At 43.3% G+C, this 576,716-nt stretch overlaps 2 protein-coding genes across 21 annotated transcripts in view; one reads left to right on the top strand and one right to left on the bottom strand.

Annotated features, from left to right (window-relative positions):
• Positions 1–121,735: 121,735 nt before the first annotated feature.
• Positions 121,736–463,415, top strand: ARHGAP21 (Rho GTPase activating protein 21). Of its 4 annotated transcripts, none has more exons than XM_033931381.1 (24): positions 121,736–121,836; positions 241,768–241,947; positions 257,424–257,448; positions 295,851–295,943; positions 304,570–304,648; positions 318,824–318,878; positions 359,884–361,816; positions 408,041–408,199; positions 426,922–427,024; positions 427,273–427,309; positions 428,871–428,996; positions 433,707–434,003; positions 439,573–439,637; positions 440,137–440,279; positions 442,973–443,115; positions 443,209–443,364; positions 443,466–443,544; positions 445,607–445,680; positions 452,470–452,559; positions 454,851–454,976; positions 455,144–455,185; positions 455,492–455,597; positions 458,131–458,162; positions 461,036–463,415. In XM_033931381.1, the coding sequence occupies exons 4-24, from the start codon at positions 295,877–295,879 to the stop codon at positions 462,758–462,760; spliced, it is 5,637 nt and encodes a 1,878-aa protein (XP_033787272.1). In that variant the 5' UTR covers positions 121,736–121,836; positions 241,768–241,947; positions 257,424–257,448; positions 295,851–295,876; the 3' UTR covers positions 462,761–463,415. The 4 variants fall into 4 exon arrangements, with proteins under 4 accessions (XP_033787272.1, XP_033787274.1, XP_033787270.1 ...); XM_033931383.1 differs by lacking the exon at positions 121,736–121,836 and adding an exon at positions 122,180–122,413; XM_033931379.1 differs by lacking the exon at positions 121,736–121,836 and adding an exon at positions 124,529–124,644.
• Positions 463,416–497,416: 34,001 nt separating this feature from the next.
• KIAA1217 (KIAA1217 ortholog) overlaps positions 497,417–576,716 on the bottom strand; it is a 1,295,419-nt gene continuing 1,216,119 nt past the window's right edge. For 11 of the 17 annotated variants that reach the window (XM_033931366.1, XM_033931363.1, XM_033931364.1 and 8 more), the window contains 11 exons: positions 568,323–568,498; positions 549,779–549,909; positions 548,378–548,525; positions 546,439–546,904; positions 544,437–544,605; positions 529,317–529,462; positions 528,082–528,228; positions 516,922–517,041; positions 500,534–502,159; positions 499,977–500,102; positions 497,417–499,317 (listed from right to left, as the gene is read on the bottom strand). In XM_033931366.1, coding sequence (XP_033787257.1) covers positions 498,820–499,317; positions 499,977–500,102; positions 500,534–502,159; positions 516,922–517,041; positions 528,082–528,228; positions 529,317–529,462; positions 544,437–544,605; positions 546,439–546,904; positions 548,378–548,525; positions 549,779–549,909; positions 568,323–568,498 — 3,753 coding nt within the window. In that variant the 3' untranslated portion in view covers positions 497,417–498,819. Of the gene's footprint in view, positions 499,318–499,904; positions 500,103–500,533; positions 502,160–516,921; positions 517,042–528,081; positions 528,229–529,316; positions 529,463–544,436; positions 544,606–546,438; positions 546,905–548,377; positions 548,526–549,778; positions 549,910–568,322; positions 568,499–576,716 lie in introns of those variants that run through there. The other 6 variants (XM_033931377.1, XM_033931378.1, XM_033931370.1 and 3 more) reach the window with 5 other exon arrangements.

Here is a 576,716-nt window from a genome sequence, read left to right as displayed (position 1 = left end):
CTAAAATGGTGCGTGGTCTTCAACATAAGGTGTATAGGGACAGACTTAAAGATCTCAATATATATACTTTGGAGGAAATGCGGGAGAGGGGAGATATGATATAGTTCAGGGGTAGGCAATTCTGGCCCTCAAGAGCTGGAGCCAGGTCAGGTTTTCAGAATATCCACAATAAATATACATGAGATAGATTTGCATCTCAAGGAGGCAGTGCAAATCCATCTCATACATATTCATTGTGGATGTCCTGAAAACCTGATCTGGCTCCGGCTCTCGAGGACCGGAATTGCATACCCCTGATATAGTTGTTTAAATATCTACATGGCATAAATGCGTATGAGTCGAGTCTTTCATTTGAAAGGAAGCTTTGGAATGAGAGGGCAAAGGATGAAGTTAAGAGGTGATAGACTCAGGAGTAATCTAAGAAAATACTTTTTTACAGAAAGGGTGGTAGATGAGTGGAACAGTCTCCCGGTAGAGGTGGTGGAGACAGAGACTAAGCCTGAATTCAAGAAAGCGTGGGATCTATTAGGGAGAAGAAAAAAAAATAATGGTTACTGTGGGTGGGCAGACTGGATGGGCCATTTGGCCTGTATCTGCCATCATGTTTCTATGTTTCTTAGGGGAAAAGGGGACCTCTTCACTACTAGGTGCTCAGACTGTTCCAGAAACATTCAATTTCTTATCAGGAAGCTAGAGGGAGCAAAGAACAGCAGAGAGGTAAAGTAGTGAGTGTCAGTGGGGAAAATGAAAGGTAATATGCAGTTATAGAAAACCAAAATTTAGTTTTGCCAACATCAGTTAGGAACCTTCAGCTAATGCTGTTCAGACCTCAAGTCAGGACTGAGCATTCCTTGTGCAATAAAGTTATAGCATTTTACTTGGGGTGCCAGTGATGCTACTTGGCCAGATGTTTTGAAGGATATTTTTAACTTGGAGTACTAACATTCTTAAAAGTATAGGAAGTGGTTCTCCAATTTAACATACTAGTTTTGTAAGGCATCCCTTTACTTTATAAATTATTTTATCTAATACAGCACATGTAAAGGACTTCCTCTTCTAAGAAACAATAGCAATGCTAAATGTGGGAAATGAGTAAGCAGGATACAATCCAAAGGTTCTAATATGTGATGAGTCAGGGGAGCTGCTTTTTTAGCTCCACAGATGAGTCTCTGGTTCTGGAGTCAAAAGATTGCTGATTCCAGTCTTCTAAAACTAGTCTGTACACTGTTTTAGGAAAGAACAGAACTGCCATTGCATCTCAATTTAATCGTGTACTGTGCATGGTTCATAAAAAAAACAATAAGCCACAGTATGAAATGGGTATCTTTTCTAAAAGTCCTATCCAATCCTAGTGTAATCCTTTGCTGGTGATGGGCTCTACTGTGGAATCTGTGATGCTTGACAGTTAATTACCTACCCTGTTGTATGTGGTTTTCTTCAGTACATGTTGGTTTCACCCAAGAAGAAATGGATTGACCCTTAATCCCAGCAGTGACAGCAAAAACCACTTTTGATTAGGGGGGGGGGTTAATAGATCTAGCAAACCAACAAAGCTTTGCTTCTCAGTTCCCACCACTGATTTCTTACTTTATAGTTTACATCAAATGTCATTCTTTCTTACATATATTCTTAATACAAATCATATAATTATTCATTCATATGAGGCATTTTCAAATCAAATATAAAGCTTGATGTTACAAAGGAGAAGGGAGGCTTGGATTAACTCAGGCCTTTTCAGTGATAATTCAAGGCAGCTACGTTCAGATGCTGTATTTTCCTGACGCCAGAAGAATCTAAGTTTATACCTGAGCTACTGGACAATTAAGTGACTTGCCCATTATCAGAAGGAATAGTAGTGGGATTTCAACACTGGCTTCTGTTTTTCAGCCTACTATTCTAAACAGGCCATTCCTCTACTTCAAGGCCATCACTATCAAAAAGTAATCAGAGACCAATTAAATGTGAAAGAAAATTACAGATGCACTGTAAACATTTGAACAATACTGGCCTGTTTAAAAAGAACTTTCAAACTGATCTTGAGATGTAATACACCACTATCTATGTAATACACCACTGAACACAGTGGTAAAGAGAGTGGAGGAGCACACTGGTGTTTAGAGTAGTGTACTAAGAACCAGGGGAATAAAGGCTGAAATCCCACTTGTCCCTCAAATGTTACCTTTGACCTTGAGCAAGTCAATTAACCTTCCATCCCCTCAGGAATTACCTAAGGGCTATTTGTAATGGAATGGACATCCCGGATGGAGTGGAAAACATGAAAAAGGATTTGCAAAAGTTAAGAGAATAGTCTAATGTCTGGCAATTAAAATTCAGTGCAAAGAAGTGCAGAGTGATGCATTTGGGGAGTAGAAATCTGAGGGAGATGTATGTGCTGGGAGGTGAGAGGTTGATATGCAAGGACAGAGAGAGGGACCTTGGAATGATAAGTGTCTGAGTATCTGAAGGCAACATAACAATGTGATAAGGCGGTGGCTGTAGCCAGAAGGATGCTAGGCTGTATAGAAAGAGGTGTAGCCAGCAGAAGGAGATATTGATGCCCTTGTAGAGGTCATTGGTGAAGCCTCACTTGGAGTATTGTGTTCAGTTTTGGAAGCCCAATATGAAGCAGTCCAGAGGAAGGTGACAAAAATGATAAGGGGTCTGTGTCAAAAGACACACGAGATATACTGGAAGACCTGAATATGTATACTGTATATACTCGAATATAAGTCGATCCGACTAAGTCGAGACCCCCTTTTCTCCCCAAAAAAAGGAGGAAAAATGGTTGATTCAAATGTAAGTCGGGCGGTTTAATATTCAAGTGCCCTGTCTTGTCAGGCTCTACACCCAGCTCCCTTTCTGCCAGGCACTGCACCCAGCACCCTTCCCTCCCTCCTCTGTCAGGCATTGCACCCAGCCCCCTTCCTTCCTTCCCTCCCTCTTTCCCTCCCTTCCCTGCCAAGCACTTCACCCAGCACCCTTCCCTCCCTCCCCTGTCAGGCATTGCACCCAGCCCCCTTCCTTCCCTCATAGAGTGGTCGCGTCGTGGGAAACATATTCTAATTGAGGTAAATACCCTAGCTATCCAGAGGTGAATGGTTTTTAAGTGTTTGTAAGAGTATTAGAGTTTAATATAGTTTCTAAATGTCTTTTAATATTCTAGGGATCACAGCCCTGATGAAACCCATGTTGGGTGAAACATGTTGGTGACAGTATCCCTTAGAATGGACCAGTATAGCTAAGCTAAGTATTAGCTCTTATCTACAATAAGTTTTACTTTGGCACTATTGCACCTTATGAAAAATTAAGACATTCACAAATTTAAAAACAAAACAAAAATGGCCCGGTGAGAATATAATATATAAATCCAACCACTATGAAACATATTTGAGTGGCTGGTGGCATTTCTGAGGGTCAATTGCATTCAATATTACGCTGGGAAAATTACCAGGGGGTCTTAGCAGTGACCAGCCCTTGTATTATGTGTTGATTCTATAAACCTACACATATAAGTGCTGCCAATTAAGTAGTGAGCGCACAGTTTTAATGTGGTTTCATTTCAGAGGTAGAACAAAAATGTCATGGCATTAAGAATCTTTCTTGGGTCCATGGACATTTTGGGGGGAATGAAGGGACATTGCTCCTCCAAATGAGCTGTCACCTACTGGGCTGAAGGGTGTCAGGTCAAAGCGCACTGGGACAAAGGCGCGAGCAGACAATTGAGCGCAGCGCGGAGGCGCACGCCGAAGAAAATTACTGTTTTTAGGGTTCTGACGGGGGGCGTGGGGGGGAACCCCCCCACTTTACTTAATACAAATCGCGCCGTGTTGTGGGAGGTTTTGGGGGTTGTAACCCCCCAAATTTTACTGAAAACTTCACTTTTTCCCTGTTTTTAGGGAAAAAGTTAAGTTTACAGTAAAATGTGGGGGGTTACAACTCCTCAAACCCCCCACAACGCCGGTGCGATTTGTAGTAAGTAAACTGGGGGTGCTCCCCAACAAAACTCCCCGTCGGAGCCCCTAAAAACAGTAATTTTCTTCAGCGCGCGCCTCCGTCTTGCGCTCAGTTGTCGGCGCACGCCTTTGTCTTCCGCGTTGTTGGCTATGAACCGGGCTGAAGTGAGAAAGAGAAAGAAGCAGCACTGCTGGTTAGAGAATGACATGGTGACAGAATTTGTCACTGTCACCATCCCTGCGGACAGGGCCGCCATCAGAAATTTCTGGGCCCCTTACTGAGCAATCCTATTGGGCCCCCCACGCACCCCTTCCCCCCCCTTCCACCCCCCCCCTTCTTCCATGGGCCGAATACACACATACTTTTCTCTGTCGCCGCACTCTTTGACCAAAAGATTTGTAAGCCTGCAACCACGTCAAGGTAGACTCTTTCAGCAGGGCCCTAACCTAACCTAAACTAATCTATACCTATCTATTCTAAACTAACATATGTCTAATACTGAACTAATAACAAACTAACAAACATCTGCATAATAAATAACTAATAAATAATAGTGCTAGTAGCTATAATTCACTTTTGAATGTAAAATCTCAGTTAAGGATTTCTTTTGACCTTTGTAGGCCAGAAGTAGATCACAATTGCACAATATTTTTTGTAACAAGTATTAAATGTGTTTTTATAAATACTGTAAGCTTAATAAATATATCAGAAAAAACTACACATCTGAGCGCATATCTGAACATACACATCTGTATGATCCCATCCTCCTATGCTTGCCTATAGCTGCATCATGCATGTTAAAAATGTATGATATGTTGATATGTGCACCTTCCTTCCTTCCCATCCATCCTCCTCAGCCTGTCCTTACACATCCACAGCTGCATGTTAATGATGATGTATATGTTATGATGATAAATAAGTGCATATGAGCCCATCATTAACATGCAGCTATGGATGAATATAAAAAAGAAACAATATTCTGTACAATTGTCAATTTATAAATCAGCGTCTTCTCCCCATTCTCTCTTCCCCATTTCCCTTCAGCGTCCTCAGCCCACTCTCTCTCCACTTTCCTTCAGCACACGCACATAAAAACAAGCAGGTAATTTATATCATTTTCATTCTATTCATTCATAGAAATTAAAGTCTAAATAATGCCAGTCACATAACAAAACATGATTTTACAAAAATAATTCCCTGCACAGTCAAGCCTTCAAGGATTACTAGATGTCTTTCAGCAGTTCCCCTCCCTCCCTCCCCCTTACCTTTGTGGCCAAGTCAAAATGATCTACCAACAATAAAATTTTAAAAACACAAAGCACGCTGTACGCAGAGAAAATGTTAATTATCATTTAGATTCTGCGAGTTTTCAAAGAGGTCAAGGCAGATGACTTTATGCAATGTCACCTCAGTAACAACTATACAAAAAATAGACAAATATTCCCCTCCCTTTTTACTAAAACGCGATAGCGGGTTTTAGCGCAGGGAGCTGCGCTGAATGCCCCACGCTGCTCTCAACGCTCATAGGCTCCCTGCGCTAAAAAACGCTATTGCGGTTTAGTAAAAGGGAGCCATAGTGCAAAATATAGACAGCATATATAAATTCTCAAAGCAGACACATTTTGATCACTAAATTGAAAATAAAACCATTTTTCCTACCTTTTGGTAATTTCATCAGTCTCTGGTTGCACTTTATTCTTCTGACTGTGCATCCAATATATCTTCCCTTCTTTCAGCCTCCTGTATGCTTCCTCTCCTCCAGACCTCATTCCCTCCCCAAACATTTTATTTGTTTCACCCTGCCCCTTCTTTCTTTTTCTCTCTCTTCATACCCCCTTTCTTTCTGTATGTCTGTTTTTCTCTCTCTCACCCTGCCCCCTTCTTTCTCTCTCCACACCCTCTTTCGTTCTGTATGTCTGTCTTTCTCTCTCTCTCTTTCCGTGCCCCATTTTTCTTTGTTTCACCCTGCCCCCTTTCTTTCTTTCTGGCTTCCTGTCCCCCCTTTCTTTCTTTCTCCCTGCCCTCCCCTATGCCACCACCATTGGAAAAATGCTGCCACCGCCACTGGGGAATAGGCTGCTACTGCCGCCATCGGGAACAGGCCAGCGCCGAGTTCACCCTGCTTCTCTTCCCCGCGATTGGCTGGCCCAGAACGTCCTCTCCAACATCAGAATTGACGCGAGTGGCGAGAGTTGGCCGGCCCCACAGGGAAAAGCAGGGAGAACTTGGCGCCGGCCTGTTCCCGATGGCGGCGGTGGCACTCAAGTGGCTAAAGAGCCGCAGTTTGCCGGCCTAGGGAGAACACTGGAGGGTGGCCAACCAGGAGCAGGGCGGACCGCCCCCCCCCCACCCTAGTATGCCACTATCTGTACCTCACTCCCTCCCTATGACCAAAAATTCTCCTTTCTTCTATTCCCCTATGTACAGAACCATCTCTTTCCCTCCCTTCCTCTCTCCCAAGTTCATGCCTTCTGTGTCCAAAAATGCATTCCCTCCCCCACCTCAGCATCTCTTTCCCTCCCTTCTTCTCTCCCAAGTCCATGCCTTCTGTGTCCAAAAACCCATTCCCTCCCCCAGCTCAGCATCTCTTTCCCTCCCTTCCTCTCTCCCAAGTCCATGCCTTCTGTGTCCAAAAACCCATTCCCTCCCCCACCTCAGCAACTCTTTCCCTCCCTTCCTCTCTCCCAAGTTCATGCCTTGTGTCCAAAACGCACTCCCTCCCCCCTTTTGTATTCCGCGTTTGCCTCCCAGTCCATCTTTGCAATTTTCTCAGCAAAACGGAGCTCGAGCCACGAGGCTTGTCTTCTGTTTCCTGCCTGCCCTATCGCGCACAAATAGCCGACCGGAAGTATTCTCCGACGTCAGCGCTGACGTCGGAGGGCAGGCTTTGCTTAAGCCCTCCCTCCGACGTCAGCGCTGACATCGGGGAACACTTGCGATCGGCTATATGTGAGCGGCAGGGCAGGCAGGAACAGAAGACAAGCCTCGTGGCTCGAGATGTATTGAATTCCGCGGGTCCCCCGCCCAGCTTTCTCCTGTCCACGTGGGGCGGACCGCCCCTCCCCCTAGACTGTGGCCTAGGATCCTGGGGGAGCCCGGGCCCCCTGTCAGCTCCAGGCCCCTGAATGCAGGACTGGTGGTACTGTCCTGATGGTGGCCCTGCCTGCGGATAACTGCGGGAAACCATCCCATGTCATTCTTTAGTGTCTATCTCATCCTCAGTCCTTCTTCACCAGCATTCTTCAGCGCAAGACTTGAGGGTCTGTGGTTGTGGCCATTCAAACTGTGATTCTTATGTGAGCCAAGTATAGGATAATAAAGCCATTGTGACATCACTGATCAGGTTGACTTTTATGCATTGGTGAAATGAGGTATTATGACATCACAATCTCAGCTCTGGAATGTTGCTACTATCTGGGATTCTGCCAGGTACTTGGGACCTGGGTTGGCCTCTTGGAAACAGAATACTGGGCTTGATGAACCTTCGGTCTGTCCCAGTATGGCAACGTGTATGGTCTTATGTTCTAACCATCCCGTGTCATCCTTTAGTGCATCTCAACCTACCTCAGTCCTGCTACACCAGCATTCTTCAATGCAAGGCTCGAGGGTCAATGGCCGTGCCTATTCATACTCTGATTCTTCCATCTCTCCTTAAAGAATGACATGGGGATGGGGATGGTGTTAACAGGAATCACTAATCTGCAAACAGCTGCATCTGCTGTGTTGGAAGAGGGAGAACATCATAGATTTAGTTTAGTGTGGCACTTATATTTTACCCAATCAACAGTTCAAGGTGGATAACAAAATACAATATTTCAAAACAATTCTCCACACAAGACCAACTTCTTATAGGTGCTGGAAAATCGGTGCCAAAATAAATGAATGCCAAGAGCTGTTCTATAAATGGAGCACCAAGTTGGACGCTGTTTATAGAAAAGCATCTAGCACCAGGATCTGCACCTAAAAGTTAGTCATCAGGATTTACACCAACTGAAATCTGCTGTCCCAAGGAGGGGGGTGTCCTAGGGATTCAGGTATATCAGAATCTTAGGTCACTCCCAGTGCATCCCAGAGTGCATTGGGAGATGGGCCTAAGATTTGGGTTGGCCCTCCTGCCAATAGTCTTCACAGGGGGTGGGGACATGTTGCAACTAAACATCGTGGCAGGGAGATCCCTTGCCGTGATAAGCTCAGCAGCCACCCGATTCTCTAACTGGTGCCTGTGACATGGACGTCAGTTAGAGAATCGGGTTCTTAGGTGGGTTTAGGCACGATTCTGTATAGGATGCCCGTGTGTGATTCTCAAAAGCCACTTAGGCGGCTTCTGAGACAGCACAGCCTATACAGAGTCCCAGCCAAAATCTCCGTCTTGACTTAAGTGATGCCCTGGGCAGGGTTCTCCACCACCCCCCTTCTGCTTGTACTAGTTAGCAAGCCTTTGGCTGCTTTAATTGCATCCTGCAAAGTCATTAGGAGCATTCCAGATAGAAAAGGCATGCATAAACAGCCTCTATGCAGACAATATCCAACTGTATCTCTCCCCTTTCAGAGAATCTAATGCATTGCTTGCTAAATTTATTCACAGGAAAAAGGTTCTCGGTTTATAAAATTAATCTTGCCAGACCAGAAGTCTTACCACTGCTCATAAGACCAGAACCCCACAGTACATTGCACAAATTTGGATGATTAAAGCAGAGAAAAGATTACAAGGACAGTTTTCCAATGTAAATAGCTATTATCACAGGTTAAAGGGTATTTTGAAAATTTTTCTCCCTGAAGGAGGTTCAAACACATATTCTTCACAACTCACACACCTTTACCTATGATCAGCAGAGACATTCCCAGGGTTAGCATTGGGACAGAAATTGCTGCAATATACTGTATATACTTGAATATAAACCAAGATTTTTCGACCATACAATGGCCCAAAAATGGGGGGCCTCGGTTTATATTTGGGCTAACTCCATCCCACACCAACCGCGGGCCTCCAGTACTGCCCTGGTGGGCCAGTGGTGTTGGGAGCTGGAGCTGCCGTCAATCCCTCCCTTCTGGTAACTTTGTGCAACTAGCCAGCCCCTCCCCTTCCCTCCCCTCCCGGTCTCCCTGAAGGTCTACCTTAGGTCCACAGTGGTCCAGCAGTGAGGCAGGGCAGGAGCGATCCCTTTACGCGCCTGCCCGGCATTCTCCGTAGTGAAAAAATGACTGCCATGAGATCCTGCTGCAAACTTTGAGAGACTTAGGCAATTGTCTGTCTGTACCACTAGACCACCAGGGCAGTACTGCAGGCCCATGGTGGGTCTGGGGAGGGGGACAGTTTAGCTGTCTGTCTGGCTGCAGAGGTGGCAGACAGGACGCCAGGGAAGAGAGAAGGGGTCGCTACTGATACTTGAATATAAACCAATGGTTTATATTTGAGTCGACCTTTTTCCCTGAAATGGATGTCCAAATCCTGATTTTGCAAAGGCAGAAGGCAGACATTCAACACTGCAGTATGTCCAAATAGCAAAGGGGTGTTGGATGTCCTCCTTTGCAAAATCAGGATTTGAACATCCATTTGGGCATAGTTAGATGTTCATTTGCTTCAAAAATAAGCACCTTAATGGTCTTTTAATCTGAACACTTATCTATCTATCTATCTAGGCAATATGTCTTTTATTATGTCTACAATTATGTGCTTTATATACCATAACATGGTCCAATGAAATAAACATACAGTATAAATATTTTTCAAGATTTTGGTTGCACCCTATGACTCATGTGTTAGTTCTTTTTCTTCTTCTTTTTTATTTTTTTTATTTCAGTCCAGCAACATCTGGTAGATTATATAACAAGTAGAGGATGTTCTTTGCAATCAGTCATAGTTGGCTATTTATCTGTTTCTGGGGTCCTCCACAGTACAGTCTTCCTACATCAAGCATTTGACACCGGAACAACAATTTTATTTAACATGTCAGACTCTTCTATTGTTGTTTTCAGTTCCATAAACTCATACACTGCTTCGGCCCCTAAAACATCTGCAAGACATTATGAATGAATGATATGGACACAAAATCAAAACTGCTGGGGTTTTGTTGTGAAATGGTCCAAGCCAGGCATAAATCCTAGGCTGGAATTTGCTGAGGATTTATGCATGTTTATGCTCAGCATCAGCCAGACAGGTTAGCTAAATTAGACATTGAATAGGCTCAAAGTGGTAGAATTGCTCATAAGTATTTTTGTCACAGGCACAGGCTCTAAGTACATCTTAATCCTTCAGCAAAACATAGTAACAGTGCAAATGATAGCAGATAAAGACTTTTACGCAGTAGCATAGTTGTAGGTGGTCCCAAATAAATCTGGGTCCGCCCACTTTAGGCTCAGGCCCTTCCAAAATTGTTGATGCTGGCAGGATCCCCAAACCCCATCCACTGGAAAGGTCCTGCTCCGGCAAGCAGAGTGCACTCATACTTACTGCAGCTGGCAGCACTCTCTATCAGCCGCTGCTGCACCAGCTCACTCCCCTTACCGCACAAGCAGTGGCATAGTGAGGGTGAGAGGCGCCCCTCCCTCGTCTCCGCTCCCTGCTTCTTCCTCGATGCCGCGTACACTCCCCTCCCTTTTCCCTTTCCTTGTACATCTAGATGAAGTTGTTGCTCGTGGCACCCAGAAGTGACGTCAGTGGGCGAGCCAACAGAGACGCAAAGAGCAGATTGTTGACTGCCGCGAACAAGAACTTCAACTAGAGTTATGTGGGAAGGGAAGGAGGGCGTGCATGGGGGGAGCACTGGCGCCCCACCAACATGGCACCCAGAGTGGACTGCCCCCTCACACACACCCTTACTATGCCACTGCATACTTGCTCAGATTTTGCACATGTGTAGGAATGAGGTGGCACAACAGCAGCCCGTAGAGATGATGCCTACCATATTTCAGCAATGCTTGTTCTGAAGTTCAAGTTGAGATAACAATCAGAACAAAAACAGTTCAGCTGCTCATCTGTGCTGTGGCCTGGGGGGGGGGGAATGACTGATGTTAGAACTAGTGGTGTAGTTCCACTTTCATTTGCACAGGAGTTACACTCAGCCTTCAAGTAAAAGACCACGACTAGAGGTGAAGACTTCTTTGATTTTCTGTCTACTGCAAAGAACAAACTTCCAGCAGCCGAATCTGGAACAAAGGAAGAGGTTGAGCATTACCTGGAATGTTCAGACACTTCCACAAATAACAAGTCTTCCTGATCTAAATAATGAGTGCAGTATAGGCTCTGAGTTTATTCAGAGGTTTCCAACCACTGGTGTGTAACAATATCTGTATCAACTGCTCCACAGTTGGAGAAGTTACAGCATGCTCAAGCCACAATAACAACAAAGGGCTCTAGCATGTAAATAAATATATTATATATATATCACGAAAAATAAATTTTGCGGTATCTGCCCCGACTCTGTGGAATTCTCTTCCACAACCACTCCGAGAAGAACAAAATCTCGATAAATTTAAGAACAGCTTAAAAACATTCCTATTTCTTGACGCATTTTCTTCCGTTTAAACTTCTCTTTATTATCATACTTCTACATACTACTCTACATCACATACATTTTTCCCTACCCTATTTGTTATAACCCCAACCCTTCTATCTCCATTCTTCTCTCTACAATGTAACTTTACCCACCCTTTCCCCTTTTGCCCTCACTATCCAGTTTGTTATGTTAAAGTCATTAATGTTCACCACATATTTTAATTTTTAATATTTTATAATTACTTGTACCTCTTTTTTTAGAAAAAATTTTTTAAATTTTATGTAAACCGGCTAGATATTTGCTTGATAGTCGGTATATTAAAACTCTAATAAACTTGAAACTTGAAACTTAAATATAAGTGTTCTATAAGGATGAAATTCACATAAGTGTCAATAATGATTCAACACTCAAATAGTCTATAATGCAGCATAGTTCCAATCTCAGGCTCAAAAATAGAGACAAAGGGTAATGCGCTGTCCTCAAAGCAACAGTTTAACATAAGAACATAAGAATTGCCGCTGCTGGGTCAGACCAGTGGTTCATCATGCCCAGCAGTCCGCTCACGCGGTGGCCCTCTGGTCAAAGACCAGCGCCCTAACTGGTAAAAGCTGAGCAAACAAACAAGTAAATCACTTACCTTTTTCAAGCCAAACCAGTCTTTAGCTCTGTGAGAAAGGGTCCAACAGAACTCCATTTCATAAACAAAGCCTTCTTCAGGAACCCTTCATTCTTCCAAAAAAGAGAAAAACATCATCCTAAAGAAAATGGCGGATCAGCAAGAAATGTTTTTTTGGGATCAATATTTATCATGGTGGCACAGTAAACGGATATCCAGCAGACTTAATGAATTAAGTCCCACCACTGAATGCAGCCAGTGTGCCTGGTTTTCTGCAATTCTGTGCCCCCAGTAAGGGCTACAGAATCCTGCTGAATTATATTCCATGTGGAATCAAGTGGGAGAGTAGAGGATTGGACCACGCCAGAAAAGTGAACAGTCATGCTGGGTCAGACCAGTGGTCCATCGTGCCCAGCAGTCCGCTCCTGTGGCGGCTCCTAGGTCAAAGACCAGTGCCCTAACTAAGACCAGCCCTACCTGTGTACGTTCCGGTTCAGCAGGAACTTGTCTAACTTTATCTTGAATCCTTGGAGGGTGTTTCCCCCTATAACAGCCTCCGGAAGAGCGTTCCAGTTTTCCACCACTCTCTGGGTGAAGAAGAACTTCCTTGCGTTTGTACGGAATCTATCCCCTTTTAACTTTAGAGAGTGCCCTCTTCCTTGGAGAGGGTGAACAACCTGTCTTTATCTATTCCCTTCATTATCTTGAATGTTTCAAGTCTGCAGTTCTATGGCAGTTGTATGCTCCAAATTGCCTATCCCAGTTCCCAGGTCAGGACTTTTGCTTTCTGGCTGGAAATACTGTGATGGCAACATTCACAGTCCTGCCCTTTGGTCCTTATGTACTACCCCCTCCCCTTCTTTACTACCTATTATTATAGTTCTTCCAACCAACCCCACCGTCATGTCTTGATACTCATGCACCCCTTCCCAAAATTTAGAATGTAAGCCACTTAGACACTTTGGGACAGATTCTGCAAATGGTGCCATAATCAGCGGCCACCTGCAAAAATGGGGCCAGTCACATGTCAGCTACCTGCCTTCTCTATTAGATAACACCAGTGAAATGGAACAGCAAAAACTGAATTTGAAGAATTTATATTCTGTAACTCCCTAACATCTGCATACAACCTGATCCTAGGAGATCTAAACCTGCATCTTGAGGATGCAACCTCCAAACAAGTAGAAAATCTTTTCTCTTTCCTAGAAGCCCTCTCCTACAAAATCCTAAATCCCAAAACCACACATGAAAAGGGACATCAACTTGACATAGCAGCTTTCAAGTCACAACAACCCATTCAAAGATTCACACTAGAGAATGACACGGTGGCGGTTTACCCGCGGCCACCGCATTTTAGCCGCGGGTCACCCGCCGAAAACGGGGAAGAAAACTAGCAGTCGCTGCGGCGACAGGAACAAGGCCATTCACCGCCCGCGGGGCGGTGAATGGTCTTGTCCCCGCAGTGAGGCATGAAGGATCGTGCGGTCCCCGCAGCTCACACCCGCCTGCCCAATCGATTCTAGTGTTTAGCCAGCTCTCTCCCTTCTCCTCACCTTAGTTTGTAGATTTTCCTTTTCGGCGACCCGCACGCTATCAGAGAGCCGCGCACCCGCTGCTGCTCAGTTTCAATCTTCTGCTCTGACGCAACCGGAAACAGGAAGTTGCAGCAGAGCAGAAGATTGAACACTGAGCAGCCGCGCGTGCGCGGCTCTTTGGGAAAGCGTGCAGGTCGCCGAAAAAGAAAACCTATAAACTAAGGTGAGGAGAAGGGAGAGAGCTGGCTAAACACTAGGATCGATTGGGCAGGCAGGTAGTGGCTGCGGGGACCGTGCGATCGCTAGTGTTCCCGGCTCAAATTGGAAGGAGGGAGTGAAAGGGAAAAGGATTCTGGGCCAAGGGGATGAAGTCGGAAAGAAAAACCCACAGCAGGAAAGAAAGGGAAGGACTGGCAGGTGAGCCAGATGCTAGAAGCAGGGGGGAGGGGGGAAGAAAGAGAGAAAAAAGCTAGATGGGGTTGAAAAGAAGAGACACACTGGTATGGAAGAGGAAGATAGGGGAAATCTGGACACAGGAAGGTAACAGAAAGAGGGGAAATTATGTGCATGGGGCATAGGGACAGAGACATAAAGGGGACATGCCATGGGGATGGTATATGGACACAGGGGGGGCAATGACAGATACATAGGGGAGATATTAGAAATGGAGAAAATAGGAGCACAGAAGCGAGATGGTTTGTGGGGATGGGACAGGGACCGAGCTTGCAGGCTCCAGTGGCTTGCACAAATTACATTGTAACGTGCCATGAAAATAAGAGGAAGGAAGGTAGATAGGCCACGCGAGAGGAGCTGAAGGGTAGTAGAAAGGAACAGATGGTAAAGGAGGGAGGGAAGGGTGGTGGTGGAAAGGAATAGAACAGACATTGAAGGAGGGTGGAGAGGAACAGACCCCCAAGGGAAATGTGGAAGACAGAGTGGGAAGAAGACAGATGCCAGACTATGCGGGAGCGGAGGGAAGAAGATGGGTGCTAGACCAATTGGGGGGGGGAGTTAAGGGAGAGGCACAGTAACAGCAAATGGAAGACGCAGAGAGAAGACACACAGTGGATGGAAGGAATTCAATGAGAAGATGTGGAAAGCAGAAACCAGACAACAAAGGTAGAAAAAAAAATTATATTTATTTATTTATTTTTTGCTTTAGGATAAAATAGTATATTAGTTGTGTTGATAAAAATTTATAAACAAAGCCCTGCCAGCTGAACATCTCTTTCTCTAGTTCAGCAGCAGGAACTTTGATTTATAAGAAAGGAATAAGCTAAATATTACAGTACTAAGGCTTATATGGATGCAGCGGGGACGGTGACGGGGCGGTGAATGGGATGGCAGTGGCGGTGATGGGGCGGTGAAAGGGATGGCGGTGACGGTGACGGGGCGGTGAAGGGAACGGCGGTGACGGGGCTGTGACGGGGACAGATTTTTTCCCCGTGTCATTCTCTAATTCACACCTCAAACAGAATCTGGACATGCTCCCTCTGGTCAGACCACTACATATGCACTTTCAATATCAACTGGGCACAGGGAAAATCCAGACCAAAAAACCACAGCGTAACCTATGAAACACTTCAAAAGACAGACCCCATGAAATTCTGGAACAAAGTAGACACCACGATCCCAGAAGGTATCCCCAAAGAGTTCATAACCCATTGGAACACACTAAGCAATACCATCCTAGATGATATGACGCAGCTCCAAAGAACTACTTCAACTCAAAAGACAATGCAGGCGACTCGAAAGAGAATGGAAAAAAAACAACCAAGAACACACAAAAAGCCTGGAGAAAATTAAACAAACAAGACTAAACAAAAAGAAAAAAAACATTCTACACAAACCAAATAGGCTTAGAAATCCATGATACCAAAAAATTATTCAAATTACTAAAAGAACTCACAGACACCAATCCTTATCTGGCTACTAACAACACCACCCCTCCATCTGCCTCTTAACTAGCAGAATTCTGTAGAAACAAAATCGCAGTAGCTCTGGAGACCTTCACTGGAACTTCAACCCAAACCCCAACCCAACTGGATGAGGTTACTCTCCCCCCCACAGAGAAAGAATCATGCACAGCGAATAGAATCTGGTCTGACTTCCCAAAAATACAATAGTCTGACATAAATAAACTATACAATAAATACAGCCATGCAGCATGTGACCTCAGCTACTGCCCTCCATACCTGTTAAGAACCTAAAGCCTGAAATTCCGCACCCACCTCATGCAGTGGATATAGTCCAAGCTCACTGAAGGCCTTTTCCCAGAGGATCTCAATGAAATCATCATCACCCCTAAAAATCCCCTTGATAGGATACTTTCTCCAACACAAGAAACACACTGAAAACCCAAAGTCTATAGAAGAAAAACCAAAGGAAAAATAGTTTTATTGGAACAAGTTGACAGAATGAAATGTGTTCCATGCCAGCCATTACACTAACCAGGTCACTGATTCCACAAGACTAGGGTTACCATATGTCTTCAGAAAAAGGAGGACGGATTGAGACAGTAAGTAGGACACATAGAGATATGGAAGTAAAACCTGGATGTCTCAATCCGTCCTCCTTTTTCTGGAGCCATATGGTAATCCTACACGACTGTTCTTCCTCCTAAAAATAAAAATAAAAAATACCAGCTCTCTACTTTGTCTTTTGTGGGCCTCTGGCTGTGTACCCAGAAAAGTGTTCAGAAGAAATCCTCCAACACCGCAGGTTCAGCTCCTTTAGATAAATCTAATCTAATCTTTACTGTAGTCTTATATACTGTATCTTCACTAGAAATTAAGGCTCAACATGATAAATAGAAGTGATAAATAGTAGTAGTAGTTGTAAATACTTTGCTGTGCTTTCAAATAAAAATCCCAAAGCTATGTCTATGTCTTGAGGAATGGCACAGTAAAATTACTCCCAATAGCCAACAATATCACAGAATTTCTCAATATTTCCTTTGCTCATATTACACTAGATTTCATCCCCTTACAGATCAGCATGGACTTCCAATGTTGTTCAGTAGGTCACTCCTTTGTAGTCCAACAAATCTTTTCGAGAATACTAAAATAATATTGCAGCTTGCTATCTTCAAACAGATTCGGACTGAATTCATCCAGACCATTTGCTACAAATCAACTAGACATCCAAAAATGTCCTCCAGATCCATATAATCAGTTTCTTCTCTCTGCACCCCTTGCATAAACTAGGCAGAGTCAACCTAGAAACTTCTCTTTGCTCAAGGCCTAAGTGACCATGAAAACAGGCAGCTCCTTGCTCCATGTCAGCAGCCTTGAGCTCTCTGGCAGTGATATTTTAGTTCAGCATAAAATGTTAGCTCTAGTTCTTATTCAGTTACAAACCACTCCTATAATTTTTATTCTTATTTTATTCTAATTCTGACAACAATCTTAATTCTAGTTTTAATTCAGTTTTCTCCCAAAAAATTTGGTTCTTATTCAGTACATGTGTACAATTTTTATTCCTCTAGGCCATTTTTGTTCAGAAAAATTATTATTTATAGTTCTTATTCTATTTTGGTCAGTACATTTTCTATTCCTATTCAATTTTTACTTCTAGTTCTTGTGAACTAATGGTCAAACGCTTTCATTCCAATTCTCATTCTTGTTAACAAAAATATCCCTGCTCTCTGGGACTGAGCCGTTTATTCTGCCAGTTGTCATCCCCTCTAGACCTAGTGGGAGTTTCCATTCAGACTTATTTTTGGAAAAACTATTACAAACTCTGTTAATATAGAAATATGTTTTTATGCTTCTATTTTTCTATATTAACAGAGTTTGTAATAGTTTTTTTTCCCCAAAAAAACAGAACAAAGTGAATAAAGACAATATAAGTTACTGGGTAGATGAGAACCTCACAGTGGTAAAACTGGAGGAGGGGGGGGTTCTGTTTATGGAGGCCAGGCTTGGCCCATAGTTCAAAAATTAATTTCAGCAGGGTTCCAAGATAAACTTCACCTACCTGCAGCTTATACACTTCTCCCTCCGTATTCGCTGTGATAGGGGATTAACAGAACCGCAAATACAGAAAAAACGTGAATAACTTTTTCATATGGTATTTGCCGTTTTCTATTAAAAACCATCGTGAATATAGTGAAACCGCGAATAACATGGTGGGAGACCTGGTCTGTTCCTGAAGGAGAGACAAAACACAGTGAAGAAAGTGCCGGGAATCAGTAATTTCTCTATGCAAGCTGATGTAATTTGGGGGGAGGAGCCAGCAAGCTAAAAACCATGAATAATCGAAACCGTGAATGCTGAAACCATGAATACGGAGGGAGAAGTGTACTTCCATGGCGAAGGCATAGAGTGGAGAGTTTCTCTTGTCTCCTCTAGACCTCCCTGATTTAATCTATGCTGAGGCTTTTTATTCTGCCTTAACTATACCCTTCCTGCTCTGAACCAGCTGAGTCATCGCTTCCCTGCTCTATGGCCTGCCTTTTAAGGCGACTCTGTAACTGTGAGGGAATGCTGTTAAGGGGAAGTGATAATTTCCTATAAGACTCCCTCGCAGGGGGATTTTCTGGGCCACTTAATATCCTTTCTGACCACCTTGGCACTGACCAGGCAGAGCCGAGCCGATCCGAGAGCAGTCAAGAGTCAGTCCCAAAAATTATAAAGGCAGTATTCCAATGTCAATGGCCACATAGCAAGAAGGCAAGTAGGACTGCTTAAACTGCAGTGCTATCTCTGCCCAGTAGCAATGTGGATATGGTACAAAATATCCACTGTTTTCTGAGTACCACCACCGATCCAGATATTCAATGCTGGTGCCTAGATATAGCCTGACACTGAATATCTGGCTCTATATTAGCCAGCAGCTGTCAGTATTTATAAAAACACTGACTGATGCCAACTCAGTATTCAGCAGGGGTAGGTGATCACAGTTCTCGAGGGCCACGAGCCAATCAGGTTCTGAAGATTTTCACAATGAATATGCATGAGATTGATTTACAAACAATGGAAACAGTCCATGCAAATTAATCTCAAGCATATTATTGTGAAAATCTTGTAAACCTGACTAGGTTGTGGCCCTCAAGGACTGCAATTGCCCACCCCTGATATTGAGCCACTTATGTACTGCAGAGATGATGCACACAATCCTGCGAAGGGAGGGAAGATAGTATCCATCACTGATTCGATCACATCCATCACTGATTCGATCACATCCTTCACTGATTCGATCACCTCTGAGGATGCCTCAGAGGTTGGGTGACCAGGTTATCCATTCCAGAAGGGAAACTATTTGGCCAGTCCTGGTTATAAAATTACATCCCACAGTAGTATATTTGTAGTTCATGATTCTATCTATTGAAATCAGTGCTGCAGTTCCCATAATGCACCAGGATGAGGCTGGCAGAAATCCAGGACTGGCCAAAAAGTCTCCCTGCCAGTGATGGCATACGTGTGTCACTTAAGTATGCTGTCTGAGATCAGAGGAATTGTAAACAGAGAACAATAGGAAGAAAAAGAAAGAAATTAAAAATATTGTACTTATGTATATTGGTATTAGATTCCTAGTATGTGTCAAGTTAGGTTAAAAACTTGTTTTGAAAAAAACTTGTACTGTAACTATGACAAATTGTAACTTGTTTTCTGTTTATTATGTATGTTAACCTGGAACCCATTCTGAGCTCTTTGGGGAAAATGGGATAAAAAACGAATTAATTAAATAAATTGTAAAACAAAAATGTAATAAATGTTGAACAATATTTACTTGAACTACAATTGTGCTATTCTTTCCATTTACAAAGAAACTTGCACAGAGCAATTTTCTGGCTTACTTTAAGGCTGTTGTTTTTTTCCTTAACTAAAAATAGGAGACTGGGGTTTAAGCATGTTTTCAGAAATTATATTCCAGTAAAACATCTTCAGAGAAGGATGACCACAATCATAAAGGTAATGCAATGACTTTCCTCTGAAGAAAGGACAAAAGGGTTGGGACTCTTCAGTCTGGAGAAGATGGCTGAGGGGAGATATAATAGAGATTTATAAAATCATGAGTGAAGTGAAATGGATAAAAGCAAATTACTTGTTTACTTTTTCAAAAGGTATGTGATAAGGTAGTTTATGTACTGGAGGGGAGAAGTTAGGACACAACACAGTCTCATATGAACAAAACACTTTATTCTTTTTTGTTTGCCTCACATTTTACAGAAAGTTAGCTTGGCTTACCTCAGCCAAGCAGTACAAGATCAATCCTTTTCCCACAGCTCAGCCCTCAGCTGATGTCCAGGGAAAAATCAGGAGTTTGCCCCTCTCGTTTAGGGACCTCACTGAAGTGATCCCAGGCTCAAGCAAATATATTTTCCTGTCTGCCTGAGGACCACTCCTGTGACTCAGCAGGAATGCTGAGCCCAGTGCATCCTGGGAGCTATAGTTTCCACACTACTGGCCAGCGCCCTCTGCTGCCCAGTGATAGAATAACATCATTACTGAGGGAGCATCCCTGACTCTTTTAAAAGGTACATCTAGAGCAGTGTTTTTCAACCGCTGTTCCGCGGCACACTAGTGTGCCGCGAGATGTTGCCTGGTGTGCCGTACGGTCAGGGCCACCATCAGGGCAGTATCACCAGTCTAGGGAGAGGGGCGGTCCGCCCCACGTGGACAGGAGAGAGCTGGATGGGGGACCCGCAGAGTTCAATACATCTCGAGCCGCGAGGCTCATCTTCTGTTCCTGCCTGCCCTGCAGCTAACATATAGCCCATCGCAAGCGTTCCCCGATGTCAGCGCTGACGTCGGAGGGAGGGCTTAAGCAAAGCCTGCCCTCCGACGTCAGCGCTGACGTCGGAGAATACTTCCGTTCGGCTATTTGTGCGCGGCAGGGCAGGCAGGAAGCAGAAGACAAGCCTCGCGGCTTGAACTTCGTTTTGCTGAGAAAGTTGCAAAGATGGGCTGGGAGGCAAACACGGAACACAAAAGGGGGGAGGGAGTGCGTTTTGGACACAAGGCATGAACTTGGGAGAGAGGAAGGGAGGGAAAGAGATGCTGAGGTGGGGGAGGGAATGGGTTTTTGGACACAGAAGGCATGGACTTGGGAGAGAGGAAGGGAGGGAAAGAGATGCTGAGGTGGGGGAGGGAATGCGTTTTTGGACACAGAAGAAATGGACTTGGGAGAGAGGAAGGGAGGGAAAGAGATGCTGAGGTGGGGGAGGGAATGCGTTTTTGGACACAGTAGAAATGGACTTGGGAGAGAGGAAGGGAGGGAAAGAGATGCTGAGGTGGGGGAGGGAATGAGTGTTTGGACACAGAAGGCATGGACTTTGGAGAGAGGAAGGGAGGGAAAGAGATGGTTGTGTACACGGGGAATAGAAGAAAGGAGAATTTTTGGTCATAGGGAGGGAGTGAGGTACAGATAGTGGCATACCAGGGTGGGGGGGGGGCGGTCTGCCCCACCCCGGGTTTACGTCCCAAGGGGGTGCACAGCTGGCCACCCTCCAGTGTTGTCCCTAGGCCGGCAAACTGCGGCTCTTTAGCCACTTGAGTGCCACCGCCGCCAACGGTGTTGTTGGCGGTGGCAGCATTATAAAATACTTTCTTTGTGTTTATTTGATTCCTATTCAAGAGAATTACTTTATATATAGTCAATATAGGCACAGAGTTAAATTTTTTAACATTTTCTAATGGTGGTGTGCCTCGTGATTTTTTTCATGAAACAAGTGTGCCTTTGCCCAAAAAAGGTTGAAAAACACTGAACTAGAGGACACACTGTGAAGTCATATATAGCAGTGTTTTTCAACCTTTTTTGGGCAAAGGCACACTTGTTTCATGAAAAAAATCACGAGGCATAGGAATAGTCTATAAACTGTTATTAAGAAGTTAGATTCAGGGAAAGCCGTTACTTCTCTCTGGAAGCAGCAGTATGGATTTTTGCTACTTTTTGGGACCCTGCCTTAGTACTTGTGAACTGGATTGGCCAATGTTGGAGGCAAGATACTGGGCTACATGGACCTTTGGTCTGACCCAGTAAAGCCTGGGCAGTTACACAGTGAAACAGGAATCCCTGTCGGGAATGTTGTAGATTCTTGAGAAGAGATCTCCAGTTTCAGAAAAGTTGTATTTCTTTTACGAATCTATGAATGTTTGGGTAATTGTTCGTTCTTGGAATCTCTGGTTATGATTCCAGGGGATGTATATTGTACAAAAAAATTAATGATTTTGGTATTATACGTAGTTGTAGCACAACTGGAATTTCTTAGTCACTGATTTAAAATGAGCCTGAACATATTGTTCAACTGAACTTTCAGACTGAGACCTTTTCTCCGTTACTGTTACCAAAATTGTATAAACACTTTCAGCTAAAATGGAAACTGCAAACGAAACTCATCAAAGTCAAAACTGACAGGAAATTGCTATATGAGAACTGGGAAAGCCATTTTAAGAAGGACTTCCAAACAAGTCTAGCACATTTATTCCCCCTTTTACAAAACCACACTAGCAGCTGCTGCGCAGCAAAAACCCCAAAGCCCTTGTTCGCGCTTTAAAAAAATACTAGGACTAGGGGACATGGATGAATCTACTAAGTAGTAGATTTAAAACAAACAGAAGAAAATATTTCTTCACACAATGTGTAATTAAACTCTGGAATTTGTTTCCAGAGAATGTGGTGAAATCAGTTAGCGGGGTTCAAAAAAAGGTTTGGATAATTTCCTAAAAGAGAAGACCATAAGCCATTATTGAGATTGCTTGCGGAAATTCAGTTTATTCCTAGAATAAGCAGCATAAAATCTGTTTTACTATTTGGGATCTAGCTAGGTACTTGAGACCTGGGTTGGCCACTGTTGGCCATACTTAGGATCAGCATAGGGGGGAGTGTCAGGGGAAGCGTCTGTGGCAGGAGGGAGTGGGCATCCCTCTGGCCATTTTTTTTTTTGATTCGGGGAGAGGGGTGCTGTCAGGAGGATTTTTTTTTTTTTTAAAAATTGGGCAGATATTTTGCGTGTGTAATACAAGCAAAATATCTGTGCCATTGCACAAAGAAATGGAACAAAAAAACAGGCAGACCTGTCTGTAACAGGTCTACAGCTGTCGGGTTTTAGTATCGTAAAACCCTATGCAAAATAGCCAAGCAAATATAAGTGAATCAATCGCTTGGCTATTTTGCATGGGGTTTTACTAATTTGTATAACTGGATTGGAAAATGGGCGATTAAGGGGAAAACATGTGGTGGGCCATTTTGTGAATCGGGTCCGTTAGTAGCTATTGTTTAGTGACGATCAGTGACTTTAGTGGGCCTTAGTTACAAAACTGATCAAGGACAAACAATGTTTTAGATTATACTTTGGCAGACTGGTTTGGCTGTCTCTGAGACTAATTGCATGGATTTGATTATTTCAAATGGAAGTAGATTGGAATGTTTGGCCTTGTAATGAATGCTTTTTTTTTCCCTTCTTTCTTATTAATATTTGGCATTCTTTTATTTATTCAGTATTTTATATGTTGTATTTTACTGTAAACCACTTTGACCTTTTTATAATGGCAGGATATCAAATATTTTAATAAACATTAGGGCAAAGGAATCTGGACACTGCTCTACACTGCGGACATTATATCGGCCCTAATGCACAATCCAGAATAAAAAGAGCAGATTACACTCTGAAAAGATTGCAATTAAGAATACAGTTTCTAATATCATATCATTTCCCTACTAAACCCTATAAGCTGAGATGTACTGTGCTTGAAAATCACTGCAGATTCTTCTATTATATAGTATCTGGCTTTTGCATGCCATAAGTTTGACAAAAGTGCTACATCTTCATCATACCCAACAAAGGTTGGAAATTCTTTATAATCATCCAAGTAGTATCCATGCCAGAATTAATATAATAATTTAAATAATGAAAGACCATACTTTACATCCCAGCAAAAGAGCTTCCGCACAGATGGAGTGCAGTTAATAAAAACTGAGACTTAATAGTTGACTTCTTGCCACACTTTGAGTGACAGCAATCATAACTATACAGAGGAAAATTCCTAAGAAGCTTATCATCCCAGACTTAAATTCTTGCTAAATTTTTGTATCAAAAGCATTTATAAGACTTTGGTGAGACCTCATTTAGAATATTGTGTACAATTCTGGAGGCTGCACCTTCAAAAAGATATAAAAAGAATGGAGTCGGTCCAGAAGAAGGCTACTACAATGGTGCGTGGTCTTCGTCATAAGGCATACAGAGACAGACTTAAAGATCTCAATCTGTATACTTGGAGGAAAGGTGGAAGAGGGGAGATATGATAGAGATGTTTAAATACCTAAGTGATGTAAATGCGGATGAGGCGAGTCTCTTTCATTTGAAAGGAAGCTCTCTGGAATGAGAGGGCATAGGATGAAATTAAGAGGCGATAGGCTCAGGAGTAATCTAAGGAAATACTTTTTTACAGCAGTCTCCCGAAAGAGGTGGTGGAGGCAGAGACTGTGTATGAATTCAAAAAAGCCTGGTATCATGGGATCTCTTAGAGAGAGGAAGAGATAATGGTTATTGTGGATGGGCAGAATGGATTGGTCATTTGGCCTTTATCTGCCATCGTGTTTCTATGTTTCTGTGTCTATGTTTCTATGTTACTATGCAATATCAACACCTAAGCAAAGGCAAAAAAAATGCTGCTCATTCAACTAGACCTCACCGCAGCATTTGACCTGGTAGATCACGACATCTTACTACAAACACTGGAGGTGTTGTCTCCCTCCCTCCATGCTATGCCTTACCTTCTGGCCTGCTCCTGCCTGACCATTTTATGCTGCCCCCAGTGTTATCTTCAGGCTGGCTTCCTCTTCCTCACTGATGCAAAGCTGTGGGCAGCGGCTCCTTGCGTGTCCCTTGCCTCATCTGAAAGCCTTCCCTCTGATGTTGCAATGTCAGAGAGAAGGCTTCCGGTTCAGGCACAGGACGCGCATAGGAGCCACTGCCTGCAGCTTTGTGCACAGCATCAGGCAGGAAGAGGGAGCCGGCTCGAAGATAACGGCACATCGAACACACTGTGGACCGGCGGTTGAAGAACACTGTTTTGGGCATGATGCACGTGCTGGCCCTGTGGACCGGCAGGAAATTTCTGTGGACCGGCACCGGTCCACGTACTGATGGTTGAAGAACAGTGATCTATACAGTATAGTCCTAGCAAAATTTGGCTTTCCTGAGTAATAGACCTGGGTTCCCCTCTTTTCACATTTGCACATCAAGCAAAGAAATTGGCATTGAGAAGTCCAAGTAGGGACGTGCTCAGTTCTGGTGAAATTGTAGAAAAGGATCTGTCCACGTGCTGGGGTTTTCTCCATTAAATCCTATGGAGTCATTCCCTGTCTTTTTCTACAGGTAACAAGTATCTCCCAAGTGAGTTGTATGCCTATAAAGCAGTGGTCTCAAACTTGCAGCCTAGGGCCTGTATGCAGCCCGCCAGGTACTATTTTGAGGACCTTAGTATTATAAAGAATGATTCTTTATAGAAAACTAGTGCCTTAAGCGTTCGACGGTTTTGTCCGGCGGTCTCGTTCTGGAACGTTGCCCGCCCCACTGCTGTAACCTCACGAAATCACTTTCCTGTGTCTGTACACGATTGTGAGGTGGAGTGGAGAGGACAATCACATACAGATGCAGGAAAGCGCTTCCGTGAGGTTACAGCAGTGAGGCGGGCAACATTCTAGAACGTAAGGTAACCATTGGAAGCAGTGCAGCTTATGCGTGTGGCCGGTGCTCGAGGAGGTGACAGCTGAAGGCGGTTGCAGATGCGACTGCCGGACACTTAAGGCACAATTTTCCATAAAGAATCATTTTTTATAATACCGAGGGCCTCATAATAGTTGGTCCAAATTCTTGTCTCTTGCAGTTGATACTTTGATAGTTTTTCACTTTCTGCATGTTGCACTGCTTTCAGCTGTGTATAGCTGAAATTATCAGAAGCAATTAAGGAAAGATATATAAACTATAGTTTATAAATCTTTCCTTAATTGCTTCTGATAATTTCAGATTTCAGATAATCCACATTTTGGATTTGTAGGTGCTTACCTCATGTAAAGTTGTCATTTCATTAATAAGATATGAACTATTTTTTTTCTGCGGCCCTCCAAGTACCTACAAATCCAAAATGTGGCCCTGAAAAGGGTTTGAGTTTGAGACCGCTGCTATAAAGGGATAATCAGGTTCCTGCCTAGTGTAATGCATCCCACAGGGCTGAGTTGGACAGGCCCTAAATGCTTCATTAGATGTTCAGTGTCACCATTCTTCAGTCTCTCTCATAATCTCTACTCCTGCTTTGAATAGCATTTTTTAAAATGTACTGGTCTTACTGTATATAATAAAAGCAAACTGCTTTGATTGTACCACAAAAAGGCAGTATACCAAATCCATGACCCTTTACCCTTCGCCCTTCACCAGGGTCTCCTTATACAGGGTGAGGCAAAAAAAAATGTAACCCCCTCAGGTTTTTGCTGTTTTCTCAGTAACCACTTGGAATTTCAATATGAAATTTTAACAGCTTTAATTGTTATCGCTATCTACATTTATGTGCCAAGTGGAATGAGATCACTTTTAAACACAGAAAGGTTGCAAAGTGATCACCCAATTTTCACACATTCAAAAATGTTTGCACTGCAAAAACTACAATATTAGGGGGGAAAAAAACAAAACACCACACACACACATACCCAGGATACCAGCTTAAAATTAATGATATCACAGTGATGAAAACTTTTGTAAATAATAACTTGAATCTGAATAATTTTTATTTGATAATTTATAGGTACTTTTAAAGAAATTATTTCTGATAGGAACAGCAGTCGTGTTTAAGGTGTTGGTGGCAGACAAAATGAGAATCCAGACGTTGAATGAGCGAGGTTTCGGAGAAAAAAAGCCTATAATGGCAGCATATCATCTCAAAGACAGGAAGCTCAACATTGTGAAGAAAATTTGTCAGCGTAACTTCAAAATTCAGACACATTGTTAATTGTATAGTTTGAATGACATTATTTTACTGTGTGGCTATAAGAATAGCCATACTGGATCCATCTAGCCCAGTATGCTGTGTTCAAAATTGACCAATCTGGGTCACAGTACCTGGCAGAAACCCAAATAGTAGCAACCTTCCATGCTACTGATCCCAGGGCAAGCAGTAGCTTCCCCCATATCTATCTTGAACATTTTTAACATGTCAAAATTGCTAGGTAGTAACGCTAAAATGTCAATAATATCAGTGTAGTTTAAGATAATTAAGAAGGTAATTCATCAAAGGGCACTAGCTGATTTAGCATGCACTAAATATAACAGTAAATGACAGCAGATAAAGACCTGAACGGTCCATCTAATTTGCCCATTAGTTATACATGATTAAATTAACTTCTCTTCTTTGGTATTTCTGGGTCATAGACTGTAAAGTCCACCTGTTATTGTGCTAGGTTTCAAATTCTGAAATCGGTTATCACCCTTTGATGAATTCCCCCATAAATGTTGTTTAACATTATAAGTATGCCGACTGAACAAGTTCGTAAAATTTCATATTGAAATTCAAAGCAATTGCTGGGAAAACTGCAAAAAATGTAGGGATTTTTTTTGCCTCCTTCTTTAGACTTCAAATTGGGTGAATTGATCCCTAGATCCCCAAAGCTGATTCAGGGCCCCTTTTATCAAGCTGGTCTACAGATTTTTAGTGTGAGCCAACGTAGTAAATGCTCCAACGCTCATAGAATTCCCATCAACGTCAGGGTACTTTCCTCGCTGTCCCGCACTTGCGGTTCAAGGCGGATTACAAAAGAGTTAATGAGGGTGTTTTACAAAAAGATTTCTGGTCCTTTTTGGGGGGAAAAAGAGTAGAGCAGGTTGATTTGGGGGTTCGTGGGGTTAGAGGGATGAAAGAAGGAAGTTTGAGAGGTTAGGACTTTTTCAGGGATTTTTTGAAAAGTATAGTCTTTATTTCTTTTCTGAAAGTTTTGTAATCTGGGGTCGTTATCAGAAGATTGGCTATTTGGTTGTCTATTTTTGCTGCTTGAGTGGCTAGGAGGCCATCATATAGTTTTTTCCGTTTAACTTCTTTGATTGGCGGGTGTGTGAATGGGGTGTGAGTTTTCCTATGTCTGGTTGAGGTGGTTTGGATGAGGCGTTTGTTCAAGTAGGTTGGTCTATCTCCGTTTAAAGTTTTAGATAGTAGACAGTAGAATTTGAATAGTATTCCTGCTGGAATTGGAAGCCAGTGAGAGTTGAGGTATGCCTCTGTGATGTGGTCGTGTTTCCTCAATGAGTAAATGAGTCTTAGAGCTGTGTTTTGAATTGTTTGTAGTTGTTTTGTTATTGTAGCAGGGCAAGGGAGATAGAGGATGTTGCAATAGTCTAGTAGTCCTAGTATTAGTGATTGTACTATGAGCTGAAATTGTGTTTTCTCAAAGAATTTTCTGACTTGTCTTAAGTTTCTCATAACTGTGAATGATTTCTGTATTGTTTTATTGATTTGCGGTTGCATGGTGCAGCATCTGTCTATTGTTATTCCTAGTAGTTTTAGGGTGGATTGTATGGGGTAGTTAATTGCGTTGATTTCCATGTTGGTTATGGTTGGGGTTTTGTTATTTTCAAGGAGGAAACATTTTATTTTGTCTGGGTTCAGTTTCAGTTTGTGATCTTTCATCCAAGTCGCTACTGTTTCAAGTGTTTGGTGTAGTGTGTCTGTCATGGAGGGCTTTAGTTGGTCAAAAGGTATGAGAATGGTGATGCCATTGCATAACTGTAGGAAGATAGGCCTAGTTTGTCCAGGTGGGCACCGAGGGAAGCAGTGTAGAGGTTGAAAAGAATAGGGGATAGTGGTGATCCTTAGGGTACGCTGCAGTAGATATATTAACGTTTCTGTCAAAGCACAAAATAATAATAATAACAACAGTTTTTTTATATACCGCAGGACCGTGAAGTTCTATGCGGTTTACAATGATTAAAGAAGTTACAGATAGAATGGAATCAACAAAGTATAGACTTGGTGATTGACAGTTCTAGAGATCATTTGTTGAGGGCTAGGATTGTATAGGTTGGTTTCCTAAGTATTTCAGGAACAGATGTGTTTTTAGACGTTTTCTGAATTCCCTATAGGTAGTAGGCGCGAGTAATTGTTCTAGGTCTTTACCCCACAGAGCTGCTTGATGTGAGAAAAGATGTTGGTGATGACTTTTAAATTTACAGCCTCTGACCGGTGGGGAAACAAAGTTCGGGTGTGAGCTTCGCCTATGTTTGTTGGTTGAGAAAGAGAAAAGGTCTGTTATATATTTAGGGGGCTAAGCCATAAAAGTACCTTGAAGCAAAAACAACCAAACTTGAATTTCACACGTGCCTTCATCGGTAGCCAATGTAGAAGTCGATAGGAAGGTGTTATGTGATCAAACTTCTTCAGTCCACAAAGTAGTCTGACCGCTGCATTTTGTACCAGTTGCAATCGCCACATATTCTTCTGGGAGAGTGCCAAGTAGGCTACTCAATTCAATAAAATCCAGAACCCCAATAAACTTCACTGATGTTGGCATCCATCCTCTTATTCCATAACTCTGTATTACAAACAGTTTTACTTAGAACTTAAAAATTAAAAAAAAGCAATTCTATAAGCTAACGCCTAAATTTAAGTGCCAATAGCTTGTGTAAGTTACATAACGGTAGCACTTATGTTTGTGTTGGTGCCAATAGTTGAAAGTTAAACTGGTAAGTGCTAGGCACTATTCTGTAACCAGCGTACAAATGGAACACAAAACTCAGCACTAAAAAAAATCTGTGCTGAACGGTACTCTATAAAGGGTAGGGTTACCAGATTTTATGACTGTAAAATCCAGACATGGCTCCCGCCCCCAGTCCCACCCTGTTCCGCCCTAGTCATGCCCCATTCTGCCCCAGCCCTGCCCCCAAACCTTCTCCTCAAGCTCAGAGCCACGTTTGGAGGGCATGTGACACGATGATGCCACACGTATGTGTGCATGCATGTGGCATCACCTCATTGCATCTACGCATGCACAGATGCCCTCCAGATGTGGCCCCGAGTTTGAAGCTTTTCAAAACCAGGACAAAATGCCAGATTTTGAAAGCCGGCCAGATGCCTGGACAGTCCTCTAAAAAGAGGACATGTTCGGATAAATCCGGACATCTAGTAACCCTAAGAAAGGGTGTTTCAGGAATGGGCACCCTTTATAGAATAGCATGTAGTGCTGAGATCCATGCTCATTTTTGGGTGAGAGGCTTTATACGAAACCAGGTGCAAATCTCAGTGTGCAAGTTGGGCGTGGATCCACACTATTCTATAACACTACCGTGATTTAGGAGTGATCATTAGTGATGATACGAAGGCTGCCAATCAAGTGGAGAAGGCTTCCTCCAAGGCAAGACAAAGGATGGGCTGTATCTGTAGGGGTTTTGTTAGCAGAAGACCTGAAGTCATAATGCCGCTGTACAGATCCATGGTAAGACCCCCATCTGGAGTATTATGTTCAATTCTGGACACCTCACTACCGGAAGGATGTGCTGCGAATTGAGTCGGTTCAGCGAATGGCCACCAGGATGATCTTGGGGCTCAAGGATCTCACATATGAAGAAAGGCTAAATAAATTACAGCTGTACTCACTGGAGGAACGAAGAGAGAGGGGGGACATGATTGAGACGTTTAAATATATAACGGGCCGAATAGAGGAGGAAGATGATATCTTCTGTCTTATAGGGCCCTCAACCACCAGAGGTCACTCGCTGAAAGTCAGGGGAGGAAAATTTCATGGTGATTCCAGGAAGTACTTCTTCACCGAAAGGGTGGTCGATCATTGGAATGAACTACCTCAGCAGGTGATTGAGGCTAACAGCGTGTCAGATTTTAAGAGAAAATGGGATATTCACGTGGGATCTCTAAGAGAGTAAAGTCAGGGGGGTGGGTCATTGGTATGGGCAGACTTAATGGGCTGTGGCCCTTTTCTGCCGTCATTTTCTATGTTTCTATGTTTCTACCGGGTACACTTTAAGGTAGGGTTACCATATTTTTGCTAGACAAAAAGATGTGCAGCCTCGCCCCATTCCAAACCCATCCCCGCCTTGTTCCACCCACAACCCTGTCCTATACCACCCACAGACCTGCCTCATCCTGTCCCCCAACCCCCAGTTCCACATAAACTTTTGTGCTGAATTTTGAAAAGCTGGCCACACGCCTGGACAGTCCTCCAAAAAGAGGATATGATTGGGTAAATCAGATTGCATAGAAACATTTGGGCGCTATGGGCATGTATTTTTGTAGGGATCTGTTATTTCTGCTGCATTTTGGAGCCTGGTATTCATTAGAGCTCTTTCCTGCACCATAAACTAGGCACAGAGATAGCATCTAACATGTAGAATTCCCCCGTTAGCATGCAACTGCAAGAGTGGGTTCACATGGGTGGAGCACGGGTTTGCTGCTAAGTAATGCGCACAATTTACAGAATACTATCAGTTGCTCATGTTGCATGACATACTTAGATTCACCATCTTGCACCAACTGTTCTCATGACATAAGTTGGTGCACTCAAATTTTGGCACGGCAAAGTGACTTTGTACTAGTATTCTCCTATAATGGCTTAGACATGCCCAGAAGCCATTGTAGAATTGGAGCTAAGCACATCCCATTGTGGCACCTATATCTTGGCACCAACTTACAGAATTGTCCCTATAGAGTCTACTGTCTGAGATGTGCACGTGTGATCATACACCTCTCTTAGAATCCTCATGTTCCCTCTGACATGTCCTGAAAGTTTGGTGTGCCTAGGACATCAGATACAGAAGTTATTGAGAGGCACACACCCCACTAACACACTAATCCTCAGAGAGTTTATTTATGGAAAGAAACTGCAGACAACATGGAATGCATTTCCTCAACAACATGGAAGGAAGAAGTTAGGGAATGCTATGGGCAGTTTCACTAATAGTCTTGCTGGGAAATCCTCATTTCCTTGGAGCTACACAATACTCGGATCTGTTAAGACACTTTTTAAAGGGATAAGGGACAACTCATTTTTTCACAATGGGTAATTTACACTTGTAAAAGAATGTTATCAGTAAGAAGGTTTGCATCAGATGCAGGCTCAGAAAATATATATATATATATTTTTTTTTTACTAAATGTTTAATTGGAAAAACTGACTTTCCACCTCCTCCCTGAACTGCAGATGTCTTTCTTTCAATGGTTATTCTGAGAGCCAAGAAAAAGCTTCCCTGTTCTGAGTTGGAATTTCCTGAGCATCTCATGAAAATTCCTTTTGTTTTCTGGTAAACAAAGACTCTAACCTTCAGTATTCAAAGTGATTCAGGAGGTCATTTTATAAGTGACTTGAGAATGTAGAAGAGGTAATAGGCACATAACACCTGCTTTAACATGTTACATGTATAAGCATGTGCATTATATAAAAAAAAAAAAACATGTTCATGCACCAGTTCTTACCAGCACATACACATACAAACTCACTCCTGCCTCTCAGCATATGTGTAAGTCTTCAGCAGAAAGTTTCAGGGAGGCCATTTTATAAAGGTACATACACTAGCCAGCAAAATTTGGTGGGCCACTGGAACTTGGAGACTAGGGATGCAGATTGGTTTGTTTTGCTCCCCTCTCCCCAAACCAAAAAAGTTGTTCCAGGCATACAGTATATGTTGTCTTTGTAAAACAGTTACATACAATATGTGCACTTGTGGGCCTTTCTTACTTTCTTACTTAACTCCACCTTTACATATGCCGATGATATCCAACTTTTACACCCTTTAAATCCAGAAAATAAAGAGGAAATACTTGAGATTAATAAAAAGCTTGAGAAGGTTAAACAATGACTGAATTCCAACATGTTAGCCTTAAACATACAGAAAACGAGCTCTACTTTTTCCATGGAAGAAGGGAATAAACTTGAGTACCTCATTTACTCTGGATAATATCCACTTGGATCTTGGATCTTCATTAAAAATACTTGGAGTCATCATTGACAATAAACTCTCCTATAACGAACACATAAGTAGTATTATTAAATCCTGCTTTTATAGGCTGCAAATGATTCCTTCAATTTCCAAGTTTCTGAAGTCTAAATCGTTAAATATATTAATCCACTCTTTAATTATTGTAAAACTCGACTACTGTAACTCTTTATTAATAAGTATTATACAAAAAGAAAAAAAGCGCCTTCAGAGAATTCAAAATACTGCTGTTAAACTCATCCACAACGGTAAAAAATATGATCATGTAACACCATTTTTTATTAAATCCCACTGGCTCCCAATTAACCACGGTATTACCTTTAAAATTTTACCTTTAGTATTCAAAACCCTTTCCACTAATGAACCTCAATTTATTGATAAATTACTTATTCCTTATAGCACTTCTCGTTCTCTCCGGTCTACTAGTCAAAAGCTTATAGTAGCCCCCTTTTTGAAAGTTATTGGAACACAACGACATGCTATGTTTTCAGTGATGGCACCACAGCTTTGGAATGCCATGTCTCAGCACTTAAGAGAGGAAAACGACTTGAGTTGTTTTAAAAGTAATTTAAAAAGTTTTCTTTTTAAAATGCTTTTAATCTTTAAATTGTGCTTAAATTTTATATTAGTTTTCTTCTTTGATTGCACTTTCCCTCCCTGTTGTTCTTTCCATATATGATTCTCCACTTTACTTTAAGACACTGTACTTTAAGAATTGTAGTTCTGATCCCTCTTACCTCGTGTTTTAGTCGGTCTGTAAGTTTATTTGTCTAACCCATTATTTTAAATTTTAAATTGTATGTTTAAAATATATGTTTATACTTTTACCAATTTTGTACTTTGCTTAGTAAAACTAAATAAGCGATTCATCAAATTAAAATAAAACTTGAAACTTGTGAAATGTAAAAAAATGTGTCAATTTTATATTTTAAAGGCAACATAAGCAACAACTGTATGTGCCTTTATAAAATAGGCACCCAGAACCATCCAAATAGCCCAAATACTCATACACAAATCTATACCTACTCCAAAGAAAGTATAAATGTGAACAGGTACTCATATATCTATATATATAAAATTGGAGGTATGTATGTGTGTATGTATGTGTGTGTGTATGTGCCGCGATCACGCAAAAACGGCTTGACCGATTTGAACGAAACTTGGTATGCAGATCCCTCACTACCTGGGGTGATATGTTCTGGGGGTCTCGCGGCCCACCTGCACACGTGGGCGGAGCTACAAACAGAAAATCAGATTTCACCCATTCATGTCAATGGAAAAAATGTAAAAAGCTGCCATTCTCACATAATTCCAACTATGAGGCCCTTCATGTCACTCTGAGAGATCTGAGAGGAAATGACAACCTGATGGGAGGAGCTCTGGTACTTCTATGTGGAGATTTTCATCAAACTCTGCCTGTCATCCCAAAGTCAACACCAGCTGATGAGATACATGCATGTTTAAAACATTCATTTCTGTGGAGACATGTGCAACAAATAACTTTAAAACAAAACATGAGAGTAGATTTGGGGGATGAAAGTGTTCTAATTTTCTCAAACCAACTACTCGAAGTTGGAGAAGGAAGATTACCAGTTGAGTCTTCTGGCAAAATAAAATTGGCTTATAATTTTTGTAATCTGGTGTCATCAGTTGCAGAGCTAATAGATGCAATCTATCCAGCAGTTAAAGAAAACTATATCAATTTTAACTGGTTGCGAGAGAGGGCCATTTTTGCTGCTAAAAATGAAGATGTCCATGGAATAAACAATCAAATACTTGCCATGTTACCAGGCGCAGTCATTGAATACAAGTCTATTGATACAGTAGTAGATGCTGATGAGGTCATCAATTTCCCAACAGAATTCCTAAACTCACTTGATCCAGCTGGATTACCATCACATCGTCTTTTACTTAAAGTGGGATCTCCAGTTATTTTACTTCGCAACCTTGACCCACCAAAACTTTGCAATGGCACAAGGCTTTGTGTAAAGAGGTTACTGGCCAATGTAATTGAAGCAACTATCTTAACCGGAAAGGGCCAAGGTGAAACCGTATTTATCCCGCGATACCACTTATTCCAACAGATCTTCCTTTTCAGTTTAAGAGATTGCAAATTCCAGTGAGACTTGCATTCTCTATCACAATCAACAAATCACAGGGACAGACTATTACATACTGTGGAGTGGATTTAAGATCCCCCTGTTTTTCCCATGGACAACTCTATGTTGCTTGCTCAAGGGTGGGTTCACCCAAGAATTTATATGTTCTTGCTCCTGGAGGTGAAACTAAAAATGTTGTTTATAATCCAGTTTTGTGTTAGTTGTATTGTATTCATTTTGTCAAATATTTCACATTATAATTTGAATATTGTACTTTTTATAAGAACATAAGAACATAAGAAGTTGCCACCACTGGGTCAGACCATTGGTCCATCGCGCCCAGCGGTCCGCTCTCGCGGCGACCCGTCAGGTCCATGACCTGTAATGTGGTTCCTGTCCGTTTCTGTAACCTACCTCTTCTTTTTTATCTGTAACCCTCAATCCCCTTTTCTTTTAGGAACTTGTCTAAACCTTCCTTGAAACCCTGCAATGTGCTCTGGGCTATCACAACCTCCGGAAGCGCGTTCCATGTGTCCACCACCCTCTGGGTAAAAAAGAACCTCCTAGCATTTGTTTTAAACCTGTCCCCTCTCAATTTTTCCGAGTGACCCCTTGTGTTAGTGGTTCCCCACAGTCTGAAAAATCTGTCCCTGTCCACTTTCTCTATGCCCCTCAGGATTTTGAAGGTTTCTATCATGTCTCCTCTAAGTCTCCGCTTTTCCAGGGAGAAGAGCCCCAGCATCTTCAACCTGTCAGCATACGAATAGTTTTCCATACCTTTTATCAATTTAGTTGCTCTCCTCTGGACCCCCTCGAGTACTTCCATGTCCTTCTTGAGGTACGGCGACCAGTATTGGACACAGTACTCCAGATGTGGGCGCACCATTGCACGATACAGCGGCATGATGACTTCCTTCGTCCTGGTCAAGATACCCTTTTTAATGATACCCAACATTCTGTTCGCTTTCTTTGAGGCCGTTGCGCACTGAGTTGATGCTTTCAATGTTGTGTCCACCATCACCCCCAGGTCTCTTTCAAGGTTGCTTACCCCTAGCAGTGATCCCCCCATTTTGTAGCTGAACATCGGGTTCTTCTTCCCTACATGCATGACCTTACATTTCTCTATATTAAAACTCATTTGCCATTTTTTTGCCCACTCTTCCAGTCTTGTTAGGTCTCTTTGCAGGACCTCACAGTCTTCCGTGTTTCTAACCCTGCTGCAAAGCTTGGTGTCATCAGCAAATTTGATAACCTCACATGTCGTCCCCGTCTCCAGGTCGTTGATGAATATATTGAACAGGATTGGTCCCAGCACCGACCACTGTGGAACTCCACTCGTGACCCATTGCCAGTCTGAGTAATGGCCCTTTACTCCAACCCTCTGCTTCCTGCCTGCCAGCCAGTGTTTGATCCATCGGTGGATATCCCCCTGCACCCCGTGGCTCCACAGCTTCTTAAGTAGTCTTTCGTGAGGTACCTTATCGAAGGCTTTTTGGAAGTCAAGGTAAATGATGTCTATGGATTCCCCTTTATCCACCTGGTTGTTTATTCCCTCAAAGAAATACAGTAAGTTCGTGAGCCACGATCTTCCCTTGCAGAAGCCGTGCTGGCTCGCCTTCAGTTGTCCATTGCCTTCTATGTATTCGCAGATTGCGTCCTTGATTAGTGCTTCCATCATCTTTCCCGGAACCGAGGTCAAGCTCACTGGCCTGTAGTTTTCCGGGTCACCCCTTGATCCCTTCTTAAAGATGGGCGTGACATTGGCTATTTTCCAGTCTTCTGGGATCTCCCCAGTTTTTAAGGATAAGTTACATATTTGGCTTAGTGTATCTGCTATTTCGTTTCTCAGTTCTTTTAATACCCTTGGGTGGATGCCGTCCGGACCTGGTGATTTGTCGCTTTTTAGTCTGTCTATCTTTCTGAGAACATCCTCTTTGTTTACCTCTAGTTGGACTAGCTTCTCATCAGGATTTCCGTTTATGTGCTCCGCAGGTTCTGGGATGTTGGATGTGTCCTCTCTCGTGAAGACTGACGAGAAGAACTTGTTTAACCTGTCAGCTATCTCTTTTTCTTCTTTTACTACTCCCTTCCTGTCTCCATCGTCTAACGGTCGATTCACCACTATAAAGTATTTTTATTTGAATCCATTTACAGTGTTATTGCTATAATTAAATACCCGTGCAACGCCGGAGCATCAGCTAGTTTTATAATAAAAGACAAATACATCACAGAATTCCACTGCCAGGAACTCTCATGCATGGGGTGTATAGGCGTGTACTTCGATGCATGTATTTGGTCAAGCTCTTGCACACACGCAAAACATTCTTAACATGACTCCCTCATTTCATAGCTACTTGAATTTAGGTTTTGAGGAATCCTTGCTGCTCTTTGGAAGATCTATGTCCCACTGACAAGCAGTAGCCCAGTCAGTAATATTGATATATCCCTCATACCACACCATTGGTCAGGATATTCTAATATCACCGTTGCACTGCTGCAGCATAAAATAGATACTCTCAGTAGCAGCTGAAAGACCTTTTCAAAATAAACTACCTTCTAATACATATGCTGAAATTTCACCTCATTGGCAGGGAAGGATTAATCCTATGATGGGCTCTAGGCACACAAGTACACTGGGCTCTTTGGCCCTGCCCTACACTACACCTCAAGGGGGAGGGGGAATGCATGTGGGAAAAGAGCCTAAAATACAGAGGGGGCAAGGGAAGATCACCCATATAGGGAGGGTGGGGATGGGGAAAGGGAAGGAACTTACCCATACTACTAAGATTGGGTGGGAGGAGGAGGAACTCAAGCTCTGGGATAGGAAGCCATATTAAGAGGAGCTGGAGGCCAAGCTCATCATATGCAATGTCTCATGAGAAGATGAGGGAAGAGCTCACATAGCCCGAATAGTTATTCATAACATAACATCGTGGTTATAGACCACGTAACCAGAAGTTCAACGCGGTTAACAAAAAATTAATAATAAAATAACATTAAAAATGCCTAGAACTCATTGGCCAAATACTTTGAGAAAAGATCAGTTTTCAACAGGGTTCTAAAGTGTTTGTAAGAACAGGCTCTACATAACAGCGGTCAAAATTCTTTGTCGTTGGAAGCTGCCTGAAATGCTAATGTATGATCCAAGTATTTCTTACTTTTACAACCTTGAAGCGATGGAAAAATAAACAGGGCATGAGATCTTCTACTGTATTTGTAAGATACTATAAGAAATCTATCAGTCATATAGATAGGAGCAGTGCCATTAACAACCTTATAGCAAAGACAACCCAACTTAAACAGTACACGAGCCGCCATCGGGAGCCAGTGTAACTCACGATAGAATGGTGTCACATGATCATACTTCTTCAAACTATAGATCAATCTTACTGCCGTATTCTGAATTAATCTAAGTCTAGCTAGCTCTTTCTTAGTACATATTAAATAAATAACTGGGTATAGTTAGGATTGATTATTATGTGGTCGTACTTGTCTAGTCAGTTCAGGCACCAGCACTGAATTTCAGCAGAGTCTGGATAACTTTCAGGCACTTTCCCTCTAAGCCAAGCAGGAATCCTCCAACTGCATTGTCCAGATCTTCATCATCATGACTTCTATGTACACCCAGAGCAGGTTTAATTCTTCAAGGGCCCCTAGGCACCCAAGTACATCATCAGTGACGCAGCAGAGGGAATCACCAGCAGAAGGCTGCAAACCATGAAGCAGCCTATTTAGAGTGTTGCGGCTGCCGATGAGTGTTGGAGGGAGATTTGTCGGTCGTGTCGCAGTGGAAGGGTCGGCGGGGAGGGCCTGGGACGATGACGCTGAGGGTGGGGGGCGAGGACGATGACTCTGCTGCGAATCCAGCGAGGGTGAGGGAGATGCCCAAACGGCCCTAAAGCACTGAACCGGCGAGTCCCCCTGACCGTTTCGGGCCCTAGGCCTGTGACTACTGGGCCTATCCTTTAATCCGGTCCTGTGTACACCAGTGCCAAGCATTAAGATTAATTCAAACACTGGTGGCAGCATTTGACCTATGCCAGTTACAACATTGGCTGAAATTTACCCTTGAAACAGCAGAAGGCAAGAAACGTCTTTCAAATTTGCAGTAAATTAGGAAATTCAGTGCAGGAAAATACTCTTATTTATTTAAAAAATTTCTATACTGTCTAAGGCCTAAATGATTTACAAAATGTTACATACATAAGTTTTTTGAGATTGTTTTTAACTTGAAATTTTATTGAAAATTTTACCAAAATACAAAAGGGAAAAAGGGAAAATCAAAACAAAAAAAAAACTTTCCAGCAATAAGGATAGAGTGAGCTTAATACAATCGTATTGGAATCAAAGACAGACAAAATAAATTCTTCATACCATATAATACAACCATTATTTTAGAGCAAAGATAACAGGAAAATAGGGAAGGGGGAGAAAAAGGAAAATGGGGGGAGGATTACAGAAAAGAGGGAAAAACTAGGGAGAAAGGGAAAGAGGTCCCCCAGAGGCCAGAGAGAAAAGAGAGAGATATGATAGTCAAGCATATTTGTAGAACCATGCTGGAATGAAAAGTTAAAGAGAGTCCAGATAAGTTTCGAAAACGGCCCATTTCACGTCTATGCTGCAATAATACTGATTGCAACCAAAACTAAATAAAAAACAGATGAGCGTTAATAATCAGCAACCAGGAAACAGGAAAATCAATGCCTAAAAAAGGCATTTACAAACAATTGTGTTTTAAGTAGTTTCCTGAATGTACCTCTATTACCACATTTCTGTATTTGCCCTACGAGATCCACAATTTTACCCCTGCACAACAAAAAGTCATTGTGCAGGTTTCTACATATTTTGGGTTGATAGTCGCCTTTAACAGAGCTGAATTTTCAGAGCACAATGATCTTTTCGGTTAGTAATTAGCTATCTTACTCTTGAAGAGTTCAGGGATCGTACCATACAGAAACTGATGACAAATCATCACTCTAAAAATCAATCAGCAGCCAAGGCTTCTCTAAGATTCCCCAAGGAGTAAATGTAGGATCTTTTCTCCCCATATACCTGTAATCTCAGCAGGAATGAGTCCCTTCTTTGTTAACTACGATGGAGACTCTCCAAAGAAGTTGTTCTTGTAGCCCACCTACCTCCACTCCTCCCCACCGCTGCAATTGAATCTTCGGGCAGCCGACCGAGGCAACGAGGTGAGCCTTCTGCCATCAGCCTGCCCTGCAAGCCACCTATCTGTAGCGACTTCCTGTTCCCACGTAGGCTTCTGTAGCAGCTGCCCGAAGATTCAATTGCAGTGGCAAAGATGAGCGAAGGTAGGTGGGGGAGTCAGGAGTGTAAGCCAGACAGTCAGTGGGCCCTCCTGATGTCTTCAAGCCCGAAGCATGTGCCTGATAGGCCTATCCCTTAATCCAGTCTTGCTCATTGAACAAATAGCTGCCAAGAATTAGGAATAGAAGGTGAGGCCAAGCTGCTGGTCAGGATCAAGGTATAATAGCTAAGATGTTAAAGGTCAGGAACTGAATGGCTGATAGTGTTGCAGATCAGAATTAAAGTACACTGGATGAAGCTGAATGAGGACCTACATTAAGTAGTCACATATTCCTATAGACAGTTTAAAAATTATGGGCCTGATAAAGGAAGGTCTGCAAGGTATAGGCGGAATAGAAATCTGTAATGTAATGTAATGTAAAGTTTCTGCCAGTTAAATCCTACTGAGCTGGCTGGCTGCAAATATTCAGTAGCATTTAAAGGGGTAGTGTAACTGAATATTGCCTTGAATGTTATCTGTGACCACTGTAGCACTACTATTCAGTTAGTATTAGGGTGGTACAAGGTGGAGTTTGGGCAAAGCTGATAGTTAGCTAGGCAGCAGTGATATTCAGCTGGGTAAAATTAGGAAAGCAAAAAGTCAGTAGCAACATGCGACTGCCACTAGAGGTTGCAGCAGCCATTCTGAACCCAGAGCCAGAAGGGGCAGGAGCAAGTGGGAAAAGCTCCTGTCCTCCCTACACTAGACCAACAGGGATCCTTGATCTAGGCTTAACATGGTCTACACTCTACAACAAGGTGGAAGAGAGGGGTCAGGAGGGGAGAAACTCAGGGGGTAAAGGTCTTATAGGAGGGGGATTTGGGAGGAAGATAGCAGATAAATATCACTGATACCTGATTAACGTAGAGAAGGCGGCCAAAGCTCAGATACTAAGGGATTCTTTTACGAAGCTGCGTTAGGGCATTAACGCGCGGAATAGCGCGCACTACATTGCCACGCGTGCTAGATGCTAACGCTAGCATTGAGCTGACGTTAGTTCTAGCCGCGTAGCCCGCGGTAATATCCTGCGCGCGCTAAGAACGCTAGCGCACCTTAGTAAAAGGAGCCCTAAATGCCATTACCTGGATAATTGCCAGCACTGAATATTGAAGTATACATCAGTCCACAGTTGTCAGTGTTTGAAAAAATGTTGACTGCCACTGATTGAATATCAAAGGGTATAAATATAGCTGTAGGAAAGCTGCTCTGAAATAAGTGGAGTATTTGGGGTCCAGCGTTCAGTGGTGGCATATCTGATTACAGTTAGGGTATAGGTTTTACTAAAATGGTCCCTGGTCTTTGTCATAAGGTATTAGGGACAGCCTTAAACAACTCAATATGTAACTTCGGAAGAAAGGTGGGAGAAGGAATATATGATAGAGACATTTAAATGCCTACATGACATAAATGCACAGGAGGCAAGTCTCAATTGAAAGGAAATTCTGGAATGAGGGGGCTTAGGATGAAGGCTGAAATAACCTGAGGAAATGCTTCTTCGTGGAAAGGGTGATAAATTCATGGAATGACCTACTGGAGGAGGTGGTGGAGGCAAAAACTGTATCTGAATTCAAGAAAGCTTGGGATAAGTGCGACCCATAGGATGTCTAAGGGAGTGATAGGGAGAGTTGATGGCAAGGATGGGGAGACTGTATAGGCCATATGGTCTATATCTGCCTTCATTTTTCTATGAGATTGTAATTTATTCAGTTAATTATGGAATAGGATAGGTATTTGTGTAACTAATTAAATTTAATTGGATAGCACAGTCTGGCTAGCAAGTCTTTGATGGGAAATTTTAAAATTTCAAATTTGCTCTGTTTTATCTCAAAACTGCTGATTTTAGTACAGCAAGGGGATTTTTAGGGAGGTCTTATTCTCCAGCAATGCTGGCCTGATGTTTCTGATTTTCAAATTCATCTGAAATATTCCTGTTTTCATGGAGTGAGCTATACTTGGTACCTTTCCATCCTTTCTTTAAAGAGTTATTTTAACCCCAGACGAGAGTACTGGACAAATAGATAGACAGACATCCCTTTCAATTCTTTGAAATTTTTTTTTTCCAGCAGGAAGTTACATATAAAAGAAGTACTGAAGTGCTGATGACTTTCAATGTTGAAAAACACGTTCCAAAAAAAATGTAGCAGAGCTCAGAAAATTTCCAAAAATGCTGAAGCCTTTCACAGTCCAAGAATATGTTTTAAAATGTGCAGATTTGTATTTATAAAGATTCTTCAATAAGCCAAGGCGGAGAGTGTTGCACAGTGGTCAAAGCTACAGCCTCAGCACCCTGGGATTGTGGGTTCAAACCCACACTGCTCCTTGTGACCCTGTGCATGCCACTTAATCACCCCATTACGCCTAGGTACATTAGAACATTAGATAGATTGGGCCGACGGCCCTTTTCTGCCGTCATGTTCTATGTTTCTATGTTTCTATGGGATCACCTCGGGGAATTTCTTAGGGGAGTGTTCTTTTAAAGGGAGGGTTCTTCTGAGTGGGCAGACGTGTTGGGCCGACGGCCCTTTTCTGCCGTCATATTCTATGTTCTATGATTGTGAGCCCACCAGGACAGGGACAAAATAAATTCAAGTAAACCATTCTGAGCTGCCCCTGGGAGTGGAGTAAGGGCGGCCAGGGACAGTCCGCCCCTGGCCCTGTCTTGGTAAGGATGAAGGCAATCATCCTCCTCTCCATTCCCCCCTCCCCTCATTCCTTCCCTGCCCCTCCCCTCTCTCACTGCCACATGTGTGCCGCTTCCCTTCCCCTGCACCTCTAAAACATTCCGGGTGCGAGCAGCAACCTCCAACCTGCTGTCATGCCAGTGTCGGCTCTTCCTCTGACATCACTTCCTGTACCTGCACCTAAGACGTGACATCAGAGGAAGAGCCGACACTGGCGCCACACAGGTTGGGCATTGCTGCTCGCACCAGGAATGTTAGAGGCACAGGGGAAGGGAAGCGGCACACATGCGGCAGAAGTGGGCAGGGAAGGAGGAAGGGGCGGAAAAGAGAGGAGGGTCACCCTTGCTACACCACTGCCTTGGAGAACAGTATAGAAAATTGAATAAATAAATAAACATAAGGATGTCACAACCCAATGAGTCTGCCCATTCCCAAATCTTTTTGAGCTCTAAAAAAAAGGGCTGTTTTAAAAACTATTTCTCCACATAGAGCTGTGCTTTGTGTGCTGTAATAAAGTGAAGCTTTTGGCATGCTTGTAAAGTGATATGCGTACAAGTTTACGCAGACTGACCAAAGATATTCTTGGGGGGAGGGGAGGAAGAGGTTGCAGAAGGCTTGGCATTTATGGGCATACATTTGAAAATACGCACATGTGCATGTTAATTAATCCAGAACATTTGTGCATGCCAAAGAGCAGGCGTAAACCGAACACACAAATTCCCCAAGGTGCTTTTCAAAATAGAAGTTTGTGCTTAGTCTTGTTTTGAAAATTCACAAATACCCATGCAGGGAAAAAAAATGTGTGTACCATTCATGCATATACTCATTTATAAAATTGCTCCTTTAGGGGGTTGTTCTGTACAGATCACTCAAAGTTAGGTGCCAGGATGATGTGTGCTAAGCACAAATTCTATAATGGTAATTTCACACAGAACTGCCAGTGTAGAATAATAGTGAGTTTTTGCATCTAGCTTTAGGACTGACCACTTAGCCCCGCTCAATGTAGGCAGTTAGGCAAATAGAGGGAAATTCTATAAATGGTACCTAAACTTAGGCACAGGTAGGCGCCCTACCAGCGCCTAAGTTAATTCAAAAATGCTATTAGAAACAGCAATTAATGTTAAACTTAAAGTGCCTGCTGGCATCAAAATTGCGCCTCCAGAGGTGCCTAATGCCACTATAGGTATAGCTAACGCTGGGAAGTGGCAGTAGGCACTGTATAGCACCTACGTAGGCGTGATTAAAGAAAGGCGCCGGAAATGTTGGCCTTGAAAACCATGGCCTACATTTCCGGCGCCTGTCTTTCCCGGAAGTGTGATTCTCTAAATGGCGATATTGCATGATTGGCATGCGATCGGCGGCCACTTTTGTAGGCGGTTGCAAATATCGGCGCTGTTTAGAGAATCCAGACCGTAGAGCCTGATTCTATAAATGGCGCCTAGCGACGCAGTTGTCAATCAACCATTAGGCACCATTTATAGAATCCCACCTAGCGTCACCTCAGACACCTAACAAAGCCTCAGTCAATCACACCTATTCTCCGTCCCTAACCACACCTACTTTTCAGGTAGGCATCGGAAGGCACCATGTGGAATTCCGCCTCAAACTTTTAGTTTTAATTTTTTAATCAGTTATTCAGTTAACTTCAATGGCATGGCCATGCCATTTAAGCTAATTGATTGAATTTAGGTTAGGCATGGATTTTAGTTAAGCATTGCTAGGCGACCTCAATTGCGGCACCTAGCAGTTCCTAACTAAGGCATCGTTTATAGAATCAGGCCTATGTTTAGGCGCCGAGATTGGTGTGCCTAGCCGATCTAGACATCTACCTTTCCCTCCCTTTTACAAAACTACACAAGAGGTTTTTAGCGCCGGTGCGCTGAATGCTCTGCGCTGCTTCAACGGTCAAAGAGTTCCTATGAGCGTCAGAGCAGTGCAGAGCCTTCAGTGCACCAGCCGGTGCTAAAAACCTCTTTTGCGGTTTTCTAAAAGGAAAGGGGTTAATTTTTTTTTTAATTGGTTCAATCGGTGTTATTAATTGTACAGTGCCATTTAAAAACCAATGAAAAATTAATTTCCATATAGGCGCCAAACTCGGTAGGCACCATGTAGGCATCTACACTGAGGCACCTACCAGCGCCTACCTGCGTCTCTCTGAAAAGTGGATGTAGTTAGGGGCAGAGTTTGGGTGTGAAATGAGTTAGGCGCTGGTAATTTAGGCCAAGAAAATCCAGGCCTAATATACCAGTGCCTAAGTTGCAGATTTAGGCACTTCTAGGCACGATTTTATAAGCCATGCATAGCACTGAATGACATGGGGTAGGTGCCATTTTCCTAGGTGCCTCCCGATTTAAGTGCCATTTATAGAATCAGGTCCTTAAATGCTAGTATTTTATAACCGCAGACTTGATTTTCAGAGAATACAATAAAGCATTCTTTAAAGCTTTCACCGGTGTTTAAAGGTTTCAATGGTGACACATAGTGCTCAAATACATTCATTGCACTAAGATTTAAACACCCACCTCCTCATTAGTCTTTTTAAATTACAAATTTTTTATTATTGTTCATAAATAATGTTTAAATTCTAATTTTATATAAAGCTTAACTTAATTGAACTTATCTTAAAGTTTTTTGGCTGTCGGCAAGGGGGTACATGTCCAACATGTTTCGCCAAAATAACGGCTTTATCAAAGACTTCCCCTGCGAACAAAAGTAACAATCTTCAATGTTTAACATTCATTCTATTCACCCCCTCCAAACTTTGTATCATTCACTGTCCTACTCCTGCCGTGAACCACCATCTGCCCCAGCTTTCTCCCGACACAAGATGGCTCTGACCCACCTCCTCAAATTTATATACTACCTTCTGACATCATTTTCCAGCTGACCAAACAGGGATTTCCCTAGTTATATCAGTGACGTCCACTCGATCTCTAAATTAAGACCGAATGGAGCCACCGTGTTTAACATATAAATCCAATATTGCTCTCTAAAGTTCAAAATCTTTAAACACTGGTGAAAGCTTTAAAGAATGCTTTATTGTACCCGGTGAAAATCAAGTCTGCAGTTTGCTAGATATCGTGGGGTGAAAATTTATTGGTGCCTGTGGGAGGAGTATTTTATAACTCGCATGTGTAACTGCTAGGCACACCCCTGACCCGCCCATGTCCCTCCCAGGTCCATGCCCTCTTGCAGTTGCACACTGGATTTTGCATGCACAATTTACAGAATACTGACTAATGGCAGTTACACATGCTTCTAATTAGTCCAATCAATGATGATTATAGCCAATAATTGCTCATTAATGCCAATTAGAAGATAATTAAGCTATTAAATTCCATGCACAACTCACATTATTCTATAACTTGCACATGTAATTTTGTGTACTAAAGACCTGATTCTGTATAGTGCAACCAATGCTACACAACCAAATCTGTGCACACTGCCAATCTGCGCGTGCAACTTAATTGTTTAACAAGCTAATCTCCGCCAATAATTGCTAATTGACAATTGATAATTGGCACTAATTGCGCACAGCTTCCTAAGCAAATTGTATAAAGTGGTATGTATAAATTCTAGTGTGTAGATCTTAATGGGAGGCCTGACAAAGGGAGGGGTATGGACAGGTCGCAGATGTTCCTAAAAGTTATGTGCACTTTTATAGAATATGCCCAATCCATGCACAACTTAGGCATAGGCATTTAGGCCTGGATTTCATTGACATAAATGGCTGCACCTAAATATTAGTCATGCAAGCAGGCACTACACATGATTTTAAAACTGTACCTAACTTCAAAGGTGGTTTATAGAATCATACTAAGCACCATCTATTTTGACACCAAGTTTTTTGGCTACATATATACAGCAGAATTTAGCCCTAAGTGTAAAATTGTGCATACAGGTTTATATAATCTGGGCTTAATATCCTAGAACGCAAACCCATCTGGTTCACTGCCCTATCTACATTCAGTTTATTAGTTCCATGCCCTTCTGCTCCGCTCTAAATTGAGCAGTATTGACCACGCTGTCATATGTATTCAATCAATCTATGTCCGGTCTTTTTCCATCCCCTTCTTCAGTTAATGCTGAACAAAAACATCTTCCGTTGTCTGCTTTAAATAAAGTGAATGAGGACAATTAAATCAGATAATTGTTTGTTTGTTTGTTTGCGTTTCTTTGCCATATCCAAAATGACAGAAATCAAAATCTCTGTTCTATCCCATGATGAATGATGATGGGTGGATGTTGGCTAAGATCGAGTCGCAAATCTTTTGTTGGTAAAAAGTAGTCTAATTGCAGGAGAGAGTTCAAATGCTGTTTATAGCCACATACATTCTGTAAAGTACAAAGTATGTTTTTTAATTTAAAACATGAAACTATTTTCAGTATATAGGCAACATTTTTAGAATGTGCCTAAAATACCAAAGTAAATCATTTATCATCCCTTTGGTTGCAATCCAACAGACTTTGTAGCAGTATTTTAGAAGGCTAAGAGAGAAAACAAATGTGCACTAACATTTGTAGTGAATAATAATCTGAGTGTTTTTATTTCTTTCTCATTATAAAGCATGAAATGTTTACTTGAAGCAATCACCAAATATCTAATCATCACAATGAAAAATGTTGCCCCTAACATTTCAATTACCTTCAACTACTCATCCAAACTCAACTTTCATTCATCAGTTGAAAACAAGCCAGAATTTTTTTTATATATATATATACTAGATAATATTTTTTAAAAGGAAGAAACTCTTTTATGTGGTAAGGGGCAATTGAGGCCACACTCTGATTCAACATCTGAAGCATTTATTTCTGCATTTTAAAAATTATCTTGCTTCAACACAAATCTAATGGTGTTACAGAAGGAGGTGATTCATGCATAACAAACTAAATTACCTCATTTCTTTTCAATACTTCACTTTCATGTAATTCTTTTTCTTTAATTCTTTTATCTGTTATCTTTGCTTCTTGTTATCTTATCGCTTCATTAAAACTACACTCAACTTCCAAGGAATTAATCTTACGTTATTTCTGTGCTCTGTTTTCACATCTCCATTTTTGCTTTTGATAACACAAAGTAGTTGTTAGGTGGCTCAAATGTTTTTGACTACTTCATAATGAATAGATCCCCAAACATCTTGGGGCCGTTTTATTATGACTCAGTGTATGCTAAATGCTGTGTCCTATGTCCCGTGTCCCACCATGCTATGGGCCACCTGGTACTTAGCACACGCTAACATCCATTAGTGCACACTAAGCTTTAGTAAAAGAGCCCCTTTATGTTTTATGTTGAGTTGAGAAGGGCTATAACCAGTTACCAATTTATGATCAAAAATTTGTTTTTGCCATAATCCATGATTTTCTGATTTATTTAGAATGATTTCCTGTATTTCATGTAAACAATCATAATGCTGAACAATCTGCTAATCTAAAGTTTCAGGATTAAATTGTCTTTTGGGGCATTTCTGGGATATATCAGATAGTCCACCCAGCACCACCCTTAGTTGCAATTACTGGAGTTGCTGTCCAAGCCCACTCCATCCTACCCAAACCATCTTTTTCATTTGTGGTATACAGACTAAAAGTCTGCCTGACACTATCCTCGTCTTCCAAATTACTGGAGTTTCTGTTGAAACCCTCTCTAGCCCATCCTAAACCAAACTGCCATATACGGGACACAGACCATGCAAATCTGCTCAGTACTTGCCTTAGTTCTAACTAAACTAAACTTTAAGTTTATATACCGCATCATCTCCACGGAAGTAGAGCTCGGCACAGTTTACAAGAACTTAAAAATGAGAAAGGGTAGGAAAAGGTTTACATAAGTTTATAAATCAAGTGGAAAAGTAAGGGAAAAGAAATTACATGTTAGAGAAGAGCCAGGTTTTTAGTTGCTTGCGGAATAAATGGAGGGAGCTCAGGTTCCGCAGCGGGATAGTAAGATCATTCCAGAGACCTGTGATTTTGAAAAGAAGTGATTTTCCCAGTTTACCTGCATGGAGAATACCATGTAGGGAGGGGATATCATAGTCGATATCTAAGCTCTACTCCACACATTTAAGTTTTGTTTTTTATACCATTCATTTTCTAGAGATCCTCTGTGCTCATCCCATGCCTTTCTGAAATCCATCACCTTTTTCTTGTCAACCATCTCCCTCGGAAGTGCATTCCCGGCATCTTGGTAAAAATGAATTTCCTGACTTTACTCCTCAATTTACTACCCCACAACCTCAATTCATGTCCTCTAGTTTTAACATTTTCCCTTCTCAGGAAAGATTAATTTCTATATTAATACCTTTCAAGTATGTAAATGTCTGTATCATATCTTCCTTGTTAGATTGTAAGCTCTTAGATTCTCTTAGAATGTAAGCTCTTCTGAGCAGGGACTGTCTATTGTATGTTAAAATGTACATCTTTTCAGCTCTATAGAAATAATAAATAGTAGTAGTAGTCACAGCACACCCGGAATCTCGCCATGGCACACAGTTTGCGATACACTGCTCTGGAGTATACATATTCAGATCTTCCAGTCTCTTCTCATGCGTCTCATGCCTTCCTCTGGACCGTTTCAAGTCTTTTTATATCCTTAGATACGGCATCCAAAACTGAACACAATACTCCAATTGGGATTCATCAATGACTTGTACTCTCTTCTGGTGATTACTCCTCTCTCTATACAGCATAGCATCCTTCTGGCTACAGCCAACTGCTTGTCACACTGTTTCTTTGCCTTCAGATCCTCAGACACAAACACCCCAAAGTCCCTCTCTCCCTGTTTCTGCATATCATTCTCTCGTATCCTAGCTGGATTTCCTCTTCAGACTCTGCTATTTCTGGCTCTATGTAATTTGTCAATCTTGACAACACATCTGCATTTTTATTCTGTTACCAGATTTCTAAATTACATTGAAGTCAAATTCTGCAAGTTGCATCATCCATCTTTGTTCTATTGCTTGTATTCTGGCAGTTTCCAAATGGCTCAGGAGGTTATGATCTTTTTGTATTTGAACCTTTCTACAAATGAGATACTCTTGAACCTTTTCTGTAATTGCCCACCTAACATAAAAACACTTAGGGCTGAATTTAGGATATGGCACCAAAAAAAGTGGCGCAAAATGGTATTCTTTAAAAAGCATGCTGGAATAGGCACTCTTCATAAAATAGTGCACCAGAATCTGTGCCCAGCCTTGGCACAGGATGTTCCCTTGGAGCATAACATGTTTGGGACTAAGTTATTTGTCTGGTTTGATTGAGTAGTATCAAGGCTGGCTTAACTTATTGACCAGGTGAGACTTTGGCCCAGGGCACTGGCACTAAAGAGAGCCAAATGCCCAGGGCTGTGACATCACTGGCCCATAAATTAAGCTACCATGCGGCTACACTTTCCTCCTCCTCCTCCTCTTCCTCTTCCTCCTCTCTCTTCTGATTGTGCTGCCCGGTCCCAACAGGGTGCAGCACAATGTGGGGGAAGGGCCAGTATCAACATCAGAAGAGGGAAGTGCAGCACCTCCCTCCACTGACACTACCGCTTGACACCGACGCTGGCCCTCCATCCTTGCAACAGCTGACCTATGAAGCCGCATCCTGCTGGGACCAGGCAGTAGCATCACAGGAGAGAGGAGGAAACTGGCCAGGTGCCATAATCTCTTGAGCCGGCCTTGAGTAGTACATAAGCTATTAGGTTTGTCCTATTTTTTTATGAAGTTCCTTCCCTTATTACCTTTTTTTTAGTAATTGTAACCGCTTAGATTTGTTGAAAACTTAAGCGGAATATTACATTTTAATAAACATAAACATTTATATCAATCGAAACCAAGTGTAAATCCAGGCGCACAAGTTAGGCATAGATGGCCCTCCCACAGATCCGCATGGAAGCACGCACTATTTTGTAACAATACATGGTGCACAAGTGTAGCTCCGCACAAATCTGCTGTTTTTGGACTGTTTCATAAGAACATAAGAACAGCCTTACTCGGTCAGACCAATGGCCCATCTTCACGGAGGCCAATCCAAGTCACAAGTACCTGGCAAAAACCCAAATAGTAGCCGCATTCCATTCTACCGGCCCATGTCTGTCTCAACAGCAGACTATAGACTTTTCTTCCAGGAACTTGTCCAAACCTTTTTTAAAACCAGCTACATTAACCGCTCTTACCACATTCTCTGGCCGCGCATTCCAGAGCTTAACTATTTCCTGAGTGAAAAAATATTTCCTCCTATTGGGTTAAAAGTATTACTCTGTAACTTCATCGAGGGTCTCCTAATCTTTGTAAATCTTGATGCAGTGAAAAATCGATCCATTTGTACCCGTTGTACACCACTCAGGATTCTGTAGACTTTGATCATATCAGCACCATGTTTCCGTTATAACACTTTTCCACACTGAAAAATCAGTACGGAAATCACAAATAATGCGGGGCGCCATATATACAAGTCCCTTGTACAGTATAGCTTTTGCTCTCACATTCTGATTTTCTGAGTCCTCTACTAGCATAAGCTTTTACTTTTTCTTCCTGACCTTGTATTTTGGCTTAGTATTGCTCCCAAACTACAAAATTGGGGAGGCCTCAGCCGGGTCACTCTGCTCTTGCCCCTTCCCCCTCCCCTTCCCTTCCCCCCCCAACAAACTCCAGTCTCAGTTCATAGTAAATTTTCCACTAAGAGTTTATTGTAGGCCGCAGCAAGGTTACATAACAATAAGCAGTAAAGTAGTTATCACTAGCACACAACTTAATCCATCTATCTGCATAACAATTCTTAGCACTAGCAATAACTATTTATCTATCACTAATTTCTACCCCTGCTACTATCTGCCCTAATCTCGACCCAGGAGGCCACACTATCACACGAAGTGGGGGGAAACTGTGGCTGCTGCCATTTACATTAGTCATTTCCAAACATGTAGCTGACTGTATATGAGTAGGCCCCGCTGTTCAAGCCATGTTCTACTCTCACTTGGCCCGAGACGCTATCCAAGCTTCTCATACCCTGCTGACTGCTCCTGCCTCCTTGCGCTGTTCAAGCAAGTAGATACTGCTGGTCACTTCTCGGACATGCCCCCTCCATCCAAGAGGGGTTTCTCATTAGCCATCACGAGGTAGGAGCCCTCACTTTAGCCCTCACTTTAGAGTGTCACAAATTCTAGTCCTCTTCCTCCTATGTGGACTCCCTCTGCTCATTTCATGGCACCCCGGGTCACCAAACCTGCCTGCTGCGATGAGCTTGGCCACTGCTTTGGCGGTCACTCCAGCAGTGCGCTGACATGAAGCTAATTGGATGCGCCGCTGAAAAGATGGTTGCGCCGGGAGAGACCTAGTTAAATTGCCCCCCCCCCCCCGTTTGATTTGTCCCACCCATTTCTTTCTCCTATTGGTCCCTCTGCTTCCCTCCTGTCTGCCCTGACCCGTGAAGTCCCTTCCCTTTTGTGGCAGGCCTCATGAGTTGCTCCGGCCTGCTTCTTTATTACTGGAATCCATGTTGAGAATAAATGATACAGTGCTGGCCAAGTTTTCACGGATAAGTTGTTTTTATTGAAAATGACTCAGATATTTCATTGCAAAATATAGAAAAGTATAAAATTTAACAACAAAACATGTTGGAAGTGCTTGATTGATTATCATTATTTGTATATAAATTGTATCGCACTTTTTGTTGGCATTAAAAACTAAATAAAGTTTAAAAAAAAAGAATATTTCTCAAATTGTATGTAAAATTTAGATAACAGTCAATGTAATATCAATATTTTGTCCATCCACCGAGTGCCTTTATCACTGCCTTTATACAATCTGGCATGTCTTCAGTCATATTCTTTATATGTAGGGTTACCAGATTTTCTATTCAGAAAATCTGGACCCCTTAGACCCACCCTCAGGACCATCCAGTTCTACCCATCCCCGCCCCATCATGCCCCAATCCCGCACCCAATCCCGCCCTAGCCCCACCCAGCCATGCCCCCTGCTGCTTGCTCTGGTCAGACATGAGGGCATGTGCACATGCAATTCAATGACATCACGGTGATGTCATCGCATTGTCCTCCTGCCCGACAGCGATTTTGAGGAAGGCTTTTCATAACCCGGACAAAGTGCCGGGTTTTGAAAAGCAATCCCGACCTCCAGACATGTCCTTAAAAGGAGGACGTGTCTGGGGATATCCAGACGTCTGGTAACCCTACGTATATGTGTTTTGATGCTCTTGTTGTAGAACATTCTTGTATCAGTCTCTCCATCAGTTGCCACTTGTTTGTGAAATGCAGTCATGCATCTTGTCCTTCAAGATCTTCCAGACGTTCTCAATAGGATTCATGTCTGCACTGTTTCCTGGCAAGTCCAGAAGTTTCACTTGGTTTTGGACCAATTTTCTTAGCAGTATGGTGGCGGCATATTGCTAAGAAAATTGGCAAGAAAACCATCTGTGCAGGCTTTCTTGCCAACCTTTTTCGACAGACACTCACAAACTACAGTGAGACGTTCAGCTTCTGAGCAATTTCCTTCTGCGTTAAGGTTGTTTCCTTCAAAAGATCATAAATCTGACCCTTCTTCTTTGAACAGATATCACAATTCTTACCCATTACTAGATTCCCATGTGCAAGAATTTATATTATACAATTCAAACACCCACTAATAACTAGAAATGTTTAGTTTAGTTTAAGTTTAATTAAAAATTTGATTTGATCGCAAAATCATACTCCAATGCGATTTACAAATAATAATAAAATTGGGGTAAAAAGAAAAACACATTAATCAAACCAGACGATTAATACAACTTTAGACCAACCAAACACAAAAGGTAAAAAGAAAAAAAATAAAGGGTTAAATACAAATTGTAAACAAATAAAAAGGGCAAGTGGAGTACAACAAAACATACACAATAAAATCAACATACATACACAAAATTACACAACCCATAAAATACATGTAGCATTCGGCAGATCACAATACAATCTTAAATCTTCACCACCCTAACAACTTCCATAGAGCAATGTCACGTCTTCCTCCTTAAGATTACACAATTATTCTGGATACTTCAGTATTTAGTCTACTTCTAGTATACTATTATTCTGGATTTGTTAAATACAGTCAAACCTTGGGTAGCGAGTAACATGGTTTACGAGCGTTTTGCACAAGGAGCAAAACATTTTCTTAAAATTTATGTAACTTCATAAACGAGCGTTGTCTTGCAGTACGAGCACATATATGTTCATCACATCAAATACACACAATATATGCACGTCGCATCACTGCATGTGTCAAATTACCACCAGTAACAAAGGTACAGGGTAGGGGGCACCTGGGGCAGAGCCACACAGTGAAGGGGACCTTCCCTACTATTGCCTTTTTACTGCTGATAAAGGTGTTGTTCCCTGCCCCATCCCACCCCACTCTAGCCCTACGCCAGCTCCACCTCACTTTAGACTCCTCAAACAGCTGAGTTATTGTCCACCTATAGAAAGGCTAGATGAATTCAGTAGCAGCCACTAGCAGTCACTGATTGCATCAGAACATAAGAATAGTCATACTGGGGCAAACCGATGGTCCTTCTACTACTACTACTAATAATAATAATTTTATTCTTATATACCGCCTTACCGGAAAGTTCTAGGCGGTTCATAACAAGGTGAGCTAATACATGGGATACAGATAAAATACAAATTAGAATAATGGACTTAAAAACAGAAAAAGACAGAAAGCATTTACAATATAATGCAGAAAATACCGGCATGGCAGGGAAAGAATTAATACATCGAACAGATAAAATACATCAAGTTGAATATAAGGAACTTGATTGAAAAAATGAAGCAGAATGCATTAAGATACCAGTCTATCAAAGAGTTGAGTCTTTAACAATTTTCTAAAATCAAGATAGGAAGAGACCTCTAACATAATTTTTCCAAGCCATACATTCAATTTAGCGGCTTGAAATGAGAGGGTTCTCTCAAGGAACTTCTTATAACGACAGGATTTTATGGAGGGATATGAAAACAAGTGCACTCTACATGTGGTCTTTTTGGTGTGACTCAAAGAAAAATGAGACACAAAATAACCCGGTAACAAACCCGAAATTGATTTATAACAAATACAAGAAAATTTGAACAGAATTCTTGACTCTATCGACAACCAATGAAGTTTCAAATAAAAAGGAGTGATATGCTCCCATTTTTTTTAAACCAAAAATGAGGTGAACGGCAGTATTCTGAATCACTCTCAATTTTTTGAAATTACTACTACTACTACTAATGATTTCTATAGTGTTACCAGATGTACTCAGCGCTGTAAAGACACAAAAAAGAAGAAACAGTCCCTGCTCAAAAGAGCTTACAATCTAAACAGCCAAGACAGCCAAACAGGCTGTCATGGATACAGTTAAGGGGAACGGTTAATCAGCTGGCTAATCTAGTTTCCAACCATGGCTAATCCTACTACTACTAATTATTTCTGTGGCGCTACTAGACATACACAGCGCTGTACATCAAAACACAGAAGAGACAGTCCCTGCTCAAATGAGCTCACAATCTGGACATGAAGGTGCATCAATACACTGTGCTCAGTTGGAGGAATTACAGAGGTTAATAGAATTACAGAGGTGCTTAGAAAGTAGGCTGGAGTTTGGAATTCAAAGCATCTTCTAAAAAGTGGGCTTTGAGTCTTGATTTGAATACTGCCAGGTCACAAGTACCTGGCAGAAACCCAAATAGTAGCAACATCTCATGCTACAAAACCCAAGGTACGATGGATAGATTGTGAGCCCACCGGGACAGAGAGGGAAAACTGCTTGGGTACCTGAATAAATTCATGTAAACCGTTCTGAGCTCCCCTGGTAGAACGGTATAGAAAATTGAATAAATAAATAAAAAAATAAAATAAATAAAAAAAATGCAATGGCTTCTCAATAGCAGACTATGGAATCTTCTTCCAGGAACTTCTCCAAACTGTTTTTTAAAACCCAGATACACTACAGGGCTCATAATGAAAATGGAAATATGTCTAAAAACTCACCCAAGTCGGCACTTGGATGATCTAAAAGACAGGTCGTCCAAGTGCCGATAATTGAAACGGCTTTTTAGATATATCCAGGGACATTTTAGGCTTCTGAATGCCATTGTGCACCCAGAACGGAGAGGGGCATTTTTGGAGGAGTGGTGAGGGTGAGATTTGGGCGGGACGTGGGCCAACCTAGACTTAGTCGTACTGCAGGAATAATAGAAATTTTTACGAGGCTGCCTGGACGGAACTTTTACATTGTGACTAGGCGATCTAAAACCAGGTCTAAGTGCCCAGAAGTTATCCAAAGTAACCAGATAACCACTGCAGAAACAAAGTACAGAAACCCACACAGTCCCCAGTGATCACTGGCCCCCTCACACTGCCATAAAAATCAGACTAAAACGTACATACCTGTCTCCGGAACATCAGCACCTGCTATGGAAAGCCTAGTAGAGCTGCACAGTGGTCTCTTTAGTAGCCTGGGGGATGGGCTAGTGAACCATAGAGAGGAGGACCCAGGCCCATAAGCCACTCTAACAATTACATTCATGGTGGAAAATGTGAGCCCACCCCAAACCCTACTGTACTGCCATATAGGTGCCACCTGCAGCTATAATGGCTATTGGAGTTGTAAACAGGTGGGTATAGTGGATTTTAGGGGTGTTTTGGGGGGCTCAACATAACTTATATGGGTGTTCTACTGAGATGTTTATGTGTTTTTGTGAAGTTCACAGCAGTGCCCTGTAAGGTACCCCAATGCTCTGTTGCCATGTCTAGGTGGCCAGTCCATTACATTGCTGGGCCCTCCCTTGTCCAAAAGGTCTTGTTCTGGGCATTTGGGACTTGGACGAATATTTGGATGCGAATGTGGTATAAAGATAGATGTAGTGGCAGTCTGAATGATCAAACGCCTGGACGTACCAATGGATGATTTTTAGACGTATTTTTCGAGAATGGACATTTGTACCCTGCCGACTTTGGGCGATTAACGCCCTACTTCTAAATCGGACTTAGACGTATGTTTTGATTATGCCCCTCCACCTGTTCTGAACCCAAGTAGGCCCAGATACACTCCCAATCCAATTGTATCTGCCCAAGCAGTGGCATATTAAGGGGGGTGGTCCAGCCCACGTGCCGTCTTGCTAAGGGCATGGCAGCCCTCCTCCTCTCCAACTCCCATTCCTCTCCTTGCCGCGCGTGCACCTCCCTTGCCTTCCCCATATCTTTTTTACTTCCCTGGCATGAAGTTGCTGCCCACGGTGGCATCGGCGCTCTCTCTGATGTCACTTCTGGGACCCACGCCTAGGAAGTGACGTCAAAGGGCAAGTCAACACTGATGTGGCCATGCTGCTCATGCCAGAGAAATTAAAAAGGTACGGGGAAAGGGAAGGGGGGTGCACAGCATGGAGGCAGGGAAGAAGACGGTGGAGGGGCGCCGCTTACTCTTGCTACGCCACTGTGCCCAAGGGTCACTTCAAACTGGCTCCCTACTTCAGTACCCACATCAAGGCTCTAACAGCCACAGTATCTTTAAGAATAAATGGGATACCCATGTGGGATCCCTACAAGGGTCAAGATAAGGAAATTGGGTCATTAGGGCATAGACAGGGGGTGGGTAAGCAGAGTGGGCAGACTTGATGTTTCTATGTTTCTATCTCCTCTCTCTCCTTCTCTGTACATATACTTTTTATGGGCACAAGCAGGTATGCAATTTTACGAAAGCCCTATTCTTTACATAAACTGCAGAAAAAGCTTTATAAAATGACCCCCATAATGAAAAAACGTTCTAAAAGTCATTTACATGTAAAAGTAAGCGCTGGTGGGTTTTTAAAAAAAAATGTTTATATGGCTATTGTCTTGCTTTGACTGCAGCTGTTCTTTGCTGCCATCCTAGGCAACCACCTAGTCTGCCTAATGTTTAAACCAGCCCCAGACATAAGTCAATAGGTAGAGGATGCTACCCTGAAACTACACACACCCAGAAAGTGGAGGCACAAGAGTGAAGTTCTTTAATATCTCAGAATGTGTCACTTCATTAATAAACACACACCCCTAAATGTTTGCTATTGATCATGTGTTGTTGTTTTTAATTACTCTATAGGCATTCATTTTAGCATGGTGAGACTGCAAAGTAGCCATATGTGTAAAGGCAATTCTCTAAGTCATTTAATAAAATCAATATATAGGATATCCAGTACCAAACATTTCTAAACCAATGATGCAGCAGCCAGTGAGGCAATACTATGCCTGGAAATGTTATACTTCAGAGAACTCACTGATTCTTCCTGAGCCATCTTAACCTTCCTACAATTGCAAATGAGTCTCATTAGTTTCCATTCTCATCTCTTTTAGGTTGTTTGCATAAATCACCCTTTAATTCAACTGCAGAGACCCTCCAAAGGTTCATTAAGCTTCTCTGATGCATCAGAACAGCCAAATCAGAGATATTTAGAAACATAACTATAGAAAAATAAACTAGTTTCACATCTTTATTTATTGGAATTTTTAGCCCTGTTCGTCTCAAGGAGCTCAGAACAGGTTATAAATCAGGTACTCAAGCATATTCCCAATCTGTCACAGCAGGCTCGCAGTCTAATGTACCTGGGGCAGTGGAGGAATAAGTGACTTGCCCAGGGTCACAAGGAGAAGTGCAGGGTTTGAACTCACAATTGCAGGGTGCTGAGGCTGTAGTGCTAACCACTATGCCACACTCTCCTGTCCTCTGTCTCCTTGGTTATGGTGGAGTCTCCTTTGCTGTATAAGAACATATGTATAGCCTTACTGAATCAGACCAATGTCCATCTAGCCTAGTAGAACGTTCTCACATTAGCCAATCCAAGTCACTAGTACCTGGCAAAAAAACCAACAAGTAGCAACATTCCACAATATGTTAGAGAAAGACTTTCCTTTTCTTTCAAATCTAATAAAGGATGAAGCCAGTGGAACGGGTTACATAGGGCTCCTTTTACTAAGGTGCGCTAGAGGTTTTAGCGCACGCTAGACGCTAACGCCTCCATAGAGCTTGCATTAGTATTTTTCGTTTAGCGCGGGGTTTACGTGCACTAATCTTCACCGCGCGCTAAAAACGCTAGCGCACCTTAGTAAAAGGAGCCCATAATGTACAGTTTCAGAGCTCTGGGTTTCTGGCCCAGAAATATCTAAGAAAAAGGCCCATTTAAATTTATAGAGCATTTATGGTTGGGCAGACTGGATGGACAATCATGGCCGTCATTTACTATGTTACTATGTTAAATTTCTACGTTTTTAAGTCTTGCATGAGATTGTAGTTTATAGTTATGTTTTTTGTGCTCTGTCTTGGAATAAGATAAATATAAGTAATAAACCATAAAGTGATTCCACAAGTCCATTCTAGTTTATGCTTAGTTTTCTTAAGACTGCTTTTGATGCAGTTAGATCTTTTTTCACATCGTCTCTCATTTCTTTGTTTCTATACAAACCTTGCAATGAAGAAGATGGATCATGCTGATTACTAAAACAGCACTAAGAAACGAAGCCCTGACTTACAATGGATAAGATAAATCCACAAGTATGGCCTAGTTTAAACACAGGATGTCAACATTCCATTCTATAATTATCAAATGTTGGTTCCACCTTTTTTTAGTTATGGAAATTGCTGCAAAACAATAATCAGAGGCCTGACTCATAAACCTGATTCTACTACTTGTTTTTATATTTATTTATATAGTGATGTATGCTTCCCTTTGTTTAAATCACAACTTAAGGGAAAGAAAACCTGACGTACATGCACTCAACCACTAAGCCCTCTTTCCATCAGGGCAAAGGAACTACCTTCAAAAAAAAGCTCTGACTCCAAAAAGAAATACTACGATTATAAAACATTGAGCGATACGAGTGCTTGTCAGTGCAGAGAGAACTTCAATCTACTGGTAGAAGATGTTTAAACGGCAAATTCTATAAGAAGGGCCCAAAAGTTAGGCGCCTATATAGGCACTGTTCAGCGCGATTCAAGTACAATTGGGCACTGTTTAGTGAATCACGCTGAGCGGCACCTATTTCGCCACCTATTTTGGAGGTGCCCATTAAATAGGCCAACTCTAGGCACACTTAAAAGTTAGGCGCCTAGCTGAGCGCTTAAGAGCAGTGATTCTGTATGAAGGCACCTAACACATAGCCACACCCACGCTTAATTTGCATAGCGCCTATTTTTTTGAAGGCCGCCTAAATTTTTAGAGGCGCCTTGTTACAGAATCGCGTTTTTCATGATAGGCGCCTATGTTTCAATCAGTGCTGATTAAAAAGCTCAATTGGGCTTGTCGCCTATCTAGATGGGCGCCTCTGAAATAGGTGCCTAACTTTAGGCGCTGGTTACAGAATTTGAGTCTAAGTATTTAATGATGCCTAATTTTCTTCTTTGGTACAGAAATTTACAAACAAGGTAGAGACAAAGTTTGTGAACACCCTACATCAGGGGTGTCCAACCTTTTGGCTTCCCTGGGCTGCATTGGCCAAAAAAAATGTTTCTGGGGCCACAGAAACGTGCAAACGCTGCAGCAAGACAGAGGAGGGAGCCGGCAAGACGGTAAACACCCAGGGGCAGCAGAGGAAAACACTGCATCGCCCTCGACCGGGGCCGCACACAAAATACTTCACCGGGCCGCATGTGGCCCTCGGGCCGCAGTTTGGACACCCCTGCCCTACATGGTCTCTATTTTAGCACAGTTTATACTTAGCTCCTAAGCTGAAACCCAATTAAGGAAAAAAGATAACCCCACTGAATAAATCAGCCAAAAAGGACATATTTAATTTAAAAAAGCATTCAACAATCAGGGGGGTCTTACTAAAGTGTGGCATAGTTTTGCAGTTAATTTTATTTATTTATTTTTAAAAATTCTATAAGGTTTTATATCAAAACGGTGTACAAAATGGTTACATACATAAAAAGTTAAAACAAATCAGGACAAGTAGAAACAGACAAAATTAATTCTTACAATTGCCGTGCTGTGACTGTAAAACTTTTGTATTAACTGGTGGGGATGTTCCCTGCATCTGCCCATCAACGTTTAGGCACTGAGGGGGAGATGCACAGAACTCCAGCGCTGTTCCTTACAGTGCTGGAAACACCAGGTGGAACACGAGGTTTTTTTGTGGGGGTTTTTTTTGTAACCAATGCTCAACACTAACAGCACACAAATTACGAGAGACTGCTGAAAAGTTCTCAGCCCAACCAAGACGGGAATGAAGTGGATATGGTTCAATCAATGATCTGAAACGATGTCAGAACATAGAATTTTGGTTCTGCAAATTGGCACTTAACGAAATAACACTCTTTTTAGCTACAGTGGCAAAATAATGCTCAAAATTTAGAAAGTTGGTTGGTTGGAATGAGAACTTTTCAGCCACCCCCTCATATATGCAAGCTATCGGTGCATATTTTATATTTTAAGTTTGCAGACGACACAAAGCAATGCCGGACAATCAGATCGCAGAAGGATAGCGAGGAACTCCAGAGCGACTTGTGTCAGTTAGAGAAATGGGCGGAGAAATGGCAGATGAAGTTTAATGTGGAAAAGTGCAAAGTAATGCATTTAGGCAGAAAGAACAAGGAACATGAGTATAAAATGTCAGGTGCAACTCTGGGTAAGAGCGAACAAGAAAAGGACCTGGGTGTACTGATAGATAGGACCCTGAAACCGTCAGCACAATGCATGGCGGTGGCAAAGAAAGCAAATAGAATGTTAGGCATGATAAAGAAAGGAATCACGAGTAGATCGGAGAAAGTTATAATGCCGCTTTATAGAGCAGTGGTCAGCCCACACTTGGAATACTGTGTCCAACACTGGTCTCCCAACCTAAAGAAGGATGCAGAGACGAGCAACGAAGAGGGTGCAGAGACGAGCAACGAAGCTAGTAAAAGGTATGGAGAAACTGGAATACGAGGAACGACTTAAGAGACTGGGATTGTTCTCCCTTGAGAAAAGGAGACTGCGAGGGGATATGATCGAGACTTTCAAAATACTGAAAGGAATCGACAAAATAGAGCAGGAAAAAAAATTACAATGTCCAATTTGACACGAACAAGAGGACACGGAATGAAGCTAAAGGGGGACAAGTCCAGGACAAATCTCAAGAAGTTCTGCTTCACGCAAAGAGTGGTTGACACCTGGAATGCTCTCCCAGAGGAGGTTATAGCGGAAGCAACCGTCCTAGGATTTAAAAGCAAACTAGATGCACATCTTCTTACGAGAGGCATAGAGGGATATGGGTATACACCTGGCAGGGCCTCTACGTGTGCGAATCGCCGGACTTGATAGACCAAAGGTCTGATCCAGAGATGGCGCTTCTTATGTTCTTATGTTCTTAACTAGTATTCTATACAGGAAATAAGGCACCTACTTTCCTTTTTAGAATTAGCACCCTCTAGGTACCTAAATATAGAATAGTCTCCTATTTATCAATATGGACTTGGTAAAATTCAGTGCTTATTTCTAGGACAAGCAACATAAAATCTGTTTTATTCCGGCATCTTGCCAGATACTTGTGATCAGGGTTAGCCACTGTTGGCAACAGGATATGGTGTGTGTGGCGCAGTGGTTGGATCTACAGCTTCAGCACCCTGGGGTTGTGGGTTCAAACCCCGTGTTGCTCCTTGTGACCCTGGGCAAGTCACTTAATCTTCCATAGCCCCAGGTACATTACATAGATTGTGAGCCCACCGGGACAGAGAGGGAAAATGCTTGAGTACCTGATTGTAAAAACCGCTTAGATAACCTTGATAGGCGGTATATAAAATCCTAATAAACTTGATATTGTGCTTGATGGGCCTTTAGTCTGTCCCAATATGGCAACTCTTTTATGTATTCAAGCTTTCATTTTAGCTTTCACTTGGGCTCCACCGCCTTGTTCTTCAGCTATGCGCATTACTCACTGCTGCTCAATTTTGGGCCAACAGCAAGGCTTACAGCCTCTTTTACAAAGCTGCGCTAGCGGCTGCCGCGCGGCAACAGCCCCGAAGCCCTTTAAATCTCTATGGGCTTCGGAGCCATTAGCGCAGCTTTGTAAAAGAGGCCGTTAGTGTCCCCTGATGAAGGCATCTGTTGATGCCGAAACCTAAATCCTTGGTGGGACTTTCTTATAATAACATCTCTCTTGTCTTTTACTCTGTTCGCTCTGATGCTCTGAAGGCAAGTTCCCTCGCGTTTTCCTGATTGTCTTTTATGTATTCAATACAGACAATGTAGGATATACTTGTTTATATAACCAGTAACAAACTAAGGAGCCCTAAGTGTAAAGCACTGTCGCTATTTGGTCCTTGCCCAGTCTCCATACCATTTCAGCCTTGCCATATACTGCCCCACAGTATGTGGCAAGAGGGATCAGGAGCAAGTATGCATATACCACATTCGTATCTTCTGAGTACAGGTCTTACCTATCTTGGGAGGAGGGGAAGACTTCTTATAAGGGAATCTATCAAGTAAAATTAAGAATTACTAGATTGTTGGTTCAACATTGCCTTGATAAAGAATGTGACTGTTGGGCAGACTGCATGGACCACGCAGGTCTTTATCTGCCGTCATGTACTATGTTATGTAGTTTACACAGGAATTAGCACATGATAAGGCATGCATTTTCTTTTCTTTTTTAAATTTATTTATTTCTGATTTTACAACTCTTTACAAGAGTACATAGTAACATAATACATGACGGCAGATAAAGAGACCTGTGTGGTCCATCTAGTCTGTCCAACAGTCACATTCATTTTGAAGGCAACAAACCAGTAATTACTCACTTTACTTGATAGGTAATATCTGTACTCAGATAATGTGAACATGGTATAAAATACTTATAATTGCTCTTGATCCTTTTTGCCACATATGGGATGGAGATTGTAGAAGTCTGGCATTGGCTATACTGCCCCTTGGAGCTTCCGTAACAGCTAACTACGCCCCCCCTCCCCCCATTCCTCTTGCCATATACGGGACACAGACCATAGAAGTCCGTCTGGCATCATCTTCCTTCCCCGCTGCTGGGCTTCTATTTAAGCACCGCTCCTGTACATCATAAACGAAGATATGGTTTTTGATCTGTCAAGTTATATGTCAAAACTATCCTCTTTTGATTTTGGGATCCTTTGAATCTATCCCATGCATTTTTTAACTCAGTCACTGTTTTTGCTTCCATCACCTCTACAGGGAGGGCATTCCAGACATCCACCACCCTCTCCGTGTAAAAGTATTTCCAGTCATTACTCCTAAGTCTACCACCCCGCAGCCTCTTGTTATGTCCTCTACTTTTACTGCTTCTCCCTCTCTAAAATAAATTTGTTTGTAGATTAATACCCTTCAAGTATTTAAACATCTGTTATCATATACTCCTCTATCCCTTCTTTCCTACAGGGTATACATATTTAGGTATTCAAGCCTCTTCTCATACGTCTATTGGCGCAATCCCAATATCATTTTTGTTGCCTTCCTCTGGACTGCTTCAAGCTTTCTTATATCCTTAGCAAGGTACAGCCTCCAGACCTGAACGCAATATTCCAAGTGGGGCCTCACCAATGACTTGTACAGAGGCATCAACACTTCTCTTTTTCTGCTAGCAATTCCTCTCTCTATGCAGCCCAGCATCCTTCTGGCTATGGCCTCTGATTTGTCACATTGTTTCACGGCCTTGAGATCCTCAGACACTATTATGCCAAGGTCCTTCTCCCTGTCTGTGCATATCTGCTTCTCACTGCAAGCATATACAGCCCCTTTGGATTTTTACTCCCCAGTTGCATCACTCTGCACTTCTTCATATTAAATTTTAACTGCCAGACATTAAACCATTCTTCCAATATTTGCAGCTCTCTTATGCTTTCTATTCCCTCCGGCATGTTTACTCTGTTGTAACTCTTTGTGTCATCTGCAAAAGTACATACTTTTCCTTCCAATCCTTCAGAAATCTCACAGATATATTGAACAGAACAGGCCCCAATACCGATTCCTGAGGCATACCACTACTAACCTTTCTTTCCTCTGAGCAAATTCCATTCACCACCTCTCTCTGTCATCTGTCCATCAACCAATTTCTTATCCAGGTCACCACTTCGGGTTCTAACTTCAGCCTGCTAAGCTTATTGATAAGCCTCCTATGAGTAACCATGTCAAAGGCTTTACTGAAATCCAGGCAGACTACATCTAGCATACATCCTCTACCCAGTGTTGCTTTAGAAGTCAAATCACCTGCCCATTATCTGATCCACAGCATATGCCAGGCAGTGATCAAAAAGGCTTTTTCCCAGGACTCTGATAATGTCATAAAGCACGTCCATTCTATGCCTGTCAGGACAAGCTGAGGCAGGGGCTCAGAGTCCATCAGGATCTGAACGCTTAGAGTGTGAGGCACCTGCCATGAAGGAGGCCATAGCTGCAGCCATAACCCCTAAGGTCAAAGCCTCAAACTGCCTTCAGAGGACCATATCCATTCTGTGGTTCTGCGGATCTTTTAAAACCACTCCTCCCTCAATAGGTAGGGAAGTGTGTTTGGTCACTTGGGCTACCAGGAAGTCCACTTTTGGCATAGCAAATATTTGCTGGAATTCCTGATCCACTGGATACAGTTTAGCTATAGTTTAAGCCACCTTCAGGGGTCTCCCAGGGCTCTGTGATTAAGACCCTCATGTCTGTATGCCACGGGAAGGACATGGGCTGAGCCCGGACCATGCTCAGATGTGAATACTGGGAAGACAGGGTTTGCGGAGTATCTATTTTCAGGTCTCAAAGGGACTTGGTAATGATCTCCATTAGAACCGAGGACTTAAACAGTCAGCGGACAGAGGGATTCTCTCCTTGATCTATAGTCAATAAATCTTGGTCCTCTATATAGGAGGCTGTGTCACCAATCAGGGAATCCTCACTCTTAGACAGTAAAGGAATCATATCCAACCCATCATCCTCCGAGTTCCTGTTGGAAGGACCATCATAGTCCATAATAGCCTCCTCTTTTAAGGAGGAAGAGTTCTGAGACTCTGACGAGAACTGTGCGCTATTCCACTCGCTCAAAGACTTGACTGGTGGATTTATGCCTTTGAGAACTTTGAACTTAGAACTTAGAAAACTTAGAACTTAGAAAAAAAATTGGGAAATCCAAGATGACCACTGCGGCAGTGTTATGATGCCAACAATCAGCCTTAAAATGCTTCAGGATCGACCTAAAACACTAAAAATAGGATTTTAGAGGGGAGGAAAAAGGCTCTAGCTGTACAAACAGACAAAACACAGTTTTTCAGCTCCTCCACCCCTGATTTTCCCCATAGGCTGTCTCAACCCGTACTCACAGACCATGAGCAGGGGAAAAGGTGCTGCAGTCTGCAGAGTAGCTGTATATGGAGGGAATTGCTTTTTCAATTCACCATTCAGCTATCATGCTGAGATCTTTGGGCTGCCAATCAGATCTCAGTCAGTTGAACCTACATACCCTCCCCTAGCCCACAACAATCACTGAATCAAAAAGGGGGGTAACCACAGCTAGAACTGTGAGCACCCCAAAGGATGCCATTGATGGCTGACAACCTGTGCTCAAGCTCCTGACCAAGTAAGGAAGCAAGCAAATGCTGAAGTCCCAGAACTCTGAACTCCAGCAGGCTGGCTGAACAGGTCCCTGAAGGATGCACCTGCCAGCTGCAGACAGTCTGCTCTTCTCCAAGCATGCACAGCTAGTCCTAGAGCCATGTAAAAACCATGAACAAAACATCATAGAAAGCACCATAAAAACAAAGAAATAATGGTAGCAGATCAAAATAAAGAAATAAACGAACCAGATCAGAACGAAACCTTCATGCTTGCCTGCAGAAGGAAGAACTGAAGGGGGCAGCAGAGACCGGGGAGGAGGAAGAGCTGAAAAGCTGTGATTGACATCTTCTGCAGAGTGCTCATGGCTAGGTGCGAAGATAACCCTACGGTTCAGCATACCATGCCTATTGTACGGGAATAAGGATTTGATTTGCTTATATCCCATTCATACACCTGGTGTGGTCCTGCATTATAGATAAAAAATTAAATCAAACGAATGCCATTCCCATTCTTTTCTTTTTTTTTTCCTGATAGTTGATGCATGAATACTCACTTCAATGGAAAGGCTTGCAGATCTTAAGATGTTAGTTTGGGGTTCTTTGTGACTTTGTGATGATTTTATGTGTTCTTCTTGGGATATAGCAAGGTGACCACTCCCTCACTGTGAGTCAGCAACTTTTTCTGTTTGTAGATTATCTGTCTTACACTGGATAGATAGAGACCAAATGTTTAGAAAGGCCCTGTAACCTTATCCAGACAAAAAATAAAATAAAATTAACTAGTCTTTGACTAGATCCTCAGAAATGCCCTTAAAAATTGGCATAATAGGTTACTACTAACATTTATGGGCCATTTATATAGAGTAAAGTGCCCAAACTCAGTCATGCAGAATTACAAATGCAGATAACATTTTATCTGAGCAAGTACAAAGTGATGCATTTGGGAAAGAGGAATCTGAACTATGGCTACGTGATGCAAGGTTCCACATTAGGAAAATGAACTAGGTGTCATTATTGATGATACGTTGAAACCCTACTGCAGCAGCTAAGAAAGCAAATAGAATTGTAGGAATTATTAGGAAAGGAATGAAAACCAACGATGAGAATGTTATAATGCCTTTGTATTTCTCCAAGGTGTAACTGCACCTTAAATACAGTGTGCAATTCTGGTAATTATATCAAAAAAATATAGCAGAATTAGAAAAGGTACAGAGATGGGCAAAGAAAATGATAAAGGAGAACGGACGATCATCATGTGAGGAAAGGCTAAAGTGGCTAGGGCTCTTCAGCTTAGAGAAGAGAAGGCTCAGGGCAGATATGATAGTGGACTGGAATAGGTAGACGTGAATCTCTTGTTTACTCTTTCCAAAAATACTAGAACTGAGTGGCATGCAATGAAGCTACTAAACAGTAGATTTAAAGCAAACTGGAGAAAATATTTCTTCATTCAACTTGTAATTAAACTTTGGAATCAATTGCCAGAGAATGTGGTGAAAGCAGTTACAAATGGGTTTACAAATGGTTGGATGATTTCATAAATGAAAAGTGCTAAGCCATTATTAAGATGTTGAGAAAATCCACTGCTTATTTCTAGGACAAGCAGCATAAAATCTGTTTTACTTTTAGGATCTTGCCCGATACTTGTGACCTGGATTGGCCACTATTGGAAATAAGATACTGGGCTTTGTGGACCTTTGATCTGTCCCAGAATGGCAACTCTTATTCTTATGTTCTTACTCTGCAGGATGATGTATTTGTTATTGTTATTTCCCTGGCAGCCTTACCCTGGTGTGACAGGGCTCCAAAATATGCCTTAAGTAATTTATTGTTCTAGCTACTTTTTGCCAGGATATGTGAGTTAGGCACTGTGGGCAATGTAGTCTTAGAAACATAGAAACATGATGGCAGATAAAGGCCAAATGGCCCATCTAGTCTGCCCATCTGCAGTAACCATTATCTCTTTCTCTCTCTGAGAGATGCCACATGCCTATCCCAGGCCCTCTTGAATTCAGACACAGTCTCTGTCTCCACCACCTCTTCTGGGAGACTGTTCCATGCATCTACCACCCTTTCTGTAAAAAAGTATTTCCTTAGATTTCTCCGGAGCCTATCACCTCTTAACTTCATTCTATGCCCTCTCATTGCAGTTTCCTTACAAATGAAAGAGACGCAACGTCTTACACATGCTCCAGCCACTCCTGCTTACCTGTAAAAGTTTTTCTGTCAGTAGTCTCTCTCCTAAGAGCACCTCTACCCTTCTCTCACCTAAGCTTGAATTCTTTGTCTCACTTCTGGCTCTCCATTACTTCCTTCCCTTTTGTCTGAAAGGCACTGCCCTTCCTGTATCCATCTGCAGCACACATGGCTCTTCTTATCTCCTAATATAGAACTATATTTTCACCTCTTTGGAGCTATCTGAACACATGCAGAGTGCTTCAGCAACCCAGTATGAAAACTGCTATGCTAGACCAGGGGTAGGCAATTCCGGTCCTCGAGAGCCGGAGCCAGGTCAGGTTTTCAGGATATCCACAATAAATATGCTTGAGACAGATTTACATCTCAAGGAGGCAGTGCATGCAAATCCATCTCATACATATTCATTGTGGATATCCTGAAAACCTGACCTGGCTCCGGCTCTCAAGGATTGGAATTGCCTACCCCTGTGCTACACTATTCTCCTGTTTTCCAATTTCTCATCCTCATCTACGAAAGCAGAATTCTGGAACTAAGAAGTCTGAGCCCAGGGAAACAAACCTCTGAGAAGAACTGCTAAATGTGAGTAACTTTATTATATTTGCTCAATAAAATATAGTTCAGAAAAGATATAAGGATCTCCTGTGTATATGTTGGTGTGCCAGAGGTTTAGCTTTCTGGTAGATTTAGCACACATCTGGGACAGCTTGCTAACTAAACAAAACAGAAAAGTTATCATAAATCAAAATTGTTTCTTCTACAAATGTTCATATGCTGAACCTACCAATAAAGGATGCTTACATACAGAAATTACAAAGTGAAGAAAAAAAATCTCAGAATACTTATTAATTGTCCAAAACTTCATATGATTAAAACAGTCCTTCATTGGTCAAAAAAAAAACCTGATCTGAACTATTAGTTTGTTTCCATTTTATAAATCATTTTCAAGAACAAAGCACACTGCTGATGAGGAATCAAGCATATGAAACAATAACAATTCACAATTTCAGCGCTGAGACAAATAACCATGTTACACTTATTACTATAGGGAACTTTATTGATTGCCTTTTGAGGCCCGTGTTAAATTTAAGTTTGGCTGCCTTAGCTATAAAGTCTTATTTGGTTTATCTCCTAGCTCAGTGTATCTCAAACTGTGTGCCTCCTGAGATTTCAGGTGTGCCGCAACACACTGGGGAGGAGAAGAGGTGCCAGTGAGAAGCATGTCCTATAGACCAGTGTTTTTCAACCTTTTTATACCCGTGGACCGGCAGAAATAAAATAATTATTTTGTGGACAGGCAAACTACTAGGACTAAAATTTAAAAACCCCGTTTCCGCCCCATCTCCGCGAGCTCGGTCACCTCAGTAACTATAAAAAAATAGACAAATATAGTGCAAAATATATACAGCAGATATAAATTCTCAAAACTGACATGTTTTGATCATTAAATTGAAAATAAAATCAATTTTCCTACCTTTGCTGTCTGGTGATTTCATGAGTCTCTGGTTGCGTTTCCTTCTGTCTGTGTATCCTTTCTTTTATTTCTTTCTTTCTGCACTCAGTCCGAAGAATTGTCCCTTTCTATTCCCTCCCTCTTTCCTTCCTATGTCCTTAGAAACATAGAAACATAGAAAGATGACGGCAGAAAAAGGCTACAGCCCATCAAGTCTGCCCACTCTACTGACCCACCCTCTTATGTCTATACCCTAGTGACCCTATTCCTTATCTTCATCCTCGTAGGGATCCCACATAGGTATCCCATTTATTCTTAAAGTCTGGGACGCTGCTGGCCTCGATCACCTGCACTGGAAGCTTGTTCCAATGATCTATCACTCTTTCCGTGAAGAAGTACTTCCTGGCGTCACCATGAAATTTCCCTCCCCTGAGTTTGAGCGGATGCCCTCTTGTGGCTGAGGGTCCTTTGAGAAAGAAAATATCATCTTCCACCTCGACACGTCCCGTGATGTACTTAAATGTCTCATTCATGTCTCCCCTCTCCCTACATTCTTCGAGAGTGTAGAGCTGCAATTTGTTCAGTGTTTCTTCGTATGAGAGACTCCTGAGCCCCGAGACCATCCTGGTGGCCATCCGCTGAACCGATTCAATTCTGAGCACATCTTTACGGTAATGTGGCCTCCAGAATTGCACACAGTATTCCAGATGAGATCTCACCATGGCTCTGTACAGCGGCATTATGACTTCAGGCTTCCGGCTGATGAAACTTCTCTTGATACAACCCATTATCTGCCTTGCCTTAGATGAAGCCTTCTCCACTTGAGTGGCAGTTTTCATATCTGCACTGATGATTACCCGGTGCCTCCTTCCCATGTCTTTAGTACCCCTATTGCTTCCTTCCCATGTCTTTAGTGCCCCCAGTGCCTCCTTCCCATGTCCTTAGTGCCCCTTCCTGTCTTTAGTGCCCCCAGTGCCTCCTTCCTATGTCCCTCTCACTGCCTTCCAGACTTTGTCCCACCCCCACCCCTGAAGCCAGCCTGACTGCCTGTCTACCTCCCTGGCCAAAGCCAGCCTGCTTGCCTGCCTACCTCCTTCCCTCCCTGCCGCGCAAAAAAAAAAAAAGCGTCCCTGCTTCCTTACCCCGGTCCATTGCTATCTTACCGCCCTGCTGATGCTACTGCTACAGCTGACACAAAGTCTTCTTTTCTACGTCAATTCTGACGTTGGAGAGGACGTTCTGGGCCAGCCAGGCAGCGATTGGCTGGCCTAGAACGTCCTCTCCAACGTCAGAATTGACGTCGGAAATAAGACTTCCTGTTGACTTTAGCAGCAGCAGCAGCAGCAGCAGCAGGGCGGTAAGATAGCAGCAGACCAGGTGAAAGGAAGAAGGGAAGCTTTTTTTTTTTTGCGTGACAGGTAGGGACAGGAAATGATCGCCTGTCCCGTTGTCCCTGAGCACAGCTTCGGGACGCTGTCCCTGAAAACGGGACATTTTGGCATCCCGAAGCTGTGTGTGGGGACAATGGGACAGGAGGTCTGAAAACGGGACCTATGGTCACCGTAATCTTGCCGGCCCTGCGCGGACCGGCAGAAATTTCCTGCGGACCGACACCAGTCCGCGGACCAGCGGTTGAAGAACAGTGCTATAGACAATCAGCCGGTGCCGGCACATCTCCATGTCTCTTCCCTGCTGGCACCCCCTCCCCCCCCACTGGTGACTCAGAGCCCATCTGGAGGGCCTTCGTACATGTGTGGATATCGACATGCATGTGATGTCATCACAGTGTCATCTGCGCACTTACGGATGCCTCGAGCCGCAGTCACTATGTTTAGTGTGCCGCGGCTCGACAAAGTGTGCTGGACACTGTCCTTGCTACTTAGTGGATTCATTCGCCATTGCTCACTCAACTTGTATGCAAAAATCTCATGGTCTTTTTAACTTTCCTCCGATAAAAGATTGTCATTATAAAAAATTTCATCATCGTCTTCTCTCTTTTCAGGCAGCACTTTGGGACAAGGACTTAAAGTCTCTATTACTGAGTTCAGAGTCCTACCACTATTGTCGAAAACAATTGAAGCTGCATGGAACTTACAAGGTTATGCGGTATAGAAGTTATTTGTTATATTACACTTAACTCACCCCCTCCTTTACTAACGCATAGCACGGATTTAGTAACTGCTCCGACCCTCATAGGAATTCTATGAGCGTCGGGGCAGTTGCCGCTGCTGCCGCCGCTAAAACCCACGCTACGCATTAGTAAAGGAGAGGGTCAGTCATGGTTTGTCCATCAGTAGTGCAACTCTCTTATAGTTTCCACTCAGAAACTTCTTTCACATAGGGTCCTTTAGTTCAGTAAAAAAAACAAAAAAAGGCTAGCATCTTTTTTCTTTTAGTCTTCTTTCTATTATATTTGCTATCTTTAAAGTGGGTTAACATTGCGCTGCACTACTGCTGAGAAAAGTGAGGTAATCGAGAAAAAGATAAATAAACAAAGCAAAGTTGAATTGTGCACAGTGGCTGAATTCCAGCCATCTATGTGTTTTGGTTGAGAGACTATTAATTGCTTTATTAATTTATTTCATTTCATTTTATTGTATTTTATTTTTTTTGCCCGGCCTCCAATGGAACTCAGAACAAGTTTCAAATCAGGTACTCAAGCATTTTCCCTATCTATTATGGTGGGCTCACAGTCTAATGTACCTGGGAAAAGAACTGGAGAATTCTAAGAAAAGCTGGGACTGCCTATGAACAAAAAGAAACAAGTTAGTGGGTGAGAAAGTCATGCATTTACTTGGGAGTGCATGCTCTGAGCTGGATCAAAGATGAGAGATCTGAAAAGGGAACTACAGGTACAACAGTGAAATTGGTTGCGATTGGTGCTTAAAGAGAGAATCCATTTTAAAAACTTTACCTGGAAGCTCCTTGAGGGGAGAAATGAAGAGTGGATGACAGTCTGCCAAGGGAGACCAATTAACTTCATCAAGACCAGCCTGTGGAATACATAAGAACATAAGCATTGCCGCTGCTGGGTCAGACCACTGGTCCATCATGCCCAGCAGTCCACTCCCGCGGCGGCCCTTAGGTCAAAGACCAGTGCCTTAATTGAGTCTAGCCTTACCTGCGTACGTTCTGGTTCAGCAGGAACTTGTCTAACTTTGTCTTGAATCCCTGCTCAAAAGTACCAACATAAAGAACTTGTGATTTCACATGTTGCACACACATTTGACAAACACACAGGGCTATAAAACAATTCTGATCACAAGATTAACATAAAACAAAGATCTATTAAAGTGTCAGTTACAAGGTTCTAAATAAGTTTTGGAAATACATTGAAATTATACTTGTCACTCTTGTCCAACCAGCCAGTTTACGCCCATCTAAAATGTATTACAGATAAACCCAGAACATGTAATCTGACCTATGTACTACTAAACACCTGTACTCTCTCCATATCCTTTATAAACAATCATCCTTACCCCCTTTCTCACTGCCCATTTTTACAGTTCTCCCACTTTCCTCCCTCCAACATCCCTGCCCCTCCACATTCCAAAACCCATCCTGTTTCTCTCCCACTCTTCTCCCCTTTTTTTCACCTGCACCCTCCCATCCTCCAAACATTTATTCATTGTGCCCTTCTACACCTATCCATCCACACTTAGAGGTTCATTATTCACATTTTGAAGGAATCCCATTCTTGACCCATAGATATATCCCAAATTTTCAAATCCCAGTTAACTAATAGGAATGCTTGGGCATACTAGGACGAATCAAAATATGCTCTGTCTATATGATGCTCTAATCAGACTTTTAGTAGACTCTAAAAAAAGACCTATCCCCTGAAAACACGAATGAGGTCACAGATATTGGTTCTAATAGAAAGCATGTTCATGAGATAATTGGTTGTTCTAGAGCAGTGTCTCTCAAACTGTTTGCCATGGAACAGTGGTGTGCCCTGAAGAGATTCTGGGTGTGCCACGAAAGATTCCAGAATTTTATTTTATTTTTAAAAATTCCCTTCATAAATATACACTAGAACAGATGACATGGGAACACATCACCCCATACTACAACCAACTTCACTGGCTGCAATTCGAAGCCAGAGTTCTTTTCAAATTCGCATGCATATGCTACAAATCGATAAATGGTCTTTCGCCAAGATACATCACTCCCCACTTAAATCTTCACTGCACCAACAAGAAATCCCGCAGAATTCAGCTGTTCGCATTCCCTTCGCCAAAGCTTTGTCAACTCAAAAGATTCCTAGATAAAACCCTCGCCTTCCAAGCAGCCAAGATGAACCCATGGCTATCCCAAATGATACTCGAGGCCCCCACCTACCTCGACTTCAGAAAATCACTCAAAACCTACCTTTTCAGCAAACAAGACCCTTAACCGACCCTTCAGATAATCTCAGGGCCCCCTACCCAACTCTTCTCCTTCACGATAGTTCCTATCTCCCCCTGCTTCTCCTACCCACTTCCTTCCTCATCCACCAAGTCTGACCAAATCCGTTGTAAATCCGATAAATTTGTTGTAATTAATTCTACCCTCTTCATCTACGAAGTTGGCTAACTTGTTGTAAATTTCCCTTTTCATCTGCCAATTTTTGGCTACAGTTGTTATTAATCCGATAAATTTGTTGTAAATCTACAAGTCCATGTGGATCCTAATCTAATTTAATGTAAACCGCCTAGAACTCGCTGGGTATGGCGGTATATAAGAATAAAATTATTATTATTATTATTATTATGTACATTGCGTACGCAAGAGTTGGTCAATGTTATAAGCGCCTGTGTGTATAAGGATACAACCGCCCAGATGGGCATCATTCTTTGATGTGATTGGTCCTTGAAAACTAATGGCAAGTAATTCTATTTTTATTTTTTATGCAGTAGTTATCCTAACCTGAGCAACAAAGCAATCAAGGCTTTATTACCATTTGGATTATCTTATTTTTGCAAACTTGGATTTTCAGCTCTGACAGAAATTAAATTTAAAAAAAAGAAAATGACTGTAGATGGTAGATGATGAAATGTGTGTTTGCTTGTCGACTATCGAGCCACGTTTTGAATTCATGTGCACTCAAAAACAAACACATCAATTGCGTTGATTAGCAATTCTAGTCTATCTACTTTAGTTTCACTGTTTTTACAATTACCCTTACATAGCTTAAAGAACTTTATATAAATAACTCTCAAATTTAATTTTTTATTGGTTTTACAATTTTATAATTTCAATTATAATGTGCCACGAAAAACACTTGCTCTGTTTAGTGCGTTGGAGCTAAAAGGTTTTGAGAGACACTGTTTAAGATCTAAAGCAGGAGTGTCAAAGTCCCTCCTTGAGGGCTGCAATCCAGTCGGGTTTTCAGGATTTCCCCAATGAATATGCATGAGATCTATTAGCATACAATGAAAGCAGTGCATGCAAATAGATCTCATGCATATTCATTGGGGAAATCCTGAAAACCTGACTGGATTGCGGCCCTTGAGGAGGGACTTTGACACCCCTGATCTAAAGGATTACCTTGTGAATCTTTGTTAGCATCTAGAATACCAGTAGCACTGATGACTTGCCATCAAAAAAAATAATCTTTGTAGGATACCCTTCATCTTTTGCTTACAGTATCACAGAGTCCATTTCACATTTAACTGAAGCCATGGAATCTTGATCTAACTTGTAAAATTGTGTGATTGCTAACCTGTATTGTATTAAACCTGTTTAAGATTTGTGAAGAGCTTGTTCCAGTTGGCCTGTTCAGACTTTCTGTGTATCAGCTGATACGGTCATCCATTCTCTCTCACTTTTGTAATGTGGATCATGTTATAACATTTGTATTATCTCCCTTTAGGTATATATATCTTAAAGCCAGTAATTAAGAGATAATTTGAAAGTCTGGATTTAGCAATGATATCATATAACAACTTAAACAATTTTTTTTCCTTGCTCTTTTTTAGCAAAGCCATAATCATATCTTTTTCCAGAGTAAGTGGCAAAAAAGTCCCTTGTTCCAAAGTTCTTAAGCCATATTAATTAGCACTGGCTTCAGTATTTCATGGTACTTCAGAAAAGTCATATAGAGAGACGTTTTCAAAGATTGTTTATCTAGATAAATACTACCCAGGTAATAAAAAGGCAGGCTAATAGGACTGGCCTAAGATTAATAGAGTAGACAGAATCAGGGAAACACAATTGAAATCCTACCTCCACCCCTTGTGTCTCAAGTACAAACAGATTACCAGCCCTCCAGGGAAATACCTAGTGAAATTGAATGTAATTCACCTTGATCTGCTACTGACAAAGGTGTAAGCTAAATCTTCTCCCCTTCCTCAACCCAGCTAAAAGTATTCATGGGGTTCCACAGACCCCATACTTTAGCCATTTGGAGGAGGCATTTCTGGAGCTATTTATAGATGGGGAGAGGAAAAGAATCACATAACTGTTATTTTCAAATCTCTGAGTGCTATTTTCTATTGCAAAGTACCCACAGAAAAAAAGGTAGGTACAAATGAAAATGTGAAAGTTCCGTATGTGCTTTGATTCTAAAAATGGATGCAAAGACCACATGTGAATATTACCCATGAACTTTGCAACAATGTGAACAAATTAAAAATTGTTCCAAAATTGGTCATGGCTAGTTTTGTCATCTGATAGATCATGAGATACTTTTGCTATATTTTAGGTGCTATCCTTTTTCCAAATAAAGACCCACATGATCCATCTATTTTGCCCTACAAGGTGGACAGAAATGTGTTCATAAATCTGTGCTTAAACACTGGTTGTCAGGATTCCACCATGCCAACCATATAGCCAAACATGATGGAAGTCTTGGTTATAACCATATATTATCTCCAAATATTACTGAAAATATTCAACTTATCAGTCTTCCTTGAGCTGCACAGCATGTGACAATAAAGTGATCTACAGAAGTGGAGTTGCCAAAGCTTCATCTGTCTTTTACCATTTGTGATACGCAGACTGTAGAAGTCTGTTCGGCATCGGCCTTAGTTCCCCCCTACTGGATATAGTGAACCTTCTTCAGTCTGTTACCATTTATGGGACATGGGCTATAGAAGTCTGTCTGGCTTTGGCTTTAGTTCCCACTACACTTGCCCAAACAACAACTCAGCAGCAATGTTGTGTTTCCATCTTATTTCTATTTGGGCATCCCTTGTGTCTAACCCATGCTTTTTTTAATTTGCTTACAATTTTGGACTCTACAACTTCTCTTGGACGGGCATTCCAGGCATCCACTTTGTGAAAAAAGTATTTCCTGATGTTACTCCTAAGTCTACCTCCCTGCAGCCTCCATCCATGTCCTCTAGTTCTACTGTCCCTACCTCTCTGGAAGAGGTTTGTTTATATATTAATACCTTTCAAATACTTAAATGTTTGTATCACACTCACTCCTCTCTCCCCTTTTCTCTAACGTACACATATTTGAGTCCTCTAGTCTCTTCTCATACATCTTATGGCACAAACTATGTACCTTTTTTGTTGCCTTCATCTGAACCACCTCAAGTCTTTTTATGTCCTTGAAGAGATATGGTCTCCAAAACTGGACACAATACTCCAAGTGGGGACTCAGCAACAACTTCTACAGGGGCATCAATACCTCCTTTTTTCTGCAGGTTATGCCTCTGTCTATGCAATCTATCATTCTTTGAGCAACAGCCACTGCCTTGTGCATGGTTTCAACATCTTGAAATTCTCAGATACAATCACCCCAAGGTTTCTTTCCTGATCCATGTGTGTCAGTCTCTCACCCCCTAGCACACACTGTTCTTTTGGATTTCTACACCTCAGGTGCATCATGCTGGCCCTTGGCTATCCCTACACACTAGTTTTCAGATTATCCTTAATAAATATGCATGAGATAGAGTTGTATGCACAGCCTACCTTACACACAAATCCATCTTGTGTATATTCATTGTGGACCTACAATGCCAAACAAACTTACTGCACTTCTTTGAGGGGGTAAACAGCCAATTGGACAAAGGGGAACCTGTAGACATCATTTACCTTGACTTCCAAAAGGCCTTTGACAAGGTACCCAATGAGCGGCTACTTAGGAAGCTGTGGAACCACGGGGTGGAAGGGGACGTACACAGATGGATCAAACACTGGTTGGCAGGCAGGAGACAGAGGGTTGGAGTGAAGGGTCACTACTCGGGCTGGAGGAAAGTCACGAGGGGAGTTCCGCAGGGGTCTGTACTTGGACCGCTGCTGTTCAATATATTTATTAATGACCTGGAAACGGGGACGAAATGTGAAGTTATAAAATTTGCGGACGACACTAAACTCTGTAGAAGGGTTAGAACTACGGAAGAGTGTGAGGACCTACAAAGGGACCTAAACAAACTGGAGGAGTGGGCGAATAAACGGCAGATGAAATTCAATGTAGGGAAATGCAAGGTCATGCATATAGGGAGAAAGAACCCGATGTTCAGCTACCAAATGGGGGGATTAGTATTAGAGGGAAGTAACCTTGAAAGAGATTTGGGTGTACTGGTGAATACAACAATGAAGTCAACGGCGCAATGTGCAGCCGCCACGAAGAAGGCAAACAGAATGTTGGGTATTATTAAAAATGGTATTACGACCAGAACAAAAGAAGTCATCCTGCCGTTGTATCGGGCAATGGTGCGCCCGCACCTGGAGTACTGTGTTCAGTATTGGTCACCGTACCTTAAGAAGGATATGGCAATACTTGAGAGGGTCCAGAGGAGAGCGACATGAATGATTAAGGGCATGGAAAACCTTTCATACACTGAAAGATTGGAGAGGCTGGAGCTCTTCTCCCTGGAAAAGCGGAGACTCAGAGGAGACATGATAGAAACCTACAAGATCATGAAGGGCATAGAGAAAGTAGAGAGAGATAGATTCTTCAAATTTTCAAAACATAAAAGAACAAGAGGGCATTCGGAAAAACAAATGCTAGGAAGTTTTTCTTTACTCAGCGGGTGGTGGATACCTGGAATGCGCTTCCAGAGGACGTAATAGGGCAGAGTACGGTACTGGGGTTTAAGAAAGGATTGGACAATTTCCTGTTGGAAAAGGGGATAGAGGGGTATAGATAGAGGATTACTGCACAGGTCCTGGACCTGTTGGGCCGCCGCGTGAGCGGACTGCTGGGCACGATGGACCTCAGGTCTGACCCGGCAGAGGCATTGCTTATGTTCTTATGACCTACGAAATCCAAACGGTCAAGGGGGTACTCCAGGACCAGCTTGAAATATAAAAACATGATGGCAGATAAAAGTCAAACAACCCAGCCAGTCTGCCCATTCACACTATCCGCTGTCTCCTCCTTTTGCTAAGAGATCCCATAAGCTTGTCCTATGCTTTCTTGAATTCAGATACAATCGGTCTCCACCACCTCTACTGAGAGGCCATTCCACATTTCCACCACCCTTTCTGTAAAAAACACCCCTGAGCCTAAAACCTTGAGAAACATTGTGTTATTGAATAAGCATATCAAAAGCTCTGAAATATCAGCAAATGGAAATTCCTTTGTCAGTATGAAGGGGAAAACACAACAGCAGCAACAGGTCTAAAAAGCTGGAGACAGAACTGGAGCTCTGCAAATGTAGCAGCAAGATAAGTAGTGTTTTAATGTTTGGCAGCTTCACCAAAATTGGTGATTTCTCTACAGTGCCTTGCTCTCAGGGACACTTGTAATTTGCATAGCAGTCTCTGAGTTAGAGATCCCAGAGAGGAGCATCACAGCTGAAAATAAATCGTGCATTTCAAATGAGTATGATATACCATTCTTTAGGCTACAGGAAAGTACAGTAGCTTAGAGCCCCTTTGGCCCAAGGTAGTCACCCAAAAGAACAGCACAGCACCTGAAATAGCAAAATACTGCACCCTGTTACCCCTCTCTCTCATCCCTGCAATAGTGGTCTCCATATTGCAAAGTAACAAATGTTTCAGTTTTATTGAACAACTTCTCACAGTGTTCTCATTTTCAAATGTTCAACATGTTAGAGAAATACATGTATGTGAAATTGGTAATGGAAAATAAAGGGAAATATGAGAATGTTAAAGTAGTAACCACCTGATATTCAGCACTATTCAACCAGCCAGGAACAGGTTCCTGGCCAGTTAAATAGCACTTAGCCAGCTAAGCACTAATATTCAGCCTGAGATGGCCACCGAATATTAACGCTTAGTGCATAGTGGATAGCTATGTCATACAACTTAGCCAGCTTTCCATGAAATTTAAAGTACTAAGTTTATGGTGGCCAAAAATAAATTGGACATTCAGTGCCGAACATGGGAGCCAGCCCAACTAACTTTCAAAGACTAAATATCAGCCCCTAAGTCTTTAAAAAAAAAAAAGCCCCAAATATCTCCAGAACTCACAGACAGCGTATGTACTGGTAATCTAGTGGGCTATTGAGATGCATAGAACCAGGCATTGAGGCACAGTTTATGCAGAGACTTATAAAAAAATAACTTTGTTCAGATGTACAATTATGTCAAGGAATTGTTGTCTGGATGGGAACGTCTGAAAGGAGTAAAAATGCAGTGGGCAAAATTAAAAGGGAGACAAACCATTTTATGAGGCAAGTAAGTAAAAGTGAGAGGAAAAGAAGGCCGCTTTGGTTCTCAAAAGTAGTAGCTGAGAAAGTAATGAATAAGAGGTTAGCTTTCATAAACTACAAAATATTGCAGAAAGAGGAAGACAGGCAAAAATATCTGGAAGAGTTATGAGAGGCTGGTCGAGTAGTCAGGAAAGCAAAGATACAAATGGAAGAAAAAATAGCTGACATGGTTAAATGGGGAGACAAGACATTTTTTAGATATATCAGTGATAGGAAGAAGTACAAAAGTGGCATTCTGAGACTCAAAAGTGAAAGGGAGAAATATGTAGATGCTGATAAAGAAAAGGCTGAATTGCTTAACAAATATTTCTGTTCTGTGTTCACGGCTGAAGCACCGGGAGCCAGACCGCAGAAGACAAACATGAATAGGGATGGAGGAGTAGTTGGCCATGATCAATTTTCAGAAGGTTGTGTTCATGAGGAGCTAGCTAAAGGTAGACAAAGCGATGGGGCCAGATGGTGTACATCCAAGGATGCTAAAGGAACTTAGGGAAGTTCTGGAGGCTCCGCTAACTGACCTTTTCAATGCTTCTCTAGAGTCGGGAGTGGAACTGGGGGACTGGAGAAGGGCAGATGTGGTCCCTCTACATAAAAGTGAAAGTAAGGAATTACATGCCATTAAGTCTGATTTCTGTGTTAAGCAAATTAATAGAAACACTTTTAAAACAGAGAATGGTGAAGTTTCTGGAATCCTGTGGATTACAGGACTGGAGGCAACATGGATTCACTAGAGGTAGGACTTGTCAGACAAATCTGATCAATTTATTTGACTGGTTGACCAGAGAATTGGATAGAGGGAGTGAGCTAGATGTGGTGTATTTAGATTTTAGCAAAGCCTTTGATGTCTAATAAATAAACTAAGTGCCCTCAGGATGGACCACAAAGTGATCAGCTGAGTCAGGAACTGTTTAAGTGGAAGACAATAGAGGGTAGTGGTCGATGGAGATCACTCTGAGGAAAGGGATGTTACCAGTGGTGTGCCTCAAGGCTCTGTTCTTGGGCTTGTTCTTTTTAACATTTTTATAAGTTATATTGCAAAAGGGCTGTCAGATAAGATTTGCCTCTTTACGGATGATACCAAAATCTGCAATAGAGTAGACACCCTGGATGGTGTGAATAACATGAAGAAAGACAGCAGAACTTGAAGAATGGTCTGAAATTTAGCAGCTAAAATTTAATGCTGCAAAAACCTGAAGGAACGGTACAGTTTAGGGGGTGAAGAACTTATGTACATGACAGAAGAGTGGGGGTTGGGTGTGATTGTATGTGATGATCTTAAGGTGGCCAAATAGTTTGAAAAGGTGATAGCGAAAACTAGAAGGATGCTAGGGTGCATAGGAAGAGGTATGGCCAGTAGGAAAATGAGGTATTGATGCCCCTGTCTACGACTCTGGTGAGACCTCATTTACAATATTGTGTACAATTCTGGAGACCACATCTTCAAAAAGATATAAAAAAGGATGGAGTCGGTCCAGAGGAAGGCTACTAAAATGGTGCGTGGTCTTCATCATAAGGCATATAGGGACAGACTTAAAGATCTCAATATGTATACTTTGGAGGAAATGCGGGAGAGGGGAGATATGATATAGATGTTTAAATATCTACATAGCATAAATGCGCATGAGTCGAGTCTCTTTCATTTGAAAGGAAGCTTTGGAATGAGAGGACATAGGATGAAGTCAAGGGGTGATAGGCTCAGGAGTAATCTGAGGAAATACTTTTACAGAAAGGGTGGTAGATGCATGGAGCAGTCTCCTGGAAGAGGTGGTGGAGATAGAGACTGTGTCTGAATTCAAGAGGGCCTGGAATAGGCATGTGGGATCTCTCAGAGAGAGAAAGAGATAATGGTTACTGTGGATGGGCAGACTAGATGGGCCATTTGGTCTTTATCTGCCATCATGTTTCTATGTGTAGCAGGAGAACATTGTTCTTTAGGGGCAATGGAAATTTTGTTCTTCCAGTAATCTGCCTTTTACACTGTGAGGTACAGTCACAGTATCAGTTACTCACTCAACTGTTTTAGACGCAACACTGGAGGGGCTGGGAGATCCAGTGTGCACTATTAGCTTGCGCTCAACCTGGCAGCAGTTCTGCATTGTTCACAGGGTATGAGGTTAACAATTACAGGTCTCAGTTTTTCCTCAGCAAACCAGACATAGCATACTGATTAGATTGTTTTAATTTCTTTTCTCTCTCCTGCCTCATATTTGTCTCTTCAGCAGAGCAGGATTAAGGCATAAGCCCAAATGTCTAGGAAGGACCCACTTAGATGTGTATAAGAGTGGTTCTCAAAGCTATTTGCCATGTTAATTGCTGGCAAAAAGGAGAATGATGGTGATTTGGGGTGGGGTAGAGGGAACCAGTTACTACTCCAGGCAGACATCTGTCTATTCTCCCCATTCCCTGTGCATTGTGCTCCAGTCTGCAGAAAAAGAAATAGAAGCAATGGGGTCAATGCAGGCAGTCCCCGAGTTACAGACACCCGCTTAACTACAACTCATACGTAAGAATGTGGTTGCAGCTTCATTTGATTTCATTGAGCAGTATTTCCAGTTGCATAGACTCTTAACACTTCTGTAGCAGATTCAGGAATGATGCATGGCCACATGAAGAACAGATTGTGGTTGCGCATGCTGTACCTTAAAGGAAACACTGGTAGGGACAGTTGGCCCTTTTGTCAGCTGAGAGCAGAGGTAATCAGCACGAATCCTAAAATCTACAAGTTCTGAGTTACATACAAATCCGACTTAAGAACAGCTTTAAAAACCTAACTTGTTTTTAACCTGGGGACTACCTGTATTCAAGGTGATTTAACCAGCTAGAAATGGATCTTGACTGCTACAGATTGCTAAATTCAAAGCTGGCTTTTTTGTGGGCAGTCCAGCAGCAGAGTCAGTATTTATGCAATTAAGTGCCGATATCCAGCAATTACACCAGAACTCAGAAACAAATTTTGCTCACACAAATCAACTGACACAAAACCCATGCAAAATTGATACACATTTTAGATTTAAAAAATGCATCAGAAAAGATAAGCGAGGAAAAGGACCTCAAACGCCCAGACTTTGGATCAAACCTAATGTCTTTAATGGGGTAATGAATATTATCATTGGTCCAGAAAAACCTTACTATATTTTTACCATTAATGAAAACTACAAAGTGGATTTTAAAAAATGCACTATACTGAACATTAACTCAGAATAAATAAAGGGTTAGAAATATCTCTCTCTCAACAGAGAATCTACCATGTCTCTTTAACAGCTAAATCAGGGGTTAGTTATTCATCAGCCTCGTTGCAGTACATTCAAAAGATTAATATTTTGCAATTTCTCCTTAAATATGTCCTTCTCATTCAGGGGAGTGTGTGGTGCAGTGGTTAGCGCTACAGCCTTTGCACCCTGAGGTTGTGGGTTCAAATCCCACACTACTCCTTGGGACCCTGGACAAGTCACTTAATCCCAATTACCCTAGGTACAATAGATAGAGTGGGAGCCCACCAGGCCAGTTAGGGAATAATGCTTGAGTACCTGAATAATTTGTAATCCACATAGGATATGCAGAATATAATTTATTTTTTTTTTTTTTTATTAAAGAATAACTCTTCAGCTGCACATCCCCTGGACCTAGGGTTACCAGATTTTCCTTTGGGAAAATCTGAACCCATGGCCACGCCCCCGGGACTGCCCAGTTCTGCCTCTGTCACGCCCTGTTCCGCCTCTAGCCCCGCCCCCAGATAGCATCTGCACATGCACGGATGCCCCTTCCCGACACGATTTTGTTGGGAAGCTTTTCAAAATCCGGACAAAGTGCCAGGTTTTGAAAAGCCGTCTGGACCCCTGGACATGTCCTCAAAAGGAAGACACATCCGGAGAAATCTATACTCGTGTTCCTTATTCTTACTACCTAAATGCATTACTTTGCATTTCTCCACGTTGAACTTCATCTGCCATTGCTCTGCCCATTTCTCTAACTGATACAAGTCGCTCTGGAGTTCCTCGCTATCCTCCTGCGATCTGATTGCCCGGCATAGCTTTGTGTCGTCTGCAAACTTAATGATCTCACTGGATACTCCTTCTTCCAGGTCATTGATGTAAATATTAAATAGGATCGGCCCAAGAACCGAGCCCTGGGGCACACCACTAGTCACTTTCTCCCAGTCTGAGAACTTCCCATTTATGCCCACTCTCTGCTTTCTGTTTTCCAGCCATTTGCCTATCCACCTGTGTATATCTCCCTCTATTCCATGGCTTTGTAGTTTCCTGAGAAGTCTTTCATGTGGAACTTTGTCGAACGCCTTCTGGAAGTCCAAATATATTATGTCCACCGGCATTCCACTATCAATTTGCTTGTTCACGGTCTCAAAAAATTGAAGTAAATTCGTTAAACATGATTTCCCTTTCCTGAACCCATGTTGACTGGGTTTCATCAAGTCGTGTGTATCTAGGTGCCGGACTATGCTATCCTTGATCAGTGCTTCAACCATCTTTCCAGGGACAGACGTAAGGCTCACAGGTCTGTAGTTGCCCGGTTCCCCTCTCGATCCTTTTTTGAAAATTGGCGTGACATTCGCTATCTTCCAGTCTTCTGGTATCTGTCCAGTTCTGATTGTCAGATTGGCAAGTTTTTGCAATAGCTCTCCGATTTCAACCTTCAATTCCTTTAAAACTCTCGGGTGAATTCCATCCGGTCCAGGGGATTTGTCACTTTTAAGTTTGTCGATCTGGTAGTATATCTGGTCCAACTCCACTTCAACTGTGGTGAGGCTGCCTTCTATTACTCCACTAAACACTTTCACTGCTTCTGGTATTTTTGCGGTATCCTCCTCCATAAAGACGGACGCAAAGAAGGAATTTAGTTTGTCTGCAATTTGTTTATCTTCTTTGATGTACCCTTTTCTTCCCTGGTCGTCCAGGGGTCCCACTGCCTCTTTTGTGGGTTTTTTCCCTTTCACGTATCTAAAGAAGGGTTTGAAGTTTTTGGCCTCTTGCACTATTTTTTCCTCATAGTCCTTTTTGGCATTCCTCACCGCCTTGTGACATTTCTTCTGATCATCTTTATGTTTTTTCCATGCTTCGGTTGTTTTCATGTGTTTCCATTTTTTGAAAGAGTCTGTAAGCCATGCTGGTTCTCCCTTACCTTTTGTTCTCCCCTCTTTGGAGATCCTCGGAATGTGGAGATTTTGTGCTTCTGTGATAGTATTTTTCAGTAGGGACCATGCCTGGTCTTCCGTTTTAAGTTTATCCGCCTTTTTCTTGAGTCGTTTTTTCACCATGGCTCTCATGTGATCGTATTTGCCCTTTTTAAAGTTTAAGGTTTTGGTTAAGGTTTTGGCATGTTTTCTATTCCCGATGTCAAGCTTAAAGCTGATCACATTGTGATCGCTCGTCCCCAGCGGTACCGTAACTTCTACTTCTTTTGTCGGACCCGTGAGGCCATTTAGTACCAAGTCCAGGGTGGCGTTGCCTCTTGTCGGCTCTTTTACCATTTGTTCCAGGAAGCAATCCCCTAGCGCCTCCAGGAACTTGGCCTCCTTGCCGCAGTTGGAGGTTCCTAGTTTCCAGTCTATCCTCGGGAAATTGAAGTCTCCCAATATTATTACATTGCCCGTCTTGCATTCTTGTTTGATTTCCTCTATCATTTCTGAGTCAGTTTCCTCCGCCTGTCCTGGGGAACGATAGTAAAGGCCAATTTTTGTGTCTGCGCTGTTTTGGCCAAGAATCTTGATCCAGAGGGACTCTAACTTCTCTTTCATTTCTGTCGTAGCCACTTCAACAGATTCTACTCCTTCCTGAACATACCTCCACCTTTCTGCCCTACTCGATCTCTTCTATATAGTTTGTATCCCTGTAGCACTGTGTCCCATTTGTTTTCTTCATTCCACCATGTTTCTGTTATGCAAATGATTTCCAACTTATCATGTCTTGCTATTGTCTCTAGTTCCCCCATTTTGTTTCCTAGACTTCTAGCATTCGTATACATACATTTGAGTTCTCTTCGTGTTACCTTTTTGGACTTCCTACTCTTTACTGGCTCTACTGTTTCTTTCACGGTTTCCTTAACCGCTCCAGTGTTGTCTCCCTTGTTTGCTGTACGGTCATCCCCTCCTGTGTCTGAGTTGTCCCTTCCTGCCTTGTCTTCCTTATTTGCTGTGAGGTCGTCCCCTCCTGTGTATGAGTAGTAGCCCATGGTTTCTTCATCGGGGCATCCTATCGTCCGTGCCATCGACTGGTGGTCGACTGTCGGCTTTCCCCTATTTGTTATATAACACAAAAATATCAGCTGTAGCCCTCCAGCAGAGATAGCAAGATCTGTAATTCATCAAGTCACTGGGACTCAAACACGAGTCAATGACACCCAACAACAACCAAAAATCATTGATACAAATTAAAGAGGTGAGTTCCAAAACATGGTAAGTACATTTTTATCCCTCAAAATGGTTCATACTAAAAAGAGACTGCTTTAATAGATACTGGTATCTAAATGGTGTACATTAGATTACCATCCCTAAGGACCCAATCTCAAACAATAGTTCCTGATCCTCAGAGACAACACACTAGGTTCAAATCAATCATCTCCCTAGTGATTGACATGTTGCTTCATCACAGGATCCTGTATTATTTTTTAAATAGTTTAATTTAATTGCTTCTCATGGGTACAATACTCTTAAATATTAAATTATTTCATAGATATTTGATGCAATAATTTATATAGTAGTACTTTTACTTAGCTTTTGTGGTCAGTTTTGGGATTAGCACTATGTCAACATGTTTCACTCTAGCGTTTTTTTCAAGACAGCAAAATCCCTGAAATACAAGTGCAAAAATTACTTCCCTGCTTTATTCTTTAACCTAACGCTAAGTTAAACACAAATCTATTTAATTCTGTATTTAACAGAAACAGACTGCTTACCCTTTATTAAACTGCCATAATTATTGACCACTCTTTTTGAGAGACAATGGCGGCGGAGTGGCTTAGAGGCTAATTAAGTACCCACGGTACAAACAGCTGAGAGCATGCATGACAAGGGTAGCTACCAATTAAATGCATATTTTACAACACAACAACCCGCCCCCCTTTACACTAACGATAACCATTCAAGTTCTTGATTAAGCCCTCCTGGAGAAACTGTATTTAGTCTATAGATCCAGCGTTGCTCTTTATAATTAAATGTTTCTTCATCATTGCCACCCTCCCTCCCTTCATCCAATATATCTATAATTCTCCATCAAAGCTGATCTTTAGTGTGTTGTTTATCTAACCAATGTTGTTCAATCGGAGCTTGAACTGCACCGGTATTGATCCATGACTTATGTTCATTTAATCTAAGATGGATTGGACGTTTCATCCATCCTACGTAGACTAGATTGCATGGGCATATAAGAACACAAATTACTTTTAAAGATTTACAATCCCTATTCATCCTTGATCTTATAATTTGGCCCGTTTCTGGATCTACCCATTGAGAACCCTCTACTGTTGTCTGACACCATTGGCAGTGTTTACACTGCTGATGGTTTGCCTCTATTATTGCCGTTCTCCCCGGACTATATTGTCACAGTAGCTGTTGTATGGTTCTTCCCCGTTTAAAGGCAAACAGCGGAATTTGACTTAACCCACCATGAAGTTGTAATATGTACCAATTTGTTTTAATCAGATGTATCATGATTTTCGCTGCCTCTGAATATGGGAGAACACATACTACTCTTTCCTCCTGCCTAACTAATTTATTCTCATTCAAGAGGAGTTCTCTGTTGGCAAAATGAGCCCGCAAATATGCTTGTCTTATAGCTTTCTTAGGGTACCCCCTACTGATGAACCGATGTTGTAAATCCAACACACACCACTTTCTCACATTCATCCAAGTCCGTTCAAATTCTCCTAGTTCTCAAATATTGGCTAATGGGGAGACTATATTGAAGGCGGTAAGGGTGAAAACTCACAAAATGCAGTAGTGTGTTCCATGCCACCAGCTTTCTAAACAGGACAGTTTTAATTTGATCCCCCACCTTCCTAATTTCAATGTCCAAAAATTCCAAACTCTACAGACTAAGGAGATGATTGATTTGAACCTAGTGTGTTGTCTCTGAGGATCGGGAACTATTGTTTGAGATTGGGTTCTTAGGGATGGTGATCTAATGTACACCATTTAGATACCAATGCATATTCTGGACTCTTATTAACAAGTTGGTGCATACCTGATTAATTTGATGCTTTAATAACTAGCCAAAAGATATGTGAAATTTGCACTAAAAGGCATTTATTTGTAAGGAATATGATATTCAATTAAAAAAATGTGCTTATGTTAGATAGACATTGTGAAAGAAAATATTGCACTTACCAGAAAACATCTTTTCATACTTAAAAGGTTTTGGAACTCACCTCTTCAGTTGTAGACTTTCCTTTCAGGCAATCTGAGATTTTATTATCCTGAACATTCCAGGTCATTTTTTTTTTTATTGCTCCTCTTACCACTGACCACTATGGTAGAAAAGAAAAAAGTTTCCTTTACTTGAATTTTTATTTTCCAGGGACTTCCCCAATTAGGGGAAATGTTGCCTGGACACCTAAAGATCTGTCTCAGTCTGTTGTTGTTCAATCCATCATTCAGATGTCATATTTAGGCCACCTGTGTTTGGATTCAGTTTTATTCTGCTGTTTTCCTGAGGAAGATTCATTCCTGCTGTCTGAACACAGCTTCCTGCAGCTGGACCTCTCCTCTCTCAGCATTCTGCTGGCTCCCCAGGTTCATATGCAGAAACACTGACTCTGCTGTTCCAAAGATTTTATTCAGTGCCATCTGGACTGAAATAAAAACAGGGAATAACAACTCCTTGCTGATTCTTCCTGGTTCTCCGTACTCGAACACCTACAGCCTGAGTAACCCTGGCTTTATTTGCGAGTTTGAAAACCAGCATCTTTAGGCTTAATTTTGTTCTGCTGTTGTACTTTGCCTGAAAAATGTTCTCTAACAGAAGAATTTGATTTACATAGGCATTAGCTAATGCGGAAATCAAGGAATTAGTGTGCCAGCTAGCCTAGGCAGACTGGGCTGTAAGCAATAAGGAGCTGCTGTGTGTTGACATGGAGATGGAAGAGGCAGAGAAAAGAGATGCTAAAGCTCCTTAGCAAACCAGAGAGGACAGATAGTATGACCAGCCAACCTATGGAAAGGAGAGAGAGTTGGGAGCTTGACTGATTTATGCAGGTCCACGTAAAAGGACTGGGGTGAAGGATAAACACCTTCTCCCTCCATCTAAAAGTTTCCACCCTTTTTTTTTCTGTCAGAATTCATAAAATGTGACCACAGAATTCCCCCCCCCCCCAATAATTTAAAACTGTGTCCAATGGACGTTCCCAACAAAATTCAAATTTTCCTGCCAAAATTAATATCTGTGACCAATGGACCTCCCTGTTCACAATCAGGTCGCTATAAATAAAGACAAACTGCAGACCTCACAATCTAGGTCAGGGATCTCAATGTCCCTCATTGGGGGCCGCAATTCAGTCAGGTTTTCAGGATTTCCTCAATGAATATGCATTGAAAGCAGTGCATGCAAATAGATCTCATGCATATTCATTGGGGAAATCCTGAAAACCCAACAGGATTGTGGCCCTCAAGGAGGGACTTTGCCACCCCTGTTCTATGGTGAGCAGGGGTTTCTCCTTGCTCTACTCTCATGAGCACTATTCCCGTGCAGATTTGTTCCTGAGGATTTATACATGAATCCTCACTTCAGAAGCCAAAAGGAGGTCTGCAGATCTATAGATGTTAGCTGGGGATGCTCTGTGATTTTGTGAATGATTTCTGTTCGCTCTTGATATGGGCGAAGCAGGGAATATAAGATGGGAATGAAGGATCCTGGATATGCATTCTAGGTGTGGTTCTGAAAGAGTAGGAAATACAGGGATAGAGAACACGGCTGACATCTCCACCCACCATCCCATAGGAAACTGCTTACATTAGAACAGTGTCTTGCAAACTTTTCCAAGTCACGGCACACTAAACATAGTGGCCACGGCTTGAGGCATCTGGAAGTGTATGGACATTGATGCAATGACGTCCGCACTTGTGCGAAGGCCCTCCAGATGGGCCCTGTGGGGGGTGCCAGCGGGTTAGAGAGGAGAGGCGCTGGCACTGACTGATTGCCGCGAGAGGCATGTCCTCTAAGCAGTCAGCTGGCTCTTCTCCTCCCCAGCGTCTAGTGGCACACCTGAAATCTCAGGAGGCACACTAGTGTGCCATAGCACACAGTTTGTGATACACTATATTAAAAAGTGAAAAATATAGTTCATACTGTGATCAGTAAACATATAAATGTTTAAATCTGTAGAGGGCCTGAAAAAGGGAAAAGCATTGTAGCTAATAAAATTTCTGCCAAATTTCACACAGCCTCCCACACAAAAAAACCTCATCAGTGGACAGTTTGTGAGTACTTGCCATGCACCAGGGCTTCATTCAGAACCCTGGAAACTTGGGTCCTGAATCTTACCATCAGGGGTGACCCTTATCAGGGGCCCTAACTTCCTCTCCATAGAGCTCTTAACACTGCCTCCCCAGCCAACCCATATGACTCCAGAAAAGGAAGTCATTATTCAATTCTGCCATGATATCTAAAATAGTATGATTTACACATCAGATTCACAAAAGTCATTATAGGATGTGCCATAATTGCACAACACTGCATATCCAAAATATACATCTAAGAATGTGATTTTTGTGATTAAATGTTCTTGTGACAGGGTGTATGTGGGCAGAAGTAGTAGACCGATTAAAATCAGACTAACTAATCACAAATCTAAAATCTACATGAAGAGTGAAAATGCTCCTTTGGTCCAACACTGGTGTGATAAGCAACATACCACTGCTCACATTAAATGGGGTATAATAGATGTTATGGAAAGTGGGTGGATGGGTGGTAATATTCAGAAACAAAGCAATTTCAAAAAGCAGCTTTGGATTTTAAAACTGAATGCTTTGGAGTCTTGCAGTCTAAATAAAGAAAGAGTGGATGGTATTGGCCTAAAGTCCTTTCTTGTGATTGGTTCAAGATGCCATATGTCCATGACATCGGCATTAATGAAAAGACACCACAGCCATGAGAGAATATACTGAAGACTTTAACGCTGAAGGTGGGAACGTCAGAAGGGAATTATCTGTTTAAAATTTTTTTTGTGAATTTTCCTCATGAATATGTCAATAATATCTGCTTACCTTGCAGAGGGAACTGACATTGAAAAAGCAATTAGGTAAAACATGAATTTGTGTCAGCAATAAATATCCCCCCGATATGACTTAAGATAAATGAATGTCATGTTATGAGTCACTCAAATTGAGAAAATGTAATAAAACTACTGTATAAAATGGACTAATGAAGAGTTTATGGTGAATAAGTATTCTCATTGACACTGCCTTGAGAATTTCACCTCTGAAAGTCCTAAAAAAAATTTTTTTTAACATTGAGGGCCTGAACTATTTTGGGATATGCATGGTTTTTGATAACAGAGTTATCTAGAAAAAGAAATACAGATTGAGATATCCAGGTTTTTCTTCTATTGGTTTCAATAGAAGTAAAACCCAGATGTCTCAACCCATCCTTCGTTTTCTGGAGCAATATAGTAACCCTAAACCCAGAGAATGGGGAACCGCTCAGGGATGTTCTGAGGGAATTGGGTTTTTCTAGATAACATCACAAGAAAATCCTTCAAGAAGAGCCTGAATGACAGCAAACAAATTTGCAAGGTTAACATCCCGTCCCTCTTTTACCAGGACTACAAGGGTATGTGCTATTCTCCTCACATAGGGGCATAGTGACTAAAGCGCACTGAGCACAAGATTTGTGCATGCTAACCGTAGCTGTGGGCCTATGCTAATGACTATGGCACACTAAGGGCTCCTTTTACAAAGGTGCGCTAGCGTTTTTTAGCGCATGCACCGGATTAGCGCATACTACCTGAAAAACTACCGTCTGCTCAATAGGAGACAGTAGCAGCTAGTGCACGCGGTATTTTAGCAGGCGCTATTCTGTGCGTTAAGGCCCTAACGCACCTTTGTAAAAAGAGCCCTAAATCAGCCAGTTCAGTAATATTATGTGTCAACTGCCCATTACAGGATAGAGCAGGGACTGGGCTGGTTATGAGTAGAACAGGGGTGTCAAAGTCCCTCTTCGAGGGATGCAATCCAGTCAGGTTTTCAGGATTTCCCCAATGAATATGCATGAGATCTATTAGCATACAATGAAAGCAGTGCATGCAAATAGATCTCTTGCATATTCATTGGGGAAATCCTGAAAACCTGACGGGATTGCGGCCCTCGAGGAGGGACTTTGACACCCCTGGAGTAGAAACTGAGCATGGAGTACACATTGCAGTCAGCGGACAATAAGGAGCATGTGCGTGCTAACTGTCAAATATGGAGTTAACACAGGTGCACCTAACACCACCTGAAGATGTAGCATGAGTAGGGATACCAGATTTAAAGAAGGAAAAACCCGGACACATGGCTCTGCACAGTTTTACCCCAGCCCTACCTTATTCTGCCTCCAGTCCCGCCTCGTTCTGCATCCACTTCCCTTTTTCCTGACCTCCAGGTCGAGTCTGGAGGGACTCCAGCATGCACGGATACATGTAACGTGATCTGCACATGCTTGCTGGAGCTCAAGGCTTTCCAAAATCCAGACAAACTGCTGGGTTTTGGAAAGTCCATCCGGGAACCCAGATAATCCTCTAAAAAGAGGACATGTCCTGGTAACTGTAAACATGAGGGACATGAGTACAAATCGTCCGGGCTCCTGGATGTCCAGAGTTTGAAAAGCCCCTACCAGTTATGGCAGCATCTAGAAGATCTCTGATCATGCGCGGATGGTGACACACATTCACTCTTACCCTGAGATTATATTCATGCACCTTTCTGACATCACATGAAATTTCTTTAAATCGGCCTCCTTATTTTCCTATCCTCTTACTCTATATGTTCCATCTTTGCTTATATCCTATGCTGTCTTATGAAATGTTTTACTGCATATTGTGTTGTCACTGTAATACAGCTTACTATGCCATTATTTTTACTGCTGTAATTGTCTGTTGCATATGTTTGACTTTATCTTGCTGTTCGCCACCTCGAGTGAATTCCTTCAAAAAAGGCAGTAAATAATCACACTTGAAAGTTATGCATAGCAGAGAACTTGTCTGTGCAGAAGCTGCAGGAGGAATGCTGGACATGCCCCAACAGTTGCCTCATGACCTTTGCACTTATATATTCATTTTGTTTGATAAACCTGCAGTAAGTCCACTTTAGTAAACCGGCCCCACTGTCCTTTCTCTCTCTTCCACTGCTATCTTTGCTGGAGGCCAGGAAGGATCTGCCAGTACTGCAGCAATGATCCATGGAAATGATCCCAGAGTTTTTAACAAAGATTTATAGGCTGTGAAAATAGTACACATTTTATTTTAGCAAGCATTCAGCTATAAATGTATCATTTTTAGGACAATTATATAAACACACACATTCCTTCACTTACTACTGTATTACTCATAAGTGAGTCAACTAAATATTCTAGATCAGTGTTCTTCAACCTTTTGACACCTATGGACTGGCGGAAATAAAATAATTATTTTGTGGACCGGCACTGGTCCGCAGACCGGCAGTTGAAGAACACTGGGCTAAGTCGTGCCCATCTCCACCCAATCTCCATCCCAGACCCCAGACCCATAATAGTACTAATTTTAACACCATTTTTTTCCATTCATTTTTCATATACACACACACACTATAATTGTATTAACAACACATAATGGTTTACTACACAATTAAAATACACAAAGCACACGTATGCTTTTCAACATTCATTCCTACCAGAAAACAGATAACCCCTTGCAAATGCAGGACCAAAAACTAAAAGTACAGTACTAATATTCACAAACAAACCCTTAGATGCAAAAGGAAAAGAAATAAATGCATTTCTTCCTGAACAGACAGCAGATGTAAATCAATCACTAAATAAAAAAATAAAAGCATTCCCCCTACTGTTGTTGTCTCTTTCCCTCCATGCTGTGCCTTGCCTTCTGGCCTGCCCCCTGGTGTTATCTTCGGGCCGGTCCACGGTGCGATCAACATGGCGTCTTCGGGCCAGCTCCCTGAGTGCTGCAGTGCACAAAGCTGTGGGCAGCAGCTCCTTGCACGCATCCCACGCCTCATCTGGAAGCCTTCCCTCTGACATTGCGACGTCAGAGAGAAGGCTTCCGGTTCAGGCGCAGGCCGCGCATAGGAGCCTTTTCCCATGGCTTTGTGCACTGCAGCACTCAGGGAGCTGGCTCAAGACGCCGCGTTGATTGCACCGTGGACCGGCAGCAATAACACTGTCTTCTGCCCGATAGACATGCCAGCCCTGTGGACCAGCAGAAAATTTATACGGACCGGTGGTTGAAGAACACTGTTCTAGATACTGTATTTTTTGCTCTATAAGACGCACCTACCTATAGAGGAGGAAAAACCAAGAAAAAAAAATTCTGAACCCTGCCCTGTTCCCTGTTCCCCCTACGGTGGTCTAGTGGTAGGCCGGGACAGGGCACAGGGCAGGCAGGCCTAGTGGCAGGCAGGCAGACATTTTACATCGATAAACATTTTACAACACATACAGGGCATAATTTGGACAGTTTGAGCTAAACCTGTTTTTAAAATGAATAAGGGCCAAAAGGTACCCAAACTAATCAGATGACCCCCTTCCTGACCAGATCCCTCCTTTTCCCCTAATATTAAAAAAAAAAATAAAAAAATACCATGGTAGTTTTGTGTCCCCTCCCTTATATGGTAGATAAGCCCTACCCAGTGCATCTCAAGATGCAATGCATAGGGCAGAGTGCCGACAATGGCGGCACCCAGAGGTAGGAGCAAGTGGACAATACTCCTGCCTCATTTGAGGTATGGGGTTGGGGGGGGGGGGGCTTTGCTTAGGACTTCAGAGAGGGAGGGAAATGCTAGAGAGAGATTTGCTGGGAGTTCACTAGACTACCAGGGCATTGTTTTAACATTAGGGGAAGAAGGTCAGGTTGGGAGGGAGCCAGGGGTTCACAAATGTGTGGGGAAAAGGGGGGGTGTCAGGTTTGTGGGGCCAGGCTGTGTGCCACCAAACACTAGGGATATGTTTAGGGGGGAGGGCAGGAAGAGGTGTTGGTTTGGGTTTGGGGTAAGGGGCTGATGTATATCACAACATGCTTGTGCTGTTTGTTTGTTGGTTGTTGGGGGTATTTTGGTGGGGGGGGGGTTGTCAGGCACTGACAGGAAAGTTGACATTCAACACTGAGCTGCAGATTACTGTTGCAATTTTAACACAGCAGAGTGAAGACTCTGCTTCAAACCTTTAAGCATTGGCCCCCAGATTTATTAAAAAGTGAAGATCAGAGACTTTTTCCTTCATACATAGAATATTTACTTGATTTTTTCACAGGCGATAGGGTAGTAAGTGAAGGCTGTTGTGTGTTTCTATAATCGAGTGATAAGTCCCTTACTCTGCATTCTCAGATGTTTTTTGTTCTTTTCAGGACAATACATGGCGTGTGGGCTTTTCCAAGAACAGCTTCTTTAAATGAAATGAAATATGATTGCTTGACACATTGCTTCATCATCGTCGCTTCTTGTTTTTAATTTCTCACATTTCTTCTTCTTAACTTTTTTTTCCTGATTTTCCGCTTGATTACTAGTACTATTATTTTGTGTAGGAAACAGTCATACTGAAAACATCTTTCTTCAGTGATAATTAACAGCACACGCTGGCTCAGTGTCAGACTGATTTCATTGTATTTGGCATAAAAACAGTGTTTTATATAAACCTCACCCTACAGCTGGATCTCATTATTATCCTACCTGCATTCACTCATCAAGTTACAGAGCACATATTTTATTTCTCACTAAAGCAAGTCCCAGGAACACAAACAGCTAAAAGAATGATCCGGTTAACAAAATGCATTTCCTAAGTGAACATATAATTTTGGAAATATTGCATAATGGCAGTGCTTAGTTTAGGGTGAATAAAACAGAGTTCCATCTAAGTTTTATTCGATGCATTGTATTTTTCACACAGATTCTTTTAGGTCCCTAGAAAACTACCTTTTGAGATAAGTAGCACTGCATACACACACAGGAGTAAATTTTGAGTACTCCACCTACTGTAATTGCAGGTTATACACAAACCAATCCAGTTTCCAAACATAAAATACACCCACTAGTTGATTTTGAATATCAGATTGCTGTGTATATATACACATTATCTTTCCCCTTACAAAATGGGGAAAGACATTTTTGAAAATTCAGGCTATAAAAAAAAAATCTCACCTAAATAGAATTTTAAAATGTGCTAGAGAGAAACTGGCTAGCTGGTATATGTGTGTATTAATGACACATGAGGATGCAGGAGAGACATTCTGGAGGCTTTGATTTCCAGGACAGTAATCTCAGGAACGTTCTCATTCCACATATAGGACCCCAGAGGCAAGCCGAGTTCAGAGGTTTCAATGAGTAGATGAAATAATAGTATGTGTGTAGAATTAAAATTTGTTAAGAATTGGGGAGCTTTTGGAGGAATAGAGAACAGAAATGGATTCTGACTTAATAAGAATGGAACCTGGGGCTGGTATTAACAATTAAAAAGGAGAGAGAACATTTTTAAACAGATAAGAGAAGTTAATAATCATTCAGGAGTGCATAAGGGGGTACTATAAATCAAAGTAACACATTAAACCAGACCTTACAAAAACAATCAGGCACAGTAACGGACAGATGCAGCAAGCCTCACCATAGAGTGAAACAGGGTGGAAAGTGCCTCCTCCAAAAAATGGCTTGCCAACCGGAATACTTTGGAAAAAGACACAAATGAGGAAACATCGAGGAGGTAGGGAAAAGGATAAAAATTAAGGTCAAGGGTCAATGGTATTTAGGGTGTACACTCAAGCCCTGATTCTGTATAGGATGCTTGACTCAAAAGCCGACGGGCATCCTATACAGAATCAGGCCTCAAATAAACCCGATTCTGTAACTGACGTCCATGTTACAGAAGCCAGTTACAGAACTGCTACTCATATCGAGGCAAGGGATCTCTCTGCCACGATAGGTATAGTGGCCGTGTCTCCTCCACCCACTGAATGAGGCAGGAGGGATGCCCAATCCCTCCTGCCCAGAAGACCCCCCCTCCTGCTCCCAACGATTGCCGATGGGAGAATGCCCAACCCCTCCTGCCGGAAGACCTCCCCCACCCACCCCCGATGATCGCTGGCAGGAAGGTGCCCAACCCCTCCTGCCAGAAGATACTCCCACCCACCCCGACAATCGCTGGCATGAGGGTGCCCAACCCCTCTTGCTGGAAAACAACCCCCTGAAGTTTGCCGGCAAGAGGGTGCCCAACCACTCCTGCCAGAAGACCCCCATGTGAAGAACCCCCCGCTAACACCCCCCCCCACAAAAAACAGCCCCCTTCCCGCTAACACCCCCCACTAACCTTAAAAGTTGGCCAGCCAGACGGGTTTTCCTACCGTCCAGCCAGCAGGCCCGCCTCCATCAAAATGAGGCAGGCCTGCTCCTTCCTGGTGCATTGTGGGATACACCAGGGAGGGGCCTAGGCCTGACTGGCCCAAGCGCCTAAGGCCCCTCCTATGGAGTAGGAGGAGAGAAGGAAAGGAGATATCAGACCACAAGAAGGGAAAAAAGAAAGGAGAGAAATGTCAGACTAATGGAGGGGGAGGAAAGGAGAGGGATGCCAGACCAGGGAAGGGAAGGAGGAGAGAGAGATTGGTGAAAAGGGGAAGAGAAGGACAGGGAGAAGTTAGATCACAAAGGGGGAGGAAGGAAGGGAAGATGGAGAGAGAAATGCCAGACTGTGGGAAGGAGAGGAGAAAGACAGAGGGGGAGAGAGAGGGGAGAGATGCTGTACAGGGATGGAGAGGAAGGGGAGAGAGAGGGAGGAGATGGTGCATAGGGATGGGAAGGGAGATGCATGAAATGCTGTTTAAGAAAACATGGAAATAAGAAGAAAGAGGGAGGAGATGGTGCACATAGATGGAGGGGAGGAGAGGGGAAGGGCAGAGAGAGGGAGGAGATGGTGCTCATGGATAGATGGGAAGGGAAGACATGGTACTGTAGATAGATTTGAGAAGGAAGTTTAATATTAAAAAGATAATGCTAAAGATGGATGTAGGGAAGCAAGTGGACAGAAAAACAACAAATGGATAGAAGGCTCTGGAAACACAATTAAGAGCACAGACAGAGAGAAGTTCAACCAGAGTCTGGGAAAAGATGATTAGAAAAATAAAATCACCAGACAACAAATGTAGGGAAAATGATTTTATTTTCAATTTAGTGATTGAAATATGACAGTTTTGAGAATTTACATCTACTGTGTATATTTTCCACTGTTCAGGAACAAATTTATTTATTTGGTTAGTTTTATATCCCATCCTCCCCAACAAGCTTAGAATGGGTAACAAGATTGACATAATGCATAGACAAATAAATTATGAATTACCTATGTACAGTAACGTTAGATATAGAGTCAAGTTTAGCATACAATTTGGTCATTTTAAGATAACATACGGTTATTACCATCTTTCCACCATTTGTTTCTATTTCTCTGGTTTTGTACTGCATGCAGAGTCTGGCATTTTAGGGTTTCGCTTATGTATATTAAGACTTTTTGTTTGTGGTCCTGTATTTGCTTGTCTGAGATCCGGGCAGGCAGAAGTCGGGCCGAGGAGAGAGGCGGAAGGCAGGAAAGAGGAGACTTGAGGAGGCAGAAGGGAAGGAGCAGGAGAGGAGGCAGAGGGTGAGGGGTTGCGGCGAGAGGTAGCTCCACCCACCCCCTGACATCACCTTCAGCTCCCCCTTAAAAGGGGAGGGGCTAACAGCACTCAGCTGTTCAGCACGCGTCAAAGGCGAGCGTCAAAGGTGCTCACCTTAGCAAGAGTGCCTTTGCGAAGGGCCTTGAGAAGGGAAGAGCCACCACTAAAGAAGAGCAGAGGGAGACCACAGCAGACGCAGAGGACATTCAACCAGGCGGACCCAGCAGGTACAGAGGCACACAACCAGGCAGACACAGGGGGCAAAGAAGATACAGCAGGCACAGAGGACACACAACCATGTGGACACTGAGAACATAACCAGACGAACACAGGCAGACACAGGGGGCACAGAGGATACAGCAGGCACAGAGGACAAAGCAGACACAAAGGACATACAACCAGGTGGACACTGAGGACCTAACCAGGCGAACACAGAAGACACAGCAGGCACAGTAGACATCCACAACAGACACAGAAAACATCCAAGCGGGCAGTAATGGAGGCAGCAGACAGAAGCAGGATGTTGAGCTACCCAGTTGTCTGCACCATCTACCATATGTATGACTACCTCCCTTCTGGGAGGCGGTCTTACGTATGCACTCGATGTGGAGAACTGGAAAGCTTGAGGAAGCAAGTCAGACTCCTGGAGAGCAGAATACTGGAACTGGAGGCACTTCATGCAGTGAAGGAGGAAGACAGAGATGATCAAGACGGAGCACACCATCGAGGAAGAAGTCCGGTACTTGGAGAACTTCATAGAAGAGGCATACAGGGAGGCCGTGGAAAAGCACCAACTACAGTGGGACCGCCAGGATACGCCTAAAGAGATTGTGGACCAGCAGACGGACAGCCAGCAGGAGGAAATGGAGGACACAGCAGCAGGATCTGGAAGCAGCAGAGGGAACCCATAAGAAGACGATCGCCAGGATGAGAGGAAATGGATAGCAACAAAGGACACGGACCTACGACTAGAGAGACAGGGACACGGACCTGTGACTGGAGAATCAAGAGAAGATAGAGAGGACAGCAATCGTCGTGGGGGACTCTATCATCAGGCACGTTGACAGCCACATAGCGGGAGGAAGACTGGATCGACTGGTGACCTGTCTACCTGGAGCTAAGGTAGAAGACATAGTGAGCCGCATCGATAGGATTGTCGATAGTGTGGAAGAAGAGGACACAGCAGTGGTGATCCATGTGGGGACGAACAACGTGAGCAACAGGAACTACAACAGAGAAGTACTGAAGGACCAGTTCCGGATGCTAGGAGAGAAGCTGAAGACCAGAACACAGAGGATAGCATTCTCGGAGATCCTGCCGGTACCCAGGGCAGATGAAAAGAGACAGATGGAGCTGCAAGCAATCAACGCATGGATGCGGCGCTGATGTGAGGAAGAAGGATTCCACTTTGTGTGCAACTGGACAACGTTCTGGGGGAAGAGCAAGCTATTTAGGAAGGACGGACTCCATCTCAGCAGAGACGGAACGAGGCTACTTGCAAGCAACATAAAGAGAGAAGTTGAGAAGTTTTTAAACTAGGAAGAAGGGGAAAGCCGACTGAGAGAGAGAGTCGATGATTCGGGAACCGAATACCATGCAGGAAGATGGAGGGGAGGACTCACCAGATCATGGACAGGACAGACCAAAAGAGACACAAGAGGGAAGGACACGCAGAAGGGAACAGGCTGCAAACTCAAGTGTATGTACACGAATGCAAGCAGCCTTAGAAATGAAATGGGTGAACTAGAAGCTGTGGCACAAAAGAATGACATCGACATCATCGGCATAACGGAAACATGGTGGACTGATGAAAGTGTCTGGGACACGGTGCTACCGGGATACAAACTATACCGCAGAGACAGAGTGGCTCAAAAGGGAGGAGGCATTGCCATATACGTCAAAGAGGGAATTTAATCTACTGGAGAGAACATGCCACAACGGACAGATAAGTTAGAGTCTCTATGGATAAAAATTCCAGGAACAAATGGACCAGAAACGAGGTTAGACATCTACTACCGACCCCCAGGGCAGTCAGAAGAAATTGATGAAGAAATGACGGATGAGATTGAACGCAACTGCAAGGGAGGCAGTGCAGTTGTCATGGGCGACTTCAACTATCCGGGGATAGAATGGAACCTAGGCACCTCCGGCTGTGCTAGAGAGACCAAGTTCCTAGAAACTGTAGGTAATTGCTTCCTGAAACAACTTGTCAAGGAAAACAAAGAGGAAACCCAATTCTGGACTTAGTTCTAAATGGGCTGCGAGGACCGGCACAGGATATAGAAGTAGAAAGGACGCTGGGAAACAGCGATCACAATATGATCCGCTTCAACCTGGAAATAGGGGCGAAATGTCGGCCCAGAACGACGACCATGGCCCTAAACTTCCGAAAAGGAAACTACGAAGTGATGAGATGTATGGTGGGGAAGAAAATTAAGAAGAGGATAAACAATATAAGAACGCTGGAGCAAGCTTGGTCTCTTTTTAAGGATACCAAGGCGCAAAATCTATATATACCATGTATCAACAAGGGATCAGAGGAAAAAGAACAAAGAACCGGCGTGGTTCACTGTAGAGGTTACGGAAGCAATCAAAGACAAAAAAACCTTGTTTAAGGAATGGAAAAGATCGAAAATGGATGAAAACTGGATTAAGCACAAACAATACATACTTTAGTTAGTGAAAGTTTAATGCAAGGCATCATGCCAAATGACTGGAAACACTCGATTATTCACCCCATTTTAAAAAATCAAAAAATTAGTGCTGGAGATTGTTCAAATTATAGACCTATAGCCAATATTCCATTCCTAGCAAAATTAACTGAGAAGGTGGTGTTTAATCAGATTTCCGACTTCATTGAAAAAACTAACGTTCTTCACCCTAATCAGACTGGCTTTAGACAATATCATTCCACTGAGCATTCCTTAATCGGCATGACCACATCTATCCATTACTTCTTGGATCATCATCAGTCAGTTCTTCTAGTTTCCCTAGACCTCTCGGCGGCCTTTGACACAATCGATCATGATTTATTAATAGATAGACTTCAATCAATAGGCATCACAGACCAAGTCTTATCTTGGTTCCAATCTTATTTCTCGAATCGTTCCTCAGTTGTCTCCTTCAATAATACAATTTCTGACATCTTCTCTACTACGCATGGTGTACCTCAAGGTTCTATATTATCTCCACTTTTATTTAATATATTTCTAGCACCTCTGTTGACTTTATGTCAATCAATCGGCTTCACCACATTCGCCTATGCCGACGACATACAACTTCTGCATCCTATAGACTCTAATAACTCCTCCGACATAACTCTAATCAATACAAAACTCGAAAAAGTACACCACTGGTTAAACAATAATCGACTTGCATTAAACATCAATAAATCTAATGTATTGCTCTTCCCCTGGAAAGATAATCCTAAACTTGTCTCACCAATCTCTATTTATGGACTCCCTTTACAAGTTGTACAAAAAACCAAAATACTCGGAGTAATTCTTGATTACAAACTTTCCTTCCATGACCACATTAGTAGCGTCATTAAGTCTTCATTTTTTAGACTTAGACAAATACGCTCTATCTCACAATTATTCAATACTGACTCTTTGAAAATACTCATTCATTCTCTCGTTATATCGAAATTAGATTATTGCAATGCATTGTTTAAGGGTATTGCACAAAAGGAAATCAAACGTTTACAGATCATACAAAATACAGCTATCAGACTTATCACAAAAGCTAAAAAATTTGATCATATAACTCCTCTTCTTAAGGAAGCCCATTGGCTCCCAGTGGCCCACAGAATAATTTACAAACTTTGCTTACTCACATTTAAATCCCTTCTATTTAAAACTCCGGCTTTTATTCATAAATTATTAATCCCTTATTCCTCTAATAGAACTTTAAGATCAGATGAACAGCACTTATTAACAATTCCCTCGCTAAAAATAATCAATACGCGTCGACAGTATATCTTTTCAGTCACAGCGCCCCAAACCTGGAATTCTCTCCCCAATTATCTACGTGAAGAACTTAACTTGGAAAAATTTAAAAGTAAACTAAAAACTTTTTTATTTAATGACGCCTTTATTATTTAATACTATTTGGTCTCATTTAAAATATTTTTACAAGTCTTGGAACCAATTCTTTTCTCTTTTCTATAACATTTTTTCAATTATCCCCCCTCTTATCTCACCCATATGTGTTTTCCTTTATTTGTTTCCCACTCTGCTCAAATATATTGTAATTTCTCCCCCTACTTATCCTAATGTTTCCAGTTTATCTCGTAACTGTCCATGTCTTGTTTGTTTTTAATTATTTTTAAAACCTCTTTTATATTGTAATTTTAATCATGTGTTAATCGCTTTGAAACTGATAAAGCGATCAATCAAATATATATTAAACTTGAAACAACACCAACGCAGGTGCCATAAGGCGGTAAAAGTGGCAAAAAGTGACTACGAGGAAAAAATAGCCAAGGAGGCGAAAAACTTCAAGTTGTTCTTTCGATACATTAAAGGAAACCAACTCGCGAAGGAAGCGGTGGGACCGTTAGATGACCAAGGAATAAAGAGAGCGCTAAAGGAGGACAAAGAAATCGCCGATAGACTGAACACATTTTTTGCATCTGTATTTACCAAAGAGGATATACACAGCATACCGGAACCCATCAGGTTATATGCTGGAAGTGAAAACAGGAAACTGACAGGGTTGAAGGTCAGCCTAGAAGATGTATACAGGCAGATTGATAGGCTTAAGAGCGATAAATTCCCGGGACCGGATGGCATCCATCCGAGGGTCATCAAGGAACTGAAAGGGACCATAGCTGAACTACTTCAACTAATAGCCAATCTGTCAATCAAAACAGGAAAAATTCCGGAGGACTGGAAGGTGGCGAATGTTACGCCGATCTTCAAAAAAGGTTCGAGGGGAGATCCGAGAAACTACAGACCGGTGAGTCTGACCTCGGTACCGAGAAAGATGGTAGAGGTGCTGATAAAGGACCTTGATGGACACGGTCTGATGAGGACCAGCCAGCACGGTTTCAGCAAAGGCAGATCTTGTTTGACGAACTTGCTATACTTCTTCGAGGGAGTAAACAGGCAGATAGATAAGGGTGACCCGGTTGACATTGTATATCTGGACTTTTAGAAGGCGTTCGACAAGGTTCCGCATGAATAACTACTTCAGAAAATTGCGAGCCATGGAATTGAGGGAGAAATACTCACGTGGATTATAAACTGGCTGGAGCATAGGAAACAGAGAGGGGGTGAATGGGCAATACTCAGACTGGAAGAGCATCACCAATGGGGTGCCGCAGGGCTCGGTGCTTGGACCCATACTCTTCAACATCTTTATAAACAATCTGGACATAGGTACAACGAGCGAGGTGATTACATTTGCGGATGACACGAAGTTATTCAGAGTAGTGAAGACGCAGGGGGATTGTGAAGATCTACAACTTGACATAACCAGACTCGAGGAATGGGCATCGACATGGCAGATGAGATTCAACGTGGATAAATGTAAAGTAATGCATGTCGGTAAGAAAAATCTCAGGCAAGAGTACAGGATGTCCGGGGCGGTACTTGGAGAGACCTCCCAGGAAAGGGACTTGGGAGTTCTGATCGACAAGTCGATGAAGCCGTCCATACAATGTGCGGCGGCGGCAAAAAGAGCAAACAGAATGCTAGGAATGATTAAGAAGGGGAACATGAACAGCTGTACCGTGCCATAGTGCGCCCTCACCTGGAATACTGCATCCAGCACTGGTCGCCGTACATGAAGAAGGACACAGTAATACTTGAAAGGGTGCAGAGAAGAGCAACTAAGATGGTTAAGGGGTTGGAGGAGCTGACGTACAGTGACAGATTAAAGAAACTGGGCCTCTTCTCCCTCGAACAGAGGAGATTGACAGGGGACATGATTGAAACATTCAAGATACTGAAGGGGATAGACTTAGTAGATAAGGACAGGTTGTTCACCCTCTCCTAGGTAGGGAGAACGAGAAGGCACTCTCTAAAGTTGAAAGGGGAAAGATTCCATACAAACATAAGGAAGTTCTTCACCCAGAGAGTGGTGGAAAACTGGAACGCTCTCCCGGAGGCTATCATAGGGGAAAACATCCTCCAGGGATTCAAGACAAAGTTAGACAAGTTCCTACTGAACAAGGACATACGCTGGTAAGGCTAGTCTCAGTTAGGGCACTGGTCTTTGACCAAAAGGGCTGCTGGGCGCGATGGACCACTACTGGTCTGACCCAGTAGTGGTATCTCTTATGTTCTTATGTTCATCTATCTGTGTTCTGCATGTGTGATCAAGGTCAGGTGTTCTAGTAGGAATGAATATTGAGAAGCGCCATACAGTGTGCTTTGTGTAGTTTAATTTTGTAGTTAACCATTATGTATTGTTAATACGATTATATCGTGTGCCATCGGATTTTCGTTTTTGACAAAATGACAGAAAAAGTTGAACAACGCTACTGCATTAAATTTTGTGTACAGTTTGGCGATTCCCAAGTGGAAACGATCTGCAAGATTCTACAGGCCTTCAGGGACAAAGCAATGGGCACCACACAGATAAAGGAGTGGTACAACCGCTTCAGAGATGGCTGCACATCAGTGGAGAGTGAAACACGTTCTGGTAGGCCCTCACATCCAGAAATGAGATCGGCATTGACCAAGTGAGGATCCTGGTGATGCAGGATTGTTGAATCACAATCAGAGAACTTGCAAATGAGGCGAGTATCAGCATTGGATCCGTTAATTCCATTTTGACTGAGGATTTGGGCTTCAGGAGAATTTCAGCGAAGTTCATGCCAAAGTTGCTAATGATTGAGCAGAAGCAACTCTATTTGGAGATCGCACAGGACATGCTAGAGACTGTGAACAATGATCCCAACTTCCTCAGCACAGTGATCCTGGGTTTATGTATGACCCAGAAACCAAGTTGATGTCATCACAATGGAAGCATTCAACATTCCTGAGGCCAAAAAAAGCAAGGCAGGTCCGCAGCAATGTCAAAGTCATGCTGACTGTCTTGACTCCTATGGCGTGGTTCATCACGAGTATGCACCACATGGCACAACCATCTCCAAGGGGTACTACTACCAAGAGGTTGTGCATCGCCTTCATAATGCTGTAAGATGCAAATGGCCGGACCTGTGGGCAGTGGGCAATTGGCAGCTCCATCATGATAACGCATCTACCCATTCTTCACATTTGATATGGAGTTTCCTGGCCAAACACAACACACCTGTGATTCCTCAGGCTCCCTACTCTCCCAACATGGCTCCGTGTGACTTCTGGCTTTTCCCCAAGCTGAAAATGCCCCTGAAAGGGACCAGATTTCAGTCAAGAGAAGACATCATACAGAATGTGATGGACCAGTTGTAAACAATTTCAAAAGAGGCGTTCCAGCGCTGCTTCCAACAGTGGCAGAACCGTTGGAAAAAGTGTGTGGCAACCCAAGGAGACTACTTTGAAGAAGATTAGTATAAGATTGTTGTATCTGAATGCGAATATTTTTATGAATAAAGTTCTGATACTTTTTGAACTGCCCTCGTTTATATATATATATGAAAAATGAATGGAAAACATGGCGTTACAATTAGTACTATTTTTATGGGGGGCGGGGTCTGGGGAAAAATTTGGGCAGGGTCTGGGGTGGAGGTTGAGCACCCCCAATTACAGCGATCAACAAACATTTTGCTACTGGAGTTCTGTCACCTGCCACATGCTGACTCTAAATCTGAAAACAGATTTTGTCTATCACATCCTGTTTTTAAGTTATGTATCAGTTTGTGTTTATATCATTTCGTCAATAACGCTACCGTGAAGCATCAGTATTTTACTGTTTCTGTAACACAATATTGCAATTGAGAACAGCTAATCGATCACATATACCAGTAATTTGAAAATTTATACTAAAAAGTGGTTGTGCTGCTTTTTCTACCTGTAAATTTTTATATTTTGTTTGTTTTTGACTAAGATATTATAATTATTATGAACAGACAAGGTTGTGATAACCATCCTGATAATTTCTGTTATATCTGCGGACAATTTACTGCACAAGTGCATACAAGCAATATTTTGGTAGATACAATGTGAAGCACCTGCCGTTAGTCTGTTATTGTGAAAGACACAGGGGAAGCCACTGCTTGCCCTGTATCGGTAGCATGGAATATGCTACACTTTAGGTTTTGGCCAGGTACTAGGTGACATGGATTGGCCACCGTGAGAACGGGCTACTGAGCTTGATGGACCATTGGTCTGACCCAGTAAGGCTATTCTTATGTTCTTATGTGAGAAAATCTATCTTCCAGCACTTCACATAAAACTGGGTCTGCTGAAAATTTTTGTCAAGGTGATGAACAGAAATGGTGATGCATTTCAGCACCTAAGAAGTGAAGCCAAAATCAAAGAAGGTGTTTTTGTTGGACCCAAAATCTGTGAACTAATCCTTGTTGATGTGTTCAAACAGAAGCTGAACCCAGCTGAAAAAGCAGCATGGGAAGCATTTGTGCTGGTTGTTCAGAATTTTCTTGGTAATCACAGATCAGAGAATTATGCTCAGCTTGTGGAGAACATGCTGAAAGCATGTCAGCTAATGGGTGCCAGAATGTCACTTAAAATGCACTTCTTACATTTTCATCTCAACTTCTTCTCACCCAATCTTGGTAATGTCAGCAATGAGCATAGGGAAAAATTTCATCACGATATCAAGGTGATAGAAAGCAGATATCGGGGAAAGTTCAATCCCAGTATAATGGGAGACTATTGTTGGTGCAGATATCAGGGAAAGTTCAATCCCAGTACAATGGGAGACTATTGTTGGTTTTTGCAAAAAGAGACAAGCTTAAAAGCAAGTGTCTCAAACATTTCTGAACATGCTTTTGTGTGAGTTAAGAGAGGCATAAGCTGTAACATGTCTCCTTATTGTCTTCGTGTTTGTTTTCAGAGCAAACTCCTTAACACAAGTTTGGTGGGAAACAGTTCATAATCGCAATATTGTGCCGATATGGCAAACTGTCTAAAAAATCAGTAACGTGTATCTCAGAAACCTGACGTGCTAGCTGAATTTCAATGACAGATCTGAAATCAGCGTCATTAAATTAAGAACACTTCTTAAGTTCTCAGTGGCAAAGAAAAACTTTTTTTTTTGGGTTGACCAGTGTTATTTTGAAAAGTTGGCTCCTATGTGCGCACACATACATCTAAATTTCCACTTATGTGCGCAACTCATATTTGAAAAGATAGATTTTATACACATCACAGTATGATGCTTGCACAGGGTCTAAGAAACAATCAGCAGAAGTATGAACTGAATGACTTGGATTTATAATGAACTGAATAAAAATCAGAATCACACACAAGTATCGCACTGATTTGCTTATTTCATCTTTAAGGGTCATTTTCCTAAGTGTTTCTGAAAGTAAAGCACTGCTTTGCACATAGATAAAAGCTTAAAATTATCCTCCAGATATATAGATAAATTTACTCACATACAGCACACGTTAAGTTTATGCAGACTAAATGGAACTATGGAAGTGATCCCAGAGGTGGGGCTAATGTTTTTCAGTGGGCAGTAGAAAATACATATGTATGGGTGTAAATTTGTGCACAGTCAAGAGCAGGTGTAAATGTCAGCGCATACATTTCCTGGGGTAATTCTCTCAACGTGGAAGTACAGACACGCTTTAATTTTTGAAAGTTCCTCGGTACCTGTATGGGGGAAAAGTCTGCACATTATCTTAAAAAAATACAATTAGGCCCCGCACCTTCAAGCAAACCCGAAGAATTATTGGCCAGGCTCTGAAATGCAGATGAAACGTCTCGGGAGTCAGCAATAGATTTGATACCCACTGAAGAGAGCAATGAAAATAGAACAATCTCTGCTTGAGTTCCATTGGGATATTTTTTTAAAAAAAAAATTTGTTTATGCCGTGAGGAGAGACACACTAAGGCCTTACATTTAAATTCTGCCCTCCCCATTTTTGTTTCTGAGAATCATCATCCTTTTTTTTTTCGGTGCTATTTTTTTTGATCCTCATCATTATTTTTACGAGCTACTTGTTGGGGCAAATCAAGCGGAAACCCCGGTGTGCAGGTTGTCGGGAGAAGCTGCGAGATTCATGCCTTGTGATATTTCCCTGGTGGCCCAGAGAAGACGGACCTCATCTCTTGGGGGGAGAGGGGCAGCTGCAGCAGCCTCCCGCTAGTACTTCCCGGCTAATCAACAAAAGAGGCAGCACAGCCAGCTCTCTCTGACGGCACAAAGCTTGAGAAGCTCTCTTTAATGGCAGTCGTCGAAGAGGAAGCGGTGATCTGTAGACCGAGAAAGAAAAGGCGCCGTGGATTGCTGGGCCTAAGAAATAATACAGGAATCGCCCCGCAAGCGTTTGGAGGAAGACTAAAGGGCCTGCACTATCCTACTGAACCCACAGTCTACTTAAGATGCAGATGTATGCATTGCCATTACCAGAAGACAAATCGGTATTTCACGGGGGTGGAGGGGAGGTGATCGCACCACCCTAACCCCGAGAAAAGGCATAGACACTTTCCCCGAAGGGAACTGATGCAGTTTCTTATTCTAGAGCAGCAGATGTATCATCTTTGAGACAGAAGTGGCTTTCAGAGGAAAAAAACAAAATGATAGCAGTACATCTGCAAGCCAAACTAAAATGAATTTGCCCTTTGGGTAGATTACTGTAGAATGAACTGCAGCTGCATCCAAACCAGATTAGGTATGGGTTGGCTCATGGAATAGCCATCAAGTCAACTTTTGCATTGCCCCTCCCCCTTTGCAATCTGGTATCCACCCCACCCCATATTCTGCCCCTGCTTCTAAGTGAGGCACTGGCTCACAGCACTGATAACAAGTACCAAAATCCCAATTGGGCCTACCTTCAAATTTCTAGACAGATGTTGGACTGGGATTTTGGCACCCTTTATCACCAGCACCCTATAAGTTGATACAGCTCTGGTTATAGATTTCATCCGTCTCATCTTACCTAGACATTTGCACACTGTAGTAAGAAGGCTTGCAAAGGAGAGCCACAGTGGAGTAGGCTGATGGTTAGTACAGTGGGCTAAGGGCATCAGGAACTGGGGGTTTGCTTCCCACTGCTGCTCTTTGTGACCCTTCCATTACCCAAGATACAACTTACGGTAGATTGTGATCTCAGTAGCAAAAGAGAATGTATCTGCATAGAATATGTAAAAAGTCACTTTAAATGTACTACAGAAAGGTGGACTATCAAGTCCATGACTCTTTACCCTGGTATCTACTGTTCCCTTTGGGGACATAGGGATTCTTTTACTAACCTATAGTAAGTGGGCACACGTGCACACAGAGCGTGCAGAAATAAATTCTTATTTTTCTGCAAGGGTATGTGTCTGGGGGGGAAGAGAGTGGGAGAGACAGTGCTAATTAGTCAGCACATGGGGCATTGCCATGCACAAATTTTGTATGCCCTTATCACCTACAAAATAGGAGGCAGGAGAGGCTCAAGCGTTAATTTTTTTTTTAATGGCCACGCTCTAATGGCAAAATTAGCACATGGGCATTAATTCAGAAAATGGGATAGTTGGCCATTTTTGGGCAAAAGATGGCTTTGATGCATTGGAAAGACCCACATAAGAGGTATACTAAGGCCACTTTTTGACACAGTTTAGTAAAAGCACTGCATTTCCTACTTAGATTAGCCCTATAAATATAGGGCCTGATAGTCAAAATAGCATTTTTAGCCTCATGTTATTTGTGGTCTTATATCCTGCCAAATCCTCTGAGATGGAGTTTGAAGTGGATTACAATATCACTTAATTCATCATACAACTTTACAACATTGATTAAACAGCCTAAACACTAGACGTAGGTCCTGTCAGTCAAATCTGTTCAATTTCTTTGACTGGGTGACCAGAGAATTGGAGAGGGAGTGCACTAGATGTGGTGTATTTAGATTTTAGCAAAGCCTTTGACAGTGTTCCACTCAGGCGTCTAATAAATAAACTGGGTGCTCTCGGGAAGGGCCCCAAAGTGACAGGCTAGGTCAAGAACTGGTTGAGTGGAAGGCGACAGAGGGTGGTGGTCAATGGAGATCGCTCCGAGGAAAGGGATGTTACCAATGGTGTGGGTGGGCAGAGGCAGACAGTAGTGCACAGGTTCCTGTGAAAAACTATCTTTAATCCTGAACCTCAGTCTACAACCTCTCTTAGAACCAAACTTACTGAGGGTTAGGCACTAGGCCAGCATTCGTTCCCTCAAGGGTCACCTGTGGAGTCTTATCTCTTAAGAAAATCCTCAGAGTTCAGTCATATTAAAACCAATCTATGTAAACTGTTTTTGGTTATACCACAGAAAAAATGTATGTCAAATCCATGACCAGTGTTCTCCCAAGAGCCTTTTAGCCGGGCACTCCGCTCGGCTAATTTAGATGCCTGCCCGGCTATCATCTGATGTGAATTCTGCTGCTGCTGCTGCCGCTGCTGCGCAACATTAAAAAAAAAACAAAAAACGGCTTGGAGAACTTATGCTCCAGGGCTCTAATGTGTGCATGCTGGCTTCCCTTCTCTTCCCTCCGAAACTGGAAGTTTGGAAGTTATGTCCGGGGGGGGGGGGGGAGGAAGAGAAGGGAAGCTGGCACGCACATCTTAAGAGCCCCGGAGCATGCGTTCGCTACGGGCTAAGGCACGAGACAGGTCAGTGAAGCTTACAATTTACTGTTCTTGCTGCCGGGTCCTGCCTACTTCCTGTTTTCGCGAAGGCAGGACCTGGCAGCATTTCTCCCAATAGGTCAATCGCGATCTTGGGCCGATCAGCCTTCCTCTCCTTGACGTCAATTCTGCCGTCGGAGAGGAAATTCTGGCTGCCTGGCTGGGCCAGACTTCCTCTCCGACGGCAGAATTGACATCGAGGAGAAGAATGCTGGTTAGCCCGAAGCAGGGAGAGCTTGGGGCGGCGGCAATGTGGCCTGTTATCCGATGGCTGCAACGGCAGCGGTTTGGGGGCCTGTTCCCTGCTGGCAGTGGCTTGGGCGAGGGTAGGGAGAAAAAAAGAGGGCATGCAGGGAGACAGAAGGAAAGAAGAGAAACAGAAAAAGAGAAAGAGAGAAAGAAAGAAAGGACAGGGAGAGAGGAAGAAAAAGTTTGGGAGAGAATGAGGTCTGGAGGAGAGGAAGCATACAGGCTGAAAGAAGGGAAGAAAGATTGGATGCACAGTCAGAAGAAAGTGCAACCAGAGACTCATGAAATCACCAGACAACAAAGGTAGGAAAAATTATTTTGTTTTCAATTTAGTGATCAAAATGTGTCTGAATTTATATCTGCTGTCTATATTTTGCACTATGGCCCCCTTTTACTAAACCGCAATAGCGGTTTTTAGCACAGGGAGCCTATGAGCGTCGAGAGCAGCACTGGGCATTCAGCATAGCTCCCTGCATGACCCTTTACCCTTTGTTGAGGATTTTGAACACATATTACTGTTTTGAAATTTATACCAAATTCAAAGGCCTGGCTACTTGAAATATTGATCAAGCATTTGATAGTTCATGTAAGTGGACAGTAGATTCAGTGTAAGGTGTGTGTATAGTGATACATCTGAGCCAAAGAGCAAACATTATAAGTGGAACCCATTTTACATAAAACATTCAGATTATAGTTCTTCGATGGTCAATCACAGCCACTTATGATCTTATAATTAGATGTTTGATAAGGTGTTGAACTAGATGAATGTGAGCAGTTCTGTTTTATTACTGTCAGTGCTGAAAAAAAACTTACTATACCAGAAAAGGGCTGAGAATTTGAGGGAGTTTGTTACTTCTGCAGACATATTCAAAGTCTTGGAGATATTGATTCAAAGAAGTTTACATATATACAGGTACTTATTTTGAACCTGGGGCAATGGAGGATAAAAGTTAGGCACCGAAAACGGCACTGTTCAGCGTGATTCAAGTAAAATTGGCTGCTGTTTAATAAATCACGCTGAGCGGCACCTATTTTGGAGGCGCCCAATAAATAAGCCAGCTCTAGGCATAACTAAATGTTAGGTGCCTATATGAGCTCTTAAGCACGCTTAAGAGCAGTGATTCTGCAATAAGGTGCCTAACACGTAGCCACGCCCATGCCTAACGTGCATAGCGCCTATTTTTTTTGCAGGCCGCCTAAATTTTTAGAGGTGCCTTATTGCAGAATCGCTCTTTCTTGATAGGTCCTTAGATTTCAATTATTGCTGATTAAAGAGGTTGAGCTTGTTAATCAATTTAGAAAGGCGCCTACCTAATTGGGCGCCTCCAAAATAGGTGCCTAACATTAGGCGCCGGTTACAAAATCTGGGCCTAAATGACTTGCCCAGGGTCACAAGGAACAGCACTGGGATTGGATCCCACAACCTCAGGATGTAGATGCAGCGGCTCTACCAACATGAATTAAAAACTTATTTGACTTTCAGGGTTTGGGGGATGTAATTTATAAGATCTTAAATAAATTTGAGCATTTGAGGTAGGAGCCATAAACTATTTGTGTGGAAGGCCACCTTGATAGGGAAAAAAGGTGTTCTTCAACGGTGGACACAGTCTGATAGCTCTTCTTATTGGCAATGGAGGAATCAATTGCACATATTCATGAGAAGCTAAAGAAGCAAACCTTACTACCGTAGTACACAAAGGAAGCATTTTTAAAATCCCATCTGGAATAATTATATTTATTCAATTAACCCCAAAATCAGAAGCGTTAGTTTGAGAAGATTGTATTTGTGATGTTTTAATGTCGTACTAATGCCATGGACACATCTTTGAGCTTGGGTACACATCTCTCTAATCTTGAGATGATTTAGGGTTAGGGTGTGGGCAAACTGGAAGTGGTGGTGGTGGGGGGAGTGAAAGGAGATGAAATGCTTCAGTTGGTTTTGAGGACAGTGGTTTTAAGGGTGGAAGCTATATGAAAGGTATGTCAAATCCATGACCAGTGTTCTCCCTAGGGCCTTTTAGCCGGGCGCTCTGCTCGGCTAATTTAGATGACCGCCCGGCTATCATCCAATGTGAATTCTGCTGCCGCCGCCGCTGCGCAACATTAAAAACAAAACAGAACAAAAAAACGGCTTGGAGAACTTATGCTCCGGGGCTCTAATGTGTACGTGCTGGCTTCCCTTTTCTTCCCTCCGAAACCGGAAGTTATGTCCGGGGGGGGGGAGAGAAGGGAAGCCGGCACACACATCTTAAGAGCCCCGGAGCATGCGTTCGCTATGGGCTAAGGCGCGAGACAGGTTAGTGAAGCTTACAATTTACTGTGCTTGCTGCCGGGTCCTGCCTATTTCCTGTTTCCGCGAAGGCAGGACCCGGCAGCATTTCTCCCAATAGATCAATCGCGATCTTGGGCCGATCAGCCTTCCTCTCCCCGACGTCAATTCTGCCGTCGGAGAGGAAGCTCTGGCCAGCCAATCGCTGCCTGGCTGGGCCGGACTTCCTCTTCTTTCATGGGCAATGATAGCAGTTGGTTAAATAATAATTAAAAAAAGTGTGGTAGGTTTTGCTACTAGGATGGAACACAATAGTTTCAAGGTGTAATTCTATCCTGTTATTGTAAACGTTATTCCATGCTCATTGTTCTGTTTCTTTAAAAAACTAGAGGTGTGACCTAATGGTAGAGCAGCTGCCTCAGTACTCTGTGGTTGTCAAAGTCCAGTACTCCTCCTTGTGACCCTGGGCAAGTCACTTAATCCTCCAAGTACAAAATAAGTACCTGTATATATGTAAACTGCTTTGAATGTGTAACCACAGAAAGGTGGTATACAAGTCCCAGCCCCCTACCCACCCACTACTACTAATCATTTCTATAGCACTGCCAGACATATGTAGCACTGTACATTAACATATAAGAGAAAATCCCTGCTCAATTGAGCTTACAATCTCATTAAAACAGACAAACAGGACAATTAAAACCGTGGTGTTCCTAAAATACATTTCCAGGTTCTCACCTCAGACAAGTATACAATTCAGCTCTGTCAGAGTCATGTGTGTTAAATCACATAAAATAACTGTTTCATTAGTTAAAATAAATGCAGAGTATAATGCCACACCTTTTAAAACAGTCATCAATTAAAGATGATTCATCCTACTTGAAAACTAACACACAGCTAACAAATGCCCACACACCTAACTATGAATCAACATACTTGAAAATCTTTGCGTTGTTTTACTGTAAACACTAAAAGGAAAGGACATCTTTTTGTTATTATTTGAACAGAGATTTTTCCATTATTTTAATAATGAATAACAGGGCTCTACATTAACATTTTGGCTTTGGAGAAATATATTTCATACCCTTATGCTATTGGAGGCTCGAAATACTCACTTCAAATTTTTTTTATATTTTTCTTAGATAATCCGGGAGACTTGTATACAACTCCCATCTAGGGTTCAGAGCTTAATAATCAGTTCAATCTTTAGATTAGTAAAGGGACTACTACCTGATCGTTTATGATATTGGCACAGCACCTGATTACTCTTATGTCACAAAAAGGAGGAGGGGGTTATCACAAGGGAGAGGCATCAGGAAAAGAGGGGATTTGAGGTTTCTGGTTGAGGAGGTCATAAGAACACAGGTCTCCTTGAGCCTTTGGGTTTTAGTTGCAATTCAGCATGGGATTAGGGTACCAAAGAAATAAAAAATTATATGTTACCTAGCATAATGTTATATAGTATTGTACAGTGGTGCCTCGCACAGCGAACGCCTCGCACAGCGAACGCTGCGCACAACGAACTTTATGTCTTGATTCGTACAACGGACTTCGTTTCACACAACGAAGTCCGGGGTTCCTGCGGGGTTGGATCGCAGCGGGGTTGGTCGAGCCGCGAGGGTAGTCTCCTTCTCCTTACCTGCCCTGTCGCAGCACACAGCCGAACGGAAATCTTCCCGATGTCAGCGCTGACGTCGGAGGGAGGGCTTAAGCAAAGCCCTCCCTTCCTCCGACGTCAGCGCTGACATCAGGAAGACTTCCGTTCGGCTGTGTGCGGCTGCGGCAGGGCAGGTAGGAAGAAGGCAATGGCGAACGAAAGAGGGGGGAGGGGGCGGTCCGCCCCGAAGAATGTGCACAGCTGGTCATGTCCCCCGATCGACCGACAACAGGCCCGGCCGACAAACCTCCCTGCCCTGTAGCCGCGAATCTAAATTACCTCTTACAGCAGCTTCAATAATCCAGCTGCTGTAAGAAGGTAATTTAGATTCGCGGCTACAGGACAGGGAGATTTGTCCGACCGGGCCTGTTCTGTTGTCGGTCGGGTGCAAAAGCGCCACAAAGGTGGAGGCAGGGAGGGAGGAAAGGTGGAGTGGAGAAGAAAAGACGCTTAAGGGGGGAGAAGGCCGCTGAAAGCACATGTTGGAGCAGGGGATGAGAGGGAGGGAGAGAAGGGGAAATATTGGACAAGGGCAGAAGGGATGCTAAATCATAGGGTGACAGGCAGAGAGAACAACAGGAAAAAGAGTGGAAGCAATCTTGAACCCTGAGGGTGAGGGCAGAGAGAGGTGGTGAGATGATTGATCATGGGGAGAGGGACAAAAGGGAATAGAGATGGGATAGGAAGATAGTGGAAGTAAAAGGACAGGGAGATGTATGTTTTTAGATGTATCTAAATAAAAATAATAACAAAAAATTTATCTTTTTTATGTCATCTTAGCATATTTTATGCTGCAGAACGAATTATTTTTTTTTACATGTATTCCTATGGGAAAACGCGTTTCACATAACGAACGTTTCACATAACAAACTTGCTCCTGGAACCAATTAAGTTCGTTGTGTGAGGCACCACTGTATATGGTTTTGTAGGCTGTGAATGTTTTAAGATCGTAGTGTGAAGGCCAACAGTTGCTCAAAAGTGAATGGGTCAGAACAAGGTATCTTTAAAACAGGGAAGACAGGGCATTCTGATAGCAAAGTTGCAGTAGAGACCATAGTAGACCAAATATCTTTAAATACAGAACAGACAAATTTCAAACTGGACAACCAATCAAGCATACTCCACGCGCACTCCCCATTCATTCCCCCCATCCTTCCCTCCCCCCAAGTCGAGAGACCAGAAGTAACTGCAGAACACCCTCCACAAGGCCAAGTAGGCCAACACCTCATGGTTGGTGGAGCATTTATGATAGCAAAGTTCAAAACGGGCCAGCTCAAACATCTGGCAAAGCCAACAGTCCAAGGGAATAGACCCTTCCCGAGTCCAATGGCAGATAATGTTTAATGTGAGCAAGTGCAAAGTGACGCATGTGGGAAAGAGGAACCTGAACTATAGCTATATGATGCACTGGAGGAACTTTAAAAACATTTGCTGCACATGCCAGCTTGCAGCGGGCTCTGAAAAATCAGATCTTGACTCCAAATGGTTTGTTTAATTTTTGTGAAGCACAAACAAGAAATTGACCCTTGGAGCTCCACAGAAAATGCAAATCCAGCAAAAACAAAAAATTATATGGAGATGGTGATGTTCAAGATGCAGGCTTTATTAAAAGTACAAATTAATAATCCAGACAATGAGAAATTGAGCACATGCTCCACCCCTTTAGCCTGAGAGCTAACAAATATATCCAGTTACAATTTCTGCAAGCAACCTGTGCAGAAGTCTTTTGCAGTTGCTCTGCTTCTTTTCTTGTTTTTTCGCTTAATGTTCGCTTTCTCGGTGGCATCACCAGGTTGTCCCCTGTCAGAGGGAAGGATGCATTCCCATAGTGCCGGACTGCTGCTTCACAGAGAAACTCTGGTGGATCTGTGGAGCCAGCCTGCTGTGTGCCACCTTTACTAGACTCTGGGCCCCTTCCTCTGCATGCCTAAGCACAGAAGGGACGTTACAGAAATGGCCATACAGTAGCTGGAACTCGGGGAAAATCACCAGTTTAAGCCAATTGATGAAGTAAAAATTTGTGTCAGCAGACTATCAGGAGATGAAACATTTTTTTTATTGCCGATGTCACTAAAGCTGATAATCCTTCTTCATTTATTCAACTTGTCAACCTGCAGCCTGGCCAATATGTTTCTTGCATATATGACAATTTGGTGGATTGAAAATATCCAATTCCTATCTTGCCCACTGTCATCCCTCCTATCTGTCATATCCTCTCACCTTGGGTTTTTCATCCTTAACAATATATGTCATGTCTGTCTGTTCAAGTTAGATTGTAAGCTCTTCTGAGCAGGGATCATCTATTTATTGTCAAAATGTACAGCGCTGCTTATGTCCAGAGTACTTATACCAATAAGTATTAGTACCTGAGTGTCAAGACTTCATTCTACTTTTGGATCAAATGTTATGAAGTAACTTCATCAAATTGTTATTGAGAAAGCAAGGATATATTTTGACCTGTGTCCAGTACAAGGTTTGAATTCTTTCTAATCTATAAACATCGTCCTTAGTCAGTATATAATGCAGTGCTCTCCCAATCTGAGAACAAGTGTGATGTATGTGACCAGGAATCAAGAATATTTTGGTCTACAGCTGATCAGAATCTAACCATACAGGTCTAACAAATTTCAGTCTTGCCCAACAACAAATCCCCTAAGAACATAAGAATAGCCTTACTGGGTCAGACCAATGGTCCATCAAGCCCAGTAGCTCATTCTTACGGTAGCTAATCCAGGTCACTAGTACCTGACAAAAAACCCAAAGAGTGGCAACTTTCCATGCTACTGATCCAGGTCAAGCAGTGTCTTCCCCCATGTCTTTCTCAATAGCAACTATTGACTTTTCCTCCAGGAAATTGTCTAAACTTTTCTTAAAACCCTCTCATTAAAAATTGTACAGAATGAAATGTCAGGTTAATTTTGCAGAAGTGAAATAGGGGTGACCATTGCAAATATCATATTTAAAACCAGATAGTACACAGACTAAAAGGAGTTGGCAAATCTCACTAACTAGGCTATGATACCCCTTTAGCCACTCCTAGACCTATTGGGCACCATTCCATCGATGTCCTTATGTAGCCCATATAGCAGGAAGTTAGATGCTGGCTCCTGTATCACTCTGTAAAACCTGGAAAGAAACTTGATGGACAAGTGAGCAAAACAGAATACTTATGATCTGAATACATACAAGTTGTAATATAACAAAATATTTACCTGCACAAATGATACCCACCCCATGTATCACGCTTTCCAGGATAACTTGCACTTTCCCTGGTACAAAGGTCATGGATACCAGATCACATGATAACATAATATTGCTCAGAGTGAAGAATGTTTTCAACATTCTCTCATATGCCAATGGGGGTTACTGACAATATATGAGAAAGAAAAGTTGCTTTATCCATCTACAAAAATATCAGGGTTCCAGATAAAGAACACTCCATCCAAAATTACAAAGACTAGGGGACACTCAGTGAAACTGCAGGAAAATACTTTTAAAACCAATAGGAGGAAATATTTTGTCACTCGGAGAATAGTTAAGCTCTGAAACGCGTTGCCAGAGGTTGTGGTAAAAGCGGATAGCGTAGCTGGTTTTCAGAAAAGTTTGGACAAATTACTGGAGGAAAAGTCCATAGTCTGTTATTAAGACATCATGGGGGAAGCCTCTGCTTGCACTGGATTGGTAGCATGAAATGTTGCTACTCTTTGGGTTTTGGTCAGGCATAGTGACCTGGATTGGCCACCGTGAGAAAAGGCTACTGGGCTTGATGGACCATTGGCCTGACCCAGTAAGGCTATTCTTATCTTCTTAACACGTTAACAGGATAGTTGGTGTTCAGATACTGTACTGTCACAAGAAAAAGGCAAACAATTGCAAATAATCATAAAACCGCTTGGGGCTGGACAGAGTTTGAGCAATATGGCACATTACTTCAAATTATGGGTTTGGAAATGAGACTAATGATAAGATATACAATGATCTCAAGTAAGATTTAAAATAACTCATGCCCTGGATCTTGAGCTGCTATTTACTATTTTTACTTTAACACTCTTTCTGAACATATGACATGTGAAAAGGGCTTGTGACTTCTATTAAAGGTACCATCACAGCAACTATGATCCATTTAACTAGGCTAACCAAATTCTAGTTGTTTAGATGAATATTTTAGTCTATTTTGTTGTTTTCCCTAAAGCCTTCATGGATCTCTATCTGCCAGGCAACCAAAGAATGAATGTAGGATAACATCTCTACAGCCTTCTCAGTTTATTTCTGGACATTAATGCAGGAGGATTATAGTAGAAGCACTTAACTAGACTATTCACATCTTGCCAAAATCACTACTCCTTGTGCTTTTATTCCTAGCATTCATTTTCTGTTGTTCCTGCCCTATTTTACATCCTTGGAATAAAAAGCATACACATGGGTGCATTAACACTATATTAAGCCCTAGACAAATATTATTTGTGAGCTCCCCTCTGTTCGTTTTCCCTGCCCCTCACTCCAAGATCTTTCATACTCTTCTCACCCATCACATTATCACTCCAGAATTATCACACAAAAGCACAGAGCCTAATTGTGGGTGTGGTGTCAGACATACTCTGTGAGAGCCTAGGTAGATACTAGGCAAACACTAGTTTTGAATGAGGTGGCTTAATGGTTGGAGCAATACAGCTGAGTGCCAAATAGCTCGATTCTAAGAGGTAGAATTTAGCAGAACTAGCCCAACTATTAGGTAAGATTGGGCAGTCACCAAGAGGGGGTTAGCAAAGAGCAGCTGCAATCAAAGCAAAATAATTGGTTCCTACAGCCACAACCATTAGCACATATTAAAACCTGCATTTTTATAGGATTTTTTTTTTGCACGATTATGATTGTTAAGCTTAATTTTTAAAAGAAAAAGAGATGGATTGGAGGTTGCGGGCTATTGACCTGAAAATGAATTAAGAGGGGTATAAGGCTGAAAGTTTGCCCAGGAGTCCCACTACCCTTGCACTGGCTTTGGATTTCTAACAATTCCTACCTCAGTATATTATGGAACCGCAGTGATTTCAATAAATAGTCAGGGACTGCAAATAGCACATTGAAATGGGAATGAGATATCAGTTCGAAGCTGGACTGGCCAGAAGTCTTCATGAACTTGGTAACAAGGGAGTCCTGGAGCAGAGATAACACAGAACCTCTGATCCGAACGATTAAACGCTCGCATCTCTCTGCAAAGAAAAAGCTTACACAGTTCAATCCTCTGTTGAACACTAAATACAAGCAGCAGCAAAATGCTGCTGTTAAACAATGCTGCTTCACCAAGGGGCCCCAGGAGTTTCTTCCGGACCGAGGGTCGCATCATTATACACTAATGAACAACTAACCGCGATCGAACTCCATGGGGACTTTGAGAAGAGGCGACTCTTTGTTTTTTTTTTTTTTTAAATCTACGGGAGGAGCCTGAACCTGACCCCGACCCCAGAGCCAACAGCTTCCCGCCGTACCGCGCTTTGACAAAACAGGGAAGAGGAAAGAACGGCTCTCCCAGGTCTCTGAAAAGGGAGACGTGACGTCACAGGACGGACGCCAACAGCAGACTCCGCCCCTTCTCCCCGGTGTCTGCTGCACCCGCGGGCCGGAGATAAAACAACAAAAAAAAGAAAAAGTGAGTGAATGGAATTGGCAGAATGCCTCGACCGCTGATTGGAGGGAATCTCGCCACGGTCTTGGAGTTCCAGCTCCCCATTGGTAGGTTTGGCCGGCTGGTGTATTCCCTACCCGGGAAGAGTTCCACCCCCCTCCCCGTTTCCCGATCTGTTCCGGTGCTTGCTCGGTTCTCCTCGGGGTAAATGTTAGGCTTGTTCTGTGTTTTTCTCAGTGGCTGGGGGTAACGTTGGTGGCAATTTTGAACGTCAACTGGGATATTAGTAGAAAAGGAGTTTGTTTTTTTCACTCTCCTCCTCCCCCCCCCTCTTTTTCGAGTACTCGGCGACAGGCGGCGATTATCTTCCTTTCTTTCGCTCGAAGGGAGTTGGACGCTTTAGTGGGTTGCTGGACATGCTGCTTTCGGAGATCATGGAGCGAGCTGTAGCCTCCCGGAGGCCGGTGTGATCACACCGCTCGAAGGAAGTGTGTGGCAGGAGAGGAGTCACGCGGAGGGGGGAGCAACAGGAGTGCGCTGTGCCTCTGTGTGTCTCCCTTCGTTATAGGCAAAACGAACGAGAAGGAGGGAAGCCCAGCAGCCGGCGGAGATCACGAGGCGGTGGAGCTGGATTTGAGATCGGATCTGCGCCCTACTTCTTCCAGTGGTGGAGACTTGAGAATTGTAAGTAGAGATATATAAGGTGTCTCCCAGTGCTCAGCTTTGGAATTTGAGGGGGGAGGGAGGGGGGAAATATCTGGCTTTCTGCGCCTGTCAAGACTCTGGGATGTGGGGGTGGGCTTTTTGTGCTTGACTTTACAATTGAAGGGAGATTGCATTCTGCAGTGTGGTCAGGGATTTGGGGTTGGGGAGTGGCATCTTGTGTCTGACTTTGGGATTGAGGGGAATGGCACCTTGTAACCAGCTCTGAGATTTGCGGGCGAGTGGTGGCTTTCTGTGTTTCACTCCAGGTTTGAGGGTTGGTGCACTGTAGACGGCTCTAGGATTTGCTCTCAGGCTTGGAGTGGTAGAAGTTCTTCTGTACATGAGATTTGATTTTCGAGTACAGACGGTGCAAGGGAGGTGGAATGAAGTGGTTCATTAGACGGATAAAGAATAGTTATTTGGCCTAGAACCGAAAGAACAAGTGGTAGGATCCTGGAGGGTATCTGAAGATGGAGGTGGAGGGTGAGGAGGTGATGCTGATGATGCAAGGGTTGGTGGAAACGGAACATACAATAAGAGGTAGTCATAGAGACGATACAAGGGTGTGTGTAGGATTTAACTACTTGGGATGAATGGGTAACAAAATTTGGGAGGACAAAAACGCTAGCATTCGTGGGTAGGATATTTAGGAGAAAGGGTCTTATGTATCTCATTCACTGAGGGTTGGATTTGGATATCAAGGGTGGTATTAAGATTTAGGTGTCTAGTGCAGCAGAATTCCTGGGCTTGACGATGACGAGTACAAGATTTAAGTTTTGGTGAGAGAGGGTCTTATTGCAGGCTTGACTTGGGCTGCTGCTGGTTGGTATGAAACATAAGGGTCTGGGCTGGTTGGATGCTGGAGCTAGCGCTGGGGTGGGACGCACTGGACTAGGAGATACTTAGGAGGGGCTGAAGCTGCATCTCTTGCGTTTGTGTCAGTGACCGACTAATACAAAGGCTCTAGTCTAGAGAAAGAGAAGAGACTAGGGGAGGGAGGAGGGAGATCAGCTCCATTCACAGCCAAGGGCTTTCTTTCCTACACTTGAGAAGAGGGGTAGAGAGCCTGCGGCCTAGTACTTCACCAGTTTGCCCCCACGTATAAGGAAGGGGGGACACAACCCATTCGTTGCTATCCACGGTACCACGCCTGGGTTTAGCTCCTGAAAGCAAATGTTAAATTATGCCAGCAGAAAAATATCACCTTATTGTTCATTTTTATTTATTTGTTAATCTTTATTTCTATGTATGTGCGGATCTAAATAGAACCAGGCGGACACATTGATTCTTGTACTGTATTTATATGCCTCCCATGGGAGTGGGGGATAGTGAAAGTTGTTTGCTCTCATTAATTTAGGGAGCGGCTGCGGTAGCAAACTCCTCCCTCTCCTCCGCCTGTTCTCCCGGGATCTTCAGTCTCTGAAGCGCAAGAGGCGGTCGTTCCGTTGATTTTCTTTAATTTGCTCCAAATAAAATGCATCAGAAAACAAGGGGAGGGGCGCACAACATTGTTTTTGGTGTGAAAGAGGGGCATATTTATATCATAATGCATATGGAGACTCAAACTTTGAAGTGGGGCTTTAATTAACAAATGGCATAGTCTAAAAGCCAGACGAAAACATCCTTAAGTATCTTTAGCTTCTTAGAGAAATCGGCTTCAAATTATAGCCTTGTTGAAATGAAAAATCCCCCCTCCCCCCTCAATTACTCTTTCTGTGTAAATAATCGTAATCCACAAAAAAAAAAAAAAAAGGATGAAAATGTCAATCTAGAAAAGCCAAGTGTGTACTGGAGGAGCTTTTATTTAAAAAGAGGGTTTGTGGTGTGTATTTTGCCGGCAGTAAAGGGAGGGGGGTGGCACACGTTACATGCATGCTTTGCTTTCGGATCCGTCTCTTATTTCCAGCCTCTGATCCTCGGCCAAGATGAAGGTGGAAAACTGTTAACAGCCCCGCTTAGATCGATCAGGGGGAGGAGGGGGGGGGGCGCTTTTTGTGTGTGTGTGTCCTCGATCCCGGAGTCTGCACCTCTTGGGGGGGGGGGGGGAGAGGGGCGATGCAGCTTCTCTCCCACCTTTATTTTTGTTTCCAACGTGGGCTCCCAGAGGAGTTGCTCCTCCTTTTTTTTTTTTTGTCGTTTGAAATGAAATAATGGCGACCCGTTGGCCAGGTCCACCTGAGGGAGATGGTGGGTGGAAGCGGGCGAGCGAGGTAAGTAAAGGAGTGCTTTAGTTTTCTTTGATAACGGTGACTTGTGTTTACATTTTCTTGCTGGGGGGAGGTATTTTAAGCGAGAACACGGGGGGGGGGGGGGGGGGGAGGCAGGAAGTTGTTCCTCGGATAGGATGCAATGGCCCAGATTAAGTGGCTGGAAACCGACCAGGGGCGGGAAGTTGCACTTTTTTTTTTTTTGGCGGATGATCTGAGTAGTCGATGTATTTGGTGAATACGATTTGTCAGACTGATAGTCGAGAAAAAAAAGTTCTCTCTATCTCTTCCCGATGTAAATACATGGCTTCGTAAAGCTACAGGCGTTGGGAATGTGCGGGGTTTGTTCTGGTTTGCGCTGCGGGATTTCTAGCCTTAGTTCGTGGGTCGTGGCAGCGGGACCTGTTCATTCTCGCTCGAGGCAGACCCGTGCAACCACGGTCATTACATGGCTAAAAATAACAAGAAACCAACTAACAAAACACATTGTTTTGGAATATTTTGAATAGTTTCGGTCGCGCTTGCTCCGAGGGGTGGGTAGGCCCGTGCTCTCACTTGGCTCTCTTTCTGCACGCCTTTAAGTGTTAACCGCCCGGAGTTAATTTGCTGACAGATTTGGTCCTGTGATGTGCATGCTTTCATAAACACACGCCACGTAGAAACGAATCCAGGATTCGTCTTTTTTTGTAACGTGCTCCTTCTGTAAAGAATGCAGAATGCCCTGTTAAATGTTCTCTGCTATTACTTTGTGCCACCAACAGGGTTAGAGTAACTTTTTTTTCCCCCAAAAAACAAACATCCAAAGAAACTTACCTTGAAATTTAGGAGATGAGCACAATAATGTACTTAACATATTTGGGTTTGGTCCCACATCTAGTGACCAGACACTAAAGCATTCCTAAGGTTTTATTTTCCCCACTCTGTTTCTAACATGTTCTTTATAAAGATGCTATACCTTCATTTAAAAAATGCACTTTTTTAAAGGTGCTATACCAGGGTTCTCAACCCAACTAGCCAGTCTAGTTTTTGGGATTTTCACAGTGAATGTACATGTACTCTCTTATGTATATTCATTTGTTGATATCCTGAAAATCTGACTGGCTGTGTCCTAAGGGCTGAATTGAGAACCCCTGTGCTATGCTGAAATAATAGCATTAATGACCCTACAGCCCTCAGCATGCTCATTCTCATTATGCAAAATGTCATCTGAGAGCAGGAGTAGACATTTCAGGTAAATTCTGTTCCTTATGCTGATGTTATCACATTCAGGGTCTCGAAATGCACTTGGGTATTTGTATTGCCTGGATGGGAGGGAGCCTGGATCTAGTTCTGCCCTGCAGTTTTGACCACTCTGATTTGCTCCCTAATATTATAAAAGTGACTTATATAGTAGCATCAGGGAGGTGTTTATTTTGCTATTTTATTTTGGTGTCTAGATCAGTGTTTCCCAATCCTCTCTTGGAGGACCACTAGCCAGTCAGGTTTTTGGGATAACCCTAATGAATATGCATGAGAGAGATTTGCATATAATAGAGGTGAAAGGCATGCAAATCTCCTCCATGAATATTCATTACCTAGGGCTATCCTGAAAACCTGACTGGCTGGTGGTCCTACAGGACAGGGTTGGGAACCACTGGTCTAGATAGCTTTGTAGGCCACAGTGGACAAACTTTTATATAAAGAAGTACTGCAACTAGCATGTTATTGTATTGATCATGTTAGGCCCTGCTATAGATGGAGAAAATTTATTTTAGATTTAGCTTAGAGTGAGTTACATTTAGGTACAGTATTTCCATATCCCCAGAAGGCATCCAATCCTGAGTGATTTGTCCAAGATTGGAGAAGGTTTAGTTAGACTTGAACAGGCTTCCCTTGTTCTCTCTTCAGGAGCAAATCTCAGTAAGTCCTCAAAGCAAATTGACATTTTTATATGCTTCCTGCCTGTCAGAAGTAAATCTTATGTTTCTGCATAGTTATTAAATTCTTCTATAACTTCTTATACCAAAGAATCTTTGGTTATTTGGTACTGAGCTGAAGCATTATAATAGTCTCTTTTTTATTTTTTTTTAGTCCAAATACCTATAGCCTAGGCCCAGATGCTCTAAACTCACTGTGCTAAACCAGATCTTACTTGTTTAGCATCAAAGTATTTTATCTACCCATGTGCATAATGGCTCACCGAAGTCTTTTCCATTCTTCCTAGCAGCCTCTGGCTCTGCTATATAAATGTAGTACAACAAGGTCATTAATATTAAAACTAGTGCTCTAATCAAAGTTCTGACATTGTCTGTTGATACACAAAATGAAGTACCAACTTTAATGCTCCAAATTTACTGGCTGGTCCAGGGTACTGGTAGTGTTAATAATACGGCTTAGGCATGTGTGTTAAAGATGCATTTGAGCCACGGCATCAAATCTTAGGTTGCCCATTTCATGCGAGGTAGAAGTTTATCATATTTGGAAGGGCCTGCCGATTGCATGGGAGCAGCACTTCTCCTGCCGAAGTGGTGTGTAAAAATTTTTTTTTCACGTTTTGCCCCTCTTTCCTTCCACTTGTGATGTGTACCCATGATGTACTTCTATAAGGAATGCTTATGATTGATGCTTATGTGCACATTCATGCCTTTTATCTGTGGATTATTCTGCAGTCACTTTCTACAACGGCTGATTGGATGGGATTTCTGCACGCCTCTGCGAACCTCATTTGCATGCGAAGTTGTTTGAACATCGATCGTCGTTTTTCAAATTTGAGAATTTACTGGCACCACAGCAATCCGTAGGATTTTTAACAGCGATTTTAGAGCATCTGGGCCCTGGAGATATAGGAGATTAAAAGATGTGAAGTATCATTGCTGCTGGTATATTTGGAGCATTGTCAAAGTTAGAGGAACAGTTTCATTTTCGTGGTTTGCAGTTTGATGGTGCTTTCTATTGTTAGTTCAGGAGGCTAATTTTTTCTATTGTTGGGAACCTTAACAGAGTCTCTTTATTTTTTTTTGTTGGAAACAATGAGAGTAATATAGTGATCATTTTGAGCATCCAATGAATAATTTTCACATCTTTTCAATATTAGTGAGAGATGGGGAGAAACATTTAAATGTTCTACTTGCATCTCAGTTTTAAAAATCTTTCCCTACCTGTATTCATTTGAAATATTTATACTAGTTGATACTATTTTTTTTAAAAAGCCAAAAAAAACCTACAACATAAAAGCCTAAAAGTGTGTCTAGAAGCATATCTATGGGCTGATGCTCAAAACGTTTTGCTGGCCCTAGAGCTGATTAGGACTGGTCTGGTGCTGGCGTTGGCGTTAACCTGTGCAGAACATTGAGAGCTCTAGTGCAGGAAACACCCTGCATGCCAAAAATTAGTGCAGATAATATTTAAATGTAGTCAAATGTATGTTAATGAGATCATTTTCTTTTCCTTCCCCATTTTTCAGAGAAAAGCACACAAAACAAAGCTGCCCTTACCACTAGAAACCTAACGCCAGCTCGGAGCTGGCATTGGGTGTTTGAAGAGAGGATTTCCCATGATTTGCTCCTTAAAATCTGCCAGTTCTGATAGAATTTGGAAGCAGAAAGAAGCCTCTGCAAGCCTACAAGTCCTGGGAGTGAGAAACATGTGTGCGAGTCTGAGCAAAGCTGAAAATGAAAGCACACCTTAGTGCCTGATCTCGGCACTTAAATATAAGCCTTCCAGTGAAAAAATGTTTTGAAAGGCTTATATTTAGAAGCACAGAGGAATGGTGCCAATATATTCTTCACTTTGGGTTTGCCTGGGCATACGTACAAGAGTTGCACTTATTGCAAAACGCTTGTGTGCATGCGCCAGATATGTCCCTCCCCTTAACTTTTGGTCTCGCAGTGCGCGTAGTTGCTTCAGTTACACCCCCTTTTATAAAACCGTTAAAGTGGTTTTTAGCGCAGGTGGGCACGCTGAATACTCTGCTCCTGACGCTCATAGGAACTCTATGAGCATCGGGAGCAGCGCAGAGAATTCAGTGCGCCAGCCAGCACGAGAAACTGCTTTCATGTTTTTGTAAAAAGGGGGGGGGTTTAGTGTTGAGCATTAGAGAGCTATTTTTCTGCACTGTTTTGTATATTTCCTGGGCGCTGTAGTGCTAGAGTTCTGAGCATCAGCCTACAAAAGAGCCACCAGACAAGTCGGGCTTATATATTAACTTTCTAAAATTTTAAGAAAAAAAATGTGTTTATATTTTTTAAAAAAATAGCAATTTGTCAGTGTTTTAGTTAACCTCAACGAGGAGCTGCACAATGGGGTTGATTCCTCTGCACAAATTTTGATAACTATTGGAAAAATGGCTTTTGAAGCTTCTAGAACTTTTCATACCCATGAACTTATATAGACTATATTGAGATGTGGCTTCTTTTTTTTAGTAGGTTTCTTTTTGGCTTAATTTTGGTATAATTTTCAGGAATAGACATGGTAGACAAACAAGTGGAAACAACAAATGAAAAAGATTAGAAATGTGTTCTGGTGGCACATCTAAAAGGCAGTTGCTACTCCTCCCACCTCCTCTCCTATATGACTATACCAGTGGTCTCTAAAGCGCATCCCTCCAAAGTCCTCCAGTATGGCTCTCTTGGCTGAAATGCGTTAATTTCAATCTTGCCCACGTGATATAGTAATTGCAAACAGTCTCTTAAGTGTGTTACTCAGGTGTTTAATTTATGGAATTTGCATCTGGATATAATCCAAAATAAAGTGGGTTTTAAAAAATATATCCTTAAAAGTGTTGTAGACTCAATATTAGTATTAATTTTTTAATTTTTAATACCCAGTCAACAATCAGGTCAAGTTGGTTTACAAAATTAATAATAGATGTAAGCTTCATATCTTTTGATGGCCCTCAAAGCTTTCTCATATTCATATTGCAGCCCTTACATGAAACAAGTTGGAGACCATTAGACTATTTTGTAGGCACATTGCATTTCATTCTAGGTAAGAGATTCATTTTTAAGGGCTCCTTTTATGAAGCCACGGTAGAGGTTTCTACTGTGGAGGTGGCGAGGTAAATGCTCTTGATGCTCATGTTGGTGGTCTGGTATTGTGAAAAATTACAGAAAGGGCTGTTAGGAATTTAACTGCGACTTATTGATGATAGATCTGATGTCTCTCTGGGTAAAAGTATTTATGAGTAGATGCTTATAAGGGAACTGTTTTCATCTTTTGGGAGATAAGTATCTGGATGAATATTGAGGTTGAGAAGATGCTCTTTTGTTCAAATATTTAATTTCATTTTAATTTAATTTTCCTGGTTATATTTTGCTGTAACTCAGCAAGGTATGGAATCACTTTGAGAGCGGTTTGTGCCCTGGTCTGGCAATCGATGTTAAAACCAGGCTGGATACCAACAAAGTTTCTTAGTGACAAAGTACACTTCTCCCTCTGTATTTGCGGTTTCAGCAATCGCAGTTTCGATTATTCACAGTTTTTAGCTTGCTGGCTCCTCCCCTCCCCAATTACATCAGCTTGCATAGAGAAATCGCCGATTCCCAGCACTTTCTTCACTTTTGCCTCTCCTTCAGGAATAGGCCAGGTCTCCTGCCATGTTCATTTGCTGTTTCACCATATTCATGATGGTTTTTAATAGAAAACTGCGAATACCATATGAAAAAGTTATTTGTGGCTTTTCTGTATTTGCAGGTCTGTTAATCCCCTATCACAGTGAATACGGAGGGAGAAGTGTAGTCAAGCGCTCAGATGAACGAGTGAAGGTGAAAGAATAGTTTGGCATAACTGAATGAATGAAGGAGGGTGGACAAAGGTGTGCCCAAACTTGGCAGGGAGAGGAGCCAGGAGATATCCAGAGCACCAGTTTGTGGGAGGGAGGGAAGTATCGGGTGTGGTCAGTTATTTACAATGTCCAATGTGACACGGACAAGAGGACATAGACTGAAGCTGAGGGGGTCCAGGTCCAGGACGAATATCAGGAAGTTCTGTTTCACGCAGCGAGTGGTGGACACCTGGAATGCTCTCCCAGAGAAAGTAATTGCAGAATCCACCATTCTAGGATTTAAGGGTAACTAGATGCACATCTCCTTAAGAGTGGCATAAAGTGATACGGGTAAGGGTAAATTAGATGCACATCTCCCTTGAGAACATATAGTGATATGGGGACTAAAACTATGCCAGGGTAGACCTGGCGGTGCCTCCGCATGTGCGGATCACCGGACTTGATGGCCCCAGAGTCTGATCCGGAGATGGCAATTCTTATGTTCCATCTCTGGTAGCATTTAAATCTAGGCTAAAAACCCACTTTTTTGAGATTTGCTTGCTTTTAACTCCTAACTCCCACTTAAACTTGTAAAGCACCCATGCCTGTTTTAATTCCCTCTCTGAGAAATTCCCTAGCCCTAGTTTTTGTGTTTGTCCTTTAATTAGATTGTAAGCTCTACTGAGCAGGGACTGTTTAATGTACAGCACTGCTTATGTCTAGTAGTGCTGTAGAAATGATTAGTAGTAGTAGCTTTACAAAATATTTGAGAAACGTACTAGGAGTAGTTTCTTTGCCACTTAGGTGACAGAAGGAAATGGGGATCCAAATAAGGCAGTATGCTTCACTGTTTTATCTAGTAACACATACTCCTCGCTCTACCTAATCCATCTTTTGACTATCCCACTACCCAATTCTTCTTGTTCTCTCACATTGCGCTTCTTCATACTACCTTTCTCTGCCAATTTATCACCTGCAGCTCCATCTCATAGTTTCTAACCAACTTTTCTTCTTCCTGCTAACTCCTGTCCTGTGTTTTCCTTTTGTGCCTTCCCTTCACAGTTTTTTTGTCTACCTCCCTTGAAGCTGATTGAAATTTTTAAAGTATATTTTTTATATTGTTTCATCTTATCACTTAAAATTTTTTTTATTTTTATTTTCCATAAATCAACAAATCAAACTATATGGCTCAACTCCAAGATTCAAATTGGCGGAGTTAAAGTCATCTGGAAGCATTGGATGATGGCCGGTATACGGATTCTAGATGATGTTACATCTAATGGTAAACTGCTTGATTTTCCACAGTTGCAACCAGGGCTGTGGATTCGGTAGATAAATGTTCCGACTCCGACTCTGACTCCTCAGTTTTTTGTACTTCAGACTCCGACTCCAGGTACCTGAAATTTCCTCCGACTCCTCAACTCCAACTCCACAGCACTGGTTAATTTTCAGATCGTTAAAATGGAATGTCAAGTTGAGAGAAATGAGCATTTTCGACATCACCTTCTTTTTGCTTTTAATCAAGGTTCTATGGCCGCAGAAGCTGCTCGCAACATTTGTGCTGTGTATATAGTGGGTGCTATAGCTGAAAGAATCGCTCGTGATTGGTATGCCAAGTTCAAAAATGGAGTCGGTAGATAAATGTTCCGACTCCGACTCCTCAGTTTTTTGTACTTCTGACTCCGACTCCAGGTACCCGAAATTTCCTCCAACTCCGACTCCACAGCCCTGGTTGCAACATAAATTCGGTCTTGACAAATTACAAAGTTATAGATCAGGGGTGTCCAACCTTTTGGCTTCCCTGGGCCGCATTGGCTGAAAAAAATTTTCTGGAGCTGCACAAACATGCAAAGGCTGCAGCAAGACAGAAGAGGGAGCCGGCAAGACTGTAAACACCCAGGGGCAGAAGAGGAAAACACTGTATCACCCTCGACTGGGGCCGCACAAAATACTTCACGGGGCCGCAGGTTGGACACCCCTGTTATAGATGGTTGCAACTGAAGCAGGCTATTCAGGCGGGGTTCCCTGAATGGAAAAATCTTAATAATCAATATAGTTTGGAATTCTTATGCTTTCAGGTAGACTTCCTGGGACACCAGGCTGCACAATGGTATAAATTGATATCTGGATTTATGAATAAAAAAACAAAAACTGGTCTGAGAGACATTTGGAGCATTGAGATAAAGCATCAAATTACTGCATCTGAATGGCCACAAATTTGGTCTTGGAGGATGAGATGTACAATGTCAGCATCTATGAGACAAACTTGTTTTTTTCTGTTACAAAGAGCATTCTGGACCCCTGTTTGTTTACAAAAATTAGATAGCTCTAAGTCTAATAGATGTTGGCATTGTCATCTCGAGGTGGGGACTCTAGATCATTTATTATTCTATTGTCCATTCATTTTGGCTTTTTGGAAATCGATATGGGGCCAAATAAACTGTTTACTAGAAAATCCTGTGGCTTTATCATATATTATTTGGAACGTCAATGAGGAAAAAAAGTCAAATTTCTTCAAATAATAAGTTATTACTTATTATGACAGGAGTAGCCATTCAACAAATTACATTTAATTGGAAAAATTGGAGCAGACTTAATTACAGTTTCTGGTGGAACTCTCTGTGTCATATATTTAAAATGGAAAGAACTTTAACCACACAAAAAGGAAATTTTAACAAATTTCAGGAGGTTTGGGGTCCATTAATAGAATTTTGTGATGAATGAATATCATTTTTCCCATATTGGTACAATTGTAAAGTGAGGGGGGGGGAGTGATTTCGGATCTGTTATTAAATGTTTAGGCAAACAGAAAAGTAATATGTTATGAGATATATGTAATCACATTTGAAATTGTGGGGATGAAGGGGGTTTAAATATTATAACTTAAGTTGTATATGAGAGTTAATCAAGTGATATTGTATAAGTTTAAATGATATTGTCTGATACACTTGTTGTAAGATGTAAAATGTCTATGACACCATATGTACATGCCAAATATCAATTCCTTATGTCCTGTTCTGCATGCAGCATACTTTTCTTGAATTGGTCCCCCTTTCCCCAGTCCTTTTTTGAATGATGCTTAGCACATACTGTACCTGTCCAGTTTTTGCTTTGAATCTGTTTCAATACTGTATTATATTTATTATATTTGATATACCACTTGTAATTAAGAACATAAGAATAGCCTTACTGGATCAGACCAATGGTCCATCAAGCCCAGTAGCCAATCCAGGTCACTAGTAACCTGGCCAAAACCCAAGGTGTAGCAATATTCCATGCTACCGATACAGGGCAAGGAGTGGCTTCCTCCATGTCTTTCTCAATAACAGACTATGGACTTTTCCTCCAGGAACTTGTCCACAACTTTCTTAAAACCAGCTACGCTATCCGTTCTTACCACATCCTCTGGCAATGCATTCCAGAGCTTAACTATTTTCTGAGTGAAAAAACATTTTCCCCCTGTTGGTTTTAAAAGTATTTCCCTGTAACTTCATTGAGTGTCCCCTAGTCTTTGTAATTTTTGACGGAGTGAAAATTCAAACCAATTGTACCCATTGTACTCCACTCAGGATTTTGTAGACTGGTAATTAGGGTCACAGACATATCAATAAAATTGGTATGAAACAAACAGGTTCCTTTTAAAATCATTATTTGCTTATAGATGATTGAGTTGGGGAGAGGTTAATGTTCTATTTTAAAGTCTTTGCCTGGGAGAAGGGGGTGTGGTATGTGTCTGGTGTAAGTAAAGGGTGTGCTTGGCTTAGAGGTGATTAATATAGGAAGTCAGCACTTTTTGTTTTTAGTTACTGTCATGCCTAAGCGTCAGGCAGAAATATGAATAAGTTTATTTTGGAGACTCCATTTTTATTTGTGGGAGGGTCATCCCTGTAGCAAAAAGACTTCTGTTCCTTAATGCAAGGCCCAGACAAATGGCAGCCCCCAGAGACCTCTGGGGCTGTCTCCCTTTGTCTTCATTTTTATGGGTTTTTTTTTTTTTTTTCTTTTTTCCTGCTGCTTCTCTACCAAGGCTCAGGACAGAAAGGGGAAAATAGATGGGAATTGAGTCACATGCTTGAAGGACAAAGCATTTTTCAATAGACAGAATGTATTTGGAAATGCTCACAATCCTGAGGTATATTCCCAATGAAGTCTGAAGGTGGGTTGGTGAGGATGGATGTCATTGCTAACCGGTGTTGTGGCCTCACATGGATGATATTTGGTAGATCTTCTTCAGCTTGTTAGAATCCAAAGTGACCTCAGTTTATAAGAGTTTTTATGTAATGATTGAAATGTTGAATTATCTTCTAACATGTGTGCTACCATCTAGAGCAGTGGTCTCAAACTCAAACCCTTTGCAGGGCCACATTTTGGATTTTTAGGTACTTGGAAGGCCTCAGAAAAAATTAGTTAATGTCTTATTAAAGGAATGACAATTTTGCATGAGGTAAAACTCTTTATAGTTTATAAATCTTTCCTTTTGACTAAGTCATAATAATAATATTGTAATTTATAGCTAAAGAGACATATAATCAAGAAACTGTTTTATTTTACTTCTGTGATTATGATAAAACATACCGAGGGCCTCAAAATAGTACCTGGCGCATGTGCCCCCCAGGCCGCGAATTTGAGACCACTGATCTAGAAGGATGGGTACCCACATATAACCACAGCACAGACAGAGCCCATGAACTGTGGACTGGGCCAGAGCCTGCAGGGGTGATGTAAAAACACAGGCAACTGAATCTTTGGGAAAGTTACACTACTGTAAAACCAGATTGAAATGGAAGACTCTATTTGTGATTTGCAAACAGTTGTACAGAATATTGCCCCTTTTTTATACTTTAATAATAAGATTTAAATATAAAATCATAAGTATTTGAGAATTGTGTAGATGAGGACAGAGTCCACGGGGATGGGTGGGGAAGGAGATGACCCCTATGGGGATGGGGGCAGGGATTGGGACAAACTTTGTCCCCGGGTCATCCTCTACAATCATAACCCTCAAGTATAAAGACTTGTACAGTATGTTTTGCAGGGTCAGGGAATACTTGCTCTGGGAAGGAGGATCTCTTGGCCAAGGTCAGGATGTATTGTTTTCTTGGTTTGTTTTTCTCCTGCTGGCATGGATGATTATTATCCCCAGAAACTAGGATTATTTTGGAGCAACTTAGAGAAACCGGTTGTACAGGTACCAAATTGTCCTCACGTTAAACAGGTGTCAAACCACTTCATTTCTGCAGAAGATTGACATTAAAAAAGGCAAGGCAGGGGGATAAAACTTTAGTCTCTCCGTGCCCATGGGATTTCAAAATATTTTTCAGTAATTGTTGTGGAGAGAATCTTTTTTTTGGTTTTAGTGAAGTTCAGGTTTAGTATTGTGCTGTCAGTCACTGCTTTCTGATTTGCTGTTCTGTATTTGTCTTAATGGGGGGAAATGTTAAGTCTGTACTTGACAAAAGGATGCTTCCATTTTGTATTTGTTTAAGGGCTGTCACAATTGTTTGTTAATATGTATTGTATGCAGATACTGAGGATGGGTCTTGCTATGGACTCAACCCACCTCATCGATCTTCTTTAGTGATGTAGGAAAGTTGTTAGATATATAACACTAGTGCTTCGGAAAGATATACCAGATATGAATTGGTCACTTTCTTTATATATTTTCCAAGGTCTGGTGGTAAATAGTTTTAAAGCTGTATAAAAATGCTCAGAAAATTCTGTTATGTATGAGGATCGAACAGGTAATCTATAAGTGACAAATTTTATATTTGATACTCATATTTTTTTAAAGGTTATTTCAAAGTAACTAGGAAATTTAGGGCCTCTTTTACGAAGCAGTTTAGTGTGGACTGCTTTGGTAACTGCATTGAAGCCTATAGGGATTTAAAGGGCTTTTGGGTTGTTGCCGCTCGGCAGCTATTAGTGTGGCTTTGTAAAAAGAAGGGTTATTTTTCAAAGTCTTCTCTCAATTTCTGCCTTAGGCAATACTGTATATGAGCCATGACCTAAGGATCTGAGATCCCTAACTTGTCATGTGCTGAAATTTTGAAATTCTGGGGCATGTTCAATTCTGCACCTCACGACAACAATTTAAAAAAGTTTTGAAAACCTATTTATTTGCAGATGCGTTTTTATGTATGTGAAAGTAGATACTTTTATCCACTTACTTAGATTGTGTTTGCCTTACTTTAGTGCAGTTGTGAAGTTGGATGAGATGTGGGGGAAATTGTCTTGATTGGGAAACTGTAAACAGTTATTTTCATGGATTCATTTATTTTGCTCAAAATGTTTAGTACAAGTACAGTAATGTCACTTACTCATTAGTTGATTCCTGCTGAAATTCAATAGAGGAGTAGCATGAGTTCCTTTTACCCTCCCCAGGCTGAACCCAATGCACTCATCCTCCACATTCCACCTGCATTCAGCCAGGTTGCTGTTCTATGTGCAGTCCAGAGTCACAGGGCCCAGATAGCTGCTCTTCCAACACATCAAATCTCTCACAGCAGGGTGCACATGCATTCTGGTGCCTTGATGTGCACCCCACTCACTAGTCCGTGATCGACATGCTGCATGGACCTAGTTGAATTTTTGTATGTATTTTATCCATTTATTTAGCAAATTTATTTTCTGTTAATTCAGCAAAGATTGTTCCTTATCCTGCTAGACCAGTCCAAACTAATGCTATGAACTTGAGCTTTCCAGTGATTATCACCAATTTCAGGAGTCGGGAGTAGTGCTGTTTGAATGACCGATTCACATCTGTGAATCGATTCAAATTGATTTGTTGTCTGAGAAAATCAGACTCGCAGATTCAGCAACTCCCTACTCTGGTGAGTCCTGACATACCTCTGAGGCCTCCTAAAACAGCAACGGCGGCAGTGCTCTAAACGGGCTGTTTAGCAGCCTTCCCCCTGCCATGTCACTGATAATGTCATCTATGATGCGGCAGAGGGAAGCCCTAGCAGGGCAGGTCACGAAGCAGCCTGTTCAAAGCACTGCTGCGGTGAGAGGATCGGTAGTGTGCCACTGCTCAGGGTGGGAAAGGAGGAAAGATGCTGCACATGGGGAGAGAAAGGAGAGAATAATTGTTGAAGTGGAGGAGAGGAAGGGAGATATGAAACAAAGAGATAGAAAGGGGTGAGAGGGAGAAATCCTTCATATGGTGGAGGGGAGGGAGATATACATGGAGAAGAGAGAGAGAGAGAAATGTTGGACAAAGGGAGAGAGAAAGAAATGTTGCACAGGGAGAGAGAAATTGTTGAAGTGGAGGAGAGGAAGGGAGATATGAAACAAAGAGATAGAAAGGGGTGAGAGGGAGAAATCCTTCATATGGTGGAGGGGAGGGAGATATACATGGAGAAGAGAGAGAAGAGAAATGTTGGACAGGGAGAGAGAAAGAAATGTTGCATGATAATGGAGGGAAAGGAGAGATGCTGCATGGAGGGGAATAGAAAGGTTTGACCCAGGGCACAAGGCAGGAGAGAGAGAGAGGTTGACAGTGGGAAAGAAACAAAAGTTGGATATGACAGTGAAGGTAGAAAAAAATAATTTTATTTTCTATTTTGTGATTATAATATGTCAGATTTGAAATGTGTATTCTGCTAGAGCTGGTGTTAGACAGACAGCGAGCGTGAGCTAGGACCTAATAGAGAGAAAAAGTATTTTTTATTTTCTTTACACCACAGCACTGGTATAGGGGTAGAGAGGGCAAAGGGGTGGGTGGGTGGGTGGAAAAAGTACAAAATAAACCCGCTAGGATGTTTAAAAAAAAAAACTACTCCAAAAAACGCCCAAGTGGGCAGAAAAAGTGAATCGAATCTAAAAATTGATTCAATAGGCTGAATCAAATCAAAAAATTTTTTCCTCTGAATTGGGCAGTACTAGTCGCAACCTGCGAGGTGAATCTGGGGAGGTCTGAAAAATGGGGTCTTGAAGGTTTCTGCATGTTCTCCTGTGTTTCCCCCCCCTGAAAAATCCTAAAATTGCTATTTTTTGACTTTGGTAAGTGTGAAAAATATTGCGATTTGTGTGTGAATTTCTTAGCGGTGGCCATCTTGGATCTTTTTTCAAAAGCTCCCTGCACTTCCATAACTACAATTTTTGCCTTAAAACTTGTTGGGATGGAGTCCTTAGGCTCTCCTATTGTGAATTCTCGTCTGGATTGCGCAAATATAGCGCCTCTGGAATGTCCTTTCACCACGTGCTTTGTGGTGCAGCTGTGAGGGGCCACAGTGCAAAGCTTAGCCTCTCCCCTGACATAGCAGGGTACAAGATGGGTCTCTGTTCAGGGCTTGGCAAGGCTGAAGGTTTCATACGACAGGACACAGACCTTCCGTAGCCTAAGAAACAAGATGCAGTCATCAAAGGGTGACTGACTCTATGCCCTAAGGCAGGGGTGTCAAAGTCCCTCCTCGAGGGCCGGAATCCAGTCGGGTTTTCTGGATTTCCCCAATGAATATGCATTGAAAGCAGTGCATGCAAATAGATCTCATGCAGATTCATTGGGGAAATCCTGAAAACCCGACTGGATTCTGGCCCTCGAGGACCGACTTTGACACCTGTGCCCTAAGGTCTGGAGAATTTCCCTGATTTCATGAAATCTCTGTGGAATGTTTCAGAGCAGCTGTTCTTGTCTTGCGCATTCCCGCTCCAGCACAGACTTTTCTTTGCCTGGTGTTCCTTCTTTGGGCACAGCCTGTTCACAGTCAGCTGCTGGCTGGCTGACTGGCCTGGGGGATACTGATGATGATATTGACCATGCAGACCCCTTGTTTTCTAGTGCTGTGTTTCCCATGACTGGGGATCCGGGGCTGTATGCAAGACCTTTAGATCCCTTGGAGGCTTCAGAACCTGGGGACAATCCCACGGTTTATTTAAATCTGTGGCTTTGCAGGAGTTGAACTTAAGTCACTCAGCTAGCTCCATCCACTTTCTCTTCGTGGCTATGTGATGTGTGGTCACAGTCTACTGCTTTTCCTCAGCATTCTGATCTCGGAGAAATGGGTCTCTCCAGAAGGTGTTCTCGGGTTACCAGAGCCATATCTTGTTGGTATCTTATGCGTAGGAGTGCCAGCAGCTTCTTGGTCAGCCTGAAGTAGACTCTTTGGTGGTGCAGGTGACTAACCACACTTCTGTTCCTAGTGAGGGTGGGGTGGTGCTTAAGGACATGCCGAACTGCCGGAGGGATGTGGTCCTCAGGTGCCTATTTGAGGCAGCGGCTTTGGCCAGTGTCCTTTGACACACTCGCTTGTCTGTCCCGGTTATGCATTCTGGTGAGTGAGGCTATAGAGCCCCCTTCTAAGCTTCTTTTGGCTTGAGTAGATTATTTTGCTGATGCCCTGAATTACCTTATGCAGGTCATGGTTAGGTTGTGGGCGTATTCAATAATCTGCTTGGAGAATGCTTTGGCTTAGACAGTGGGCTGGTGGTTCTACCTCTAAGGCTATTTGGGAAGGGCTTGGAAAATCTCATCTATTCTCTAGTGGTCCGTCGCCCTCTGACTCTGCCTAACAGCAGATGCAGAATCTTTGGAGCTTCAGGGCGCTCTAATTTTCGTGGTTCCACACATTCTCATCCATATTCAAGCTCCATATCTCAGAGATTTTCCCTGGGCTACAGACAGAGATTCTCAGGCTCCTGGCATAGCCAGGCTTCCGCCTCCCATTCGGCTCCCTCTGCTCAAACCCCCCCCCCCAAAAAAAAAAAAAAAAAGCCAGAAAAACTAAAAGTGCTCTGCTGCCAGGCCGAGGGAGGTCTTGCTATATATTGGAGGCAGACTCTCATCTCAGAGGCAGACTCTCATCTTCTCCAATCAGTGGATTCTGGACATTATTTGGTCTGGCTACAACCTAGAATATCCCCAGCCTTTGAGAGACTGGTTTGTGGATTCTCCTGTGGGGTGTCCAGACAAGGCAGTCAAAGTGTGAACCATTGTAGAGAGATGGTTGGCTATTAAGGTCATGGAAACAGTGCTGTTACTCCATGTTCTTTATTGTGCCACAGGTGGACTCAGATCGGAGTCCAATCCTGGATCTTACGCACAAATGCATTGTTCAAAGTTCCACGATTTTGCATGATGACAGTGTGGTCTATCATAGTGGCAGTGGCCCTGGGAGAGTTCCTTGCCTCTCTGGCTCTCTGAGGCTTACCTCCATTTTTTCATTTATCAGGAGCACCAGCATTTCCTCTTGTTTCATGTTCTGGGAAATTTTTAGTTCTGCCTTTTGACCTGCCTACAGCGCCTTGTACCTTCAAGGTGATAGTGGTCGTGCCAGATCACTGGAGGAAGATGGGACTGCAGGTGCACCCATTCATGGACTTTTGGCTGTTCAGAGCCCCCTCGTTGGCTGAGGGTCAATGCACGGTGGATCAGGTAGCCAAGGTCCTGGAAGGCCTGGGTTGCACTTTGACCCCAATGCAGTCCCTGGAATATCTAGGGATCTTGATCGACATGGCAGCTGGCCGAGTTTATCTTCCAGAGATACGCAGACAGAAAATGTGCTCTTAGATTCTTACCTTCTGGACAAAGCAGCTACATCTCCTTGAGACTCTTTTCAGGTCCTAGGGTCCATAGCAGCTTCTATGGATGTGGTCCCTTGGGCAAGGGTGCTTATGCGTCCTTTGAGCATGTGCTGCTCTCATGCTGGGCTCCGCAGATGGCAGCGTTGCAAGCAGCTCTTTCTTGGACTCTGGAGGCCTGGGCCAGCATGAATTGGTGGCTTCTTCTGCAATCCCTCTCTAGGGGGCATGCTGCTTTGAATTGCATCTTCGGTGGTTGTGGTGACAGATGCCATGGCAACCATCATCCCATTCAGAGACATAGGGCGCCCTCACTAAGGTAATGGTCAATCATCCGCTTGGAGCGGCAGGCCATTCGCTTTACATTACATTACATTAGTGATTTTTATTCCGCTTGTGCCTTGCGGTTCTAAGCGGATTACAAGTTAGAAGACTGGACATTTCCAGTAGCATTGCAGTACATATAATCAAGAATGCGTTAAGTTACAATTGTTGTTCTGGACTTTTCCAGGATAAATTGGTAGTAGATAGTAGATAGTGATAGGTTGTTTAGACGAATAGAGATAATATTGTCCGGATTCTGTTGTTTAGACGAGTAGAGATAATACTGTCCGGATTCGGGTGTTGCTGGTGGTGGTGTTTGGGTAGTTATGAGAGCATTTTCTAATACTTTTGTGAGGTTATGATGATGGGAAGTGTTTTTTGAAGAGATGAGTTTTGATTTCTTTTCGGAATGCTTTAATGTCTATTGATTTGGTCAGTAGATTGGTGCTGGTAGTATCGATCTTTGCTGCCTGTGTCGCTAAAAGGCTGTCATATAGTTTCTTTCGTCGTGTTCCTTTGAGAGGGGGGTGAGTGAATAGGCTCTGGGTTCTCCTTAATCTGTGAGAGAGGTTACGGTGTAGTCTGTTGTTTAGGTAGCTGGGTGCTGTTCCATGTATTACTTTGTATAGTAGACAGTAGAATTTGAACTGGGATCTTGCTTTTATTGGTAGCCAGTGTGAGTCTAAGTATGCTTTGGTGATGTGGTCATATTTACCTAGTGAGTAGATGATTCTGAGGGCTGTGTTCTGAACTGTCTGTAATTGTTTTATCATGTAATTTGGGCATGATAGGTATAGGCTGTTACAGTAATCTACAATACTCAGTACTAGGGATTGTACTAATATCTTGTATTGATCTTTGTTGAAGAATTTTCTTATTTTTCTTAGGTTACGTATTGTAAAGAATGCTCTTTGGATGATTTTGTGGATTTGAGACTGCATTGTGCAATTTCTGTCTAGTAGGATTCCCAGGATTTTGAGTGTGCTTTGCATTGGGTACTTGATTGTATTTACTTCTAGTTCTGTGAGAGATGGGTTTTTTTCCCTTTCCAGTAGTAGGAATTTAGTTTTTTCCGAGTTCAGTTTTAGTTTATGACTTGACATCCATTTTTCTACCGTTTCCATTATCATTTTCAGGTGGTTTGTGGATAAGGGGTCTTGAATATTAAAGGGGAGGAGGATAGTTATATCATCTGCGTAGCTGAATGATACTGTGTTTAGGGCGTCCAGGGTTATGCCTAGGGATGCTATGAAGAGGTTAAATAATATGGGTGATAATGGTGATCCTTGTGGTACTCCACATGGGTTTGACCATGGGTCGGATATGTGCTCTTTTGATTTGACTTTGTATGTTCGTGTTTTGAGGAAGCTTTGGAACCATTTGTGAACATTACCTGAGATTCCTATTGCGTCTAATATCTGGAGTAGTGTGTGATGGTCAACTAGGTCGAATGCCGCAGAAAGATCGAGTTGAATGAGAAGCAGCTTGTTTCCTTTGCTGAGGTGTTGTCGGGCAATGTCCAATAGTGATACCAGTAGAGTTTCTGTGCTATGGTTGGATCTGAATCCAGATTGTGATGGATGTAGTATGTGATGGTCTTCAAGGTAGTTGGAGAGGTGAAAGTACGAACATCTCTGGAAGGTCCAGCAGTCTGAGTCTTCTTTGAAAATGTGACAGCGGTGGCATTTGTCACTCGCCAGAGAGAACACAGGAGTGCTTCTCTGGCTGAAGAAGGCCACCAGCTCTTTCTCTGGGCGGTGTGTCTTCTCTAGGGCCTTTCGACAATGCATGTGGTGTTCAAGCAGACTTCCTCAGCAGACAGTCCTTGGATCTGGGTGAGTGGGTGCTGTTTCCAGCCATTGTGCAGTGCTGAGGTCAGTCTCACTCTGACCTAATAGCAGTGACAAAGCACTTGAAAGCTGTCCGATTCTTCGGTTGAAGACCTGAGCCTGGAAATGAGGACCTAGACGTGCTGATACAGCTGAAGCCACAGGGTGTTCTAATGTGTGTGTTTCCTCCCTGGCCCATGATAGGTTGGGTCCTTCATCCTTCAGGGAAGGATCATTCTTGTGGTTCCAGATGGGTCTTGCAGACTGTGGTGCGCAGCTCTGGTGTGTAGGTTGAAGCCTTTGGTTGTGGGTTTTTTCTGACCTCTTCTCTCAGGGTCCGGTCGGTATGCTCTTATAGTATAGCTATTGAGTGCAAAGTTTTAGAGCACAAGGGATACTCTCCTGGAGTCCTTTTTACTCTTCTGGTCACACCAACGGTGGAGAGTCTTCCACGCCTTAGCATAGACAGGACTCTCTACCATTGGTGCGATCAGGACAGTGTGGAGTTGTATTTTGCTCCTATTTTCAGTAGTGCTGGCATTTCTCTCAATGGGCCTTGATAAGGGCTTCTCCGTGGCTTCTCTTTGGGTCCAATTAGCTGGGCTCTTGTTTCAGAAACTAAGACCGTAGTCCTTCGCTTGTTTCACCCTAATGTGGCCAGATTTCTGCAAGGTGCTCTTCACATTGGTCCACCAATTAAACTGCCGTTCCCTTCGTGGGACCTTAACTTGGTTTTCTCTGGCTTCCCCAAGGCTCCATTTGAGTCTCTGATGGGCGCTTCTCTCTTGGACCTCACGCTACAGGCAGTTTTTCTGGTCGCTTTTACTTCAGTGAAATGTGTTTCAGAACTCCAGGCTCTGTCTGTTTTTTTTTTTTGGAGAGCCTTTCCTGTGGATCTCGGAGATTGGAATCTCGCTCCGCATAGTTCCTTCGTTCCTTCCGAAGGTGGTGTCAACATTCCATGATGTTCAGGATGCACGTTTTCCTGTTTTCAGCCTCCTGGTTCTGAGAAACAGGACAGCCTTTTGCGGCAGTTGGATGTTCGCAGAGTTGTTCTGCATTATTTAGACGTCACAAATGAGTTTTGCCTTTCTGACCATCTTTTTGTGTTGATTCATTCTTCTAAGCGGAGCACCCCTGCTTTTAAGGCCACCTTTCCAGATGGATTCTTGAGGCCATTTTGTCAGCCTACATTCTTTGCTGTAAATAGTCTCCTGTGTCTGTTAAGATACATTCTACCAGAAGTATGGCCTCCTTATGGGCTAAGGCTAGGGTGATCTCCTCTGAGGAGATTTGTAGGGCAGCTACTTGGTCCACCCTGCACATGTTTGCCAAATTTTAGTGCGAATGTGGCAGAAAGCCAGAGCTCTGCGTTTGGGTCCTCAGTCTTGAAGGTCGGCACAGCCCGCCCTAGATTTTTGGGATTGCTTTTGTATGTCCTACATTTCTAGAATGTCTCACCTATTGCACTGGAAAAGGATTATGTCCTTACCATGATAATATTTTCCAGAGGATGGAAAGATGTTGAGCACAAGGTGGTGGGATGAGGGGAAGGAAGGATGGAAAGATGCTGGTAGATGGTGAGGAGAGGGGTGAGAGGAAGGGAGGATGGAAAGATGCTGGCAGATGGGGAGGTGAAGGGAGGATGCTGGCAGATGAGCAGGCAGGGGTGAGATGGTAGACAGTGGGAAAGAAATAGAAATGTTGGATATGGCAGTGGAAGGGAGAAAGATAATGCTGCATGGGGAGGGAGAGAGGTATTAGCATGGGGTGTGGGTCAGAGGGAGGAAGAGACAGAAGAGGTGGTGGGGAGAATGAGGGACATGTTGGATCTAGGAGCAGAATGGAGTGATGGAAAGATGCCTAGCAAAGGGAGTGAGGCAAGAGTAGAAGAAATGCTGGACTGTTGAAGAGAAGAAGTCAGGCTACAAGAGCGCAGGAGAGAAGAGAAAGGAAGATGTCAGGCTATGAGAGCACAGGAAAGAAGAGAGAGGAAGCAGGTGCTTGACTATAAGAATGGAGGAAGGAAAATGCTGAGAATAGTTGAACCCTGAGGGAGAGGAGAGGATGACAAGGAAACTCATGGTAGATATTACATAGGGTAGAAATATGGTAAGTTGAAGATGAGAGAGCTGAGGAAGGAATGAGATGGGGAATGGGAGAGAAGATGGAAATTTGATAGGTAGCTGAAAAGTGAAAAAGAGATGGGTATAGGAAGAGACAGACTTAGACAACCTCCATTGATAGGCGGTATATAAATAATAAACTTGGAAGAGCTATAAAGGAATGATCAATAAGTCAGACAGGTGTAGTGAGGGAATAGACAGGAGAGAGGAGAAAAATGGATAGCAGCTGCTTGAAGGAGAATTACCAGACGACAGAAAAGCAGAAAAGAGAAACTGGAACCAATTTGATGGAAAAAATGTCTAGACAACAAAGGTAGGAAACCCCCCCCATTTTATTTTAATGTTTTAAATGGAATATGGATAATTAGCAATAATATTGTTTAATATTTGACACACAAACTTGCAGAATTTTGCAGGTTTGCTAAATTTTTGTGCAGAATGTTTTGATTTTTTTTTTTTTTTACACAGAATTCTGCCAGGAGTACTGCCTGCTGGTGGGTAATATAACTGATTGGTCTGGCAGGACTTGAGGAATGAGAGTTATCAGGGAAGGCATAACTACTTATTCTTAGTCTTGCCTTTTTAGTCTCTCTTGACAATTTCTTTTTTGCCTTTACAAGAGTGCAAGGTAACAAATTTGGGAAAGTTAGAGTGGTAGAAAGGCCAGTTTAATTTGTATAGAGTAAAGAACTAGAGATAGAAAGAAAGGTAGTCTGTGTGGAATGAGGTCACTAGGCCAAAACCATAGCTGGCAAGGGTCATGAAAGGAAAAGCAAGACTGAGAATAACCCACACATTCCAAGACAGTTTTGCAGACATGACTGATCTTGTTGTTTGCAAGACATGTATTACATTTATAGAAACTAAATTAAAAGGGTGCTTTCTTTTTTAAAACTTTTATCCAGTTTCTCTGTTGTATCATCCATAGCAGTTTGATGTGGTGATTGCTTGAACTTTGTTGCTATCCTGTCGTTGGTGACAGAACGTTTGAGTGGTTGGTCATGCATAACTATAAAGGAGTGAGGTGGTTAACTATCAGGGCTGTTTGGTGACTTGGTAGGAAATAGTGCTGCCAGATTCATGATTCACTTCAGGTGAATTGATTCGAATCGATTTGTTTGAAGAAAAAACCGACTTCACCGATTCGGAGATCCAGTCGGGCTTTCCCTCTGCTGCCAGAGTCCTTCTTCTAATGTAACTTCTGTTTTTGCGAAATCGGAAATTATATCAGAAGAAAGGACTCTGGCGGCAGAGTGAAAGCCAAACGGACCTCTGTGTGCAAGTGTGCGGATTGGCAGCGGCAGCAAGCATGTTGATTTTCATATTTGTTGGTTTGGCTGGCTCGTTCCCAGAAGCATATCTCCTCTCTCTGCATCTGTCAGTAAGTAAAGGATCTCTCCTACAGTGCTGCTCCCTTCTTTTGCTGAGGCCATATAGGAATAGGGGGAGGGGGAGTGTGGGGCATTTTTCTTTGGGGATGATCTGGGCCTGGGGAAGCTGAGAATCGAAAAGGGGGGCTGGGGAGAAAAGGAGAGATGGTGAATCTGGGGATGAAATTCCAGACCTCCGGAGGAGGGAAGGGAAACAGAAGGGGAGGACAGAGATGGAAGATGGGTGGTTAGCACGAAGAAAGAAGGAGACCCTGGCAAGCGAGTTATCAGAAGACAATTAGAGCCTGGGACCAATATGATCTGAATAATGACCAGACAACAAAAGGTAGAAAAAATTATTTTATTTTCTGTTTTGTGATTACAATATGTCAGATTTGAAATGTGTATCCTGCCAGAGCTGGTGTTTAGACTGTAAACGTGAGCTAGGATTTAACAAAGAGAGGAAAAGTCTTTTTTGTTTGTTTATTTTGTTTACACCACAGCGCCAGTGTGGGCAGGAGAGGGCAAAAGGGGTGAAGAGGCTATAAAATAAACCCAAAAACTATCTCCACAAGTTTACTTTAATAACTTAATTAATTAAATAAATAAATAATTACAAAATACTAAAAGTGCACAACGTGCTTTCCAAGTGCTGTGAAAATATCATAAAGTGCTCAGTCACCAACCAAAAAGTGCATAAGTACCATCAAATTGTACCAGCTTAGGTTGAAATGAGGGACCATCATTGCACTTCAAAGTTCCTCTTACTACCTTCCAAAAAAACAATAAATATACTATACTACAATGTTATAAAATACTTTTGCTACTTAACAGCATTCAAGATTGGAGGTAGATCAATGGCTGTGGTACAGCAAAGAAATCTGTTCATTCAATTCATTATAATGTGGACGCTGTAAACAACGTTGTGCACTTTATTTAGTATTTTTATAATTATTTATTTAGGGCTCCTTTTATCAAGCTGCGTTAGCGCGCGTGGCTTTTAATCACGCACTAACCCCCGCGCGGGCCAAAAAACTACCGCCTGCTTAAGGCAGGTGTTAGCGGCTAGTGCGGCCGGCGGTTTAACGCACGCTATTACGCGTGTTAAACCACTAGCGCGGCTTAATAAAAGGAGCCCTTAATTAAGTTATTGAAGTAAACTTGTGGAGATAGCTTTTGTGATTATCTATTTTTTAACACAAGTACCGTATTTTCACGCATATAACGCGTGCGTTATACACGATTTTACAAACCGTGCATAACCATGCGCGTTATAGGCGTGAGCGCGTTTTACAACTTTTTTTAACATAGTTCCCCCCCCCCCGACGTCCGATTCACCCCGCAGGACCGCTAGCACCCCCACCCCGAAGGACTGCTCGCACCCCCACAGCCCCCCCCCCATCATGGAGAAGCTCCTACCGTTGTCCTGCTGCTTCCACTGCCGGCGGTCCCGGCCCTTCTGTGAGCCCTGCGTCTGCTGCTTCCTCTTCCGGCGGTCCCGGCCCTTCAAGGGCGGGACCACCGGAAGAGGAAGCAGCGCAGGCGCAGGGCTCACAGAAGGGCCGGGACCGCCGGAAGAGGAAGCAGCAGACGCAGGGCTCACAGAAGGGCCGGGACCGCTGGCAGAGGAAGCAGCAGGACAACGGTAGGAGCTTCTCCATGATGGGGGTGGGGGGTGGGGAGGCTGTGGGGGTGCGAGCGGTCCTTCGGGGTGCGAGTGCGAGCGGTCCTTCGGGGTGGGGGTGCGAGCGGTCCTGCGGGGGGGGGTGTGAATCGGACGTCGGGGGGGGGGGGCATCAGGCTTTCAGGGTGGGGACAGGACTTCAAGGGGGAGAGGAGAGTTGGGGTGGCCAGAGGAGAGTCGGGGCGGCATGCGCGGTATACGGGTGTGCGCGGTATATAAAAATTTCTTTACATAAATTTGTGTTCCCCGCGCGCTATACCCGTGTGCGCGTTTACATGGGTGCGCGGTATATGAGTGAAAATACGGTAATTATAATAGTTGCGCCTTAAGTTTATTTAGTAGTATAAAATAAACCCACCAGGATGTTTGAAAAAAACCCCCAAAACCCCACCCAATTAAGCAGGAAAATTGAATCGAAAAATCGATTCAATAGGCTGAATTAAATCAATATTTTTTTTCCCTGAATCGGGCAGCACTAGTAGGAAATAATAAGCATTGTAATGTGGAAGGTTCCTGGTATGAGTTCTGGACTGGGTTTTCTCCATCTTAAGTTGCTGATTCTGAGGAGGCAACATTAACAGCCCCTAGGAAGGAGGCATTTATCATTATCAAAAGCAGTACTTGGTAGCTAGATCTAAAGTCGGTTAAACAGCGTTCCGGATGTTGTCCCGGTGCATGCAGTGACTAGTCCTGGAAGGGTGGGCCTAGTGATGATGTAGGGGGAGCAATCATTTGGTGGCTTTGAAGGAACACTCGAGTTGGGACGACAGGACAGGAAAAAAAAAGACAAAACAAAAAGAAATTATAGCAAAAATAACAGAAAAGGAACAGCTAGAGCAAACTAAATTCTGGAGGGATATTCTGGTGGAGACTTTCTCTTGTTCTAATGTTGTTTTTTTAAAAAAATTGTATTACTACTACTAATCATTTCTATAGCGCTACTAGACATACACAGCACTGAATATGAAAACATAGAAGAGACAGTCCCTGCTCAAAAGAGCTTACAATTTAGTCAAGATAGACAAACTGGATAAGAAGGTGCATCAATACATAATGCTTGGGTGGGGGAATCGCAGAGGGAATAAGTCAGATATTGGTGCTTAAAAAGTGGGTTGAAGTTTGCAATTGAAAGCATCTTCAAAGAAGTGAGCTTATGAGTCTGGATTTGAATACTGCCAGAGACGGAGCTTGATGTAAGCACTTTGAAGCACTTCAAATTTTGTTTAACTTTTTCACTATGGAAGAAATGTATTTGCTGTGCCTTTGCCTCCCCTCTTTTGTCCTTCCCAAAAAGAAAGTATTTTCTTCTTTTTTTGTTGTTTTTTGTATATCTTTATTGAATTTTGAAACTACAATTGTGCAACAAGTAATTCATATACATATCATCGCTATACTTATTTCTTGAGTTCAATCTTGAATTCTGCTGCTGTTTTCCGTTAATGTCTTATGTGCCAGGAGACATGGCTTATTGGTTAAAGTAATGGACTGAGAATCAGGAAAAGCAGAGCTTCTCTTACTGACTTGCCCAAGGTTGCAAGGAGTGTCAATTTTACCATCTGTTGCCTTGGATTCACACTTGGGGTTCCATTTATTAATCAGTTAACATGCATTAATTTGAGTTAAATGCATACTTATTAAAATAAGCCCTGTTGAAAATAATGACCCTTGCATCATTTAATTTGCATTAACGTGTTAGTGTACTAATGTGTTTTAACTGGTTAACACATGGATTAAAATAGACCTTTTAGATGGTAAGCTCTTTAGGGAAATAATTTATCATGTGTTGATACAATCCTCATGGTACAGTGCTGTCTATAGAATAAGTATTGCATTCTCTAATGTAACATATAAGCATAATTTTTCCATATTTCTAGATCGCCTTCCTTATATTGTTCAGTTCAGAACATAAGATTTTTGTTTTATTGTGTAGCTGGCATTTGGGAAAATTCCACTAGTGTCACCTACTGGGATTATACAGTTCAAGCGAAGACTGTTCAGTTTACCATCAGATGATAAATTGAGCTGGTGTGTTGCAAACGTTTTGAAGCTGTGGTACACTAAACTTGGCAATGTGGCTGGAGCGCATCTGGACATCTACGGATGTTGACGCGATGACGTTGCGCGCTTGCGTGGAGGCCCTCCAGCCGTGTGGCCCTGAGCTTGCTAACCTTGGGAGGAGAGTTGCCGGTGCCGGCTGACCGCCTACAGGATGTGCCTTTCGCCGGCTCGCCGCAGCACACAGTTTGCAATACACTGAATTTAAGCCATTGCTGAAACAGTGACCTAATGATATTTCTAATGAGGTTCATCTCACTAAGGGGTCCTTTTATTAAGGCGCGCTAACCAATTTAGTGCGCGCTAAATGCTAAGGCACCCATAGTATATAATGGGCGCCTTAGCATTTAGCGTGTGCTAAATTGATTAGCGCGCCTTAGTTAAAGGACCCCTAAATTTTTATTTATGGTATTCTATTAACAGCTGAGAAAATTGTATAATAGACAACAGATTACTGAGCCATGAAACTTGTTTTTCTCTGCTTTCTCATGGGGGGGAGGAACTCCCCCCCCCCTCCAAAGTTTTAGTTCATGAACATGTTCTTTGTGAGTGGTGTGAACTCTTTCAGCTGGTTCCCTTGATAGGTAATGCTAAAAAATGGAAAGCATCTATCTTGGGGCTCCAATGGCAGCGGAGACGGGCCTCGGTGAGGAGGGGCATTTTGATGTGGTGGGGGGTTTGCGATGGCAGGAAGGAGTTGCCATCCCTCCTGCCTTTTTGTCTTCGGCGGGGCCGTGTTTGTGAGTGTGGGGGCATTTTTGAGGGGTTCAATGAGGGAGGAAGCACCTTGTGGGGGGGGTTATTTTTTTTTTTTAATTTAAATTGAGCAGTTATTTTGCGTGTGTAATACGCGCAAAATATCTGCCTGATTTAAAAAAAAAAGAAAAAAAAGCTGGCAGAAACCCTGACAGCAGTGACAGGAGGCTGCTTCTCCTGTCATTACTGTCAGGGCTCTGCCTTGACTCAATCGCTTTTGAGTTGGAGTTTGTAAATCATTTTCATGCAAATTTGATAGTGAATAAATCACTGTTTTAAAATCAGCCATGAATCGGCCATGAGCGATTGACTCATTATCCTTTAGTGAATCTAGCCCAAAGTGTGCTTTTCCATTTGGATTTTGACTTATAAGGTCTCCCCTTTGAAGACTTAAGGATGAGTTCTTAAAGAAAACCCAACCAAAAAACGAACAGTCTCGTTATTGTTTACTGCTGCAGCAGCAGATTCCAAATATACTAGTCAAAACCACCAAAGTGTAACTAGTGGTCTGAAAGTGGTCATTTTCTTGGCCACCCATCAAACAGTATGATGGTAAAGAATGTTCACTATTTTCCATACATCTTGGTGTTCTCTTTGCCTTTTAAAATGAACTTTGACTGAATATGAAGAGAGCAGTAAGCCGTGCCACCTGCTTCTGCAGTGTACAGAAAAATCTTTTGATAGATTTCAAAGCAAAATATAACTGATGCACAATGCAATGTGCCAAAACAAAATGGTTTACATTTGCTCTTCCTATTTTCTTGTCCATTAACTTTTTTTCTGTCATGCAATCGGCTCCATTTTCTATTACATTCCCAACTGTTGACCATCTCTCAAGTGAAAGTCTGAGGTTTACTAGCTCTTCTATTTCAACAGTATCCTGTGTTGCATTTTTCAAAGGAACTGTGCCCGAGAATGGTTCATTAACATGCTTTATATACAGTATCATGTGTTTTTATGGACTGTAAGTAGACCCATCAAGAAGGGCACTGATTTATTGTGCTTTCTCCAAATACTGTTAATAGTGATGAAGGAGGCACACTTTGTTTTTGCTGTGAAAAGTGGTAAAACCTAGAACCCTTGAATTACACATAAACTTTGTTGGTAAATGGCGCGTGTAAAGTTTAAATTTGCCTGCTTCTGCTTTAAAGCACTACACGAACTTACCCCTAAATACATAACTGACCTTTTCTTCTTCTCAGCCAACAGACACAAGAGAAGCTCACATTCCAATTTCGTTTCCACCCCAGTTCGAGTTTGTAAACTGAAAAAACACCATAAACACCTTCTCTCACACCAAGCAGTATCATGGGGTAAAGACCTAGAACAATTGCTTTGGCCCACTACTTATGGGGAATTTAGGAAACGTCTAAAAACACACTTGTTCCTAAAGCATCTAGACGACTGATCCTCTCTTCTCTCTCCCCTCTATAGCGATTAACTTGTCCTTTTGATCACTCTCTCCTCAACAATGATTTTCCTGTCCTATTAATTCTCTTTCTTCCTCCCCTCTTAAAGTCAATTCAATTTTACCTTTGCTTAATCTTCTGTAAACCGCATAGAACTTCACGGTATTGCGGTATATAAGCTGTTATTATTATTATTAATACTTACTCTTGGCTATATGTGAAGCTGTGTTTAAAAATTAATCATGTGCTGGAATATTTTTTGCTTCCATTTATTTTAAACACAACACCCATTAATGTTTTCTCTGGGTTTGTCCATGTGCTCAAACTTTCCGCGCACTTGATAGGAATTGCTGACTTTATATGAAATATAAACGTTTCTGTTTTGGGAGCCTTAAAAGCATGTGCAGTTTTTGGATTACAGACATGCACACATGGAATCTTTTCAAAATTTTACATTTATCTACTTTGGAATCCTTATCCTACTCTAGCCATGAAGATTCCTTCAGCCAGTGTAGCAGAAATGTTCTGCCTTTCTACAGGTGAGCTTTGAAGTGGTTGAAGTCATCATTGAACTAGCAAGAGGATTCATTAAGGAATTTTTGATTTCAGCTTTTTTTCATCTTGAATGTGTGCCATCTTTTTGTCATTATATTTTCATCCTAATGAGTTCTGTATGCATTTTGTTAAACCTTTATTGACCTCTGATGCTTCAGCGCCCACAGCTGATGTGTGTGTATGTGGGTACCCAAGCATAAGAACATAAGAATTGCCGCTGCTGGGTTCAGACCATTGGTCGATCGTGCCCAGCAGTCCACTCCTGTGACTGCCCTTAGGTCAAAGACCAGTGCCCTAATTGGGTCTAGCCTTACCTGTGTATGTTCTGGTTCAGCAGGAACTTGTCTAACTTTGTCTTGAATCCCTGGAGGGTGTTTTCCCCTATAACAGCCTCCAGAAGAGCGTTCCAGATTTCCACCACTCTCTGGGTGAAGAACTTCCTTACGTTTGTACGGAATCTATCCCCTTTTAACTTTAGAGAGTGCCCTCTCGTTCTCTCTATCTTGGAGGGGGTGAACAACCTGTCTTTATCTACTAAGTCTATTCCCTTCATTATCTTGAATGTTTTGATCATGTCTCCTATTTTTTCAAGGGAGAAGTTTCTCTAAGTGTTTCTAAGTTTCAAGGGAGAAGTTTCTCTAATCTCTCACTGTATGGCAACTCCTCCAGCCCCTTAACCATTTTAGTCGCTCTTCTCTGGACTCTTTTGAGTAGTACAATATCCTCCTTCATGTACAGCGACCAGTGCTGGATGCAGTATTCCAGGTAGGGGTATACCATGGCCTGGTACAGTGGCATGATAACCTTCTCCAATCTGTTTGTGATCCTTTTCTTAATCATTCTTAGCATTCCGTTTGCCCTTTTTGCCGCTGCCGCGCATTGCGCAGACGGCGTCATTGACTTGTCTACCAGTACTCCCAAGTCTCTTTCCATGGAGGGTCTCTCTGAGTACTGCACCGGACATCCTGTATTCGTGTAGGGGTGTTTCCTGTGGTTTGACCCTACCTCACTACTTCCTTCTCACAGCCAGGCAGAGGTTTTTCATTTTTGCTCAGTCTGTTCATCAGCAGTCAAAATTAATTTGCTGGTGAGTGGATGAGCATCTTTTTTTTTTAAACCTGCCACTGAAGGCATATTTCAGCTAAATGCCGCTATCACACCAATAGAAAGATTTTGAACAAAAACATCGTATGCTGTTGTGGTTTCTTTGGTGGTGGTCATCCCAAGATGTTCTGAGACTATATGCTGTTTCATTATATGAAACTATATGAGTTTCATTTTGGGAAGAATGGCCTGGAACAAAGTTCTGTCATTTCTTTTCAGAGTCTGGAGCAGCAGGGGTGCTTTGCTGCGACTTCCCCTGCCTTTTAGGGGGCTTGCACAGAACAGTCATTCTTCTCCCTAATCCAAACTGCTCCTGTTGCTCTGTCCCTAGACTACCTATCCACTCCCCCAGCTCCACAGTTCTACTTCCTTTCTGTTGAGAAATTAAGCACTGTATAAATATATATTTTGTAGTAATAAAATATTGCCTAATTAAGGGCTGGATTCACTTAGCTCACGGATCCTATCCGATCCGTGAGTGATCCGTGGCAGGCCGACCGATTCACTACCTGTCCTTATGCAAATGAACGCGATTGGAGGCACGCCCCACACCGACCCCCATGGATCGCTGCAGAGCGATCCTGATGCATGTGCAGGTTAAAACAAGGGGGAGGGGGGCAAACAGAACATGCTTTAGCCAGAGCCCTGCTGCAGCCAGGAACAGAACATGCTTTTAACCCGTGGGTTAAAACCAGGAGCTCGAAGGACAGCAGAGAGCAGGGTTTTTGCACAAGGGAGATGTTATTTCAGTCGGAAAGGACATGAGCGACTGGTCCTCAGCAGTCGCTTCTTTATTGATCGGCCAGCCCAGTTGGTGTTTCTGAAATTGTTTAGTGAATCTCTGCCTTCCTACATTTGCATGCTATTTCCCCTCATTTGCATGCGCAGATCGGATCGGGAGGAAGGTTAGTGAATTGGGTCTGGGTAGCAAAGTGGTTGCAAACTGGTTGGGACACGATCGGTAAGGTTAGGGAATCTCGGCCTAGGTAAGGAAAGGAAATGCAAGCTAAGTAAATTCTTAAGAGACAGACTTAAGCAAACCATGTTGTTTGTCCAGGCATAATTTTATATTGGTTTTGATTAACTAGAAGAGTGTACATATTGGGACACTGACATTTTGCTGATATGATTTATTTGTGCTAATATGAAGTAGTTGGCACTACTTCTCCCACCTACATATAAACGCGTAAACCCACTTTGGTGTTTTATTTACTCGTGTAATTTAATAGCCAAGAGGTTTGGGTTGTTTTTTGGGTTTTTATTTTTTTTCCCATTTAAAACATGATTGCATCTGAGCATAACTGGCCCTAAAAATGTCCTAAATAAGGATTGAATCTGTGTATTACCATCTGTTCCTCTGTTTCTGTTCTTTTTATCAGCCCACTGACTGCTGGTCTGATTGTGAAGCATCCGTTGTTCTAACTATTTAAAACTGGCTGCCAGGTTTTTAAGATCTGGTGTCATTTTTTTGAGCTGCCGCGAAGATGACAATTTGGAAGTAATCCATTAAGCTTTTGGGACAAACTAACAACATGACCGCGTTCACTTCCCTCAGTCCCGTGCCTCTTATTATCTGGCCTGTTTGTTACTTCAGAGCTGGCAAAAGCAATTGATGTCTTTGAAAGCTTCTGTGTTGGGTAAATCCTGGATAGATTATATTCTTGCGTTTTGCTTTGCATAACTGATACATTTTTGGCACACTTCTGCCTGCGATATTACTGGCATCCAAATCTGACTTGTGCCATCTCTCCAAGAGGTTGATTGCTTAGTGTATGCTGCCAATCACTGTAAAATATCTCCCATTTAATAGTTATTCCTTTTCCTGGGGCTAGTATGTTTTGAACAAGAACTAGGTAAATGTTTTCTTCCTCTTTAAAGGAGTCGATGAGATCTAGAAAGTGAGTTTTATTTACATAAGTCAGAACCTTGATCATTCTGTATTGGATTTTTCCAGATGGCAATGTAAGGATGGGAAGATTGGGAATTTGTCTGTCATATGCTTGTCAGCTTTATCCAACTTTCTTGTTAGCTTCCTCAGACATAAAAGGAAGTGAAATCTGTAAGAGTGATTGCCAGCAAGCAGGCTCGAGGAAAGTGTCTAGAGTAGGGATGCAAGGGATTATGTTGTGCTATCGGAGATCCAAAATATCAGAAGTGACTTTGAGATAGATGCTAAGGAAGTGGTTGGAGATTTCATTCTAAGAGATCCTTAAAAGTTTCCGATTACTCTGGATTTGTAAAAATATGAAAGTTCTTAATATTTCTCCTATTTTTAAAAGAGTAGGTCTCGGGGAATTTGGAGATTTATTTTTAAGCTAGAAAAAGTTTTTTTTTCCGTCTTGACAATGCAAACTAGATTCTTCAAAATGGAATCCCTAGTATAGAGCTTAAACGAACTCAGAATCTTCAGTTTCTGCCAAAATCGATCTATGACCGAGATAGGTTGCTCGGTTTTGGTAGAAACTGAACCCATAAACAAAACTTTCACCTTCCTTCCCCAACCTGACCAAAAAGTTCCCCTGAGTAGAACAGAATCTCCTGTCTGTGCTGGTTCCATTCGCAAAATGGCTGATGGGGATTTCCTGTGGCTGTCTCGGCAGCCATTTCAAACTGAAGTGTGAAGCAGGAACAAATGCGGTTTGTTTGTTTCTTTAATTTTCTATATTATTATCCCAGGGGAGCTCAGAATGGTTTACATGAATTTATTCAGGTACTCAAGCATTTTCCCCTGTCCCGGTGGGCTCACAATCTGTCCCCAAAGAAGTCACTAAATCACCCTAAGTTAGACCTGGGGTGGGATGGGGTGGAGGAGTGAGTTTCAGGTTTTAGCTAAAAATGTGCAAGCAAATTGGCTTATGTTCAATATTATATCCTACCAAATCTTCATAAATCAGAGTTCTAGATGGGTTACAAGCAGCATAATAGAATTAAGTTTGGTTCCCTGTTTAGATTGCCCAGGTAAAAGCACCTAAGAGTACTTGTAAACTTTCACAAGGTTCACTTTTTTTAGTTGGATTCCCAGGAGGTGTTGAGGGAATATAAACTGGTGGTGGGGGTGGGGAGCACAGAATTCAAAAGGTGTTTCAACATTTAGTAGTGAACAGTAAGGGCCTGATTCTATATAGGACACCCGATCTCAGCAGCCGCCTAAGCAGTTTTTGAGAATCTCACATGGACATCCTATATAGAATCGCTCCTGTCCTAACGGACAGATGCCTAACCCCACCTAACCACTCCGATTCTCTAACCAGCATTCATGTTACAGACACTGTTTAGAGATTTGCGTTGCCGCTGAGTTGATCGTGGTAGGAGAATCTCCCTGCCTTGATCAGCTGAGCAGCAGCGGCAGGGAACTCCTGAACCCTGCCGCAAGTTGGCAGGAGCGATGCCCATTCTTTCCTGATGGCGACCCCCCCACCACAACATACCCAGAAGGAGTGTTGCCCAATCCCGCCTACCGAAAACCCTTAAAAAAATCCCGGCAGGTAGAATGCTCACTCATTCCTGCCATCGCCCCCCTCTCAACTTCACCGGCAGGAGGGAAGCCCACCCGGACCCCCCCCTCCCGTACCTTTAATAGGAAGGCCGGCTGGAGGGCCAGCAGGACCACCTCTTTAAAATAGGAGGGGCTTTAGGTGCCTGGGCCAATCGAAATCTTAGTCATTTTGGGATGCATTGATAGTGGCCTGAGACTTCGTTTGGCCAGATACCGAAAGCCCCTCCCTGGGATGCACTGGGAAGGAGGCCTAAAACTCCGATTGGCCCTGGTGCCTAAAGCCCCTCCTATGGGAGACACCTGAGCCTTAAGCCCCTCCCCTGTGCATCCCAGTATGCACCGGGAAGGGGAAGGGCTGCCATTCTGAAGAGGCGAGCCTGCTGGCCAGAGGGAGAAGGCATCCCTCCAGCCGGCCTTCCTGTTAAAGGTCTGGGAGGGTCCGGGTGGGCTTTGGGAGGGGTGCTGGCAGGAGGGAGTGGGCACCCATCATGGCCCTAGGGAGATGCCTAGGACCACCTAAGCCCGTCTAAGGCCACTTCTGGGCAAAATCATACTTAGCCTTGAGAGAGCTTAAGCGTCCTTATATGTCTCCCTCAACCACGACAGATGCCTACAGTGTAGGCAGCCTGCCTCAGGTGGTTGTTTTTAAAAAACGTGCATCTTGATTGACTGGTTAGACAGCAGTAGGATGCTTACCGCCACCTACTGCGGGACTTTGGTGTGATTGTATGTGATGTATTAAGGTGTTCAAACAGGTTGAAAGGGTGATGTTGAAAGGGTGATGGTGAAAGCTAGAAGGATGCTAGTTTGCTTAGGGAGAGATATGGCCAGTAAGTAAAAGGAGGTATTGATGCCTCTGCATAAGATGTTAGTGAGACTTCATTTAGAATATTGTGAACAGTTGTGGAGACCGCATCTTCAAAAAGATATAAAAAAGATGAAGTCGGTTCAGAGGAAGGCTACTAAAATGGTGTATGGTCTTTGTAATAAGGCGTATGGGGACAGACTTAAAGATCTCAATCTGTATACTTTGGAAGAAAGGTGGGACAGGGGAGATATGATAGAGACGTTTAAATACCTACGTAATATAAATGTGCAAGAATCAAGTCTCTTTCATTTGAAAGGAAACTCTGCAATGAGAGGGCATAGGATGAAGTTAAGAGTAGAGAGTTGCGCGGGGACAGAAATCCCACCCGTCCCCGCCAAAGTCCCACCCGTCCCCACCCGTCCCCGTGAGGACTCCCACCCGTCCCCGCGAGGAATCCCTCTGTCCCCGCGAGGAATCCCCTCCATCCCCGCCCGTCCCCGCGAGGAATCCCCTACGTCCCCGCCCCCTAAAACTACAGAAATAGTTATTTCATTTAATTATGCTACTGAATTAAAGGCTCTGGTAGAAACCCATTTAAAAATAAGCAAAAATACTTTATTAATTTGGAAATATTAATTGGGAAGAATACATACTTTGTAAACGGGTTTCTACCAGAGCCTCTAATGTTTATAGATTTTTATCAACACAACTAAATACTACTTTATCCTTAAGCAAAAAAAAAAAAAAAAGAATTTTTTTTCCTACCTTTGTTGCCTGGTTTCTGCTTTCTTCATGTTCTCATTCAATTCCTTCCATCCACTGCCTCTCTTCTCTCTGTGTCTTCCATTTGCTCTGTTACTGTGCCTCTCCCTTTCTCCCCCCTCCCAAATTGGTCTGGCACCCATCTTTTTCCCTCCGCTCCCCCCATAGTCTGGCACCTCTGTCTTCTTCCTTGCCAGCGTCTTCTCCCCATTCCCTCTTCCCCATTTCCTTTCAGTGTCCTTCTCCCCCACCATCTTCCCCATGTCCTTTCAGTGTCCTTCTCCCCCTCTGTCTTCCCCATGTCCTTTCAGCATCCTTCTACCCCCTCTGCCTTCCCCATGTCCTTTCAGCGTCCTTCTCCCCCCTCTGCCTTCCCCATGTCCTTTCAGCGGCCTTCTCCCCCTCTGACTTCCCCATGTCCTTTCAGCGGCCTTCTCCCCCCGTTTTCCCCATGTCCTTTCAGTGGCATTCTCCACCCCTTTGTCTTCCCCAGTGCTTTCAGGGTCCTTCACCCCCCTCTGTCTTCCACATGTGCTTTCAGCATCCTTCCCCCCCTCCTCCCGTTTACCCATGTCCTTTCAGCGTCCTTCTCCACCCCTTTGTCTTCCCCAGTGCTTTCAGTGGCCTTCTCCCCCCTTAAGCGTCTTTTCTTCTCCACTCCACCTTTCCTCCCTCCCTGCCCCTTACCTTTCTGGCGCTTCCGCACCCGATCGACAACAGAACAGGCCCGGTCGGACAAATCTCCCTGTCCTGTAGCCGCGAATCTAAATTACCTTCTTACAGCAGCTGGAGTAGTGAAGCTGCTGTAAGAGGTAATTTAGATTTGCGGCTACAGGGCAGGGAGATTTGTCGGCCGGGCATGTTGTCAGTCGATCGGGGGACCTGACCGGCTGTGCACATTCTCCGGGGCGGACCGCCCCCTCCCCCCTCTTTCGTACGCCATTGCCTTCTTCCTATCTGCCCTGCCGCACACAGCGACCGGAAGTCTTCCTGATGTCAGCGCTGACGTCGGAGGAAGGGAGGGCTTTGCTTAAGCCCTCCCTCCGACGTCAGCGCTGACATCGGGAAGACTTCCGTTCGGCTGTGTGCTGCGAAAGGGCAGGTAAGGAGAAGGAGACTACCCTCGCGGCTCGAGTGCACTGCGATCCAACCCCGCAGGAACCCCGCGACCCTAGGGGGCGTCCCCACGGGATCCCTGCGACCCTAGGGGGCGACCCTAGGGGGCGTCCCCACGGGATCCCCGTGACCCAAAGGGGGAACCCGCGGGATCCCCGCGGGATTCCCGTCATCCCCGTTCCCGTGCAGCTCTCTAGTTAAGAGGTGATAGGCTTCGGAGTAATCTGAGGAAATACTTTTTTACGATGGAAACGGAGACTGTCTGAATTCAAGATGGTCTGGGATAGGCATGTGGGATCTCTCAGAGAGAGAAAGAGATAATGGTTACTGTGGATGGGCAGACTAAATGGGCCATTTGGCCTTTATCTGCCTTCATGTTTCTACAATCGGGATGCCGTTTATAGAATATGATCCTACAGTTTTGTTGTTTAATTTTAAAGATTTGTAATGTTATAAACTGAAACGAACAGGATCCATTTCTTGGTCCCGAAATCGTCCTGCAAACATTCTATCATCTATTACAGACGTCTGGAGGCAATTTCCCTTAGAAAGAAAGATACCAGACAGAGTTCTAAAGGGATAGCCTGTTTTATTATTAGTCTGCATTCATTATATATCTTCAGTGGTATTAGCAGATGACGTAAGTACAGACCATATCTAGTGACAGGATACATAGGCTTCAAAGAAGTAATCAAAAAGGAGCAGGATATGTACTTCATTGTTTAAAGCTAAAAGGTGTAAAAAGCTTCCTTTATCTATCTCAACCGGTACATAGCAGTGGGGGGGGGGGGGGGGGGTCGAGCCTTCATTGTCTGAGAGCTAACTTCGTTAACATAAATTAAATGACCTCTTCCCAAACCATTAAGAGAGTAAACAAAAACATTCTACATTTGATTACTTCCAGCATGGACAGAGACAGAAAACTTATCCATTAAAATGTGTCCTTTCATAGACAGAGACAGAAAACCTATCCTTTCCTTTCAATCCCCTCTTACGACATGAAAATGACGTCATAAATGCACAGCATGAGCGTGGAGGGAGAGATGTCTCTTGAGGAGGGGTTTTAGGGGCTGTAATATCAGTCAAACAGCGCAGGAACAGTCTAAAATTACATAAGCAACAAGAGTGCAGATAATAATAAAGATTATAACAATAAGAAGGTCTTTCACCCACCCCTGCATCCAAATAAAATACAGATCCCAAGGATTAGATAAACCAGAATTACGTTTAAGTTCAGCAGAGAGGTCTTCTAATTTTTTTTAATGGCCATAGTAACCTTACCCGTGGGACCTGCATTGTCAGGAATAAAGGTGCAACAGGATAAAGTATTTTTGACACCCAACAAAGCATTGCTGATTATAATAAATGTAATTAATCCAATCAACATTCTTATTGATAATAATAAGGGACTCAAACCTAGCCTTAACCCGGTCTCGGGCCTTGAATTCATCTGGGACCCCTCTTGGGACCCTTATCTCATCTATGATTAGCTAAAGCGCACTGGCCTATCTACTGGCTGAGTAGTTTAACACGGAGCCGGAGGTCTCCACAGAGCCAGTAAATATCGCCTAAAGCAAAATCTAATGCGGCAACAGTGAAGCATACCTATAATTTCCAAAAAAGAATACTAGGCTGCAGTTAAATTTCCAGTATGCCTCGGACAATAGTTTCTGATTAATACATTAACATATTTTAGCTAATCATGATTTAATCAGGACTACTTGAAACCGTCTTCCTGCCCTCAGGGTCTATCTGCATCCCCATGCCAGAGTCAGATTGATACAATTTCCCATAAGCCTTGGCTGACACCAGCTATGCCAACCAAAATGCTGAACGCCTGCAACAGCTATGCTGACATCTTCCATATTTTTTGAAATGAAAGCAAACATGTGGTACCCTTAGCCAGCTTGCCTCGCTTATGCCTTGCCAATCTCTAATAATATATCAGCACGTCCCCTGTACTGCAGAATCTCCAAGCTATGAAAATAAACAGTTCCCATTATGAGTTCAAACCTCTGTCTTAGGTTGCATAGGTCGTATCTATATCTTACCCGTCGTTGAGCGAATGAACGGTGCATAAGGGATGCAGGAAACTTTCTCAGGAGGCCCAGGCAAAAAGGTACAAAGATGTCATAAGAGAGTATGTAAGTATGGGATATGGGATAATATTATCTCTGACCCTGGTAATGGTAATGCAATAGGCCATGCCAAATTAAAACCAAATTAGAACCAAATTAGCAAGTGTCAGAGAAGATACTGGAAATTCATGTATAACTGCCTTAAAAGCTAGAAGGAACCTTGTGAGAAAAGAAATGTACACGTGTTTCACTCTACAGCAAAGGAGAATCATAACAATACATAGCAAAATTTGTAGAATAGTTAAGATAGGATGAATTAAAACATTAAATACATGGTTTGCAGTGGGCGAATACTCAAAGAAAAGTTCCAAAGCTTGAGACATGAGCATCTCGGAGCAAATTTTGTGCAATCTGTCCATTTTCAAAAGTGATAGTATGATTCACTTCTTTGGAGGTTTTCTTAAGTTGTTCAATAAAGTTCAGCAGCTTATGAAATGTCTCATTGCCCATACCAAGAGGTAGTAGATGTACAGCATATGAAATAAAGCCTGGAATGTCCGTAGAATAGGTTAAATAGGTGGAATTGTATAGCAAGCGTTCTTAGGAAGGTGGCTATATCCGATGAACAGGAAACAATGTGTAAAAGTCTTTGCAGTCAGGGTACAGGAAGATGAATTACAGTCTCTTTAAGCTGGTGAGATGCCTGCTTGGGATGAAATGTGCACAGGATCTGTCAAGTCACTGGAAACTAGTGGGGTTCACCCTTGAGATGAAATGATGTCTGTGCATACAGGAAGGGATTTGAAAAGAGTCCCGATATCATTCAGCAGCTGTACTTCAGTGTGATCCAAATAAGAGATAGAAAACGGGAGAGAAACCATGTTGCCTTTACTGGATGGAGAGAGAGAGAGAGACCAGGTTGCCTGCACTGAATGTGGTAAACTGTGACAACACCAATACATTTACTTGTTATAGTTATGGCAAAAGAGAGATAATATTCAAGTACTTAAGGTTCTCAATCAGACATTCCAAAAAGATATGTTTTTGTGTGCTGCATATAACCATTATGGCAATTCAGAGAGACCATAATTCTGTACTGAAAGTATTTAAAAAATTATGTCAGAAATGTGTACTGAATGGCTCATATCTAGTGAGCACCATAGAATAAACACTGTATAGATATAGAATAAAACCTTTTCTTAAAATATATAACCCCTAACTAAGCTACATTTAGCATATGCAAGTTATAGGGAAAAAAGAACATTGCGCATTTGGGCTAGTAAAAAGTGGGAAAAGAGCTAGCTCTAGAAATGGCCAATATTATGTATCCTGGGGTACCCCTCAAACCAAAACAAGTAGACAAAACACAGACCACATGGCACAGACAAAACACAAAACACATAGCTCTAGGCTTCAAACTATTCTTCCATCGGTCAAGTGTTCAGAGCTGAACTTATCTCTGGAAATAAACACATTGTTATAGAAAAACAAAACAGAGATGAACACATGAGTAAAGTATATGGACAAATAATGCATAGCATAACCATCTCATATTTAGAAAAGCTAATGTCTCTTTGGATCGTCTTTATCTCTGCAGTGACAAAGAGGATCCCTGGAAAACACCAGAAATATCCTAGTGCCAAAACTGGGATGGGCATGCATATATCCGAACCGCTGCTAAGAAAAAGAAAAGAAAAACACATTTTAATTTTGCAACATCCTAATTTCAGCTAAAACAATAGGAAGGAATTTTTTTCCATTCACAAATGTGCCAGCTGTGGCTTTCCAGATTTTATCTTTAATAGTCCTGTTCATGCGTTCGACAATACCGGAACTCTGTGGGTGATATGGGAGATGAAATTTCCACTCAATGCGGAGTGCGATAGCTAAATCTTTGCATACTCTGGCAGTGAAAGCAGGACCATTATCTGAGTTGATGTGTGTGGGACATCCCCACCTAGGGATGATTTTGCGAAGTAAAATGTTCACCATAGTCTGAGCAGTTTCATTTGTAGTGGGGAAAAAACTTCAGGTTATCGGAAGAACATGTCAGCAATAACAAGGGCAGCTGGTATACAGGGTTTCCCCTCTTTGCACCAAAGTCCGTCCGAAGGGCGGCTTTGGGCACCGGCCAGATGGGCATTGATTAAGCCAGTGACCAGGGTCTCCGCAATTAAAACATCCAGTACTTCTAGATGGATTATTACCATCTCAATCGGAGACAGGGGCCCGCCCGCTACGAAACCCGTGACCCCCTCTTCCGCGAGGAGCGGACAGGCGCGGTCCCCAAGTAGGTAGCTGGCCCTGATAATGCAGGATTTCCCGAGGCTTAGAGATCTCAAAGCGTAGGAGAGTGTTGCGTAGTGGTTAGCGCTACAGCCTAAGGAACCTGAGGCTTGGGGGTTCAAACCCCGCACTGCTCCTTTTTCCAATCTGAAATTATGCACGAGAACTAGTGGGCCATTCTGAAATCATTTGTTTGACCAGAATCTGCAAAGGAGAACGGAGGTTAGAAAGGAAAGTCTGAATAAGTAGGGAATCCATATTTGCATGGGCACTAAGACCTGCCTCTTGGGTCCAGGTTTCATTAAACCTCTTCCACACCTATCAAGCTCTGTCTGCAATCCTGATCGAATCACATTGGATTCCTGTTACTCATCGCATTACCTTTAAAATCCTGCTTTTAGTTTTTTAAAACACTGTCTTTGAACGAACCCCAATTCATTAATAACTATTTATTCCCCATAGTATATCACGTTCTTTAAGATCCATTAATCAAAAACTCTTAACAATTCCATCACTGAAAGTTATCGGAACTCGTCATCATGATATCTTCTCTGTAATGGCCCCACAATTATGGAACACCTTACCTCAGCATTTAAGAGAAGAAAATGACCTAAACCATTTTAAAGGCAATCTGAAGAGCTTCCTTTTTAAAGACTCCTTTAATTTATTTATTCCCTATTCCTATTGTTTTCACCATTCATGTCTTCTTTTGTGCTTTATTAATACAATTGTAGTTCTGCCCTTTTTTCCTTATGTATCTGTTAGTTTGTATGTCAATATGTCAAACTCATGTAATTTACTATAAATAAGCATATGTGTACACCTTTTGTTTTTTATTTGTAAATCGCTTAGCAAATTAAGCTATTCAATAAGTTAAAAATAAACTTGAACTTGAATCTCACAAATTTCCATTTTTTTTTCTTGCTCTATCTGTAAAACTGATTCTGGCCCCTGTATTAATTAAAGTTAATTTATCCTGACCCTCTTTGGTAGTATTAACATTGGGGCGGCCGCAAGTGCCCAAAATCAAAGGTGCCACATACCTCAAGCTGAATTCAGAGTCTGACTTCTTTCCCTTATTCTGCGTCTCCAAAATTGAGTCCACAGGAAAGTGATAGGAGTCCGGCAGGGCTGTGAAGGTTTGAGTGACCTTGGTATTTAGATACAGAAAGTCAGGACATCCCTATGCACTAACACTGTTTTTTTTTCTGGCTGTCAAATCACTTTTTACTCTTTCCAATTCTATCTGCATTGTATCTCAATCCTGTTGCAATGCATTATATAAAGGCATCACTAAGAAAGAAAGATAACGCCTCCAAATTATTCAAAATACTGCCATTAAAATCATTTCAACTTAAAAGCTCAAAAATTTGATCATGACACACCACTTTTGATTAACTCCCATTGGCTTCCCATAGATCATCGATTTACTTATAAAATAATGTTACTGATACATAAAACCATAGCTTCCGGTCTACCTGATTTCATCAACAGGTTATTAATCCCCCACAACCTCCATCGCACATTACGTTCTTCTTATCAAAAAGCTGTTATCCATTCCCTCTTTAAGACACATTGGCACCATGCATACTAATATCTTTTCTGTGATACCGTCTGGAACTCAGCACCAAACTATATAAGAGAAAGTTCATCACTTGATAAATTTAAAACTAGCTTGAAGGCCTTTCTTTTTAAAGACGCATTTGAAGTATAATAGTCCTTTTAAGGACTGTAATGGGACTTTGCTCCTTGCTTTTCTTATTCATTTTAATCTTTTCTACAAAGTGCTAGATTATTATTTTTTTTTGTTTCCTCCCTTTTGTTTTGATCCTTCTCTCTTTCTTTTTAATTATAATTAGTTTTGTTTTTAAATATATGCCTTTCTGACTGTCTGTTTTAATAATTACACAAATGTATTTCTACCCTTTTTCATTTTGTTTCGGTAAGTTCCCCAAACAAACCTGAAACCTACTTACAGGGAGCTCTTCTACGTTTAAAAGTTTTAGAAACCATATTCGTTCTGTCCACTGAATATACATTAACATTTTATAACATTTCCAATATTCTTTTATCATTCTTAAAAACTTATTTCAGACAATTTATCTATGTATCAAACAAGCTGCTGAAAAGTTCTCAGCCGGCCTACAAACAGTGCTGAAAACTAGTCAGCCTGCTTGTCACTACAACAAAGAAGAAGGAGGAGCTGCCCTCCCCCTCTTCCCGCCAAAGACTGCCACAGAATCAGAATCAGATCTCCGACTCCAACTCAACCACTTCACCCATACCACACATCCACAACCTGGTTCACTCACATTCAATTCATATTAAGCCCTACAGGGTTCACCACTTTCACCTACCCTATTCAACATTTACATATCCTCTCTAGGACACCCACTGCAAAAACCAAACCTGATCTATTACATATATGCAGACGACATCTCCATCCTAATCCCAGTGAATAGCATAACAAATGAAACCTCAAAATATATTACTCATATAATGACCGAAATAGAACATTGGACAAGCAACTTCAAACTGAAACTTAACACAGAAAAAAACAAAAATCTTCCTTGCAAGCCTAACGGATAAAATTGCCAATTCAACACTACATATAAAAGACCATGATTACCCAATTACCAACACAATAAAAATATTGGGAGTCACATTGGACACACACACCTCACTATGATTGAACACACGAATATAGTGGCAACAAAATGTTTCACGATGCTATGGAGATTAAAGACCATAAAAAAATACTTCGACCCACTATCGTTTAGATCACTAGTGCTTTCTACCCTGGACTATTGTAATATCGTTTATTTGGGTATCATTCAGAACTCAGCTGTCCGCTTGATATATGGATTAAAAAAGAATGACCATGCCACCCCCACCACAAACCACTGCACTGGCTGTCAGTCGAGGCAAGAATATTATTCAAGTTCTCCTGCATATGTTTCAAGCTAGTTTGGGGACTAGCACCTATGTATCTACAAATCCACTTTGCACTCCACAACCCAACAAGACAAACCAGAAACAGCTATCTTTTTTGCATACCCAAGCATAACCAATTGTAAATACAAAACCTTTCTGGACAGAATCTTCATGCTCCAAGCAAATAAACAACAACATTGGCTAGACAGTCACATTAATAAAGCCGAACTGACCTACAATGCCTTTAGAAAACTCATAAAAACTACCCTATTCGACAGATACATCACCTAAACAGAACCTCACTAAGTACTCTTTCTTTTCACAATGCTCTCTGAAATCCTAATTCTTGCTGTTTCTGAATCTCTAAACAAACTGTACATTGTAATTTTTTCCCTTTTTTTAGGAAAGTTGCGATTTTTCTTTACAGGTCCGCTCCGAAATTCTTAGCAAACATTATATTTTGTAATTTTGATTCCTAATAGTCTCTGTACTCTGTACTCCCTCCACATATTGTAAATCGCTGAATGTCCAGCTCTCTTAAATGCAAACCGCCCAGAAGTCGCAAGACTGTGGCGGTACAGAAGAACAAAGTTATTACCATTATTATTATTATTACTGAAGCGAACAAAGTCTCATCTGTCTAGGAGGTGGAGAATCCTAAGTGCCTTTATGACCCATTAGAAAAACAATATCACAATGCAGGAATTTTTTCAATAAAAAAAAAACAATATAACAATGCAGAAATTTTCGCTTACCTTACCTTATAAGCGAGGTACATTAATAATATACAATATAATCTTATACTCTATAAAATCTTATCTAAGCGATAGAAGAGAAAAGCACATGCAAAGAATGGTACAGATGACAGAATGAGCAGACGTAAATCCACAATAGAGACTTTCCAAAAGTCTTCACTTAATTTCATTCTTCCCGAAAGAATGGCAGCTGCTTATTTTCGCGGCGGGAATTTACAGAAAACTCCACATTAATATTTGTCCTTGCCAAAAGAACAGTAACCGCGGCGGGTTTACCAAAAACCCTACAATAAATAAAGGGTTGGAACATGACTCCAATACCTGTGAGTATTAAAGAAGAGAATTCAAATTTCAGAAATACTCACAAAATATTGGTAATGTCAAGTCCATCCCGGACGAGCCCCCAAATTGAAACGAACAGGATCCATTTCTTGGTCCCGAAATCGTCCTGCAAACATTCTATCATCTATTACAGACGTCTGGAGGCAATTCCCCTTAGAAAGAAAGATACCAGACAGAGTTCTAAAGGGATAGCCTGTTTTATTATTAGTCTGCATTCATTATATATCTTCAGTGGTATTAGCAGATGACGTAAGTACAGACCATATCTAGTGACAGGATACATAGGCTTCAAAGAAGTAATCAAAAAGGAGCAGGATATGTACTTCATTGTTTAAAGCTAAAAGGTGTAAAAAGCTTCCTTTATCTATCTCAACCGGTACATAGCAGTGGGGGGGTCGAGCCTTCATTGTCTGAGAGCTAACTTCGTTAACATAAATTAAATGACCTCTTCCCAAACCATTAAGAGAGTAAACAAAAACATTCTACATTTGATTACTTCCAGCATGGACAGAGACAGAAAACTTATCCATTAAAATGTGTCCTTTCATAGACAGAGACAGAAAACCTATCCTTTCCTTTCATAAACCACTTTGGAAATGAAAAGAGGTATATCAAGCCATAATAAACTTGAAACCCTAAATGTATAACTCCTCTGGCTTGCAGTTTTTCAAAGGCACTATGAGCCAGATTTCCTAAACAGTGCCGTTATCAGCAGCCGCCTTCAAAAGCAGCACTGATTGCATGTCAGTCACACAATGGTGATATTTTGAAAATTGCGGCTACATGAAAGGTAGATGCCAGAAATGCAGGCCAGGATTTTTAAGGGCTTACATTTCTGGCACCTACCTTTCACATGAATTGTGTCTCTAAGGAGGCACCTACAGTGGCTTAAGTCCGCAAAGCACTTCCTTAGATGGAACAATGGCACCGTTTATGGAGGCGCCATTAGATGCCTTCAATATATACTGTATTTTTCGCTCCATAAGATGCACCTGACCATAAGATGCACTCTAGATTTAGAGGAGGAAAAGAAGAAAAACATTCAGAACCAAATTGTGTACTAATATATACCAGGAACTGCACCCAGCCCCCCTCACTCCCTGCCAGGCTCTGCACCCTGTCCCCCCTCTGATGGTCTAGTGGTAGGCCGGGACAGGAGAGATCTGTCCCAGCCGACTAACAAGTCCCCCCCCCCCGTACTTTCTAAAATCTCCCCCCCCGTCGTACCTTTTTAAATTCCCCTTATATCCTGGTGGTCCTATGTGTATTGGCAGGAGTGAGCTTTCCACACTCCTGCCTGACACTGCGCCGCTCCCTGAATGGCTGCTGTCAGTTCTTGTGAGTCCCGTGAGAACAGACGGCAGCCATTCAGGAAGTGGCGCTAGCCCAGGCAGGAAAGCTCGCTCCTGCTGATACACCGCTGGACTACCAGGGTATAAGGGGAATTAAAAAAAGAACTATGGTACGGGAGGGTAGGGTTGTAAAAAAGGTACTGGGTATGTGTGTGTGTGTGTAAAAGTTAGTATCTTAGCTGCATGAGATGCACCGATATTTCCACCCACTTTTGGGTGGAAAAAAAGTTTGTCTTATGGAGCGAAAAATACTGTGTGTGTGTATATATATGTTTACAGCTTTTTAGTTGGTTTTTAATCAGCACAAGTGGAACCAATTAAGTTAGGAGGAGATAGGGCGTCTACCACTGCCTAACGGCGCCATTTTGAGAATCTGGGCCTGTAATGAATAGTGCTAATGAAAAGAGCTGCTTCTGCTTTGCCACTATTTATATAATGCCTGGGATTAGCTGGGGTGAAGCCTGGGCAGTAAGGCTGAATTGTGCAAATAGTAGTGATTTTGATGCGCTTAACCAGGGATTCTTAACCTGTTCTCGGAGCCACCTAGCCAGTCGGGATTTTAGGCTATCCTTGCTGGACTATGCATATGGGATGTGCATACACTACCTCTTCTCTATGCCAATCTCTCTCGAGCATATTCATTGTGAATAGCCTGAAAATCTGACTAGCCAGGTGTGCCATGAGGATTATGAAACCCCCTGTACTATACACACAGTTAGGCGGCTTACTTTAGGCAAGTTCTTCTCAATCCAGTCCTCAGGGACCACCTAGCCAGTTGTTTGAGGTTTTTTTTTGTTTTTTTTTAGGACATCCACATAAGAAAGAGAGATTTTCATGTACTGCTGCCTTTGTATGCAAATCTCTTGAGCATATTCATTGTGGATATCCTGAAAAACTGACTGGCCAGGTGATCCTGAGGGCTGATATGTAAACCACTGCTTTAGTGCTTCTATAGGTATAGCTACCAGCAGTCCCTTTATTTACCATATATACTCGCATATAAGTAGAGACCCCCAATTTTCTCTCCCAAAAGGAGGAAAAATGGTTGACTCGAATATAAATCAAGCGGTTTAATGTTCAAGTGCCCTGCCCTGCCAGGATCTGCACCCAGCGCCCCTCCCCCCTTCCCTCCCTCCTCTGTCAGGCTCTGCACCCAGCCCTCTCCCTGCCAGTCACTGCACCCAGCCTCCTTCCCTGCCCTGTTCATCATACTTCTGCCGCTGGAATTCCTGGTGGTCCAGAGGTATAGCTGGCAGGCGCAAGCTTTCCACGCTCCAGCCCTGCTGCTAACCCGGTCGGTCGCTGCTGTGAGTTCAGGCTTTAGCTGCTGAGCGCTTTGGTGCTGCTGCTTGGCGCGCTGAGCGGTTTCCTAACTGGCTTCCGCAAATTCTTGTGAGAATAACACAGATGTTGTGATGGAGAAACTAAGAACACACATGCTATACAAGATCTAAGGACTGTACCGTCTTAGGGATTCTCAGCCCAGTCCTTGGGATAAACCCACAAAAATATACATGAGATGTCTTTGCATGCACTTGCTCATGCAACAGGCCAGGCGTGTCCCAAAGACTGGGCTGAGAACCACATATATTCAACACTACTGAATATGTGCTTTGTTTTTAAACACAATGACTGATATTTAAAAGCAAATACAGTGACCACTGGATTTAAAATATTGACCTAAGTGTATTTACCCTGATTCCATTGCCTGTAGAAATAAGGGGTGTAAAATGTACAGACCTTTTTTTTTTTAATGCCCATGTGCCTTGAAGGATATTTTTAAGCACCTTTGGCATTTACTGTACTCCTGAAAACTGATGAAAAGTTCTGCAGCAGCACAGAAGGGATAATGAAGTTAATTCTAGGGAAGATCGTGTTGATTTATTATTCTAGTTCAGAAAGGATTCTAGCTGTTTGTGTGCCATCCAGATGATTATTGGGCTTTGGTGCAGGGAAAAATTAAATTGCTATAAGTGGTTTTAGAGTACATGGGGGAGGGGAGGGGTTGAAAACAACATTTTTCAAAGCAATAACATTTATATGCCAATTTGAAACCTGCGGTTTTATAGTACAACATACACGTTTTTTTATGCCCTGAGGAACATTTACTTTTGAAGTGCTTATAGGAATGTCCCTGTATGTGTTAATGGGCCGATGCTCAAAACCTAATGCCACAGCTAGAGGTGATTAGCACTGGAATAGTGCTGGTGTTTGGGTGCACAGAGTACAGTATTGGTTTCAATGTTGGTGCTGAAACCATAAATGCAGACCACATTTAAATGCATGCAAATGCAATTAGTATGCTTTAAAAAAAAAAAAAAAAAAATGGGTGGGGGGTAGGTGGGCTGTCCAGCGCCTTTAGTGCCAAAAAATGAATGCCTGGTCTGGGCAGTGTTGAGGGTTGGTTGAAAGAAGAGGTGCCTAAGGACCATCCCAACCACTTTGCCCTGCTGGACAGGCAGCCTGACACAATCCCTTAACTGCTTCTGATCCTGATGGTCCAGTGGACTGCTGACCTTTCCTCCCAGCCCGGCCTGGCCCAACTCCCTATCTGTCACTATCCTGGTGGTCTACTGATGTTCGAACCCTGCTCCATTCACTGGCCTTGGTGGTTTAGTACAGCCCCCACCCCTCTACATACCTTAGTTGTAGGAGGCTGAAGGGTGTAGGCATCTTTCCCTCCTGCCTCTTGACTGCCCTTTCTAAAATGACAGAGCCCCACCCTTGCCCAGTGCATCCTGGGATGCACAGGGTGGAGCCATGTCCTTTCCTCTCTCCCCCACCAAGCCTTGGCCTGGTAAAGTTCACAGTGAAAGGAATGGGGTCATTCTATGGCAAGTGGTCTAAGGCTCCTCATCGCACCATCATGGATTTTGTTGAAACTTTTTGTATGCTGAATTTTACATGACCCAATTGAACTCTGGTAAAGTTTAAGGTCCGACTTGTGGAGATATAGCTCTTTGTTTGATACCATGCCACGACCATGTACAGTATCTCTGCACAGTTTTGCCAACTTTGAGTCAAAATAGCAAACCAGTTACAATATCTGCTTTCAGAAACTATTTTGGTAAATGTGGTGCATAAATTCAATATAATGAATGAATGAATAATAAAAGCAGTCAGAACTTCAGCTTGGAAACCAATAGAAGATACCCACCTTAGGCTTGAGAACCTAGGTAAAGCTGCCTGATCATCGGCTTGGGAACCAGACAGACACCCACTGAAGACTTTGGAACCTCAGTGAAGAAACCAAAACTACAGTCTTGGGAACCTGGTATTGCACAGCTGTCAGGCGTGACCTCTGTGGCGATGAGATTGATGGTTGAAATTTCTTGAATTTGTAGTGGCAATGCCACCATGGACCAAAACAATCAAATATTTTCCTCATAAAAAATGCAAAACCATTTATAACTTGAAGAATTGACCATATTTCGATGTTAATGTATGCCATTACTATAGAAACTTCAATGTTCTTTGACCCTTATTTTCAGGCACTGTTTTGCATACATTGGAAAACAAAACCAACTTTTTCCGAGAGTCTGAAACATGCTCTTTCTAATAGAGTTAGTTTGAAAATGTTTCCAGAATATTCTTTTTTATAAAAGCTGGTTAAAAATACCCAATGTTTGACTTTTTTTTTTTTTTAAAAACACAAATTTTAAATTGAAATTATAATAACTCCTTTCTTAATCAGTGATGCAGCAGAGGGAGGGCCTGTTCAGAGCAATGCCGTTACTGCTTCTTTAGGAGGCCTTGGAGGTACATCAGGTCTGAATGGGGGGTGGGGGGGTGTTGGTCGCTGAATCGGTGAGTCTGGTTTTCTCGGACAATGAATCGATTCAAATCGGGCAGCAGTACTGAAGACTCATCTTGGATGTCTCCCCCTCCCTCACTTAATAACCACCTTAGGCAGAACTTTTCTCGGACCAGCCTCCCCCTCCCCTCCAAGTGTCCTCATTGTACACTCAACACCCCTTGATGTAGTCCTTTATACACATACACACATTACCACTGTACACCCCACACATGCCCTTAGGTATCCCACAGTGACAGACATTATATACACATACTTCTACATAGTACATTTCTACTATGCTCCTGACATACTCAAGCTCCTACTACCATATCACTCACAGCAGGCAACTTCGTGTACCACCTTCTTTCCCCAGTATCTACTCTCAAACACTCTGATTCAGATACTCCCAAGTTTCTAAGTCTTTACCTGTTTCTAGACTGAAACTCTGAAGAGGGACCTACCTCTGGTTCATATTACTTGGGAAACATGGGGCTCATCTTAATATTTCTATCTCGTGCCCATTCAGTCCCACCTATGCCACTGACACTGATACGTGTAAGAAGAAAAATTATTATAACAAAACAAAAAACAGTCGAGAGTAATGCATATTAAGAGGAATAAAAATGGAGATCTTGGAATAAAACTTGTAAAGCTAAGAAATAAACTGCTCTCCACATCAAGTTGCCTAGGTCAGTAGTTCTCAAAGTCTGGCTTGTGGACCCCCACAGCCACTCTTTCAGAATATAGATACATCCCCAAAATGTGCAAATAGCCACAGCAATGTCCCTAACCCCCCTAGACTGTGGAATGAGTAGAAAGGGCTTAGTAACCACAGGTCTGGATGGTACTGTTACTTTAATGCTGTAAAAATATACCTGATTTCTGAGCCTAAGCTCTGCATTTAAGTATGAAGAAGAAAAAAAAAATCAAATTTTCACGTGACATTGAAGCTCTGTTCTGGATGAACATCTGAAATCTGCTAATTGAATAAGTACAAAGAAGGCATTCAAATGCAGTCTTCCCCTTCTATGCCCTTTCCGTACCCTCTCTATCCTACAGTCTCTTTTCTGTTTGTGCTAGGTAGCAAGAATCTAGGTATACATATTTGGGTTAATTTACATTTCTGATATACTGAGGCCCTAAAACCACTACATACATTTGCAAGTGATCTTCTGTATTCCAGATGTCAGCTGCTGCCTTTATTTTATTTCTTGTTGGTACTGAAAGATAATTAAATTTGATGCCAGCAGCGCTGAAGCTAATGCTAGGTGCAGCATGCCGGATCGTCTCGGAACATAAGCCTTTCTCTGTTTCTTCTTGGACTTTGTTGTTGTTAGTTGTAGCAGCTGTAGCAGTTAGCTGGAGGAGGAGGAGGGATCTCTTCCCGGAGCTGAGTGCTGCGTCGCTGCCATGCATTTTGAATTCCACCCTCTCTCTGAAGCTGGCTGAGTCAGTGCAGGACTGTGGACTGCGCTATAGGCAGGCATGGCCCAGCTGAGCATCTTAGACTGCATGATCAACCACAACTGGAGTTTGATCTGCAATCTGTACTGCGCTTGGAACAATCAGGTTGGTGGGTTAAATACATTTGGACTTGCTTTTGAAAGAGAGAATGCATTGCATTTTATTTTTGTGGAGGTGGAAAGATTGTTTAGAGGAGGTGTATATGGCGTTCATTTTGCCTTTTAAGCAATTTACGCTAGTCCTTTGGCGAAGAATGTTTACAATGACCTGTAGTTTGTGTGTGTTCCAAGCAATATGCCACAAATATGTTAGACTTGGAAACATGAAGGCATAGCCCTATTTATAGACTCTATGAACTAGTAATCATGCTTGTTTTATGGATGTGCTATATTTACATGTATTAAGCTCTAAAATCTTCACAATTTAAGGCTAAAAAAGAAATACTTTTGAAAATAGAGATCCGAGAAGTGCTGTAATGTGTTCAGATTTGTCGATTATACAGCCTATACACTTAACCATTTAAAATGCCTGGATGTAAGTTCCCTGTGTCAGATTTTATTGCTGGAATGCCTGATGAGATGGGTTTAAAAAAAATTGCTCTATGTGTTCCTCTTTGGTTAATGTTACTTCTATTTCCCACTCATAGGAGCCTATGAGTGGAATCTAGAACCGAACAATGGCAAATCCATATGACACCATGAAATCATACTTAATTGCAATATTAATGTAAGATGACTATAAAGGACCTTTTCATTCTGCAGGTATATATTTGTTCTTGAGTTTGTGATATATATGAAGGTTTCAAATTAACTGTTTATATCTTACTGTGGCTTATTACATGTTTTATTTTTTAAGTACCTAGCTCTGCATGATTAGACATATTTTTGAAAGTAGCATTTTGGAACTGGTTTTCTTGATGAAAAATCAGCAGGATGAGTTTGATACTGCTATTTAATCTGTCCCTTGTCTTTTTGGGTTGCATGGCTGTGCATTTTTTTCATTTTATAAACATTTTTTCAGAGCTTAAAATGTTTGATATAAATGATTATGTATATAATTGCCCTTGCAGCAAACATATGCAGTGTACTTGTATTATAAATTCACAGTGAAAAGTTCAGGGCCCAGAGTGCTGAAGCAGCTTTTGTATTTTTCTGGCAGCCATTTGGTTGCAATCTTGAAATGTTTGTAAATCAGAAGCTACATGTTAATGTGTATTATGGGCTACTGTCCAAGTAGAAACCAAGAGTGATTGTAGGGAAAAAGGGTGGAGGTTGAATAAAATGATTAGTCAGACATAGCTAGACCTGAGGTTGGTCTTGACATGGGACAGACCAAAAGTCAACAGAGTGAAGGAGACATGAGGTCATAACATAGTAAACATTATTACCAAACCAATGGCCATGGGTTACAAATCAGATATTCAAGTATTTTCCCTATCTGTCCCAGTGGGCTCACAGTCTCTCTAATGTACCTGGGGCAGTGGAGGATTGTGACTTACCCAGGGACACAAGGAGCAGTGCGGAGTTAACTTTGAGCCCACAACCTCAGGGGCTGAGGCTATAGCTCTAACTACTACGCCACACTCTCCTCCGTAGACAAATGACAAAAAAATACCTCCCCCCCCAAAAAAAAAAAAAAGCAGTAGAAATGCAAAACTTTCTCTGACTCAAAACACTGATGTATGGGTTTTTCCTTATTCTGCTTCTGCTATAGTTTTCATAGACATTTTGGCAGATTTTGTATAGGATGCCCGGGACAGGCATCCTATACAGAATTGGGCCTACACCCGCCCAAACTAAACACAGTTCTGTAACTGATGTCCATGTTACAGATGCCAGTTACAGGACCGGGTTAGTTTAGACACGGCTGCTATACTTAATCACGGCAAGGGATCTCCCTGCTGCGATTAGTATAGTTGCCGTAGCTGCGGACACCAGTCTACCCCCCCTTTCCCTAAATGAACTAGCAGGAGGGATGCTCAATCCCTCCTGCCGAAAGACCCCCCACCCACCCTGATGATCGCCCACAGGAGGGTGCCCAACCCCTCCTGCCAGTAGGCCCCCCAACTGACGATTGCGGCAGAAAGGTGCCCAACCCCTCTTGCTGGTAGGCCCCCCACCCTTCCTGAAGATCGGTGGCAGGAGGGTGATCAATCCCTTCTGCTGGACCCCCCCATGAACCCCCCATCCCTGAACCCCCCAACGAAATTCCCCAACCCCCCAAGACCCTCCTGGGCTCACCAAACAAGTTGGCCGGCCTTTATGGGTCCTTGTACTGGCTGGCCGGCAGGCCCGCCACCATCAAATGAGGCAGGCTCGCCTCTCCCCTGCCCAACCCACAGGAGTCTAGGGCTTGATTGGTCCAGGCGCCTAAGGCCCCTCCTATGGGCCCAAAGCTCCTGTGGATTGGGCAGGGGAGGGGCGGGCTGGCCTCATTTGGACAGAGGCGGGCCTGCTGGCAAGCTGGTGCGAGGACCCGTCCGTCCGACCAACTTGCTAGGTGAGCCTGGGGGGGGCTCCGGGGAGGGTTTTTTCCCATTGGAGGTGGTTCGGGGATGGGGGTTGGGGGGTATAGCAGATGGGATTGGGCACCTTTCTGCCGGCAATCTTCGGGAAAGAGTGGGGGGCCTACCAGAAGGAAGAGTTGGGCACCCTCCTGCAGGCAATCATCAGGGGTGGGTGGGGGGTGTCTTTCAGCAGGAGGGATTGGCATCCCTCCTGCCTCGTTCGTTTAGGGGGAGGGGGAGGAGGGAGACTGGCGGCCGCAGTCACGGCTGTTATACTAATCGTGGCAGGGAGATCCCTTGCCGCGATTAAGTATAGCGGCTATGTCTACTTACAATATAAGCTAACATTTTGCTGGCCTACATTGTAAGTGTCTCCTGCTCCACTAGGGAGATGTGTAGGGCCACCTACGTTTGCCTAAGCCTACCGCCTAGCCTTAGGCGGGCTTGCAGGTCTCCATAGGCTCCCGGAGGCGCCTTCAACATAGGCGGCCTGCCTGGGGAGCATTTTTTTAAAAAACGTGCATCCCGATTGGCTGATTAGACAGCTGTAGGATGCCTACAGCTGCCTACAATCGGGACACAGTTTACAGAATCCGGGCCTTTATGTTACTAGGTTTTTAAGTCTTGCTTGACATACAATAATTTTGAGCATATTCTGAAGGCTTGAACTGTAGAGGTTATTTGTTTGTTCTTTCAGAATGTAGTTATTTGTGTCAGTGGGACATAATCTACTCTAAGCTTGGTGATATGGGATTTTGTAGTGTTGTGTTTCTATGTTTCGATTTTAGAATATTGTGTACAATTCTGGATGCCACACCTTCAAAAAGATAAAGAGTCGGTCCAGAGGAAGGCCACTAAAATGCTGTGTGGTCTTCATGATAAGGCGTATGGGGACAGATTTAAAGATCTTAATTTGTATACTTTGGAGGAAAGGCAGGAGAGGGGAGATATGATAGAGACGTTTAAATACTTATGTAATATAAATGTACATGAGTCGAGTCTCTTTCATTTGAAAGGAAACTGCATTGAGAGGATATAGGATGAAATTAAGAGGTGATATGCTCTGGAGTAACCTGAGGAAATGCTTTTTTTACAGAAATGGTGGTAGATGCATGGAACAGTCTCCTTGAAGAGGTGGTGGAAACAGAGATTGTGTCTGAATTCAAGAGGGCCTGGGATAGGCACAAGGGATCTCTCGGAGAGAGAAAGAGATAATGGTTACTGCAGATGGGCAGACTAGATGGTCCATTTGGCCTTTATCTGCTTTTTATGTTTCTATGTTTCTGTGGAAGATGGAGTAGGGAAAGAGACTTATTAATTTTTTGTGTGTTGAACAACATTTTCTCAGGTTTGTAAAATTTGGGTTTCTTTTCATTTCTGTGGGTTTTAAAATGTTTTCAGGCTTGGCTAGAGGAAGGGTAAAATATGTTTTGTGACAAAATATGTAGGCGCCAAAGCCTGAAGCATGTACTTGTATGATGGCCCAAAATAGTAAGATTATGAGGAGAAGAGAGCATTCTAGCATGGATTTCTCTCCTGCTTTTTAAAGAGGTACCTAAAGATTGTCCCACACAGAGTTCTGGGAATTCACCCTTTGCTTGGATTGGCTTACCTGTTGTATCACAGTTGTTGTAAGCAGGGACTGGCCTTGGATGTCCTTAAGTCAGTAGTTTCTGGCACTGAGGAACATTGTTTTGGAGTGCCGTGTTTTGGGATTGCAGACCTCTGAGCTAGAGTATATAATTTTGCTGTACCATCCTTTTCCTAATTAAAATGGTAGGATAGAGGTTTAAACATCTTGGTTTTTAAACAGAGTTTTCCTTATCCTGCTAGACCAGTGAGTTGGACCCCCCACCAACAGAAGGAGGTAGAGATAACATTACTGATATAATGACTGATCCAAGGCATCAAGTTCAAGTCAACTTGACAACTGACTCTGGTTTGCTTACCCTTAAAATTGCAGTCTTTTTAGCATTTGGGTTTCCAGTTCAATTGGTCCTAGTTATTTCTTCTAGTCTACTCCTCTGTGGATCCTGTGCTACTTCCTTCTACTTTTTGCTTGCTTTCTCTTTCCTTAGCAACAGCATTATCTCTTCCTCTCTCTAAGAGATCCCACGTGCCTATCCCAGGCTTTCTTGAATTCAGACACAGTCTCTGTCTCTATCTCTTCTGGGAGACTGTTCCATGCATCTACCACCCTCTCTGTAAAAGAAAGTATTTCCCTAGATTACTCCTGAGCCTATTGCCTCTTAACTTCATCCTATGCCCTCATTCCAGAGCTTTCAAATGAAAGATTCTTGACTCATGCACATTTACAACACGTATGTATGTAAACGTCTCTATCATATCTCCCCTCTCCTGCCTTTCCTCCAAAGTATACATATTGAGATCTTTGTCTCCACACCTTATGACAAAGACCACTGATCATTTTAGTAGCCTTCCTCTGGACCAACTCTATCCTTTTTATATCTTTTTGAAGGTGCGGTCTCCAGAATTGCGCACAATATTCTAAATGAGGTCTCATCAGAGCCTTAAACAGGGACATACCTTCTTTTTCCTACTGGCCATACCTTTCCCTATGTACCCTAGCATCCTTCTAGCTTTTGCTGTTGCCTTTTCAACCTGTTTGCCTACCTTTAGATCATCACATACTATCACACTATCACACCCAAGTCCTGCTCCTCTTTCATGCACAAAGTTCTTCATCCCCTAAATTCTACCGCTCACTTTGGTTTTTTGCAGCCCAAATGCATGACCTTGCATTTCTTAGCATTAAATCTTAGCTGCCAAATTTCAGACCATTCTTCAAACTTCACTAGGTCCTTCCTCATGTTGTTCACTCCATTGGGGGGGGGTCTACTCTATTGCAGATTTTGGTATCATCCTCAAAGAGTACAGTGGAATGTAGTAGATTTACAGGAACATGGAATTAATGCCTTGGTTAACAAAGTGAAAAAATTTGAGAACTATGTATACTAGAAGATTGAATCTTCAAATGATGAATTTTCCTAAGTCTGCTGTAATCTCTCCTTTGAAATTATTGAGAACTTTTTCAGGAGGTACTAGGAATTCCTAAAGAGGCACTTCCCCCTATGTCCTGAATGTATTATCTTCCAGAGAAGAAGAGCCAGGATAAACAGCTGGAAGAGATTTCTGCAGATATTTTAAATCTTATCTGAAGAAGAAGAAAATGTGAATCTACCCTCTTGGTGACATTTGTTTTGCCACTGGATAAAGACTGGGTCTTGAAGCTTTACTTCAGGGACAGGGAGACAATGTTTATGGGTGGTAAGGTTAGATTTTGCCTGATATTTGTGCTGAGACACAGGATATGTGACAGAAGTTTCTGTAGATTACCTTGCAGGTTTTCTGCTTTTGATGTACCTATCTACACTTTGGGATATTTTTAGAGAGTTTACAGCTTTCTTGGAGAATTTCGGATCTTCATCATGCAAGGATTGTTTCTCAGTGATTAGAGGGGTTGTTTTTTATCCCCCAAGGTGTTGTTTCTTAAACTAGACTAGTTACTAAGCTGCAGTAAATCTCAAATTTTACCACAGGTTAGTGATTCTCACAGTGCAAGGATAATGCAACTTATGATCAACCTCAGAAATAGAGAATGACACGGGGAAAAAATTTGTCCCCGTCTCCGCCCCATTCCCGTGAGCTCGGTCCCCATCACTGCCCCGTCCCCGTGAGCTCAGTCCCCGTCCCTGCAAACCTAGAGAGAAAATTGTTCTTTAAGTAGAAGGAGTTAACCAAAGTGGATGGGATTGGGGAAGGGAGGTAGGAAAAGGCAGAGGATATTGATAGGGAAGAGTCAAAAGGGGATAGCAATTCAAATATTCTTAATCTATCCTCTTTCCCAGCATCATCTTCCCACTTTCTCTTCCCCAGCGTCTTCTCCCCCTGTCTCTTCCCCATTTCCCAGTGTCTTCTCCCCTCTCTCTCTTCCCCATTTCCCAGCGTCTTCTCCCCTCTTTCTTCCCCAGTTTCCTTCAGGCTACTTCAGTGTCCTCTCCTCTCCTCTCCATCCCCCCCCCAGGACCCTTCGTGCGGTCCAGCAGCTCCCTCCCGCCGGCCAACCGTGCATATTTCTCCCTCCCTTCCTGTCTCTTCGTGGCAATTATTATAAGGCTATGCATTGTATTGCATCCAGAGCCTTGAAGTCACGTTGCGTTGGTTGCTGGAAAAGTCTCCTCCGATGCAACCGGAAACAGGAAGTTGCGTCAGAGGAGACTTTTTCAGCAGCTACACGTGATGCGACTTCAAGGCTCTGGCTGCAATAAAACGCATAACCTTATAGAAATCACCATGAAGAGAAGGTGAGGGAGGGAGATGCACGGCCTGACGGCCGGTGGGAGAGAGGGGACTGCTGGACCGTGCGTGCTCACTCCTGTAACTGTAGAGACAAGACCATTCACCGCACCATTTTGAACCTGGAGCCACATGGGTTAGAAGCAATTGGGAATCGTTCCAGCCCCATTACACTCCAGAACAGTGTCTCCTGGGGGGGGAGGGGGAGGAGTCCATTGATTGGGGGCTTCAGTGGACTTGGACTGTGGATTTTTAAAGTGCATGTGGGGGAGGGAATGTGCTGCAGTAGAGGGTATGCAGAGTCTGCTCTTGATATGACTATGGCTCTAGCTCCTTTAATATGGTGCCTGAGTGCATCAGGCTGTGAAAGTCAAGCTGCATTATGTGATTTGTAAAGTTGTTTTGCATGTATTCGCTTAATTTGTATCTCAGCATATAGCATGTGGTGACTTACACTAAAATGCATTTTATGGTACTATAATATACATTCCCTAGCAACAGCAGCAGATGAATCCAGAGACCAATGGGATAGCTTGCATCTACCAGCAGGCGGAGATAGAGAAACTGATTAACAGGTGGTCCTATTGGCTGGCACTCCTCCTGTTTATCCAGTATTCTCTATCTCCCAGCAGGAAAAGGTCGCTATTCAACTAGCTCCTGAATTCTGGCTGTGACTGGAACTTTATTTTCTCCTGTTGAGGTTTCTCTTCAGTGAGACTACCATTCTGTTTCTCTTGTTGAGGTTTCTCTTCAGTGAGCTGGCAATGCTATTTCTCCTGTTGAGATTTTCTCCTCAGTGAGACAGGGGTGTCCGGCTGAACGGTGCCGGCTTTAGGGGTTACACCTGTGCCCCCCCAAGTCCCTGCCTCACCCTCCCTCCATTTCTAGAGGGTCTGACTGGACTGCTTCTCTCTCCTTTTTGCAGATTCCAACCTCTTCATCCTTTATCCCACAGCCTTTCCTCATTTGAAGTCCACTCCATCCGCCTATTCACTCCTTTGCCTCTGCGGATAGCGGTCATCTATCCTCCCCCCCCCCCCCCCAACTAGTCCCCTCCTTCCTGTTTCACTGAATTTAACTCCTGGTTTTTGGGCTTTCTTGAGTCGTTATCTCCTTCCCTCATACTTGGGGACTTTAGCTTTCACCCTGATGATCCCACTGACAAGTATGCTGCTAAGTTTCTTGCCTTAACCTCCTCATTTGACCTCCAGCTTTGATCCACAACCCCCACTCACCAGGATGGCCACTGCCTTGACCTTGTCTTTTCCTCCAACTGCTCTCTCTCTAACTTCTCTACCTCATTGCTCCTCATCTCTAATCACTATCTGATATCCTTCACCATTACTCACTCTCCCCCTCCGCCACACCCAGTCACCTCCAAGAAGTTTTGAAATCTTTAGGCCCTTGATCCTTCCACGCTCTCCTCCACTGTTTCACCTCTCCTTGCCTCCACTATGTTATCTAAGTCTGTCCACGAGGCTGTCTCGTCAAGTTTCAAGTTTAATAATAAATTTGATCAATCGCTTAATTTTAATTCTAAGCGATGTACATATTAAAATACAGTGTTAGGGAGACAAAACAGTGCATTACAAAAACAGGGTCTTGCATGGTAATTAACAAACTTAACAAAATTAAACACAAAAGGATAAAGGGGTAGAACTACAAATTATTTGAAAGAAAGCAAGACATTTAAGGAAAAAAAACATAGGGAGGGTAAAGTTAAAAAAGCTTCAATAAAATGATGAGTCGAATTAAAATTGACTAAAATAACTAATTTTCAAATGTGTCTTTGAAAAGAAAACTCTTCAATTTACTTTTAAATTTTTCCAAATTATGTTCTTCTCTCAAATAAATAGGAAGAGTATTCCAGGTTTGAGGTGCTGTAACGGAAAAAATGAATTGTCGCCTTGTATTGATAATTTTGAGGGAGGGAACCGTTAGTAGGTGCTGTTCATTGGTTCTCAATATTCTTTTAGAAGTATATGGGATTAATAATTTATAAATGAAAGCAGGAGTTTTATAAAGTAGAGATTTGAATGTTAGTAGGCATAATTTATATGTTATCCGGTAAGCTACTGGAAGCCAATGTGCTTTTTCAAGAAGAGGTGTTACATGGTCGTATTTCTTGGCTTTTGATATGAGCTTAATAGAGGCGTTCTGAATAATCTGTAGACGTTTGATTTCCTTGTGAGTTACACCCTTAAATAGGGCATTGCAATAGTCAATTTTGGAAATCATCAAAGAGTGAATAAGGATATTAAGAGATTTAGGACAAAGGAATTGTGAGAGTGAACGAATTTGACGGAGTCTGAAAAAGGTTGATTTAATAATACTGCTAATATGATCATGGAAGGTTAATTTATGATCAAAAATGATCCCCAAGATCTTGATATTGCTCACTTGTTGTAAAGGAGAACCCTTAATAGAGATAGGAAAGTTAAGCTTTAGATTGTCTTTCCACGGAAAGAGCATCACATTTGATTTACTAACGTTGAGCGCTAATCTGTTGGTATCCAGCCATTTATGAATTTGTTCTAACTTCTTATTAATTGTAATTGTATCCAGGGGATTGTTAGTATCTAACGGATGTAAAAGTTGGATATCATCAGCATAGGCAAATACGTTAAAACCAATGGATTTACACAATGTCATCGTACAATTCTATCCTCTCCTGTGCTCTGGACACCCTTGCTCCCCCTGTTTCTCGCTCTGTCATGTGTACCAAACCTCAACCGTGGCTCACTCCTAGTGTCCATTACTTATGTTCCTGCACCCGCTGTGCTGAGCGCCTTTGGCTCAAATCTCGCACATGTGCTGACTTTCTTCACTTTAAATTTATGATGACCTCCTTTAATTCTGCACTTACACGGGATCAAGCAAGACTACTACATCCAACTAACTCCCTTTCTTCCAACCCTTCTTCTTGTCTCTTTGCCACGTTTAACTCCCTCAAAGCGCCCCCACTTCCGACCCCTCCTTCTCTCTCCCCCCAGATTATGGCTAATTACGTCCATGACATGGTCTGCAAGATCGCCTTTGAGTTCATTTCAAAGCCACATCCTTCTCCCCTACCTACCATCCACTCTCCTGAACTTCAACTTCACACCTCCCCTTCATCCTTCACCCAAACAACTCAGGAAGCTTCTCCTGTCTGGCCCTGCTTGCTTGTCCCCCCCGTCAATTACTGCTGACTTTTCTGCCTTCTCTATAATCACTGAGGAAGAAACTGCACAACTTCTGTCTTCAGCCAAGCCTACTATATGCTCCTCAGACCCTATTCCCATCCCTCTACTCGACCCCATCTCACATACTGTTATCCCTCCCATATGCCATATTCTCAATCTATCTCTTTCCACTGCAACTGTCCCTGCTGCCTTTAAACATGCAGTGGTTAAGCCGCTTCTCAAAAAACCCTCGCTAGACCCCTCCTGCCCGTCCAATTATTGCCCTGTCTCCCTTCTTCCGTTCCTATCCAAGATACTCGAGCGTGCTATTCTCTGTCGCTGCCTGGACTTCCTTTCAACGCGACAGATTCTCGATCCTCTACAATCTTCCACAGAGACTGCCCTCACTAAGGTCTGCAGTGACTTGTTCATGGCCAGATCTAAGGGCCTTTAATAATAATAATAATAATAATAACAGCTTTATTCTTTTATACCGCCATAACCAAAAGTTCTAGGTGGTTTACACTAAGAAGAGCTGGACAATCAGCGAAATACAATAATATAGTAAAAAATACAAATATTTGTAAAATATAATTTCAATAATAAAATTCACTAAGTAATAAACTTATCGAACAAAGTGGTCTTAATTAATTTCCGAAAACTGCAATAGGATAACATAGCTTGCTGAATACATTTACCTATCTTGATCCTTCTTGACCTGTCTGTTGCCTTTGGTACTGTAAATCACAGCTTACTCCTTGATATTCTGTCTTCGTTTTGATTCCGTGATTCTGTCCTCTCCTGGTTTGCCTCCTACCTTTCCAAACGCACCTTTAGTGTATGTTTTGGTGGGTCCTCTTCTGCTTCTACCCCGTTAGCGGCTGGTGTACCCCAGGGTTCTGTCTTAGGATCTCTTTTCTCTCTTTATACCTCTTCCCTCGGTGCCCTGATTTCCTCCCATGGCTTCCAGTATCACCTTTATGCTGATGACTCCCAGCTCTGCCTCTCTACACCTGAAATTTCACCTAAAGTCCCAGAAAAAGTCTCTGCTTGTTTGGCTGACATTGCTGCCTGGATGGCCTGCTGTCATCTGAAACTAAATATGTCCAAGACTGATCTGCTTCTCTTTCCTCCTAAACCCTCTGCTCCTCCTCCTCCTCCTCCTTTCTCCATCTCTGTAAATAATACTGTCATTGTTCCAGTCTCCTCTGCTTGCAACCTTGGAGTTGTCTTCGATTCTGACAAGCTGCTAAGACTTGTCGCTTCTATCTCTTCAATATCACCAAAATTTGCCCCCTGCCTCTCTGAGCACACTACCCGGACCCTTGTCCAAGCTCTCGTAACCTCACGCTTAGATTACTGCAATCTACTCTTAACTGGTATCCCTCAATGTTGCCTCTTCCCCTTGCAATTTGTGCAAAACTCTGCTGCGTGACTCATCTTCTACCAACCTTGCTATGCTCATATCACCCCTCTCCTTAAGTCACTTCACTGGCTCCCTATCGGCCATCACATACAGTTCAAGATCTTATTGCTGACCTACAAGTGCAGAGTTCTCCCCAGGGCCTTTTAGCCGGGCGCACCGCCCGGCTAATTTAGATGACCGCCCGGCAAAACCTTCTGCTGCAGCCGATGCTCCTTTCCGGGCTGACTCCGCCGAAAATTTTGTTTGATGCCTACCTCTTTTTTTTTTTTTTTTTGCCAGCATGCTTTTACTTGCTTCGGGCCTACCTCGTTGCCGGGTCCTGCCTACTTTCTGTTTTCGCGAAGGCAGGATCCGGCAGCGAGGAAAGTCCGAAGCAAGTAAAAGCAGTAAGTTGTAAGCTTCCCTCCGGGGCTCTAACGTGTGCGTGCCGGCTTCCCTTCTCTTCCCTCCCCACAACGGGACGCAACTTCCGGTTTCGGAGAGAAGAGAAGGGAAGCCGGCACGCTCACAAAAGAACCCAGGAGGGAAGCTTACAACTTACTGCTTTTACTTGCTTCGGGCCTTCCTCGCTGCTGGGTCCTGCCTTTGCGGAAACAGAAAGTAGGCAGGACCTGGCAACGAGGAAGGCCCAAAGCAAGTAAAAGCAGCAAGTTGTAAGCTTCCCTCCATCGCTGACCCAGCGATGGGGAAGCTTACAACTTGCCTAATGACTCTACCGATAGGTTTGTGAACTGGGAGGGATGGGAAGAGAAATGCTGCTGCTGCACCGAATAGGGGAGGGGGAAGAGAAATATTCTGCTGCTGCACCCATTTTGGGGGTAAGGGAAGAGAAATGTTGCTGCTGCACCCAATTTTTTTGGGGGGAGGGGGAAGAGAAAAGCTGGTGCACCCAATTGGGGGGGGGAAAGAGAAAAGCTGCTGCTGCACCCAATTGGGGAGGAGGGATTGGAAGAAAAGTGCTGCAGCAGCACCCAATTGGGGAGGGGGGAGGGGAAGAGAAGTGCTGCAGCAGCACCCAATTGGGGAGAGAGAGGGGAGAAGGAAGACCAGGGAAGGGAAAGGAGAGGCAAGAGACACCAAGACCATGGGAGGGAGGGAAAGGAAAGGAGCTACCAGACCATGGGGGGGAGAGAAATGTCAGTGCATATGGGGGAGGGGGAGGAGGGAGATGCCAGGGCATGGGGGGGGAGAAGGGAAGGAGATAGAGATGCCAGACCATGGGGTGGAGTTGGAAGGAAGGAAGGAAAGGAGAAGAGAGAGATGCCAGAGCATAGGGGAGGGGGTGAAGCTGAAATGAATAATGTACAAAGGAGAGAAAGGGCACAGGATATACAGTTTATTGAAGGGGCATAGAAAGAGGGAAGATGCCATATGGAACAGAGAAAGGGCAGACACTGGATGGAAAGGGCTGAGAGGGTGGACAGAGGATGCAAGGGGCAGAGAGAGGATGGACAGTAGATGGAAGGGGTAGAGAGAGAGGGCAGAGGCTGGGTGGAAGGGAGCGAGGACAAATGCTGAATAGAAAGAAGAGAGCGAAGAGAAGATGATTAAAGCAGAAATGAGAAAAGATAGAAAAAATTTTTTTTTTGTTGCTTTACGTAAAATCAAGTAGTATTGTAACTGTATTAATTAAAGTTTATAAATAGGAAATTGAAATAAGGCAGTTTTTTTGGGACTAAACCCCTTTCCTCAGGTCAGGACAGGATACCATAACAGTAGAGGTGCCCAAATGGTCGATCGCGATCGACCAGTAGATCGCAAAGGCAATGTGAGTCAATTGCGTTGCCTTTGCAATCTTTTTCTTCCTGCCTCCCCAAGCCAGGCCAGGCGCGTACAAGTGCCAGACTCACAAGACTTCACCTCCGACGTCAATTCTGCCTGGCTGGCCTGGAACTTCCTCTCCGACGTTGGAATTGACGTCAGAGGTGAAGTCTTGTGAGTCCGGCGGCCTAGCTCAGGGAAGCAGCAGAGAGAAATTGGCGTGGTGGCTTAGGGGGTAGGGAAAGAATCGGGGAAGTGGAGAAATCGGCGCGATGGCTTGGGGGGGCAGGGGGAGAGAGAAAGAAAGACAGGCAGGGGAGAGAGAGAGAGAGAGAAAGAAAGGCAGAAATAATGAGGGGGCAGGGGGAGAGAGAAACAGGCAGTCAGGGGAGAGAGAGAAAGAAAGAGAGACAGAAAGAAAAGGGAAGTGGCAGAAAGAAAGAAATATTGGATTTACAGTCAGAAGAAGGAAGTGCAACCAGAGACTCATGAAATCACCAGACAAAAAGGTAGGAAAAATGATTTTATTTTCAGTTTAGTGATCAAAATGTGTCCGTTTTGAGAATTTATATCTGCTGTCTATATTTTGTACTATGGCCCCCATTTACTAAGCCGCAATAGCGGTTTTTAGCGCAGGGAGCCTATGAGCATCGAGAGCAGCGCAGGGCATTCAGTGCATCTCCCTGTGCTAAAAAACACTATTGTGATTTAGTAAAAAGGGAGGGGGTATATTTGTCTATTTTTGTATAGTTGTTCCTGAGGTGACATTGCATAAAGTCATCTGCCTTGACCTCTTTGAAAACCCGCGGAATATAAATGATAATTAACATTTTCTCTGCGTACAGTGTGTTTTGTGTTTTTTAAAATTTTATTGTTGGTAGATCATTTTGACTCAGTCATTTTAAAAGTAGCTCACAAACCCAAAAAGTGTGGGCATTCCTGCTGTAGAGCCATTCTTGTAGGACTGGATGAGCTATATTTATCTTTTTTTTTAGTTGTTTAAATTCATGCAGAAATAAATGGCTAGATTGAACCTAAGGACTTCATTAACACCTTTCCCTTTTTTAAACCTCTATACCATTTGAAAGAGGGCAAATATCTACTTATTCCCTTCTAGCATTGGATGCTTCTTAAATTTAGTAAAAATATTCTGGCACAAGTGTCAAAACCTTAAAAAAGGAAGTCATTGAGCATTGGAAAATAATAATAATTAACTAATAAAAATAGTACACATTTAGGGCTCCTTTTACTAAGTTGCGAAAATGGTTTTAGCGTGTGCTTAGCGCGCACAAAATTACCATGCACGCTAGACGCTAATGCCAGCATTGAGCTGGCATTAGTTTTCCCACATAGCGCGAGAGTTTGCGCGTGCTAAAAATGTTAATGCACCTTAGTAAAAGAGGGGGTTAATTTTCCCCACCACCAAATTTCCCCATCCCGCCCCACCCGGCTACTTTTTCATGCCACCCAGCTGGAAAAAATTTCTGGGGAGCTGGGGAAATTTCTGCTGCCCTTCAGTATTTCTCCTCGCTTTTCTCTCCTTATACACCTCCCAGAGAACTCTGTTCCTCAGATAAGTCACTCTTAAAGTTACCCTTCTCCTCCGCCAATTCCAGACTTTGTTCCTTTCATCTAGCTGCCCCTATGCCTGGAATAAATTGTCCGAGTTTGTCCGTCTGGCCCCTTCCCTTGTTTAAAGCAGACTGAAAACCCACCTTTTTGATATAGCTTTCAATCCTTAATCCTACTCCTCTGCCCTCTTACCCAGCCAGCTGATTAACCATTCCCCTTAACTGTATCCATGCCTTGCTTGAGATATTTCGTTCTGGGAGGTGCCAGACACTGAAGTGAATTGCCCAGGATTTCTAATATTGGCAGGCTTTTGAAGCTAATGTATAATTATTTCTTATTTAATCCTTCCTCTCTTTTCCCTTCCATCCCTACATCCATCCTCTGAGGCTCACCAGAAAGTCAGAAACACTGCTTGAACAGGGCCTTAGCCAAACAGACTCAAGCCTCATCTAAAGCAATTTTCAAGCACACCTCGATAGACTGCCTCTACATATTACATCCTATGAACTCCAGAAAAAAAATGCTGTTTGGCACAATGCATATATTATGGTAAGCATTAGCTTTTAATTTGGGAGATTAAGATCATAGTTTACATACCCTGATCAGGAGAAAGAGGAGGGATTTTGGATTTATGTATTTTTTTTTTTTTCATTTGTGGCCCAAGGCAAATTACATTCAGGTACTGTAGATATTTTCTTGTCTCCAGAGGGCTTACAATGGTAGTTTCTGTTTGAGTCAGTGGAGGGTTAAGTGACTTGCCAAAAATCAAAAGGACTTGCCCTGAATTTTGAACGGGTTTCCCTGGTTTTCAGCCCCCTGCACTAACCACTCTAGAAGGAGGTTCATTATTGTTGTTATATGTGCAAAATTTACCTACTTGGGAACATTGTTCCTGAGTACATGCAATGCAGAAGGGTGTTTCTAGTTTCAGTAAACTGAGTTATTACGGTTTATTAAACTACAGTTAGGGCTTGATTCTCTGTCAGGCTTATGTTCGATAGTGCGTCAGGAAACTGGCCAACGCAAAACACAGCGTGTTTGGAATGTAGTAGCTTGTATGAGGTCATGAGTTAAGACCGGTTCCTGAAGAAGCTCCTAGAGACGTGAAACAGAAGCTCTGTTGGACCTCTAGTCTTCATTTCCAGCTCAGTGCTCATTCTATGCACCATAAGTGGAATATTTGGCATAAAAAAAAATTGAAAAGTCAAGATTGTTTTTTTAAAAGACTAATGATAGCTCACATAAAGGTGACTGCACAAATTTAATGTAACATTCAGCACCCATGTGCACTTGAAATCTTTTTCCACCCACAATTGAAACCTCTAAATTCATTAGAAGGTAAAGTAAACAACAACGAATGATTGGATATTATTTGTGGATAGTCTTTGTCAGACTTAGTTGTGAAAAGGATCTTTTGAAAAACATAATTAACAAAGCATGGTAAAACATAATATGACATGGTAAGAACATAAGAATTGTCACTGCTGAGTCAGACCAGTGGTTCATCGTGCCCAGCAGTCCGCTCCCGTGGCAGCCCCTAGGTCAAGGACCTGAGCCCTAACTGAGTCTAGCCTTACCTGTGTACGTTCTGGTCTAGCAGGAACTTGTCTAACTTTGTCTTGAATCCTTGGAGGGTGTTTTCCCACTACGACAGCCTCCAGAAGAGCGTTCCAGTTTTCCACCACTCTCTGGATGAAAAAGAACTTCCTTACATTTGTACGGAATCTATCCCCTTTTAACTTTAGAGAGTGCCCTCTCGCTCTCCCTACCTTGGAGAGAGTGCTCAACCTGTCTTTATCTACTAAGTCTGTTCCCTTCAGTATCTTGAACGTTTCAATCATGTCCCCTCTCAGTCTCCTCTTTTCAAGAGAGAAGAGGCCCAGTTTCTCTAATCTCTCGCTGTACGACAACTCCTCCAGCTCCTTAACCATTTTAGTCGCTCTTCTCTGGACCCTTTCGAGTAGTACCGTGTCCTTCTTCAAGTATGGCGACCAGTGCTGGACGCAATATTCCAGGTAGGATCACACTATGGCCCGGTACAGCGGCATGATAACCTTCTCCGATCTGTTCGTGATCCCCTTCTTAATCATTCCAAGCATTCTGTTCCCCTTTCGCTGCCGCTGCGCATTGCGCAGACGGCTTCATTTGACTTGTTGATCAGTACTCCCAAGTTTCTTTCCTGGGGTGGGGGGGGGGTGAGATATGGCATGGTGAGCATAGTATGGCAAAACATTGCAAGGCAAACATAGTAATAGTGTTTCCTCATATTTTGTCAGACAAAGCAAGGCATGGTTAGAAATCTGTGTTGGCGCACTCTCATAGAAGGTCAGGGGAAGAAGTGTTTTTATTGCCATGTGTGTAGGTAGTTGGTTCCAGAAGTTGTAGGTAGTGTGAGTAAGATCTCTTCCACCATCTGTGGTTTCCCCCCCCTGTACCTGTAACCCTTGATGGTAAGCTTTCAATCCAATATACAGATTCAGAGATGTACAAGAAGTAGACTGAAGGGCTGAAGGATGCTGTAGTTGGTAACAGATCACTCAAAAAAAACAAAACAAAACCTGCTGTGCTCTGCTACCTACTATTTTGGGATGGCAACAGATTCCTGCTTTTTCTCCATTCTCATTTTAAATTAAAGCTAGTGACATCCCAACAAAATGCTCACTGTTAGTAGTAGAATTAAAAGTGTTAAGAAGATCCTCTTGCTGAAGAAACCTAGATATTGACAATCCATCTGCTGTAAACACAGCCTGAGAAGAAATGCATTTGTAGGCTGTGGTTTCACCTGTAGCTGCACTAATTGAATCGGAATGCATTCTCCAATTGTAAAACCTTAGGATTTTGCTAATGTCATCCTGTTAATGGTTCATTACCTTTGGGCCCTATTTGAGGGCTTTCTCAGTTCTATGCTAGTAGCAAAAATCATGTTATCAATGAATCCCTTTTTTTTTTAATGACTTCGGATTATCAATCCTACAAAAATTAGAAATATGAATATGAGAGCCTGAATACCTGAAACTTTTTTTTTTCCTTAAATTCTTTTATTGATAACCTAAATTCTCAAAATACAGCCCCAACCTACTGTTGTATACGTATGATAGATATATATATCTCACACACACACAGGTCTGACTGTGGGTTTTCAACTAATAAAATTTGAACTATACTATCCTGTACAAAAGAGTACACAAGTGATGAGATTATATTAAGAATTCTTACTTGTTCTATTAGCAGAAGTAAGCATAAGTGTTACCTTAAATACCATATTTTTCGCTCCATAAGACTCACCTGACCATAAGACGCACCCTAGATTTAGAGGAGGAAAACGAGAAAAAAAACTATTCTGAACCAAATTCTCCTTGCCAGGCTCTGCACCCAACCCCACACTCCTTGCCAGGCTCTGCACTCTGTCCCCCCACCCTGCAAGGCTCTGTACCCTGCCCCCTCTTGTGGTTTAGTGGTAGGCCGGGACAGGGCAGGTGGGGACAGGGCAGGCAGGGAAGTCTTTCTGTTTCCTGCTCAGCTTTGGAAAATGCATATCTCTAATACCTTTACATTTTTATTTCCTCTTAATTTTTTTTTTAAAGCAATTCACATGTCCAGGACAAGGCCTCTTGCCTCAGCTGTACATTTGTTGTAAATTTAAATTAGAGATCAATTTACTGCAATTCCAGCAGGAGAACCCCCTTCTCTGGTATCTTTCTGCAGGGTACCTTTCTACAGGGCTGGGAAGCCTCCTGATTAATTTCATTCCGGCAGGAGAGCCCCCTTCCCCGATACCTTTCTGCAGGACCCCCTCCCTCCTTCCTCTCTCCCCCGGTACCTTTCTGCAGGACCCCCCCAGTACCTTTCTGCAGGACTCTCCCCCCCCCCAGTACCTTTATGCATTCCTAGTGTCCAGCGCTGCATCGGCAGCCTCCCCTACTGGACGGCCACCCGAGTCCCCATCTGTCGTGGCAGTGAGAGGCAGGTGTGAGCCCCAAGCATGTCTGCCTGCTCCTGCACTGCTGCCCAAATGGTGCCGTCGGCGCAGTCCAGCGCTGCATCGGCAGACTCCCCCGGAAGTGAAAGGCAGGTGCGAGCCCCAAGTGCGCCTGCCTGGTCTCACGCCACTGCTCGAACAGGAGAGTCGGCAGGGATAGGGTGGCAGAGAGCTGGAGAGTCGGCAGCAACTGGTCCTCAGCAGTCACTTCTTTTTGGATCGGCCAGCGCAATCGGTGTTCCTTCTTCTCTTTAATGAATCGCAGCTTTCCTACTTTGCATGCCATTTCCCTTCATTTGCATGTACGGATCGGGTGTAGATTGGATCGGGCAGAAGGTTTGTGAATCGGGTCAGGGTTGGGGAACGCTCGCAAACTGGTCGGGACACGATCGGTGAGCTTAGTGTATCTAGGCTAGGCCTAAGTTCTTTAGTTCTGTGCATGCTTATCTCTTAATTCTTGTTTGTATGTAACATTTGAGAGTGAAGGAGTGGTGTAGCAATGTGTGCATGCTGTGAAGATTGTCACAGACAGGATCTTTCTTGAGTTCTGTCAACATTACAAGGCTGAATGAAATTCCAGTGTGTGTGTGTAGAGTATTGCTTCATAGCTGGGGTTCTTGGGCTGAACCGGGGGGGGGGGGGGGGTGGATTAGTTGCTTTTCAGCTGTTGTGGGAGTTGAGATAACGTGCTTAGAGTATTTAACTTTAAATGCTGGGAATAAAAGTAAGAGTTTCCCTGGCGCAGGTTAAGCCAACAAAAATTTCCAGGCGTTTTGAAATTACTCCATAATCCTATTTAAAAACACACGTATTGTAATGTAGCATTGCAGTTTGGCACCTCAGCAGGGCTCTAACAGGAAACAATGGGTTGTTTTGAAGCAGGGGCACTTGTGTTTTGTTTGCAGCCTGTTCATTTGCTAGTTAAAGCAGAGCTTAATGACTTTGCTGTTTTGTCTTTATTTGTCCTTGAGGAGACACTGGTGATTGGAAGTTTCCTCTTTGTTACCATTGTGAAACTTGGCTAAAGAAACCTCAAAGCCGTAGTTTGACAGGTTATGAGAATTGCTACGCATGAGTATGTTTATTACCGAGTGCAGGTTAAAGGCATTTCTCAACTTTCAATTTCACTGCATTCCATTTCTCAGCAAAAATGCTTTACGTCCACTAATTCTGCCCCTTAGTTGCCAGAGGCATCCTTCCTTCCTAGTCAGATTGGTTAGGAATTTCCTTTGTTTATTTTTGAAATGTCAGTATTTTGATGAGGTGCTATATGCTTTTTTGCTACTTTAATGCTCGGTCTGTTTAGTTCAGGGATCTCAAAGTCCCTCCTTGAGGGCCGAAATCCAGTCAGGTTTTCAGGATTTCCCCAATGAATATGCATTAAAAGCAGTGCATGCACATAGATCTCATGCATATTCATTGGGGAAATCTTGAAAACCCGACTGGATTGCGGCCCCCAGTCGGGACTTTGAGATCCCTGGTTTAGTTGATTTATTGAAATAGATTTTTATCTTATATATACCGTATACCACCATTCAAAATAAGTTATAATGAAAACAACGTAGATAGGCCATTCTGAATCTTACAGGATCACATGCAATCATCGCATCATAGCCATGTATTCTGAATGAAGAGTAGACTTAGGACAGGACTTTTTAAAGAGATTAGATCAGAAAGATAGGTGCATATTCTTTAGTTCAAGTATAACAGTTAATCCTACCTCCACCCCTTCAATTATATTCTCACAAGAATTGACCTTAAAATAAGACCTGATCATTAAATAAGAGTCGCCATACTGACCAAAGGTCTATCAAGGCCAATATCCTGTTTCCAACAGTGGCCAATCCAGGTTACAAGTACTGTACCTGGCAAGATCCCAAAGAGTAGAACAGATTTTATACTGTTTATCCTAGAAATCAGCAATGGATTTTCTCAAGTCCATCTTAATAATGGCTTATGGAGTTTTCTTTTAGGAAATTATCTAAACCTTTTTTTAAACACTGCTAAGATTGCTTTCTCCACATTCTCTGACAGTGAACTCCAGAGTTTATTAGGGAAGTGTTGAACTCTTAGCATCTCTGCTGATATGGAAAACAGAAAGGCAAGGTCTCTTACCTGTTGGTGCATAGCCCAGTTCCCTGGTACACTCATCTAATAACAGATTGGTTGTTTTGTCCATTTTAGAGTCTAGGTATGGAGTTAGAAAAGAGTCAACCCCTTCAATATTGGACTCCATGCTGAGCCCTGAATTTTGTGAGATCCCTGTGTAGCCTGCTCTTGGGTCTTGCTTGCAAGTTGGAACTTTCAGCATTTGAAATCCCTGTTAAAAACTTTTTTGTAAGTTGTTCTAAGCTACAGCTCACATTAAATAAATGCAACAGCTTTCTTTTGTACGAACGGACAGTGAGATCATCTCTAGCTTATGGATTCACAACCACCCCGACACTGAGGAAGAAGTTTGAAACGGGATCATGACGGGAGGGGTGTGCTGCATCAAAAGCTAAGTCATTTATTTGACGAATATAAGAAGTATTTATGAACTATTTAAATATTATAATTAAGAACTGCAAATAAGTTAAAGCACTTAGTGGGTGTGAAAAAGATGCACAAGGATCAATGAAGAATGGAGCCATGTTGTGAGCTATTTGCCACAATGACAATCTGAAGATCTCCAACAAATACAGGGATGACTCAATAATTGCAATTTCTAGCTCTTGGAAGGATTTCATTGTAAATTTGCAGATGATACTAAACTGTTCAAAGTTGTTAAAATGCATGTAGATTGTGAAAAATTGCAGGCAGAACTTAGGAAATTGGGAAGACTGGGTGTCCAAATGGCAGATGAAATGTAATGTGGGCAAATGAAAAGTGATGTACATTGGGAAGAATAACCCAAATCATAGTTACCAGATGCTAGGGTCCACCTTGGGGGTTAGCTCCCAAGAAAAGGATCTGAGTGTCATAGAAACATAGAAATAGATGGCAGATAAGGGCCACGGCCCATATAGTCTGCCCACCCCAATGACCCTCCCCTACCTTTCTCTGTGAATAGATCCCACGTGTCTATCCCATTTGGCCTAAAATCAGGCACGCTGCTGGCCTCAATAACCATTATAGACAGTTCGATGAAACCTGCCCAATGTGCAGTGGCGGTCCAAAAAGCAAACAAGATGCTAGGAATTATTAAAAAAAGGGATGGTTAACAAGACTAAGAATGTTATAATGCCTCTGTATCGCTCCATGGTGCGACCTCACCTGAAATATTGCGGTCAGTTCTGGTCTCCTTATCTCAAGAAAGATATAACGGCACTACAAAAGGCTCAAAGAAGAGCGACCAAGGGGATGGAACCCCTCTTATATTAGGAAAGACTAAAAAGGTTAGGGCTCTTCAGCTTGGAAAAAAGACTGCTGAGGGGAGATATGAATGAAGTCCACAAAATCCTGAGTGGAGTAGAACGGGTACAAGTGGATCAATTTTTCACTCCGTCAAACATTACAAAGACTAGGGGACGACACTCAATGAAATTACAGGGAAATACTTTTAAAACCATTAGGAGGAAATATTTTTTCACTCAGAGAATAGTTAAGCTCTGGAACGCAATGCCAGAGGTTGTGGTAAGAGCAGAGTATAGCTGGTTTTAAGAAGGGTTTGGACAATTTCCTGGCGGGAAAAGTCCATAGTTTGCTATTGAGAAAGACATGGGGGAAGCCACTGCTTGCCCTGGATTGGTAGCATGGAATGTTGCTACTCTTTGGGTTTTGGCCAGGTACTACTGACCTGGATTGGCCACTGTGAGAAAGGGCTGCTGGGCTTGATAGACCAATGGTCTGACCCAGTAAGGCTATTCTTATGTTCTTTTGTAGCCCTGTCAAATGGTTCTAACACCATGACAACTTCTGCCAACAAGGAGTCATCAATTGTACAAAGTTTGGTCAGGAACTGTTTGTTTGCACCTGGTTCAGAAACAGTATTTTATCTTGGAACACCTGCAAGGCCCAATAAGCAAGGTAATCCCCAAATTATCTAGGTAGTACTTCAGTAGTGCTATTCATAGAGGTCGCACATGATGAAAAATAGCCAATCATAAAAACTGCTGTAGCTTTGAGACAAAAACAGATATCAACAAATGGAAACATGTTATAAAAGTGAACAGAGGGAATATATGAAATGAATAATTGAAGGAATATGTCTGGCTTTTGACAGTAATCATGTTTATTGCAGATATGCTGCATACTCCATAATTACACTAAAATATTTTCAGTTTTCAAGATATGTTGTCTCAGAAGATCAGTCACAATATCAATATCAAACCACTGTGAAGGGTCCCAAATTCAAAAGTTATGTAATAGGCACAGACTGTAAAAGTAGGGGTATGAACTTTATAAGGAACAAATAAGTATCTTGCTCTGGCCCCCGCCAGTGCATAGTGAGGGATACAGCATTGTGATCACTGAAGGGAACATCAAGGATGTGGGTACGATGCACCATTGGACAAATGGACTGAGACGGCAGCAAAATATAATCCAATCTAGAATAAGAATGATGCACCCCAGATTAGAATGTAAAATCTACTTCCCCTGGATGATGAGCCCTCCACACATCAATCATGCCCAACTCGCTCATCAGAAAATTCACACCAATCTGTTTATTATCTTCCCTCACCACCCTGGGAGGTTTACAGTCTATCGTAGCGTCACTAGTAATGTTAAAATCCCCTGCCAGAATGGGTTCATAATTGGGCAAGGCCAACAGATTTGCCAACACAGTAGAAAAGAAAGAGTGAGCATATACATTAGGGCCATAGATACTGCACAAGACGACCGATTGGTCCTGAAGGGTGCCAGCCCAGAGCACGAAACAGCCCTGAGGGTCTACAATAGTCTTATGTTGAACTGCCACCACTGCTTTGTTATTGAGGATAGCAACACCCCTCTGCCTGGAATTATAGGAAGAATAAACAGCCTCTCCCACACAATCCCTCACTAATTTGGAGTGTTCACTAGAAGTAAGGTGCATCTCTTGTAGAAAGGCCACCGATACCTTCTCTCTCTTCAGAAAAGACAACACCTTCTTACGTTTGATGGGAGAATGAAGACCATCCACATTAAGGATGATATAAGTCAGGTCAGCCGTAGCCATGAGAACTACAAAGATGAAACAGAAAGGTAGACAGCATAAGGGCAGCCCAGGAGGCCTCCCAGCTGAGCCCCCAGTGAAAGAAAAGAGAAGAAGACTCCCAGTCGCTAAGAGATACCCACCCTCCAGCCCTCCTCACCCCCCTCGAAAACCACCCCAGTCACCAATCCCCCATCACAGACAGCACCCACTACACAGACACATTCCATACTCCCCAGCCACGCCATCCCACGCCCCCCAACCGCTCCCATCAAACCCCCCACTTCCAAACAGACAAGAAGAAGGGACAGAGATAACCAGAAGAAGACCCCAAAAGACACACCATCTAGGACCCACCAGATCCCCACCCTGCCCAGCAAAGAAAACCATATGAGGAAAATCCCCAGCCCCTAACCCCACCCTCCTGCTCCCCCCCAACCACCACTCACACACACAGCCCAAATCCAAATCACAAACAATCCCCACCACTCAGAACCCCCCTGCAACCCACCCAAATCTCTACCCTCCCTCCACCCCCCTACTACAAGGGAAACTACCCACCCCTGAATGTAATGAGAATCAGCATACCACCCCAGAACCCAATACCCCCAATACCAAAAGATAAAAAACATCCCCATATGCCTGGATCCCTCCCCCCCTCCAACCTAACCAATATAACATAGAGAATATAAACAGTGCAAAACAGAAACTACAAGTCAAAATGACATGAGACTCAAGTATTCAAACCTGCCCAAAAACAATACACCATCATATCGGATGGGGTAAGCGGGCCCGTAAAAAGGGCTCTGCAAATGAACATGGTATGGAATCGAGATTATTATGGCCCTCAATCAGTTGTAGGGCTGGTCAAGACAGCACTTAACACACAGCAAGACAACACAAACATTTGGGGCCCAGCTGAAACCCAAATGTGGACACACAGCCTCCGCCATGATAGGAAAGGCACAGAGCCGGCCATGTCCCCCAGAGTTACAGACCGATGAAGTCCCACAGGGTTCAGTCAAAAAAGTCAGAAGGTTCTATTCCCGGTCCCCCACTCACAAGAGAGTAGCCAAGAAACCACAAGAAGCCCCTCAACTGATACCAGATGGACGATCGCCAAGCTGTTCAGGGTGCAGCCTCCTCTCAGCGCTCAGCCAGGAAGGCTTACAGGTCTTCCTTAGTCTCACACAGTGGGGCCCCCATGGCGATATGAATCTGAACCCGAGCGGGGAATAAAACAGTGAATCGCAGACCCCTGTTCCTCAGTTCCGTGCAATATGGGGCCAGCGCCTTGCGTCTCCCCGCAACATCAGCGGAATAATCATTGAAGAGCAGGAGTTTCGCTCCCTCATAGTCCAAGTTTCCAGCCTTACGGAACTGCGCCAAGATTTGGTCCTTCACTGCTGCATTCAGGTATCGGGCGATCACCGGTCTTGGGCGCGCAACATCTGCTCTTGGTGTGCCTATGCAATGTACTCGTTCCACCACGCTGCCTCCAGCATCGAGGTGCAAACCCACGTGGTCAGGCAGCCAGTGCTCCTTGATGTCTCACAGCGCCGAATCCTTAACCCACTCAGGAAGACCGACCAACCGCAAGTTGTTTCTTCGCCCGCGGTTCTCCTGGTCCTCCAGGTGGGAATGCAAAAGCTTACAGGCGGCTTCCAGCTCCTGCACCCGGGTCTCAGTCAGTCCAGCGGCGTCCTCCCTGGCAGAGACACGTTCCATGTGAGTGATTTGGGCGCCCTGCCTTTCAACGCAGTCTTTCATCTCGTCGACTGCCGCCTGAAATCTGGCAAATTTATCATCAATTAATGTCAAGAGATACCTAGTTAGTTCTTTGATGGTCTCCTCCTGCAGCGTGACAGTAGTGTTAGGAGAGACGCCGGCTGCCGTCATTTTGGGAGAGAGCGTGGTTTGTCTCAGTTTAGTTGGCTGCAAAGATTTTGAGGGCATGGCACAAGTCCTGACACCGTTCCAAGGACAATTCGAGCCCACCTCCCTGTGCAACGATCACTAAGCTTGCTGTGGAGCCAAAAAAACAGCCAAGAAAGGGGTAAGCACTGTGGAATTAGCACGGTTAGGCTTGGAAGGGACGGAGCTCAGGCTGGGAGCCTCTGCTCAGCTAGGCTTCATCACATGACCCCAATCTCAAGTTAATGGAGTTCACTGAGCTATTAACACCATATGCACGCACACAGCTTAGAGGGAGCACTAGTGAATCTTCCCAGGATTGGCTGGCCTACCAGAATTACTCCAAGGGCAAAGTGAGACCTCATCCAGGAAGTCTCAAAACCTTTTTCCAGAAGAACATCCAAAGAAATGTGAGATCTTCCAGCCTCAGGTAAGGTCTGTGTTCATGACTCCATAATAAGAGAAATAGCCAACATGGGATTCATGGGGGCAGAAACTGCTGTTATCCATCAGTGCTTGCCTCATATATGAAAAAACTTTCCTGGATGATCCTCAAGTCTTTGGGATAATCAGATGAATCAAAAGTGAAACGGACAACACAAGTCCCATTATATCTGGCATAAAACAAACCAAAAAAACCCCACAAAATGGGATAACACTGAAAAAAAAATTGAGTCTCACCCAAAGTCAGTGTTTGAACAAATGCAGTATTCAAAATGTCATGCAAAAAGGTATACCAATAAGTTTTACATAAACAAACGGACTAAATATAGGGCTCCTTTTACTAAACTGTGGTAGAGTTTTTTTTTGTTTTTTTTTGTGTGGGCTGGCAAGGTAAATGCTCCAACGCTCATTCAATTTCTGAGCGTTGGAGCATTTACCTCACCAGCCCATGGTAAAAAAACTCTACCACAGTTTAGTAAAAGCCAGTGATAATGAGGAGGAAAATAAGACTATAACTAACACAAATAGGATGAAGAAATCTCCGCATAAGTCATAACCAGAGAAAATATATGATCTCATCAACAGTTCAAGATGGAATTCAATTTTTAATTTTTGTTTTTTATTCAGAGAGGAAAAAATCTCAGCAACTCCACAGACTATCTAAAAAGATAAACAAGCCTGTATGAAGTGGGTTCTGTTGTCTTTCATTGATCAAAAACCTCTCTGTTTTTGTAAATTTTTCTATAAAACTTTTACTATTATTTTGGTGCACATAAGTTGCACTTTCTTGAATTTATTGCTTTATCTCAAACAGTCTTCAGGGCCTGTGGTTTAACACAAAACACTTGAAACTTTAAAACCCATGCTGTACCTGTATGCAGTATTTTACCAAAGGGGCTCCAGATTTCAACCTGGACACGCATGAACCATTTGGTTTTATATCCCATCCTCTCAGGAGAGCTCAGAACAGGTTACAAGTTTACATACATATTAAAGTGTATTTATACAAATTGATGAGAAACATGACATGGGAGGACATTGTCTGACAAAGATGGCAAAACATAGTTAACAAAGCATGGTCAAACATAATATGATAAAAACATGGTATGGTGAAACATAGCATGATAGGCAGCAAACAGTATCACAAGGGATCCAACATTTTGAAGGAAAAAAACCATCATGATTGCACATAAGAAAGGGAAGAACCATAAAGATATACTGGTCCATTCAGTATTTCCAGATCCTAACCTTTTTAGTGAACATAAGAACATAAGCAATGCCTCCGCTGGGTGAGACCTGAGGTCCATCGTGCCCAGCAGTCCGCTCACGCGGCGGCCCAACAGGTCCAGGACCTGTGCAGTAATCCTCTATTTATACCCCTCTATCCCCTTTTCCAGCAGGAAATTGTCCAATCCTTTCTTAAACCCCTGTACTGTACCCTGCCCTCTGGAAGCGTATTCCAGGTATCCACCACTCGTTGGGTAAAGAAGAACTTCCTAGCATTCGTTTTGAATCTGTCCCCTTTCAACTTTTCCAAGTGTCCTCTTGTTCTTTTATTTTTCGAAAGTTTGAAGAATCTGTCCCTCTCTACTCTCTCTATGCCCTTCATGATCTTATAAGTCTCTATCATATCCCCTCTAAGTCTCCTCTTCTCCAGGGAAAAGAGTCCCAGTTTCTCCAATCTCTCAGCGTATGAGAGGTTTTCCATCCCTTTTATCAAACGTGTCGCTCTCCTCTGAACCCTCTCAAGTAACGCCATATCCTTCTTAAGGTACGGAGACCAATATTGGATGCAGTATTCCAGTGGTGGTTGCTGCTGAATATTCCTGGATACCTATGCACAAGCAATGTAAATGGCCTGGAGGTCTCCTTGGCATTTAACTCGCTTTGAATATTGAACCCATAACTTATAGCATGGCAGGAAACAGTTCATTCACACCTACTATTGATCTGGTACACATGATTGTACCTGTATGTGTGCCAATGCTGATATATGCTAGTAATTGATAACAGCATAATGGTGCACGGATGCCATTATAGAACTGGCACACCTAACTGGAGGTACCCTGTTATAAAACTATTCCCATTATCCACCGAATTCTACAAGTGGTGTTTTGAAGTGCACATGCAAATTTGAAGGAGTGGCCTAATGGTTAGAGCAGCTGCCTCAGCACCCTGAGGATATGAGTTCAACTCCCACTGCAGTTCCCTGTGACTCTGGGCAAGTTGCTCAACAGTTCATTGCCCCAGGTACAAAATAAGTACCTGTCTAAAATAAGTAAACAGCTTTGATTGTATAAACCACACAGAAAAATTAGTATACAAGTCCCATCCCATTTACCCTTTAATTGAATAATGAGCCAATTAGCACTGATAAGTGGCTCTTTAACATGCAATTATTAGCATTAATTGGTTTTAATTTAAATATATGCATACAAATTTAGGTGTGGGATTTGCGTCTAAAATTTACATGTGGCACCACCAAAATGGTGGGCACCGAAATAGGAGAGTTATGGGTGGATTGGGAGCATTCCTTAAGGTTATGCATACTAATAACTCTGGTCTTCCCCACATATACTTTATTGCATTCACATACTACTACAATAGTTTTGCAAGTGAAATGTTTACTTCTGTATTTTCTCCCATCTGCTGGATTGATGAAAGATTCACTTCATCAGTCAAAATACACGTGCTACACAACCCACACTTATGATGTCCTAAAAGTTTTGTCCAATCATGGTAAGCATTGCTGGACCCAACTTTTAAAAAAAATTTATTTCTGGTAAAAGCGACACGTATCTGATGTTGAAAAATTGGATTTCTGGGAATTGGGATGTTATGCAATTGCACTGCACCAGAAAATTCTTTATTTGTCATTTGGAGCCTGTTGAATTGTCCATAGGTAGGGACAAACTGGATTGCTAGTCAGCCTGCTCCTGGGGACCTGTATGACCAGCCCAGTGTTGTAGACATCTGCAGTGAATATGCATGATTGAGAGACAGAATTGGAAGAGTGAGACGCCCAGAACTGAATTCATGAAGTTCACAATTGATATCATTGTAGAAAGGCTCAGAAATAATTTTGTCCACTCACTAGATGAAATTGACTCAAATTTCAGTGACCTAATTCTAAGAAAACAGTTCAAGTGTTTTGTTTCCAGGACAGCAGACCAGAATTCTGCCTTGCTTAAATACACACCAACTGTGTACGTGCAAAAATTAATACTGTTATGCAATGATAGAAAGTGTGAGAAAGCCATATACTCTCTCACATGTACGTGGAGCTAATGTTTTGTATTTTATGTCCATTTCGGCGTAAGCACTCTGATGCAAGACTCCGTCTGCTCTTTCACAGAGTCAAAAGTATGCACCTTAACAATAAGCTTAGTGTCTGACAGCCCAGATCGAAGAGTGCCAAGGCCGACTGCTAAATTCACTTAACCGTGCATTGTGCTGCTGAGATGCTGTTGGCTTCACATGTTTGTTTTCATTTCATTAGGAGGAGGATATTGCTTTTTCCGGATCCACGCTATGGATCTTTATTACCAGGTAGGAAGGAGGGGGCAAGGGAAGCGGTGGTCTTGTAGTGCAGTCATTGAACTGGAATGCCAGGCTGCAACTTGACTACACAATATTTGTCTACTTATGAGCTTTTTTGTCCACAAGCAGAGGTGGTGTCGCTCAGCCCTTGCACTCACCTAGATTTCCAAAGTGGTATAGTATGTATGTATGTACCACCTTTTTGCTGAATGGAAAAGAGTGGGCAGTAGATGTATTAGGTTAACATAGAAAATGACGGCAGGAAAGGGCCACCGGCCCAACAAGTCTGTCCACTCTAAGGACCCTCCCCCCTAAGTACTTCCTCAAAGTGAACCCACATGCTTATCCCATTTTTTTCTTAAAATCGAGCCCGTTGCTTGCCTCAATTACCTGAAGTGGAAGGTCATTCCAACGATCAACCACCCTTTCTGTGAAGAAATACTTCCTAGTGTCGCTATGAAATCTCCCACCCCTGATTTTCAACGGATGCTCTCTTGGATGTGTATTTTTAAAGTTATTTTTTCCTCTGTGGTGTGTGCTCTGTTATAACTGTAAGGCACAGCTTGAGAATAGGTAAAGCAGAAAAGTCAATTTCACAATTAAGGAAAAGCAATACAAACTGGATTCTTGGGAGTCTACTCATTACGCTTTGCTGGGGCATTATTTCATTTTTTTTAACTTGGGGGAGACTTATACCTGCATTCACTTTGCACTGGTAATTTTAGTGAGAGTGGGAATGGGGAGGAGGAATTATTTGTAATGAGCAAGGTACACATGAAATATTTTTACTGTAGCTACGAGAGAAAGTTGGCTTAATGTTAACTGTTTCAGATATGAAGGTTCCTTTAGTGCTGATTCTAATTCTAAAAAGGTTCTTATTCTTTATTTTTGAATTTGTTTGTGGAAATAGGAAGCCATCATTATGATAGCAGGTTGAAAAAAATAACCTGGTGGTACTCTCTCAAACCTGTCTTCCCTTCCACTCCTCCAGAACCACCAGGTCAAGTTTTCAGGATATCCACAATGAATATGCATGAGATTGATTTGCAATCACTACTTCCATTGTATGCAGATCTAGCTCATAGAAACATGGAAATATGAAAGTAGGTAAAGACCAAGTGGCCTATGCAGTCTGCCCATCCTTGGCATCTACTCTCCCTTCCTCTTCCATAGAGATCCTATGTACTTGTTATCCATATTCGTTGTGAATATCCTAAAAACCTGATCTACCTGTGGTACTAGAGGGCTGCAGTTAACTATTTTCTCCAGTAGGAAGTTCTAAAACAGGGATCTCAAAGTCTCTTCTTGAGGGCCGCAATCCAGTCGGGGTTTCCAGGATTTCCCCAATGAATATGCATTGAAAGCAGTGCATGCACATAGATCTCATGCATATTCATTGGGGAAATCCTGAAAACCTGACTGGATTGCGGCCCTCAAGGAGGGACTTTGAGACCCCTGTTCTAAAATATAAGAGGTTTGATTTTGTCAGAGGATTTGGTGTATAGGGAGAGGGTGCAACATTGGTTAAGCCAGTGGTTCCCAAGCCTGGTCTGTGGCACCCCAGTCAGTCAGGTTTTCAGGATAGCTACAATGAAAATTCATGAGAGATTTGCATTGTGGATATCCTGAAAACCTGACTGACTGGCGTGCCTCCAGGACCAGGTTTGGGCACTGAGTTAAGCCTTGTATAACTCTTGTAACTCTATATTCATGTTGCTTTTTAGCTAGAGGGGAAGTCCCAGATTCACTTTTTTGAACTATAGTTCTTAGGTTGTCCTTTTTTAGTATAAAAAAAGCTGAAATATGATTTGACTAAAGCATTCCTGTCTGAGAGACATAAGGCCATTCATGTAGTATAACCATTATAACCTGCATTTTTCTTAGTATTGCACCATTGAGAATGTGGTATTATGATAATTATTGTGTGTTTTTATTGTAAACTGTTAGTAACTTGCTTAATTGTAAGCGTGTTATAAATTTAAAAAATAAATACTTGGGGAGGGGGAGAGAAATGAATGAGCCTGTATGCACCGATTACCACTTGTTTACATAAGAATGTATTGATATGTTACATCGGTACAGCATCAGGATTTTCCTGGCTTGTGCTTACCACCTTACCCTCTTTCCTCGCCTTTCAAATGAAGTTTGAACAGACTAGAAAAAGCTTATTCCTTCATGCCTTTTTAGATCTCCGGTTTGGGCTTTGTTAAAGGAGGATGCTTGCCATCAGTACAAAATATGAGAAAACCCTTCCTGAATTAGATCTTTGTGTTCTGCCCTTTCTCCCCTGGGTTCCTGTTCAGATCCTGTAGCAGGGCTTGCTATCTGACCTTGGACGTGAACAGCCTGCATTGTTTACTGCCTTTATTTTGTGCTTGGGACATTTGTTGCACCTTTATCCTTCAGGTTTTTTATGTTTCTTTGGAGGAAGTGACTTGACATTAAGAAATACCTTGCAGCACAACATTATTAACCATTGGCCCAAAATACAAAAAAGGCTCTGCTCCTAAATTTAGGTCCTAAGTTAGACGCCTAAGGGCCCTTTTTACAAAGCTGCTGTAGTGAGTCCTGGCATAGCAAATATAATGCAGCCCATGGGAATTGAATGGGCTGCTTCACATTTGTTATGCAGGAAACATTACCACGGCTTTGTAAAAGGGGCCCTAAGTTTGTCTCCTATATTCATTCAAACATTGGAGCCTCATTTTCTTCTGCTGAAAATTCAGCTTGATGTGGGAGTTTGTTATACCCCTATATGTAAGTCTACCTTTATTTCTTTAGGTGACTGAACCTAATTTATAAGCCTAAAGCAGAAAATTGGTTCTAAGCTCCTCCCTTTTTTTTTTCTCTGCCCTAAGTTTGATGCTGTTGCCTCTTACTTTGAGGGTCTTACATTTAGGCACTCAGCCCTTGTAAATTTACAAATAGGGCAATATAGGAAAATTAGGAGCCTAAACCCTTTGAATATGGGCCATCATGTGTACATTTTAACCATTCAAAATGGTAATATACTGTGTCTTTGGTATTGCAGATCAGGGTTTAAATCTTCTTGGGGGTTTATTTGTTGTTGTTTTTTTACATCAACTATCTTGGACAGTAGCTTTACATTACACCTGCTCATCTGGTTATGGTAATTGTTAAACCAATATGTAATTTAATCACAGTAGCTCTTTATATTATATAATTCTTGATTAAATATTGTGAATATCTCAGAACCAACACCCGTGACTGGTGAAATCACCAAACTGGGGTTCATTGGGGGACCATCATTGAAATTCACTGTCCCCTCACCATCCTGTTTATTATTATTAAAAGTTTCAAAATGTGGTTACTTATCTGTGAGTAGGATGGTTAGATCTTGTTATTGTTCCCCAGCGGTGAAGAAATTAACTTGTGTTAATAACGTGTTAAAAACCACTGTTGTGACTCCTCCACAAATTGTCCATGTCCCCCCGACTCGAGTTTCGATGGATATCGTCTTCAGGGAAGGACTCTTATATCAGCTCCCCGTGATCGCTAGGGGCTAACAGATTTTAGCCCCTAGCGATCACGGGGAGCTGATATAAGAGTCCTTCCCTGAAGACGATATCCATCGAAACTCGAGTCGGGGGGACATGGACAATTTGTGGAGGAGTCACAACAGTGGTTTTTAACACGTTATTAACACAAGTTAATTTCTTCACCGCTGGGGAACAATAACAAGATCTAACCATCCTACTCACAGATAAGTAACCACATTTTGAAACTTTTAATAATAATAAACAGGATGGTGAGGGGACAGTGAATTTCAATGATGGTCCCCCAATGAACCCCAGTTTGGTGATTTCACCAGTCACGGGTGTTGGTTCTGAGATATTCACAATATTTAATCAAGAATTATATAATATAAAGAGCTACTGTGATTAAATTACATATTGGTTTAAACTAATATCACAGTATAACAATCATATCTCTCCATATAAAAGTGACTATGGTAATTGTTAACCTTTTCTACACAAAATAGTGCACAGGTTAATATGCTGAAGCCAGAATTTACAACATTCACTTACCTCAGCCATAGGTGCCAGCTCTGTGAGTGCTATGGGTGCTAATATTCTTGCCAGCATTACTCAGACAGAGCTGAAATCTTCAGATGTAGATCTGCAGGGAAAAGCAGGAAGTAAGGCTGCGTATTTGCAGCTACTGCTTCCACTTCCCCCTGCAGGCTTTTGGTCAGACATTCCTTAAAACAGCCAATAAGCTACAAGGAAGATAGGCCCTATAGGTTAGGAGAAACCATTGGTTAGACATTCCTTAGCCAAACCATTTAATGATCGCTACTTCCCAGGTGAGCACCCACTCGAACATTAGAGATACTCTCCCCATTTGTGAGAACCAGATCCAATATCGCTTTTTCCCTCGTGGGTTCCATCACCATTTGTCTTGAGCAGAGCCTCTTGAAAGGTATCCACAATCTCCCTACTTCTTTCCGATTCCGCAGATGAAACTTTCCAGTCCACATCCGGCAGGTTGAAATCTCTCAACAGCAGCACCTCCTCTTTCTTTCCAAACTTTTGGATATCCACAATCAGATCTTCATCAATTTGCTGCGATTGAGTTGGAGGTTTGTAGACTATACCCACCTGCTCCTATCTATCCATCTACTATCCCCCCTCTCTTAGCAATCCAACATACTTATCCCTTATTCCTGAATTCAGATACACTTTATCTCTACCACCTCCATCAGGAGGCCGTTCCAAGCATTTACCACCCTTTCTGTGAAAAAGTATTTTCCGAGGTTACTTCCTTTTTCTGTCCCCTTTCACCTTTGTCCTATGCCCCCTCATTCCATAGTTTCCTTTCAGTTGAAAGATACTCGCCTCATGTGCATTTATGCCACTTAGGTATTTAAACATCTATCATCTCTCTTCTCTCCTAACCTTTGTTGGTAAACTACTTGCAGATATTGTGGAACAGAAAACATCACCAGATCTCTGCTCTAGGAGAGTAAGACAGGAACTTGCCAAGCACATTGTACCTATATTGTAGCTGGACCTTGGTACCATCCTGCTTCTGACCCCCCTTGCTTCTGGTCTGCTTCTGATTTTTGTCATCTTCCTCGGTGCATGAAACAAGCTGGTCTCTGAAAATATAGCTACTAGATAAACAGATTCCCATGCCAAATAATAGAGCAGCTTGTGTCGGTCTGTGTAATCTTCACTTGACTAAAGTTCATGAAAACAAAAAGGAGAGGTCAAATTTAGAACCTGGGTCTGTTCATCTTTCAGAAACTGATCTGACTAGCGCAGTGGTTCTCAACTTTTCTTCTTTGTGGCATACCTGACAGACAATACTCGTATGTGTGATACACTGAACATTAAAATTCACAGCTGACCCACCACCACTACTCCTAAATATTTCATTGTATAGTAACATAGTAGATGATGGCAGATAAAGACCCGAATGGTCCATACAGTCTGCCCTTCTTGATTCAATTTAAATTTTTTTAATTTTTTCTTCTTAGCTATTTCTGGGCAAGAATCCAAACCTCTGCCCAGTACTGTGCTTGGGTTCCAACTGTCGAAATCTCCATCAAAATTCACTCCAGCTCTCTACACTCTCCCAGCCATTGAAGCCCTCCCCAGCCCATATACAGACACAGACCATGCAAGTCTGCCCAGTACTGGTCTTAGTTCAATATCTACTATTATTTTCTGATTCTAGATCCTCTGTGTTCATCCCAGGCTTCTTTGAACTCCGTCACCATTTTCCTCTCCACCTCTCGGGAGCGCATTCCAGGCATCTACTAGCGTCTCCATAAAGTAGAATTTCCTAACATTGCTCTTGAATCTACCACCCCTCAACCTCAAATGATGTCCTCTGGTTTTACCATTTTCCTTTCTCTGGAAAAGATTTTGTTCTACGTTAATATCCTTCAAGTATTTGAATGTCTGAATCATATCTCCCCTGTCCCTCCTTTCCTCTAGAGCAGTAGTCTCAAACTCAAACCCTTTGCAGGACCACATTTTGGATTTGTAGGTATTTGAAGGGCCTCAGAAAAAATAGTTCATGTCTTATTAAAGAAATGACGATTTGCATGAGGTAAAAATCTTTATAGTTTATAAATCTTTCCTTTTGGCTAAGCCTTAATAATAATATTGTCATTTATAGCTAAAGAGACATATGATCAAGAAACTGTTTTTTATTTTACTTTTGTGATTATGATAAACATGCCGAGGGCCTCAAAATAGTACCTGGCGGGCCGCATGTGGCCCCCGGGCCGCGTGTTTGAGCCCACTGCTCTAGGGTATACATATTCAGGCCTTCCAGTCTCTCCTCATACGTCTTCTGGTGCAAGCCTCCTATCATTTTCGTCGCCTTCCTCTGGATCGCTTCATAAATGATGCAAGAGTGTATAAGATGTTTTTAACAGAATTTCCTTTACTTGTTCTATAAACTGTATTACAATTAAAGTTATTAAATTTTAAAACTACTTTGAGAAAAAAAATTAATCTTCCCTTTACTTATCAATGGGAAATCAGGACTGGCTTCAGTTTTGGCTGAAACTGGCATGTGTATTTGGTGGAAGCCTGAAATCTGTGATATGTCCCCTCCCACCTACTGAACAGAAGTTGATTCTCACTCTTGCCCACCTTAGGTGCTCCCTTCTGGCTTATTTTACAATCCCTTGTGGTCTAATGGTGTATTCAAGCAAGAGCAATCCCCAATAGCTCCTGCCCATTGGCTCTTCTCTCAAAATGGCTGCCATGACCTCTAGTGGCAATCTTGCAAGACTACTGCAAGAAGTCACAGCAACCATTTTGAGAGAAGAGTAGACATGGGCAAGAATTGACTGGGGATCACTCTCTCTGAAACACCATTAGACTACCAGATATTGTAAGGTAGTCGGGGGGGGGGGGGAAGGGGGGTTGCTACCTTTTGCATTTTTTTAATGTTGTGTATGTAATGTGATTATAAGTAATGCAGTTATAATATTGTATGATAGTTTATAAAGCTCCAAATAAATGCTTTTCATGCAAATGTTTGGCAAGAATTTTGTAAGGTTGGATGATATGAGTTGTTCAATAATTTATCTACCCAAGTATGAACAGAAGTAGTAGGCATGTTGAAACAAGTCTGCATGTTGTGACATGTCTTAAGGTTATGCACAGTTGCGGCTCAGTGCAAATCTAATATTTCAAGAGAGAGAATGTCAGGAGAGTCCTCGTGCGAATCAAGTAAAACTACTAGATTTAGAGCACCGTTCAGTGATAAAATATCTCTCAAAAGAAGAGAAAAAGCCAAAGGAGATCCATGAACACATGCCTGCGGTTTATGGAGAGTCTGCCCCATCATCCTCCAATATAAAATTTTGGAGCAAACAGTTTTAAGTGGGGTAGAGAGTCCATAGAAGACCCTCACACTGGATGGCCTGTGTAAGAAAGTTGAAGATTTAATTTTGTCAGATAGACAAATTAAGGTTTCCTGAATTGCCTGGTACAGTTTGGAAGATAATTCTTGAAGTTGGGCATGTCCAAGATTAGTGCAAGATGGGTTCCAAGAATGCTGACGCCATGTCAAAAAGCCATGAGGCTCCAGTGCTGACAGGAGAACTTGGAGATGCTCTGTGAAGACCAAGTGAATTCTTTTCATCGTTTGGGGTAGGGGGTCGCCGTGGCCAGGAGGGTTTGGGCTCCCTCCTGGCCCGAACAACTAGCGGGGGGGGGGGGGGGGGCGCGCCAGGGCCAGGAGGACTTGGGCTCCCTCCTGGCCCGAACAACTAGCGGGGGGGGGGGGGGGGGGCGCCAGGGCCAGGAGGACTTGGGCTACCTCCTGGCCCGATATTGTCGGGGAGTTGGGGAGTCGGCAGGGCAAGAGGGCTTGGGCTCCCTTTTGCCCCGATCGTGTCGGGGAGTCGGGGGGCAAGAGGGCTTGAGCTCCCTCTTGCCCCGATCGTGTCGGGGGTGCCGCGGTTGGTTGGGGCAAGAGGGCTTGAGCTCCCGCGGTTGGTTGGGGCAAGAGGGCTTGAGCTCCCTCTTGCCCCGATCGTGTCGGGGGTGCCGCGGTTGGCTGGGGCAAGAGGGCTTGAGCTCCCTCTTGCCCCGATTGTGTCGGGGAGTCGGGGGGGCAAGTGGGCTTGAGCTCCCTCTTGCCCCGATCATGTCGGGGAGTCGGGACCGCCAAGAAGTAGCAGCAGGACACCGGTATAAGCTTGTACATGATGGGGGGGGGTCGGGAAGCTGTGGGGGTGCGAGTGGTCCTTCAGGGTGGGGGTGCGGGTGGGAGTGCGTGCGAGCGGTCCTTCGGGGTGGGGGTGCAAGCGGTCCTGCGGGGGGGGGGGGTGAATCGGACATCGGGGGGGGCATCAGGCTTTCAGGGTGGGGACAGGACTTCAAGGGGGAGAGGAGAGTCGGGGCGGGCGAATGGAGAGTCGGACAGCGACGGGAGAGTCGGGCAGCATGCGCGGTATACGGGTGTGCGCGGTATATAAAAATTTCTGTACATAAATTTGTGTTTTTCGCGCGCTATACCCGTGTGCACGTTTTACACGGGTGCGCGTTATCTACGTGAAAATACGGTACTTGTAGTGATACCGTACATAGTGATGCTGCCATCTAGTGTTTTAAAAGCAAACTGCAAATCTGTATCTGATCTGTACGGTATGTGGAGGATGCTGTTTTCTAACAGATTTGAAAGCTGATTTCAAGTTCAAACTTTACAAGTGTACATTTACCGTGTTACAGACACATTTCCAAAAACGTTAGCTTGCCATGTAAAAGGTAAATAAAAATTGGCATGCAAATCCTTTAAACCAGATTGTTAACTGTAAAATCAAAAATCTAGTTTAAAGGATTTGCATGCCAATTTTTATTTACCTTTTACATGGCAAGCTAACGTTTTTCTCTCCATACTGTTAAGATGGTAACCGCCCATCCCCCTGATTCTCTTGTGCCATTTTGATTCCCCCCTCTGATGCCCTCTGTATCATTTTAAAAGATCAACCCCCCCACCCAGGATACCCTAGTGCCATTTTTTATTCTTTTACCCTTAGGCATGGCCACAAAAAGAAAAAGCTACTCTGGAGTACAAGAGGAGAATCGTGGAAGATTCTTGGGGCCAAAATCTTGCTGCTTTCTGCAAAGAAAAAATGTTGAATATACGATTGCTCCGCAAGTGGTGAGCAGAGTATGGTAAACTAGTTGAACAAGTGGAAAAGGGAAATTCTAACAAACGCAAGTGTGGATCAGGTCGGAAACAAATATTTTCTGAGCTGGAAGATCTGATCTGTGAATGGGTTGTTGACAGGAGAACAAAGACTTTGGTTGTGAATAGGGCTCATATTCAAGAATTTGCCCTTGCAATGGCGCCACAGTTTAACATAGCCTCTGAAAATTTCAAAGCATCACAACACTGGCTGGATAATTTCCTTCAGAGAAGTGAATTGTCTTTAAGAAGATCCACGACATTGTTTAGGCTGGAAGATGCTCAAGTGATTAAGCGAGCACTTGCATTCAAGTCCTTTATTGATGAGATTGACTTCTCTAAATACAAGCTTTCCAACATGATTGCTATGGATGAAACTGCAGTGTTTATGGGCCAATCATCTCAAACAACAATTGAACAGTGGGGTGCCTCCTCAGTGTACATTCCCTCCACTGCTTATGAAAGTGCACGTGTGACCTGTATTTTGGCAATTCGTCTGGATGGCACTAAAGTCCTACCTCTAATAATTTCTAAGGGCAAGAAGGAAAAGATTGAACGTGTTTCAGGAATTTTTGTCCTTGAAACTGAAAAAGCCTGGGCCACACAAGCTGTTATAAGAAAGTGGGTAGATTTAATGCTGCCACTTGTTATGCGAGGCGGTCAAAGAGATCTGCTAGTCTGGGATGCAGCTAGCACTCACCGTGCTAAAGATATGAAGTCATTTCTTCATGAAAGAAAAATAGATCAAATAATGATTCCTGTGGGAATGACGGCCTATCTCCAGACCCTTGATATTGCAATCAACAAGCCATTCAAGGACAATCTGCGCATGGAAATTAATGACTACATTGAAAATAGAATGGAGAGAAATCAGCGTGGAAACTTTGTGAAACCTAAACTGCAAGAGGTTGTGACTTGGGTGAAGAATTCATGGGATAAAATCACTGACAGTTGCATTGAACATGCATTACGAGCAGGCTACCTTGATAAGAAGTACTCATTTGAGGACACTGCTATTGCTAAACATGAGAGATTTGGTCCACTGATTGTGAAAGAAATGGAGTCCCAAGTAATTGACCTGGAACCTCAGGGTGTGAGTTATTATGATGATGTTCCAGAAGATGATGACTTGATTGTCATTGATTAAATGTGTAAATGTATCATACTGTAAACTGTTATACAGTAAATGTTTTTCTGGTTTGTGATACAGTTTTTTCTGGTTTGTGATACAGCTTTTCTGGTTTGTGATGACCTGTACCATATACAAGTAATAAATGTCTTTTTTTCAGCAATAAATGTGTACTGTATTCTTCTTCATGGAAAAATAAGACATCCCCCTGAAAATAAGACCTTGTGCATATTTTGGAGTTTTTAAAAATATAAGACAATGTCATATATTCGGGGAAACAGGGTAAGAATAGCCTTACTGGGTCAGACCAATGGTCCATCAAGCCCAGTAGCTTGTTCTCACGGTGGCCAATCCAGGTTACTAGTACCTGGCCAAAACCCAAAGAGTAGCAACATTCCATGCTATCAATCCAGGGCAAACAGTGGCTTCCCCCGTGTCTTTCTCAATAACAGACTATGGCCTTTTCCTCCAGGAAATTTTCCAAACCTTTCTTAAAACAAGCTACGTTATCCGCTCTTACCAGAACTTCTGGCAATGTGTTCCAGAGCTTAACTATTCTCTGAGTGAAAAAATATTTCCTCCTATTGGTTTTAAAAGTATTTCCCTGTAACTTCATTGAGTGTCCCCCTAGTCTTTGTAATTTTTGATGGCGTGAAAAATTGATCCACTTGTACAAAATGGGGGGAACACTGCTAGGGGTGAGTAACCTTGAAAGGGACCTGGGGGTGATGGTGGACACAACATTAAAACCATCGGCGCAGTGTGCGACAGCCTCAAAGAAAGCAAACAGAATGCTGGGTATCATCAAAAAGGGTATCACAACCAGGACGAAGGAAGTCGTCATGCCACTGTATCGCGCAGTGGTGCGCCCGCACCTGGAGTACTGTGGTCAGTACTGGTCACCGTACCTCAAGAAGAACATGGCGGTACTCGAGGGAGTGCAGAGGAGGGTGACTAAACTGATAAGAGGTATGGAAAATTTTTCATACGCTGACAGGTTAAAAATGCTGGGGCTGTTCTCCCTGGAGAAGAGGAGACTTAGAGGGGACATGATAGAAACCTTCAAAATCCTAAAGGGCATAGAGAAAGTGAATAAGGACAGATTCTTCAAACTGTGGGGAGCCACAAGCACTAGGGGTCACTCGGAGAAATTGAAAGGGGACAGGTTTAGAACAAATGCTAGGAAGTTCTTTTTTACCCAGAGGGTGGTGGACACATGGAACGCGCTTCCGGAGGATGTGATAGGCCAGAACTCTGTACAGGGGTTCAAGGAAGGTTTGGATAGGTTCCTGGAGGATAAGGGGATAGAGGGGTATGGATAGAACTTGAGGTAGATTATAGAAGTGGTCAGAAACCACTTCACAGGTCACGGACCTGATGGGCCGCCGCGGGAGCGGACCGCTGGGCGAGATGGACCTCTGGTCTGACCCAGTGGAGGCAACTTCTTATGTTCTTACCTGTTCTACTCAACTCGGGATTTTGTAGACTTCAATCATATCTTCCCTCAGCTGTATGCTTTCCAAGCTGAAGAGCTCTAACCTTTTTAGTCTTTCCTCATACGAGAAGAGTTAATTCCCTTTATCATCTTGGTCGCTCTTCTTTGAACCTTTTCTAGTGCCACTATATATTTCTTGAGATAAGGAGACCAGAATTGAAAGCAGTACTCTAGGTTAGGTCACACCATGAGCGATAACAGAGGCATTATAACATTCTTGGCCTTGTTAACCATTCCTTTTTTTTTTTTTTTTTAATTCTTTATTCATTTTTTCATCTTTCAACAAGTGTACAATAATCATAGCAACAATTAACAAATCACTTGAAAATCTTATCAGTAATGTCTTTACATAAAATAATAATCCCTCCTCCCCCCTTCCCTCCCACTCTGATATTAATTTTCCATATAACTCTCCAATACCCTCCCACCCCATTCTACTATAAAATGGTGTATCATTCACAGAAAAACATGGTATTTAATCATGACAAAACAATGCTAATGGCTCCCATATTTTAATAAAGTTTCTATAATTTCCATTTTGTACCGCTATTAATCTTTCCATTTTATACAGATGACATAATGAGTTCCACCAAAAATTGAAACTAAGTCTGCTGTGGTCTTTCCAGTTATTAGTAATATGTTGAATGGCAACTCCTGTCATAATCAATAAAAGTTTATTGTTACATGATGATATCTGACTCTTTTTTCTCATAGACATGCCAAATATCACAGTATCATAGTAACATAGTAGATGACGGCAGATAAAGACCCGAATGGTCCATCCAGTCTGCCCAACCTGATTCAATTGAAATTTTTTTTTTTTTTCTTCTTAGCTATTTCTGGGCGAGAATCCAAAGCTTTACCCGGTACTGTGCTTGGGTTCCAACTGCCGAAATCTCTGTTAAGACTTACTCCAGCCCATCTACACCCTCCCAGCCATTGAAGCCCTCCCCTGCCCATCCTCCTCCAAACGGCCATGCACAGACACAGACCGTACAAGTCTGCCCAATAACTGGCCTAGTTCAATCTTTAATATTATTTTCTGATTCTAAATCTTCTGTGTTCATCCCACGCTTCTTTGAACTCAGTCACAGTTTTACTCTCCACCACCTCTCTCGGGAGCGCATTCCAGGCATCCACCACCCTCTCCGTAAAGTAGAATTTCCTAACATTGCCCCTGAATCTACCACCCCTCAACCTCAAATTATGTCCTCTGGTTTTACCATTTTCCTTTCTCTGGAAAAGATTTTGTTCTACGTTAATACCCTTTAAGTATTTGAACGTCTGAATCATATCTCCCCTGTCTCTCCTTTCCTCTAGGGTATACATATTCAGGGCTTCCAGTCTCTCCTCATACGTCTTCTGGCGCAAGCCTCCTATCATTTTCGTCGCCCTCCTCTGGATAACCATTTCTTTTTAAAATAATTCCTAGCATCTTGTTTGCTTTTTTGGCTGCTGCCACACATTGGGCGGAAGGTCTACAATGAAACCCAAATTCTTTTGTTGGGCGCTAACCCCCAAGGTGTACCCTAGCATCCATTAATTGTATTTTGGGCTATTCTTCCCAATGTGCATCACTTTGCATTTTTCCACATTAAATTTCATCTGCCACTTGGACACCCAGTCTTCCAATTTCCAAATGTCTGCCTGCAATTTTTCACGATATGCATGCGTTTTAAGAACTATGAACAAGTTTAGTGTCATCTGAAAATTTAATCACCTTACTTGTTATTCCAATTTCCAGATCATTCATAAATAAGTTAAATAACACTGGTCTCAGTACAGATCCCTGCAGCATTCCACTGTTTATTCTCCTCCATTGAGAAAAATTACCATTTAACTACCCTCTGTTTTCTATCTGATAACCAACTCTTAATCCACAACTGAACTTTGCCACCTGTCCCGTGACTCTCTTTAATTTTCTCAGGAGCCTCTCATGAGAAACTTTGTCAAAAGTTTTCTGAAAATCTATATACACTACATCAACCGGCTCACCTTTAATCCACATGCTTATTCACATCTTCAAAGAAGTCGAGCAAATTGGTGAGGCATGATCTCCTTCGTTTGAACCCATGCTGACTCTGTCTCATTAAATCAGGTTTGTTTACGTGTTCCACAATTTTATTTTTTATAATTGTTTCCACCATTTTGCCCGGCACTGAAATCAGGCTTGCTGGTCTGTAAGTTCCTGGATCTCCCCTGGAACCCTTTTTAAAAATGGCGTAACATTGGTCACCCTCCAATCTTCAGGTAGTACAGACAGGTTACAGATCACTAACAGTAAGTCAGCAATTTCATGTTTGAGTTATTTTAGTACTCTGGGATGTTTACTATCTAGTCCAGGTGATTGATAAATCACTTTAACTTGTCAATTAGGCTTAGTACATCTTTCAGATTCACAGAGATTTCTTTCAGTTTTACAGAGTGGATGTTGCAGAGAAAAAGGGCTCGCTTTTGGGTCTGTGGTGCTATATTGCTAGCAGCAGGCTCTTCTATTCCACTCTAGGCTTGAGGGACTGCTTTGATACATCCTAAAGATTCAGGACTTATGTGCTTTTTGCACTGCAATGGAAGATTTAGGTTCTTACCTTTATTTTAAAAAATTCTTCCCCGCTTAACACCTAAGCGGGTTACAGTAGAAAACATACATATTCATGCCATATTTGAACATCTTACAACATATACATCTTATTCTATATTGCCATATGATATGTGCATCCTATCCTATTCTTCTGTAGATAATGGCTAAAACTAGCATAATACTTTCACATATACTCGCTAAAACTAGCAAATGCTAATAAAATGTTCACCCTTAATGAACCGTAAAATATCATGTTATACAGAGCTAGCAAAAAGCTTTCACAAATAAAAGCATTTTCAATTGCTTCTTAAACAACATTTTCTCTCTGCATAATCTTAAGCATCCTGGCAAAGTGTTCCACAAATGTGGACAAACCGCCAAAATGGCTGTTGCTTTCATCTTGATAATCTTGCCAAAGAAAAGCACATGAGCCCTGAAGCTCATGAGCCCATCAGTGTTCAGAGTAGCCTGCTATTTGGCCGTGTCGGGCAGAGCAAATCAGGGCAGTAGCAGGCTGCGAAGCAGCGTTTTTAGAGTGCTGCGGCCGCTGCTGGAGTCAGGACGTTTGTCGGGACCGCGGGAAGAGAAGAGGAGCGGCGGCAAGGGACTAAGGGAGCCGAAGGTAGGGTCGGATGGGAAGATGAACGGGGGTTTGGGTGTGCTGGGGAGAGGGGCAAAGACGACGACGACCTTTACAATTGGGGCCTTGACTCCCTTAGTTCTGACCGAAGTTAGTTTTAAGTTCTAAGCCACGGCAGCGGCTTCTCTCAGGATCCCTGCCTGCGTCGGAAGCCTTCTCCGACGCAGGTGCAGCTCGTGAGAGGAGCTGTGGCGGCGGCTTAGAACTTAAAACTAACTTCGGTCAGAACATTACCTTGGGTTCCGCGATCGGGTCCTGTTTGGTCTGCCACTGCCTGGAGGAGCTGAAGAGCAGGGAGTCCCGCGTACAGATTCTCTGCCGGCCACTGTTACAGCTAGCCACACATGCGCACTCCTGCGGCCACAGACCTACTGATCATGGAACACGCAGATAGGAGTGCGCATGCGCGGCTAGCGTTTTATTATATAGGATTGGTTAAAAAAAGCTGTACCTGTTTTTATCAGATTTTGAAACACCGATAAGTGATTTAAACATATTAAATGAACTGAAGTTTTTCCTGTGGCTGCAGGGCTTGTATTCTAACTTTGTAATGGAAGGTTAAGCGACTTGACCAGGGTGACGAGAAGCATATTTAGGATTTCAGCTAGGTTTCCCTGGATCTTAGACTGCTATGTTAAAAAGATAGATTGTGATCTGCCTAATAATAAAATACCATGGGATAAAAATCCCAGACCCACTTTATGGTGTACTATACAAATCCGTGAACAGTCTTATAAAGTGTATGACAACAGACTTCAAGATCTCAATATGTATAGTTGGGAAGAAGAGCAGGAGAGGGGAGACATGATAAGACAGGGGTGTCCAATGTCGGTCCTCGAGGGCCGCAGTCCAGTCGGATTTTCAGGATTTCCCCAATGAATATACATGAGGTCTATTTGCATGCACTGCTTTCATTGTATGCTAATAGATCTCATGCATATTCATTGGGGAAATCCTGAAAACCCGACTGGATTGCGGCCCTCGAGGACTGACATTGGACATCCCTGTGATAAGAGATGTTTAAACACCTATGTGGCATAAATACACAGGAGTCAAGTCTTTCAATTGAAAGGAAACCCTGGAATGACGAGGCATAGGCTGAAAGTGAGAGGATAGACTAGGAAGTAACCTGAGGACATCTTCACGGAAAGGGTGGTAAATTTGTGGAATAATCTCCCTGAATTTAATCAAGCTTGAGAGAAATATATATATAAGGTTACCATATGGCTCCAGAGAAAGGAACTCACAAGTAAATTCGGCACACAGTAGTGTTTATTTTCCTAAGGTTTATTTATCAGCAGGAGAAACAAACACAAATTCGCTTGCACCAAAATCTTCATTGGTCTATATTTTTAGCGCACGTAGGAAATTACCGCACGCTACGCGGCTAGAACTAACGCCAGCTCAATGTTGGCGTTAAGGTGTAGCGCATGCAGCAATGTAGCGTGCATTAAAGCCCTAACGCAGCTTAGTAAAAGGAGCCCTCTGTCACTAATTGTACCGCAAAGGGGAATACTACATATGCCCTTTGGGTACATGTGGCATTTGTTTTAGTCAATAATAGAAAATCTGGAGAGGGTGTGTAGCCAGCTTTAGTAGAGATACCCTTTTTTTAAAAAAATTAGTCTGTCTCCTGTCCTCCCTTTCTGTTTTTGGACTGAAAGCAGCAGAAGCAGCACGCTGTGGAGGAGTTAACCCAGCATTGCTCGTCCTGTTCGAAAAAAACTATGTTTACATTTATTAAACAATCTGATGATTTAAGATCATTTGACTCACGGGACATTCATGAGGGAAGCAGTCATACTCAACTGTGAGAGATTTCTGCTGCTGATATCCTTCTGAACTGGGTCAGACAAAAGATTACCGTATTTTCACGTAGATAAAACGTGCACACGGGTATAGCGCGCGGGAAACACAAATTTATGTAAAGAAATTTTTATATACCGCGCTCACGGGTATACCGCGCATGCCGCCCCGACTCTCCTCTGGCTGCCCTGACTCTCCTCTGGCTGCCCCGACTCTCCTTTCACACGCCCCGACTCTCCTCTGGCTGCCCCGACTCTCCTTTCACCCGCCCCGACTCTCCTCTGGCTGCCCCGACTTTCCATTCGCTGCCCCGACTCTCCATTCGCTGCCCCGACTCTCCTCTAGCTGCCCCGACTCTCCTCTGGCTGCCCCGACTCTCCGTTCGCTGCCCCGACTCTCCTCTGGCTGCCCCGACTCTCCGTTCACCCGCCCCGACTTTCCGTTCACTGCTCCGACTCTCCTCTGGCTGCTTTGACTCTCCGTTCACCCGCCCCGACTTTCTGTTCACTGCCCCGACTCTCCTCTGGCTGCCCCGACTCTCCGTTCACCCGCCCCGACTTTCCGTTCACTGCCCCGACTCTCCTCTGGCTGCCCCGACTCTCCTTTCACCCACCCCGACTCTGATTTCACCCGCCCCGACTCTCCGTTCGCTGCCCCGACTCTCCTTTCGCCCGCCCTGCCCTGCTCCCAGCTCTGTAAGCATGCGCAATGCTCTGAGCATGCTTGCCGCTTAGTTTTCTGCGCCGGGTTGTGGGGGCGCGCTTTTGACCTGTCACCAAGGCGGTTTTTCTGACGGTGTGCTTTTCACCACATGGCTGTGGCCCCCCTCTATCTGGCCTTGTAATTTGCCCAGTGAATACTATTTTGACTATACAACAGCATCTCAGCCTTTGGGTAAGCCTATAAAAGATTAATGCTGCATGTAGAGCCCACATTTTAATTTGATCTCTTCAGATTGGTATTCTGCATTTATCTACCTGGTAGTAGAGTTTATCAATTAAATTTAAATTTACCGCCATAATGGCAGGAATGAGACGAAAGTCATATACAGCGGACTTTAAGCTTCAAGTCGTTGCGAAAGCTGAGGAAATAGGCAACTGGGCCGCAGCGAGAGAGTTCGATGTTGGAGAAACATCGGTACGTGAATGGAGAAAAAATAAGAAGGAACTGGAGAAATGCAATCCGCGAAAACGGGCACATCTTGGGGCCAAACCAAAATGGCCTCAACTGGAGGATGACTTGAAACAGTGGATTCTGGCGAGAAGGGAGCAAAATCAATCAGTCTCTACTGTTGCGATTCAGATGAAGGCAAAACTACTTGCCAATGGAAGAGGAATACCCGACTTCAAAGCTGGCTTCACATGGATCTCAAAATTTATGAAAAGGAACGGACTATCAGTTAGAATGAGAACAACTGTTGGCCAGCGACTTCCGGATGACTGGCAGCAAAAATTGATTGATTTCCGTGACTTTGTCGCCAAAGAAATATCTGAACTTAGCATCACTGCAAAGGATGTCATCAACATGGATGAAATTCCAATGGCATTCGACATTCCAGCGACAAGAACCATAGCCCCCACAGGTACTAAATCTGTTGCCATCACCACAGCTGGGCATGAAAGAACGTGTTTTACAGTCGTTCTTGGTTGCTCAGCTAGCGGGGTTAAGTTAAAGCCCATGCTCATTTTCAAAAGGGTCACTATGCCCTGTGAAAAGCTGCCCACCAGTGTGGTTGTGCACTGCAACAAGAAGGGATGGATGGACTGCGACGTAATGAGATTGTGGGTAGATAAATGCTTTAGGGCAAGACAGGGTGGATTCTTTGCAAAAAAATCCTTGTTAATTTTTGATGCCATGGATGCCCACAAAGAAAAAAATGTTCAGGCCTACATTAATTCTACTCGTGCCCACATCGCTGTGATACCTGGAGGCCTGACTTGTAAGCTGCAGCCACTTGACATCGCAGTGAATCATCCATTCAAAACTTTTATTAGAAAGGAGTGGGAGGAGTGGATGCAGAGCGGCATGCACGAGTACACACCCGCGGGGCGGCTGAAGCGGGCAACTTTCACAGAAGTCTGCAAGTGGGTGGCTTCAGCATGGGACAAAATAACACCAGATACCATTCGAAACGGATTTAGAAAAGTGGGCATTGTTTATGAAACCAATGACACTACGGGTACTACCAGTGCAGCGGAAGGAGGCAACAACATGGATATCAGCGATGATGATGACGATGATGACGATATCACTTCGGAAATAAACGAGGATCGTCTGCAGGCCTTGCTCACTTTATTTAATGACGATGATGACAATTCGGATTTTGATGGATTCAAGGATTCAGATGACTGTGATGATGATGACTGAATAAACCTGCAAACTTTATTTATTTACAACTTTACCGTAACTACGGTAACTGTATTTAGATTATTTTGTCCTCGATACTTCGTTTGATCTACCGGTTAATGTTATAGTTTATAAGAATGAACATGTAATTTCTGTTCTTGTTGCTGAATTCATACTCACTAACTCTAGATTAAAAGTTATACGGTTGTTTATAAGAATGAACAGTTTTTTTCTTTTCACGTGTTTGGTTGGAGGGTGTGTGAATGGTGCGTGAGTTCTCCTATGTCTGGTTGAGGTGGATTGAATTACCGGTATTTAGCTGAAGAAATTATGGTAGTTAAACACCCCCCCCCATTCCACACACATTACGGTAATTCTCTTCCATTTTTGTTCCCATTATAAAAAAACACTGATAAGTTTCCAGAAAAAAATACATTAAAATAAGAAGTGAAAACAAAGGCCCCTACAGATGAGAACATAACATAAGAATAGCCTAACTGGGTCAGTCCAATGGTCCATCATGCCCAGTAGCCCATTCTCATGGTAGCCAATCCAGGTCACTAATACCTGGTCAAAACCCAAAGAATAGCAAACATTCCATGTTACGGATCCAGGGCAAGCAGACGCTTCCCCCATGTCTTAATAACAGACTATGGACTTTTCCTCCAGGAATTTGTCCAAACCTTTTTAAAACCAGCAACGCTATCTGCTTTTACCATAACTTAAATCTTTCCTTCCAAACAGAGACCTTGCTAGATGTCAAATACAGAAAGAACTAGGTAACTTCATAAGGACTTAGCTGTGCAGGAAATGTGAATCTCCTCATACACCCACCATATAGTGCAAAAATGTGCAAAGGTCTGTTTTTTTCTTTCGATCACTACATAGCCTAATGCCACACAAATATATTCTTAAGGTCAATGCTAAGGTTAACAAAGTTTCCTTCCTTGGACCACAAGGAGATACTGACAAACCACTAGAAGAGATCCCAAAACAACTACGCAGGCACAACACCACTCAGTGTGTGAACCAGTTCAGTGGAGTGGACTACGGTAACTGGGGGGTGGAAATGGACCCGGAGTTTTCTCAGCAGAATTTCCCAGAACATCTCTTCCTCTCAACACATTGACACGCTGGTGGGTTTATTTTATAGCTTTTTCACTCCCTTCGGTCTGCCTGTCCCCCCTTGAAGTCCTGTCCCCCCTTGAAGGTCTGCCTGTCCCCTCTTGAAGTCCTGTTCCCCCTTGAAGTCCTGTCCCCCCTTGAAGGTCTGCCTGTCCCCCCTTGAAGTCCTGTCCCCCCTTGAAGTCCTGTCCCCATCCTGAAAGCCTGATGCCCCCCCCCGACGCCCGATTCATCATCCGGAAGGATCGCTCGCACCCCCACCGCTCGCACTCCCACCCCGATGGACCACTCGCACTCCCACCCGAAGAACCGCTCGCACCCCCACAGCCTCCCCCCCTCCCCCATGGAGAAGCTGTCTACCTTGTTTCCGGATGCCAGTGAGCCCAGCTGCTTCTTCTGCCGGCGGTCCTGCCCCTTCTCTGAGCCCTGCGCTACGCTGCTTCCTCTTCCGGCGGTCCCGCCCTTTCTCTGACGTCAGAGAAAGGGCGGGACCGCCGGAAGAGGAAGCAGCGCAGCAGGGCTCAGAGAAGGGGCAGGACCGCCGGCAGAGGAAGCAGCTGGGCTCACTGGCATCCGGAAACAAGGTAGACAGCTTCTCCATGGGGGAGGGGGGGAGGCTGTGGGGGTGCGAGCGGTCCTTCGGGTGGGAGTGCGAGCGGTCCATCGGGGTGGGAGTGCGAGCGGTGGGGGTGCGAGCGATCCTTCCGGATGATGAATCGGGCGTCGGGGGGGGCATCAGGCTTTCAGGATGGGGACAGGACTTCAAGGGGGGACAGGACTTCAAGGGGGGACAGGCAGACCTTCAAGGGGGGACAGGACTTCAAGGGGGAACAGGACTTCAAGAGGGGACAGACAGACCTTCAAGGGGGGACAGGACTTCAAGGGGGGACAGGCAGACCGAAGGGAGTGAAAAAGCTATAAAATAAACCCACCAGCGTGTCAATGTGTTGAGAGGAAGAGATGTTCTGGGAAATTCTGCTGAGAAAACTCCGGGTCCATTTCCACCCCCCAGTTACCGTAGTCCACTCCACTGAACTGGTTCACACACTGAGTGGTGTTGTGCCTGCGTAGTTGTTTTGGGATCTCTTCTAGTGGTTTGTCAGTATCTCCTTGTGGTCCAAGGAAGGAAACTTTGTTAACCTTAGCATTGACCTTAAGAATATATTTGTGTGGCATTAGGCTATGTAGTGATCGAAAGAAAAAAACAGACCTTTGCACATTTTTGCACTATATGGTGGGTGTATGAGGAGATTCACATTTCCTGCACAGCTAAGTCCTTATGAAGTTACCTAGTTCTTTCTGTATTTGACATCTAGCAAGGTCTCTGTTTGGAAGGAAAGATTTAAGTTATGGTAAAAGCAGATAGTGTTGCTGGTGGGAGTGCGAGCGGTGGGGGTGCGAGCGGTCCTTTCGGATGATGAATCGGGCGTCGGGCGGGGTGCGAACTATGTAAAAAATTTTTATATAGCGCACTCACACGTATACCGCGCAAGGTTATGCACGGTTTGTAAAAACACGTATAACGCGCGCGTTATATGCGTGAAAATACGGTAATTTAGTCCAACATATGTTTTTTTCTGACAGAGCCAGGCACAGAACTGTCCTTTACTCTTTCAGTAGTTGAGTTTTAGATATGCAGTAAAAGGGAAGGTGATTGGGACTTGTATACCACCTTTTTGTAGTTATAGAACCCAAAGCAGCTTACATATGGGTGGGTTCAAATCCCATTTTGGATTCATGTGAGTTCAAATCCCATGCTGGGCAAGTCACTTAATCTCACATTGCACCGGGTACATTAGATAGAGTGTGAGCCCACCAGGACAGATAGGGAAAAATGCTTGAGTACCTGAATGTAAACCATTTAGGCTAAACTGTATACAGTGGAACTTTAGTTTACGAGCATAATTCATTCCAGAAGCATGCTCGTAAACCAAACTGCTCGTATATCAAAGCGAGTTTCCCCATAGGAAGTAAGGAAAACTTGCTTGATTCGTTCCACGTCCTCCTCCCCCTTCCCCCCCGAGTCTACTGGCGCTGCTCCATCACCCCCCTTACTCAAATCGACATCACACACCCTGCCCGCGAACGCTCCCCCCCCCCCCCCGAGAACCTCATCGCACCCCTGTGCTGGAAGCGGCATCCGCCCGCCCACCCAATACAAGCTCCTTACCCCATCTGCTGCATTCCGGTGCCAGTTAAGGAAAGATCCCGCCTATTGCCTGGGCTGGGCCTTAAGCATCTGTGCATGCTCAAGGCCTTCTGGCTCTCGTTTTCTCCGAGATGCATTATGGTCAAGCAGAAGGCCTAGCTCTATACCTTTGGTTGGACTGATTGATGCCTTTTATTTGATGGTCAAGAGCACAGATGGAGCACGTGTATCAATGGGAGAACCTGAAGAGCATAAAGAATTTGTTAGTCTGGATTTAAGAGTCCTTACCACAGCTGTGGCTATCCAGTTCTCGGGCTCCGATTTTGTCTTGGCTGTGATTTATGATGGTGGAACAATGGCAAAGTGAAGAAGTGAGATTGAATTTGGGATCTGAGATGTCATGTGCTGAGCAGCTTGTTATGCCAGAGGATTGCAGTGAAGTCAGCAGGGAATTGGTGCTGAAAAGAAGGGGAAGAGCGAGCCCAAGCCTAACTTAATATTAGAATACTAGTGTTTAAGCCCGTTACATTAATGGGTGCTAGAATAGATGTCTGTCTGTCTTTCTTTTTTCTCTGTCTCTCTCCCTGCCCTGTCTATTTTCCTTTCTTTCTTGTTCCCTCTCTCCTTGCCCTGTCGATTTTTCCTTTCTTTCTTGTTCTCTCCCTGCCCCATCTATCTTTTTTCCTTTCTTCCTTTCTCTCTCGTTCTCTCCCTGCCCCGTCTTTCTTTCTTTCTGTCTGTCTCCCTGCCCAGACCTTCACTGAAGCTGCTTTCCAGCTCTGCCAGCTAAAAGATCCCTTGCCCTATCCTCAATCCAGCTGTGGCCAGCTGCCCGCACACACCTGCCCAGCTACACAATGGGCAAACGAGCCCCATCTCCCCTCCGAACCCCGTTCACTCACCTTTGGTGCTGGATTGCCGCCTGATGTTTAAATCCGTTACATTAACGGGTGCTAGAATAGATGTCTGTCTTTCTTTCTTTTTTCTCTCTCTCCCTACCCCATCTATCTTTCTTTCTTTCTTTTTCTCTCTCTCCCACTGTCTATCTTTCTCTCTCCCTCCCTGCCCAGAAGCTCACTGAAGACGCCTTCTAGCTGTGCTAGGTAAGGGATCCCGTGCCCTTTTCTCAATTTAGCTATGGCTTCCACTTTCCAGTGGCTATCCCATGTCTTTCTTCTCACAAACCCAGTCCCCAACTCCCAATCAGGCATCTTTTTCCTTCCCCACCCAAATATCAGAAGCAGCGGCAGCAATCCTGACTCGCCAATCCCTCATTCCTTACCCAAAGCAGCAGTGGCAGCCCTGCAAACAGGCTATTTGTGGCCAGCCCCGACAGGGCCTTTCTTCTACAGTATCCAAAGTGATGCGACAGAGGAAAGGCCCTGAAGGGCTTGCCGTGAACAGCTTGTTTACAGCGCTGCCACTACTGCTTTGGGTAAGGAATGGGGGGTTGGCGGGTCAGGACTGTTGCCACTGCGCTGATGCTTCCCTAGTCAGTGGTTCCTCCCTGCTCGGTGGCTTCCCTGCTCAGTGGCTTCTTCTACAGAGTCGCCACCGTGGTGTTTGCCACTTCAAACTCCGTGCCTCCGGATGTGCAGTAGAAGGAGCCAGAAAACCGCCACACACAAAACGCCATAGGCTCCTTCTACTGCGCATGCGGGGCCACGGAGGTAGGGATCACGGAGGTAGGAGTGTGCATGTGCGCTTAGGGTTTTATTATTATTGATGAGGAAACGGGCAGTTCTGGAGCTATAGGTTTGTTGATACTCCAGTTCTTGTTAGCTTGTCTTAAGTCAATTTATACTGGATGTTGTCTGGGGATAGGTTTTTGACTTGAGCATATTTCTTACTTGTCTTTAAAGAAAGCTGAAATGCCAGAATTTGAGTGGAGATTCTCAGATTATGGGTTCACTGACTGTTTCTGCACTTTATTGAGCCCTTGCTTCCAGCTACAATGATGATTACCTTTGTTTTGACTGCTGATAAGAGGTTGGCTATTATCTTGTTCAGGAATTGTAACAAATTATTCTTGAATTGTAAATTTCATATTTTTTCTAGATTTCTACAAAGAAATCCAATATAAAAACGAACAATCTTTTGTTTCATCATCTGGAATATTGCAGCTGGGGGGGGTTTATTTTTTTTTCTTAAATATCTTTACAAATGTATAGTTAATATTACGCCATAAAGTATGTCATCTTATGTTGGCTTGCTTAACTACCTTTATCGCTTATAAAACAGATGTCAGCAGGTGAGGTTCCTTCTCTCTCACCAGCAACACACTGTATCTGCAACTCTCATAGAGAAGTAACCTGTACGTTAGGCCTTTCTTCAGTTTTTCTGGGTGGTAATAGAATTTCCCAAATTTCGGACTTGTAGTGGATGTGGACTTCAGTTGTAGTGGATGTGGACTTCAGTTGTACCAGCATTTGATTTGTCCTTTTTCAGTTATCCTTCTCTTTTTAAGGAGTGAAGCTTTTTTAAAAAAAAATTAATTATGAGTTGTTTAATTTTACTTTACAAATGTTATACACTTGATTTATATTTGGGTCATTGTTTTGATATACTGCCTATCTGTGGGCACAATCAAAGAGGTTTATATGTATTTATATGCAGGTACTTTTTCTGAAAATATAAGTAAAAAATAAGTACCGTATTTGCCGGCGTATAAGACGACTTTTCAGTACCTTAAAATCCTCCCCAAAGTCGGGGGTCGTCTTATACGCCGGGTACTGTTTACATGCCCTTACTTTACATGCCCTAACATCTCCTTCCTTACCTCCTTACGGTGCTTACGGTACTAGTAAACCTGCCGGGACATCAGTGGGGCCATGGTGGGACATCAGTGTGACAAGGGTGCCAGCTCCTTCATCCTGCGCAGCGGGAAGCAGCGGCGCTCTGGCCCCACCCCTTTTCTCTTTACTACGTCTCTCGCACATGCGGCCGTGTGTGGAGTCTAGCCCTTAAGGAAGTTGCGGGGGCGAGCAGGAGGCGTGCCGCTGTGTATGGCTGTGTAGGGCTGGCACTCCTGTCCCATTGATGTCCTGCAATTTTACAGTTTACATTAAAGGCAGTGTGTAATAAAATACATAGTGCAACTATAGTACTGATAAAGTACCGTATGGTATGGTACTATCCATATATGGATAAGGGTGGACCAGACTGCTGCTAGTGAGATGGAGACAGGGAGGGCACCAATCAAATCAGGTTTGTATACAGCCAACCACAGTACGGTACTTCACCATTGTACAGTACAGTATAGAAAATGTCCAGCAGTCAAACCCCTATCAACTCTATTATGGCCCCAGCAAAAAGAACGAAATATGAAGCAAGTTTTAAACTTAAAGTTGTAAACTTTGCCATGGAACATAATAATTGTGCTGCTGCAAGACATTATGGAGTAACTGAAAAGATGGTTCGGGACTGGAAATCAAATGAAAAAGCATTGAAGAGTATGCCAAGGGGTAAGTGTGCATTAAGAAGAGGCACCGCACACTGGCCAGAACTTGAGAAACATGTGGCAGACATGGTGAATGAGCATCGCCAAAACGGTAATGTAGTGACACGAAACAAAATACGATTGTTTGCACTTCAGTGGGCCAAATCTAACCCAGATCACAGCAACAATTTTAAGGCCACTATATCCTGGTGTAGTAGATTCATGGCAAGGCATAATATGGTACTAAGGCAGAAGACAAAAATTGCCCAAAAATTACCTGCAGATCTGGATAACAAAGTGGAGAGTTTCCATCGCTACATAATAAAACTGCGCACTAAACATGGCTACGCATTAAGTAGTATTGGAAATATGGATGAAACTCCAATGAATTTTGATATGATTGGAAATAAAACTGTCCATCAAAAAGGTGAAAAAACTATTTTGATTAAAACAACAGGACATGAGAAGTCCAGTTTTACAGTGGTACTAGCATGCACAGCTGATGGCAACAAACTGAAACCAATGATTATTTTTAAAAGGAAAACAATGCCAAAACTCAAGTTCCCTGCTGGTTGTTTTGTACATGTGAATGAAAAAGGCTGGATGGATGAAGAGGGTGTAAAACTATGGCTGGATAATGTATGGAGCAGACGACCAGGTGGTCTAATTGCAAAACGAAGTCTACTTGTGTGGGATATGTTCAGGGCTCATTTAACTCCCACCACCAAGGAAAGGCTTGCAAGACTAAAGACAGATGTGGCAGTTATTCCTGTAGGATTGACATCATTGGTTCAGCCACTGGATGTGTGCCTAAACAAGCCGTTTAAAGATCGCATTCGAGAACAGTGGAATGAATGGATGGTTAGCGGCGAAAAGTCTTACACAAAAGGAGGAAACATGCGTGCTCCACAGTTGAACGTTTTGTGCCAATTTGTCATAAAAGCCTGGAATGACATTGATGCACAAACAGTAATCAAGTCTTTCAAGAAGTGTGGCATATCAAATTCATTAGATGGTATGGAGGACGACTACTTGTGGAACGATGAAGAGGAAGCTGAGGCCACACCATCTGATACGGAATTACCAGATCCATATGATGACTGCCTTGCAACTGTACCACAAGATGTCATTGATTAACTTTTAGAATCAGATGACGAACAGGAGGCTTTTGAAGGCTTTTAAAGGGAAACTGTCATGCCAGCAAACTTGCTAGGGACTTGCCCGGCACTTGCTCTCTCCCTCTATGTGTTATCTTCCTTCTATCATTGACAGTTTCAGTTTGGTTAACAGTTTAGAAAACAAATAGCATGGCAGCTCCCATGGGTTTATTGTTCTATTCAGCTTTAGTGAATTAAGTTTAATGTTTACCGTACATGTTTGATGATATACAGCCTTGTAACAATTTTCCTGCTAAGTACCTGCATGTCATAAACATTTGAATTAAAATTGTTGAAATAAATTCTGATGTTCTTTTAAGTTTTATTTGTTGTGCAGAAGGTGTGCGGAAGAAGGGGTAGTCTTATACGGCGAGTATATAACAAACTCTATATTTTAACTGTAAAAGTTGGGGGGTCGTCTTATACGCCCAGTCGTCTTATACGCCGGCAAATACGATAATTATGTTTGAATAGCAGATGCAGAAATCAAAATACTTTCACTCCTGCAGTTATACACTGCATAATCTAAATTAAGGGGTTTTTTTTCTGGTGGATGGAGTCTCTCTTGGCAGTTAGCTTTTGCTAAATGGCAGTAGTAAGGCTTTACAAATTTTTTTTATGAAATATGAGAATTGGTTTACCACAGATTACAATATATGCTTCCTCCCTCTATGTACGATGAAATGTTTCACATCATCTTTACAGTACTAATGGAGCAAGATGCTTTTAAAAGCACGTGTGTGTGCTTACCCACTGTAATCATTTTGCTGTGATCATTATTTTTAGACTTGTTGATGTCTTGACAGAAAGGTGAAAGTGCTGTTGAAATGATGCAAGATCCCTGGCTTTACTGTGTTTGAAATATATGGATTAATCTCAAGTTTGTAGTACAGCTCTTCCTGTCTCAGCAGGCATTTTTCTGGGACCTGCAAAACAGATTTTTTTTGGCCATTTATATATTTACTAAAACATTTTTATACATCAAACAGTAATGGTTCCTTCATTAATTTTAATGCTTCATATAGTGATTCTGGATTAGTTCCTACAGTTTTGAGGTTACTGTGTTTCCCCCAAAATAAGCCCTAGTATGATTTTTTGGGGTAGAGAGATCTGGGAGGGACCATATCAAAGTGATTAAATATTTGAACAAGGCAGCATTAAAACAAATGGAATGATGGTTGGATGACTATGAAGAGGTATAATGAGCAAGTAGGAGAGAGAGAATACATTTCTAAACAGTTGTGGAGATTTGACTGAGGAAGCTTGAAATACCTCAGAAATATAAGTGATATAAAAGTTGCAAACATTTAAGTGGAGATGTAGAATATACATTTGTTGTGTGAAACTGTAAGGTGGTAAGTGCAGCAGAAGTACAAAGAGGTATTTCTAAAAAAAAAAAAAAAAAAAGTGGTGGTTAATATTTAATAGTGTGGAGGTAAAAAGTGAAAATGGTAAAGCATGCAGATGATATTTTTATTTTGGTGCCAGTGTCAAAAGATATGATTTATACTCGGGCTAAGATACTACTAGTGTGTATAGGAAAGTTGAAACATTGGGCTAAAGTTAAATGCAAACATCCAGTAGTTTTCCAAATATCCAGTAGTTTTCCAATCTAAAGGTAGAAAGGTCCTCTAAGGTATTGGGGATTATCCTAGGCTCCTCGTTGTCTTGAGGCTCAGGTTGGTTATCTCTTTTAAAAAGTTTTCTTTAAACCAAGACAGTTATGATCTATTCGAACTTATTTTCATGAACAACATTTTAGGTTTCTTGTTCAGTCTGATTTTGTCCCAATTAGATTTTTGTCAAACTAAGGAATAGGATACAACTAGTGCAGAATACAGCTGTTCGAATGATATTTAGACAGGGTAAGTTCACTCAAGTGTCACCTTTGTTCAGAGAGCTTCATTAGTTATCATTCCAAGCACGAATGGCATTTCAAACTTGTTTTATTTTTAAGATTTTTTTATGGACTGGCCTCACCAGGCTTTTCAACTGATATCTTTTCCAATTACATAGAAACATAGAAAAATGATGGCAGAAAAGGGCCAAAGCCCATCAAGTCTGCCCACTCCAGTGACCCTTCCCCCATGAGTTTGCTCACCAACCTCCTGCCCTTACCTCATTAGAGATCCCACATGAATATCCCATTTATTTTTGAAATCTGCCACGCTGTTGGCCTCAATCACCTGCCGTGGGAGTTCATTCCAATGATCGACCACCCTCTCAGTGAAGAAATACTTTCTGGAGTCCCCATGAAATTTCCCTCCCCTGATTTTCAGCGGATGCCCTCTGGTGGACGAAGGTCCCATAAGACGAAAGATATCCTCTTCCACCTCGATACGACCCGTGATATATTTAAATGTCTCAATCATGTCTCCTCTCTCTCTTCGTTCTTCAAGTGAGTACAGCTGCAATTTATTCAGCCTTACTTCATACGGAAGATCCTTGAGCCCCGAGACCATCCTGGTGGCCATCCGCTGAACTGACTCAACTCTCAGCACATCTTTCTGGTAATGTGGTCTCCAGAATTGAACACAATATTCCAAATGAGGTCTCACCATGGACCTGTACAGTGGCATCCTGCTGATAAAACCTCTACAGATACAACCCATCATTTGCCTTGCCTTGGAGGAAGCCTTTTCCACTTGATTGGCAGTTTTCATGTCATCACTAATGATTACTCCTAAATCCCGTTCTTCCGTGGTCCTAACTAAGGTCTCACCATTTAACGTGTAAGTCCTGCACAGATTTCTTTTACCCAGGTGCATCACTTTGCATTTTTTAGCATTGAAGTTGAGCTGCCAAGTCGATGACCATTGTTCTAATAGTAGTAGGTCCTGCGTCATACTGTCAGGCATAGTGCTTTTACCTACTATGTTGCACAGTTTGGCGTCATCGGCGAACAATGATATTTTTCCTCTGAGCCCTTGGGTCATATCACTTATGAATATGTTGAATAGGATTGGACCTAAGACTGGAATTAGATCTAATTCCAGTTGAATGTCTCATAAACTAGATATAGTGGCACCTTCTTTTAAAGGAATTAGACTAAAAAATATCTAGTAAACCCTTTTCTCAGCAGTCTGCGAATTTGGAAGCTTTACATCGGTCCTTTTCACCTAGTATGACAGCTGTTGGTTTTCAGCCTGATAAGAGAGGAAATATCTCCTATCTATATCAGATATTGACTGAAGGTACCTTACCAACATTTTCACAGTTACATACTGTTTATGGTTGGTCTAGATTGGATATATTTTCTTATATGCAGTTGAGATATTTTGTGACTTCTTTGCCTCCATTGGCATTGATTGCTAAAGTACATAATACTCTCTCAGATTTATTTTAGCTAGATGCTCAATTGATTGTATCCCTTAAATATTTTAGACATTCCTTATTGGATCTCTCAACTGCTTTTAGATTTTGATAAGATGGCTCAAGCTTGGAATGCAGAATTGAAGATTCAACTTAAAGGGTCCCATATTCAAAGATTTTTAAAAAAGATTTTGCATGGTCTTCTTTCTGATATTACCTATTTTGAAATGGGTTATAAGTTTCTTTGTAGACTATATATTGCTCCTTGGCATGTTTATAGGGCGACGTTTGCTTCAGTAAGATAATAATAATAATAACTTTATTCTTGTATACCGCAATACCATGGAAGTTCAATGCGGTTAACAATAGAAGAGACTGTACATTTACAGCGATGTTACATATTACAGCGTTGTTACATTTACAGTGATGTTACATATATGGTAATGAAAAGGCATATACTAAAGAAGAGACTGTACATTTACAGCGATCTTGCTCGAAGTGTGGTCACCCTAAAGCAGGGGTGCCCACACTTTTTTGACTCGCGAGTTACTTTTAAAATGACCAAGTCAAAATGATCTACCAACAATAAAATTTTAAAAAAACACAACGCACACTATACGCATAGAATTGTTAATTATCATTCCTATTCCGGGGTTTTTTTCAAAGAGGTCAAAGCAGATGACTCTATGCACTGTCAACTCAGTAACAACCATACAAAAATAGACAAATACCCCCCCTCCCTTTTTACTAAACCACAATAGCAGTTTTTAGCGCAGGGAGCTGCGCTGAATGCCCAGCGCTGCTTTCGACGCTCATAGGCTCCTTGCACTAAAAACCACTATTGCGGTTTAGTAAAAGGGGACCATATTGTAAAATATAGACAGCAAATATAAATTCAGACACATTTTGATCACTAAATTTAAAATAAAATAATTTTTCCTACCTTGTCTGGTGATTTCATGAGTCTCTAGTTGCACTTTCTTCTTCTGACTGTGCATCCAATCTTTCTTTCAGCCTGTATGCTTCCTCTCCTCCACACCTCATTCCCTCCCCCAACTTTTTCTTCCTCTCTCCCTTTCTTTCTTTCTCTCTTCATGCCCCCTTTCTTTTTTTCTGTTTCTCTTCTTTCCTTCTGTCTCCCTGCCTGCCCCCTTTCTTTCTTTCTCCCTGCCCTTCCCCAAGCCACTGCCACTGCCATCGGGGAACAGGACCCAAACTGCCACCAATGGACAACAGGCCCCCAAAGCCGCCGCCGCCGCCGCCGCCGCCCCATGCTCTCCCTGCTTCGGGCCGACCAGCATTCCTCTCCCCGACATCAATTCTGCCGTCAGAGAGGAAGTTCCGCCCAGCCAGGCAGCGATTGGCTGGCCCGAACTTCCTCTCCGACGGCAGAATTGACATCGGGGAGAGGAAGATTGATCGGCCCGATAGATCGCCAAGGCAAAGTGAGTCTCTGTCAATCGCGATTGACCTATTGGGCACCCCTGCCCTAAAGCCACTTTATCTCACAAGTTTTGGACATGTCCTTTGGTGTGCCAATTTTGGGTGGTGTTTTTTCTAAAGTTGAACATATGTGGCACATTAAATGGCATTGTAATAGTTATAGTCTCTTTGGGCTATTTCATTTTAAACATCCTATTCCTAGAAGCCTTAAAGGTTTTCTTTGAAGAGCAATTTTATCAGATCTGAAAGTCATACTTTATCTTTGGATTGGACCCTTGAGCCCAACCTATAGTCATTGGCATTCTAGAATGTTGCATCTTTTGACAATGGAAAGTATGCAATTATTAGAATGAGATAATAGACACGGTCAACAATTACTATTTGGCAGCCTTATTTAGACACTTTTAACACTACATACTTGCAGTCGTATTTAAAATAATATGTCATGATTTGATTCCTTGATTTCTTTTATAATCACAGCTCTGGGATGGGGGTAAAAAAAAGGGGGGGGGGGTGGAATTTGGAATATTTGTTTCTATTGATAATGTTTATTATATAATAGTTATGGGTTTTGGTTTTTTTTTGTAAATCTTTATTCAGTTTAAAACTAACAATAAGTGCAATATAATATACAAACATTTTATACTTTAACAGCACTTAAATTTTATCAAATTATATTTCATATCAAATACATATATCAACCCCCCACCCCCGCTATATACCCAACAATTGCACTCAACTATAATTAAATTAAAAGTATTCCCCGCCCCCGCCCACCTTGGAAGTATATGTTCAAAGGGAAACATAATAATCAATCCTTACAGAATTTTGTTAATGGCTCCCAAACATCCTTAAATTTCCTATAATGCCCCTGCTGTATGGCAATCATATGCTCCATTTTAAAAATGTGGCATAAAGAGTCCTACCAGAAATGATAATTTAACCGGTCCCAGTTCTTCCAGTTCTTCAAAATAAGTTGTATGGCAACCCCTGTCATTATAAAGAAAAGTTTGTTATTGTGAGAAGATATTTGGCTTTTAGCCCTCATTGACATGCCAAATAGCACAGTATCATATGTCAGTGCCACTGGATTTTCCAATAATTTATTCACTTGATCCCCAAATGGAACTCCAAAATTTAAGTATCAAGGGACAATAGAACAGAAGATGATCCAATGACAGATCGAGATGACAGTTCCAGCATCTTGGAACTATCTAATTTCTGTAATCGAACAGGGGTCCAAAAAGCTCTGTAACAAGAAAAACCATATTTGTTTCAGATGCAGATGCCGTACATCTCATCCTCCATATTATATAATAGTTTTGTAAATTTTATTTCTTTATTGCTTTTATTTGTATTTGAAAATCTAATAAAATATGATTATAAATTAAAATCAACACACACCAACAGGCCATGAGGACAGAAACACACAGTACTCATGCATCTTTGTTAGAACCAGCTGACTGATAGCCATAGTAATTTTCTTTGCTTGTCTCCCATCCCCTGCACTCCCTCTTGGTTTAGCCAATCCGTCTCTTTTTTATTTATGTGAGGAGAGAGAAAGGAGTGCAGGGCAAATAAAAAAAGAGGGCACTGAGGATGGGTAGGGAGCTGGCACCACCAGTTATATATCCTGAGATTGGCACCTATGAAGTTTAATCCCCTCATTCAAATTGAATTAGCCAAGCTAAAACAGGAATCTTGTCGGACAAGCTGAACAGAGATGAAACCAGGAGCAGAGGAGAGATAATCATTCAGCATGTGGAGATAGAGAATACTGGTTTGCCAGTGAGCATACCATCCTATATATGACAGAGCTCAACTTGGTGCTCCCTATCGCCGCCTGCTGGTTATTGGACACAACCCACTTGTGTCTGGATTCATCTGCTGTGACTAAAGGAAGGAAAATTATATCGGGTGTGAAATAAAATTTTTCCTTCAGGTGGTCACACTTTCATTTGGTCACAATAATAGGGTCACAGTCACAAGAAGATTGAGAAACATCATATTCGGTGTTGTCACAAACTGAAATATATTCTCAGAAGAATATAAAATGTTAATCTTTTTATTGGACTAAATTTACAAGCTTTTGAAAGTTATATTCTAAACTAAACTAAACCTTAGGTTTATATACCGCACCATCTCCTTAGACACAGAGCTCGGCACAGTTTTCAGGATTTAGGATGAGAAAGGAACTCCAGTGGAGGGTTTAAGGATTAGATGTAAGAGAGTGGGGTCAGTGAAAATAGTCATTGGTAACCTACAGAGTTTCTCAACTTTTTTTTTTTTTTTTTTTTTAAAGACTAAGGTACAGTGAACATGGGAGAGGACTCAGGCCTAAAAAGGGAAGAATTCAAAGTTGTATCTGAGGCTGGTAGGATATAGAGTAAGAGCTGCTGTGTGTATTGTGAACTTTATGCTGTCCATTATTTCCTGTAGTTTGGAGTTGGGGGTGGGGTGGACCTCATACTGTGTGTAGGAAAAGGCTGTGTGTCATTGGTGTGATATGGAAGATCAAGGGCTAGATACACTAAGCAAACCGATTGTGTACCAATCAGTTTGCGACTCCTTTGTGGCCCAATTTCCCTCCGGCCCAATACACTAACCTCTGTCCCGATCATCCTCCGACCCAAGCATGCAAATGAGGGGGAACAGCATTCAAATGTAGGCAGGCAGCGATTCACAAAAAAAAAACTGCAACACCGACTGGGCTGGCCAATCAACAAACAAGCGACTGCTGAGGACCAGTCGCATACGTTGTTTCCAACTGCATCTCCTGTTCTCTCTACCCCGGACTCTCCTGCTCTCTCTGCCCCGAGCGCTGCCCTGCTTCTGCCCCGGCCTTCCCCTGCAGTGTGAGCCCTTGGTTTTAACCCACAGGTTTAAAGCAGTTAAAACCACGGGCTCGTTGGGCTTGCTAAAAAGTTTAAAAAGTTAAAAAAAAAAAATAGTTCGCTGCTCTTTAAGCTTGCGCAGACCATTTACAGATGGTCTTCGCAAGTGTGGGGATCGCTATAAAGTGGTCTGGGTGGTTGGTTGGGGGCGTGATTCCAATTGCCCTCATTTGCATGAGGGCAATTTGTGAATCAGCCCCTCGGACACAGATCGGATCGCTCACGGATCGGATCCGTGCCCTTAGTGAATCTGGGCCTAAGTATTAGGTGGTGGTGCCTTTTTTAAAAAAAAATTTTTTTAATTTTATTACAGCAGGTTTGGTGCCTTCAGATTCAATCATGGCCCACTAGTCTAGAGAGGTCAACTGTACTGTTTAACAATTTGCTTCAATTTGGCAAAATGTTTTGTTGCTAGATTTGTTTCTGAATATGTTTAACATAGACCTTTACTCTTTTCCGCTATATTTCTGATAGGCTTATAACTTAATTTTTTTCCTTGAGTAGAAAGAGTTTATTTAATTGCCCTCGGTAACATCCGATACAACTGTTGTGGCATTTCTTTACTGGCATCTCTCTTCCCCACTTTCTTTTTGAGTGTCTATCTGCCAATATAAAGCCGACATCTCCAAGTTTAATTTCCAGGCGGGAGGAAGGGCCAGTCAAACATAGGCCACAGAAATGCAGATTTTTGTGCTGTTTATTTTTGGAAAGCAGTTTTTTTATTTTGTTTTTAAATTTTAAATATAGTCTGAAGGCAAATGGGAGCTATAAAAAGAAAAATCAGGAATGCTTTCCTTTTTTACAACTTCCAGAGACAACAGTTGTTTTCAGGACACAGCTATGTACCAGGCATTCCACTACAGATATGCCTGCTGTTCACTCTTCAAAGAACATTGCTAGGGTTACACTTTTAAAATAAAAGCCACACCTGTGTTTTGTTTTGGGGTTTTTTAATAATTTTTTTTAATCCATCATGGTATTGAATTGTTTATGGCATTAATTCAGACTTGGTAGCTAGGGCTGTAGGATGCAACTTTAAGTGCAGTATATAGTGGTTTTTTTTCTTTCTTGTTTCCCTTATTCCTCCCTCTATTTAAAAAAAAAAAATCTTTATATTTCATTGTTGGGGGGGGGGGGTACCGAAGGCACTGAAAATACAGCAGAGGAGAGTGCAACTTAAAGACTAATTATTTTTGGTATCGCTGTTACTTCTGTGCTGGTGTGTTTGGTGTGGGGTTTTTTTTCTCCTCGTAGAATCCAGGGAAACAGTTCCTCTGCAGAGAATGTTGTCAGGGTGCAGAGGGTTTAGCAGTAGATCATGTGACGTGACGGTACCGCCAGCCTCTTTTAAGCTTCTTACTTGCTAAATTCAGATGTAATATTGACCCTATGATCTTGTTTGCTTTCTCCTCCCATGCTGCATTCCGATTGTTGTCTCTTGGGTGACAGAATTTGCAGAATGTGAACTGGAATTTATCATGGGGAGAAGGGGGAGGGGAAGGGCTAGAAGCAAAGGTTAAAAGGTCATAACTGTGTTGGTAAAGTGGCTGCTCTGATGCTGTTTGGATGGCCAAGTAAACACATTCTAAATGGTGTTCCCCCACACGCATCTGTGGTATGAACTTGACACCGTATGTGCTGAAAAGAAGTAAATATCATGTGATGTGAAAGCTGAATGTTGCCTAGATAAACAATGTGCTTCATTATGCAAGCACTTCATTTAAATAACACATCAGAATACCCAGTCTTAACCTTAGCTGTCCACAGCTTATTTCTATTCACTTAACTGCTTCATAAATAAATTGTGAAATACCATCTAATAGAACAACTTTGGAGTATGGAGCTTTACTTAGAACCAGCGGTATATAAGAAATAAATTACATTACATTACATTACATTACATCCTGTGCTGCTCATACCAGTGTCACTCCTACACTCCTAATGGCTAAATGTTAAAGATTTGTGGCCTAATTTGTGTCTTATTAAAGCTGCATGTGCTATGTATTAATAGTTGTTTTTTTTTTTAAAGGTGTCAAAACATAAAGATGGGAGGGACCAAAGTGAAGCAGTATCGCCGTCGGAGGAAGAAAACTTCTGTTGGCCTGGTCCAAAGTCAGTAGTGCTGAGAAGGACTTCACAGGGGTTCGGTTTCACACTGAGACACTTCATTGTTTACCCACCGGAGTCAGCCGTTCAGTTTTCTTTTAAGGTAAGCTGTGGATTTAATAAGTAGTGGGGTCCGCAAAAAGAACAAAAGCCAGGGAGATATGGTAGTACAGGTACAAGATCCTTTATCTGAAATCCTTGGGACCAGGCATATTTCGTTTTTGAGCGCTTTTTGGATTTTGGAATGGCAATGTTACATCTGAAAAAGACAGACCATAAAATTGCCACCCTGAGTGGAATCTGCAGCTCTCTGCCATTTTTCTAGCCCTCTGACTTGAATTGCACAGAGAACAGGATACACACGCATTGGTTTCAGCATGTGTCCTGTCAGGGAAATTGGCTACTTCTGGTTCGCATCAAATTTCCGTTTTTAAAATTTTGGATAAAAAAATCTTGTACCTGTCTTGGTCAATTTCTTAACTATTGTTGTTTTCTAGATGGTAAAAGAATTATGGGAAAATAAAGAAACCCAAGTAAGTATGAAAGAGAACACGTGTTACAAAACCAGCCATTGGATGTAAGTTCCAGCACCTTTGTACATTTGGATAATCTTGGAGAGAGCTAGCTAATTTTCCTTGGAGAGCTAGCTAATTTTCCTTACATCTGTTGTCACTGCATTGGTTTTACCTCTTCAGACATTTACGGCCTCTTTTACAAAGCCGTGCTAGTGGCCCCGAAGCCCATAGAGATTTAAAGGGCTTCGGGGGTGTTGCCGTGCGACTTTGTAAAAGAGGCCGTTAGACTTACATAGGCACTCAACATTCCTGATGACAACATCAATTATTTGAATTGTTAGGGAAAACATTATGTTCTTGAACCATTGTATACCTGCTTAGTATTGCAATTATTCTGCAAATGCCTTTTCATCCATACTGTGCTAGTTAACTTGTTATCTGATATATTTAAAAGTGCATGATGACACAGATACAGAAAATGATGACTTTTTTTTAAATAAACAAAATACTAGAGATGAGATCAGTGTAAGGCAGTGGTTCTCAACATTTTTTAAATCAGGATATACTTAACGATCTGACAGAATATGGCTATTCTTATGAATTAAATGTAAACATGATTTCTGTCCACTAAAACCCTATCTCCTCCAAACAGGTGCAGATGAGAACTAGTCTATTTTTCCCTGAAAGTTACAATATATAAAAAAATAATTAATTACTTTTCTGGTACATTTTTACAGCATATCCTGACCACGTCAGAGGTTGACTCTTCCTTCTGCCATGCATCATCTCCTCTTTCTCTCTCTCCAACCCTTCCCTCTTCTCAGCCATTAAGGATCTCTCCTTCATGTGTCTCTCTCCCCTCACCCCCACCAGTGCCTGCTTCTTTTTTCTCCCCCTGCTATTCAATATTCCTTTTCTCCCCTCACTATCCAGCATTGACATCTCTCTCTCTCGCTCTCTCACACACTTCCTTTTCTCGAACATCATACTCACTGTGTCTCTCTCCCTACCATTCAGAATCACCCCATCATCTTGTATTTCTCCATCTCTTTTCTCCCCCTTAGATCAGCACCACGCCATCTCCCTTCCTTTCCCCACTATCCAGCAAGGCCCTGTCTCTCCTCTGCAACCAATCTTTCAGTAGAGAAACATAGAAACATGACAACAGATAAAGGCTGAATGGCCCATCCAGGCTTCCCATCCACAACCTCCGCTGTCTCCTCCTCTCACATAGAGATCCCACATGCCTGTCCCGTGCTATCTTGAATTCAGATACAGTCTTCATCTCCACCACCTCCATTGGAAGACTATTCCATGCATCTACCACCTTTTCTGTGAAGAAGTATTTTCTTACATTACTCCTGACCCCTTCACCTCTTAACTTCATCCTATGCCCTCTCCTTCTGGAGTTTTCCTTTGTTTGAAAAAGACTCGCCTCCTGTATATTAATGCCACAGAGATATTTGAACGTCTTTATCATAACCACTCTTTCCTATCTTTCCTCCAGAGTATACATATTAAGGTCTCTAAGTTTGTCCCCATATGATTTATGACAAGGACCACTAACCAGTTTTGTAGCAGCCCTCAGGACTGACTCCATCCTATTTATATCTTTTTAAAGGTGCAGTCTCCAAAATTACACACGCTATTCCAAATGGGGCCTCACCAGAGACACATACAACAGCATGATTACCTCCCAGCCATTCCTGTGCTTATGCACCCAAGCATCTTCCTGGCTTTGACCGCCACTCTTTTTACCTGTTTTGCCACCCTGATATCATCATCTTCCGTGCACAGAAGTACTTCACCTCCTATATTATACTGTTCTCTCTGGATTTTTGCATCCCACCCTGCGTTTTGTAGCATTAAATCTTAGTTGCCAATTACCAGACCATTCTTCAAACTTCACCAAATCCTGCCTCATGTTATCCACACTCTCTGGGGTGTCTACCATATTGCACAGCTTGGTATCATTTGCAAAAAGACAAACTTTGTCAGACAGTCCTTCTGCAATATCACAAATATGTTAAAAGGACAGATCCCAGCGGCACTCCACTAACATCATCCTTTTCTTCTGAGCAAACTTCATTTACCACTAGCGTTTGTCTCCTTCCACTTAACCAGCTTTTTAATCCAGTTTGTCATTTTAGGCCTATATTGCATGCATTCAGTTTTTTTATCAATGGAAAAAGCGTTGATAAAGTCCAAGTGCGCTATATCTAGTGCCCCTCCTTTATCCAGCTGTTGGTCACCCAGTCAAAGAAATCAATCAGATTCGTTTGACAAGACCTGCCTCTCATAAAAACCGTGCTGCCTCCAGTCCTGCAGTCCATTCAATTCTAGAAATCTCACTTTCCTCTGCTTAATAAGTGTTTCCATTAGTTTACTCACTACCAAGGTCAGACTAACCGGCTTGTAATTCCCAACCTCTTCCTTACTTCCATTCTTGTGCAGAGACCATATCCATCCTTCTCCAGTCCTCTGGAAGCATTAAAAAGATGAGGCAGCAGAACTGCCAGAACCTCTCCGAGTTCCTTGAGTACAACTGATTTACTCAATCACATCACTCCTCGACCTACCATCCATAAATATTCTTATCCACTCCCTAGTCATCTCTCAGAATGACGAAATACTTAGACTTCAAATTTTACAAAACACAGCGGTTAAACTAATCTACAGAGCAGAAAAGTATGATCAAGTCACATTCTAGAGGAAAGATGAGAGAGGGGAAATATGATAGAGACATTTAAATACCTACTTGATGTAAATGCGCATGAGTTGAGTCTCATTTGAAAGACAGCTCTGAAATGAGAGGGCATAGGATGAAGTTCAGAGGTGATAGGCTCCGGAGTAATCCAAGGGAATGCTTTTTTACTGAAAGGGTGGTAGATGGGTGGAACATTGTTCCGGAAGAAGTGGTGGAGACAGAGACTGTTTCTGAATTCAAGAAGGCGTGGGATAGGCACATGAGATCTCTGAGAGAGAAAGAGATAATGGTTACTACAGATGGGCAGACTAGATGGGCCATTTGACCTTTATCTGCCACCATGTTTCTATGTTAGTTATCAGAGGTTTGCTAAAATCCACATAGACTGCATACATCAAATGTCCTTGATCTAGTTCGCTGGTCAACCAGTTGAAGACATCAGATTGTTTTGGCATGGTTTACCTCCAGTAAAGTCATTTTGCCTCAGATTTTGCCCCACTGGATTGTAGGTGGTTCACTTTCTTTTCTTCAGTAGCATCACTGTGAGTTTTCCCATCAGTGAGGGTTTGGCCCATCAGCCTGTAATTTTCATATCTTCCCGGTTACTGTTTTTGTGAAGAGTGATAATGGCTTGCTTTCTCCAATCCCACTGAACCTCTCCCGTTTCTAAAGTTCTCTGAACTCCCTTAATATCCTAGGCTGTGTCCCATATGGCTCCATAGCTTTATGAACAACACACTCTTCTGTGAACGGTGCAGTGACCACTTTATTCCCATATGCACATTTTTTTAATGATTTGTTGGGCTTTTCAATCTGTTATCATAGAAGGTACAACAAATTCTGATTTATATTAGATGGTAACATCTGTCTATCCATGAACTGAAGCTGAGCCAAAAGTGGGTATTAGATGGTAATAAAATACAGTCCATCCTTGGGAGTCAAAATCTCAGCAATGTACATGCCTTGAACTTTGCCACTTGGTACCATATCCCCGGCTATCCCTTTGATTTCTTTGTGAGCTGCTTCTATTTAATTTTTATGGTTATACAGTAAATTACTTACGGCCTCTTTTACAAAGCCGCACGGCAATAGCCCCGAAGCCCTTTAAATCTCTTCGGGGCCATTAGCGCAGCGCAGCCACTAGCGCGGCTTTGTAAAAGAGGCCATTAGTAAAAGCTTTAATTTTAACTCGATTGTCACAAACTTGTGTTTAACATTCTTCATATTGCTGTAGACTGACACATAAGTTGAATTCCATTCTACTTGGATTCTTTGGTATGTGTACTTTGCTTTGTTTTGTGATGTTTCTATTAATACTTTCTCTATGCCTGTGATTGGCTATTCCATGACATTTATTCTGTTTCTTTGATGCAGGGTTTTGTTTTGTTTTTTTAGATGGCTGACATTTTGCTTTCTCTTTTCCTGGTTATGGATGGTTTCTTGCTTACTCTAACCCTTTTTTGTTATTGTTGTTAAAGAAAAGAATTGCTATTGTAATCATCCTTTTGCTGCATTGTCAGCTAACTAAGCAGCTCTTTCCTGTCCATTCATTCAAGTAACCTAGGTCATTGCTTACTCTGTGCTTGCAGATTAAGTTTTTAAGAATAGGGTATTGGGATATTGTCACAGAAGTTTATGGATTACAGACGTTTAAATTCTGGGCTTCAGTGTGGGGCTGAAGCATTGCTGGAAATACCAGTAAAATACTAGTGCCTTTTCTTCCGTTTCTTCTGTTGAGATTCCAGTATACCTCCTTTTTTAAATATATTTTTCTTTTAGTCTGGCTCCACTTTGTGATTCGTAGCTATGCTTTATGTGGAATGGCAGGATATATGGACTGGTTTGTGGTGCTGCTCTGTCAGTAACTATCCTGCATGCTATGCAAGGCTGCATGTCCCTTCTACACTGGAATGTTCTCTCCTGAGGGAATATCTGTGAGATCTATTCTATAGCTGTGTTGTATGATTCAGCACAGTATGAATGTCCTTGTCAAGCTAACTGTCTAGCTGGTTTAAACTCCAGTGAAAAGGTATTGCTGCATTTTTTTCAAGGACACCTTTCCCAATTACAAAAAGTGGATTGTATTATTGTATCTGAACAATACTGTCTGATTGTGGGGGTTTAAAAACCCCCAAAACTTTAGCCCTTTGAAAAACTACATGTTTATCAAATATAATTTTATTGCCAAGATGTGGAAATTTAGTTTTCTCTTCATTAAGCTTAAGGGAATTATTCCTCATAAAAGTACTAATCAGAGACCTACAATCTATTTGAGGTAAAGTATTATGGAAAGTAGAATTTACTGTGAATAAAATGGTGATATCATCTGAATACATGTTCATCTGGAAACCAGCTTTCTCTAGTAACAAACCCAGAGAAGATAACACATTAAATAAAATAGTGAATAGGGGCGACTCCAGAGGGACTGCGCAAATAGGGGTCCATGAGTCCAAAGCTTGTGTATAATCTGGAAAAGAAAAATACACCTTCCTGCTTTATTGGGTCCCAAACGATTTCTAAATTTGGAATGAATGAGTCCAAAGGAAGAGAATATTATTTCTGTGCCGGCTGAAGAAGCTACTGCTGTTAAAAGTGAAATCATTACTTCAACAGTCTCTAAATCCAAGTGCTTAATAAGTGACCTCCACCAGTTCACTGGTGTGACTTTCTTTAAAACAATTATCGGCAAACACATATATCTTGAATGATTCCCTTCCTTAGCTTTGACATTTATTATAGTTAGCACTAGAGATTAGATTATTCCTGGATACCCATGTCATAGCTAACTCCTCTTCTTCAGCACTTAAGTTTAACCCTTGTACTGCATATTAACAATATTTGCAAGAAAATGAGCTGGAGACAGTAAACACATTTGATTTTTAAACACTTGTAATTTAGTTCTGTTATTGTGCAGTTCTGTTTTTTAGTGCTCACCGAGTTCTTTCCAAATTTCTACAGTATCAGCAATAAAACAGTTATTTTTCTGTATTATGTTTAAAGCTTCAGAAGTGGGTTTTGGGATTCTCAACATATTTTCAACATTTCTCTTTGGCTCAATGTCATGTATTTTCTCTCTATTTTGTTCACAAACTGTCATCCGAATAGGCCAGTTCTTATAAACTGCTCAAAACAGTCCGCTACAGAGTTACATCTTGTGTGAACATTAACTTGGTTCCACCCACTCTTTTCAGAGCTACTGCTGCAAAATGATTTTACTGAAGTATTTAGCAATTTTAAAGACATTAGTCTTTATTTCTGGGACACTGGAGTCTTTGACAAAGAGGTGCAGCAAATGAGCACTGCAACCATATCTTATTAGCTTAATATTCCCTTCATGCTCTTCTAAATTTCTCCTCTTCTTGGATACATTTATAGCATTGTCTGTGACTAAACTGTGTACAGTCAAACCTCGGTTTACGAGTGTTTTGCAAGACGTGCAAAACATTTGCAAAATCGGTGCCTCGGAAACCGAGTTTGACTCGATTTACGAGCACCATCCCCCGCGATCTGGCATCCCCCCACTTGCGTTGTCCCCCTCCCGCGATCCTACATCCCCCCTGAGCACCAAAATAACATCCCTTACCCGATTTGGCACCAGCACCAATGCACAGGACATGCTGCTGCCGGTGCCCAAAGATCCTCCCTCTTGGCTGTGCTGGGCTAGGCGGTGCGTCGGAGATCCTCCCTCTTGCCTGTGCTGGGCTGGACTGGGCATTGAGCATTTGCGCATGCTCAGGGCCTTCTGGTCTTGCTCTCTCCGAGATTCTCAGATATGGGGACACATTTTTCCCCATCCCTGCGGGAACTCATTTTCCTGTCCCGTCTCCTTGAGTTCTTTTCCTGCCCCTGCCCCTGCCCCATTCCTGCAAGCTCTGTCCTCATCTGCACAAGCCTGAAACACTTTAAAATCATAAGTGTTTGAGGCTTGTGCGGTTAAGACAAAGCTTACAGCAATGGTGCAGGGACAGTGACAGTGACAAACTCACGGGGATGGGATGGGGAAATTGAGTTCCTGTGGGGATGGGGAAAAATTTGTCCCCTTGTCATTTTCTACTCATTAGTCCTCCAAGCATGCTAAGAAAGGTCCACAGGAGGCAGCTCCTGCTGTGGATGATGAGTTTCCCTCCAAATTTGTTAACATGATGTACCCTGCTTATTTGATGAAAAAAAACCCTGATGCCAGCTGCCCCTCTGCAGGCATCCTCGCCTGCTTTGGACAGGGGGCCTCCCTCCTTCCCAGGACATAGGGATTATGCCCAGCTCTCCCATGGTTGGTAAAGCTAGTGCGCCAACAGTTGCCATGGTCAACCAGGACACCCTGACCATGCCTTTTCTTACGCTGGCTGCCATTACCACCGTGGGGGATGTTGTAGCCCTCACGGATCTCTGAGATCAGGATCTGGGTGGACTCCTGGATCTGGGTGAGGATCCCACAGTACAGAGATTTTTTTTTAAACCCACTCATCTGATTGATTTGATTTTTGAGTCCCTCCAGGAATTAAGCGGAGGTTGCTCTGTCTGTCACCACTGAATGCTCTCTTATAAGTAATGAGAGACTGCAGGCAACCTCTTTTCCTGATCATCCGGACATAGTCAAGATGCTTACAGACATGTGGAAGGTGCCTAATGGCCCCTTGAAATGTGCAGGAGCCATGACCTGGGTCTATCCGATGGCAGATGCCTTTAACCAGCATTTTGCATCTCCAAAAGTTGATTCCTTGGTAGCATAGGTTACTAAATGCACGTCTCTCCCCAGTGATGGGGATGGTGTTGAAAGATGTTAAGGACCACAGAGTGGATTTTATCCTCAAGCATGTCTTTGATTCAGTGACTGCTGGATTCAAGGCAGTGCTGGACTCTTCATTTGTGGCCAGAGCATGTCATTCTAAGCTCTACCACGATCTGGACACTTTTGTGATCTGGGATCTCACATTTCTGATCTCAGAGGTGAACTACATGTCGGATTCCCTGTATGACATGTTAAAAGACTTTGGCAAACTGTCGGCATATTCATTTTCAGTGCAGAGGATGTTGTGGATCCAGCAGTGGTCCGGTGATTCATCCTTGAAGGCCACATTAAGCTGGTTACCTTTTAAGGGGCAGCTTCTGTTTGGCAAGGGTCTAGATGACCTCCTGGCGAGTGTGCAGGACTGCAAGCTGAAATCCTTGCCGGATAACAAGCCCCAAACCTCCTGGGGTCAGGGAACTCTAGCTTTTGTCTCTTCAGATGTTTCCATCAGTACTTTGACGGCTCCTCTGGGCAGCGATCTTCCCAGTCTCCAGAGCAGATGTTTAGTAGTTTCCAGCACCAACTGTTAACAGGGAGCTGTCTGGTAGCGACCTTTAAGAAGTAATTTTGACACCAGGCTTCTTGCTGCTCTGTGAATGGGGGGGGGGGGCGTTCTGCCTTTTGGGCGTAATGGGAAGCCATCACCTCAGGCTGTTGGGTCCTGGAGGTTCTTCAGGACGGTTACAAGCTCGAGTTTCATCACCCCCTGGCAGATTATTTTTTGGATTCCCCTGCGAGTCCTGCGAGAACTGACAGCAGCCAGGCAGGAACGCAGAAAGCATGTTCCTAAGATGCACTAACATTTCCACCCACTTTGGGTGGAAAAAAAGTGCGTCTTATAGAGCAAAAAATACGGTACCTATGTGACATAAATGAGCATGAGTTGAGTCTTTCATTTGAAAGGAAGCTCTGGAATGAGAGGGCATAGGATGAAGTTAAGAGGTGATAGACTCAAGAGTAATCTAAGGAAATACTTTTTTTCATAAAGAGTGGTATTTGTATGGAACAGTGTCCCAGAAGAGATAGTGGAGATGAAAACTGTGTCTGAATTCAAGAAAGTGTGGGATATCTTAGAGAGAGAAAGAGATGATAATAGTTATTGCAGTTGGGCAGACTGAATGGACCATTTGGTCTTTATCTGCCATCAAGAATAGAACCTTGAGGCACAGCACTAGTAACATCCCTTTCCTTAGAGTGATTGATCTCCATTGATCTCTACCCTGTCGCCTTCCACTCAACAAGGTGTTCCTGCCCAAGTCGTATCAGGAGTAGCTGCACCAGTTGATCAGGGGCTTTCTGGACACTCTGATCCCTAAGGCCTGGCAGTATCTCCAGGTCTTGGAGACCATGGTGGTGACAATTGATGTGGTCCTTTGGGCCAGGGTGCATTTGTTCCTATTGTAGGATGCTCCGATTTTGCGCTTGAGTCCGCAAAAAGATCTTTTGCATTCCTCACTACCTTGGACGTCGGTGGCTCAGAGCAGTGTAGCCTGGTGGCTGAGTTCTCTTTCGCTCTCCAAGGATCTCCCCCTCTGGATTACTGAGTGGGTGATCTTAATGACGGATGCCAGCTTCAAGTGCTGTGGTGCTGTGTGCATGCACGCTCCAGTTCAGGCAAGTGTGTCTCTCCGGGCGGAATTGGTTGATCATCGCCTGACGCTTTGGGTGATCCAATTGGCTCTTCTCCTTTTCAAGGCACATCTCCAGCAGCAAGCCATCCGCGTCTTCTCGGACAATGCCTATGTCAATCACCAAGGGGGCACCAGAAGAGCCTCCCTGAGCATGGAGGCCCAGCCTCTTTTTCGATGGGCAGAGAAACGCCTTGTGGCACAAGAAAGCGGACTGGTTTTTCAGGCACCATTGTGAGGCCAGCAGTGAGAGCCTCGACTCTCCAATTCAAACCTGGCTGAGGGAGGGCCTTTTGTATGTCTTTTCTCCATGGCCCATTATAGGACAGCTGTTGAGACAGGGATCAGGTGATTCTCATCGCACCTGACTAGCCAAGACATCCATGGTACACCGACCTGGTGCAGCTGCAGCTCAACCATGGACTCAGACTATCTTGTCTCCTCATACAGGGCCTGATTGCGTTTCAGGATCCAGACTGCTTTGGTCTTACAGCCTGGCTATTGAGTGTGTATCCTTAGTTTGCATGGGCTATTTGTTGGCTGTGATTGCCACCCTTCTCCATAGCAAGAAGAAGTCCACGGTGGCAACCTATGCGACAGCTTAGAGGCGTGGTGCATCCAGAAATTCGAGGATCTGTCTGTTCCATTGGTTCCCTGGATTCTGGAATTCATCCAGGATGGCCTGGCAAATGGCCTAGCTGTGGCTTCTTTCAGGGTACAGCTTGCTGATCTTTTCTATCTAGGCCCCAAACCTCTGAGAAGCTCCTTAGCCTCTCATCCATACGTCGTACGTTTTCCAAGGGGTGTGCTGAGGTTTCAGCTTCTCCTGCGGCTGCCTTGTCCATCATGGCATCTCAACCTGGTCCTTCACTCTTTGGCTCGTTTGCCTTATGAGCCTCTGGAATGTGCATCCTTAATGGATCTCACAGTCAAGTCTGTCTTTCTGGTGGTCATTTCAAGGGGCCCTCCTCCCGCAGGGTTTCTGGGCTTCAGACTCTTTCCTGCCAGGATCCCTTTTTGCGTATCACAGATTCACTGTTCCCTCCTTTCTTCCCAAAGTGGTCTCGGCCTTCTATGTTAATCAGGAGGTCTGGCTTCCTTCCTTTACTTCCTCCAGTTCGAGGGAGCAAGACTGGGTTTTGCAGTCCTTGGATGTGCATAGGATCCTGCTATGGTATTTGGAGGTCACAAACGAGTTTTTTTTGTATGCTTTAGTCCAGTGGTCTCAAACTCATGGCCCGGGGGCCACATGCGGCCCGCCAGGTACTATTTTGAGGCCCTCGGTATGTTTATCATAATTACAAAAGTAAAATAAAACAGTTCCTTGATCATGTGTCTCTAGCTATAAATGGCAATATTATTATTAAGACTTAGACAAAAAGAAAGATTTATAAACTATAAAGAGTTTAACCTCATGCAAAATTGTCATTTCTTTAATAAGACATTAACTATTTTTTCTGTGGCCCTTCAAGTACCTACAAATCCAACATGTAGCCCTGCAAAGGGTTTGAGTTTGAGACCACTGCTTTAGTCTTTCCTCTTACGAGAGGAGTCCCATCCCCTTTATCATCTTGATCGCTCTTCTTTGAACCTTTTCTAATTCTGCTATACAGTATATATATTTCTGAGATACGGTGACCAAAATTTAATACAGTACTCAAGGTGAGTTTGCACCATGGAGCAATACAGCGGGGCAGTCATTTTGAGGATTTCTCTTTTTCTCCTGCTTTTGCACAAGAGTTCTCTCAGCCTCAATCGGGACTTTGGAAGGGGAGCTTTTCTCTGCTATCCATACCTGGTCTGCCTGTGAGAGGATTGTGGGGGTGCTTCAGCTCTTTTGGCTCCAGAATTAAACCCAAATGGTTAAGCAAGCACTGCAGGCATAGGCTGGCTCCTCAGCTAAGTAGTAGAGCACCTAGGGGCCTTAGAGGTTCCTGACTGGTGCATGGGGACCAAGTGCCACAGAGTGGACCAGGGAGGTTCAGACTCCCTTGGACTCTGAAGAGGAGGAGGAGTTAGTCCCATGTGATTCATCTGTTCTGTTGGAAGGACCTTTTTTGTCTCATTGATGCAATCGTGAAGGCCCTTGGGATGCTCAAGGCTCTTGCAGCAGACTCCTCTGAAGGATCCTTTATTGGAGGGCCTTGCGGAGCCCCATGGAATTTTCAGCTTTACAAGATTCTTACCCAAATGATGCTGCCGTAGTAGTAGTCCCTGGATAGAGTTCTTAAGGGGACCAGGTCCCTGGATTGTCTTTATACCTTCATTCCTGAGGACATGGAAAGATACTGGTTCTGATTTGTGTTTGTCACAGCATTCATCAAAAAGACAGTTGGCCCTGTGAAGAAGGCTCGGCTATCCAAGAACATAATGAGAAATGGGTAGAGTAGCAGTTTTGCATTGCCCTTTGCCTTTGGGACATCTGGCATTCAGGCCACCATCTGCTGTGGCTATCTGGCGAGGGCTATGTGGTAGTAGCAGCAGATACCAGGGTCACTGGTTATTTCTTATCTGGAGTCTTGTGGAATTTTTTTTTTAATTTGGTCCATTTTTCCTCCTGTTCAATGACTGCCTCTTTGGTGGTTGGTTCTGGTTGTGGTTATATCATTGGGTTGCAGATGCAGCCATCAAGAAGATTCTCTGTCACTTTCCCTTTAGGGGGTGCTTGCTGTTAGATAAAGGATCTGGGGGAGGCATATCCTCTTCATGTTCCCGAGGTGCAGCAAAGGGGCCTCCATCCCTCCTTGGCTACTAGAATTCGACATTCTGTGCCCCAGGCTTTGGGTTCAAGTAAGTCTTCTAAGCTGGATACCTTTTATGGTCCCAAAAGAGTTGATGATTGCTCCTTCCAGTAGGGCTGGAGAAGCTTAACCTGGTCAAAGAGGATGCACCAGACTCTTGGGTGGTCCTGGTAAGGGAGCAGGTTGGCCACTTTCCTCTACGAATGGGCCTGCATCATCTCAGATCAATGGGTATGTAGGTGGTAGGAAAAGTTTACTCCCTGGATTTACTCACACATTTCCAGACTCCTCCATGTTGTCCTCATTTGACTCAGAGCTAAAGTGATAAGCTGTTGTGTTTACCTTACAACATTTGCTCGCCCTGGGAGTGGTGGAACCTGTTCCGTTAGTGAAGCATGGTCTGGGTCACTATTATATTTATTTCATTATTATATTTATTTCATCCTGGATATATTATATTTTCACTATTATATTTATTTCATCCTGGATATAAAGGGAATGAATGCTTGCTTTTGTGAGCAGCATTTTCAAATGGAAAATTGACAGTCTGAGATTGCCTTGGTTCATCCAGGCAAGTTCTTGACATCTTGGACATCATGGAAGATTATCTGCATATTCCTATTTTGATTCATCTCAAGTGGTGACTCTGCTTGGGTGCTATTTACAGTTTTAGTCCCTGCCTTCTATATTTTCAAGGTGATGGTGGTGATAAGCAGCCCATCTGAGGTACAAGGGCATCTGGGTGCAGGTTAGCAGATCCTCTTCTCAGGACATATCCCTTCTGGATGGATTGGGCTGGGTGGTGAATCATCTGAAGAGTCACCTGCTCCATACCTAGATCACGAAATATCTGGAAGTTCACCTCAGCATGGCTCAGGAGAAGGATTTCTTCTTAGAGGATTGGGCAGTAAAGCTGCACAATCAGAAATGCAGGCTATGCAAACTGCTAACTCCCAAAGTTTGGGACTACCTACAGTTCTTGAGCTTCATGGTGGCTACTCTGGAGGTGGTTCATTGGGCAGAAGCACACATTTGGCCTTTACAGTTAGCTTGGTTGTCCAGGTGGGCCCCAGTTTTTTAGGATTTCGAGGACCTTTTGCCTCTCTCTGCCAAGGTGAAGTCCAGTCTGGATTAGTGGGACAGTTTTGTCTACCACCTCCTGGAGATTTTGCTGGACTCTCTGAAGTGGGTGGTGGCTATCAGCAATGTAAGTTTCCTTGATTGGAGCAAATAGTGCTTTGGCAGAATTGTCAAGGGGATCTGATCCCTGCTGGAGAGGTCATGATCGATAAATCACCTGGAGACTGAAGTGGCCTGTCATGCCTTGATGAATTTCCTTCCCTTGCTTTTGGAAAAAGTAGTCTGAGTGATGATGGACAATACTAGGATGGTGGTCTACGTAAACAAGCAAGGCAGCACCTAGAGCCAGGTGATGGCATTGGAAGCAGGAGTATCTGCTGCTAAGCAGAGAGGCTTCTACAGGCCCTGTCAGTTGTGCATATAATGGGCAAGAATAATATCCAGGTGAATTTCCTGGTGTAGTTGTTGGTAGATGAGTTATTTCCTTTACTTAGGGGACACAATTTTCTTCAGCACGTCCTGGTGGTAATGGAAGATCTGGATCCCTTCTGGCTTACAATTTGACCCTTGAAAGGAAGCATTTAACTAAGCATAGATTTTCACCTAAGTTTATCTCTACCTTGTTTAGGTCCCTGAAGTTTTTTATGTTGCTGGCTAATGTGCAGGTATAGAAGGTTTATGAGACTCGGTGGTGTGGTAAGCAGGCACCATCTCCCTGTGAAGACATGGGATTCCTGAGTTCTTAGGTTTTTTTGCAGCAAGGTGAGTGTCCTTTCTAGTTTTTGCAGCAGAGTTAGGGGGCTTTTCATAGCAGTGCATGAGTAGTTGGTCCAGTTTCTGAAAGGGATTGCTCATTTGCAACCTCTGATGCACTATTTTTCCTTCCTGGAACCTGAATTTGGTCCTTCGCATGGTCTCTAGGGTGCCTTTTGGGCCTTATGGTATGCTTCTCTCAAAGTGGTTTTCGTTGATGTGATCACATTAGCCTGGAGAGTCTTAGAATTGTAGGCTGAGTTTTTTGGGGGGACCCATTCCTCTCCTTTTTGGACAACTTGGTGTCCATCCACACAGTTTTCTTCTTTCTTCTCAAGGTGCTTTCTCTGTTCCATGCGAAACAGTAGGTTTGATAGGGCTCCAATCTTACAGCTTAGAAGCTACACAAGATGGATATCTGGAGGTAATTGCTCTGCTATTTGGAGCGTACAAATGAATTTCAACTGTTGATTATCTCTTGGTTTTCTTCCATTGTCCTCATCAGGGCCAGGTGGCTTTCCAGACCAATATTGTGAGATGGCCATAGAGTCACCTTATGTTTGTAGGAATCAGCTGGTGCTTCTGGGTTTGAAGATCCATTCAACAAGGACTGAAGTGACCTTTTGGGCAGAGACCCAGAAGGTTACCCCCAGAGGAGACTTGTAGAGTGGCAATGTAGTTGTCATTTTGTTCCTTTGTGAAGAATTACAGGTTGGACTTGCTTAGCAGGGCTCACTTGTTCTTTGACAGAGTTCTTTTCTGGGAGACTTTGTCTTCCCCTACCCAGTAGTTCTGCGTGGAGTACATCCTGTTTGTTCAGTACAGTGCAGCCAGATTAAAAGGAAGATGAAACTGTCTTATCTGATAATTTCCTTTCTTTTAGTTGGATTCACTATTCTGAAGCTTGGCATTGGAAGACTAAGGCCTGGGGCTTTCTCCATTAAAATTTCAGGAAAATAAATGAGGTAGAATGTTTCTAAAGCTAATGAAACAATCTATGGATACACAGGGTAGCGAGTGCCACTCTGTGGTGTTATAGTTGCTTGATGATCATTGCAGCTGCTGTGATGGGGCATGGGTGTGCATTACTAAGGGGATCTGCTTTGGCAGATGTAATGTATATTTTTACAGAGCACCAGCAGGTTATACTGGTGAGTTCACTGGAAAAGACTATTTGCCTTTAGGAAGGGATAATAACCATTTGTTCAGACCAGTGCAGCCATCTAAAGTAAAGTAAATTATCAGGTAGAACATGTCACCTCATTTGCTTTACCCATGTTTTGAATTGTATTTCCTAAAATACTCATAACTTTCTGAACTTTGTGGTTGAAAATTTTTATCAATTTTGTTTTTGCTTACTTTTCAGGATGAAGAGAATGGAAATAGAGGAGGTATGCTTTAAATATTTTCAGTATTCATAATTTATATTAAATAATTGTTGTGCTTATAGCCCTTTTATATCCCTCTTTCTCACCTCTTTTCCTCTTAAACCATGACCAGATTTGGCTAATTATAATGTCATAGGAAATAAGGCATTATGCAGTAGATGATGAATGATATGACTATAGAATGTTAAATAATCGCTCTGGATACTTTTTGAAAGTGCATATTTTATGAAAGCCCACACAAGGATTCAGGTACCTATTTTCTATTATCAGTCTCACCACACTTTAGAGCCGATCACAATTCTCTATTTATCTATCTATTTTAGTATTTATACACCGCTTATAGCCTATGCGGTTTACATTCAGGTACTCAATGGAGTGTTAAATGACTTGCTCAGGGTCAGAAGCAGCACTGCTGGGCTTGAACCCGTAACCTCAGGGTGCTGAGGCTGCAGCCCTGGCCACTCCTCCGCTCCTATGATAGACAGCCTTGAAGGGGAGAGGAATAAAGGTTCTGATGTGCATTGGAAAATGCAGTGGCTCCTGTAGTCACGTACTGGTGACTTTATTAGTTTCTAATTTGTTTGACAATGTGAACATCAATTTTATTTACTTTGTTCTGTATAGCCCTAACCACTCCAGTTACAGTGAAAGGACGATAGCAACACAATGGAGACTTGAGAGGGAAGAAGTGATGAATCAAAAGACAGCGTGAAAATGCTAAAGTACAAAAGTGCGGCTCGTGCTAATGTGAGGGAAGATGAGTTTGCAGAAGACACTTAATAGGGAGAATAAAGTCCACTCATGTATCTTGGCACGATTTGCTAGTCTAGGAATTTATGAAACTGAGACAGCCAGCATTGTAATCGTGGAAAAGAATTTTTATGAATTGTTGGTTTAGAGTGTAACCTGCTGTGAGAAAATTTGGCAAGGAGCCAGGAAATAATGATCAGCATTATCTGAAAACTAGCTAATGTTGGACAGAGAGCAGCCTAGCCAACCAGTATATAGAGCCAGAATAGAGGGCAACCTAGAGATGGCATTTGCAAGGCCACGCTCCAGATGGACTCACTTAAGAAATGTCGAGGAAGCAATCTAGGGAATGCAGAAAGGAAGAAACCATGCTGCTTTTTAAACTAGTTGTACGTATCTACATGTAATGTAGTATGCAGGATTCAGAATTCATCTCCAAGATTGTCTAATCTCAGGAACCACATTTATTAATGGGAGCTTGTTTTAGGTTGTTAGAAAAGAAATGGGGAAGAAGCTTTGTGGAGAGCCATAGAAACATTTGGTAGACAGTGCTCCCCTGTGAATTTGCGGTCCGCAATTCGCAGTCCAGGTCATTTCCGATATTTTCCAACCGCGAATGACCGGGCAGGAGAGGGCAACTGGAGCGCCGGTGAGTGAAGGAAATCACTCGCGGTATGCTCCGACCGCCTCTTCCTGCACTAAAGTCGGGCCTCACCAATCAGGAGCTGCTTTGACACGCAGCTCCTGATTGTTGAGGCCCGACTTTAGTACAGGAAGAGGCGGTCGGAGCATACCGCGAGTGATTTCCTTCACTTGTCGGCGCTCTGGCTGCCCTCTCCTGCCTCTCCGGCTGCCCTCTCCTATTCCACCGCTAAAAACCGTATTTGCGTTTTTTTAACATTCGCGGGAGTTCCTGGAACGGAACCCCCGTGAATATCAGGGGAGTACTGTATTGGGCTGAGAAGGCAAATTAATGCCAGCGAGAGATACAAAATGAGTCCTATCTTGAAAGGCTAGGAAAATCATCAAACTCTTACATTTTAAGTAGAGAATGACACGGGGAGCGATCCCCGCAGGGAGCTGCGGCGTGGCTGCGGGTTATGGAGACTCCAAAGCCAAATCGCCGCAGACACGGGGACAAAAGTTTTCACCGCCCGCAAAAACGGTGAAAAGATTTGTCCCCGCAGGCCAATGTACCCCCTTCTAGGAACCGCTATTTACCTGTGTTTCACCGTGTTCGTGACCGGGTGTTTGATGTCTCCGCCATGTTGTCTGTCTCCTCCAACTCTCGATCCAACTTGCACGTTGCTGCATTGATTCCGCCCCCCAATATACTGGCTCCTCATTTGTCAGATCAACCCTTCCTGCCAATAGAACCCGACCCCCCCGACGATCGCCGGCAGGAAGGTGCTCAGCCCTTCATGCCGACAGAACCAGCCCTCCCCAACGATCGCGGCAGAAGTGTACCCATCCCCTCCTGCCTACCCCAACAGCCCCCCCGACGATCGCAGCAGGAGGATATCCAACCCCTCCTGCCAGCTCCCCAACAGCCCCCCTATGATCACTGGTAGGAGGGTGCCCAACCCCTCCTGCCGGCCCCCCCAACGGCCCCCTATATCGCCAATAGGAGGGTGCCCAACCCCTCCTGCCGGCCCCCCCAACGGCCCCCTATATCGCCAATAGGAGGGTGCCCAACCCCTCCTGCCGGACCCTCCCCCAACAAACCCCGCCATCCCGAAACACCACCCTTAGTCTTACTTTCCAAGTTGGACCGGACAGCTCCTCGCTCGTCTGGCCAGCAGGCCTGCCTCCGTCCAAATGAGGCGGGCCCGCCCCTCCCCTCCCCTGCCTAACCCACAGGATCCTAGGGCCTGATTGGCCCAAGCACCTAAGGCCCCTCCTATAGCGGGAGTGGCTTTAGGTGCCTAGACCAATCAGGCCCTAGGATCCTGTGGGTTGGGCAGGGTAGGGGCGGGCCCGCCTCATTTGGCCATACGTGTGAGGAGCCGTCCGGTCCAACTTGGAAAGTAAGACTAAGGGGGTTCCGGGGTGGGAGGGTTCGTTGGGGGGAGGTCCAGCAGGAGGGGTTGGGTACCCTCCTGCCGGCGATCTTAGGGGAGGCCATTGGGAGGACCGGCAGGAGGGGTTGGGTACCCTTCTGCTGCGATTGTCGGGAGGGCCGTTGGGGGGGGTCTACAGGAGGGGTTGGGTGCCCTCCTGCCGTGATCGCTGGGGGGAGGGGAGACTTGCAGCCGTAGCCGCGGTCACTATGCTAATCACGGCAGGGAGATCTTTGCCGCGATTAGGTACAGCGGCCGCGTCTACTTACCATGTAGGCTAACATTGTAAGCATTAAAAGTACATGTCGTGTTTGTTTTTGTATAGTTATTAACTAATATTTAACTAAGTTTTAAAGAATGTTTCCTTTATACGTAAATAAAGAAAAGTATATAAAATCGTACCCGTTTGAGGCTTTTATGTATGCAGCGGTGACGGTGACGGGGCGGTGAATAGGGTTGCAGTGGCGGTGACGGGGTGGCAGTGGCGGTGACGGGGCGGTGAAGGGAATGGCGGTGACGGGGCGGTGCAGAGGATGGTGAGACGGGGACGGGGCGGTGACGGGGACCAATTTTTTCACCGTGTCATTCTCTAATTTTAAGGCATCACACAAAACCAGTATTATTATGACACATAACCATATCATGTCATTTGTAGAGTGTTAGAGATCTTAGTAGATATGGTACATCCTTTTGTTTTATTTCTTTTAATTCTCTACATTATCACAAACAGTGGACTAACAGCCACTTTGCCTTTTCACTTAAAAAACTTGTTAGACTCTGAAGTTCAAACTTATTAATTAGCCATCTTAGTTTAAAGCTAGAGGTTTGGGTTTAATTTCCAGCTCAAGCTGCTTTTGCTTAATATGTAAGCTGTAGTCAAATATTGGCCGCAGTCCCCCAAGAAAAGAATTAACAAAATACCATCTTGACTTGTCAGACAAAGAGAACATTTAGCTTTTTTTTATTATTTTAATTTTATTATTCTTCTAGCTGTAGAAATTTGATTTGATATTTGTTTAATTCCTCATAGCAGCAGAGATTACAGTTCAAAAACGATCACAACTATATAAAACCAATACAATAAAATCCACTTTTAGACATTCAGGAAAACTGCTGCTGTTGTTGATTGTGGGTACTTACAGCCCATATCTATTCTTAAAATTAATTTCAGAGCGGATTAACAGCAAACTGTACAGAACTACATATAACTGTAACAAAATTAAAATTAAAAACTAAAATACTCAACATTGTATTTGTTCTCAAAATTTTTGTTATGATACCAATTGTTTTCAAAAAATGAATATAGGAAAAGCATGATCTAATTTCTGATGGGAGTATATTCCAAAACGTTACCATTTGAAATTTGATAGACTTTTCATGAACACTTTTCAGCTTAATATCTCTAAAAGAGGGGAATAGATACATAGATGTTTGTTGATCTGTAAAGTCGCTCAACAGCATGATTATTGAAGTCAGCTCAATTGGACAGTGACCCTCCAGGTTTTTAAAAACAAGACAATATACTCATAAAATTTATTTGTGCTCTCACTGAGAGCCAGTACAGATCAACCAGCAAAGGGACACATGTTCAAATTTAACTTTAAGCATAATAAACCTAGCTGAATCAACTGTAATCTCTCTAGTTCAGTGGTCTCAAACTCGCGACCCAGGGGCCACATGCGGCCCGCCAGGTACTTACTTGAGGCCCTCGGTATGTTTATCATAATCACAAAAGTAAAATAAAACAGTTTCTTGATCATATGTCTCTTTAACTATAAATTACAATATTTATTATTAAGACTTAGCCAAAAGGAAAGATTTATAAACTATAAAGAGTTTTACCTCAAGCAAAATTGTCATTTCTTTAATAGGACATTAACTATTTTTTCCTGAGGCCCTCAAAGTACCTACAAATTCAAAATGTGACCCTGCAAAGGGTTTGAGTTTGAGACCACTGCTCTAGTTGGTTTTGACTAGGAGTAGAAGCTGAGAGAGGATCTGCTAAGGGGAAGAAAAATTCCATTGGAATATCTTACCTGCTAGCATTCAAACTTGGGAAAAGGTAAAATTTGGGCCTCAGCAGATTATTTCATTGTCATTCTTGTTTTTTTAGTTCAGTACTCTGCTTTTTCAGCAAAGTCAGTTTAGGTAATAGTGTAGCCTTTAGTGTCTCTGTTGGAGTTTATGTAAAAAGTGTTTTAGTCTAGATGAGTATTTTAGGTTGCATTTCAGAGCATTAGATCACAGTAGGGCATAGACAGAAGTTGAGGAAAGTCTTGTTTAGTGTTTAACATTAGTTTAAAATACAGCTAGAAAAAAAAAAGCCCTACAGAATGTATTTCTTTACTTATAGTCTTAATTTATAGCCTATTATTCTAAGTAGGACTACAGGAGAACTCTTTTCTGTATATTATATTTCATTGCCTGCTAAGTATCAAATACTAAATAAAACATAATATAATCCTAAGGCTCTCTATACTAGTCTAATATATTCCTAGTAGCTTAATAAGATTTGATTTAATTAATCAGCTCAATAATAAGATGCAGACAGTAATCCAGCAGCAAGAGGGGTGCTATCCAGTTTTTTGAAGTGTGTCATGTGTATGATTTTCTCCCGGTTGGCGAGAAGTTATATGTGTGTGCTCGCTGCAAAGAGCTTCTAGCTCTCAGAGAACTAATACATTCCCTTGAGACTAGAGTAGCAGACTTGATTTAGTAGATCATTATAAATTGCTTGAATTTTTGGATACTTTAGGAATCCAGGGTAAAGTACTCTCATGGTTTAAAGGATTCTTGGAATCAAGACTTTATCAGGTTAAATTTAAGGATGCTTTTTCAGTAATTTGGAAGAACCCGTGTGGAATCCCGCAGGGCTCCCCACTTTCTCCTACCCTTTTTAATGTGTATCTCCTCTCATTGGGCTATTGGATGAGTAAAATGGGTTTGAGGTTGTTCAGCTATGCTGACGATATTACAATAGTTAATTCCTTGTTGCAATACGTTATCTAACAGTACTCAATTTATTGAGTCTGTGTTAAACATGATGGAATCCTGGATGCAAGACTTCAAGCTGAAACTAAATCAGGGAAAGACTAAATTCTTTTTTGTGTCATCTCAAAGGATTATCTTCAAACCATTAATTAAGATCAATTCAGTATCATTTACAATAAGTTCTACAATTAAAATCTTGGGAGTGGTTCTTGACCAGTGCTTGACCATGAAAAATCAGATAGATGCAGTAGTTCCGAAGGGTTACTATACCTTGTGGAAACTTCGCACTATCAGATCCTACTTCGATACTGCTGCCTTCATGCTTTTAGTCAGACACTACTTTTGAGTATTTTGGATTACTGTAACATTGTATATTTGACAAGCACTAAGAAAAACTTGGCTAGGCTGACTTTGGTTCAAAATCCAGCAGTAAGGATGACTTATAGCTTGAGGATGTACGACCATGTAACTCCTTATTACTGTGGGTTGCATTGGCTCCCAGTTGAGGCACTGATGATTTTTAAGTTAGGTTGTCTATACTATAAAGTCGCATCTGGTGTGGCCCCACTTTATCTTGTTGACAGACTTGTTTTTATGACACATGAGAAGAGTCGAAAATCTCATGCCCTATTTACGTTCCCTTCAGTTAAGGGGTGAAAAGTAGGAAACATCATGGTCACTGTCTTTCTTATCAAGCAGCTCAGTACAATAAAGATTTTCACCCATTATTGATTAGATCTACATCTTATACACATTATAGAAAACTTCTGAAGACTTTTCTTTTTTCCAAATTTTTGACTAACTAATCTCTGTGTATTACATTTTCTTTTTTTGTATTTTCTCATAGCATAATCTTTTGTCTTTTGTTAACCGCATTGAACTTGGGTTATGCGGTCTAGAAATTTGTTATTATATTATGTTATGTTATGGACGAGCTTAGTGAGACAGAGAAGTACATAGAGGAGACCTGCAGGGATGTTGTAGAGAAGTCCCACCTCTGGTAGCCCGTGTGCTGCCTTGGAGGAGAAAGGTCTCCTAGAAGGAGAGCATCATCTTGGTGAAGTAGGAAATAATCCTGTAGCCAGGACCTGCCCATTAGGGATGCAATATCCTCTCGCACAGTGGATGTGTCTCTGGGGGCTTCTCCCCAGGAGGGAAGGGTTAGGACAGCTGTTGTAGTTGGTGATTCGATTATTAGGAATATAGATAGCTGAGTAGCTGGTGGGTGTGAGGATTGCCTGTCACTTTCTTGCCTGGTGCAAAGGTGACGGACCTCATGTGTCACATAGGATTTTAGATAGTGCTGGGGAAGAGCCAACTGTCTTGGTACACGTAGGTATCAGTGACATAGGAAAATATGGGAGGGAGGTTCTGGAAGACAAATTTAGGCTCTTAGATAGAAAGCTGAAATCCAGATCCTCCAGGGTAGCATTTTCAGAAATGCTCCCAGTTCCATGAGCAGCACCCAAGAGGCAGGCAGAGCTCCGAAGTCTCAGTGTGTAGTTGAGATGATAGTGCAGGGATGAGGGATTTAGATTTGTTAGGAATTGGGCAGCCTTCTGGGAAAGGGGCAGCTTGTTCTGAAAGGATGGACTCCACCTTAACTGGGATGGAACCAGGCTGCTGACACTGAAGTTTAAAAAGGAAATAGAGCAGCTTTTAAACTGAGATGCGGGGGAAAGCCAACAGTCACCCAGGAGCAGATGGTTCAGTGTGAGGTATTCTTGAAGGATACTATTGAAACAGAATATTTAGGGAGTCCAAGTAGAGAAGTTTTAATAATGGTGAAAGAAAGCCAGGAGGGTTTGAGAGGAAGGCAGAGTAAAAGACTCAAATTTTCTCTGTCTTCTCAGCAGCCTGTAGTTACAATGGAAAAACACAATTTGAAGTGTCAGTATACAAATGCTAGAAGCATAAAAAATAAAATAGGAGCGTTAAGAGTATATAGCACTGAATGATGAGATAGATATAATAGATATCTCAGAGACCTGGTGGAAGGAGGATAAACAATGGGACACTGTTATTACTTGGTTACAAATTATATCGCAAGGATAGAGTAGACCAAATTGGAGGGGGTAGGTTTGCACTATATGTTAAAGAGTGACTTGAATCAAATAAAATAAACATTCTGCATGACATAAATAGCAGTGTGGAATCCATATGGATAGAAATTCCATGTGTGAGGGGAAGGAAATAAAGGTAGGGTTATACTACCGTCCCCGGGCCAAAATGAGCAGACAAATGAAGAAACGTTTTCAGAGATTAGGTAAGCTGGTGAATTGGGCAACAGTATAATAATGGGTGATTTCAATTACCACAAAACTCATACTCTAAAGCAACTTATTACAATGAACTCCCCTGCACTAATATTAAGCACACAGTAGTATAGAGAATTCAAAAATGCCAATCAACAGTACATGCACACATCAAAATGAACCAAAAAGACATGAAAAAGAAAGAAAGTGGAGAAAAAAACCTCAGTTAGTTTTCATGGGTCCTGTGCTGACGATGTCTGCTTAGCACAAAGTTTATCCCGTGTGTACATCCAGGAGATAACGGGGATTATGGCATAAGCGGCATTGCTTGTTTTGCAGCTAAGTATTTGTTTTTTCTTTGCCTCTGATTGCGCTTTGCTAGAACTGTGCCCTTTGTGGTACTTTGAACTTGCCTTTCAATTTGATAGTTTGCCATTTGAGTAGAAGAAGATACTGCTGACATTCCTCTTTAAAGATGCTTATCAAAATTCAAACTGAGTTCCCAAATAAAAACAGGAAAATAAAAATGCTTTCAGGAAACGATACGCCATTTTTTTCTTTGTTTTATCCTTCCCTTCCTCTCATCCTTTTATTTTTATTTATACAATGTATTTTTAAAAAACTTTCCCTTCCCCTTTCTTTCCTTTTGTCCCATACCCATTGTAATCAAGTCTTTGTTTTGATCTCAATCCCCCTATTTTTATTTAGACATTTTTTTTTTTTTGTTATACATAATTTTAATATTTTAAATAATTTTTTTACTTTTTATTATTGTAAACCGACCAGATACTTGTAATGGTCGGTATATCAAAATATTAATAAACTTGAAACTGATGATTCACTGTCAAGATATGATTTGAGTAAAGTGGAGTTTTTTGAACCCATGAAGCCTAACTGAGGTTTTTTCTCCGCTTTCTTTTTCATGTCCCCCCCTTTTTTTTTTGGTTCATTTTGATGTGTGCATGTGGTGTTTGGTATTTTTGAATTCTCTATACTACTGTGTGCTTAATATTAGTGCAGGGGGGTTCATTGTAATAAGCTGCTTTAAAGTATGAGTTTGAGTATTTAGCGATTTCAATTACCCCAACATTGACTAGTTAAGTATTACATCAGGGAGTGCTAGGGAGATAAATGACTGCTTCTTGGAACAACTGGTCCAGGAACCGACAAGAGGGAAAGCTGTTTTAGACTAAGGAGGTCTTTTACTAAAGATCAGTGCATGTTATTTGCAACAGGGCTTATAGGAATAAAATGGGTTCTGTGGCATATAACATGCTCTGACTTTTAGTAAAAGACCCCCTAAGTTTCTGTTACTGAATAATAAAACCTGATCTTTTTACTGATTGTATTCTTATCCATCAGGCCACATATTCTTCCCTTGTAATTAAGATCTAGGGGTTTATGTGGATCAAACATTATCCCCTGATCCCCATATTAATGCTTTAATTAAAAGCTCATTCATCTTGTACTAAGAAAATTAAGGCAAATTAGGAGATAAGGTTCAGTCCATCTTGTCCTGGTTGAACTGTCATAACCTTAGCAAACTTCTCTATTTCAAGAACCTAGGACTAGATTCACGAATCTGCCAGATCGGGACTGATCCATGCCCGATCTGGGCAGTTCCAATGAATTCTTCAAAGTTGAATATGCAGATGGGGCCCCCATCTATACACCTCTATAGCGATCCCAGCACATGCGCAGATCATCTGTAGATGGTCTATACATGCGCTAGACCTCTGGGCCCAGCAAAGTTGTATTTTGTTTAGTTTTTTTTCTTTTTTTAAACTTTTTTGGAGCCCGTGGTTTTAACCCGCTTAAAACCTGTGGATTAAGACCATGGGCTTGCACTGCGGAGAAGGGTGGACGAATCGGGGCAGGCAGGAGAGTCGAGCAGCGGGAGAGTCGTGGCTGCAGGAGAAAAGACAGCTCCTTAGCCAGGGCAGGCAGGCGATCGTGGTAGGCAGGAGATCTGGAGCAGCGGGAAAGTCAGGGCTGCAGGAGGCTTTTGGGGCAGCATGAGATTGGGGATGGCAGGGCAGAGAGCAGGGAGGAGGCAGAGAGCAGGGAGGTAGAAGGCAGGACAGTCGGAAAGGGCTTGAGCGACTGGTCCTCAGCAGTCGCTTGTTTGTGATCGGCCAGCCCAGTCTGTGTTGCAGGGTTTTGGTTAGTGGATTGCGTCCCTGCCTACTCTGCATGTCATTGTCCTCATTTGGATTGCGCGGATTGGAGGATGGTCGACAGAGAGGTAAGTGAATCAGGCCGAAGGGAAATCAGGTTGCAAAGGGGTTGCAAACCGATCGGTACGCTTTGTGAATCTAGCCCCTAGTATCAAAGAGAATACAAACTGCACCCTTCGACATGGTCTGCTCTTTTGTTCATTACAATAGTGGATCTTGTAACATGTTTGCCTTGTTGCTTTCTTAGACATGTACAAGATCAGTAACATAATTTTCAAGAATTTCACTAAAAATGGTCAGTATCTGTATTTCCTGTGCCTCTTTATCCCTACCCAGGAGCTCATTTTCTCATCCATCTTTTTGTTCTCTTTGCTCCCCTTCCACCTCCTCCAAGCTTTTCTCCTCTCCCCGTCTATAGCCTCTTTCCAATCTTTAACCAGCACCAATGGTTGTTTTGGGCCCTGACAGCAATAGCCCTCCTCTCATTCATAAAGCTGTTAAGTCTGCCTCCAATCAGCAAGATACTTAAGGGATGCAGAAAATCATAGTTCTATCAAAAAATGTGCTACAATGATAATTTCATTCTCATTTATATGGTCTCTCTCATCATAGATCATGAGTTATTTGTTGTACTTCTGAGACTGTATCCAAGGGTAGGTATAGATTTCTTAAGTACCCACGTTTCTAATCTCCTTTGGGAAAAGAGAGAGACCTAAACAACACTACAAACTTGGAAATCTTTCTGTTGAAATATGATGCACAAAATGTAGAATGGGGGTTGCTCCATTTCTTGAATGTGTACAAGAAAAAAATGTCCCCATTTTAGTCCCTGTGCCCCTGGTTAGAAGCAGTGCCCTTCTATGCCAGTCTCTGTGTCTTCGTCTTTCCTACTATACAACTACTGATAAATTGAAAATAATTATTTTCCCACGACGGTTTTCAAATTTTTTTTCCTCCTCATTAAACTATCAATACTTGCTTTTAATTACACTGACAAATAGAAATCCCATTAACAGCAATAAACACAAGTACCGTAATTACTGCAACCATTTCCTTTTGTATAAATTACCGTATTTTCGCGGATATAACGCGCACCATTGTAAAACGCGCACAGGGGTATAGCGCGCAGAAATCACGATGATATGTACAAAAACTTTTCTATACCGCGCTCAGGCATATAACGCGCATGCTGCCCGACTCTCCTCTGGCCACCCCGACTCTCCTTTCGCCCTCCCCGACTCTCATCTGGTTGCCCCGACTCACCCTGACTTTCGGTGCACTGCCCCGACTCTCCTCTGGTTGCCCCGACTCACCGTTCACCCGCCCTGACTTTCGGTGCACTGCCCCGCCTCTCCGTGCCTGTCCCCCTTGAAGTCCTGTCCCCCCTTGAAGGTCTGCCTGTCCCCCCTTGAAGTCCTGTCCCCCTTGAAGGTCTGCCTGTCCCCCTTGAAGATCTGCCTGTCCCCCCTTGAAGTCCTGTCCCCATCCTGAAAGCCTGATGCCCCCCCTCGACGTCCGATTCTTCTCCCCCCTCGGCAGGACCACTCGCACCCCCACCCCGAAGGACCGCCGACTCCCCGACAATATTGGGCCAGGAGGGAGCCCAAATCCTCCTGGCCACGGCGACCCCCTAACCCCACCCCGCACTACATTACGGGCAGGAGGGATCCCATGCCCTCCTGCCCTCGACGCAAACCCCCTCCCCCCAACGACCGCCCCCCCCCCAAGAACCTCCGCCCGTCCCCCAGCCGACCCGCGACCCCCCTGGCCGACCCCCACGACACCCCCACCCGCCTTCCCCGTACTTTGTGTAGTTGGGCCAGAAGGGAGCCCAAACCCTCCTGGCCACGGCGACCCCCTAACCCCACCCCGCACTACATTACGGGCAGGAGGGATCCCAGGCCCTCCTGCCCTCGACGCAAACCCCCCTCCCTCCAACGACCGCCCCCCCCCAAGAACCTCCGACCGACCCGCGACCCCCCTGGCCGACCCCCCCACCCCCCTTCCCCGTACCTTTGGAAGTTGGCCGGACAGACGGGAGCCAAACCCGCCTGTCCGGCAGGCAGCCAATGAAGGAATGAGGCCGGATTGGCCCATCCGTCCTAAAGCTCCGCCTACTGGTGGGGCCTAAGGCGCGTGGGCCAATCAGAATAGGCCCTGGAGCCTTAGGTCCCACCTGGGGGCGCGGCCTGAGACACATGGTCGGGTTTGGCCCATGTGCCTCAGGCCGCGCCCCCAGGTGGGACCTAAGGCTCCAGGGCCTATTCTGATTGGCCCACGCGCCTTAGGCCCCACCAGTAGGCGGAGCTTTAGGACGGATGGGCCAATCCGGCCTCATTCCTTCGTTGGCTGCCTGCCGGACAGGCGGGTTTGGCTCCCGTCTGTCCGGCCAACTTCCAAAGGTACGGGGAAGGGGGGTGGGGGGGTCGGCCAGGGGGGTCGCGGGTCGGTCGGAGGTTCTTGGGGGGGGACGGTCGTTGGAGGGAGGGGGGTTTGCGTCGAGGGCAGGAGGGCCTGGGATCCCTCCTGCCCGTAATGTAGTGCGGGGTGGGGTTAGGGGGTCGCCGTGGCCAGGAGGGTTTGGGCTCCCTTCTGGCCCAACTACACAAAGTACGGGGAAGGCGGGTGGGGGTGTCGTGGGGGTCGGCCAGGGGGGTCGCGGGTCGGCTGAGGGACGGGCGGAGGTTCTTGGGGGGGGGCGGTCGTTGGGGGGAGGGGGTTTGCGTCGAGGGCAGGAGGGCCTGGGATCCCTCCTGCCCGTAATGTAGTGCGGGGTGGGGTTAGGGGGTCGCCGTGGCCAGGAGGGTTTGGGCTCCCTCCTGGCCCGATATTGTTGGGGAGTCGGCGGTCCTTCGGGGTGAGGGTGCGAGTGGTCCTGCCGGGGGGGGATGTATCGGACGTCGGGGAGTCGGCCGGGCAAGAGGGCTTGGGCTCCCTCTTGCTCCGATCGTGGATGCGGGTGCGGGTGGGAGCGCGTGCGAGCGGTCGTTCGGGGTGGGGGTGCGAGCGGTCCTGCTGGGGGGGTGAATCGGGCGTCGGGCGGGGTGGGAACTATGTTTAAAAACTTTTGTATACCGCGCTCAGGCATATAACGCGCGAGGGGTATGCGCGGTACGTAAAATCACGTATAACGCGCGCGTTATATCCGCGAAAATACGGTACTACAAACATTTCCACACATTTCAACTATACAAACAACTTAGGACCTTTCCTTTCCTTCACTTTAAATATACTGGAAATAAAAATGAAATCATCTTATCTCTTTTGAAAAACTGTTTAATAACCTGTACTCTGAACATTTTAATTTTTGTAAACCACTTTGCTGTATTTTTTTAATATTACCTGCGGTGTATCAAGTATTAATAAATAAATGAGCCTTTTGCTTATTAAAATGGGCTCAACGGCTGTAAAGTGAGGATCTGATGGTAAGGAATGAGATGTGTATCGGTGATCAAGTTATAATTAATATGGCTTATGGTCCCCAAGGAATCTCTGCTGAGCCAATGATATGTGATATACAGTGTTACCCCTGAGGGAATTTTGCACATGATGTGGGAAGGCATTGACCCTGAGGGAGACAATGAGGCATCTCTTAGAGCTACAAGTAAAAAGACTTTTTTAGGTGTCTATTAGAACATAAAGTTGTCATACTGGGACAGACCATAGGTCCATCAAGCCCAATATCCTGTTTCTAACAGTGACCAATCCAAGTCGCAAGTATCTGGCAAAAGAAACATTTTATGTTGCTTTTCCTAGAAATTGTAATCTTTCGCTTTCCTTCTTGTTTTGGTCCTGCGTTCACTCCTCAGAGGCAGTGGGATTGTAGAAAATAAGACCATAGACAGATGTAGAAAATAAGACAATAGAAAGGTACTGAAGGGAATAGACTTGGTAGATAAGGACAGGTTGTTCACCCTCTCCAAGGTAGAGAGAACGAGAGGGCACTCTCTAAAGTTAAAAGGGGATAGATTCCATACAAACATAAGGAAGCTCGTCTTCACCCAGAGAGTGGTGGAAAACTGGAACGCTCTCCCGGAGGCTGTTATAGGGGAAAACACCCTCCAGGGATTCAAGACAGTTAGACAAGTTCTTGCTAAACCGGAACGTACGCAGGTAGGACTAGTTTCAGTTAGGGTGCTGGTCTTTGACCAGAGGGCTGCCGCGTGAGTGGACTGCTGGGCACGATGGACCACCGGTCTGACCCAGCAGCGGCAATTCTTATGTTCTTAAGGTCTACAGTATATAGAAATAGGCTTATTACAAAGTAAAGCACTTAGGAACAGAAATGTGTTTCAGAGCTGCTTCTATGTGTGTGTAAGGAAAGGTGTTGGCCCTTCTTCAAATGGCTGAGGAGGGTGTGTGTGTGTGTGTCTGAATGGATATGTCCTGCTATGTATGGATCTGAGGAGGGGTGAGAGAGAGAGCAGAGAGAGTATATTCTGTTATTCTGGGTGAGTCTGTGTTTATATACCTGAATTCTCTCTTTTCCAGCATCTTATGTGTCACAATTTGATGATTCTTGAAATTTCCTAATTACCACGGAGGTGTGAATTCCTTTGAAGACCTGGTCCATGGAACCAAGCTGTCCTTCTATTAATAGAGAATGACATGGGGACACATTTGTCCCAGTCCCCACAGAATCTCAATATCCTCATCCTGTCCACATGAGTTCTGTCCCTGTCTCATTCCTGCAAACTCTTGACTTCAAGCACACAAGCCTCAAACATTTATTATGATTTTAAAGTGTTTGAGGCTTGTGCAGATGAAGACAGAGCAGGGGCTGGGATGGACAGAGATGGGGAAAATTTTGTCTCCCATGTCAGCTGTATTCTTGAGCTTTGGTCCTAACATATGTAAACTATGCCCTAAAAGGGTAGGACATGAAATTTTTTTTTTTGTTTGAAATAATTTTTATTAAACAGAAAAGCACTGAACAGCCAAGGAAAACATTGCATTACAGACAGGACTAGGAGTGAGCAAGGCATCAAAGCAAACAGGGGAGCACCCCCCCAAAGGAGGGGGAAAACCAACCCCACAAGGTCCCAAAAAGGGCAAGTCAATTCAAAAGCCACCCCGACTCAGTCCGCATAAGAAAGAAGCACAAAGTGCATGCAAGCTGAGCAGTACAATTCAACGTTTTGTAATAAACAGAACCCCCAAGAGAAACACATGGAAAGAAACCCCCAACATCCAACTAGCTCACACGCACCGCATCTTCCATACTCCAGTCATACCCCAGTCACACCGACCCGCACACTCACACACCATCAACCATCCAAGCAAGCGAGGAAACAGATATCCCCCCCCGCCCCCCCAGTCCAGTGAAAGTGAATATGGGCAAGACACACATCCAGTCACAGAGAGCCAACCGCCAATACGGTAGCATCCCATAGAGAGCGGTACAGGCGCCGGGACGCTGACAGCGGCTCCGGGCTAATGCGAAGCTCCCAGCGAGCCACCTCAAGTAAGGAGAGCTGCCATCCTAGCACCTTAGGCACATTGACATCCATCCAGAGACGGAGCACTCCACGCTTGGCCACCAACAGAGCGGTATACAGAAAGCGCCAGTGCTCCGAACTAAGGCACTGGTCTAACACCTCTCCCTCACACCCCAGTAGAATAAGTAAATAGGACCACTGAAAAGAAAGCTGCACAACCCGAGCCAAGAAATCCAACACCTCATTCCAATAAGTTTCCAGCTGCGGGCATTCCAATAACATGTGTACAAGGGTGCCACGCATACGCTGACTTTTAACACATAGATCAGATCCCCAAAGGCCCGCCTTCCTGCCCCGTACCCTAGTAAAGTATGTGCGGTGTAGTATTTTCAATTGTATTTCCTGCAGGGAAACGTTCCGCGCCCCTCTAGGGATGCTGGAAAAGCAGGCAACCAACATCTCAACCCCAACCGGCTCCCCCAGCTCCTCAGTCCATTGGGAAGCCAAACCAAGGAGCCGAGGGTCCGGTCGTTCTGCCCGGGCCATCCTATACCAAGTAGAGAGAGAATTCATAGAGGCAGGAAGAGAGAGAAAGATGTGGTCAAACTTCAAGAAACGATAGCCAGTAGGGACGCATTTCCAAGAGGCCTCATAAAAATGACGCAACTGTAAATAAGCAAAGAAAGGCATATCAGGGAGAGACCAGTGACGGCGGAGGTCAGCAAGGGGAGGGAAAGTCCCATCCGCAGATGGCGATGAGTCAACATGCCCCAAACAGAAGCAAGTGCCAAAGCTGGCCTCCAGGCCTCGTGCTCCACCGACACCTGGTGGGAACGCAGGGTTACCCCTAACAAATTGAAAAGCCCAGTGGTCCCGCGATCCCCCCCCATCCGGCGCCGCCAACAGAGCAGCGCACGCCTCAGCGGATCCATCCAAAGAGAATTACAACCCATCCTGGGGCGCCGCCACCTAGGGACTTCAAGACAAGCCAGCGCACAGTGCGGGGCCACCCAAGAATCGAACAATCTCGGAGGAGCAAATCGGTAACCTAGCGTGTAGAGTTCGTGCACCCAGCGCATCAGGGCCGCCACATTATATAACCAGAGATCCGGGAGCGCTAAACCACCCTGGTCTCTGCTCTGCGTGAGTCTCCAAAACCCGACGCGGGCCCTCCGGTTCCGCCAGATAAAAGAACCAACAAAGGACCTGTAGGCCCTCTCCTCGGTCGTTCGCAACCACAGGGGAATCATCTGTAAAGGGTAAAGAATCTTGGGCAACAGAACCATTTTTACTAAGGCAATACGGCCAAAGAGCGACAGGGGGAGGTCCCCCCATCGATGAAAAGCATCCTGAAGCTGGGCAAGGCGATTCACAATGTTGCTTCGATAAACCACGGCCCAATCAGCGCTAAGAAAGATCCCAAGATATTTAAGCTCTCCCACCGCCCACCTAAAAGGGAAAGAGGGCAGAGCTCGCGATGCGCAAGGCAAAGTGACAGGGAGCGCCTCAGACTTACTGAAATTAATACACAGTCCGGAGAAAGCCCCAAAAGAGTCAATGAAGGTAGTTATGCAAGGGATAGAAACCCGGGCATTACCGACAAAGAGCAGCATGTCATCCGCAAACATGGTAATCTTGCATACCTCCGCCCCCACTCGGATGCCCTCTACACCCGGGGCATCTCGTATCTTAGCCGTCAGCGGTTCAAGCGAAAGTATAAACAACGGCGACAAGGGGCACCCCTGCCGGGTCCCTCTCCGCAAAGGAAAAGGAGCCGTGCGCTGGCGGTTAGTAAGGAGCTGAGCGGTAGGAGCCATATACAAACGGACCACCCATTCAAGAAAAGAGCCTGTAATGCCAAAGCGGCGCAAGACCCAGAAAAGGTAAGGCCAAACAACCTTATCGAAGGCTTTTTCTGCGTCTAAACTAGCCAGCAAGTCGTCCCCAGGGCGCCCCTGCCCTCCCTCAAAGCCACCAGTGCCTTGAGAATGTTAGCCGAGGAAAAACGACCAGGCACAAAACCCACCTGGTTAGGATGTACAAGCAGAGGGACAACCTGAGCCAGGCGCTTAGCCAAGATAGCCGTAAGGAGTTTCATATCCTGATTAAGCAGGCATATGGGTCTATAAGAGCCCACCAAGGTGGGATCCTTGCCCGGTTTAGGAAGCACCACGACATGAGCATGGTTCTGCTCCGGGAGAATTCTATCTGAGGCCTGCATATCACCAAACATGGCGCATAAGGCAGGGCCCACATGATGTTGTAAGATCTTATAAAACTCGGGCCCCATGCCGTCCGGTCCTGCAGCCTTAGCTCGTTTCAAACGACCAATGGTCGTGGAGATCTCCCGACAAGTAATAGGGGCATTGAGTAAGTCACAGTGCGCCTCCGAGGCAAATGGAAGGTTCAAGTCTCGAAAGAAAAGGTCACGAGCCTCAGTATCATACACGCCCGCGCTATATAAGTCGCTATAAAAACGTACAAATTGGGTCTGGATAGCCGTCTCCGTCCGATGCGACACATTCGAGGAGTCCTGAATATGGGAAATGCGCGCTGCGCGACGGTGTGGGCGAACCAGGTTGGCCAGGAGCTTCCCCGCCCGGTTGCCCCACCTATAAAGTTGAAACTTGTACACATCAAGATGAGTTAAAGCCCGCGCAGAAAGAATGGCGTCAATTTGTTTACGCAGACGGAGATACGACTGTCGAGCTTCCTCAGAACTGTGCCGCAGATGATATAACCGACATTCCCTCATCTGTTTTGCCAACGACGTGAGTTCAGCATCCCGGAGCTTGCGCTTGCGGATAGAGTAGGCTATTATACAACCGCGGAGATAAGCCTTCGCTGCTTCCCAGAATATGGTGTCCGAGACCTCGGTCCCTTCATTCGTCTGCTTATACTTAGACCATTCCTCGATGAGATAGGTGTGAAATTCCTCATCTAGATACAAGGAGGGATTAAAACGCCAAATGCGATCAACCAGAGAGCCACTTCCCCACTTGAGAGTCAATGTCACAGCAGCATGGTCACTGAAAGAGACATCCAATATGTGGGTGCGCACCGTCCGCCCAATGGAACGAGAGGGGAGTAAAAAGTAGTCCAGACGGGAATGACAGTGGTGAACCCTTGAAAAAAAGGTAAAGTCCACCTCCCCAGGGTGGTAAACCCTCCACACATCCTGGAGGTCCAACTCTCCCAACAGGAAGTTCACCCCCCTACGCTCATTATCCGCTGCCACTGGTCTCGGAGGCTTACAATCAATGGAGGGATCGCTAGTGATGTTGAAGTCCCCGCCCACCAGGAGTTCATAATTCGGTAATGCTATCAAGTGGGCCACTAGGGTAGAGAAGAAAGAGGGAGTGTAGACATTAGGAGCGTAAACATTGCAGAGCACCACAGGTCTATCATTCAAAGTCCCCGCCCAGATGAAAGTCCCGGATAACCCTGTGTGTGACCGCTACCACTGCCTTATGGATGAGAATAGCCACCCCCCTCTGCCTAGATGAATAAGAGGACGCCACTACTTCCCCCACCCAGTCACGCTGCAACTTCTGATGTTCGCAGGCCGTGAGGTGAGTCTCCTGTAGAAAAGCCACAGAGACTTTTTCCTTCTTCAAGAACGACAGGACCTTGGTGCGCTTCACTGGAGAGTTGATGCCTGCCACGTTCAACATAAGACACACCAAGTCAGCCATAGCCATGGGAAGTACCCAGCACAAATGCACCGTCCCAACAAAACATCACAGAATCCCTGAGGGTCTCCCAGCCAAACCCCCAAGAACAAGCAATAGAGCCCCAAACCCTCCACTGAACTAGAGAATCGCCCCCCCACAGCCAAACCCCTCCTCCCCGCCCCATGTCCACATTTCGCAAACATGCACACCCAAGCACACCCCACACAAACAGTCCACAGCCCACCAGACATACAATACCCCATCCGTTCACCCTCCCGCTCCTCCCACCCATGCCCATCCAACACCCCAGCCATCCCCTCCCCCCCACACTAAAAACATATTACTGAAAGCCCCCCCCAACCCCCTCACGCAAAAAGGCCCAGAAAGCCTCAAAAAACCACCCCACCCCCAAAAGCAAACCTCCCAGCACAAGCATGTCCAAAGGCAACAAATAAACAAAGCAAACAAAAACAAGGGGCAAAGTTTGAAATACCAGACACCCTAAGTCCAGAGTCCAGGAGCCCTGTGTGCAAAATAAGAAAACAGCAACCTAGTCCAGGGTTCCGGGTGGGCCTGTCCTGAGCAGGTGTCAAAACTGAAGTAGCAGCAGGTACAGCAGGATATTACACCCCAAAAACAGCCATCAGGGCAGCCATGAACCTAACAGAAAAGAAAAACAATGTTGGCCCAAGAGCCCCAGAGCCCCCCCAAAAGTGAAACACAGGGCAAAGGTTCAAGACTATCCAGCCCCGGGTCCAGTCACCAGAGAGACAGAATCTGAAGAGAGTCTTAGGGACATGAAGCAAATCTTCTCAGGGGTCCGGAGATATAGGCGCCAAAGATCTTATATAAGCCTGCAGCGCCTCCACGTCCTCGCAGGTCTTCGGTCCCCCGGCCTCAAAGACCCGTACCCGTGCAGGATATTGCACCACGAAGCGTAGGCCTCTGTTGCGGAGCTCGGTGCAATAAGGCGCTAGGGCGCGCCGGCGAGCAGCCACTTCAGCGGAGTAGTCGTTGAAAAGTAGGATCTTTACGCCCTCACGCTCCAGCGCGCCCTTTTTTCTGTACAGAGCCATGACCTGGGCCTTGTCAGCAAAGTTCAGATACCTGGCAATAACAGGTCGAGGCCTGCCCGCGCCCTCTCGACGCGGGCCCAGACGATGCACCCTCTCCACCAAGGTGCGCGATCCTTCTGGGGTAAAACCCACCGCGCCAGGCAGCCACCTCTCCACCAACTCACGCAGCTCAGCGTCTCGGATGTTTTCCGCCAGGCCCACCAGTCGAATATTGTTGCGGCGGCCGCGGTTCTCCTGGTCTTCCAGCCGCTCGTGGAGGGTCGCGCACTGAGCCTGCAGGGCCCGAACCTGCGTCTCCAGCGCCCCAGAACGATCCTCCTGGGCAGCTATGCGGGACTCCGCGGTCTGAAGTCACTGACCATGTCGCTCCAGGCAATCCCGCACATCCTCCACAGTTGCCTGGAGCTTAGTGAGCCGTTCATCTATCGCCGCAGAGATGGTCCGGGTCAACTCCTTGACCTCGTCGTCCTGGAGTAGCACTCTCGGCGGGGTCGTAGTTCCGGACGCCATCTTGGGAGCTCCATGCACACGCTGAGCCCAAATTGGCCGCGGGGTCTTAACGGGCATAACTTGACCGAAAACTGCTGCAGAGAGCCGCCGAAGCAGCTGCTAGCTCCCCACAGCGTTCCGCTCCGCCCTGCACCGAAGAAATGAGAAGAGCAAAGCAGGAAGGCTTTAAAAAGCGAAGATTTGAGCGCGAGAGGGTCGGAGCACGAGCAAGGAGCCGCCACTCAGCTCAACGTCATCACGTGACCCCCCAGGGCATGAAATTAATTTTGAATTCCTTTGTAATATCTTTCATACTAGTTTCTTGAAATAGAGAAGTTTTTTTGCAACAGTTGAGAGACCTGGTTTGAAGAATAGCATAATGTTTTCTTCCAAGCTGGAATATTCATACTGGAAATAAAAATCAAATCTCTAATAAAAAAAAAAGGAAAGAAACAATTCCCTCAGAAGTGAATGCTAAACATGGAAGATGCAACGTACCCAACATGTCCATGTTTCACCAAAATGGCTGCCTCTTGTGCAAATGAACACCAGCTGGTTATAAAATCCAAACCACTAAACTGGTAAAAATTGTATTTCTAACCTGGGCTTCCATGTAATGAGTAATGGAAACTTAGTGGGCCAGTTAATTTTCACCCACCTAGAAAATTTACAATTGAGTATCCTCCCTGAATATTGATTGAATTCACTTTATAAATAAAATACCAAAATGTGAAATGTTCTTGTTTTCAAATAAAAACACAAAACAAGCAAAAAAAACAACCCCCCTCAGACATAACATAGAAACATAGAGTATGACGGCAGAATAGGGCCGACAGCCCAACAAGTCTGCCAACTGAAGAACCTTCCCTTCCTCGAGAATCCATCTTATAAGCGTTCCTCTGGAGTGATCCCACCTGTCTGTCCCATCGTCCCTTGGACTCGACTACCTGATGTGGAAGACCATTCCATTGATCAATTACCCTTTCAGTGAAGAAGTATTTCCTGGTGTCCCCATGAAATCTTCCCCCCCCCTGAGTTTTAGCGGATGCCCTCTTGTTGCCGTGGGACCCATAAGAAAAAAGATTTCTTCCTCCACTTCAATGCGGCCCGTGTATTTGAATGTTTCTATCATGTCCCCCCTTTCTCTGCGCTCTTCGAGAGAATATAAGCGCAGCCTGCTCAGACGTTCTTCATATGGGAGATCTTTAAGTCCTGAGACCATCCTAGTGGCCATTCGCTGAATCGACTTCAATCTCTTCACATCTTTTTGATAATGTGGCCTCCAAAACTGAATACAGTACTCCAGGTGAGGTCTCACCATGGATCTGTATAACGGCAGTATGACTTCAGGCTTTCGGCTGATGAAGCTCCTTCTGATGCAACCCAGCATTTGTCTAGCCTTTGTTGAAGCTTTCTCCACCTGTTTGGCAGCTTTCATATCTTCCCGGATGATTACTCCCAAGTCCCGTTCTGCTACAGTTCTTGTTAGGTTTTCACCATTCAGGGTGTATGTTCTGCATGGATTTCCGCTACCAAGGAAGGAAACGGCAATACTTATTCACCTTTCCATGTACTCTGAACTCCCTGCCACTCATAATCTCAAATCCTTCTACTCACTCAGTAGTCCTGACACTTATAACCACCTATTCACTCATTGAGGTCTTCTATGACTTAAAATCAATCACCTACTCATTTTGCTAACCTAGCTCACCCCCACACTCAACACCACTTTAATAACTCACCTAGCATAAATAACATTCATGCATTATCATCGTTCCCCTCCCCCCCGGCCACCATTCATAATCTCAAAACTGACTCGCTTATTTAGCTCCTGACATGGATTGTTCTTCTATACCAGTGTCTTGCAAACTTTCCGGCCGGTGGCCACTAAATCCAGTACCAAGGCCGGAAGCCACCCGGAAGTGCGCGCAGGCCCATCTGGCTGCAACCCGCTTCAGTGGAGGGATCCGGGAGGTGTGGGGAGAGAAGGAGAGATGCAGACCAGGAGGAGAGTCATCTGCGCTGTCTGACTTCCTACAGTCAGCCGGTGTGGATGACTCTCCTCGCCAATGTGTCACGGCACACCTGAAATCTCAGGAGGCATACTGGTGTGCCACGGCACACAGTTTGTGACACACTGTTCTATACACTAAAATACTTGATCCTTCTATGTGGTCACTGAAACTCCTCATAACTACCTTCTGCTTGTCTTAACCGCTCCATCTGCTTACTAACACACAAACCCATTTTCATTCATTTATGTTTGTACAATATTTTAAGAATTATAGAATACTGGGATAATAGTACACACACTTACTAGATCTGGGTTGATCTGTAGTTCTGTAGACAAAAAAACATACACATGATGATCCTTTACTGTTAGGTGATAAGTTTTGCTTTTCTCTAAAAGACCTTTGACCTTCTTGATATGTGTTATTTAGTACTGTATATGATGTCACTGTTCAATGATAGTTGATGAATAATGGCATTCTTTGTTTTCACTTAGAAATATCTTTTGGTATTGCCATGAATGTCATTTGACTGCCTATAATACTTAAAACATCACAGATCCTTACAAATTTGTTTTCTTTTTATATCGTGTCTACTAGGTTAAAAGCAACATTTGCATTTAAGCCTGTGCAAGTTAACTGGTTCCAGCCTGCCTTTGTGTTTGCATGTCTCCTTTATTGAACAATTACAAATTCATAACATGCTTTTCCTGCAAGCTGAAGAGCCATCTAGTGGCAACCTAATTTTCTACAGATGTTTATTCTTAGCTTTTTCCAACAAAAGATACTGCCTTTTCAATGAAATTGTGGTCCTGGACTCTTGGCCCCAAAGACTGTCTGAGATGAGAATACTGAAAGCGTGAATAAAATCAGGGACAGTCTCATGATGTCAAAGAATGCAATCTCAGTGCGTCGGCTATAACCAAGAAAGAAAATGACAGCAGATAAAGGCTATATCTACTATGCCTTCCTCTCTTTTACAGATCCTATATATCCGTCCCAAGCTTTCTTGAATTCAGATAGTCTTTACCTCAACCAGAAGCCGTTCCGTGCATCCACCACCCTTTCCTTGAAGTATTTCCCCTTTAATATTCATCCGATGTCCACTTATTCCAGAGCTTTCTTTCAGTTGAAAGAGACTTATCTCCTGTGCATTTATGTCACAGAGGTATTTAAATGCTTTAGGTAGAGTTGAATGTAAACTTTGGCACTATGTTAAAGTCTATTCAGAATGAAGAAGCTAAACTATATATAATTCAGCAGAGAGAAACTGTCTCACGGCATTAGGTAGAGTTGAAGCAGGTTAGAATGAAATGCGAGTTGGAAGAAGAGTTATGGTTACTTTGGCAACAATTTTGCATTTGTATTTATTGATGTGTTATACAGTTACGATTTAATGTAATAATCCTTGCTGTTTTCACTCTGAGAACATTATCGTTGAAGTGAGTGTTAAGTCTGATAAGTAAGTTTAAGGCATCCCAATATAAATATCATGGCAAAAATGTTGAATTTTTTTGCATGTCCTGCCAAAAGATCAGATAATATCCTATAGGGCAGGGCTTATCAACTCTCATTGAGAATTATAAACTAGTCTACTACTACTTACTACTTATCATTTCTATAATGTTGCTAGACGTAAGCAGCACTGTATAAGTAAGGGACCATCCGTACCCAACAAAATTTACAATCTAATCAAAACAATAAACAGGACAAATAAGGGATTAGAGATTAGCCTGACTTTCAGGATGTGCACATTGGTAGTAATTCTATAACAATAGGCGTGAACGTTTGTGCACCAATTCCACATGTAAATGTAAGAATAATGGCATTTATTCTTTTGCCTCAACCTCCACAAGGAAAAAGCTGCTATCAAGACCACCACTGGGAAACCTCTAACAAGAGGCAAGATAAACACCAACCATTTCTGGAACAAGGCCTCTGAAATACTAGATACCACTTCAACCAGCATCATAGCTTCCATCAACAACTGGAACAACACATTAGAACAAACCCTCAACTCTGTTGTGCCATTACGTTACAAAAACTGTAAATCAACAAAGTCCTCTCCTTGGTTCACAGACCCTAAAAGCAGAAAACCAATCTCCCAGAACACAAATTAGCGTGGAGATCGGCTATCAACAAATATAAATTCCATATTGTTGAGGCTGAAAAAAACACTACACTCTTGAAATGAAGAGCAATAACTTTGGGATACTCATCAGAAATTTCCTTTTCTGTTGAACACAATAAAAAGACATCTGCTATTTACATTTCCCAAAGCTAACGTATTTCAGTCAATAAATTATTATTATTTTTTTTTACTTTTTTCTATCAAGTTGGTTCCAGTTTCTCTTATCTGCTTTCCTGTCTTCTGCAAATTCTTCTTCACAGTTGCTGTCCATTAGTTCCTCCTAACGTGGTCCAGCATTTCTCCCTTCCCTCCCTCCCACAGTACAACATCCACATTCTTTTCTGCCCCAGATCCATTTCCATCTTTTCCCCTCCCCACCCCTGCACAGCATTTCTTCCTCTCTCTCCTCCACCCCCATGTGCAACATGTCTCCCTCTTTCTCACCGTTCACCATCTCTCTTTCTCTCATTCCCTCCCTTGCTGCAAAGGGAGTAGGGAAAGAGAGAGAGAGACAAGGATCCAGAGTGCATCTCTCCCACTCCCTCTACTGCCACATTCATCATTTCTCACTCTCTCATCTCCAGACCATGTGCAGCATCGTTCACCCCTGCCCACCAATCCTATGTCCAACATTTCTCCTATCACCCCTCTCCAGCACAAAGCCATATCTTCCCCTTAATTTCCTCCACCACTATGTCCAACATTCCTCCCTCTTGCATCCTTTTCATTCTGTCCTACTGTTCCCTTTCCAGTACCATATCCAACATTTCTCCCTCTCATCTCTCTTTCCCATGCATCTCTACCTCACTCCTCTCACCACCAAGTCCAACAATTCTTTCCTTCCCTATGCCCCAAAATTCTCTTCTTCCTTTCCCCATGTGCACCATCTCCCTCTCACTTCACACACAAATGCTCAACAATTCTCCCTTTCTATTCCCTCCCCTACCTCGGCATCGTTCTTTCCCTCCCTCCGTCGTCCCATTTGTTCTCTTCCTCCCTCTCAAATTTGTGTTCCCTCCCTCCCTTCTATATCCCAAGTTCGTGCCATCTCCCTCCTTCCTTGCAGCCTTTGTCCCAAGTTCGTGTCACAAGTTCCTGCCCCCTCCCTTCCTCCTTTCTTTCCAGCCTTTGTCCCAGGTTTGTGCCTCCTGCCTCTCTTCTGTCTCCCAATGTGCCCCCACTCCTTTCCTCCTTCCCTTGTCCTAAATCCATGCCCCCTCCTCCATACATTCTTCATTCCAGGGTTTGTCCCAAGTTTGTGCCCCGTACCTCCTTTCTTTGTCCCAATGCACCCCTTCCCTCCTTCGTCCCAAATTCAAGCCCCCTCCATTCTATGTCCCAAGTTCATGCCCCCTCCTTCCTTCTGTGTCCCAGGTTCAAGCACTCCCTCATGTGGTTGTGTACCTATGTTCTGGCTAGCTCTAAGATGTCCCTCTAACATCAGAGGGAAGGCTTCTAGGTCAGCTACGGACAGCGTGTAGGAACCGCTGCCTGTGGCTTTGTGAATAAATAAGTGCAGCTGGAAGGAAGGAGGAGGAGGCCTACTTGTATGTCTGAGCCATGAGACAGGTACACATGGGAGCTCTGCAAGAGGTGTTTCTATCCCTACGGGATTCCCATCGCCCCGTTCCCATTTAGTTCTCTACCTGAGACCTGGTGAAAGCCACCGCTTATCCTGGGGCGTAAGTAACATGAAATCTTGCTGCTACTCTATATCTTTCCAGATCCTTGTGACTTGGATTGGCCATGGTTGAAAACAGAACATTGGGTTAGAAAGACAGAGTATGGCAATTCTTTTTTTTTTTTTTAGGGAGGTAGACAGTCTTCAGTGTGCCAGCCTGAGTAAGCATAACTCTTGAGATGAGAGAGAGGGTGCTGCTGGGAGAGTGGGGGTTAGGATGGGATGGTCAGGCCCCAATGTTTGGAGTCTTTAATGATTGATGCTAAACCAGATATAACTGGTTTAACATTGAAGTATTTAAGCTACCGATGCACAAATTGGCTAATCATGGCCTTTTTCGTGCTTTGTAGCAGCCTCTGATAATTGTTTCAAAATGTATTAAAATAAGCTCATTAATATTAAAATGTGTACTCTAGGCGATGCCCAGACTGTCTGATGATGCACAAAATGAAGCACCGGCCTTTAATGCTCCAAATTTAATGGCAGGTCTGGAGGTGTCAGTAGGATTGATACACATATGTTAGAAGCATGTCTCATGCATGTGTGTCAAAGGCACAGTTCATGCGCATTTGTTAAAAGTAAAAAAAATAAGAAAAAAAAAAAAAAAAGGGCACCATGTTCTTCTGAAGCAGTGTAGAAATAAAGAATATGTATCTTGTATTTTCATATTTGTATAGCTTGCTCTTGTAGATAGTTTTCCGCTCCTTCCTCTCCCTCCATCCAGTGGGATCGATTGACACTTATCAGGTGTGCCTCTGATGCATTACAGTAAGGCATGTCTATGGTTCATGCTCCTGCACATTTAAGTCTCTTTCCATGAACTATTCTGTGCATGTGTCAGTCGCTTTCTCATTTGCATGCAAAGTTTTTGAGCATCGCTTGCTGTTTTGAAATCAGAAAATTTACCAGCGCCACAACGACCCATGGGATTTTAACGTGGACCTTATAGCATCAGGACCTGAGTTAGTAGTGATAAGAGGCATCAGTGGGTTTATGTAGTGAATTTTTTTCAGGTATCAGCAACTTTATAATAAGTTTCTAGAGATTCTACATTTGCATATGCTGTATAATTTCCCCATAGACTGCAGTAGAATAGACTAACTGCTGTTAACTCTGGTCACTAGCAGATTTTTAGACTTAGGCACAGACGGTTAATCAAGCAGTGGCTAGCAAATAGTAAACATGGTATTCAATTAAAAGATTATTGTTACTGCCCTGCTTAAAAATCACCTGTGTATCTCATAAACTTTAAGAGGCATTAAAAAGGATTAATCATTTGAAGGGTTTGGAGGAATTGCCTCCGAAGCTGCTCTTAGCTGTACCCTTCTCCTCTACTGCCAATTCCAGACTTGGCTCCTTTCATCTAGCAGCCCCTTATGCCTGGAATAAACTACCCGAGTTTGGCCACCAAGCCCCTTCCCTTGTTTAAAATCGGACTGAAAACCCATCTTTTTGATAAAGCCTTAAATCCATAACCCTATTCCCCACCAACCCAGCCAGCAGATTAACCATTCCCCTTAACTGTATCCATGACATCCTGTTTGTCTGTCTTGTCTGTTTAGATCAGTGTTCTTCAACCACCGGTCCACGGTGCGATCAATGCGGCATTATCTTCAAGCCAGCTCCCTTTTCCTAACTGATTCAGTGCACAAAGCCATGGGCAGTGGCTCCTACGGGCATCCTGCGCCTGAACCGGAAGCCTTCTCTCTGACGTTGCAACGTCAGAGGGAAGGCTTCCAGATGAGGCACGGGACGTGCAAGGTGCAATTAGTACTATTATGGGGCGGGGTCTGGGGTGGAGATTGGGTAGAGATGGGCATGGTCTGGCCCACGACTTAGCCAAGTGTTCTTCAACTACCAGACCACGGACCGATGCCGGTCCACAGAATAATTCTTTTATTTCTGCCGGTCCATAGGTGTAAAAAGGTTGAAAAACACTGGTTTAGATTGTATGATCTTTTGAGCAGGGATTGTCTTCTTTCTGTCTTTGTACAGCACTGCGTACATCTGGTAGTGCTATAGAGATAATTAATATTGAGTCACTGGAATCAACTCTATATATATACTAGTGTTTAAGCCCGTTACATTAACGGGTGCTAGAATAGATGCATAGAATTTATTTTTCTTTCTGTCTCTCTCCCTCCCACTGTCTTATCTTTCTTTCTTTCTGTCTCTCTCCCTGCCCCCTTTCTTTCTCTTTCTCTCCCTGCCCCTGTCTGTCTCTCTCTTTCTTTTTGTCTCCCTCCCTGCCCTCTGTCTGTCTTTATGTCTTTCTTTCTTTCTTCTATTGGCTCCCGGTGCTATCCATCACCATTTCCTTAGTCCTCTGTACCCTTTTGGCCCTCATCGATCCTTCACTGCATTTATCACCCTTTCAGTCCTGGCTTCATTCCTATCTATCCTCCAAGGCCATTTTTCCTGTCCATATATTCCACCCCCACCCAGCTTCTCTTCCTTTTTTACCCTTTCTCTTGTACCCCGCCCCCATAGTACTGCAACTCTCCCCCTCTTACTTTAACCCTCTTCACCCAACCACACCCCAACACCAGAGCCTGTACCAATTCAAACCCCAACCCCTCCTCCCTGGCCACTGCACTGAATCTTTGGGCAGGCTGCCCTTCCCCAGCCCTTCACCCTGATGGACCCTCCACACACACACACACACACACCTGGTCTGGCCCCCCATTACTTACCTGAGGTGGCAGCAGCAATCCTGACCCTCCAACCCCCCATTCCTTACCCAAAGCAGCAGTGGCAGCGCTGTAAACAGGCTGTTCGCAGCCAGCCCCGACAAGGCCTTTCTCTACTGCATCCGAAGTGATGCGGCAAAGGAAAGGTCCTGCCAGGGCTTGCCGCGAACAGCCTGTTTACTACGCTGCTACTGCTGCTTTGGGTAAGGAATGGAGGGTTGGTGGATCAGGACTGCTGCTACTGTGCTGAAACGCTTCCCTGCTCGGCGGTTCTTCTACTACGCGTGTGGAGGCACGGAGTTTCAAGTGTGCATGCGTGGGTAGGGTTTTATTATTATATATATATATATATATATATATATATATATATATCCTATATAATAAAACGTTAGCGGCGCATGCACTTTTAAAAAAGCGTGATCCCTGCCGCTGTGGTGTGTGATCCGTGGCCGTGTTCCATTTTAGAACCCAGCCAGGGATCACTCTGGCCACTCCCCTCCTCCCGCCCTCACTCAACAACCCAAAGGAAGCTCAACACACCTCCCACCCTCGCTCACCGCTGCTGCTGATCCTCCTCTTCTGGGCAGCCTGCGATCGTGGCCGGCTTTGGCAGGCCTCGCGGGCCACTTTCCGGCCTCAGTGGCATGTTCCCTCTGACGCACGGGATCGCGTCGGGAGGGAGCGTGCTTCCGGGTTGGGGAGCGGCCTTCGAGGTTCGCTGGGGCCGGCCACCACAATCGCGGCCTGCTTTGAAGAGGAGCAGGCCAGAAGATGCCGGGATGGAGGGAGGGTAAGCAGGGGGATCAATACAGGGGGCCAGAAGGAGAGGGAAAGGGGGCTGCTTTTGGGGGAGGGGTGTGCTGAGGGGAGACAGAAGGGGCCATGGAGAGATAGGGAGAGGGAAAGGGGGGCTGCTTTGGGGGGGAGGTGTGCTGGGGACAGACAGTTTTGCTCTGGGGAGAAGACAGAAGGGGCCATGGAGAGACAGGGAGAGGGAAAGAGGGCTGCTTTGGGGGAGGGGTGTGCTGGGGGGAGACAGAAAAGGCCATGGAGAGATAGTGAGAGGGAAAGGGGGCTGCTTTGGGGGGGGGTGTGCTGGGGACAGACAATTTTGCTCTGGGGGGAAGACAGAAGGGGCCATGGAGAGACAGGGAGAGGGAAAGGGGGCTGCTTTGGGGGAGCAGTGTGCTGGGGGAGACAGAATGGTCCCTGGAGAGATAGGGAGAGGGAAAGGAGGCTGCTTTGGGGGGGGAGGTGTGCTGGGGACAGACAGTTTTGCTCTGGGGGGAAGACAGAAGGGGCCATGGAGAGACAGGGAGAGGGAAAGGGGGCTGCTTTGGGGGAGGGGTGTGCTGGGGGGAGACAAAAGGGGCTATGGAGAGATAGGGAGAGGGAAAGGGGCTGCTATGGGGGGGAGGTGTGCTGGGGACAGACAGTTTTGCTCTGGGGGAAGACAGAAGGGGCCATGGAGAGACAGGGAGAGGGAAAGAGGGCTGCTTTGGGGGAGGGGTGTGATGGGGGAGACAGAATGGTCCATGGAGAGATAGTGAGAGGGAAAGGGGGCTGCTTTGGGGGGGAGGTGTGCTGGGGACAGACAATTTTGCTCTGGGGGGAAGACAGAAGGGGCCATGGAGAGACAGGGAGAGGGAAAGGGGGCTGCTTTGGGGGAGCGGTGTGCTGGGGGGAGACAAAAGGGGCTATGGAGAGATAGGGAGAGGGAAAGGGGCTGCTATGGGGGGGGGGAGGTGTGCTGGGGACAGACAGTTTTGCTCTGGGGGGAAGACAGAAGGGGCCATGGAGAGACAGGGAGAGGGATAGGGGGCTGCTTTGGGGGGAGGGGTGTGCTGGGGGCAGACAGCTTTGCTTGGGGGGGAAACAGAAGGACACAGACAGCGGCCAAGGACTTAAAGACCAGTATATATATCTATATATAGATATATAGATAGTAATCAACTTTAGAAATAAGGGGAGTTCAGACAGTGCAAGCCAAAGATATTTTGTGTTTATAGTATTTTTGAATGTTCGGTCTCTTCATGGTGGAGCATAAGATTACCTTTAAAAATATTATTTAACTTAAAGGATAGAAATCTGCCTCTCAAATAGCAAATCTTTTTATTCATAATTGTGAGAGTGTGTACCTGTATAGAAAAATTTCACATAGTGGTTTGAAGGCAAGTGACAGCATTTTAGAATCTGTCAGTTCTAATTCTTTAATGGTTTTCCAGAGGGAAATTCCCAAAAAGGGAGGTTAATGTGCTGCTGTATGCAACCATAGCCACTTCACCAACAGGGGCTCTAGTAGCAGCAGGACCATTTGCTGACTAGTCAAAGCACCTAGGAATTACTTTCCAAACCAGACATTAAAGAAATCTGACAAGGGACCACACACTCTTAGTGAACCTGATACTGCTGCTGAATCCTTATTTCCTTTGCTGACACCATTCCTCTTATTGTGTCTTCAGCAGAGAAGTTGGGAAATTCCATGACACACAAAATGATTCCGTGGCTCCAGTGGACATTGGCAAAGGAAAGTGTGCTGCTGAGTTAAGATGAGCTTTCTCTGCCAGGGAGCTTAGCCTCATTACAATTCATTCTGTTCAAAACCTTGTTCCCACAATGGCTGCAAATTGGTTCAAAGGTCCTCTGATTATAACTGCAGCAATCAGGTCCTCAGAAAGGGTAACACTGGGTTCTTCTTTTCCTATTAGCAAATATAAGGACAAGATGAGGATCGATAGCAGAATATTTAAGGTAGGCTTGTTCAAATTCAGTCCTCACTGGCCACAAACAGGCCAGATTTTCAGGATATCCTTAATGAGTGTTCATGAAAGTGATATGCATACAATGGAAGCAGTGGGCATGCAAATCTCTCTCATGCATATTCATTAGGGATAGCCTGAAAAACTGAGCTGTTTGCATCTCTTGAGGAAAGAACTTGGGCAAGCCTGATGGGCTGCTAAGAGCTCTTTTGTAGCATCCTGTCATCTTCAAGGCTACACCCTTTTGTACCCAATTTTGTAATGAATTTTAAATCATTATTTATCACAGAGTAAATTAAACAAGACATACCAATATTGTACCCTATCTTGATGCTTTTATATTAAGAATATGAGATGCAATATTCTAAGTCAGACCAAGGTCCATTGTGCCCCATGTCCTTCGGGTCACTAGAAAGTATCCAGCCTTTTTGAAAAGCTAATTTTCATGCCTGAATAAGTTAATGAAATAAGATCGTAATTGGGTCTAAAATATGTGTATAATTTTAGTCTTCTGTTATACCATAATTCACAAAGACAGCAATCATCAATCAGGCATAAAATTGTCTGTTATGTTAAATTACAGTAACACAGTTATCTTTTAACTAAGAGAAAATTACTTTATAAGGATATTGAACTTGTTAGCATTTTATTATTTCATATAACTAGAAATTGTCAACTTTTTTTTTTTTTTGCTGTCAAGTTCTGATTCACATTTTATGGTAAAAGAAAACCTTTAGTCAACAATAATTTTTAGGCAACATGAAAAAATGAAGATTAGGTTTCTTAGTTCAAAAAAGTGAGTTTTTGTGAGTTTTGCTGAGAATTCTATAGGAAGGAAACAAGTGTATACAGTAGTATTAATGGCGTGATTCCTTGAAAATATTACCCTTGACTGTGAAGATTAGTATCTCTGTACTTGTGTTGTCATTTTGTATGTTCTGCATAAATCAAGAAATCACACTGAGAAAATTGTTTTGCTTTGGGCCAAACATTTGTCTAGTTATATGGATTTCATTCTTGGTCCAATTTTGTACTTCAGTAAATTGCTATTAGAACCTGTTTTCTTTGCACTGATCTTAAGCCATAAACTCTCTCCTACTGGGAATGCTGAAAGGTGTTGGAGGGTGGTGGTGTTTCGTTTGGGTTTTTAAATTTTTATTTTATGTTGCCAGGGCATAGTTCTACTTCTTATGGGTCTTGTGTTCTTGTACTGTTGGATTTCTGTACACTCTGTGTTGCACTCGCTAATAAAAATTATTATACAAAAAACTACTACTATATATATATATATATATATACCATGATTTTCTGTAACGTCTTTTAATTTGGCCACTGAATTCTTTTCTGCTTTGGATACTCTTGGAGAGTAGCATTAACCTGAATGACTGTATCATGAAAAAATTTATTTGCATTCACCCTTAATTTGTTCTGTCTGCACGTACCTACAGTGTGACAACCCATATTACAATTTTGATAAAAACCTAGCATAACTGCATCCTGATATGCTTTATTTCATAATATGGTGTGCTTTTGGATATTTTAAGAGTTAAATCAGATCAGGAATAAAATGCATTTGAGAGTGAAACAGGATGTTGTTAATGTTCTTGTTTGACAGCCTTCTCAACTACTTAAATTTTCCACTGGTATTGCAGATTTAACTTCCTTCAACATTCTAAATTTGGTTTTCCATTGTTTTACAGACAAACATGGCAAGTAAGGGGTTGGGGAGTTCCTCAGGCATAAATGCCCTACAGTGAATGGGGGTTAGGCGCTAAAAACAACCTCGAAGAAGTGGGCCTTGAGCCTGAATTTGAACACAGCCAGGGATGAAGCTTGACATAGTGGTCTAGTTATAAGGCAAAGCAAGAGAGAGAGAGGACAGATTCTGGAATTGGCATTGGTGGAGAAGGGTACTGATAGGAGAGACTTACCTGATGAGCGGAGTTCCTGGGGAGGAGTATAGGCAGAGAGGAGAGGTATTGAGGCGCTTTGGAGTGAATGCATTTGTAAGTGATTAAGAGGAGTTTGAATTGTATGTGGTAATGGATAGGGAGCCAATGGAGTGATTTGAGGAGAGGGATGATATGAGTTTAGCGACTCTGGCAGAATATAAGTCGTGCAGCAAAATTGTGGACAGATTGAAGGGGAGAGAGTGTTTACGAAGAAGACCCTTGAGAAGTAAGTTGCAGTAGTCAAGGCAAGAGGTGATAAGGGCTTGGATAAGGGTTTTGGTTATGTGCTCTAAGAGGAAGGATTGGATTTTGGTGGCGCTATAGTCAATAAAATGTTTCAGCTGATAGCATCTCCTTTTCAGCAGTAACTTCATGTAAACATTTTCAGGCTAATATTGGATCCATGAGGTCAGTGGTTTACAGAGACGCTGATTGGGCAGAAAGTGACTTATATATTCAATGCTGGGCCTCATCCAGGCACCAAGATTGAATATTTGGATCTTCGGTGGCTGCAAGACTCTTTTCAGATGCTGACCAATTATTCATACTGGCTCCTGGATGAAATTAGCCAGCCTTTTTTGCTGTCCTAACTTTATCCAGGCACTTAACTGGTTAGTGGACTGAAAATCGCCACTAACCAGGCAAATCGCAAGTCCAGCCTGACTGCATGGTGCTGCAGCCGTCTTTGCTGATATTTAGTGACACTGTCTAAGTGCCACTAAATATTAATGGCAGAGCCGTCCATCAGGATTAATCAGGTAAGAGACTTCCTGTCCAGTTAAATATTTTATGTCTGTCCCTTTGGAGGAGAGTGTAATATAGTGGTTAGAGCTATAGCCTCGAAACCCTGAGGTTGTGGGGCTCAAATCCCATGTTGCTCCTTGTGACCCTGGGTAAGTCACTTAATCCTCCACTGCCCCAGGTATAGTAGATAGGTTGTAAGCCCACCAGGACAGATAGGGAAAATGCTTGAAGTATCTGTATGTAAACTTCTTTGAGTGTAGTTGCATAACTACAAAAAGGTAGTATACAAGTTCTAATCCCTTCCCTTTCTTAACTGTTGATCAGTTTCTATCACCCTTCAGGAAGTGTAGCCCATTCTATCACATAGAACTGTTTTAACTCTGTGACGTTTGAGGTCTTCTTCATAAGTAACTCACTTCATATCTTACAACGTTTAGTTTGGTACTTTTACCTGGTCAATTGGGGAAAAAAGACAATTGGAAAAACCCCACCCTTTTCTGACAATTTATAGAGTTGTCATTTTGCTGCAAACCTACTTTTGCTTAACTTCAGCTCAAGGGTGGATTATCTGATGTTCTCTCAACAACTTTAAATCTAATCTCAAAATGTTTCTTTTCAGAGATGCTTATGAAATCTATACCTAGTTCTCTTTATTAAAAATCCTCAGACATGCGCTTCCAGAGGAGGTGGTAGAGCAGAGTACGATTTTGGGTTTCAAAATGGGATTGGACGAGTTCCTGAAGGAAAAGGGGATTGAGGGGTACAATTAGATGGTTATTATATAGTACAAAACGCTTTAGAGTAATAGATCACTTACAGGTCATTGATCTGCGGGGCCGCTGAGGGAGCGGACTGCTGGGCATGATGGACCTATGGTCTGACTCGGCAGAGGCAATGCTTATGTTCTTATTAGGCCTAGCATTAAATATTACCTCTACTCCTTTTGTATTTCGCCTCCCCTTTCTTTTATGTTAAGCAACGTATCCTCCCCATTTGCCCTTACGTATATTGTTGTGTCTGTACTGTTGTTGTGATTTGTTCCCCTCTATTTTATATTTTTTAAACGTTTTTTTAAATACTTTGTATAAAGTGTAAACCGCTTTACATATAAAAGCGGTATATCAAGACCTAAATAAACTTGAAACAGAATTATTGTGTACATCCAGGACTTGATGCAACAATCGCCCCATGATACTAACACCATCTAACTTGACAGCTGGGATGAGGTTCTTTGGAAACAGTTGATTAACTTGAAGAAAAACATTTATTATGACTGAAAATCTTATTGGCCATCCAGATGTTTGGTAAATCTGAGCTAGGCAGCATTATCCTTACCTTTCAAAGAGCAGTGCTTTCTTCTTTATCCTTCCATGATCATCATTTCCATTCACTGGTTCCCTTTGGCTGACAAATGTATTCTGTTCGTTGCAGTAACAGACTCCTGCAGATTTTTAGATGTTTGTCAGGGTTTCTTCATGATTTTTGTGGATGATTTTCCTGTTTGATCTTGGGATGAGCTTGGCAGGACATCTGTCATAGATACGCTAAACCCTCACCAGCCTTGGGGCAAGTTTCTGTGCCAAGTTTGAAATCTTTTGCGAACGTGCTTCCATTTCTACAGGTCAGCAAAGTAGGCAAAAAAATTCACGAATGAAAATTTTTGGCACAGTTTGGGCTCCATACTGCTGCTGGTAGGTAAGTCAGCTGAGGGTACAACTTTACCAGCAGACATGTACCATGAGGTACTTCCAAGATTTGCTATACGAGACTTTACAGTCAAGTGAAGCTGAAGATATGACCATCCCAAAAATATGGCTTTATGCATTTATGCAAATTTTCACTGTTTTTCAGATTCAAATATCAAGTTTCAAGTTTATTAAAAAGTTTGTTATACCGCTTATACAAATTTCTAGGCGGTGTACAGCAATAATAAAAAGGGGAAATCATTAAAAATAACACAAACAAAAAAACCACTGAAGACTGAAAAGTAAACTCCACACAATTAGGGAAAAGGGAAGAACTACAATGTTTAAAATAAAGCACACTTAAGGGGAAAAACCAGTAGGAAGGGAAAGACTAACAATTGTTTAGTCCTAAAAAGGACAGTTTTATCCGAAAGCATCTTCAAATAAGAAAGTTTTGAGTTTAGCTTTAAATTGTTTAAGAAAGGGTTCCATCTGCAAATGGGAAGGCAATGAGTTCCAAAGGGTAGGAGCAGTAACAGCAAAATTATTGGATCTCAAAGTGTTGATCGATTTGAGAGATGGAACAATTAAAAGATTCTGCGATGTGGAACGAAGAGATCTAGCTGGGTGATAAGGAGTAAGAAGTTGGTCAATAAATGCTGGTTGATTGAGTGATTTAGTAGTAAAAGTTAATAACAAGATTTTATAGTTAATTCGATGTTCAACCGGTAACCAGTGAGCATCAATTAAAAGAGGTGAAACATGATCATATTTTCTAGCACCATATATAATTTTAATATCTGTAATGTGTAGTTTTTTGATGGGGTTAAAAAAAAATCATTTGAAAGAACATGTTTTTTTGCTACAGAAGCTATCCTGTCTCATGTTGGACCCGATCTTTCTATGATGAGAATTTATGGTTAGCAGGATTGATAAGGCACACAGTTCCTTCTACTTCCCCAAGAGTTGCCTGAATCTTTTGAGCTTTGGAAGTAGAGAGCAGGAAGGACCAAAAATAGTCAGAATTTTACACTAAGTTCTGTCCCAGGTCTGTCAGATGATGTCATTTTGCTGTCTGTGGGAAAACCTTCGGACTGGTTCGTCTGAAGTTGTTTTGTCATGTTGGCAGGACAAGGTAGATAGAGGGAATTGCAATAGTCCAGTAGACCTAAGACTAGGGATTGGACAATTAGCCTAAATTGTGCTGGGTCAAAGAATTTTCTTATTTTACGTAGATTTCTCATAATTAAAAAAGCTTTCTGGGATGTTTTATTAATTTGGGACTGCATTGTGCAGCATCTGTCTATCGTTACTCCTAGGAGTTTGAGTTCGGGCTGTAATAACAGAAATAAGAAAAAGCCATGTAATAATCAAATAAGTTTTGATTATTACATGCCTGGGGAGAGCCGATACATGCCATCAAAATTTTAGTGCTCTCCAAAGGGAGAAATCATTGACAACTAGAGTTATACCCTTTGTGGTATCATTTGTAATAATTAAAATACAACGGCACAGTTATCACATGGACTTCCTTTCCAAGAATGCCTTATATCAGTTTTATATTTAAATCATTAATTTTAGAATGGAATCTCTCTCCCAAATCCTATTATCCAGAGGTTTACCAGTTAGCCAAAGTGGTGTGCTTGTATTAATCTGCTTCAATCTGTGGAAATATTTCCATAAGTTGGCCAAAGAAAATGCACATGGCGTCACACATTAACAGATGATGATTTACCATTTAGCAAAATGATTATTCATCGAATTGTATCCTAAAGCAAGATCTTTTGTTTTTGAAAGCATGAAATGTTAGTACTGCATTTCAAGTGAGTGTTTTTACTCTGCAGGGAGGCAACGGAACAGATTGGAGCCAATGGATACCATCTTTGTTAAACAGGTTAAGGAAGGAGGACCTGCATTTGAAGCTGGACTATGCACAGGTACTGTTGCTCTCTGTTGTACTAAACTATAATGTAACTAGCGTGGATGTAAGGTTATGATTTTTTTCATGCTAATACAATAACATTTTAAGTAAGTATCTTTTATGTTCTTGGTGGGGGAACTTCAAAAATCTTAAGCTTAAGAATTCTTATTTCCGAATTTCATTGATCTGTTTTGCAATACTTGTAAGTATGTTGTCCTTAGTGTAACAGATGATTTCCTCTGATGGACTGGTAGAGCTGATCCAGTGGGAAGTGAAAATTGGATTTTTGAACTGTCATTCAGTCACATTCAGTCAGTTTTTTTGTTAATGCTGCTCAAGGTGGAATATTGTATTGTCACAGGCATTGCTTCTTGATGAGTTTGATTATTTGTATGTTTAATAGGATGCTTTTATTTTGTAAACTGTTATGTGTATGTTTTGTTTTGGATGTTTTGTTGTAATCCGCATAGAATTGTGGGATATGCGGACAATAAATTTTTTAAATAAATATAAGAGAAAAGATACAGTCTCAGAGGAAACTGGATATGTGCACAGTGCAAATTTTATGACTGGATGCAGTTTCTGAATTACAGGCTGGCTTGATCTAAGTTATCAGGGTTGTACCAGAGGCAGGTCACAGTGGATAAATCTGATCAATTTCTTTTGACACGATGACTAGAGAGTTTTATCAGGGGAGAGTGATAAATATGGGGTATTTGGATTTCAGCAAGGTTTTTAGGATGTTTTTGCAAGATTGATCTATAAGTAAACTGAGTATGCTTTGCATTGGCCCTACAGTGACTAGCTGGGTTAAACTAGTTATCTAGAGGTAACATAAAGTACTGGTAAGCGAAGATTACACCACATAAGGGATGTTGCCAGTGGGCTGCCATAATTCTGATTCTTTATAGCCTTTTTAAAAAAATGTTCTATATCTTAGAAAGTCTATTGGGGAAAGTTTTTAATTTTTGCAGATGATGCGAAGATCTGCAACAAGGTGTGTCCCTGGTACCCCCCCTCACACTGGTTGAAGGTGTTGTGGACCTAATTATGGTAGAACGGGGAGTTGCTGTGCTTGTCCGCCTACTAGTGCTGGCCAATTTGCCGATTTGAATCGATTCACTTAAAAAAAAAAAGTAAAAAATTGGGCCTCTTAAGTAGCAGCAGTGGTGGCAGTAACCAGCTTGGCAGATGCAGCACAGTAAACAGGTTTCTCCTGGCCTGCCCTGCTGGGGCCTTCCCTCTTCCACGACACTGATGACTGCAGAAGAAACCCTGGCGGGCAGGCTGTGAGAATTCTGGTCACTGCTGCTACTTTAGGAGGCCCGAAGGGGGGGGGGGGGTTGGTCAGGAGGTGCTGCACAGGGGAGTAGGAGGGATGGAAAGCTGCTGCACGGGGAGGGGGGGGTGCTCGAGAGAAGAAGAATTGGAGATGGAATGGAGGAGAGGAAGGGAGAGAGATGCAACAGAGGTAGAAAGGGGTGAGAGAGATATCATGCATATGGTGGAGGCTAGGGAGACATGAATTTAGAAGAGAGAGAGAGAAATGTTGGATATAGGGTAGAGGGCAGGGAGAGATGGTTCATAGGGAGAAAGAAATGGTGCACATGATAATGGAGGGGAAGAAGGGAGAGATGTTGCATGAAGGGGAATAGAGAGGTTTGATCCAGGGCTCAAGGCAGGGAGAGAGATGGTAGACAGTGGGAAAGAAACAGAAATGTTGAATATGGCAGTGAAAGGGACAGCACAGAGATGGAATATGGATGGTGAGCACATAGAAAGAAGAAAATGTCAAATGGGTAGGAGACCCTGGCGAGCGAGTTAACAGAAGACAAACAGAAACCAGAGCCTGGGACCAACATGATTTGAATAATAAAATGACAAGACAACAAAAGGTAGAAAAAAATAATAATTTTATTTTCTATTTTGGGATTGCAATATGTCAGATTTGAAATGTGTATCCTGCCAGAGCTGGTGTTAGACAGCGAGCCTGAGCTAGGACCTAACAGAGAGAGGAAGAGTCTATTTTGTTTACACTACAGCACTGGCATAGAGCTGGAGAGGGCAAAGAGGGCTGGGGCGGATGAAGAGGCTACAAAATAAACTCGCCAGGATGTTTGGGGGGGTGGGAAAACCACCCTATTGGGTGGGCAAAGTGAATCTGATCTAAAAATCAGTTCAGTAGGCCAAATTGAATCGAAAATTACTGCCTGCATTGTTCATGTGTGTTCATTCCTGGGCAGTTAAGTTTACTTGTGCATGACTCTTAGAAAATTACTGTCATGCTAACTTTCTTAAAGCTTAAGTCAGTAGCCTTGAGCAAAGTTCAAGAAAATAGCTGTTTTGTTTCCAATGCTGTTGAAGTTCAGAAGGAGTTGAGTGAGACCTTGGAAAAAGAGCTAGGAAATTATAGATAAACTAGTTTTTTAGCCCGTTACATTAACGGGTGCTAGAATAGATGTGTAGACTTAGGCATTTCTTTCTGTCTGTCTGTCTGTCTTTTTTTCTTTCTGTCTCTCTCCCCCTGTCTGTCTTCCCTTCTCCCTTTCTTTTACCTCCCCCTGTCCAGCAGCACCCCTTCCCTGCTCCCCTGTCCATCAGTAGCCCTTCTCCCTTCCTTTTACCTCCCCCTTGTCCAGCAGTACCCCTTCCCTGTCCCCCCCACCATGTCCAGCAGCACCCTTTCTACTTTCCTTTCATCTCCTCCCTGTCCAGCAATACCCCTTCCCTGCTCGCGTGGTAGCTGCAGTGGTGCCCTTTCCCGGCTCAGTTTGCCGACTGTTATTCCCCCTCTACGCGGTTGATTCCGAGAACAGCTGGAGGCTGTGGCCGTCTGAGCTGTCGGAAGGGGGAGGAAGCGGCCCTTACGGGCATTGGGCCAAGTCAGCCATAGGTCAGTTTCTGGGTGGCAGGGGACCGGCATCTGCAATGCCTCTTCCTTTGCCTCTGTTGCAGGTGTGAAGCTCCTGTTCCGCCCTTCCCTTCCTGAAATGAAATGGAGACCACGGGTACTGTGATGCTTTGGGCTGGAGATTGAACCTGGATCTAGCTTTTTCTATTGAGGTATTGGGCTCTAGAACTGTGTTTTGACTCCTTGTGTCCTAAGGCAGGAACGTCGCAGTAGTACCCCTTCTCCCTTACTTGCTCCCTGTCCAGCATCCACTAGGCTGGGCAGCCTCGGGGCTTTTGCTAGGCCAGCCCGCCTCGCAATATCGAAGTAGGCTGGCCTAGCAAATGCCCCACAGCTGCTGCCGCTGCTGGTCCATCAGATGTCAGCCGGCGTCGGAGATGGGGGCAGGAACATTGCTGGGGAAAACGCAAACCACCTCAGGCTCTTACTGCGCATGCGACACCACAGAGGCACAAATCATGGAGGCAGGGATCACGCCTATTGAAGTGCGCATGCGTGCTTAGGGTTTTATTATAGCAGATTACAGGCAGTTAAAGAATGGAACAAGTACTGCCATTGGCTCATTTTCTTAACAGTATTCTCGGTACCAGAGCCAGTTCTTACAGAGGCATTGGCTATGACATGGGCATCTAGCAGCCATCTGTCCATAATGTTTATGTAGTATTTGTTTTATAGGTATTTGTGATGATGGAGTTGTATTAAATATTGCGTTTTTGGAAATGGCCCTAAGCCCAGTTGGATGGGAAGTTAAAAATTGAGTTAAAATAAATATAACCAAGATAAATTCAGGGCACAGCAGTGGTGTACCAGGAGGTCATGGCCCCTGGACATCAGTCTGAGTGATTGTTAGAGCTTCAAAAACAAAAAGTATGAGGTCTTTATGTAGCATATGTATAGTGAGTGCAGAATTGTAAACATTGGCCCCTGTGTGATAGAGACCTAAGGTGCGCCATAGGGTCTAAGGATGAGCCGTTTAAAAGAAATGCATGTTTTATAGCCAGTCTCCACAAATACCTTGTGCCAGTTTGCTATTATGTTTGGAATTTGGATTTTGTGCCCCTGAATTGGCTACTGCCACTCTTGAAGAAATGAATATTCTACCTCTGTACACGCTGCAGTTCTTCCCAGCACCACACATGCTTAAACCTAATGAGATCCATGCACACACAGTTAAATCAGTGCACCTTTCTTCAGGGGAACTGGCAATTTTGGGCAGCAATAGGAAGAAGAGGGTTGATGAAATAATCTGGCTGTCTTGCTCAGGGGATGCCTTGAGGTAGTAGAGGGGTTGGGACATGGTTGGCCAACTGATGGGATGTGGGAATAATGTAAGGGATGGCTGACCTAGGAGGGGGGTTGGGGAGACTGGGTAATTGCTTCATGTATCCCTAAGCCATAGTGATACTTTGTGCAACAAAGGCTGTTAATAGCTTGCTCACTATGGGTGGTGGGGGGGAAAGGAGGTGCCAATGCCTTCTGTTGGTACTGCGCAAATGACATGTCAAGGGCTAGATTTATCATGCTTTCTTTCCCCATAAATACAGAATGGAGTCCTAGTTTTAGTAAATTAAGGCCCATATTCACTAAAGATAGAGTCAATCGTGATTAATTCACTATCTTTTTTTGCATGCAAACTCCCGAATCAAAGATATTGAGTCGGGGCAGAGCCCTGACAGTAGTGACTGGAAAAGCATCACTGATGTCAGGGCTTCTAATGGTTTTTTTTTAAAATCGGGCAGATATTTTGCTTGTATTACACACCCAAAATAACTGCTCGATTAAAAAAAGAAAAAAAAGCTCCCTCCCTCCCCGAAGCTAAATTACCGCCGCCGATGCCTGCCGTTACTGCAGCCAACAGAATGGCAGGAGGGATCCTGACTTCCTTTTGACATCAGCGCTTTCCCCTTCCCCCAAAAACACCAACCCCCCTCTCCGGTACCTGTAAAGTTGGGAGCAGAAGGGGTGTTCAGTCCCTCCTGCTCCGTAGGCCTCCATTCAGTGGTGGGAGCAGGAGGAACCACAAAGTCCTCCTGCTTCTTCTCCTCCGCCCTGCCCAACGTGAATGCGGGCCTTAGGCCCCAGCCCGGTGCATAATGTGATGCATGGGGAGGAGGTCTAATGACCAATTAGGGACTTCTTTCGGCTCAACCCTAAGGAAGTCCCTGATTGGCTCAGGCGCCTTAGGCTCCTCCCAAGGGCCCATTAAGGGCCTTAAGCCCCTCCCCATGCATCACATGATGCACTGGGGTGGGGCCTAAGGCCCACATTCGTGTCGGTCAGGGTAGAGGAGAAGGAGCAGGAGGACTTTGGATGGAGGCCTACGAAGCAAGAGGGACTGATCACCCCTCCTGCTCCCAACTTTACAGGTATAAGAGTGGGGGTTTGCATTTTTTTTTTTTTGGGGGGGGAAGCACCGGGTGGGGCGCATTTGTCGGGGGGGGGGGGGTGGCAGCGTGTTTTTTGACAGGCCTGTCTTTTATTATTATTTTTTTTAAGGGGCAGATATTTTGTGTGTGTAATGCACGCAAAATATTTGTGGCATGGGAAAAAAAATGAATAAAAAAGACAGGTAGGCCTGTCAAAAAACTGGCAGACCTGTTAGTGTAACAGTTACCGATAGGTCTGCAGCAGTCAGATTTTAGGATAGTAAAACCCGATTCAAAATAGCTAAGCAATTGTTAGTGAATCAGTCACTTGGCTATTTTGCATGAGGTTTTACTAATTTGCATGGGAGGATCGGAGCGGAGAATGAACAGGCAGCAGTTTAGTGAATCTGGTTGGGGTCGGGGAACGAACACAAAAGCAGTAAAACTGGTTTTGCGATCGTTGGTACAGGATCGGAAGGTTTAGTGAATCTAGCCCTAAGTCCTAAAGCAGCTGCAGTATACCTGGGCATGGTTGTGGGATGGGGGAATTCTGACAGCTGTTTGATAGGCTGGCTCTTAGATAAAATTTCTCAAAGCCTGCTTTATAATGTGTATGTAGTCTACACCTGCTTAACTACTAGAAAGATATTAAGTCCTGCTGAATATGTATTAAAGTTGTATAAAAAATGCAGTAGAAATTTTCTAGTAATCTTCCCACCTAGTGATTTGAAATCATGGTTTTAAATGGATATGATTTACATTGGTTTATGGAGTATTAATTGTAAGCTTTGGTAGCATCATGTATCCTGATTTTGGGAGGCCCTCCATGTTATACAGAGCTCTCTTAGGTCATGCTTCCTACCTGTTGGCATGGAGTCTGTAATAAAGATAGTGAAGTGAGTGAAACAGCTTATAGAGAAGTTTTATTTGATCCTTTATTGCCCCCTGCTGGATTGGTAAGGTCTACACAGTAGTTTCTTTTAAAGAATTTTTTGAACATCCTACCACATTTAGCAAACTTAGGCCCCGATGTTCTAAACTTACCATCTTGTGAGTCGTCTTAGTGCCGGTAAATTTTCCGTTAAAAAAAGAGCTCCACGGAAATTCCATCAGATCAATCATTTGAGAAAGTGACTGACATAAGCACAGAATAGTTCATGGAAAGAGGCATAAATGTGCGCATGTACCAGGAATTCTATGTCACAGGCATGCATGAGCGTTAATCATTGGCCTGCCGTATTGTAGCGCATCATGGGTGCACGTCATAAGCATTTGTCATAAGCGTATATCACATGCATCGATAGCTGAGAGCTTCATGTCAAGATGTTTATAATTCAATCAGTATAACACTGGAAATGACAATAGATGCTAGTCTGGAACTCTAAAGCCCGGAATGAAATCAATTAAAAAAATTATATGTAAAAATTGTATTCCTTTTGCTTGCTAGATTCCTGTCCCCCTGCTCTGATGACATTTCAGAAATATCTTTTGATTGGCTAACTTGTTTGTTGGTAAAAGGCAAGTTTCCCAAAGAAAAAGGGCATTATAATAATTACACCTATTAAAATCCCTAAAGAATCTATCACCCAGGTCTCTACATAGTAACATAGTAGATGACGGCAGATAAAGACCCAAATGGTCCATCCAGTCTGCCCAACCTGATTCAATTTAAATTTTTTAATTTTTTCTTCTTAGCTATTTCTGGGCAAGAATCCAAAACTTTACCCTGTACTGTGCTTGGGTTCCACTGCTAAAATCTCTGTTAAGACTTACTCCAGCCCATCTACACCCTCCCAGCCATTGAAGCCCTCCCCAGCCCATCCTCTACCAAACGGCCATATACAGACACAGACCGTGCAAGTCTGCCCAGTACTGGCATTATTATCTAATTATATGCCTGTTGCATCTTTTCTGTTATTTGTAAAATTGATGGAAGAACTTGTCTATTTACAGCTTTTGGATTATTTGGAACAATTCCCAATTTTACATACGTCAGAATCAGGCTTTCACCATCTTCATAGTACAAAGACATTAATTGCCTCATTTTTGAACTATCTGTATGATTTATTTAGTAAGGGAGCAGAAGCATTGATTATGCAATTCAGTCTAAGTAGTTCTTTTGATTTAGTTGATTATAATGTTAATTTTCTGGATGCTATAGGTATCTCTGGTAAAGTGTAATTATGGTTTTAGGATATTTTAAAATCACATATTTATCAAGTTAGTTTTAATGGGGTTTTGTCAGATATTTGGAGCAATCCCTGTGGAGTTCCCCAGGGATCCCCTCCTTCCCCAGGCCTTTTTCAATATTTATCTTGCATCCTTGGGTTAAAAACTATCAAATCTTGCTATAAAAATTTTCAGTTTCGCCGACAACATAACTATAGTAATTTCTGTCTTTTCCAAATTTTCTTCGGCTTCTGCTGATTTTGAAGGTTATTCAGATTATAAATCATTGGATGGATGATGTATTTTAAACTAAAGCTTAATTTGGGAGGTATGTCGGTTTCGCGGTGGGAAGGTTGGCGGGGTTCGGATGGGAGGGAGAGATGGAAAGATGCGCAGGTGGATGGGGGAACTCGGGGACATTCGGAAGGGCTTCAGGGGCGATCTAACTAGGGCTTATTTTCAGGGTAGGGCTTATTTTTGGGGAAACACGGTAGTAATATGTAGGTATGATGACTAAGTGTACGTAAAATTGCTCAATGACATTCTAAATGGTTGCTGAGAAAATAGCAAAAACTAGCGAATTACTTTTTTTTACCTCACCCTATAGTTAGACATTCTTATTTCTATTACTGATATAAAAAATGTTTATTTGTTTTTATGATAGGCCTATTACTCTATGATTTTTATAGTAATGTATTTTGTTTTGAAGTGTTGCTCATTTTTGAAAATATTAATAAATTACAATAAAGAAGCAATAGGCAGAGATTTAAGAGGTGGTGAAAATAGTATTGGAAAATGAGGGGTATGTATTAGTGCGTGTTTAACTCTAATTAGCAGATGGTGAAACAGCTGCTTTACGTAACTTGATGTCGAACGAGAGCAACAGTGCCAAGTAACAGGCATTTGGAGATGCAGAGCTCCCATGTTGCTTCTGAGCAACCATGTTAAATAAAGGGTTAAGTAATATAAAGGACCAAAGAAAATTATGGATGAGGAAGTATCCTGTGGGCATTCCAGCTTGTATAGCAGCTAACAACTGAGATATATACTTAGCTGTGGAAAAATGAGCAGATTGGATGGGTTAATTGGTTTTGATCTACTATGGAAGAATGTAAATAGCCAGCCATATAACAGGATGAAAGGTATTACCTTTTTCCCTAAAACTTACTGTTATTGTTTCATACTTGCCCTTTCAGGTGACCGAATTATAAAAGTCAATGGCGAAAGTGTAATTGGAAAGACATATTCTCAAGTAATCGCTTTAATTCAAAACAGGTAAGAGAATATTTTTGACAATAGTATATCCAGTTGCGTGCAAAAATGTGGGCCCTATGATCAACGTGTAAGTTTTCGTAAATTCATAAGTGAGCAGAAGTGGACACACCGTCTTCCTGCAAATTTAAATAAATTATGATTTATTTGCTGATTTTAGGTGCAGAAGTTTGCACTTGCTTTATGTTGTTTTATTACTTCGTCAAAAAAGTTAACTCGTTAAGCCTTCAATTAGGTGAAGCAATTCCACAGTGCAAGTTCTTGCAGATCTTCTTCGTCAGTAGTATACTGTTAAACGTGGCACAACTTTCTGTGCAGATGATGACATTATTAAATTGTCATTGCTCTCTGCCTCCAGGTGTATGTTGAGGAATAAGTAAGAACTGATTTCACCTTAAAGCTAGGCATCATCTGAAATATTCGTATGTACGGCAGTCTCCATATGCTATCTCTAACATAGCTATTCACCTGTTTTGATCATCACACTCTATATCTGATCCATAATTCAATTACATTTTTTTTGCAGTAAAAGTACTCGGATATCAAAATTCCTGCTTTGTTCTAAAATGGGATAGTCTCAATGGGGCAAGCCAAGGTTGTTACTATTATTAAAACATACAGCTCTGATATTTCTAAATTAATCTTGTAATCTGAAAGAGACGCAAACTTTTCTTCTAACTTTTTGTATAGCAAGACATGAAAAATCCTGTTCAAAACTAATACAATATTATTGGCATAAGGTGTAATTTTTTGTGAATTTTTAGTGCCGGGAATTCTGTATTACTGCTTGATAGCCATTGGCAATGTTTCTAGATTTTCTGTAAATAAGGTAAAGGAATGTTCTAGACCAGGGCTATTCAACGTTGGTCCTCGAGGGCCGCAATCCAGTTGGCTTTTCAGGATTTCCCCGACGAGATCTATTTGCAGGCACTGCTTCCATTGTATGCAGACAGATCTCATCCCTATTCATTTCGGAAATCCTGAAAACCTGATCTGGCGAGGGCCGAGGTTGGACACCCCTGGTCTAGACAAAATGTCATGGGACAATCTATCACATTAACAGAAATGAGTACAGTCTGGTTTCTATCTAGATTAATAATTCTTTTTGAAACCATAATGCTCAAGTACTCAATAACAAAGACCACTGTAATTTCTTATCTAAAAACAGAACTGGCAAGATCTGAAAATAAGTAAAACAGATTTTATACAACTTATTTCAGGACTAAGTAGTGCACTAGTTTTGCAGTTTTCCACTATATATTAGTGAGTTTATTTCTCCATTGTGTGTGTTACATTTGACCGGGCAGGAGAGGGCAGCCGGAGTGCCGGCGAGTGAAGGAAATCACTAGCAGTATGCTCCGACCGCCTCTTCCTGCACTAAAGTTGGGCTTCACTAATCAAGAGCTGCTTTGACACCAAAAAACCTCAAATTGGAGGTGCTCCAGTAAACTTATATTGCTGGGTATAACTGCATTTATATTTCTACCCTCTTATGCTAGGCTATTCCAAAGGGTTGGGGAGACCTCAGAAGTCACGGGCCGAACGTTGCACCAGAGCTATGGGTGGGAGCCAAGGAACCTCAGCAGCCCCCCTCCAAACTTCTGTCATTGGCCACAATACCCCTCCCTTATACTTTTTTCTTTATATTTTTACTTATTTCCTTTAAGGATATACTCTTAAATATCTTTTTCTTTTGAATCTTTTTCATTTAAATCTTCACCCACTGACACATTCTATAACAAATATACAAAAGCAAGCTGATAATTGCTTATCTTATCTTTTGATCGTGTGTTGCTTGCTCAGGTCTCTCCACTTCCTTCACACCGTCTTAGTGCAGGTTAAAAAAGACAGCGGGAAATCCTCCCAAATGTAGGTCTACCGATGTTGACCAGCATTTCAAGAGAAGCTCATTTCATCAGGGCTCTGAAGTGTTCTGGATGCTAATCCTCTTACAGGATAGAAAGTTTGGAGGGGGGCTGCTGAGGTTCCTTGGCTTCCACCCATAGCTCCGGTGCAATGTTCGGCCCGTGGCTTCTGAGGCCTCCCCAACCCTTTGGAATAGCCTAGCACACTGTTCTTCAACTGCCAGTCCGCAGGAAATTTCTGCCAGTTTGTGCAGGGCCGGCAAGATTAAGGTGACCATAGGTCCATTTTCAGACCTCTTGTCCCGTTGTCCCCACACAAAGCCTCCCTCCTTCCTTTTCCCAGGTCCCCTTCTCTTACTGCCCTGCCGCTGCTGCTAAAGCCGACAGGAAGTCTTCTTTTCGACATCAATTCTGACATCGGAGAGGACGTTCTGGGCCAGCCAATTGCTGCCTGGCTGGCCCAGAGCGTCCTCTCCAACGTCAGAATTGACGTTGGAAAGAAGACTTCCTGTCGGCTTTAGCAGCAGCAGCAGGGGGTGGTAAGAGCAGGGGAAAGGAAGGAGGGAGGCTTTTTTTTTTTTGCGTGACAGGGAGGGAAGGAGGTAGGCAGGCAAGCAGACTGGCTTTGGCCAGGGAGGGAGAGAGGTAGACAGGCAGGCTGGCTTCGGGGGTGGGGTGGGACAAAGTGTGGAAGGCAGTGAGAGGGCATAGGAAGGAGGCACTGGGGGCACTAAAGACAGGAAGGGGAACTAAGGACATGGGAAGGAGGCACTGGGGGCACTAAAGACAGGAAGGGGAACTAAGGACATGGGAAGGAGGCACTGGGGGCACTAAAGACAGGAAGGGGCACTAAGGACATGGGAAGGAGGCACTGGGGGCACTAAGGACATAGGGAGGGAATAGAAAAGGACAATTCTTGGACCTGAGTGCAGAAAGAAAGAAATGAAAGAAAGGATACACAGACAGAAGGAAACGCAACCAGAGACTCATGAAATCACCAGACAGCAAAGGTAGGAAAAATGATTTTATTTTCAATTTAGTGATCAAAACGTGTCAATTTTGAGAATTTATATCTGCTGTCTATATTTTGCACTATATTTGTCTGTTTTTCTATAGTTACTGAGGTGACCGAGCTCGCGAAGATGGGGCGGAAACAGAGTTTTAAAATTTTAGTCCTAGTAGTTTGCTGGTCCACAAAATAATTCTTTTATTTCTGCCGGTCCACGGGTGTAAAAAGGTTGAAAAACACTGGCCTAGCATAAGAGGATAGAGATGTAAAAGCAGTTATACCCAGCAATATAAGTTTACTGGAGTGTTTGAATATTTTGAGTGTTACATTTCTTAGACATACATGACAAAAATATATAGAATTCTTAAATAAGATACATTCAATGTGCATATAAAATCTTATTTTAGATTATTGTAAGCTGCTTTGGATTTTTTGTTTCTAACCATATCAACAATATGCTAATCAAAGAACACTACACTACCACAGATGGCTCCATTTTCACTGAGCTTATTTGGGGAATAGTGATGATAATTTTTTGTGTGTTCTGTCTTTCTCAGTACTAGGAATGCAAAGGTATGGTTAGCTGGCAACAGATGGATGTTATCCTCTGTTCACTCATGTTGCATTATTTTGTATAAGCTTGGTGCTGAAAATACTTCCTCCTCAGGCATTGTTGTTGTGTCATTGAAAATAGTATGAGCTTTTCTGTGGTCTTTTGTGGATTACTATTGTGGCTTATTTTAAGTATAATGTTGATATAGTCAAGAATAGCAACAAAGGAGCATCCAAAATGAAAACCAAAAACTGTGGAGTCAATGTTTTTGGTAAAAAATGTGAGAATCCCTCCTGCCTTTTTTTTCTGGGAGGGGGAGGGTAGGGAATGATTTGGCGGGGGGAGAGAGCTCTATTGGCAGGAGGGGAGTGGGCTTCCCTCCTGCCAATTTTCTTTCGTAGGGGGGGGGTTGGCATGGCAGGAAGGGAGTGGGCTTTCCTCTTGCCGTTTTTACCGCTGCGTGCAGGGAGGGTTGGGGTCGGTTTGCGGTGCTGGTTCATGGGGAGGGGATGCTTTTTTAAAGAGGGAGACATTGTGCGTGTGTAACACACGCAGCATCTGTGCCCATTAAAAACAACAGCAACAAAGTTTCCTGCCCTGAACAGCTGAGTGGCAAGAGGCTGCTTTTGGTGCTTCCCCTGCCTCTCAGCTGTTGGGGCTTTCCTTACCGGCTTTGCGCATGTGTGAGAGTCACTCTGACAGTGCTCAGTCGGAGGGCGAGTTGGGGATTACAACAAACATCTGCATGAATCATTTAGTGCATGAATAGCGCTTTTGAATTGGCCAAAAAAATCTGATTGGAGAGACCCACACGGTCTTTCCGATCCTCTTTAGTGCATCTATCCCAGTTTTGCATGAGGTAAAACTCTTTATAGTTTATAAATCTTTCCTTTTGGCTAAGCCTTAATAATAATATTGTAATTAATAGCTAAAGAGACATATCAAGAAACTGTTTTATTTTACTTTTGTGATTATGATAAACATACAGAGGGCCTCAAAATAGTACTTGGCGGGCCGTATGTGGCCCCCAGGCTGTGAGTTGTAGACCACTGATCTAGCCCATTGTGCAGACTCTCTAAGCCAGCTGACAAGTTTGATCATTGCAGTCTCTCTGAGGGAGCTAGATTTAGAGGCTCCACAAGCTGGCTTGACACATACCGAGATCACTTTGATTCTAATGGAACATTGGGAAATGCCAGAGGGGCCCTTGCATGGGGCTAAGGTGATGACTACCGTATTTTCACGCATATAACGCGCGCGTTATACGCGTTTTTACCTACCGCGCATACCCCTCGCGCGTTATATGCGTGAGCGCGGTATACAAAAGTTTTAAAACATAGTTCCCACCCCGCCCGACGCCCGATTCACCCCCCCAGCAGGACCGCTCGCACCCCCACCCCGAACGACCGCTCGCACGCGCTCCCACCCGCACCCGCATCCACGATCGGAGCAAGAGGGAGCCCAAGCCCTCTTGCCCGGCCGACTCCCCGACGTCCGATACATCCCCCCCCCGGCAGGACCACTCGCACCCCCACCCCGAAGGACCGCCGACTTCCCGACAATATCGGGCCAGAAGGGAGCCCAAACCCTCCTGGCCAGACCGCTCGCACCCCCACCCCGAACGACCGCTCGCACGCGCTCCCACCCGCACCCGCATCCACGATCGGAGCAAGAGGGAGCCCAAGCCCTCTTGCCCGGCCGACTCCCCGACGTCCGATACACCCCCCCCCCCCGGCAGGACCACTCGCACCCCCACCCCGAAGGACCGCCGACTTCCCGACAATATCGGGCCAGAAGGGAGCCCAAACCCTCCTGGCCACGGCGACCCCCTAACCCCACCCCGCACTACATTACGGGCAGGAGGGATCCCAGGCCCTCCTGCCCTCGACGCAAACCCCCCTCCCTCCAACGACCGCCCCCCCCAAGAACCTCCGACCGCCCCCCAGCCGACCCGCGATCCCCCTGGCGACCCCCACGACCCCCCCACCCCCCTTCCCCGTACCTTTGGTAGTTGGGCCAGAAGGGAGCCCAAACCCTCCTGGCCACGGCGACCCCCTAACCCCACCCCGCACTACATTACGGGCAGGAGGGATCCCAGGCCCTCCTGCCCTCGACGCAAACCCCCCTCCCCCCCAACGACCGCCCCCCCCAAGACCCTCCGCCCGCCCCCCAGCCGACCCGCGATCCCCCTGGCGACCCCCACGACCTCCCCACCCCCCTTCCCCGTACCTTTGGTAGTTGGCCGGACAGACAGGAGCCAAACCCGCCTGTCCGGCAGGCAGCCAACGAAGGAATGAGGCCGGATTGGCCCATCCATCCTAAAGCTCCGCCTACTGGTGGGGCCTAAGGCGCGTGGGCCAATCAGAATAGGCCCTGGAGCCTTAGGTCCCACCTGGGGGCGCGGCCTGAGGCACATGGGCCCAACCCGACCATGTGCCTCAGGCCACGCCCCCAGGTGGGACCTAAGGCTCCAGGGCCTATTCTGATTGGCCCACGCGCCTTAGGCCCCACCAGTAGGCGGAGCTTTAGGATGGATGGGCCAATCCGGCCTCATTCCTTCGTTGGCTGCCTGCCGGACAGGCGGGTTTGGCTCCCGTCTGTCCGGCCAACTACCAAAGGTACGGGGAAGGGGGGTGGGGGGGTCGTGGGGGTCGCCAGGGGGGTCGCGGGTCGGCTGGGGGGGCGGTCGGAGGTTCTTGGGGGGGGCGGTCGTTGGGGGGGAGGGGGGTTTGCGTCGAGGGCAGGAGGGCCTGGGATCCCTCCTGCCCGTAATGTAGTGCGGGGTGGGGTTAGGGGGTCGCCGTGGCCAGGAGGGTTTGGGCTCCCTTCTGGCCCAACTACCAAAGGTACGGGGAAGGGGGGTGGGGGGGTCGTGGGGGTCGCCAGGGGGGTCGCGGGTCGGCTGGGGGGCGGTCGGAGGTTCTTGGGGGGGGGCGGTCGTTGGGGGGGGGGGGGTTTGCGTCGAGGGCAGGAGGGCCTGGGATCCCTCCTGCCCGTAATGTAGTGCGGGGTGGGGTTAGGGGGTCGCCGTGGCCAGGAGGATTTGGGCTCCCTCCTGGCCCGATATTGTTGGGGAGTCGGCGGTCCTTCGGGGGGGAGGGATGTATCGGACGTCGGGGGGGGCATCAGGCTTTCAGGATGGGGACAGACCTTCAAGGGGGGACAGTGCACGGAAGTCAGGGGGGGTGAACGGAGAGTCGGGACAGCGCACGGAAAGTCAGGGCGGGCGAAAGGAGCGTCGGGCAGCATGCGCGGTATACCCGTGAGCGCGGTATACCAAAGTTTTTGTACATATCATCGTGATTTCTGCGCGCTATACCCGTGTGCGCGTTTTATACGGGTGCGCGTTATTTGCGTGAAAATACGGTAAGCTCTGTCCTATGGCTCCTGATTTCCAGCAGCTGTTTACAACCTAAGTTGGATTCAACTTTGAGGCACAGGCCTCAAAGTGCAATTCTTTTCCCAGTGAAGGCAGTGTGGTTCTGAAGAATGCCCAGGACTGAAGACTGGATCTGATTCTCAAAAAGGCAATTTGAAGCCTTGGCTTTGGGTCTTAAGGCTGCAGCAGCAGCTTCTTCATGATACGCGCCTGCCATAAACTACTCCTGATCAGTTTTCAGTGACGCCTGCTTGGCTGAGGACAGAAGTTGTGCGGTTTCTTCCTCTGTGATTTCAGAGAAGGAAGAAAAGACCTTCACGTTGTTTCTTCACAGTGGTCTATAACATAAACAATATTAATCCCATAGACCCCCCCTCCAACCCCTCCCAAAGAAAGCTCCATTATTACTTGTTCAAAATCAGGTTATGAGCCCTATGTAATAGTCCTTCCCATATTGGGGACCAAGTTTCTTGATGTCTTCGTTTTTTAGGAATGCCTCTTTTAGCTTTCATATATTCCATTTCAATCAAGTAAACAATTTCTCCATAAAGTAAAAGTAGGGCCTCAGATTGCCACCAACCAGAGAGTAGAGAGTTGCGCGGGGACAGAAATCCCACCCGTCCCCATGAGGAATCCCACCAGTCCCCACCCGTCCCTGCGAGGAATCCCTCCGCCCCCGCCAAAATCCCACCCGCCCCGTGAGGAATCCTCTCCGTCCCCGCCCGTCCCTATAAACTTCAGAAATAGTTATTTCATTTAATTATGCTACTGAATTAAAGACTCTGGTAGAGACCCATTTACAAATAAGCAAAGAGACTTTATTAATTGGGAAGAATACATACTTTGTAAATGGTTTTCTACCAGAGTCTCTAATGTAAATATAAAATATAAATACTCAGCTGATGAGAACCCCCAAGCTGTCAGTTGAGGACTTCCTTTGCAGTTGGCCGGGGGTCCTTTTTGCCAAGCTTGGCAGGCAGCAGTAGCGTCCCTGAGTCACAGATGCTGGCACCTCAGTGGCTCATGGATGTTGCCAGCGACTGCTGTGTTTGGTGGAGGGGAGTTCTGGCCGTCTCTAGAGGAGGTCCTCTGCTGGCGGTGCTTGGGGATCCCCACCAGTCACAGTAAGGGTCAGCAAGTACTTCAACACTGTAGAAATAAAACCAGAAATGCATTTCCTTTTCTTTTTAACACAATACAAAGACATCTGTAATATATACATTTCCCAAAGCTAACATATTTTAGTCAATAAATTCTGTTTTTTACCTTTGTTGTCTGGAGACTTATTTTTCCATAAAGTTGGTCCCAGTTTCTTTTTCCACTTTCCCATCTTCTGCAAATTTTTCTGTTGCTGTCCATTGGTTCCTCCTACCCTGGTCCAGCATTTATCCCTTACTCATCTTTCGTGCCTGTCCACCAGTCCCATGCCCAACATTTCTCTTTCTATCACCCCTCTCCAGCACCATGCCACATCTCTCCTTCCATTCCCTTCACCACTATATCCAACATTCCTCCCTCTTGCATCCATTTCAATATGTCCCACTGTTCCCTTTCCACCACAATATTTCTCCCTCTCATCTGTACCTCACTCCCTCCCTGTGACCAAAAATTTTCTTTTCTTCCATTTCCGTGTACACAACCATCTCTTTCCTTCCCTTCCTCTCTCTCAAGTCCATGCCTTCTGTGTCCAAAAATGCACTGCCTCCCACACCTCAATATCTCTTTCCCTCCCTTCTTCCATCCTCTTTCCCAAGTTCATGCCTTGTGTCCAAAAACGCACTCCCTCCCCACCTCAGCATCTCTTTCCCTCCCTTCCTCCATCCTCTTTCCCAAATTCATGCCTTGTGTCCAAAAATGCACTCCCTCCCCCACCTCAGCATCTCTTTCCCAAGTTCATGCCTTGTGTCCAAAAACGCACTCCCTCCCCCACCTCAGCATCTCTTTCCCTCCCTTCCTCCATCCTCTTTCCCAAGTTCATGCCTTGTGTCCAAAAACGCACTCCCTCCCCCCTTTTGTGTTCCGCCTCCCAGCCCTCATCTGCAGGCAAATTACCAGCAAAATGGAGCTCGAGCTGTGAGGCTCGTCTCCTATTTCCTGCTTGCACTGCCCCAGCACAGATAGCCAACCGGAAGTCTAACCCAATGTCAGCGCTGACGTCGGAGGGAGGGAGGGCTTTGCTTAAGCCCTCCCTCCAACGTCAGCACTGACATCATGGAAGACTTCCGGTCGGCTGCGTGCTGCGGCAGGGCAGGTAGGAAAAAGAAGATGAGCCTCATGGCTCGAGTTGCATCGAACCCCGCAGGATCCCTGCGACCCTAGGGGGCATCCCAATGGGATCCCCGTGACCCGAAGGGGGAACCCGCAGGATACCCGCGGATCCCACGGGATTTCTGTTGTCCCCGTTCCCATGGCTGCTTGATGAAACCGCGGCTGCTGCCGCTGCTGTTCCAAGGGTGAGAAGAAGAGGCATCCCGGCAGCGTGGTCAGAAAGCAGAAAGTCAGCCAGCATCGGAGATTGGGGCAGGAAATCAGCTGAGGCAGACACTGCGCATGCGCGGCACGGAGTCACGGAGATTGAAGTGCGCATGCACGCTAAGGGTTTTATTATAGCGGATACAATTGGGGCCAAATAGAGAATGACATGAGGACAAATTTGTCCCCGTCCCCAAAGTAAATCAATTTCCCCCATCCTGTTCCCACAAATTTTGTCGCTGCCCCTATCCCTGCCCCATTCCTGTAAACTCTACCTTACCTGTACAAGCCTCAAATACTTATAATTTTAAAGTGTTTGAGGCTTGTGCAGATGAGGATGGTGCTTGCAGGAATGGGGCAGGAAAAGAACTTGCAGGAATGGGATGGGAAAATGAGTTCCCGTGGGGATGGGGAAAAATTTGTCCCCGTGTCATTTTCTAGTGGCCCGGTCTTTAGCGTGCTTTTTACACCCCACACACACACATCCCAGACCCCATACACACCCCACAACATACCCCTCCAACCCCCCACACACCACACACACACATACACACCCCCACCACAACACATACCCCACCCCACCCCCCACACCACCCCCCACACCCTACACCCCCCATATACACCCCACCAGACACTTCACACACATCCACTACCTCCATGCACCCCACATATCCCCCACACCCCACACACACACACACCATACACACCACACACACCCACACACCACACCACACACACACTCTCCCCACACACCCCACGCATACCCACTGCACCTGCACAAGCGCACATCCACCCACCACACACTATAGAATTACTCCTGTGGAACTCTCTGAGCAGCTGATATAACGTTTTCGGCAGTGTTTGTGCAACTGCTTATTTTGTGTGTGTTGTGGCTGTTCTTCCTCTTACATTGTCCTTTCTATGTACTAGTTTGGAAATATAGGACATCCTCAATTCGCTATAAATCATTTATAACAGATTAAAACAGAGTGCTGAAATTGCAAAGGAAAATGAGTAATGTTAGAGAAATTAATGTGTAATAGAAAACTTGATGAGCTCTCTGTGTTCTAGAGGCAAAGTCCCATACTTACAGGCCTGTTTACTAAACTGTAGTAAATTTTTGTATTTACTGCATTTTAACTTAACAGATTAATATGTGATAACTGCAAATGTTGTGTACTAATTGCAAAAATAAATTATCACCTCCTTTTGAGGAGGTGGTGTGAGGGGTGTTCAATAATTTATGTACCTGAATATGAAAAGAAGTATCAAGCAATATTTCTGATGCTTACTTCTGCATATTATATACTGACGTGTTCAGAATTTGATGCTTTATCACACTTCACATTTTAAATTGATTTAGGACTTCAAATTTATTACTTGTAACGCATAAACTGCGGAATGTCAAAAATATCGATATTTCACATCAAAACCAGATCGAAACAATCCAATCGGATCACTCCATTTTCAACCAATGGTGTTTGTTTTGAGGAACCAATCACAGCGCAGCATTCATGCGCATATATGGCGAAGCGGGAATATCAGTTTTCATAACTGTCTGCTACTCCAGTGACAGCATAATCGCAACATGGGAAAAGTTAGAAATCTTTCAAAAGAAGAACGTGTGACTTTGGTTGTACTTAATGAAGAAGGCTATTCAAGCCGGCAAATTGCAGCCAGGGTGAAGTGCAATCAAAGTACAGTCATAACGCTTGCTTAGTAAGAAAAAAGAGACAGGAAATGTGACTGACAGGGCTCAAAGTGGAAGACCACGCAAATCCACTGTGCGATAGGACAGGGTTGTTCACCAGATCTCAGTGGCAGATCGCAAACTTACATTACCAGAATTGTCAGCCAAGTGGCAAGAAATGTATTCAGTGAACGTATCTGCCTCAACAGTATGTCGGCGGTGCCTGGAGTTTGGCCTACGTGGCTGTAGAACAAGAAGAAAACATAGAAACATAGAGTATGACGGAAGAAACGGGCTGACGGACCATCAAGTCTGCCCACTCAAGAACCCTCCCTCCTCGAGAAATCGTCTTTTAAGCATTCCTCTGGAGCGATCCCACCTGATGGTCCCATCGTCCCTTGAAGTCGAGCGTTGTACTGGCCTCAACTACCTGGCATGGAAGACCATTCCATTTATCAATTACCCTTTCAGTGAAGAAGTATTTCCTGGTGTCCCCATGAACTCTTCTCCCCCCCTGAGTTTTAGCGGGTGCCCTCTTGTCGCCATGGGACCTGTAAGATAAAAGATTTCTTCTTCCACTTCAATGCGGCCCATGATGTATTTGAATGTTTCTATCATGTCTCCCCTTTCTCTGCGCTCTTCGAGAGAATATAACCGTAGCCTGTTCATACGTTTTTCATATGGGAGATCTTTGAGTCCTGAGACCATCCTAGTGGCCATTCGCTGAATCGACTCCATTCTCTTCACATCCTTTTGATAATGTGGCCTCCAAAACTGAACACAGTACTCCAGGTGAGGTCTCACCATGGATCTGTATAATGGTAGTATAACTTCAGGCTTTCGGCTGATAAAGCTTCTTCCAATGCATCCCAGCATTTGTCTAGCCTTTGCTGAAGCTTTCTCCACCTGATTGGCAACTTTCACATCTTCCCGGATGATTACTCCCAAGTCCCGTTCTGCTGCAGTTCTTGTTAGGTTTTCACCATTCAGGGTGTACATTCTGCATGGATTTCCGCTACCAAGGTGCATTACCTTACATTTCTTGGCATTAAAATTAAGCTGCCAAGTACTGGACCACTGTTCTAGTAAAAGCAGGTCCTGTTCTATCGTGTCGGGCATGGTTGCGCCATCAAGTTCTGCTGCGCCACCCACAACGTTGCATGGTTTAGCGTCATCAGCAAATAATGTAATTTTGCCTCGAAGTCCCTGAGGCAGATCCCTTACAAAGATATTGAATAATATCGGGCCCAAGACCGAGCCCTGCGGTACACCACTGGTCACTTCCGCTGTTTTGAGGAAGTACCGTTTACCATCACCTTTTGAAATCTGCCGCTAAGCCAGTCTTCTACCCATGTCGTTAGTGTTTCTCCAAGGCCCATTGTGTTCATCTTGTTCAGTAACCTCCGGTGTGGGACACTATCAAAAGCCTTACTGAAGTCCAAATACACGATGTCCAGGGACTCTCCCTTATCCAGTTTTTTTGTTACCCAGTCAAAGAAATTTATCAGATTGGATTGACAAGACCTTCCCTTTGTAAAGCCATGCTAGTGGGGATCCCTTAGTCTTTCGTCATCCAGAAACGTGTCCAGTCTGTTTTTGATCAACGTTTCCATAAGTTTACATACTATTAATGTGAGACTCACTGGTCTGTTATTTTCAGCCTCTGACTGCATCCCTTTTTGTGGAGCGGAATAACATTGGCAGTTTTCCAGTCCAAGAGCTTTGGTAACAGCGATACAAAGAAAGCGACAGGTTGAGTGGGCCAGAAAGTACAGCAAGTGGACTCCAGAGGTGTGGGAAAACATTCTCTTCAGCGATGAGAGTACTTTCTGTGTGTTAGGAGGCCAGTGCAACCCGTTTGTAAGACGATTTAAGAATGAGGCTTTCAAACCACAGTGCCTGTACTTGACTGTAAAGTATCCGACAGAAATCATAGTCTGGGGCTGTATATCAGCCAATGGCATTGGACTCTTTCAGGTGATTGAAGGCATGATGAATGGTGCCAAATATCTCTCCACTTTGCAAAATATAATGGTTCCGTCTGCAAGGAGTCTTATCCAAGGTGACTTCCACTTCTAGGATAACAGCGGGCAAAGATGGTGACAAAGTGGATGACATTGAGCCATATTCAGCAACTGGAATGGCCAGGGCAGTTACCAGATCTCAATCCAATTGAGAATTTGTGGAATAATCTTGCTGTCAAGGTGTTCAGAAAACACCCAAAAACAAAGGTTGAGTTGATTGACGTACTGATTAATGCTTGGCACCATGTTGTATAGCCAGATGAACTTTGAAAATTGGTTCACTCCATGCCTCAATGCTGCAAGCTTATTATCAAGAACAAAGGCTGGCCCATATGTTATTAGAATAGCAGAAAACAACCAGCCCTTTTCAGGGCTACCTCCTCTTGAAATGGGGTAACAGTTGAAATATAAATAAACTTAGTATGTATTGAAATAGCTAATGTAATCCATTTACAAAATATCGACATTTTTCGACATTCTGCAGTTTATGCGTTACAAGTCTTTTTTTTTTTTTAATCTTTATTGATTTTTAATCTAAAACAGTGTCGTCATACAAATGATCAAAACAATAGGTATTACATACATTACACTAATCTTTGTACAAGTAACATATATCTTTCAAGATTTTAAGTAATCCTTCATATAATAATAACCTAATATAACATATCATATAATATATAAATAAAGAATAAAGTTAACCAAATGTCCCCATTAATATTTATTCCCCTCCCTCCAACCCCCTACCCCTATGGATGTGTAAAGGTAAATGAACAAAGGAAAGATAAGATAAATATAAATTATTATAATTTTACAAGTTTTAAATCTGAAGTCCTAAGTCAATTTAAAATGTGCAGGGTGATAGAGCATACAATTCTGAACACATCAGTATATTCAATCTGTAACATTTTTAATCATTGTAAACCGCATAGAACTTCATGGTCCTGCGGTATATAAACTGTTATTATTATTATATAATATGCAGCAGTAGGCGTCAGAAATATTGCTGTGATCCAGCAAAAAAGACGAAATAATGTATTACTCAGAGGTGATGCAAAACTTTTGCACTACTCTGTATATGGGTGAATAAAAATCACTATGAAATTGATATACTTAATGTCATAACTGCTGTTCAGACTGAAAATCACATTTTTCAAAATTTACATGCGCTGCATTTATCTGATTTCAGCGACTCCATATTGGAACTTAGCGTCATGCCGAAAGATGAAGACATTCTTCAATTGGTATGTTGCATTTCAGTATTTTTTTCTGAACATGACAAACTTCCTATATGTTCAGTGTTTAGTGTAAACTTTTATTTAGATTACAAAATTTAGTAACAGAAAAATCAAGACTTTTTCTTTTTTCCTTTTCTCCACACACGTGTGCAGTGAGGTTGGAAAGAATTCCATGAACCATGCTGTATTTGCTATGCCTGTTTGTTGAATTCCCCCAACTCCCGTGACTCTGAAATACTTAACTTAATGTTCAAGACTGCCCTGTATCTTTTGTAAAGTCAAATGGAAGAGTGGTTCACCGCTATGTTATAGGACTTGAAAGAAGCAAGTTGTCACAATAACCAAAGATTTCAGTGAGAAAGCAAGTAAAAAAAATATAATATTATTATGTACTAACAGGTATCCTATATAATAAAACCCTAGCCGCGCATGCGCACTCAACTGCATGCTTCCGTGATCTCTGATCTGTGAGGTATAGGTCTGTGGCCGGAGGAGTGCGCATGCGCGAGTCCCCAGTCTTACTGCTTCCCAGCCACCAGCGTTGGACTCCCTGCTCTCCAGATCGCGGTGTCGGCTCCTCTCATGAGCCGCACCAGTGTCGGAGAAGGCTTCCGACGCTGGCGGGGATCGAGAAGAGCCCTGCAACACTTGCCCAGAGCAGGCCAGACCGCGGGCCAGGCAGGGAAGCGCCGAAAGAGACTCCAACTGCGAGCCGCTCAGTGGGACCAGGCAGGCAGCCACGCAAGGGAGGGAAACAGAAACAAAAAAGGGTATGTGCAGGGAGAAGCTGGGCCTGCCTGTGGGAAACACGATAAGGGAAGGGGGGGCCCTTGGAGCAGGCTACACCGTGGGAGGGAAGGGGGAGGGCCACATCGTGCTAAGAGTAGGGAAGGGGGGTGGGGGAAAATACTGATACTGCTGCAAAGGGACTTGGAGGGGAAGGGAAATACCTTGAGGAAAGACACAGGGGCAGGGAGAGGGACAAAAAGACAGAGAAAGGGGGCCAGGGAGAGAGAGAGACAGTGGGAGGGAGAGAGACAGAAAGACAGACATACATATATTCTAGCACCCGTTTATGTAACGGGCTTAATGACTAGTAGAGTATAATAACTGTACACATGATCCACAGCACATTTCTGCACCACTCTGCTGGGGGAACCCTGTTACTACCGTGTTCCCCCTAAAATAAGCTCTGGCATGATTTTCGGGGTAGGTCTTAATATAAGCCCTACCCTCGAAAATAAGCCCTAGTCGCAGCAGCAGTAGCAGCGCTCCCCCCCCCCCCCCCGCCGATCCATCTCTCCCTCCCATCCAAACAGCGAGACAGAAATAAATATATCTTATAACAAACTGGCAGTGTCAGCAGCAATCTAGACAGGCTGCTTCATGGCCTGGGCCATTCCTCTGCTGCGTTGCTGATGACATCATCAGTGATGCGGCAGAGGAATGGCCCAGGCCGCGAAGCAGTCTGTCTAGATTGCTGCCGACGCTGTCGGTTTGTTATAAGGTACATTTATTTCTGTCTTACAGTTCAGATGGGAGGGAGAGATGGGTCGGTGGGGGCACGGGGCAGGGATAGAAAGCAGTGTCTTATTTTCGGGGAAACACAGTAGCTGAAAAGTTGATTTATGAAATTCCAGTGCACCTTTTCTAAGGTTTTTTCAAGAACTTTTCTTTATTAACCATCCAGATCTACTGTTTTGCCAACCAGGCACAAGCCTGTCTCATTGTGTTGGGCTAGTCATGGGAGCAAGTGATTTTAGATTTGTATTAATAAGAATTTGGGCTCAAAAACAACAGGTAGACCAAATGAGGATGAATAAGTTTATTGAAACTGCTCCCAGGAACAGCAGCCAATGCATTTCACCTGTGCAGCTTCTTCAGGGACATATAAAGAAGATGTTCAGCAAGAAGCTTATAGAGTCCTGGACACTCACAAACAAACCCAGGACTCTATAAGCTTCTTGCTGAACATCTTCTTTATATGCCCCTGAAGAAACCACACAGGTGAAACGCATTGGTCGCTGCTCCTGGGAGCAGTTTCAATAAACTAACTTATCCTCATTTGGTCTACCTATTTTGTGCTCCACATTGGATTCTCTAGTGCAATGGTTCCCAACCCTGTCCTGGAGGACCTCCAGGCCAGTCGGGTTTTCAGGATAGCCCAATGAATATGCATGGAGCAGATTTGCATGCCTGGCACCTCCGTTATATGCAGATCTCTCTCATGCATATTCATTAGGGCTATCCTGAAAACCCGACTGGCCTGGTGGTCCTCCAGGACAGGGTTGGGAACCACTGATCTAGTGGACCATCTGCCTTTGCTGTTTCCTCACACCTTTAATGAGAGTTGGGCCTATGGAAACCATAGTACATATTATCCCTTCCCAGTTTGTATAGCACCATAATACTTGGTATTCATTAATGAAAGGATTACCCATGTTCCCAGTAATAATGTCATAATCCTAGCCAACAGAAGTGATATCTGATCTAAAAAACAAATAAACCAAAACCTAGTCGGGTAACCACTGATAACTTTCCTTAGACAAGTCCTAGATAATCATTGCTACTTTATTTCTGTTTCTGGAATCCAGTGGATAACAGAACCCACTAGAGACAGTTTTTGTCAGACAAATCTGATCAATTTCTTTTAACTGGGTGATCAGAGAATTGGATAGAGGGAGAGTGCTAGATGTGGTGTATTTAGATTTTAGGAAAGCCTTTGACAGTGTTCCACAGAGGCATCTAATAAATAAATTGAGTGTCATTGGTATGGGCCCCTTATGTTTGTGTGTTTATTTTGTTTTATAAACTTATGTATGCAATACCATGTAAACCGTTTAGACCTTAGACGGTAGAGAAATTTTTAAAATAAATAAAGTGACAGACTGAGTCAGGAATAGAAGACGACAGAGGGTAGTGGTCATTGGAGATCGCTGTGAGGAAAAGGATGTTACCGGTGGTGTGCCTCAATTCTTGGCCCTGTTCTTCTCAACGTTTTTATAAGCGATATTGCTGAAGGGCTGTTAGGTAAGATCTGCCTCTTTGCGGATGAAACCAAAATCTTTAATAGAGTAGACACCCCGACGGTGTGGAAAACGTGAGGAAGGGCATAGTGAAGCTTGAGGAAATTTGGCAGCTAAGATTTAAAGCTAAGAAATGCAAAGTCATGCATTTGGGCTGCAGAAACCCAAGGGAACGGTACAGTTTAAGGAGTGTGTTGGGAGTAAGTGGCGCAGTGGTTAGAGCTACAGCCTCAACATCCTGAGGTTGTGGGTTCAAATCCCTCGCTGCTCCTTGTGATTCTGGGCAAGTCACTTAATCCCCTCAATGCCCCAGGTACACTAGATAGAGTTTGAGCCCACCGGGACAGATAGGGAAATATGATAAAGTACCTTATTGTAAAACCACTTAGAATATAAGTGGTATATAAATTAAATAAATGTAAAAAGAACTTTGTGCATGAAAGAGGAGCGGGGCTTGGGTGTGATAGAATGTGATGATCTTAAGGTGCCCAAACAAGTTGAAAAGGCAAAAGCTGGAAGGATGCTAAGGTGCATAGGGAGAAGTATGACCAGTAGGAAAAGGGATGTATTGATGCTCTTGTATAAGACTATGAGACCTCATTTAGAATATTGTGTACAATTCTGGAGACTACACCTTCAAAAGGATAAAAAGAGGATGAAGTCTGTCCAAAGGAAGGCAACTAAAATGGTTAATGGTCTATGTCATAAGGTGTATGGGGGATAACTTATGACCTAGACAGGAGAGGGAAGATATGATAGAGACCTAAGTGGCATAAATACACGAGGTAAGTCTCTTTCAATTGAAAGAAAATTCCAGAGTGAGAGGGCATAGAATGAAGTTAAGAGGAGTAATATAAGGAAATACTTTTTTAAAACCAGAAATGGTAGTAGATGCATGGAATAGTCTCCCAGTAGATGTGGTGGAGACAGAGACTGAGTCTGAATTCAAGAAGGTGTGAGACAGGCATTTGGGATCTCTTAGGGAGAGGAGGAGATAGTGGATGCTGCGGATAGGCAGACTGGATGGGCCATTTGGCCTTTATCTGCTTTTATAATTGCCCTATCCCAAGATTCTTGTGTAGTGCTCTCTAACTTGGGCAACTGTAGAATTTAGAATTTAATGGTGGAACCCTTTATCTGCTGATCACATGTATATAATTTTTGGTAAAAGTTTAGAAAGTGCATTTGTATATCTCCCTCCTTGTGCAGGAATTCTCCCTTTTCTCCTCTAATTGCTAGGATGGTGTTCCTCAGTTGTTGTCTCTTCAGTATCCTAGCCAAAATCCATATCTCTCCCCCCCCAATTCATAATAGCTTGATGGGTGAGTCTCAGTTGATATTCTATGTTTTCTAAGTGTGCATTTTGTAATTCTGCTCTCTTTTGATCTAATAGCCATACGTTGAGGTAGGTGCACAAAACTCCAGTGCTGTAGAGGAGCAGCACTAGAGAAACGCTGAACTGCTTTCAGCAACCAGTGCATAGCACTAACAGCAGGCAAATTATACACACGCTGTTACTGTTGAGCTATGCACTGGTTGCTGAAAGCAGTTCAGCGTTTCTCTAGTGCTGCTCCTCTACAGCACTGGAGTTTTGTGCACCTACCTCAACGTATGGCTATTAGATCAAAAGAGAGCAGAATTACAAAATGCACACTTAGAAAACATAGAATATCAACTGAGCTCATCCATCAAGCTATTATGAATTGGGGGGGGGGGAGAGATATGGATTTTGGCTAGGATACTGAAGAGACAACAACTGAGGAACACCATCCTAGCAATTAGAGGAGCTGTCCTTAGCTGGATGACACTCAGCCTACTCCATTCTGCCTCAGGACCCATCTCTTCAAAATGGCAGTGCCCGCTTCCTGCCAGTGCATCCTAGGATGCACTAAGAGGGGGTCTAACACCATATAAGGAGTGTTGCTCCTTATATGGTGTTTAGCCCTCTTCAGTATAAGGCAGTATAAGGCAGAAAGGATGCCTACTCCATTCTGCTGTGCTATAGAAAAGGTAGAGTGGGGGGAGGGGGACCTGGACTTGGATATCTGTTTGGGATGAGGGAATGGATGCCTGGCTTGGAGGGGAGTTGTCTGACTGGGGGCTTGGCCTGCCCCACTACACCCCAGACCACCATGTTATTTGTTTGAATAGGGATTGGGATGGGGGGGGTCCATTTGACCACCAGGGATTATTTTTGGTTTGTTTGGCTTTGAGGAGGAAATCGGGTTGGGATGAACCAGGACATGACGTTAGAAGGGTACCAAAGCCGGTGTGAACAGATGGAAGATGCTGCTCACGTCATTGGACATTCAAAACCTGGGAGGGGGTTCTCAAGCAGTGGGGAAGAGTGGGGGATGCACAGCACATCGAGGCAGGGAAGGAGGGGCTCACGGTGTGGAGATGTCGGGTGCCACCGCCCCTGGTGCTAACCTCCCTCGTTACGCCACTGGCTGTACCTATATGTATATCAACACCATCACATTATTGACATTTAAGCGCATATGTGCAGGTATTCTGGGAATTTTTCTCACCATTAACTTCTGTTATATTCCTTAGATCCAAACAGCATATCATATCTCTTTACTGTGTGGATATTTCTGTGGTGGGAAGGACTAGTCACAGGAGAAAGCAGTTTTTGTGCTTAGTAGTTCACAGTCCCTGAAACTATACTAACTTTCAGGTCTTCACTACTGTAGGACTCAACGTTGACTGGAAGAGAAATTCTCTATTTTGCCACTGTTCATTTGTTCAGATCTTTTTTAATAATTGATTAGCCTCCTGTAATTTGGCTGGTATGCTGTAGCCAGTGGTTTTGTATTTATATTGGAAAGTGTTGTCACTAAATATTATAATGGATCTTTAATTTAGTTTTATTGTGGTCTGACAATAAAATGTATCTACCTGTTCAGTGTTACCACACAGTTTGCAGCCCTTCAGAAAGATTTAATAATAGGTTATGTAATAGGAAAAGAGCGTGGCTGACTGCTGAGGGTGTATTCTTATCATGACATGTAAAATAAGACCTTACTTTCTAGGCTGTTTAGAAGAAATCATGTGGTGGTGAAGAGCTTAAAATAAAATTAACCGTGTTGCCATGTTTGATTTCGTACTGCCCCTGAGTTTGTACCACTGAGACATATTTAAGTTACAAATCATAAAACATTCAGTATGAAGGAATTTTAAAAGGGTTTTTTGATGCTGTTTTTATTGTATTTGATGATATTTGCATCAATAAAAACTGTTTGAATCTAAAAGGGTTTAAGTGTAAGGGTCTATCCTTATTTTGGCATAGGAACTTGGCAGTATGTTAGTTTATTAAATAGCACCAGATCTCAATTAACATTTGCTTGGGGTCTTTCCCTCCTTTGTTCCAAGCTGTTTCATGGCTTAAGTAGGAACCTCCCAGCAGCGGCAGTTCTTATGTGTGAACATTCCACTTTAAGAACATAAGAGTAACCATACTGGGGAAGACCGATGGGCCACCTAGCCCAGTATCCTGCTTCCAGCAGTGACCAATCTAGGTCACAACTACCTGGCAGAATCTCAAATAGTAGCAAGCAGCAAAACATTTCCTTCTTTTAATGTTTATTTATTTATTTTTTTTTTTTGGGGGGGGGGTTCCTTTCTGTTTTCAAGATGGCTAGTGACAAGCCTACGTGGCACTGGCCTTATTTCTTCAAAGTTGGGTTTGACATCTCAGCACTTCTTGGCATGACCCATCAACACACATGCAGCCATTTAAATTTTGTTTTTTTTTTACATCCATTTTATGATTTTCTGTGTTCATCCCATGCCTTTTTAAATTCCATGTGCAATTTTTGTCTCTATCACCTTCCTTAGGAGGGCATCCTTGGCATTGCCCACCCTCTCCATGAAAAAGAATTTCTTGACATTACTCCTATGTCTGCCACCCCTCAACCTCAATTCACGTCCTCTAGTATTACTATTTCCCTTTCTCTGGAAAAGGTTTGTTTCCATATTAATACCTTTCAAGTATTTAAATGTCTTTTTAGTGCAATAGGTGAGACATTCTAGACCAGGGCTGCCCAAGTCCGGTCCTCGAGATCTACTTGGCAGGCCAGGTTTTCAGGATATCCACAATGAACATGCAAGAAGGCAGTGCAGGGAAATTTTTCTCATGCATATTCATTGTGGATATCCTGAAAAACTGTCCTGCCAGTAGATCTCGAGAACTGGACTCCCTGTTCTAGACAATAGGGTTATTTCCCCATTCTTGCATGTTCTGCAGAAGTAATCCACTCCAGATTTTTCACTCTGCCTCTGTAGTACTTCACTGATGGGTTTAGCGCCCTTCGCAGTCTTTCCTTTTTCAAGCATGTCTGCATGTGTTCTGTTCTCCCCATTTTATTGTTTTAAATTCCATTTAATCTCATCCTCTTTTTGGGTAATTTCATGTTTGAAGCAATTTTAGAGCTCTGCCTGCTTGAGAATTCACAGACTTTGGTCTGTAGCTGACAGGCCGATCCCTTTTCGGGTACCTGTTAGACAGTCTGAATAGTTTTCCTTGAAGCTCAGGGTTGTCCCTGAAGTAGTCTCACCTTCTGTTAAGCAGGAATCAAGCGCAGACTGTTAGGCATGCTTAGGGGGCTCAGTGGTATTCCACAGTGTGCCAGCTGTGTTTTCGCACCTCCACCCGTCCTGTTGCACATCTGGTGGTCTGCTGGGGTGAAGGCATAGTCAGACAGTGGAGTCTGATTGGCAGCCTGAAGATCAGCTTTGTGAGAGCATTTCCAGCATTGTGGCAGTGGATTCTTCTATAGCTACTGAGAAAGAGCTGTGTGCACGTGAAGTCCAGTGTATCAGGTCACAGTGAGTACAAGGAGTTTGTGAGAAACATCGGGGAAAGTTTAAAAAGTGGGATTTTCTGAGTTTTTGCATGTTCCTTTGTGTTCCCCCTCTTGAAAAATCCTAAAATCGCCATTTTTGGACTTTGGGAAGTGTGAAAAATATCATGTTTTTTGTGCAAATTTGGTGCCGGCAGCCATCTTGGATTTTTAATTATCTTTTTTTTTCTTCTTCTTCTTCTCCCTGCTTCTTCAAAACTTTGATTTTTGCCTGGAGTCCTTGGGGATCTCCTCTTTTGAATTCATGCCAGGATTGTGCAAATTTAGTGCTTTTAGAGCGTCCTTGTGCTGTGTGGTGCAGCTGGGGGGGGGGGGGGAAGGGGCTGTAGCGACTTGAAGCATTTTCTCTGCTACTGCTTCCCGCTGAGGATAACACTTTATCCCAGGACAAGCAGGCAGCATATTCTCACATATGGGTGACCTCAACCACAGAGCCCTAATGTGGACAACTTCATAAGCAGACTTGCTTGAAGAACTTTTAGAAAGTTTGCGACTGCCGCACTGTGCATGCACGAGTGCCTTCCCGCCTGACAAGGGTGTGGTTCTCCTCAGCATCTCCTCAGTTCTAAGTTTTCCATGGAGCTGAGAAGCCTTCATTTCAAGCCACTGCACGAGAGTTAATTCTACTCGTGCCTTCTCTCACAGTGGCTCGTGTATTTTTTTCTTATTTACAGGGTCGCTGTATTACACGTGTTAAAAAAAAAAAGTCTTTAATTTTTTCGGTCGTGTCATGGTGGGATCTGTTCAGCGGCCTCAGCCTGTGGACTTCGATTTACCTGCGGCCGTATTTCATTCCATGTGCTGGCCAGTCCATCACAGATCGTCGGTGTCAGATAAATCTGTTGGAACTCTGAGTGATTTTCAATGCTCTCAAAGCTTTTCAGCAACTTCTTCACGATCAGGTAGTCCTCATTTGTGCAGACAATCAAGTAGCCATGTACTATGTCAACAAGCAGGGAGAAACAGTATCTCTTCCTCTGTGCGAAGAAGCGAAGAAGGTTTGGAATTGGGTGATTTTTCACACCATCTTTCTGAAAGCAGTCTACATTCAAGGAGAGAAATACTTTCTTGCGGACAAATTGAGTTGTCGTCTACAACCTCATGAATAGACACTCAATTCATTACTTCTAAATCACATTTTTTCTCAGTCTCAAATCGATCTGTTTGCGTCTCCCCACAACAACAAACTGCCTCAGTTTTGCTCCAGGATCTACTCTCCTCACCGCCTGGAGGCAGATGCTTTTCTCCTGGAATGGATGAACCAATTCCTGTATGCGTTTCCTCCATTCCCTCCAATTCTCAAGACACTCATCAAACTCAAACAAGAACATGCCACCATGATTCTGATAGCTCCTCGGTGGCCCAGACAACCTTGGTTCTCCCTTCTACTTCAACTCAGCAGCAGGGAGCCACTACTTCTACCATTTTTTCATCTCTGCTTACACAGAGTAAGGGATCTCTGCTTCATCCCAACCTGCAGTCTCTGCACCTGACAGCTTGGTACCTTTCAACGTAACTACCAATCTACAGTTCTCTCAATCTGTTCAGGACATTTTAGAGGCTTCCAGGAAGCCTGCCACTAGGCAATGTTACAACCAGAAATGGACTAGGTTTTTTGCTTGATGTGCTCTTCATCACAAGGAGCCTCAGTCCTTGTCTTCAGTTCTGGATTACCTGTTTCATTTATCACAATCGGGCCTCAAATCAACCTCTTTTAGAGTCCATCTCAGTGCAATTGCTTCTTTCCATCAGCCTTTGGAAGGGAAACCTTTATCTGCTCATTGTGTGGTTTCCAGATTTATGAAAGGACTTTTCAATGTCAATCCACCTCTCAAACTGCCTCAATGTGGTTCTTGCTAAATTGATGAAGCCTCCATTTGAACCAATGTCCACAGCTCATCTGAAATATCTCACTTGGAAAGTGGTTTTTCTCATTGCTCTCACGTCTGCTCACAGTCAGTGAGCTACAAGCTTTAGAAGCAGACCCACCTTTCACAGTATTCCATCACGACAAGGTGTTCCTCCATACTCATCCAAAATTCTTACCAAAAGTTGTTCCAGAATTTTATCTCAATCAATCCATTGTACTTCCAGTGTTTTTTCCAAAGCCTCATTCTCACCCAGGAGAAACAGCTCTTCATACTCTGGACTGCAAGCGTGCTTTGGCTTTCTACTTACAAAGGACTAAGCCGCAGAGATCTTCTCCTCAACTTTTTGTCTCCTTCGATTCAAACAAGTTGGGACATCTAGTTTCCAAGAGAACCATCTCTAACTGGTTGGCTGCTTGCATCTCTTTCTGCTATGCTAAAGGGTCGAGTCACAGTCCATAGTTTAGAGCCATGGTGGAATCTGTAGCTTTCCTTAGATCTACTCCTATTGAGGAAATCTGCAAAGCTGCCACTTTGGTCCTCGGTTCATACCTTCACTAGTCAGGAAGGCCAAACTCCGAATGGAGGAGAACCTTGCGAAGAACATCAAGAAGGGCGATAAATCTTTCTTCTGGTATATTAGTGACAGAAAAAGAAACACAGATGGGATAGTACGCCTTAGGAAACCCGATGGGAACTATGTAGAATCGGACTCCGACAAAGCCAAAATTTTAAATTTAAACTTCTGCTCGGTCTTCACTTGTGAGGCACCGGGATCCGGCCCTCAGCTGCCGACGAGGGAAATCTGATTGTAAAAACCACTTAGATAACCTTGATAGGCGGTATATAAAATCCTAATGAACTTGATTGCACAAAATGGGACATATATTAAAATAGCATGCGAATAAAATAACCCACCTATGTGGATAACTTCCCCCCTTATTCTCTATATAAATTCTTATCTGCCTTTATAGTTACTGATTTGATATAATATTTGATCTGTTTGCTCTGTAAAGTGATATATTTTGGTGTATGTGATTAATATACAGTATTTGCAGTATTGTAATACTCCCCAGGTCTTTTACTGGAGCAGGGCAATCTATAGATAAAAAAAAATGTACTGTAATGTAATAATGTGAAGATCCTCAGAAGGGTTGACTCATGTTATGTTAGAAAATAGTCCTTCAAAGAAGTATGCTGAGACAAGAACAAGAGCCATTTTGGTAGCTGGGGTGACTATGGAACAGTTTAATTGGACAACTGAGATTGATGAACAATATTCAGTACTTTAAGAAACTTTTAAAAAACAATCTTCTTTATGAAAGCTTTTTTTTTAAATAGATGAACAGTTTTTAGGAAAATAAGGATATAGGATGAAATCCTCTGTGATAGTATCATCTAATGTTATTATATTTTATGTATGTATTTTGTAACCCATTTAGGTTTTAGGTGGGATATAAGTGTGCCATCCAACAGTGGTATTGGAGGCAAGACTAAACATTCGTGGAATAGGCACAAAGGATTCGTAAGGCTGGTAAAATCATCTAGTTTGCTCAATTTGTGTCTGTTCACAAATGCTGCCACTATTTCAACTTTTATCTGCTATTATTCCAAGTTCCTTCCTCTGGTCTTCAAGAGCTATTAACCAGTCTGGATTTCTGAATGTATATATACACAATGAACATTCATGACAGCTATATTCATTCATGAATTCTGACTATTCTAGTTAATCTGAAAATCAGACTGCTTTTTCATTTCTTGAGAACTGGATTTGCACACCCTTGTAGAAAGAAATGGTGCAGTAGATTTCTTTTTATAGGTCATCTTTCTGCTTGAAAGTGTGTGAGGTAAATAGGCAGGATCTTCACCTCTTTATTTCTATTCATATTGTTCTAATAAATAGTGAACGATATATAATGGTCGGCATGCGACTCTTTAAATCCTGTTCGTTTTCAGAAATATACCTTGGCATGTTTAGAGAGCAGGGAGACCACTATTATGTGTTCATGGATTACAGCTGCAAATGTTGATATGCAAGAAATAGAAATCATTTAAATTACTATTGTACAGTAAAGACTAAAGCATATATTACTATAGCAACAACATGTTTCTAAAACTGATGAAAAAAAACATAGTTATTTTTCCCTGTTTTTTTGGCTCATCATTAATACAGTCAAAATCTGTCTCCTTAAAATGCCTCATTTAGATATTCCAGACTAGGGCTGGTCTTTTCAGCTGCTCTGCAGGAAATATCCATTTACCTTGCCCTGCTCCTGATCTCGCTTTCAGGTGGCTCTGTTAGAAAACAAAGAATAAGTAGTTTGTTGTAAAACGGCTTCCACTCCCATAACGTGGCTTGGTCTGTAGGCAGTAATTTCCCATTGATTTTAATATGAAATAAGATGATGACTTAATCACAAAAGAATCCTTCATGTTAGCAGTTTAGGAAGATACTGACCTTTTTCAATTTTTCATAATTGCTAATTAAATTGGTCAGTGCTTTTCTTCCTCTCCCACCTCTTTAATCATAATGTATTTTAGTTGTCTTTTCTTTTTTTTAATCTCTGGATATCTATATTGTTTGTGACAGTACAGCACATCCATGTAGCAGCTTTGTACCTCTTCTGGAGGGATTGCTCTGTAGTCACGTGTGGGTGCTTATATTGTGTTGAATTAACAGGAGTGTGTGCAGTTACTGAAAGTATTGAAAATGACATGTAAATGAGAAACAGTTATTTAATAAGGTAAATCCAAGTAAATCTGAAAGCATAAGAAAATTAATATTTGTCAGCAGCAGCAGATGAAGCTGGAGATGACTGGGTTATGACCAGCAGGCAGAGATAGAGTGAACCAAACTGAGCTCTGTCTTATAGGATGCTAAGCTCCTTGATCAGCCAGTATCCTCTGTCACCAGCAGGAGAATGGATGGTTTCTCCAGTGCTCCTGGTTTCATCTTATGCTCAGCTCCTGTTTTAATGTTCTAACTCAGTCGAGCTTGAGAGTGTAGGATTGTTATTTGGGTTCTTACAGAGAGCAGCATCTGTGCAGCACAGATTCACAACACTATTGCTTCAAGGTCTCTTTCCTGAAACCGGTTTAGTGACCGTGTTAAAGGCAACCTTAAGTTTTGAGAATCTGGTCCTGTGTCTGAATTCAAGAAAGTGTGGGACAGGCACATGTTACATTACATTACATTACATTAGGGACTTCTATTCCGCCTATACCTTGCAGTTCAAGGCGGATTACAAAAGAGCTAACTGGACATTTCCAGTGAAGTTACAACAGTATTGGTTGGGTTGTTTTTTTTGGTTACAAGGGAGGAGAGATAGCTGGATTAATTCCGGAAGAACTTGCAAATTGGATATTAAATTGACTGTACGTTACTGTGTGTTATAACAAATGGATTACAGTTAGAGTACAAATAAGATTACATTACATTTCAGGGATCTGAATACTTGGTTGGTGTTTTGGGGAGGAAGAGATTATTTAAGTGGAGGTTTTGGGGGAGAATTTATCTAGGAGGAGGGGGAAGGGTTGGGTTAAGATATCTGGATAAAATTTTTGAAAAGTAAAGTTTTGATTTCTTTTCGAAAAGTTTTGAAGTCGCCCGTTGCCGTCAACAGGTTGGAGATGGAGTGGTTAAGTTTTGCTGCTTGCGTCGCCAGAAGGTTATCAAACATCTTTTTGCGCTGAGTGCCCTTGAGTGGAGGGAAGGCAAAAGGGTTCGGAGTTCTTCTTTGTCTTGAGGTGAGGATCTGGTTTAGGCGGTTGTTTAGATAGGGGGAGGCGGAGTCGTTTAATGCTTTGAATAATAGACAGTAGAATTTGAATTGAATTCGTGCTTGCATAGGTAGCCAGTGAGAGTCTAGGAAGGCAGTTGTAATATGATCATATTTTCTCAGGGAGTAGATCAGTCTGAGGGCAGTGTTTTGTATAGTCTGAAGTTGTTTTATCATGTTGGCAGGACAAGGTAGATAGAGGGAATTGCAATAGTCCAGTAGACCTAAGACATGTGATCTCTTAGAGAGAGAAGGAGATAGTGGATCTTGTGTATGGGCAGACTGGATGGGCCGTTTGACTTTATCTGCCATCATGTTTCTCTGTTGTTCTTTTCAGGGTATCCACTTTGTTGGAAATCTTTATGTCATCTATAAAACGGCAAGCTTTTCCTTCTAATCCTTTGGCAGTGTCGTTCATAAATAAATTAAATAGAATCGGCCCTAGATTAACTAGAATGGGACAAACATGATCTCTTTGGAATAGGAAAGGATAGTAGATGGAATGGTTGGGCAGACTAAAAAGGCTATATATATCTGCCATCATTTTTTCTGTTTCTATGTATTAGAAATTTTTAATCCTTTTTAGTGCATAGCTCTCAGTCATGACATTACTGAAGTCATTGCAGCATTATTAAGGATTTATCAACCAATTAGAGCTTTTAGACTTGTTAATCATCGTCTCTTAGATGTATGAAATTACCAGCATGCACATTTGTGTGCAAGTCAGGAGAGGGTTTTCTCAGTAGCAACACCAATACCATTACAATTACCATTACATTTATATCAAATTTCTCAGAGTTCAGAAAATGTCTTAAAATGCTTTTGTTTCAGCTTGATGATGCAGTGATATATTAATTAGTAGATACCAGTTCAGTAATATAATAAGATTATGATTTTAAATATGTTCAGTTTATTTTATGCAGAGATTTTGAGTTTATTTGGTTATGTATGTTGTAACATTCTATAATTAATAGATATAGCAGGCTTTAATTTTTAAATAATAACCATGATAATAAAAATAACTGATACCAGAGGCCGATGGCCTTCCAGCCTAGCTGGTCCTGTCCTGGAATAATACACTCCACGGATAATAGACTTGAATAGGGAAGTGCTACCTCCCATGAAGCATGTACTAGCAAATGACATGGGAACACATTTTTCACCATCCCCGCGGGAACTCATTTTCCCGTCCCATCAAGTTATTTTCCTGTCTCTGCCCCATTCCTGCAAGCTCTGTCCTCATCTGCACAAACCTCAAACACAGGAATGGGACATGGATAGTAAAAAAAACTTGCGGGATGGGATGGGGAAATTGAGTTCCTGCGGGGAAAGGGAAAAATTTGTCCTCAACAGGAGAAATATAAATGTCAGCTTACTGAAGAGAAAACCTCAACAGGAGAAAACAATGTTCCAGACACAGCCAGAATCCAGGAGCTAGTTGAATAGTGACCATCACCTACTGGGAGATAGAGCATACTGGAGATACAGGAGGCGTGCCAGCCAATAGGACCACCTGTTAATCAGTTTCTCTATCTCTGCCTGCTGGAAGATGTGTACTATCCCACTAATCTCTGGATTCATCTGCTGCGTCTAAAGGAAAGAAAATTAACAAGAACATAATCTTTCCATGTCATTCTCTAGCATGTTTTAGGTCTACCTATGAGAATTCATACCTGGTAAAAAAATATCTAGAGACCTTGGTGGCTACATGAGACCTTGGGGGCTACATGAGGATGTACAGTGCTCCCCCGCGAATTTACAGTCTGCGATTTGCGGCCCTGGTCATTCGCTGTATTTTCTGACCGCGAATGACTGAGCAGGAGAGGGCAGCTGGAGCGTTGGCGAGTGAAGGAAATCACTCGCGGTATGCTCCGAACACCTCTTCCTGTACTTCCTGTAGGCAACCGCACAACAGATGAAAGCACAGTGCCCGACAAAAGCTCAATGCTCGACAGTATGACACAGGACCTACTCCTGCTGGAGCATTGGTCAAAGACTTGGCAACTAAGTTTCAATGCCAAAAAATGCAAGGTCATGCACCTTGGCAGCAAAAATCCATGCAGGACTTACACCCTAAATGGTGAGATTCTAGCAAGGACTGTAGCAGAACGTGACTTGGGGGTGATCATTAGTGAAGACATGAAGACTGCCAATCAAGTGGAGAAAGCTTCATCCAGGGCTAGACAAATCATGGGCTGTATCCGTAGAAGTTTTGTCAGCCGTAAGCCCGAGGTCATAATGGCGTTGTACAGATCCATGGTGAGACCCCATCTGGAATACTATGTACAATTCTGGAGGCCGCATTATCAAAAAGATGTGCAGAGAGTTGAGTCGGTTCAGCGAATGGCCACCAGGATGGTCTCAGGTCTCAAGGATCTCCCATATGAGGAACGACTGGGTAAGTTGCAGCTGTACTCACTCGAGGAACGCAGAGAGAGGGGAGACATGATCGAGACATTCAAAAATGTCATAGGCCGTATCGAGGTGGAAGAGGATCTCTTTTTCCTTAAAGGACCCATGGCAACAAGAGGGCATCCGATGAAAATCAGGGGTGGGAAATTTCATGGCAACACCAGAAAATATTTCTTCACCGAAAGGGTGGTTGATCTCTGGAATAATCTTCCACAACAGATAATTGAGGCCAGCAGCGTGCCAGATTTTAAGAAAAGATGGGATTGGCATGTGGGATCTCTTCATGGAGGTAGTTAGGGGATGGGCCATTAGTGTGGACAGACTAGATGGGCCGTGGCCCTTTTCTACCGTCATGTTCCATGTTTCTAAAGCCGGGTCTCACCAATCAGGAGCTGCTTTGACACGCAGCTCCTGATTGGTGAGGCCCAACTTTAGCACAGGAAGAGGGGTCGGAGCATACCATGAGTGATTTCCTTCACTCGCCAGCGCTCTGGCTGCCCCCTCCAGCTTCCCCTGTTAATAACCATATTCGTGGGTTTTCAACATTCGCGGGGGTTCCTGGAATGGAAACCCCCATGAATATCGGGGGAGTACTGTATACCAGTTGCTTGTAAATAGAAGAATCTTTGAAAATTGAGTTTTCTTCTCTAATATTGGGTATTGTCATTGATTCATCTCTTAAATTTAAGGATCAACTAAATTCTCTTGTTAAAAAGTGTTTCTTCAGTCTCAGTATCCTGAGAAGAGTGAGTGCTCTTTCATCAACAACACTTTTCGGTATTGGTTCAGTCAATTATCTTGTCAATGTATCTGGGTCTTTCAAAGGTAAGTTTGCAGAGGCTTCAGTTGATACAGAATACAGCTAAGCTTATTTTCGGTAAGAATAGATTTGATCATGTAACCCCATTGCTTAAGAAATTGCATTGGCTTCCAGTGTACCTTAGAATCCAATTCAAGTGTGTTTGTATTGCATTTAAGATTCTATTCGGCATCTTTATCACCCTGGTCCCTCTAGACAGGAATGTTCATAGATCTCATTTTGCTAGAAGCACTAAAAAATTAAAACGTACATTTCCTTCCCTTAGGGGTAAAAACAGATCTTTCAAGAGATTCAGTCATTCTTTCGTCTTCAAACTGAGTTCTGGAATGAGTTACCACTTACACTGAGAAGTTTAGGCCCCTTCGTCGTATTCCGGAAAGCTCTGAAAACTTTTTTTGTTTTCCAAACATTTTGGAAATTAAGTCATTTCAGCTACATTCTTATGTTTAAATATTATGTCTACTTTAATGTTAACTGAGTTGAGCTCCTTCTGGTTGAAGACCCGGTCCATAAAACTAAGTTTTAGTTTAGTTTATATTTGTAAATCAAGAAAACAATTTTAAATGGAATTCTTTTTCTACAGGGAAACTATGGAGTTCTTTCATTAGAGAACTTGTGTGATCAAAATTTATTTTAGCATTGATCCAGTTTGCTGCTGTGCTGTGAATCAACCGAAGAGCACTTAAGCATATTGGTCATGAGATTTGAACTTGGAGCTGAAGGTTCTAGCTGTGACACCTTTTGGCCCTCCTAAGTATGCATCAGTCATGGAATGTGGTTTTTTTCCACAGCTATTCAGCTTGGCAGGTTTTCGAGTTGCAAGTTCTTTGCTGAAGGTAACATAGAAACATAGAAAATGATGGCAGATAAGGGCCATAGCCCATAAAGTCTGCCCACTCTACTGACCCACCCCCCTTAGTCTGCTCTCTTAGAGATCCCGCTCCCAATGACTCATCCCTAACTCCACCCTCTTAGGGATCTCACATGGGCATCCCATCTACTCTTAAAATCAAGCAGCTGTTGGCCTCGATTACCTGCACTGGAAGATCGTTCCAATGATCATCCATTCTTTCGATGAAGAAATACTTCCTGGTGTCACCATGAAATTTCCCACCCCTGAGTTTGAGCGGATGCCCTCTTGTGGCTGAGGGTCCCTTGAGAAGGAAAATATCTTCTTTCACCTCGATACGTCCGGTGATATATTTAAACATCTCAATCATGTCTCCCCTCTCCCTACGTTCTTCGAGAGAGTAGAGCCGCAATTTGTGCAGCCTCTCTTTGTATGAGAGATCCTTGAGCCCCGGGACCATCCTGGTGGCCATCCGTTGAACTGACTCTGCTCTCAGCACATCTTTACGGTAATGTGGCCTCCAGAATTGCACACAGTATTCCATATGTGGTCTCACCATGGTTCTGTACAATGGCATGATGACTTCAGGTTTCCAGCTGATGAAACTTCTGCGGATACAACCCAACATCTGTCTTGCCTTAGATGAAGCCTTCTCCACTTGATTGACAGCTTTCATATCTGCACTGATGGTCACTCCCAAATCTCGTTCTGTTGTAGTACTAGCTAAGGTCTCACCATTTAAGGTGTAAGTTCTGCACGGATTTCTGCTGCCAAGATGCATGACCTTACATTTCTTGGCGTTGAAGCCCAGCTGCCAGGTCGATGACCAAAGTTCCAACAAAAGCAGGTCCTGCGTCATACTATCGTGTAAATATATACAGTAGATTTGTATGTGGTGTTTTTGGAGGAAAAGATGGCAACTATTTCCGTCTTTCTGCTCCTATTAAATAAGGAACAGAGAATGAGCTTCTCTTATTGAATGCTCACAGAATACTCTTATTTTATCTAAAGGTGACTAAAAAGTTCAGGAAATTGCCTAAGTTTTTTTTTTTTTCCTCTTCACAGGCCTTTGCAAGTGAGACAACTTGTAAAATGTTGTTGTGTAAAGTGGGAAGGCCATTGATTTGGTCTACACTAGCAAGGGCTTGTAAGTTCTCATATGCCTCTGTGCTCATTCGACTAGGGCACAGACAGTGTCCTGTGCAGATTGCAGAACAGTATCACTGGGAAATATTTGTAAAACAGCGGCGAGTTGGGGTAAAGAGCAGGGCTGTGAGAGGCGAGTCGGGGCAGAGAGCAGAGCGGCGAGTCGGGGCAGCATTTGAGGCAAGTCAGGGCAGAGAGCAGGGCAGTCGGAAAGAACCTGAGTGATTGGTCCTCAGCAATTGCTTATTTTTGGATTGGCCATCCCAGTCGGTGTCCCTCATTTTTTTAGTGAATCGTTGCCTGCCTGTATTTGCATGCGCGGATCAGATCTGGAGTAAGGTTAGTGAATCGGGTCGGGGTTGCTAAGTGATCGCAAAGTGGTCGGGACACGATCGGTGTCCTTAGTGAATCTAGCCCTTAGAGTCTCAAGCACGTGTGGCTTATGGACAGGTTCAAAATAATTGAGGTTGGAAAAAGCCTCAGAATCCTTCCCATACCATATCAACTAAATGTAGGTAAGTTTTAGGGGTAGGTAAACCTCATTGGCACAAAAAACTTCCTCAGTTGAATCCTGTGTTAAAGCCTTGTGCAATGCAAAAGACATCACTTACTAGATATTACATGAAATCTGTGTGATACTCATCGTTTGCTGTAGCGGGAGGAATCTAGGGGTTTGAACTAGAGAGTGGAATGGTGCCAGTTTATTAGATCACTCGTTTCGATTCAAGGTCTTCAAATGAATGGACTTTAACTATTTTTTTCCATATATCTGTTTTGTGATTGACTATTTTTATCAATGACATTTATTCAATTTTAAGGGCGCACGCAGAGGAATTTAAGTATTTAATTTGAAAGAAATCCGATTAGTTGGGTTTTTCAAATAAGTGGGATTTATTAGCTTGCCCCGCATATTTGCCCCATGATTTGATATTTTCATTAATGACCTCGGTTCAGTTTTTGAGCAAGGGCTCAAATTCAGGGGCGGAGCTTTACCACAGCCATCTTTGAGAAGTCAACGGGAGGCGGTGAAGGTCAAGCTCATTATAAGGCATTTTTTATGAAGAGAATTTACTATCTTTTGATATTAAAACCTTTGAGGAAAAGGTCTCATGCAATTTTTGGTCTTTAGGAGTTGATGGACAGTTCCACATCCTAAAGCAACCGGCTCAGGCAAAACGCTGGCCATCATCGATGTGTATTTTTCTCTCAGATGAGTATCACACAGATTTCATATAATACCGTGTTTCCTTGAAAATAAGACAATGTCTTATGTTCATTTGGGGCTCAAAAAAGGCACTAGATCTTATTTTCAGGTAGGGCTTATTTTTTTCATGTACATGATCATCTTTCTCTTCCTCTCCTTCACCTCAATTCTTCCTCTTTCCTTTCCCCCACATGTGCAACATCTTTCCTTCCCTCTCACCCATCCCCTTGTGCTTTCCCTCTACAGCATGTTTCTATCCCTCCCATCCCCCTATGTAGCAGAACCCTTTGCCCAGCTTCCATCCCTCCCATCCCTCATGCAGAAGAACCCTTGAGCAACCGCCACCACGCAACTGAACCCCCGCTGACCCTCCATCCTTCCCTCCCAACCGATCTTCGCCGACTGCGACCATAAATACCTTCCGGCAGAGGAGCGTCGGGCCAGAAGCACTCACAGGCTGCTTCGCGGCCTTCTCGCTGGGGAATTTCCCTCTGCCACGTCACTGATGATGTCAACAGTAACGCAGCACACAGAAGGCCCCAGAGAGAAGGCCGCAAAGCAGCCTGTGTGTGCTGCTGGCCCGATGCTCCTCTGCCAGAAGGTATTTAAGGTTGTGGTTGGCAGGGATCGGTTGGGAGGTAAGGATGGAGGGTCAGCAGGGGTTCGGCTGGGAGGTGGGTCGGGGGGATGCGTGGCTGCCTATGACTAGGGCTTATTTTTGGGGTAGGTCTTATCTTCGGGTAAACACAGTATATAGTAATTGATGTCTCTTGCATTGCACAAGGCTTTAACACAGGATTCAACTGAGGAGTTTTTACTTACCCCTAAAACTTACCTACTCTTACGGCCTCATTTACAAAGTCGCGCTAACGGCCCCGAAGCCCATAGAGATTTAAAGGGCTTCGGGGCTGTTGCTGCGCGGCAGCCGCTAACGCGACTTTGTAAAAGAGGCTGTTAGTTGATATGGTATGGGAGGGGTTCTGAGGCTTTGTCCTACCTTATTTATTTTGAACCTTTATGAATCATTAACATCTTTGTCTTCAAGGTGGGCTGTAGACATTGACTGTTTTGCGTAGTTTACAATAAGTGTGCTTAAGGCTAATAGGGGCATTTATTTTGTAGTTTGATATTGTGTCCTTACTTGGGTTGGGTGCTATATTTTTTTAATTATTCATTCATTTATTACGTACACCACATGGGTCACATCCCAAAGTCAGGTGGTTCATAGGTTGGATGCCCCAATATATAAGAAGTAAGATATCATCTATTACCTGAGGTGAAAATAAGGCTACCTATCAGAAGCAGAAACGTAGTGCAAATAAGAAGGAACCAAGAGGTTAATTGAAAGCCAGTAAAAACAGGTGTTTATACCTTATTTAACCCCCCCCCCCTTCCATCATTACTTAGCTCTCTTTTTTTTCTCTCTCTCTCTTCCGTAGATAAAATCATCTTTCTCTTTTGCACTGGAAAGCCCTTTACTTTTGCTCTAAGTTGATTGCCAGGACACCTGCAACCAGTGATCCTGAAGTGGAATGTCCTAGAATTAAGCGATCCAGCCTAATTATAATCAAAGCACTAATTTCTACATGATAGATCCAGACCATTTTAAAAGAAAAAGCTTTGATGTTCTGAATATAATTGGACAAGGATTTTTTTTTTTTTGTAAGAAACTCTTTCCATGTCTTTGTGAAGAGCTTAATGGGTGACTTTTCACTCAGAGCCTCAAAACTAGCTTGCAGATCAGTCAGAACTACAGGAAGAATATAATAACACATGTTTAAACTAATTTCATGAGTTTGATCCAGAGACTTACCCCCCCCAATAAAAATTATACCAAGCAATCTATAACTGATATAAAGAATAAAACACAAATTAACAATGCAACAAGCCACTTATATTAAAATTCAAAAGAGCATATAATAAAATCATAAGCACAAATAGGCAAAATATTCCTTGATATTACAGATTTTATTGGGAAAAAGCTTCCTTAAATAACCAGGCTGTGCAAGCCTTCAAGAGCAAGATAGCATAAAACCTGATCTGAGTTCCTTGGGAACTTTATTCCACAGGTCAGGGGCACATCAGTATATAATTGAATATAAGCTGACCTGAATATAAACTGAGATAACCTTTTCCCCCCCAAAAAGGAGAAAAAAGGTTGACTCGAATATAAACCAGGCGTTAATATTAATATACTCTTCCCTGCTAGGTGCTACACCCTGTCCCCCCTCCCTCCCTGCCAGGCACTGCACACAGCCCCCCATCCTCCCTTCCTGTCCTGCCAGCCTCTGCACCTAGCCCCCTCCCTCCCTGCCCGGTTCGGCTCTGCACCCTATCCCTTCCTCCCTGATGTCTTGCAGGCCTCTGCTGGTCCTTCCTAAGATGCGGTGGGCCAGGACAGGAGAGATCCCTCCCACCTCATCTCCTGGCTGATTTGAAAAACTTTTACCCAGCTTCCCGCCTCCCCCACATACCTTTAAAATCCATGGTGGCCCAGCGGTGGGCCAGGACAGGAGGGATCCCTCCCACCTACTGTCCCGGCTGGCTGTGCCTTCATTTATCTCCCTCCTTCCTCCTCCATGTACCTTTTACAATCCCCAGTAGTCCAGCAGTGAGCAGGAGTGGCCTTTGCGCACTCCTGCCCTGTGGAGAACCTCTAACAATTAGCTGCCGTGAGTTCTCGCGAGGCCTGTGAGAACTTGTGGCAGCCAATCACTAGCGCAAAGGCTGCTTCTGCTCCGGTTCACCGCTGGACCAACAGGGATTGTAAAAAGTACGTGGAGGAGGAGGGAGGGAGATAAATGAAGGCACAGTTAGCTGGGACAGTAGGCGGGAGGGATCCTTCTGTCCTGGTCCACCATTGGGCCACCAGGGATTTTAAATGTATGCAGGGGAGGCAGGAGACTTGGTAAAAGTTTTTCGAGTCGGCTGGGACAGGAGGTGGGAGGGATCCCTCCTTTTCCAGCCCAGTTCTGGCCCACCAGGTCTTTGGCAGGCCCTGCGGAGGCCTGCAACAGGTCCGGGAGGAGGGTGAATGCACACTGACTCAAATCTTGGCTTATATTTGAGTATATACGGTAAATGGAAAATGCCCGTTTCCAGTTATCAGAGTGCCTCACTCTAGGAGGGAACCCTGGAAGGATCTCAGTGCTTCTAAAGCAGGACTTTTGGGCACTGCCTTTTGGACTCAGCCATTTAGGCATCTATGCACGTTGGCATCAGATGTTTGGGCACCCAAACTGTGGCATGTAAAAATTCTTTACTTCCTATCTTCCTGCTGTGCACTGACCTCCAAAGTCCAGGGGAAAGCTGGGTTTTTGTCTGCTTCTTGCTGCGCGGTTTTTGATGCTGAAGGGAGAGCTGCCCCTGGCGGTGCCTGTCGAGGAGGGCAGCTGCTCTCCCTTGGATTTTGGAGGCTAGTGCAGGGCAGGGAGAAGTAGGCAAAGAACTTTTATATGCTGCTATTTGAATGCTGAAACAGTGGCTCCTAAAAGTTGTGGATGCCTAAAGAGCAATGCCCAAAAGTCATGCTTTCTCTCTGCTCTCTCTATCCCCCCTCCCCCCAATGCTTCTGTAGGTTCATACAGTGCATTAAAAGTAAGTCCAAGCTTTAAACTTAACAGGATACAAAATTGGCAGCTAGTGCAACATGTTCAGAGCAGGTGATACTGGGTCAGATGATTTAAGGGTCAGCTAAATTCTAGCCGCAGATTTGGCCTGCTTACAAGACACAATAGTCAATATAACTTTATTACAAACATATGATTAATAATAGCAAGATTCTCCTTGTGCAGATAAGGCTGCAGGTTCCATACCATCCTCCAACTGAAAATTGTTGATTTAACAACATAATCAATATGAGATTGCAAGGTGAACTTTGGATCCAAAGTCACTACAGAGATCACTCAGAACAAGCCCCTTCATAGACAAGGGAGCATCTAAAGTCATTTTTGAACATTGGAGCCACTAAGCAATTTATTATCATTCATCTGTACTTTTCCTGCCAAGCATACAGCTGTCTGAGCACCATCTCAGGCAATACTCAACGCTTTAAAATTCTGGCCATCATTGACTTATAACAAATGCAAGATAATCCCTGACTATCTGCACATTGTAACTCGCTGAATGTCCAGCTCTCTTGATTGTAAACCGCCTAGAAGTTGCAAGATTGTGGCGGTATAGAAGAATAAAGTTATTATTATTATTATTGCCTTACCACTCCCCTTAACGGCTGTAAATAAAGATGAAATAAGACGGGAGACATAATAGATCCATGTAGAACCCCTATACAGGATCCTTCTCACATACATACAAGATGTCAATAACAAACATTCACTGAGGTGTTGATGAAAAAAAAAAAGACTCAAGCCAGGCATTCTGGCACCAGACAGACCTTAGCAAATCTCATGGTCTATACTACTAAACTAAACTAAACCTTAAGTTTATATACCGCATCCTCTCCATAATTATAGAGCTCGGCATGGTTTACAAGAGCTTAATATAGGAAGAACAGCATAATGAGGTTGGAGGTTGAGTATAGGGGGGAATGTCAACTGCAGAAAGATCCAACAAGATCAATAAAGAATCATCACCATAGTCCAAACTTCTTCACATATCTGTAAATATCATCAAAACATTCTCTATCCTATGTCTGGATGAAAGCCCATTGATGACAATGTTGAAACATGTGGCCTAACATGAAATGCCATAAATGCAAGCAAAAAGTAACACTTGTATATTTTAAATATGCTACTACTATTTATCATTTCTAAAGTACTGAAAGGCGTACACAATGCTGTACATGTGTACTTAATATGTAAGAACATAAGAATTGCCGCTGCTGGGTCCGCTCCCGCGGCGGCTGCTAGGTCAAAAACCAGTGCCCTTCTCAGAAGAACTTACAATCTAATTTAGACAGATATGCAGGAGTTTCTCACAGAGTGAAAAAAGTTGGGCATAGGTATCTTATGGTGAGTAGGAGTTAGGAGTTAAAAGCAACCTAAAAAAAATGAGCTTTTAGCTTAGATTTGAATACTGCTAGAGATGGAGCTTGATATAATGACTCAGGCAGTCTGTTCCAGGCATACAGCGCAGCAAGATAGAAGGGACGGAGTCTGGAGTTGGCAGTGGGGGAGAATAGTACAGATAATAGTAATTCAAATGCTTGGTAGCAATCTTACTATAACAGACTTGTTTCTTAAGTAACTTATTGCAAGTCTGCTACTTTTACTTTTTTACAGTACATAATAACATAAGAAGTTGCCTCCACTGGGTCAGACCAGAGGTCCATCGTGCTCAGCGGTCCACTCCCGCGGCGGCCCATCAGGCCCATGACCTGTGAAGTGGTTTCTGACTATTCCTATAACCTGCCTCTACATCTGTCTGTACCCCTCAATCCCCTTATCCTTTAGGAACCTATCTAAACCCTCCTTGAACCACTGTAGCGTGCTCTGGCCTATCACAACCTCTGGGAGCGCGTTCTATGTGTCCACCACCCTCTGAGTAAAAAAGAACTTCCTAGCATTTGTTCTAAAGCTGTCCTTTTTCAATTTCTCTGAATGCCCCCTTGTACTTGTGGCTCCCCACAGTCTGAAGAATCTGTTCCTGTCTACCTTCTCTATGCCCTTCAGGATTTTGAAGGTAAGCGTATAAATTAATCAAGTTGCCTCCTTAGTTAGATACATCTGATTATGCCACACACATTTTTGTTCTAAATAACTTTCTTAATATTATTTTTCTTCATTTTGTGGGATAAGCAAACCTAAGGGCCTTAAGCCAGATTTTGGGGATATCTATGATGAATTTAGATAAGATTCTCATGCTGTGCCTGCATTGTATATAATAGTGGATAGCATAGATTGTTTTAAGAAGGGTTTGGACAATTTCCTAGAGGGTAAGGTTAAATGGTCATTTTTCTCAATGGAGGAGAGTAAACAGAGGAGTGCCGCAAGGGCCTGTACTGGGACCGGTGCTATTTAATTATTTATAAATGATCTGGAAATTGGAACGATGAGTGAGGTGATTAAATTTGCAGATGACACTAAACTGTTCAAAGTTGTTAAAACACATGTGTATTGTGAAAAATTGCAGGCGGACCGTAGGAAATTGGAAGACTGGGCATCCAAATGGCAGATTAAATTTAATGTGGACAAATGCAAAGTGATGCACATTGGGAAGAATAACCTGAATCACAGTTACCGGATGCTAGGGTCCACTTTGGGGGTTAGCGCCAAGAAAAGGATCTGGGTATCATCGTAGACAATACGTTGAAACCTTCTGCTCAATGTGCGGTGGCGGCCAAAAAAGCAAACAGGATGCTAGGAATTATTCAAAAGGGATGTTTAACAAGACTAAGAATGTTATAATGCCCCTGTATCGCTTCATGGTGTGACCTCATCTGGAATATTGCGTTATATTCTGGTTTCCTTATCTCAAGAAAAGGTTCAAGAAGAGCAACCAAGATGGTAAAAAGGATGGAACTCCTCTCATAAGACTAAAATGATTAGGGCTCTTCAGCTTGGAAAAGAGACGGCTGAGGGGTGATATGATTGAAGTCTACAAAATCTTGAGTGGAGTAGAACGGGTACAAGTGGATCGATTTTTCACTCCGTCAAAAATTACAAAGACTAGGTGGACACTCGATGAAGTTACAGGGAACATAAGAAGTTGCCTCCACTGGGTCAGACCAGAGGTCCATCGCGCCCAGCGGTCCGCTCCCATGGCGGCCCATCAGATCCATGACCTGTAAGGTGACCGGCGTCTAAGCCCTTTTAATCCCCTTGTCCTTCCCTGTAAGCCCTTTCATAACTTATCTCTACCTCTATCTGTATCCCTCAACCCCCGTGTCCTTCAGGAATTTATCCAATCCTTCCTTGAAGCCCGGTAGGGTACTCTGTCCTATTACAGTCTCTGGAAGCGCATTCCAGGTGTCCACCACCCTTTGAGTGAAAAAGAATTTCCTAGCATTGGTTCTAAACCTGTCCCCTTTCAATTTCTCCGAGTGCCCCCTTGTTCTTGTGGTTCCCAATAGGCTGAAGAATCTGTCCCTTTCCACCTTCTCTATACCTTTCATGATCTTGAAAGTCTCTATCATGTCTCCTCTGAGTCTCTGCTTTTCCAGGGAGAAGAGCCCCAGCCTTTCCAACCTGTCTGCTTAAGAAAGGTTCTCCATCCCTTTTACCATTTTCGTCGCTCTCCTCTGAACCCTCTCAAGCATTGCCATGTCCTTCTTGAGGTATGGTGACCAAAATTGGACACAGTACTCCAGATGCGGGCGCACCATCGCTCGATACAGCGGCATGATGACTTCCTTCGTCCTGGTCGTAATTCCCCTCTTAATAATACCCAACATTCTGTTCGCTTTCTTTGAGGCTGCTGCACATTGTGCAGTTGATTTCATTGTTGCATCAACCAGCACACCCAAGTCTTTTTCAAGGTTACTTTCCCCTAGCACTGATCCCCCCATTTTGTAACTGAACATCGGGTTCTTCTTCCCTATATGCATGACTTTGCATTTCTCTATATTGAAGTTCATTTGCCATTTATTTGCCCACACTTCCAGTTTGTTTAGGTCCCTTTGTAGGTCTTCACATTCTTCCGCCGTTCTAACCTTGCTACAGAGTTTGGTGTCATCCGCAAACTTTATAACTTCACACTTCGTCCCCTTTTCCAGGTCATTTATGAATACATTGAACAGTAGCGGTCCAAGCACTGACCCCTGCGGAACACCGCTCGTGACCCTTCTCCAGTCTGAGTAGTGGCCCTTCACTTCAACCCTTTGATTCCTGCCTGCCAATCAGTATTTAATCCATCTGTATACGTCCCCTTCCACCCCGTGGTTCCACAATTTTCTAAGTAGCCGCTCATGAGGTACTTTGTCAAAGGCTTTTTGGAAGTCAAGATAAACGATGTCTGTGGGCTCCCCTTTGTCCATCTGGCTGTTTATCCCTTCAAAGAAGTGCAGTAAGTTTGTTTGGCATGATCTTCCATTGCAGAAGCCATGTTGGCTCACTTTCAGTTGTCCATTTTTCTCTATTTGCTCACTGATGCTGTCTTTTATCAGTGCTTCTACCATCTTGCCCGGGACTGAAGTCAAGCTTACTGGCCTGTAGTTCCCCGGGTCGCCCCTCGCTCCCTTTTTGAAGATAGGTGTGACATTCGCTATTTTCCAGTCCTCTGGAATCTCCCCAGTTTTCAAGGATAGGTTACAAATGTGTCAGAGTATTTCCGCTATTTTGTTCCTCAGTTCTTTTAGTACCCTTGGGTGGATTCCATCTGGGCCTGGTGATTTGTCGCTCTTCAATCTATCTATCTAAAACCAATAGGAGGAAATTTTTTTTCACTTGGAGAATAGTTAAGTTCTGGAACGCATTGTCAGAGGAAAAGTCCATAGTCTGTTATTGAGAAAGACATGAGAAAAGCCATTGCTTGTCCAGTCGATAGCATGGAATGTTGCTACTCTTTGGGTTTTGGCCAGGTACTAGTGACCTGGATTGGCCACCGTGAGAATGGGCTACTGGGCTTGATGGACCTCTGGTCTGACCCAGTAAGGCTATTCTTATGTTATGTTATATTCTGCCCCCCCCCAGGGTAATATGAACCATTGATTCAGAAAATGTATGGTAGTTTTCAGTAAACAAACTGAACCCTTACAGGGAGCGTCGAGTAAATTTGAGAGCCTGGGATCATACTTCTACATACCTTGGGCTCAGATGGTGCGGTGAATGGCCTTGTCCCCAAAGTAATGGATCTGCTGCCAGTCACCTCCCCACCCCTCCCGGTCAGCAGCTCCCTTCTCTCCCTATTGCGGGTCCAACTGCCCCCCTCCCTCCCTCGTGATCATGGATGCGCAGACCATCTTCAGGGAAAGTAGATGTGCATGCATCAGGATGGCACACTAGTGATCCATGCGGTCGGAGGGGGGCGTTCCGCCGATCGCCCTCATTTTCATTTTTTTGTGTTGTGAATTGGTTGGGCACGGAAAGGAGGTAAGTGAATCTAGACCGTAGTGGAATGATGCTAGTGAACACAGGAGGAGGGGATCATAGAATGGTGAGATGATGAAGGCAGGGATATGGGCACAGGGGAAATACTAGAAAGGAACATATAGGAGACAGAGAGAAGGTAGATGCTGAACATGGGGAACAATACATACACAGAGATAGAAGATGGATGGTGAGCATGGAGAAAGAAGAAATGTTAAATGGTCAGGAGACCCTGACAAGTGAGTTAAGAAAAGACAAAAGAAAACAGAGACCAGTGCCTGAGACCAACATGATTTGAAGAATAAAATGATGAGACAACAAAAGGTAGAAAAAAAATTTTTTATTTTCTATTTTGTGATTAGAATATATCAGATTTGAAATATGTATCCTGCTAGAGCTGGTGTTAGACATAACTGGGGACTCAAAGCCCAGGCTGTGCTTCTTAAGCTTCCAGATGGCTTAGGGCTCTCTCTGATCATGGGGCAGTTGCCTTAGTTGCACTACCCTAACACTGTTCCTGTTGTGTGACTGCGGTATTCTGTTAGCATGATTTTTCTGTGTAGCATTCTGTAATAATTTGGCTTATTCAGTTTTCTCAATATGGGAGACAGGAGTTTTGTTGATCTTTGCTCTGTATTATTTGTGTTTATAAAATGACAATTACAGTATACAGAATATTGTTTCTTTTTATACTTTAATAAAATAAGTTCAGTATAAAATTGTAACTTTTTGAGGCTTGTGCGGATGGGATCAGATGGCTTGCGGGGATGGGGTGGGCGTTGTTCTCTAGTTGACACCATTTGAGGCCTCCCAGACCTTTCTGCATCTTCGGTCTCAAAATCTCCACGCTGAAGGTTCACATACCACTTCTTCACTGTGAATATGATGGGCATTTTATCACTCAATGTTTATATCATACATTCATGGATTTCCTTTGGAGTTTTCTTCTGTAGGATTAGGAATTTCATGGTGGGAACTTGCAGCAGCCATTTTAGATAGCGGCTCTGCCCAGTACAGGAGCATAGGAAGATAACTCCTGCTCCAGTTCACTGCTGGACCACCAGGGCTTTCAAGGTAGGCTTTTTAGAGGTCTGGGAGGGGAGGTTCATAGACAACAACGCGGAAGACAAAGGCGCGCGCTGACAACTGAGCGCAAGATGGAGGTGCGCGCCGAAGAAAATTACTGTTTTTAGGGGCTCCGACGGGGGGTTTTGTTGGGGAGCACCCCCAGTTTACTTAATACAAATCACGCTGGCGTTGTGGGGGGTTTGGGGGGTTGTAACCCCCCACATTTTACTGTAAACTTAACTTTTTCCCTAAAAACAGGGAAAAAGTGAAGTTTTCAGTAAAATGTGGGGGGTTACAACCCCCCAAACCCCCCACAACGCGGCGCGATCTGTATTGAGTAAAGTGGGGGGGTTCCCCCCACACACCCCCGTCAGAGCCCTAAAAACAGTAATTTTCTTCGGCGCGCACCTCCGCGCTGCGCTCAATTGTCTGCTCGCGCCTTTGTCCCGGCGCGCTTTTGACCTGACACCGGGAGGGGAATGTTACAGAGTTGGGCGGGACAGGAGGTGAGAGGGATCCCTTCTGTCCTAGCTCATTGCTGGACCACCAGGGCGTATGGCAGGCCTGGAGAGAGGCTGGCAAGGCATCAGGGGAGGGAAGGAGGTAGAACTGGGTGCAGAGCCAGGGAAGGAGGAGGGGATTGCTATTTTTTTCCTTATAAAGTTACCTGGAATACAAAGTAGTTGTTAGGTGCCATCGACTCATATTCTTGTCCTAGCAACTTGATGAAGATCATCAAGTTTTCATGGCAGAATACAGAAGTAGATTGCTGAGCTTTTCTTCTGCGCAGTATAAATTTGATGTTGTCACATCAAATGTGATCCTCCACCCCCAACACCGCCCATCTACTGCTGCCCAGATGGGTGGTCCATAGTTAGCCTGATGTCTGTGCTGAAACCTGTCCACCTTGGGAGGGCTTGCTGGTAGAAAACCTACCAACAGCATAGCTTTCAGCTTCTCAATTTTGCACAAGCCCCAATGGCAAAACAAGTCCATGTATCATGACTGGTAAAAAGCAGTTATCTAATAAAAAAAACAATAAATCTTACTCCTGGCAGAATTCTGCACAAAATTTTAAAAATTCAGCAAAGTTTGTATGTAGTGTTTTGTGTAGAATTCTCTTATCCTGAGGCCAGAAATTCTTTCCTTTCTCAGGTTCCAGCCTCCTCAGTTCCCTCTGTCACTCCAAATTCAATTCTGTCTCCCTCTAAATCCCGCCTCTCTCTCACTTTGGCCCTTATAATCTGGCATCTCTCCCTCTCTTCACTGGTTAAGAAGCTCTTCCTTCCTTTCCATCTCCTTTCTGGTCTTGGTCACTCTCTCTTCCTCTCTCTACCCCCTACCCCCTACCCCCACTTGCGGGTCCAGCATCCATGTCTCCTCACACCATCCACCACCTCTCTTGCTTGTATCCTGAATCTCCTCCCTACTCCTCTTGGTCTGTCCTCTCTCTCTCTCCCTCAGACCTAACTTGTCTGTTTTCTGTCTTGACTCTACAGCCAAGCATCTCTTCCTTCTCACCCCCTTTCCCCTCTACTTATAGATCCAACATCCATGTCTTCTCTCCTCTCCTCCTTCCCCTGCAGGTTTAGCATCCATGTCCCCTCCTCTCTTCCCCCCTCCCCCTCATTTGCAGTGCAGCATCTATGACCTCTCCTCTCTCCTCCTTCCCCTGCAGGTCTAGCATCCATGTCCTTTTCTCTCTCCCCCACTACTTGCAGTCCAAGATCCATGTCTCCTCCTCTCCCCCTCCTCACTTGCAATCCTGGATCCATGTCCTCTCCTCTCACCCTCCCCCACCATGACCCTATCATCTTTGTTCTCTCTTTCCCTCCCTCCCCCAACTGTGGTCTAGCATCCATGTCCCTATCCCCCTCCCCCTCTCTTCCTCTTCTTCCCCCCCCCCATGCGGGTCTATCCTCTTCCTCCACCTTCCCATGAGATCAGACATACCTGCAGGCCTCCTAGAGCAGCAGTGGTGGCAGTTGACTGGCAGAAGTAGCGCTGTGAATAGGCTGCTTGTGGCCGGCCCTGTCAGGACCTTCCCTCTGCCATGTCATCTATCTACAGGAAATGATGCGGCAGAGGGAAGGCCCTATCGGGGCAGGCTGCAAGCAGCCTGTTCACAGCGCTGCTTCTGCTGGCCAACTGCTGCTGCTTTGAGAGGCCCACGGGCTGTCTGATCTCATGGGGTAGGGGGAGTCAGTCGGAGGAAGAGAGGCCAGACCCGTGTGGGGGAGAAAGAGAACAGGAGATTTGCACAGAATTCTGCACAGCATGTGCAAAATTCTGCATTGCACAGAATTCCACCAGGAGTAAAAATTACCCAGTGCAACTTCCTTTAATTTCTGAACCCACCCTACTTAACTCATAACCAAGGCTACTTTATTACTTGTACAACAATTTTTTTTCCCAATGTTTAGAAAGATATATAGCGTGTAAACATTTTATCCTAGCTGATCTCTGTGTAGCATTCATGAGAGAGGTTTTCATATAAAGCAATGATTCTCCTCAGTCTTGAGGAATACCTAACTTGTCTGATTTTCCAGAGAACTACAATGAATATGCATGAGGTAGATTTACATAGACTGGGTCTCAAGGGTATGCAAATATGCCCTAGGGATAATCTGAAAACCAGTGGAAACAGTGAGAGCGAGCAAAAATTTGTCAGAATCATCTGATTAGCTGTGTTGAAATGCATAGCTTCCATTGTGCAGTTCTTATGTCTGCTACATTCAGACTTGGGTGCTGATGTTAGTTGAGGGGTGTTTATTTCCATTAAGACAAGTAAAAGATGACGGTGCTTAAACTGGTACAGAAAACAGTTATCTTTATAGCTAAACTGTACTTTGAGACTTTGGATATTGACACCTGTTTGTAGACCTGTACAGTTAACTAATAATAAAATTACCCAAAGTAATTTTTTTTATAATTCCCAAGGCTGGTTAAGAATCCTGGCTTCATACAAAGTAGTTATGCCATAGAATGCATCATTGTTGGGTCATGTCAAGAGTTACAGAGATTCTACCAGGTGTGTGGTGTTACCCCTATGAACGTGAGTGTATAAATGTTTATCCACTATACTGGGGAAAAAGTTTTAAGGGATTGGGACTTGATATACTGCCTTTCTGTGGTTACAATCAAAGTGGTTTACATAATAAGTTAGTTAGGTGCCATTAACTTGTGTTCAAATCCTAGCAAATTGATGAATTATAGATCTAAAAAGAAATTGGTTTTATCCTATTCCGGTAAGATCCTCCTGAATCATCCCCATGGTTGTTTTCAATGTGTCTAGCCATCTGGTTGCAGGCCATCCTGTTTGTCTAGTTCCTACAATCTTCCCAAACATGTCCTTCTCCAATGATCTTTCTCTTTGGGCAGTGTGACCAAAATAAGACAGTCGTAACTTCATCATTTGGGCTTCGAGTGACATAGCCGGTTTGATCTCTTCCAGAATCGATTTGTTAGTTCTGGTGGTCCATGACACGCATAAAATTCTTCTTCAGCACCAAAGCTCAAATGAGTCGATCTTCTTTCTGTCTTGTTTCCGTAGTATCCAGTTTTCGCATCTGTAATTGACCACTGAGAAAATGAGTGCATGGGCAAGTCTGATCTTCATTTGGATTATTTCCTTGCCTTTGAATATTTTGTTGACAGCCTTCATTGAAGAGCAACCAAGTGCTATTCTGCAGAGTATTTCTTCCCTGCTAGTTGCTTCTTTGTTTATGGAAAAGCCCAGGAGATTGAAATCCTTTACAACTTCTATTCTATCAACTTCAAGCTCAAAATCTTCATCATTTTCCGTGTTCATGATCTTTGTCTTGTTTATGTTCAGTTCTAATCCCATGTTATAACTTTCAGCTTTGACTTTTCTCAGAAGATACAGAATGTCTTTGCTGCTGGTAATGAGTGTTGTATCATCTTCATAGCTCAGGTTGTTTATATTTCGACTACCAACTCTATATATTATATACAAGTACTTATTTTGTACCTGGAGCAATGGAGGGTTATGTGACTTGCCCAGAGTCACAAGAAGCTGCAGTTCCCCTCATTCTCAGGCCACTGCATTAACCATTAAGGCAGCTACTCCACTCTTTCCACCTCAAAGAAATGAAGCCTCATAAAATTTCACTGCAGCGATGGACCCCACTATCCCCAGATCTACCATCTCTCCTTTTCTCAACTACCCTTTCATCCAGTATCTCTCCTTCCTTCCCCACCACCCCAGGGTCCACCATCTCTCCCTTTCTCTTCCCAATTATCCTCCTATCCAGTATATCCCCCCTCCACACCATTGCTTATGTCCAACTTCTCTCCCTTTTTGTTCCTTCCCTCCCCCCTCAGTCTAGCATTTGCATATCTCTTTGGACCTCCCCTTCCCTCCCTCCATGTACTTCTACACCAGCCTTCCTTCCCCCCCCAAAGGCCTGCATGTTTTACCCCATCTTTCTAGCGTCCTCTGGTTTCCTGGTCTCACCTTCAAAGTAGCCTGCAGAGGATCGCCTGTCGGCTGCAGCGATCCTAGCAGGCTGCCATTGGCCTCCGCAACACGTTCCCTCTGCTGCGGTCCCGCCCTCCTCTGACATACGGGACTGCGGCAGAGGGAACGTGCTGCGGAGGCCGACAGAGCCTGCTATGATCCCTACAGCCGACTGCCGATCCTCTGCAGTCTGCTTTGAAGGTGAGACCAGGAAGCCGGAAGAGAGATGGTGGACGATGGGATGGAGAGAGGTAAGGAACAGAGGGTATTTTCTCACGGGCCAAATCTACAGTGCAGGCCAGATTTGGCCCACGGGCCAGAGTTTGACACCCCTGCTCTACATGATTGTTACTCTGATAGTCTACAAATTATTTTTAAATCTGAGGTACTGGATAAAGAGTTGAACATCTGTTAATTTAAAACATTCTCCTGCTTCACAATAGACAACATACCCTTCTGACTCTTTTTTGGCATAAAATTAGTGGGGAACATTTTTCCTGTGAGTTTGTTGGTGAGGAATAGCCAGTGACCATCTCCTCATCTACTGAGGCAAGGTTCTCTAATATCGCCGGTAAAATTTGACAGGCCGCTGTAGTGGCTGTAAATCTAACGAATTGAAAAAGACAAGCCATTCTCAAAGAACCACACAAGCAAATGAGGTTTGTGGAGGGTTGCCAAATTTACATGAGATCAGTTGTTGGTGATAAGAGATCAGCAGATGCGCAGAATAGTCCATGGAAGAGGCATGGGTGGCTAGAAGGGGCGGAGAACTACTAGCAAACGCTACATCATCATGTCAATCATAGGCATGCCAGTGCTATTGGATCGAAGGGAGGGGAGATGCAGTCAGCTTTAAATAAGTGCATATAAGACATGCCTTTAATACATGTGCTCGAGAAGTGTGCTTTTGAGATTTTTTTTTCCCATCTATTTTTTCCCATCTATTTTTCCCATTTTTTTTTCCCGCTATAATTTATGTGAATAGTGTGGTGGTGGGGTTTTAAATTTTTATCATGAGCCATAGCCAGAAACATGTGCCCGAGATGCACTTTTCACAGTACTAAACTAAACTAAACTTTAAGTTTGTTTACCCCATCATCTCCATAAAGATAGAGCTCAGCACGGTTTACAGGCAAATTCAATGAGGGAAGGACATAATAAGAAATTAGAGGTTATGAAGAGGATAGCTAGCTTTACATTTTAAATAGATAGCTTTACGTTTTGGAGAAAAGCCAGGTTTTCAGATGCTTTCGGAATAATTGGAATGAGCCTAGGTTCAGCAGCAGGGCAGGGAGGTTGTTCCAAAGCTCAGTGAATTTTAAGAAAAGGGATTTCCCTAATTTACCTGCATACATGACGCCTTTTAACGAGGGGAAAGATAGTTTGAGTTTGTGGGCGGATCTGGTAGTGTCAGGTCTCAAAGAATTCCAGGATAGTGGAATTAGGGGAGGAAGAATGCCATGTAGGATCTTGAATATTAGGCAGGTACATTTAAAGTGAATCCTAGAAATCACTGGAAGCCAATGAAGTTTTGACAGAAGCGGGGAAACATGATCGAATTTGCTTTTTGCGAAGATCAACCTAGCCGCAGTGTTCTGGATCTGCTGAAGTCTTTGAAGATTTTTATTGGTTAGACTTAGATAGAATTACAACAGTCCAGTCTGGAAAGAATGATTGATTGTACAAGGACAGCAAAATGTTGTTGGTGGAAGCAGGATCTCACTTTCCTCAAATGTGAAGACTAAAAAAAAACATTTTTTTACCAGAGAGTTGAGATCATTAAAGAAAAGTGTAGAGTCAATATGATGCCCAAAACTTTGCTTGAGTATTCGATCTGCAGTGTGGGACCAGAAGGTAGTGGAATGAGCATGGGTAACTGATCTAATTTAGGGCCAAGCCAGAGTAGTTTTGTTTTGGACTCATTCAGCTTCATTTGTACAGTGAAGGCCCAGGATTGGAGTTTCGTTATGCAAGCTGTTATATTTTCAGTGAGGTAGGTGAGGTTCAAATCTACCTCAAGAAGGACAAGGATGTCATCTGCATATGTAAATAGAGTTTCAAAGGGAGATAGATGGAAGAATTTCAAAGAAGACATATAAATGTTGAAAAGAATAGGGGACAGGGGTGATCCCTGGGGAACACTACATAGCGGTCTCCAGGGAGAAGACATGGTTCCATTCATGTTAACAGTGTAAGAGCGGGATTGTAAAAATTTCGAGAACCAATCTAAGACTGTGGAATCAATGCCTATCTCAGAAAGTTGGTAAATTAGGATATTGTGGTGGACAACATCAAAGGCCGCAGATAGATCGAATTGTAGTAGGATAGCAAACTTATTATGAGGTTGAAGTTGCACCCCCAGGCCAGCCAGTAATTTTTGGTTGTTAAAAGCCAGCGCTTCGTTTCACTGGTTTAAAAAAAAGTGATGCTTTTCTCACTTATTCCCTGCTGAAGATTCTCCTGGCAGTGTGTCAGTAAGCCACTTTCTCAGTGTATGTGCTCTTCTCAACTTGCGTTATGGTTGGTTTGTCCATAAGACTTTTGCTTAGCTCATGCAATTTATGAACTAAGAAGAAGTTTGACAGATGCACCACGAGATTATCATGAGGAGGTATGGCATTCTTAGTATCCTTAGTATCTGGGTTAGTAAGAATGAAAATTGTGACTCATTCTAAAAGTCTTTAATGTATTTTAAGCAGCAATTCTAAATAGGTCAAATAAAATTTATCATCTTCAAACTTTTTTCAGTTGTATGTATACTGGTACTAATTAATATTATATTCCACTAATATTTAAAAATACTCCTTATGTTTAAACAAGCCACTGGATCTTTTCCAAATTGCTTTTTGGTCTGCCTTTCCTTTTCTCAACCACCTCTTTGCTTTTAGCAGATTCATTCAGAAGAATTACTCAGTTGTCTTTTGAATATTGCTGAGGAAGAAAGAATGAATGAGAAATTTCTAAGTGGTTTCTGCAATTAACTAGTAGTCATCTGTTTAAGATTAACTGGAGATGCTGTGCTTCTCACCCCTCCACACACCCAGTTCAAAAACAGAACTCTTTCTCATACTGCTTTACCCAGCTTGAGGACTCATCTCTCTACCCATCTGGATACTGCAAGAACTCCAGCCCTAACCCATCTCTTCCTCATTTCCTCCTCATACCTCTAAATTTAGCTCCAGCCTTATCTCACTTCTCTTTGGCCTCATCTCACTGCTCTTTGGCCAAACCAGTCATCTACCTGCTTCCAGCCATGTGAGTTTGAAGGAAATGTGTGTGCCAGTGTTATCAATCGCCAGGCCAATTGTCTTTCCACTTCTAATGCTATTGCCTTACAGCTTTGTAGAGTACTCGCGTTTGATGGTTCACAGTGCCTCTCAATAACTGCCACTTCAACAGCACAGGTCCCCAAGATCCCCAAAAGACTCAACCAAGTGCCTTAAGAATATTTATAGATAGGTCTATATCAGGGATCTCAAAGTCCCTCCTTGAGGGCCGCAATCCAGTCGGGTTTTCAGGATTTCCCCAATGAATATGCATTGAAAGCAGTGCATGCACATAGATCTCATGCATATTCATTAGGGAAATCCTGAAAACCCGACTGGATTGCGGCCCTCAAGGAGGGACTTTGATACCCCTGGTCTATATATACCTTAAGGTCTCTCAAACCAGTCCTTGAGACACACCTAGGTAGTCTGGTTTTCAGATATCGCCAAAGAATATGCATGTGAGATTTCCTTGTTCAGTGTCTAGGGTGTGCAGAACTCTTCCACGCGTATTCTTTGAAGATATCTTGAAAGCCTAAGTTCCTGAATGTGTCCTGAGGACTGGATTGAGAACTCCTAATCTACTTATATATATATACATGAATATATCTATACAAGTATGAGGGATCTTCAAAAAGTTTCTGCAATTTTATTTTATTTTTTTGAAAATACTGTTTCCTGGGATTCAAAAAAATAAATAAATTAGGTTATATACACGCTCGTCAGAAATATTTCATAGAGTTGGATATCATTCAGCTGTTACCTGCTGTCATTTAAAAAGGCAAGAATTTGCAAGTGATTTCTTTCTATGATTAGATGTTATCTTATAGGTCATTAAGAAAAATGGGATGAAGGCGTTATCGTAAATGAAGTGTAGTAACTTTAGTTTTAGTCTGCTTGTCATTCAGTGCAGAATGCACTAGAGCTTCCTTAGTAAAATTAAAGGTGATATGGCCCTGTTAGTCGTATGATAAGGACACAGATTTCCTCCTTAAAAGAACAACAACAGAGCAGAATAAAAGGCTTCACATGAGTTTTAAATGTCAGTTTATTGACACAAAATGTGACATTTCTGTGGATAGTTTGTTCTAAGCGGTGATGAACTGTGACAAAAAAAATACATGCATGCATATATGCTGTCAGTCTATTTGTATAGCATAAAGGTGAGTTTTACTATAGTCTATGTGCCAAAATAACACATATTCATATCTGTAGTAGCAAGACTGGGAGAGTCTGTAGCTTATTAATATTTTGTTAAAGTAACATTTCAGTGTTGAAAATATTCACAGGGGAAAGGCTATTACTTTAGCAGTGGCAGATTGCTAATTTCAAATGCCTGATGAGAAAGCAACTGCAGTCAACCGATGGCTTTTGCTCATGGTCAGATTTATCTGGGTGGGCTGCACTGTTTCAAATGCATAATCGAGTATTCGTTTCGTCATCTGGAAAGCGGGGATGGTAGGGAGCTCCGGGGAGATGGGCGAGAGAGAGAGAGAGCAGCCTTGCTCCATTGAAAAGGGAAGCTTCTGAGCACAGACTTGAATGATTCCATGTAGCTGCTGAGATGCGCCAAGTCAACCTGACACAAATGCGTTTTGGTTTCCTGAAGGGTATAGAATAAGTGCAGGTGGGAATGCAGAAGGGTGAGATGCCATGCTCACAAGGCTGCTGAAGTTATTTTCTTTTACGCTCCACTGCTTTATTGTTACTGCTTTTGGTACCTTCCAGAAAAAAAAAAAATCTGATGTATTTTTAGCTTGCTGTATCCAGCATCAATATGACAACATAATTCTGCCTTTACATCAGTAAGCGGCTTTTATCATGCTTTCCTGCTTTCTGCCAGCTGCAGTTTCCGAGGGATGTCACAGCACTGGTAAGAAATGCACAGTAGCCATGTCGCTGATATGTGATGCTTTTCCATTTCTTGTATCTCCCCCCCCCCCCCTTTCCCCTAAAAGGAATGTTTTTGTGTGTTTAAGCATCCAGGCTGTTAACTGCAAGTTGTGTAAAATGAGCTAGATGTGCTGATTTTTTATTTATTTTTTATTTTTTACTCCATCCTTCAGTGCTGACCCTGTTGATTGTGCAATGTATGCTGCTTGTATTGCCTCTTTTCTTAATCTAGTATTTTTGTCAAAATATATTCTGCCCTGACCCAATACTGCACACATAACACCACTGCGGTAATGTTCTAAGAGCCTCGCCCTCCCCTGTAGCACTTTGCTCTCAGTCCTTCATTTATGGCTGCACTTGGGCGTTTACAATCTAATGCAAAGACAGGGCTCAAGCATTGATCATTCTGCATAAAGCATGTTATGATTTGAGCAGGAAACGCTGTAATACGAAACCACACCTGAGCTGTATAAAACACACTCTGGGAAGGCATTTCCATTTTGAACTGTGGTTGGCAAGCACGATCAGCTGTTGCTTTAATTGCATTTTAACAGGGCTGGCTAATGTTCACGTTTTTAGATTAATATGGAATCGTGAACAGATTTCCTGCTCTTCATGTTCATTCTGTTTACAATGATTGCTGAAGTCTCTCTCCATACACAAGGGAGATGGACGAAACATGCAAAATTTAGTTTAACCGTATTTGTAAGGAGCCGGACTATTAAACGAAAGGTAAGCTCCAGGTTGTCAAGCATTTGAATATGAGTTTTTAGTGACTGTTTATGCTCTATCAAAAAAGATGGGTTAGCAAGCCCTGTGTGTGTGTGTGTGTGTGTGTGTGTGTGTGTGGGCAGTTTCATTACACATCAGATTGTATGGATCATTCACTTATTCTATGTGCTTTATGGGCTCTGCATAATATATTTAAAGTGGTGGGTTTCTCAACATTTATGTGACATGATGCCTCAACAGTCAGAATGTGCATGTGTGTTTTATTAGCTTCCCTCTATAAAGCCATTTCTTTATACTGTTTTATAGTATGAAATTGGAGATCTGGAGCTAACAGTTAACCTGCATGCTATTGGCAGTGGCTAGTTTCTGAGCAATTCTGCTTTCCAGTGTCAGCAGTAGAAAGAAAGACATGCAGCATGTTGAATGTGACAAAAGAGATGCTATTTCCAGTTTTCTGCACGCAAGTTCTGTTAAATTTGTCACTTTACCCTATTGATGTGGCAGAATTTAAATTTTAGTTTTGTTGCCTTTCCATATATGGAGTAAAATGAATGCAAAGGTTACAGCAGGAAGGCTGTATTGCTTGCTAGTTAATGTATTCTTTTCAATCTTTCACAGGCGTATTCCCAGGATGCTTACCTGAAAGGCAATGAAGCCTATAGTGGCAATGCACGTAATATACCCGAACCACCACCTATATGTTACCCACGAATGCAGTCCACACCTTCAGCTATGGCCCAGCCTGTTGAAATTCCGCCTCCAGACTCTTCCTTGGGTAAACAGCATGCCAGCAGACCAGTGCGGACAGCAATGCAACCAGACCGGAACTATAGAATGGAAATTCAAGTGCCTCCCTCACCAACAGATATTGTTAAATCAAATACAGCTGTATGTGTTTGTAATGAAACTGTAAAAACTGTTATTTTGCCTTCTGAGAAGGTTGTAGATCTTTCGTCAAGCAGAATCAGTCGGGCAGGTCCGTCACACAGAACAGAGGAAGTAAGGTATGGCTTAACAGATCCAAATATTTTAAAAGCAAAAACGAAAGCAGTATCACCACCTTCCTCTGTACCCTCAGTCACCTTAATTCAAACAACCCCACCTATGAAATCAGTGGACACTATGACAGCCACACCTGTAAGTTATGGAGGACATTTGGAAGGGAATTTGAATACTAGGACACCTGCTCAATTCTCAGATTCTCCCTTAGCCAATAATCATTGTTCTTCACCAAATTCACAGCAGCACATTGACTGGAAAAATTACAAAACATACAAAGAGTACATTGATAACAGACGTATGCACATGTATGGTTGCCGAACAATACAGGAAAGACTAGATAGCTTAAGAGCAGCATCTCAGAAACAAGATTATAATCAAGTGATGCCAAATCATGCTGCTGTGCAAATAAGGCGACGAAGCACCTCCCATGACCGAGCTCCACAGCCTGTTCAGATCAGACAACGGAGTGCTTCCCAGGAGAGACTTGAGGATCCCATACTGTTGAAAAAATGGCCAAGAAGCGCGTCACAAGATGCATTAACAACCCCACCAATTGGCTCTAGAAACCATAGAACAGGCTCTTGGGATTATCTTGGAAGGCAAGGTGAGATGCTAGAGAATGTTATAACTAATATTTCTGATGCCGATGGAGATGGAGGAGAGACTTACAAGTGGACTGGATTTAGCGAACAGGATGATCGACGAGGCATTCATGAAAGGTATAGGCAGCATTCTTTGCATATGCCTCTTCGATCTCCAAATTTTTCAATGGCATCAAGTGGTTATTGTTCAGATAGTAGAAAAGTAGATCCTAGAGTATTCAGCTCTGGACCTTCATTCCAAAAAACGACCCCAGACTTAAAACCCATGCAGCCTATCAGGAATTTCCCAACTGCTTGTGAAAATATACAACCAAGATCCATATTACAAGAGAGGTCATCTCACTTTATTGGCTCTCCAGGTAGCTCTTTGAAAAGCTCTACTCCTTATGCAACAAAACCATCTGTTCCCCTCAGACAGAGCTTAGATGATAATGCCATCAAAGACCAAAGAACACTACATCGTTTGCACAATAGTAGTCAGTTCAAACAGTCAAGAGCACGAGCAGAAAGTGTTCCAGACTACCAGACGGAAAACAGCACAAACAACGTAGACCCCAGCGCTTGTTCACCTGCAGCATCTACCAGACACATCCAACTGAGTAGCAAGAGTTCATCTACCTCCGATAATTCAGATGTGTCAATTAAACAAAAGATTAGAGATTTTGAAAAGATAAATGCACACGAGCCTGAGATCGAACTGTTAGATGTTATAGATTCAAAGGATACAGTTATTTTGAGGGATAAGTCACCATGTGGTCACCAAACACCACAACCATTAAGGCACCAATCCTATATCATGGCAGTAAATGAGCAGGAAACTGTATCGGACACTACCTGTTGGTTGCCCAACGATGCACGTCGGGAGATGAACATTAGGCGAATTGAGCAAAGGAAAGCTTCAGGATCCAGCCCAACGGGGGACTCCTTGGCATCTATTCCTTTTATAGGTAAGCAAAACCAATTGTCTTGGTTTACCTTATATTTTTTTAATGTGTTGTATGTCTTTAACTGTATTTACTATGTGTAGACTGAGGCTCTGATGAAAGGAAGCATAGCAATAGGTCAGCTAGGATATCAATTTTCCTGTAACAATTGAAATTAATATATTTTTCACAGTCAACTGAGGATTTGCTCTTGATCATCTGTTGAAATAAAATTTCATTGAAATGCTGCTCAGGAGAACTCTACAGTCTAATTACCCTTTGAAATTTGAGGTGTTAACCTACTGGACTGACAGTGAGTCCAGTCTTGCTGTTAAGGTATATCTGTTTTCGAGCAGTATGGTGGTTCTAATCTTTGATGTCACAATATTTATTATGGGATGTTAAGTGGACATATCTTGGACACTCTTATTTTGATACACCCTCTCTCCTAAGGGATATCTTTTGAATTTGTTAAGTGAGAGTAGACAGACAACTTCATAAACTTTTTTGTTTTTTAATGGTATACTAAGAAAAAAATTTAGAAAATAACTGTGCATTTCATCTACCTGGGCCTTAAAAGTGAGTCTTTAGTCCCTTGGTTTGGAAATTTGTCCAACTTAAGCAGGGTTTTTCTTCAGTAGGGCAACAGTGGGTGAATATTTGGTTTGGCTACATTTATCTAGATGTGATTTTATCTTAGCATTTACTGGCAGGCTAACCTCCAGTTGGGCCATAAAAGCCAATACAGTATTTTTGATTAGCAAATGATGAGAGAAAGCTGATTACATTACATTAGAGATTTCTGTTCCGCCATGGGAAGAGCAATTTCACACACATTCAGTATGGCATTGTAAATATGTTTTCTGGAATTATTTGTGACTTCTGTTGAGATTTGGTTTTGTTTTGATAGTAACAAACATCATTCTTGGCCTGCACTGCAATATTCTTCTATATCCATATAATAAGCTCTTCTTTTTGTATCTGTAGTGTAAGTATTTAAATGCTGCACATTTATAATTATGAATATTTAAGCTAGTGTAGCAAATAGATCTTATTTCTGAAACATCTAAATGTGTTGTTTGTCTTAGCCCATACATACATACATACATATATATATACATACATACTGTATTTTTATTTTATTTTATTTTTTTAAATACTGCTTGGTTATTTATCTACAACTACATATATCTGGTAAAGGAGCAAGATTGTGGAAGAAAGTAGCATTTTGCAAAAGTGGATGCAAGCAGAACCACCATAATGGTGTATCTGATTCCATGATTTAATGCTATTTGAATTGAGAGGGGCAAATTTCACTTTTAAGCGCAGAAAATTATTTTGTATATATGGGAAGCTTATATTCAATTTTTAGCTCCTAAAGTACATAGTTTTTAATTTTAAATTCATTACATTTATAATTGAATTTGAGATTTGTTGCTGGGCGTTTACATTTATTTATATTTATTATACCGCAAGTTCTGTATTGTACAGGTCTAAACGGTTTACAGTCTAAGAGATTTGATAGAGTAGGAAAAGAACACTGATTTGAAGATAGAAAAGTAGCAGGAAATGGACGTCAGCCTCCTGGTATTTTTTATTTTTTTTATTTTTACAGTGGGCTGGGTGAGTTTATGGAGGGGGATATATAGTTTTGGGGAAAAGTTAATCGTTCTCTGTTATCTTGGAGGTGTATTACTTCTGTTTTATTGTTATTACTTTTTCTATTATTTATCCTTTTTGAATAAAAAATATTGAATATAAAAAATTGTCTTATACTAATGAACTTGTTAAAGTGGTATAACTAACTTGCAATTCTGTGTATGAAGTTTCTTTTCATTTATATCTAAATTGTGTACGTAAATCCATCAAAAGTGTGACTAGTTGGATATATCTTAATCTCAAGAACTGTAGATTATATAGTGCAATAAACATTAGAAGGGTTCATTTTGATTAAGGATTGCATAAAATGGCCTGTGCTTAATTTAATCTTAAACATCTGATAAAAGATGATCAAGACCCAACTTTTCTGAAAAATGAAATTAAAGGGTAAGAGCTTTAAGCCAGGAGTTTTTTTGTGAGAGGGAATGTAAGTTTTATAGTTTTACTTTTGCCTAATATGCAGTAAACCTTCATGGTTTGTCTACATATAATCAGACCTTGGCCTTTGCAATCTATCTATTTGAATAAGACTTACTATAAGAAAAAACTTTAAAATAAAAGTGAAAAGTGTTAACTCTTTGATAAAAGGATAGCCTATGCATCATCCACAAGTGTTTCTAACAGATGATCTATCCAAACTAAAGTGTCTAGCAAAAAGGCATGGAACATAATAAGATTTGTTAAACTCATAAGCCAAGAGAAAGAGAGATCAACCCTCCCCCCCCCCACCTCCTACAAAAGTTAATAAGGTACCAGATGTAATTCGTTCAAGAGTACTGTGGGAAAAGAACAGGAATGAACAGTGCTTTTTTACTCCATAAAGAAAGGTGCAGGACTATATATCCAGGGTGCTGGGTTATCCTTGGATGGTGGTGGTGGCCGCCCATGAAATCTCACCTCCTGCAACTCGCCACAGAACTTAGGTAAAGGCAATATTATAGAATTCCTAGAACACCAATACATAACTTGTGGGGAAGAAGGAGCAAACTAGGTTGCTATAGATTTTGCAAAAAAACTGCATAGTATATGGTAGCCAAAAACCTCTTATACATATATACCAAATATAAAATAATTAACCATAAATTAGAAATGTGCAGATAAAAACAGAACTCGATGTCTAAGAAACCATACCTTCCATTTAATGTAGTCATGCACACACAAAAGCACATTTCTTTTTGTACCGTGCAAAATGCAAAATTATTAGGGATACTAAACATTCACATTCCCAAAGGTGACAAGTTTGAATTGTTGGACCAAAATTAAAATGTGGTTTTCTACCCTTTACAAGGGTAGAAGTACACCTTTATGGCTTGGGGGGCGGGGTAGGAGTTCAAACATACTTGTCCTTACTTCTAAGCTTCCTAGTTACCAGTGCCGTATGGGGCAAAATATTGAATGAGTCAGGACCGCATTAGCCAACCTCATGTTGGTACCTATTTGTTGTTTAGACATTTTGGAGCAGATTTTGTAAAAGACGTCTAGCTTTAGTTGTCCACAATGTGAACATCCATCAACTTAGGCATCCAAATAAAGTGGATAATAAGCCTAATTAGTGACTTCAACAAGCGATAATTGAAAGTTAGACGTTGAAAGGCTGGGCGCGATTCACAAAATAGGTGTCCACAATTTCATGAATGCCCATTGGAAAAAGCTTCACTTAATGGGATATGCATGGGCTTGGCTTTGATATAGATGTTCATTTACAGAATCGTATGCCACTCAGCATCCTAACGCATCTACCTAATGCTTAAAATGTAGGCGTTGCAAAAGGAGGTCTACTTTTGAGTGTGAGTTAGGCGAGTTAGGTGGATGCGACTTAGGTGTTACTTGGGCATGCCAGAGGCATGTGCATTTAGGTGATCAGGGCTTCTAGTTTTGGGGGTTTAGAGGACTCCAGTTTGATATTAAGGTCAAAAGATGTTTAATAATGCATTACTTAAGCAAAGCACACAAAAAAAAATATTGCATACTAAACCTTCTATTTTGGGGGGTAAAGAGGACTTGTTTTGATAATAGAAAAAGATGTTTAATGATGCATTACTCAAGCAAAGCACATGAAATATATATACCATACTAAACCTCATTCCCAAAAGGCTAAGAAAATAAGAAGAGAATCCCTACTCACAACGGCTGTGGTTCAAAGCAAGTGGACATGTCTGATGCATAAACATTGTGACATCATCAACATGCACCTAGATGGCAGATTGTCACTAAAAAATAATAAGAGCCCCTGCCTAAATGAAAGCTCCTGTAGCTCAGTGGTTAAAGGCACTTCTTTAAATCCCCCTAACCCCCCCCCCCCAGTACCTTAACAGCTTCTTTTTGATCTCATAAAAGAGTATGGGTTGTGGACTTTGCCATTTACATTTGCACTCTCGTTTCCAGGATCCAGAGGGAAACTTATTATTACCCTGAGATGGCTATGATCTCCTAAGGTATCATCTCACATGGCAGAAACCCCTGCCTAAAAGAAACCTCCTGTGGCTCAGTGGTTAAATGCACTTCTATCTTTCCAACATGGTGGGTTCAAATCCCAAGTATGGTCAGGAACTCCAGCATATACTCTTATGTGACAATCTGCCATCTAGGTGCATATTGATGATGTCATAATGATGTCTAGATTGTGCATCAGACATGTCTTCTTGCTCTGAACCACAGCTGTTGTTAGGGATTCTCTTCTCTCTTCTTATTTTCTTTACCTCCCCCCCAAAAATAGAAGGTTTAGTATGTAAGATATATATATATTTTTTCATGTACTTTGTTTAAGTAATGCATTATTAAACATCTTTTGACCTTAATATCAAACTGGAGTCCTCTATACCCCCCAAAATAGAAGCCCCGTTCACCTATATGTGGACGCCTCCAGCACACCTAAGTGATGCCTAATTTGCAAACCTAACTCCTGCCTAACTAACACCCAAAAGTAGACCTGGTTTTGCAAAGGAGTCCTCTTTATACCCCAAAATAAAAGATTTATTATTCTCTCTCTCTCTATCTCTCTATCTATACACACACACACACACAGTCAAACCTCGGTTTGCGAGTGTTTTGCAAGACGAGCAAAACAGTCTCGCAAATCATGACTCGCAAACTGAGCGTTGACTCGATTTGCGAGCACCCCCCCTGCTCAAACCGGCATTGCACCCCCCCTGCTCAACAGGCATCACTCCCGCCCCCCCCCCCCAAGAACCAGCATCGCACCCCTCGCCCGCCCAAACAAGCCCCTTACCCCATCTGGCACCAGCACGCAGCACCAACCAATAGGACTGCTGGTGCCAGTCAATGAAGATCCTGCCTCTTGCTTGGGCTGGGCCTTGAGCATCTGCGCATGCTCAAGGCCTTCTGGCTCTCATTCTCTCCTTTATTGGGTTAAAATTTAATTTTAAACTAATTTGAAACTTAATTTTCATGGTGGTAGATCACTGGCACTTTTGGCTGGAAAAAGTAGGTCATGACCAGTGTTCCCTCTAAGCGGGCGGGTGTTGTGAGCAAACTTTTTTCACCGTGAGCCAAAAATATCGGGCGCCAGCAAGTTATGAGCCAACTCGCCCGATTCTCCTCTCGCCGCCCTGCCATCTGCCGTACGCCTCTTCCGATTGTGCGCTGTGACGAGAAACGTGTGCGCTGCGATGTAATATTTTGTGCGCCAGCGCAGCTTAGCGGGAACACTGGTTCAAATGGTTTTATTTATTTCCCCAAATTTATTTTTGTTATACGCATTGAAAATATTTGATATTGCGTTTAAATCAAAATCTCAATAAACTTGAAACGAGTGCCCGTGAGATTGTGGGAGGGTTAAATACTCAAAACTTAGAAGTTTTTGCTACGCCAGCTTTCTGGTATCTTTACATACAGTGGCGTACCTAGCATATGTAACATCCGGGGCCCATCATTTTTTGGCACCCCCCCCCATCTGTAAGAAAAACATGATTTTTAGTAACAAACCACACGTCACACATGAGTACCTAGGAAAAGGCAGCATCTTACATATTGCAGTGAGCAGTACATCAATACACCCATTGTAAAACTAAACAAGCCAGACCAGCACAGATCAATCCTACACCGTCAATCCTAACAGAAAACACACAGAACACAGAAAACACCTTCGCCTAGTAAGGAATATGTAATCACAAACTAACCCCTCCCTCTTTTACAAAACTGTAGTGTGGATTTTAGCTACGGAGGTAACAGCTCTGATGCTCATAAAATTCTGAGCATCAGAGCTGCTACCACCAAGGCTGGTGCTAAAAACGCTTCACAGTTTTGTAAAAGGGGGGATAAAATAAAAATACATAGACAAAGGTTAAACTGAACCAGCAAGAAGCTGGACTCTGCATACAATGCTTCACAGAAACAGTGACACATGTCTCCTAAAGCAATAAATAAATAGAAATTTTTTTCTACCTTTGTCTTCTGTGGTTTCTCCTTTCCTCATCTTCTTGTAACTCTCTTCCTTCCATCCACTGTCTGCCGTCTCTCTTCCCCTATATGGCATCTTCTCTCCTTCTATGCCCCTTCCAGAAACTGTATGCCTCCCCCTTCCATCTCTCCTTTCACCCCATTGGTCTGGCATCTCTCTCCTCGCCTTCCCTCTCCCACACCTCTCCTCATAGTCTGGTATCTCCCCTTCCCTGATTCTCTGGCATCTCTCTCCTTTCCTTTTCTTCCATCTTTCGCTCCCCCTCCATGCTCTCACATCTCCCCCTTCCTTTTCCCTTAGACTGGCATACCTTCCTCCTACGCTCCAAGCCCTGGCATCTCCTTTAATTCCCTCCCTCATCTTCCTTCTCCCTCCAGCTGGGTACCGCAACACTCTTCCCTGCAGCTCTGCACTTCCCCACAATTGCCATGCTTCGGTTCCTCTTCTTCCTTCCTTCCTCCCCCCCCCCCCCCGCGGGACCCTGCGGCACCATCAACTCTTACTCCCTCTAATGTCGGCCCTGCAGCTCCAGACTTCCTCGCACCTTCTCCCCTCCCCCTTTGGATCGCTATTATTTTAAATGTTATAGCCGCGGAGCTGTATCCATCAGTGGAGATGTCTAACCTCGGCCTGCCCCGGAACTCTTACTGCAACAGTGACTTCCTGTTCCTGCCTAGACGGGCGGCTGCTGCAGTAAGAGTTCCGGGGCAGGCCGAGGTTAGACATCTCCACTGATGGATACAGCTCCGCGGCTATAACATTTAAAATAATAGCGATCCAAAGGGGGAGGGGAGAAGGTGCGAGGAAGTCTGGAGCTGCAGGGCCGACATTAGAGGGAATAAGAGTTGATGGTGCCGCAGGGTCCCGCGGGGGGGGGGGGGAGGAAGGAAGGAAGAAGAGGAACCGAAGCATGGCAATTGTGGGGAAGTGCAGAGCTGCAGGAGCTGTTATAGCCGCGGAGCTGTATCCATCAGTGGAGATGTCTAACCTTGGCCTGCCCCGGAACTCTTACTGCAGCAGCCGCCCGTCTAGGCAGGAACAGGAAGTCACTGTTGCAGTAAGAGTTCCGGGGCAGGCCGAGGTTAGACATCTCCACTGATGGATACAGCTCCGCGGCTATAACATTTAAAATAATAGCGATCCAAAGGGGGAGGGGAGAAGGTGCGAGGAAGTCTGGAGCTGCAGGGCCGACATTAGAGGGAGTAAGAGTTGATGGTGCCGCAGGGTCCCGCGGGGGGGGAGGAAGGAAGGAAGAAGAGGAACCGAAGCATGGCAATTGTGGGGAAGTGCAATCCCCCCAATGCGTCCCCTTACCTTACCTCCCCTTACCTTTGCGACGCGTGTGTGCGCTGTGAAGAGAAACTTGTGCGCTGCGATGTAATATTTTGTGCGCGAACGCAGGCCAGCGCAGCTTAGCGGGAACACTGGTCATGACCTGTTTGAAGTTGGACATGTCTGCTATAAGAGATGGTGAAGGTACTTCTGGTTTTCCCGTGCACCCTGTATTGTAATGTATTCAGTAAACTATTTTCAGACACATATATTTTTATTCTCATCATCTTGTTGTTTCTTGTTTCCTCATCCTGATCTAATCATTAAAAAAAAAAAATCTTGTCCCTGTTTGTTCATTGCTCCTCTGATGTTTTTCTTATCTTACCCATTCTATTCTCTGACTTTTTTCTGTCCTGTTTGACCCTTTATTTTCTTGCATATCTCATTTCCACACCCTATTTTCTTTTTAACTTTTGACTTCTATCTTATGGTATTTACTACAACCTTCCATTTTTGTTCTCCTCCAATTTCTTACATGTTCTTCCCTCTTTCTAATACACCTCACTCCCCTCTTAACATACATGCACATATTCCCCCCCCCACACACACACATACACACCTTGTTGTCCTCCACCTCACAATACTTCTGTCTTATTATCTTTTTTCTACTTCCTTTCTTCTTTTTCCTTCATACCTCTATTTTTCACCCCTTCTTCAATTATCTATTTTTCACATCCTTCCTTCTACCATTTCTTCTCCCTCTCTAACTCACATTATTCTCATGTATTTCCTCACCCCTGCTATCTTTCCTTCTTCATTGCTTCATTCTCCTTCCTTCCTATCTCACCCAAGCTCTGTTGAACAATAGTAGCAGGGAGGGGGGACAGGATGGCGAGCTTGGGAGGGAGGGAGTGAAAGGGGCTGTGTGCAGTGTCTGGCAGGGAGGGGACTGGATGCAGAGCCTGACAGAGGAGGGAGGGAAGGGGGGCTGGGTGCAGAGTCTGACAGGGGAGGGAGGGGGCACTTGGTCTAGATCCTGGCAGTGCACTTGAATATTAAGCCGCCTGACTTATATTCGAGTCAACCATTTTTCCTCCTTTTTAGGGGAAAACTGGGGGGTCTCAACTTATATTTGGATTGACTTATATTTGAGTAGATACGGTTTGTTAAATATCTCTAAAACCAATATAATGCTGCTCTCAAAAGATTTGGTTTTTGATTCTCAAATCTCAGTAAACGTATTGGGTATAGACATGACTGTCTCTGGTGAAGTACATTACCTAGGTGTGAGCTGGATTCGCAATTAACATTTTTAAACAAATGTACAACTGTGATAAAAACTTATTTTAAGTTACGATTGTTAAGCAATCTAAAGAAATATCTTTCAAGAAGTGATTGTAAGCAAGTTCTTCAAGCAGCAATGTTATCAAGCTTAGACTACTGTAAAATGGTATTTTTAGGTATATCTACCTCTGTCATGCATGCATTTCAAGCTAGAATTCTATTATTCGTGCTTTATTCAGAATAAAGAAACAAGATCATGTTTTGATATATTATGTCACGCTTTATTGGTTGAAAATGGAGTCTAGAATTAAATATAAGTTGTTGCTAATGGTCTATTTGAGTATGCATCAATTGGCTCCTAAGTATTTGCAGGACTCTATTTGACCTCATGCACCTCCCTGTGCATTGCGTTCTACAGGACACTCTGATTTAATCATTCCACCACAAAAGAATTTGCACTTGGAAGCAATACGGACTAGTGTCTTCCCTAGTAGAGAATGACACTGTGACAAAATCCATCACCGTTCCCGTCCCCGCGGATAACCGTGGGAAATAATCCCATTTCATTTTTTAGTGTCTTATTTCAGCCTCAGTCCTTCTACACCAGCATTCTTCAAAGCAAAGCTTGTGGGTCAGTGGCTGTGCTTATGTGAATCAAGGATAATGAAGCCATTGTGACATCACTGATGTGATTGGTTCTTAGGCACTGGTGGAATGAGGCATTATGACATCACAATATCTGCTCTGGATACCAGAGACTGTCATTCTGTAGTGTCTGTTTCAACCTCAGTCCTTCTACACCAGCATTCTTCAAAGCAAAGCTTGAGGGTCAGTGGTTGTGGCCATTCATACTCTGATTCTTCCCTCTCTCCTTAAAGAATGACATGAAGATTGTTTACCGCGGTTATCCGCGGGGACGGGAACAGTGATGAATTTTATCACCGTGTCATTTTCTATTCCCTAGTACAGGTCCCACAGAATGTCTGTCATAATTAGATTGAAAGCTCTTCTGAGCAGGGACCAGCTCTTGCATGTAAAATGTACAGTGCTGTGTGCGTCTGGTAACGCTATAGATATAATAAATTGTTGTTGTTGAAATAAACTCCCAGTTTGCATCAGGCAGCAGAAGGACTTATGTACATTTAAAAGACTGTTGTAGCGTCATTTGTTTTGTATGATGAAATGTGGTCAATGATGGGGTTTTTAATAATGGATAACTGTAATATTTTTATATTTGTTGTTTGTATATTTATTATGTTTATAATATTGCAATCCGCCTTGTCGAAGGTGGACTGTAGATAATAAACTATAAACTTGTATGTACTGCCTGGGGGGGGAAAAGCCCTGGAAATTGCTTAAAGCACTAGGCATAATGCTGTAAAAACTGTTTAGGTTAGGGCAGATGCCTTAGCATTGACAAAGGGTTTATGTACAGTAGTCTTCAAATTTGAAAAGGTAGATTATAAATAGAAATCAAGCATATGGAGACAGCTGGGTGAAGGCCAATTCAAGGGAAAGTTCTGTAAGCCAAAAAAAAAAAAATCTATATGAGGTATATGTTTTTCTTGGACTACTTTTAATACATTTCTTGGACAGCTCTGAAAAGTGCTGTGCTTGCAGTTATATGCTTCTCCCAGCTTGACTATATATGAAATTTGTAGTGTTAATAAGAAATGCTTTGTTAGTCCAATAAAAAGGTATTGCTGTGTGTGTGAATATAATATTTATTTTTTCCTGTTTTCTTGATGTACTGTATATTTTCATACAATCCAGTGACCTCATATAACAGCCACATTACTTTGTTCAGGGAAAACACTGGAAACTGAGGATGATTGTATGTGTATATATATATATATATATATATATATATATATATATATATATATATATATATATACTTGTAAGGTTAGGGGACTGATTAGTAGAATGAGTTTTGTTTAAACACTATTTCTTTGGGGGGTGGGAACACTACAGATTTTCAATAGGGGAAAGATGATTTAACAAAGTTTTTAGATTTTGCCACTACTTTTGATATGAAAGATATGATTTGATATGAAAGATTGATAACTAGAATATGGAAGACTGGTGTTTTAGCCCATTACATTCATTACAGTAACGGGTGCTAGAATAGCCCCACCCATGCCCCGCCTCTATCATGCCCGGACCCTGCCTCCCACTGATCCCAGTCCCACCACCTCACCTTTCACCATTTCCTTTATACCCTTTTGGCCCTCCTGACAGGGTCTTTATTTACCCGAGGCGGCAGTAGCAGTCCAGACGTACCAACCTTTCCTTCCTCAGTGCCCCAAAGCAGCAGTGGTCCTACCATTTCCATCTCTCTCTTTCTCCCTTTCCCCCCTCTACCATCTCTCTCTGACCCTGTTTCACCCCTTTTGCCATCTTTCCCTTTCCTGTCCCCCTCTGTCCTTCCCAAAGACCATCTCTCTCTCCTGCCCCCTCCACACTCCCTGAAGTCTATTTCTCCCTATCCCCTACCATCTCTCCTGGTCCCCCTAGTAGCCCCTCTGCCCTTCTCATCCATCTGTCTCTGTCTCTCTCTCCTCACCTCCCGCCGAGGAGCACTCGCAGCTCCTCCTCGTCCTCCTCCAGCCAGGTTTCAGCCATCTTCTGCCGCGGCCTTCAGCCACCGCTGTGGCCGACATCCGCCTTGGGGGATTCTCGCGCATGCGCACTCCTACCTGCGGTGCCCTACAGCGCACGGAAAACAGGAGCACACAGGTGGGAGTGCGCATGCGCGCTTAGGGCTTTATTATATTAGATGGGAGGAAGCAGTGCAAATTGTGAATTTTTAAGGCTAGCCAAATGAAGAAGCCTGCATTAATGAACGGTATGTATTCCAAATGGGAGATGGAGTCGTGTGAGGATCCATGGGGTTGGATCCTCGGCTATGGGTAACTATTATTAGCTTTTAATGGGGTAAACCATAAACTGTTGTGTCATCCTCGTGCATGTGACACCAGATTTACTTTGTGGTAAGTATTCTTTATGTCAATGGAAAGAGAAAGTGGTAGATGAGAATGAATATGGGACATATATAAAGTAATAGGGAGGTATATTATGAGTAAGCAGAAACCACTAACACCGTTATTTCACATTAGCTGATAGTGATTGAGAAAACCAAGCAGTAGCAGCCACAGCTGAAAACATATTGAAATAAAGCTAAACTAGGGTGGAAGCAAAGGATAAGGATATTTTTGAAGAGCCCATGTCCAGAGAGTTGGGCCATCACTAGATGAGTAGTATCAGATTATTTAAGGTTTTTTTTCTCTGAAAGGAAATAATTTGTGATTATTTTTTTTTTTTTGCAGTAGGAGAGAGTGGGCATCTCTCCATGGACCAATTGTTGTTTTTTTTAGTCGCCATTTTAAAAATGGCTCGGCATTTTTTAAGAATCCACCGGAGGGCTCATTTCAGTGCTGAAGATCCCATTTGCCTATCCTTGTCAGAGACTGCTAGAAACCTCGTTAAAGACGGAGATAATCCGTTTTGATAATCCGCTGCTAAACTGCGTACAGGCTAAACCGCCGGAAAACAGTTTAGCGACGGCTTTAACTTTTGAGAATCTTGCTGTGAGTGAAAGATAAAGAAAAGTATAGATGCTAACTAATTGTTGCTTTTTGGATGTTTTGTTGGCTTTAAATACTAGCAGTTTCTCATGTACTTGGTAAAGCTCTAGCAGTTTGGGTTTTTTTTTTCTTAACAGGTTATGTGGTATACATGTGTGAAAATAAGTCAGCATAGAAAACTGGAGCAGGCAAATTTTGTGCTTTAGTGCTTGCGGATATCATGGTCCTGTATATTTATTCTTTTCTCTGACTTTTACCGCAACATTATATGCCACTTAAGGAATAGAGAGGGATGTATACTTTTAGAGTCTGCAAATACATTTCATAGTTTGCAGCTGACTAGACCCAGGACTGGCTCAATGGACTGGCGCCCTGAACTAGCTTTTATATGCCCCTCCCCCGTGCTTCTAATCTGTCTTCAAGCTTGTTTTTACACCTAGATGTCAGAAGAAATTTACACACACTGCCTGCAACCAGCCCCAGAGGCTTCCCTCTGTTGCATGCTACCCTGCCAGAAACAATGGCATCAGATAGCACAGAATAATAGAGGGAAGGATCCAGGCAGTGGCGTAACGAGGATAGGAGATTCCCAGGGTGGTGGTGCCCTCCTCTCTGTCTGCCACTGCTTCCACACCCTCATGCCATACTCATGTCCTCGTTTTCTCCCCTTCCCCCATACCTCTTTAAATTCTTTGCCAGTTCGAGCAACTTCTCTGGCCTGCTGATTGCACCGGTGTTGGCTTGCCCTCTGACATCACTTCCTGGCCCTCTGACCTGGAAGTGATTTCAGAGGGGAGCCAGGACGGTGTGAACAGCAGACCGGAGAAATTGATCGTGCTGATGAAGATTTAAAGAGGTACTGGGGGGAAGGGGGACGTGAACATGGCATGGGAGGGGACAGAGAGGTGTCTGCGCACTCATCAAGAGGGCGCCCCCCTACTACGCCACTGGATCTAGGGCTGGCTACAGGTAGCATGTTTGAATTGCTCCTATTGCAGCAACCTTTAGATGTAAAGACAAGTTTAAAGGCAAACGGGTGGGGGTAAAGAGGGAGATATAGATATACTGGGCCATAGGGTGCCTAGGGGGAATAATAATTTTTGCACTCTTTAGCACTGGCACCCTAAGCCAGTGTCTCACCTGGTCCATACATTAAGCTGGCATGAAGGACTCCATTCGGATCCCATTTATTGTCCAGTTTGCCACATCTAAAGCTCAAACTTTGAATCATGTTCCTTCTATTTACTGGCTTTCTCCAAATAGCTGTGTACCTCTGCTTCTTTTCTGGAGTAACAAAGGGAACCTGATGGCTTATCTACACTAAGATGGTTGAAGTGGATGTTGTTTTTATAGGAAAAGCTTGATCGAAGGGGATTTAATTATATTTTGTGAGCATGCATTTTGATTCATTAACTGATCTTATCTGAACTGGACTGCCATTTACATCCTGGCAAGTCTCCCAGCTCCATCAATTCATCTGCTGCAGCATGTACAAAATATAAACCTCTTCATTTACCTTGCTTCTTATGTAGCACCTCTTTTTAATCATGCTGTTGACGTCCTGCAAACTGTAGAATTTGCTTTGCATTCTATCTCCTGACTCTTCAGGTCATGGGAACATGCCTTTTTACATTAAACTCCTTTGACGAGATGATCCTGGCTCCATGTAACATGTTTTATCCCTGTTCACAGCATCACATCACTGAAATTGCCTTTTTCCACATATTCAGACCATCTGCTGTACTAAACATATGGTTAACATAAATGGATCTGCTTCATTCATTGTTAGCCAGTGTCTCTAAAGTGCTGTGATGAATCATATGATATAAAATGCTAAAATGAATGAATATGTGTAGACAATCCAGGAGTTTTTGAATGAGGGCCTTTCTGTTTGAAGAACAAGAAATAAAACAGGGTATAGAGGTCTTCTCAGTAGAAATGGATATTATCAGCTTTAGAAAGTGATAGGATTGAGACCTTTTGGTCTGTGTTTTAAAAGAAAATTGGTCAAGGACTTGAGGAAGTCGCATCAGTAGATGTGATGAAGGTATGAACCAAATCAATGCTTTTATTCTTTAGATTGATGATAGAAATGATATTTTTAAAACATAGCATTATGGAATCTTAATTTTACTTTGTTTTCTAATTACATTACATGACATTGTTTATGTAACGCAGAACCTTACAGTTAGTTCTATGCGGTTTACAACGAGAAGAATCTGAGACAGTCTCAGGAAGTACAAATTAACAAATTGTCCAATTCTAATTTTGTAAAAATTTGTCAAAGAGATGTGTTTTCAGAAGTTTTCTAAAATGTGTACAAGACAGAGGGGTCCTTTTACAAAGGCACGGTAGCGGTTTAACGCACGTTAAACCACCTGCCGCGCTGGTACCTAACGCCTCCATTGACGAGGCGTTGGAATTTTAGGCTGTGATGAAATGTCCGACGCGCTAACCCCCTTAGCGCGCCTTGATAAAAGGAGCCCATAGTATTGACTAATAGCTGGCTGAATTCTTTGTCTCTGATTGCAGTCTGAAAAGGAGGAGTGTGTGGCGCAGTGGTTGGAGCTACAGCCTCGGCACCCTGGGGTTGTGGGTTCAAACCCCGTGCTGCTCCTTGTGACCCTGGGCAAGTCACTCAGTCCTCCATAGCCTCAGGTACGATAGATTGTGACAGGTAGGGAAACATACTTGAGTACCTGATTGTAAAACCGCTTAGATAATCTTGATAGGCGGTATATAAAAAAACTAATAAACTTGAAAAGAGAGTAGCCTATCGAAATAGATTTACTTTCTAGTTGGAAAGACGCCTGGTGGTATTATACAAGATGCACTAGACTGTAGCACAGGAATGGGTAGTCTTAAACCTTAGTTGGACTCATCTCATAAATCAGTCTTTTAGCAAAAGATCAAAAAAGAAATATGATTAATTTTAACCAGGATATTATTTATTTATTTATTTATTTATTCAATTTTCTATACCGTTCAGGCCGAAGTCAGGCTGCTAAATGTTCCAGTCAAACTTGATCAGATAGAACTCAATATCGATGTCATCTTTGCCCAGAGATAACTTTCTCTAGGCAAAATTCTAAGCAAAATTTTTTTGATCTACAGGATAGGAAATCCAGAAAGTAAAATTTGTCCAAGTACAGTAACTACCAAATTTACTTGACAGATCTTTCTAAAATTTGTCCAAGTACGGTAACTACCAAATTTACTTGACAGATCTTTCTAATATTAGCCCTGCTGAGAAAAAAGAAGAAACAGATTTTAATACTTTGGGGCTATGATTCTAGGAGAATCTGCTACTGCGAATAGATATCCAAAAAAGAATGAGGTAATTAAAAATATTAAAACAATAGAAGATCATTTAGAATGTAGAATAGTTCTAGTTTCTCAAGGCACTGTTTGTTATTTTCTCTCAGATTACTGCTGATACAGAATAGGTAAATATAGAAACATAGAAATATGACGACAGATAAAAAGGCCAAATGGCCCATCTAGTCTGCCCATTCGCAGTAACCATTATCTCTTTCTCTCTCTGAGAGATCCCACGTGCCTATCCCAGGCCCTCTTGAATTCAGACACAGTCTCTGTTTCCACCACCTCCTCCAGGAGACTGTTCCACATAATCTACCACCCTTTCTCTAAAAAAGTATTTCCTCAGATTACTCCGGAGCCTGTCACCTCTTAACTTCATCCTATAGTATGTGCCTCTCATTGCAGAGTTTCTTTCAAATGAAAGAGACTCGACTCATGCACATTTATATTACATAGGTATTTAAACGTCTCTTTCATATGTCCTGTCTCCCGCATTTCCTCCAAAGTATACAGATTGAGATCTTTAAGTCTGTCCCCATACGCCTTATCACAAAGACCACGCACCATTTTAGTAGCCTTTTTCTGGACCGACTCCATCCTTTTTATATCTTTTTGAAGGTACGCCTCCAGAATTGTACACAGTATTCTAAATGAGGTCCCACCAGAGTCAATACCTCCTTTTTCCTGCTGGCATCCTTCTAGCTTTCGCCGTCATCTTTTCAACCTGTTTGGCCACCTTAAGATCATCACATACAATCATACCCAAGTCCCGCTTTTCTGTCATACACTTAAATTCTTCACCCCCTAAACTGTACCGTTCCCTCTGGATTTTGCAGCCCAAATGCATGACCTTGCATTTCTTAGCATTACATTTTAGTTACTAAATTTTAGACCATTCTTCAAGCTTTGCCAGGTCTTTCTTCATGTTATTCACACAGATTTTGGTATCATCCGCAACCTTTCAGCAATATTTATAAAAAGAACAGGCCCAAGAACAGAACATTGAGGCACACCACTGGTAACATTCCTTTTCTCAGAGCGATCTCCATTGATCACTACTACCCTCTGATGCTTGCACTTTCACCCTTATAAGCTGCAATTGGTGCAGAAGTTACAACCTTTAGACAATGCAACACAACAAAATGACCACCCGACATTACTGTTTGTGACTTTTTCCTTTGGGGGTATGTGAAAGACAGAGTTTACATACCTCCACTATCCGCAACTATGAATGATCTGCAGGAAAGCATCACTGAAGCTATAAACATGATCACGCCGGATATGCTTTGAAGAGTCTGATCTGAACTCGATTATCGCATCAATGTTTGCCAAGTAACAGGTGGGACGCACATCAAGTGTTTGTAATGAACAGATACAATATGAAACTTTGAGTTGATGAAACTGTAGCCTCAAAGGTGAAAGAATATTCCAATAAATTTTGGTTTTGTAAGCATTTAAAATCAAGGAGTGTTTTTGTGGGCACCCTGTAATGGATTTTTTATTCATCATTTCACATTTGGGGACTCACGCAATATATTGGACCAGAATTGGATTATATATGAAATGTTGCAAAAATTCAGGAGGCCAAATTTTTCAGATATTTTTCAGACTATATTTTATTCATATCATCGAAACAAAGGTTTTGTTTAGAGCCTAGCTGTATTTACATTGAGGCTAATATTGACTGATGGTGGGAACACAATGTTGCAATGATGGTTCCCTTCAATTCATGATCCTATCATTGTTTATGACCTGGGTAGAGGAGTACTGAGCACATTGGATAAACAACTCCAATTAGTTTATAAATACATTTTTATTTTACGTTTATATATACCGTATTTTCGCGGATATAACGCGCACCATTGTAAAACGCGCACAGGGGTATAGCGCGCAGAAATCACGATGATATGTACAAAAACTTTTCTATACCGCGCTCAGGCATATAACGCGCATGCTGCCCGACTCTCCTCTGGCCACCCCGACTCTCCTTTCGCTCTCCCCGACTCTCCTCTGGCCACCCCGACTCTCCTTTCGCCCTCCCCGACTCTCCTCTGGTTGCCCCGACTCACCCTGACTTTCGGTGCACTGCCCCGACTCTCCTCTGGTTGCCCCGACTCACCGTTCACCCGCCCTGACTTTCGGTGCACTGCCCCGCCTCTCCGTGCCTGTCCCCCTTGAAGTCCTGTCCCCCCTTGAAGATCTGCCTGTCCCCCCTTGAAGTCCTGTCCCCATCCTGAAAGCCTGATGCCCCCCCTCGACGTCCGATTCTTCTCCCCCCTCGGCAGGACCACTCGCACCCCCACCCCGAAGGACCGCCGACTCCCCGACCATATTGGGCCCGGAGGGAGCCCAAATCCTCCTGGCCCCGGCGACCCCCTAACCCCACCCCGCACTACATTACGGGCAGGAGGGATCCCAGGCCCTCCTGCCCTCGACGCAAACCCCCTCCCCCCAACGACCGCCCCCCCCAAGAACCTCCGCCCGTCCCCCAGCCGACCCGCGACCCCCCTGGCCGACCCCCACGACACCCCCACCCGCCTTCCCCGTACTTTGTGTAGTTGGGCCAGAAGGGAGCCCAAACCCTCCTGGCCACGGCGACCCCCTAACCCCACCCTGCACTACATTACGGGCAGGAGGGATCCCAGGCCCTCCTGCCCTCGACGCAAACCCCCCTCCCTCCAACGCCCGCCCCCCCCCCAAGAACCTCCGACCGACCCGCGACCCCCATGGCCGACCCCCCCACCCCCCTTCCCCGTACCTTTGGAAGTTGGCCGGACAGACGGGAGCCAAACCCGCCTGTCCGGCAGGCAGCCAACGAAGGAATGAGGCCGGATTGGCCCATCCGTCCTAAAGCTCCGCCTACTGGTGGGGCCTAAGGCGCGTGGGCCAATCAGAATAGGCCCTGGAGCCTTAGGTCCCACCTGGGGGCGCGGCCTGAGGCACATGGGCCAAACCCGACCATGTGTCTCAGGCCGCGCCCCCAGGTGGGACCTAAGGCTCCAGGGCCTATTCTGATTGTCCCACGCGCCTTAGGCCCCACCAGTAGGCGGAGCTTTAGGACGGATGGGCCAATCCGGCCTCATTCCTTCGTTGGCTGCCTGCCGGACAGGCGGGTTTGGCTCCCGTCTGTCCGGCCAACTTCCAAAGGTACGGGGAAGGGGGGTGGGGGGGTCGGCCAGGGGGGTCGCGGGTCGGTCGGAGGGTCTTGGGGGGGGCGGTCGTTGGAGGGAGGGGGGTTTGCGTCGAGGGCAGGAGGGCCTGGGATCCCTCCTGCCCGTAATGTAGTGCGGGGTGGGGTTAGGGGGTCGCCGTGGCCAGGAGGGTTTGGGCTCCCTTCTGGCCCAACTACACAAAGTACGGGGAAGGCGGGTGGGGGTGTCGTGGGGGTCGGCCAGGGGGGTCGCGGGTCGGCTGGGGGACGGGCGGAGGTTCTTGGGGGGGGCGGTCGTTGGGGGGAGGGGGTTTGCGTCGAGGGCAGGAGGGCCTGGGATCCCTCCTGCCCGTAATGTAGTGCGGGGTGGGGTTAGGGGGTCGCCGTGGCCAGGAGGATTTGGGCTCCCTCCTGGCCCAATATTGTCGGGGAGTCGGCGGTCCTTCGGGGTGGGGGTGCGAGTGGTCCTGCCGAGGGGGGAGAAGAATCGGACGTCGGGGAGTCGGCCGGGCAAGAGGGCTTGGGCTCCCTCTTGCTCCGATCGTGGATGCGGGTGCGGGTGGGAGCGCGTGCGAGCGGTCGTTCGGAGTGGGGGTGCGAGCGGTCCTGCTGGGGGGGTGAATCGGGCGTCGGGCGGGGTGGGAACTATGTTTAAAAACTTTTGTATACCGCGCTCAGGCATATAACGCGCGAGGGGTATGCGCGGTACGTAAAATCACGTATAACGCGCGCGTTATATCCGCGAAAATACGGTAATTTAAAAAATCAAGTAGAGCATTGAATTTATGATATTTGAAAGTGAATGCTGTTTTTCATTTGATTTCCCAATTTATTGAGGTGTTCTTTTGAAATGACATAAGAATTTCGTATGTCGGTTGTAACCTGAAGCGACAGGAAAAATCTGAAGTCTTCAGTTTTAATGTTGTCATTGATAGTGCGTCACCATTGCACAAACAGTTCAAGGTGCACCCTATTGAATAATAGGTTACACTATTGACAATCTAGGTCCCGAAAAGATAATGTTTGCTCTGTACTCCCCTGAAGAAACAAAAATAATAGGAGACAGTCATTTGGCTTATCCAGTTGACCATCCATGTCATACTTTTTGAATTTGGATACTGCCACTCTTCCTTTACTACCTCCACTAGGAAGTTATCTCATGCCCTCACCTTTGTTTTTTTGGTCTGTCTCTTGTCAGTTATTACAAGGTTTTTGTTGTTGTTGTTTAAGCAGAGTGTATCTTATGACTGATGTTAAATGAAATGTAGGAGTGAGCAGACGAATGAGTAAGAAGCGAGAGGGATGGGAACAGAAGATGGTAAATGAGGAGGGATAGAGGAAAAGCAGGAGTTGATAGCAGTGGTGGGAGAAGAGAGAGGTGCAGGAATGAGGAAGAATTGGGATAAGGGAGGAGGTGGGTGGCAGATGATGTAGTGGGAAGGAGAGCAATCTGTAGTCACCAGCAGCAGTAAATGAGGTACAGCCAGGACTAAGCCACCAGAGAACAACGCATCTAGGACATGTTTTCATGTGCTGATATGCTACATCTAAAAAAAGTACCATATGCCGTTTGGAAAGAAAAGTTGTCCATCATACAATTCAGTTTGTGAGGGGAGACTGGTGGGCAGTACTAGTTTTTTTAATTTATATCTTGGTATTCAGTTGTGGATGTCTTAATTAGACGAGGGCTGCTAGCTGTTGATTTAGGTAAACATAAAATGTTGTCAAAGGAAGAAGAAAAAATGACCCCTTGAATGAACTCATGCAGACATTATGTGCACATTCTGATATAATTTAAGGAAGATTACATTTTGCCTTATGCAAGGAAGACAGAATTGACCTGCTTGCTATCTGTAAAGGACAGTGATTAAGGGGATCCTTCATGTAGCAGCAGGCATTAGCATGAGTTCATTCCCCAAGCTGATGGATGTTCTAAGATTGAATGTGTGTGAGCCGTTTAACAATCTTTTCTGTTGGTGCATCGTACAAAGCTGCTGCCTAGGTTCCACGTCATTTACTCCCTCCAAAGAAATGTTCCCCATACGTCTGGAAATTGCTTAGTAATGTAGTTCATTTAGTGAAAGTATTTTAAGAGGGCGATACACTCTCATACCATAGTATTATATACATGCATGGTAAGAACAGCAACATTTGCCACTTTGCTTTCCATTAACTAAGAGAATGCACAGTTTTCTATATTTTTTAACATCATTTCAGGAATCATCTAACTAGACAATAGCTTCCTGATTCAGTGGTAAACTAGATCTTTTAGTACTTGAATACCTTTTCCTTCACTTTATCTTCCCACTCTGCTTCCTCTTTTGGTTCTATGCAAGTTGTAATACAATTCATTGAGCCGGCCTAAGAATTGTCCCAAAGATGGTGAAGAAAGTGAGCCTAAGAGACTTCTCCACAAACGTGTGAACTTTTTTTTAAATTCTGCTATTAGTTAAGTATTTATACTACACCATTTATTCAATGGAAGCTCCACACACAATTCATGGAACCTAGGGTTAGAAGTACATTATGTCCTCATGTTCTGCAGAGGTCACCTAACTTTTGTGGTTTCTCTTGTTTCAGTGGGTCCATGAACATGCCTACCATAGCCTATATCTGCAGTAGGAATGTTTATCTTTATCTGTAGCATTTGTGCTTTTGATGCCATTAACGCCTAATCCTAGTGCTTAAGTTAAGGGCAGGCATCATTTTCAATGATATATAGTAATTTAAAACTAAAACAGAGTAAAAAAAAAATATATATAAAAAAGCACGTTTGATCCCATGAAGATCGGGTTCGGTGACCTCTGTCACATGAACCTTTGGGTAATTTAACCCTCTGAGGATCGGGTATATCCTGAATTGAGGATTGCTTCAAATGTGATTCTACAATATAATACTGGAAGTTTGGTTTGCTGTATAAGATAAGATTTGATTCCAGTGTAAGGTATAGCCACTATAATATTTGACTTTTGAGTGTGGTTGTAAAACTACAAAAAGACAGTATACAAGTTCCAATCCCTTTTCCTTCCAAATAAAATTATTAAATTTATTTATTTATATAATTTATCTATTTATATGATGGACCCATTCCTCCTCAAAGGCTCTTTTAAAGTAAGATCTAGCACTTTAGGTATAAGGTTCTCAATAAATTTGATGATATCTGTACCTTCTTGACCCTCGAGGACTCCTAATATACGAAGATTATTCCATCTTGCATGGTTGCTAGCATCTTCAAGGTCCTACTCCAATATAGATTTTTTTTTACATATTTTTGTAATGATTTTATGTTTTCCTCCGCCACAATTGTTTTCATCTCAAGGACTGTGAGTTTAGATTTAAATTGCTGAATCCTCTGTAGTAAGGTTAGTAAGTTTTTTGTTAAGATCCGAGATGTCTTCCCTGGTGTCATTCATTATTTCACTGCCGCTCTAACCATTAGGTTGTTTGTTTACACAAGACTTGGTAAGAATACGCTAATTTGTTCTTACCCCACAGAAATGAACTGCAATTCACAAGCTTTTCATCTGATTTTATTTTAATCCTACTATGTGAATTGGTTGCATAGTAGCATGTACTGTATACTTCTCTGAATCGGAAAAAACATACTCATTTAGATTGCTGTTCATCCCTTCCTCCACCAAATATTTCTTTAAAATTTAGTGTGGATCAGGTACAGAACCAAAAATTATTAGAGAACAGAACTGGACTCTCGTATTGAAGGCCAGCTAGCAGTTCAGGTTTTCAGGATATACCCAATAAATGTATCCCTTCTACCATGGTATACAAATATCTCTCTCATGTGTGTCCATTAGGAGTAGTCTAAAGACCTTTACTTTTTTGTGACCTTTCAGGATTAGGACTTTCCATTACCTATGGAAAAGAAGAGGAAAGATTGTGTAGTAGATACAAGTTCAGTAAGTGTCTCAAAGCCTGGTGTGAACACAAATATTTTAAATACATAGCTGGATGGAGCATATTTATTGAAAGACAAAAGGCTCTACTGTAATAGATGAGCTACATCTTTTTGTAGCAGAAAAAAGGCTCCTTGGGGAGAAATTCAATCAGTATGTTTCTAGGACTTAGGAGTTCATTTAACAAGCTGCAGGCAGAGTTGGCCTTAACACCTTTTCCTTGGGCTTTTCCATACTTAAAGCGATTTTTCCTAGATTTGGAAAATGGCTGTGAGGTGGTTGGGGTTTTTTTTTGTTTGTTTGTTTGTTTTTGTTTGCTTTAATGTTTTGAATTAATGAACATAAGAATAGCCTTACTGGGTCAAACCAGTGGTCCATCAAGCCCATTAGCCTATTCTCACAGTGGCCAATCTAGGTCACTAGTACCTGGCCAAAACCCAAGAAGTAGCAATATTCCATGCTCCGATACAGCAATATTCCATGCACTAGTGTTCCACAGAATAAACCAAAAACTAGGGGAGGAACCACTGTAAAATCTTTGTCAGAAACACAATACTATCAGTGTCTCAAAAACATTACATTTAAATCAAGAAGTTTGGTTTTCTTTATCTTTTGTAGTGTATATTCTTAAGTAAAATACTATAAACAAGTAGATTAATAGGAGGAAAAAGACCTCAGGCGCCCATGGTTATAATACTCTTTCATTTGACCTCTTACATGCTGGCTATAATCATTGGTCAAAAAATCCTGACTCTTATCATATTCAAACAATTACACATTTATTTTTTTAAGTACTAAATCCTTATTACTGGGGAAGAGGTGTGTGTCTAAGGCTCAGATTGGCCTAGGTTGCTTAAGGCCCTTCCTATGGGCGGGATCTTAGACATCTGGGCCAATCAGAGTCATAGGCCTTTCCCCGGATGCACCGGGGAGGGGGGAGGTAGAATCGGGGATTATGCGTGCATGGTGGGAGATAGTGGGCATCTCTCCCATTGTCAGGGGTGGGCGTCCCGAGGTTGTGCGGGAAAGAGTGGGCATCTCTCCTGCAGCCAGGGGTGAATGTTCGGAGGTTGTGCGAGCATGGCAGGAGAGAGTGGGCATCTCTCCTGCTGCAGTCTTTGAATTGTTTGTTTGTTTTTTATGCAGGTGCATTCTGTGCATGTGCAGATCACTACCACCAGCAACTCATCTCAAGTAAATTTAGCGAACCTCATTTGCATGACTCATCTTTTTGAAATCGTTACAATAGCGACCTCGGTATAAGCCTGTCGGATTTTACTGTGAAGTTTTGAGAATCTTCCTCTGAGTTATTTTCCCCAGGCTCTGTTATCACGTCACTCTTCAGACAACTGTATCAGATTGGGACATAGTCATATTCTTTTAGTGTTGGGAAAAAATTTATTATGTTGAAATATATTTATTAAATATCAAATTGCATGCATACAAAGGTGACAGAATAAAACAGTTTTCTTATAAATTCGCACATTATAATCCCCACCCCACCCCCTCCCCCCACCTTCCCTGAATCGTGAGCTCGCAATACAATCACAACTACAAATCAGACATTCAAAAGTCTACTCCGGGCGTGAGGAGTAAGTCCATCCAAAAGTGTTCCCAAATTGCCTGAAAGCGACGTTCCGGACCCCCATCAAGAGCTGCAAAGTGTTTACATTCCAGAGAGGCTTGAATGATCATCAAGGATCTCCAATGACTATAGGTCGGAGAGTCAGTTGACACCCAATTTGTCAAAATGGCTTTTTTGCCCAGCAACATCACTCTAGCTATAAAACCCGACAATCCTCTAGGTTTAGGAGACGTTATCGGTTAAAATCCAAAAAGTGCTCTAGGTGTAGGCCGCCACCGTCTGCCCCATAATGAGGTCATATAATGTCCCAAACAAGTCCAAAAGTGCATGATATGTGAGCAGGACCAAAACATATGGCCCAGTGTAGCCTGAGCCCGCGCAAATTTGGGACAGTTATGCACTAGAGTAATTCTCATCCGGAATGTTCTCATAGGTGGGATATACAGCCGGAGTAGGAACTTAAGCTGACGTTCCCAATGGAGTACAGTGGTGCCTCGCATAACGGACGCCTCGCACAGCGAACGCTGCGCACAACGAACTTTATGTCTTGATTCGTACAACGAACTTCGTTTCACACAACGAAGTCGCCCGAGCTGCATCCTTCCGCGCAGGCACTGCGCTTAACTGCCCTCTCTCCGCCTGGCTCCCTCTTGCCCCCCCCCCCGACTCCCCGACACGATCGGGGCAAGAGGGAGCCCAAGCCCTCTTGCCCCCCCGACTCCCCGACACGATCGGGGCAAGAGGGAGCCCAAGCCCTCTTGCCCCCCCGACTCCCCGACACGATCGGGGCAAGAGGGAGCCCAAGCCCTCTTGCCCCCCCGACTCCCCGACACGATCGGGCCAGGAGGGAGCCCAAGTCCTCCTGGCCACGGTGACCCCCTAACCCCACCCTGCACTACATTACGGGCAGGAGGGATCCCAGGCCCTCCTGCCCTCGACGCAAACCCCCCCTCCCCCCAACGACTGCCCCCCCCCCAAGAACCTCCGACCGCCCCCCAGCCGACCCGCGACCCCCCTGGCCGACCCCCACGACACCCCCAACCCCCTTCCCCGTACCTTTCTGTAGTTGGCCGGACAGACGGGAGCCAAACCCGCCTGTCCGGCAGGCAGCCAACGACGGAATGAGGCCGGATTGGCCCATCCGTCCCAAAGCTCCGCCTACTGGTGGGGCCTAAGGCGCCTGGGCCAATCAGAATAGGCCCGGGAGCCTTAGGTCCCTCCTGGGGGCGGGGCCTGAGGCACATGGGCCCAACCCGACCATGTGCCTCAGGCCCTGCCCCCAGGAGGGACCTAAGGCTCCCGGGCCTATTCTGATTGGCCCAGGCGCCTTAGGCCCCACCAGTAGGCGGAGCTTTGGGACGGATGGGCCAATCCGGCCTCATTCCGTCGTTGGCTGCCTGCCGGACAGGGTTTGGCTCCCGTCTGTCCGGCCAACTACAGAAAGGTACGGGGAAGGGGGTTGGGGGTGTCGTGGGGGTCGGCCAGGGGGGTCGCGGGTCGGCTGGGGGGGCGGTCGGAGGTTCTTGGGGGGGGCGGTCGTTGGGGGGAGGGGGGGTTTGCGTCGAGGGCAGGAGGGCCTGGGATCCCTCCTGCCCGTAATGTAGTGCAGGGTGGGGTTAGGGGGTCGCCGTGGCCAGGAGGACTTGGGCTCCCTCCTGGCCCGATATTGTCGGGGAGTTGGGGAATCGGCGGGGCAAGAGGGCTTGGGCTCCCTCTTGCCCCGATCGTGTCGGGGAGTCGGGGGGGCAAGAGGGCTTGGGCTCCCTCTTGCCCCGATCGTGTCGGGGAGTCGGGGGGGCAAGAGGGCTTGGGCTCCCTCTTGCCCCGATCGTGTCGGGGAGTCGGGGGGCAAGAGGGCTTGGGCTCCCTCTTGCCCCGATCGTGTCGGGGAGTCGGGGGGGGGGGGCAAGAGGGCTTGGGCTCCCTCTTGCCCCGATCGTGTCGGGGAGTCGGGGGGCAAGAGGGCTTGGGCTCCCTCTTGCCCCGATCGTGTCGGGGAGTCGGGGGGGCAAGAGGGCTTGAGCTCCCTCTTGCCCCGATCGTGTCGGGGGGGCCAGGGACCACACGGAGTCACCCACCGTACCACCCGAGTCGGGTAAGCGCAGGTATCGGTGGGTGGCTTATTTGCGGGGGGGGTGCCTTATTTTACATTTTTTTCTAAAAAGGGGGGGCTGTCTTATTTGATGGCCCTGCCTTATCATCGGGGAAACACGGTAGAAAAAAAAAAAAAATGAACAGTTAAGTCCCAGTTTTTGCCGCTGAGACTCTGCCCTCTCTCACTGTAAAATTAGACTCTACTTAGTCTGTCTTTAAATTTAAAAAATGTGTGTTGTTTTAAAAAACAATTATGTTTTTAGATGTATCTAAATAAAAATAATAACCAAAAATTTATCTTTTTTTATGTCATCTTAGCATATTTTATGCTGCAGAACGAATTATTTTTTTTTACATGTATTCTTATGGGAAAACGCGTTTCACATAACGAACGTTTCGCATAACAAACTTGCTCCTGGAACCAATTAAGTTCGTTGTGTGAGGCACCACTGTACATTAGAAGACAACTTTCGCAAATTCTTCAAGTCCTGTTGCACCTGTAATGCCGTAAGCGCACACTGCAAGTCCTCCGACCAAGTGGCTGCTAAAATCTCCAAATTGATGCCCGGTTGCGTGTCACGGAGTCCCACATGATGAAATCGTAAGGGAATCTGTTTGCTGAGCAGAAAAACTGAACATCTCAGAAAGCGCTTCCCGGCAGTCCTCTGTTAAGAGGCACGCCGGCAATGATTGTACATAATGGTGGATTTGCCAATAAGCAAACAAATCCACCTCCAGAAGTCCAAAGGTTTGTTGCAAGGAACGAAAGGAGGCGAGAGTCCCCTCCTCCGTATACAATTGGAAAAGATATTGTAATCCTTGGGATGCCCACCTCCGAAAAGGGGAGTTCTGGAATCCTGGAGCAAAATCACAATTACCCTGTATCGGAAGGTAGGGAGAAATCGCTGAGGACAATTTTAAGCAACCACGTCCGCCTCGCAGGGGCAAATATTGGATTTTTTGCCACCATGGTGCGGAGAGCCAAGGCAGAAACATGTAACAAGTAGCTAGGGAATAAACACCGACAATTCTATCCGGGTGGCAGAGAAATAAGATGTACCTCGAATTCGAAACCAATCATTAATGTGTCTCATCTGGCAGGCCAAGGCATACCAACGAATATTCAGGGAAAAATTCATTAAAGTACACTCTAAAGTGATGATAAATTTTCTGCCTAAAGAAGCAAGTCAGAGAGAAGCCACCTAAATATGTGTTGAGCTGCTCAGGTATCGGCTTTGACTTGGTGCTCGTTGAAAGAAAACTAAATTGAGCAGCCTTAGCAGATCAAAAGGTAGTCCTTCAGGAGCAGGAAAATAAAATGACAGAGAATTGGACTGTTTTCAGACTGCTCAGTCATGTACCTACATAATATATGGGAAAACTACATGTACTTCAGAACCCAGTCATCGTGAGGAAATGTACTTTGTGATACCGGTCATATGGAAGGTTTGAAGAGAGGGGGAGATACTGCATTGTGTTTTGGAGAGGGGTAAGAGGGAGATGAGAAACGCATTGTGCGTCCCTGCCTCCCTTGCCCCCTGTGTGGCCACACCTGCTACACGTAACCTTGCTTCAGCTTCTAGTATCTGGTATAACATCAAACTGAGATTGCTGACATGTTGCTTGATTTGATACACCACGTATCATCCTGGGCATAGAAGCCAATTTTCAGAATGATTAGGGGTGCTGAATGAAACCCAGTAACCTCCCTCCCCCTTCCACCACCAAAAAAAATAAATGTTTTATGAAATAAGTCATCCATCTCATCTCAAAAGGATATTAATGGTGAGAAAAATTACATTACATATCAAATATACCCACCACTATTACTGTTTTCAATTTTATTTAAATATAGTGCTTTTGAATTCACTTTTAAGTTCAACTGATCAAACTCTCATACATGGAACAGTGGCATCGCTAGGACTGAATGGGCCCCAGGCAGAAAAATTGAGGTGGGCCCTTTAAAATACCATCATCCCTTAAGTGGGGAGAGAGTCACATTTCAAATTGGCATATGTTAATTAGGAAGAAAATACTTTTTCTGCCTTTGTTGTCTGAGCAACTCTTCCATCCTAGTATCTCTTTCTCATGCTTTCTTTTCTCTCTCCAGGGTCTCTCTCTCTCTCTATGTCCGCTATTCATCTTTCCTGTGTGTCACTATCCACTCTGTCCAGTATCTCCTCTCTCTGTCCCTGTCCCTATCCTTCCCCCCCCACCCATGCTCAATATCTCTCCTTTGTGTTCCTTCCTTCTGCACTTTCAACCTTCTGTAGTGTGGTATGTCTCTCTACCTCCCTCTATTGGTCCAGTGCTTCTAGCCCTCTCTCCTCTGGACCAGTCTTTCTTCTCTTCCACTTTAGTCCAGATTTTTCTTTCCATCTGTTCTCTACCCTCTATCTTCTTCATTCTCTTGGTCCAAGACACTCTCTCTCATCTGTTCTCTACCCCCCCCCCAACATATCTTCCATCTGTGCTCCCATCAGCCAAGGTCCAGCATTACTCCCCCCACTTTTCCCATTTCCTTCTGCTTCCCCAGCGTTTCTCCTGTCCTCCATTTTCATCTCTCTCTCCCACCCCCCACGTCTCTCTGGCTTCTCTCTGGTGGTGCAGCAGGTGACCAGCAAGAGGTAGCCTTGAAAACTTGCTGTCTCCAGCTGGCGGGGTCTTTCCTCTGCTGTGTTCCACCCACTGGAAGTTGCATCAGAGACTGGACACAACAGAGAAACGATCCTGCCAGCTGGAGATGGACAGTTTTCAGGGCTTCTGCTACCAGTTACCCCTGCAACACCAGGGAAAAGCCAGAGAGATGGAGGGGTGGGGGTGGCCAGGTGGAGCAATGCCAAGCCAGTCATGGAAGGGGTGAAGATGAGAGGGATAGAGGAAAGTAGGGATGCCAGACCTGAAAACGGAAGAAGCTTCAGGCGACCCTGGGTATTTTGCTTTGCCCTGACATGGAAGCATGTATTGGGGGAAGAAAAAACCTCAAAGACAAACCATGCATATTTCATGCCTACATCAGATCAGGCAGTGCTCATTTTTTGTGACCAGTATGATTAGACTCCAGAGTCCCTTTGCTACCCACATAAGAATAGCCTTACTGGGTCAGACCAATTGTTCATCAAGCCCAGTAGCCTGTTCTCATGGTGGCCAATCCAGGTCCCTAGTAACTGGCCAAAACTGAAGGAGTAGCAGCATTCCATGCTACCGATCCAGGGCAAGCAGAGGCTTCCCCCATGTCTCAATAACAGACTATGGACTTTTCCTCCAGGAATTTGTCCGGACTTTTCTTAAAACCAGCTACGCTATCTGCTTTTACCATAACCTCTGGCAACGTATTCCAGATCTTAACTATCCTCTGAGTAAAAAAATATTTTCTCCTATTGGTTTTGAAGTATTTCCCTGCAGTTTCATAGAGTGTCCCCTAGTCTTTGTAATTTTTAACGGAGTGAAAAATTGATCTACTATCACCCGGTTATGTCTACTCCCCCCATCAGTCAGAATGAACAACTTTTCCAATATAATTTTTACTGCTCACCAGCAAGCAAAAGAAAAATTAGAAGTATTTAAACATAAAAATCAACAAATAGGTCAAATATGCCCCCAAACAAGGTAATAATTAATCTAATATACAAAAGATTACACACACCAGTTATAAAAATTTGGTTATCTTTGGTTATCTTACTGGCAAACGGTAATCACTTCTTTCTTTAAAAAGGCTATTCTTATGTTCTTATTATCATCATCAGAAAAGCACAAGTTTTCAACATACAGTGCAGCAGTGAGACGACTTCTCTTTCTCCATTGGCTTCCTCATTCTGATGATTTTGCATGCCTCATTCTCAGTTCAGGACAGATTGCTAATGCTGCTTAGATCTCTTCCTCAATCAGAAGAACTGCTGCTGTCTGTCAGCACAGCCCAAAAGAAAAAAAGCGCTTTCAAAATTTGTTGTCACTATTTTTTGAAGTTTTCAAATTTTGAAAGTGCTTTGCGATTGCTTCATGTGCTGGCAACACAAAAACCGAGCCCAGCATGATGCTAAATGTGATCTGAACCTAAATCCAAAGGAAGACTGCTAACACAGGTATTTCCTTGACAAAGTAAGGGTTTGCTCAGGTGGAAACTGGATTCATAATTTAAGGAGATTGTGATGGATCGGGCCCAAATACTGAAAGTGCTTGAGAACCCACAGAGCTGGTATCTATGACCTTTTGTATCAACCTTATTAAAAAAAATTAATGACAAGCAGATACACAATAAGTCAGGGGTCCCCAAAGTCCCTCCTTGAGGGCCGAATTCAGTCAGGTTTTCAGGCTTTCCCCAATGAATATGCAGTTAAAGCAGTGCATGCATATAGATCTCATGCATATTCATTGGGGAAATCCTGAAAACCCGACTGGATTCGGCCCTCAAGGAGGGACTTTGGGGACCCCTGCAATAAGTAGTCAATTTAGAGCAGTGGTTCCCAACCCTGTCCTGGAGGACCACCAGGCTAGTCGGGTTTTCAGGATAGCTCTAATGAATATGCATGAGAGAGATCAGCATGTAATGGAGGTGCCAGACATGCAAATCTGCTCCATGCATATTCATTAGGGCTATCCTGAAAACCCGACTGGCCTGGTGATCCTCTAAAACAGGATTGGGAACCACTGATTTAGAGAGCCTTAAAGTGTAGAGAGGGCTTTTGCAGCATTGCGTCCATAGCCTCCCTACCATAACTTCTCAGATTTATCATACTGTGGAGGAGTTAGGAAAAAGAGGTAATATTTACATGCCGTCTCTTAGTCACTCTTGAACCTTTTAAAGGAGGTTTCCAGTTTAAGGTCAATTGTAAAATCTTTCCAGAAGGAAGGGAACACAGTTTTTAAAAGCCAAATTCCTCGTGGATTGCAATAATCTAATTTTTTGTCACTAATACTGTAGATTTTGTAGTGTGATATAATTTTACAAAAGTCACATGCAATAAGAGAACTCTTGGGGGAAAAAGATGGAACCAGAGAAGTAGATAAAGTATGTATGGGTCAGGACCTTAAAAAAAAAAAAAAAAAAGCCCCGAATGCCACAGAAAGCCAGGTTCCCCCTTTAATTTATATTATAAACATAAATAATGACTGACACACACACAGTTTTGTTGCTCAGTTGTTTTATCAATAATTTTGACCTCTGTTCATGAAAGCGGTCTAACCCATGCTAAATAACATGTTTTTTGTTAACTTTATTGCAAGTTAATTTAGCCTTTGTTTGTGGATACAGATACTAATTAGCATATGATAGTCATATGGGCTTTATGTTTACTCATGAGCAGGAAAATGCAATTTACGTTTATTAATGAAGAAACTTTTTTTTTTGGGGGGGGTTCTATTATCCATATGGCTATTGGAATTTGTCTATTTCATAGTAATTACAATACCTCAGCTTGTAGGAAATAAGAAAGTCTATTATAATGTGTATGTTTTTCTCAGAAATTATGAATTAGCAGGAATTGCTCATGTTATCCCATTAAGGGGCTTCTGTTATAAATTTAGATCTAATAAGAATAGCCGTACTGGGTCAGACCAATGGTCCATCTAGCCAGTATCCTGTTTCCAACAATGCCCAATCCAGGTCACGAGTACATGGCAGAAATCCAAATAGTAGGAACAGTACATGCTACTGATCCCTGGGCAAGCAGTGGCTTCCCCCATGTTAGTTTCAATAGCTCACTATAGACTTTTCCTCTTGAAACTTGTCAAAACCTTTTTTTAATGTATTAGCTATGAGACCAATATGTTAAAAAAAAATCAAAAACAAAACTGAACAAAGTTAAGCACCTGTTTCCAACTCATCTTAGGATCTTTTCAGCTGAAAAATTTATTTTAGGATCTTAAGATATAGGATATAGTCAAATATATTTTATTGAGCAAACAAGAATGCAACAGTACATGCAACAAAATTCAAAACCAGCTCAACAAATTTCGAAATGACCCCAAAAGAACCCCCCCTTCCCAACTCAAACCCTCTCCTCCCACATTCCCACCCCCTGGTCCTCCTTCCAAAACACAGTATCTAAGGATTGAACGAGAAGTATAGGATATAATGTAGACCTACTATTCATTTGCCTGGATTTACAATCCCAAATTAGGTACCTAGTACTGATAATTGGTGTTAAGAGCCAAATATTTTTCTCTCCTTAAATTTAGATTCTAGAATGGGGCCAGTTTAGGAGCCTAACTCTCAAAACTAGGAGCCTAAACCCTTGGAATATTTGACTCTGAGAAACTGATTCACCTATTTTGAGGCTGGAAAAGGGCTGAGGCAGATAGCTATTTAGGAATGCTGGTAGACAAGAACGCTTTCCTGTCAAAGTTGGATCATAGAATGCACAGGAGACCAACTAGTGTGAAAATGGGCTTGTCATAAAACATTTTGTCTTCTTCCAAATCATGGAATGCATTAGCTTTTCATTTCCCTCTGGTCTGCTGGAATTGATCTTCTATAAGTGTTCTTCATTGCCAGGCCCATAAGCAAGTGGCAACTCTTGAACTCCAATTACAGCTTCCTGATTGATATTCCAGTTTGTATGCCAAGTAGAAATACCAACATTTAAGAGTAAAGCCATCCACCTGCCCCTCCCCTCTGCAACCAACAATCCACATCAAAAGGACATAAGTATTGCCGTACAACAGACTAAAGGTTCATCAAGCACAGTATCCTGTTTTTAAAAGTGGCCAGTCCAGGCTCCTGGCAAGATCCTAAGAGAGTAAAACAAGTTTTATATTGCTTATCACAGTGGATTTTCTAAAGGTCATCTTAAAAATGGTTTCTGGACTTTTAGGAAATTGTCCAAACCATTTTAAACCCTGTTAAGCTAACTGATTTTAGCATTTTCTCTGGGAACAAGTTAAGTGAAGAAATATTTTCTCCAATTTGTTTTAAATTTACTACTAAACTTTAATTTTGGAAAGTTTAATCAAATTCTACTCCACTCAGCATTTTGTAAACCTCTATCAAATCTCACTCAGCCATCTCATCTCCAACCTGAAGAGCCCTAGCCATTTTAGCCTTGCCTCAAAGGGAAGTCATCCCACTGTCTTTAGCATTTGTTGCCCTCCTCTGAACCTTTCTTAATGCCACTATATCTTTTTGGAGATGCAATTCCACACAATATTCACCATGGGGGTGATACAAAAGCATTATAATAATCTCATTATCTTTTCCTAATAATTCTGCATTTTCTTTCTTATCAAGACATTCAGATTGGAGCCTGAATTGGGGCATGCCCTACTCACAGGCCCTGTTTTATGTATGGAGGCTAGGAGTTCAGGAGGACAATGTAGCATTGTGTGTATTGTGGTCATCAGAACATGTACACTGACAATGTACTGCTGCTGCTGCTGCCTTAGCAATAGTTAGGCCAATCCCTGCTTTAATGCAGGAAAGAGGAAGGCAGAGTTTGCCATTGGCTGCTCAGCATAAAACTAGCAGTCACATAACCAGTTTTGTTTGTTTCATCCTGGCTCCCAATGAAAGCTGGTCTTTTTCACAACTGAATAAACAAATTGACCAATGAACATCTGGCCTGCCATATTAGGATTGTGATGGCAAAAAATTAGCCACCATGAAATTTCTGTTCAAGCATAGCAAGATTATTTTCTCCTGATGCAGCTGTAAGTTACGGTGAAACAAGGTTCCTTGGGAGTTTCTGGATGCCAGTGAAGGATTGTTTGAAGAAAGTAAAGAATTCTGCAGTCTCTGACATCTCAAATAAGTGTCCTACTTGTGCACATGGGCAGCTGTCTGTTTTTGCTTTGTGACCTTTAGAGACATTATAAGTGGAGTTTTATTTGCCTGTGATAATAACAGGGCAGCTTTGTTTTACTTGATGTAAATTGCTGCTGACAGACATTTGAGGCATTTTTCTCCACAAAAAGGTTGTGTTCTAGGATCACTAGCAACATGCCATCAATGAGACACGTATTATAAATTTGTCTTAAAAAATTAGGGTTACCAAATTTGGGAAGACATAAAAAGAGAACACTTGACCCTGTCCCCGGCCCTGCTCTGCCCATGCCCACCCCTCCCACTTTCCCCCATTTCCTTAGTCCTTCCCATCCTCTGTACCCTTTTAGCCCTCATCTACCCTCCACTGCATCTTGTCACCCTTTCAGTCCCAGCTCCGTCTCCTTGCTTCCCGTGCCTCCAAGACCATTCTTCTATCTCTATCCCCATATTCACCACCTTCCTTCCTTACTCTTTCTCCTGTACCCCCACCCCAAGATCAGTAGCTATCTCTTCTCTCCCTTGCCCACTTCCCATGGAAATGCATCTCTCTCCCTCTCTCTGGATCTACCATCTTTCCCAATCTCCCCCCATCCCAGCATCTGCCTCTCTGCTACTCCATTCCTCAAAAGCTCCCCGTGGTAGCATCTCTCCTTGCCACGTAGCTATGGGTGTGTCTCTCTTCTTGAACCCCCCCCCCCCCACACACACACAGGTGCTTCTGTCTGTGTGTGTGTCTTTCTCCTTCCACCCTCCACCAGAGAGATCTGGATGACCTGTTTCTCCAACTCCCAACTCCCCCATCTACCTCCTCCCTGGCTGCTGCATTGAATCTTCAGGCCTGCCCCAGAAGCTATTTCTCTGCAAGTCCTGCCTACACAGGAACAGGAAGTTGCTGCAGAGAAGTGACTTCCTGGGCAGTTGCTGCTACCACCGGCTACCTGAAAATTCAAAGCAGCAGCCGGGGAGGAAGCAGGTGGGGGAGTCGGGAAAGCTATGATTTCTGCTCATGAGAATCTCGGAGAGGGTGAGAGCCAGAAGGCCTTAAGCATGTGCAGATGCTCAACGCCCCACAGCAGCCCAGCATAGAACATCAGCGGCAGGCTCTTTCAGCACCAGCATATGTATGGTAAGCACAGTGTCGGTCAGTTGGGAGGAGGTGGACAGCAGCACTGATCATCTTGGTTGCGAAGGAAAGGAGCAGCGCCGGTGGCCTTGGGGAAGAGGGGATTTGCAGTGGAAGCGAGCAGCACCCTTTGGCACCTGCTGTCCTGTGGGTTGGTGCATGCTGTTTGACGGTGGCTAGTGGCCTTGGGGGGTTGGGTGGGGGGGTCAGAGTGGAGGACAGCAGTGGGAGAAGTGTTGGGACCACAAGAAGACAGAAGAAGGGATATGGGTCGGAAGGAGGAGAGATGTATTAAGTCATGGAAGTTGACTGCAACATAGGCCAATTTTGGGGATTTGGAACAAATCATCTCAGTTTCCGTTACTTCCTATGGGGGAACTTGCTTTGATATACGAGCGCTTTGGCTTACAAGCATGCTTCTGGAATGAATTATACTCACACACCAAGGTATCACTGTACTTTCTTGACTATTTCACCATTAATAGGGATTTCTTGGCAATGTTATGCACAGTAGTACCAGGAATGTTGAGCAGTGTAGCTGATAGTGAGTTTAGGTGTCACTTGCCAAATAGGAAGGTGATGGGAGACAGTTGAATGGGAAGTAGTTGGAGAAGTAGCCCACACCCTCCTGAAGACATATGCAGTAGGTGCCAGTGGCTAAGATTGGAAAATGGCAGATGGAGAAGCCACAGGCATATAAGTATTCAGCATTTGATGAATCTTTTCTGCTAAATGGGGTTGTTGTTGTTTTTTTTTTTATGGTGTATAGATTTATTGAGCAAGCATTGTTTTAGTTATACAAGTCATTTTGTAAAATTGTACTTTTTCTCAGTGGAGTGATCCAGGGATCTGGACTGGGACCGGTGCTATTGAACATATTTATAAATGATTTTGAAATGGGAATAAGTGAGGGAGATTAAATTTGCAGATGACACAAAACTATTCAAAGTTGAGAAAAATTGCAAGTAGGCCTAGAAAATTGAAAGACTAGGCATTCAAATTGCAGGTAAAATTTAATGTGGACAAATGCAAAGTGATGCACATTGGAGAAAAAATAATCCACATCTTAGTTACCTGATGTTAGGATCCACCTTGGGAGTCAGCACCCAAAAAAGATTAAAGATTCAGGTTAGAGAATGATACTATGATCCCACCCCGTGGGTAACCGCAGGAACGAGTAAAGTCGATATCTGTTTACCATTGGCATGGGAACAAAGCTTTTCACCGCTAGGCGGAGCAGTAAAAGGCTTTCTTCCCACGGGGAAACCCACCCACCACAGCTCCCCAATATTCCACCAGCCCTCTCCCCATCGTGAGTCCGGCAGCTCCAGGCCCTACCCTTCACTCATGGGTCTGAAGGCTCCTCCCCCCCTCCCCCCCTACTCGCAGGTCCAGCGGCTCCAGCCAGCTTCCCTCCATCCCTGCTGCTAGCCCTCCCAAAAAAACGCGAATAACCAAATTTGCGGATTCGGAGGGAGAAGTGTAATGGGCATGGAGAGGAGACTAGGGACAGGGACACAAAGAGAGATGCTGCTTGAGAATGGTACATGGTCAGAAAGGGGCAATGCCAGACATGAGACGAGGGTATATGGACACAGAAGGAAAGTGCTAGATGTAGGAGAGAATAGGAACACAGAAGGGAGATGAGGAATGCAGGATGTAGAATTTTATATAAGGGACATCTACTAGCTAGACCTTTCAAAGTCTCAAATGGTTCTTTGACTTTAATTAAAGAATAGAAACTCATTCTGGATTTCCAATTAAAGCAGCGTGATATAACCTTTTTGCATGTTTCATCTGCAATGTCTCTCAGCTACAGTGATAGATTTGCTGCACTTTTTTCCTGCCTACCGTATTTTCACGCATATAACGCGCGCGTTATACGTGTTTTTACCTACCGCGCATACCCCTCGCGCGTTATATGCGTGAGCGCGGTATACAAAAGTTTTAAAACATAGTTCCCACCCCGCCCGACGCCCGATTCACCCCCCCCAGCAGGACCACTCGCACCCCCACCCCGAACGACCACTCGCACGCGCTCCCACCCGCACCCGCATCCACGATCGGAGCAAGAGGGAGCCCAAGCCCTCTTGCCCGGCCGACTCCCCGACGTCCGATACATCCCCCCCCCGGCAGGACCACTCGCACCCCCACCCCGAACGACCGCTCGCACGCGCTCCCACCCGCACCCGCATCCACAATCGGAGCAAGAGGGAGCCCAAGCCCTCTTGCCCGGCCGACTCCACGACGTCCGATACATCCCCCCCCCGGCAGGACCACTCGCACCCCCACCCCGAAGGACCGCCGACTTCCCGACAATATCGGGCCAGAAGGGAGCCCAAACCCTCCTGGCCACGGCGACCCCCTAACCCCACCCCGCACTACATTACGGGCAGGAGGGATCCCAGGCCCTCCTGCCCTCGACGCAAACCCCCCTCCCCCCCAACGACCGTCCCCCCCCCAAGAACCTCCGACCGCCCCCCAGCCGACCCGCGATCCCCCTGGCGACCCCCCCACCCCTCTTCCCCGTACCTTTGGTAGTTGGCCGGACAGACGGGAGCCAAACCCGCCTGTCCGGCAGGCAGCCAACGAAGGAATGAGGCCGGATTGGCCCATCCATCCTAAAGCTCCGCCTACTGGTGGGGCCTAAGGCGCGTGGGCCAATCAGAATAGGCCCTGGAGCCTTAGGTCCCACCTGGGGGCGCGGCCTGAGGCACATGGGCCCAACCCGACCATGTGCCTCAGGCCGCGCCCCCAGGTGGGACCTAAGGCTCCAGGGCCTATTCTGATTGGCCCACGCGCCTTAGGCCCCACCAGTAGGCGGAGCTTTAGGATGGATGGGCCAATCCGGCCTCATTCCTTCGTTGGCTGCCTGCCGGACAGGCGGGTTTGGCTCCCGTCTGTCCGGCCAACTACCAAAGGTACGGGGAAGGGGGGTGGGGGGGTCGTGGGGGTCGCCAGGGGGGGTCGCGGGTCGGCTGAGGGGGCGGTCGGAGGTTCTTGGGGGGGGCGGTCGTTGGGGGGGAGGGGGGTTTGCGTCGAGGGCAGGAGGGCCTGGGATCCCTCCTGCCCGTAATGTAGTGCGGGGTGGGGTTAGGGGGTCGCCGTGGCCAGGAGGGTTTGGGCTCCCTTCTGGCCCAACTACCAAAGGTACGGGGAAGGGGGGTGGGGGGGTCGTGGGGGTCGCCAGGGTGGTCGCGGGTCGGCTGGGGGGGCGGTCGTTGGGGGGAGGGGGGTTTGCGTCGAGGGCAGGAGGGCCTGGGATCCCTCCTGCCCGTAATGTAGTGCGGGGTGGGGTTAGGGGGTCGCCGTGGCCAGGAGGATTTGGGCTCCCTCCTGGCCCGATATTGTTGGGGAATCGGCGGTCCTTCGGGGGGAGGGATGTATCGGACGTCGGGGGGGGGGCATCAGGCTTTCAGGATGGGGACAGACCTTCAAGGGGGGACAGTGCACGGAAGTCAGGGGGGGTGAACGGAGAGTCGGGACAGCGCACGGAAAGTCAGGGCGGGCGAAAGGAACGTCGGGCAGCATGCGCGGTATACCCGTGAGCGCGGTATACCAAAGTTTTTGTACATATCAGCGTGATTTCTGCGCGCTATACCCGTGTGCGCGTTTTATACGGGTGCGCGTTATTTGCGTGAAAATACGGTATTCTTCATTTTATCATCCTCAGATCTTCTATAATTTTAATGACAAGGTAATAAAAGTAACCTGTGATCTCAACTGGGGCTGATACTGTTTCATAGCTGTTTTGTTATGAATTCATGCATTCCTGTTCAAACAGCATATGATTCCTTACGGAATGGTTGTATACCCCAACTCACGAGTTGGATTGTGGAAGGCATCAATCATTTTTATCAATTTTGCTTCCTTGTCTCCCTAGGTGTTGCCCTCTCTCTCCAGTCTTGACGTCTACAAATGAGTAGAGAAGGTGTCGTCTCTTCTGCTCTGCACTAGATTTATTATTTTGGGGTATTAATCTGATCTTGTCAAGGTTTCCCTGTCCTAAGAGGTTCGCAGTAATCCTGGGACAGCTCTGCCTGGGAGAAGGGTCAGATGTTGGAGTCTGTAGCCAGAGCTTGGAAATAGGTTCCCTGGGAAATGTACTCGTCCCTGCGGAGTCAGGTGCTTGAGCGCAATCTGTTTAGGTCTCACGGCTGGCTGGGAGGTTTGGTGGAGGTCGGCTGCATTCCTCCCCCCCCCCTGGCATCTCCGAAAAATCATGTGGGAGCAAGGGTTTCAGGTTTTGGAGCCTGAATAAAAAGCTGCCTGAAGAGACAAACCCTGGAGCCACCTTGGCTTGTCTGAAGCAGAAATTCCTTCTCCATTTCTAGCTACAGTGAGAGACCAATGCAGGCATAGCACATGGCAGTTATTGTCTATGGGGAAAAATCAGAGTGGGTCAAAAATTGGCAAAACTAAGGTTTTCTGGAGTTCTCCCAAGGCCCCCCCCCCCCCGCCCCCACATCTAAAATCCTATTTTCAGCATTTTTGAACTTTTAGTTTTGCTCCCAAGGGCTGTTTTAGTGCCAAAATGCAACCACTGCAGCCATCTTGAATTTAAAAGACTCTGCCTCCAAAATACTTTGATTTTGGTTTAAATAAACTGTAATGGACTCCTCAGGTGGTTTTACTCAAATATTTTGCCCACTCTTGGTCCTCTTCTTGGACTCTCCAGTGGGAAGACTGGAGAAGACTGCCAATGTCAGTGACAGGACAAAGGCTGTTACAAATTGGAGCCATAGAGTTGGTTCCAGGCACAAACTCAGGCTCAGGGAGATACTCTGTATACTTCATCATGCCCAAGAAACACTCAGATAATAGGAGGCCAGTCTTAGATTTCAAGGCAGTAAATGTGGCGTTGAAAGTTCCCAGATGTGGCTGGAAACTGAGATCAGTCATTGCTTCGGTGGCTCTGGGCAAATTTTTGGCCTCACTGGATCTGACAGAGGCTTACTTGCATATTCCCAGATCACAGAAAATCTCTCAGGTTTCATGTGCTAGAGAAACACTTTCAGTTGTGATGCTGCCTTTCGGGTTGGCCATTGCGCCATACACCTTCACCAAAGTAATGGTGGTGGCAGCAGCCCACCTGTGGAAAACAGGAATCCAGGTTCATCCTTACTTGGACGATTGGCTGATCAGAGTATTGTCCTTGCTGTTTTCTGGTTAAACAACTTTGAGAATCCAAAGAGCTAAGGGTGTTACAGGGCTCCTCTGACATTCCCATGCTGAAATAAGCTTTAATCTGGATGCATATGCGAGCACTTGAAGAAGGACACAATACTACTCAAAAGGGTCCAGAGAAGAGCGACTAAAATGGTTAAGGGGCTGGAGGAGTTGTCATACAGTGAGAGATTAGAGAAACTGGGCCTCTTCTCCCTTGAAAAGAGGAGACTGAGAGGGGACATGATTGAAACGTTCAAGATAATGAAGGGAATAGACTTAGTAGATAAAGACAGGTTGTTCACCCTCTCCAAGGAAGAGAGAACGAGAGGGCACTCTCTAAAGTTAAAAGGGGAAAGATTCCGTACAAACGTAAGGAAGTTCTTCTTCACCCAGAGAGTGGTGGAAAGCTGGAACGCTCTTCCGGAGTCTGTTATAGGGGAAAACACCCTCCAGGGATTCAAGACAAAGTTAGACAAGCTCCTGCTAAACAGGAATGTACGCAGGTAGGGCTGGTCTCAGGGCACTGGTCTTTGACCTAAGGGCCACCGCAGGAGCGGACTGCTGGGCACGATAGACCACTGGTCTGACCCAGCAGCGGCAATTCTTATGTTCTTAAAATCATTGGTCAGGATATCCGTTCAGATCGTTGATTAAATACTGTGAATTGTATATGCTGTACATGGGCCATCTATGATGCCTATGACACATGTTCCGACTAAAGCTAGTTGGTTATTCTGGCATTTTCAGTTAGTGGTACACAGACAGGAATGTAATGTAGAATGGATGATCATGCAGCAGCAGCTGGAGTCACTGGAACTGCAGTTTAGGAGCCTGAGTGGATTTATTTATAGAAATCCTTGTTTCACATTACAAAAGAGACAATTGTACCAGGGCTGAACGCTCTGGCACTAGAATAATTGTAGGCTAAGCACTCCCAGTCCACAGAAGAGAATGTAAAAAGTGTTTGTTTAAAAATGTGCATGTCCTGTAAAGCAGATTATAATATGTACTGGTTTTGAATACAGTCAAACCTCGGTTTACGAGTGCACCAGTTTGCGAGTGTTTTGCAAGACGAGCAAAACATTCGCAAAATTGGAACCTTGGAAACCGAGTTTGACTCGGTTTATGAGCGCCACCCCCCATCCCACGATCCGGCATCCCCCCCCCCGCTTGTGTCGTTCCTCTCCCCCCGTGATCCTACATCCCCCCCAAGCACCGCATCGACATCGCTTACCCCAATTGGGCACTGGCACCAGCACCAATGCACAGGAGGTGCCAGTGCCCGAAGATCCTCCCTCTTCTGGCATGGGCTGGGCTGGGCGGTGCGACGGAGATCATCCCTCTTCCCTGTGCTGGGCTGGACTGGGCTTTGAGCATTTGCGCATGCTCAAAGCCTTCTGGTCTTGCTCTCTCCTAGATTCTGAATCTGAGAATCTCAGAGAGAGCGAGACCAGAAGGCTTTGAGCATGTGCAAATGCTCAAAGCCCAGTCCAGCTCAGCACAGGGAAGAAGGAAGATCTTCAGGCACCGGCACTTCCTGTGCATTGGTGCTGGTGCCGGTGGCCAATCGGGGTAAGCGATGTTGTTGCGGTGCTCGGGGGGGATGTAGGGTCGCAGGGAGGGGGCGACACGAGCGGGGGGGAAGGATGCCAGTTTGCAGGGGGGATGCCGGATCGTGGAAGGGGGGGTATGGAGCAGCGCCGGTAGCCTCGGGGGGGAGGAGGAGGAGGAGGTGGAACGAATCAAAGCGAGTTTCCCTTACTTCCTATGGGGAAACTCGCTTTGATATACGAGCAATTTGGTTTAGGAGCATACTTCTGGAACGAATTATGCTCGTAAACCAAGGTTCCACTGTATTTCTTTTTTGAAAAGAGCAATTAAGGTATGGTCTTACTCTACTGTAGAATAGGTCACTATTGCTGCCGCTGCAGCTTTTTAAAAGTATTAAACATTGTGAGGATGCATTTAACAGTTTCTGATGAAATTAATCTGCAGGAATCTATATATATTAGAAGGATTTTTTTCTTTGGGACAACTACTAATATCGTAGATATTTTGTCATTCAAATAATAATACTTTTTTAATGATAGAGACCAGCCTTTTGGTTTATTCTTCAGAAAGTTTTAACATTTTAAGTAGCATAGACTGGCCTAGGATTTAGAGAGCGAAAAATACTGGCCAGATAAATAATTTGTGAAGGTGTCAGAAGAATTTGATGGTGCAAGTAATGGTCAGCTTGGTCTATTTTGAACAGAGCTAAATCATTTGAAAGCACCAGATAGCAGCACATACAGTTATGACAACACAAAGTAGAGGATAAAGCACCGTTTGTGAGCATTCACAAATCTCAATAGGCTATTGAGAAGCTTTGTGTGCTAAATTCACTGTACCTAGAAAGTATACCCACATCAGATCTAAGATGCTCACCCTCTCTCAGCGCCTCTCTAGAGTACTGTATTTTTATAATCTGATATTTAACGATGGGGACATTTAGAAGATCATTTTTCAGTCAGTGGAGATACTTGAGCATTTCTGGGAAAATGCAGGATGACCCTTGTGACTCTAGAACCAGGGAGATGTTGGATATGTATGGACTGCCATGGCTTATATGAGCAGTTAATTCCTGATGCAGCTGGTAGGTATTGGTGCTGATAACGTTACCTCTGTAACTGCAAATATTTGGGGGCTTTTTATCAGATGCTTGGATGTGCTTTTGGTAGCTGGATGCTTTTTGTTTTTTTAATGATTATTTTTCTCAGTATTGAATGTATACCTGCATGCTGTCCAATGAGGATTGGTTCATATCAGGTCAGCTTACAAAATTTGTGTGTGCAAATATACAGTATGTATAGTGTTTTTTTTTTATAGCTAGATAAAATTATTGATATTTAGTACAGAGTCTTGGACTGCTAACAATTTTTTATTTCTTAGGGGGCTGTTTTCTATAAAGGTTAAAAGCAGAATGGAATAATTCTCAGCTTTCTATAAATAACATTTATTGTGACTTAACATTAAAAAGGGAACTAATGAAACAGACATTTGTCTATTTATTACAGTGGTTGGGTACTAAATGTGCTCATTTACTTCTGTTCCCAGCTTCATACTTAGAAAAGCAGCCATAAAAATTGTTTGGTGTCATGATGTGCCCAGTGAACTCGTTCCAGTAACTTTACAAATGAAGAAATAAACCATTTAATAGCTGTACACATGCAAGAAAAGATCACAGGCACTGGGGTGCCTGGACCTGAGAGGAACTGTTACAGCTGGAAGGAAGAGAAGCAAGAGCTAGACCAAGCTTGAGTAAAGACTCTGCAGGCATGGCAGGGAGGAGAGGGTCTGGCTGTTCAAAATGGTAGGGAAAAGTGGAGAGATAGAAGCAGTCTTTTGAATTTCACCCTGCCATTTTAGGCCGATGATCCCAGTGGCAATAGTAAATCAGGCATTTGGTCCCTTCGCGGTAGCTAATGAAGAAAAGTCCTGGTGCGTTATGTTGATCCATGTTAGGCCGCAGTACTCAGCTATGGACAGTCTTTGCCAGAAATCAGGCACTTAAGTTTATAGTTTATAGTTTATTCAATTTTTGATTAAACGCCTTTTCGTTACTACAAAGCGTTGTACAGAATAAAAAATATTTACATTTAACAAAAATGACGAAAAGTATTTACATTTATCTAAAATGACAATTAAACATACTTTCTTATAGTAAAAATACAAGACAACAGACCGTACAAACTGGGTAAATGTTGACCCTTAGGCCATTAAACATAAGGAAAAGGGGGAAGAAATACACTTGAAATAGAAAAGTGAGAAACATATAAGGGAAGAACACTTAGGAACTGGGGAGCAGTAAAATTAATAGTTAAGAAAAAGAAGTTCAATTAAAAGCATCATTAAAAAGAAAGCACTTTAAGTCTTTTTCTTTGTAGCTTAGTCTTCTCTATGTGGGAGAACCCATCCCTCCTCTGGATACTCTGTAAATAGAAGTCCTCTACAAATGTCAAAAAGATGATTCTACCAAAAATCATAGCCATCTTCATCATATTTGAATGTGGGCCTCATATTTGTATAGGCCATAGTCCAGTCAACTATTGCATTTACATGTTCATATTGGCTCTGATAGCAACCCAATAAATTTCATTGTGTTATTTTATAGACATACATTTGTATTTCCTTATAAATCTTGCATTTAATAACATTCTCATCTCCCATTCTCACATACACATATCTTCAGGTTGACTTGCAATTTTGCTTCTATAAACACATCTAATATCGGACCAGTGTCATGCTATAAATTACATTTCCCACAAATACATTTCTTCTCTCTGTCCTTAACCTCGCTTGTTTTCAGGAAAAGCTCCTAAAATTGCTGTCTCTTATTATTATTAAGGGCGAAGTAGCTTCTGTTTAAAATCTGTGTATCCAGTTAGTACATGCAAACCCGCTAGTTGAATAACACTTCCCCATACATGACGTGGCCCCTCTCGAGAAAACAACAACAAAAAAAAGAATAAAAATGCAATTAGCACATGCTGACAGGCAAATTACTGCAAAACTTGTTGCGTGAAGCCTTTGCTTAGTTATAACTGACATTTGATTTATGGCAACTTTGTTGGATCATTGTTTTAATTATGTATGTATGATTGATCTCCGCTCTGGACAAGGGCGGGCTATAAATAATAAACTATAAAGCATTTTCATGCATTGTTATTAGCATTTTTTGTCCTTGTTAAGCATACCTTAACACGATGCAGTTTAGTAAAGGGATCCCAAAATTTGGGGGAATTTTTCAAATTGTATTTATTTGGTTATACTTTTTTTTAGCTGTAGCTCAAAGTTAGTTTTATTTGTCTCTGGGTTTATAGTTTGTACCTGAAGCAATGGAGGGTTAAGTGACTTGCCCAAGGTCACAAGGGGCCATGATGGGATTTGAACCCTTGCTTCCCTGGTTCTCAACCTGCTGCTTTAACCATGAGGCTGCTTCTTCCTGATTTATGGGCACTTTAGGAAGGGGGTGATGTGGTCTCAAGGGTTTGTACACTGCAACAACTTGCTGTTGATCTTATAAAACGTCACAACTTCCTAAGGCTTAAGATTTTCTCTAGGACTCATACCGCTACTGGAACCCTGCTCCCTGCTTCAACCCCATTAATATGAACTTTGTTTTCAAATAAGCGGATCCTGATGTGGCCGTATGAGACTTTGTAAATTAAGTGAGGCTACATGTTTAACATTATTACTGAAGTGTCAAGGCCTGACCCTTGCTTCTTGGTTCATATTTCTGCACCAGAACCCTTCTGTGCTTAAAAATATTGTGTTCCATTAATATTTGACTTTAAATTCTTATAACCTCTAATTACTAACACAATTCCGGCTTTGTGGGTGTTCTTGTTTTTGTTATCCCAGAGAAACAGGAGATGATTATTTCCCAAAGCCCAGAAAGTAGCAAACAAACAGCAAAGGAAGGAAGACTCTGGGCTCAAATGTCTTTTATTGATATAACTTGACTCGACACGACCGTGTTTCGGCCCCAACAGGGCTTGCCTCAGGAGTCTATCAGCTGGTTGATGTATTGTCTGCTATCTTCTTATAAGTATCGTATATCACTGTGTGAAACGTAGGAATTGGCTCTGCGAGCAGGCGTAGCGATTCAAAATAGAAAGGCTGGCCTCTTATCCAAGTACACAATTTTCCTCCAAACGAGTAGTGATATACAATACTTATAAGAAGACAGCCTGCTGATAGACTCCTGAGGCAGACCCTGTTGGGGCCGAAACATGGTCGTGTCGAGTCAAGTTATATCAATAAAAGACATTTGAGCACCAGAGTCTTCCTTCCTTCACCTCATTGTTTGCTTGTTTTTGTTATCCCAGGCTTTTTAACATCTTAACGTGCTGCTTATTTCCTTTTTCACAGATGAGCCAGCTAGTCCTAGCATTGACCATGAGATTGCTCACATTCCTGCTTCTGCTGTCATTTCTACATCTACATCCCGAGCACCTACTATTACAACAGTTCCTCCCAGTCCCACTTCTCCAGTCCCTTTACTTCGACGCCAGCTGTCACATGACCATGGTAAGTGGAAATAAAGTTGTCTTTTTTTTGTTTTCAAATATACGGAATGCTTTCAAATCAACAGCTGTATAGTGTATGAATGCTGTCTTTTGCCTTGATACATCTGTGGAACTCAGTCTTGGTCATCCAGTAAATCAAGACAAAAAAGTATTCAATTTTTTATGAGCCATAGGTTGGATATCGCTTAATCGTACCAGCATTATTATGGATTGCATGTTTGCTTATTTCTAGATTGTTAAACATGCTATATCTTAAATGTTTGCAAATTTTCATTGTTAACCTATATTGTCTCTGAGCGAAGCAGTTTACTGTACTCACAATTGTGGGTGACCTCATTCTGATGTTAGCAATATGCATCCAATTTCCACAACTTCCAGAAGTTTCATACCGTGATCTCTGTGAGCCTACATCAGGGGTAGGCAATTCCGGTCCTCGAGAGCCGGAACCAGGTCAGGTTTTCAGGATATCCACAATAAATATGCATGAGATAGATTTGCATCTCAAGGAGGCAGTGCATGCAAATCCATCTCATACATATTCATGGTGGATATCCTCAGGGCAGGATTAATTCTTTGAGGGCCCCTAGGCACCCAAGTACGCTGGGCCCCCCCGGCCCTGCCCCACCCATGTCCCACCCCCACCCCATCCATGCCCCACCCCATTTATCTGTTTTCTTATTTACTTCTTTATTTCCACTTGTATTTCTTTTTTTTTTTTTTTAATTCAAAGCAAACAAAAATTAGCATACTATGCAACCCTCAAACATCTCTGAACAAAACTCCCCTTTCTTTCCCTTCCCACCTACTTGCCCAGGACTTTAACTCTAAACCCTTTCCATACATATATAAAAGTGTTCAAAGCATTGTAAAGCAGTAATACTATCCGAAACATAAGTCTATATTAATAACCAAGTTTGCAACTCCTCTTAACTGCCTCACTCTATGTTGTCCAACTGTAACCCATATGTATGCATATATATGGATAACTACTCTAGTATGTTCCATTCCATGTATGTTAATTTGTAACAAAAGAACAAGGCAAGCGGTCCACTAAAGAATCCAACGTGGAACAAAAGAAGATAGGCAGCCAATAAAGAGATTCAAATCAAGTATATTCAAGGTGCTCCCAGGAACTATGCCTGATGCATTTTGCCAAACAAGGCTGGTCAATTTTAACAGAAAACCATGTCTTTCATACACACAGGACACAGACTAGAGAATGACACGGTGAAAAAATTGGTCCCCGTCACCGCCCCGTCCCCGTCTCACCATCCTCTGCACCGCCCCGTCACCGCCATTCCCTTCACCGCCCCGTCACCGCCACTGCCACCCCATTCACCGCCCCGTCACCGCCACTGCAACCCCATTCACCGCCCCGTCACCGTCACCGCTGCATACATAAAAGCCTCAAACGGGTACGATTTTATATACTTTTCTTTATTTACGTATAAAGGAAACATTCTTTAAAACTTTAAAACTTAATTAAATATTAGTTAATAACTATACAAAAACAAACACGACATGTACTTTTAATGCTTACAATGTTAGCCTACATGGTAAGTAGACGCGGCCGCTGTACCTAATCGCGGCAAAGATCTCCCTGCCGTGATTAGCATAGTGACCGCGGCTACGGCTGCAAGTCTCCCCTCCCCCCAGCGATCACGACAGGAGGGCACCCAACCCCTCCTGTATGCTTCTCCTCTGATCCTCCTTCCCTCAACCAAGCATCTCTCTCTCTCCCTCCATGAGTCCAACTTTTCACTCTCTGCGCTCTCCCCCTTCCCCAGTGTAACATTTCTCCTTCCCTCCTTTCTGTCCTCCCCATCCATCTTGCCCTCTCCATGAGTCCAACACTTTCTGCCTCCTGCACACTTTCTCTCTCTGTCCTTGCCTCTTCCCTCAGTGGTATCCCTCCTTCGCACCCCACAACCCAACATGCTCTCTCCCCATGCACCATCTCACCTTCCCCTCCAGTGTGTAGCACCTTTCCTTTCCCTCCTTTTCTGCCAGGTTCAGCAGTACCTCTTCTCCCTTCCTTTTACTTCCCCCTTGTCCAGCAGTACCCCTTCTCCCTTCCCTGTTCCCATTGTCCAGCAGTACCCCTTCCCTCCTGTCCAACAGTATCCTTTCTCCCTTCCTTCTTCCCCTCCTCCCCTTGTCCAGCAGTACCTGGTGTACACTGGGCAGGAAGAGAAGCTCCGGCATCAGCGTCAGCTGACTAGCAACTTCCTGCAGCTGCATCTTTTGCTGGGACTCCTGTCTTCGTGTATCCGGCAGATATGCGAAGGCAGGTGTCCCATACGATGGGGGGTTGCTAGTCAGCTGACGCTGGAGATTCTCTTCTTTCCCAGTGTGCAAGATTGCGCCAGCGTCAGCTGATTTGCAACTGCCTGCTGCCGTCGCGTATGCCGGGACTTCTGCCTTCGCGTATCCGGCAGATACACGAAGGCAGGAGTCCCAGCATACGCGACGGCAGCAGGCAGTTGCTCAGATTTCGGGATCAGGTTGCCCAGTTGCAGTTGCCCAGATTGCGAGTTCGGGTACTAGACTGTGTATTCCTGTAGACCCCCCCCCAACGGCCCTCCCGACAATCGCAGCAGAAGGGTACCCAACCCCTCCTGCTGGACCCCCCTCCCAACGAACCCTCCCACCCCGGAACCCCCTTAGTCTTACTTTCCAAGTTGGACCGGACGGCTCCTCACACGTATGGCCAGCAGGCTTGCCTCCGTCCAAATGAGGCGGGCCCGCCCCTACCCTGCCCAACCCACAGGATCCTAGGGCCTGATTGGTCTAGGCACCTAAAGCCACTCCCGCTATAGGAGGGGCCTTAGGTGCTTGGGCCAATCAGGCCCTAGGATCCTGTGGGTTAGGCAGGGGAGGGGAGGGGCGGGCCCGCCTCATTTGGACGGAGGCAGGCCTGCTGGCCAGACGAGCGAGGAGCTGTCCGGTCCAACTTGGAAAGTAAGACTAAGGGTGGTGTTTCGGGATGGCGGGGTTTGTTGGGGGAGGGTCCGGCAGGAGGGGTTGGGCACCCTCCTATTGGCGATATAGGGGGCCATTGGGGGGGCCGGCAGGAGGGGTTGGGCACCCTCCTATCAGTGATCATAGGGGGGCTGTTGGGGAGCTGGCAGGAGGGGTTGGATATCCTCCTGCCGGCGATCGTCGGGGGGGGGGGGGGGGCGAGTTCTATTGGCAGGAAGGGTTGATCTGACAAATGCAAGTTGGATCGAGAGTAAATGCGGCAACGTGCGAGTTGGATCGAAAGTTGGAGGAGACAGACAACATGGCGGAGACATCTAACACCCGGTCACGAACACGGTGAAACACAGGTAAATAGCGGTTCCTAGAAGGGGGGACATTGGCCTGCGGGGACAAATCTATTCACCGTTTTTGCGGGCGGTGAAAGGATTTGTCCCTGCGTCTGCGGCGATTTGCTAATGAGGTCACCATAACCCGCAGCCAAACCGCAGCCACGCAGCGGTTCGCTGCGGGGATCGCTCCCCGTGTCATTCTCTACACAGAACCACCCTCATCCAGTATGGAATAAGTAATCACAAACTAAACTCCCTACCCCCTTTTTACAAAAGCACGGACGAGGTTTTTAGCACTGTCTGGTGGGCTGAATGTTCTGTGCTGTTCTGACGATCATAGGAATTCTGTGACCATCGGAGCATTGCAAAGCATTCAGCATACTGCCTTGTGTTATAAACTGAAGGAACGGTACAGTTTAGGGGTGAAGAAACAGTGGTTCATATCCCCCAATACTGAACAAAATATAAAGATAGCATATGTAAATTTGAAAAAAAGAGAAATAACAAATCACTTTACAAATTAACAAATAAAAATAAAACAAAAAATGGAAAATAAGATACCATTTTATTGGACTAATACATTTTTAATTAGCTTTCAGAGGTCAAACCCTCTTTCCTTAGGTCAGTAAAGTATACTACTGTTACAGTATCCTGTCCTGACCTGAGGAAGGAGAATTTGGTCTCTGAAAGTTAGCCAAAAATATATTAAAATTAGTCCAATAAAAGGATCACCATTTCTATTTCTAAACATTTATCAACACAGCTAAAATACTACTTTATCCTAAAGCAATAAAATAAAAAATAGACTTTTTTTTCTACCTCTGTCATGTGGTTTCTGCTTCCCTCATCTTCTTGTCATTCGCTTCCTTCTATGTAGTGTCTGCCCTTTCCAGAAAATCTCTACCTCCCTCTGCCATTTCTCCTTCTGCTCCCCCCGCCTCTCTTTGGTCTAGCATCCATCATCTTCCCTCTGTTCCCCCCATGGTCTGGCATATCTCTCATTCCATCTCTCCTTCTCTCCCCCCCCTGTGGTTTTTAGTGTCTCTCTCTTCTCATTTCCTCCACTCAGATCTGATATGTCTCCCCCGTTTCTGGGAATTCTCTTCTCTCTTCCCTTTTCTTCTCTGTTCTTCCTTCTCTATTTCCTGCCTCCATCTAAATTAAATTCTTTCTTACTATTCAGTCCTCAGTTTCCCTCTTTTCACTGTGTCTACTCACAGCTTGCCACCCCTTTCCTTCATCCCTCCTCTATCTCACTAACTCTGTCTTCCCCCATTCAGCATGTGGGAAAGCAGCAGCAGTGGTGAGGAGGTGAGGGTCCCTCACCTCCTCACCACTGCTGCTTTCCCATATGCGCCTGAAGCTGACGGCACAAGTTCTCCCTGCTTCCATCATCTGCCCCCTTCTCTCTCTCTCTCTACCCCAGGCAATTCCATCAGTTATCCTGCCCCCCATCAGTGAATTGCCTGGGGTTGAGGGAGAGAGAGAAGAGAGCAGATGATGGAAGTGGGAAGAACTTGTTCCGTCAGTGTCAGGCGCATATGGGAAAGCAGCAGCGGTGAGGAGCTAGAGGTTATCTTCCTCTCATTCATGTCCTTGCCACCACTGTCCCTTGTGCGGTCCCACAATTTCCAGTATATCCCCTCCCTCCATTCTTGTAGCCCAGAATCTCCTCTCCTGACATCTCCCTGTCCTTTTTCCTTCACTATCTTCCTATCCCATCTCTATTAGCTTCTGTCCCTCTCCCCATGATCAATCATCTCACCACCTCTCTCTTCCCTCCCCCTCAGGGTCAAAGATTGCTTCCGCTCTCTTTCCTGTTGTTCTCTCCCCCCTGTCACCCTATGATCTAGCACCCCTCCTGCCCTTGTCCAACATTTCCCCCTTCTCTCCCTCCCTCTCATCCCCTGCTCCAACATAATGTATTTCTACTGCCCTTCCATCTTCCCCCTCCCCACTCATTTACTGCTTTCTCCTGCCTCTGCCCGCCCCCCTCCCCCACACTGATCGGCAACACCGGGGCCCCCCCTCTCGATCAATGAAACAGGGCCCCCTGCCCCCCCTTCAGTCGGCGAAACAGGGCCCCCCCCTCGATCGGCAAAACAGGGCCAGCGACTGCTTTCTCCCACCGCTGCCGAAGCCTGTAAATAACTTTAACATACGCCGCAGGGCTCTAACAGTGCACATGCTGCCGACGGCTCCCTTTCTCCCCCCTCATGACGTAATTTCCCATTTGGTTGATGGAGGAGGAGGAGGAGGGAAGCCGGTAGCGTCACGCGCACTGTTAGAGCCTTGCGATGTGTGTTAAAATTATTTACAGGCTTCGGCAGCAGCAGGAGAAAGCAGTCGCCGGCCCTGATTTGCCGATCGAGGGGGGGGGTGTTACCGATCGCTGCGGGGGGCCGGACTGTCACGGTCTGAATTTTTTTTATTTTTAGTGGTCTCCTTCAATGGGCCCCCCTAACCATTTTGGGCCCTAGGCACGTGCCTACTTGGCCTAGTGGTTAATCCAGCCCTGGATATCCTGAAAACCTGACCTGGCTCTGGCTCTCGAGGACCGGAATTGCCTACCCCTGGCCTACATGATAATTCTCTTACTTCTTACTCTGATTTCCTTCCAGTAACAGCTAAGGCTACTGCACTTGAGATGCAGGTCAGTGGGGAGTCCAAAGTGCACCTTTATGGCCTCCACACTTACTTGAATCCCTAAAAGCAGGGCTTAATGTGTGATAGAGCAGCCTGGAATGTAGTTCTACTGCTTTTTAGATTCCAGAGTAGCAGGGGTTTTCTACTTTAGCCATATGTACCAACATTTCAAAATGACTGGTGGTGCCAAATGCTATATAAATAGACCTCTCTAGATTCAGTAAGGTCTTGCTCTGTCTCCTCGCAAGATCGTGGGAACTCGTGACAACCATTTTTGATTGTGGCTTTAACGGGGCAGGAGCCCCGCTTCACCTTTAGACTACCAGAGCTTTAAGATTAGGTGGGAGGGGTCCGGGAGACAGGAATGGGTGGGAGTTTAAAGTTTGAGGAACCCTAAAGTTATTTGTGAATACATGGTATTTGTGAGGGGGCTGCACTCCTCACCCCTACAAATATGGAGGGGAGAGTGTACTGAGCAAAAGTGTGCATACTAATTTGCCTAATTCTAAAACTTAATGCCTAGCTTGTTACCTAATCATTTTTCCCCACTTCTTCATGTGACTTAAAGATTGACAATGATATTTTCTTATATAGTCTAGTTAGGTTTTTTTTGTCTAAGGAGTTCTTAAATATAGTTGTAGTCACCAACTTACAGGAAGACTTCGTCACCACGGTGTCAAGATAAGTGACAGATGAAGTGTCCACTGCAGCCGTAAACTTCAAATGGATATCCAAAGAATTGAGCCACTGTAAAAACTCATGAAATTTTCCTAGGGTGTCAGTCCAAATAAGGAAAACATCATCTATATATCACAACCAGATAGCACTATGCGCCATCCAAGCTGAAGGATAAAGATGTTTCTCCTCAAAGTCAGTTACATACAAGTTGGCGACACTAGGTGCCGTCGCTGTCCCCATTGTGACCCCCATGAGTTTGGAGGTAAAAGTCACCTTGTACCTCAAAAAATTTTTTTTTGCAAAACTAGGGAAGATAACACCATCAAGAAAGATTTAATAATATGGGTGTCATCAGGTAACGTTGATAAGGTGGCATCTACAATCCTCGGAGCTTCTAATTGCAGGATGTTACTATACAAAGCCTCAAGATCCATAGTAATCAACAAATCAGTTTGAGAGACAACTAGAGGTTCAATAAGGTTAAGAAAATGGGTGGTATCCAAAACAAAAGATTTAGCCTTAGCCACTTGAGTTTTCTAGAAATGATCCACCATTTTGGACAAAGGCTCCAAAATGGTGCCCCTAAGAGAGACGATGGGTCTTCCCGGGGAATTGGAGAGAGTTTTATGTATTTTGATGACAGTGTAGAAAGATGGAGTATGACTGGAGGTTTGGGTCAAAAATTTGGCCTCTCCTTTAGTGATGATGTTATCTTCACGTGCAGATTGAACCATCTGCATAATGGTGGCTCGTAATTGAGGGGAAGGGCTGTTGTCGAGCTTGGTATACCAAGCTGCATTGGAAATATGAGACTGAATCTGCGCGAGATACTGAGTTTTAGATAAAACCACTACTGCTCCGCCCTTGTCAGCGGGCTTGATGACGAGATTGGGATCAGACCGCAATGTGTTTAGAGCATTATATTGAGCCCGGGTAAGGTTGGAATAATTATTAGTGTTAGGGGACTTATTCATTTGTTCAATATCCCTTAAAACCAGATCCCGAAACACCCTGACATGGCTTACCAGATCTTTACAAATTAAACTGTTTTTTTGTTGATAAGGAACCCAATAGGGATGATTCCCTTTTTCATGCAAAATCCCATTGGGTTCCTCCTGAGTTATTGGTGTTTCAGGATCTGGTTTTAAGAGATATTGAATAATTGAATAAGTCCCCTAACTCTAATAATTATTCCCATCTTCTGAAGATTCTTATCCTACATGCTTTAAGAGGTTCCAGCAGTGGATCCAGGCCTCACCTAGCAACTTCCCATTCACCAGGTTGACTAACTAATTTAAGTGCGAAATTTGAAAAACAAGAAGAAAGTTTGAAAGAAGTAAAAGCTGTCCAATTGGAAATGGTTAAGGAAAGATTATTTATCTCCTGCAAGTTGGAAAATTTTAAAAATTCACTTAGGAAAAATAATTTAAGACTTTTGAACTTTCCTAAATGTCCCGTCATCTCTCCAGTGGAGATGGTGAGAAAATATTTTCAAGAAGTCCTAGCCATTCCATTGGAAAATATACTTCCAATTGTTAGGGCTTATTACTTGGATTTTAGGAGACCTCAAGGGAAGTCTACTTCTAAGGAAAAATCTAAAGATAATGTTGATCTGTCTTTATTTCTGGAAAGTTCTTTTGAGGTGGCTACAGATAGAACCACTCTTTTATTGACTCTAGCCTTGGAAAGTGATAGAGGATATGTTTTACGCCTATATTTCCATCATATAAATGACAAATTTTTGAGCTCAAATGTTAGAATTTTTCTAGACCTAGCTCTGAAAAGCCAGAGGCGTAGAAAGGAGTTTTTTGCCTTGTGGCCAAGAGTCCTGGCCCTTGGGGCTACTTGTTTGCTTAAATTTCCAGTAAAATGTTTAATTTCTTATCAAAATAAAAATTTCCTTTATTTTGAACCCAAACAGTTATTAGATTTTTTAGGGCCAAAAGAAGGGTTGGTCTCTTACTCCATTGATGAATGACCTGTCTATCGGTTGTAGGGTGGATATCCATTGCCGTTACTCTATTTTTGAATAATGTTGTTCAGTTAATTGAAATTTATTTCCTTTCTTAATTCCAAATTTTGTGGACTAAATAGTTGATTGTATTTCCAGTATATATTTTATATGTTAATTTTTTTCCTTTTTGGATATTCTGATCTTTTTCAAGACTGTAATGCTTGATATTAAATTGTTAAAGGATATAAATAGAAAAATAAATAAAAATACTGAGTGGAGTGGAAAGGGTAGATGTGAATCGCATGTTCACTCTTTCCCAAAATACTAGGAATAGGGGGCATGCGATGAAGCTACTAAGTAGTAGATATAAAACAAACCGGAGAAAATATTTCTTCACACAACGTGTAATTAAACTCTGGAATTCATTGCCAGAGAATGTGGTGAAATCAGTTAGCTTAGCAGGGTTTATAAAAGGTTTGGATAATTTCCTAAAAGAGAAGTCCATAAGCCATTATTGAGATGGCTTGGAGATATTAACTGCTTATTCCTAGTGCTGCCTGATCAGGGAAAAGTTTTTTGATTCGGCCTATTTAATCGATTTTTTTGATTTGCTTTTCCTGCCCAATCAGGTATGGGTGTTTTTTTGTTTTTGGTTTTGTTTTTTTTGTTTTTTTGCCATATCCTGGCTGGTTTATTTTGTAGCCTTTCCACCCACTCCATCCCCCTTTTCCCTCTCCAACCCCATACCAGCGCTATGGTGTAAACAAAAAAGACTTTTCCTCTCTAATATCAGCTGTGGCAGGATACACATTTCAAATCTGACTTATTCTAATAACAAAATAGAAAATTATTTTTTTTCTACCTTCCACTGCCATATTCAACATTTGTTTCTTTCCCACTGTCCTCTCTGTCTCTCTCTCTCGCCCCTCTCTCCCATCCCCCTCTCTCTCTCCGCCCCCTGCCTTGTGCCATGGGTCAAATCTTTCTATTTCCTTTCCTCCCCTCCCATCCATTTCCCATTTGTAGAAGCTTTCCATCCTTTCCCATTCCCCTGTGCAGCAACACTCCACTGATTCTCTCACCTTGAGCCCTGACATACCTTCGAGGCCGCCTAAAGCAGCAGTGGCAGTGGATGGTCAGCAGTGGCATTATTGAGGATACATTGAAACCCTCAGCTCAATGTGTGGTGCTGGCTAAGAAAGCAATAGAATATTAGGAATTATCAGTGATGCAGCAGAGGGCAAGCCCTAGTGGGGCAAGCCGCAAGCAGCCCATTAGAATGATGCTGCAGCTGCTTTAGGAGGCCTCTGAGGTATGTCAGGTCTCACTTGGGGGAAGAGGGGTGTTGGTCGCTGAATCGGTGAGTCCAATTTTCTCGGACAACGAATCGGCGAATCAGGCAGCACTACTTATTCCTAGGTTAGGTGCCATCGACTCGTGCTCAAGTCCTTGTGCCCTGGGTCAAATCTTTCTATTTCCTTTCCTTTCCTCCCCTCCCATTCCTTTCCCATTCCCCTGTGCAGCAACACTCCACTGATTCTCTCACCTTGAGCCCTGACATACCTTTGAGGCCGCCTAAAGCAGCAGTGGCAGTGGATGGTCAGCAGTGGCATTATTGAGGATACATTGAAACCCTCAGCTCAATGTGTGGTGCTGGCTAAGAAAGCAATAGAATATTAGGAATTATCAGTGATGCAGCAGAGGGAAAGCCCTAGTGGGGCAAGCCGCAAGCAGCCCATTAGAATGATGCTGCAGCTGCTTTAGGAGGCCTCTGAGGTATGTCAGGTCTCACTTGGGGGAAGAGGGGTGTTGGTCGCTGAATCGGTGAGTCCAATTTTCTTGAACAACGAATCGGCGAATCAGGCAGCACTACTTATTCCTACGTTAGGTGCCATCGACTCGTGCTCAAGTCCTAGGGACTTGATGAATTGCAGATCTAAAAAGAAATCAGTTTTGTTCTAGTCCGGAAAGGTCCTCCAGCATCATCCCCATGGTTGTTTTCAGTGTGTCCAGCCATCTGATTGCAGGTCACCCTCTTCTCCTGGTTCCTCTGATCTTCTCAAACATGATGTCCTTCTCCAGTGATCTCTCACTTCTGATGGTATGACCAAAATAAGACAGTCGTAACTTCATCATTTGGGCTTCAAGTGACATAACTGGTTTGATCTCTTCCAGAATCGATTTGTTAGTTCTTCTGACGGTCCATGGCGTGCCTAAAATCCTTCTCCAGCACTAAAGCTCAAATAAGTCAATCTTCTTTCTGTCTTGTTTCCATAGTGTCCAGATTTTGCATATGTAACTGACCAAATTAGTGCGTGGACCACTCTGATTTTCATTTGGAGAGTTACCTCCTTGCCTTTGAATACTTTGTCAAGAGCCTTCATTGAAGAGCGACCAAGTGCTATTCTGCGGAGTATTTAGCATAAAATCTGTTTTACTACTTGGAATCTAGCTAGATACTTGGGACCTGGGTTGGCCACTGCTAGAAACAGGATACTGGGCTTGTTGGACCATCAGCCTGTCCCAGTATGGCAATTCTTATGTTACATTACATTACATTAGTGATTTCTATTCCGCCATTACCTTGCAGTTCAAGACAGATTACATAAGAGTTGTCATGAAGTTACAAGATATATAGGCGTTGAGAAGTACTGATTTAGGGTACCAACATCATTTCTTCTAGTGTAGTCCATTCTTAAGAGACTTAGAGCCCAACTCCAGTGGGCTTTTTCTATTAGTAGGGCTGTTTTCCTTTTAGAAATAATATATTAAACTTTGTCATCTATTTTTAGTAGAACTCAAAATGGCCCACAGTCATCTTTGAGAAGGCTGTCATGGCTGCTGTTCAGCTTATTTTCACAAGAGGTAGTTGCTTTCTTTTTACAACTCGCCATAAAAATATATTAGCTTTTTCATATATATTTCTAAAAGCCATATAAATGTCAATATAAACTGAAAAGCCCAGCTGAGAAGCATTGTTTCCCCAGGTCAGTCAGCATGACCTCCTTGCTGAATATACCTGTTTCTTTTTCCGTCTGTGCTTATCTCCGTCCTTATCAACAAGTAACTACACAGCACAGCAGTAAAATATCCTTCTCTTATCTTGTTTCCATCACCCTCAGTTTCTAATAGATTTCTATTTGGATGACAGTTGAACAGGAGTACAGTATTCCCCCGAAATTCACAGGGGTTCTGTTCCAGAAACCCCCTCAAATTTAAAAAAAACCGTGAATGTGGTTTTTCGTCTGTAAAAAGGCAGGGGAGGCAGGAGAGGGCAGCTGGAGTGACAGCGGGTGAAGAAAATCACCTGGTCTGCTCTGACCGCCTCTTAATGTAGTAAAGTTGGGCTACAACAATCAGGAGCTGCTTTGACATGCAGCTCCTGATTGGTGTAGCCCAACTTTACTACAGGAAAAGGCGGTCGGAGCAGACCAAAAAATGAGCGAATTCGCGAACCGCAAATGAGCGGAGGAACACTGTAGAGGAGTAGCCTAATGGTTAGTGCAGTGGCCTGAGAACTGGGGGGAACAGGATTCAGTTTCCACTGTAGTTCTTTGGGACTCAGGGCAAGTAACCCTCTGTTGCCCCAGATACAAAATTAACTACCCGTTTATAATATGTAAACTGTTTTGATAGTGCATCAAGTCCTATTCCCCTTCTCCTTCTTGTTTTTCTTTAAAGTATCCATATCAGCCAGAAACTCCTGGGTCTCATTCCCCAGTTCATTAAACCTGCCTATTTCTGGCACTGTCTCTTCCATGGGGGCAGGTGCCCAGGGTTCTTGTTCTGGTTCTGGAATATCCTTCTCTTCTCAGAATATTCTGGAAGTATTTATTTTTTTCTTCTCCAAGGTGGAGCACAGCTCAGATTCAGGCTGTCATCCGCAGCAGATTTTGACAGACTGTACACATCAGCATCGCCGGGGCCAGGCGTAACCCCTGTTGAGATTGGTAGGCACATTTTGTGTGAGTTGCTGTGTGGGACATCCTTCTCGGATGGCAAATGCATCTCCATGAAGCTGTTCTTCTCTAGAGAAGCATATTTGCCTTCCCCTTGATGTCTACAGGGGTTTAGGATCTGCTGCCCTTCAATGCTTGGAGATGGCACTTCCTTTACGACTCTGAAGGCTCTAGCACCCTAGGTTCCAATACTTTACATTGATCCAGAGTAGGCTTACTCCCTTGCATGGCATGTAACAGGTTTCGCCCTTTGTGTGGTTCTGGGAGACAATGAATCTCCCTTGGTCCATCCTTCAACTTTTTTGAGGATGGTGAAACATGGGTTTTACTGTCCCTTATTTCTATGAACATCTCTGTCCCACCCTACTAAGCACTGCTTTGCTATATCCCACTTGTCTGGATTCATCTGCTGCTGATGACAAGGAAAGAAACATGTATCATACCTGGTAATATTTGTTCCTTTAATCACAGCAAATTAATCTAGAGCCCCGCCCTTTGCTACATTCTGTTTTGCCTTTGCTCCATAGGAATTGGCCCTGTGGGTGACCTCGATGTGGAATCGACAGCTGTGAGAAGGGAGTTCTGTGCCGATAAGCCTGTTCGGTTGATCTTACTGCTTTGTTATGAGCAATACTGAATTACCAGTGAGCATACCATATATCAATGGTTCTTAAGCCTGTCCTGAAGGACCCTCAGCCAGTTGGGTTTTCAAGATATCCCTAATGAATATACATGAGGCAAATTTGCATATAATAGAGGTGACAGACATGCAAATTGGCCTCATGAATGTTCTCAGTGATGGCTCCAATGTGGTGGAACTCCCTTCTGAAGGAATTAAAACAAGAAAAGTTCAAGAAAGGAATAAAGACCATCCTTCTTACAAACCACTTAAACTAATAAAGAAACATTCAGGGGGAGTAGCAGTGAGGAGGAAATAGCGGGCTAATCTCCACTTGGAACACAACAGGAGGAACAAAAAGTAAAGTATAAAACACAGAAAATAGAATTATAGTATATATACATAGAATAAATGTGTTATGGTATAAATAGGTAAGATAAATGTAGCTGTAGGGTAAATATAGTATACTAAAATGCACATATTTAGGGTGAAGATTGTGTGTAAATAATATATTCTCAGTAAATGAAATGTAAATGCACCATACCAGGAATACCCTAAAGCACCAAAACCATCAAAGAACACCAGCTGAAGCTCATGTATGGATAACCATCACTGAAACACCCTAACTCTATAATAACACAATTACTAAAGCTCATATATCTTAGCCTATGTGTTGTATTGTAAACCATAACTAGAACTCATGTATTGTAACACAATTACTGAAGCTCGTGTATTGTAACATAATTTAGAAGCTCACAAATCATAGCTCATGTACTGTAACACTATCACTGAAGCTCATGTATCATAACACTGTTATAGAAGCTGATGTAAACCGCTCTGAATTGACTACCCAGTCATTATTAGCGGTATAGAAGCTTTCAATAAACAATATTGTCTTCTGATCCCAAATATATAGTGCACACACATATATATGTACATAATCATCAACCCCTCCCCCTCCTCAAAATGGATATTTATCTATATACAAAGGAGTTGAAAAAAAATTCCATGAGCCATGCTCTTTAGGTTTTCCCCATTATTTTATCCTCTAAGAGGTTTGTTAGCAGAATGGCTGTTTTCTGTTTTTGTTTTTTATTTTTTGTTGAAGGCAGATTTTAAGGGAGTCTAGTACAGTGGTTTCCAACCCTGTCCTGGAGGACCACCCGGCCAGTCGGATTTTATTTTATTTATTTATATATTTATTCAATTTTCTATACCGTTCTCCCAAGGGAGCTCAGAACGGTCTACATTAATTTATTCAGGTACTCAAGCATTTTTCCCTATCTGTCCTGGCAGGCTCACAATCTATCTAATGTACCTGGGGCAATGGGGGGATTAAGTGACTTGCCCAGGGTCACAAGGAGCAGTGTGGGTTTGAACCTACAACCTCAGGGTGCTGAGGCTGTAGCTTTAACCACTGCGCCACGCACCTCCATTGTATGCAGATCTCTCTAATGCATATTCATTAGGGCTATCCTGAAAACCCGACCGGCCTGGGGGTCCTCCAGGACAGGATTGGGAACCACTGGTCTGGTATGTATGACTATGGTGAACTGCTTATCTTCAGAGAAAGTAACGTTGTTTATCTATAACCAGATTTCTCTTAAAGACAGCAGTTCACCAATCAATCAAAACCTTTCCTCTTCCTTTTCTAGAGTTGAACTTAGCTTAATTAAAGAACTGAGGCTGTATTGCTAAGGAAGTGGGCAAACAACTTTCCTCAGATTTAGGAAATGCTCTGGAAAGTTCTGGAATAAATGTGTCTTATCTCTGATTCTTCAGGACATTACCTAAATGTGACTAGTGAACTGATGTAATTGGAGAACACTTGTTACAGGTAAGCTATTTTTCTTGCTTGATTGATAAAAACACAGCTGAATAGATGAAGTTCTTCCTGAAGAACATCTAAATTTCATGAATTTGCTTTTGTAAGTACACAGAAATTTTAATTAGAAATCTGTTCAAATTTGCCATACTTCTAGCAGTTCTCTCACATATCTGTGCAGTTGTATTTATTGATATTTACTTACTAGAGATTTATTTTTATTTTGTGGTGATTCCTGTTCTGTCTACTAATTTTTAAACTGGTCAATAAGCCAAGGTAGAGATCGGGCAATTCTGAGATTTGGCTGTTAATTTACTACATTTCATTCTCTGTTTTATGGGTGCAAAGGTTGTTTTTCTTGTGGTGGTCTGTTTTTTTATGTCCCAGAGTTTGGCCAGCGTTACTAATAGAAACATAGAAAGATGACGGCAGATAAGGGCTACAGCCCATCAAGTCTGCCCATACCATTGACCCCCTTTTAAGTCTACTGGCCCCCTTAACTCTACTGACCTGCTCTATTAAGTCTATATCCTAGCGACCCTATTCATTGGTATGACTCTCGCAGTGATCCCACATAGGTATCCCATTTATTCTTGAAGTCTGGGATACTGCGGGCCTCGATCACCTGTACAGGAAGATTGTTCCAATGCTCTATCACTCGTTCCGTGAAGAAGTACTTCCTGACGTTTCCACGAAACTTCCCTCCCCTGAGTTTGAGCGGATGTCCTCTTGTGTTCGAGGGTCCTTTGAGAAGAAAGATATCATCTTCCACCTCGACCCATCCCGTGATGTACTTAAATGTCTCAATCATGTCTCCCCTCTCCCTACGCTCCTCGAGAGTATAGAGCTGCAATTTGTTCATTCTCTCTTCGTATGAGAGACCCTTTAGCCCCGAGACCATCCTGGTGGCCATCCGCTGAACCGACTCAATTCTGAGCACATCTTTACGGTAATGTGGCCTCCAAAATTGCACACAGTATTCTAGATGAGGTCTCACCATGGCTCTGTATAATGGCATCATGACCTCAGGCTTCCTGTTGACGAAACTTCTCTTGATACAACCCATCATCTGCTGTGCCTTAGATGAAGCCTTCTCCACTTGAGTAGCAGTCTTCATGTCTGCACTGATGATCACTCCCAAGTCTCGTTCTGCTGTAGTCTTGGTCAAAGTTTCTCCATTCAAGGTGTAAGTTCTGCATGGATTTCCATTTCCGAGATGCATGACCTTACATTTCTTGGCGTTGAAGCCCAGCTGCCAGACAGAGGACCAACTTTCTAACGTACGGAGGTCCTGTTCCATAGTATTCTGCAGATTGTAGCTGTTTATGATATTGCATAGTTTGGCATCATCAGCGAATAAGGTTACCTTACCTTGAAGCCCTTGAGTCAAATCCCTAATGAATATGTTGAAGAGGAGTGGACCCAGGACTGAGCCCTGCGGCACTCCGCTGGTCACTTCTGACGTTTTGGAGAGGGTACCGTTAACCATCACCCTCTGAAGTCTGCCACTTACCAATCTTTAACCCATGCAGTTAGTGTTACTCCTAACCCCATCGATTCCATCTTGTTCAGCAGTCTGCGGTGTGGGACGCTGTCAAAAGCCTTGCTGAAGTCAAGGTATACGACGTCTAAGGACTCTCCCGAGTCCAGCCTTCTTGTTACCCAGTCAAAGAAGCTGATAAGATTGGACTGGCAGGACCTACCCTTGGTGAATCCATGTTGACTGGGGTCCTGGAGATTCCCCTCATTCAAGACCGTATCTAATTTATGCTTAATTAGTGTTTCCATGAGTTTACACGCTATTGAAGTGAGACTCACCGGTCTATAGTTCGCAGCCTCAGCCTTGCAACCCTTTTTATGCAGAGGAATGACGTTGGCTGTTTTCCAGTCCAATGGAACTTTCCCCGTGCTTAGTGAGAGATTGAAGAGCACAGCCAACGGTTCCGCCAGAACATCTCTCAATTCTCTAAGCACTCTTGGGTGTAAATTGTCCGGTCCCATGGCCTTGTTCTCCTTGAGCCTTGTCAGCTCGCTGTAGACGTCTTCAGGTGTGAACTCAAAATTCTGAAACGGGTCTTCCGCAATTTGTTTTGCCTTCAACTGTGGTCCGTGTCCCGGTGCCTCACAGGTGAAGACTGAGCAGAAATATTCATTTAGTATTTCGGCTTTTTCAGAATCCGCCACTGCGTAGTTTCCGTCCGGTCTTCTAAGGCGTACTATGCCGTCTGTGTTCCTTTTCCTATCACTAATATACCTGAAGAAAGATTTATCCCCTTTTTTAATGTTTTTTGCCAAAGTTTCTTCCACTCGAAGTTTGGCCTCCCTAACTGCTGTTTTGACCGCTGCAGACCTGGTCTTATATTCTACTTTAGTTTCCCTTCTCTGCGTACGTTTGTAGGAAAGAAATGCTGTTTTCTTCTTAATGAGGTGCGAGATCTCCTCAGTGAACCATTGGGGTTTATTGTTTCTTTGCCGTTTGTCTACCGATTTTATGTAGCGATTAGTAGCTTCGTGTATGGATGATTTCAGGTACGACCACATAGCTTCCACATTACCGGTCTCTGCTTGGTCCTGCAGCGTCTGATGGACGAAATTTCCATGCGTGTGAAGTCGGTGCCCCGGAAGTTAAGTACCTTTGTTTTTGTGATTGATTTAGGGAATCCTTTCCTAAGGTTGAACCATACCATGTTATGGTCGCTGGAGGCTAGCGTATCTCCTACCAAGACCTCTGAGACGCTTTCCCCGTTGGTGAGTACCAGGTCAAGGATCGCCTGGGCCCTAGTGGGCTCCGTTACCATCTGTTTTAGTTGTGCACCATTTATGGAGGCCAAAAGCCTCTTGCTGCTACTGGTGATTGCTGAAAATGTGTTCCAGTCTGCATCAGGCATGTTGAAGTCCCCAAGCAGTACAGTGTCGCCCCGTAGAGTGATATTCTCTATGTCCTCAATTAATTCAGTGTCCATGTCTTCCATTTGTCTTGGGGGTCTGTATACCACACCAAGATACAGGCATTTATTGCCACCTCTTGCCAGGTTAACCCAGAGGGACTCCCCGGTGTATTTGACATCTGTGATCCTGGTGGTTTTGACGTCTTTTTTAATGTATAGTGCTACCCCACCACCTAACCTGCCCTCTCTGTCACGACGAAGTAGATTGTACCCCGGTATAGTCATATCCCACCCATGTGAGTCCGTAAACCATGTTTCGGTTATTGCCACCACATCTAGGTTGGCATCCCTTATTTCAGTTTCCAGCTCTAGAATTTTATTGCCTAAACTGTGAGCATTAATATACATGGCCCTCCACACATTGTGTTTGCTAGGTCGCTGTAAGGCTTTTTCCACCTGAGTCTGTGTGGCTCCTAGAGAACTGTTTGCTATGTGTGCCCTTACCTTGGAAGCAGAGTGTCGACTCATCCCATCAGGATAGTTCCTTTCCGCACCAGTACATGAGTAGGTACCCTCCCCCAACTTACCTAGTTTAAAGCCCTACGAGCTTACCCTATTGAGCTTATGGTATTTCTTTAGATTTTAACTTTTTATTCACCATAAAGTGAATGTGCTATTTTTAGTTTGTATCACATTTTCTTTGCATAGAATTATTTTAGTCTTCTATCATGACTTTTTTTTTGTTGTTTATTTTTGTCTTTGTTTTGAGAATTCCATGGAGAAGGTAGGCTATAAATAACAATTTGATTGAAAAATGACACTCACTCATTTTTTTATTTATAGAACCTGTTAGACCTACCATTCTGGAGGTTCAACCCAGCTCCAAAACAGAGCGATCAAAATCTTGTGACGAGGGACTAGATAATTATAAAGAAGAAGAAGAATCGTAAGTTAAGAACGCTATGTTCCAGCTAAAGAAATTTATTTGTGTAAAATCTCTCTCTCTCTCTCTGTGTATGTGTGTGTGTATATATATATATATATATATTTATTTATTTATATATATATATATATAGAGAGAGAGAGAGAGATTTTCAATATGTGTGTGTTTTTATTTCTATAGAGATATAAAACAAGAGGTTAGGTACAGTACTATGTGTGGCTTGTAATAACAAATTATTTTGTTTCCAACAGATCCATTAAACATGTTTCTAGCCTGAAGGGAATCAAGGTTAGTAGGTTGTCATTTTTATGTCTGTGGTTCCTGAATTTTCAGATATTTTTATGTCTTGGTCAAAAATTTTGAAGGTGTTTCTTCCCTTATTTCCAAATTCTATTTTAACTTCTGTCTGAAGTCCTGCTAGTCAAAATGAGTAAGTCTTAGTTGTTTGCACAGAATGAATATTGTCAGGTCAGATTAAGTTCCTGAGTGTATACAACAGAACAGTACGAGTAATATCCATACTCTTGTGCCTAGCATTATGGTACAAAGGACATCTATTTAACATCCCCAACACAGCATGATCCCACCAACATAACAACGATCACAGAGCTAAATTTAAAATGGAGAACACTAAGCTGCATTCCAGCATAGCATATACCTTATGCCAACAATGAAGAACAATTTTGGCGGTGGTCCACTGCAACCTTTTTGAACTCCTGTATATTAAAGCTGTAATTATTTTTCACACTCTGAACTGAATTCCTTTTATTGCAGCTGGGAAACTGCACATTTTTATACCTTATATATACTGCATGTAGCATGCAGGTCCATTGATGAACACTTCAAGGATATGTCGGTTAAGAAAAGGGAAAGATTTGACTTAATACTACAATTTTCACATCAGATTGTTTATTAGCATGGTTGATGAACAAAGAAATTGTTCAGGTGCTAAATAGAAGACTACATCTTGATTGGATAGGGACTGCTGGATACTGCCTCCCAGTGTCTTTTTCTGTCTCTGTTTTCCGTGGGGTTTCTTTGAGCCCGAACCTTCCGCTAGAAGGACTATACACAGCAGCACAACTCCCCAGGAGCGTGAAATGACTTTTCAGATAGGCCACCATGAGCCAGCTTCAGTGCTTTTGTGTGCACGCTGTATTTAACGCTTGTGCAAGATCCTGACTTCAGTTTGCTTCAGGCACGTTGCGTGGTCAGTTGGAAACGCTAGCCAGCAGCTGAAATTTTTTCCGCTTCATTTTAGTACTATGCAGGGGCAAATTTGTCCTCGCAGGAACTCAGTTTTCCCCATCCCCACAAGTTTTTGTCGCTGTCCCTGTCTTTGCCCCATTCCTGTAAGCTCTGCCTTAACCGCACAAGCCTTGAATGCTTATGGTTTTAAAGTGTTTGAGGCTTGTGCAGACGAGGACGGAGCTTGCAGGAATGGGGCAGGAAAAGAACTCACGGGGATGGGGAAAAATTTGTCCTCATGTCATTCTCTAGTCTGTGCCCCAAGAGAGTAGACCTTGGTTCATGTTCCCAAGCAAAGTATATACTGAGAGTGAGGAGTAAAATTTCAATAGAGCCCCTAGCCCCATTCTTCACCTACCAAACGCAGACAAAGATACCACAGGAGACTCCAGTTAGCACAGTGATTACTTTATTAGCTGAACCACAGTCAGTCTCGCCACAACTTTAGCCAGGGAGATCATGCATATTTAGCCAAAGCCTTCTGCATTTGCAGCAGTCCGAACATAAACTTGGAGAAGGATCACCAGGACCCTCTCAGTGATGATACTTCTATCACTGCCCTTGTGTCTGATTTAACTTGTATTTACTCCCATGTGTTTAGGCCCCAGAGAGTGTAAAGTCTTCCGAAGATTCTGAGTCCAGAAAAGATTCTTCTTCTGATGTTTTCAGTGATGCAACCAAGGAAGGATGTCTTTATTTTCGACAGCTGATCACAGAGAAGGGAAAGGTAGACCATGTTTTAAACTGCATGAATCACAGTATTTTTAGATTACGGCCAAGCAAAAGAGGTAGCTGTAGAAACCACTTTTCAAGGAGTGCTGTTACATTTGGCTCTTCTGTCTAAACATGATGAATCTGTAAAACCCCTGCTGCTGTTTGAGATCAAGAATAAAGAGAGAGAGGATGCACATACACAAGCAGTTAGGCACTGTCCCAGAATGTTCATCTTCTTGCGTGCTTAAAATATTATTTGATTGAAGTCTCTTACCCAATCTCGCAGTGCAATGAAAGCTAAATGCTTTCTTAGGTGTCTGTGAGATACGTATCTTGCCTATTTTGTGTGCCATAAACTCAGGAGTATCTCTTAAACCCATAAGTCCAAGTTGCAAACATGAATTCAGTTTATACAAGGGTAAATCAAAAAGTAAAGGCATAATACATTTAATAGAAGTAACTGTGAGCAACTGAACATAATCACTTTTCTACATAGCCCCCATGCAAGACGACACATTTGTTGTGTCGTTCAACTAGCTTCGGCATTCCTCCAGAGAAGCTTTTTGGCTACTGCCAGAGCCAGGTGAGCACTGCTTCTTTTACTTCATCATGCTTTGTCTTTTGCTCTCTGGGTTGCAATGATAAACCCATGTCTCGTCACCAGTGACAGTTCTCTTGAGAATATGGGATCTTCATACCATCTCAGGAACTGGGTCCATCTCAGGAACTGGGTCATAACTACAACATGTTGCTTGTGCAGATCAGTTAGCTGTTTGGAGCCCATCCTGTAACCCAATTCATCAAGCATTATGGCAAATGAAGATCCATAACGGGTATCTAAATTTGCAGCCAATTAAGACACTGTTATCTGTCGGTCTTCTTTAATCAAGGCATCTGCCCTGTCAGTGTGCTCTTGTGTGTGCAATGTTGATGGGCGGCCAAAATGACCTTTGTCAGTTACACCTGTTCTCACTTTAAACCTTTTTACCCACTCAAAAACCTTTTGTTGATTCATGGCGTTACATCCATAGTGAGTCAATACCCGATGTTGAATTTCCATAGGTTTCACTCCCTCTGCCCAAAGTGCACTATTGCATATTGTTCTTCAATGGTGTAATCTTGCAATAGAGCGTCTGTTTCTGACCACTCATGGCTGCCACACAACTAAAGGCCGAGTGCTGCACTGTACATGGACAAACTATCCAAAAGGCAATGAACGAGCACATATGTTGCATTTCACTAGCTCTGTTCTGGTTATCACATCCCCTATAATAAAACCCTAAGCATGCAAGCGCACTTACATCCGCGTGTTCCCTGCCGCCATGGTGTCTGACTCCATGGCCATGTTCAATTTGCAGTGCGCAGCGGCTTGAACGCAAGCTATTGGGGAGGAGCACAGCTAGAGCAGTTCGTGAACTCCCAGCCCTTCAGTCGCAGCTGTCTCCCACGAGCTGTCTATCTGCCCCGAGCAGCCACTTCTTCCCTGAGCAGCTACTTCTTCTCCGGGCAGCCAAGAAGGCTCAGTAAGCATTAAAGTGCCCAGATGGAGGGCTAAAAGCGCTCCGGTCACTGGTACTAATTTTAGTAGTCTGTCAGGGGTTAGGCAGGAAGAAGCCGCCTCAGCCACGCTTTGTTTTCCCCTTTGAGGCTGAGCTTCCATTTACTGTGGGCAGGAATGAGAAGGCTGCAGAGTCAGAATGAGGCAGGTTGGAAATGCTAACACCGGACTGAGAAAGGGGAGAGCAAGGGAATACAAGAGAGGGGGCCAGGAAAAGGCAGCAAAACAGGTACTGAAGAGAAAGGGAAAGCGAGGCAGAAAATAGGTGAGAACAGGAGAATAAACCAGTGAGAGGGGGCAAAAGGGGAAGGAGAGGAAGAGTGGGAGAAACCAAAAATAAAAACAACCGCTGCCAGAGGGGGAAAGGGACGCTTCCGTTTGCGGCAGGGAAGGGTGGGGCTTCTTGGTGATGGATAGGCGCCAGCGACATGTGAGAAAAGGGGGCTGGAAGCTGAATGGGAAAAGATGGGAGAAGGGGGCTGGGGGGGCTAAAAAAGGAGTTTGGAGCTGGGGCTGAAAATAGGGGACATGTGAGGGAAGGAGACTTTACTAGCACCCGTTAATGTAATGGGTTTAAACACTAGTAATTTAATAATTGCTTTTAATTTCTGATTTGCCCTCATAGTAAATTGGTACCATAGACAGAAGAAAATCATTAAAACTTGGCATTCAAAAATGTATTTTTGCCTCTAATTGTTCTCGAACTTCATATATGTAAAAGCTTTGAGTATTTCAGACTTACAAAAGACCTTCTTATAAATCCGTGGGCATGGAAGACTTTTGAGAGACTACATTAACGGAGCACTATATTGCCACATATTACACATGCTTTGTGGGGAAGGGAAAATGAGTATCGATCTTATTAATAAAATACACCAACTTACAAACAAGGAATGCAGAAATACTGACCAGCCTTAGATGATATAGTCTCTGTCCTGAGAAAATTAGTTCTGACCTTTAAAGGAAATAGGCATTTACACAAGTTACAAGAAAGATTGTCTGGCCTAATCCTTCATGACATAACAAGCAAGAAAATATCACCGACATTTTGATTATTCAGGCAATATGCTCAATATTTTAAAAATGTCCGTTTTGGATGATCAAACTTTTCAATCCATGTACGGCCTTACCAAAAATTACTATTCTTGCAAGAGTTTGGCTCTTGGATTCATAAAATCAAAAATAGTACTTACAAGAAGGAGCCGTACCCTGCATTTTGTGAATGGTTTTTCTTCTGACTTCATTATAGTTTTACAGTTTCAACTGTGGAATAGTAAGAAGGGAAAGAGCAGAAAGCAGAGAATCTTCCTTTCTTTTGTTTAGTATTAGAGAAAAAGAGAGAGGCAATAAATGAAAAGCAAGAATTGAGGTCATAAAGGAAATGGATTTTTGTGTGGTAATGTTTTGCCCCCTCACAGAGGAGAATGTTCTTTGAATGTGTCAGACCTGTACGTAAAGGAATATTATTATTATTTCTTGTACTTTGATATACCTCCTGTACCAAAGAACCCAAGCAGTGTATAAAACTCGAATCAACTCTAAAAATGAAAAAAAATGCCATAAATAAACAGGAAAGGTCACAACACAGAGCAGACACTCAAGAGATACCCTTTCTGTACCTGCTCACCACTCATTTCAGCATTCGTCAATAAAAAATTTAGGCAGATGAAAAAGAAAAAATATTCATTTTTAAAAGAACCTTGCAAATGAATATTCCAACAGGATTTGATCTGGCAATGAATTTCAGAGAGAGGGGCCCAAAAAGTAAAAAGCTGTTTTCCTAGTTGATTCTAAGTAAGCTAGTCTGGGATCGGAGAATACATTCTGTTAGAACCTGTGGATCTGAGAAACCGAGAGGGAATTGTAGGAGATGAAAGAGAGTCTGGAATGGAGCAGCAGTATCAGAAGGAGAGCTGAGGTTGGCCCAAGCAGCAGCTAGGAGATGCTGAGGCCAAAGGTTTTGAAGAGGTGAGTGGGCGGACGGAGCACCCCTGCCAAAATGGCGCCTCTTCCACCTTCACCCCCCACATACTCGCTATACCACTGGGATGGAGTGATAACAAAATGTATGCCTCAAATAAGGATTGAGGTGAAAGACTCCAGCTCTCATGCACCATAAACAAAATTCAAGATAAAGTATTCACTTTGGTTTTAGTTTATAGCTTATGGTGTTGTAAAAATCAGAGACCGATAGCGTGTGACTGGTGGTTACTAACAAAGGGGCAGCCTTGATAAAGCAAATGGGTGAAACATGTTGGCAGCATCAGACCAAAAGCTAAGTACAAATTTATCTTTGAAAAATATTCAAATAATTTAAAAATTGCATTAAATTAGAGAGCCAATGAAGAGTGAACACACAAAGCTTAGAGTAATGAAACTTTTGAACTCTTAAGTGGTGTTGCTGAGGCTCTGTTGTGTATGTTGGATAATGCTATTGCATATTTGTGAATTTCATTTATATGCATTGATATAGATATAAGTGATAAGAAATAGTGAGTTTGATTTAAGAAGGTTTGGTTGTAAAAATCAGGCCACTCTTAAAGAGTCGCTATTCTGCCCAAATGCACGGGGGTAACATTCAGTCAGCCATAGTATGGCCACCGCTGGCTGAACTACACCTGGATATTCAGTACCAGCTCCTATCTGAGTATTGGTGGCCCGCCGGGAGTTACTAAGTTAATATTCAGAGGCGGTTCCCAGATAGTTAACTCAAGACTGCATTGGTGTTGTCATAAACTAACTGGGTAGTTATCCAAGTACCACTTCTGAATATCGGCAATGCTTGAGTAACTCGCAGCTCCGCCCAGATCATCCTGGCACTAACCGGATAGCACTGCAATGGTCAGACGGATAATAGCACTATCTGGTTATGTCCTGTTCAATACCCTGTGGGTATACAGTCAGTGCTGGTTAACCATGTAAGAGAGCATTTCCTACTGGTTATCTAGTACGGATTATTGACCTAATTTTTTAAGCATCATGGTATAGGCAAGGGTGGTCAGTGGAATAGGTTAAAAACAACATATCAAGAGAGAAAAACTATCAGAAGGAGGTAGACCTGCTCCTTAAAGTTGTTTTCATTCTGTGGTATCCATTTTTTTCTTGGATTTTTTAAAATTCAAATTGTATAGTAAATTCTTACATGCAACTGTTCATGTTTTCCAGCGAGTTGGTGGCAGTATCCGACCATGGAAGCAGATGTATGTTGTTCTTCGAGGTCCTTCTCTTTACTTGCACAAGGATAAAAAAGACCAACTGTTTCATCCGTCATCTCAGACTGACGAAGAGCAGCCAATTAGCATCAAGGCCTGTTTGATAGATATCTCATACAGTGAAAGCAAAAGGAAAAATGTTTTTCGTCTTACCACATCTGACTGCGAATACCTATTTCAAGCCGAAGACAGGGATGATATGTTGGCATGGATTAAGGCTATACAGGACAACAGCAATCTAGATGATGAGGTATTTGCAACATATGAAAGGTTTTTTAAACAATGATTTTATTCCCATTGTTTTGAGTGTCTGGTTCTGTCCGAATCTGTCCTTACTAGGCCTGTAGTGCTAAGTTATTTAACCCTTTAGGGCTTTAGGGCTTTAGGTAAGCCCTCTGTGGACAAGAAAATACTTCCTGTACCTGACTATAACTCATCTTGTACTAGCAGTGAGAAAAGTGTAAGCTAAATCCCAAACCTTTTCCCATCCCTGTGAGTTTTCCTGTTTTCCCTCTAATTCCATAAATTGGTTTATATATTATGATTTATATACCGTCTTTTTGAAAAAAAAAATTCATGGCATTCATAGTTGCACGTTTAATTACAGAAGAGCCCCACTTATGCATGCAACTTATTTAATTGGCCCTAGATTGTTGCTTAATTGGTGATAACTTTCAATAAAATTGCTCTTATTAGCATTGAAAGGCATTAAGTGTGTGTAAGTGAAATTTAGTGGTTATATGTGCAAAGTCCCGCATTGAAGTGTGTGCATTTCTACCTGCCATAGACATAGCATAAGAGCTCATGCCTAACTGTTGGTGTGTAAATGCCAGTTTCTAGTTCAATGTGTCTAGTGTTTCTGAACGCTAGGTCCTGTATCTGAACTAGCAAGTTGCTTGCAGAAAATTGTCAATCATGTTTTCCAACTCCACCTCCTTCCCAGGGAGCTGCTCCTGCCCTGTCAGCTTCTTCTCAATGCTCAGTTATGAGCAGTTCTGCTGCTCCAACCGTGTTCTTTCCCTCACCTACGGATATCGCTAAGCTGGTCACTGATCACTGGAAGTCATCAGAGGGATCTTTTCGTATGGCTAAAATTGACCAAGATGTATCCGATGGCGCCAGATTTGGATCCTCAGGACTGCAAAGTGCACTTGCTCCTCAAGCATCAATTTGAAACTTTAGCTCTAGGGATTAAGGCAGCAGCCACATCTTCCTTTGTGGCACACGCTTGTCACACTTACCTGTCTCGGGCCTCTGACCTGATAGATGGGGAAGATCCCCAAAAGCTCCTCTCTCTGGGGTAAATTATATTGCTGATGCACTGTATGATCTTATCAGAGTTATGAGCAAGGTTTAGGCCTATGCTGTCTCCGCCCATCGGATGCTCTGGATCAGACAGTGGGCATGAGATGCTACCTCTAAATCCACACCAAGAGGCTTCCATTTCAGGAGCAAATGTTCTTTGGCAAGGGCCTAGATGACCTGGTGGCCAGTGTGATGGACCATTGCCCCAAGTCCTTATTGGACAACAGGCCCCGGGCGTCCCAGAGTTTGGATCGGAGCAATTTTCGGGAGGCCAAACACAAAGACCCTTTAGGGATTCCATCAGAGATTCAGTGGGGGCAGGAGACAGCAAGCCTCAGGCTCTCTCCTCTCACCAGTCTCTAAGAAAACACAATAACACCAGACAAGAGGCCGAGCTCCTCCAGATAGGGGGCAGGCTGTTGGCCTTTTTGTTGGTCTGGTCTCAGATTGGCGCAGTCCGCTGGGTTCTAGACATCATCCAGGAGGGGTACAAAATTGAGTTCTGTGCCCCCCTGCTAAACCACTTTGGCTAGCTGGAGAGAGCCCTGAAAGTTCAGGCTACGTTGAAAAGGCTACTGACTCTTCAGGCCATAGAACTAGTCCTGGATGCAGATTTTGTCTCAGGTAGATACTCCAAATACATCATGCCAAAAAAGGGCTCAGCGACTGCAGACCGATTCTAGACCTCAGGTTGGTCAATGCGGCTCTGAAGATACCACACTTCCACATGAACACTGTTCAGTTGGTCGTAGTGGCAGTGGCTCTGGGAGAATTTCTTGACTCTCTCAGTCTGACGAACTATGATGTTGAATGCCTGTGATCATTAGTATCTCCCAGGAGGAGATGTGAAGAGCATATCCCTAGAAAGGATCCCTAGAAAGCTGCTCTTCGCTGTAGGTAGCCAGAGGAGCGGCTTTTGTAGCAACTCAGACTGAGGGGACCAGCAAGAGAGGAGAGTGTCTTAGAGAGGTCTTATGTGTGCTCTAGCCCAAGGAACCACCACTATGGTCACTGCCATCAACCCCAGGACCTGCAGATAATGACGCACTGTGGGAGCCGATCTCTGTAGTAGCTCTGAAATCTGCTTCTGGAGCTTCAGTCTGCATGGCTCGGGAAGAAACACTTGGCCCAAGGCCATGTCGAACAAGACTTCCAGGTACTCCAGGCATTGAGTTGGTTCCAGTTGACTCTTCTTGAAGCTGACTCCCAGCCCAAGCTTTGGAAGAGTTGCATCATTCTTGAAACCACCAGCTCACCTTCCTCTTTGGATGGAGCTCTGCTAAGCCAATTGTCCAAATATGGGTGCAGCTGAATCCCATCCTTGTGGAGGTACGCTGCTTCCACCAGCACCTTGAGCTGCTACCTCTGCACCCAGAAGTTGTGAGATTAAATCCTGGTGCTGCTTCTTGTGACCCTGGACAAAAGGGCAGTATACAAGTCCCCTTTCCCTTCCCAAAGATGCGAGGTATCGTGGTCAGGCCAAAGGGGTGCACAAAGAACTGAAAATGCTGCTTCAGCACAAATAGTCACTCTTCTTCCACATCTTTCTATATGGACAGCCTCATCAGGTTTCTTGTGCGATGGCTTGAGCAATGCCTCACTTGGAGATGGTGAAAACAGGCACTGCAGCAGTCCTAGACTTGCCATGCTCAAGAATGAATAGAATATTTGTGTCCTTGCAGTGTATCCGTTTTTGCATGCATTCTGTGTATGCTGGCAGATACAGAATCGCTTGGATGGCCCAGAGTTTCACTATTATCTTTAATGAATGTTATACAATCTTATACAGTGGTACCTCGGTTTACGAGTGCACCGGTTTGCAAGTGTTTTGCAAGACGAGCAAAACATTTGCAAACTTGGTGCCTCGTAAACCGAGCGCGCCTCGATTTGCGAGCGCCCCCCCCCCCCGCAATCCGGCACCCCCCCACCGCCATCGGGCACACACATCCCCCCCGCCGCGACTTGAGGTCCCCCCAACCCACCCGAACCCTCTTCTTACTTTGATGTAGCCTCCGCACTGGCACCAGCATGTCCTGTGCTGTGCCGGTGCCTGAAAATCTGCATCCGGTGCTGGGCCTTGAGCATGTGCGCATGCTCAAGGCCTGAGAGTTCACATCGAACGTCCAATGTGAACTCTCAGGCCTTGAGCATGCGCACATGCTCAAGGCCCAGCACCAGAGGCAGATTTTCGGGCACAGCACAGGACATGCTGGTGCCGGTGCGGAGGCTACATCAAAGTAAGAAGAGGGTTTGGGTGGGTTGGGGGGGACCTCAGGTCATGGTGGGGGGTGCCCGATGGCGGTGATGGGGTGCCCCATGGCTGCGGGGGGGGGGGGGGTGCCCGATGGCTGCGGGGGGGGTGCCGGATCGCGGGGGGAAAGGTGCCGGTTCGCGGGGAGGGCCTTTGGGGGGAGCAATGCCGATTCTCGTGGGGGGGGGAGCAGCGCTGCTGGCCTTGGGGGGGGGGGGTGGAGGGTGGGAACCTATCAAAGCGAGTTTCCATTATTTCCTATGGGGAAACTCGCTTTGATAAACGAGCATTTTGGATTACGAGCATGCTCCTGGAACGGATTATACTCGTAATCCAAGGTACCACTGTATATATACACACACAATGAATGTTATACAATCTTATATATATACACACACATAGGGGGAAGAGAGGGTTGTGGATAAGGAATTTCAAGGTATGCTATTATAGGGTTACTTTACTGAAAAAGAAGACCTAATACCATTCATATTTATATTGACCAGGCGATTGGGCTGACAAGGTGAGGCCCTGGATATTGTAGAGTAATAATGTCTGAGGCTTATGATTCTTTTTAATATATCATCTCATACCAGTTTCCCTTATCTTCCTTTTTGCTGCATTTCTAAAACTTGTTGTTCCTTAAAATCTTATTACATAAAATATGCTTCCTACATTTGCTTTATCGCACAAATCAAAGTTGTGGTTTAATGTTGTTAAATCTGCTTTATGCAGCCTATCTTGTCCTCTCCTTATAGCCTAAAATTTGTTTTGGTTTTATTTGCTTTTTTTCTCCTTCTTCTTTTTGCCCAACTCTCTCTTATCACCTGACCAGGAAAACTGAATTATTTTATTTACAAAAGATTTATTGAGTCTTAATTCATCCTGGTCTGTCATCCTCCTAAGAGTAATAGGCACCCAGTCAATTGTATATCCTATGTACTCAGCACTATAATATCTCCTTGATCTAAGCAAAGAACTTTTAACTTCTCATGGTGAGCACTGCAGAGTTAGTTATGGTAGGAAAATGGTGTTTTGTTTGGCCAATTTAAAAATGTATTTTATATTTGGAAATGCAACAGAGCATTTTCATACCTTGATAATATACTACAACTGCCAGTGAATGCAGGGAATGGGGCTTAGAGAAACATATAATGTTAACTCACAGGTTATATCTTTCTATCAACCATTTTCTTACAGTAACTTGCTAAATCTGCAGCACTCGCCTAAAGAAATTCAAGTTCTTTACAAATATCAGTGACACTGTACAGAAGGCCTGACCAAAGACGATATAGTGCCAAGTGCAACTGACTGGATGCTTATCACTTTACAAATGTTAAGACAAATAACATTTGAATATAATGACAGATGAAGATTTCATGGTCAGTCTAGTTGGCCTAAATCCATTCTTGCTTGTAGTGCTTTACTCCCCTCACTACACTTCTCCCTCGGTATTCACAGGGGTTGGGTGTAGAGCCGGACTGCGAAGTGTGAAAAATTGCGAATAAGTTTTCGGCCAGCTCTGACCTACCCCCGCCTCATTCTGGACCTTCCCGGCATCCGAGACCGTATCTGGTGGTCTAGTGAACTTTCAGGGCAGGAGCAATCTTCCTAAGCTCCTGCCCTGTGCAGATCACTCATAGCAAATGGCTGCCATGAGTTTCTGTAGTCTCTAGAGACTATGACGGGAACTCTCGGCAGCCATTTTCTATGAGTGATCTGCATGGGGCAGGAGCATAGGAAGATCGCTCCTGCCCCAAAAGCGGATTCGGAGGGAGAAGTATACTTGATAAAATTAGGGTTTCTTTGTGCTGATGCTTTTTCCACTGGGGCGTATAGCTATGCTGAGCATGGACCAAATATGGAAGTGCAAGGATATCTCAGTCACTGACCACTGTCATTGTGTTCCCAATTGCGACATATGGCTGCGAGACATGGACACTCATGAAAGCAGATAGAAGTAAAATTGACGCTTTCGAGCTGTGGTGCTGGAGGAGACTATGAATCCCATGGACAGCTGGGATCACCAACAAAGATGTTCTTGATCAAGAACGGGAATTAGGAAGGGAAGATGAAATCAGTAGGTCTTTGAGAAACACAGAGAGGGGCAAGACTTGCTGAGTGGCATACTCTGATTTATAATATATGTCCACACAATTTGTGTTTTCTTTATTAGCCAACCAAAAATGCAAATATTTACCCTGGTACTATTTTAATTTCAAAAGGGGTTTCATAAATTCTGATTCTGTATGTTTGTTTTTTACAGGAGACTGGTGTTACTAGTAGGGATTTAATTAGCCGGAGGATTAAAGAATACAACACCTTGATGAGGTAAGCACATGCAGATCATTGTAGCACTGTAAGAAACCAGGCATCATAACTGCTACTGTTGGTTTGGATTTATTTCTTTCATATAACAGTTTTAGTGGATATGTTGTAGAAATGTTCATTTCTTTGATGCTCTCAAGCTCTGCCAGTGACGGATCTGTGCCGGGAGTTATATTAAGACCTGAACTAAAATATGACTGTTTGCTATCAGGCCGCTTCAGTGATTTTTCTATCCTTTAAATTTGTTTTATTTTATTTTTAATGTTTTATCTTCATTGATTTTTGATCTTGGAAATGTATTATATGTTGTTATTACATATTTTTAGTTTATCAGGTACTTTAAGTAGATTGAGAGCCTTCGAGACAGGGTAGTTTTTCTCAAATACCTAATTTCGTTTTAGTTTGACACTTTGTAAACCGCTTAGGTCAGTAAAATGCAGGAGCGGTATATCAAATCTTAAATAAGCATAACTCTTCTCATCTAAATAAGATCTTGCCTCAGTTCTAACAGCGGCAAAACAGAGCCATCGCCCAAGACGTCTCGCCAGAGCATGAGCATCCGACAGACATTTCTGGGTACGAAAGAACAAAGAAGCCAGAGTCCACACTCTCCAAAAGACTCTGAAAGGAAGCTGCTCAGCAAGGGTAGGCATCGTACTGTAGGTAGTTTGATCTTTTTGAATCTGGAAACCTATACCTGAGTTTTATATAGTGCTGCTGCTGAACTACATGCAAGGAATGAAGAAGTAAGAGCAAAACCGTGCCATTTGATTCCGTAGATTCTGCCAGAATCTGTTCTTTGTGCTGCACCCAGGATGCAGCCCTGTCTCGAGCCAGATTCTTGAATGTACCTTAACCATGAGTGATGTTAACATGCTTATAGATCTTTCTTTTGTTTTGTTTTTTGTTTTGTTTTTTGTTTATGTCTGGACAAAATAGAAGAATTTGTCTTATGATGTGAACAATACAACACAACAACAAAAAAAGGCAAGTGAGATATCCTATCCAGCCACAGCAGTTTTATTGAATAAACGGCAATTGCAGGTCCCAACAAGGATCCTAGTTTTTAGCAAACTGGAATGCCTTTCTCAGGGGACAATAATACACTGAGTAATTCCAAAATGTACAAATATCAAAATTCAAACTATGTGGCATTAGAGAATTGCATGTGCCAAAAAAGTACAATTCGTATCATATTTGTACACTTTGGAATCGCTCGGCTTGTTATTGTCCCCTGAGGAAGGCATTCCTTGTTGGGACCTGCAATTACATAGTTTATTCAATAAAGCTGTTGTGGCTGGATAGGACATCTCTCTTGCCTTTTTTATTGTGTTTTTGTTTTTTTTTTTTTTAAAATACCGTCTTTCCCAAGGAGATTACAGAATGGTTTACAAAGTGAACCAGAAACACAGCATAATTGTAGAACAATCAGCATAAAAATAATCTCTTATAAAAATGTAATAGTTTTTGGACCATGAAATATCACAAATAACCAAACCTATTCATCCTTTGGGCCTTTATTGTTTGGCGCTTAGCAATCAGAAAAATTAGAGGAGGGGAAGAAAAGTTGTTGGTGGAGGTTGGTTTGTTCGGATTTAGTACATCTGTTTTAGGGGTTTTTGGGGGGAGTGTTATTTTTAGATTGTTTAAAGCAAAACTGGTTTGTTTGTTCTTTTGTTTTTTTTAATGATTGGATGGCATGTAATATCTATTTCATCTGCGCCTAGAGGGTGTGTTGTTGTTCATAACCATGGATCAGCAGCCAAGATGTGTGAATTGGTGCTATGGAAACTGTGCTACCATTCTCTGAGAAATGTCTCCACACAGCGGGGCTAGCCTCTAGCTTTAGCCGGTCAAAGCTGCTAAGGTGGTTACCAAGTTACAGGACAGAGATTTTAGGCCACTATTAGATTTGACAACTGTCTCTTGATGCATTATGGGACCTGCAGCACTGCAAGTACCACACCACATTGGATTCATAACTAGAAATGGGTTAAAAATGTCTCCCTGCTGGAAACAAGATACCCTGGTGACTCTGGTTTATAGATTTTTGTCTCTGCATCATAAAGGAAATTGAATGCAAGACATGAGATTCATGCAAGAGTGTCTGCTTATAACTCAATTCCACCAGTTCTCTGAGTGTGACTAGAAACTTAAATTAATCTAGACACAGATATAATTATGTTTAGTTTCCAGTCCACAGCTCAGAATGCTGCGGTTCGATTGATATTTGGTCTGAAGAAGAATGACCACATTAAGCCCATATTATCGATTATTGCATTGGCTAGCGTTGGAAGCAACAATACTATTTAAGTTTTCTTGCATTTGTTTTAAGCTGATTTCAGGAGAGTCTCCAATTTATTTGTCCCCTCACTTTGAATTTTAGAGACCATCAAGGATTACAAGAAGCTCCAGCTTGTTTACCTATCCTAAGCCAAATGGTGTCAGATATAAGACCTTTTTTGAAAGGACCTTAGCGTTTCAGGCAGGCAAACTATAATGTTGGCTCGGTAAATGTCTTCATCAAGCCATGTCTTACTGATCTTTTCGAAAATTAGTAAAGTCTGCTTTGTTTGACAAATTTATCACATAATTAGGTCTTTTTAACATTGTAATTATTTTACTAACTTTTAATCTTGGTTTTATCTTATGATATGTATGTACTTCGCTGATTGTTCAGTTTCTTATGGTGTAAACCGCCTAGAACTCTTGGGTAATGGTGGTATAAAAGAATAAATTTTTTATTATTATTATTATTTAAACTACATTTTCAAGCTTACTTTTTCTTAACATCTCGTTTGCCTCTGATGTAGATTAAAGAATGGCTAGTTTAACTCCATAAATACACTGTAACAGTAATTATCGCTTACCTTGGCAGTGGATCACACAGCAAGACCCCCACGCTTTCAAATTTATATGTAAAAATGATGGGGAGAGTTTGGTGCATCGGTTATAGCTACAGCCTCAGCACCCTGGGGTTGTGGGTTCAAACCCATGCTGTTCCCTGTGACCCTGGGCAAGTCACTTAATCCCCCCATTGCCCCAGGTACATTAGATAGATTGTGAGCCCACCAGGACAGAAAGGGGAAAATGCTTAAGTACCTGAATAAATTCTTGTAAACCGTTCTGAGCTCTCCTGGGAGAATGGTATAGAAAATGAATAAATTAAATTAATTAATTAAATGAATTAAATAAAAGAAGTCATTCAAATAATCTTACATAAATAAATTGGATGCTGATTATCTGTTTTGGTAGTCACCGATCTGATCGATGTGCGCAGGGAAAGACTACGCATGAAGTGATATTTTCTTTCACCCTTTTCTCCACAAAAAAATTAGATGAGACCAGCCCGCCTAAAGACAAGGGAACATGGCGGAAAAATATTCCAAGCATTATGAGGAAGACATTTGAAAAGAAACCAACCGGCGGAGGAACCTTTGGTGTTCGTCTTGATGACTGCCCCCCTGCTCATACAAACAGAGTACGCAAACTGCGATCATCTTTGTGGTAAATGTTTGTTGTACCAGATGATTATTTGAGAAATGATTCATAAAAACATCTTGCTGTTCTGCAGTATGTTCCCTTGATAGTTGATATATGCTGCAAGTTGGTTGAAGAGAGGGGCCTGGAGTATACAGGTATCTACAGAGTTCCTGGAAATAATGCAGCGATCTCAAGCATGCAAGAAGAACTCAACAAAGGAGTGGCTGACATTGATATTCAAGAGGAGGTAGGCTAACTGAACATTTTGAAAAAAGTGGTGTCTGGATTTTTGAATAATTTCTAGTATATTTTTGGCTACTGAAATTTGTGCCTGGTTTAAACTCTTAGAAATGGCGAGATCTGAATGTAATAAGCAGCTTGCTGAAATCCTTCTTCAGAAAACTTCCAGAACCTCTATTCACTAATGGTGAGTGGGCTTCCATACAGTTTTAATGCTGTCTAATGCTAGACAATATTTTTGAAATCTTGCCTTGCCTATCGATTAGCAATTTTTTTCTTCTCATTTCTCGTTTCATCTGTTGTTTGTCTGAAACACATTTTTAATATAACTTTGGGTCCCATAATCAAAGCATTTATGCTCCTAACTTTGAGAATTCTGATCATAAATTGACCTTTTTGAAAATTTACTAGGGCTGAGTTCATAAATTTTTTTTTTCCCTCAAAATTTCACTAAATGCTTTAATTTAGTGGCACAGAACCCGATCAAATTTTCAACCTCCCAATCCAGGCCCTGAGCCTCCATTTTGAAGTTAGGGGAAGGGTTTACTAATATGGGCTGGGCTGTTGATTCTTTTTTTTTGGGGGGGTAGAACTGAGATCAGAGGGTTTGGGGCAGATGGTGTTAATTTTCTGCATTGGATGGGAGCAGACCAGAACAATGGCATGGGGGGGGGGGAGGCAGAGCTTGGCTAGATTAGGAATGTAATCAGGAGGAATGGACCTCAAACCCATTGTGCTGTCTTAGCCAGCTGTCTTCATCACTGTTTGCATCAGGGCTGTTTACACTCAAGGGCCCACACTATTGGCCCTGCCATATAACATAGTTCCCCTGCGCTGTTGGCCTTTTTTATTACCTGGTTTATTGTCTATGAACATGGTGAACTTTTTCTCCTAGTTGTATCTTACTTTTCAGCCTTTGCTCTTACCACAGGGTAATATTTGTGTTAACCGTGCAAAATATACCGTGTTCAGTAAAACAGCCCTTAATGACCAACATATGAGGTAACTGTTTTTGGGTAATGGTCTATTCATTTCCTGGTGTTATCTGCCAGTACAGACCTGTGTGGGATATCAGGCATCAGATATGAGATAGACTTATCCTCGGAATAAACACCACCCTATTTAACTGAAAAATAAAGCTCTTGTAATACAGATTTTCATCTTTTCTTATCTTTGACCTTGTTCTTGCCTTGGAACTGTGATACATTTCCTTTGAGATGATTTAAAACAAGAAAACTAAAGTGGGAGCGTGTTTGCATGGTACTGTTATTATTTATGGTATACTTGAGTGTTATCAATTTTTGTTAGCAGTTTTAAACGTTCTTAACAATACTCAAACAAAATCTTCAAATTGTGTTTGTCACCTCTGTTCTATGTCATGGTATTCTAGAGGGGGATATCATATTGTGAGCCATAGACCTGTACTGTGCACCACAAAAAAATTGCACCAGGCTGCAGTAGTTTGTCTCTCTGGTTCTTTTGTGAAAGAAAAATAATTGCTTAGGAAAAAACATTCAATTAGAATCAATAAAATTGGTCAATGGACCCCACATCAGATTAAACCACTTAATATTACCTCTTTGTTCAGACATCATTTTCTCGTAACGATAACACAAGCATATCGAATTCCACCCAAAAGTGAAATTTAAGCAGTCACAGTTCTTCCAGTTTTTCGTAATCATTTGGATGGCTACCCCAGTAATTATACCCAATAAGCTGTTTTTATGCCTATCTACTGGAGATGTAGGAGATAACAGCATCACACATAATACTGCTTCATATGACAGTGGAACCACAGTCTCCAGAATCAGAGTAGTATGTCCTCATATAGATCTCCAAAAACTGAGTATCAAAGGACAATAGAACAATAGATGAATTAGGACATTTTGAACTTTGGACACTTTTGTGGTTGAAAATGGTGAATAAAGTTGGACATCTGGTGGCCAAGATGTCCAAGTAGGTGATTTAAAAAAAAAATAAATTTGGACGTCTTGCGATGGCTGGTTTTGAAAATGCTCCAATAACATAAACTGTTTAAATTATATCCATCAGGAGGGTTTGATCACCAGAGAACTATGGTTTTGAAAATGGCCCTTTCTCCACCTCCAACTTTGGACGTCTTGCGGAAAACGGACTTAGACATCCTATCGAAAATGGCTTTTTGTAACTTGCACTGCAACTCTGGTTTTTGTTTGCTGTTTATGTGGTCAATACAGGCCGTAAAATAGTGTGTTTATCTTGTCAAATAGATAGATATGCAGACTTCATAGACGCTAACAGAAAAGAAGATCCTGTAGAACGTCTCAAAACACTCAAAAGATTGGTGAGTTTGATTGCTTCTGTCTTGTTTGAGTAATAAACTGGGCCCAAAATCTGCCATTGATGCAACTTGTCTTAGTTATGCAGATATGGTTGTGTTGTGACATAAGCTTTAATTATAAAGCTCTTTCTCAGTTATCTTGCCCATTCATCTTCTGGGCTTCAGGGTAGTTTCTTTTACCTAAACCAGTATATGATGGAACCCCTGCTTGCAAACTTAATTAAATATAAGCAATCCCATACAAGCTGTACTCAATACAGGTGTACCTTTTTCCTGATATATTGTACGGAGGAAAGGGATCTCAGTGACTGCATGTGTCTCAAAAGACCATGCACCATTGGTGCGCTCTGCCTTAACTTGTTTTCTGAGCACCTAAAACTATTATATACAATCATGGAAATAAAACTTAACAAAAAGTATCATAAGGTTATATCGTTTATTGGACTAATTTCATATTTATTTAGTTGGTTATGCTAATTTAATTATCTCTGTCGTCTAACCCAAAGCAATATGCAATAAAGTTTAAATCGCCACCAATAATCAATAAGTAAAACTACACATGCCCCCTCGTTTTATCAGATTAAAAATCACATCCCTTGACATAACCCTCCCAGACCTTAAACAATGCCTCATACTATGGCAATAATTGTGGTGAAGAATCCAGCCGGCCCTTCAGAGTCCCCCATAGTATGTGACTTGTGTGAAGCCTCCCTTACCTTTTCGGTGTGAAGTGAATGTGAGAGGACAGAGATTTTACACACCCTGCTGTTTAATAAGGAGTAGAGCAGCAGCTTGATCCATAGGCCATAGCTGCCTCTTTGTTTCAAGGGAACTCAATGCCAGGGCCTTGAAGGGAATTCCACCCCCCACACACCGTGGGAAATCTGCACCATTAGAGTGTGTATGCTTAGAGCAAGAGGAAAAGATGAGGAAAAAAAAGTGACACTCTCCTCCCCTTCTACATTAATAAGTTTAAATTAAGTCAAGAAGAGATGAGATGGTCTGTGTTTATCCTCCTGTGCAACTTGTACCTTGTTTATTGCAACCCAATTTGGGAAAGGTGGGATACAAATAAACAATCTGTGCTTTTGTCTAGGATTGTTTAGACAATGGTCATTTACAGTTAGTTTATTTGATATACTGCTTTTTTTTTTTACAATTATTATCATGGCGATTAACAAAATTAAAAGCAGTGGGTCAAAATTGAAAATGAACAGGGGAAAAGACCAAGACTATAGACCTACAGCCATTTCCTACCTCAGCTATGGAACCAACTACCCACATGGATCAGGTCGCTAGACTCACCAATGACCTTCCAAAGAGTAGTAAAGACCTTCCTCTTCCGCCAATCAGGCCATTAAAAACTGCCTCCTCAATATACTTCTCCTAGTACTCTTCGCTAGGACCAGTGTGGTCCCTAGAATAAGCTCTGTTATTGTCTACTGTAACCTATTTGTTATCATGACTAGTCTGTTTTCAAACGATTGTGAATGTCTACTTGTAACCCGTTCTGAGCTTCTGGGAGAACGGGATAGAAATCGAAATAAATAAACAAACTGGAACAAAAGGATATTCAGGGAGGGGTTAAGTTACAATAAAAAGGAAAATACGAAAGGTAAAAGGGTAAAATTGTTATTATTTTATTTATTCTGGGAAAGGAAGCATCTATAGAGAATCACAGTCAAAAGCCTTTCTAAATAATAGTGGTGTGATGTTGGACTCCCAGTTGACTTAGCTCAAATACAAAAGATGGCAAAACGTACATTTTATTTATTTCTCCATAGTATATGTCAATTACAGCCCTAATTTAATCTTTATCCAGGTGACTGCTCTGTTTCATTCATATTATTGTAATATGCTTTATGTGGGTCTATCAGATGATACAGTTAAGCACCCACAAGTAAGGCAGAATACTACTTTTGTTTTCTGTCAGGGGGCCTAGAGATCAGATTAGTTCTGTTAAGAAGTATTGTACTGGCTGTCTTATTGGCTACAGGATCCAATATAAAGTGCTCTGCTTGGCTTTTGTAGGAATCGTTAGGTTAATCTAGATAACAGCCAGGTCATTGTGTTTGCATGATGTATATCTGTTCAGGGTCCCTGTAGTGAAGGAAGAAGTAGATAAAGGTGAGCCAGTTGATGTAGTGTATCTAGACTTTCAGAAAACATTTGACAGAATTCTTCATGAAAGACTCCTGAGAAAATTAGAGTTATGGGATAGGAGGAAATGTTCTGTTGTGAATTAGGAATTTGTTATTGGACAAAAATAAGAGATTATGTACTTACCCTGGTAAGCTGTTTTCTAGTAGATGGGTGAGATATTCAAGACCAATGGATAATATCCCCTTAGCCACATGCATCTGCAGAAGGAATCCACTCTGAATTTTTCATTTTGCCTCTGCTGTACTTCACTGGGCTCAGCTCCCCCACCTGCAGTTAGTACCCAAGCACTGAGAGCCACCCAATACACGTGAAGTAGAGGCACCTATAGCAACAAGCTGAGAAACAAACTATTCTGCTCAAGAAGTAAAATCAACCAGTGATGTTAACTGCCAACAAATGCTTCAGAGGACCTCAGAAACTACTCCCATATAAAATGTAAACATATATACAGTATTCCTTCCAACCCCCAAAGGCTGACAGGCATCCAAGAATCAGCTTGGAGAAGCATAAACAGACTGAAAACAGTAGGCAGGCACAGGAAGGACTGGGTGGGAGTCTAGAATATCTCACCTATCTACTGGAAAAGCGCTTATCAGGGTAAGTATATAATCTATTGTCTAGTGCAATAGGTGAGACATTCTAGACAGATGGGACGTACAAAAGCAGTCCCCAAAAAGCTAGGGTGGGCTTGCTGCAACAGCCCTTAAGACCAAGAACCAAAGGCAGAGTCCTGTCTTGCTGCCACATTCACTCTGCAAAACTTGGCAAATGTGTGAAGAGAAGATCACATTGCTGTCCTACAAATCTCAGGGGAGACAGCTCTAGTTTCGGCCCGTGAAGAAACCACACTCCTGGTAGAATGCGGCTGGATGAAAACAGGGGACTGTTTTCCCAGGAAGAATGTAGGCTGACGAAATGGCCCTACGGATCCATCTGGAAATTGTGGCCCCCCACCTATTTGAATGAGTCAGCACAATCAAATGGTCAGAGAGACGAAACTCGTTAATGACCTCCAGATAACCCAGAAAAGCACTCTGCGCACTGGAACCAGTAGACTGAAAGACAGGCAAACACGCTTCCTAATTAACATAGTGTAGGCACAATGGAAAGCCAAAACCACCTTTGGAAGGAAGGAACCATCCATGGGGGAAACCCCAGTCTCCAGATATAGAGAAATGATTATTCAAGATAGATCCTGTAGTTCTAACACATGTCTCGCTGAAGTATTGCCAACCAGAAAAATGGTCTTGAGCGTCAAGTTCAAGAGGGAAGCCTCTTGAAGGGGCTCAGAAGGAACCTTGGTATGGCCAGACAGCACCAGGTTAAGGAAGGTTGCTTAACCTGCGGTCTGACATGAAGATCCCCCTTAAGAAATCTAGCAACATCAGGAGATGCCAACAAGGACTGACGCTCCTGGGATCTAAAACAAGAGAGCCCAGCAATGAGGAAATCTCTTTTTCAATTTTTTCAAATTTTGTATTAGTTTCTGTCTTAATGTTTTGAATTGAAATAGTCAAGTCATCTAAGTTACTCACAACATTAAGCATATCTCCTGCAGATTTTGTAGAAGCAGCTTCCAACTTCTGGAGCACGCTCCATATGTTTTGAAATGTCGCCGTCTGTGAGGAGTCAGCAGCTTCTGTTCCTCAATAGGTAGTTGATTCGGCATCCTGGTTTGCCTGGTGCCCTCCCCCGTGTGAGTTCATCAGGCTCATCGGCTTTTCGAAGCTCACACCACCCATGCCTTCCATTGCTGGGTTTGGCGGCGATCGTGCTGCTGGGGAGGAGAGCGATGTCTCAAACCCCATGGCTCCAGCGTCTCCTTCCACCAGAGCTACAGCAGGGACTCCCCCTCCTAGTACAGCTGGTGAGCTCGTCAGGAAGCGGTCCATCTGCATTTGTCTTGCTGTGGAAAGGTCCAGCCGGATAACGCCCTTGCGTTTGTTGTGAGGCATTGGTCCCGAAGCAGAAACAAAGTCAGGACCCAGGGGGAAAACAGTTGAAGCAAAAAGGTAAGACGGAGCCCTTACACTGGCTGCTAACACGCCACCGCCATCTTGTTTCTCCCAGCCTGCATAGTTTTCTTTGGAGCTTAGGGTCATCCCTAAAGTGATCTCACCTACTGTTAAACAGGGGTCGAGCGCAGGCAGTTGGGCGACCTTAGGAGACTCAGCAGTGTCTTGTAGGGTGCTAGCTGCGTCTTCTCATTTCCGCCCATCCCAGTGTGCATCTGTTGGTCCACAGGGGTGGGGGTGCAGTCAGACTTTGGGTCTGACTGGCAGCCTGACGATCAGTTTTCAGAGGCATTCCCAGCATTGAGACAGTGATTCTCTCATCCAGCTACTGTTAGAGAGATGAGGCAGACTGCATCACAGATCTTCAGACAGGTCACTAGGCTGATTTGACACATCGTGATCCATCCGGGCCGCGTTATTCTGGTGGTTCCAGATTAAACATAGAAACATGGTCTTGCAAACCATGGTACACAGATCTGATGCGTCTGAGCAGGGGTCGCAGCCTTCAGCTGAGTGCCCATCCAGTGCACAGACTGGGTCACTTTGCTCTTATGGCATGGCTCTTGAGCACGCAACCTTAGAACACAAACATTATTCGGAAGTGGTTATCAACACTCTTTTCAAGTCAAAGAAGATGTCCACAGTTTCTGGTTACGCTAAGGCGTGGAAGGCCTTCCAACACTGGTGCACCCAGGGCCAAATGGACCCTTATTCTGCTCCAATCTCGCCGATTCTCGTCTTTCTTCAGGCTGGCCTGAATAAAGGCCTCACTGTGGCATCTCTTCGGGTTCAGTATATTGTTAATTTAGGGCTGGGATAGTCCCTATATGGCTTACTGTTGTATTTATTTTATTTTGTTAAGTACTGTTTGGTTTGCTTACATTTTGTTCCTTATCTTGAACAGGTTTGAATGTAGTGAGTAATAAATTCATTAATCAGTAGAAATATTCAAGATATTTGACTGGTCAGAGTTCAGGAAGGAAATTTTTTTTTTCCATAGAGAAGTAAATTCATGGTTAGGGGTTCATGATCTGAAGTTGTAGGGAAGGAAGAGTTAGGTACAAGGTGCTACCCAAAAGTTTGGGGAATTAAACTGTAAAAACAAAATTGCTTCCCAAAACTCCTAGTTTCCGCCGTCTCCTTCAAAGTAGTCTCCTTGAGAATGTATACATTGATCCCAGAGTTTTCCCCATGATTCCATGCATCTTTGGAAGTCATCTTGGGTGAGTGCCTTGAGGACCTCCTGCGATTCTGCCTGGATCTCTTCAATCGTGTTAAAACGTCACCCTTTCAGTCGTAATTTCATTTTGGGGAATAGGAAAAAATCTCAGGGGGCAAGGTCAGGCGAACAGCGAGGGTGCATAATTACTATAATGTTTCTGGAAGTCAGGAATTGTTGAACAACGAGTGATGTGTGAGCGGGCTTCTGTTAGTAGTCTTGGCACAAATTTTGCAGAAATGCATCTCGTGTTCAATTCGTCCTACTATCTCACAAACATCGTGGATAGTTTGCCTATGATCTGTAACGATAGTCTCACAAACTTTTGCTATGATTTCTGGTGTTGTGCTTGTTGGAGCATACAATGGGTTTCTGCAGCAGTTTTTTTTAAAGTTTTAAACAAAATTTGATGCAGATTCTTTGCTCGGTAAAATCCAACATATCAAAATCTACAGAGTCACTAAAACACAACTGTACAAAATCGCACAGAACAAAACAATGCAACCACTCAGCTGCACACCTGTTGGCACACTGATTCACAAAGTATACTACTATTCACATCTAGCTGCAGAAGGGCATACTATATCCAATTTGCACACGCTGTTCACATTCCCCAAACTTTTGGGTAGCGACTCATAAGAGAATCCAATGAATCAGTCTACATTGCAAATGATTTAATTTTGTTAATATTACATACAATAAAATTCTTAGAACATCAATGACAAGGACAGAAAACAGAATAATAATCAACAGATCTAATATCAGTGATCTAATTTCAGTAGGAAAAGAGTACAAAACATGATAATAATAAAAAAGGACTTATCTTCAGCTGATAAAAAAATCAATTGGAATCCTAATGTTCAGTATTCAATGATGTATACCAAAAATCCATACTGAAAAAATGAATCAAAGTCTGTTGAAACTGTCCAAAACAAAACTGTAAAAACACATTGAAGTCCATGCGATCCCAATCATGAACATGTAATCGAAAAAGTGCAGGTGCAAGTGCTTCACAAAGTAAAAAAATCCAAGTGTAAAAACCAATACGATGACGTGAACAATAAAACCAAGACAGGTTCAACTCCCAACACGAGTCGTGTTTCAACAATGTCTTTCTAGATAACATTCAGGTCATGGAGTAGAATTTGTTGTGGACAGCAAGGTTGCAGAAGCAAAAACAGCTGGATATTCAGGCAATAGTCCAAGAGTAGCATAACTAGACTTGATGACTAACTGAATATATTCTTAGAAATTGAGACAAAAAATAACAGGGATGCTCCAGTTTTTATCCACTTTGTTACTAGTTTTGACATGAAATTCTCTGATGGAATTGACACACTGGCCAAAATTATTTCTCACAGTGCAATTTAACGATTTAAATCACTCTTCTTTCAGATTTATGATCTACCAGAACATCATTACGAAACACTGAAATTTCTCTCCACACATCTGAAGACCGTGGCAGAAAACTCAGAAAAAAATAAGGTACAAAAGTCTGATAAGACAGTACGCAAATCCCATCATAACCCACATCACTACACACATCTCTCTCTTGGGACCTAATAGGAAAATTCACAGCTTTATGGTAATCTTTTAGCAACCTAGTTTCAAACGCAACCATTTCAATCACTCAGTGAGCAGACTGACACATGCTTGGAGCGCTAACAGCAGTGACAGGGAAAGCAGCCTCCTCTCACTGCTGTTAAGGCTTCTGGGGTTTTTTAATGACACAGATTTGTGTGTGTTAAACATGCACCATCTATCCCATTAAAAAAGTCCCTTCCCCCGCACTAGCACCCATGAGCCACCCCCCTCCTCAAACCCCAAAAAGATGGCAGGATGAATGCCCACTCCCTCCTGCTACAAAGGCGTCCACTCCCTCCCCCCCTAAAAAGGCAGGGGATTGCCCACCCTCCTGATATCAGAGGCCCTCCTCCCCCTCCAGGCCCCAATGCCCCGTACCTTAAAAGTTGGGAGCAGGAGGTACTGAAAATACCTCCTGCTCCTCCTCTCTTGCCAACGACACTGGGCCTTAGGCCCCTCCCCGGTGCATCATGAGATGTAAGGGGAGAGACTTCCTTAGGAAGGAACCTAAGGAAGTCCTTGATTGGGGCCTGATTAGCCAATCAGGAACTTCCATAGGCTCCTTCCTAAGGAAGTCCCTGATTAGCTCAGACACCTCAAGCCCCTTCCAAGGGAGGAGCCTAAGGCTCAGTGTTGTCGGCGAAAGAGGAGGAGCAGGAGGTGTTTTCAGTATCTCTTGCTCTAGATTTTTAAGGTACGGGGCCTGGGGAAGAAGGGGGTCCTCTGGTGGCAGGAGGGAGAGGGCATTCCTCCTGCCTTTTTTTTTGGGGGGGGGAGTAGGGGGGAGGTTATTCATGGCAGGAGGGAGTGGGCATCCCTCCTGCCATTTGTTTTAGGTTCGGGGGGGTCGCTGTGTTTGTCGGGGGGAGGGGGGGGTCATTGGCGGAGGACCAGCAGCAGCGGTGAAGGATCTTTTTTCATTTTTTTTTTTTTTAATGAGACAGGCAGACCTATTGCTAACATAGTTACTAACATGTCTACAGCAGTTGAGTTTTAGGATTGATAAAACCTGATGCTAAATAGCCAAGCAATGTAAGTGAATCAATCGCTTGACTATTTTGCATGGGGTTTTACTAATTTGCATGGGTTGGATCAGATCGGAAAACGGGCGATTAGTGAATTGGATCGATTAACAGCGATTGTCGCTAAACCTGTGAAAATCTGTTTAGTGACGATCACTGACTTTAGTGAATCTAGCCCTAATTTAGAAAGGTGATGTGCACCTTTCTAAAATACTCATCTATATACAGTATGCACCATAGAGGATGCTCCACATAGGCACCTGTTTTGCCTTTTTCAAAAGTTGTGGAAAACCAGATTAAAACTGGAATTATTTGCTGCACATTTAATTCTAAAATAATCAGTGTTCAAAATCTCTGTAAACAACAATAGGAGAAAATATGAGGGATGAGTATCCATTTGAAATGACAAGGTAAATATGAAATTTCCCATGTTTTATTTTTTAACCGAGAATAACAGGAGAAAAGTTAAAAAGTTGGGAGGAGAGGGGTGTTTTGTGTCATCAGTAGTGCATGGTCGTGCTTAACTAGTGTACAATATTTAGACATACTGTTGAAGAATAGTTTGCACTATTGACAAGTCAAATTGTTGCTGTTGTCCCGGTCTCGCTACGTCTGGTTAGGTAGAACCAACGTTTCAGCCATTATTCTGTGGCTTTCTTCAACATTATGGCCGTATCATCAATTCTATCTACCGAGATGCGTCGAGACCCAGACAACAGCAACAAAGTCCCATAAACAACATAGGAAATGAAACAAAACCAGACTTCCTCCCCCCCCCACAAAAAAAATATATTAATTTAAGCATCATTTTTAGGGGTCCTTTTACTAAGCTGCAGTAAGCATTAATGCATGCTTACCACAACTTAAAAGGGCTTACCATGGAGCATGACGAGTCGTCCCATGGTACGTTTCAAATGCATGCATGCTACTCATGCACTAATAAAATTTATTTTTATTTTTTGGTCAAGGGGGCATCTGGGAGCAGAGAGTTAAGAGTTTTTACACTAACCAGTGCATGAGCATTGCACCACAGTAACTAACACGCCCTAATTTTTGTTAACGGCCACACAAGATTTGTACTCTAGTAATTAACGGAAAAACTAAACATTCAGTCATGCAATTCAAGGTTGACGACAGGCAACTAATAATGATGCACTTTATCTTCCTTAGATGGAACCAAGGAACCTGGCGATAGTATTTGGCCCAACGCTTGTGAGAACATCTGAAGATAACATGACTCACATGGTTACTCACATGCCAGACCAGTATAAAATAGTAGAGACACTCATCCAACATGTAAGTCAATCAGGCGTCTCAAAGGAATGTTACCAAAACTTAGTGCTTCTTTGGGGCCTCTTGTTATCTAGCTGCAGATCTCAATATTCTACGTCACTTCTGCATCCAACAGTTTGACCATATTAGTGCTTTTTCACTTGTCTTTTTTTTTTTATTATTATTTTTAGCATGACTGGTTTTTCGCAGATGATGGTGCCGAAGAACCACTTGTAAGTAGTGTTTCCAGTTTATAAGTGAATTGAAGACGCATTTACTTTCTAAATTAAATTTGCTTGGAGGCCATAATACAAAAACATGATTCTCTCCCATCTGAATTATAAATTCTGATCTTGCTGAATTGAACATATTGGCAATGGTTACTGCCTTTCTGTTTTGTTATAACTGTAAAGTTACGTAAAAACCTGACATTTCCTCCTGAAGTCTCATTAGGTGTGTAATAGCGCCTTAATAGATTGTGAATCACAGTGAACTGCTTGTGGAAGGATGACGAAGAGATCTTTGTTTATTAACTATAGACAGCTGTTCAGGAGGAAAACACTGTAGAGTCTCAACCAGTGCCAAACATAGATCATTTGCTCACCAACATTGGAAGAACTGGAGTGTCTCCCGGAGATGTATCAGGTAACTCTTGTCTGGACAGCGTTAGTCCGAAGGCTTGATTAACCTGTCCAGTAACCCTTCCTAAACTACACCGTCTACTCATGGATCTCAGATTTCCTATTATTAAACTAGTTCTCTCTCTCTCTTTCTCTCTCTTTTTTTATTTTGGTTGATCTGAGTGTACTGATTCTCACATTACTTGGGTACACAAGCATGCACAAAACCATTCCCTTCATTCACAATTCTTCATACAGTAGTCATCACAAGGTAAAACAAATTTGTTCCACTGTCTATATGGTTGCTGTGATGGCAGACATTTTGATATTTACAGAAATAGTGGTCACCCAAAGTACAAAAAAAAAAAGGCACATTATAAACTAGTTATGAGGTACATTTTTATGGTGGTAAGCCAAATGAAAATGAACAAAATATATTAGAATGTATGAGTGCATTACAGTTAATCTTTCCTCTGTGTTTTCACATTTGCCACCCTGTTTGATGAAGTGGCAGGTGGGCAGGCACCAGTTTCCAGTGGAATTTCTCCTCTTCCCTCTTGCTGCCTCGCCCCAGCATGCATGCCTGGCTATTGCTATCCCTTTGTGTCTAGTTCTTATAGCTTTAAAAGGGTGTTTTTTTCCACTCTTTACCGATGTTGAAACAGGAGAAGTGGGAGGCGTCTATCACACGGTGATGTCATTAATGGATTCTGTGATGTCACTGATGGACAGCTGGAACTGTAGGAAGAAGGAGGATTGTTGTCCACACTGTAGCTGCCTTGTCTGCAGAAACCCCCGTTTCTTGTAAATGCAAAAATAGATGATCTGTGCTGTAAATTTTCTGTTAAGAGTATTTTAAACAGATCAATGCTACTTTCTTAAAGTCTTTCTGCTGTTTCTTGTTATTTCTGAAGCAGACCCTGAGGAGAAATAGCATGGTATGGTCTACCAGTTTTTCTAGTCATAAAACATTAGCCATGTGTCAAAGGGGTGTGGCAGGGGGCTGAGCGTTATAATTCCAGGAAAAAAAGAATAAGTTTAAAATCAGAATGTCAAAGAGAACATTCTTTAGCTATTTTGCTAGCCCCTTTCTGCCCTCTTTATACCTGTACAGTCTCAGTTTTTGCCCCTCAGTAAAGCTCTAGTGTCCATTTTCATTTCATAACGCTTGCTTAAACACTAGCAGAGCTGGTCACTTCTGAAATATAACCAACAGTACATAAGTTCAAGAAGTCAGTGAGGGCAGTTTAACCTTTTCAAGACTTAAAACACGGTGCGTAGCTATATGCAATAACTGACTAAGGGCTTCTTTTACAAAGTCACAGTAGATATTTCTGGCATGGCAAATTGATAAAAGCCCATAGGAATTGAATGGGCTTCGTTGCATTTATCACATGGGAATCACTACCACAGCTTTGTAAAAGGCGCCTTAAGTAATCATTGGTGCAAGGTATTGGTAGCCTCAAATGGGCCCATAAATCACTGTCTTGACTGTGAGATCATTGACAAGATGATTTAAGGATGTATTTGGAACGACAGAAACTTCCTGATGTTTGAATTCCTGTCAGTGCAAATGATAGCTAGCATTTGCCCATAATGTAGTCTTGTGCCATGTTTTTACCTAAGTATGTGCACATATTGAAACTACAGGGTATAAAATGGGAGTTAGTGTGAGACCTGTTAAGGACTGATGCGGTTGGTTAAAATAAATTGGAACTTGGTACCTGATTTGCTAAGACTTCTCCTGTTCTATTTCTGAGGGGGAGGGGAGAGGCCAAGATACTAACCTGTACAGCTTCCTGCTGGTTGGCGGCCTCTTTGCATGCATTTTTCTGTGGATGCATATGAGCTCCATAGAACTGCTTTGCATGCTTTAGCATCGCAGACACATATTATTTATGAATTGCATAAAATTTTACACATAGCAAACTCAGTTCAAAAGTTTATTCTGAGGACAGACCTAGTTTTGCAAATTTAAAAAAAAAAAATCTTGTTTTGAAAGAAATGACGCGAGAAAGCATTTCTAGTATTTTGCATGTTCCTATGTGCTTCAGGCTACCCCTACCCTTCCAAAAGGAAATGTTCAAAATTCTATACATCAGCCTCTGAAGTCTGACAGGAATAGGAGTTACGCTTGTGTCCAAATTTGTAGCTAGGTCAGCTAAATAAGATTCTGAACTGTCTTATCAGCCAGTTCAAACCCAGGGCAGCACACAATTCCAGAATGAATCACACAGAACTGCTATTTTGTGAGCGCACTATTTAAAAAGAAATAATAAACCTCAGTGTTTCTGTTTCTGTTTAGAAGAACAGGGTTCCTTTGCCATTCCTCTCATTGAGCTGGTTCTGCCTACAATTCACAGCATCCTTTCATGGCGGTGGCTTTCTGTGGTGCAGCTTGCATCTTTGTGAGCTCTTGACTATCCACTCTGTTTTGTTCTTTTGCTTTTTCACATTTTCCTGTGCCTGTCTCTTCCACAAGTGTAGCGCTGTCTGTCTTACAATTACTGTTAATTTCCAAACGCTAACCCTGTTTACTTTTATTCATGTCCCCACAGATTCAGCCACTAGTGATTCAGCAAAATCTAAGGTAAATATGTCGCAAATAACGTGCCCTCCGTTGGCACTTTATGTTCACTCTATCATCACATCCTCCTCCTTTGTAAGGAGTAGAATGTTTGTATAGCGTGTTTCCAAACTGTAGACAAGTCAGAGGACATTGTAAGGGCAATTCTAGAACCTAGACACACTCATTTACATGTGTTAGGAGTGTAAATGTCTAGAAAATGAAAACTTACTTTTGTATAGTACTCCACATAAATTTGAGCAGGGCACCTAAGCTTTGTTTTGCAGATAGCACTTGCACAGAGCGTATTTACCAAGGGGGATGTATACATGAGCGTGATACAGCGAACTTACAGAACAATAAGTTAGGTACATTCCTGACTTTTGTAGCCAGCTCTGGGGCTAGTGTAACTGAGTGTAGGCACTCTGATACTGGGCTACACTTGTATTCTGGAATGAAACATTGATGTCCAAGTTTTGTCAAAGAATAGATTCCTACCGCACGGCTTCAGGGCCCCCTAATTGGGAGCACCCAGTTATCAAATTGCCTCCCTGTGTGTGTGACACAATGTTGAAAAGTGGGGTATGGGAAGGAAAGGGATGAAGCTGCCGAGGTAAAGAATAAGTAGAAGAATATTCAACCTTTAATCAGTTTTACTAAGAGCTTGTTAAGTAATTGGGCTGCGTTCTCGCTATCGATAATGGGCCTGTTGGCATTGTTTAAAATGATCCTTCCCAAATGGCTCTATGTGTTCAAACTATTCCCTTCTTGCTTCATAGAAAAGATAGATTATTAGTCCAGCGTCTCGTTAAACACTTTTTGTGGAAAAGGAGGAAAGCATTCTTTAGATTTAAGCATTTAACATACTACCTGAGTAGGGGTGGGCCAGGGTTACCAGCAGGTCTGTGGACTTGAGGAGTCAGAGACAATTTGGGGTACCTGGAGTTGGAGTCGGAGTTGTGGGTACCAGAAATTGAGGAGTCGGAGTTGAAGGATTTATCTACTGACTCCACAGCCAGGGCTATGGAGTCAGAGCTGGAGTTGAGGAGTCGGAGTCAATTTGGGGTACCTGGAGTTGGAGTCGGAGTTGGAGTTGTGGGTACCAGAAACTGAGGAGTTGGAGGATTTATCTACCGTCTCCACAGCCCTGGTTACCAGATATGGATTTTTCATTGTCGAGCCTGCTATTTATGTCAAATAACAGACTGGATAAAAATGACTGAGGATTATATTCCCTCCAATACAATATGAAGCAGCTCTAATATTTCCTTTTGCTGCAAGCTCTGCATTATAGGCAGCTCCTAATAAGTTACCTAGCCATCTGAAAACCAGTTGTCTAATTACACCACTTCATAGCGTATGGACTTGGCTGTGTAAGATCAAAAAGATTGATAAATGTGTGACATCCTGGCTGCCTGTTCGGGGCAATTTGGATTTCCTAGCGGGACTTTCTGGTCATTCTTTTAAGCAGAGAGAGTGACAGTGTATTACTTGATTGAAACATGCAAAAAAATGACAACATTTATCCCTCCTTTTACTAAACCGCGATAGTGGTTATTAGCACAGGGAGCTGCGCTGAATGCTCGGGAGCAGTAAAAGGGGGTGGGGGGATGTTAGGCCGTTTTCATCATACCTTCTATCCAGGTATATAAAATCAGTGGAAAGTCTGAATCTGCTTGCTTGGTAATACTGGAACTTGATTGTACCACTTGTAGCTCTGTTTGACAGTCTCAGGGCAGAGTAGTCGGAGAACAATAAATGTTTCCATCTCGTTCTTCGATGCGATTCCTGTAAGACAAGGGATTGGTGGAGCAGGCTGTGGGAAAGTTAGCACTTATTTTCTTCTTGCTCAGGGCGGAAAGAAAAGGGACATAGATTTGTTTTTCAGCACTACATTCGCTGTTACGGTTTTTGTGAAAACGCCTTAGTACCACCGAAATCACATAACTCTCTATTCAAAGAGGCTATAGGTATATTGTCATGTTTACTATGTTACCTACAGTACACACATGAGTTCATGTGGAAGGTTTTTCCCCTGAGGCACTCAAAATTAACAGAGTCTTGGGGTCACTCTGTATCATGATTTCCCTAAACTAAAAGTGAGCTGTCAGTATTGGAGAATAACATAATTATTTATTTATATACCGCATAAGCCTTACAGTTCTAAGCGGACACATTTTTCCCTGGCCCTGCAGGAACTCAATTTCACCGTCCCTGCGAGTTTTGTCGCTGTCCCTGCCTCATTCCTGTAAGTTCTGCCTTAACCACTCAAGCCTCGGACACTTAAGATTTTAAAGTGTTTGAGGCTTGTGCAGATGAGGACGGAGCTTACAGGAATGGGGCAGGAACAGGAAAAGAACTCGACAGGACGGGAAATAAGTTTCTATGGGGACGGGAAAAAATTTGTCCCAGTGTCATTCAGTATCTTTTTAATTTGACATAATATACTGTAGATGAGCAGTTTCCAATCCAGTCCAGTGCCTGGGACACACACTGCTTGTCAGGTGTTCAGGAAATGCACAGTGAATACACATGAGATACATTGGCAAATGACTCTTTACTCGTAAGCAGATCTACCTCGTACATATTCATTGTGGATATCCTGAAAACCTGGCTGGCTGTGTCCTTAAGGATTGCGTTGAGCCAGTGCTGTAAAGCAGGGGTGGGGACCAAGGGCTGAAATCCAGTCAGGTTTTCATGATTTTCCCAACGAATATGTATGAGATCTAATTGCATACACTGCCTCCATTGTATGCAAATAGATCTCATATATATTCATGGTGGAAATCTTGAAAATCTTGACTGGATTGCGGACCTCTGTTCCCCTATAGAGGAATATACAAAGCAGAGTAGTTTTTTGGACTGATGACTTTTCTGGTTCTTTTGTCTCTCTACAGGGTTCTTGGGGATCTGGAAAGGATCAGTATAGCAGGGACCTACTTGTGTCCTCCATCTTTGCAGCCGCTAGTCGTAAAAGAAAAAAACAGAAAGAGAAGCCACAAGCAAGCAGCTCAGAGGACGAGTTAGATAATGTCTTTTACAAAAAAGAAGCTACGGAAGTCTCTCTCAGTGACAGCACAAAACAAAGCACCGATAAAGGGGACTCTGAGAAGGAGAGCGATGTATCCAGTAGAAAACAAAGGAGTTTTGTTTTAAAAGCGAGAGAGAACATAAAGAAGGACAACAGTGCTGCAAAAGAAGAGAAGAAATCATTCAGGCAGGATAGTACACCCTCAGAGCCCTCACCATCTCTTCATCACAGGTTTACTCAATCCCCTAATCTTGGCCGTAGACTAAGCACCAAATTGGAGGGAAACAAAACGCCCATTTCGCAAATGTCTTTCTTAACTGAGGAGACAGTATCTGATTCAGGGACGGTGCTAAGTACTTCTTCCCAGGCGTCTTTTCATAAGCTGACATCAAAGAAGCTGACTAATCCTGAACTCAAAGGCAACGAGTTTTTAGCTGCTGATGTAAGTTCTATCACATCGGACTACTCTACGACCTCATCTACCACATATCTCACTGGTCTGGATTCCAGTGTACTTAGCCCGGAGGTGCAGTCGGTGACGGAAAGCAAAGGAGATGAAGCCGACGACGAGAGAAGTGAACTGATTAGCGAGGGGCGCCCTATGGAAACTGACAGTGAAAGCGATTTCCCTCTTTTTGCTTCAAGTTCTGCTTCTGAAAGAGTCAATCGAGGCAAAGCTCAAGAACTGGCAAAGATAGGCCGAAGAAACTCGGAAGGGAGTACGAGCTGTACGGAAGGGAGTTTAACACCGAAACTTGATAGCCGCAGACTATTCAGTTCACATAAACTTATTGAATGTGACACACTAGCTAGGAGAAAGTCTTCCCGGTACAAGACAGAGAGTGAGGGTTCCACAGACAGCAAGAATGAGAAGGAGTTGACGACTGTGGCCAAAGTGTTTGATGGGGTAACAAAAGGAAAATCAACAAGCAGCATAAGTCAGTTATCTAAGAGTGAGCCTGAAAAGCAGGAGCTTGCTTGGAAACTTAAAATAACAGAGAGGTTAAAATTGCGCTTGAAGGCATCTGCAGATGACATGTTTGGGATAGGGAGTCAAAAAGCTTGTGCTCCAGAGAACCGCAAAAAAAAAAATATTCGGCGAAGACACACTTTGGGTGGGCAGAGAGACTTTGCTGAAATAAGCGTGTTAAACGCTTGGCAAGTTGAAGCCCGAGAGAACCCTTTAAAAGGCAAAGATCTGGAAAACGAGCTCTCTGCTGTGGACCGGTTAAAACCAAAATGTCCTTCACAGGGCCTCTCCATTTCCGAGTGGCTTGCTCGAGAACGTTTGCGCACTAGTATGTCAGACCTTGACGCAGGGGAGTCTGGCGAGCCTGCTATGGAAAAGGCTAGTGTAGGGGAAGCGTTGAACACGTATCCGCCATTCTCGCCACCAGCTCAGGTGAACGAAGGCAGTTCGATTTCATCTGAGAAGCCCCCTTTTGCTTTGGCCCTACAGTCAGGGGACCAAGTAAATGGTGAGGGCTACCAAAGCAAAAACAAAAACAGTTTTCGTCCTGCCGTGGATGCCCATCCGCATAAACTGTCTGGCACCCAAGTGGTTAGGTCTCGATTCTACCAGTATCTTTAAGAAGAAATACTCAAAATGTCCCTACTGTAATAATCATATACTGTTACAGTTCCTAGCTGCCCTGTGTATATTTTGCCGTGACCTGATTTATCATGCAGCCTTTATTTTGGCTGTTTTAATTTATGCCCTGTGGAATGACTTCACAGTGTGTTACTTCAGCCAGAAGAACATAAAGACAAGTTGTATTTGATAGCAGTATGTGCAAATATTGAACAAAGCATCTGATGCAATATGTTAAGTAATGTATATAGGTTTTCTGACTGGAATTTGCTGCACACCTTACAACAGCTGACATTAGTACATTTTAAATATGTATTTTGTTTTAGCCACTAACAGAAGTGCCTCATCATAAGACCATTTGAGTTGGTAGGGTGCCATATTGTTAGATGTTGAATTAGAAAAATGTAAAGTGACCAGAGAAAATGCTGTTTTGTGTTTTTTTTGTCAGAAACTTTCCGTACGTTTTTGTGGATTTTAAACACCAGTGGATACAGAGCTTCCATTCTTTAGGCATTCCAGTTGGATCTCCAAGTTTTATATTTGAACTTTTAATACAGATTTTTGAGTTTTATGTGACTTGAATTTTTAATCTTTCTGTAAAAAAAAAAAAGTAATTAAAAAAAAAAAGGGTAACTTAAATGTATATATTTCATGTGTATCTTTTCTTCAGATACCAGATTTGATATAAATGTTGTAATATAGGCATGTAGATAGTGGATCCTGGAGAAACTGGTTTCTTTTATTGAAGAGAGTATAATTTCTGCATGAAGACCTAATAAATTCAGCCTTGTATCATGCCTGTGCGCATACCCACTTAAACACTGGAAATAAAATTGTTTTGGTGATATTTTGGTGCCTGAAATTTCTTGTTTCATTGAAAATGAAGGGAACATTGTATCTAATAATGTTTACTTGCAACCTCAGTCAACAATTGTGCCCAATAAATTAAATACCTAAAGTAAAGATGTCGTCTGGGTGATTTCTCTCAAGCTTTTCTTTAGAATTTGGCTAGGCTAATGTTAGTGACTTAACTGGAAATTTAATTGTACTGGACCTTTGTTGGAACTGGTAGCCCAGGTTAGAGGGCTAGATTCACTAAGCCAACCGATCGTGTTTGCGATCGTGTACCGATCCGATTCACTAACCTCTGTTTCGATCCCGACCCGTGCATGCAAATGAGGGGCATGCAAAGTAGGCAGGCAGCAATTCACTAAACAAATCTGGGACACCAATTGGGCTGGCCGATCAACAAAAGAAGCGACTGCTGGGGACCAGTTGCTCACGTCCTTTCTGACTGTCCTCGCCCTGAAATCCCAGCCCATCAAACAATCAATAAAGCCCCCAGCTCTCTGCCGCTCTGCTCGAACAGGGATACATCGCCGCACTTCCCTTCAAGAGCTCTGCTCTTGCCGCCCTAACTCTCCTGTTCTCTGCCACCCTTCCCCATAGTGCAAGCCTGTGGTTTTAGCCGCAGGTTTAAAGCAGGGCTGCACTGCGGGGAAGGACGGCAGAGAGCAGGAGAGTTGGGGCAGCACAGACTTCCATTTCGGTCTTTTAACCCGACGTTGTGCTGGGCACAAGCCACAAACTTCTCCTCTGCAGCCCCCCTCGGTGAAGAAGAGGCCATTCCATAAGGCTTTCTGCCTTGAAAACATTACAGAGACCACAGGGATTGCAATTTCACCATGTAAATGTGCCACGATTGTTTGAGCCCCTGAAGTTAAGCAGTGTGCCGGGACTTATCTCTACTTTTCTCTTGTTCCAGCGGAGAGCATGCGCAGACCATCTACAGGCAAACAAGATGGTCTGCGCATGCGTTGGGTCGCTCAGTAGCAATCCATGCGGTCGGTGGGGGGCGTTCTTCTGATTGCCCCCATTTGAATATTGTCCCGTCGTGAATTGGTTGGCCTGCCATGGATCGGTCACAATTGGGCAGGTTAGTGAATTGGGCCCATAGATTGCACATTGTCTTCCCATAAGGGTTAAACCATTGGAGAGGAGGTATAGCCTAGTGGTTAATTCCATTGTCGCTTAATCCTCCATTGTCTCAGGTTTGTTTACAGTTAAATTGTAAGCCCTCTGCTGACAGTGAAATAAATAAATAGTCTAAATGTAACTCACTGAATTTCTGTTGAAAATGCATGAGCTAAATCTTCAAAAAAAATCTTGTAATAATACACTGTGAATGGTAACTCACTGAACTTCTGCTGAAAATGAATGAGCTAGATCTGATTCTTAAAAAAAAATCTTGTAATAATAATACACTGAAATGAGTGGCTCTGCTGCATTTTTCTCCTTGGTCAAATAGGACTGTTTCCACCAGAGGGCAGTATTGTATAACAAAAAAAACAAAACCCAAAACGCAGCACAGGTTCTCTGCTATAGCAGAGAAATGGTAGAAGAAAAAGTGAAGACGTTTTTCTTCTCCAGCATTGTGTAACAATCTAGTTTTGTGTGGCTCTAATAGAAATCTCTAAATATTAGGTATCCTTAAGTAATATTTTCTTATGGGAGAGAGTATTAAAGATTAACATTTATGTATTAACTAGTGCTGCCCGATTCAGGGCAAAAAATTTTGATTCGATTCGATTCAGCCTATTGAATTGGTTTTTCGATTCGATTTTTCCTGCCCAATTGGGTGTTTTTTTAAAACATCCTGGTGGGTTTATTTTATAGCTTCCTCACCCACTTTGCCTTCTCCTAACCACACTGGCGCTATGGTATAAACAAAATAAACAACCAAAAAAACTTTTCCTCTCTCTGTTAAATCCTAGCTCACGTTTGCGGTCTAACACCAGCTCTGGCAGGATACACGTTTCAAATCTGACATACTGTAATCACAAAACAGAAAATAAAATTAGTTTTTCTACCTTTTGTTGTCTGATCATTATTCAAATCTTGCTGGTCCCAGGCTCTGGTTGTCTTCTGATAACTTGCTTGCCAAGGGTCTCCTTTTTTGTTTCTCCGTGCTAACCATCCATCTGCCATCTCAGTCCTCCCCTTCCGTTTCCCTTCCCTCCCCCGGAGGTCTGGTATCTTTCTTTTTTTTCGTCTCCATCCACATATCCACCTTTTCTTAACTACCCTTTCATTCAGCATCTCTCCCTCCTTCCCCACCACCCCAGGGTCCACCATCTCTCCCTTTCTTTTCCCAAATACCCTCCTATCCAGTATCTCTATCCCCCCCACACCATCCCTTGTGTCCAACTTCTCTTCCTTTCTGTTCCTTCCCTCCCTATATCCCATTGTCCATTATCTCTCTCCCTCTCCTCTATTTTTACACCCATTATTTCTTCTCCTCCAAAGTCCAGAATATGCACGTCTCTTTGAAACCCTCCTTCCCTCCCTCCCTCCGTGTACTTCTACACCAGGGCCCCCCTTCCCTGAAGGTCTGTCCCCCCCGAAGGCCTGCACCCCCCTTGAAGGCCTGTCCCCCCCCCCCCCCTTGAAGGCCTGCCTGTCCCCCATGAAGGCCTATGCCACCATTCCTGGCCTGTCCCCCCTTTGAAGGCCTGTCCTCCTCTTAAAGGCCTGTCCCCGTCCCCCCTTGAAGGCCTGTCCCACCCCGAAGGACTGCGCACCCCCCCTCCCCCCCCCCGGGAAGGCCTCCGTGTTCCCCTTGGCCTCCACGCACCATTTACCTTATAAGTGAAGCCTGCAGAGCAGATCGCAGTTATAGCGACTTTGCAAACTGCTTTGAGCTGTTTCCTCTGCTTCGGTCCCGCCCCCTCCTCTGACATCAGAGGCAGGATCGCTGCGGAGGAAACAGCCTCGAAGTAGTTTGTAAAGACGCTAGCACCGCAATCTGCACTGCAGGCTTCACCTATAAGATAAACGGTGCAGGGAGGCCAGGGGAGAAATGGGAGGCCAGGGGGGAAGCTGGACGCCAGGATGGGAAACCGGATGCCAGGGGGGGAACCAGATGCCAGGGGGGGGAAGCCAAAAGCAGCACTTCCCAACTGACCCTCCTCACCCTCTAAAGCAGGTGCGGCAGTGGCCGGCCAGCAATAGCAGCGCTGCTGCTCCTGCTTTAGGGGACGAGGGGGGAGGGTCCGAATCGGGAAGCCAATTTTTTGGTGTTTTAAATCGATTCAAATCGATTCACCCGAAGTGAATCGGTGAACCGATTCAAATTGTGAATCGGGCAGCATTAGTATTAACTGTTGCATGTTAACGTCCCATATATTAATGCTATTTTGACCTTCCCTGATGCCTTTCAGATCTTGGTGAAAGAAGAAATATAAAATGCTACAAAGAAATATATCCAATAGTTTCCCTGTTTATGATCAGCATGGTAGAATCTGAATGGCAGTATGGTCCTGTGTTGTCTAGTGCTGAGTCTGTGTCATATATCAAAGGTGTCGGTGCATATGGTAGATACAAAACTGAAGGATCTGATGATCAAGTTGGATCAAAAATAATGTATAGAAGTACTTATCGGTAAACTAGATTTCTGTGTAAGTGCAAACATTTTTTTTTAATTCCCAGTTTTTGAGACAAAATTCAATCCAGTCTTGAAGGAGTGGGAGTGCTAAAGGGCTAGTCCAGTGGTTTTGTATCAGTGGTGATAACATGTTTCAAGATCTAGATTTGATGGCCAGCTCATGTCTTCCACTCTCCACGTTGGCCAGGGATGGGGATGCTGAGTGACCTACATCCCCTGGGGGGAAATGATGTTCCAGTTATTTGTGCAACAGTGACATCTAGTGGCTGCCAGTCATGGTCCATGATTGCAGATCAATGGTGCATGGCCTCCCAATCAAGAATCACCATTGCAGTGACTGGCCTAAGGTAAGTGAAATATAGTATAAAATAATGTGGTGCTGGAGAGAAATCACCAGGTAGTTGCGTATCAAGCCATATGATGCCAGATTCCAGACTGGATTCAAATTGAGGTGAAAGCTGAAAAAAAAAGAGAAAGTTGTTGGGTCAAAACAATAGTTGTACCTAATCCTACAAATGCAAGACCAATGTATAGCAAAGCATCATATTTGATATACTCTTTACATCTGTAGAAATTTCTCACCTGTCTTTGTACAGTGTGTCCTTTTCCTCATGACTTAAACAATCTCACTTCTACTGATGCCTCTTGTGACCTTGAACATTTGGTCTTATAAACTTATATAAACTTAGATATAAACATATAAAGGCCCATTTTACATATGTGGCTGAGATACAAATTGAGAGATCCAGCTTGGGGCATGCTTAATTCCTCCTATATTTTGCAAACAGCCTGCTGAACACGGAGCTTTTTGTAAAATATGTTTAATAAGGACAAGCAGGAGTGCACATGTATTTGCCGGCAGCCATTTTGCAAATATACATATGTACAAGAAGTATGGCAGCGACTCAGCAGCTCCCACATAGACGCGCTAGCACTAATTTGGTGGGGGCTACTTTACAAACCCAGACATATAATTGCTGCCAATTAACAACTGAGGCCATAATTTCTTTAGATTTGGAGGCAAAAAAACCCCCAAACACCTAAGGATGTTCTAAAATCCATAGTGTAAAGCCTGGACCAAAATGAACACTGTTAAAAAAAACCAAAACAACTCTGTGTGCTTTTGACATAGTACAAATCCAATAGTGAAATTTCTTTGAATATACAATATGTGTATTTTCATTGTTTGATGGGGCATGCATGTTTTAGCTCCCCATATACCACACTTACCTTCCAATATGTGCACCCCACGATATCCATTTGCAAACAGGCTCTCTGAAATCATTCACACATAAATGCAAATGCTTTAATGTACTGTACATACTTGTGTATATCTAACTCTGTACAAACTCATCTACATTGGAGAAATGAAAGGAAGCGTTAAACTGGAATTTTGAATATTTGACTAACATTTGGTTGAGTGTGAATCTTTTCTGGATCTTAAATTTCTCAAGTGGAAACTTCTAATATTTTGTAGCCTCCAAAGGCTTGAATCATGAAAATGCAGGTTTTTTTTAATTGCTTTCTATTTTTCTGATTGTACTTATTCAATAAAAGCTGTTTTTGATTCCAAGATTCATTGGCTAGATATTGATTGGTGAGAGATGTATTTTCTACTCTATTTTCATTGGTCTTTACAAAATGTAGATTTACTTCTGTGATTTTAGTTCACATAGAGCAGGGATCTCAAAGTCCCTCCTTGAGGGCCACAATCCAGTCGGGTTTTCAGGATTTTCCCAATGAATATGCATGAGATCTATGTTCATGCACTGCTTTCAATGCATATTCATTGGGGAAATCCTGAAAACCCGACTGGATTGCGGCCCTCAAGGAAGGACTTTGAGATCCCTGACATAGAGGCTCATTTTCAAAGCAGACAGACTTACAAAGTTAGATATGTTACTAGGAAACTTTGTAAGTCAATGTGCTATGAAAATGAGCAGTGTAGGCAACTCTAAGAAGCCTTTTTACTCTACTACATTAAACTGCTAGACCAGGTTTTACCATACTGTTAATTTGGATCCATGGTAACAGCTACCATATGCGCTTAAAAAGCACACACACTAGCTGGTTAACATGGGTAGGATTTGAATCATGGGTGTGGTGGGATAGAGCATAAGTGTGGCTGGCTGTGACAGCTAGTATCATATAAGTTGGCACTGTATAGCTGCATTTAATGCCAGCTCGGACAAATGCTGCTCAAATAAACAATAGAGTAAACTGTGGTAAAATCCCGTCAATTTTACCCTTCAAATAGCATATCCCCATGATCCCCATTCAAAGGCCACCCTCTAGTCCAGTGTTCTTCAACCTTTTTACACCTACAGACCGGTGGAAATAAAAATTATTTTGTGGACTGACAAACTGCTAAGACTGAAATAAAAAAATCTGTTTCTGCCTCGTCTCTGCGAGCTCGGTCCCTGCAAACTATCTGATCCCATCCACACAAGCCTCAGTTATGATTTTATATTGCACATATTTTATTAAAGTATAAAAAGAAACAATATTCTGTACAATTTTCATCTTATAAATACAATAATACAGAGCAAGGATCAACAAAATCCCTGTCTCCTCTCCCCTTCACATATATCCTCCCATCAAGAAAACCGAATAAGCCAAATTATTACAGAATGCTACACAGAAATATCATGCTAACAGAATATCGCATTCACATATGACAGGAATAGTGTTAGGGGAGTGCAACTGGGGCAACTGCCCCCAGGCCAGAGAGAGCCCTAAGCCAGCTGGAAGCTAAAGAAGCACTGCTTGAGCTTTGCAGTCCCCAGTTATGTCTAACATCAGCTCTAGCAGGATACATATTTCAAATCTGATATATTCTAATCACAAAATAGAAATAAATTTATTTTTTTCTCCCTTTTGTTGTCTGGTTTCTGCTTTCATCTTCTTTTCACTCTCTTCCTTCCAGCATCTGCCCTCTCTTGTCTCTTCAATCCAGCATCTGCCCCTTCCATCCACTGTCTGCCTTCTCCCCCTTTCATATGGTATCTGCCTTCTTTCTATGCCTCACTCCTTTCCATCCAGCTTGTGCCCCCCCTCTCCTTTTTACACGATTCATTCCAGCTTCACAGCTCTCTTCATTATCTCTCCTACACCAGATCTAGCATCTTTGTCCCTCTCTCCTTATTTCTCTGCTGACCCCCTTTCCAGCATCAATCTCTCTCTACTTTCTCATTCCTGTCTCTCCCCTTCTCCTCTCTCATTCCTGTCTCTCCCCTTCTCCTCATCTGATCTCTCCATTCCATCCTGACTCCTTCCTCTCCTCTAATCTCCCTGCCAGCTGTTTCCTTCCCCCTTCCCTCCTCCCCCTATCCAACAGTAACTTTCTTCTCTTCCCCTGTTCCCCTCACAGCAGCATCTCTCCTCCCTCCCTCCAGGTCCAGTAGCAACTCTCCCTTTATCCAGCAGCTTCCCAGCCTCCAACAGTGGCTTCCTCCCCTTCCCTCCCAGCAGCTCTCAGTACTTGCCTGCAACAGCGATTCACTTAGGCAGCCTTGGGTTCTTTGATGGGTTGCGCTGCCTCTGAGGAAAGGGGAAGTTGCATCATCAGAGGCGGGCCATGACTCAGCTAAAGCCCCAAGGCTGCCAAAGTGAATCACTGTGCTGGCAAGTACCGAGAGCTGCTGGGAGGGGAGAAAGCCACTGAGGCTCCCCATTATCTTGCCAGCCCTGCATAGACCGGAAGGAATTTTCTGTGGACCGCAGTTGAAGAACACTGCTCTAGACCATCAAGCCCCCTAAATATAATACCCTTACCCTGTCCCTCCAGTCTCTCCTGGGACTTAGCTGGGGGGTCTTCCTGGTAGTCTAGTGTTCCATGAAGGCAGCATATCCCCTCTATTACCATCCTGCTGCTGCCCTTGGATAGTTGACAGTTCTGATTCCATCTACTCTTCTACCCTATTGTACCACTTGCGTAGTGTTCTTCATGATCCCCTATATTCTTTAAAAAGCAACAAGCAAAAAACAAAAGGAATTGACCCCAAAATATCCACAAAGAAGAAAATCCAGAGAAAACCAAAAAAACCTTTCCATTGCAAATGCAAGCAGTGTTTCACTTCCGGTTCACCACTCAATTGTTTCACACGTACATACCTTTATAGGACCCCATGGGACCCCTGAAGAAGACTTTTTGTCGAAACGCGGACCGTGTTGGGTCCTGTATCCCTAGCGGACTAGGTCCTTTAAGGCTTTTATGTGGATGATTTACTTTTATGTGGATGGAATTATTTTATGTGGATGATTTTAGTGTACCTTTGGAACTTTGATACTTTCAAATAAAGTCCATTTAGGAACATCGTCACTCCACAGAGTTTTTTTGGGTTTCCCCTATATTCTTTGCCTTGATGCTAGTTTCAGAAGTGCCACTGCCATAACTAGCAGTTTCCTGTAAGCCATGGATCTGACATGTTAGTACCATTTGGCAATTGCGGTTGCCAGGTGGAATGAGACTGGGGCAGAAGAGAAGGCATTTGTTATAGGTGACATGATGGGAAGAAGAAAAAGGAAGATACTGAAATCAAGTGCTGCAGCTCCACAAAGAGACAAGAGTTGTCATCGACTCTGCTTTCCTTTGATTCTGGGGGCAGAGCAGATTAACGGCATAGGAAAATACAAATTTGCTGTGTTAGGATTTTTATCACCAGCCGTTGCAGTAAAAGTTCTGACTCATAGGAATTCTATGAGCAGCAGAGCTTTAACTGCCACGGCTGGTGGTGATAAACCCTAACACGGCTTCATAAAAGATGGGGGGGGGAGGGAATTGGTTGGCAGATGCTCCTCTCCAGCCATATATTCTTGCAAGGGTGAGATTGTGTGTAAAGATTATGGAAAGCGCATGTCTCATAAAAATTGGTTATCCCAGAATACAGCATGCCTGTAGAAGCTGAATGGAAAAATGAGAAGACATGAAGAGACAAATCATAAATCAGCAGCTGCACTTTTAAAGATGATGTCTGTATAAATAATCATCATCAAAGCTAGAGTTGCTTTTCTCAGCTTTACGCACTAGCAATTCAAGCCCTGACCCCAAGGGCTTAGGAAGTGTAGAGGTGGTGTCTTAAGTATAAATGCAGATCCAAATAAAGCTGCCTCTTGCAGCTGGCAGGATGTTATCCCAGTGATTTTCAGCAATCCCAAGAATTTTTTCAATGTATTTTGTGTGGCTCCTAAGGCCCCCATTATAATTGGTACTATTTTTTTTTTCTTCCACAGTCTTTCCAATTTCAATTTGTAGATTCCTGTACTTTGTGGTTTTCAAATTTCTTCTTTTATTTTGCTTTCTTCTAGTATGGATGCCCCAATCATACAAACTTTTCTGATACTGTTGTATCTGGTGTATTATATGACTCGGTCACCTTTAAGAGATATTTTCAACACACATACACTTATAGAACATCATTTTTTACACCAGTCACTTTTGACTTTTTTATTACTACTCATCACGTGTTATTCATAAATAAATTACATATCATTTTAGGACATATTCCAATCATTATTATTTCATTATCCATAGGATCCCTGAGGAAGACACGGTCATCGAACCACGGACCGTGTTGGGTCCATAGTTCCCATCTTATGGGTCCTACACATTTTATTATGTGGATTTTATGACTATCTTCAATAAAGCCTGCATCTTGGACATCTTTCTCCACTGTTTTTGGTTGCTCTTTGATTCTGTGGAGTACCAGGGTCAGTTTCTGTTTGTTTGTATTATGATTTGAAATTATAACCTTTCTGAATTTTAAAGTCTCATAAAAAATCTTTATTTTCTATGACTTTGTGTGCAGAGTAAGTATACTAATATAACATCTGCCCTAAAGTTCTAACAATCCAAGTCCTAAGAGACGAGGGTTCAATAACTTGCCTGGTTACCTTAGTAGTAAGTAGATAAGCAAGTGTGTGTGTGAAGGGGAGGGTGTGGGCTGCCTTGATGTACTAAATCTGTTTCAATATTTTCATAGTGCTTGAGGAAGAAGCCCATGTAGTTTTAGAAGGTCATCTATATTACAAGGTGATTTATATATTGTAAGCATATTTTGTGACCAGGCGGATGCCGTGCCTACCAAGGTCCCGGTCAGGGCAGACAGGAAAGGGGAGAAGAAGTCCAGGAAGGGAATACCCAAAGCCCGACCTGATCACTGTGATGATTTCCCCGAGTCTTGTTAACCCTCCTGAGTTGGGGGCTGGGTGTTTGCCCAGTCATCCACCAGTAGGAGCCGGGAGAACTAAGAATTCTCAAGGTATTCTGTATCCAGGTCACCACCAGGGGAGCCCAAGAGCAGTGCAGTTTCAGGCTGACTCAGCTAGATCAGGGCGTGGTCCCTCACTTGAAAAGCCAGCAGCTTGGAACAGGCAGTTAAGCAAGCTAGGGAAAAAGTTGAGGTCTCTCCCGATGAACTCCCCAGTCCAAGCAGGGATGATAGCTGTACACCTATGGAGGTTGTAGAAGCTGGTGACTCCCTGGATCTGCCAATATCGGATGAAGAATCTCCTATGGATCTGCAAGGAGTATTGCCACAGGAGTTTGGGGAATTTCCTGAACCAATGGAAGTAGGCTTAATCACCATGTGCCAGAAAGAAGCCTAAGACTGTGAGTTTTGTTTTAGACTTTGTTTTTGAAACTCTGCATTTTTGGTTGGCATTTAAGAACCTGAAAGTGTCTTTCTGGGGAGAGGTTTGCAAACACCCAGGGAGGGAATTTGAAGGCTGTGTTGTAAAGCTTTTGAAAAGGTAAACCGTGGACACTCTCCACTGCCCAGCAGTAAAAGCTGCTAGAGGCTTCTGTTTTGGGAACTGTGATCTTTGAGAGTACCAGAGCAGAGAACTATATATATATATAATTTATTTTACATTACCACCTGCTTGAGAGCAGGCAGTGAGAATCCTGAGGGAAAGTAGTTCTGAGGAGAGCAAGTCCTCAGGAGAAATATTGACTAGTGTTTGGAAAAGAGAAAAACCCTGAACTGTTATCTAAGTTGTTTTTTTTTTTTCTTGGAATTTTTGATGAGACTTTACTAACAGCACTACCTGCTTTGTTTGGATCATCCTTACCTTTATTTTGAGGAGTAAAATTGCGTTATGAACATTTGTGCAACTGTGGTTGTGTTTTGATTTTGAGTTCCCTTTTGTTCAATCCAGTTCCTGCAGGGTGACTCCGGTCCGGGTCACACGCTGGTGTACTTTTTAAGTCTAGCCACTAGGAGTGCTGTAGAGTCCGGTCTTGGGCTGCAGTGTGGCTACAATTTCTGTGTGTCACTGGTGCAGGAGACACTCAGGGCTCCTGGTCCCAAGGGAACTAGTGCACAGGGAACAAAATATATGTGTAATGATATTGTATGTAGGACTCTGAACTGTTTACATCCCCCAGAGATCTAAGTTTCAACCCTGCACAGTCTAATGCCCACAAGCAATGAACTAGAGAGACTATGTATTAGAAAAATAAGATATTTTATTCCTGTAACAAGTGGCAGCTGGTGGTCCAACAGTATAATTGTGATGTGAGACTTATGCACTAAACAAGCTTGGATGCTTAGGAAATACACAATGAACCCTCTGTTACATAAATCACTATGGAATAAACAGTGACCCGTCAAAAGTTTGCTGGACATTGGCATGCTGACAATCCCACAGTGACATTTGCGCGCAGGACTAATGCATGGCGCTGCTTCTGCCGGTTTCAGGCCTTCAGGTTTGCGTTCTCCACTACATTTAGAAGTGCTGATGCTCCTGTTGGAGGGGGTGGGTGAGTGGACCCCCTTCCCAAATACACTGAAAACTCCTGTTCTCCTTTCTTCGGAACGGGAGTGCTAGCACTTCTAAGTGTACTGGGGGTCCCCCCCAACCGCCCCTCCCTCAGAGCACAAACCTGAAGGCCTGAAACTGGCAGAAGCAACGGAGCGCATTAGTCCTGCGTGAAAATGTTACCGGTGCGCTTTAGTTACGGTACCAGAATAAATACTTGATTATTCTACAAGTTGTTAAATTCTGCCTCATGAGACTTTTTACTCAAGTACCTTGTACCAACAGTGCTAAATACAACCTGTCAGTGCAGGAGAGGAGCTCTAAAGTAATGTCCACATTCTGGAGTGATGCCCAGCAGGGAGGTAATGAGCTGCCAAGGCAGGGACACTGGAATGATTGCAGCCCAGATCTGTCCACTGGTTCAGGCCTCTGGTATCAGACTCAAGCCAGGCACGTGGATCAGGTAGCTTTAAGGATCAGACCGTGAGGATCTCCAAGATGCCTCCTTCATACCTTTTTGCTTAGAGAACTTATCTTTAGAGATGATGTTCTCTCCACTTACTGTTCCGACCTCTTGACATGAGCATCTCCAGAAATATCTCCTTGATGTCAACTCAGGTGGCAGTTCTAGGGACTTAGGCTCCTTGCTATAGCTTTCAGAGAGTTCTGGCACCCTGGTGCCTGCTGGGTTGTCTTGCCCTTTGTGCATGCTCTGGACAAGGGATTGGGAGGGGGTTGGTTATGATGCAATATCAGTCCAAGTTGCATCAGTCAGGTGAGCCAAAGGCATATATATATATATATATATATATTTTTTTTTTTTTTTTATTATTTTTTTTTTAACTAAGGAGCAAAATGTGAGCCAGACTTCACCTCTGCTTCAGGCATAGTCTTTGAATTCTGTAAGGGTTTAACTCTTACAAACCAATGAAACATATACCAATCTTCAAAAATCTTGACTTCCTCCAAGAACAAAAAGAGAGAAAACAGTTTAGATCTTAAAAGAGCAAAGTTTAGTTAGCTAGTCTGCATAGAATAAAAGGCTTATATGGTTCTACAGTTTTTAAACTTGAATTTTCTGCTAGAGATCATCTCTGGCAAGCAGAGCAGGGTCTGGCTTAATCTTTTTTTCTGGTTTAAATGTCTATTGAATTTCATAAAATACAATAATTGAACAAAAATTTAGGACATACTAGCTCCTAAATTTTTGTTGAATTATTGTATTTTATGAAATTCAATAGACATTGTGTTTATGATGTTATTCTCTTTTGGCTTGGTGCTGATTGTACCTCTCGTGATTGGTTCATTCAATAAAAATATATTAAAAAAAAAAAAAAATTTAATGACATTTAAGCCCTTCCCCCTCCTTCCCAACAAAATTGTAAAAGTAGACAAATTGGGAGTACAAACAAGAAAAACAAGTAAATTAGCTTGTATTCTACAATAGTCATCTAAAAGACCCGAAACCCTCTTAAAATATCAAGCTGAACAACGCCTAACAGCAGCTTCTTCTTTATATTTACATGTAAGACAGACTCCCGCCCACCATGCAAGAAAAGAAAGAACTTTTTCCAATTCTGATAAAACATGCTGAATTTGTAGACCCATAAGGAAATCAAATAATTTGGCCTTATATTTTTTAACTAAATGCAATAAGATAGCAGAATAGAAAATGACAATTTCCTAAGTCAGCTCTATACAAAATCCAAAGATTTCATATTGCCTCTATTTGACCACATTAACTCCATTTCCATATGCTCGCTTAACCTGTTCTTCCTCTTTCATACTCATCCACAGCACCCCATCCTGGCCTCAGTCGCATATGCAGAACATAGGTAGCCCTTCTTCAAATACAGGATAGGCAACCATGGACTAAAAGTACTAATGCAGACAAAAAATAAATTGAAAACCCAAGATGCCAGACGCTGCATACAGAAAAAAATGCATATCATCCTTTACAGTGCAAAATAACACCAGCAGATATAAATTATGAAAATTTCCATAATTCAGCCACTAAAATAAGAATAAAATCATTTTTCTACCTTTGTTGTCTGGTGATTTTATTTTTCTAATCATCTTGTTCTCAGTCTCTGGTTCTGCTTCCATCTGGCTGCATTCAAAACTGTTTCCAGGGCTCCGGTCCATTTGCTATTTCTTTTCGTGCCTCCTTTCTTCACTTCTCACCTTTCCTTCTCTTTTAGCCATATGTAGCACTCCCCCTTCACTTCCTTTCCCTTCATGTGCATTTCTTCTTCCTCCTCCTTTCGCTTCCCTTCCATCCATTCTCTCCCTTTACTTTTATCCAAAGTGCAGCATCACCCTTTCCCTCCTATCTATGTGCATCATTTCTCCCTTCCCTTCATGTGCATTTTCCCCCTGTTCCTTCCATCCATGTGCATTATTTCTCATCCCCCTCTCCCTTCCATTCTTACACATACACACCTGGTTGTCTAGGGTAAGTTGGGAAGCAGTAATCCCCTATTGCTACTTCCTTTGCTGGCTCCAAAGCTCAAAATGGTGGCTGTGGTAGTCTCACTAGTTTGCAGCCACCATTTAGAACTGCGGAGCTGGCAAGGGAAGTAATGATTGGAGATTTCTGCTTTCTGACCTACCCTAAACCATCAGGTAATCGCTCCAATATGTCCGGGGGGGGGAGGGGGGGGGACGGACTTGAATGCATGTGAGCTGGAGTCTGGGACTGAATGCAAAATGCATTTGGTCCCGGACTCCAACTCACTTGAAAGTGTGCTTTTTATTTTTTTATTTTTTGGGGGGGGGGAGCAAGGGAAGGGAGTCAGAGCAGCTGCTTATAAAAGAAAGCCTTTTTCCTGAGAAAGCAGAGTCCAAGTGCCTGGGAGGAGCAGGCTAAAGCAGACATCTATGAGCCTTGATGGAGAGACAGATTCAAGAGCACTTAGCAAGGCAGGCAAGCCCAGTGAAGCTGGGGTTAGCTCAAGTATGCTGGGAGGTGTAGCCCTTGGCCCCCTTCAACAATAGAAGAAGAAGGTAACTCTGATTTTCCCTGTAGGCCCAGGAAAAGGGGTCTGGCTCAAACTGCAAGAGAAGAAGAGCAAGGAAAGACAAACTCTGCACAAAGTCAATCAAACAAAAATAAGCAGAGATGACCAAGGTATCCAAGCTGGCAAAAACTTTAATACCGGTAGGCAGCTTGCATGGAACACATTTCAAACTGTCAGAGCGCAGGTGGAGCTGCAGTTTCCGATAGAGCAGGGAGGAAGACTGGAACTCCTGCTGAAATTAAGTGTCCTCTCTGAGAGAATGACACAGGGACAAATTTGTCCCTGTTGGATCTATCTCCATTCCTATCTCTGCTTGTGCAGATGAGGACTGAACAGGGATGGAGTTGGATCCCACGGGGACAAATATGGCCCCATACCTTTCAAGATACTTGTTCTACACCTGAACATGCTACTCCAGACAAGGTTGACATTGAAACCCTATGAATAGCCAGTGAGAATGATTACTGCTGCTCAAGAGCTTGTTCTAATTGTGATCGGTTTTGGGAAAAGTAGAGGGAGGATCTGTCCATAGTCGCCAAGTGAGTGGGATGGTCCCCCCTTTAACTTTCTGGATCCTGTGAAGGTAAAGATACAGAAGGAGAGTACCAAGTAGGAAATGGAAGGGTTTTTGTATTTTGGAAGAGGTTGGAAATGCAGTAGCATGGCTGCTGAGAAAATGGCTTTGGAACAAAGAGGACATGAAGCTTTCAGGCTAGGCAAAAGAACTGTTTAAGAGAACTTTGTAATTGCTCATGATTTCCTAGCTTTAATTGTTTGGTTTATGTTTGGATTAATCGATGAAGCTTCCAGAAAGTAATTCAAAAAGAGACTGTCTAGTGTGGAGAAGCCTTTCACAAATCTTTATCCATAAACTTAAATTTTAAGTGTTTTTTTTTTGTTGTTGTTGTTTTTTGTTTTTTTTTTTGGGGGGGGGGGTTGCTTCAAGGTGAAGCATTGTGACATTCCAGAAGCAGGGGCCCATTTGATGACAAGTGTTCTCTCACTCCCCTCTATTGGAGTTTGGATGTTCTATCAATACTATTAATAGTGACTGGCTGTAATAAAGACTATGGTTTTAATGTATTCATGTGAAATCTTCCCTATAGCCTTGGAAGAAAAAGCTACAGTGTGCCTAAGAGTTGGACCCAGCCATCCTCAACCCCTGAACTTACAGGACCTTCTCATAGACCCAACACTAGGTGAGCCCAGGTGGTGCAGTGGTTAGAGCTACAGCCTCAGCACCCTGAGGTTGTGGGTTCAAATCCTACACTGCTCCTTGTGACTCTGGGCAAGTCACTTAATCCCCCATTGCCCCAGGTACATTAGATAGAGGGTGAACCCACCAGGACAGATAGGGAAAAATGCTTAAGTACCTGAATGTAAACCACTTAGGCTATAAATGGTATATAAATACTATAATTAAATACATTTTATATATAAATAATCTGTGTGACAGGGATTGATGAGCTACCAATACAGAGCTTGGTCAGGTTCAGGTCAGGAGGTATAAAGTTCCATATACTTCACGACTCCCAATCCGGCTTCCGCACAAACCACAGCACAGAAACTGTCCTAGCTGCTCTGACCAACTACCTCCTCCACCTGTTCTCACTGGGCAAAAGCTCCCTAGTACTCCAATTTGACTTAAGCAGCGCCTTCGATCTGGTCGACCATAATATCCTGCTCAACTGCCTTGACTCGATTGGCATTACCAGCCAAGTACTAAACTGGTTCTCAAGCTTCCTTACCAACCGTACTTACCAGGTCCACAGCAATGGAACCTTCTCCCATCACTGGTGCAACCCCTGCGGAGTCCCACAAGGCTCCCCTCTATCCCCCTCCCTTTTTAACATTTACTTGGCCCCCCTGCAACGGACACTTGCTGACTTAAACCTAAAATCATTCATATACGCAGATGACATCACCATTATCATTCCCCTTACTTCATTCACACAACAGACGGAACAACTCACCTCCTCCGTCCTCACCAAACTAGAACTATGGACCTCACAATTCAAATTAAAACTGAACACTGAAAAAACCAAAATTTTCCTGGCAAGTCCTAACCATAAACTTACAAACACCTTCCTGAAATTGAACGGCTTAGACTATCTTATCAACCCCACCATAAAAATCCTTGGAGTCCTCCTAGACAGATGCTTGACCTTCGAAGATCATACCAGTGCCCAGGTCAAAAAATGTTTCTACTCCCTCTGGAAACTTCGCACCATTAAACACTATTTCGACCACCTCTCCTTCCGTCTTCTGGTCTAGTCACTAATCTTAAGTATACTGGACTATTGTAACATCATATACCTGGGATCCTACAAAAACACCATCAAACGCTTAAGAATAGTTCAAAATGCTGCTGTCCGCCTCATCTTCGGCCTCAAAAAATATGACCACGTTAGCCCCTATTACGCTAAACTCCACTGGCTACCGGTGGAGGCAAGGATCATCTTCAAATTTGCCTGCCTCTGCTTCAAAACCCTAGCAGGCTCTTCCCCAATCTACCTATCCGAGCACCTTGAAATCGCTGGCCCCTCTCGTACACGAAACACCTACCTGTTCTCCTTTCCTTCCCTGAAAGGCTGCCTCTACAAGAAATTCCTCGACAGATCCCTCGCATTCCAAGCGGGCAAATGGAACAAATGCCTCACAGCACTCATCTCCAATTCCCCCCCCCCCCCCACCAAATGTTCAGGAAGACAATCAAAACCTACCTTTTTGATAAATTCCTCTAACTTCTCCCCCCCCCCCCTTCCTTGCCTCCTCCTCGGACCTTGACTTACCCCAGTCTCTCGACTCTTCCAATTCTGTCTGCCACCAAACGGCTTAACAAAATGGATCACCCTATCCAACTAAACACCCCTTCTTCTTTACCCCCCTTACTTAATGCCTCTGCTCGGCTTTATCGAACTCCGCAGTATATATCACCGCTGTATGTAACACTACTGTATGAACTCCTCTATATATATGCAATTTACAACAAATGTAACTTCTCTGTAATAGTAACCGACCTGAAAAATAACTTCACCGCAAATGTAGCGTCGCCGAAAATGTAAATGTAGCTATGCCAAAAAAAAAAATAAAAAATGTGTAACTTCGCTGTAATGTACAGTCTCTTCATCTGTTAACCGCATAGAACTTCCATGGTAATGCGGTATACAAAAATAAAGTTGTTATTATTATTATTATTATTAAAATTCTGCTTAAGTGAAAAGAATGCACCAGGAGTGGCTGAATGAATGTTCTAAAAACCCTACCAGCAATAGCTAAGGGACTGCTAAAAGGTTTGAAGCATTGCATCTTGCAAGGTAGAACAGGCTTCTATATATGATGGGAGAGACTGCTAGAGAAACTTTTGTTTTGAACCTGAACTGACAGCCTGCCAATGTTTGGCTAGGATTATATTGCATGAGTTGAATTGCTGATTGGATGCTTGGAAATAGTTTAAAAGGGAATCAAAGCAGAGATTTTTTGGGTTCAATTGTTTTCTTCACCCAGGAGATTTGCAAGTATTTCTATTGGGGACACTTCAATTTATCCAGAGGTGAGCAAACTGTGGCCTGCCATTGAATTTTATGCTGCCCATGAGATTGGGGGGAGGGGGGTTGAGATATACACAGAAAACATTATTAACTAGAGTTTGGCAATTTTAAATGCTGCATTTTGCAAATTATTTTCTGAATATCCACTCCAACAGTTTTTCTTTCTTTTTTTTTTTTTTTAACTCATCACAGAAGGCCTATGGACTGCCGGTTCCAATATTGCATAATGTTGTGGCCTGCTAGGGATAATACTGACATTCCTGTGGCCATCTGTATAAAGGTTGCCCTCTCTTTTCTGAATTAATTTATTTGGAGAACAAAGAATTCTCAATCTTCTTTGGGGGGGAATTTTATTGAGTAATGTACAGTGTCAGGTTTTGCAAATTTTTGTAAATTGATTCTCGTCTTTAATACTTCCACTGTACAACCTGAAAAACAACAAATGATCTTCCTTAGTTTCCCTCTCCTCCTAATTTCTGCCACTCCTCTTCACTTTTTACCATTCAAATACTGACATATGTTCTGATCTACTTGTTACAACTTTAGTAAAGACCAATGTTCTTCCATTGTAACCCCCCTTTTTTAATAAATCTTTTGTAATCCGCCTTGAACCGCAACGTAATGGCGGAATAGAAATCTGTAATGTAATGTAATACTTGGTCTGTCTCTCCAGCATAGAACCTGTCGTCACATTTGCATTACATTTGAGGAACTGCATGTGTAAGAACCATTTATGTTAAAAGTTTTTTTCCCATAAAGGTAATTATAGGGTCCTGTGATATATGCTGGCAGTTTGCAGCTTGGTATATTTCAGGGACATAGAAACATGATGGCAGATAAAAGCCAAATGGCCCATCCAGTCTGCCCATCCGCAGTAACCATTATCTCTTCCTCTCTCCGAGAGATCCCACGTGCCTAACCCAGGCCCTCTTGAATTCAGACAGTCTCTGTATCCACCAGCTCTTCCGGGAGACTGTTCCATGCATCTACCACCCTTTCTGTAAAAAAGTATTTCCTTAGATTATGCTGGAGCCAGGGCAAGTACACTGGGCCCCCTAGCCCACCCCCATTTTTTACCTGTTTTCTTATTTACTTCTTTATTTCCACTTTTATTTCTTTTATTATAAAATTCAAAACAAACAACAAAGATTATCATACCAGTGCCAATGTAGTTTTAGTTCTATGCAAGCCCCAAACATCTCTGAACAAATCTCCCCTTCCCACCTACTTGCCCAGGACTTTAACTCTGAACCCTTTCCATACGTATATAAAAGTATTGTAAAGCAGTAATACTATTCGAAACATAAGGCTATATTAATAACCAATAACCAAGTTTGCAACTCCTCTCAACAGCTTCACTCTGTCGTCCAACTTTTACCCGTACGGCCAAAGCTTCCTTCTGACGTGAACCGCCCAGGCGGAAACAGGAAGCTGCGTCAGAGGGGCAGCTTTGAGCTGAGCACCACTTGCAACATATTTATTTATTTTCTATCCCGTTGTCCCCAAAGAGCTCAGAATGACTTACATGTTAAAAATAGACTATTTGAACATTTTCTACCCTTTATAGAGTTCCATCACTTTACCTGTGTAACTTGGAGGTATTCCTGCATGCACTGTTAGACTGGAGGAGAAAACATTACATGCAGCTTTAGATTTTCAAAATTCTACCTGATGCCTGCAGAAGAATTTGACACAACTGCCCATGGGTGTTTGTACTGAAACCATCACAGGAAACCCAAACTCTGTATTGTAACACCTTTACAGAAGCTCATGTATTGTAACACCATTACAGATCTCATATAAACTACTCTGAATTGACGGCCCCAGTCATTAGCAACGGTATAGAAGTTTTCAATACACAAACAATAATCAAAACCCCAAACTACCTCCTAGCACAAACCCCCTTGGGTAAATGCTACTTCATGAAGTTTGCAGCCTCACTGGCAGTTTGGTTATTGTCCCAAAAAAATATAAAATTAATCCAACTAGATTCTCTTAATTCTCTCAGGGTTAGGTTTCCTAAATTTATTAGACTTTCAGTCAGAACAACTCTGAGTTTTCCACATTAATTTGTTTCATACATAAACAGTAACAGGACTGAGGAAAGCAGAAGCCTACTAAAAATAATGAGTAGAGTAATTGAAAGCAGGAGGAAAGTAATTTGGGACAAAAATCCAGCAAATCTGTTCTGGATGAAGAGCCAGCTCCGTGGGTGCTGAGCACCCCCAATATTGGGCAAGCTCCTTGTGTCAGCTAAAAATACAATAGTACATGTAGCTCTTTGCTGCTGCTGCCACTTCCCTGCTCTCACACTAAAAAACCCTCATAAATTTGCAATCTGAGACAATCTTTTTTTTTTTTTTTAATTTTACTTCTACAACAAAGCGCTTGGAAATGATCCTCACGAGCCCGCAGACATAAATGTAATGAATGGATCGGATGCAGAACAACCATAGATCCTCTTGCTGTTATTCCTAAAACTTACCCTGCCGGCGTGTGTGAGTTCAGCGCTGCTGTTTGCTCCATAACGGTTGCAGCCGATGCCAGGTGGAGGGGGCGCATTGCTGATCTTTCCCAGGGGCCCGTTGCCATTTGAGAAATAAAAAATTGCTGTCATCTGTTACTTGTTTGCCCTCATTCGGCAGGCCTCCCTGGCATGTTTGGGCCCTAGGCCTACCCGTTTGGGCCCTGGGCCTACCCGTTAATCCGGCCCTGGCCGGAGCCTATCACCTTTTAACTTCATCCTATGCCCTCTCCTACCTTTCCTCCAAAGTATACAGATTGAGATCTTTGTCTGTCTCCATAAGCCTGCAATTAATTCTCTTCTTTCTGCGCTTTACCCATGGATTGTGAAGTTACTCCAGTCATTAGTGCATAGTTGAGTGATTACACTGAACAAAGTTGGTTGTAGGGTCTGAGTACTTTACACATTTAATTTATTTATTAAGTTAATGGATTTAGAGCTGTGATATTTGATTGTGAATATTATACTATCACAGAATATAAGTGATTATTTCCCTAGTATTTGAGTACACACATAAATAAACACCTACGTTCCTTTATAGAATGCTAGCACACAGGCAAAAATATGCATTTATGTTAGCGCCCAAGAAAAGGATCTGGGTATCATTGTAGGCAATACGATGAAACCTTCCGCCCAATGTGCGACGGTGGCCAAAAAAGCAAACAGGATGCTGAGAATTATTTTAAAAAAGGGATGGTTAACAAGACTAAGAATGTCATAATGCCCCTGTGTTGTTCCATTGGTGCAACCTCACCTGGAGTATTGCATTCAATTCTGGTCTCCATATCACAAGATAAAGTGGTGATAGAAAAGGTTCAAAGAAAAGCAACCAAGATGGTAAAGGGGATGGAACTCCTCTTGTATGAGGAAAGACTAAAATAGTTAGGGTTCTTCAGCTTAGAAAAGAGACGGCTGAGGGAAGATATGATTGAAGTCTACAAAATCCTGAGTGGAGTAGAATGGGTACAAGTGGATCAATTTTTCACTCCATCAAAAATTACAAAGACTAGGGGACACTCAATAAAGTTACAGGGAAATACTTTTTAAAACCAATAGGAGGAATTTTTTTTTCACTCGGAGAATAGTTAAGAAGATAGCGTAGCTGGTTTTAAGAAAGGTTTGGACAAGTTCCTGGAGGAAAAGTCCATAGTCTGTTATTGAGAAAGACATGGGGGAAGCCACTGCTTGCCCTGTATTGGTAGAATGGAATATTGCTACACCTTGGGGTTTTGGCCAGGTACCTAGTGACCTGGATTGGCCACCATGAGAACAGGCCATTGGGCTGACACAGTAAGGCTATTCTTATGTTCTTCAGTCCCAGAGCTGAGGTGTTTGGGCTTAACTGCTAGAAATATTAATGTAACTTTTAGAATTCCTAAAGTTCTATGAGTGTGATTCCCACAACTACCTGTAAAATACACACTATGCAAAGGGTGTATGTATTTATCAAATATCACTTATGCAGAATGATGGCATTTATGTGCATATGGGCAAGTATTCTAATGAACTGGCTTCTAACTGCTGGTCCTTTGTAGAATTGTCTTTATGCTTCATAGTGTGTTTGACAGCTGTAGACGGGGGGTTTCTGTATCTCAAGATGTCTGATATATCAAAACAACAGTAAAAATCCCTGTTAAAGATAATTGTGCTTTAGCAGGTGAGCTAGCACTTTCTGGATGCATAATTTTGAGAAGGGGCAATCTGAAAAGGCCCATTAACAGAAGTTTGCCCTCAGCCTCATACCATGGCCCTGCTTATCATTGAAGGGAGAATGGGTGGCTTATGAGCATCGACAGTGTCCTGCAGTTAGCCAATGATAAGTTACCATGCGTTGTTATGGCTACAGATAGCACACAGACATCTACAATTGTCCCCATCCAAGACTCCTCCCCCCCCCCCCCATTCCCATTAGTTTCTTATTGGAGATTTCCCTAGGATCTAGGAGTGGGCAGAAGCAATCTCTGAATGCTCCTGCCCTATCAGCATCTGGCTGTAAAATGGCTGCTGTGCCTCCCCTCCCCCAAAGCAGGTTTCTTATGGTACTACTGCTAGAGCCATGCCACCAAAATAAGACATGGGATACCCCTGGTAGGAGCTGGAGGCATTTGAAAGCTGCTAACGGGAGGACAGGGGTTGATATTTTTACCTCTACTGGCCATGGCAATTACATTGTAGTTAGCGTAGATGCTTCTGCATTACCAGCCATGTACTTACTATTTGGTAGAATTACATCCACTGTAGTAAATGCATGCTTAGATGCTGGCCATGCCTCTCCGTGCCAGTTATCGCGCAGACTTTGCATATGTTACTGTGCATTAATTGGGGAGAAAAAAAATGCCTGCTAAACTTCACTGTACTTTAGTAAACAGATCTGTCAGTGTGAGGAAAGTCTACCAAATTTATTACCTTTTGACTGTTTTCTACTGGAGCCAGGAGCATGCAATTCCATGGCCAGCAACAAAGCTGGCGATTTCTCTGGTCTTCACAGGTGGAATGAGTTTAGAAAAACCATGCAGTCCAAAACTGTTGATTCATATGAAACAAATACTATTATCACTTAGATTTATATGTTAAAATAAGTGATTTATCAAAGTTTTTACAAACTGTTTAACAGAAAAATGCAGGTGGTATGCCTAATAAGAGCTAGAATTGGAAAGGATTCAATAACAATTTTTTTTTTTTTTAAATGGTGAGAGCTGTGGATGGAACATTTCTTCTATTTCATGCTTCCAGTTCTATTGCAGTAGGCTCTAGGATCTGTCATCACGAACCTTCATGAACATGTACCTTGGAATTTTCTCCTTACTCATAGCCCTTTAGTTGAAGGACTTAGTATGGTGACAGGAACACACAAATTTGTCCCCAAAAAGACTGGCGGTATTCTTAAAAAAGCCATATAAGACTGGCTAGAACACGGATTAGCCAAAGTTTTTGCACCATGTTTTGAAGGTGTTTTAATTTTATGCCAGATGCACCCATTGGCAAAGTTTGGGAGGGGCATGCAAATCTGAATCTGCATATAAATTGTATAATATATAACAAGTAAAAAAAAAAGGCAAAAGGGCCATACAATGGAAATATCACAGAAAGCTGATCCAACCAGCAGGTGGGTAAAAGTTCACTAACTTCATCAGCAAGGTGAGGAGCAGCCTAGTAGTAGAGCTGCTGTCTCAGCACCCTGAGGTTGTGGGATCAATCCCAGCGCAAGTCACTTAATCCTCTCCATTGGCCCAGATACAAAATAAATACCAGTGTGTGTGTGTGCGCATATATATATATATATATATATATATATATATATATATATATATAAAGTGGAATCTTGGTTTACGAGCAGTACGCGAGGGGGGGAGCGATGCTGGTTCGCAGGGGGTGGTGTTTGTGGGCCATGCCGGTTCACCGGCGGGGGGATTCGCAAATCGAGTCAATGCTCGGTTTGTGAGTCATGATTTGGGAAAATGTTTTGCTCGTCTTGCAAAACACTCGCAAACCGTGTTACTTGCAAACTGAGGTTTGACTGTGTATATGTATGTATGTGTGTATATATATATATATATATATATATATATATATATACACACACACACAGTGGAACCTCGGTTTGCGAGTAACCCAGTTTGCGAGTGTTTTGCAAGACGAGCAAAACACTCAGCAAACTTTTGCCTCGCAAACCGAACATGTTCTGGTGTACGAGCACCTCCCCCCGCTCTAACCGGCATTGCACCCCCCCCACTACCCCCTCCCCCCATGAACACCCCCCTCCCGCGAGAACCGCAAAGCACCCCCGTGCTGAAAGCGGCATCCGCCAGCCCTTCCTCCCAAGCACGGTCATTACCTCTTCTGCTCGTTTTAAGGGTGAATGCGAGCTCTCGCCTCTTGCCTGGGCTGGGCCTTGAGCATCTGTGCATGCTCAAGGCCTTCTGGCTCTCGTTCTCTCGGAGATCTTGTTCTCTCTGAGAGAACGAGAGCCAGAAAGCCTTGAGCATGCACAGATGCTCAAGGCCCAGCCCAGGCAAGAGGCGGGAGCTCGCATTCACCCTTACAACGAGCAGAAAGGAACGTGCTTGGGAGGAAGGGCGGGTATATGCCGCTTTCAGCACGGGGGTGCTTTGCGGTTCTCGCGGGGGGAAGGGTTGCGATGCCGGTTTGGGGGATGCGATGCAGGTTAGAGCAGGGGGAGGGGGTGATGGAGCAACGCCGGTAGCCTCGGGGGGGGGGGGGGGGGGAACGTGGAACGAATTGTTCAAGTTTCCATTATCTTCTATGGGGAAAGTTGCTTTGATATACGAGTGTTTTGGTTTAAGAGCATGCTTCTGGAACGAATTATACTCTTAAACCAAGGTACCACTATATATATATATATATATATATATATATATATATATATATATATAAGACTACTTTATCCCAAGATATTATACCATTACCATTGTCATACCACTGAAAGGGACTTGTATACCGCCTTTTTGTGATTACACATTCAAAGTGGTTTATATATATGTATATATATATAGTGGTATGACAATGGTATAATATCTTGGGATAAAGTAGTCTTGTGAGAACTATTCAGAAGTGGCGCACATCCCTGCAGCAGCATGCTTGTGCACCGCTGGCCCCAACATACCGGTAATCAGCAGGTAGCCATCCAGTGAAGCACCAGCGACCAGCACAATTAGGAAGTGTTGTGGGACCAGGCATTTTTTTCCCCCAATTAATGCACAGTAACATGCAAAGTCTGTGCGGTAACTGGCACGGAGAGGCATGGCCAGCATCTAAGCACGCATTTACTACAGTGTTGTGGGCACCGACATAATCAGCAGGCAGCCGTCCACCGACCACTACAATATAAAGGTACCACTGGGGGGCTGGGACAGAATTTAAAGATGCTGGGGGTATATAAAAATGATGATTGATTGGGGGTTGAGGGGGCTGGGATGAAATTTAAAGATGCCAAGTATATAATAGTACTAGCTGATTACCTGGCGTTGCCCTGATATTTATTTATCCCAAAATGTCCAACCCCCTACATGTCCCACCCCACTATGTCCCACATGTCCCACCCCCCACGTTACCACCCCCACATGTCCCATATGCCCCACCCCCATGTCCCAATCCCCTACCCTCCACATGTCCCAAAGGAATGTCCCTCTCTATGGGGCTGAACTTAGACTTAAACGGCATCGGGAGTGTCGGTAGTCATCTCTGCGAGCCCGAAAACTATGGGTTGGACATTAATATCTGTCGCTTTTGATAATTTTAACATATCACCCCCTTCCCACCCCCACAGTATTTTACCCCGTCCCACCTGCACAATATTTTTCCCCAGATAGTAAGTCATATGTGTACCAAGTTTGGTTGAAATCTCTCCATGTGTTTCAGAGTTATGCTGAGTATTCATCTGTGAGCCCGAAAACACTATGGGGTAGATACTAAAATGTCATTTTCAATCATTTTTACATATCCCCCCCTTCCCACCCCCACAGTGTTTGTCCTCAGATAGTAAGTAATGTGTATGTCAAGTTTGGTTGAAATCTGTCCATGCATTGAAGAGTTATGCTGGAACATACATACATACACACACACACATATATTCAAATTATAATGTGAAATATTTGACAAAATGAATACAATACAACTAACGCAAAACTTGATTATAAACAACATTTTTAGTTTCACCTCCAGGAGCAAGAACATATAAATTCTTGGGTGAACCCACCCTTGAGCAAGCAACATAGAGTTGTGGGCCGCGAGACCCCCAGAACATATCACCCCAGGTAGTGAGAGATCTGCATACCAAATTTCGTTCAAATCGGTCAAGCCGTTTTTGAATTACTGTGAGAATGGCAGCTTTTTACATTTTTTCCATTGACATGAATGGGTGAAATCTGATTTTCTGTTTGTAGCTCCGCCCACGTGTGCAGGTGGGCCGCGAGACCCCCAGAACTTATCACACCAGGTAGTGAGGGATCTGCATACCAAGTTTCGTTCAAATCGGTCAAGCCGTTTTTGCGTGATCGCGGCACATACACACACACATACATACATACACACATACATACCTCCGATTTTATATGTATAGATATGATTTGGTTCAGAATGGTTTTGTTTTTTTTCTTGTTTTCCTCCTCTAAATCTGGGGTTCATCTTATGGAGCAAAAAATACGGTAACTGCTAGGCAATATTTGATACAAAAAACATTTGGGAGCAACTTCTTGTACTTGTATTAATAGTCTCCAAATATGTATGTATCAATACAAAGAAATAATTATTTGGAGAATTGGTCACTAATATAAACATTATAAAGGCCTGATGTTGAACCATAGGAGGCAACCCGGATGCCTCCTGTGGTCTGCAGCATTCCCAGATAGTCAAGGCTGGGGTTGCCAGCAATGCTCCCTCTAAGGATTGGCTGGGTGTGTGCAAATTTTTTTTTCTCACATCAGCAACAAGTTCTAAAAAAAAATTTTTATGTTTGAGCAATAAGTTCTAAAAACCAACAATTTTCCAGATTTGCATGTATTTTTGTGACCATATAAAATCTGTGAATGATGCTCCTAGACTTTACGAGTGACTGCTCATGTGTTCAGCTTAGAGGGAAAATAGGTTGCCAATATTGACTACCCGGGGCAAAGGTCAGCAGCTTGCACTTAGCCTGCCAAACCAATTTTCATTGGGTGGCTGGCTGGCTAAAGCTAATGGCCATAGACTAGCCTTTTTAGGCGGGTCTTTCTGGCAGCCTGCCTTAGCTGGCCAACTGATGAAAATCGGTGGTGACCAGCTATGTCCCATGACATAACTGGTCACTGGCCTGGCTGGCTATCCTAATATTCAGCAGGAGGGAGCTGGCTATCTCACACCAAATATTGGCAGAGTGTTGGCCAAATGGGACTTAACCAGCTTACTTTTTTCCTCATTTTGTGTTGCATAGACCATCAGGAGAAACTAGAAACTACTACTTATTTGCTTATCCAAAAATTAATGGTTGTAGATATAAGACCTTCTTAGATAGGACCCTAGCATTTCAAGCTGGTAGGCAACAATCTTGGTTAGGTAGATGTATTCAGCAAGCTATGTTATCCTATTGCAGTTTTTGGAAATTAATTAAGACCACTTTGTTTGATAAGTTTATTACTTAGTGAGTTTTATTATTGAAATTCTATTTTACAAATATTTGTATTTTTTACTATATTATTGTATTTTGCTGATTGTCCAGCTCTTTTTAGTATAAACCGCCTATAACTTTTGGTTATGGTGGTATAAAAGAATAAAGTTACTATTATTATTAACCGGCTGGAAGCCATTCCCTGCTGGCTGAGTCTCATGGAACATTTGGGGGAGGGGAGCTTTATATAATATCTATGATTTTTTTTTGTTTGTTTGTTTAAAATCTAACCTTAAGAATCTTAAAGGAAGATTGTGGCAACTTTTATATGTTCACCAAAAAGATTTTCAGTTGTACTCTGTTTTTATCAATACATATATTGATTACGGTATGCACTTATCTGTGTGTCTTGAAGTGTAATCTTACTGAATTTATTAGGTCTGCTCCAGTAGGTATTGCAAACCCGCAGTTAATCCATACCATGCAACAATGTATTTCCTTTAAATTGAAAAACTTTAAGGAATTGATAAGGGTAGGTGTGATATAAAATGTTGCTTGCTCAAGCTATATGTCTTGAGGCATGTTTGTTTCTGGGCACCAAATAATAATTTTATACAATTTTCATTTAAGATTGTTATGGAGGATTTAAAATAAATTTATAAACAAAAACATATTTTTCATAGATATTATATGTTTGTAATCAATTCTCCAAATATGTTTCTTATTCTATAACATACAAGCTAACATCACTGTGTGGTTTAAGGGGGTGGAGGAAGTGGGTCATGAGATACACACATATCTTATAGAATACTTAAGGTGACCATATGTCCCCTTTTGAATGGGACCATCCCTTTTTCAGATCCCATGTCCTTTTGTCCCCACACACAGCTTCGGGACACTGAAATGTTTTCAGAGACAGCATCCCGAAGTTGTGTGTGGGCACAATGAGACAGGCGATCGCGGGAGAATGGTCTCTATCCCTGCTTCCCACCCACCACAACCGCACAAAAGGAAGGTCCAGGCGCCGGCCCAGAAGCTTTCTCCCCGACGTCAGATGGCCCGGAACTTCCTCTCCGATGTCAGAGTTGACATCAGGGAGAAGGCTTCTGGGCTGGCACTTGGACCTTCCTTTCTTGGGGTTGTTGCGGCGGTGGCGGACCAGGTGGGGGGGAGCAGAAGAATCAGTGGTAGGCCAGGCTTTGGAGGGAGGCAGGCTGGCTGGCTTCGGTGTGGCAGGGAGGGAGGTAGGCTGGCTGGCTGGCTTTGGGGGAGGGGGTGGGACAAAGGCTGGAAGGCAGTGAGGGGGGACATAGGAGGGAGGGAGGTAGGAAGGAGAGAAAGTGGCAGAGAAAGGGGGGGGGGTTGTAAGCAGATTAGAAAGGCTAGAGAAAGGCCTGGACCAAAGGGGAAAGACAGAAGGCAGATGCAGGACTATGGGAAGTTCAGAGGGGGAGGGTAACTGGATCTTGGGAGGGTAACGGAGGGTAACAGGGAAAAGAGAGAGAGACCTGGACCCAAAGGGGATGGGGCTGGATTGTGAAAGAAATATTGGATGCGAAAGAAAGAAATATTGGACGCACAGTCAGAAGGAAGTGCAACCAGACACTCATGAAATCACCAGACAACAAAGGTAGAAAAAATGATTTTATTTTCAATTTAGTGATCAAAATGTGTCCGTTTTGAGAATTTATATCTGCTGTCTATATTTTGCACTATATTTGACTATTTTCTATAGTTACTTACGTGACATTGCATATTTTAAAGTCATCTGCCTTGACATCTTTGAAAAAAACCTGAAACTCATAAATGATAATTAACATTTTCTCTGCATACAGTGTGCTTTGTGGTTTCTTTTTAAATTTTACCATTATGAATTAATAAGATATTGTGTGTACATGAAAAATGAATGGAAGAAATTGGGAGCGGGACTGAAAATTAATAGATGTCACGTTTTGATGAAAAAAATAAATGGTCATGTTAAGAATACTACAAGTTTATGTGCATTTCAGAACACACTTAGACACCAGTGGCATACCAAGGGGGAGGGGACTGTCTACCCCACGTGCAACCCATAAGGGGGTGCTCCAAGCGAGGGCTGATGTCATGGTCTGACTCTGGGAATGTCTTTCAGCTGTGACAGCATTCAGAATTCGCTGCTTGACAGGTATTGGGCCTTCCTCTCCACCAGGTCCTGCCTTCATGGAAACAGGAAGTAGGCGGGGACCCGTCAGAGAGGAAGGCCTGACACTAGCAAGTGCAAGTTCTGAATGCTGCTTTTCTGACTGGGGGAGGAGAGGAAAAGATAAATGCTGTACCCAATTGGGGAGCGGGAGGGAGAAGGAAGACCAGCAAAAGGATAGGAAAAAGATGCTAGACAAAGAGGAAGGAAGGGGGAGATGCCAGGCCTTGGAGGGGGAAGAAGAGTTGCCAGGGCAAGGGGAGAGGGAAGGAGCAATGCCAGACCAGAGAGAAAGTAGGGAGGGAGGAAAAGGAAAGAGAGGAGATACCAAAGCATAGAGGGGAAAGGAGAGGAGAGAGATGCAGGGCATGGGGGGGAGGGGAGGGATGGGAAAGAGACAAAGATGCCAGACCATCGGGAAGGAAAAGAGATGCCAGAGCATGAAGGGAGAGGGAGATAGAAGGAGGAGGAGAGGTACCTAGGGCATGGGGGAAGGGAAGAAGATGCCAGACCATGGGGTGAGTTGAGGTGGGAAAGAGGAAAGGAGACGTGAGAGATGCCGAGCATGGGGGAGTGGAGATAGAAAGAGAAAAATGGAAGGGACAGAGAAAGAGGGCAGATGCTGGATGGAATAGAGAGTGAAGATGTGAGGAAAGTAGAAACCAGAGATGACAAAAAGGTAGAAAAAAGATTTTATTTTTTTGTTGCTTTAGAATAAAGTAGTATTGTAGCTGTATTGATAATTGTGTATAAATAGAAAATGGAAATAAGGTAATCTTTTTATTGGATTACTGTAATTTTAATGCATTTTTTACTAACATTTTGACAACACAATCCACTTCCTCAGGCAGTGGCCTACCAAAGGGGGTGGGGGTTTACTAAAAATACATTTTTATATGGGGGGAGGGTTTAAAAATGATTGGCTCTGGGTGTCACATATCCAGATACCAATGTTAGGATGTTATGGCTACCATTGACTTGGTAACTGTTGATGCCTAATTTAGGCATACTTCTGCTAACTTAACCTCGTATTCTTTAAAGGAATGTTGGCACCCAGATATCATGATAGAGCTGGTGCTAAACACACAGCATTAGAACACCTACATTTTGGTGCTGATTTACATACTTACCATCTTACACTGTAAATTTTGGCAGATAAAAACCTGAATAGTCCATCCAGTCTGCTCAACAGATCTTAGAAGTCCGTCTGGCCCTTTACCCAGGTCCCAACTACTAGAGTTTCTGCCAAAGCCCTCTCCAGTCCATCCTAAACCAAATTGCCACATAAGGGACCATGCAACTCTGCCCAATACTGGCCTTAGTTCTTCACAGCAAGAATTTCCATCTTAAGTCCCACTTGACACATAAAATACACATTCAACCATTTTTTTGTTTTTATACCATTCATTTTCTAATTAGAGATCCTCTGTGCTCAACCCACACCCTTTTGAATTTAGTTAACTTTTTGCCTCCACTACCTCTCTCGGGAGGGCATTCCATATATCAACCACCCTCTCTAAGAATTTCTTCACATTACTCCTAAGTCTACCACTCCACAACCTCAATTTATGTCCACTAGTTTTATCATTTTCCCTTCTCTGGAAAAAATTGTTTCTGTATTAATACCTTTCAAGTATTTAAATGTCTGTATCATATCTCCTCTGTACATCTTCTGGTACAAGCCCTATATCATTTTTGTCACTTTCATCTGGACTGCTTCAAGTCTTCTAACATCCTTAACCAAAACTGAATACAATACTCCAAGTGGGACCTTACTACTTCCTTTCTTCTGCTGGTTACGCCTCTCTCTATACAGCCTAGCATCCTTCTGACTACAGCCACTGCCTTGTCACACTGTTTCATTGCCTTCAGATCCTCAGATCCTATCGCCCCCAAGGTCCCTCTCCCCATCTGTGCATATCAGCCTCTCATCTTGGGGTCCAATAATACATATTTTATTGATGCCTACCTGATGACCATTTTATGATTCTGTAACCTGTTGATTAAGCATTCCATTGTTTAACTGTCACATGCTTGATGTGGATATCTTGAAACATGGCCATGCTTCTGTTAACCAATAATGATTGGGTCTGTTTTCTTGTAAAAAATGTAAATTATAAAATATATACGGTACTTGTTTCTGCTAACATGTATAGCATGGGCAATTTATACCAGCTGTAGAACTGGTGTTAGTAATCATGCCTTATATTTATGTTGCTGTCACTTGTGCTAGTATTCTGTAAAGAAAAGTAGATGCCCATTTTTCTTTACAGAATAGGTAGCTTGTTTAGCTTCTTATCCTATGTGTTCTGTTATCGAATTGGCCTCTTAATGGACACTAATAACTTCCATATTAACTGTAAGTCCCCATCCATTCCCACAGCAGAATGACATTTTTCACATTGTGTTGAATGTGTATTCTATCAAGATGACAGCCCACAACTAGGCCTCAAATCCAGCCACTAGGTGTCAGCATTGCACAATGAGTGGTCAGCAAAAGACCTGACAATGGAGCCCTGGACTCCTATATAGAGAATGACACGGTGAAAAAATTGGTCCCCGTCACCGCCCCGTCCCCGTATCACCATCCTCTGCACCGCCCCGTCACCGCCATTCCCTTCACCGCCCCATCACTGCCACTGCCACCCCATTCACCGCCCCGTCACCGCCACTGCAACCCCATTCACCGCCCCGTCACCGTCACCGCTGCATACATAAAAGCCTCAAACGGGTACGATTTTATATACTACCCTTCAGCTCCTCTCGCGTGGCCTATCTATCTACCTTCCTCCCTCTTATTTTCATGGCACGTTACAATGTAATTTGTGCAAGCCACTGGAGCCTGCGAGATCGATCCCTGTCCCATCCCCACAAACCATCTCGCTTCTGTGCTCCTATTTTCCCCATTTCTAATATCTCCCCTATGTATCTGCCATTGCCCCCCCTGTGTCCATATACCATCCCCTTTTTGGCATGTCCCCTTTTTGTCTCTGTCCCTATGCCCCATGCACATAATTTCCCCTCTTTCTGTTACCTTCCTGTGTCCAGATTTCCCCTATCTTCCTCTTCCATACCAGTGTGTCTCTTCTTTTCAACCCCATCTAGCTTTTTTCCCTCTTTCTTCCCCCCCCCCCCTGCTTCTAGCATCTGGCTCACCTGCCTGTCCTTCCCTTTCTTTCCTGCTGTGGGTTTTTCTTTCCGTTTTCATCCCCTTGGCCCAGAATCCTTTTCCCTTTCACTCCCTCCTTACAGTCTGAGCTGGGAACACGGGTGATCGCACGGTCCTCGCAGCCCCCACCCGCCTGCCCAATCGATCCTAGTGTTTAGCCAGCTCTCTCCCTTCTCCTCACCTTAATTTGCAGGCTTTCTTTTTCAGCGACCTGCACGCTTTCCCAAAGAGCCGCACACGCGCGGCTGCTCAGTGTTCAATCTTCTGCTCTGCTGCAACTTCCTGTTTCCGGTTGCGTCAGAGCAGAAGATCGAAACTGAGCAACAGCGGCTCTTTGATAGCGTGCGGGTCGCCGAAAAAGAAAATCTACAAACTAAGGTGAGGAGAAGGGAGAGAGCTGGCTAAACACTAGAATCGATTGGGCAGGCGGGTGTGAGCTGCGGGGACCGCGCGATCCTTCATGCCTCACTGCGGGGACAAGACCCATTCACCGCCCCGCGGGTGGTGAATGGCCTTGTCCCCGTCGCCGCAGCGACTGCTAGTTTTCTTCCCCGTTTTCGGCGGGTGACCCGCGGCTAAAATGCGGTGGCCGCGGGTAAACCGCCACCGTGTCATTCTCTACTCCTATACAACAATGCACAGTATTGCCATCTGTCTTGGTCCTAAACAGCTTGTTCATGTCTATGGGGATCTTTGAAATACTTTAAGACCAATAGTTAAGTGTTACATATAATGACTGATAGTGTTGAACAAAAGCAATCTTCAGGAAGACAATTAGGTGACCAGCGGAGGTAGGATTAAATATAGTCAGATTTAATAGATCACAGATGTTCAAAAAAAATCCTAAATTGGATAAATGGTAATTAAGGTTTTTTTTTTTAAAAAAAAGGTACCAAAAGACAAAACTAAGCATGCAGCCCTTTATTTTATTTTTTTTAAAGTTCTCTGTTTATCATAGTTCTGTATATTACAGTAGGGTGTTATACAAATACATTATTTACAAATACACTCTGTGCAAACATTTTTCTTTTTATTTCAGTTCACTTTTATTCATTACTTTCCCATCAGACATTTTGAATAAACATCTGCCACAATTCAGGTGGGTGTTGTGAAAAGTGTCACTAATGCTTAGTCATATATACACACACACCACACACACACTGTACTAGGTCTATATGCATGTGCTTATATTGACATCCACATACCCACACACACACAGGCACACATCCTTCACTATAAGGAACAGGGCAGAGGAGTACATTTTAGAATTCATGATATAGCGCAGTAAATAAAGTAGGGGGGAAGGCAGTTGGATGTAGCTCAGGAAAATGACACATCTTTCTACTTAATACATGTCAGTGTTTGGAACACACAGCTCATTTTCTTTGATTGAAAATGTGTCCATTATTTTATGTCTGTCTATATAACTCTCTCTTTATAGGTGCACATTAGAGAGTGACAAGAGGGACAAATTTTTCCCCGTCCCCGCGAGTTTTGTCGCTGTTCCTGTCCCATTCCTGTAAGCTGTGCCTTAACCACACAAGCCTCAAACACTTAGGATTTTTAAAGTGTTTGAGGCTTGTGCAGATGAGGCTGGAGCCTGCAGGTTCGGGAAAATGAGCTCCCGCGGGGACGGGAAAAAATCTGTCCCCATTGTCATTCTCTAGTGCACATCTAGAGTTCTCTCTGGCAGCGCAACAGGTGAAAGTGCCCTTGGCACACATATATATCACTTCTCGCCTGGTTGTGGTATGGAGGAATACTGTACTGTCCAACATCCACTATTCCAACAAACACTATATCAGTATCAAAATATTTAGGCAAAACATCTCAAAAGGAACAATGAAGTATCATTGACAAAAATAGAAATCTGTAACAAAGCTAAATAACACAAAAATAAAAAGGAAAAAAATATTTTAGCTGTCCATTTTGACAGTTCGTATAATCATACTTTAGTATATCTCTGTTCATACTCCTTAAGGAAAAATACTTTTATACAAACAAACTTACTGAAATTGTGATATTTTAGAGGTTTTAATCATGCTTGATACATTAGCGGGCACACTCATTAGCTGTTCATGTACAAGCTGCAATTTTTCTTACTAAAGTGGGGGGATGGGTTATGTAATAACAATAGAAACAGATTTGCAAACTAGAATGACTCAAATCTATTAATTTTGCACATAACACACATTAATTACATTTCCATGAATACATGAAAATCTTATGTTGCCCCTGCTAACACTCTGTAGCAGACTGCTAACTGTTATAAAACTTGCTGGCTGTGGAGGTCAGTGTATAATAGCCTTTTAAGATGTTTCTTTTGCTGCTGTTGTGGTAGATTTGCTTGCGTTTCCGTTCTGTGACTTGTAGCTGGTGAAGCTAGGTGTATGGATTGTCCGGACGCTCTTCATACCATGGTTCAGTGAGGTGGAAGAAGGAGGGGAAGGAGAGGAAGGAGAAGAGGAGGAAGAAGGAGGTGATCTGCCATTTGAAGTCTGCAGTGAGAATGAAAGATGGTGACCTTTACCTGTGTGAGTGGGGTTTTGAAACTTCAAAGAGCCATTAGGTACAGCAGGAATAAGGGATGAAGCGTTAATAGAGCGACCTGTTTGAGACCCGTGCGAGTTAGAAGAAACGGGTGATTTAAGAGGTGGTGGGTTAGGGGGGTTAGAGCTGTCACCACTATGAGCAGGCATATAACTGCTCTTCCCAGAGGTGGGAGAAAAGGCTGGAATTTTAGAAGTAGGTAAAGTAGGGGAAGTGACCTTACACTCCCCACCAGCTGTCTTAGTACCTCCATTAGCCTGCAAATAAAGATGTGGGGAGACATTTTGTCAGAAAGCTAACAACATAGTACATGAACAGAACCTGGGAAAAACGCCCAAACAGAACCCGAAAAGTAACAGACACAAGAGCTCAACCAAGTCTTGCAGAGAAAGAGAGATACAAAGAATAGAGAGAAAAAATAAAACCAAAAAGAAAGGAACATACAGAGCTAAGGAAAGCCACATTAATCCATCTGTTTACCATAGCAGCCATGCTCGTTCATTATTACGAAAGGAAACATTCTGATGAGTTAATACGCTTCTAATGCAATGCGACAACCACAAGTCAGTTAGTATTGATGAGCTTTTATATCAAATTGACAGTGTATTTTCTAGTGTCCTTATTTACACTGCTATTCTACCAAAGGCAGTGCGACGATTCACACTTCAGCTGAACAATGAAGGTTTTGACAGAACCAAGGATGTGTTATTGCTGCCATGCACAAGCACTGTGAAAGTATAAGTGAAGTCATTAGGATTTTCATGCCACCAGATCCAGAATAAAGTTAGGCAACATTTGAAAGACTCCAGTATTTGGTATAAAGTATTTTAGTTACTTGGCTGGCTTTTTTTTTTTTTTTTTTTTTAAATATATAGCTTTAATGTCCATCCAGTGATTTGGTTTAAGGTAAAACTACCTGTCGATACTGGCGCGAGTCCTGTAGCTTTGGCTGCTTGCCTGGCCTCTCCAAGCTTCCCGGCTGTCTACTTTTCGAAACTACGGGTACTGGCATCCTGCTGGTTTGTGAAGATCCACTGGAGCCCTGCAGTTATCGGGGAAGGGGGGGAGGTAGAGGATAAGAGAGTAAGAGAAAGTTTCAAGTAGTGAATTTTAAGACTTATTGTACACACCATTTGCCACCATCCTTTGGACAAGAAGCCATTGCCCTACATGCAGAAGTTTACCAGGCACACCAACCATGTTAATTTCAAAAAGCAAAACAGTGGAAACTACTCAGCAACTAATCAAACAGAATTTAATGAAAATGCTGGAAGCAATTATTTCACACAAAGCAGATTATTCACCCAGGTTGTCCCATCACCAATTCATAGAAGAAATTACACCATTTGCAATTAGCTGTTAGACACTGGGACATTAAAAAAAAGCCCAAGCCACCTGACAGGAAGCATATAAATTGTAAGAGACACCTGTGATTCCAGAGGATTTAAAATGTTGATTTTGATATTGAGGTACCTTACGTGGAATAGAAGGTATTGATGAAGAGGTATCTAAAACAGCTTTAATTTCATCTGTGGACGAGGATAATACATTCTCCTCTTCAGTGCTAGGTGCTGCTTTTGGAGTCATTTCACTGATGGTGTTTTCCAGTTGTTTAATGGTCTGCTCAAGACTGTCCAATGTTCTGTATGTGTTTTTTCTGATCTCGTCAGTTCTGGAACCCTGTGTGGTATTCTCAGAACTGTGTTGTTCCTGTTGATTCTCTGGGGTAATTTTGGTGAGGTCCTCATGACCCTTAGATCTTGTAATTTCAAATCTCTTTGCTTCCTTGTGCTGTTTCACTGTTCCATCTTGCTCTTCCTCCTCTTCATACACTACCACTTGTAAAGTCTTCTTTCCAGTTTTGGTTCCTGTCCGAATGGCTTGAGTTAAGGCTGCTAGCTGTTTCTTAGGGAACTTAAATTTAAATTTTTTTTTAGTATCTTGCCTACTTCCAAAGTGATAATCTGATGAATCGGACTTGATTTCTGAACTGGTCTTCTCTTCATTGGTGAAATCTGTCTTGCTGGTTTCCTCTTCTTCGGGAATATTGGTTTCCATGGAACTGGAACTGGATTGCTGTGCTTTTGTCTTAAAATCAGACAAATAGTTTGACACATCAACTTCATTCAGCATTTGAGATGTGTCTTTATTGGTAGTAGAGTCTTGTGTTTCATCGTCTTCCTCTTCCTCCTCCTCCACTATTTTATTTTCTGTCATCATTCTTTCTAGCTCTTCTTCACATTCCTCGAATATTGTTGAAAGTCTCTTGTAAGCAGATCGAATATCCATAGGTTCATCAAATATGATGATGACAGGTTTTTTGTCCATGCCAACTACTGGATCTTCAGTTTCTGAATTGTCCAACACACCACCTTGTTCTATGATATCACTTCTGCCATCAATGTTAATTGTATGTACATCATCTCTTTTTCTTCTCACAATATCCTGCACTTCTCCACTAGACAAGACTTGTACCTTTGTTTTTGTTATCATAAAAGCAATATTGTCTGTTGGTGAATTTTCTTCACTTGCAGATGTATCTGTTGAATCTGTAAGTTCCATATAATTAACATTAGCATTTCTAGATACTTTAGGCCTTAAAACAACTTGCTGATCATTGTCTAGAAAGGGCAATTCTCGTTCCCGGAGTAATCTAGAAGCCAACAATAGATTGCTAACTTGTGTATCGTCATCAGGTGCAATGTCACTAGCTGAAACAAAGTTGTCCTGCTTTTTCATTTCATTTTGAGGAATTCTTTGTTGTTCTTCTGACATCTCAAAACTCAGTTGCTGTGGCTCTGTTTCATTAGCAGGATGATTTATTCTCAAGCCAACATCTAATTCTTTGCGTTTAACATCGTTTTCTGATGAACTTGAACAATGTTCCATGATTTCAGGCATGTTTGTTAGACATTGTACACTGTCCAGGAACAAGCCCTTATGAAATGCAGAATTTTCATTTGCTAAACAAGAATCTCCATTTGCAAAAATTCCAGAAGCATTCGAATCATCTGGTTTTCCTTTCCTCTGATCTTGCAGACTTTCTATGGTTTTTGGATGGTGTTCGGTTGACAGCCCCACTGTGACGCAATAAGCAACCTAAAAGAAGAAAATGTAAATTACAAATGGAATATTGATGATTAAAGAAGGGCTTGTATCATTTTTAACTATCACAGGATCTTGCAGATTGGTAATCTTACCTTTTTATCCTCTACTGTGGCATTATTTCTGTGTTCATCTAATTTAGCTGCTTCTTCATTGAAAAATTCCAATTTCTAGTAGAACAGTGCATGATATATTACTGCACAAAATGATATGCAGACCAATATGGATTGTAATTGGTGCAGAACTTTTATCAATCAATTTATAAAGTTTTCCCAGCAGGCTGTGCAAAAGCATCCATACAACATACCATGAAAATGAAAAAAATATCTGTAACAATGCAGGATACACATTAAAATACATTTCTCTTCCCTACACTGGCTAATTTTCTTCTCGTTATACTAGCAGCCTCACATGGTCACTGAAGAATTAAACTACAAGAGGTATATTTTGATGTGTGTATTACTTAGCTCTCTTAATTTTGCAGTGCCAATTTCCACTGCAAATATTTTCAGACTCATCTGCAAACCAGATGGCAGCTGTTCTTCTAAATCAGTGATCTTATCATGTCCTCTGCATTCAACATAATCTGCCCTAAAGTAGATATCGGTGGTAAAATTGATGTGTAGGACATGGCAAAAGTATCCCAAAAGGTGAATTGAACATCGATTATTATTTGCAACAGACTTTAGCTAGCAGTAAATCTGAATTCCATTGGCTTTTCAATGGACCAGCACTGTCAATTCAGTCCAAGTACTTTCTGTTAAACTAACAGGTCAGAATAAGGGACTCCTTTTACAAAGGCGCGCTAGGGCCTTAACTCACGCTAGCCGCTACCGCCTCCTTTTGAGCAGGCGGTAGATTTTATAATCCGGTGCGTGCGCTAAAACCGCTAGCGCACCTTCGTAAAAGGAGCCGATAGTGTTGTTTGTGACCCAGGTGCCTTCTAAGACCATGGCTGAGTCTGAATTCCTGCAGCCATCTCTCAGCTTGGTTTAGCTTTAGTCCCTAGCACACCCTACTGATGACAATAAAACAACGCACACTGGAGAGGGAGAAACAGGAGAGGGAGAAAGGCATAATTGTTCACCAGATTCTTGTTTAGTAAATGAAAATTCTGCATTTCATAAGGGCTTGTTCCTGGACAGTGAATATGCCATTTTATTGTCATAAAAGCAATACTATGATAGCAATACAGTTAAGATGCACACATGGCAACATCTTTCCCCTAGATTTTCAGGCCGGAGCAGTTGGCATTATTTTTAAATGCCAACCACTGCAGGCAAAAATATCCAGATAGTCAGTGGCAGAACCCAGGTAGTGGCTGTTGCTGGATATCTGAATACTGAGATAATTGCCTGGCACTCAAATGATCAATCTTTTAGAGGACTTTGATGCAGATCTCGATAACGGGGTTCTGTTTACATTGGACAGTGAAGCCCTTCTCACTAATATACCACAAATAGAAGAACTAGCGATTATTGAGAAAACCCTTACCAGGCGTAACACAGATCAAAGGATACCTAACCATTTTATTACTAGTCTTTAAGCTCGTTACATTAATGGGTGCTAGAATATATGTCTGTCTTTTTTTTTATTTCTGTCTCTCTCCCCCCTCCATTTCCCTGTGTAGCGCTGTCTCTGCTTTCTTCCTCACTTTGCACTCTCCAGCTGTAACATTACTGCCTCGCTTTTTCTCCTGCAAGCATGTCTGCTCTCTTTCTCATCCCCCTCTTTGCTCTTTTTTTCTTCTTGCAGGGGTCTCTGCTCTACTTTCTCTATGTGTTCCTTATTCCTGCAAACCTCTATGCTGTATTTTTTTCTCTGTATGCTCCTGATCTTGTGTTTCCCTGTAGGTATTTATTCCTATTTTTTTTCCTTCTGCAGTCTCAGCTCTTCTTTCTCTGAACATTTCCTTCCTCAGTCTGTCCAATTGCAGCTCTCTTGCCCTCTCCTGCTCCCCTTTCCCGACAAACCTGCGACTCCAGCAGCGTGTGCAGTACTCTACACACACTGCTTCGGGGCCTTCCACTGCCCTGATTTACTCTGGCACGTCCCTGATGACAGTAATGTTACAGCTGGAGATACTTTTCTCAAAGACCATCCATCCACTGATTACATGCAATTCTATAAACTCTACATTTGATGGTGTTAGAAGGAAAGATCATTCCATGAGGGAATAATTGTGGGTGGCCATGCATTATATAGGGAGAATGGTGAACAGCTGACACAGGGCCTGGCTGTTTTCTGTTGTGTCTTGTGCAAGTTGATCAGTTCAGTACTATAAAGCGGGAGTTATCAGGGCCTCCTCAGAATTAGTTGGCCCCTCCTGTTGGTGGGACTTAAGTGATAAATGAGGGGGGTACAAATACATGGGATCTGAGAGAAAATGGGAAGCCAGGTCCTGGCCCCTGAAGAAAAAAAAAAGCTATGGCAGGTGCATGGGTCCAGGAGCAGATGTGTAGTAAGAGAGACTAGCAGTGTGGTGGGTGATTCTAAGGACTGCAGCCAGGGAAAAAATATGGAGTGGAAAGGAAGCAGAAGCAAGTGGGAGGGCAGAGAGGGACAGTCTAAGTGTCAGAACAGAGGTGGATGGAGGTTAGTAAGGGAGGAGGAGTAGTAGCTGAGGTATGGCCCGGATGAGTATAAGGGAACCAGCAATGAGTAACAAGAGGAGAAAGGTACATGAGTGATGCATAATGCTCATGAAATGAAGGCACATTTGATCTGACATGCCCAAGAACCGCAGTGCACCTCCCTAGGCACAGGCAGGCAGGACAAAGATTTGGGACACCAATACTCTCGCAAAAGGATGACATCAATCTGGCAGTAAGGACCAGAATTGTACAGTGACTGATGGTGTGACATTCAGCAGAACATGAAGGAAAATCAGGAGAAAACAAAGTTTCCAGTGCTGAATGGGAGGACCAGAACAACGTTTCTGCCAGTAGAGGCTTCCATAAGGGCACAGACATGGCTGAGTTGTCTGCTGTGGCAGATACTAGTGAGCATACAGTAAACAGAGCTAAAAGCTTAACGGCTTCATAATGAACTGTATCCCTGAGGAAACAGGGCGAGACAAGTTGGGAACTGGGGTAAAGGAGGTATAATGTAGAACAATGTTTTTTTTTGAGAATTGTCATCAATCTGTAGCAATATGCTTCATATTTAGGTGTTCAACAAGGTGGGGGGGGGGGGGGGGGCAACTCAACCAGCCATAATAGGTATAGCTAAAGATTTTCAGATCTTCCAGCCAGGGAATTCTGTGGAACTAGCTGTTTTGTCGTCCCACTCCCCAAAAAAAGGTCAGTTATCTACCCAACGTTCTGTCTGAAGAGGCAGAAGATAGGTTGTTGACTTCTCTTGTTTCCTGGTTTGGATTTGCCATGGCTGACATCTATAACATATCATTAACAACAGGTACCAGTGGAACCAGAATCCAAAGCTGTCTTTCAGGGAACTATCGTGCCCCAACATCAAAGAGCTGGGCAAACCATTAAAAGCAGATCTGTCGGTCAGGGAATTGCTCTATGTCAGAAGCATGATAGAAGGATCATAAGCTTTACAGAAATACAATGGAAAAGAGGCACAAAGCAAGAGCGTTCAGAGGCCCACCAGTCCTTTCTGAGCAATTAGATAATAGCATCCTTAGCAATAGTGATCACTGCTTACAGTATCTGAGCAGGCCATAACGTACTACAGAACATGTTTTATTTAAATAGCAGTATGAAAGCATAAACACTGCACAAGGCGAGTACTATTTGCTATAAATGTTTGCCCCACAGGACTTACAACAGATTAACACACCTTCTCCTGCCCTTATTCCCCTTTAGTCTGAATTTCAAGAAGCCCGAGACACATAGCAGAATACATTACATTACATTAACATTGGCTGTATGATAAGCACTCATCCCCCCCCAATCTCATAGATGCAGATACTGTACATCGCATCCTCCAAGACCAAAGTCATGGCCATTGAGATGCATTAATTTGATGCTTAATCTCAATACTCCAAATGTCCCGAAGGCCAGTTTTTGGTTTTTTATTCACAAATCCCGATATTAATTTATACCACTGTGCGGGTTGGTGACCCATGAAATCCACCTGAAAGCATAAGAATTCTATACTATATTGTTTATTAAGAGTTTTCTATTCAGGGAACCCCGCCTGAATGGCCTGCTTCAATTGCAACCATCTAAAACTTTCTGATTTGTTGAGACCAAATTTATGTTGCAATTGTGAAAACTCAAGCATCCTCCCTAACAATCACTCTCTTTTATATCCCCCCCAAAAAATGGACGGTAGCCAGGGAGGACTTCGCTGAATTTTTATTAACCAACTCTTTAGCAAGTCCATACAACCTTCTATGCGGTGACATCAACATTCACCTAGAGCACAGGTGTCAAAGTCGGTCCTCGAGGGCCAGAATCCAGTCGGGTTTTCAGGATTTCCCCAATGAATCTGCATGAGATCTATTTGCATGCACTGCTTTCAATGCATATTCATTGGGGAAATCCAGAAAACCCGACTGGATTCCGGCCCTCGAGGAGGGACTTTGACACCCCTGACCTAGAGCAAACAGATCAGCCAGATATATCCGACCTCTGGTCACTAATCTCGCAGCTAGGTTACTTCAAACCCCCACCCATCGTAACCCACCAAAGAGGTCACCAGTTAGACCTGGTGACCTTCTCCGCCAAAGAACCAATCACTCCCAAATTCGTGTGGAAACAAGACAACTGGACAGACTCCCTATGGTCCTACCACAAACTTTGTAGCTTCTCCATTCACTACCAACAAAAAACCACCATAAACAGAAAAGCAAGAAACACCAAAACCCACACCACTAGAGGCAAGATCGACCCGAACGAATTCTGGTCCCGCTACGAAACTATCACAAAACAAAACGAAGAAGCGGACCAAATCATGACCACCTGGATCAAAGACAGCACAAACATTCTAAACGAAATAACCCCCTTAAAAACCAGCAGAATTAGATCCTCAAACCAGGAGGGCTGGTTTGACCTAGAGCTACTACAGGCAAAAAAGGACCTCAGAAAATCGGAGAGACAATGGACCAAATCTGGAACCCAAGAGCACAGAATAGCATGGAGACTCAAACTAAAAAACTACAAAACCCTAACCAAGGATAAACAAAAAAACTTCTATGCCCAAAAAATTGGAAATGTCATAATCAACAGTAGTAACCTTTTCAAACTGGTCAACGATCTTTACAATCTCGAGACAGTTACCGATAACCGCGACGAAGAACCCACACTAACCGCCAACTCCCTAGCCGACTTCTTCAACTCCAAAATACTGAAACTAAGATCTTCGATATCTGCCCCTGCCAATCCCCACGGGGACTTTCCAACCCTCCAAGACAACAACAGTTCCAAACCAGACCCGGGGTCCAGAGCAGACCTAAACTGGGATCAATTCACTACTATCGATTGGCAATCTTTCAACAAATTCTATAACAAATATACCAACTCCTTCTGTAGACTAGACACCTGCCCCCCTAACGTTATGAAAACGGCTCCAATCCACTTCAAAGCAAATATGCTGGCATGGGTTAACCTCCTACTATCTACCGGAAGCTTCCCAGCAGAACAAGGCCACATCTCGATCACCCCAATCATAAAAAACACAAAAGAACCACCTAATATCCCATCCAACTACAGACCGATCGCAAGCATCCCGCTATTCACCAAAATAGCAGAAGGGCTGGTTAATGCCGAACTTACCACATACCTTGATAAATTCAATATCCTTAATGACACACAGCACTGAAACCATTATAGCCTCTCTCCTAGACCACCTTCACACACTCTTCAGCCAAGGCTCCAGCGTCTTGATTGTACAACTCGACCTGAGTAGTGCATTCGACCTGGTCGACCACAACATTCTCCTTGACTGCCTCGCCTACATAGGCATCTCGGTCCAAGTCCTTAACTGGTTCCACGGGTTCTTACGGAACAGATCATACAGGGTATTCAAAAACGACGCCTTCTCATATAGCTGGGAGAACTCCTGCGGCGTTCCACAAGGCTCCCCCCTGTCTCCCATCCTGTTCAACGTCTACCTCGCCTCCCTAGGAAACCTTCTGCAAAACCTCAAGCTCAAATTTTGTATCTACGCAGATGACATCACTATAGTTATCCCGCTAACCAGTGTCACATCAGAGCTCCTCACCTCCCTCTCAAGCATACTAAATCAGATAGAACACTGGATGTTATCATACAGACTAAAACTGAACCCGGATAAAACAAAATTCTTCCTAGCAACCCCCAAAGATAAAATCAAAGACACCACAATTCAAGTAAAAGGATCCATTTTCCCCCTTGAACAAAACCTAAAAATACTGGGCGTCACACTAGACAAACATCTATCCCTTGACAAACGCACGGACAATACCGTCAGAAAAAGTATCTCGGTGCTTTGGAAACTCCGCACCATAAAAAAATACTTTGATGACACTTCATTCCGCCTGCTAGTACAATCCTCCATCCTTAGCATATTGGACTACTGCAATATCATTTACTTAAGCTCCACAAAAAAAACCATCAGGAGACTCAAAATGATCCAGAACACTGCTGTCCGCCTCATATTCGGCCTGAAAAAATGGGAACACATCACCCCTTTCTACCACAAACTCCATTGGCTGCCATTAGAATCCAGAGTCCTATTCAAATTCGCCTGCTTCTGCTATAAAACAGTATTTGGTTTATCCCCAAACTACATCATCCCTCACTTCGCCCTGAATCACAGCATCAAGGACTCCCGCAGAATCCAACTCTTCGCCTACCCCTCCCTTAAACTTTGCCACTCTAAAAAATTCCTCGACAAAACCCTCGCCTTCCAAGCCACTAAGCTAAACCCATGGTTATCCCAAATGGCCCTCAAGGCCCCCAACTACCTCGGCTTTAGAAAACTACTCAAAACCTGCCTCTTCCAAGACCAGGATCCCAATGCCCCTTCTATCTAACAACCCCTCTCCCCTCTACATCCTTCCCTCACCCCCCGTGGCAACTTTGATCAATTTGTTATTGAACCGCTTGTAACCCCGCTCAACTAATGTAAACCACTTGTAACCTTGTTTAATTGATGTGAACCGCCTAGAACTCTTCCGGGTATGGCGGTATACAAAAATAAAGTTATTATTATTATTATTAGATATTAAATCTTCCAATGTACGAATTCCTGCCATCATCCAATGCTTCCAGATGATTTTAAAACCGCCAATTTTGATCTTGGGGTTTAGTCAAATCATTTGAGTTGTTGATTTGTTTATCGGAATAGGAGTTAGATTATTTACATATCTTAAGGTTTTCAATATATCAACAAATATTCTATGATCTTTATATGACCTTGGCATTTTGATACTAAGAACATAACCAAGTCGCAAAGGAAACATGAGTCTCCATTCTAACCAGAACCAGTCTGGGATATTATCAATGGGCTCTGGGAGGACCCAATACATACCTTGACGCAATACATAGGCCTGATGATATCTATAGAAATTAGGAAAATTTATCCCACCCTCCATAATTGGCTTTTGCAAAGACCCTAAAGCAATTCTAGGAATTTTACCCAGCCAAATAAATTTTGTTAAAATACTATTCAACTTTTTATAGAAAGACCCCTGGAAGAAAACTGGTAACATTCCCATTTGGTAACCCCCCCAAATCTCACATATTGAAAGCTGAGCTAGTTATAAGCTTAGCCAGCAGCCCTCTTTCACAATCCTTTCCCTCTGTGGAATTCTAACTTAAGCACTGCTGTATCACAGCATTCAGAAAACTTGGAACATAACATTCAAGACACAACCTGAGGCAATAGTTCTCCATTTGATAAAATGGGAAAAGGGTGATTGCAATCTGAGGGCAATCAAGTGCCCCTATTACATATGGTATACTCTAAGGTCAGGAAAAAGCATGCTTCATCTACTGCCGTTGAGTACACTGCTAGGGATGGTCATTCCTCCCCTATAGCCACTGTGGGGGTAAATTCTATTAAGTGGGTGCTAACAAGGACAGGTACGTTATGTCTGGAAATGCCAATATTCTGCAACTATAGTGTATATTTTATGGGTAGGTGCTCAGATAGATGGAGTCTGGCTGGGATTCACACTTATGCGCATAACTACTACAATAGGTTACATGTATATTTCCAGCATTTAGTTGTGAGCACTATGGCCGTCATATGCGTTTATTGGGCTGCAATTCACTTGTTACACTAGTATAAAGGAAAAGAGGCACCCACTGTGCTTTATAGACAGACTCACTGTTATAGAATTACCCCTTTGTTATGGAATGATCAATGGCAAGAAAACACAGGGAAGCCAAGCAGTAAGATAATTGGATTCATAGTTTACATTTCTTCACAGAGAGACAGCATTATATTGGAGCTCAGTCTGTTCCTGCAGACCATATCCGTTTCCAGTAACTCCAGTGACCCAAATCAAAATACACAGTTTAAATGACAGCCTGAACCTGGGCAGCTCAACACTCTTGCCACCTCTTTCTCTCTCATCCCTTTCTCTTCTATCTTCTGCTGCTCTAATTCTTGCATTAATGCAAATAGCATTTGTTAATCCTACTGGTAAAGAGCGATACAAATGAACACTAGCATACTTGGCATAGAACTAGACATATGCAGTAGAATCATGGTTAACTGACCTTCAGTTATCTGATGTTTTGGATTATCTGGCAGTAATCCAGGCTCTGTCCACCTACCTGCTTGAATATCAAGAGCACCATTGCTACATTCACCACATTCCTCCATCCCCCTCCCAAACAGTGGCAGCTGTGCCTCGTCCCCTACCTCTCCATCTTAACAGTAGCAGCCATATGTCCTGGCTCCCCACCCAGAGACTTCCCTTACAGTCCCTAATGGTGTGGCAGTAAAGTCAAGGCACCAGCATGAAACTGCGTTCAATATGGCTGCAACAACTTCTAGTATACCACAATAATTTTTTTCTTGTTACAGCTTGATGACTAAACAAAACAATGATCAAGACCCAACATGGCTGTTTCAGCAAATGCCTGCATCAGAGTGTAATATCAAATTGGATCCAGAACTGTGAAACAATTTTCGTCTTGTCTCCCCATCCTGGATTTAGGTTTTAGTGCCCTCTGGTGGTGTTTTTGCTTCTTTGGTTTGCACAGAGCTACTAGAAACTAGAGAGTTGCGCGGGGACAGAAATCCCACCCGTCCCCGCCAAAGTCCCACCCGTCCCCACCCGTCCCCGTGAGGAATCCCACCCGTCCCCACCCGTCCCCGTGAGGAATCCCTCCGTCCCCACCCGTCCCCGCGAGGAATCCCCTCCGTCCCCACCCGTCCCCGCGAGGAATCCCCTCCGTCCCCGCCCGTCCATATAAACTTCAGAAATAGTTATTTCATTTAATTATGCTACTGAATTAAAGGCTCTGGTAGAAACCCATTTACAAATAAGCAAAAAGACTTTATTAATTTGAAAATATTAATTGGGAAGAATACATACTTTGCAAATGGGTTTCTACCAGAGCCTCTAATGTTTATAAATTTTTATCAACACAACTAATATACTTTATCCTGAAGCAAAATAAAATAAAAAAAAAGAAATATAATTCTTTTCCTACCTTTGTTGCCTGGTTTCTGCTTTCCTCATGTTCTCATTCAATTCCTTCCATCCACTGTCTCTCTTCCTTCTGCATCTTCCATTTGCTCTGTTACTGTGCCTCTCCCTTTCTTCCCCCTTCCAAATTGGTCTGGCACCCATCTTTTTCTCTCCGCTCCCCCCATAGTCTGGCATCTGTCTTCTTCCCTGCCAGCGTCTTCTCCCTACTCTCTCTTCCCCATTTCCTTTCAGCGTCCTTCTCCCCCCATCTTCCCCATGTCCTGTCAGCGTCCTTCTCCCCCCTCTGTCTTCCACATGTGCTTTCAGTGTCCTTCTCCCCCCTCTGCTTCCCCATGTCCTTTCAGCGTCCTTCTCCCTCTCTGTCTTCCCCATGGCCTTTCAGCGTCCTTCTCCACCCCCCCGTCTTCCCCATGTCCTTTCCGCGTCCTTCTCCACCCCTTTGTCTTCCCCATGTGCTTTCAGCATCCTTCTCCCCCCTCTGTCTTCCACAAGTGCTTTCAGAGTCCTTCCCCCCCCCTGCCCTTCCCATGGCCTTTCAGCGTCCTTCTCCACCCCTTTGTCTTCCCCATGTGCTTTCAGTATCCTTCTCCCCCCTCTGTCTTCCACAAGTGCTTTCAGAGTCCTTCCTCCCCCCCCTCCCTTCCCATGGCCTTTCAGCGTCCTTCTCCACCCCTTTGTATTCCCCATGTGCTTTCAGCGTCCTTCTCCCTCCTCTGTCTTCAAGTGCTTTCAGAGTCCTTCCCCCCCTCCTCCCGTCTTCCCCCCCTCCTCCCGTCTTCCCCATGGCCTTTCAGCGTCCTTCTCCCCACTCCTTCTCTACCGCCCCGGGTGCAGCACAGCCGGCCAGGTCCCCTTACTTTTGTGGCACTTCCCCGACCGACTGACAACAGCCCCGGTCCGACAAACCTCCCTTCCCTTAACTGCGAATCTAAATTACCTTATTACAGCTGCTGTAAGAAGATAATTTAGATTCGCGGCTACAGGGCAGGGAGGATTGTCGGACCGGGGCTGTTGTCGGTCGGTCGGGGAAGTGCCATAAAAGTAAGGGGACCTGGCCGGCTGTGCTGCAACCGGGGCGGGGTGTGGCGGGGCGGACCGCCCCCTCCCTTGGTAGCCACTCGAACCGCGAGGCTACTCTCCTCCTTACCTGCACTGCCTGCAGCACAGAGCCAAACGGAAGTCTTCCCGACGTCAGCGCTGACGTCGGAGGGAGGGAGGGCTTTGTTTAAGCCCTCCCTCCCCTCCGACGTCAGCGCTGACGTCGGGAAGACTTCCGTTCGGCTCTGTGCTGCAAGCAGAGAAGGTAGGGAGAAGAGCCGCGCGACTGAGTACATCCAGCTTTGTTTAAGCCCTCCCTCCCCTCCGACGTCAGCGCTGACGTTGGGAAGACTTCCGTTCGGCTCTGTGCTGCAAGCAGAGAAGGTAGGGAGAAGAGCCGCGCGACTGAGTACATCCAGCCCCGCAGGAACCCCGCGACCCTCGGAGGCGTCCCCACGGGATCCCCGCGACCCTAGGGGGCGTCCCCACGGGATCCCCGCGACCCTAGGGGCGTCCCCACGGGATCCCCGTGACCCAAAGGGGGAACCCGCGGGATGCCCGCGGGTCCCGCGGGATTCCCGTCGTCCCCGTGCAGCTCTCTACTAGAAACATGAATTAAATTTTCCTCCAACTCTCTCTGAACTAAATTTCTGTCATAAAAAAGACTACTTCTATGCAACAGTAATAGTAATCTCCTTATTAATATGAAATTTGCTGGAAATGTGCTAATTTTAGTGCAATTAATATTCACATGCTAGCATGCAGTTTTTAATACTAGATGGCCAGTTGAGTCAGTACCAAAAAAACCCCCAAACAACTGGGTACAAAACCATGAATAAAAATGTGTTCTCTGGTTAGTACACTTTATTACATCAGCCCCTATAGATAGCTGTATACATCTAAAGTGATGCTATGAAAATTAGAAATAACATACAACTGCCCCCTTCAAATTCTCCCTCTTACCTGCTTCCTTGCTCACAGCCCTCCTCTCTTTTAATTCAAGCTCCTTTTGGTTCTCTCCCCCAGGCCCTGGCAGTTAAATGGAAAGCAAGATGCCAGCAGCACCAGCTCACAGTAACTGCTCATTTCTCAACCTCATGACAAATTTGAATCAGATACACAAAACAATGAATAGACTGGTATACAGTTCTGTATTATCCTGTGCATTTCATTCATTCTTCCGTGGACAGCTCTCCATAAAAAAATAAATGATTCTGGTCATATCACGGAATGGAATTCAGTTTCCATACTGAGTGACAGAATGCACAGCTGAAATATACAGAACGGATAATTTGGAATAAGCAAAATTAGGGAATTCTAAAAGCAGGTTTCTTGTGTCAGTGAGAGTCTCTGTGGTTTGTGAGAGTGTATCAGTAAATCCAGTATGTATTCCTGTAGTGCTGGATTACCAGTTCTGGCACTTGTGGTTTTCCCATGGTGAAACGGTACTAAGATGGTCTGAGTGAAAACCAATATGCTCAAGATTCCAGACCAGCTGGGAAGCTGTAACATTTCTTGGAGAGACTGAAACACACTTCACACTTGATATAATCACAAAAACAGACTGCACAAACTCCTCCTATTAAGCAAGGCAAGGTTCAAGCTCAAGAAAGCAAGCCAGGTAAAAGTGGTAATGGAGTTATCCAGAAAATGAAGTGCTAGAATGCTCAAGATATAGCTTAATGTTATGTATCAAGGAAAGCAAAGGAAACTGTTTTATTGACAGATCATAACTAAGTCCTAGAAAATTTTGATGTAAAAGCAATCTGCAGGGGAAGAAGCTAAAACTGAATGCCATTGTTATTAATCAATTGATAGAAATACTTTGGGTTTTTTCAAACCTATGTGGTGTGTATATATGTGCAGTCTAGGTTAAATTTTGTGATCCAGTACTTAGATGCTGCATTAAGTCCATGCAAATTACATTGGTTACAGCCCATACCATAGTGTCTGATCACATGATATTCCTAGGGTACTTCACAAAGTACCTTCAACCCCTTTTGTACTATAGTGAGATGGATTCTTCTCCTACATTTCACGATCAGATAAACTCTTTGGCAAAGAAATGTTTCTTTAGCTTGCGTAAGCTGAGGAAAATTAGATCGCTATTTCATCATGAACATTATTTATTATTGGTACAATCAACTATCCTCGCTCAGTTGGATTATTGTAATTCTGTCTACTTGGGTATTAAAAGGGTAGTTTAGACTAGCTGCAGTTGATACAAAATACAGCGGTTAAAATTATCTCTGGAAAGAGGAAATACGATCATGTATCCCAATTACTGAGAAAACCTCACTGGTTACCAGTTTGTTTTAGGATATAATTCAAGTGTGCATGTGTTATCTTTAAATTTCTTTATGGAATATTTGATCCTTCTATCCCTCTATGTTGGAATGCTACTAGATCCTGTTAGTCAAGGACTACAACAATATATAAATTATCATTTCCTTCTTTTAGAGGACTTAAATGTGCTGGGAAGCTTAGTAAATCTATGGCATTAAAACTGGTTGAAATTTGGAATAGGCTTCCTGATTCCACCAGACTGATAGGACAGTATTTACAATTCCGTAAAGATCTAAAAACTTGGCTGTTTACATTAATCTGAAAAGTTTACCTGCTGAAGTGCTGTAGCAACACTATATCCTAATCTTTTTAGTCTTTAATTTTAGTTTTAACTTTATTTCAGTGTTGTCTTTAAAATGATGCACTTATAATTATTCCACTCTTAGGCTTTCTTTCATAGGTTTATTCTTATGTCATTCTAATTTAATCAATTGTGAACCGAGTCGAGCTCCCTTGGGAGATGACCCGGTATATAAACTGAAGATTAGATTAGATTAGAATTTACAATTCTCCCTATAGAATAAGGATGGAGAGATAGATTGGTATGACGGGGTGGAGCTTGAAGTCTGTGGGCGTGTTTTCTCACAGATGTTTGATGGTCATGAGTCTAAGGAATGAGGGAAACCCTTCTCTAGAGGACTGATGGACCAAAGGCACCATCTCATCTAGCTCAACGGTCACTTTCTGCTGGCAGTGTCATAATTTAGCCACTTTGCTCCAGAACCAGGCTTGCAAGCCTCCCATAGGCCATTTTTGTCCCAGCTCTGATTTAAAGTGAGGTTTTAACCCTTCTGTGACTCTGAATCTTTTTTATAATCATTCTTTCCTATTTCTCATAATGACTCTAGCAGCTATCTACTTCCCTCAGGAAGACAATGGGACCTGCCGAGAAAAATTCAAACTCTCTATCCCTTTACAATATACCCTGTTTAAAAATCAATCGCCATGATGCCTAACATTTTCCATTATCTGCGTCAGAGAGCTGATCACAGAACTGAATGCTTATGATAAGTGAGTAAGGATACAAAATAAGTCACAGGAGGGGTGGCAAATTACTAAGAGAAGTGGCATTTTTCCAATAAACAACTATTTTATTGGTTTTTTTGTTTTGTTTTTGCATTGGGGATGTTTATCGGTGTTCTTCAGTGAAAACCTAAAATTAGAAATTGCATATAGTCTTTTTAGTGTAATCTCTCTACATTCGGGCAAAATCAATAAGTAGCATAGCCATGGGAGGCCAGGACTCCCTCACTTTTGGTTCAGGCTCCCCCCCCCAAAACTGTGCCACTGTCTGTTGCCATGGCTGGAAGGGATCTCTAAGGCCTGCCAGTGGAAGTAGCGCTCCACCCGCAGCCTGTCAGTTTGTGGATCTTTCACTGGGCTCCTAGCACTACTCCAGGCCTACTCCCCCCCCACCCCCCTACCTCCCCCGAGGTGAGCTAATTTTTTGCTAAACTGAGCATACATAGTGGGGGGAGGGCAGCAGCCCTTGGAAAGAGTACTTGACTACCAGGGTGCGGATAAAGAACTACTTCTGCTAGTAGGGTTTGGTATTTAGAGGTCATTTGGCTATGTGGCTAATTAGTAGTAAGGTGGATCTGAGTGAGGTTACTTTCCCCTGCAGACTTTGGTATAAAAAAGGAAACCAAGCCAAACATCTACATAAGTAAGTGCTTATGTGTACACAGAAGAGAGAGAGTTAGTGGTTATGTGAAGAAAGAAGGTCTGGCACACTGATTCCTGCCACTGTTACCTTCTTTTCTTTGGGATGTACTAAGGACCCAGGCCTTGCATCTTTGTCCTGAGTATCAGTTCTGGACTGTTCAAGATCAGTTTTTGAATTTGCATCCACCACTGAACACTTCTGAAAAGCCTAAGAAATTAAAACGTGCAATTAGCATAATTTGTTGCTCTTAGTAAAAATACAGAAGGATGTTTTTTTTGTAAACTTACAATAAGCGTATGACATCTAAGCCGAGGACTGCTTTTTATTAGCTATATTGCTTTTGAGACCACAAAACTGAATATTGTAGCATACTTTTATGTGGCAATATTGATAAATAAAATGTTTACTACAAAATATGCACATTGCAGATATTTCATAGTAAATGACAGCAGAAAAAGGCCGAATGGTCCATCCAGTCTGCTCAAACATACACACTCTATAATTTAATGATTTAATTTAAAATGTTCTTTTTCTTAGATATTTCTGGGCCAGAAACCCAGAGCTCTGCCCGGTACTGTGCATAGGTTCCATCTACTGGAGTCTCTGTCACTCCAGCTCATCTAAATCACCCTAGCCCATCCTCAACTGAATGGCCATATACACGACATAGACCATGCAAGTCTGCCCAGTACTGGCCTTAGTTCTTCAATATATGCCATTATTTTCTGATTAAAGATCCTCTGTGTTCATCCCATGCTTTCTTGAACTCTGCCACCGTTTTCCTCTCCACCACCTCTCTTGGGAGTGCATTCCAGGCATCGACCACCCTCTCCGTAAAGTAAAGAAGAATTTCCTAACATTACTCTTGAGTCTACAACCCCTCAACCTCAGATTATGCCCTTTGGTTTTACCATTTTCCTTTCTCTGGAAAAGATTTTGTTCTATATTAATACCTTTCAAGTATTTGAACATCTGAATCATATCTCCCCTGACCCTCCTTTCCTCTAGGGTATACATATTCAGAGCTTCCAGTCTCTCCTCATACGTCTTTTGGTGCAAACCTTCTACCATTTTCATCACCTTTCTCTGGACCGCTTCAAGTCTTCTCATGTCCTTTGCCAGATAAGATCTCCAAAATTGAACGCAATACTCCAAGTGGGGCCTCACCAACGACCTGTACAGGGGCATCAACACCTTCTTTCTTCTACTGATTACGCCTCTTTCTATACAGCCTAGCATCCGTCTGGCAACAGCCACTGCCTTGTCACACTGTTTCTTTGCCTTTAGATCTTTGGAAACTATCACCCCAAGGTCCCTCTCCCCATATGTGCATATCAGCCTCTCACCTCCCAGCACATATGCTGGGAGGTGAGACCTCATTTGGAATATTGTGTTCAATTCTGGAGACCACATTACCAGAAAGATGTGCTGACAGTTGAGTCAGTTCAGCGGATGGCCACCAGGATGGTCTCGGGGCTCAAGGATCTTCCGTATGAAGTAAGGCTGAATAAATTGCAGCTGTACTCACTTGAAGAACGAAGAGAGAGAGGAGACATGATTGAGACATTTAAATATATCACGGGTCGTATCGAGGTGGAAGAGGATATCTTTTGTCTTATGGGACCTTCGTCCACCAGAGGGCATCCGCTGAAAATCAGGGGAGGGAAATTTCATGGGGACTCCAGAAAGTATTTCTTCACTGAGAGGGTGGTCGATCATTGGAATGAACTCCCACGGCAGGTGATTGAGGCCAACAGCATGGTAGATTTCAAAAATAAATGGGATATTCATGTGGGATCTCTAATGAGGTAAGGGCAGGAGGTTGGTGAGCAAACTCATGGGGGAAGGGTCACTGGAGTGGGCAGACTTGATGGGCTTTGGCCCTTTTCTGCCGTCATTTTTCTATGTTTCTATGTTTCTTTCTATGTTTCTATATGGCTCCCTTATCAACAAATGCAGTGTAGCAGGCTGCTGGAATATTCTGTCATTGTAGCTGCAGAAAAATAGTTTTATGGGCTCCTGCTCTGGAAAAAGGGTGCCAAAAGTGTAACAGTAGAGAAATCTATTCAGAGTTTCTCATCTAATAGGAGTGGACCATGAGCTTTTAGAGGGAAGTATAAAGCCCTAAATTAAGGTAAGGGCCTTGTCCTAACTCTCTCAAAGGGATTCAACCAAGAAGGCTGTAGAGGAGCATTAGATGGAGAGCCAAACTCATGGGGCCCACAAGAGCCTTAGCTCTTTATTCCAGGGACTGAAGGAGGAGGAGGAAGAAGAAAAATAAAAAGAAGAAAAGAGGCTGTTAGCTTGCAAATCATCTGTCCCCTGGAGTCACAAGAAGCAGGGCCAAATTTTTCTCACCTGCACTGAACTGATCCACAGCTGCCCCTCTGAGACACAGCATGCCCTAAGGCAAAGGGTCAGTCATGGAAAGATTGGATCTTAAACCTTAGTCAGAGACAGCAAGGCTTGAAGCTGCTGACAACAGTAAGTCTCAGTCAGGGAAGGGATTGAAGGCTGAAAGCAGCTGAACCAGTGAGTGACCATCAGGGCCTAAATTGTCCACCCAGTACTTAACTTGTTCTTGTTGTCTAGTTAGTACATTTTCATTATCCTTATACTAAATATACTTGTTAAATACTCATTAAAGGGTCTTTTTATTTATAGCCATCTCCAGTACTCTTTTTTGCCTCATTGCTACTCTGCTGTGCCTAGTCGTGTATGGTGAGAGCTTTCAAGGGATTCAATGAATTCCCAGCTCTATGGCCAAGATTTTTTATTTTTTGCTTACTTTTAGCTTGATGTAGTTTGATTTGTTGAGTACCGTATTTTCACGCATATAACGCGCGCGTTATACGCGTTTTTACCTACCGCGCATACCCCTCGCGCGTTATATGCGTGAGCGCGGTATACAAAAGTTTTAAAACATAGTTCCCACCCCGCCCGACGCCCGATTCACCCTCCCAGCAGGACCACTCGCACCCCCACCCCGAACGACCACTCGCACGCGCTCCCACCCGCACCCGCATCCACGATCGGAGCAAGAGGGAGCCCAAGCCCTCTTGCCCGGCCGACTCCCCGACGTCCGATACATCCCCCCCCCCCGGCAGGACCACTCGCACCCCCACCCCGAACGACCGCCGACTTCCCGACAATATCGGGCCAGAAGGGAGCCCAAACCCTCCTGGCCACGGCGACCCCCTAACCCCACCCCGCACTACATTACGGGCAGGAGGGATCCCAGGCCCTCCTGCCCTCGACGCAAACCCCCCTCCCCCCCAACGACCGTCCCCCCCCAAGAACCTCCGACCGCCCCCCAGCCGACCCGCGATCCCCCTGGCGACCCCCACGACCCCCCCACCCCCCTTCCCCGTACCTTTGGTAGTTGGCCGGACAGACGGGAGCCAAACCCGCCTGTCCGGCAGGCAGCCAACGAAGGAATGAGGCCGGATTGGCCCATCCATCCTAAAGCTCCGCCTACTGGTGGGGCCTAAGGCGCGTGGGCCAATCAGAATAGGCCCTGGAGCCTTAGGTCCCACCTGGGGGCGCGGCCTGAGGCACATGGGCCCAACCCGACCATGTGCCTCAGGCCGCGCCCCCAGGTGGGACCTAAGGCTCCAGGGCCTATTCTGATTGGCCCACGCGCCTTAGGCCCCACCAGTAGGCGGAGCTTTAGGATGGATGGGCCAATCCGGCCTCATTCCTTCGTTGGCTGCCTGCCGGACAGGCGGGTTTGGCTCCCGTCTGTCCGGCCAACTACCAAAGGTACGGGGAAGGGGGGTGGGGGGGTCGTGGGGGTCGCCAGGGGGGTCGCGGGTCGGCTGGGGGGACGGTCGGAGGTTCTTGGGGGGGGCGGTCGTTGGGGGGGAGGGGGGTTTGCGTCGAGGGCAGGAGGGCCTGGGATCCCTCCTGCCCGTAATGTAGTGCGGGGTGGGGTTAGGGGGTCGCCGTGGCCAGGAGGGTTTGGGCTCCCTTCTGGCCCAACTACCAAAGGTACGGGGAAGGGGGGTGGGGGGGTCGTGGGGGTCGCCAGGGTGGTCGCGGGTCGGCTGGGGGGGCGGTCGTTGGGGGGAGGGGGGTTTGCGTCGAGGGCAGGAGGGCCTGGGATCCCTCCTGCCCGTAATGTAGTGCGGGGTGGGGTTAGGGGGTCGCCGTGGCCAGGAGGATTTGGGCTCCCTCCTGGCCCGATATTGTTGGGGAATCGGCGGTCCTTCGGGGGGAGGGATGTATCGGACGTCGGGGGGGGGGGCATCAGGCTTTCAGGATGGGGACAGACCTTCAAGGGGGGACAGTGCACGGAAGTCAGGGGGGGTGAACGGAGAGTCGGGACAGCGCACGGAAAGTCGGGGCAGTGCACGGAAGTCAGGGGGGGGTGAACGGAGAGTCGGGACAGCGCACGGAGAGGCGGGGCAGTGCACGGAAGTCAGGGGGGTGAACGGAGAGTCGGGCAGCATGCGCGGTATAATCGTGAGCGCGTTATACCAAAGTTTTTGTGCTTATCATCGTGATTTCTGCGCGCTATACACGTGTGCGCGTTTTATACGGGTGCGTGTTATTTGCGTGAAAATACGGTAAGCAGCCTGCTCGACCAGTGAAACTGCATCCCCCCCAAAAAAGCAAGGATCTTGGGCTTGGGATTCTCTGAACCTACTGAATACCACAACAGTACTGATCTCAATTTGATTGGCCATCTGCCTGTTGCTTGTTCAACCAATTAAATTCAGAGCAGTGCTCTTGGGGCCTTTAGGCGGTGGGGTGAATCAAACTCAGGACATGGGAGGGAGGGAATAGAAAGGGACAATTGTTGGGCCTGGGTGAAGAAAGGAAAGAAGGAAGGAGACTCATGAAATCACCCGACAACAAAGGTAGGAAAAAAGATTTTATTTTTAATTTAGTGATCAAAATGTATCAGTTTTGAGAATTTATATCTACTGTGTATATAGGGTGTGTATGAAAGATTAAAGGAACAGCATGGCAGGGAAGGGAAGACAGGGTGCAGAGCTTGGCAGGGAGGGGGGACAGGGTGCAGAGCCTGGCAAAGAGTGTGGGGTTGGGTGCAGAGCCTGGCAGGGAGTGAGGGGGGCTGGGTGCAGAGCCTGGTATATAGTAGTACACAATTTGGTTCAGAATGTATTTTTTCTGGTTTTCCTATTCTAAATCTAGGGTGTGTCTTATGGACCAAAAAATACAGTAATTAAGATTCGGGCTACTAAGTTTTATTGTGGATTAGGGGCACAGAAGTCCAAGGAAATAATACATGATAAGACAAGGTATTAATGTGCAACAATCAAAAAACAAAACTTGGGGTGGCCAAATCCGATGATCTCAATCTTGCTATAGAATATGATTGTTTGAACAACTACATGAACAGGTCACAGCAAGAATCTGAACTAGTAATTTATTTAGTACATAGGGCTTTTTATCGTTACAATTCAAGAGGGAGAGAATTGCGTCGCTTCTGTGAAAGTATCCTTAGTTCAACAGAAAGAATTTGTATACAATTGCAAGAAGGCAGTTAGAAGAATGTTAGAGTGTACAGGGTGAAGGTATTCTGTCTCTCATATAACTATGACTGAGGAGAAAGAAGGAGAACATTAATGAGAAATATCTATGACAGTTTGGGTAGAAGACACTGGAGGACTCGGATATTAGACTTTTGAAGACAGTGCTGTTAATATTCAGGGGCGTTTGCAAAAGGACATTCGTATCAGAACATCCCAAACAATCTGTCTGAAATACATGAGATGGACATCCATGTGTTGAAAATGTACAGCATGAACATCCATTTTACAAACGGAAACACCCAAATTTTGAATGTGGAAAAACAAGGGTCATGGACATCTATATAGCAGCATTCTTAGAAAATAGCCACACAGACAGAGCAGAGGGTCACCCTAGTGGTTAGTGAAATGAACTGTAAACCAAAGGGATTCAGGTTCAAATTCCACTGTAATATTTTTTTTTTTTTTTGGGGGGAGGGAGAAGGGGGAATTGTGAGCCCTCCTGGAACAGAAAAATACCTACTGTATCTGAATGTATACCACTTCAATAGCATTCAGACTGCAGATACAGTAGGTATTCTTCTGTTTTTGGAGGCCTCAATTTAAAAAAAAAAATTGAAGTGGGATTTGAACCTGCGTCCTTTGGTTTACAGTCCACTGTACTAATCACTAAGCTGCTTCTCAGACCTGCTTCATGTTCTGTTAAGAATACCTATAATACCTGAAGCCTAGAGCCCCCTTCCGGTTTCATTTTCAGGGGAGAGGGACGGGGGGGGGGGGGGAGAACAACTACTAGGGTAGTGCTTCTCAACTTGGTCCATAAATTTGATTTTCATATACTGTCTTCATTATGTGCAAATTTCTTTCATGCATATTCATTATGGATATCCTGAAAACCTGACTGGCAAGGAGGTACTCCAGAACCAAATTGAGAAACACTGGATTAGTGGATTAAGCAAGTGTCATGCCTTAATCCAGTGATTCCCAAACCTGGTCCTGGAGGTCCTGCAGTCAGGTTTTCAGGATATCCACAATGAATATTCATAAGAGATTTGCTTAAACTGCCTCCACTACATCCAAATATGACTGGGATGCCTTAAAAACCAGATTTGAGAAACACTGCCTTAATCCCTCCAGTGGACATCTGACCAATCAGAGCATCTTGTAACCTGAAGGTTCCTGAAACAGGTCAAAATAAGGGCATCCTTTTTTTTTAATATTGTCGATTCTTCCCCTTTAGTAATCATTGTTGAACTTCCAAATTTCAGGCCCTCCTTAATAAGAGTTAACCAATTTCTGGCTGCAAAACTCTGGACATATGAACCTGCCCTGTTCCACCCCTCCCAGACCCGGCCAGTTCAGCTTCTAGTGCCGCCAAGTTCCACCTCCAGATTCGCCCCCCCCAAAATCCTCTTCTCTTCCCTGAGTAGCTCTGGCCACATCTGGAGGGCCTAGAGCATGACGTGTATGACGTGGATGATGTATGTGACGTCATCCATGCATGCTCAGAGGCCCTCCATATGTAGCCGGAGCTGCTCGGGGCTTTCCAAAACCCAGAGAAATGCCGGGTTTTGGAAAGTCCATCCGGGAGCCCAGACAGTCCTCTAAAAAGAGGACATAAGAACATATGAATTGCCACTGCTGGGTCAGACCAATGGTCCATTGTGCCCAGCAGTTCGCTCACGCGGCGGCCCTCTGGTCAGAGACCAGCGCCCTAACTGAGACTAGCCCTATCTGCGTATATTCTGGTTCAGCAGAAACTTGTCTAACTTTGTCTTGAATCCCTGGAGGGTGTTTTTCCCTATGACAGACTCCGGAAGAGCGTTCCAGTTTTCTACCACTCTCTGAGTGAAAAAGAACTTCCTTACGTTCGTACGGAATCTATCCCCTTTCAATTTTAGAGAGTGCCCTCTCGTTCTTCCTACCTTGGAGAGGGTGAACAACCTGTCCTTACCTACTAAATCTATTCCCTTCAGTACCTTGAATGTTTCGATCATGTCCCTTGTTTGAGGGAGAAAAGGCTCAGTTTCTCTAATCTTTCACTATACGGCAACTCCTCCAGCCCCTTAACCATTTTAATCGCATGTATGGCGACCAGTGCTGGACGCAGTACTCCAGAAAGGTTTATTCTTGAGGGTAGCTAAGAATGTAAAGTTAAAAAGCAATGTCAATCTATAGCTCAGGGCTTAAATTAAATTCCAAAGGCGTCAGTAAAAAGGAAGCCTTTGAGAGAGCCTTTAAATCTCTCCAATACCGTCTCCTCTCTTAGATGGATAGGTAAGTGATTTCATTGTTGGGGAGCTGTAACCGAAAAGATTTCATTTCGCCTTTATAACCTTCAAGGAGGGAATTGTAGGAAGTTGCCGATTTGTGGATCTAAGAGTTCTTGAAGTAGTGTGGGGAATAAGGAGCCTGTCCAAAAATGCAGGTAGATTTGTCCGTCTAATTTTGAATGTTAAAGGAGCTTGTTTATAGGAAATTCTATGTTGAACTGGTAACCAGTGAGCATTTTTTAGGAGAGGTGTGACATGGTCATATTTTTTTTGAATTTGTAACACATCACTATCTTGAACAATGGCAGTGCCTGATCCCTAGCAGTACGTGAAAACCAGACTGCTATGTGAAGGGGATGGGATTTGATATACACTTCTCCCTCCGTATCCATAGGAGTTAGGGGCACAGCCGGCCTGTGAATATTAAAAAACTGCAAATAATATTCGGGCCGGTTCTGCCCCTAACCACCGCTTCCCCCGGCTATTTTAACCCCCTGTAAGCCCCCCCCCCTTAAGCCTTATCTGGTGGTCTAGTGAGTTTTCTGGGCAGGAGCGATCTTCCCAGGCTTCTACCCCGTGAAGATCGCTCATAGGGAATAGCTGCCTTGAGCTCCCGTCGTAGACTCAAGAGACCAAGGGAGCTCAAGGAAGCCATTTCCTATGAGCGATCTGCACGGGGCAGGTGTGTGGGAAGATCACTCCTACCCCGAAAACCTGCTAGACCACTAGGTAAGGCTTAAGGGGGGGCTTACAGGGCTTAAAATAGCCCAAAAAATTAAAATGTTTTTTTTTTGTTCAAAAATCGTGAATAACCGAATCTGCGGATGCTGAAACCGTGGATTCAGAAGGAGAAGTGTACTGCCTTTCTGTGGTTACACTCAAAAGTGCTTTATATATGATTTTAGCTTTGTAAACCGGCCAGGTGCATGTCGATGGTCAGTATATTAAAATTTAATTAAACTTATGTACTGGCACTTTTTATACCTGGAGACTTAAGTGATTTGCCCAGAGTCACAAGGAGCTGTGGTGGGAATGGGCCAGGTCAGCCTGCTAAGTAAGGAGATCCACAACTTTTTGATACAGCTTTCAATCCTTAACCCTACTCCTCTGCCCTCCAACTCAGCCCGCTGATTAACCGTTCCCTTGACTGTATCCATGACATTCTCTTTGTCTGTCTTGCCTGTTTAGATTGTAAGCTCTTTTGAGCAGGAACTGTTTTCTTACTCTTTGTGACTCTGTGCAGTGCTGAATGTGTCTTGTAGCGCTATAGAAATAATTAATAGTACGGTAGTGGTAGAAGTAGTACTGTGTACACAGGTAGTACTGTGTACAACCTGCCAAATAATGAGCCCTACCTGTATATCCCTAAGCACTGCTTGGGGCTCAGCCTGCTAAATACAGAGTCTTTCCTGTGTATCTACTGCATTTCTAGAAGTCAGCTTGCCAATAAGAAGCCCTATTGGTATGCCAGTATACACTGCTAGGGATCAAACTGTCAAAATAATGGGCCCTAATTCAGGACACCGCACCTTCAAAAAGATGTAAATAGGATGGAGTTGGCTCAGAGGGCGGCTACAAAATCAGTCAGTGGTCTCTGTCACAAAGCATATGGGGACAGAGAGAGACCTTAATATGTATACTCTGGAAGAAAGGCAGGAGAGGGGAGATACGATTGAGACTTTTAAATAGCATTAATGAACAGGAGGAAAGCCTTTTTCGAATGAAGGAAAACTCCGGAATGAGAGGGAATGGTAAGAATTAAGAGGCTATAGGCTCAGGAGTAAGCTAAGAAAATGCTTTTTTTTTTAATGGAAAGAGTGGAAGATGTGTGGCATAGTCTCCTGGTAGAGGTGGTGGAGACAAACTGACTGAATTCAAGATAGCATGGGACAAGAATGTAGGATTTCTCAGGGAGAGAAGGAGATAGTGGATGTTGCGGAAGGGCAGACTGAATGGGCCCTTTGGCCTTTATCTGCCGTAAGTATCACTTGCTAAATATGGAGCCTTGCCTGTGTATCACGATGCATTGCTAAGGGTCTGCCTGCCAAATAAGAAGCCCTATTGGTATCTTTCTATGCACTGCTAGAGGTCAGCCTATCAAATAAGGTGCTGGAGGGAGGAAGGAAAAAAAAGGGCTTTTTTTTTTTACATAAGGAGCCGTTTTTGTTCAGCTACTTTGTGTGCATTTCATGGCAATTTTACAGTGCCATTTCCACACTAAAACCCACGTTATTCTGGAAGCAAGATTAGTGTAACTAAACTAGAAGTGAACTATCATGCTATCTTGTTACATCTGCCCTGTAGCGTGGTGGATACATCCCACAGCTTTCCAGTATGACCAGTATGGAGGACCCTCAGGGGTGGGAAAGTGAAGTCGCAGCTAGAGATAGTTTTACCAGACGTCTGGACATTTCCTTCTTTTTGAGGACATGTCTGGGGGTCCGGACAGCTTTTCAAAACCCGGCATTTTGTCCGGGTTTTGAGAAGCTTCCCGTCAAAGGGGCATCTGCGCATGTACAGATGCAACGTGGTGACATCATGCGCACACGCACGAGTGTGCCTGACATCATTGCGTAGCGTCCGCGCATGCATGGATTTTTTTGGGGGCAGGGCTGGGGGGCAGAATGGGGCGTGACATGGGCAGAACAGGGCGAGTCTGGGGGGCTGTGGCCATGGGTCCGGACTTTACTTTGGGAAAATCTGGTAATCCTAGCTAGAGATCATGTAGTGCTTGCTGAATTTCAATACCTGCTCAACGTTAGCAACCGAGATGGAAGAACATAAGAACATAAGCAATGCCTCCGCTGGGTCAGACCTGAGGTCCATCGTGCCCAGCAGTCCGCTCACGCGGCGGCCCAACAGGTCCAGGACCTGTGCAGTAATCCTCTATCTATACCCTTCTATCCCCTTTTTCAGCAGGAAATTGTCCAATTCTTTCTTAAACCCCAGTACCGTACTTTGCCCTATAACGTCCTCTGGAAGCGCATTCCAAGTGTCCACCACACGTTGGGTAAAGAAGAACTTCCTAGCATTCATTTTGAATCTGTCCCCTTTCAACTTTTCCGAATGCCCTCTTGTTCTTTTATTATTCGAAAGTTTGAAGAATCTGTCCCTCTCTACTCTCTCTATGCCCTTCATGATCTTGTAAGTCTCTATCATATCCCCTCTAAGTCTCCTCTTCTCCAGGGAAAAGAGACCCAGTTTCTCCAATCTCTCAGGGTATGGAAGGTTTTCCATCCCTTTAATCAGACGAGTTGCTCTCCTCTGGACTCTCTCAAGTAACGCCATGTCCTTCTTAAGGTACGGCGACCAATATTGGACGCAGTACTCCAGATGCGGACGCACCATTGCCCGATACAACGGCAGGATGAGTGAAGTTCTGCCTCTCTTTGAGATATACTCTCTGCTTTTCAGTCTGTAAGCAGATACAGAACCCATGCTGGTGAGCTGTGGGCTGAGTCTAAGCAAATCACTACCTGTAATTCTGCCATGATTCGCTCCCCTTCTTCATCTTCATCCTTTAAGGGCGAGGCGATAGGAGTCTTCGATGGCAACGCTGGACCTTCTGATAGAGATTTTGTCATCTTTGACTGCAGAACAAGACCAGCCTCCTCATTAGGCTCCTTGAGAGTTTAAGAAACACAAAGCAAATAGTATGTACATATTTCCAGTGTGTTATTTCTACTGCATAACAGGTCTACATAGCAACAAAGGATTAAATTCTATAAATGGCGCCATAAAAATCAGTGCTAACTTAAAAATGCACTATTCTATAAATGTTATGTGTGTTCTTATGTCCCACGTACCACAACAAGTTGATACTAGAAGATTAAAGCCTGGAGGAAAAGATCTCAGATTCACCTACTGGGGATCATATATAGTTCACCCCAGAGTATAATGGTGACAAATATCCATCATTGATTAAAAACCTCCAACCTATCCTATAAAAATTATTTATTTATTTATTATTATATTTTTCTTTTTGTGATAACATAATAATTAGTAGTTGAATGAATATAATAATAAACAAATTTCCGAACTAAACTATTCAGCAAATAACTTCATTTGAATTTATCCAAGTAAAATACAGAAAAAGTGAACAACTTGGTGTGGTACGTGTGATTATTTTGTTGATACACATCTTTCACTATTTTTTGCTTGTTCTTATGTCCCACTACATCAGGGGTAGGGAACTCCGGTCCTCGAGAGCCGTATTCCAGTCGGGTTTTCAGGATTTCCCCAATGATTATGCATTGAAAGCAGTGCATGCAAATAGATCTCATGCATATTCATTGGGGAAATCCTGAAAACCCGACTGGAATATGGCTCTCAAGGACCGGAGTTCCCTACCCCTGCACTACATCCTCACACTAGGCGAGTTTGAGGTTACAATCAGTAGTAAATTCGTTACATAGCAGAGGAAGTGCAATGTAAAAATTGGTAATGGTTCTTCTATTACATAGTAGGAAATACTATATATAAATTAGATATAGACCTTGTACATTAACATAGATTTCTGGCATTCAAAGTTAGGCGCCATTTATAGCATAGCTTTGCATCAAGAACTGGGCCTAACTTTAGGAAAGTACTTCTAACTGCATCTTCTCCTCATTACTTTTACAGCCTAGATACTGCAAATCTTGTGCGAGATTGAGTCAAGTTGTAGTTCTTAGCCAGTATTTCAGTGAATGAATAGTTTGTATCATTCAACCTTTGAATTCTCCTTTTTCATTGTGTAGATGACGTCTCCTGCTCTTGCACCTGGTCCAGATCCTGGCGGATAGATGCGACGTGGAGGAGGTGGTGGTGGAGACTTCCCAACTTTATCATGATCTTGATCTACAGCGGGACTCTCCTCTGTAAAATTCATTGCATAAAAAATATAAATACATAAAAGACAAAATCTTAAGAACTTCTATGGTGCTAAAGCAACCCTGGAAGCTCTAAGGTCATTATATAGACTTCTCTACCTGTGAAGCCCAACTTACACATGAAAAATGCTTTCAAAATATTATACAATGGCATATGGCTGTAAAAGTACATGCATGGAAAGTGTGTGCCTAGTTTTACATGACCTGCATGCACTATTCCCTTCAAGCTGAGTGGGAATCCTCCAACTGCACTGCTACTAGTGGAGAGCGATGCTTCAATATTGTGTTTTTAGTCACTAGTGACAGGCATGTACCCTGGAGTCCTGCAGAGCTTGCTTGTACTTCACTATTGACAATGTGATCGTGAAACAGCGCTCCCTACTGGCAGGACTGCAGGTGGAGGACTCCTGCTCAACTTAAAGGGAACAGTGCCTACATGGAGACATTCCTAGATACACAATTTGAGAGAAGCAAAGGGAGAATTATAATGTACTGTATTTGTCTATTTTATACCTCATTTTATCTGGGGCTCCTCCCTTTATGTAGGTCCTCTAACCCTTTTTTTGGCACATTTAAACTGGCATGCTTTTAATTAAGTAATGTTTTGAGCTCTATGATTTGCTATTTTTGTTGGCATTCTTCTATGCCAGGGGTAGGCAATTCTGGTCCTTGAGAGCCGGAGCCAGGTCAGGTTTTCAGGATATCCACAATGAATATGTATGAGATGGATTGGCATGCACTGCCTCCTTGAGATGCAAATCTATCTCATGCATATTTATTGTGGATATCCTGAAAATCTGGCCTGGCTCCGGCTCTCGAGGACCGGAATTGCCTACCCCTGCCTCTATGCTATTGACAGTTTTATAAAATAGATAGGCTTAGGCCTCCTATGTAGACAATGACATGGGGACAAAGTTTCTCCCTAATCTCACCCCGTCCCTGCAAACGGAAACTCCATCCCTGCAACAGTACAAAATCTCATTCATACAAAAAGTGAGCAATAAACCTATGGTTTTTGTCATGTGCAAGAGAGGATGGAGTTTGAGTTTACGTGGACGAGGTAGGGACAGGACAAACTTTGTCCCCGTGTCATTTTCTACTCCTATAGAGGTGTGCCTGGGTATTTGTGTGCTATGGGAATTAGCATAGGAGAGCTTATGATTCTTTTTGACAAGCAGGCAGAAAACAAGCACCTTTTTACTGAAGCATCAAGGAAGTAATTTTACAAGAATCCTGAACATGTAAAAGAGCATTTCTCATGCTCAAGTACTGTAAGTACCTAGAAAACTGCCTGAGGTATATGCGATGCATAGTAACCTTTTTATGCTAGTAGATGTAGGCATTCAAGGGGGGTGGGAAAGGTTAGAGAACTGGCAGGAGGGTAGGACCAGCACTTACACATGTATTTTATGAAATGTAAACATTTGCAGAAGAACATACAGTAGACGCTCAGTTAACTTGCACCCATGTGGATTGGTAGATGCCAGATAAATGTAGTTTCTGGTTGTTGTTTTTTTTAATAAATCTTTATTCATTTTTAATTCTTACATCAAGTGAATTATACATAATAAAAACAATTTTCACATATCACTGGTTGTTTCTGGTTGTTTGACAATTACTATTAAAAATAGGCAACATGGGTCCAGAAATACAAACACTCTCAGATCTTTTCAGTGAAAACCACTTATACAGGGCCTGGACAAGCACTTCCATTTTCGGTGTAGGAAAAGTGATGCTTCTCTACACTCTTGTCACTCTCTGACTTAACATAAAACTCCTTTATCTTCTGAGACTGAGCCTTAATGTCATAGATCGTTGATGAACCGACATTAAATTCCTCTATGAGCACTGCACGACTCTCACCTTTCTCAAGCCTCTTGCTTCTTCTTCAGAGTAAACACTATACGTTTACACTTACTTGGGACCTGTTTCGGCACACTTGAGTAACAATAGATCCCAACCGACCGGTAAGTTTACACATGGTGAATGGGCAGCAGTGGGAGACAAACATGTGGTGTACGAAGTGTAGACTTAAAGCATGGTGCACCAAGTTTAAACTTACATTTCCACTAGAAAATGATTTTATTTTAATTTTTATTTAAAGTATTATTTCTTCAAACTTTTTTTGCTGGCTGCTTAAGAGTACCAGTTGCTTGAGTTCCCATAAGACAACTTAATGGAGAGTCCAGTGTACATGCACAAAGTTACTCTTGCCTTGCAGAACACGTCATTTTGTGCAGGAGCTTTCAAGCAGGTTCTTTTGTATGGGTTGATAAGTGTGTATTATTAGCCAGGTGTAACATACGTTCCCTGCCTAGGCATCCTCTGTAAATATTAAGAGACCAATATTCAAAGCAAGTTCTGAGTTTGCAAAATCCACTTCTCCATATATTTTCGGTTAGTTATGGCTAAATTCAGGCCATTCAGTTGGTATACTAAAAGGCCAGCACCGGAAGGGAGTGAAGATGGAGCCAATACTTATCTGTTTGCTGGAGATATTCAAGTACTAAACGGATAAGTTATCCACGTGGAAGGGCATTTTAGAAAGTACTGTACATGCAAAAGAGAATTCCAATGTCCAAGTCAGGAAGTGTGGAATTCTCAACACTATTTTACAAGAAGCTCTGCAAACGTGAAGCCTCTGGTAAAACAGGAGCTGGGCTGCAGCCCCATCCCCTCCATGTCCAAAAAGTGCAGCAATTTCTTAATTAAGTCTTCAAAATCTACCTAAATATTAGATAATTTTCTTCTGACTGGACTTTCTTTGGAAGGAACAGCAAAGGATTTGAGATCATTCAAGAAAAAGCTCAAGATCATGTCTTTACAACCCCACAACCCTTAATCGAGGGAAAAAAAGAGCTTAAAATTATCCCCAGACCTTAAACTAGGGGTTTGTGGCCAGAGACTGGCCAGGTAGCTGTAATCTAGATCATGTGCAGACTAGGCAAGATGGGGAGGGTTTTGATAGAAGCTCTAGTGACAGGTTGGTTCGATTAGGCTGGAGTGGACTTCAATGGCAACTCCCGCAATGGGACTTCTATGGTTTATTGCTCAGAAATATTAAAGAAAAGACAATTTAACCAAAAATATATTGTATAATGAGTGAGACTATTAGGCAGACTGAATGGACTGTTCAGGTCTTTATCTGCTGTCATTTACTATATGTAACTATTTATCTGTGGTTGGAAGACATGAATGTGATATAATGTTTGGAGAGGGGTGACAACAAAAGGCTTTAATAAGCACATTGACTGGACTTTATACCAAGCTAAGCCTTCTTACGGACATATGAAATATTTTTAGTCAGTTCGAGGAGCACCACATGCGATTTCTCTGAATGAATTATCCTGCTTAAACTGGCTTGAAAGTCAGAGACAGTCATCTTTCTTACTGACTCAAGGTATTTTCAGCTGATCCCAGCCAGCTAGAAACAGCTGCCAAACATAAGAACATAAGAACATAAGCAGTGCCTCCGCCGGGTCAGACCATAGGTCCATCCTGCCCGGCAGTCCGCTCCCGCGGTGGCCCAAACAGGTCACGACCTGTCTGAATCACCAGAAGGGGCCCCCTTGTCACCTTGGTTTCTCATTGAAGTCCTATCTTCCCATCGTAGTCCTAACCCTCCGGTCTTGCACATACATGACCTGTTGGGTTTCTATACTTATTACCTGGTTAGCTTTCTATACCTGTGTTACATCCCAGCACCTCTCTCAGTATCCCACGATCCCTTTATCCCTCAGGAATCCGAACAATCCCTGTTTGAATCCCTGTACCGTACTCTGCCTGATCACTTCCTCCGGTAGCGCATTCCAAGTGTCCACGACCCTTTGGGTGAAACATTCCTTGATCTTACAAAGTTCTCTATACTGGAGTCAAATGGGCAGCAAATTTGTAGGTCATCTGCATAACCCTGAAACCTGAAACTGAAGAATTACATGCTGAAGAAATGACATAAGTACGTAAATATTTAAGGTGTCAATATTCAAAGCCAGTTATGCGTCTGCCAGCAAATGGTGAATGCATAACCCATTTATCCATTATTTTTAGATATCATGACAGCATTTCTAGAAATGGGTGCCTGGAATTAGGCAGCAGGAGAGTGCCTATTAGAAGTATCTTCTATAAAGGTTCCTATTTTCCTTTATACAATGTTAGCATAGTCTAGGAAATACTAGCATTATTAGGAAAGGGGAAGTAAAGAAGACCAAGAATATTATTTATTTTGTTTAAAAATTTATTACTCGCTACATCCTGAAGTTCTGTGCGAGTTATAAAGTTACATTCATAATTTAAAAATCTACTACTATAAGACAATAACATAGAGGGGCATAATCGAAAGGGACGTCTAAGTCCGTTTGCGTCCATCTCGAAAGATTACTTCGCCACTGTTCTAAGTTTGATCACATCACACCGCTTCTGAAATCAGAACACATCCTTCCGGTGTCATATCACATCCCTTTCAAATATAATATTCTTTCTCACCAGATTCTATCAAGTGGTCTTCCCTCCTTTTTATATTGGCTCCTGGTTCCATACTCGCTACAAAGAACCCTACGCTCTTCACAACAGCAGTTATTAGTTGTTCCTTCATTCTGACAACTTTTCCTTGATTTCCATATGAATTCTTCATTTTCTGACATGGCTCCTACTCTCTGGAGTTCTTTGCCTTTTTATCTCCGTTCAGAAAAATCATTTGCGACCTTCAAGATATAATTAAAGGCATACTTCTGTTCTTAATTTGCTTTCCTTTGATGGCAATTTTTCCCAAAAGTTGCATTCCTGGCTTTATCAAATCAGTGTGGGCAGAACTAATTTGCTGTTTCATCCCTCTCTCCAATCTTTTTGTTTTTATTGTAACCGCTGATTCCCTACTTTCCTCATGTTCTCAATTGTATTTTACGTTTTGTTTAATTTTTTGTTTCCTACTTTATTTAATTTTTACCTTATTTTAAATTTTTATAGTAAACCACTTAGATTTACCTTTGTTTTTTATATTTGTGGTATATTAAATAAATTGAAATTGAACTGAGGTCTACTAAACCCTGAGTGGTGTAAAAGGGTAAAAGTAAATCAATCTTTTACTCTTTCAAAAATTACAGAGACTAGGGGGACGCTCATTAAAGTTACATGGAAATACCTTTAAAACACTCAATAAATAGTTAAGCTCTGGAACTCGTTACCAGAGGATATAGAAACATAGAAACATGATGGCAGATAAAGGCCAAATGGCCCATCCAGTCTGCCCATCCACAGTAACCATTATCTCTTCCTCTCTAAGAGATCCCACGTGCCTATCCCAGGCTTTCTTGAAATCAGACACAATCTCTGTCTCTACCACCTCTTCCAGGAGACTGTTCCACACATCTACCATCCTTTTTGTAAAAAAGTATTTCCTTAGATATGGTAACAGTGGGTTTAAAACAGGATTATACAATTTCCTGGAAGAAAAGTCCATATTCTGCTATTGAGAAAAACACGGGGGAAACCACTGCTTGCCTTGGTATCGGTAGCATGGAAAGTTGCTGCTTTTTGAGTGGATTGGCCACTATGGTATGCAGGATACTGGGCTAGACGGACCATTTGTCTGACCTTGTATGAGCATGGCTACCATATGGCTCCAGAAAAAAGAAGACGGATTGAGATATCCGGATTGTACTTCCACTGAAAGCAATGGAAGTAAAGAGGACAAATAGAGAAATCTGAGTTTTACTTCCTTTGAAAACAATGGAGGTAAAACCTGGATGTCTCAATCTGTCCTCCTTTTTCTGGAGCCAAAAGGTAGCCCTACATATGAGTGTTATGTTCATTTGTTTATTTATGCTGGCTTTTACAAAGCCACGGTAGAAGTTTCTACCACAGGCCAGTGAGGTAAATGCTCGGACGCTCATAGAATTCTTATGAGCATCGTTGCATTTACTTCGCCAGCCTGCAGTAGAAACTTCTACTGTACCTTTGTAAAAGGAGCCCTTAGTTCTTTGGCCCATCCTCCCCACAAAAAGCTCAGGGTGCGTTATAACATTTACATACATAATAATAAGATTCTATTTATGGTGCCTAAATTTACAGATGGATCAAAAATGTGAATGCAAATTGATTAGTTAACAAAGCCATTAACTGATGTCAGCAATTATTGCAGTTAATTGGCAGTAATTAGATTTTGTGTGTGCATTTTCCCTTGTACTTTTCTACAACCCTGCGTACCTAAATCCCCTAGCATGCAACTCAAAAGGGGACAAGGCCAGGGAATGGTAGGGGCATTCCAAAAATGAACATGCACAGTTATAGAATACAGTGGTACCTTGGATTATGAGCATAATTATTATTATTATTATTATTATTATTATGTTCTTATATCCCGCCATACCCAAAGAGTTCTAGGCGGTTTACATCCATTACATTAGGATCCGGTCTGAACCCGGATTTACAAAAATTTTGTCGGAATTGCAGGTAGCGTGGAAGGAAGCAAAGTAGTTTTAGCACAGGTTTATCGTAGTTGGGTGAGAAGATAAAATGGAGGGTGTGGGAAACCAGCGGAGGGGGGGGAGAGGGATGTGGGGGTGGGGGGGTTGGAGTGTATGCGGGGGGTGAGGATTAAGGGTCTTGTTCGCGGAAGAGGTGTGTTTTGAGAAGTTTTCTGAAGTCTAGGTAGGTCGGGGCCTCTAGCATCATTTGGGCTAGCCAAGGGTTCAGCTTGGCCGCCTGGAAGGCGAAGGTTTTGTCGATGAATCTTTTGAGCTGGCATGATTTTATGGAGGGGAAGGTAAACAACTGGATTCTGCGGGATTTCTTGTTGGTGCAATACATGTTGAAATGTGGGGAGAGGTATTTTGGTGAGAGACCAAATACTGTCTTGTAACAGATGCAGGCGAACTTGAAGAGGACTCGGGATTCGAAGGGTAGCCAGTGCAGTTGGTGGTAGAAGGGGGTGATGTGTTCCCATTTGTTCAGGCCGAAAATTAGGCGGACAGCTGTGTTTTGAATCAGTTTTAGTCTTCTGGTGATTTTCTTTGTGGAGCTTAGGTAGATGATATTGCAATAATCCAGTATGCTGAGGATAGAGGATTGAACTAATAGTCGAAATGCAGTGTCATCGAAGTATTTCTTTATGGTACGGAGTTTCCAGAGTGCTGAAAGGCCTTTCTTGACAGTGAGGTCTGTGTGATTTTCTAGGGATAGATGTTTGTCAAGCGTGACTCCTAGTATTTTTAATGTTTGTTCGAGTGGGAAAACCAATCCTTTCACCTGGATTGTGGTGTCTTTGATTTTGTCTTTGGGGGTGGCTAGAAAGAATTTTGTTTTGTCTGGGTTGAGCTTTAGTTTGAAGGAGAGCATCCAGAGTTCTATCTGGCTGAGTATGCTAGTTATGTAGTTGAGAAGATCCTGGGATAGACTGGTTAGAGGGATGACAATTGTGATGTCATCTGCATAGATGAAGAATTTGAGCTTAAGTTTGTGAAGGAGGTTACTGAGGGAGGCGAGGTAGATATTGAATAGGGTGGGGGATAAGGGGGAGCCTTGTGGTACACCGCAGGAGTTCACCCAGCTGTAGGAGAGGTTGTCATTTTTGTGTACCCTGTAGGATCTGTTTCGTAGGAACCCTTGGAACCAGCTGAGTACCCGGTCGGAGATTCCAATGTGGGCCAGGCATTCCAGGAGAATAGTGTGGTCAACTAGGTCAAACGCACTGCTTAGATCAAATTGTAAGATCAGGGCGCTGGAGCCCCGACTGAAGAGTATGTGCAGGTGGTCTAGTAAGGAGGCGATGATGGTCTCTGTGCTGTGGTCCGTGCGGAAGCCCGATTGATTGTCGCTTAGGATATTGAATTTTTCCAGGTATGCGGAGAGTTCTGCTTTTACTGCCCCTTCCGCGATTTTGGTGAATAGTGGTATGTTAGCTATTGGTCTGTAATTGGAAGGTGCGTTGGAAGAGTCCTTTATGCTTTTTATGATTGGGGTTATTAAGATATGTCCTTGTTCTGGAGGGAAGTTTCCTGCGGATAGTAGGGAGTTGACCCATAGTAGCATGTTAGCTTTGAAGTAGATCGGAGCCGTTTTCATCACATTTGGGGGGCAAGTATCTAGTTTGCAGAAGGATTTGGTGTATTTGTTGTAATATTTGTTGAAGGTTTTCCAGTCGATTGTGGTAAGTTGGTTCCAGTTTAGGTCGGATCTAGACCCTTGGTCTGGTTTAGCTATGTCGATGTCAGGGAGGATGGGAAAGAGCTCCAGGGGATTGGTCTTGGTGGGTAGTGCTGATCTTAGTTTTAGGATCTTGGAGTTGAAGAAATCCGCTAGGGTGTTGGCGGTTAGTGTTGAATCTTCCTGGTTGTTAGTGAGTGTTTCAATGTTGTAAAGGTTATTGACGAGTTTGAAGAGGTTGCTGCTGTTGGATGTGATGTTTCCAATTAAGTGTGAGTAGAATTTTTTCCGTTTTTCCTTGGTAAGGTTTTTGTAGGTTTTTAGTTTGAGTCTCCAGGCAGTTCTGAGTTCCTGGGTTCCTGACTTTATCCATAGTCTTTCTGACTTTCTGAGGTCCCTCTTTAACAGTAACAGCTCTGTGTCGAACCATCCCTCCTGATTTGTGGTTCTGATGTGGCGAGTTTTTAAAGGGGCTATTTCATTTAGGATGTTAGTGCTGTCAGTGATCCAGGCGGACATGAGTTGATCTATTTCTTCGTCTTGTTTTATGTGGGTGTCATAGCGAGACCAGAATTCCTCTGGGTCTATCTTTCCTCTAGTAGTGTGGGTTGTGATGTTTCTTGTTTTGTTGTTTCTTGAATGTTTTTGTTGGCAACCCAAGGAAAAGTCGCATAGTCTGTGGTCGGACCATAGGGAGTCTGTCCAGTTGGCTTGTTTCCAGTATATTTTTGGGTCGGTTAGCTCGTTGGAGGAGAATGTGACCAGGTCTAGCTGATGGCCCTTTTGGTGAGTTTTGGTTGGGGGGGGTTTGAAGAAGCCTAGTTGGGAGGTGAGTGACCAGAAGTCGGCAACTTCTGGTTGGTCCGCTTGCTCAAGGTGGATGTTGATGTCTCCGCATAGAAGGTTGTAAGGACTTGTTAGATAATTAGTTAGTAAGGCGTCAGCGAGGTCCTCTTTGGCTAGGGACCATTTTTGGGGTGGGATGTAGAATAGAGTGATAGTTAGCGAGGAGGCAAGGGATTTAGAGGTGAGTGAGATGGTTAATATTTCTGCGTTGGGAGAGGATTTGGTGTTGAGTGCCGTACAATTAAGCTGATCTCTGAAGATTATTGCTAGGCCTCCTCCTCTTCCTCGAGTTCTGGCCAGGGAGAGGATCTTGTATCCTGCGGGTAGGCAATCTTTGATTATAATATCCTTGTCTGATAGTAGCCAGGTTTCGGTGAGTAGTATGAAGTCGGGGTTGGTATCCGTCAGCCAGTCTCTGATTAGAATGGCTTTGTTCCTCATGGATCTAATGTTTAGGTAAAAGCCTAGTAGGTTCTGGTGGTTTGGGTGGTTGGCTGGGGCATAGTGGGAGTAGGCCAGTTTTTTTAGTGTTCTAGGTTTTTTTGAGCTGGGTTTGGTGGGTTTGCGGGGGGGTGGAGGATTTGGGAGCCGTATTAGGTGAGAATGTGGGGTGTGGGGTGTGAGCGTGGGTACTTTGGGTTTTGGAGGGCGATATAGGGAGAAGTGGACAGGGATGGTGGTTGTGTGTGATGGGTCAGCAGAGCAGATCCATTCCAGGAGCATGCTCGTAATCCAAAATGCGAGTTTCCCCATAGGAAATAATGGAAACTCGTTTTGATAGGTTCCTCGCCCCCCCATGAGAACCGGCATTGCTCCCCCCAAAGGCCCCCCCTGTGACCCGGCACCCTCCCCCCCCCCCGCGATTGGGCACCTCCCCGCCGTGATCCGGCACCCCCCTGCCGCCATTGGGCACCCCCGCCACGATCCGGCACCCCCCCAATGCGATTGGGCACCCCCCGCCGCTTCTTACCGTCACCTGGGCACTGGCACCGGCATGTCCTGTGCTTGGTGCCGGTGCCCGAAGATCGGCCTCCTCTTCTGCTGGGCCTTGAGCTTCTGCGCATGCTCAAGGCCTGCGAGTTCACGTTCTGAACATGAATTCGCAGGCCTTGAGCATGCGCAGATACTCAAGGCCCAGCAGAAGAGGAGGCCGATCTTCGGGCACCGGCATCAAGCACAGGATATGCCGGTGCCGGTGCCCAGGTGCCGGTAAGAAGTGTCGGGGGGTGCCCAATCACGGCGGGGGGGGGGGGGGGTGCACAATCGCGGCGGAGGGAGGGGTGCCAGATCGCGGGGGAAAGGTGCCAGATCGCGGGGGGGAGGGTGCCGGATCGCGGGGGGGGGCGCTTGTAAATCGAGCCACACTCGGTTTCCGAGGTGCCGATTTTGCAAATGTTTTGCTTGTCTTGCAAAACACTCGCAAACTGGTGCACTCGTAAACCGAGGTACCACTGTACTGCCATTCCTGCACCCAAATTTGCCAGCTTTGTTTATTAGAGGGCAAAGAGGTAGGATCTCAGATTTGCGATGGTAGTGAGAAACTCCACCCCCCTTTCATTTTTTCATCCATTAGCTTCCCTCCCTCCCACAGCACAATTCATCCTCTCTTCCATGCTCATATTCTATCAGTCACATCTCATGTCCTCAATTTTCTCACGTGTTCAGTTGCAGCTGCTACAAGGGGCTCATTTTCAAAGCACTTAGAAGAAAAGAGTACTATAGATTTCAATGTGTGTCTAAGTATTTTGAAAATGAGCTCTATAAGAAAATACAGTATTTTCATACCTTTTTCTTTCTTAATATAGTCTAACATCTTTGTAATGTTTATTTTTATTATATTTCATTTAGACTTATTTTTATTTTTCTAGCTTTTTCCCTATTTATTTTTTTTCACATTTGTCCTCCCCTCTGATTTCTAATTTTCTTCTGTTACTCATTTCATTTTCAGCATTTCCTCAATACTTTTCTACTTTATCATCTTTCTTTGGCTTATGTTATAGGTTCCATTTCTTTTGTTTTCTCTTCCTGAGTTTTACTTTTTCCTGTCTATACTCACTCATTCTCCTCTCCTGTTCTTTCACATACAACCTCTTGCTCCTGGCATTCCCACTCATCTCCTCTTCCACCCCTCCTCCTTCCTTCTCTCTCCACTTTTGGCCCTTCTCACTCATCTCCCTTTTCTCATCTCTCTCCTTTTCCTTTTTCTCACCTTCCCTCTCCTCCTTTTACAAAACTCTGTCTTCCACCTTCTCAGCTTCCTTCATCTCCTCCTTCCAGCTCTTCCCATCTCTCAGCTTCCCTTTTTATCCTTGCCCATGCTCTCTTTCACTCCTTTCTCCTGGCACACTCTTTCTCTCCTTCTCCCCATCCCAACCAAGCACACTAACTCTGCCCTCCTGGCAACTCTGTCCCTTCCCCCAATCAGATTAAGCATCTTTCCTTCTTTCTCTCTTCCTCCACCCCTCCCCCCCAAAAAAAAATTAAAAACAAAACAGGTCCTACATCTTTTCCTGTTCTTCCTTTCTAACTGTCCAGAATCGTTCCGTCTCCCTCTCTTCCTCCCCTCCCCGCAAGTCCAGCATCTCTCCCACTTTTTTCCCTTTGCTTTGTTCCACCAATCACTTTGTTCCCTGCTCCTCTGTCATTCCCATGGTCCAGCATGTTCCCTTCTCTTCATGCTGGGGCTCCTTAGCAAGGCAGTGCTAGCAACATTAAAAACAGAACTGAAGCCCATGGAGCTGTCTTGGATCTGTACTGTGACTTTATGTGGTAAAAGAAGGCTGTAAATTTCAGGGGGTGTAGACTGACCAAGAGTCAGAGGACATATCTTATGCTGAAATCTGAAACTGGCAGGTCTCTCAGTGGTTGAAGAAAATGGGTCACATGCAATCGCCAGTAAGAATCTCTTCTGACACACCATAACATTTTATAAGTTGCTTTCTTTTGATATTTCTATGCGTATTCTATATTAACTTTTAATCTCACTGGGGCTACAAGGCACTTATGTGAAAAGTCCAAAAAGTTGCCTTTTGAATGTTCTATAAAAGCAACTATACATCCATATGCCTTTGACCAATGACCCCTCACAGTACACAAAAAATATCTGCTGCAAAGAGTAAAGTCTATGCATGTGCTCATGGAGGGCGCCTGGAGAGAGCCTATTCTATAAAGAACATAGGCACGTAATCTCCTTTATGTAATACTAGTGGAAACACTAAATAGAATAAGAGCCAATGAGGATATGACCATGTAAAGCTCCCGCTAAAAACTGTATTGAGGCGGTAGAGTGGTGGGGCTGAGGCTCTTCAATTATTTAAAAACAACTGATGTGCTTGGAGTTTTGAAATTTTGGAATTGATATATAAACTTTAAGTAGCAAACTGGATTTAAATCATTTTTTGGGACAGTATAACATTTAGGCATGAGCACTTATGCCAGCCATAATACTGGTGTAAATGCTGACACCTAAATCCCAGAGATATTCACGTAACTTACATTCTACCAGTTATGCGTATATGAGTTTTGCCCATGAGTATGTCCCCCTGCAAAACCTGCTTTTGACAAGGTACTACTTAAGAAACTGTAGAAGGGTAGAAGGGGATGTATACAGATGGGTTAAACATTGGTTGGCAAGCAGGAAGCAGCAGGTTGCAGTGAAGGGCCACTACTCAGGCTGGAGAAGGGTCACAAGCGGTGTCCCGCAGGGGTCGGTACTTATGCCGCTGCTGTTCAATGTATTTATTAATTGACCTTGAAACAGGGACAAAGTGCGAAGTTATAAAATTTGCGGATGACACCAAACTCTGTAGCAGGGTCCGAACTGTAGGAGAATGTGAAGAACTGCAAAGGGATCTGACCAAACTGGAGGAGTGGGCAAATAAATGGCAGATGAACTTCAATGTGGAGAAATGCAAGGTCATGCATATAGGGAAAAAGAACCCGATGTTCAGCTACACAGTGGGGGGGGGGGGGGGAGGGTTGGTACTGGGGGAAAGCAACCTTGAAAAGGACTTGGGAGTGTTGGTGGATACAACAATGAAACCGACGGCGCAATACGCAGCGGCCTCTAAGAAAGCAAACAGAATGTTGGGTATTATCAAGAAGGGTATTACATCCAGAACGAAGGAAGTTATCCTGTCGCTGTATCGGGCAATGGTGCGCCCGCATCTGGAGTACTGTGTCCAATATTGGTCACCGTACCTTAAGAAGGACATGGCGATACTTGAGAGGGTTGAAAGGACTATGGCCTCAGAATCGGAGCCTACGCACTGCCAGGGTATAAAAAAGACCAAAAAAGCAACTTAGCTTTATAACTGATTGTACAGAGAAGAGCAGTCACTAGTGTTCATATGCCGACGGACGCGGCCAGCGTTTCGCGGAACTTTACTGATTTAAGTCGTCCGCTGCGTCAGGGCCACCAGGACATTTAAAGAGTCAAGGCTTCAATTACTGCACTTGGTCACACGATTTCAAAGTTATAAAGCTAAGTTGCTTTTTTGGTCCGTCGGCATATGAACACTAGTGACTGCTCTTCTCTGTACAATCAGTTATAAAGCTAAGTTGCTTTTTTGGTCTTTTTTATACCCTGGCTTGCACTTATCTCCATATAACCCCATAGGGGTGGTAATTTCATTTAAATGCTTTTGAAAAAATTTCTAAAAAAATTGCAGGTGTGTGGGCCGATGATTGGAGCAGGAGCGATTATACTACGCAGACTATTCCCAGTTTGTGACTGTTATGGTAGTGCGTAGGCTCCGATTCTGAGGCCATAGTCCTTTCAATCTTCTGGGCTACTAACACTAATGTGCACTGCTAGGTATTTGCAGTATTTAGGTCTGTTTTTCATTATATATTTATATACTGCTGGGTGATTAGTTTTAGGTTAGATACTTGAGAGGGTCCAGAGAAGAGCCACACGAATCATAAAAGGTATGGAAAATCTGTCATACGCTGAGAGGTTAGAGAAACTTGGGCTCTTCTCCTTGGAGAAGCGGAGACTCAGAGGAGACATGATAGAGACTTACAAGATTATGAAAAGCATAGAGAGGGTGGAGAGGGACAGGTTCTTCAGCGTACAGCGTACAAGAACAAGAGGACATCTGGAGAAATTGAAAGGGGACAGGTTTAGAACCAATGCTAGGAAATTCTTCTTCACACAGAGGGTGGTGGATACCTGGAATGCGCTTCTGGAGGGTGTAATAGGTCAAACTACATTATGGGGTTTCAAAGAGGGACTAGATAAATTCCTGAAGGATAAGGGGATTGAAGGTTACAGATAAAGGAGAAAGAAAGGGTATAGATAAAAAAAGAAAAGGGGTTTGAAGGATATAAAGGATTAGGGAAGAACAGGTTCTAGACAAAAGATCACTTTACAGGTCATGGACCTGATGGGCCGCCGCGGGAGTGGACCGCTGGGCGCGATGGACCTCTGGTCTGACCCAGCGGAGGCAAATTCTTATGTTCTTAAACAAAATAGGGATTTCTAGACTAGTGCTTAGATGGGATTTTAACATATGCCATTATTCTATTACATGTGGAAAATGTTTATAAAACTAATTCCTTATTTCTACTGCTCAGTCTCTCAAACACCTGGAGGTTCCATGCTTCCTTTTCTGCCTGCTCCGTCACCAGAAATTTCTCTCCTCGGCTTTTGCGTGGCTATGTTATACAATGAGTGCAAAGTGGAAAAATGCTGAAGATTACTTTTCTACTAACTCAAAGAAACATGGAAGAACTAGATGGATCATCTGTCAAGTAGTACAAAAGATCAATGTGTTCCTCACGCAACACTTGCCCAAAATGTAAACGGCAGAGCTACCTTATACAGAGGAACAAATAACATAATCCTGTTTCATTTGCTATGTACTGTGTGGTTGACATAATTTCTGTATATGAAATACCAGTATTCGAAAGTATACTACTCTATCCCAAGTTTGCTTTAAAGCACAAAACATCTTTAATTATCTCAGTCTTACCTACAACTTCTAATTTGTCCACATCTCTTTTTGGAGGCTGGGGTGGTACTTCCAGGCTTGGGATCGACTTCATGATATTGGCCTGTGCTTCTTCCAAGAGCTTCTCAAACTCCTTTCCATTATAGTGATCAAGATTTTGCCTCTTCTCTTCCCATTTCTTTTCTGCTTCCTGAGCCAAAATAGTAGATGTTCAGTTGTGCACTTCTTTGTAGCTAATGAGATTTCACAGGCACAGTTCAGTTCCACCCTGTGCACATCGCATGCATCAGTATCCTTCAACAACAAGCACTCTCTCACGACTAGGAAGTTGGGACAGGTGCTTTTGGTTTTAAATGGGATCATAGCATGTAACGTTTCACTCTGAAAAGGCTCACTATGTCCAGTTCTGCATACTTCGCTGATTGCTGATCACAGTAATGCAGAAATACTTCTCTTTTTTTTTTTTTTTTTTACAGATTCTAAGCTAAGAAAATTAGACTAAGACTCAATAATCGCAACCAATTTAAATATGCTGATTCACAGCACATGGACACAAAGCTTTGGGTAAGGTCAGAAGGTTCTGTTTAGATCAGAATTTTTCCAAAGGCACAAACTCAGTGGCCAAGGAAGAGGTAGGAGTCCTGCAAATATGTTAACAGGCACATTGCTCACCTTTTCTCTGGCCCTTACTACCCTCTTTGGACGGCATCGCCAAGGAATTAATTTACCCCTTGATCATACCTAGCAGCATCTCCATGAGTCTGATTTAGAGTACGCTTCGACTTTCAAACCCAAGCACTGGATTTCCAGAGCATTAATATTCAAAAACTCCAGTGGCAGAGGAAGCTGCATTTCTCACACCTCTCTCCTTTTCCCATCCCTCTTTCTCAGTCTGATTATCACCATGAAAACATAGGTATAGGAGACACTAACTTCAACTGTGGCAGAATTCTGTGGCATTTTAAAATTTGTAGGAGCTGGAAGGTCAAAGGCCAGAGGGAACAGAAGAATAGGGAAAAGTAGAAGGAAGGGTAGAAGGTCAGAAGGATGCAAGAGAAGGAAGGGTGAAGACAAAGAGGAATCAGGAACTATGGACAGAGGAGAACAAAAGATGGATGGATATGGAATATAGAGCTAGAAGGCGGAGGTACAAAGGTGGGAAAAGAAAAAAGGGCAGAGGGGAAAGAGGCGGGAACAGCAGTGTCACAGGGAAAGATGGCAGAGGAATGTGGCTGTTGAGGAGAGAGTCAGAGGCACACCAGAGAGGGCGGGAAGGGACAGGAGAAGGAAGGAAGAAAGAAGAACAAGGGAAATGAAGTGAAAAAACAAACAAACCCAGAGGTGCTTAGGACAGAATGAAGAGAGGACAAAGGAAGGAAGGGGAGGACAGAGAATCTTGGAAATTGAAGGTGTGAGGACAGTAAACCAGGAGGAGAAAAAGAGATGTCAAGGCCCTGAATTAAGGGATACAGGAAGAGGAGCACAAACAGATCAGAGGAAAGTAAAAGATATTTCAAAATGGATGAAGAGAGTTAAACAAAGGGGGAGAGGATAGTGGAATCAGGAGCAGGAGAAAGAGGGAGGGCAGAAAGCAGGGAAGATGGACTTTTTTGCCTCAGGATTCATCCCCCCCGAGGTCAGGGAATTTCTGATTGAGACCTGGTAAAGAATGCAAATCAAGAATTCCCTAAACCTGGGAGTGGGAAGAAAGACTTCTACCTCATTATGGTAGGTAAATATTTAGCATCAATATTTTTTGCTTTTTTTAAAATGTTTCATTTCAATTGCTTCTCAACACTCCTTTGCAAACTTGGACAAATGAGAGATGATAGTTCAAATACACTCTACAACTAACTCAGTTAACAAGCATCGATACATGCAACTACAGTATACCTACCTAATTGTTCTTTATCATGAATAACAGTTATAAATGGTATCCAAATTTTACCCAAAATTTTGATAAGAGAAAGTTAGGCACGAGTATATAGGCCAGCACAAGGATAAAATCAGAAAAACACCATACCTCTATTGAGACTGCTCTGTTTTTATAACCTGCATGGTGAATTTCTTCAATAAAAAGGCTTTGCACGGTGGACCCATTTACCGCTGCCGTGGGTGATTGAGGAGACTGTACCTCCTGTACTGCGGTTGTCGAGTTCGGCATTTGATGGCCTCCCATCAGAAGGCCAAACGAATGGCTGGCCAACGAGGGGGAATTAGGAGGATGGTTCAACAGGGCCGAGGAGTGCTGGGACTGATGCATGACAACTGGAGAACTCTGTGCGTGGTGAACTGTCATTGCAGGGCAAGGCAGGATTTCCGATTTGACAGAGGAAGTCTGTGATTCAGCAGTCTGAAGGGAGTGCCCCTGGCTGGGAACCGCTGCCTCCTGCTCATAGAGTCCTTCTGCTGGTGCAGCCTTTTCTATGGTAGTGTAGTGAACAGTGTGGGTTGAATTGGTGCCCTTTAGCAGCCCCTCGGTAACCTGTCTATAAAACAAAGAGCACATACAGCAGTAGTAAATAAAACAAACATAATTGCAGGCTTTGTGATGGTGTCATGGTGGTTCTTGTAGCTGTCCAGGATTACTGAGTCAAAATTTCAGTCAATTTGCTGTGGCTTTTAGAGCTCAATGGCTGATAAATCGATCAACGACAACATTGCCTTCATGTAGAATTCTGAGCAGTGTATAGGACCGAGCATTCCGGTTGTTGTTTTTTACCCAAGATTTAGTTGGCCATACAAGCATAGAGCAATCCTTTGTATATTTCCATGACACCGGTGCCATCTACTGGTGATTACAAGCATACCCCTGATGAAGGCTTACATTTAGAAGCTGAAACATGGACCGTGTCGGGGTACAGTAAAAAATGATTAAGGACTCTTTATTAGGCTTGCATTATTTTATGTATATGTTTTAATGATTGAAATACTTTTAATAAATTTACGTTTGCTCTGAAGGCTGATGTGTACAGTCCCTTCCTGACTTCTTTTTGTGTTGTGAAAATCGATCAAACAAACTCAGACATGACACCACCCGGACAGCTGCAAGAGCCACAAGACATTGTACTTAACAACCAGCTGCTCCATAGGGGTTTTGAGACTTTTCAGACCTAAGAGGCAGTATGATGGTGATTCCATTAAATGTAGAGAGATTGCTTGTGAATGGGTGATGAACCTCCATGAAGGATACTGATATTATGCTAAGTTTCCCTCAAATATTATAGCTACAAGTTACTGAAAATTAAAATCTATAAGGCCAATATTGGAAGAGACTGTCTAACTTTTGGAGTTTAAAATTCCAATTCCTTTCATTCCCTGCCAATTTCTGTCCACGAAAATAATAACCTGACAAAAATTTAGCTGCCCGATAGAGGTAATGCTGGATAGATTCCGTGAACATGGTTTTAATTCCCAGACAGTGTTAATATTATCAGCACTGCCTGGACAAAGCTAGCCAGATAATTCAGGCCATCAATATACTATGGCACACTCACATTTCACTCGACCGATGATCAGTTATTCAGCTGGGTCCATTTTAGGCTGAATATTACAGATAATTGAGAGATCTGCTTATAATGGAGGCAGTGGCTATGCAAATCTTTCTCATGCTTATTCATTAGGGATGGCCTGAAAACTAGACTAGTTTATGGTCCTCAAGAACCAGTTTAAAACTTCTGTTTTAGGTAAAACAGTGAAACAAAATCTGAACTGACCCACTGTTGATCAGAGAGAAGATCTAGAATCATATGGAAAGCATTTTTTTAATAAATAGGAATCACTAGGGTGGACCAGACCAACATTTAGCTTCTAGTGTGGTCGATTATCACTAAAGCTGACTGCTGTGAACTGTTTATCACTTAGATGTACACATTTTTACAACAGTCTCTTAGATATTGCCAGGAAGTATGTTTTTGGCTCTAAATTAAAGACCTGCTCAGAGATTTAGGGGAAATAGTCACCTTCTTAAGGTGGTAAGAACATCTGTCATGCTCCGAATTCTTTTCAGCAAACTGTCCAGTTTATGAGGCTCCTCTTTAAGAAATTTCACAGCCTCCACTTCAACACGAAGAACTGCCCGCATTTTATTCTGTAAAGGTGGAAACTCTCCTATAATTAAGAGAACACCACAAAATAAATTTTCAATAATGCAACATTACGCACTTGGGACCAGATTCTATAAAGGATACGTACATTAGGTGCCTTTAGGGACTCTAATCGCGGACGCCTAGTGATGTCTAACTAAAATCCATGTGCAACCCAAATTGTTTTAATTAGCTTAAATGGTGTGGTAATTGACTGTGCCATTGAAGTTAATTGATAAATTAATTTTTAAAAACCCAACTAATTAAGAGTTCTGGGTGGAACTCAGAGAGGTGCCTACTGACACCTAAGTTGAGGCATCTTCTGATGCCTACCTGAAAAGTAGTCTTTGTTAGGAGACGGAGAATAGGGGTGGCTGACTCAGGTGTCACTAGGTGTCCAAGTTAAGTGCCAGTAAATTAGGCCAAGTAAAACTTGGCCTAATGTACTGCCACGTACATTTAGGACACCCAGTGACACCTAAACATACCTAAGTAGGAGGGATTCTATAAAGGACGCCTAGTGATTGATAAACAACTGTGCAGAGCAGCGCCTACAATGTAGGTGTGCTTAGGTGTCGTTTTTAGAATCTGGTTCTTAGGCGCCAAAGATAGCCATGGAAAACCATCCCATGTCATTCTTTAGTGTCTATCTCAACCTCAGTCCTTCTACATCAGCATTCTTCAGTGCAAAGCTTGAAGGTCTGTGGTTGTGCTCAGTCATACCCTGATTCTTATGTGAGCCAAGTATAGGATAATGAAGCCATTGTGGCATCACTGATGAGTTTGACTCATAGGCATTGATGGAATGAGGCATTATGACATCACAATCTCAGCTCTGGAATGTTGCTACTATTTGGGATTCTACCAGGTACTTGGGACCTGGGTTGGCCTCTGTTGGAAACAGAATACTGGGCTTGATGGACCTTTGGTCTGTCCCAGTATGGCAACGCTTATGGTCTTATGTTCCAACCCAGTGTTTCTCAACTCGTTCAAGGAGTACCCCCTTGCCAGTCAGGTTTTCAAGATATCCACAATAAATATGCATGAAATAAATTTGTATTTAATGGAGGCAGTGTATGCAAATCAAGTTTATGTAAATTCAATGTGGATAGCCTGAAAAACTGACTAGCAAGGGGGTACTACAGGAAAATAACTGGTGAAATTAACTGGTGAAAAAAAACCAGTCCTCAAAACAACAGTACATGTTTTAAACTGTAGAATCCTCCTTTTCACTTGGAAAAGAAACTATAGCAGCTGAGAAGAAAAGAGCTAATTCACCTTTTAGGTTTGCTACAGATTCGCCTATTTGCCGCAGAAGGAAAGCTCCATCTTCAACATCTTTCAGCGTAACCACTCTATTAAAGGCTCCAGAGTTCTTTTTAAGTTCTTCAACAAAACCTTCCAGTTCACTAAATGAAAAGCACAGAAATGGCTAAATATTATGGCTACCAACTGATAGAAACCAGAACCACACTGATACAAGAAAAAAGTATGAGTGAAAAAAAATCACTCCAGCAGATGGCAGCAAAACTCAATGTATTGCTCTGTGGATGCAACAATTGAAATAATGGTCACATTCACTGAGCGTATTTCCATGGATGTGAAAAAAGTCAAACCCCCACCCCCGGCAAAATCTTCTGTTTCAAAACTCTCTGTAAGGACTGTGGCTTACCACAGACAAACTTTTCTTTCTTGGTAATATTCAGGCAAAATAGCAAATAGTTTTATTTGGCTCAGTAGAATATTAAAGTTGTGCTTTACTAAAGTATGTTATCACATTAACACTTGTTATTAATAAATATGCATTCAAAGCATGAACATGCATGCTCACCTTTGAGTAAATCTACTCAAAATGTTACTTTATCTCATCCGTGCCCCAATTTTCCTGTTTTGAATCTTTATTGGTTTGGACAACACCAGTTTACAATAGGTTAGGGAACCACAACCAGAGCTGGGCACAACACTTTTAGAACTTGAAATCTACAGCAGTACTCAATTGTCCAATATTAAAGATGTGATGGTGCAGGTCAAGGAATATTTAAAGACATACTTTCCACCTGGAATGGATCAAAGCAGTCTACATTCAGGTACAATGCTACAGAGGTTTTAAAATACACACTGATGTATGGACCTGCTTGCTAAAAAGAATACTGATATCTGTTTCTCTTAGTTTTCAACTCCACTTGCTTGTCATGTTTTGGATTTCAGCAATGAACACAATTTAGCAGCTCATTGCCAGGTCTAATAATTGCCAGGTTAATAATTCTACATGATTTAACCCTGTATTAGAGTGGAGAAAAATGTGTCCCTATCCCCACCAGCTCAGTCCCCGTCCCCACCCTGTCCCTGTGAGCTTGGTCGCTGTCCCATCCCCACAAACCATCTGATCCCATCTGCTCAAGCTTCAAATAGTTATGATTTTGCTGCAGTTACATCGGGACTCGGCGGCAAGAAGGTTCCCGGAGCAGCGCTGCATGCAGGAAGCTTCCAACTGGCTGGTAGGCCGCCCCAGGAGGCAGTAGGGGCCGACACAGGAGAGTCATGGATTGGTTGCGTTTGTTTTTGCCGCCAGCATTCGGGGAGCCAGAAAGGGAGGGTGCAAGATCCGTGAGAGGGAAGGGGTTGCTAGACTCGCAAGGGGGGCTGCTGCTGCGATTGCGAAGGGGGGCTGCTGATCAAGAGAGGTGGGAAGGGAGGCAACTCGCGGCAGATCCTTTACTGCGGGGAAAAGGCCATTCACCGTCCCTTTGCATGCATCTTTAAAACGTTCACTGACGCAAGCAGCATCTTCCACTTGCTGCTTGCGTTGGCCTTGTCTCCCTTCTGATGTCACATTCTGATTGCTGGACCAGGATGTGACATCAGAAGGGAGCTGAAGCTGGCACAAGCAGCAGGTGGAAGGTGCATGGGAGGGGGCAGGGGGGACGCGCAAGTGGCGGGGAAGAGTGGAGGAGGCGCAATGTGCAGTGATGCTGGGTACCGCCACTCTGAGCTCCAACCTTCCTCAGCATGTCTGGAGGTCCTTCTCCTCCCCACATTGGGAATCATTTTCCTTGCCCTCCCAAAGCTCTGCCAGAGCTAAGACCAATCTTGACCATTATCATTAGAGTGGTGCACTTTCCACGATAGTCTGTGATATTTTCAGTTTTTGGCATGTCACATTTTCTACATGGATTCCTATATCTAAATGGATGTTTGCCATTTTGAAATGTTTGAACTGATAATAGAAGGCTATTCATTCTGGTTAGGGTTACCAGATGTACGGATTTCCCTGGACATGTCCAGGGGTCTGGATGGCTTTTCAAAACCCGGCACTTTGTCCAGGTTTTGAAAAGCCTCCTGCCCAACCAAAACAGGCAGCGGGGGATGGAGCTAGGGCTGGACTGGGGAGGAGATGGGCGGGCCTGCAGGGCGGGTCTAGGGTGTCCAGATTTTATAATCGTAAAATCTGGCAACCTTAATTCTGCTAACAACCTCATTAGATGAAGCCTCATGCTGCACAAGGTAAACATAAATGCACACAAAAATTACAAACACACACATACAAGGGCTGGAAAGAATTCCATGAGCCCAGTTTTCCATGCTTCCCTATTTGTATACTTATATGTTAGAGCTAAAACTTTGCTTCATGTCCCATGGTCAAGTAAAGTTAAACAACAACAACAAAAAAAAGCAGGGTAGAGTCTTAAAAAACCTTTCAAGCTATGATAAGCATGTGCTAGTGCTGACTACAGCTTAGTAAAAGGACCCCTAAGTGTCTTTATAAAATGCTAGCACAAATCCTGCAGAGAGTGCCTAGACCAGGGGTCTGCAACCTTTAAGACATAAAGAGCCACTTGGACCCGTTTTCGAAAAGAAAAAAAAACTTGGAGCTACAAAACCATTATAAAACAAATCTAACACTGCATATATTGTTTCTTATCTTAATGCTATATACAAGATCATGCAGTTAGCTGTCAATCTGAAGAAAAAAAGGACTTTTTCACTTAACAATGTAAAATATATTTTTGCACATTAATAGCTAATTAAAATATTTAATTTAGCTGGTTAATGGGATTTTTGCTCCTGAACCTGATGTAGGAGAGGAAGTTCCGGGCCAACAAGGCATTTCTCCTCATTCCATCCAGCCTGAACCCCATCTCTCCTTGATCCAGCATTTCCCTTCTGTGTTTGTCAGAATTACCATTCCACCTATTTTCCAGCATCACCCTTCTTTGAGTCTGTCTCACTATATCTTCCTTTCTTTCAGCCTCCTGTATGTTTCCTCTCCTCCAGACCTCATTCTCTCCCCCAACTTTTTCTTTCTGTCTCCCTGTTCCCCCTGGCCCACGGGACTCCCACGGGGACGCCCCCCTGACCCACGGGACTCCCACGGGGATGAAAACAGCCTACCTAAATTCTGGCGATGCAGGCATGCAGCTTACAAGTCCGGCGTCGCGGCGGGAAATAGCCATGCTGAGCAGTGAGCTCAGCACGTACATAGATGAAAGCCTTGCTTGCTGATTGGTCCGGCGGCCCCGCCGTGCCGCCGGACCAATCAGCAAGCAAGGTTTTCATCTGTGTACGTGCTGAGCTCACTGCTCAACATGGCTATTTCCCGCCGCGACGCCGGACTTGTAAGCTGCATGCCTGCGTCACACACTACCGGAGCCGCGGCAAAGGTGGAAAAGAGCCGCATGCGGCTCTGGAGCCGCGGGTTGCCGACCCCCGGCCTAGACTGTGGGTCCTGACGTTTTCACCTGCTTAAAATATGCTTATAACTTACAACTCTGCCCGTGCTCTTCCCAAACTCTTCCCCTGGCCGAGCCTACAGTATCAGAACGGGCCAGCTTGTACTGTCTGTACTTTTCAGCATGACCATATGGCTCCAGCGAAAGGAGGATGGATTGAGACATCCTGGCTTTACTTGAATGCTTTCAATGGAAGTAAAACCTGGATGTCTCAATCCATCCTCCTTTTATGGAGCCATAATTTAAGAGGCCTTTTACACATGTAAAACAGTGTTTCGTGCCAAAAAGGTTCATAAAATCATGGTAACTGTGCAATTACCTTCCATGGAAGAATTTTTCTTCTTTTGGGAAAGACATTCAGACTTTGCTATTTCAACAAGCCTTTAAGTAGCCGATCCACTTTGCGAATCCTGGCTTTGTGCTGCTGTAATTTTACCCATTTCATTATTGACGCCCAGCAGCAGTCTTATGCTGGAACAAGGGCTGGCATTAGGAGAGGGCAAATAAGGCAACTGCCCTGGGTCCCACAGCTCGGGGGAGGGGGAGGGAGTCTGTGGGCAGGCATGCCTTTCCCCTTCTTTTAGAGCCAGTCCAAAATCACCCTCACCTTCCCCAACTCACTGACAAACTGGCTTCGGCTGTGGTTCTGAAGTGCTGCCTGCAACCCCCTCCACGCTTTCCTTCTGCCACAGTCTGTCCCCAGTTACGCAACTTCCTGTTTTCTTTTGGGCAGACCTCAGCAGAAGGAAAGCACAGAGGGAGCTAAAAGCAGTGCTTCAGGATCGCTGCCGTGGCTAGTTTGTCAGCGAGATCTGGAAGGTGAAGGTGACGTCGGACTGGCGCTGAAAGAAGGGGATAGGCATGCTGGCCCAAGGAAATCCTCTGAACCAGTTGGCTTTTTTAAAAAGTAGAATGGGGAAGGATTTAAAGAAGTGCCAGACTGGAGGTGGGGGGAGGTGAAGTGAAGGGAAATAACTTATGGTGCCCGGAAACAGAGATTTAGAGAGAAGGTGGGCAATGGTGTAGAGCACACATGTCAAAAACAAGGTCCGGGAGGGGGGGGGGGGGGAGAGAGGGCACTCTGGCCCGCCTGGCCATTTTATGTGACCCGCGGTGACTGTACCACCTCTGAGTGCCTGACTGTGCAGCCCCAGTCCCAGTGGCGCTCCAAGCGCCTGAACACACTGCCCCACTCCTAGCGGTGCTCCAAGCTCCTCACCAAGCTGCCTCAGTATCCATTTGCAGGCAGAAGGACCCAGTCCCAGTGTAAAAGCTAGGTTGGGTCAGGGCATTGCACACAAGTGCCTAACCGCGCCACCGGTGTCTGAGGGTGAGGAAGGATCTATACTTCTACTAAGACTAAATATCTTAATAAAAATTCAGCCCACGATTTAGCCTGTGTTTTAGATTTCGGCCCCTTATGTGATTGAGTTTGACACCCCTGGTCTAGAGGGAGAGAAAAGGAGATAAGTTGGACATGGGGTGGAGTGGAGGGAGGGAGAATGAGACATTTGAAGGGAGGACTGTTGGGAAGAGAAAGGGAGAAATGGTGGACCTGGGAATCGGAGGGAAAGATATGGGATGGGATGAGAGGGAAGGGTAGCTGGCAAGGGCAGGTGGAGTGGAGAAAGGGGGAGAAAGGGAGAGAAACTGGGCCTGGGGATGGAAGGAAAGGAGGGAGGGAGAAATGTTAGGTCTGAGGGTGGAAGGGAAAGAGAGATGCAACGTCTCTTTTTCTTTCCTCTAGCCTATTGTTCAGCATCAAGGGGGAGGGAAGAACAACAAGAGAGAGGGAAAAATGTTGGACCATGGGAGGCAGGAGAGAAGAGAGGTAGAGATGGGATAAGAAGATGCTAAGGGATGGGGAGAAAGGAAGAGGGAGATATAGCCTGATGAGAGTGGAGCAAGAGAGGGGATTCTGGAAATGGTGGAGTCATGTCAAAAAGGTCTAAATGGGGATGACAAGAAGATGAACGGGACAACAGTGAGAGAGAAGTGAGTACAGTGGTAGAAATGTGGTAATGAGGAGTAGAGGGTGGGAAAGGAGTGAGTTGCACCTTTCTGTCTGTCATAACTAGATTGTAAGCTCTCTTACATGTTTGGTGTACAGTGCTATGTATGCCTGTTAGTGCTATAGAAACAATAAGTAGTAGTAGTAAATGGGAGAGCTAGAGCCTGAGAAATGGAGATGGAAAATTGGTAGGTAGCTGAAAAATAAAAAGGGTGAAATTTGAGTGGACGGAGAGGCAGAAAAGCAAAAAAAGGGTGGGAAGAGCTAAAAAAGATCAGTATAATCAAAGACAGGTGGAATCAGGGAACGAAACATAACACGAGAAAGGAGAAAAGATATATGGACAGCAAACACTAGAAAGAGAATTATCAGAAGATACAGGAAAGCAGAAGTGACAAAATGGGGCCAACATGATGGGAAAATAAAATGTCCAGACAACAATGGTAGAAAAAATGTTTTATTTTAAATTTATTAACCAGAATATGCTAGTTTTGGGATATGTTATCATAGATCTTTGTATTGTATCCAGTAGTGCTGCCCGATTTGCCAATTTGAATTGATTCATTGTCCAAGAAAATCGGACTCACCGATTCAGCGACCAATATCTCCCCCCCCCCCCAAGTGAGACCTGACATACTTCCAAGGCCTTCTAAAGAAGCAGTGGCATCACTCTGAATGGGCTGCTCTGTGGCCTGCCCCACCGGGCCTTCCCTTTGTCATGTCACTGATGACATCACTAATGATGCAGCAGAATGACGCCCTAGCGGGGCAGGCCATGAGTAGTCTGTTCAGAGCGATGCCGCTGCTGACTGTCCACTGCCATTGCTGCTTTAGGAGGTCTCGGAGGTATGTCAGATTTCATGGTGGGAGAGTCGATGGGATGCTGCTGCACAGGGGATGGCAGGGATGGAAAGCTGTTACACAGGGGAATAGGTGGGAGGGGAGGAAAGCTGCTGCGCAGGTGGATGGGAGGGGAGGAAAGATGCTGCACCTGGGGAAAGAGAGAGAGAGAGAAAGAATTGTTGGGGTGGAGGAGAGGAAGGGAGAGGTAGAAAGGGGTGAGGGGGAAAATCCTGCATTTGATGGAGGGGACAGAGACATGAATGAAGGAGAGAGGGAAAAATGTTGGACATAGGGTGGAGGGCAGGGGGAGATGGTGCATGGGGAGAGAGAGAAAGAAATATTGCACATAATAATGGAGGGGAATAGAGAGGTTTGACTCAGGGCACAAGGCAGGGAGAGAGAGAGAGAGAGATGGTAGACAGTGGGAAAGAAACAAATGTTGGATAAGGCAGTGGAAGGTAGAAAAACATAATTTTATTTTCTATTTTGTGATTACAATATGTCAGATTTGAAATGTGTATCCTGCCAGAGCTGATGTTAGCGAGCGTGAGCTAGGACCTAACAGAGAGAGGAAAAGACTTTTTTGTTAATTTTGTTTACACCACAGCGTCAGCGTGGGGTTGGAGAGGGAAAAGAGGAGCGGGTGGAAAGGCTACATAATAAACCCACCATAATGTTTGGAAAAAAAAACAAAAAACCCCAAAAACAACCCAAAAAACCATGCCCGATTGGGCAGGAAAAGCAAATCAAATCAAAAAATCGATTCAATAGGCCATATCGAATTGAAAAATTTTGCCCTGAATTGGGCATCACTAGTGTTCAGTGGTTTAGCAGACAGCCAATGGAGGTGGGAAGGAGGAGGTGGACAGTAGCCCTGAGCCCAAAATGAGCACCACATTTTCTCTCTACCCTCCACCATGCCCCGTGCCCAAATGCAAAATATAAACACCTAAGCTGATGGAGAATCCCAAAGCCCTGCCAGCTGAAGACCTCTTCCTCCAGTCCATTAGGCAGAATTCTCCAAGCTCTGCAGCTGGTGGCAGCTCATGGACACTGCTGTTAGCTGCAGAGCTTGGAGAGTTCTGGCTGCCAGGCCAGAGGAAGTGGTCTTTAACTGGCAGGATTTGGGGATCCTCACCAGCTAGGAAGGTGATTAATTTTAAGAGCTCATGGGCCCAGGACCCCTGAGGGTTCAGTACAAAAAGTGCATATCCGGTTTTATTTCTCTTGCTGAGTTTAATTTCTTGGGGTTCCCAGTTCTGTATTTGGTAAAGGTCTGTCGTTGATTTGTGTGTGAAGAAGTCAATTTTAGTTGGTTTTAAAGTGTAGTAGTAATGGCAGATGGGGAGATTAGGGGGAGGATGCAGGGAGGAGAGGAGATCAGGAGCTCCCCTTCATAATTTCTGCCCTTGGCCTCAGCATCTCTAAAACCAGCCCTGGCTGGAACCCACCAGTTCTACTTGTTCGTGGTTGCTTTTACCAAAGCTGGCGTAGTCTGCAATTTGCTATTTCCATGCTTAGGCCGGGGTTTGCTATTGGTTCTGCTTTTATTGCTTTACTGATAATGTGTCATTAAATAAGAAGCTATCAACATGGGTCACCATTAAAATGGCTTATTTTGTCACACTTTGGGACACTTGCTAAAATCGCACAGCTTGTGGTAAAATAAGTTGTGTTAAAAATAGCCTATATGGATAACTTCTCCACTACATCTTACTGATGTCACTATACTGATTTTGTGTTTTCCTTTAGTATTATTACTGATGTGACTGCTTTTGGTTAGGGTTACCAAACGTCCGGACTTCCCCAGACACGTCCTCCTTTTGAGGACATGTCTGGGGGTCCGGATGGCTTTTTGTGTGCATGCCCTCCTACCTGACCAGAGAAGACAGCAGGTGGCAGGACTGGGGAGTGATGGAGCGGGCATGGCTGGAACTGGGTGGACCTGGTAGCAGGTCTAAGGGGTTTGGATTTTCTGAATGGAAAATCTGGTAACCCTACCTTTGGTGTACAATGGAAAGCTGGTATGAAATATGAATTTATGTGAACGGTGAAAGTATGGCACACACAATCTTTATAGGTATTAAAATAAATAGCTTTCAGTTAGGGAGGCTGATCGAGGTGCCAGGAAAGCAAAGATGCAAATAATAGAAGAAGAAAATAGCTGACACGATAAAATGAGGGGACAAGACATTTTTTTAGATATATTAGTGATAGGAAGGAGTGCACAAGTGGCATTGTGAGACTCAAAGGTGAAGGGGAGAAATATGTAGAAGCTGATAAAGATAAGGCCAAATCTATATATATAAAATCGGAGGTGTGTATGTGTGTATGTATGTATGTGTGTGTGTATGTGCTGCGATCACGCAAAAACGGCTTGACCGATTTGAACGAAACTTGGTATGCAGATCCCTCACTACCTGGGGTGATATGTTCTGGGGGTCTCGCGGCCCACCTGCACATGTGGGCGGAGCTACAAACTGAAAATCAGATTTCACCCATTCATGTCAATGGCAAAAATGTAAAAAGCTGCCAACGAAAAAACAGCTTGCCCGATTTGAACGAAACTTGGTATGCAGATCCCTCACTACCTGGGGTGATATGTTCTGGGGGTCTCGCGGCCCACCTGCACACGTGGGCGGAGCTACAAACAGAAAATCAGATTTCACCCATTCATGTCAATGGCAAAAATGTAAAAAGCTGCCAACGCAAAAACGACTTGCCCGATTTAAACGAAACTTGCTATGCTGATCTCTCACTCCCTGGGGTGATATGTTCTGGGGGTCTCGTGGCCCACCTGCACACGTGGGCGGAGCTACAAACAGAAAATCAGATTTCACCCATTCATGTCAATGGCAAAAATGTAAAAAGCTGCCAACGCAAAAACGGGTTGCCCGATTTGAACGAAACTTGGTATGCAGATCCCTCACTACCTGGGGTGATATGTTCTGGGGGTCTCGCTGCACACCTGCACACGTGGGCGGAGCTACAAACTGAAAATCAGATTTCACCCATTCATGTCAATGGCAAAAATGTAAAAAGCTGCCAACGAAAAAACGGCTTCCCCGATTTGAACGAAACTTGGTATGCAGATCCCTCACTACCTGGGGTGATATGTTCTGGGGGTCTCGCGGCCCTCCTGCACACGTGGGAGGAGCTACAAACAGAAAATCAGTTTTCACCCATTCATGTCAATGGCAAAAATGTAAAAATCTGCCAATGTAAAAATCTGCCTACGCAAAAACGGCTTGCCCGATTTGAACTAAACTTGCTACACATCTTCCTTTTCAGTTTAAGAGCTTGCAAATTCCAGTGAGACTTGCATTCTCTATCACAATCAACAAATCACAGGGACAGACTATTACATATTGTGGAGTGGATTTCAGTTCCCCCTGTTTTTCCCATGGTCAACTCTATGTTGCTTGCTCAAGGGTGGGTTCACCCAAGAATTTATATGTTCTTGCTCCTGGAGTTGAAACTAAAAATGTTGTTTATAATCAAGTTTTGTGTTAGTTGTATTGTATTCATTTTGTCAAATATTTCACATTATAATTTGAATATTGTACTTTTTATAAAGCTGTAAAAAAATAATTTCATTCACCACTATAAAGTATCTTTATTTGAATCCATTTACAGTGTTATTGCTATAATTAAATACCCGTGCAACGCCGGGGCATCAGCTAGTTGCTTAATAAATATTTCTGTTCACAGCTAAAGCGTTGGGAGTAGAACCTCAGAAGACAAACGCAAATAGGGATTGAGGTGTGGTAGACTCTCACTGATTTTCAGAGGATTGTGTTCGTGAGGAGCTAGCTAAACTAAAGGTTGGCAAAACGACGAGGCTGGATGGTGGACATCTAAATCAGGGATCTCAAAGTCCCTTCTTGAGGGCTGCAATCTAGTTGGGTTTTCAGGATTTCCCCAATGAATATGCATGAGATCTATGTGCATGCACTGCTTTCAATGCATATTCATTGGGGAAATCCTGAAAACCCGACTGGATTGCGGCCCTCAAGGAGGGACTTTGAGATACCTGATCTAACGGTACTGAAGAAATTTAAGGAAGTTCTGGCGTCTCTGCTGGCTGATCTTTTCAATGCCTCTTTAGAGTCAGGAGTGGTACCGGAGGACTGGAGAAGGGTGAATGTGGTCCTTCTCTACAAAAGTAGAAGTACGGAAGAAGAAGGGAATTACAGGCCCATAAGTCTTTCTGTGGTAAGTAAATTGATGGAAATGCTTTTAAGAGGAAGGGATAGGGATTGGCACTTACATACCACCTTTTTGTATTTTTACAACTACAATCAAAGTGGTTTACATACAGGCACTTCAAGCTTTTTCCCTATCTATCCTGATGGGCTCACAATCTGTCTAATGTATTTGGGACACTAGAGAATTAAATTACTTGCCCAGGGTCACAAGGAGTAGTGCAGGTGTTGAACCTACAACCTCAGGATGCTGAGTCTATAGCTCTAACCATTATACCGCACTCTCTGCCACTGTTTTAAAACAGAGAATAGTGACATTTTGGAATCCAGTGGATTACAAGACCAGAGGCAACATGGATTCACTAGAGGCAGGTCTTATCAGACAAATCTGATCAATTTCTTTGACTGGGTGACCAGAGAATTGGATAGCGGGAGTGTGCTAGATGTGGTGTATTTAGATTTTAGCAAAGCCTTTGACAGTGTTCCACAAAAGCATCTAATAAGTAAGCTGAATGTCCTTGGTATGAGCCCCAAAGTAACGGACTGGGTCAGGAACCGCTGGAGTGGAAGGCAACAGAGGGTCGTGGTCAATAGAGATCTCTCTGAAGAAAGGGATGTTACCAGTGGCGTGCCTCAAGGTTCAGTTCTTCGGCCTGTTCTTTTTAACATTTTTGTAAGTGATATTGCTGAATGGCTGTCGGGTAAGATTTGCTTCTTTGCGGATGATACCAAAATTTGCAATAACGTAGACACTCCTGATGGTGTGAACAACATGAGGAAGGACCTAGGGAAGCTTCAAGAATGGTCTGAAATGTGGAAGCTAAGATTTAATGCTAAGAAAGGCAAAATCATGCATTTAGGCTGCAAAAACCCAAGGGGATGGTACAGTTTAGGGGGTGAAGAACCTTTGTGCATGAAAGAGGAGCAGGACTTGGATGTGAAAGTATGTAATAATCTTCAGGTGGCCAAACAGGTTGAAAAGGCGATGGCGAAAGTTAGGATACTAGGGTGCATATGGAGAGGTTTGGCCAGTAGGAAAAAGGAGGTATTGATGCCCCTGTATAAGACTCTGGTGATACCTCATTTAGAATATTATGTACAATTCTGGAGATTGCATCTTCAAAAAGATATAAATAAGATGGAGTCAGTCCAGAGAAAGGCTACTAAAATGGTTGGTGGTCTTCATCATAAGGTGTATAGGGACAGACATAAAGATCTCAATATGTATACTTTGGAGGAAAGGCAAGAGAGGGGAGATATGATAAAGACGTTTAAATACCAACGTGGCATAAATGTGCATGAGGCAAATCTCTTGCATTTGAAAGGAAGCTCTGGAATGAGAGGGCATAGGATGAAGTTAAAAGGTGATAGGCTCAAGAGTAATCTAAGAAAATACTGTTTTGCAGAAAGGATGGTAGATGCGTAGAATAGTTTGCTGGGAGAGGTGGTGGAGTCAAAGACTGTCTGAATCCAAGAAAGCGTGGGACAGGCATGTGGGATCTGTTAGGGAGAGGAGGAGATAGTGGATGCTACGGATGGGCAGAATAGATGGCCATTTGGCATGTTTCTATGTTTCTACATAGAAACAAATATAAGATCATGGACAATGGCGGCCATCACACATTCATTGCTCCAGAGCCATCCAACAGTCTTGCCTATTTGAGTGTGTTCCCATTGGACCAGTCAGAGGATTTTATTTAGCAGCACCCCAATTATTTGGCTTAATGTCTATTTTTGGTAGTGAAATGGCAAAACCATTGAATCTGGGGTAGATTAGAGTCTAAACCGCCTCCATAGCGTAATACATGTTTTATCAGACTGGGCCAAGCAATATTTGGGATTACTGATAAAAAATAATTTGACAGCAAGTCATTACTTGTGCTACTTTTAAATTTGAATTTAACTAGACTGCGAGCTCTCTCAGAAGAGAAAGGAAGCTGATTCTTATCACTTTATTTCCTTTTGGACTTACTTCTACATCTTTCTTGACCTGGTATACACGATTTGTTCTGTTTGTTTTAACAAAGTGTGTGTCTTTAATTAAAACTAGATTGTTTTAAAAAATTCTCCTTTTCATGAAACGCCATGAATTCTCCTTTCATTCATCCACTTTTCTGCTCTTTGTACTAAACCCACACTAAAGCGGAGTGTGATCTGTGCATGGGATTTGTTTGTATGACAACCAGCCCACCACCAAATTAATTTACCTTGCTTCAAAACAGTGGGACTGACTATGTGAAAAGTACTGTACTTTCAAATATGTAAACACTAACGCCTCCACAGGACTTCAATCCAATGATGAAACCTTGTTTAACTGTCAGGTACTTATTTCTTTTTCATGATTATTGATTGTTGCTTGTATGCGTGACAGAAGCCATGTCCCAAGGTGCTCAGTCTCTTCAGATTCTGAGCGATTCCTTCAGTGACTGACAGCCCTGTATCTGCATTCATATGAGATTTCTGATAATTCAGTAAAATTAAGTGTGGGCCTTATTTGGAGTTACACTAACAAGGAAAAAAAATGATGCCAAACATAAAACAGCAATTTTCTGCTTGTGTCCCTAGTTGAAATCAACCAGCTAAAATGACCTCCCCATCCCCCTGCCAAGGTGCAGGGGGGGGGGGGAGGTTAATGGTTCTAACTGATAACCACTAATCTGTTTCATCCTCTCCCTCACCCACTGGCTCTGAGCTGCAAGTCTGTTTCCTTCATGGCTTCTTCACTACCCAGGTCCCTTTGCAGCTACTAGTGAGGTTATTGTGCTTTTTTTTTTTTTTGGAGGGGGGGTGTCACAGCTGATACTCCTAAATCACAGGTCTGTTGATCAGTTCACACACAGAATCCTTGCAAACTCCAAATAATGAGAGTCTCAGCATTTCATGAGCACCTACAACCCTGCATCTGACCAGCAGGTGGCAGAGCAAAGGAATGTGAATGGTGGGTGGGATTGAATGATAGGTATATTTGTTTTTAATCATGTTGTGCTAGGCTTGTGGGGGCAGGGGTGGAACTGTTAAAGCTGTCATTTTTTAATTCTTATATTAGAAAGAATTATGAAAAATGGATTGATGTCTGTCTGTCAATCATTCCAACTATCTATAGGTACAACTCTAAAGATGGAAAATCACCAAAAAAGGCATAAAAGGCGTTAAAAATAAGGTGCCAAAAAAGCTGAGTGCTAAGCTAGTATCCTATGGCAGTAAATTTGTGTGTCTAATCCATTACAGAATACTAGCTAAGTTAGGGTTGCCAGATTTTACATTCGTAAAATCCTGACCCCTAGACCCACCCTCGGGCCCGCCTATCTCCGCTCCGTTACACCCCAGTCCTGCCCCTAATCCCACCCTAGCCCCACCCCTGCTTCTTGCTCTGGTTGGGCAGGAGGGCATCCGGGCATGTGCGGATGCGACACAATGATGCACACTTGTGCATGCGCGTGACATCAATGCGCGGATGCCCTCTTGCCCGACACAATTTCAGGGGAAGCTTTTCAAAACCCAGACAAAGTACCGGGTTTTGAAAAGCCATCCGGACCCCCAGACATGTCCTCAAAAGGAGGACATGTCCGAGGAAATCCGGACGTCTGGTAACCCTAAGCTAAGCTAGCACCTAAATGACACACCTAAATTTAAGGGCAAACGTGCCATATCAATAGCAGGTTTAAGTGTGTGCACCTGAATGTAGCACCACAGACCCAGTTCTATAAAGTGCACACTGGAATGGTTAGAACGCCCATGCCCCTTGCACATAAATGCTCCCTTTGCAGTTCCATGTTAAGATAATTTATTATTAATGCATCATTATCACAAGGCATTATCACACAGTGGCATAGCGAGGGGGGCATGCCTTGGGTGTCATCTTGGCGGGGGGCGCCAGCATCTCTCTTCCTTTCCAACCACCTACTTCTTCATATTTTCACTGACAGCCAGCAGCATCTCTTACCTGCTACTCATGCTGGCCTCAGATCTCTTTCTACGTCATTTCCTGGTAACGGGACCAGGAAGTGATGTCAGAGGGAGAGCTGAGGCTGGTGTGAGCAGCAGGGAGGAAATGCTGCTCACTGCCAGGAAAGATTTCAAGAGGTATGTGGGACAGGGGTGCGTGTGGCGGGGAAAATGTGACGGGGGCGTGGTGCAGTGATGCAGGATGCCACCATCCCGGGCATCTCCTTCCCTCGCTACACTGCTGGTGCCACAGTGTTTGAAGAAAGCAAGTCTTACCCTCACTGTTGAAAAAGGAAAGACTGAATAGGAACAGCTATGAGATCTTTCGCCCAATGCCTAACTTACCCATGATGGCTAAATATTAGAAAAGGAGGTGGTTTCACAAGTTAGTACTTTTTTGGTGGAAATGAAGAGCTTAGACAAGGGTCTGTCTGGCTTTAGAAAGGGCCCAGGTACGCAGTCAATACAGATCTGATGAGTAGCCTAGGGTAGGGGACTCAGATTCAAATCTCACTTCAGCTCCCCCCCCTCCCCAGACATGAAAATATCTACTGTATCTGAATATATAAAACAACTGCAAGCCTGAAGGCTATTGAAGTGGTGTACATTCAGATACAGTAGGTATTTTTCATTTCCATGGGGTTAGGAATTAAAAAGAAAAAAAAAAAATCACAAAGTCTACATGGACATCTGTTTGGCCATTTTAAAAGACTACTAGTGTTTAAGCCCGTTACATTAACGGGTGCTAGAGTAGATGTCTGTCTGTCTGGTTTTTTTCTTTGTCTCTCCTTGGATGCTTTCTGCCTGTCTGTCATTCTTTCTGTCTGTGTCTCTCCCTGGCCCCCTGCCTGCATACATTTCTCTGTTGCGCCATGCCTGCCTGTTTCTCCGTGGCCCCTTCTGTTTTACCCCCAGAGCAAAGCATGATTGCTGTCTGCCCCCTTTCCCTCTCCCCCTGCCCCCTGTTGTGCCATTCCTGCATGCTCCGTGGCCCCTTCTGTTTCCTCCCTCCCAGAGCAAAGCATGATTGCTGTCTGCCCCCAGCACACCCTTCCCCCAAAAGCAGCCCCCATATGTTTTTGCATTTGGCTGAATTGGCATTGTACCCTATGTTGATGGTGAAAAAAATTTTTTTACCCCATATAGTTTTATTGCACTTGACTGCTGGGAAAGTGTTGTGAATTGTTTATGGAAAAAAAAAGTGACATGTTTGTTACAAGACAGCCTCATCTGTATAGACAGCAGGCCGTGCGGACCTTTTTGTCTTTTGAGGGTTGTATGTAGGGGGTCTTGGGTTTATCGGGCATTTATTTGAGATTCATTAGGTTATTTTTGTACTGACAGATATGTGATGTATGGATCACTGTGCACTACAAATGCAACACCCTATTTTGAGTGTGACTTGATGTCTATTGAGAAAGGAGTTCACTCTTAAATGTATGATTATTTTGGAGGATATATTTTCAGAATAGATTTTAAATTCTTGGTTGAAATTGTAGCTGTTGTCTGGGACTCGCCACGTCTGGGTAGGTAGAACCGACATTTCAGTCATCATGCTGTGAGTTCTGCAGTTTGTCTTTATATATAGTGGGTCCACTGACCTGACTGAGAACAGGAAGGACCGTTAGTCATTAATTTGAATTTTGGCAGGAATGTTCATTGGTAACACAAATTTGAATTTTGGCAGGAACATCCATTGGACACAGTTTTAAATTCTGGTGGGGAAGGAAGTCTGTGGTAAAAATTTTTTTCAATTCTGTCAGAAAAAAAGGTGTGTGTGTAAACTTTTAGATGGAGGGAGAAAGCGTTTGTCCTCGGCCCCAGACCTTTTTGAACTGACTTTCTTTTGAATGAGCGGTTGCCATGCTTTGCTTATTGAAAATCCTTTATCTCCACTGAAGTTATTGGGGTGTCTTGCTATTTCTATTGCCTCTTTGATTCTTCTCGGCCACCAGTGGTCTTCTTTCTCCAGGACTTTTGTGTTCTCAGATCTAATCATATCGGTTTCTCTGCCATGGAGGGCTATAGCTGATTTTTCTGTATTGCATAGCTTTTGGTGTCTCATGCTCTTTCAGTCTTTCCTCTATAGTGTGTCCAGTATCACCAATGTAGAATTGGCGACATCCACATAGGATCTCATACACCCCAAGGGTTTGGAGCAGAGGTAACCAGTTTTTCCACATGTGTGAGTGTAGATGTGAGTTTATGTGGTGCACTGTTGGCTGTTTTGATGTTATTTTTCCTTAGTAGTTTCCCTATGTGATCTGTTACTCCTTGGACATAGGGAACCACTACCATTTTTTGTTCAGTTGCAACATTGTCCTTTAATGGTTGTTGGCTGTTGCTGATTTTCTGGGTCAGGCTGTCCATAAGTTTTAGGGCTAGAGAAGTAGCCTTTCTGCTGTAGCCATTAGCAAGAAATGTTTCCTGGAGGGTGTCCTTTTCTTTCTGAAGGCTGCCTGGGTCACAAACTCTTAGTGCTCTGTTCATTAGTGTGTGTAGAACCCCTCTTTTTTGTGGATGGGTGGTGATGGGACTCTGAATGTAGATAACAGTTGGTATGGGAAGGTTTCCTATATACTGTGTGTCCCAGGCTTTCTGATCATTACATCCAAAAAGGGAAGGCATTCATTGGTCACTGTCTCCATGGTGAATTTTATGTTGGAGTGGCTGTTGTTCAGATGGTTTAGAAGTTCACAGAGGTTTTCCTGTCCGTGGGGCCAAATGACGAAAGTGTCATGTACATAGCGGATCCACAATTTAGGTTTGAGCTTGTCACTCTTGGTTGCAAATTTATAAGTTTTTGGGCCAGGATTTTGGTCAAGGATTTTTAAGCCACTGATAACCATAGGCAGATGTATACTTAGATATTCAAGGCTGGGCCATCTTTGGGCATCAGCAATGAATATCCAGGATCAGGTGGTAAGCTGGAAGTTATGTGGGTGCCAACCGATATTCAGTGCTGGCACCCACTTAGCTAACTGGTCAAAGATAGGACTGTCCTATCTGCCCGTTTGCTATGTAGGCACTGGCACTGAATATGGCTGGTGCCTACTTAACTGCCAGTTTCTCTCTGTCTCTACCCCCCAGACTACCCGACACAACCCAGGCACTGCTGTAGCGGTCAGAGCTGATATTCAGCAGGGCTCATGAGGTGCCATTGAATACTAGTAGCTGGCCACTCAGCTTAAACCATGCTGAAAACTGACCCCTTTATGTTTAGGTTTTTTCTATAAAGATAGGGTTTATTAATGGTTCTTTTGGGAGGGGGCAGGTCTATGAAAGGATATATTTTTTTGTACTTTTATGCCTTCAATTTTAGATTCAGCTGCCATTTTGACTGTGCAAGTTCCATTTGTTGTTCTATATTTTTCTCTGTTAAGTTTAAGATTACAGAAAAGCCAATGTTGTGACATCCAAGGAAAGCCTATGGTTGAAATATGATACGTGTTGAGTCACTGCAATTTAGACTCTCTAATTGCATCTTGCTTTATTTATTTATATTTAAAATTTATATTCCGCTTAAAATCTAAGTAGATTACAATAAAATAGACATAAAATAATACAACCCTATCAACTATCCATACAACCTTGCAATAGTTTATCTACACAATTTATCCTTCAAGGTCCCCTAATTCTAGTAAAATGCTTGGACACACAGATGAGTTTTCAAATCTGCTTTAAAAGATGTCAAAATCTCTACATAATCTCAAATCTTATCTTTTGTCTTTGGACATTTTCTGCCATTGGTTTCTGTCCATTCTGCTGTTGTTAACAATGTGTCTTGTGTCTGCAAAGTTTCTTGCACTTCTATTTTATCTTACATATCTTGCTATACAGCACTACTTTTCTTGTTCTCAAAATCCATAAATAGACATTTTAAAAAAGCCATAAATGAAATATAAATACATATATGTAAAATGTATTTGAATGATTATAAAAAAACAGTCCCTGTGGATAATAAAGACCAGAAGTTCTGAAAAAGGGACCACGTGTAAACTGAAAAGTTCCTATAGAATTCTCACTTTACATAATTCCTATGCTGAGCCAATGCAAAAGCAGAACAGTGTATCCTTATGTTCACCTACCACAGTTTCTTCATAATTTTTTCCTCCTCATTAAGGTACCGCTGCCGCTCCTGTTCCACCAGGGTGCGCTGTCGCTGAATGGGGTCTTCCATCCTCTTGATGGCTTCAATCACTTTTGTATTGATCTCCAACTCTGTTTTCTTCACCATTGCCCGTAGCACCTCTTGGTTGTGCAGCTGTCACACAAACAAAATCAGCTTCAGTCTCCCTGCCCTGACTAATGTTCCTGGCAATGGAATGTGCCGTGGCTACACTCAGAAATAGGTTTGCAAAATCAAAATAATAAAACAAACAGCCCTTGAGCTAAGCGCGCTCCGTTTCATATTATTTCATCCAGAAATGTTACTTCAAGGAAAAAGGGCAGAATTATCCCAGATCCTATTAACTTCTAAACAGCATACCTGACTTCCAGCAATGCGCTGGCAAACAAAATATGTCAACTTCATTATGCTGGACCTTTTTTTGGAAAACAGTTGCTTTGACTGTGTCTGCCACTAAAATTGAACGCTTTTTATTATGTTCATGACAGGAATAGATATCCTCAGGAGAATATCAATGACGAGTTTCCTGCGTTACTCTAAAATCTGTTACATTAATGATTGATTTTACTTTCTGATGCTTCTCAATACTTGTCTCTCCTGTTTCATTTATTGCATTCTATATTTTGATATTAAGACAAATATAGAGTTAGTATGGCCAAGAGCTCTCATAGCTGTGGGTTGGCATTCACAGGCACTGAGGAGTGCAGCACAGATTGCAAAGGGAAACCACAGAAGCAGAGACCAGATGAAACAACAAAATCATTTCAACAGAAATACTGAAAACCAGCTATTATAAATGTATTATAAAGGTCAGGACAACATTTCATTGGATCTTCAAAGTTGTCACTGTGTGGGTTTTTTTGTAAGTCACCCCTGCATCTGGCAAGATTTAGGTCCTTGTTACAAACTCTGCCCCCTTGGCTGCCTGTTAAGAAGTTCCATTGTATCATACTGACATTATGAACATCACATCTCCTGTATGTTATCTGAATACTCAAATACATTGTCACACGTCCCATGTCTTGGCAAAAGTATTCTTCCTTATGGACTGCCATTTTGGTAAACTTAAAATCAGTAGTAACAAAAATTAACAGATAGATTGCAATGTGATAAAATACTCTCCCTGTGCTTTTCAAACTTATTAAAAACCACCTCCCACCAAAGATCCTTTAGAAATATTTAATACATGCGAGAGATGGGCAAAGGGCGCTATCTGAAACAGCTAACACCAGATGCTGAGCAGGAAGTTATGGGAGACTGCAGCCAGGATGCTAGTTAGTAAAGGCTGCTTTTGTGCTCTTAAAGTTTCTCTTTGTTTAAAAAAATGAGCAAAGGAAGACTCTAAATTAAAGCCTTATAGCAAAATGAAAGCAACAATACTGTAAAATGTATTCGGAAACTGGGATTTCACAGTCTTTGTATTGTGTAAATATGCTAAAACTGCCCTGGTCAAGTTTGAAACACAGGTACTGCTCCATTAGTTTATATCAGCACAGTTCTAGGTGTTCTCTTTGAGTAAAGGAATGGCTAGCAGTCCATACTGTAAATTTGTTGAGGATTTACATCATCTGAGTATGGCACAATAAAAATCCTGCAGTATAAATAGGAATCATGTATATGTGGCTGGAAAAGAAATGTAAGATACAAGTGGCTAATTATTCCGTTAAACGCCTCAGAACACCGGACGGGAATTACGCGGAAACAGATTCCGATAAAGCCAAAATACTGAATGAATACTTCTGCTCGATTTTTACCTGCGAGGCACCAGGGAAAGGACCACATCTGGAAGCAATGTCAAGCGCGGAAGACCCATTTCAGAATTTTGAGTTCACACCAGCTGATGTCTACAGCGAATTGTCAAGACTCCAGGTGAGCAAAGCCATGGGTCCAGACGAATTGCACCCAAGAGTGCTCAAAGAGCTGTGCGAGGTCCTGGCGGAACCATTAGCCATGCTCTTCAATCTCTCCCTAAAGAAGGGGAGAGTCCCCCTGGATTGGAAAACAGCGAATGTTGTTCCTCTGCATAAAAAGGGATGCAGGGCAGAGGCTGCGAATCACCGACCAGTGAGTCTCACGTCGATAGTATGTAAACTCATGGAAACACTAATTAAATGTAAGTTGGACACGATCTTGGATGAGGGGAATCTCAGGGATCCTAGTCAACATGGATTCACTAAGGGTAAGTCGTGTCAATCCAACCTCATCAGCTTCTTTGATTGGGTAACAAGAAAGTTGGACTCAGGAGAGTCTCTGGACATAGTATATTTGAATTTCAGCAAAGCTTTTGACGGCGTCCCACACCGCAGGCTACTAAACAAGATGAAATCAATGGGGTTGGGTGAGACTATAACTGCATGGGTCAATGATTGGCTGAGTGGTAGACTTCAGAGGGTGATGATCAACGGTACCCTCTCTGAAACATCAGAGGTGACCAGCGGAGTGCCGCAGGGCTCTGTCCTGGGTCCTCTCCTTTTTAATATATTCATAAGGGACTTGACACGAGGGCTACAGGGTAAAGTAACATTGTTCGCCGACGACGCGAAACTGTGCAACATAGTAAGTGAAAGCTTTTTACAGGATAGTATGACACAGGACCTTCGTACGTTGGAAAACTGGTCCTCGACATGGCAGCTGGGCTTCAATGCTACGAAATGTAAGGTCATGCACCTCGGTAGCAGAAATCCGTGCAGAACTTACACCTTAAATGGAGTAACATTAGCTAGAACCTCAGTAGAACGAGATTTGGGAGTAATCATCAGTGCAGACATGAAGGCTGCCAAGCAGGTAGAGAAGGCCACATCCAAGGCAAGGCAAATGATGGGATGTATCAATAGAAGTTTCGTCAGTCGGAAACCAGAAGTCATAATACCGCTGTACAAAACCATGGTGAGACCTCATCTGGAATACTGTGTTTAATTCTGGAGGCCACATGCTTAGAGTCGAGTCGGTTCAGCGGATGGCCACTAGGATGATCTTGGGGTTCAAGGGTCTCTCGTACGAAGAGAGACTGAGCAGACTGCGGCTCTACACTCTAGAGGAACGCAGGGAGAGGGGGGACATGATTGAGACATTTAAATACATCACAGGACGTGTCGAGGTGGAAGACGACATCCTCTTCCCCAAAGGACCCTCGACCACAAGAGGGCATCCGCTTAAACTAAGAGGGGGGAAATTTAGTAGTGACACCAGGAAGTATTTTTTCACGGAAAGGGTGGTAGATCACTGGAATAAGCTTCCGGTGCAGGTGGTCAAGGCCACCGGCGTGCTTGACTTTAAGAGTAAATGGGACATGTACGTGGGATCCCTACGTAGGACAAATCACTAGCATCTAGACTTGTACGTGGGATCCCTACGTAGGACAAATCACTAGCATCTAGACTTATTGGGGTGGGTCAGTAGAGTGGGCAGACTTGATGGGCTATAGCCCTTTTCTGCCGTCATCTTTCTATGTTTCTAAATTAATTTGCACCCTCCAAAGCTAAAAACATGATTAACCACACAATCTATTAAATGCCAAGCTTTATAATAACATTCAATTATGTGGTAATGGGGGGTAATGGACTTATGCACATGATGAATGAAAAAATGAGAACAATCAGAAAAACACTGTCACAAAGCATTAAATTTATAATTATTAATAGCATTCGCTGCAATAACCAAGAGATTTTCATAAAGAACAAAGACACTGTGAAAATGTGCACATGAAAGAAAGCTCATTATTAATACTCAGTAAAATGCATGTGACTAACACTGGCCTCTTGTCTGAAAGCAAAGTTTGCATTCATTAAACCCACTTTAAGCTGTCCATGTCAGGTTTTACAAATCTTTCTCATGGGCAGAACATGGGGATTACCTTCCCACCCTTCCAATAACAAACTTTTCTACTTTTAAAAGAGAAGCCAATATCTAGTTTCAAGTTTATTTAAGCTTGATATACCGTTTTAATTACCAAAGCGGTATACATTGTAGAGAATTTATAATACAAGAAAAAATTTTAAATATAAGTAAAATGGGAAAAAGACAACATGAAATACAACAAATAACTGATGATACAAGCTGCAACAGGGAAATGAATGGGATACATTTCATTAAAAAAAGATGGGGGTTGGGAAGAACGAAAGGGAGAGAGAGGGGAGTTATCTTATATGTGGCCATTATCTGAGTATCATATGCATTTAGTCCTAGCTATAAATCTCATAGACATCTTTAAAAAGAAAAATTTTAAGGCTGGATTTAAACTTGCTAGGATTATTCTCCTGTCTCAGGCCCAAAGGGAGAGTGTTCCAGAAAGTAGGTGCAACCACTGAATAAATCGTCTTACGTGTGGTATCATAAAATAACTGTCGAACCGAGAGGGCTGTTAGAAGATGCTTCTGTGATGAACGAAAAGAACACGAAGATTCATATGGGATCAATAGCCTAGCGATAAATAAAGGGGTATGATTGGTTTGGACCATGAAAGCGAGGAAAATAATTTTGAATGTAATTCTGTGGGTGATTTTTTTTTTTTGGAAGTGGAGTAACATGATCAAATTTCTCGGCGTTAAAGATCATTTTTATTGCAGTGTTTTGGATAAGTTGTAACCACCTAATCTCATTCCTTCTGCATACCTTCGATGTTTCTAGGGTCCTTGCAAGGAACATTCCTAACCATATACTCACCAAAAGAAATCAGGCAATCTGACACTTACCAGCAAGCCTTCTTAACAGCAGCCCCACACTCTGTAATTCAGATTCAAAAGGGCTTTGACTAATGTTCTTGTCCCAAAATTTTACAGGGCCACGAGGCTGACTAGCCACTCACTCACATCCTGAGTGACAAGCTTGCCACATACACTTGGGGCCAAAGTCTAAGAACATAAGAATTGCCACTGCTGGGTCAGACCAGCGCTCCATTGTGCCCAGCAGTACGCCCACACAGCGGCTCCTAGGTCAAAGACCAGTGCCCTGAGTCCAGCCTTACCTGAATACATTCTGGTTCAGCAGGAACTTGTCTAACTTTGTCTTGAATCCCTGGAGGGTGTTTTCCCCTATAACAGCCTCCGGAAGAGCGTTCCAGTTTTCTAATACTCTCTGGGTGAAGAAGAACTTCCTTACATTTGTACAGAATCTATCCCCTTTTAACTTTAGAGAGTGCCCTCTCGTTCTCTCTACCTTGGAGAGGGTGAGCAACCTGTCTTTATCTTCTAAGTCTATTCCCTTCATTATTTTGAATGTTTCGATCATGTCCCCTCTGTCTCCTCTTTTCAAGGGAGAAGAGACCCAGTTTCTCTAATCTCTCACTGTATGGCAACTCCTCCAATCCCTTAACCATTTTAGTCGCTCTTCTCTGGACCCTCTCAAGTAGTACCGTGTTCTTCTTCATGTACGGCGACCAGTGATGGATGCAGTATTCCAGGGGGGGGGGGTGTACCATGGCCCAGTACAGTGGCATGATAACCTTCTCTGATCTGTTTGTGATCCCCTTCTTAATCATTCCTAGCATTCTGTTCACCCTTTTCGCCGCCGCCGCACATTACGTGGACGGCTTCATCGACTTGTCGACCAGTACTCCCAAGTCTTTCCTGGGGTGTCTCTCCAAGTACTGCGCCGGACATCCTTTATTCGTGTATAAGATTTTTCTTACCGACAAGCATCACCTTACACTTATCCACGTTAAACCTCATTTGCCATGTTGCGGCCCATTTTGATTAGATTGTAAGCTCTTTCAAGCAGGGATTGTCTCTTACATGTTTAATGTAAGCACTGTGTACATTTAGCGCTATAGAAATAAGTAGTAGTAGTAGTAAGAACATATAGGATAAGTACAAAGGATTCCTGTATAGAAAGAGAATGGAATCAAAACAACTTAGCTGCACTTATGCAGCAAATCCAGTATTTGAGAAATAAGGCTATTTCTGGACAGACAGTCTATGTCCCGATCATGGCTAGATGGATCTGGTTGGACTAGAGTGGGCTTCAACACCAAATCCAGTAGATGAAAATTAAGCCAGTGCTGGGAAGACTTCTATAGTCTGTGACCTGAAAGTGGCAAGGATAGCAAAAGATCAAGTATGCATATGTTATTATATCATATATACTAGGAATTATCTTGCTGGGCAGAGTGGATGGACCATACCAGTCATCTGTCATCATCTACCATGTTACTATGAGCTTCTATCTGGAGGTGTCGTGGAATATAATTTCAGAAGGTAGGGACTGAAAAATGCTAATTTACTTGCAAAGACTAGCCTTATTCATGGCAAAAATGGAATAACCAGGCAATTCTGTGCCTGAAATTGAAGTATTTTATTCTGATTCTCTAGTTCTTGGATCCTAGCTTCATGGGTTCTCTATGTAATCTTCTTGGAAGGAGAGATAGTCTTCTGCATGTTACAGTTCCGCTGCATGTAATTCCAGTCCCTTTTTGATTGCATCTATGAAGGACTATATCTTTGAAAGTTTATCTGTGAGGGAATGAGTTAACTCTTGGCCATCCTGTAGTGTAAACTCTGGTTGCATGATCTCCATGGCCATCTTAGAAACATAGAAATATGATGGCAGATAAAGGCCAAATGACCCATCCAGTCTGCCCATCCGCAGTAACCATTATCTCTTTCTCTCTCTGAGAGATCCCATGTGCCTATCCCAGGCCCTTTTGAATTCAGACAGTCTCTGGCTCCACCACCTCTTCTGGGAGACTGTTCCAAGCGTCTACCACCCTTTCTGTAAAAAAAAGTATTTCATTAGATTACTCCAGAGCCTATCACCTCTTAACTTCATCCTATGTCCTCTCATTGCAGAGTTTCCTTTCAAATTGAAGAGACTCGACTCATGCACATTTACATTACGTAGGTATTTAAACGTCTCTATCATATCTCCCCTTCTCCCACCTTTCCTCCCTTGCTTGCTCTTTTCTCTTGATGTGTTCTGCACTTTAGCATACAAATTGCCTATGATCTCTTCCAGGGGTTTCACCAAATTCCATGGTCAGTATGCTGATTTATCACTTATTGTGAGAAAATAGCTCATATCTCTCTGCTTAAATATCTGCTTACGGTTACCAGGTTTTTGTTCGGAGAAATCCAGACACATGGGAACCCTGTTCTGCCCCTAGCCATGCCCTGTTCTGCCTCCAGCCCCACCCCATTCCACCTCTAGCCCTACCCCCTCAAAGCCTCATCTTCGTTTTCTGACCTCAGGCCGTTCCTGGAGGATCTTTGAGCATGAGTGGATGCGTACATGCTCAGAGGCCCTCCAAATGCGGCCAAGAAGGCGGAGCTTTCTAAAACCCAAACTACTGGATTTTGGAAAGTCCATTTGGGCACCCAGACAGTCCTCTAAAAGAGGACATGTCTGGGTTTTCCCGGACATCTGGTAACCCTGCAACTACTCAGCAGTCAATTGTCACATGACCAGTAATTAACTATTCTAAACATTTACTATACTGATATTTGAATGGCTTATTAGGATCACATTCTTTGTCTCAATGTAAATTGCCTATGTCCTGTTTTCATTTGATATATACTGCCTTAGGTGAATTTCTTTTAAAATGCAGTTACTATATGAGGTAATCTTTTTTCATCCCAAAAAAGGAGGAAAAAAGGTTGACTTGAATATAAACTGGGAGGGGGCTTTATATTGTCACAAGCCCGAGTCCAATGCCGGCCTTGTGCCAGGGAAGAGTCACAAAAATCACTCCCTGAAACTAGTCCGGGCTGACCATGTTATCCCTGATAAGCAAGAGCAAGAACAGGAAGCACAGGCTGTGTTTAAACCTAAGGCAGAACACAGCCTGATGAAAACTGGTAAGGGCTCTTTAAATCCTCCATTTTGTGTCAAGCTGGCTAAGCAGGGGAGAAGGAAAACACAGCTGAAGGAAGTTCAGCCCAGGAGTAGGGCTGGGCGTGGTGCAGCAGCTTGGCAGCATTTAGAGGGCTGGCTGACCAAGAGGAAGGGAGACAGAGGAGAGGCTCTCATGTGGAAGGAGTCTCCTAGTCCCCCAGAGCCAAGGGACATTGAGATGTTTGACGCTGAACTAGAGGATACAACCTTGGAAAATCCTGAAGGTGAAGCCATGGAGTACAGCACTTTACCTGAGGTGGGAATGGGTGAAGAAATGGAAACTAATTAATTTGAAGTTGTTGTTTTTTGGTGCTAAGTTTTGTTGAAAGTTTCCATTTCCATTGAGTATAAGTATTTTCCTGAAGTATGCTAACTAAGGGAATGTATGCTAGCCCAAGAGTATGCTGGTATGAGAAGTTTTTTTTTTCTTCTTGCTTACCAAGAAGACTGCTGTGGAAGGAACTACAGCAGGTTCTTATTCAGAAAGTGTAAATATCCTGTAAGCTTGAGACAGGATTTACACAGCACC

Source organism: Geotrypetes seraphini, chromosome 2 (assembly GCF_902459505.1).
Source record: "Geotrypetes seraphini chromosome 2, aGeoSer1.1, whole genome shotgun sequence".
Classification (NCBI taxonomy): Eukaryota; Metazoa; Chordata; class Amphibia; order Gymnophiona; family Dermophiidae; genus Geotrypetes; species Geotrypetes seraphini.
Note: the sequence above shows the minus strand (reverse complement) of the source record. Positions and strands in the feature narration are given on the sequence as shown.

Coding starts and splice junctions, on each gene's coding strand:
- ARHGAP21 (XM_033931379.1), top strand. CDS start 124,585: ATGGCGACCCGTTGGCCAGGTCCACCTGAGGGAGATGGTGGGTGGAAG. Junction 295,944..304,569: donor TGAAGCTGGACTATGCACAG/GTACTGTTGCTC, acceptor TTGCCCTTTCAG/GTGACCGAATTATAAAAGTC. Junction 443,116..443,208: donor CCCCTGCTCATACAAACAGA/GTACGCAAACTG, acceptor GCTGTTCTGCAG/TATGTTCCCTTGATAGTTGA.